Raw genomic sequence first — 491404 nt, forward strand, 5'->3', positions numbered from 1 at the left:
TGAATTTTACAATTCACTTGCCATAGTTAATGCCACTGGATGGGGCTATTAAAATAACAGTCCCTACAAACGTGGGTGGAATCTTGGTGCCCTTTTCACCAAAAACTCCAATGCTGCTTTCTGGAAGTGATCTGAATTTAAATGACCGTGGGGGAGAAGAGGCAGTTTCAGAAGCAGAGCGGTGGGGATGGGGTTAAGGTGCTGACTGGGAATACAGCAGCTTGGTATTGCAGCCCCAGTTTGCCTGGAGGTTTGAGGACACCTCTTGCACTGGGGTTTTTGGTGGAAGTCCACAATGCCTTTAGCGAAGTCGCTCAGATGTTACCGGTGCTGGGTGGGAGCGGATGAGCGCACAGCATGGCAGGAGAAGCCTGTCCTGCACCTGCCTGGGTGGGAGCTGAGCTCCTCTGCCCCCACGAGCCCGCTGCCAGGGGCTGCCATGCACAGCAGGCAAGTTAATTCCTATCGGTGTTTCTTTTCCCTTTCAAATCGTATTTCCTTTTCCTTGTCCCCTTAGATTGAAAACTTCCTTTTAGTGTCTGTACGAGCTGTGCCAAGCCCCACATAGCCCCAGTTGTAGCCACACCACGTAAGTGCTGCCTGTAATCTAAGTAGCAGTAAAAATTTTGCTCCAAAGGCATTATGACCCTATGAAGCTGCTGAACTCTGGTGGCACTCCTCTTCTGAAACCAACAATGGGAAATGCAAATCGGTGTCAAACTGCAGCCTCTGGTTTAGCATCAGCAATTTCTTCTAGTTTTGCATAGCCAGGAGCTTCAAGTAAACTTGACTCTGCTCTTGCAGGCAGAGGTTTCTGGAACATGAATGCAAATAACTTCTGCTCTCCACGCACCACTGGAGAAATGCTCTTGTTTCACCGCTTTAGGATTCAGAGTCCTTCCCAGAGACAGGGTCCAAGGATGCTTGTCATCTCCCAGGGGAGGCCACGTGCTGCCAGGCTACGGGTTAACTAGAGTCAGGAACTAGGCTAGAGAAGAGAGGGGGGGTTTAGGGTTTGAGGAGAGGGAGACAGTTCCCGCTTCACCTGCTTAGAGCCGGCTCAGGGGAACAGGTTCACTTTTCTGGCCCGGTTTTTAATGCCACTTTTCCCCAGGAAAGGGTCCTGGACGAAGGAAGTAGTGAGCTGCAGCCCCCTCTGGCACTTACACCTTGCCCTGTGCTTGGGCCAGCAGGCAGGGCAGCCCCACTGACACCACCTCCTGGGAAGCGGTCAGAAAGGACAGGCTGTAATTAAGGCAATTATGCCTTTAATTAGGGATAATTGAGCTAATGGCTTTTTTTCCAGTCTACATCTCCTCTCCCAGATAACCTATGAGCTAAGCTCTGAGCCCCCTTTTAGGGCTTGTAGGAGGCAAACGTTCAACTCTTGTTTCCTCTAGCTAATTAATCCTGTCCTCAGTCCCATTAGAGGTGGCAGGAGACGCCCCCGTTTGCTCTTAGTGAAGTCAGTTGGTGCATGAGGGTTATTTGAAGGCCTGAAGGGGCTCCTAGGCAGTTCCTTGAAGGGCTGGTCTTCCCTCCTCTGCATCTAGCTCAGGAAAGGGACTGTGGCACCAGCCAAAACAGACATGTTGGGACTGAGCCCAGCAGCGCTGCCCGAGGCACCGTGGCTGAGCTGCAGGCAGAGGAGATGCGCTTTGACCCAAGAGCAGTCTGGACTGAGGGCTGGGTGCCGACCAAAAGGCTGCAGGATGGAAGAAATGAAGCTGCATGTTTTATTTTCATTATATCCCATCTCACATTGCAGAAGCGCAAGGAGAAGGACAGTGATATGTCCCTGATGTGCTGCCACCATCAGGCAGCTCACAACAGCTGAGGGCAGGAGCAGCCTCCTGCCCTGGTGAGATGCATGTCTGGCCCTGCCTGGCACATCCCAACCATCGCGTCATCCCTGTCCCTGCCTGGGGGGAAGCAGCAGGTGCCACAGCTGATTTAGATTTTGGGGGCTGCTACACTGCAGGTGGCCTGAGCTCTTACGCTCTTCATTGCAGAGGGTAAGGAGCAGCAGTGGAATGGCCATGCCACTGGCTTTATCTCCAGCAGCTCCGCAATAAGCTCTTTCCTATGCAGGAGCTGTGAGGCGATGCAGGGATGGGGGCTGTGACCTGTGTGCTGGGAGCAAGGGTAATGTAAACCCTGCAGTGAACAAAACAAATGTTGCATCCTCTCAGCTGTGGCTTGTTCCAGTTTTTGCTTCCAAGAGCTGAACCCAGCCCCACTGTTACGCAGGTAAGTGCTAATTTGGATGTCTCTGACACCAGAGTGAAGGGAGCAAGAGGTGGTCCCAGGGCCAGAGTAAACTTTGCTCCTGCTGGGTAAGTGATGCAGAAATGAAGGGGGAAGAAATATGGAGATGCTTTTTGCTTCAGCCATTTCACAGAGCTGTGCCTGTCTCTGTGATGACTTTTTGCAGCTGGTCTCTTCTGCAGCTGGGCTGAAACGTCCACTTGAACTTGCTGTTGAATGTTTGCCTACCTATGAGACTCGTTCTTCCCATCACACTTGATTAAGAGAAAATCTCTGCTATCTCCCAGAGAGAGGAGACCGCGTCTCGATCTGTTCTCACACAGTGAGGGATGCCGCCTCTAACAGGTGGGGAAAGTGGATTGGAAAAGGGCAAATGTAAAAAGTGGGTTGCAAAGGGGGCAGCCACGCTGGGGCAAGAGTGGGGTCCCCTGCAGAAGGGGAGCAGTGCTGCCCCCTCCCTGCTTTTCCCTCCCATTGGTGCTGGAATACACTGGGGACTACTTGTTCTGCATCCTGGGCTGCAGTGGCCCAAAACTATGCACAGGAATAAGCCAGCAGAAATAGGTGGTATCCAGGTAACAAGATTTCGAGCAAGGCTTAAGGTCCAAATGGGTCCTGCCCTTCGGTAGAGTTGGGTATGAAGTTGGATGGTACGCTCCATATCTCTGACCTCTTCTAAGCCAGAAGACCTCCCCAAGGCTTGGTGTGTAGTTAGGTGCAGGCAGACATCTCTGTGTTTTGAACCAACACCCCAAGATCATCCATCCGTTGCTTTGGAGAGGTCACCCAACCTCCTGAAGCTGGGAAGATGCCTTCTTCCTCACCACAGGTGCTGGTGTGTTGATTTTATACGTGCATACACCCCCTAACTCATACCCGCTGCCAACTGCACATCTTAACACCAGGTTGTACATCAGTCATTGCTCCCTGCTGTCTCAGCATATGGTGGGAGATGGGCAACCGCTATCCTCCCCAGCTGCTGGGGTCCTACCGGTTGGGCCAGCCTGTAGACTGAGGCCCATGCTGATAGAGGCTGAGGAGCCCAGGTTTAACTTGGGGCTGCTGTTTGGTGCACTGATGAAGCTAAGGCTGAGGAATCACCTGCAAGTGAGGTCAACTTTAGAGCTGGTGCTCCCAACTCTGAGCTCTTTGAGGTGGCCCTGAGCTTGGTGGTGTCCTGATTTGGGCTTCAAGCCAGGCCAGGTGGGGATGCTGGCTGCCCTCTCTCACAAGCCAACTTGCACTAGTTGCAGTGGCAGCTTGCTGGTAGATGTCTGGGAGGCTCCTGCCCGAGGCTGGGGGGTGAGCAGCAGAGCCAGGATCAGGCACGTGGCATCTCATCCAGCACCCTATTCATGAGCTGTCCCTCTTTGTTGGTGAGGAGCACCATCGCTGCACTCTCCTGCCCTCACAAGTATCTCGGTGCTTTCTAGGTATCTGGCCCCAGTCATCTGGTGGGATTAAATCCAGCCTGTGTGACATCTGCCTAAAAGTTTCCTGGGGACCTGGGGCTCAGCTGCTCCCTGGAGTAGCATCTCCCATTGCCTCTGTAACTCAGGTGCTGACACGACTTTAATACAACTTTTTAAAGTATGCATTTGTATCTAGTAAGCCCTTGAGTACAGCAGAGTCCCTTTTATATTGAAATTCAGGCTCCTCAATAACATTTTATTATGAGGCTTGCTATTTTTGGAATTGCTGTTACTCTGTTATGAGCAAGGCACCTAACATCCTTCGATATGAAATCATTAAGGGCACAGCAGAGTTCATTACAGGGGCATTTCTCTGGATTAAGAACAAATCAATACTACATACTAATATCACAGCCTGGTACCTGGCTTCTGTTGCAAATAGCCCATCCAGAGAGGCAGATATTCTTCTTTTGGCCTCTTGTGCTCTTCTTCCAATATCTTATTTACTGTTTTCCCCCAAGCTGTTGTGATGGATTTATGAGCAGGCAAAATCCAAGGGTTGCTTTTCCTTGAGCTACCTGAATATTGTAGCTTTTAAAACAGAGAAGAAATAACCAGCTTAAGTTTGTGATATTGCAGTAACCCCACATGCAATATGACTTCCCTGCTTCTGCCAGCAGAGCCCCCTGGAAACAGACGTGCAGAAGGGAGCAAAGGCCTGAAGCTCTCTCTGGTTACATTTAGCTGATCACATTCAGAGTTTAGAATAAGTTTCATATGTTTTGAATTGGGAAAATGCTTGGGGGAGGTGGGTTGGGAAGGAAAAAGGATGAATATAATTTGTAAAAAGCCTGCAGTAGGAAGAAGAGTTCTGTTGACCAAGTATCCCCTGGAGAAGTCACCTTCTTTTGTGAAAATCTGCCCTGGGTTGAGATATGGAAGCAGCTGGATGTCATTGGCCTACTGGGCATGCTGCACTGGCAGAGAGTGATAGTAAACACCGCTGTCTTGGTGGGTCTGGGGCAGTATGGCAACAGCCTCCATGAAGGACCTTCACTCAGGCAGCGCATGACCACCTCGACCTTGGGTGAAGGCTCCAGCTTTGTTCTGGACAATGCAGATCTATGTCCTGCACCCGGCCCAAAGCAGGTTTGCCTATCTGTGGTTTGAGACAAGGGCAGGATAAAAGGGGTTTAACCGTGCGCAACACAGGGCTGTGGGGGGGATGCCAGCTGTTAGGAGCCACCAGCTGCTCTGGCTGTTGCTCAGCCATCACGATCTGTGTCTCGAGGTGTCTCCCACTGTCGCTGAAATAGGAGTCTCTCCATGTTGCTGCTCCCAGGTATTGCAGCACACAATGTTCATTTGGTTTAGTAGCAGCTTGGGTAGCTGACATGAAAGCTGCTGAGGTCAATGGTATTTGTTTCTCTTTATTTATTAGGAGTAATTATTCATCAGTGGAATTTAATTATTACTTTTTTGCCTTTTAAAAATGTTGCCTAATGGAGGAAAGCAGCCGTTTGTCTAGGCTGCATTTAGTGCTGAGTAGATCCAAAGGGGGTTTTCTTCAAGCTGTTTTGACAATAATAATAATAAAAAAAAAATCAAGTTGGTGAGTGTGGAGCTGTAGGCTCTCTCTGTAATGATCTGAAGCACTCAAGTCCTTATTAACTTAATGCTTTCGTTTACTAGCTCGTTCCTGGAGGAAGACCTCCTGGTCAAACTGCTATTGCTCCTTTAAAAAACTAAAGTTAGTAATTGCTTCAGCTGCATAGCTCATTATGAGGAAAGGCCTACAGCTGAGAGCAGCACTCCTTGTCTTGGTTTTGTTTTTAAATGTTGAGGGGGAATTTTAGCAAAACCTCTTGTTATACCTCCAGCCCAAGCGTTAGCTATTCCATTGCTGCATATAAATTTATAAACTCAATTATAAAAGTTCTGCATTTCCACTTTCTTTGGAAATGGGAAGCTTGAGGGCTTGGCTGTATTGCACACTATTACTGTATTGATGAAGAGCTGGGCAGAGCCTGTCAGCTGGTGGGTAGTGGCTGATCAATGTTGGTAGAAACACATCCTATTTCATCAGGGCAGCCTTTAACCATGAGTAGCTGACACTACTCTGATTACCATTTACCCTTTTTTTTCCTGAAAGTGGATGTTTTCTCCCTTCCCCCTCCTAGCGGTCTCTGGGAAGGAGCACGCTCTCACATGTGCTACCCCAGGGAAGACTTAGTTAAAAGGAAAAAAGAAAAAGAAAAAGGCGGGGGGAGCACTTTAAGGCAGCTTTGAGTAAATAGCTGGAGATAACTGGGCTTTAGCTGTGTTCCCGTACTGTGCTGGGGACAGTGATGCTGCCGATCTCTGAATTTCTGCACAAACTCAGGGCAGCAGCTCTCCATCAGCAGTTCCTGCACTGGGCTCTGCTCACAGTCAAAAAGCACTTTTTAAAAAAATCTATTTAAAGATATTCCATTGGGATTTGAGAACAGTATATGCTAGGGTGTCCCTGATAAGAAGGAGGCAAGAGGACACCAGGGGCCAGGTGAGATTAGACTTCTCGCTGTTGCCCATCTGTGATGGTTTCTGAAGGGTGGGATGAGTGCCATCTCGGAGGCACAGGCAGGGAAACTGAGGCACCGCACCGGTGGCTTGCCCAAGGTTTGTGTAACGAGCCTATTTGTTCTTGTCAATGCCTGTCCCTAAATATACACCTTAAGGTGAGGCATTTTTCTGTCTTTGAAAGACATGAACAATGGTGTTATATGGAGATGGGCAGAAGGAGTCTCCCTTGCTGATGTGACCAGCCTGGAGAAAGCAAATGGTGGAATGGAATGGACGCAGAGTACACCAGTGTTGGAGGAAAGATTCCCATTGAGCTTCACGCACTTGGATCGGGTCTCTGGAGAGATGTTGGTAAGGACAGTGACATTTATGTTGATCTCTGAAGTAATTCAAAGCTTGTAGATACCACTGCGGTGAACCACCAGAAAATGTGGCAAGCAGCAGCTCAAGGAAGGTCAGCACCTAAAGGTGGGTGCAGAGCACAGCTGTCCTACTGCTAGCACCGATTTATTTCATTTTTTTTTAAAAAAAGCAGTTCATTTCTTGGAGTGCTCCAAGTAGACCTGCTTTTAAAAGAAGGAGGTCTGATTCCTAAAGAGCGGGTATTCAGTATTCATTCTTTTTTGCTCCAAATCCAGCCCTTAGAGTGGGGCATGGGTTAATTCAAAATCATTAGTGCCTATGGAAAGTTTTGACCACAGCCATTTCTGCTGGCTTTGAAGTTTGCCGTTAGCTGACAGTTTCTTGCGCTCCCCAAAGTATTTGGGCTTTTAGCTTTTTGTCTGCTGTTCCATGCCTTCCTTTGATCACTATTTGTTCAGCTCCTGAAAGCAGGAAATAATGAACCCATTTTATTAAAACACTTCCTTCATATTTGGGAGGGATAAATGAAGGACTTTCCTGCATGAATTTTCTAGCTTGGCTGTTACAAGACATAATGTTTGATGCAGGAGCAGATGCATCAGGAAGGAAATTGTGGGGAAACTCGTGTGGTGCTTGGGAGCTCCATGTCTTCACACCACCTATGTGTGACCTACAAGCATAAGACAAGGTGTGGGTCACCAAAACGGGTAACTGACAAAGTGTGTGTGGAGAAGGAGAAATAAGATTGGGGGTAGAAAAGCTAATGCGCTCTGCATGTCTTGGCTCTGCATCCCCTATATATTTCTGCAAGGGAGCATCAAGGAGAAAGAGATGAGGGTTTAAAGGAGGCCTGCTCCCATGTAAATATTGTGCCGTTTCCAAGCGCTAACCCGAAGTGAAGCTGGTTGCTTTGCAGCTCCCCTGGGGTGGCTGGAGTCGTTGAAGCCAAAGATAACTTCTTACCTTTTGCTTCTCTTCTCTTCTCTCTTTGCCTTATATGCTGCAGGTGCACACAGCTGAGGTCTGCAGCAAGATCTGAGAGCTCTTTGAGTATCTAAGGCTTGGGCACCTCAAACAGCTTTTCTTAGCAGAACTTAACAAAATGAATTAATCTTGGACACTCAAGTGGTGTAAGGCACCACACGCCACCAGGCCATTTTAAGTCACATTGAAGTTAATGAAAAGACTCCCACAGACTTCAGTGGGCGACACATCAAACCGTGCAGCACAGCAAAGCTGAAGTCTCAGCCACGTGCTTCCCGTCCTTAGTTTTCAAACATCTCTATTGCGTTGTCCCTATTGAACAATTAAAAATGCTTTCTCACTGGCTGGGGGAACTGAAAAAAAACTAGATCTGAAAACAAAGCCACAATATAAATCATGGCACGAACGAGCTGAAGGGGAAATCAAAGCTGTGTTCATCACCTGGGCAGTCAGAGACAGGTGGAAATAACATTATTTTGCATTTGTCTCAACGAAGAAGTTCCAGGAATAAGAAAATCTTGCTGGCTAATTAAGCTCAAATGTATGTACACGGGTCTGCTCGGAGACAGAACTAAGTAGGAGTGCAATTTTCTTACTAGGATCAGTACTGAAGTTAGAAACTCTTTGGGATTAAACTGCTTTTAGATGAAAATAAGATGGGGTTTTTTTTTAGTGGGGGGAAAAATATTTTTTCCTGTAGAGCTATTTGCTGGGAAAGAGGTAGCTCGTGTTCTGGATCCTCACTGCTTATTACCAATGACATGTAAATTTGCAGCCACAGGGCTAGTTAGGCATCTCTATGGAAACATACAGCTATGGGGTTTGTGCTCTGGTTGTAATCAGAGTTTTCAGAGTTTTTCTTCACATAGACAAGAAGCATATAGAAGAAGTCAGGCTTTAGTATCCAATTCCAGGCTGCGTTTGGGGAAAGGTGATGGGAAGAACAAAAACCCAGCACATATCTCTCAGTAAATCACCCTGGGGTGAGACCCTCACAAGAGGTTGTTTTTCAGAGCAAAACTCCTTCTGAAATACAAGGCTTGAGGCTCGTTACAGGTAGGCACAAAAGCACTTCAGTTCCTTCCTGCAGATGGACTCAGAATTGTGATCAAGAGGGGTTTTTTTTTGTTGTTTAAGACTGTAGTTTCAAGAAAAGTAAAGCTTTCCAAGCACACACATACCTTGGTGCTGATGCTCCAGGTAGAAGCAGGACTCTGGACTCCACAAGCGGATTCCTCTACGTTCACGACCTTCTCTTCCATCATGTGCTTCTCTGGCACTAATTCATTATTTTTATATGATGGTGACGAGCGACAGTCCTGTCTGAGGCCACCCTGGCAGCAGGGAGGCTGCAGCCCGAGTGATGGGGGTTCTTCTGTTATACTTCTGATTTTGCTTGCTTGCTTTCCCAATACCAGGTTAGTGTGATCCCTGCAACAGTCTTTCAAAACAGACTCGAAAAGTGTCCAAAATGCTTTATATATATAACGTGAATAAATAACTGCAGAGCAGTGGTGGGTTTTTTGTTTGTTTTTCTTTTTTTTTTTTTCCCCCAGCAATCTTCCAATTGACAGATTTCTGCATGTAATTGAGGGCTGCCTATTCAGTACAATTTATCTTTTTTTTTGTCACTTCTAGTTATCTGTTGATTCTGCTAAGAGTTCTTTTTTATCCTTTTTATTAAGATTCAGGAAAAGACGAGGTCCTTTTTTTTTTTTTCCCCTCTGCATATGCGTGTGTCTCTTACGTTGGCTTTAAAAAGTATGGTTGTTGTAAGCATATTTAATGGCTCTTCTCAAAGAGATCTAGCAGGTTAGGAAGCAGATCCAATACGCTTATGTTATTAACAGCTGCAGAAGAAGCACAGGAGAAATGACAGCAAAAAGGGAATTACTTTCCTAGTTACCAGAGAGCAGAGGTGAAAGCTGGGATTTATAGAAATCCAGGGAAAAATTCACTGACTCTTTATGGAACAGGATTTAAGCTCTGCTTCTGCTCCTAACCTTCTGAAGGAGAAAACTCTCGAGACAACCTTTCATATGAACGTGATAGACCATTTGCTTCGCCACATTACAGAAATGGCTTTTTTGGTCAATGCTGCGTTTGCAAAGTCCCGAGGAAAAGCTGTGATGCAGACAGGTTGCCATGTGCTGGGTGAGCTAATATTAATGCCTGCTGTGACAGCCTTGCTACTCGGGGTTTTTTTTGCTGCTCCTTGTGTAACATCTGTCTGACGGAGCGATACCAGACTGTCATTGGCTTTGCTGCACCCTGTTTTCTGTCTGAGAAACAGTAATGAGAGCATCCAAGGTGTTTTTTCTTTTTCCTTTGAATTTTTGAATGAGGCCTGCTGTGTTTTTGCAAATTGCATCTTCGTTCTAAGTATTTAAGAGCCATAACTTTTCATATCAAGACAACTTGGCATCGGCTTTGAAAAGAAACATGTTATTCTAAAGCAGAAACCTAGATTAGAAAATTGCTTTTGCAGATAGAAACAAAGTCCTGTCGGCTCATCTAATCCCGTTCCTTGGCAGTGATGCAGGACAGCTTTCCGCACGGCATAATGCACGGCTGCCTCTGCCAGACGCACCAGCCCGGGCTGCTGCGCTTTCTCAGTACGGCTCACACGACGAGCCCTGGGGACGGCGGTTTGATCTTTTCGTGAACAAGCTGGCACGTATCTCCATGTAACGCTCCACCGTAACACGGCAAAGTGCTCTATGGGAGTTCAGTTTGGAAAGGTCATCTTATATTTCATAGTGTCCATTTTAAAAAATAGCCTGAAAGGGAAGTGGAGTTTGAGGTTTTTTTGGGTGGTGGTGGGTTTTTTTTGAGTGCATCTGGCTAGCTAATACAGCCGGCATGCAGAACATAACCCGTCCAACAAACTATGAAACAAATGCTAGAATTAATGGCTTAATTCTCTTTGCGTTAGGATAAAGCATATGGTTTTAAAATGTCTTCAGTAAAGAACTGCTGAATATGGGAAACATCTACTATTGCCTTGTACTAAATTGTACAGTAAGTTCAAGTGTAAAGATTGGTGGGGTGATAGCCAAAGGCAAGCTGTCCTGCAATTTATTTTGTGAGACAATCTAGTTTTAATGTTTGTGCGTACAAGTTTGACCCAGTAAGCACATTAATAATTACCATTTCTGGAAACCCAGGTTTTGTTCAAACCAGCTTCTTTTTAATTTTTCAACTATGAAAAAGAATCCACAGAGCTGCTTCTTCCCCACCAGCTCATATGCGAGTGCCAGAAGTTTAACTGTACCAAGGAATAACAGAGTGCAAGCTAAGGGATTATCGTCTCTTCCAGCCCTTTTTCCTACAAGGCTGCTGTAATGATGATTTGTTCTACATTTGCATATGGGCTAGTGCTGCATTTGAACAGAATCCTGAGCGTGCACAGAGGTAGGAATTGGCCTCCTTTGCTTTCAGGTAAGGTGGGTGTGTCCGTCTGCGCGCACACCCCGCTTCCCCCCCTGAAATGATGCATTTTTTAGATGTCGGAGAACAGTGTGAAATGTGGTCCAGCTTTCAAGCCAACAGTGCGGTGGGAAGGTGAGGCGCCTGTCTCAGCGTGGGTAACCTTCACGAGCCCCACACGTACAGCTGATCTTTCAGCGCTTCGTTCCACCGTAGCCCAGAGCACTCTCGGTTTGGCCAGGCAGTACCATGCCACACGCGCAGCACAACGTGAAGCCAATGAAATGAGTAACAGGCGGAAAGCCTGTATCTGTACCAGCTACAGCGCGGTGCAGGTGCTTGGCAAGATCAAGACTTTGATCCTGTTCGCACCAGCATGCGTAAATTCTCACATCCAGTGCTTTCCCTGGGAACATTCAGACATGTTTTACCTAAATGAAGGGCACTGCACCATCTGATTCACTGGGTTTTATAATACAGCAGCCCCAGTGTTTTGTAAGAACTGGGGTAGAGATCACAAGTTGATTTTAACTGCAGTGGAAAGTGCACTCTGCTGGCTCCAGAAGCTTTCAGGAATAACATGTAATTCTTCGCAAATTCACCCAATTCCCTGTCACTGGAACCCTGAGCTTCAGTCCCTGTTTCTAATTCCCTTATCTGCCCAGCGTGAAACACTGAACTGGTTATTTAATGGTAACTCAAAGTAACAGCACAAGCAAATGGCAAAACCTAAGCATACACTTAACTCTATCCAGAAACTGTAAAAAGGCTACAGGGAAAGACTGCCTTTATTTCAAATTTTTTATGAAATATAATAATTTTTCTACATGAACAAACATTTACTTTTGCTGGCAGAAGCATCTAAAAGTTCATAAAATACCTCCAAATACAGATTTAAAAAGAAACTTTTAATTTAATCTCCAAATCTTGGTTAAGTGGACTTAATTTTTCCTTTGTTTCCTTGAAAGAGGTTAGTGGCTTGGGGCAGTATTTTCTCCCAAAGGTAAACATCTCTCAGTGGTTGCACTACAGGTGGTTTTCATTCTTTACTGCCTGAAGTTCAGTTTCAAGTTTAGAATTAGAGATACGTTCCACATGACTTGCAGCACGGTACTTTTTCATCTCATTTCTCCAGGGGTGCATAATTCAAAAGCTTCTCAATCAGATCCACGTGAGCTAGGAGCATTCTGCGGCAGCAGTATCTCTTCAAACCAAGGGCATCCAGGGCATCTCTATTAATGAACAAGAACAACAATAAAAAAAATAATGGATGAAGTGAGTCAGAACCACTTGTGTTCCTAAGCAACATACTGATTACTTTGAGCTTAGTCATAGAGGGAAACTTGTTTGCAGTTAAAACTAAGAAACTGAAATTCAGCATGTGCTGTTAATGTTCTTTTCAATTTACTGCTGTTGATGGGGCGTTTGCCTTTCTCTGGCCTGCAGGAGCACATGATCTGCTGAAGCTGGTGTCCGGCTGACACAACCACCGAACTTTCAGAGGTAAGTCTGCAGAACTCCCACAGGAACAGAACCATAACAGACCAATTCTTACGAATTTCCTCTTCTGAACTACCTGACTCGTGAGGGCATATTTGGTCATGAAACAGCAAGGTTAAGTGAGATGCAAGTATTTTGGTTTTGGAAATAAAATTTTGGTCTTCACAACTGGGAAGACTTGAAATATGGTACATTTCTAACCTCAATTATGCAGTTACAGTAACTCAGTCTTTGTTTTACAAACACCAGTCTGTAGAGAAGAGAGGAGCTGATCCGATTATAAAAATCTAATCAATCAAGAGCTGCGAATGTAATAAGAGGAACACAGTTTGGAAACATAGGAGGAGTGGAAATGGCTTCCTAAAATCCTGGACAGTCCATAATTACCTGTGCTGACTACAGCTCCTGCTAATTGTATGGTAGAAGGTAGCACGAAGGCACTAGACCACCTCCTGACACAAGAATAAGGAGTAGCATCTCTAAGCATTGTTATCCATGCCATTGTGAGCATCTCTAAGCACCGTTCTAGTGTTTCTGTAAACTGAGGATGACACTTGCCTACTTCACAGGCTGAGAGGTATATAGAAACTAAAATAAGTCAAAATGTGAACTACCCCATGTATGGATGGGATGCTAATTATAAGGCAGGCTAAAAATCCTTTCCAGTTCCCATATAAGGTGGCATTCAGTTATACAACCCGTTCCCTACAAATATACAAATAAGGATGTGCAGACTACTCAACAAGAAATTTGTGTTTTACAGTCTTTCCACTCAATTCCTCTTGAGTGTCTGCTCGAGATTCTGATGGCTGGGTAGAGAACGCATGAATCATCCTTTCCTAAACCAGTGCATGTGTCTTCAATGGCTATCTTTATCAGACCTCTTGAAGATAAGTGACACTATCCAAGCTCTTTAGCGACAACCTATTAACCATAAAGCCAGCCTGATACTCTTTCAGAATCTGACATTCATGAAATAGGACTGATCTCAGGTCTTTAGATCTATACAATGCAGTGCAACAATCCAGCATTTGCTTACAACAAACGTATTTTCCTGAAACCTGCAACTCTCCTGTGGGGAGAAGCTGATAGATACTTTAAAAAGTACAAATGACTGAAAGGAAGCCTCTGCATAAGCTGGACCATGGTAAAAGATTGTTTGGCTTCAAGCAGCACGGTCTAACTGTATGGAGTCAAACTCCAGCAGCTTCTCTGATGATGTCAATTAGTCCTTGTACCTATCAACAGTTCTTCAAGGGCTTAAATAGCAGGGCTATTCATTTTAGGACTAGCACTTGCAAAAGTTATTTAAGGGAAATATACGAACAGTGTATTTTTAAAAAAGAATGTTTATAAATAATATAACATGATATCTAAACTTTCCAAAACACTTGAGAACTAAAGCATTTGCTGTCTGTTGATATGTAAGTTTTTAGAGCTATCTGGAAAGTTCTGAACTTTCAAGCACAATTATCAGAGATGCAAAATACTAACATTAATCAGAATTTTAGAAATCACACTATACGTTTCAGCTAAACTTCAGTGGTATTTCCCTCTTTCTCTAGCTTCCAAGAACTTGAAAAAGGAAAAAAAAGCAATTCTAAGGGACAAACAGAAAGATGTGGGTCTTTTTTAACCACAAATTGCTTAGATAAATTAATTTCTTCCATTTTGTCTCTCCCGTTCTTAAGCCACCATTAGTAGTGATTCTGACACTGCAATGTAAGATTTTAAGTGTTCAATATTTGTAAATCTGCTTCTAATCTGGCGATACCATAACTGCATTGGTTTGAACAGGCATCCAAGCATCACACCAGTGACCACAGTAATCATTTTCAAGTGAGTGTTTATCAATAACAATGTACATCTTCCTTTCCCGTACAAAAGTAGAGGAATAATGAAGAGAAATATTAAAATGTAATACTTGGTAAATAAATTAGAAGTGCTACCAGATTAGCTCTGATAAATTTCAGTATTAGTGAGAAATGATTAGCAACCTGTACTATTTTAATGTTTTCAACTCTGTAAGTGAAATAAATCCCTCCTCTTTTTTTTTTTTTGGTAGGAACCTTCCAAAAACCTTTAGTTTAGCAGCTGCAATATTCTACTTAGCTAAGTTTGACAGGTTCTGGGATGTAAATGCACTCTAAAAAGGCCACTCTCAGAAGTAACAAGACTTAGGAAAAGTACTGAATGATTCTCACTGGACAGTTTCTAATGAAAGTGATAAATAGTGGGGGGACAGGACATCTTTTCCCTGCAAGCTCCACATCAAGCAGTGAGAAGCACAGAGAATAATCACAACTTCCTACAAGTTTAGAGGAGGCTCCAAAACCAAAGCTTTCCTTCCTTGTTTGTTCTGTGCTCCACTGTTTAACATTTGACAAAACAGCACCCTAAACCATGTTTTCAGATTTAGACAAAAGGCAGCAAAATCTCTGTTGTTAATATACATTCTTCTAATAGTTCATAGACACAAGTCCATTAAAAAACCTATTAGTAACCTTAACTATTTGAATACAAAGTAAATACTCTTTTCTTTCTACTTAACAGTTTCAACATCACTTCAGGAAGTCTCCCAAACTTCTGACATTTTTTTTTCACTGCTTTGAATTGCAAACATCCATGTTGTTCTTTTTTTTTTTTTTCCCTTCCCCTTCATACTTGATGACAATATAAATATTTCTCAAGAGTTACCTTCTCAAACCTTTCTGAAGCAGTCCCACCACAGCCAGACCCTCCTTGAACTATTAAAAGACAATTCTGGCTACGCAAAGCATGCATAGACTTCTTAAAATAGAATTGTTAGGGCTATTAGTCAGGTATCCAGAGCAGTTAAACTTCCCCTTCCCCCTTGCAAACCAGTGCTCTTACAAATAAGGTTAGCAATTCTGGATAGTGAATATGAAATGCTTTTAAGAAAACCTAAAAGGGGCATACATTGTTAACAATGTTAGTGAGTTATAACATTCGTAAGGTCTTCTTTCTCTTTCCTTTAAAAAACCCAAACACTGGTGTCAAAGTTGACTGTACAGCTTGTTTCTTTCCTTCCAGTTCCACACAAAGTTAAACATTTGAGACCGTTTTGAGTGTAAACGTTACCACTTGGCAATTTCCACACTACTACCCAGAAAAATTCAGTAGGGAAGCAAGTGCTTTCTTACCTATTATTATTTCTAACATCTGGTTAAAGAGTTACCCTCAGAACACATCTGTAGTTTTTAGCCTCTTTACAGCTACTTTGTAATGCCATGATCCTCCACTTATATACCTTATGCACTGTGCAATCTCATCTAAACCCTCAGTAAAAGAACATACAAAAATAATACCAACCCTTCTGTATATTCTGCTTGCAGAAGGCCAAGATAGGCTTCCCACTTGTTTCCAACTATTTTGCCGCATGTGAAACATCTGACTGGGATGATCATTTTTGCACTGTAGCTGTAACATTAAAAAAATACAGTATCACACCCCTGCAAAATAACTAAATACCATATTCAAATATAAGAAAGGCAATTCAGAACTTGTACAAGTCTCAAACGGCAGCTCAACACGCTACCTGACAGTAAGCAAGAGAAAAGGCCGTAATTTACCGTTACGGAGCTGCTGAATTACAGCGGCGCAACAGATCTCCCCTCGCCACCGTCGGCGAGGCGGTCCCGAAACGGGCGGGGAGCAGCGGCGCTGGGCCGGGGGCTGGAAGCCCAACACCTTCTGGCTGGGAAAACCGGCCGGCGCCCGAGCCCGGGAGCGCGTCATCCCTGCCCCACGGCCGGCAGAAACACGCCCAAGAGGTGGCAGTAAGAGGCGGTCGTAGGGCTGCAGGAGCCCGAGGCCTTGCTCGCCGGGCCAGGCCTCCCCGGAGGAGATCGGCTCCAGTACGCCCGCGAACCCCACCCTGAGGAGGCGCCCAGTCCCACCGGGGCACTGAGGGGAACCGCAGCCCCATGAGGCGACTCCTACCGCGGCGAGGAGGCGCCTAGCCCTGCCGAAGCACTGAGGGGACCGCAATCCCGTCAAGCGATTCCTACCGTAACGGCTCCGCCGCGCTCCCCTAACGGCTGCTAGGGCGCTACCAGCGCGGCGGGGCGGGGGAAGGCGGCCCGGCGCACCCCCGTTTCCGCGCAAGGCGGCGGGGTGGTAGCGGCCGAGCCTACGGCGTCCCGGCCGGCCCAAGAGAGCGCGCGCGCGGGGCGGGCTCGCTTTCGCGTTTCGCGTGTGGCGCGCTGAGTGGCAGCTGGGGCGCCGGGAGCGCGGAGCGGCGGCACCGGCGGTGCGAGCCACCGAGCGAACGAGCGCGGCGCTCGCCCCTGCTCCTCCTTCTCCTCCTCGTTCCCGGCTGGGTGGCCACTTGTTGCGTTGCGAGAGGGCGTTTGCCGCGGAGAGACTTCTCATCCCATCCCGGCTGAGGTACCGGAGCCGTCTGGGGCGGGAAGCGCAACTGGTGGCTGCAGCCCAGCACCCACCAGCCCTGTCCGGCGGGGGGGCGGCGGGCGCAGGGGGTCCCCGGAGGGGCAGGGCTGTGGGACGGAGTCGGGGTGACCCGCGGCAGCCCACCCGCCGGTCCGCTCCCTCTCAGGGCAGGGGCTCCGCGGCTGCAGAGCCCCCCGCCGCCCTGGCTGAGGGGCGGCTGGCCGAGGGAGGGCGTGAGGGGAACCGTGGGGGGGACAGGGGGCGGCGGTTGGGACCCCTCAACGGTCGGCTCGCGGCAGTTGGGACCCTCAACGGTCGGCTCGCGACGTCGGCTGTCGTCGTGTCGTGTCGTGTCGTGTCGTGTCGCCTCTCCTCTCTGGAGCGGCGGCGCCGCGGCCCCTTTCGGGGCTGCTTCCCCGCGGCTGTTCGCGCTCCCTCAGGCGGGAGAAGGCAGGAGCGGCTGCCGCCCGGGTGTATACCCCGCTCCGCCTTCCCGCCGCCCGTCCCGGGGGGTTACTGGTTTTTTCGTTGCTGTGCTCAGCCCGGACAGTGTTTATTCCTCTGAAGGCGAACCCGCCTTCCAGTCCCAGTCAAGTTGTGGGCGCCGTCGCGGCTGCAGTTTTTAAACTCTGCGGTCGGGTTAGACTTGACGCTGTCCCGTTCAACTTTTCACGTTGCTCCGTCTTGCTGCGACCTGTGCACGGCTAAAACAAAAACGAAGCGGTTCAGCAGAGCTGCCCTTGAGGTACTGCCTGCTGTTCAGAGGCAGTGCCGTAGGCGCCGCCCGCATGGAAAGGAGCGGTTTCCCCGCTATCCGAGGGACGAGGGAAGTTCCCTTTGCTCGGGGGGCAATGGCTGGTGGCAGGCAAAGCAACCGATTTTATTTGGTACGCTAAGCCGGGGAGGTTTTGTAGCTGCGGATAATGCATCTTGAAACTGTTTACCTGTATTTCATTAATCTAAGGATTGGGGAAGCATTAGGCACAGGCTATGTGTGCTTAGCAAAGGGAAACATGCTGTGATGGCTACAAACTTTAGGGACAGACGCTGCTGTTCTGGAGACTCTGCGATGAAGCATTAGTCGGAATACTGTCAGTTCTTATTGTTCTCTTGTTACAGCGTTAGCGTTAGGCTAATTGTCCTTGGGTAGAGCAGAAATTCTCCAAAAGTGTTTTATTTTCCTGCTAAAGTATCTGTGAGTTGATACAGTGCACAGTGCAGAGCCATTACTGTCAGGCATATAAATAATTGTGTCTTAATGCACAGCTTATGTTAATACGTCTTTCGTGACTATTTTTTGAACGACTGGATTATTGACCCTCTGCACAGAAATGCCAGACCTAACTTGAACCGTAAAAGAGCAAATAGTTTTGCCTTATCAAATAAAGCTTTGCGGTTGTTTGAAAGCGTTTGTACAATTCTGATTACCGTCTTTTCACTAGCAATTTTTGCAGTCCCAGGAACAATATTACACAGTTGTGAACGGAGCGAATTGACTTGGCATGCAGGGTAGATGAACCTCCTGCGATCTCTAGATTATTATCGTTCTTGTTATTGTAGGCCAGCGGGAGCCAAACTGTCTTTTCTTTTTCTTCTTTGATTTCTTTTTTTTTTTTGGGGGGGGGGTGTGTGTGTGAGAGAATTTGGAGATTGTGCTTTGATGCATTTTCAGCACCAGGGTTCCAAAGTAATTTTCTTACTGAACTGTGCACTGAAAAGTGTTTGTATCTGGAGATGGAAATTTGCAACTGGGAGTGAGAAAGAGGGGCTGTCACAGGGGCGTCATGGCAGAGCCACATCATTAGATGTAGGTTAGTGTCTTATAGCTGCCTTGTGGAAATGTGCTTGCTTATTTCTTAAAAACAAAATGGAATTTTAACTTTCAGACCTAGTTCTTGTATCTGACTTGGCTTAGCATCTTTTTTCAAAGAGAAATTTGCTCGGCTTGTTCTCGCAGTATTACTTTAACTTTGTTACGTCTTTTCTGGATAACCTGCTTTGGCTGGGTGATGGGCTTAATGAACTAATAGGTCTTTCATGGCTGTAGCTTCTTTGATCCTAGAAAATAAGGATTTTCATGATCTATGACCTAGAGAGACTGCTACATACTGAGAACATTCTCTGCTCAACTTCATGTATCCTCTGTTTAATCTGACTGTTTGCCAAACCGCAAAAGTCTGTTTAAAAGAGCTGGGGGGGATGTGTGTACATGTGACTATTGGGAATCAGAGTCAGTGTTTTATGGGCTGTAGCTTATAAGGGACTTTGCATAGTGTGGCATTTGTGGCATGCCTCCTTTCAACTCCTCTTTTTCAGGTGAGCTGGGTACTGCTGACATTTAGCTGTTGCACTTTAGCATTTAGTCAAATGTGGTCTCTTCAAACATTCTTTTGAAGAAAGGTGAGGACTGGAAGAATTGGAGAATTAAGTCTCTAAGCATTCTTTGAAGAATAATTACAAGAATTGAAACCCTGTCTCCTAGAACTAATCCTAGAACCGCATGGGTCTTTCTCACAGTAAGTTTTTGTCCTGTTTCTGGTTTCTTTCCACCTTCAACAAGCAGCAGTCCCCAGACTGCTGATTCTTTGGGTCTTCACATAGTCTGGTGGTTATGAAACCCATCAGAGCGCTCCATAGCATCGAGCAGAAGAAATTTCCCTGTAACTCATAGAGTTGAAGTAAGTTTGAGAACTGTGGACTCTTTTCTGATGTGCTTCTGGAGCAGTTTCTATCATGTAAGGCTTTGTTGTGGGGCATTGCAGATAATATATCCCACTTCTTGGTTAATGTTGTGCAGGATTTCTTCCTGTGATCTGAACAACTTTTGAAAGCTGACAGTGTTCTGTCCCACCATCACTGTTGGGCTGAGGCTCGTTCTTGACATTTTTCTGTGAATTTTTGAAGACCTACAAGAGGCAGCTAGGCATGACCTCTCCATGGCATTGTTAGTGATGAGTATCTAAATCCTAGACTGGTGACTAAGGAGTAGATCCTGCTTCCTGTTCTCCCGTCCTGAAAATATAAGGGAAAATATTGCTGCTTGTTGAAAAAACAACCCCCAGAAAAAGTCAGTTAAATGACCTGACTGAACTACTCTTAAAATACTTTTATAGCTTGAGTGGCCATATGACCTCCTGCAGCTCATGTTGGCAGATTGTGTTTTTTGTGACCTTGTCTCTGTAATTAGGGCTGTAGGAAGGAGTCGTGGGATCTCTGCTGTAGGACTAGTAGCGTGAGAAACCAGTGGCTGAGAATTTTTTTTTTTTTTTTACTTTGTGGATTGCAGTAGGTCAGTTTAGGTGTTCACCCTCATGAGTCTGGAGACTTTGCACCTTTCACTGCTTTTTACCATCTGTGGTTGTTCCCCTTCTGACTTCGCTTGTTTCTGCGTATAAGTAGAAAAACACCAGAACTGAAGATGTGGGTCTTTTAAGATCAGATTTGGTGGCAGTTGTGTTCAAGGGCAGTGAACTGTTACTTAAATGCAGTACTTTTTAGAAGAACTCTTCAGTGAAGGATTGTTTTGGCGCTATTTATCATGACTTGCAGCATTCTATAAACCTGTGGATAGCCCTGTTGTCTCTGTTTGGAGTTAAAAGTTCTGTTTCCTGTTGCTTTCTGTGGTCATTTAGATAAAGAATGTTATCGTTTTTCACACCATTTCTGACTAACACCTCAGAATCATGTACACATTTGTAAAAGTTTGTGGTACCGTATTCAGTGTTGTACTCCTCGGATCTCAACAAAGCCAGAGAGAGAAGTACCCTAAGAAAAAGACTTGCATGAATCTTTAAATGAATGATTAAATAGGACATTAGTCAGGAACTGAAATGTGACATGGAAAACTTAATGAATAAATATGTAGCGGTAGAGAGCCAGAGTGAGAAGGGAAGATTAAAAACAAAACAAAAAAAGGCAAGATGAAGCTTGGCTGCTGTTTTCTCAGGCATATTCTCCACATCTCCAAGTCTACTAAATCCTGAAGATTTACTGTTGGGCTTTCTCTAGTCCTGGTTAACTACTCAAAAGTGTGTCATTCATCCTGTTTCACAACAGGGAAAGAAAAGTGGCTCCGTCTGGAGTTGGCTAGAGTGACTTTGGAATGACTTCCCTCCTTTCCTTCTAAAGCTTGCAGGCTCAAGGAGCAAAGACTAAGCTGGAATCTTGATTTGTTTTCCCTTTGAGTTTTTTTTTGGGTGAGTGGCTTTCTGCCCCATTATATGCCCCACCCCTGCAATTGGATATAGCTTTATATGTGATGGTAGGTAGGTGGAGAAAGCCAACAAGGAGAGGCAGGAATGATGGAAGGAGGAAAGATTTGTCTACTCTCTAGAGCTTTGCGTTGTTTAGTTGCCCTGCATGCTGTTTAATAGCTGCTCAGGCCCCTGGATTTAGTGAAACAAATACAGAAGCTGCTAAGTAAGTAGAAATGAAGAGAAACCCCTCTAAGCTGGGGATGTGACTGCAGCTTCCCTGTAATACCAGACAAGCCTGATGCTGCTGATTTCATTAAAAGCAACATTCGGGGCCTCAAAGCAGGGTTTAATACTTGCTATATATTTTTTTAAATATGCTGACCTTATCTGGTAAGCCTGTAATATTTGTTGCAATGAAGAGCAGCTGCTGCATAAATACATATATAATATCAGTTGCCAATTCTGAAAGCTGTGCTGAGACTGTGACTTGTTTGAAGTGGGGTTGTTATTAAAAGGCAGGTGGCAGGATGTTTATTTTACACCTTGTTAATTGCTTGTTTTTCCTGCTGTAATTGGCTTCCTAATGGGGGCAGAATGCACTTGGTTTTGCACACAAAGCTTCATTAGTAACAACCGATGGAAAGGATTCAGAGGGTGGGATTTATATGAAATATATATATTGAGTAACAGATGTCTGCTAAATAGAGTGTATGAGGAAGTCCCATAGATGCATCCAAATATGCAAATGTTTTTCCATAAAATGATTTAAAGTGTCCTTGTTTTAGATGTAAAGATCACTGCCTGTTACTTGAGAAGGGGGCAGAGACTTTACCTTGCTATTTTTGTGGGGCAGAGACTTTGCTCTGCTTCACTGGACAGGAGTTAGGATGCTGGGATGGTTCTCCGTACTTGGGACTCTGACAGAGTACCTGTATTCATAAAGATATCTTTAATAATCTCTGTGACGTATCTAGAAATTGCTTCTGATAAGAAGCTGGGAGGAGATGGTGAGCAGTGGTGGTATTTAGCAGCTTTCTAATATTTATGGAGCCTTCCCTGCTTCTTGTGTATGTTAGTGCTATTTCAGGTGTCCTCCCATTTGCACTGGGCCCTTTTTTTATGTGGTGTAAGGTTCCCTTGCATAAGAGACTGGTCTAAGAATTGTTGCTGGTCATGTCATCATGATGATCATCAGACACCGTTGTGTCTAATGCCATGAACAGAATTTTGTGCTATTTGTTTTAATATGCAATTGTACCTGTAGAGGTTACTGTAGGTGAGTGTAGTTTTGTGTATGTATGTGTACATATATGTGTATATATGTGCATGTATATACAATTAATAATGCAAAGATAAGATAGCCCTTCATGGAAATGGCTTATCCTTAACTCCCTCTACTCCATCTTTTTCTTTTTTATCTTTTTAATTTTTATACAAAAAGCACTGAGATGGGATTGGAAAAAAACACCCATCTACTCCATCACTTCTCTGCTTCCTCAGATGTCAGTATTTAACTAGTTTGGGACTGGTTTTATCTGTCATGTTTGTTCTCAGTAAGGTCACTTCGAGGCAAAAGTATAATGTTTGCTAGTCTTGGATTGACGTATTTTATAAGAAAAAGCCTTTATTACATGAATATATCACAGCCTAATTGACTGTTTCATGTTGGGAGGGGAGAGTAATATCCTGAGGCAGCATTTTAATCAGAAAGATCACAGGAGCTGCCCATCAGCTCTGTTCTTCCATGCAACTGTCCTCAGATGACAAAATAATCCCCTTTCTTGGGATAATGCTTTTCATTTCTGTAGAATCTTTCCTTCCAGAGTAAAGGATGAAGTTGAGGTGAGGCCAGGACTTGTCAACTGAAGGGAGGAGCCCCAAGGTGGTGTCCTTCCACAAGCAATATGTGCAATATGTGCATTCCCATTGAGCTCATGGACGTGCTTTTGTCTCTGATGTACTTCCTATCTTTGGCTGGAAACTTTTTTCTCTGGGTTTATAAGCAGGTCCTCTCCCATCAAGATTTATCTCTATTTGAAGAGACTGCAGCAAGCAAGTCCTCTTACAGTAGTTTGCCCTGGCATCTATGAGTCTCTGAGCTCCAATGAAAAGGAATAGGGGGATTTTCTAACTTATTTTTGAAGTCTTATCTCTGAGGCTCTCATAAGTGATGATGGATGTATTTGGAACAAAGAAGCAGTAGGCTCTGCTGAAGGCTCTCCTTTGGGCCTTTTGGGGATGCTTATGTCTGTATTTAAACTTGATGCTTGGGCTTTTCCTTCCATTGGTCTTGTGTCTTGCAAGCCTTCATGGGGGTGGGAATAAAAGATGGTGGTTATAAATAGGAGCGAAGATCCATCTTGCTGAGTCTTGTCTCTGACAGTGGCCAGTCGTGGCTACTTAAGAAAGCAGGTAAGCTTAAAGCAAGTGTGCAGTAGTAATACAGTGGGATGCTTGCATTTTATGTTTCGTGAAAGTCTGTAGCTGTAGTCTTTTTCCAGAACTGACCAGGTAGGAAAGAAAATGCAGTTTCTGATTAAAACCACTTACTCAGCTTGGGCACATCAGTCTGTTGCGTCCAGATGAAGGTTCTGTATGGAAGCTGGATGTCCTAAACCAGCTCCAAAGCTGCCTCAGCTATGTGCTGCATCCTGGTGAAAGACAGCTATTTCTGGAAAAGTCTGTGATGGTGTGCAGAGCCTGAGACCTCCCAGTGTACAGGGCTTCCAGCGTGGACGTGGGGAGGAGAACGGAGTTGATGCATAGGCTATCATGTTATCACTCAGATGAGTGGGCTGCTGTGCACCTATCATTGTGCCATCCACAGGGAACATTCCATTGCTTTGTTTATTGAGCTGCTGTTTTTAAAATTAAAAACAGCCAAATGTTTCATAAAATATTAAGAGGCACTGCTTTAGCGTCTCTCATCAGATTAAGTATGTCACTTTGTGTGTCCTTAGGGTGATGAAGCCAATCAGCTTGGTTGTTCTCTCACCTTAAGGATGCATTAAGGTGACATGCTTCATCTCACAAGGGATACTGAAGCTATCACACTGCAGAACTGGTAACTGTAGGGGTCCTGCACTTTAACTGTGGATTCTCAAATGAAATTTTGCAGAAGCAAAACAGTTTGCTTTGTACAAGTGAATTCCTTTTTGTTAGAGAAGCACTTCTTGAAAAAAATATTGAGGTAATACAGTGGTAGACACATGCATAGTGACTGCTCTGCAGGAAAGAAAGAAATTACAGCATGTTTTATATGAAAGACCAAGAACTGTTCTGTTTCAGTGGGTAAAGGGGGAGAAGCCTCTACATTCTCAAACATTCTTTATGAATATGGATTTTGAAGCTGTTTTGCTTGCAGGTGAATTTCTTTTTCATTCAAGAGCCAGTTCCAGCATTTTAATCACAACACAGTGGCACTGGAGTAGCAGAGGGTTGGGGAACTGTGGGGTGTAGTAGCCTCAGGACTAGAAAGCTGAGGAGGGGTCTCCAGCTTGCTGCAGAAAAGCCCTGAGGGTTGCATGCTGCTGAAACACAGTATGTTGGAGCTGGGACCGAGTTGTAGAGAGCTAGTTTTCACTGAGTTTTCCATCATCTCTTGCCTCTACCCGTCAGTTCTAGCACTCTTCAGCATGTGTATAGTACTTGAGAATGCTCAACATATCAGGTTAAATAATCGTGAAGTTTTAATAAACTCAAGATATAAGACCAAGTTGACTTCTGAATGTCCTGGTTGTTTTTGGTTACGTTGCCTTTTTACACTCAGTAAGTAATGGCACACGTGGCATGTTACTCTTGTATTCCCACTGCGCACAGCTAAATCACACGCACGTGCACATCAGGGAGCAGTTATTCAGGAGTCTGTTCTGAAGGGCAGCAGTTCCTTTGTCTGATCTGATACACTGCTGCTGCTTTGCTTGGTGGTGGTGTGAGGGAATAATAAAATAAAGCCTTCAATCATATGACCTGATCAGAGAGGGTTGTCTGCAGTGATTGATAAGTCCTCTTGGAACAATAGGCTGCTTGAGCTGTGCCCAGGGACTGATGGGTTTGATTGGGGTTTTGCATTCATTTTTGGCCTAAGTAAAAAGAACATCGAGATCAAGGTTGCAGTTTTGTTTGCAGCTTCCCTTCAAATCCCTGCCTGATCTAAAACGGTTAACTGTTATATCTCTGCTCTCCCCAAAGCTATTTGGAGAGCACTTTCCCCATCTCCTGTAGGATATGCTGAGTATTTTGAGGACTCCCAAATTATTTTGATTCCTTAAATTCTCTCTCTCTCAAGGAGGCTTAAAACAAAGATATCTGTCCACCTTGCACCCCCCTGGTCTGATGAGTGGCATGCTGAGTGAATGGACATGGGTTCTCTTTCCTGGGACGTCCCCCCAGCCAGGAATTTTTCCTGCAGGCCTCTTGTATGACCTTGTCAAGCTTCTTCACTTCTTTTCTTGATTTATGACATTTGTCATTCTCTGTAGAGAAGCTAAAAGGCTTAATATTAAACAAAGTTCTTGTATTCTGTGAAAGACAGCTTTTTCTGTTTGTATTGAGAAACCTCTGAAGATGAATGTTTGTATGTGTTTGTGTGTATTCTTCCTAGCTCTATAATAACTGAATCGTGCAGTGGTTTATCTGTAATGTTGGTGAATGTTAGCTGTGCACAGTGTTACACAAAGGAAGCCACCTGTTTGCATCTGGGCCAGAGGTGTGTTTGGATGTATTTGCATTTCTGCAAAGGAGATGTATTTTGCTGCTTCTCTGTTGAGCTACATCCCCAGTGTGTGGGGTCAGTTTAAAGGAGAGATGCTCGATCTTCTTAAATGCATGCTGAACAAATACACTTTCCCTTCTGTCCTGCAGAACAAAATGGTATGTGGGTGAAAAAATGGTTTTTCCCCCAGCACACTTGTAGATAGCTGCTTTACGGATTGAGGAAGGGTTTGTGGAGCACAGAAGAGCTATTGCTGCTGTAGAGAAATGCCAGTTTGATGCCCTCTTTCAAGGATTCCTAGCTTCTGCCAGAGTCGTAGTGGGCTAGGACTGTGCTGCAGTGCTCTGCCTGTACTGCTGCTTAGGCATTCTGCCTTTGTCAGAGTGAATCGGGACATCTGGAGGAAAGGGACTGTGGGATGACTACGACTTTTCTGTCACACACACAAGAAAATTTCTTACTCGAAGAATGGATAACAGAATGCCTTTAACAAAGCGCGAACTGCCCCGAAGATGCTGCTCCTCTGCTAAAGGTGAGGACGCAGAGAGCTACGCTAAGAAGTAGAAGAGATTTCTTAATTTAGATGCAGTGGTAGGCTTAAAAAGCATTTGTTTTCTGAAAGTTGTCTGTGATCTTTTACTGTTCTATTGGGGTTTTATGTTTCTTTGCTCTCTGTGTCAGTAAATGACCATTTCATTTTGGCAGTGCCCTACTGTTTAAGTTATGGTTAGGGCCAGTTTGTTGTGGACCTGTTTAGCATCAGTTTTATTGCTTGCCTGCATTCCTGCTCTGCTGCGGGATTGTCATTGCAGTGCCTTTTGGGTATCCTCTTTGCTGTCAACTGGCCTGACTCCTAGGGTTTGAAAAGCTGTTTGGGGATTCCTCTGAGAGCCTAAGGGAGTTATTGGAAAGAAGTCAAATTCTCATAAGTTGCTAAGAAAGTTGTCGTAAGTCTTGTGGCTGTTGGATTATTGCCAAATCCTTTATTCATGGGACTCATGATGAGCCATTGCTAGACAATAATGGTTTCAGGTTCCTTTGTACTGTACTATGAAAGGAGAACCAGTTGTGGGCCATTGTTTTAGCCAATGTAAGAACACACAGGACTCACTCTCTCTATCAAAGCATTTACAGTTTAATAAGCCTTGTTTTCTGGCTTTCCCTGGTTCTTTCTCCATGCACCCAGTGTACCTGTTGCAGATTCAGTCCTGGCAATGATTCGTCCGAAGTCAGATTGCTTTTGTACCCTGTGGCTTTTGGCAACTGGAAGCCCCATTTACCATGCGCCATACTGATTCTGATGGGAAGTGTTGCTGTGAATGAGCCAACTGTCCCTTACTGCTGCCTAAGTTACTTGTTACAGTGAGGAATATGGTTTTGAAGATCCCTCCTCATGGTACTTCCTTAGCGTATGTATAACTACGTGCGCATACACACAAAGAGTGTAGGTATTAACCCTGACTTTGCCTGTTAGTGATTAGCTTTGTTAGGCAGGCTTTTGTATAAGTTGCAGAGTTGGCTTGGACCTGCATATTCGCCACACATCCTCAATCCTTAAAGCATTTGGCAATTTGTTGTCTTCTTATCTGCCTCTGCAGTGAAAGGGGTGAAAGTCAGAACTAGCTTATATGCCGCATGGTGTTCCCTTTTTTTGCTGCTGGCTCATGGCTTTGTCCTGCTTCATGGTGGACAGTGTTTGAGACAACCAAATTTTGAATAGCAAGTGGTGAGATTTTCATTTCCCATGGGAAGATGCTACTCCACCCGAACAGCTTTCATTCTGTGGATGCCTGTCTTGGTGCAATTTTCTGTTTTTAGTTTAGTTCAATTGCCCTACACTCTAACCAACCACTTAGTATGAAATGGGTGAATTAAGAAGTTATCCAGGATAGTATTGAAATGTCAAGAAAGTACATTCAAAGTAATTTCAAATGAAAATTTAAAATGAAATGCACTGAAATTGTTTGATACGTCTCTCTGTTCAGGACTGAGCTGGGATGGAATCCAAACCAAACCATGTGAGATCCCTGGAGGGAAAAGTGCAATGCAAATTGGAGGTAGAAAAGTCAGCCTGAGCTTTGGTTTGGCTTTGTCTTTGCAGCCTCTGAATGTGTGCCAGCTATGGATGAACAGCAGTAGGACAAATATTTAGGTGCTGCTGTACAGTCTATGGAAGCTTTTATTCAGTGGCATGCATTACAGATTTCATACCAGATCTGAAAAATTGTGTTTCCGTCAGAACCAATGCTACTTAATTTCAGCACTGTTTTCTGCCAGCCATGGAATGTGTCTGCATTTGCTCGCAGCGAGCTTGCTGGGATGCAGGGCTTGGTTCTGTCTATTTCTCCTTTTCTTGGCTTGCCTTCTGCAGATATAATAATAGTAATAATAAAAAGCCCCAGAAAAATCCTCTCCAAAATGTTGCTATTGTAACTGATATATTGATGATTTTAGCAGTCATTTGTTTATGTTTGGTGGTTTTTGTTTGTTTTAATTTGGAACTTCTCATTTTTATTTGAAGTGTTTGAAGATTTACATATGATAGCACTACAGTAGAGCTAAGCATTTGGTCAGCTGCGTGGATATCAGCAAACAAGTCAGGGGGGACATGTTTCTGAGCCACAGTTTGGAAAAGCTGGGGTGTAAGGGACCGAAAGCTGTAAGTATTGGGGAAAAAGAAGCTTTTCTGAAATCTGATATGCCAAGCTTCCTTATTGTTTGAAGGGTCAGAGTGGACACAAGAAATTTGAGGGACTGGGAAAGGAGGAAGTCACAGGGCATGCAAAAAGCCAGGCATGTGTGTAAGTGCATATGCGTGTGCAAATGATGAGAGCAGAGTGTGTGACTGATAGTTTCTGGATTTACTGTGGAACAGTTTGCATCACCACAGATGCACAGAAAGTTGCTGCTCACTAGTCTGGCCTTGACTTGTAATAGCTGCTTATGAGCCTTAATATCAGCAAAGATCACTGGAGGGGGATGGATCTGGTACTGTTTACCCAGCACTCAGCCTGCAGCTTGTGCTGAGTGGCATGGACTGGACTGGGTGTAACAAGGGAGGAGATGATGTCAACAGGGTGGGAAAATCCTCTTGTGACTTCATAGGGCAGACTGCTGTAAAAATATGAGGGAATGGGGAGTTGAAAGACATGAAGGAAGTCAAAACATGGTTTTACTTTGATGTAGCAGCACATGGGTGATGGGGATTGAAGGCTGAAGATTCTGACTGGAGATGCTTCCGTTTATCTTCAGAAATCAAAGGTCTCTCTTGAAAGGTTTCTTTCTATGACAGGGTGTGTGTAAAGTGTATACTGTGTTATGACTGTATGATGTACACATGTAAAATTGCCTTTCACAGTATCCTGCTGCTGCAGAGTAGGTCAGACTGGCTCTCCTCTGCTCATGCCAATGAAAATAAACTGCCCCATCATAACTTGTGAGGAAAGCAGCGTTCTGTAATCCTGTGTATAAGGCCACTGGCCAACAGTGTTGAAAACAAAGCCAGCCCTTCCTGTGGTGTTGGATGCTGCTTCCAGGCAGGTCACAGAGCCAGCTGGGCAGGGAGGCAGTGAAGCTGTCACTTCTGCAACTTTCTTACTTACGGCTGCTGAAAAACAATATATGTTTTTCTTGCCCCTTTCCTCTCCCCTCATTCCCCAATTACTTAAGACAGCCCTGTTGCTTCTGTCAGGGAAGGTGCTGTTTTCTTTTGCAGCTCACAGAACAGGAGAAGAGGCATTGCACATATGGTATTTTGTTCCATACACCCCTCCCATTTCATTTCAGATCTGTTTTCTCTTTTTAAAAGCTTCACAGAGCAAAAGATGAGGCTCTAATGACGCAGGAGGAGGGAGGGAGAAGGAACCTTTCTTCCCTCTTAATTTTTTGCTGCTCATATATGCCACTGACGAAGGAGAACGTGGTGTGAGTCTTGGCATCACTGTACACACAGTGGTGCGGAGCAAGTGCCTCAAATTTGACATATGGGGGACGGCTGAAAGGGGTTTGCACGGGCAGGGCTGGGGCTGAAGAAGAGGCAAATACTGGAAGCTGGAGCTCTGGGCAGCTGAGAGAAGGGGGCTGCAGCTGACCTAGCTCTGGCCCCTACCTGTTTCTTCTTTTCTTATTTTATTTTTTTGCCAGTTCTGATAGCAGAGCACAAGAGCAGATAGAGTGTGATTTAAGGGGGCAGGTAGGATCCTGAATGCTGCCCTGTGCTTGAGAAGACGTTAGGCCTTCCAAGCTTGTTTGTGCTCTCTCATTTCACACTAGTCATGTGCTGTTCTCAGTGAAATCAGCCTTGCCTGCTCTCGGTTTCCTCAGTTTTATACAACTGCTCTGTCTGTGAGGTTTTCTGCAATATTTGGGATGTTTCACAGAATCACGGAATTGTCAGAGTTGGAAGGGACCTCTAGAGATCATGTAGTCCAACTCCCCTTCTAAAGCAGGATTGCCTAGAGCACATGACTCGGGACTGCATTCGGGTGGGTCTTGAAAATCTCCAGAGAAGGGGACTCCACAACCTCCCTGGGTTTCCCTCACTTTCTCTCTGTGTTCAGTATGTGTATTATGGCTGGGGGATGTTGGAACATGAAATATCTTTGTCACCAGTATGCCGCAATCGGCTTGTATTCTGAGAACACCTACTGGTTATCTGTAATGTTCACCTGTAGGTCAGACTTCTGCTAAAAGAGCACTTATTTTATGAGATGTGAGAAGTGAGGCAGAAAGTGAGGTGCTCATCATGTCAGTAGGAGCTATGGCTCGAGTCCAGGTTGTGCTGCCATATTGCATCCACTTGGCTAGTCTAGGTCCTGTTTGATCCCTTTGTTGTTTCCCCTGAGCATCTGAGTTGATCCTTGGTTGAACATAAGTGAGTCACCGTAGTGTTTCTGAGCTACTGGTGCTGCTGCATTTCTGAGCTTTCTGTCAGGGAATGAAACTATTCTTAAGTCTCTTATGGTAGAATGATCACAGTAAGGTCACCCATTCCTGCACTTGACCTATTACTTTTCCCTGATGTTTGTCCTTTGCTACAATATAGTTGCTATTTCCAAAAAAGCACTGTTTCCTTTGAAAAATGACAATTCAATTCTAGAAAAAAACAAGTTCTCTTTGATGGAACTTGACCGAAGGTTGCATTTGCCTTTGTGCATGTGGTATGGGTTGTAAACAGTTTTCCCTGCTGTTTTCCAGAAGGAGCCACAAAGAAGCTTAAAATATGCATTTCTGTGTCTCTCTGGAAATTACTGTGATTTCACAATTTACTTTCATCTGAATTGAGCATCACTACTCAGATTTAACAAAGTGCAGGCCAAGTAAGGGAGCATGATATTAATCCTGTTTAGTTGGCTGTTCCTAATACAATTCGGAGACTGCAAAGACAATTGAAGGGTCTAAAATAAGAGATGGAGAGATGCTTTTGTCTAAATGATTACTTCCATCTTAGTTGGAAGAGATGTCCATCTCTCTCCATTGATCTTAGAGGAAGCTGATTATGATGAACTGCCTGACTTGGGTATTTCATGAATGCCTAAAGCTGGGTCAGATGGAGTCAAGCCTAGTGTTGGAGAGCCCATGCAATGCATCGGATACCCATTGCGCATGTCACCTTTTGCAGCTCTGGGTTTAAGGGAGACTCTTGCTTACAGTTTTGTAGAGCTGCTAAAAGCTTGTTTCAAGTTGGACCTATTTATGTGAATGGTGATGCCTTCTGTTTTGCACATCCATCTTGATCTTAAGCTAGGAAATGTAGCAGCTGCTGGCAAGGGTAGCAGGTCAGCAACGAGTGTTTGGCTGCCATTCAGCTTTCAGTGTGGCATAGCACTTGCCGTATCTCAAACTGCAGGTAATGGTTACCCAAACTCAGCCAGAGAGCTCAAATGAGGCAGAGCCTTACCTGTAGGGGCTTCCTCAGGAATGGCAGAGCACAGGAAGGGCCAGATGTCAGTGACATCTACAGGCACAACATAAAGCTTGGTGTGAAACCTTGCAGATTCCTTCTTTCTCTGAACTTTCTTGCTGTTTGTCACTCATTCAGAATCAGGTCTCTCTCTGAGACTTCCCTATCCATTCCCATCCCCAGTCTCAGAGCTGGAGGTGAGCAGAGCAGCATCACGTCAATCTGAGACTGTAGTAAGTAAATGAGCTGGGAAACCACTCTTCTTAATAATAAGCACGTATAATTAATATTATTATACATAACCTTCTTCTTAATTATAGGTGCTTGTGATGTAACGATTCAACCACTGGGTGTCTCTGGGCTATGCGGAGTTCCAGGCAACATCTAGTCCCTAGAAAGCTGACACTCTGGTTATGCTTGTTTTAGGCCACAGTTTTGTTCTTGTTTTGAAGGGCATTGTGTTTGTTCCCTACTAGGTTGGACACTCAGAATGTGGCTTCCCTGCTCTTGAAAATTGAGTGCGGTGGCACTGTGGGTTGCAAGTAGTACCTGTCTTGTCCCATTCAAAAGGCAGCGAATTCATTCCCTAGCCTGATCTTGATTTACTGCTGTTTCTGAACACCATACCCCTCTTATTGCACTGAGCTGTGCAGAAGGTCTAAGGGAGGAGGACATTAGCACAGCAGCTTTGCTACCCTTCCCTAAATGATTGGCTTTTTTCTTTTTCCCTTAGCTATGCCAAGCTTACTCTTGCATGCACACTCAAGTAGATAATTAATCTGTCTCTCAACAGGACTCAGCCATGGTATTTTCTTCAATTCCATGGAAAGAGTTACTTTTTCACTATGATGTTGGAAAGGTGTAAGACAGCCTATTGTCTACTTCAAAAATGCCATGGTAGAAGGTAAAGCTTTTATTAAACGTGCCTGGCTGAATTTATGCACTTAAGTATCTCAACTGTGGCTAATATCTTTGGAAAGAGAAGGAAAGAACACAGCTGTAATACCCAGCGTTTTGTGTTTGGATGGTTAATCAGTAGTATTTTAAGTAGTTAATCAGTAATATAGAAAAATAATTGGATTAATTCATTCATAGATTAAGGCCAGAAAAAACCCAAAATATGAATTTGTATTGCTGTAGGGTAGTTCTCCCCTTCTTTCCATCTTACAACCATTTAGAAGTGTTGATATCTCAGTGGTTCGCAGGTGATGGTATCTGTGTTGTAGCTTTCTTTGCTGTTATTAACTTACTTGATGGAAGATTTGCAGTGTAATAGGTGGTGAAACAGCTGACTCATACCATGAGCTCTTTCCTGCTGACTTGGCTTTGAGTGGGTACATGGTTATGCTGAATGAAATTGAATAGGTAAATTTGCCAGCGGCTGGACGCATTGTTTGGTCCCATCACATGCTTATGTGCTATTTCTCACAGAGTTCCATACACCTTTATGGTGTACAAATAGTGTGATAGGTTTTTGCTGGACTCAACCTGTGATTTGAGCGTACCTGAGGAGGTATTGGTAAATTTTGGGAGTGGTCAGGATATTAATCACTCAGTGCTTTTCTGAGAGACGTCTGGTGGAACAAGCCCTAGACCTGGGACTAAGTGATTTTACAGATTTCTGGCAGTGATTGTAATAAGATGGCCGAAGGTAGGTGTGTCATGTTCAAGGCTGAATAATAGTAGTATTCTATTTCTCTCAGTTGGTTTGATAGCAGTACTCAACTATTGCAATGGATAGAAATACCACACTGCAAATCAGCTGCAGGATAATAACCTTTTATCCCATGCAGAGCTGCATGTTTTAGAGTTATATGGGAGCTGAAAGTTTTCTCACTGTAGAGACATAAAATAAGTCTGGTCAGCTGCTTGGTGGCTTGTGTACAGGGCTTAGGTTTGCAGCAACATTAACTAGAACTCTGTTTGTAAATTAAGCACGAAGCTGTGAAGTGTGGACGAGTGTCATGTTCATAGCTAGCCCTGCCAAAGATTTATTACAAACTGGGTTACAAGTTCACATGTAGAGACGGTGATGGTGTTTGGCTTGGATAAATACCCCAGTTCTGGATACATGGGAGGTGTGGTTCTGTGCTTGCCCTAGACCATTTGGATGTAGGATAGAGGTTCACAGTCTGTGATAGAAGACCAGGAGTTGGAAATCATGACAATACTGTTGTTTCCATACTATAGAGTCAGAAGAGGATGTCTGACCAAATAAGATGGGGGAACCCAGGACTCTTGGAACAGTTAGGGTTGAAAATGAGGAATCTGGCAATTGTATTGCAGTTTCAAAAAGGTGTTACTAAATCTGCCCCTTGTTGTGCCTTGGAAACTTTCAACACTTAACCACTTGCAGGCACTAATATGAGTTACAAGACCTGACATTGGTTTCTGTTTATTCCTCCTCCAATTTTCAGTCTATAGAGGTTATTTCACTTCTATGGAGGCAGAAGATTACATTTTACTGGCACTAACCCATGTGGCTGTCTGCAGCTGTAATTGAGAAGGAAAGGTTACGCTGCTGAAATTTCTTGTCACCACCGTGTCTCAAATAAAGGTGCACTATACACTTTTTCTGTTTAGGTAGTTGAAAATATCACAACAAACATTCCTTGTATCACCTGCCAAACCTATGATAATGGAGTAGGAGCTGAACTGAACAGGTCCACGTGGATGTAACACAGTCACTGTTGAGGGGGTGAAAGAAAAGAGAACTGTGAAGGAATTTTCAAGGTACAGAAAATAAAGTTCCTATATCGCTTATTCTCCTGTAATCTGGGTCCCTACTCAGCAAGTACTGACAAACCCCTATTCAGCTAAGTGTTCAGAGGTGCATTTCCAAAGGGTTTCAAGTCAATGAAGGCACAGGGAGCAGCACTTCAAAGAGCTTTCAAAATGTGTGTGTTATAGATGCCCTGTATCCACAGAGTCCTTGGAGAATTTCCTGCTAGGTCCTTGGTAGTCTCTTCCGTTGAACTCCTTGGCTCCGAGATCTGTCTCACATTCGTCTGGCTTAGCCAAGGCAGAGCAGCACAAGTCAAAGTATTTCTCTGAACTCAGGCCTTTGTGATAGATCAACAAAAAGAGTGATGGGAAACGGTGACCAGAACAGGGTTGTTAGTAGGCCCAAATGACTGTGTAAGTGTGCAGGTAAATAAGAAGGCCTGCTGTACCACTAGCCCAAGCCCACTGCTGTCTGGTGGCAAGGCTGCCCATGTGTTCAGCAGCTCAGGACTTCGCACCGGGCTGGTGTAGGCAGACCCATGAGGCTGCTATACTTTGTGCAGATGTTCTGCATGAGATACACCGTAGAGATTTGAAGGTGTTACAGTGATTAACTAAATAAGAACTTGAATAACAAAATGATCCTGTTAGGCTGCTTAGGCTTGGCAGAAGGAGAGGTGTCAGGGTGCTGCTGCAGCGTATTTCAGAGCTGTGGGAGTTTGTGACAGCGGAGCAGGTGTGAACACTCCAGATCATGACTAAGTGGTGTCTGATGAAGAGTGCTGTGTTACTTATTTCCCATCAGTGTTTTCTTCCAAATCTAATTTGCCTCAATTATGTATTTTTCTCTCTTATTTACAGTTACTGATGGCTTGTGTCAACCTGTTCCTGTTGCAGGCACGAAGAGGAGGGAATTAGTCCTTGCTCTGCTGGTTATCGGACACTGTGTAGCATTAAGGCACTGCACAGGGTAAGAGAGCTCCTGTCCTCACGAACATGTCCTTTGAATGGAGGAAGATGAGCAGGGATTGTCTCTAGCATTCTTGGAGCTGGGAATGGAGTCCAGGTCTCCTGAGGACTTAGTCCAGCCTCCCAGCTGCTGATGGGCACACAGGCTTGTGTGGCAGTCTTTGTTGGTCTGCTGATTTTTGTTCTTTGATGCGTTACGTGTTTTAGCTGCTGCTCTCTGGAAATAGCTGTTCTGTTGTGGCTGTTCAGCTGGAGAATTTTTGAACTTGGGTGTGCAAATAAATGGAATGAAAATAAGTAAGACCCCAGGTTCCTAGTAGAAGCTGGGATTCCAGAATCTATGTTTCTATGATCAGTAGAAGCTGGGATTCTGAGCTTCAAGAAGGCCAAGTGCTGGGTCCTGCACTTGGGTCACAACAACCCCATGCAGTGCTACAGTCTTGGGGAAGAGTGGCTGGAGAGCTGCCCGGCAGAAAAGGACCTGGGGGTGTTGGTCAACTGTCAGCTGAACGTGAGCCAGCAGTGTGCCCAGGTGGCCAAGAAGGCCAACAGCATCCTGGCCTGTATCAGGAACAGCGTGGTGAGTAGGACTCAGGAGGTGATCATTCCCCTGTACTCAGCACTGGTGAGGCCTCACCTCGAGTACTGTGTCCAGCTTTGGGCCCCTTACCACAAAAAAGACGTTGAGGTGCTGGAGCTTGTCCAGAGAAGGGCAACGAAGCTGGTGAGGGGTCTGGAGTTGAGGATCCTGAGTGGAGGAAACAAGACAAAAAGCCGGATTGTAATCCTGGACTTGAAATGACATGCCAGTAAACCTTTCTGGAGCTAAGCGGGGTTTTGGTTATATATATTGAGCACCCAGAGAACATTGGACTAAAAGCTAAATTGGCAAAACCTTTCATCTACTGGAATATATTCTGCCTTCTTAATATGTTTATAATTGTGTGTCGTTCATAATTTTCTTGGTAACACTGTTCTTTTACTACTTCCTACCAGAAAAACCTGGCAGGGTTTGGGACAAAAGATGTGCTTTACTGGGGTCAAATGCATGTGAAAGAGGGTACAGCCTCTGGCTGTTGCTAGGTTACACTTATGTGCTCACACAGAAAAAGAAATCCTTATATGTTGGGAGTGTCATATGATAGGTCAAAATATTTCTCTTACTACCTGATGTCAGTCACTGTTACTGTGTAATGAGTAGAATCTATGGTTAATTTTTCATGTGATTTGTATTAGTTGAACTCACCTCTGAGTCAACCTAATATATGCAAATCTTTCTTGATTCACTCGCTGGAAGTGAATAATGCATTTTTCTTCTGGGAATTTGCATTTCTTACGAACTACAATAGGCATAGCAGCAATTCTGAATAAAGCAGATCTATTTTTATTAAAAGAAATGTAAATTGGATGTCTTGTTCAAAACTTTTGAAATGTGCTATATAGAACATGTATCATTCTCTGTCCTGGCTTCAATATGAATCAGCACAGGAATCCTGTTTTTAAGCGTATGCCTGTATTACTGCTATTTGTGTCTCTATTCAGGAATTCAGACTAAGGCAAGGGCCAGCTTGCATCCTTTACCCCTGGCGAGAAGATGCAACAGCGCATAGAAGGCAAAAAGTCTTATGCATTCTTGTCTCTGAATATTCTTTCATCACATGCTATTGTCCTTGCAAGTCTGTTCTGTGTAATCACCGGAAGACTTGCTAGAGGTTAATCTTTAACATTCTGGATATTGAGGAGCAATCCTGCTCTCCCAATAGAAATGAGCTGCTGTTATCTCAGTGCAAGTCTCTTGCTTGCACTGTGTGGGGATAACTTTAACGTATTCCAAATGTAACTTTTCTTTGTCCATGAGTCTGTCCTGAGTGATGTCCTGGGAGAAGCCTGTGATTTCTCTGTGGTCTTGTTGCTTTTTTTATTTTTGGTTTCAGCCCTGCGGTGGTGGTGTTGTACCAGTTATTGCATGTTTAAGTTAAAAGCCGCATTAGAAAATACCTATAGGTTATGCCATTGATAAAGCAGTAGGTTTTACCTCCTCTGAGACTTCTGTTCTGTTTATGGGCTTGATGTCTCTCTGAAATCACTTGTGGTGCTGGGAGAGCAGTAATGCAGCAGGCACAAAACCATTAAGTAACATGGTTTTGTCTTACAAGGAGGGTGTTTTAGCTTTACCATAGGCTACACATCTTTTACTTTCCTGCTACTTCTAAATCAGGTGGTGTTTTCTTGCTCTCAGTAATACCGTTTGGCTTTGAAATTCACCTGCTGCAAGGATGAAGCTGTAAGTGAATCTCTTTGGAAACTATCATGCCTCTTTCATTCTTGCTTGATGCATCTAATAAATTAGGAAATAAAACCCTGTCTAGGGAGCTGTGTATGCTGGAACTCTTGAGCATCAGCCTTCTACTTTTGCTTGGACTCAGCTGAGCCTTGATGTGACCAGCATGGCTGAATCAAGACCTGCTGGTCAAACTAAAGGGCAAGAAGGAAATGCAGAAAGAGTGGAAGCAGGGACAGGTATCCTGGGAAGAGTATTGGGATGCTGCCCGGTTATGTAGGGATGGGGTCAGGAAGGCCAAGGTGCAGCTGGAGCTGAATTTGGCAAGGGATGCAAAAAATAATAAGGGCTTCTATAGGTATGTCAGGCAGAAACGGAAGGTTAAAGAAAGCATTAAGCCCCCTAATGAGCAAGACTGGCAAACTGGGAACAATGGACCAGGAGAAGGCTGGGTGGCCTTTTTTGCCTCAGTCTTCACTGGCAACCTCTCTTCCCACATCTCTTGAGTGGATGGACTCAGGGCAGGGACTGGGGGAGCAAAGTCCCTCCCACTGTATGAGGAGATCAGGTTCAAGACCACCTGAGGAACCTGAACATGCAGAAGTCTTTGGAACCTGATGAGATGTGTCCCAGAGTCCTGAGGGAATTAGCTGACATAGTTGCCAAGCCACTCTCCATGATATTTGAAGAGTCATGGCAGTCAGCTGAAGTCTGTAGTGAGTGGATAAAGGGAAACGTTGCACACATTTTAAAAAGGGTAGAAAGGAGGACCCTGGGAACTACTGACCTGTCAGCCTTACCTCTGAGCCTGGGAAGATTGTGGAACAGATCCTCCCAGAAGCTATGTTAAGGCACATGGAAGACAGGGAGATGATTCAAGGTAGCCAGCATGGCTTCATCAAGGGCAAGTCCTGCACGACAAATCTAGGGACCTTCTGTGATGGAATGACTACATCAGTGGACAAGGGAAGAACTATGGATGTCACCTATTTGGACTTCTGTAAGGCCTTTGATGTGGTCCCACAAACAACCTTTTCTATAAATTGGAGACGGATGGATTTGATTGGTGGACTGGTTGGTGGATGAGGAATTGGTTGGATGATCGCATTCAGAGGGTAGTGGTGAACAGCTCAATGTCTAGATGGAGATCAGTGACAAGTGGTATCCCTCAGGAGTCCATAGTGGGACCAGTACTGTTTAATGTCTTAATCAAAGACAGAGAGAGTAGGATCGAGTGCACCCTCAGCAAGCTTGCAAATGAGGCCAAGCTGAGCGCTGCGGTTGACATGCCTGAGGGATGGAATGCCATCCAGGGGGAGCTTGACAAATTCAGGAAGCAGGCCCATGTGAACCTCAGGAGGTTCAGCAAGGCCAAGTGCAGGGTCTTGCACCTAGGTCAGGGTGACCCTTGGTGTCAATACAGTCCGGGAGACTGAAGGGATTGATGGCAGCCCTGCTGAGAACGACTTGGGGATACTGGTGGATGACAAGCCGGACATGAGCCGGCAATGTGTGCTCACAGCCCAGAAGACCAGTCGTATCCTGGGCTGCATCAAAAGAAGCATGGCCAGCTGGTTGAGGGAGTGATTCTGCCCCTCTACTCCACTCTGGTGGGACCCCACCTGGAGTATTGTGTCCAGATCTGGAGCCATCAGCACAGGAAAGACATGGGTGTGTTGGAGCAGGTCCAGAGGAAGGCCACAAAAATGATCAGGGACTGGAGCACCTCTTCTATGAGGAAAGGCTGAGAGAGTTGGGGTTGTTTAGCCAGGAGAAGAGAAGGCCCCGGGGAGACCTTACAGCAGCCTTCCAATACTTAGAGGGGGAAAGATGGGCACAGACTTTTTAGTTGGGCCTGTTGTGATAGGACCAGTGGTAATGGTTTTAGACTGAAAAAGGGTAGATTCAGAGTAGATATAAGGAAGATGTTTATGCAAGGGGTGGTGAAACACTGGAAGAAGTTGCTCAGAGAGGTGACAGAGGCCCCATCACTGGAAACCTTCAAGGTCAGGCTGGATGAGGCTCTGAGCAACCTGATTATGTCCTTGCTCATTGCAGGGGGGTTGGCCTAGATGATCTTTTAATGCCCCTTCCAACCCAAACTGTTCTATGATTCTGTGATCTCAAAGATACTTAAAGCCTTTCAGTTGAAAAATGCAGTGCTGGTAATGAAGTACTGTTACATGTGTTAAATGCTCTGTGGCAAAATAACAATGCCTCCTGTGCTTGAAGGACATGTAACCTAGAAGATAAAGTCTTTGCTGCCCCTGCATTTTTAAGGAGGACAAAGAGCAGGGAATCCCTAAGAAGTTGAACATCATGAAGGAAAAAAATGTTAGTCCTTTCCCAACCACTTTTGAAGATGGTTGTTTCAGGTTTTTACTCTAGCAAGAACACTTTAGGGACGTGATCTCTAAACTATAGACATTCTTGGCAACTAAGATTTTTAATCTTTAATTCAGTTTTCTCTAATTACCTCCTTTTGGTATAGATAGAGGAAAAGTAAACTGACAGCTGTAGGAACTTGAATAAAAGTGACGTTTCAAGTAAATTTTGCCTGTGAGGATGGCTAACAGCTTTATCCTCATGCATTGCTTGAGAGATAATGGGACTGTCACAACGTTAATATCTACTGCCATTTGTTTTCATTGTTTAATGTGCATGGTCACTGGAGCTCATAATTAGAAAATAAGTTCCTTTTAGGAATATGCCTTATAAAGCAGAACTCAAAATTAGTATTCATTATGAATGCCACTGTGTGTATGACTCAAACAAATATGAGCACCTAGCCATTGTTTGCTTTTTCCTTTGCAATCATTGTATTATTCCCCTTGTGGCCCTTAAATGTTGGCCTGATTTTGACTTCTGTAGATAATTGTCTGATACAATTCTTTGGGAAGGGAAGCTAACCACCAAGTTAATTTTGCTCTCTGAAGTGTTCTGCTTCTTAGGCAGATCTATCTTTAAAGGCTTGGGTTCTTGCTGTAATGACTAAACCATTGGGGAATATTGCATAGAAATGAAAATGTTCACTTGCTTACTCATTCTGATTAACCTCCTGTGTAAAGATGGATTTCAGAGTGCAGTTTTTTGGTGGCTTTCATCCATCTACTTTTGTTTAGCATTTAACAGTACTGATTTGTGTTTTGGCTAATGTTTGTGTAGGCTAGACCACTTGGTAGTCTGGTCTGTGTGCCTGTGTCTGTGTGTCAGCTCACTGGTTTTGTGTGTGTGGATTTTGACTGCTGGAAATTCTTTTGGTACACGCATTCAAATCTACTGTCTTACTTGCAATTACTATGTTGGCTCTTTTGGTGAGAACAAAAGGTGTCCTGTGGGAAAAGTGTTGGCAGAGGAGGACATTGGATGCCTGCAGAAGGGCTGTTTGTAGCCTGATTCCCCTCACTTCCATTTCATGGCACAGTACCAGGCTTGTTCTAAGACTCTGCTGGTCAATTAATTTGTTCTTTTCTGTTCTTGAATTGGAAACTAATTGAGTACTTGCGAAAGGTGCCAGATTAAACTCTGTTTTTGCTTTGAGTGCCAGTGAAAATGCCCTTCCCTCCCATGTTTCCTACACTTGAAAAAATGAGCTTACATGATCACGCTACTTGTGAGGTTGTCAGGCACGTGCAGATTGTTACTCCATGCTGATACTATTTGACTCTGTCAGCCAATTTTAATAAAATTTTTCAGAAAGTGGAGGTCCCGCCTTGCCACCCAAGTACCCTTCCTGTGTGCTTTAGCTTTGTGAAAGAGCTGACTTTAGTGCACTGGTGCCAGCATGGGAAACCTGATAGGTGTGAGTGTCCTTGTCTGTTTTGGAGTGGATGCACTCAAAAGTTTGGCCTCTCCTTCATGTCTAATCAGGGTCATCTTCTGTGAATGTGTGGTGTGACTTTTTCCCCCTTCTCTTCTTCCCCTTTTCAAAATACAGTCCTGGCTGTAAGAAAGAAGCTGCCATTGCTTGAAGCTCTCAAGCAACATTTTTGTCAACATTTTAACTTTGTTTTCTTTATGCTGTGGTAAAGATGAGTCATTTTAGATCATGGTCTGGCATAAAATTTTCTTATTCAAACATTTTCTTATTCAACACTCACACCACAATCAGACTGCGTGCCTTAATCGATCAAGTTTGTAAGCTGTTTTGGTGAGTGACAATGACTCTTGCGCTGCCTTAAATAAAGTTTTCCCTCTTTCCTTGAGATAAAGAATGTTCTCTGACTTTCATGGATGTCAACTGCTGCTTTCCTTTTGTCCAGACTACTGGCTGGTACCGCCATGGAACAACAGACCACATGTGTAGTCCACCCCTGAGGCTGGATCAGTGAGGCCAATCAAACAGTTCAGGAATTGCAGGATCTGCATGTTTCCTTATGTAGACAGGTCTGCTCCCTCGGAAGCTTCATGGGACACACAGGACTGCAGACTGGGACTCTTTGTTACTCTTTGCTTTGGCAAAGTGTGGGGTTTGGTTTTGGTGTTTCGGGTTGAGAAGAGCCTAATAAACTGCAGGGCGTGTTATTGTAGAATTGGAATACAGTTCCCCTGGAAAAGGAAGTGCAGCCTTTCTAGGAGGCAATGGGATGTTGTAGTCTGGGCCCCCCATTCCATCACAGAGGGGAATGGTTAGGAGGGGAGGGAAAGAAGATGGTTACGCTTTAAGAATCTGATGGGTTTATGAGTAAAAAATCTTGTACTCCATTAAATATGCAATAGTTTTTCTTTGCAGTATATGACATCCCATTTCTTGCCCTCCCCCACACCCCTTTACTTGCATACTTTAATCTTTTTACTAGGAAGTCTGGGCTGTTGGGGTTTTTTTCCCCATTTAATGTAAAACAGCTTCACTACCTAGTTATGAAATGCTTGGAAAATGTCTAAAGTTCCTGTTTGCCCAGGATTAAATGAACAAGCTGTAATAAAGAGTGAGAGTACTGTCTTCCTGCTTTCTGAAGAGCACTGATATATTTTGGTACCTTGTCACTACATCACCAATACATGAATTCTACATCAGTTGTCCAAAGAAACCCACTGAAGTTTTTTTGCACTGGTATGTTCTGTCAATTTCTAGGCTCCTCTTCCTTTCTCTTGCGAGAAAACAAGATCTTTTGTAGATTTTTGTAACAGGAAAATATAGGGGAACCTGAGAATTATGAGAAGAAGCAGATGGTTGTTAGTTTTGGGGATATCTTTGTGTCACTGCTGACTTGTGGACTTGCAGTTCAGCTTTAGAAGATTCTCCATGGGGGGAGATGTAGTCCCTCTTCCCCCCGCCCTGTCAGATTGTCCTGTGCTAATGACTGTTTCTTTACCAAGGTCCTTTTTTCGTGGAGTTTGATTCTGGGAAAGATGCTAATTTTAACAAAACAGGAACACACAAACAGCCATGTGAGGGAGTGGTTCTGGGAGCAAGAGTTATGTGCAGTAAAGGAAGGAAGGGTCTTTGCTTTGGATAGCAGTGCTGGCTTGAGTTGGTACCTGGAACCTGCCACAGCCATGTCTGAGTGGGATGTGTCTCTCGTGAGGAGCTGGCAAAAGGATCCAGGCTCCAGTAGTAGGAGCAGCTGTCTAGCATTAGCTTTGACCCTTTACTATAGGATTGACTACAGGGAGCTCCAAGTGAGGAGCTTGGAGCTTGCTTCCCTTGAGTTTTGAGGTTGTTTATTTCCTTGACACCCACAGGCAAAGGTAATACTTGCTTTTTTCTTTTTAAAGGAGAGCAGGAAGCAGAAGCTATTGTGGAGGTATTGCAATATAACTCTGAGAAAGAAGATGCCGAGGTCCCTCTTGCCCCCTTTTTTATTCCAGAGGTGATGTTTCCTGGCCTGCCTGTTGGGTAACGGGTATGGGATGGAGCAAAAGCAGAATAGAGCAGGTTCTGTGGAAGTACTGACAGCTGATGTCAAACACAGCAAACAAGTGGTGATGCAGGAACCAACCCTTCTGTCTTATCATGCATTTCTCTTGAATTCTTGAATGTTGCAATGCTAATGCCATTTGTTTCTAATTCATGTGGTATTCTATCAGGCAATACAAGACATGGCAGATGAAGCCGTGGGAATTTCCTTGAGCAGTGCTTATTTTAGTGACTAACATGTCCTTGCAAACTCATTAACTTGCTTGCAGATATTGCTCTCTAACTGCATTGGGTAAGTCTCTGGTCATACAAAGTTGCATACTATTCTGATTTAAATGAGCAAATCCCAGTGAAGTGAGTAGAACTGCTGTGGTGTAACTGAGGAATGCCTGGTCTTGTGTTATCTGATGGTAAGTCTGCTTTGGGCAGTCATGACTGCACTGAGGACAGAAAGCAGCAGCAGACTAGCTGTTTTTTATACAAGTGTTGTACTGCTCGTTTTCTGGTTATTCCCTGAGGCAGACAGGATGTTGCATGTGCACTCTGACTGCTCGTTCCTTTGAGGCAACTGGCCCAGTGTCAATTGTTAAAAAGCTGTGGTAAAAGTTTAAAGGAAGAAGAATCTGATAGTTGATGTATGAAAAGTGTGTCCCTAGGAAGGTAGAACTGAACTCCCAAGTTGAGCATACATGCTCTATGCCTGATTTATCAGTAATACAACAGGCACAATAATGAAACTGTTGGGTATTTCAGTGGAGTAGTTAGGATATGAAACAGGAGCTGATGAAGTCTAATAAATAAAGCATTCTGATCCATTAGAGCCTTTGCCTTCACTGGAGATATTCGTATTCTTAAGTTCTTTGTTGGATTAGGGTAATGCCCTCTAAATAACCTGGATGATAGAACAAAGGAAGGGAACTTTAGGAAAGTATAAGCAGTCAGCAGAAATCATGTGGGGTTTTTTTTTTTTTTTTCAGTTTGCTTCTGAGGTTAAAGTAACAGGAACCAGATGTAAAATAGCAGATACGTTCAGGACTTGAATTCACTTTGTAAATTACCATGTCATGGCTGAGAGACAGAGGAAGGCAGAAAGAGCCCTGTGCCAAATGGGCAGGAATTTTAAATTCTCTTCTGTTTCTCACTTCTGAGAAACTGAATCAAAAATACCTGTTGCTTGCGTAAGTATCTCTGGCTCATCTACTTGAAGATACTTTCCAAAGGAAGGGTAGTGTTCATAGTAATCTGCATTGCATAGTGCACATTGTTTTTATCTACAAGGAATTGAAGTTCTACAAATGTTAAGTAGAACAAATTTAGAAAATAATAGACAAACCACCCTTATTTCCAACATAGAGTCATGGCATAGTTTGAGTTGGAAGGAACCTTTAGAGGTCATCTAGTCCATGCCCCCTGCAATGAGCAGGGGTATCTTCAACAAGAACAGGTTGCTCAGAGCCCCATCCAACCTGGCCTTGGAAACTTGCAGGGGTGGGGTATCTACCACCTCTCTGGGCAACCTCTTCCACCACCCTCAACATAAAAAATTTTCTTCCTTATATCTACTCTGAATCTACCCTTTTTCAATTTAAAACCATTACCTCTGGTCCTATTGCAACAGGCCCTACAAAAATGTCTGTCCCCATCTTTCTTCCAAGCCTCCTCTATGTACTGATAGGCTGCTATAAGGTCTCCCTGGAGCCTTCTCCAGGCTGAGCAACCCCAACTCTCTCAGCCTGTCCTTGTAGGAGAGGTGCTCCAGCCCTCTGATCATTTTTGTAGCCTTCCTCTGGACCCATTCCAACTGGTCGATATCTTTCCTGTGCTGAAGGCTCCAGAGCTGGACACAGTACTTCAGGTGGGGCTCCAACAGAGCAGAGTAGAGGGGCAGAATCACTGCTTGACCTGTTGACCATGCTGCTTTTGATACAGCCCAGGGTACAGTTGGCCTTCTGGGCTGTAAGCGCACTTTGCCAGCTCATGTCCAGCTTTTCATCCACCAGTATCCCCAAGTCATTCTCAGCAGGGCTGCTCTCAATCCCTTTATCCCCTAGCCTGCATGATACCAGGGGTTGCCCCGACCCAGGTGCAAGACCCTGCACTTGGCCTTGTTGAACCTCCTGAGGTTCACATAGGCCCACTTCCTGAGCTTGTCTAGGTCCCTCTGGATGGTATCCTGTGCCTCAGGCATGCAGCAGAAGCCTTAAATGAAACTGTAGAAACTTCTAGGTTACTATTGTTTTAATGATACTATAATTAATTTGCTGTTTCCTGCCTCTTTTCTAAAAGTTGGAAACGCAGCCAAAATACGTTTGGAAGATGAGCAAAAGGGTTTGATTGCTGAGATTCATAACCTCTTTTGGGGAAAAGAGTGAACCATCACTTTTTGGTTTTTCTCCTTGAAAACACTTCCTTCTTGTTTTCTGTAAGTCCCACTCAAACTACTTTCCTGCCTCTTTCTGTCTTGCTAGAGTCTGAGTTTGCAAATTTTGATACTGTAATAAATTACAATGGGCTGGAAAGGAGGGACACTAATGGAGTTGTGTCTGTCAGTGGGATGTCGTAAAAATGCCTCTTCTAGGGCTGTTTATCTTAAAATTAAGGGGTGTTCCATTAAAAGGATGATAAGTATTCTTTACACAAAGAGATATTTTTGCATAAAAATCTGTCATCCCTGTCATAGTGTGTACCCCACAGCAAGCTACGGATCAGAAAGTTACTGACAGCTAAGTATGGAGTTTTATTTTGTTTTTAAAAATCATCTCTCTTTCTATGGGGAGTTCTTATTAGACCAAGTCCTGCATGAAATGCAGTTGCTAACAGGTGGAAATGAGAAAGGTAACAGAATTTTTTTTGTGTGTGGCAGTGAACAGCATAGTGGTGTGGTGGAGCAATAAGCACTACCTCATTGCTTGCAGTCTGGTCATTACTGGTCCATCTTCTCAAGCTGATGAAGCAGGAGAGATGTATTTCATTCCCTTGCTCCTGAATCAGTTAGGCTGCATTGGGATGTTGAGGGAAGAGTGTAGCAGGGGTTAGATCCTAAAGAGAAGCATGTGCTCTAGTCTTGGAGATGACATGAGAGCTAAATCCCATTCCTAAGGGAAAGAAATGGTGTCTTTTTGAATCCTGTTAGCTGAAAAGAAGGTAGTGTTGTGAAGAGACTCCCTGCATTGCATCAAGTTTGTGTTCTGTCCCTTCAGCTGCAAAGCTGCAGACACATCCCTTCCAATCTTGTGTGAGTGAGATGGCTCTCTGGGGACCTTAATGTTGCGGTTACCATGGGAGCCAATTCAAAGTGGATTGTCATGTCATCAGAACTAGAAGATATGTGCAAATTCTGTTGTAGCATTTTGCAGAGGTTTGCGATTTTGAATATTTCTTGCAAGAAAAGTATTTCTATTATTTACATGGGGATATAACTGTTTTGTGTTAAGCATTTCTGAAATCAAACTGGCTCTGTGATAGAGAGGACAGCATGGCAAAACAAGTCAGACAGCCTGAAGTGAGTACAGGTAGAAGCATTTTAACTTGGGATATAAGTTTCCCCTGGGAATTGGTGTTCTGTTTTGTTGTAGTGTTTTTGAGTTATGTTGATCCCATTCATATAGTGCAGAAGAATCTTTTTTCCTTGCATGTTTATATCTCCATCCTTCCCACTTTCCTGCTTGTGTTTGTGTTGGCTAATGCTTTCACCTGCTGCAATACTCAAGAAAAGTAAAGTCCTCAGCTGAGACTTGGAGGTGCTCATTCTGGAGAAGGCCACTGTGATGAGAGGAATGTGCTGTGCACCTCACACTTGTGGGGTTTTTTTGGTTTTGTTTTTTTTTTTGTTTTTTTTAATCCATGAAAATTAGATGGTTAATTGTGCTGCATCCCTACAGTTTAAACATCTGCTTGTCACCAGAACTTGTTCAGTGACTTTGGACTTCACGGCTTGGGGGCTGAGCTCTAGACCTTCAAGGATCTCTGGGTTCCTGTGCTCATAGTGCTTCTAGCACTCATGGCATCTCAGTCCACCAGCACAGTGGAGATGGCAGATGTGCTTCTTTGAAACTTTTTTGTGTGAAGCTAAATCAAATCTCTAAATTTTAATTGCTAATTTCTTTTAGAAAGAACAGTTTGTCTCTGACCTACATATGGGACTCAAATGTGACTTTCTGGCTCTTAGAAGACTTTTTATTATTGAAAATCTGAAATAGTATTAAGACTACAGGGATGGTGTTGTTTCTTTTCTTATAACTTTTTTTTAAATTTCTTTTCTGCTGGTAATGTGGACTCTAATTCTTCCTGGAGAGGAAAGTTACATCAACAGGTGGAAAGTTAGGAACTGTTTTATCGGTTGCTGTTTGTAAGCCCAGTGGGGAATTATACGAAAGCTGTTTTTGAGCAGAACTGATTATTTTTTTTCTTATGCTGTCTCTGTAGGAGTCTTTTTTATTTGTTCTTGGCTTTTTTGTCTTTTTCTCAATACAGAAAAAAATCTAGAATAGTTTAGTATTAAGGCCTGTAGATTTTGATGACTTGTCAAAAAACAATAACAAACCCCTCAAATACCTCTGGAAGCCATTCTTGTCCTGTGCTAAAGTTCTACATTGAAAAATGTAATTCTTTGTTCCAGTGTTATTGGAATTGTTTAATCTGTTTTGCTCATTTCTAAAGAGGAAGTGTTTTCTGTCCATCAAGTGCAAAATCTATTAAGAAAACTTAACTATATAATTCCTTAGAGATATGGCATTTTCATAATAACATTACTATTCAGGCAATTTCATTCAGATTTTATCAAATATTCTAGGCAAGCCTGTTTCAGGAACTGGATGTAAGGGTAAAGATGTGCACTACTGAAGGAAGCCAAATGAGAGTGAGAAGTAAGAGTATTGCCAAGGAACTGGAAAAGAGTTGTTCTAGTTCAAGGAGAGTATAAACATTTGGTACAGGTGACATCAAAATGAGAGCATCTGCAGAATAGCAAGACAACAGAGGCTGGTATCCTATACCAGGTAATAAACAGATAGTTCCTCTTATTCAGGGATTCCGAAATACTTTACAAGCATCAGTGAATGATTTGGTTGTACAGTCATGGTGTACTTTAGCACTAGTATGTGTCATAAAAACTACCATGGATGTTTATGGTAGGACAGCAGTTGATGATTTGACTTTTCAGTGGAACGTTTTTCCAAAAGGATAAATCCATTTTTTGCAGAAGAGACTGTTTTAATGGGAGAGGAGAATATTGGCGCAAGTCTGGATTGAACTCTTTATTGCACGTGATGTGTCTGAGCATTCAGGGCACATGCTTTCAGCTTCAAAAATAAGCTCTTTGTACGTATTTAAAACCTATACTCTTTCAAAACAATTCATACTGCGGTGCATGTAATTCTCCCTCAGGGAAGAGGAAGAATAAACTGAACATCAGATATTAGCTGCAGCACTTAGTGCCCTGCTGGGAGGCACTTGGATACGGCAGTGATACAGGCAGTGTCAGAAGTGATGCAGCACAGAAGAGAAAGTGTCTGTGCCAGCAGATTGTGTTTGATGTTCACTACAGTATTTCTCTAGAGCACAGCTATGTTTAAGCACCTAAGCTAAAAGCATTTTTGCTCCACAGCCCCCAACTACTCTGTAAATACAGCTAGAGCATCTTGTGGCTTCAGCAAATGCAAGAAAGTAGGGAGGTAGCTCTTTTTAAGATGGAGGCAAGCCATCTCTGCCAGGAAAACTCGCCTCAGCAGAGCTGGCAAGCTCCTGCCAACCCTGTGGTGTTTGCTGATCGAAGAAAGCATGAATCCATGAACTAATACAATACAATTTCTTGATTGATTTTTATGGACAGGACTTTTCCAAAACTTTATTTGTGATTTAGGAACCTACTTGTCACTGTCTTTCCTTGGGGCATGAGCATTGATTCTCTGGCACTCTCTAGAGAGTGTCTGGATGCTGTTACAGCAGCATCCTCCTGAAGATGATGGCAATTCTGTACAGGCAATTCATGAGGCCTTATAAGCAAGGGAGACAAATGGTTTGCTTATATATCAACTGTGTATCTGGGAAGTCGGGGGGAGCACTGTCTCCACAATGCCTACAGAGTAGACTACAGTAAGGGTTTGGGACTTGCAGTGGAAAGTGCAGCCAACTGATGAAAGCATGTTGATATTGTAATGGGTGCTGGTGTCAGAGAATACATGCTTTATATACCAAGTTCTTGGTCATTACTTTTATGTGAAATTCATGTTTACTCTGAAATCAAGTGTGGTTATCTATTTTTTTGGACAGCAGGAAAGATGTTAAAAGACTATAACTTTTCCATCTCTTCACCCCCACATAACAAAGCTACTCTGTTCAATCTGGGCATTTGATTTTTGAATTAATTTATAAAAGAGTTTCCTGATAGGGAACTTTATATTCCTAGCCATGAAAGACTGAGCTTTAGAAGCACTGTTTTAATTTAAAAAACTTGATCTTTAAAAACGCAATGTCTGCAGGGCACTGTATGTTAGCACTTTGGGCACGTTCCTGTGCTGGTTTCTTGTCAGAGATAGGTTTCTCCCTATATCTTGTTCAAAGAGACTTTTACCTCTTTTAGAGGCCTGAAGCCAGTACTGTCATAAAATATGATAATGTCTTCAAACTGACAATTACCTGGAGATGTTTTTTCTTGGATAAATTTCTCTGCCTTTATTTTCCTATCCTGTGTACAGAAACAAGGAAGCAGTATAATTCTTACCTGCTTTCTGTTTTGTTTAACCCTGTTTAATGGAAACCCTTCTTCAAGGGTCACAGTCATGCATTGAATTGGGACACCATATGATGTTTTCTGCTGTGCTGGAAGGGCAACATAAAAATGACAGAAGAATGAGACAAAGTGCAGTGTGAGCAAGCTTCAGTAGCTTAGTTTTGAAAAGCTTTGTTCAAGGCATCACATAAATATGACAGAAGATAGTTTTATGGTTTAAAAAATGAAGAGAGAATTATGTAGGTAATCTTTGCAACCTAGTAAAAATATCATAGTACACAGAAATTGAAGTGTTACAGCTTCCTGTCATCTAAATTGGCATCTAATCTTAGTAGGTGAAACAACACTTGAGGATGTTGTTTATAGTGATTGCTTTTTTTATCACTTAAGAACAAAGTGGTGTTTTGAAAACCTTCATTATGTGAATCAGGCAAATAAGGCAATTCAGGTAATAAGTAAAATCTCTGAAGATCAAGGAAACTCCATGTTTACATCATATTTATAATTGCCCCAGGCCTTTATTTTAGTGTTCCCGAATCTAAGTCTGAAGACGTCATTGGGGGGAGGAGGGGAGGAGTAGTCTGATTAATAAGAGCAAAATCTCTTTCTCTTTAGAGCCCAAAACTGTATTTTGCGTATTATCCATGGTTTTTTCAAATCAAAAAGTAGCTTTTCCTGCAAAGGAGATGCTTGGCTGCTACAGGGACTGTTCCAGCTGTGGAGCAACTTTTTTCAAGGTTGAGGTCAAGAGTAAAACCTTCAACTTACGTTAGTTTTGTGTAACTAAAGCTGTCTAAGAATTAAACACCTAACTGTTCATTTAGGGCTTCCTTCTGCAGATGAAATGGGAAAAGAAAGGGAACTTGGAGAGGGAGATATATCCCACCTCAAACAGGGCTTTCCTCAAGATGGGCTATATTGGGGTTGCTGTTTCTTTCCTCTGGCTGTGCAGGAGCCAAGATATCTCTCAGAGACTGCATTTGGCAGCTAAACGTCTCAAGTTTTATACAGGTGTTTGTTGTGTGATTTGAATCCCAAGCATAGTCCTCGGAGCAACAACTGAATTTGTTACAGAGGGTGTGTCTTGAGATCACACAGTGTTTGCAACCAGGGATATTTTACTTCGGAGGCTGCTGCTCAGTTTGTGGGATTCTCATGCTGGTAGCTTACATGTATTTAGTTGAGTGTAATGGTGACTGTGTGAAGGAGATCCAGCTTCAGAACCTGCTTCTCCTGTTGGAAAGACAGAGTCTATTTGCAAAGACTTCATAATGTGCTTGGAAGAAGCTCATTCTGTTTGCTTGGACAGTTAACTCCTTACTCTAGTAATGAGGAAGAAGGGTGGATTTTGTCAGTGCAGTACAACAACATTTTCATGAAAAACAGAGTGAATATATCTTAAATTAAAAAAAAAAAAAAGGGCTTTTTGAAATAGGAGCTTATGTTATATAAAATCAAAAGTTTTGGAGCTGGGAGTCAACTCTGGGTTTTGAAGTGTGTTTTTCTCCCCTGAATTCACTAAGTAATTCCATTGTTGTCCAAGTTTTACAGACTTTTCAGGGTCCAGCTGGCATTCCACCTGGTAGCTTGTCACTCATTTGGAAGATCAGCTATGGGACTGAGTGGCTCTCCAGCTGTTCTACCATTATTTTTTTTTGTCAATGTGGGTATATTCTCACTTCTAGCCTTGGGTCCTGGAGCTGGTTAAACCGTGCATGAGGGACCCTGCTGCAAAGACTCCAGCAAGTTCAGAAAGGTTTTATAGCCATTCACGTGGGCTTTTTCTTCTTCCCTAACGGTGTGGATTTCCTTTCTTATCATCCAACTTTTTTCTTCCTCAAATGAATTTAAAAACGCTAAAAGTGGTAGATAAACAAAAGCAAAACTCAATCTCGTGCAGCTCAATGCTGAGCTGCAGACTCACTGACTTTAAGACCTGGTTCTGTTTAGCCTGGATAAGAGAAGACTGAGAGGGGACCTCATCAATGCTTATAAATATCTAAAGGGTGAGTGTCAAGAGGATGGGGCCAGACTCTCTTCAGTGGTGCCCAGCAACAGGACAAGGGGCAACAGGTACAAGCTGGAACACAGGAAGTTCCGTCTGAACATGCGGAAAAACTTCTTTACTTTGAGGGTGCCAGAGCACTGGGACAGGCTTCCCACGGAGATGGTGGAGTCTCCTTCTCTGGAGATATTGAAAACCTGCCTGGATGTGTTCCTGTCCAGCCTGCTCTAGGTGAACTTGCTTTGGCAGGGGGTTGGACTAGGTGGTCTCCGAAGGTCCCTTCCAACCCCTACCATTCTGTGATTCTCTGAAGCTAGCTTGTCTGTCAGACCACTTACCGGTCAGTGAAATGAAAATACCTGTCTCCAAGGGGCTTCTAAAGGTATGTACGGTCAAGATTTTGAGTTCATATACTGAGTGCCCTGCCCATAGGAGGATGGAGAAGGGGAAGATATTACATATTCCTGCATAACCAGAACATATAGTGAAAAGTCACATACAGCCAGTCTTGGTTTCTTTTCTCCTCTCCCACTGCAGTGTTTTAGCTTGAAAGTTCTGAGGACATTTCACTGACAAATTATAACTTTGAATAGAGATGAGATTTCATTTGTTTTGGTTTTTGTGTGAAATTTCAAAGAGCATCTCAGCATCGCAGGCTGCTAAGCTAACAAAAGAAAGATCAGTAGGAGAGCAAGTTTCTCCAGGCAAATTTCCTGACCCAAGACAAAGGCAGCAAAGAACTGTCAGGATATGTTTTTGTCACAGGAACAGAAGAAGGAAACTGGATGCCTATCAACTGGTCTTCACAAATGAATTGCTCTGAAGAAGCGTGGTGTATTCCAGCTGGAGCCTGGGGTCCTGTGCTAGGCCTGGAGTAATAGCAGAGAAGGGATTGCTTTGAGGGATTGTCGTATCATCCTTGCTGTGCTAGGTGCCGGCAGTGCAAAATGTCTTGATGACGGTCAGAGAAACCTTAGCTTTGCACTGAAATGACCGATAAATGTGATCTCTTTTCTAAGAGAAGAGTGTCTTTTGCTTCTTCTGGGTTTTTAATGGATGAATTGAATTTCTACAGAGCCTTTCCACCCTGGCCCGTGACTGTCCAGGCCAATCACTTGCTCATTCATGTTCCTACAGAGCTAATTCTGCTTCAGCGATGGATAAGGAGTTCTGCTAAACCTGTGCTTGATTACCAGCTCTGTTTACCACAAGGGAGCAGTTATTAATGTGCTCTCATTTTAAGCCTATTATAACTCCTTCACTTTGATTAATCTCATTGTGGAGCTCTTTACTCTTTAGCCTGCGTAAGATATAAGTCTGATTGTAGAAGTCCTTCCATTGTTTCTCTCCCAGCTGATGGAGGAGGCAAAAGGGCTATTGATTTTTATATAAAAATGAATTCAATGAGACCTGGAGGCTGGGCTTGATCCAAGGATTACTTGAGTTGGTGGTGATCAGTCATAGGATTTCAGTGGATTTCAGGCGCTGGTATCTGACTTGCTGCCATGGTGTTCAGCTGTCTGTGTAGTAGGGGTTTTGCAAGTCCAATTGTTCAAAAGCAGCAAACTCCATGGTGAGGGAGTGCAAGGGGAAGCGCGCTGACCAGATACTTAACAGCTGCTTCTTTTATTCTTGTGATCCTGTTGTCTCATCTTTCTGTATGTATCAAGCTTGAATTGGGGTTGTTCAGCTTGGAGAAGAAAAGGCTCTGGGGAGACCTTATAGCAGCCTTCCAGTACCTAAAGGAGGCCTATAGGAGAGGTGGGAATGGGACTCTTTGTCAGGGAGTGGAGTGATAGGAGGGGGAATGGTTTTAAACTGAAAGAGGGGAGATTTAGATTAGATATTGGGAATAAATTCTTTACTGTGAGGTTGATGAGGCACTGGAACAGGTTGTGCAGAGAAGTTATGGATGCCCCATCCCTGGAAGTGTTCAAGGCCAGGCTGGATGGGGCTTTGAGCAACCTCGTCTAGTGGGAGGTGTCCCTGCTGTGGAGTTGGAACCTCATGGTCTTTAAGGTCCCTTCTAACCCGAACCATTCTATGAATATATGGTCATGGTGCATGTAACAGCAGTTCGTAACGAAGCACACAACTCCAGGTATATAGAGCATAGCTTTAGCAACAAGCTTTCAGAGAGAAAAAGTTAATGTCTCTAACTCTGAAGTGAGTTATAATTTGGTAGGTATTAATACATATATTTTAAAAAATGAATATTGTAATGTGAACACCGGGGAATCAGATAGATAGGAAGGGTATAACAAACATAGGCATGAACTAGCAATGTAATTCAGAGGTTCAACTGTGTTAGCAATTGGGCCAGATCTGACCTGCAGGCCAGTCCTGTTCTGTTTTTCTTGCACATACATGCACATGTTGATGCTTTGCCTGTGAGCTGCTGCATTCTCCTCTAAGAAGGAAAGATTTCTGTGACATGGAACAGAGGATGGCTCACAGCACTGCCCCAAGCCAGCTTGTGGCAGGCATCCCCAAAAGATTGGACCATCTTCTCAGCCATAATTCTCTCTGCAAATGACTGCTGCAGCTCTAGCTTCATTTCTCCCCCTCTCCCTCTGCTTTTTCTCTTCTGACTTTTGATTGACTGGTACTCTAGGTCAACCAAATGCCATCAATTTCCCCTGACACAAAAGTGTGTGAACAGTTAGCTAAAATCTCTCTTACCTCTTCAACCCCCAGGAGCTTGTTCTGTACAGAAGCAGGCTTTTTCTGTGCCTTGTTCCTGCAGATGTCATTTTTCAGGCTTCTTCACTATACAATGTTAGGTAATGTATTTTCAGCTGGAAGAAGTTGGTATGACTGTCCATTAAAGTTAATAATAAATGTATTATATCACCACAAGATACCATTCATAGAAATGGGGAGAGGAGAAAGCTATCCGTTTATCTGCCTTTGAAGGAATGCAGCTGTTTCTAAGGTCTTCGTAAAGACAGATTTAATCTGTATGTCTTAAAATGCAATAAACCTAAAGAAAACAGCAAGATGGAGTATCTCTTGGAGCTTACTCTTTTCTGTCAAGCACACAGAAGGACAACAGTTTTGTGGTTTTTTTTTTTGTGTGTGTGTGAGAGAAGGGTCATGAAGTATTGTTTATCTGCTGTGTTTACTGTTAGCAATGGAACTGTACAAATGAAAGGAACAGAGTTCATGTAATCTGTGAATCCTAAACGGAAGTAGGATCTCTATAATAGCTGTTGTAAAATTCACCTGTTACCTTTGCTTAAAAAGCTGCTGGTTGCCCTCTCAGATACATCATTCAGTTTATTGATAATAAGCATCTATTCAAACTAATAGCTTTAAAGCTCAGGACAGAACTAGTACTTTGTCCTTGACTCTCTTATCTGTTGCTGTAACACCCAGTAAGTCGCCTTGGGCTCTTCTCCCTGTTGTCATCAGGTGGCATACGCAATGCCCACCAATGGATAATGAAGCCAACAGGTTTCTCTGGGACTATCTGCCTTTCTGAAAAGGCTGTCCTTACTCTGTACCTCATTTTGATTCAGCCTGAAGTTTTATGTAGCTGCCCAGAAATGTACTGGCTGTTGTGCTTGTTATAGACCTGTTGAATTTGTTCAGGCAGTCTGATGGCTTGTACACACAGACTTGGTTTGGATGAAACGACAATGTGAAGAGAGCTCCTTTTCTGTTGAGAGTAAACTTACTGAGATGGGAATTTCAAAACCTCACACCTGAGCTTTTCAGTTTTGTCATACAGGATTTCAGTGTGGTGCTGAGTGCCTGATAGCTTTGTCTTACCGTTTGTTGTTCCCAGTTTATAGGTGCAATAACTCAGACTAGAGGTCAAACTGGAGGAGTGAGGCAGTGACTACCAAGGCCTGCTTGTGAAATAAACTTCACATACAACTCATGAAAGTGAGATGAATAAGGCGGCTCTAAACTTTTTGCACGCTCCAGAGGGTGCAGCATTTATGTTTGCTTGTCATTTTGAGGCTTGCTTTAGAGTCATGTATTTTTGTGTAGAGACTGTATGTACCCTACCTCATCCTCTCCAAAGCAGAAGAAGGTAAAAAGACTGTAGAACTGAAGTACAGAGAAAGCAGAGGGGGAGAATGCTGGCTTCATGTTTTTTCCCTTTGAGTAGAAGACCCTGACTGGGAGTAGTAGAGGGCACTTGTTTGCACAGAGATTTTGTACACACACTTGGGGATGTGTGCAATGGGTTAACATGCTAAAGGCCAATACCCAGCATATGTAGAAATACTTGTGTGCTGGTCATTTATATGAGGGATGACTCTCCACAGAACTGTGAGTGCTGGTGCCAAGACTATATATTTTCCTGTGAGTGTAAAGGCCAGCAAACCTGGACGTGCAATTGATTTGCTCTGGCTGCTAAGCCTTCATTGAGTACTCAAGCTGCAATTTTTCTGTGAGTGAGAGAGGAAGGAGGCTATAAATGCTGCTGTAGTGTTGAACTCGGGGGGGGGCGAAGGACAGAGAGGAGGTCTGGGTGATTCCCAGTCTGCTCATAGGTTCCACAGTCTCTGAGGTTGACCAGCTGCATGTGACCGACCTGCAGGCAACAGACAGGATACCCCTGTCTCAAAGTGGGAAAAGAATCTTTGCACAGGAGCTGGCAGGTCTCATTGAAAGGGCTTTAAACTAGAATTTAAGGGGGAAAGGGATAAAAGCAGGCTTACTAGAGACAAGCCTGGGGACGGCACATCAATGTTTGTGGACAGTGTGGTAGTATGGTCCTTCAGTCTGACATCTCAGTGGAGGTAAGGGATGGAGTGCCATGCGATAGCAAAGACGCAAGGGATATTGATGAGCTAGAAAACATGGAAGCACCTGGGAATGGTCAGGTAAGAATTAGGGTTTCTCCCCCCAAAAAAGTGGTGGGGTCAATAGCCCAACTGAAGTGCATCTACACCAATGTATGCATCATGGGCAACAAGCAGGAGGAGCTGGAAGCCATTGTGCAGCAGGAAAACTATGATATAGTTGCCATCACAGAAACATGGTGGGATGATACGCATAACTGGAGTGCTGCATTGGATGGCCATAAACTCTTCAGAAGGGATAGGCCAGGAAGGAGAGGGGGTGGAGTGGCTCTGTATGTTAGGGAGTGTTTTGATTGTCTTGAGCTTAATAATGGTGTTTATGGGTAAGAATCAGGGGAAAGGCTAACATGGCAGATATCATGGTGAGAGTCTGTTACAGACTGCCCAACCAGGATCAAGAGGCAGACTAAATATCTATGAGCAGCTGGGAGAAGTCTCACAGTCACTACCACTTGTTCTCATGGGGGACTTAACTTACCAGATGTCTGCTGGAAATACAATACACCAGAAGAAACAGTCTAGGAGGTTCCTGGAGTGTGTGGAAGATAGCTTTCTGACGCAGCTGGTGAGCGAGCCAACTAGGGAAGGTGCCCTGCTAGACCTGTTGTTCATGAACAGAGAAGAAATTGTGGGTGATGTGAAGGTTGAAGGCTGACTTGAGCATAGCGATGACATGACAGAGTGATAGAGTTTTTTTTTCTTGGAGAAATAAGGAGAGGTGGTAATAGAACTGTCACCCTGGACTTCTGGAGAGCAGACTTTGGAGTTTTGTTTAGGAGACTGGTTGACAGAGTCAGTCAGGAGGTGGTCCTGAAGAGCAAAGGAGTCCAGGGAAGCTGGACGTGCTTTAAGAAGGAAATCTTTAAGGCACAGGAGTTGGCTGTCCCCACGTGCTGTAAGACGAGCCGGCAGAGGGGAGGACTGCCTGGCTAAACCAAGAGCTCTGGCTGGAACTCAGGAAGAAAAGGAAAATTTATGGCCTACGGAAGAAGGGACAGGCCACTCAGGAAGACTACAAAGATTGTGTGAGGCTATGCAGGGAGAAAACTAAAAGGGCCAAAGACCAACTAGAGGTAAATTTGGCCTCTGCTGTAAAAGGCAACAAAAATGTTTCTGTGGATACATTAACTACAAAAGAAGGACTTAAGAGAATCTCCATCCTTTATTGGATGCAGGGGAGAACACAGTGACCAAGAATGAGGAAAAGGGTGAGGTGGGTGTTGGTCTGTTTGCCCAAGTAACAAGCGATGGGACATGAGGAAACAACCTCAAACTTGCTGCCAGTTTGGTCTGTAAGAAGGCAGGCAGATGGGGTTTGCCAACCAGCCACCATATGACTGAGTTCCTGATAGCTTTCTGCGGGCAGAGTGGTTATGGCACAGATCTGTGGGGCACCAGTCACTTGCATGGGGGTCTTCTGCCCTCTTGAATGAGAAATTAAGCTCAGCTGCCTATACCCACCTTTGTGGTGTTCTAGAAGTGCTTTCTTCTAAATGTGATGAGGCTCCTCTGTGCCTGTTCCCAATAGCATGGCCCACAGCAGTGCTTGTGGAGGCCCAGGAAGAACTAGTTTTCAGGAAGTTGTGTGGACAAAGGCACTTAGAAAACCAGGCCAAAAGAAAGCACAGCAGCACTGTCACGTGCGCCAATTCTGATTGCAGAAAGAGCAGAAGTCCATTAGAAAGGGTTTCAGCTCTTCTACGCTGTCACCTCCCATATGTCTCCAGATGTCAGTTTATCTCTACTTCTATCAACTAGGTAAAAAGATATCAAAAGCATGAAGGGTCAGAGGCATCGTGCCACCTAAGCACAAATGGATTTAATAAATAAATCCATAAAGAGATAAAAATTAGGAGGTCAGTATTAATTACATGACTATGGACATGTGGAAGCTGCTTTGACAGATTGCTTATTCAGGTAGTGAATCACTTAGTATTTTGAATACATTGAGAATACTTCCACCTGTGGCTTGTGGAACTAGCAAGTGCATTGGACTTTTTTTTTTCTTTCCTTTAGTATGAGAAAGATGGGTGGGAGGAGTAGATATGACTGCACTGGGTGAGATTTTTTTTGGGTTTTTTTCCTCCTCTCCCCCCAAGTATTATTCACCATACGAATAGCCCTTTTTTTTAAGAACATTATTCTTTCAAAGACTTATAGTCTAGACATAAATTAAACTATACAGTGCTGGAAAACTTCCTTCCTTCCTCTCCGACCATTCACCACTTAAATCTGTTTCCTTGCCAGTGAAACCTTAGCATTGAACACTGTGGTGTGTATCAAGGCTATTATTATAATCTGCTGTTTGAAATGAATGGAATTGAGAAGATGAACTACATAACTGTGTAGCGTATTTTATAGATTATCTTTAATTTGAGAACACGATGCGTGTTTTGTTAGTTTTCTCTCTTGTTCTGTGATCTGTTATTAATCAGGTGAGAATATTCATGCAACTATACTAAAGTTGTAGTTAGATTTGTAAAAAATAATTTTGTAAGTACCATTGCTAAATATCAGATGCTATTTCATAGTTAAGTTTGCAGTGGCAGTTAAAAGCTTGGAAACCATACTATAGAAAGCACAGTGTCAGGCTAGGAGCTTAACAAGATACTGTCAGAATTAAAGGCGGTGTATAGAGAATCTGCCCCCGATGACTCATATCTTTTGAAGAGTTTGAACTAATTAGTGCTTAAAGGCTATCTTTCTTTTTAGAACTATTCTGTTGTTTATTTCTATATTTTTCTCTCTTCAGGCACTTAAGCCATGTTTGGCCGCATAATATTCTCTGTGCTCCCGCTGTCCCCTGTGCCTGCCTCCCTCCCCCCCCCCCCCCCCCCCTTTTTCCCCCTCTTACTATTTCTTATCTTTTCTGCACTTCACAAAGAATTTGCTTTTCCAGTAATGGTGCAACACTTATAACTGCATTAAAAAAAAAAAAAAATCCCACTCAAACCACCCCTTTATAAAACACCACAGGAACTGATTTCATTTGTATATAGAAAGAAGAGTGATTAAATGTGTATGTTTAAAGGGAGAACTAAATGTCTTTTACTGATTAGGAGCTTAATTGGAGTACTTGCTAGCTACTGAGTTTTATTGATGTCTTGAGTGTGTGATAAAGGAGAAAAGGTTGCTTTTTGCATTCAGGGCAGATGAATTTGAAGAAAATGAAGACATTGGATGAAATGGTAGCTCTACTGAAGTTCGTGTGTCTGGGATTTCCCCTATAACTGTACATTTAAAGTAATTTCATTATTGCTTGGTATTTCTTCTTTGTTAGTATAGTATCTGAGCACCCACTAGCATGTTAAGTGACGTGATTTTAACATGCAGATTGGTTCGGTTTGCTCCCTTTTTTCTCTGTGTGTGTTTTAGTTAACAACAAACAAGCAAATCAATCTTACGCAAATGCTAGTGGTTGCCAATCCTCTAAAATCAAATTGTCTTCTCACAACTCTTTGGGAAGCATTTGCTACTGGTGGAGCAGGGTTCCCAGGGGAGTAATATTAGAATTCCCAATAAGGAGCAGAAATAAGGGAGCATATCTTATAAACATCTTAGGTCATGTAGATAAATAGTAAACATAAGTAGAAATTATATTGTTTTCTTCTGTGTCTAAGACTAGTGTGGCTTTATTCCAGCTGGCATATTTAAAGAGATTTGTTTGACCCAAGAAGAAAATAAGGGGTCAGCTGCTTAAGTGGTGTAAACACCCAGAGCTCCAGAGAAGACAGAGATGCTCTTGGGTTAGCCAAGCGGATAACTAAAAATTTTCGGTTATGTATCTATATTGCCCTATTGCCTCAAATTAGTGTTGATTTTTTATTTTATTTTATTTGTATGTGAGGATCTGGCACTGCAAACTCAATTTAAATTCTAATGGGAGCATGACTAGAGCTGCATAAATGAAACCTGCCTCTGCGTTAGAGTGGTTGTCTATAGCAAAGATTGCCATGTGGATTCTTACCTTGCAAATGAATATCCTGATGGCTGACCATGCACTCATGTTCTTCGTTCTCTCTTTTTTCCTCTGGCCACCAAGTGTAGAGTTTTTTTATGCCAAAGAGCACAATTTCTCTGGGAGCAATTGAGAGACTTGCTCTGAGCTGCCCAGTTGTTAATATACTCTACTAAATTGTGGGAGGCTGGCTCAAATCCCTGCTCTGTGTTGATATGGGAAGGATTTGACCTAGATGTCACAACTGTCCTGGCTGTGGGAAAAGCATCAGCTCAAGCTCAGTTGTTGAGACGCTTGAGTATCGAACTAAGAGGCACAACAGGGACAGCAAGGGAGGCTCTGTTGCCCAGGGTCTGTTTTTTCTAAGCCAACAAAGCCAGGCAACTTAATCTAAATGCGTGAGTAGTTTTGGGTTAGTTAGGTGGTTTTTCACCACCTTATTTTGGTGGAAACATTGTTTGCCTGAAATTTGAGAGTTTATGCTGCCTCTGTACTTCTCTCTAGAGGTCTTCTGAGAAGACAAGCACAAGGAGAATTAGTAGGAATAAAAAGGATTCTTATCCTTAGCTTCTGACAAGGATCCTCTGAGATAATTTCCTTTCTTGAGGAGAGAAAAGTCAGAATTATGTATTAGAAAGTACTAGAGGAGGATTTCTATTTCTTTATAAATAGTCTCAATTTTTATTATATAAAAATAAACTTTTACAAATTTATATGAAATGCAGCTCCATCTAATGAACTAATCCAGCGTCTAGTTAAAGAAGGCTGTATTTTCACCTTTTGTAAACTTTGGGAAATGTTTATACTTTCAGGATTCAGTGCCTGATAATGAAGTTGTGTAGTTCGGTCAGCCATATTGATCCATAGCTGAAGACTTTGAGCTGGGTAGAGCACTGAGACTACCTCTCTGTGTCCTGTTTCTCTCTTTACCCCATCTGACCAAGTAGCACGATGAATCATCTTCCACTTCTTGCAAATCACAAGGTATTTGTGAAGGTCTATATGTGTATATGTAGTATGTTGGGAGATATGCAGATTATTTCTGATTTCCCTCCCTCCCCCATTTGCGAGGAATCTGTCATATGCCAAAAACTTTCCCATATATTTCACCTGTTTGAAAAGGCCATTGCAGCATTTGAGGAAGGGCAGGTCCTAGGGAACAATTTTTGGAAGTGACTGTTGTCTCCTTTTGAGAATAGGAGCAGATGCTGGTGTCTTGGCTACATATAGTTCAATGAACTGCAGTGAATTCTTTCACCATGCTGAGGGATCTAATTAAATTTGTAGAGCTAGTGGGAGGATGGAAGTTTTCGCAACAACACGGGAAATGAGAGACTTCCCCTTCTGTCAATTTGGTGTAAACTAATCTCATTGGGAATCTGCCAGTAACCCCACCCTGTAATTAATATAATAGGATCTGGCCTACACTGGATCTATGCACAGAGGATGGTATGCCTCCTACAGATTATGTAGTTCCTCTTTGCAGAAACAGAGTTTTTAATTGCTCTAATTGGTCTGGACAGTAGATATCTGATTCTACTAGTGTGTCTGCTGCTAATGAAATCTGTGGTAGGGAATCGTTATTTGTAAGTAGTCTATTTTTAACAGTGCTGCTGTAACAATAATTTAAATACTCTGAGCCCTATGTACAGGGCGTAGACCCTTGTGGGTTTTTTGTGTGTGTTTATTAGATGGGAACAGCCGGGTATCTGATAACACAATTTGTTACCAGGGTTTCTCTAGGTGGTAAAAGTCTGTGACTGTTCCCTCTGGCTCCTCTGAAGTTTATTATGAAACCAGACCCTGTTGTATGCTATTCATAAGAAAATCTGAAGAGGAAAACATTGTTCTCCTGGCTCACTAGCCATCTTGGCCATTGCTCCTCTACAGGTTGACCCGGCATTGTTGGTTGGAGAAGATACCCTGAAGTAGGTGCCAGCTTATTGCTCTCTCTTTGCTTTGTAGGTTATCTGTCAGGTTTGTCCAGAGCAAGAAACTTTAAAACATTATTTCCTAAAAAAATGATGAGTTCTCTGCTGTGCTAGTTGCCCTTTGCACAGGGCTGTTACCTTCCTTTCATTCTGTTTCTGTGAACAACGTGTTTAAATTGCAAGGTTGAAAGGCCACTTTTGTAGATTCTCTTCTTGTTCTGATGTCAGTGCAGGGCAGTGTCTCCTTGTGTCATTTTGCAGATCTGGTGATAGTAAATGCATCAGAACTAGTGCTGTGTAACAAAGCTTGACTAAAAACTATAGCTGTCTAATGTTAACTTTTAGCATGTGGTTTATAGGACATGGGGGAAGTTGCAACGTCTTCTAACCTTTTTAGCTGGGAACTGTGTAACCGTTTGCCCTTACCACTATGAGAGCATCTGATACTCCTACTCCTGTCTGGTAGAAGCAGATGCCACTGCAGGGCTTCTTTCCCAACCATTCTTTCTTCTGTTCTTCATGTGAGTTCACAGGAATAAGAGCACCCTGTCCGGAGCCTGTGACAACCCTGGCAGGTACAGGATAGAGTATCCTAATGCAGTTGGGATGCATGTGTTATGCGTTGTCTTGAATTCAAGAGAGCAATAAGCTCTCACATGCTTCACTCTGTTGCACCCTCGCAGCAAGCACCCAGAAATGTAATGGTTGAAACTACTTTGGCCTTTGACAGGATTTTGGCTGTTTTGTTACTACAGAATTTCTTCTGCTGGGTTTTGTGCTAAGACACATCAGCACAAGGGTCCTGACTGAAAGGCTGTCATTGCCACCCAAAGGCCTGTATATGCTAAATTGTGAATGGTTATCGTTATATCCAAGCTTTGGAATGGTAACCGCAGAAACTCAGAAGCAGTAAACTACTCCCAACGTTTTTTTTTTTAATTGAAAAAAAAAACCAACAACCAACAACATAACCAACAAACCTCTCTAAGAGAATTGAGAAATAAAACATGTACAGTGCAGCTGACTTTCTCTGTCTTGCTCCAAGACTTATCTGATCATCACGTCCTCAAAGTTCTTTTAAAAATGCTGGCTGTTATTTAAAGATGTTATTAAAGTCCTTGCTTTGGAGAGTTTGGATAAATGTAGAATTTAATTTAATTAACCTTCAGCAATCTTTCTTTCTGCATGAAAAGGTGACCTTTATAAAATGCCAATTACTTACCCGAGAGCCTGCTGCTTGCATTCTTCTGTGTCTATATATATATATATAAAGTATATATGTATACAAGGAAAGGCACATTAAACCATGTTTAAACATGTCTTAGGTATACTTAAGGACCCTCCGATTTGAACAGTGGTGTTACATACAGAAATACATGGGAAAACTGTAGCCAGTGGTAGGCACAGGTTATTCTAAACGCTACGTGGTTAATCAGATTCCCATCAGAAAATGGGTCTAGACCTGGGGAGGTTTGAGAGCCATCGTCTAGAAATCAAATGGTTGTATGTATCTGAATTATAGCAGTGCTTAGAGGCATTGGTAGAGATCACGGTGGCTATGGACTAGCTCCTGTACAAGTATATAGTAAGAGACATTCTCTGATCCAAAAGTCATGTAAACTCACTAGGCTGAAAAATGTTGGGAAGACTATGGCTCAGGGTGGAAAAATGACTGTCCAGGTCATGTTGCATGACTGAATTTATTCTGAACCCCTGCTAAGCATGCCGTCCCCTAGACTGACCTGTCTTTTCTTGTTCTTAGAGTCATCACTCATTCACATGCAGAGTTTTTCCTGTTTTCTCATGTCAGGCAGTCTAGAAGAGAGACATCTAAAAAGCTTTCCTCAACTAAGACAAGTGTGAATAAACACAATTTTTGGAGAATATGAGGTCTACTATGCTTGTTAAGTTCCCCAGACTGAATTTGCCTTTAATATGCTCTCGGGGTTGGATTTCAAATGTATTTAAGTTTCTAAAGATGTGAACAGGTGCTTGGTAAAATTTTCAAAGGCTTTTAACTTCCTTAGGTGCTTTTGAAAATCTCTTTAGCTGTCTGTGTGCCTTTAATCTCCTCAATAAATTTGGAAATCCTTAGAGCCTGTTGTTCAGCATTCAGGACTTGAACAAGGTCTGGAGTCTCTGCCTTCTGTCTCTATTTCTGTAGGTATATTTATTGCAGCTGGGAGACTTGCATGCTGACTGTAACTGTGTAAATGCAAATGGGTCCCGGTTTTAAATCTGACCCTCAATAGTGCAGGTGTATGATATTCTCAGAATAATTGTTTTAGACACAGAGGGCTTATAGATTTTGTAGTTGGCATCCGTCCTGTTGCAAATGTTGCTCATTCTTTAAGAAAATCCCTTCTTCAAACAAAGTTACTAAAAAAGAGAGGTTATTTGAGTGTTAAAATATACTTACACTGATTTATAGCATCATACAGCTTACACACAATTACAACCTCACTTTCTTCTGCCAATGGAAACATGACTGTAAAAGGATGTGTATTTTAGGGGGAGAGATTCACCTTAGTGTTTGTATCTCTCTGTTTCTTGCCTGCTAACTGACTAACTTACAGTGGAGGTGGATGGCAGAGCTAGTGCAAAAAAAGTGCACTAATTTATCCTTGAAATCCAGCACACACACTGAGATTACTCAGAAATGTTCCTCCATGGTTCAGAGCTGAAATCAGTCCTGTTGCGATGATAGGTCAGTGGTGAGGGAAAGAGCTCTTAAGTTTCAAGCAGAACAAAAAGTTGATGGATTTCTTTCCCACAACGTGTTCTGTTTAAATAACTTGCTTTTGGGCTGCTCATTTTAGGATCCGACTCCATTTTAGAACCTGATTTTGAAGCCCACTAGCTCCAGTAAGCTTTGGAAGAGATTGCCAGAATAAATACGCAACAAATGCTGCATGCCAAGCAATGAGTGTAATGAGGTTTGATGTGATAGCTGGGAACTGGTACGTTGCTTTAAGGAAGCTGCATCTCCTGTTAGAAGCTGTCTCTGGTGTTTCTTATTGCCAATTTTTTTTTTTGTCTGTTGGTGAGTGAGTATGAGGATGATGTCACTTAGGATCATGGAGGAAATTTTAGCAAATTTACTAATTCAGTAAATAGGGTAAAGGATATCCACTTGTAGACTTTGTTTTTAAGTAGAAATGCTAAGGACTTCAGTGTCAAATGGAAGCAGTGTGTGGATAAATCTCCTTGAGAAAGCTAATCTGTCAATTAAATTTTGTTTTGAGAACCAGTTAGGTTGTTACTTTTTCCCAGTGATTATTTTTTTCTTTTTGCATTTTTCAGGCCTCTGTTTATGTAATTAAAAAAATTACTATTAACCCAATGCAATAAAACCTTGCAAATGATGAAATGATTGCTGGGAAATAATTGTCTCTGAAAGTTGTACCATACACTAGTTTTGTTCCTGACATTTGTTTCATCGTGTCTTGTGGGTGCTCCTTATAGAAAATGAAATTATCCTCAGCAAGCTAGCAGTAGAATAATGCATTCTTTGTCTAGAGTATGCACTAGATGATTAAAGGAGGGACCTTTGGAGGCTGAATTTAGTGATGCTGTAGCCTATTTTACTTCTGAAGTTCTCTTTCTCTTAAAATAATACAGTGTATTCATTTCTCCACTTCCATTATTGCATAACGGTTATCTCTAGTGTCCGACACTGTGACTTTTTGAGAGTCGTTGACAGTTTATTTTGACAGCTTTGAGGAAAAAAGAAAATAAAAAGATGAAAGTGCCTGAAACAACTGGAACTTTCGATTGACCCCTGTCTCTGGTGAGCTTTGCATTAGGTCCTGGATGGGAGCTGTGGTGGGACCATTGCATTTGTTCCTAAATTGTTGTGCAAGGTGGGATTAAATCCTGGCACTGAAAGGACTCTATGCCACTTAGAGTTGTGCTGTCTCAGTTAAGTCTTGGGAGCTGTGTTACCTTTAACTGTGAATGCAAGTTGACTGTTCTACGGTATCGTGAGGAACCGGGCTGGGAAAATGGATTGCAAGGGGCAGTAAATGTAAGTCAGTGAAGGGAGGGAAAAGAGGCTATGGGAATGTTGAGCCAGTTCAGTCAGACCTATTGATTTTGAGCGGATGTTTGTATCTTAAGGGTGATGTGGTATTTCAATAAAGTCTCATCTGATTTCTGCATAATGTCAGGTTGCTTGTAGTTATTCCTGAGACGTAGATAAGCAGGTTGCTCTGGCGCACGTGCAAAGGTATTACTTTCTCTGGGAGCTCCCTCTTGCATAGAGGAGAGCCGTTCAAATACCTCTGCCCAATGGTTCCCATGTTTTCTGTAGACCTTCTGGTGAAAAAGGGTGATTTTTTGTTTTTATTCCCCTCTGCTCTCACACCCCCTTGATGGAATCCACTTCCTTCTACTTTGAACTCTTCAGCAGAGATGCTTTGACTTCATATCCTGGTGGCAGGAGTACAACTCTGGGATACTGCAGGCTGCCTCTATACCTTATATCTACTCCATCAGCACCTTGCTCAAAAGGCTGGTCTTGTTGATTGAGAGCTGCTGTTCTAGTTCATCTGCCTGCCAGTGCCGCATCTCGCTGTCCAGGGTCTTTCTTGGCCACCTGCAGCAGTAACTTGAGATCTGCCTGCCATCTGGATGACACTTCCCACAGTATAACCTAGCGTTGATTTTTATGTTGGTTTATTGTGTAATGTTGTAAACACATATGGCTGTGTGTATCTTTTGCATAACTGCAGCTGTAGCAGTTAGAATGATGGTTTGCGGGGCTGAGGAGACTAAGCTCGGCTGCTAGCTTGCTCTGTAAACTAAGGTGTCTCTTTGAATGTGAAATTTTTTTCAGGGCTGGTTTGAAAACTCTTAAATCGGTGTCTTTTTTTTTTAATTCTCTAAGTAAATTTTGAAAATGGGGCCCTCTGTTAGCATTCCTCTTATGCTACCTGTCTTCATATTGATGATAAGATTTTTAGATGCAACTGCATAACACTTTCATAGTATGCTCAGAAATTCTGCATGTGGCCTGCAGAGCCAGAGAGAGATTGGTATATCTTAATCCAGCTGCAGATCAGGGGCTCCAGCTGTAAAGATGGGAGTGTTTCATCCCAGCTGGGGTGATAGATTTACTGTTGGCGATGCTATCAGTCACATTCATGGCAGAGGCCCTCCAAAGCTGACAGAGAGCATGGGTTACTGCATGTTTTACTGCAAGACACACATAAAAGCTAGAATGCTCGTATTGCCATTTATTAAGCTGTCTGTGTAGTATTCTTGTTTTTCTGTTGTGCTAGGTTACATCCCAGAACTCTTGGGGAACATGTGGTGCTCATTAAGTATTTCTCAATAGGTCAACAACAATCCTGAACCAGTGGAGGTCTGTGGTAACAAACAGAGGTTGCCAAATCACTAGAGACTGACAAAGCCCAAACTGCTTGCAGGATGGGAGCCAGTTCACCTATCGTAGTCCTCTGTATTGCCAGTCTTGGAGACTTGGAGATGACACTTGCTCCCCATTATTTTGAGATGTTGCATTTTTTTCCTCATCTCTTGGTGTCCAGCTTGGGAATGCTGTGTGATGTTAGCAGCAGCAGCAGGGAAATCACAGGGAAGCAGAGGTCCATTTGTGCCTAGTTACGCAACTATGGGATGAATGCATGCTTTTAAAAAGATAAAAGTGTCCGATCCTTCAAGGACCCTTGGTTGTCTGTTTTAATGTGAAACATATGGCTGTAGTGTGGAGCCGAGGATAATGATTCAAGCCAGAGACACAGATCCTTGATGGTGACTGTGATCTGTGTTGACAAATAAAACTTAACAACCCCTTAAATCTTGCATTGTATGTTTTTTTTCAGCTAGCTTTGTCATCGGTTGCTATAGCTGAATTGATTACTGGTGATTTGAATGCATTTGAATGGAGACTGAAATGACACCCATACAGTACTTCAGTTTTCATTTCACTTTAAATTATTTTCCCCACCCCTCCTCCACATTTCATGTTTTGAATGAAGGTGAAGAAAAGGGGGCTGGGAGGAAGATAGATTTATCATAATGTGTCCTGCATATAACATTAACTAAATTTTTAAACAGAACCATTACTAGGTGTTTGTTTCTGGTCACTGGGAGCTTGACTTATAAAAATATTTTGACACTAAAAGATGCGGCTAGGCAGTAATTTAAAGAGAAGACAGGTCCTACAACATTTAGGCTTCCAGAGCAAGTAGATTTCTTACTTTTCCACCTTGTTTGTAACTGTAGAGCAGGAAAGAGAAACAAACTGTCCTGATTTTTGAACTCCAGTGAAGTACTGACATTTGGGGAAAATGCAAATAGGAGCATTCACTCTTCGGTACTTACTGAAAGCAGTGCTTGACACTGTGCTATATTTATAAAGCTTGAGTTAACCTCAAAAGTCAAAGCTGTATTATGTGTGCAACTTTAAAAAGAACCTTCTAACACTAAAATTTGGGGTGGGCATTGTTCTCTGGAGTACTGGAAAGGTTATTTGAATGTCCTCAGTAGAATATGGAAAAATTAGGCTGTAGCATAATTCCTTTTAGAAAATCCTCTTAAATTTAAAACTGTTTGCATTCTAAAAATAAGAATTAAGTAAAGATACTTCATGTTGCTTTAAAGGAAATAAACTAACTGCCTTCTACTGGTCTTACAGCGAAGACCTTGTTTGTTTGTGTTTCGGTACAAGCTTGGAAGAGAAGGAATAACAAACACCTCTGTCATGGCTTCACTCCAAAAAGATATGTGAAATCAACACTGAAAGCCAGTGCATCAATGCCTGTCACTGGCATGCTGTTCTGCTGTTGTATGGCCACATGGGGAAGATGAATTAGCAGAGCTGAGGAAATAGGTTCCTAGGATATTTTTCTGCAGTCAGCAAAGTTAAGTGAGATGACAACACTCAACTCGTTTTGCTGTATTTAAAGTTTTGAGGTACCTAAAGCTTGAAATAATCAACACCCAAATAAGCTTGGGAGAAGCTGATTTGTATTTTTTCAGGCTCTATTAAGGTGTGTAGGGGAAAATCAAAGCCACACTGAGTAAAAGGCCCTCAGCAGGGACAAATATTTCCTTGTAATATACTTAGAGCACTTCACGCTCAATTGCTGTAGCAGGATGTAATCTGCAAAAGTGTCTTGTTCTGCTCCATTTCTGTAGGTCTCTTAAATTGTTTGCCTGGATCACAAAATCTTGCCCTTAACAGGCTAGTGGTGTGGTTTAGGATTTTCTGTAATTCCGCGCTCTCTGAGATGTTGGAAGTGGTTACAGAAAAATCTCAATCAGAAGGATCTCATTTGCTCCTTTGCATTACTGATGTCTGCTTAGTAAAAATTATTTTTCCGTTTTTCTGCATATGTTAACTGGAGATTCTGAACCTGCCTTTTGGCGTTAGCAATGCATAGTAATAGAAAGGAGGATTGAGAGAGGCTTTGGAAGAACAGGCCCTTCCTCTTGTACAAGCAGATGAATTTATTTTTAAGACTTAGTATCCAGATTGTGTTTGAAAGAAAATTTCATTCACCAGCTGCGTAAAACCGTACCAAATGAATTTAATTTGCTGCTTTCAATTATCAGAGTCTTTGATCCGTTGTGTCAAAATCTAACCTTTTCACCCCTCTTCTCAGAGATGTTCCTGTGTTATGGTAGTGGCGGTAGGCAGAGCTGCAGAAAGACTGATCTCCCTCAGTCAGACACAGCTAATGCACAGAGTGCAGCAAGATCCAGATCTACCTTGGAAGGTGTTGCATGCCCTCAGCTGCGCTTGTAGGAAACAGTTTCTCTTGGCATGAAATGGATTTGATATGTTAAGTTTAACAGTATGCAACCTTCCCTTGAGAGTAAGTCACTTATAATTTTCAATATGAGATGAGATGGGAATGTCGACCTGCTTGAGGGTGGGAAGGCTCTGCAGAGGGATCTGGACAGGCTGGATGGATGGGCTGAGGCCAATAGTATGAGGTTCAACAAGGCCAAGTGCTGGGTCCTGCACTTGGGTCACAACAATGCCATGCAGCGCTACAGGCCTGGGGAAGAGTGGCTGGAGAGCTGCCTGGCAGAAAAGGACCTGGGGGTGTTGGTCGACAGCCCGCTGAACATGAGCCAGCAGTGTGCCCAGGTGGCCAAGAAGGCAAACAGCATCCTGGCCTGTATCAGGAACAGCGTGGTGAGTAGGACTAGGGCAGTGATTGTCGACCTGTACTTGGCACTGGTGAGGCCCCATCTCAAGTACTGTGTTCAGTTCTGGGCCCCTCTCTACAGGAAGGATGTTGAGGTGCTGGAGCTTGTCCAGAGAAGGGCAACGAAGCTGGTGAGGGGTTTGGAGAGTAAGTCTTATGAGGAGCAGCTGAGGGAACTGGGGTTGTTTAGCCTGGAGAAAAGGAGGCTGAGGGGAGACCTTTTTGCTGCCTATAGCTACCTGAAAGGAGATTATAGAGGTGGGTGTTGGTCTGTTCTCCCAAGTAACAGGTTGTTAAGTGACAACAACAAGGGTTTGAACAGGCTGCCCAGGGAAGTGGTTGAGTCACTATCCCTGAGGACATTTAAAAGACAGGCAGGCATAGTGCTTAGAGATACAGTTTAGTGATGGTTTTTTGTCAGTGTTAGGTTGATGGTTGGACTAGATGATCTGAAAGCTCCCTTCCAACCCAGGCAATTCTATGCAGGAATCAGCTGGAGTAGTCAACCTGGAGGAGCGAGCTCCTGCCAGAAAGGACTCTTTTGGGCACTGCATAAGCCATGATTGTGCCGTGCTTGCTCTGGTGTTGTTAATACTTTGGATTATAAATTACCCCTTCTGAGAGCACTTGGGAGCCCCAGCAACGTGATCCATTAGCCATGTACAGTTCATAACTGTGGGTTAGACTTGTCATTCATTCATTTTTGTAACAGCTTTAAGTCCTTGTAAGTACTCTTGCAATTTCAATGACCAGGTCTGAACTACCACATGTAGAAGAGCCAGTCCCTTCCCCAAGACAATGTAGAGTTTAAGCAGAGAAAACCTGTGGAAAAGGAGACGTAATTTATCCATAGTACATGAATAAAATGCAAAAAACGGAACCAAGGAGTTAGTGGTGTGGTTTGCAAAGGGGCTGGGTTGGTGGGATACTTGGCTTTGTAGCACCAGGGGGAGTTAGACAGCAAAGAGATCACAGAAAGTGTAATTTCCATGCACGGGTACAGATTTCAGTCTTCCTTCTGGCAGTTCATGTGCAGGAACCTGGAAGGCACACAGTGGTCTCTGTGCACCACATATGATAATTACATTATTAAGGAAGTAAAGACCACAAGAGTTGAACCCAGGGTGTGTGTCTTATTTGGAGCCTTCTAAGGGCTTCCTCATTTTCTAGGTTAATTGAAGACACACATTTTTCTCTCATTGCACTTCAGCTTTTTTTTTTCTTATTTTGCATAGTATTTAACACTTGGGTAAAATAAAATTTTCGTGCTATTTCCTTTTTACCTGCCAGGAAGTCCCATTTTCTTACAGTTCAATTGTAAGATTTAGTGTAGAAAAAGTCAGTAATGTTTCAAGATTGCAATTATCAATTGGTATGTTTAGTATTGAGTTGCAAAGGGAAATTTTTTTTAGCTGAATTAAGGACCAATGGCACTATTAATGTTAAATGACTCTATCAAGATCATGTTGTTATCATAAATGTCAGGAATTAAACATGATTAGGCCATTAATTTACAGTTGCTACTGTCTAATAGTTACTGATGTTGATTTAAAGGGATGCTGGTAGGGCCAGCAAGTGAAAAGTTTGACCCACTTCTCAAATTTTTATTAATCTGTTCAAAATTGAGAAATCCCTGAAGCCAGAGTTTGAGTGCACACGTGAATTTTTTTGAAATCTCAAGTAGTTGCAATGACAAAAACTAAACACAGTCTGGCACCAACTTTGAATCTGAAGTAATGCTTTGACTTATAGTTCAGATAGTAAGTTTGTCTTCAACTCTCAGGCTTCACTGAATGCTTCTATAACCTTAGGCTTGCATGATTCGGTTGTAACCATTATATATTAGGGATAGTGATTATTTTTATTATATAAGCTGTAGGTGTGTTAACACAGAGATAGGAGCCCTATTTGAAGTTTCATATATGCTCTGTCTGGGGCTTACCATGCGACACTTGAAAATGTGCTTGGATTATAGCTCCAGGGGTTACTTTTAGTGATGACCTTAAAATGCTTTTGCAATGTACTTCTAGAGTACTGCAGAAAGGGGTGGTCCTGACTACCTCTTGCCTGCGGCTGTGTTTTTCCTCACTGTGTTTTTTATGCCAGATTATTATTTTTTTTCCCCAGAGTTACCAGCTTCACAGCTGATTCTGAATGCTAGTGTTAGCATGAGAGAGGAGATGGGTAAAGAGCAGGTAGGCAGAGGGGAATGTGGACCAAACTGACTTTCAGCAGCATCCTACACAACTGTTAAAGTTGTGTGACCATAGTGACCATAGAACTGCCTGAGACCCAGGCTCTCCTGACTCTGTCTGTATGCTCTTAGCTGTACCCAAGTACAACTGAGCTTGTTGGAGTACATGGTTCAGACTTGTTTTGATGACTGCATTTGTACCAGCAAGCTAGTATTGCAAACCAGCATCACAGGCAGTGTAAGCAATCAGAGTGGGTCTGATTTTCTGGTCTTTGTAATGATGAGAACCCATGAGAGAACCCAGGTGAGAAAATGTGCAGTAAGACTGAGATGTACAGAAATCATAGCTTGTGGCTGAGGTACATATAAACTAACCCATGCATGTTAAAGGTGGACAGGTATGGTGCCTTGTGTGAAGGAGTCATGTTCTTTCATAATACTGATCATCTACGTAGTACCTGTGGTAAAGAAGCAATTATAGTAATGTATATGTACAAGTATACCCATGAACATGCACACTATCAGTTCACATTTCCACACTGTTATGCCTGCTTTCTTCGCTGCAGTATGAAATAACTGAAGTATTGACTGAGGACTGGTCTGTGTTAGAAGCTGGTCTCATTGGAGCATGTTGAACCTCACATACAGAACAGAGTTGTCCTGTTGTCCAGTGAATGTCTTTAATTGGTGGACTTCCAGAACTTTGCTTCTCCTGAGGTGAAAGTTTTGTTCAGTCGAGAACCTCTCTGGTACTTCTAAGCAGGACTAGGTCTACTTGGAAGAATGTGTACACAACTAGTGTAACAGGCATGGAAAATGTGCTATGATGCACCTAAAGGGGGACTGAAGCTGAAGCTGCGTGGATATTGTCACAGAATCAGCCTGGCTGCCTTGTGAGCTGATCCAGTCTCCTTAGCTTTGATAGGCATTAGAGGATAGATGTTATCCTTGGCATGTGCTCCTGTAATCTATGTGTATTCAACATAAAAATGTCACTTGGCGACTGTGCTGTATAACGTGTGCCTTGTCCTGTCTGCAGGGCTTGCAGATATATTTATAATGCAAGGGGAATCAGAGGAGCCACCCACACAACTGGAATGTTTTCAGGAGATAAAGGCTATTAAACTGCTTGAAAGACCAGTTGGGTCTCTAGAGGGTGAAAAGCCAATTTTGACCTTACAGAAACTTTACTTGCTGATCTTACAAAGGAATTGTTAGCAGAAGAGAGAGATAAATCTATAATGGAATTACTTTCTGCCTTACAAAATGTGCCCAGTAGCAAGATTCACAAAAGTTGCGTGCTCCTTAAAAAGAAAAGGGGAACCAGAGGGTAAAGCATGCTTTCTCCTTTTCCCCAGTGGCCGCTTCTTGTGTGGAATCCAACTCTTCACATCCACGTAGCTTAGCATTCCCTTGCCTGGCAGTGGGACTATCCCACAATATGTGATTGAAGGGGAGGGTGAATACTCTACTGAATAGATTATAACATTTACTATGCCTGTTGAAGTAGTATAAATGTAGTACTCTAACTTTCTCTTGTAAGAGTACAAGCTATACCAGTATCAGGCATTCTTATTCTGGGATGATGACCCTGATGGCAATGAACTGGAAAGCTTTTTTGGTGAACTGTGGGGGTTTTTTGGTTTGGGATTTTTTTTTTTTTCCAGTTCTTGGACTGGTTCCATCAGTGCAAAGTGATTACCGCAATTAAACATTGCTTATTTCTTATCTGAAGGGGACTACTGCAGTGTATTCGCTTTTATTAAGCTAGTATCTTTATTTAAACATATTGATGCTTTTCTGAAAGGGCTATTCTTGAATCCATTGCAACACTTTGTTCCATTCCTGCGACTCTCCTTATTGAAGAGACTTTTGTATGTTTTTATTTGCACAGTGGTTAGATGGATGCAACTAATAGGGTGAGGGAAGTGTTTCTTCAGAAAACACCCTTGTTACTTGATAAATTGGCCAAAACAATGCTTGCTTTTATATTAGTTCCCTGACAGATGCTGCTCACCAATGTAAATATAGTTCCATTTAGCAAGTGAGAGACGAGAGGAACTTGGTGAATTTATTTTTTATGTTCTCTGTCTCTGGTCTGGCTTTTTAACTGGAGTTGTTGATGCGAGGGTAGAACTGAGGCATGTGATGAAGCGCCTCCAGCTGGTGACTCAGGGGATGTGTGTGTGTGGACTGGTACTCTCATAAAGCCTATAAAAACCAGGAAAGACTCTGAAAAAGCACATTATGATTTTTACATTGTGCAGTAGATGCTAACTGGGAGGTTATGGAAATTGTCCTCAAGTTTGATAATTTGCTAACTTCATTCCCATTTCAAAAGTGCCTATCATGTTCTCTGTACCAGTTTATATGTAATTATGGGCAGCTAGAGCTGCTGAGAGGCTCTTGGGTATGGAGATAGAGAATGTACTACACCACTTGACTAGTTCAGAATACAAAGTGGGATGGCTTTTGCATACCATGGCAAACGCGTGACTGGTAAAGTGGATTCCTTAAACTTGACTTTCTTGCAGATGCAGGAGTGAAGGAATCAGAGCTGTAATTAGAATCGCTTCTTCCTTGTAGCGTGCCGCCTTGCGACTATAGCCTTATGGCATGGGATTTATGCTGCCACAGTGGTGATTAGGGTGCGGAGGCATGAACCATTGCACTAGTCTTGTGAAGCTGGTTTTGTGCTATGAGAGCACAAGATGGGAAAAGCTGTACAGAGCTGGCGAGACCAGCTTACTCCTCCATTCCATCAGCATTATAAGAAAGTGGCAGTGGGCTTCAGTCTCCTTTTCTTGCTTGCTTGAATCTTCTACTCAAAAACCTCCCTTCAGGAAGCTTCCATGAGGGAATAAATGCAAGGCTTTCTCAGCTTGTTTTGTTGTATTCTTTTCTCACTTGCCCACCCTCCCTACCCAGTTGTTTGTTTTTTTTTTCTTCTCCCCAGGACCTGTAGGCTGTTAGTTTATTTTATCTTGCAGACACACATGAAGGAGTTTCCAAGAGGAATGGGTCTGCGGGAATTATTTTCATTAGTCCTCTTTCTTATATGTGCCAACATTCCATGTAGTGATAAATATTCAAATCCATTAGTTCACAAGGCAAAGAGTCAGGCAAATGAGTCTGGGAGTCCACTGGGGTGTTTTTGTGAGGGAATTTCTTACACTGCTCCAGGGAACTGTTACCATCAGTATGAACAGGACATACCTCATTTGTTGCAGATAGAGCTGTAACTCTTTAAGTGTGTGACATTTACCTGTGCGTTCAAGTCATGAATTCCAAGAAAACAAGATCACTTCTCAGGTGGGAAAGAATGGGAGAAAAATTTCTGTGTGCAGCCAAAGTCCTTCCTGACCTCTCATGGCAAGAAATGACTGGACACACTGCTCTTGAATGGAAAGATGTTATTGGAGTTATACTAATGAATGGAGATTTATGAGTTCAGTTCTTATTTCTGCCATAAACTTCTTTGTGTGATCATGAGCAAGATTCTTAGTCTCCTGAAAACCTATAAATGAGGTAAATTGTTTTTCTTTTGTCCCAGCCTCATCTGTTTAAATTGTGATGCCTGTGAGGCAGGGACAGTATACATTGCACAAATTTACAGGAGGTGAAAGGGCCCAAGCTATTCTGTCCTGTCTGCTCCCTTTTTCCAAGTATTTTGCAGTAAGTACAGCAGCAAGGACGTGGGAGAGACTGGAAGACATGGAGGGGTGGAGTGACACTCTGAGGACTGTAAAGAGGTATTAGTGTAGAGGGGCACAAGATAAATCTTTAAATATTTAGAATTTGAGAGATTTCAGAAGACGTAGAAAAACTTTTTTGTCCCTTTGTGAATTTAGGCTATGTCTTTATTCATGTGCCTTTAAAAGTGAGAGAAATGCGGTATTTTAAAAGCAAAAGGGAAAACAAGGTGGTTCACATATGAGGGAGGATGTAAGACTTCGGGGATGATGAGAGTGTTTTTGAGTTCACTTTTACTGAAAGCAATACATGTGAATTGGTGTTAGCAAAACCTTTATGCTGTGTGCATCGCTGCTTTGTAAATGCTGGCAAGTAACACTGTTAGAGACTGCTAGACTACGTGCAGGGAGCTGATCTATAGATGCTTTTTTCCTAGTAAAGGACATCTTCAATGCTAGCTGTATTTAAAGGTGTAGAAAAGAGTTTTGAAAAGCTACACACAGCAGCTGTCATAATTTACTTCAGTATCCTGCTGTTTAGGATACCTAGTGAGTGTGTCAGTTCCTTGCATATGTTGAGCCAGATCACTAGTCAGTATAACTAAGTGGCCTTGCTTCGTGGACCTGGGAGGAGTTTCATGAATTTCACCCCACCTGAGAACCTGTGTCCTAGCAAGTATGACAAGGCTGTGAAGGGCTGAAGGGAAGCCTGAGGTCCCTGGTAGCTTTGTTGATGTGCTGGACTGGCACAGATGAATCTTCAGAGTAATCTATGCTTTCTTTGCTGGGAAGGAGGATGGCTTCCAGGTTGTTTGAGTCTCATCCTCCTCTTTGCCCGCACTCTTCCTCCTTGCCTCCCCCAGTGGTTGGATTTCCCTCCAGTGGAGGGGTACAGGAGGGACACAGTTATGTGTGTCTCTGTGTGGTGAAGAAATATCACCAGTTCCTTGTATCAGGAACTGTCATGTAATTGAAGGTGTCTTCATCATATTTGCAGGGAAGCAGAAGTAAGTGAGAACAAGTAATGGTTGATATGAGTCACCTACATTGAGAGATTAAGGTATATAAAGGAGATAGTGTGGAACTGCTGGCTGGATTTTTGTTGACTGGAGATGAAATTGTGTACCTGTTTTAGTGTTGGGAATGTTATGGCATTGGTGTATCACGGAAAGCATGGACCAGGTACAAGAAACAACTTGTATTTCTAAATTTGGGTGTTATTTCTTAAGCCTCTCTCCTACTCTGTAGAACATGAGCAACTTTTATCAGTTTATACTTCGCAGCCTGTCCATAATGAGGAATTACTTTCTTCCAGCCATTTCCAGACTTTGCCTGACTTCCTGTGGCTGACTTTCAGCTCTTGGTCTCATCCAGCTGTGAGGTATCATCCCTCTGCCTTATCCTCCCATGGACTGCCTAATGTTAAAGCAGACCAGAAGCGAGAGGATGTTATCTTCATAGCAGGAGTTTACTTATATCTTAAGTGATACGAAGTTTTGATACAGCCACAGCATATTTCTTAAATATAGTCTCACTGTAGGTAGCAATAGCAGCATTTCTCATAGTTGAAAATTAAATATGTGCTTTGGTTGGCCACCTGCTCAGGGCAGGACCACCTAACCCATGGGCTTCAGACAACCCCAGTGCATCAGTGATGCTTACAGCACTGTATGAGCAGGCATTTCCGTAAGGTGCCTGCTTGCTTTTGGATTCTGGATTGAGAGATGTCATGTATTCATTAGAGTAGTGCATGCTTGTTGTAATGGATGGGCATCAGCCAAGCATTGTGTTTGCAAGAGAGTACAGCACTAGCTGTACAAATTGAATAACAACATGCATATGAAGTATAAACTAGAGAGCGGTTTTAGGCTGTGCCCGGCTGAAGATGAGACAGAAGAGCAAAGGCAAATGGCAGAAACTGCTGGGGAGAGGTAAAGAAAGACATTACCATTCTTAGTGACTTGTGGGCCTGGTGTGATTCTAACAAGACATATGCTGGTTAGCTATAATGCTGTTAAAATAACAGTGGCCAGTGAACAACTGTTATCCCTACAAGTTTAATCTCCACCTCTAGCATTTAATCTATTTGACCAACTCTTGTGTGATTGTAGCGAACCACAAGACAGAATCCAAGTGCAATGCTTTAAATTTGAATTTTCCTGAGGATGGATGCTTTTTGTCTTCTATAAATTTCTGAAGCTCCAAGATGGGTTCTCTGTGTTGTCACAGACTTGTATGGAGCTTTACATTTGTTTTTTTTCATATTTTTATATATGTAATATATGTATCTTTTTTCCTGTTTTCCCCCATTTTTTCTAAGTATAAGCAGATAATTATTTGTATGCTGTACTGCTCAGTCTTTCCCAAACAAAACCAGAAATTTCCTGAGCTAGACATAGTAAATAGGTATTGTGAGAGATGATTTCTGCTATCAAAGGGCAAATTTTGGTCTCAAGATGGACCAGTTAGTTGAAGTGTTCTCTCTATTGTGTGTGAGAACTGAGGGGCAGAGAAGTGAAGACTCGAGTCCCATTGATAACAGCTCTGCCTGTATAATAGGGATCTGGAGAGGAGGTAAAGAACTGCATCTGCTGTCAAGTTGCTTTAACTAATGTGGTGTGATGTGGCATTACTGTAACTGACTCGGCACAAAACTTTTGAAAACCTCTAAATAATTTAAAGATGTTGATGCCCAAGCCATTTAGGAACTCTTGACTGAGTGTAAAATATCCCAAAGTATCTGCAGTGGTTTAAGCCAACCTTCATTTCTACAGCAGGACTTAAAGCAAACACAAAAAGCAATGTTGATCCTTCATGAGATGCATTTGATTTTCCCAAGGCCTAGCGGTGCTAACGATCCCATTAAATCCTTCTCCAGAGGGAAGGTGTTTGAGGTACTAGTAATGTGTGTAGTTGTTTAGTATCTTCGGTATAGATGCCTAGTACCTGTACTGGTTTAGATAGTTTCTAAACTTTGCAAATAAGTGTGGGTTGGAAACTGTTATTGATCCTGCCTGAAAGGTGATAATTTGACTCCTATTTAGATCACAAACAAATTTTCTATGCATTCTGTGCAGTTATGCTATAATGAGTCTCTCCTCTTGTCACTGGAACTACGTGCTTGAGTGTTACCCAAGGCATCCAAATTTTTGCAGGACTTGAGAAGGGTGGAGTAGCAGGTTGTGAGTTCCTGGGGATGCTCTGTGACAAGAGAGGGGAGTAAGTGTGTGTCTAAAGGGGATTGACTGGAAGCAAACTGAGTGTGAGTGCTCCAGACAGAAGGGGACGCGGGCCTGTGAGTCTGTGGGGAAATCCAGCAGTTAAGGCTGTCAGAAAGTTCACTTGTCAAAGTGAAGAACTCTTTGGACAATGTCCTGGCCCAGACATCTGAGTTGTGCTTTATTTCACCCACTGACTAGGTTACAACCAGTGCTCACACCGTTGCCAGACACCAGTGCTCTTAAATTACTGCACAGCAGCTCTTCATTTACCACAAAGTGCCTGCCGTAGCTGCAGCAATTCTGGCCCAGCAAGAGAGTGTTCTTTTATAATAGCTGGCTGACGTGCTCACAACTGATGCTATGTTGCTCTGCCAGCACAGGGCCTGTGGCCGGATTCAGTTACTCTGTGGCCAGATGGAGGATCAGAGCAGAGGGAATTGCTACAACGCAAGATGGAAAACCTATTTGGTTTGTGTGTTTTGGATGGTTGGTTTAGGACAGCAAAAGATCTAGACTTGCCTCAAAATTGGGAACGTGTTGTTTTAACTCTGTGAAGTTACCGCAAAGGGCAAAGATAAGGTAGATGTATCTTCTCCTTAGAAATACTGTGGTAAAAATGCTGTGATGTAGTTTACTGCCTTGGAGATTTACTGGAAGCAAAACGTGTGTCTTGGCGTATCCACAGCAACAAAACTAAGATAATGGTCATTTTAAGCCACTAGCTTAAAAGAGAAAGCTGAAAAAGCTTTAAAAGAAAAAAGAAAAAAAAAAAAAGAAAAGAATGAGTACCTTGCAGAAATTACAGAATTACAGCACTAGAAAACTTAGTGCTGTGTCCTTAAGTGCTCCACTTGATTGATTGGGGTAGGAAATTAAATGACATGTAAACTTTGTTGGTAACACCAAAACTTCCTTTGCCTACGCTATCTGATTTTCTCGTCGAGCTTGCTTCTCCACAAGTGCTGCTGAATGTTTGTTCAGGGCATGCTTGTGGAGTGGTGTCTACCTGGCTGTTGCTCCCTGTGGAGCTGGGCGCTCACTGCGAGTGTGAGGGTACTTGGCTCATCTCTATGAGACATGTATCAGCTCTCTGGGAATTGGTGTAACTCCTTTAGAAAATACCTACAATCTCTGCTTAAAGGCTTACAGTGAGAGAGTTGGCTATGTCCACTGACAGTATATTTTGGGACCTAAGTACCTGTCATATTTTAAAAACAACTTATGTTTCTGAAAGCCCTGGAACAGTTTTAAGAATCAGTGGGTGAGTGTTGGAATCAACGCATTTAAACAGTGCTATGTCTATATTTGTGTGTGTGTATAATCATATATATGAGACTAAATGTATTCTCTGAAATCTCTGCAATGGTGCATTTGAAATAATGACAAATCAAGTTAAGATTTAAACTTTTCCTAACCGTTTAGTAGCACTTAAATTAAAAAGTATTTACCAGTGTAGGTTTGGCTAGGGCTCTAAAGGAAAATGAAAGTGCTCGAACCACAGGAAATCAATGGTTTAATTGTCTGGAAAAGGAGTTCACTGCAGTGTCAGGATAACCTGTGAGAGCAATAGCCTATTCTGCAGGTGTAGGGAGAATATCTGTACCTTAAGTTTTACAGCAATATCAATTCCACAGTGGGTGACTTGTGAAGTTGTGAGACTGATCGGGAGTTGAGAATGCCATGTAGCTAGGGTCAGAGAGGGAAGGAAGAAAGTCTAAATAAAGGATGGTGAGATACTCTCTTTATTTTGGTAGAACCAGTCATGCTTCCTTACTTTCTTTCACTATAGACAATACTATTTTAAAAACAATTTTAAATGTAAAATTTGTTAAACCTGTGTTCTTCTCTTGGTGAGCCATCAAGTTTGGGGCAGTTTAGGTAGTAAATAAAGACTGTTTCTGCAGATTTTAATTGGGATTCAGTTTTCCTCCAAGGACAGCTTGACATAAAGTAAAAGTTAAACAAAAAAACCACAACAAAACAAAAGAAGAAACAGACAAACCAACCCTGCACCCTAACTGTAGTAAAAATTCATATAAATATAGTTCATTCATATAAAAATTGCCAAAAAAAAAAGAAACTTAAATGTGTAAATTATTGCATAACTGCTTAGTTAAATGAATGGTGATGTATCTTTCTTAACAAATTTGCAAGCTGAACTTCAGTGCATGGGGTATTTTAATCTAAACATCTATATATGTTTTCATAGTTACTAAGCAGGGAGAATCAGCCCTCTTTCAGGCATAACATCTAAAAATGGCAACCAAGTTTAAAGCTGCTGACCTTAATCAAGGTTTCATATTTCTGACTTTTAATCACTTTGATTTTAATTATGAATATTGAAACTATTACATTATTAATGCAGGTTATAATAGTGTCTGAATTATGAATGAACGGTCAGCCTCAGGCAGCCTCTCCCTTCTGGCAGGTACAGAAGGGTGTTGTGGGAGCTGCTGCTGTACCCTCTGGTGAGATGTAGTATGTCCCACAGAGAAAGAACCTCTGTTTCTTTCCGTGGTGACTGAAGGTGGCTTTGTGCCCCAAGCGACTGTTTGAATTGGGGCTGTTATCTCTGGTTGTACGTCCAGTGCTGGGTATTCACAGAGCTCTGTAGGCCCACTTGTGCAAGCCAAGGTAATAGTGGTGATGCCTGGAAACCTAAATAAATTGTCTATCACAACAGTTTGGATTTCACATGATTATTAAAACCCCTCAACAATTTCTGGTCTGAAAGTAACTTATTTTATTTAACAATATAGCACTAGATCCTTTGGATCTTGTTACACTAGATACGAAGGCAGACAATGAGAGTTGGATGACAATGATGGAAAGCAATGGCTGATGCAGAGAGACTTTCAGGAGTCTGCTACGTTTCAACCTTACTTGCAGGTTTACTGGCTTTGAGAAGAAACTGCCTTCTCAGGCTGCACTGGGGCAGTCTTGTCCTACACAAAGGATGGGCTGTTTGTGTTGCTGATTCCATCTAGAGTGCCCAGGGTATGTAAGAACTTAAAGCCTCATCTTTCTGCTCTGTATTTGGGAATAAAAGTGATTAAAGTGAAAGCTCATCTGCAGGAGAAGAGGGAACTTTCTCATGGGTCAGGCTGAGACTTGGGAACAGCCAAAGGGGGATCACAGATCTTGCAGCTTTCAGTGTTAGGGCTGAGCACATATGCCTTTGTGAGTAGAAACACAAGATGCAAATACTTGACAGAACCTTGTCAAGCTCACACAGGGGATGCAGAGTGCAAATGGATGTTTAAGGGCAGAGTGCTTGAGTGGTGATCTTCTGTTTGCACTAACTCTGAACATGGAGACGTGCTCATCAGTTTGACTGGCGTCTGGCAAATGTGATGCCCATCCACAAGAAGGGCCGGAAGGATGATCCAGAGAACTACAGGCCTGTCAGTCTGACCTTGGTGCCTGGGAAGATCATGGAGCAGATCATCCTGGGTGCCATCATGCAACGCATGAGGGACACCCATGTGATCTGGCCCAGCCAGCACGGGTTCACGAGGGGCAGGTCCTGCTTGACAAACCTGATCTCCTTCTATGACAAAGTGACCCGCTTGCTGGATGAAGGAAAGGCAGTGGACGTTGTTTATCTGGACTTCAGCAAAGCCTTTGATACAGTCTCCCACAGTATCCTCCTGGAGAAACTGGCTGCCCATGGCTTGGATGGGAATACCCTCTGCTGGGTTAAAAACTGGCTGGAGGGCCGGACCCAGAGAGTGGTGGTGAATGGAGTTAAATCCAGCTGGCGTCCAGTCACGAGTGGTGTCCCGCAGGGCTCGGTACTGGGGCCAATTCTCTTCAACATCTTTATCAATGATCTGGACGAGGGGATCGAGTGCACCCTCAGTAAGTTCGCAGACGACACCAAGCTGGGTGGCAGTGTTGATCTGCTGGAGGGTAGAGAGGCTCTGCAGAGAGATCTCGACAGGCTGGATCGATAGGCCGAGACCAACGGGATGAGGTTTAACAAGGCCAAGTGCCAGGTCCTGCACTTCGGTCACAACAACCCCAGGCAGCGCTATAGGCTGGGGGCAGAGTGGCTGGAGAGCTGCCTGGCAGAAAAGGACCTGGGGGTGTTGGTCGACTGTTGGCTGAACATGAGCCGGCAGTGTGCCCAGGTGGCTAAGAAGGCCAACAGCATCCTGGCCTGTATCAAGAACAGTGTGGCAAGTAGGGACCGAGAGGTGATCGTCCCCCTGTACTCGGCACTGGTGAGACCCCACCTCGAGTACTGTGTCCAGTTTTGGGCCCCCTACCACAAGAGGGACATTGAGGTGCTGGAGCGGGTCCAGAGAAGGGCAACGAAGCTGGTGAGGGGTCTGGAGCACAAGTCTTACGAGGAGAGGCTGAGGGAGCTGGGGTTGTTCAGTCTGGGGAAGAGGAGACTGAGGGGAGACCTTATTGTTCTGTACAAGTACCTGAAAGGAGGCTGTAGAGAGACGGGGGTCGGTCTCTTCTCCCAAGTCACAGATGATAGGACAAGGGGTAATGGCTTCAAGTTGCGCCAGGGGAAGTTCAGGTTGGATATTAGGAAACATTTCTTTACTGAAAGGGTTATCAGGCATTGGAATGGGCTGCCCAGGGAGGTGGTGGAGTCACCATCCCTGGAGGTATTTAAGAAACGTGTAGACATGGTTCTTCAGGGCATGCTCTAGTGTCCAAGATTACTGGTTTGTGGTGGGGTGCTGTGTGGGTGGGTGATGGTTTTTGGTTTGGTTGTTGTTGTTGTGTGTTCAGGTGGTGGGTGGTGGTTTTGTTTGTGGTGTGTTTTTTTTTTTTTTTTTTTTTTTTTTTTACTGTTGGTTGGACTCGATGATCTCTGAGGTCCCTTCCAACCACTACGATTCTGATTCTGATATGCAAGTGTGCTACAGTCCCACATTATGGACTTTGTAAAGAATAACTCCAAAGAGTAAAATCAATCCAATAGTTTTCGGAGACAAGAGTGAAGCACATCATGCAGGAATATGGTTGACAGGGTTAATGCTGATACAAGGAAGTTATGCACAACATCCTTGTCTCTAAATTGGAAAGACCGATTTGACAGATGGACCACTCAGTGGATAGGGAACTGGCTAGATGGCTGCACTCAAAGAGTTCTGGTCAACAGCTTGATGTCCAAGGGGAAACCAGGGATGAGTGGTGTTCCTCAGGGGTCAGTACTGGGACCAGTACTATTTAACATCTTTGTTGGCAGCATGTATGGTGGGATTGAGTGCGCCCTCAGCAAGTTTGCTCATGCCACCAAGCTGTGTCGTGCAGTCAATGCACTAGAGGGAAGGGATACCATCCAGAAGGACCTGAAGAGGTTTGAGAGGTGGGCCCGTGTGAACCTCATGAATTTCAACCAGGCCAAGTGCAGGGTCCTGCACCTGGGTCACAACAATCCCAAGCACAAATACAGGCTGGATGGAGAATGGGTTGAGAAGAGCCCTGAGGAGAATGACTTGGTGGTGCTGGTGGATGAGAAGCTGGACATGAGCCGACAATACGAGCTTGCATCCCAGAAAGCCAAACATATCCTGGGCTGCATGAAAAGAAGTGTGGCCAGCAGGTCGAGGGAGGTGATTCTGCCCCTCTGTTCCACTCTCGTGAGACTCCATCTGGAGTACTGCATCCAGCTTTGGAGTCCTCAGTACAAGAATGATGTGGACCTGTTGGAGCTGATCCAGAGGAGGGCCACGAAGATAAACAGGGGGCTGGAGCACCTCCCCCATGAAGGCAGGCTGAGAGAGTTGGGGTTGCTCAGCCTGGAGAAGAGAAGGCTCTGGGGAGATTTTATAGCAGCCTTTCAGTACCTAAAGGGGGCCTACAGGAGAGATGGGGAGGGACTTTTTAAAGAGCATGTAGAGACAGGACAAGGGGTAATGACTTCAAACTGGAAGAGGGTAGGTTTAGATTAGATATCAGGAAGATTTGTTTCACTATAAGGGTGGTGAGACACTGAAACAGGTTGCTGAAGGAAGTCGTGGATGCCCCATCCCTGGAAATGTCCAAGGTCAGGTTGGATGGGGCTCTGAGCAACCTGCTGTAGTTGAAGATGTCCCTGCTCATTGCAGGCGGATTGGAGTACATGACCTTTAAAGGTCCATTCCAGCCTAAACCATCCCATGATTCTATGAATAGTGTAGAGTTCAGGAAATCCTAAAATAGGACTGGGAAGGGAATATCTATTTTTATATTTCCCTATGTTTTATATATATATATTTTTAAAAAAAAGGCCTTAGGGGAATCCACAAGGGTAGTTAAGTATTAAAGCTTGTGCAGATATCAGCTGGAATAGCTTATCTGGCAAATTTGCTGACGTTTGAGTACATGGTGATGGGTATGGGCACGGCAGGAGAGTTGTAGTCTTTTCTGAAGGTCAAGAATTCCTTTCCTTCATCAAGGAATAAGAATTGAAGGAAGAGATTTCAAATAAACAGAATGATTACAAGTTGTCAAGTGGAGTTTTGTGTGAGGGCAGAGCATGTGGGCAAGAAATACAATGTTACCTTAATTAAACAAAACACCACCAAAACTAGAATAAAATAAAAAAGTGGGGGTGAGTGGGAGACTGGTGAGTGGTCTTGAGATGAAACTTGCTGACATTTCTTTTTGGTATTTTTCTCTTAAAAACAAGAGCAACGAGTGTTCATGTTTGCTTTAAAATGCATTTTCCACAGCCTCTTGTGTTTAGTAGGACTTCACAGAATAGCTCTTTTTTTGTTATAGTCACTGTCTGCTAATACAAGAGCACAGGCAGTCAATAAATTTCCTGTTATAGTTGCAGTAGTTGAAAGCAGAGCAGAGACTGAAAAATGCCCTTTGCCACTGGTGGAGGTGACTATGTGGCACAAGGAATTTCTATGTGTTCTCTTCAAGAGAAGGAAGTTAGCAGTTCTACACACGTATATCCTGTGTGCTGTTGTGGTTTTAAACTGTGAGAGGGGAGATTTAGATTACATGTTAGGAAGAAATTCTTTACTGTGAGGGTGGTGAGACACTGGAACAGGTTGCCTAGAGAAGTTGTGGATGCCCCATCCCTGGAAGTGTTCAAGGCCAGGCTGGATGGGGCTTTGAGCCACCTGGTCTAGTGGGAGGTGTCCCTGCCCATGACAGGGGGGTTGGAACTAGATGATCTTTAAGGTCCCTTCTTGACCCAAAACATTCTATGAATAGCAGCAAGCTCTGGACTGTACTAGGGCACTGAGAGATATCCTGCAGCTAGAAACCAGGTTTCTTGACCAAAGTGCAGAGAAATATAAGCCCCAAGGAACAGCTGTCCTGGGTTACAGCAGAAAGTCACCTTGATCTCTGACTGACAGCAGTGCCAAGGGAAGAATGCAAGAGAGGGGATGGCAAGTATGGATGTTTCAAAGCAGGAAAATCAGAGAGCAGGACTCTTGCCTAGCTCAGGCTGTCCAAGTTCCTGGAAAGCTGAGCTGTCTGCGACATGTCTATAATCAGACAGTTTGCATTTGGGTGTTAGGACTCAGTTCACTCTCTCTTGCTAGGCTGTAGTTTTTCCCCTTAAGAACCTGTAATGTTAGTCTGAAAAAAAATATCCTAAATGGTTGGGAATTGTCAGAGACTTCTCTTTAGATGGACTCCAGGTTGTGTGGTGCACGCCAGAGATACAGGAAACATTTGGCACAATCCAGAACAGAAATATTAAACACATGCCTCTGGTCTCTGGAGCAGGATGTCTGGTGTAGCTGGGTTTGAGGGGGGCCTTGTAGCATTAATTGGAGTTACACTGCAGCAGACATTCCTGTTGTTATTAAAGTCAGTGCTTTAGAGGCCCTGTTGTGCTCAGCAGCACATGATAAATAGATGTAAACATCTTTTAAAAGATTGTCCCTGGTCAAAAGAGGAGACAAAAGGGAAAAAAACAATCCAACAACCTGTGAATGAAAGTGGGACGCAAGCAGCCAAAATGTTTTGCCTGGGGTTATACAGCAGGTCATTTGTGGAGACGGAAATGGAGCCCTGGTCTCTCTGCTGGTGGTGCCAGCACTTTCTTTGCTGAAACTCTGGTTGCCTGTGCTCACGTGTTGGACGGGTCAAGGAAAATCTGTGCAATGAGAATGATACACAAAGAGGAGGATTTTGGTTGTCTTCTAGACTTGAAGAGTAGGTTGAGATGCAGCCTACCGAGATCACATCCTGTCATTAGTTTAATGCTGTCACTTCTGATGGCAGTGCCAACCTCTGTTTCAGGAGGCAGGACTGCAGTCAGAATAGCTGTACATAGCCTAGGTTTCATTAATGTTATTTAACAGATGTGATAAAGATGTGGCATTACTGGGTTATACAGGACTACACAGGCTTACTGGAGGCAGTGTTGTGTGCATGCTTCTATATCTTCTCTGTCTTATCTCTTGAGCTGGTTGTCAGCTGTGTCGAAAGCACGTGTGACTGCAGTGTAGATACAGCTCCAGATACTTACTTCCTCCTGCATTCCTATGGAAAAGATAAGGCATGAAATGTGTTCCTGTACATCTGTGCTCGTGTTTACTGTACTGTACTCTCTAGGGATGCGAGTGAACAGTAAGACTGGGTCAGGGCAGTAGTCTTTCTAGCTTGTTTTCTTTTTCACAGTAGCCAAGAGCACCTGCTGAACCAGCCAGCACCAGTCCACAAAAGTCCTAGGGAGAGAAGGATTCGTTTGCATTGTTATTACAAAGGCTTCTAGCTTGTTCTTGCTTCATAACTGAATTTGTTTTTCTAGGAAGAATCTTTGCTGTTATGAGTCACTCTGGCTTAAAAGAAGGATTTTGCTTTCAGCTGCCTTTTGCCTTAAAAGGTGATGTTGCTTCTGGTATTTGTCAAGTTTAGGAAAAAACCCCAAATCTAAAAATCATCAGGCAGCTCTCTCTTCTCAAGAAACACTTGATATCTACTTCCTTAGTTTTTTATTTTAGAAAAACCAAAACAAAGCAATGTTTAGGGAATGCATTGCTGATTCTCCTTTGGGGCCTGCTTGATTTATGTGGCAGTGAAATGTCAGACAGCAATATTCCTGCACATAACAGGAATATAGCCTGCTTTCTGTTGTGCTTCATTTCTAGACCATCTGGAAATTAGTGGCATTAAGCACCTGAAATAGCAAGATTTAAAAAACAAAAAACAAAACAACCAAACAAAAAAAAACCCCACAAACAAACAAACAGTGAAACCTAGGAGTTACACTGTGGCAAACGAGGCACAGTTGATCTACAGACCCAGTGTCTTACAAGTAGGTAGATAAACTGCAGTCTTGGTTACCTGTGGTCAGTAAGGATGTTGTGGTGCTTTTGTAGGGGTTGGCTTTTAACCCTAAGTAATTTACTGTGGGGCTAATTGTATTGTACTTAACTAAAATCTTTCTGCAGTTCCAAACTTAATGCTAAGGAGATTTATACACTAGCAAAAATCTTGTGACATAAAACAGTGGTGTAATTCATTATCCACTGTAACGATAAAGCTGCAATGGAAAAGGAAGGTGATGGTTTTTTTGAAAAGGTTTGTCTACAGTACAGACCTCACTGCTGCTTCTGTAGGTAGAACTACATTGTTGGTTGATTATGCATTTGAATGTTGCTGTGCATCTGAGTATAGTTATAACCTTACTTTTCCCTGTGCAGCATCACTGTGCAATTTTACCACTCCTAGCAGAAGATGTTTTTCATTTGTGGTTATTTGCATAAAATGCTTCCACCATCTGAGCTTCCTTTGTTGGCATTTATCTGTCTCAGAAACTTGAAAGATTAGAAATATTTATCAATTTTACTCTCCCTTGCCATGACCTTCTCCCTGCATAAGAAACATAAACTTGTGCTCTCTTGTGAATGCTTTCTGTGCATTGTTCCCTGGGAGCAACGAAGCTTGTTTCTTGGGATGCTGGTGGACCATAAATTACAGGGTGGTATTCTGTAGGCACTCCTTACCTGGACTCTCCTCTGCATGCCCAGCATGCCTTAGTCTCTTGCCATTGCATGTTCCTTCTCGCTTTATTTGTTTAGCCGTGGATTCAATGAAAAAAAAGTCACCTTTTTTAAATGTTTTTCAATTCTGTATTGGAAATGTGCAAGAAGATATTTTCTCCAATAATTCAATCTTTATTTTGTGACCTGAGTTTTATTTTAGTAACAAACTTCATTGAGGTTGAAGAGTGTGTGGAGTAGTACAGAGGGGAGGGGAAGGGGATTGTGAAGCAGGGAGCTTTAATCCTGCATTGAAAAGACTGTTCCTGAAGTGACTCCTGATCACCACCTGCTTGTTTTACTCATGAATCTGTTGTTTTGTGTCTTGCAGTGGCATCACTGAAGAGCTGGCTGATATTGCTGTGGGAAATCAAAAGCTACTTCCAACTTCATCTTGTGTGTCATCTGCAAAACCACCAGTCACAGTGAGTTTCATCCTACACACACTCTGTTTTCCCCAATGAGGATTTGTTAACTGTAATCTGTGATAATAATCTTTTTCTCTATTTATACTTCGTCAGTTCACTTACTACTACAAAAAGATTTGATTTACCAATCCCAAGATACATACCTTCTGCCCCCAGTGCCAAAAGCTCATATTGGAAACTATTGCAAAGCTCAGCATTGCAAACTCTTCTGGCCACCTGCACACCTTGTGGTGGGAGGACAATGGAAGACTATGCACTTTGAGGGTGTGTGCTGGTTATTCATCCAATGGCCAAAATGAGAATTGGACAAAATATTTTGTTCCTGAGAGCAGCTTTGGAAAGAAAAACTTATTTAAATAAAGAGGGAGGAAAATTATTGCTTGGGCAAAGAAGATTAAACTTCCCTACTCATTCAGAGTTCCGGAAGCAAACATATCATACATGTGTGGCATCTAGCCGTAAGCAGTGGCAGGTGAAAGAAGAGGGTGTCTCAGTGCTGGAGTCTTCCTGAGTCTGTTCCTAGGTATGCTCTTAAAATGAGAGGCTGGAATTTTCTCAGCAGTGTAAGAGAGCTAGCTAATTCAGTGCTATTTGGATACCAAACAAAAACTCTTGAAAATCCTAATTCCCTCAAACTCTTTTAATTTCTACCTAAGAGAAATAAATACAGGGAAGAAAATGCTTCCCTACTACTATGGGTTATCTGTGAACGTCCATGTAACTTGCTTGTGATTCTGTTGTCAATAATTCTCTTCTGCCAATAACCCAGTAAAACACACTCAGGTGATATTGATATTTCTCAGTCTTCAAAACAATGGAATAACAAATGCTTGCAAGGCCACCTCTGGCTTTCAGAAAATTATTTACCTGTCTTGTGCTGGTTGGAAGAGCTGAATGTCAGTTGTGTGTCTCCTGTGTGAAATCCACCTGCAAGACTAGAAGGGCAGGAGCAAATCTATGCATGTGTAAGTCTTTGCTTTGAGGAAAACTTGAGGACTCAGTGAACAAAAAAAAATGGTAAAGTGCTTAAGGGAGCGTAGGACACTTTTACGATTAAATGGCATTGAACGTTGACATAGCCTACATTTTGGATTATGAGGTTGGACATAAGGGAAGTAATTGTGCTCAGATAACCAATTCTCCTAAAAGCTAATGGCAATAGCAGGAGGAAGCAACGCTTTAAAAGGAAAAGGCCGCAAAAATCTCTGTTGAAAGGTAATAGGAAAGAGAATTGGACAAAATCTGTGTTTCTAGCCTTTGTCAATATTGCAGATGCATAAATTATATATGACTTGTAAAAATAAGAAAGGTTGCTTCTAGTGAGCTGTTTTGTTTTGCCTGGAAGGACAGAGCCAGCTTGTAGCATATGTAGGGAATAATACCTGTCAGAAATTGAATATTGAGTGAAAGTAATTGTTTTAATCAAAAGCAGTTAAAAGCAAGGCTAGGTGGAAGGAAAAAACAACTGCTTAGCCGGAAGACTGCTTCCAGTGCTGCAGATGTGCCCTGAGATGCATATTTTATGTATTAGAAAATAGAAATTAGAAATATTGATCGTGATCATAGTTGTACCTTGCATTACCACTGCTCTTCCTGATCAAGATTTCTTAATTCTTTGAATGCCACTTTCTCTGTGACCAAGTACAAAGAACTTGGTGCTGGTGTGATGGGGAACTCAGCATTGTGTGAGATGGTTAGCTTGGCCCTTCTTTCCTTCTGATTTAGTATTGTGCAGAAGTGATTGTTTTAATCACAAAAAACCTAAAAATCTGTAGGGAGCCTAGTCCCTGTACTCTCCTCTGAGGTCCTCTAGTAAACCTGCAAGTGAGCTTTGCATCTGCTGAAGGTAGCATGATCTTGTCAGAGAGGTTGCCTATGACTTCCCCTACACACCCTCTTCCCCTGTTAATCACTTAGATCCTCAATTCTGCCTGCAGAATGTCAGCTGACAGAACACTGCTCAGGAGAAGCTTCTTGGTGTATGGACAGATATTTGGCTGAATCTACTGGCTGTAGCAAAACCATGCCAGTTTACATCAATTTGCATTCCTGACAAATCATCTGTAGAGATTGTGGATGTTTTCTTAAGAGTAATTGTAAAGGGGTGTCACTGGGAACAGTGACTGTACACACACACTGAGCTGAGTGCTGTAAAGGAGCCCTAGACTTTGTTTCTGCAAAGATACAGCCTAGGCTGCTTTTTGAACTTTCTGGCTTTCAGATCAAAAGCAGGATTGCTTCCACACACTTAAGCCTGCTTTCTATTTCTCTTGAGTTAATGTCCATTCCCTTCTGATTCTTTACAGTGCCCTGGGAAAGCTGAATCCCTGTTGAACCCACGGAAGTCACCTACACTTACGGCTGTCAAAACTAGCTGGTAGCAAAGGGTGAGGTTGCAGATGAGTGATGTCAAAGGCCTTTCTGTGCTATAACATTTGGCTGCTGCACCCTTGAGAAGGCAGGAGTCTGCCGTTCTACCTGCTTGAGCAAGGTTCCCTGGGGAGCAGGTCAGCCCTGGTGTGATGCTGGATGCATAGTAGGTGCAGCACCGGCAGCCCTGCTGATGGAGTTGTTCCTAGCCTTGACCCACACCAACCATGACTTTCTGCTCTGACTTGCTTGTTCTTTTGTTTAGCGACCAGACTTTGTGAGTAAGGTGCATGAGTGTATGCTGGCTGGTATGCTTATTGAAAGGAGAACGATCTGGTAGTTAACTTAGAGCTCTGCAAGTCCAGTTTCAGCTCCCTGGTCTGCTTGCAAATTCCCTCTAATTCAGTAGCACGACTTAGTCTCTGGGCCAATTTCCTTTCTGTTAAAGAACACTTTCCACCTTGGATAGGAACTGAGGGTAAACATAGAGCCAGTGAATGCTCCAGTATAGTGGATAAGTAACACAAGTATTAACCAGGGCATCTTTCTCTAATATTTCTGCACAGTACAAATACTATCCCTGAAGTCTTCGTAGCAGTCAAAATGAGCTGATGAGCACTGTGTATGGATGGGAGATGCAGGGAAATGTACCATGCCACTGATACTGAGGTGAAAGCTTGAGATCCCAGCATCCACTGTCCCACTCTGATCACTGAATGCATCTCACCTCTCTTAAGTGAAAGTGCTTGCTTGGGTCTGGGACACCAGAGGTTGCAAACAGGTTGGGTTCGTGTTCCTCGCCTGGAGTTCCAGTGGCAGGTGCTGCTTTGTTCCTCCTGTGGCTTTGCCTTGTATAGTCACATCTGCTTAACTCAGCTGGTCTGCCTGTTGTGTGTTGGCTTTAAGCATTTGCTTTAGGGTTGCAGGAAAGTCTTTCACTTTGCTTTCCAAATGTCAATGGGTGAAGTTCTTTTAGGAGCCTGGCAATTTCATGGCTGCACAGCCTACCTCAAAATACTTGCTGTCCCTGGTGTGTCAATGAATAGGACCTTGATAGGATTGGCTGCTATAAAACATTCCCTCTGAACTCTGAGATGAAAGTGAGGCATTTCCTTTCTCCTTCCAGAGGGCACATCTGCTGTAAGAGGAGGGAGGTGGTTTTCTTTTTTAAAATGTAACTCATATCAGGTATCATAGCAGTGTCTATAGGACTCCACGGCAGCGTGCTGTGATGCCTCATGCTATGGGAAACTGGGAGTATGTGAATGAAAGGCAATGCTGCCAAGAGGCTTCTGTCTGCATTGATAGTACACGTGACTTCTATGGCATTACCCGAATCTCACTGGTGATACAGTGGAAAAGGAATATGGTAAAATCAAGTTGAGATTCAAATATTCAGATTGCAAGGATAGTGCCTGGGTTTTGATCTGCTTGCTTGCTAATAGCGTAGCAGAGGGAACAGAATAGATTAAAGAAGTATGTTTGGCTCTGCACTACAAATACATAAGCCAACCTTGCTTTGGCTCCCAGCCCAGGGTGAAAAGGATGGCTGATCACCCTGCTCTCTCAGCGCTGACAGCTATTGCTGACAGGGACAGATGTGACTTGGGTCTAAGATAGGGGTAACGGTGCAAGTGCTTTTTAGTGAGAAGGTAGATTTTAGGAGATAATGCAGTTTGTCTGTTCCACAGTAAAGGGGAACAACAGAAAAATTTTGTGTTTTCTTGGTGTGTTTTTATTTTTTTTTATTTTTTTGTTTTTTTCATACTGGTTCCTAGGATGCAGGGATATTTCTCAAATATTCTAGTACTTAACAATCTTGGATTATATCTTTGGTTCATCCAGTCTCATAACCTGTTCCTCCTTGTGCCAAATCCAGTTACCTTATGTGCAAGGAAGCAGGCAGTTCTGGGATACCACTGGTTCTGCAGAAAGAAGTCAGTGTGTTTGATCCTTATGAAAATGTTTTGAAGAACTGAACAAGAAAGCAGTGTAGGAATTTGGTGGGCAGATTAATTGCATTCCTCTTTCAGACTGTTTATTCGTAGTCTTAACTTTTTTAAGGCAAAAAGGAGGCTATTTTTAGCTTGCTTTTTTTTCCCCTCCATATTAACCCAAACAAATTTACCTCTCGGAGGAGAGGGTGGAGTTGGGAGGAAGGAAGGGTGGAATTGAAACCGCTTCATTGAATCCGTTTCAGGATCATCCACACACAATTTTGTTTTCACGTTACAGTTCTGAGCACACAAAAGTGTCTTTACACTTTCCAAAGAGGAGAAGCTTTGTGCACAGAGGGGGAGAGTGAGGGCCTCCGAGACAATGAAGTGGTTATGGAAAGCTTATGACTTTTCCTTCCTGAATACTTCTTTTCTCATTACTTCTGTTAGGGTTAGTCTGTTATTTCTAAGGAATGGTGTGGCTTGGTGATATTTTTCTCTCACAGCTTCCAACAGCAAATGCTTCATATTGCAAGATGAAGAGAAGGATTCTGGTATAAGCAGGAAGGCCATTTAGATGTTGCTAAGCCACTAACAATAGATGTTTTCCATGATATCCCCATGTATATCTGGTAAGAGATGGAACCTGACCTAAAGAGATGAGACTAAGGGTAGGAGGTGAACTGACAGAAGGGTAACTAGGCTGTCCTGGGTTCTAGTATATATGTTTTGATGGTTTTATTCTAAGTTGCTTCTGAAGTAGAGAGCAAGAACAATTCTAACAGCTTCCTTACTAGATAGATGTGACTTTAACATTAACTTTCTTCTGATTACTGACTTTGGTGTGCTGCAGAAAGGGTTGCTGAATCCAGGGCCTGTTTATCTAGTCTGTAGAAAGAAGGGTACATACTTTGAGACTGATTGACAACCCAGCAGCCAGTGCTGTCTGGCCACTGCAGAGCACTGCTGCTTTTTCTGTATCTCTGAATGTCTTGGGCTTTAATGTTGCTTCTTCAGTACCTGTTAGTTTCCCCTCCCTCTGATGATAAGAGCTGAAGGATCTTTAGAATACAACATCTGTGAAGTCCACCTCTGGTGGTGAAGGAGTGTAGAACTGCTCATGCTGTCCTGTCTGACTCCACAGGCTACTCAAGGTTGGATCCTAAATTATCTCTTCTTGCCATGTGTTGCTCCTGCGCTGTGTTCTCCTGAGCTGTTGGAGAACTGATGAAAAACAGAGGTTACATTTGTGTCTAAAGAAAATTAAAAAAGTTTTCTGTTTTAGAAATAAACAGCAAAAAGAAACCCAAGTAAATCCTTCTCTTCCAGTAATAACTGGTTACCAAATTATTGAACTCTGTGTATGAACTCAGAGCTGGAAAGGACAACTTGGCTTTCCGAGCCTCAGTCCCAGGGAATACTCCCTGCTGCTGAGGGATCAACATGGGGCAGCCCTTTCTGTGGACTCTCGGGCTCTCTTTTTATCTGCTTTCTTCTCTTCCGCTTCTCCTGCTGGGAGCTCCTGATCACAGCTGCTCCAGGTCCCAACTGCTCCATGCTCAGATTTTTCTGACCTCCAGCCTGGAAGCGTTCATGGTTGGTTCATCTCATTTTTGCACCAAGGTACTCTTATGGCTTAAATGGCTCTTGTCATTTCTTGCTGCTCCCCCTGCTCAAAGGTATTTGCAGGCAGTGATCCTGTCCCTTGTCAAGCTGTGTTTTGCCAGCTTGAACAATCCAACCTTTCCTGAGATTAAGCCTCTTATCTTTACCAGCACTTTTGTGCACCTATTCTTGATTTAGTTAGTCATCTTTGAATTTTGGTGTGACCAGAACTGCTCACGATAAGAGTGTTTGAGAAAGAGCTTCTTTCATTAACACTAACTTCAGCACCTACCCACTAACTGTGGCTTAAGCTAGGTCATATATTTGAAGAGGATGCTCTGGTCTTGCTTTGAAGACATCAAGTAATGGTGACTTTTTCTGCTCTAGGGGCGTTCTCTTAATGGTTGATGTTTAAATAGGTACCTTAACTTGAATAGGCTACTTTTAGCCACTGCATCTTGAAATGCCTTTCATTGATAGTTTACAAAGGCTTTTATTATCAAAGATCTGATTTTTCTTGGAAGTACTCTTATACTTGAAGACTGTGTAAAGCAATTAGTAAATCACAAGAGTTTGAATTTTAGAAACTGGGCACTCCTACTCGAAGAAAAGGTCTCTTTTAAGGTATCTTTGAGTACCCTGAAATGGCTCACTATCAACTTCTGTGTCTGGATGACACTGGGCACTGCACCAGCAAGAGTATATGCAGAGAATGAAAATAAAGTCCATTATTTATGACCCTCTCTCTGAGCTTCCCTGGCTTGTGTGAGGAAAGTGGAACTACTTGGAAATACTTTGCCTCCCCCTGGATTTCTGGGTTCTTTGAAGGTTGTCTTGATCTTTGTGAATAATCTTTGGCTTATACGTTTGATTTCATGCCAGCAAACTAAATCTTTCTATAATGCGTGTTCCTTCAGGCTTTGTATATCATGAAGATTTGAGGGATTTCTCCCACTGTTTGGTGTAGCGCTGCTTTCCTTCTACTGGCACTGAAGAATAGCAGGATGTGGTTGTGAGCAAGGCACATCCTGCCGTTCGCTAAGTCAGGGTTTGTTACCTGGCTGTGCTGTAGACACACTATCTGTCCATGAGTGAACTGCACAATCGCTCCCTGTATGTCCTTAAACTGGCAGCAATGACAATTTGCCTGGCCCAGCTGAGCTCTTGTGCTTTCCTAAACCCTTCTGGTGACATACTCTCTCTGACTGCTTAGCCATTAGGCTTACAGTGATGGTAGCACAGGGCTGCTAGTGAAGATCAGCTCATGGTCCCCCAACCCCACCTGAAATGGTGATCTGGCTGAGTTTAACACTCTCGCTGTTGGGAGTGTGCATGATAGGATGCTAGTCAGGCTGGCTGTGGTTTTATTTTTTGTTCCTTGTGCTCTCGCAGTCTCTGGGTTTTGTTCCACGCTGTCTCTTGTAATATACTCTAACCCAGTGGTTTCTAACCTTTTTGGAGCAATGGACCATTGCCAAACACAAAGTTTCTGGTAGACTGAGCTCCTTGTTTATCATACATCACTGTTCTCGTATTCAGGATGCACTTAATTTTGCCTATTGGAAAGACTACAAACATTTATCATGGCCCTGTGAGCTGCTTCTGGGGAGACATTGTGTTACTCTTAGCATATTCTTAGCATCCTTCCAGTACCTTACGGGGGCCTACAGGAAAGAAGGGGAAGGACTCTTTATGAGGGACTGTAGCGGATAGGATGAGGGGTAATGGTTTTAAACTGAAAGCAGGTAGATTTAGATTAGATATCAGGAAGAAATTCTTTACTGTGAGGGTGGTGAGACACTGGAACAGGTTGCCCAGGGAAGTTGTGGATGCCCCGTCCCTGGAGGTGTTCAAGACTAGGCTGGATGGGGCTTTGAGCAACCTGGTCTAGTGGGAGGTGTCCCTGGCCATGGCAGGGGGGTTGGAACTCGATGATCTTTAAGGTCCCTTCCAACCCAAACCATTCTATGATTAGGACTGTTTTTCTTTTCCTTCTCAGTGCCTTACGCAAAAGCCATCATTAAAGTATAATCATCGTAAAGTATATCATAAACTCATCAATTAAAATAACTCTCCATACATCCCATTGTCCCTGAATAATTTTTCACATATGTAGTTATAGTGTCTTCTACCTTCTCTTTTCAAGTTTTTTTGGGGAAGAAAGTGCTCTTTGCTTTCAGAAAGTATTTTCCTGCTGTGTCACATGTAGTATTATTTCATTGTGCAGTTCTCTTCTATTACTTGCTATAATCCTTTAAAAGTGCAATTAGATAATTTATATAAATTTAGAAAGGGAAAGATGAAGATCTCTGTACAAGTCTATTTTATTTTTTATCCTCTGTGGAAGCTAGGAAAAATTCAGAAGAGTATTCTGGAAAGTAATTAGCATTTGAAATGGAGGTTAAGATTGGACAGTTTCTCATGTGTGCTGGAGATGTTTCTGGAGTCCTCTCGCCTTTCGTTGGTAGGAGTAATCTCTGAGTTTTAATAAATGACTGCTTCCGAGTCCTGAAGCAGCTTCCCCATAGCTATTTGTCCTTGCCAAGAGAAGGTCAGTGTCTTGTTTACTTTGAATTGAGAGGTTAGCCCACCCCTCTGTATTTAATCTTGAATGTGGGCAAGCAAACAGCCTCTGCTTTAGATTTTGGTCTGAATACGGCTGATTTTATTTGTTTGTACCACAACAGTGTTCACGAGCCCCAACTGGTAACTCATGCAATGTAAGCACTGTACAACTGCAGGACAAGAAAATGGTCCCTAATCAGAGAAGTTTCAGCCCATGTGGAATAAATGACCACTGCATTAGTGAATTCTCCTGCCTGAAAAGAGACTTCATCCTAGCTGTGCCCAGCCCTTCCAGGTAGAGGGAACACACAATTTATACTACAAGCTGGTGAGAGCTGTTCTTCTTGCATACACGGTACACTTGGTTGGTCAGTAGTAGTTGTCTAATGTTTTCCAGATGTGAACATGCACACAGGATGCTTCTCTTCCTGAGTAGCATGTGGAAGAAGATGGTGACCAGCAGTGGCCTGCTGGCATCCTGGTGAAGGTGACCCAGTTCTGCCTATGCTTTTCCCAGAGAACCCCTTGCAAGTGAATGGGAGAGGAGCTGTGGGCTATGTGAATTGCTCTTGCAACCTGCTCCCAGCCACCTGTGTTATGGGACAAAACAGCACTTGGCAGGAGAGGAGTAAAGGAACAACTTAGAGTTCCCCTTCTATCAGGGACCAGTCAGGTAGGGCTATATGAGCTCTTCTGACAGACCACGGATTTGGACACTTGCAGTCTACATCATTAAGTTCTATTTTAGGACTCATTAGCCTTGTTCACCAATAAAAAAAATACATTGTTTTAACAAATCTGGGGCTTATCATCTTCCTCTTTGCTCCTGGAAGCTGCATTTAAACCCACGATTAGGAGCTGAGGGACAGCTCTGTTGACATGAATCTAAGCGAGAATTATTTTGTAAAAGCAAAACTGTCAGTCTTGTGAATTTTCCGCCAATGGCTCAGCTCATGCTCTTGAGCATCACTGAAGTCCTGTTTGTATCTCTGCAGGCTCAGGAATACAGTGTTGCTCCCGCTTGTGTTTAAAAGGCTATCTCTGCAACTATAAGGGCTGCATCTTGATTCATTTTAATTAGTAACCTAGATTGTATAGAAGCTTGGGACTTATATTTGCATTCTCCAGAGTAAGAGATTCAGTCATTAGAGTGAGAAGAAAGTGGATTCATTTTTGCAAATCCGGTGTCTACACTTGAGTCTCAAGTGAGGTGCTGCAATCATTCTGATGCTCAGTGAAATGAGTCCACCATTAGCTTCAGATGCCTACTAACTAGCTGTCTGCATCTGACTGAGTTATATGGGCTCTCCTTCCAGTCAGGAAAGAGAAACAGATATTTTAGGACACAGTTCATCTGACCCTGTTTTAGACAAATGCTTTAGAAACAGATGCCCTGCCCTGCAGGTGCCTTTTTCTCTCCATCCACTGTGGTGGCAGTCTGGGTAACTAGCGCAGACATTGATGTCAACATTTGCTCAAATGAATCCCATATGAAAGATTTCCAGTTTTGAATTTAACTGATTAGGCATTTTCGTAAAGCATACTCCTCAACCAGCCAACATGTACTGGTACCCAGGGAGCTGGTTGTGTGCTGTAACTTTTTCTACTTTTATTCTCCAGCTCTTTATCTAGAGAATGAAAATTATTCCATCATGACAGGCACACTGGCCTTTAGAAAGCTCCTTTTATCTACACAAATACATTCTGCGGTATTTTTCCACTAGTGTTGGCCTTTTTCTTATCCATCTTAGAGCTAGATTAACTTCAGAAAGGCAGAAATGCCTTGTATGGAACTCTGAGGCACATTTATTTCTTTGACCAGTAAATCAGTATTATGCTTTCCTGGGGACTGGAAAAGAGGGTATTATTATGGAGTTATACTTCTAAGTCCACTTTCCTGAGTGCTGAATTTCCAAGGAAAAGATATAAATCTCCTTTGTGAAGGAGAAGAAGCTATATGAAACAGACTTCAGGGGCCTTATTCTCTTTGTGTTTATGCTTGCTTGCCTCTCTTTTCTACCTTCCTCCCTTTCCTCAGGTGCTACGGGATATTACTTAATCTCCTTTGAGGTAAGTATAGCTTCTTTGTCGCTGTATGGAACATATTGGTATTCAGAAGAGTTTTTTCCTGTGTCAGAGCCAATATTTTGTTTCTCTGTAACACTAACCTTCTTGGAACTCTCCAGCTAATATTTTTCTTTTCTTCTGTCTTTTATTGACTGTGGTACATTGAGTATTGCTTCCCTCCCCAGTAATTTTTTGGTTTTTATTCATGACTAATACATCCATTTTATGAAGCCATGAAACCTGTTTACAAAAGAAAGCGGAGCTGGTTGCAGGGGCTTGATGGAAGTGACAATAGGAAGCACACACTCTTGAGTCATATTTACTGTATAGATGAGATCTAGCATGCAGCAAAGAGGCACAAATTCTGTAGCTCTCCAGGATCCTTCTGGCTGTGTTCAGATGTTCTCTTCTGCAGTCCATCTGGGAAGGGTTGTGCTGAGGCTAGCCGAAAAGGGTTTAGTTCAGAGGATGATGAACTGTGGTCCTGTTATCCATGCTGGTGCTAGAAGAGTGGAAATCCCAGCTGTTTGTGGCTTCTGTGTCTCTTTTTCCCCACCGTTCTTTGTCTGCTTGCACTGCAAACTATTTCAAGAAGAAAATTTATTCCTGCAATGCCAGTACAAAAGACAGTGCATGGATTCTGCCCCCCCTCCTTTTTTTTTTCCTTCCCTCTATGTTCTACAGTCATTTTAGGAGACACTGTTGGAGTTCCAGTAACTGAATCTAGTTTCATGTTACTTTTCTCCCTTTCCCCTCCCCTCATCACCTTAGTCATATAGTCTTGACACAATCTTATTGTATGCATGTTGTAGAAGACTAGGGATTTAGCGGCATGCAAGAGGGGAAGGATGACTTCCCTGCATTGCGAGTATTTACCAGCATGTTCACACATGGAAGCTCTTGTTTCATTTCTGCCAGGATCTTCTCATCCACTGCAAATTTTTTGACCACAGAACTGACCATTTAAGGGGTGTAATAGGCTGTGCAGGAGCACCTGAGTAGTTTGGGGTGGAGAGGGGGTCTTATCTGCCACTTTTGTTCTGGTCTGCACCCCCTGAAGTTCTAGGGAGATAATATGCTGGGTTGCCTAGGTATCATGGTAGTGAAGGATTAAGAAAAGTGGACAGCTGATTGTGGCTGTCAGAAGACACTGGTGGTTTTTTTTTTGGTTTTTTTTTTTTTTCTTTGTGCCTAGGGATATTATTCAAGACCCCCTGGCTTTTGTCATAGATTAAATGTGATTTTAGCTTCTCTGGGTTTCATCTCATATGCACAGCGGCTGGATGAAATGTTGACCTGTCATTCAGGGTTGAGGACTGGTGTTGTAAATGTCTGTTCTGGCATTTTGTAAGCAGAGTTGTCTTGTTCACAGCTGGTCTCTTAAAGGGTACAGCTAACTTGTCACATCCAAGCCACTGAGTCACTGGTTCAAGAGCTTCATTCACTGCTGCTGGTTATTTGCAGTGAAGTACAAAACGAACCTTCAGATAACATTTATTTTTCAGCATTTCACATCTTGGTAACTCTGAGTTCTCTTTAATTTGTAGACAATCCAGTCTCAGTTTTGCACCTGCCTGTTGGTGCTCTCCCAGCGTTACAAAAATGCTGTCCAACCAAAACTAGAAATGGTCACTCTTTGTGACAAGTAAGCTGTTCAGAAAGTTTTGATTTTCTGCTTTGAAAGTGCTGGAAATCTAGTACATAGATGGCAAATCCAGGCACCTAAGCAAACGAATAAAACCTTTCAATGCACCAGAATTTTTCAAGAGGAAGTAAAGCTCAGACAGAAAGAGAGCAGTAGGAGAGAGTTGTGGTGGGGAAATCTGACAAGTTAATTTATTTTTGATGTTTTAATTGGAGAGGTTGGGAGACAGGGAAAGAAAAGACAGTGCTGGAGACAAGAGTCGTGGAGTCCTGGGGAAGGGGGAGGGAAAGTAATTGTAAACATGACCAGCAAAATAATCTACTTCATGTGCAAAGTCCATTTAAATGTAAATTACCCAAAGTGATTTTTTAGTGGAATTTTTTAGCAGCAAGAAAGACAGAAGTATTTTTTCTCTTGTTTAAATATGCGATGCAGACAGCTGTAGAGAACTATAAACATTCCCCATCTCTCTACCTCCTCACACCCACTTCTTTCCTTTAGGGTCCTTGGAGCTGTTCCCTGCAGCAATGCTTCCAGGTAGTGACAGTTAGGATGTTCACTTCAGTTACCAGAGCCCTGTCAAGGCCAATTAGCATCCTAATGACTGGCGTGTACCATCTTGATAACTTTCAGTCTGTGCTCTGTACCAGGGGACCTAGCCTCTTAAGAACCCATCTTGTCTCATCTGGCCCATACCGGTTGTCTAAACCTGTTTGGTTTTTTTTTTAAAAAAAAAAAAAAAGGAAGAAAATTTCCATTTCATCTTGTCTTCTGAGTCCCAGGGGCTTCAGCACAGAACAAATACACTGTCCTTTCCTTTAGTCGGAAATGATGAATCTTAGCTTAGGGGAGGGAACTTAAATCAAACTGCTGCTCTTGTAGGTACTGAGGACTTTGGAAAGAGTCTGAGGCTAAGCAATGCAATATTCATACTTCAGAGCTGTTTTGAATAAGAGCAATCAAAGACCCAGCCACATAATCCTTAAATATTCAGTATGTGGCCAGTATGAGGACTAGAGTGATACTTTTCTTAAATTACTGCTGCCTGTTGTTGTTTGGCCGTCTACTGCAAAATCCACTTGATGGAAGACTGGCATCTGTGATCAGAACTATGCTTTTGTCATCCAATCAAACAAAGGCCGAATGCTGTGCCCTTTTCTGTATATACCTTTCTGTAGCACAGACCGGGGCATGCAGGTGAGCAGATTTATGGGAGGCTTCACAGCTGCTCAGCAAGGTCAGAGCATGGTGGAGTGTCCGTGGTGTAAACCTGTGACTCGGGTACCCTTTATCAGCGTGGAGATTCTTGAGGCTTTGTTCTGTGCTGTGCCAGGCTGGAGGGGGAACAGATCCTCTGGTAAAGGCAGAGTTAAATGCTGCAGTATGAAGTCACCCCATTTCTGTGCCAGGTTTTATTGTTTAGTGACAACATACTTTCCAGAGAAACTCATGCATCTATCCTGATTTCCAGCCCTAAAAGTTAGTATTCCTTCTTGTTAACATGGCATTGCTGTCTAATCCTGCCATGTCCTAGCTCTTCAGTGGCTTTAATGAAGTGCTGTGATGCCAGGGCCAGCTGGTTGGCACATTGTGTTACAGCTGGCACAGCCACACTGGGTCATCTGGAGGGAGAGGTCAACAGTTTAATGGTCCTTAGGAGGAGCCAAATTACCTGCGACGCTAAATCAGGCCAGAGACTGGCTGAAGGGAAACGTATGATGGTGGTTGGACTGAAGCTGCAGTAGGGAGGATTTCAGTTTACAGAGCTGTAGAGGCAGCACCTTTCACTGGTAGCATGACAACCGTAACATTGTATTATTTGAAATAGCATTGCTAAGATTCTGAGGACAAAACCAGTTTTCTTCTCCATTAGAGACAGCGAATCCCACGTGTGAACTCTGGAGAACAAGTGAGCAAGAATTATTTTTGAGGTATAACTATTCCTGAAATACATCCAAAAAAAATACCCCTGCCCTCCTCCAGCCCAGCCTGTGAGGCTGAAAGACAGCACATTAACATAGCCACATGGTGCATGTGTTATTAACTTTGCCATGAGAATTTTGTCTTTTCCTGAATTTTTTGAATGGTGTTTGCATTTACTATCACAATGCTGTCGTATTGCTATCATGACTATTTAAATTCTAATCTTAATGTTTTGATGTGATCTTCTGCAATGTCACAAGAACTTGATAGCTAAGGCGGCTGCAGATACACGGACAGGAGCACTGACATTTGTTCAACTATTTGCATGTACCTCTTGTCTCTTCTGGACTTGTCATCAGCAGACCTAAGCTTGTGTCCTGGAGCCCCTTTTCAGAAGTGCCATTTTGAATGTCATGGTATCTGTTACAGTCTGGTTTGTATGCACTGAGCCTGCTCTTGTGCATGAGGTGTAGTAAACCCGCAAGGCCGAATTACTGCCTGCACACAAAGTGCCCAAGAGTAGAAGCCCTCCTAAAATGGCCCAATGGCTTGAACTCTGCCTCTTTTGTTTTCTTATATGCATGACTTTGTAGATACCTCTGAGGCTGAAGCCCTCTGTCCCACTCTTGTGGTCTCTGGGCATCTCCAAATCTGATGTTATAGGCCTCACAAGATCACAATATGTTGCTTTCTTGAGGTCTTCATGCATGAAACCCTACTCAAGGTCACACTTAGTTTTACTTTACAAACATGAAGGCAAAAAACCTTAATCTAAAACACAAACTCCAATAAAAGAGTGATTGTTTTATAATTATCTCTCTTGAAATCTTAGGTGTCAAGTATAGACAAAATGGGGATAGCGTTTCCCCACGTTGGTCTGCCTTTATGCCTTATCCTGACCTAGAGCTATTCTTCCTTCCCCTTCAGAGTAAGGAAGTGGCTAGGTTTCTATGGCCTGTTTAACAAGTGGATAGTGCCCTGCAGCTTTGCAAAATGTGTATTAGAAGAGAGCGTGCAAGCTCCCAGTTCATGGGCTCTGATACAGATTTTGGGAATTATGCACATATATCACCTGAAAGCCAGGGACTGGTTGGTTGTCTATGCTGCAGAAAGGGGCAGACCCATAGCATGAGTTGGTCCTCTTGTCCTCCTGTACTGGTGGAGCTTCCCAGCCTTCAGACCCATCTGGTTTCTGAAGATTGAAGCCAGAGACTGAGAGTGATTCAGTTCTAAGGCTTGAGGGTGATCCCCAACTGCTCAGGAAAACTTAAATCTTGTTGGTGTGACTGTGGATATGTCTTTTGTGGCCAAATGTGCAAAAAATCATTTAGATCTCTAACTCCCACTGATCTCAAGAGGATTAGGTGTCTACATGGCTTTGTATATCAAAACACTATCTGCTTCAGTTCTCCTTTTGCAAAATTGGTAAAATGCTACTTTCTCTTTTCACCTTCCAGCCTGGCTGTGTAGAGATGCCACGGATTTATCCTGAGGATTTGTTTTTAAAGCAGTGGGGACATACTCTCAGTTGGGGCTCTCATCACAGGGTAATTATTGCTGTATGCCAGAATACAGAGCTGTCACTCAAAGGTTTCTGCTTAAGCACATAGTCAAAAGTCAGAGGCTGCAGCTCAAAGTAATGTGTGGTCAAATCAATAATCTCTGTGGTTTTCTGTGGTGTAGGACGATTCCCAGAGATTAATGTAAATGTAAAAGCTTTTCTAGTGGGAGCAAACTGCAGGACTGTGTGATTGCATTAGACATTTGAAGTGGCTGTGTAAAGACTTGGCAACTACATATTTTTGACTCACATTTATTCTTGGTGCAGCTCAGATCCTAGCTCAGTGATGAATTACTATAAACTTGAAAATGAACTCCTTGTCCTGGTGTCAGGATGGATTATAATCTTAAAGGTGACTTGTAAGAGAAAACAAATATTTATTTGGCTTGTGACTTTTTTTCATCATATAATGGGTAAAGAGAGCACAAAGAGCAGATGATTCTTGGGAGAGTCAGTGATGGTTGAAGGACTACTAAAATAATGACTCTTCCCCAGCATTTCCAAATATCAGATCCATGCAGTTCTTTGAGACTTATAAAATTTGCTTCTGAGTCAAGTTCCTTTTCTTTCATTTCCACTTCAATTAAACATTCTGGAAAAAAACCTTGTATTTGTTTCATATTTTGTGTCCTTTCCAGGTAAGGTGCAGGAGCTTGCAACGTCTATTCCCAGGGCACTTGCAGAGGAGACTTGCAGTTGGCTTTGCTGGTTACTAAAGCTGACTGATAAAGAGGTAGGAAATGGAGAGCTTAGGGTTAAATTTAAAATTTCTCTAAATGCTTGGAAGGAAGAAAGCTGCCATCACCTCACTGGTCACAAAACTCATCTTTTTCAATTGCTGAGACTGATTTTAATCCTAGTTATGGTCCACATTCTTTGTTCTGTACAACTTGGTTTTTACCCAGCAACTGATAAAATCTTGTCCCAGCATCATTACCGTAAATTAAACTTGGAAACCACGTGGTCTCATACAATAGCTGATTTTTATCCTGAAGCAAAGTATCCACCCTGTCATTTACACTTTTTTGAGGTACAGAGTAGGACGTTTTGTTTATTTCCCCCTCCATCCTCCCATGCTTATTGCTTTCTTCACTCATTTTATATGTGTTTGAAATATTTGAGGAGTTTTCATGAATCTGTGTGGAGTTAACTGATGTATCTTGTGCTTATTAGAATAAATATTTTGTCATCAATAACTTCAGATATCAACAGTGATTTAATAACTTATGCTCATATCTTTTATTGAATTTGTGGTCCACATCGTTCCTGGTGTGGCATTGTTGCATGATATTTAGACAAAGCCTTTTGAGGAGTGAAATGCAGTCTCTGTCTGACTTTGACCTTGAGCGTGTTGTGAGCAGAGCTGTGGTAACAAATTTCTTGGTCTGCCCGTCAGTAAGAGTCCTTAGCTACATAGCTCAAATCTCCTGTGGTTGCAGCAGGTTGAGAGGACACATGAAAAACTACTGTCAGGTACTGTGACTGGGGTAGCACACTGTAACCTGCTTAATTTACTGTAATTTGCTGAGGGATCTGACACTGACACGTATCCCTTGGCCAGTCATAACTGTGTTATGTTGCAAGCTCTGGGAGTACTGTGGAACTAGCAGTTCTGCAATGGTTTTGCATCAAGTAAAAAACAGAACTGCATTTGGTTAGGTATGGAGTAAGCAACAAGTTCCAGTGGGTGGAATTACTTTTCTATTAAAATATGTTTATGCTCTATTTTGAGTATTTTCAATTAGCTATGGATTTGTTGTGAAACAGTGTGATGTATTTGTGGCCAGCAAGGAGAGGACTTCTGAGCTTTGTATTGGGATCAGTGTAGAAGCTGGAGGTCTCTGTGCTAGGATTGTGGAACAGGATTGGTAGCAGGACTGCCATGCAGCCTATGGTCTGCTGATCTCTGGATGAAGAGCTGCCAAGATATGGTGGTCATGTTGCTAAAGAACAGCAGGAAAGACTGTACTTCTGCTGTTCTTATGCTTCTTGAGCTATGTCTCATCCTGACAAAAGAATCTTGAGTTTAGAGTCAGATGGACTAGTTTCTAAGCCTCGCTCTGTGCAGCCCTGGGTGGCGTGGGAAATGAATGGGGAACATGGAGCAATAGTGGCTAGAACATGAGCTTTGAGGACCATACTCTATTGTTGCAAATTAGATGAAAGTAGGTTGGTTTCTTTTCTGTGTCTGGGAGGGACAACAACGAACTTAAATGCTGTTACTTGCTGCCTGGAAGGCAGCTGTGCCCTTCTGGTCCATTGTGGCTGGCTGGCTGCAAGCTCAGACATAACTTAAAATTCAATCCTCCTGGGTTTTCCAAAGTTAAGGCTCCGGGGCACAGTTCTACAGCAGTGAGCTGCAAAATTTCTAGCCTGTGCAGTTCATTCTAGTCTGTGTGGCTCCTGGGACAGTTCATTGTCTGTCAGAGCTGCGTGTTTTTTCCCTGTTCCAAGAATGTGGTTACAAATATTATATTTCTGGCTTATTGCTTTGAACATTTTTCTGCCACCTCACAGGGCTTCCTTTTCCACCACCCAAGTGCAAAGTACTCGTCTTCATTGTCAGCTCCTCACATTCTACCCCTACCCTGCATATCTTGTTCAGTGCAGCAGTGAGACATCTGCTCTGTCAGTCTTGAGTGCTCGTTTGTCATGTGTTTCCACAGTCTCCTTCATGTTTTCTTCCATGTCACATCTGGCATCCAAGAGGAGTCCTGGTTAAAGGTCAACAATTCTGACAACTTTTCTCATTCTCAGTCTTCTCTTAGCTCTCTTCTCTGCCAGCAACAAGCTAGGAGATGATGAGGCAGCTGCTGCATGGGGAATACCTGCAGAGCCAGCTCCAGGCATGGCCTTGGAAGCAGTCGCTCAAGGGAGCAGCTGCTGAGAGTGACAGGAGCCGTCCGTGTTCCCCTTTCTTTGCACATGGCAGTACTCTGTTGCTGCCCAGGGAGGAGGGGTTGTGGAGGGTGAGAGAGCACTGCCTGCCAGGGCTGATGTGGTCCCTGCTGAGCCACTCTGCTCCTGTCCCTCCAGCAGCAGCAAGGCTGCCTCTGCTCAGCTGTCCTCAGTGTTCAGTAAGGGCTGCCCTGCTAAGAAACTTTGATCTGGCAAGTGGTGCCATCATGGCAATCTCCTTCATACACCTCCCTCACAGCTGTCTGAATCTGTTCCTCTCCTTGGGACTTAGGTGACAAGCCCTTTGGGGTAGGGATGATATCCCCATAACTGTGTACCCACTGTGTTTGGTAAAGTGCTTAGCTAAGTACGCAGGAACTCTGAGGTGCTGCTGTGTTTTAAATGCTCAACAGTTCCTTCAGTACTTCCACTGCTGGTCACTGTATGTTGGCCCCAAAAAGCACAGTGAAATACAAATTTTGCATAAGAGGGAGTGCACGTTCCCTCATTAATGAGAGAAATAGTGCCAGCTGTGGTTTCAGTACTAATAGCAACCAAAGGCTCCCTAAAAGAGAATTTTTCTCCCTTCCTCTCCATTGGCAGACAATTTTATGGACTTATTTTTATCTCATTATGTTTTCTATGCCTCAGTTGTTTGTATACTTTATAAAGCCTCTAAAGTAGAATTATTGAATAAACACCCTAATGTTGGACCCATGTGTTTCTCATGGCTGGCTTCACACAGAGGTTTTTTTTTAATCTTTGTTTACAGGACACCGTGTATTATCTCCCCTCCCAATGCTTGCACTCCCCAGAAGAGCCAGAATCTGCTTCTAATGCTTTTTGTTTAGCTGACTGTAGTTCTGTTCTAACCTGGGAATTACTTCCTTTCAGTGTGGCAAAATGATATACCCAGCTCTGTTATTGATGTATGTGCATCACAACTAAGGGTCTGATTGAGAATCTGTAAGGGACTGTGAATCTTTCCATTGATTTTCAATAGGTTTTGACTGTATCTCTAATTGCCTATCGTTCTCAGTGAATCTGTGCCGCTCTGTTTACTTTGCTTGATGAGATAAGGATCGTTCTGTTCCTTGGTGAGATGTTTTCCCACGAGTCTTCCTTTTTTTCACCTGTACAATGATCACTTTATATTTTAGCAACCTGATGCTAATCAGTGCTGCAGCATTAGCCCTGCCTTGGAGACAAAGCGGCAGTAGTGCAGAACCTTTGTGCCCATGGGTCTTGCATGTTTCTCTCATGGTATAAGTGGGTGACTGCGACTGCCCTCAATCTACATCAAAACTCCCACAATATTACTTTCGTGAAGGGATGACGTCACTCTGTGCTTTGCTTTTCTTGCCCATCTTTTGTTGTCCTTCCTTGTCAATTCCTAGTTACTAGTGGGTTTTCTCTGTGCTTCTCTTTACCTTATGTCCCACTGATATTTTTGCAACTTCTTTTCGTGTGTTTGGCCCTTCTTTCCACATTTTTTTTCCTCAGTGGTTTCTGCTCACAACTACGTGAATGTCACTTTCTGTATTGTTTCTTGGTGTTTTATGGCTTGTTTTTATCTCCTGTAGCACTGGACAGGCAGCCGGTCCTCCTCTATGGAATTGAGTGGGTCCTTTGGGTGTTCATCCAGGTAGACAAAGATCATCAGCTCAGTCCTTCCTGACAGACAGGAGGAAGATTACAGGAGCAGGGTTTGTATCAGTGTGGTTCACTGGTATAGTCACAATTCAGGCACTCGTTTAGGTGAGAATTCACAGAAGCAGATTACAGCCTGGTGAGCCTGAGGAACCAAACAGCTAGACCAAATGCAACGATGCAGAACCAAGATCCAGTCACATGTGCTTTGTGGCCTTGTTGCAAGGTCCTTGGTCCTGTTTTGAACACCGGGCACACGTTCATGTAACCCTCTACTTCTAGTTATGCTGCTAGTTTGCAAAATTGTAAGTACTGAAAGCAACTAGCTATGTGCTGACATGGGCTGCATGACTGCTTGCTGAAGCTCTGCAAATTTTCTGTCTTGATCCCTGAAGAAATGCCTCTACCTGAACAACAAACTGTCTCCGGATGACCTAGCAGGCTGCTCGTGGTGGAAGGGCAGTGGCTGCGGTCATTATATCTTTCAAATCTGCCTCTGTGCTGGCAAATCTGCCCATCAATGTCTGAGTGACTGCCCCACATCGTGAACTTAGCCTTAGTGATACCTGATCCTCAGTATCTTCACTGGGATGTCATAGTAACATCGTTGGTTAGTTACCTTCTGGAAGGGCTCAACATGTGCCCGTGTGCCCATTTTCTGTCTTTGTGTCTAGGGGAACAATGCTGCCTTTTTTTTGCTACTTGTAGTCCTGTCTGGAAAATATTTCTAGGCATCTCAGGGAGTAGCTAAGAAGTCTTTATTTCCTGAGAAAGTTTAGCTTCTGCAGAATCTGAATCTTATCTGTAGCCTGCATTAATTTATTGCATTTCTGTATTGAGCAGGCTGCATTCGGTATGTCGATTGAATGGAGAGATGATTTAAAAACATGAAGTGTTCTGGAGAGAGATTAAACTGTTTTCTTGTTCAGTATTTCATATCTCCCTGCCATGAAAATTGAAACTGCAAATATTAATAAATTAATTGACACATTTGCTAGTCTCATTGTAGTGATAGAGCCAATCCACAGCAGTCAAATGATGAGTCATACCTTCAGAAGCAGGAGATATTTCTTTTTTTTTTTTTTTTTTTTTTTTTTTGAATCATGAGGTTATTTCAGAGGGTTTTGTTTTCAATTTAATTTCTGCTTTATGAACATTTGGGGTTAGTATTGCCAGGCTTTCTTCTGTAGTCAGGAGGAGCAGAAACTTAGTTTTGTACTTTTAAAGACAGGGCACTTATGCTCAAGAGGAGACTTGTAACAATAGTAAAAGTTGACAGATCTAGAACTTTCTCTGCATCCTTTCAGCTGTTATTTAAAGCACCTTAAAGAAACAGCTCCCTTTGACAAGCAATGAATAATGTTAATTGAGGACTCTTGAAACACATGTACAGTTGGCACTTTTTCTGCTGTCTTTCACTTATATTTTTTCCTTTTACCAAACTCAGAAGTTGTTATAATAACATCGTCCACAGCTTTCTCAGTGAATATGTACCAGGACCGCAGCGTTTTGGGCAGGAAACCTGAGAAGGGTAAATTCCGAAAACTTCCTCAAAGGCCCTGTTGCAGTTTCTTGTCCTTTTTTGAACCTGGCCATTTGTGTGGGAGGATTATTTTCCTAATATTTTGATGGCTATCTTAGAGCTGTAGTACTGTGCTAGGGGCTGGTACTAATAAAACATTATGGTGTTATAAAAATAATCAGGGTAGCCAGGTTTAAAAGCAATTTAAAGTGTTGCAGAGGTTCGCTCGATACTGAATGACCAGGTGATAAAATGACAGTTAAGATGTATCATCAGTAAATGCCAAGTATTGCATGTAAAAAGAAAACAACCTTGTCCCCTTCCCTACCAAAATCCCCACAAAGTACTCAAGGGTAGTAGTGACGAGTCATACCTCAACTAATACCGCTTTGGGAAAGGTGCTCCTAGTGAGTCTTAGGAAGCATTAGCTCTGTGTTCAGAGGTGATTAAAGAGGCAAATAAAATGAAAGATTTTTTTCTACTATGCATGAATTCATGAATTTCTAGACCCATTAGCCTGGAAGAGAGGTTGCGGGAGAAGATGAATGAAATCATGAAGAAGGGAAAGAAGATAAATTAGGGAATGATTGTTCACTGTCTCATAAATCAGGTATTAGAAACTATCTAATGAAATAATTAGTATTTTTTAAATAAATGAAAGTATATTTTCCAGCAACACAGAACGGAGCTGTGGAACTCATTGCTACATCATGTTGTTGAAGCCAAAAGCATACGCAGGGTAGAGAAATTAATGGAGGAGAGATTCATGGGCTATTAAACAGGGTAGTTCAATCCCAGCCTCTAGCTGAGGAGCCACAAGCTTCTAGTAGTCAGCTGGAGCACCTTAAGGAAAGGTCATGCTACTTTCTTATAACTTCCGACACCTTTCATCTTCACTCCCCCATCTATTCATTATTTGGGAGTGGCTGATGGGCTGGTTACCTTTGTGTGTTCCTATGGGGACGGCTGCTTCTGTTTTTACTTACTTGGTTTAAGTCTGTTTCTCAGCAACTTTACCAGGCTGGTAAGAAACAGCTTAAAGTCACATGAGCACATTCACATTCCCCATGACATATGTGTGCACAATTTTTCTGGGAAGCTTTTCTACGTAATTGGATTGCATCTGGTTTATTTTAGTGAGATAGGATCTTGACGCTGATTATGTTGGGCAGAGAAATCCACGGAGATGCACTTACGAAAATCTCCACTAGTTGTCACTCAATCCCTATTTTAAAGCTGACTTTAAGACCAATTCGAGCTCTTGCTAGCTTCTGTAAAAATGGTGTCCTGGGCCCCAAATAACAAATATCTGTGACAAATTTTGCCATGGAGTCTTTCTGAAATGTGGCGATAGGGATCAATTTAAATTCAAGAGATGGCAGCCTCTGCAAGTGTTGTTCTGTGGATTTTAACTTTCTGAAAAGTTATTCTTAAGAGCATATTGTCCAAGATCCAAAGTAGTCTGGGGTCTGGTGTGTCAGCTGCTGTGTGCATACAGTGTGATAACTCCTCTCCTGGACAGGTGATGATCTCAATGGACTTGTTCTCTCCAGGAGAAGAAGTTACAGAAGAATGAAAGGGCTGTGGCAGTGCCACTGTCAGCTTGGGTTTAATTTTTGGTCAATGTTTTCTTGCATGGAAGTTAGCAGGATTGAAAAGGAGTGTGGCGAAAGGGTGCCAGCAATGATGAGGAGGAAGGGGCTCTGTAGAGGTGTTATGCAGCTTTATTCCCAGTATGGTTTCCTTTCTCTGGTTTCTTTCAGCTAATAATCCAGGTCCTTATTCACTGTGAATGTAAACTGTTTTACAGGTGCATGTTTTGCCTGTTTTTATTTCTTTTGTACTTGGAGTCAAAGCCGGTGTGAGAAAAATATTAAATTTCATAAACTTGATAAGCATCTTTTTTCTTTTTCCATCTTTAGCTCTGCCTGTCACAGGTTCATACTCAGAGCACGTCTTTTATTGTTTGTGTTAGAGGTGGTGTTGCGTTGAAAAATCATGTTCTGTACCACTTGGTGCTTAATGCTATGAAGGTAGGAAGGGAGAGGTGCTGACTGTCTTGAGTTTGCAGTCTGAGTAAATCACAGGAAAATGCAAACATGTCACAATTCAGGCTTTTAATTAATTATTTTAGCAAAATTCTCTTGTCCTTCTTTGCTTTGATGGCTGGCAAGCCCGTCTTGCAATTTTTTCTCTTCTACTAGAATTATGCTTGGCCTGCCCCAGTCGAGAAAGAGGTGCAAACGTAAATCTGGCTAATAATACCTGAGGGTGGTGCAGGTCATCACTGTCAGGAGAGCTGTATCATCAGTGCAGGCTCCCTTTGCTCTGTGGAAGGAGAAGATGGATAAGGAGTTGCCTGCTTGGCAGGCTCATTAAGGAAAAAGCACGCATGCTCTGACTTCAGTGAACTTATGTTATTTGAGGTAGTAGTCAATGATGTAGTCAGGGAGCAAGAGCAATTATGATGTTCTCTACCCTCCTCTCACATGCTCACTTTGGCTGTAAGTACCATTATGTGCTGTACCACATACACTTCAGGAGCAAGGATGGAATACAGAGCAAAGCTAGGAAGGCCCGGCATGTGCTTGTTCCTGCAAATCAATTGCTGTTTCCAGTCTCTCAGTGCTTAAGTAGTAGGTGAAGCTGTATTTATTAAAAACCAACCAACCAAAAAGACACGCACCACAAAAAAAAACAACAAAAAACCCACCCACAAAACAAAGCTCCTCCCATTTGTCAGGATTTAAAGAAAAGTGTTTTATTTTCATCAAAATTCCCTTTTTAATGTAATGAAATGGAAAGGATTTGTTTTTCAATGACTTGTTAATTGTAAATTTGTTATGCTGAGTTATTGCTATAAAATTTAATAGAAAGTATTGTTCAATCCCTTTTTGCTTCTCCAGAAAAGGAGGAAAGAATCAGCTCAAACTGCTCTCAAGGTGTTTCTTCAAGGTTAGAGAATGTTTCCTGCTCGAGCTACCCATTTCCTTTGAAATAATTATGTTTTGGAAATGCTGTGAGCCCAGGCCATCAAAATGAGTGTCAAGGGAATAAGGGATTGTTTGAAATCAATGGGCAGGGTGTTTATGCGTTTGTATACTAGGACTTACTATGTTTCATTTTTACACTGAGATAAGTGAGAGAGGGATTTTTATTTGCATGAGAAACGTGTGTCTTTTTTATCTCTTTTATATCGGTCCATAATTTGATTGCTTTGTCGAAATCTTTATCACACATCTTTGTCTAATGTTTTCTTTGTTCTTTCATTTTCTAAAAGCTATTTGAAAACCATGGAGACTGGGCAATCCCCTCCCCCATATCTTACTTTTTAAATGTAGGGGAAAAGGATCAGAAACTTCTTATTGCCCTTAATTGCCTTTTAATTATTTTGCACTTTAATTAAGTCTCACCATTACTCATTAACGGTATTGTTCAGCAAGTGTTTTAGTAATCCTGCACCAGCAGCATCTGTGAAAGCTTTTGGTAGCTGCTGCCTCGACAAGGAGGATTTTCATTACTGTAAGCAAATAGCACATGATGAGGTTTGCTGCTCTGCTGTCGCCTGGGGCAGCTTTGGGGAAGCTGTGGGGCAAAAGATAGAATCCCAAATTTATATCAACACCTAGGAAACAAGTTCCTGAGGTTGGAGCAGTCTTGCCTGGAGATAATCATTGCACTCATAAAGCGACCATTTTCATGGTTTATGCTGCGTTGCTCAGAATCTTTATTAGCCAATTTGATGGCTTCCTTGATCCAAGCCATTTTGTAATAAAATCAGAGGTGCCAGACAGTGACTTCTTAGGTGCTTACATCATGTCTCCTGTGGTGGCAAAAAGTCTGAGGCAGGGATCAATACATTATTATGCATGAAGCAACTTAGAGTAGCCTGCCTGCATGCATATGAGAGGAGGAGGGTGCTGCCTCCAAGACCAGAACCAAGACCAGGAGCTGAGTTTGCACCTGCGTCACACAGGGTACTATTTGACCTGAGGGGTTCTTCAGCTCAGTCACTGACTCTTCATTTTGACAGTTGCACAAAATTTGATTCTACCACAACCAGACCTTGAGCTCAAGTGAAAAATTCCTGTGTCACTGTAACAAAAAGAATGAAGTACATACTAAACAGAACAACTGCAGTGGAGAGTAAGTCTGAAGTGAAGCTGCTTAACTAAATTTAAAACTTAAGGATCACTTTGAAGAGAGGTTTGAGGAGCAGTTAAGCTTTCCAAACAAGGTCCATGCAGAGACAGCGTCTAGATAACTTGATAGCAATGTGAGAGAAGCCTGGGAAATTGCAGTGGCATAGAGGGAGATTTTATCAGGTTGTCCAGTGCACTGGATGTTTGTTTAGTTTGATAGGGCACTGCTGTGGGATTAATCAAATGAAAGTGCATTTTCATGTACTGTAGTTAAACTCTTGGTAGAATGAGCCTGTATCTTCTTGATTGACACACCTAAAGCATTCTGGTTTTGCAAAGGTTAGCATTAGCCATAAGATGCACGGAAGTAGCTTAGCTCAAGGCATTGCTATGAGCATGATATAATATGGTTGAGTACTTCATGGTGATCAGTCTCATATGGGGTCACTCTCCTCTCTGTTGCACAGAGAAGCAGAGATGATCTGCTGTCTTTGTACGTGTGTCTGCAAAAAAACCAACTAGTGTAGTACACTTCAGGGTTAAATTTGTGTACAACACTGTCTCAACCCTAGTTGACATTTTGGGTATTCAGCTGTGAATAAATGAGAGCCTGCCTATCAGTTCATCAGGGAATCTAGCAAATGAAGAACCACAGTAATTAAAATCTTGCTGGTGTGAAATCTTACTGAAAATACTTAGCATCTGCCATCCAGCAATTTTTAAATACTTAGTAAGCTTTTGACTTTCTTATGAGGAGGTTAACGTCAATATCTTCCATTTTACAGAGACTGGTATACAGAAGAGTCAAATGACTTTCCTGAATCATATGCAATAAACCAAAGCAGAGTTCTTTGATCAACCATATTAACATCAATGTTAGAGTTCTTTCCATACATGCAATCACAGTTATTACAACTGGTAGAGCGAAGTATTACTTGCTATAGGTAGAATATGAGTTTTAGGAACTTGTCAGTCAAGGAGAGATCAAGTGGCTTTCTCTGGAAGAACTGAAGAGTCTTACGCTGTTGTGAAAGAGAAGGAGCTGTGGCTGTAAATTCACGTCTTTCTCACACAGATCTTCTTTATCAGTAAAAGAGCAGAACTGATGCAAGTTGATTCTTAAGGAAAGAAATTTTTCCTCAATCAAGAGTACAAGGGCACTTTTAAAATAAAGGTTAGAGCCTTACTTAACATGTAAACCGTGTCAACGTGCTGTATGAAATGGCTTATTGCAGAAGCAGGATACTTGCAAGCAGTCAGATCAGTAATAAAGTGTAGCTTGACCAAGATGTGGTTGAAAAGAATTGACTAATTCCCGCACATTGTAAGGTATTTCAAGTGGAACGTAAAACACTCCTTCACCTTCATGGAAATGTAATTGCATTTCATGTAAACCCCTGGAAACTTGTAGCCTGAACCTGCCTTTAAGCTTAGGTAGAATGCCAGGGGGAGACATTATACAGGGATTTGGGGTTTGTATAGCCCAGGTCTACATATTGATGTAGACTCTGAAAGACTGTAGGCAAACCTTGATGAGATTGAAGAGAGAAGAAAAAGTGATGAAAGAACTGAAAGAAATTTGAATTTAATCTTAACAGAAGTCCCTGCTACTTCAGTGTATTTTGGTATGCTTTTTTTGGGGACATCCTGCTTACAAAGTTGTACCTGGAAAACTGAATTATGCTTAGAGAAGTAACCTGGAGTTCTGCTGGGATGAGTGTATCTCTAATTTTGACTAAAACATTTAGTAAAAGCAGCTGTGACAAATACATGTATGGTTTCCCTTATTCTGAGATGTAGGTTTGCAAAACCCCATTGTAACACCATTACAAGATTCATAAAATTCCCATATTTTAAACCTGAAATTGGCTTTTTTTTTTTTCACAAGAAAGTTCATCATGAAGTGACTGAAGTGTAGTTTATTTCTAAAATGGTAAATTATGTGTTCCTAATCCTGCAGATTAAATCACTGATCATGTACTGCAAATGTTAACATAACCTGAAACAAAATAAATACAAGCCAGTAAAATTTGCTTATCTTCTAGCTGAAGATAGCTAGGGGGGTGGGTGGGAAGGGAGGGTCTCTGGTAAACATTTTGGATGATACAATACAAGTTTGAAGGGTGGGAAGAGGAAATGGTAAGACCCTTCTGTGAAACTACAGGAAGACTGTAAGCACAATGGTTTTAGTGCCATGAGACGGAATTTGTCCAAGATACCTGCATGAAGACCAATGTAATACACTTGTTATTATTTGTAGACTTTTATTTAAAGATTTCTAGTTGGCTGAGTTCCAAGACTTTTGTTGTCCTTAAAGAGTTCAGTCTGGCAGTCAGAAAGTGCGTGGTGATGATTCATCAGCTGTAGTGAGCGCGAATACATTTTTGACAGATGCAATTAAGCTGTGCGTCTTAGCAACATTTTTCTTAGCCATAGGTCAATGTACTCTCCATTTATTAAGGGCTTTCTCTTAAGTGACAAATGGTGCAATACAGCTGTTATAGAAATAGGACTCATTTCAGTGTCAGAGGTGAGAAAACAGTTCTTGTTGTGTGTAATGAAAAAGCCAACACCAGGGTCCCACAGAGGGAGCTTTAGGAAGCACTGCAGCTTTATACTACGTGGGAGAACTCCTTGTCTATGAAAGCAAGAGGTAGAGAGCACTCCTCTTTCTACTACAGACCCTGGGTGTTGCAGCTGCCTAGCACCCTGCCAGCATTCGTGCAAATGCAGGAGTCTAACTGTTCCACATCACCTGTAGGCACAGGGCCAATGCCATATAGCTCCTAACCTCTCTGCTCTGGGACATTATCTACCTTTTATTCTTGCAAGTGACCTCCTTTTACGGCTGGCAGCTCCCAGCCCTGCCTTCTCTCCCATTGTCCTCCTCTTGCCATACCTGTTTTCTGGTTGCTTGGTGAGCCACAGCTCTTACGCCAGAGTATCTTGGGGTTGAAGTCCTCAGTATAGCCATGAAAGCCCCAGTCCAATTTGGAAATGTGGACTTTTTTTTTTTTTTTAATAGCTCCTTGGATACCAGACTTCCTCAGCATTTTTCAAGTCTGGTTGCCTTTCCTGCTTTGCACCTTGAACTGGAAAAAATGGTGGATTAGCCCAGTTCAGGGGCTGAGGTCTGCTTGAAATTGGACTGGAAACGTATAAGAAGATATATCTTGTGAACCATGGTAGCAGTTCCCAGACCTATAGGGAACCTTTTCTTTTGGGGAAAAAAAAAAAGTTCATCCTTCTTCCCGTAGTCCTTGATCTCTGGTAATAGAGGATAAAGTAAAACAGGTATTCTTGTAGCATGTGATCCCTTTATCAGGAATAGGAAGAAGATTCTTCTTGCTTAGTCTGTATGTATGCTGCCTACTGAGAGCTGTATAAAGCAGATGACTTCATATCCCATGATGGCTTTGAAGCAGTCTGCTGTGCTCTTTTGTAACAGTCCTGCAGACGAGTATAGCTATGCAGAAGATGGCAAGGAGCAGAGGAATGCATGTCCTCTCTGAGCCTCTGTGTCTCGATAGACGTGTTCAGGGGTTAGTAATTGATGGATTGTCTGTGGTAATTATATTTGCAGCCATCTGAAGGCACAAAACATGAGTTCGTGTTGACAATTGGAGTTATTTAAAATAACTGTGTTTAAAACGCGAAGCCTTTGGGAACTGTATTGATTAAGAGAGAAAAATGCCAGATGTTTCAGGTACAGTAGATGTCAAGAAGGGATTAATTAATAGTTTGTATAAATATGTATTTTCTATGACTAAAGCTCATATACTGAGAAAAAGTAATTAGTTCCATGTACTAAAGGTTAGCGAGGAAAGTTGTTGAAAAAGTGATTAATGAGTTTTCACCACACTAAATTTATGAATCACAAAACCACAGTGATAAGCACAGTGAATTCCAGCTTTCAAGGTCTCATGTTAGATTATTCCCACAGTGCCTTTCCTGGTCTTTTTAGGTATTTAATCTAAGAATATATACATATTTATAAAAAATAAAATTGAGCAGCCTCATAGATGTGGATTTGTAGGATAACAAAACTATGTTAAAGGACTCAGCACCCATGTTTGTATATATTTCAGGGATGTTTATTTTGGACTGGCTGTAGCTTTGCTGACTGCCAACACACTGTGCTATCTTGCTCTGAGGTTACTTGTCAATCTGTGTGGCTATAATCCACGTCTGAATGGGAGCAGGGACTGCGTAGGTGTGGTGTTTTCAGACAGGCAGCTTGTGATAACACTGCCGTGTTTCTCTATGGGCATTTATACAATGTGTGTCTGGACAAAGCGACAGCTGCTGAGATGCTTGTTACTAGCTGCAGTCCTAATTACTCTATAGCTTATGGAAACAGTCATCTCTGAGACAGACCAATTGCAATGTCACACAAAACCCTTAAATTTAGTTTATTAACTTTATTGTTTGTTTGGTTGGGTTTTTTACCTAAATTTTTCTTCTTGAACGTGAAGCATTCTCATTTTGCAGTTGTCAGCTTTGTTTATTTTGTTAAACGTGGCATTTCCCCTTGGAGCTTTCATGGGCTGCTCAGCTCAAGGAAACTGCACACTCCGTCTTCTGAGCACTGGATGCTACCCTTCAGTATGAAGTGTCTTTGTAGCGTTGTCTGTGTGAGTTCAGTTATATCATTAGTTAAAGAAAATAATCACCTTTAAATTATGGATTTCTGGAATTTCTTCTTAACTACCTTTAGAAACTGGCCCACCTTTCTTTCTCTTGATCCTCATTTAAAATCGGTTGATACAAAGGGATGTGCAAATAGCCATGTGGAGGGTGGAAGGCCAGTTTCTTTTGACATTTGGAAATTTGTTAAGGATTCTGCTTCCTACTGACTTCGAGTAAAACCTAAAAATGTTGAAAGACTCTGTGAAGGAAAACTCTATAGCCTCACATGTGTGCATAAGGAGCTATTTGACTTGCAGTATGTATTTTTTTTGTTTCAAATTCCAAACCTGAAATATTTCATTTAGATTCTGACATCTGAAGTGTAAATGTAATATGCAGAAAAAAATATGGAATGTAAAAAAAGGGAAAGTAATTTAAAAATGAAAAGTGAGCAAAAACTTCTTTCTTCTGGAAATGTTGTGGGGTGGAATGACTTGTATCCTGTATTTTCATTTTTTTAATATTCTCAACACTTGTTTGATTTTATTGAACACTAAGATTTCAGCAGAAATGCTTATTCTGATGAGTTGTGGATCTTTGAAATGCTGTATTTTTGTGTTGTTGCTGTTGCTACCACTGTGATGCCCAGAGGCAGAATATAGATTAGATTTCCACAGGGCTAACTGGAATCCTTATAATGAAGAGCATCCCAACAAGGTTAGTGTATTTCAAGACACAGAGAAACTAATCCTGACTCTGTTGATGTCGTTGACAAAACCACAGTGAACTTTGCCCAGATGAGGATTTCATTTGAATGATTCAAGGTTTTGCTTTCTTTGCTAAGATGGAGCCCTTTATTTTTGAGGCACTTGATGAAGTGATTTTGTCTGGGTTTGTTTAGGCTTTGCTTTAAATGCCAATTTCACGCTTGTTACATAGCTTTTTTTCTCTTTCCTATTCTATTGGGCTTTGTCCCTTCATTATGGTGTCCAAATGCAATGTGTGTGAGTTGGGAGGAGGCAGGAATTATATCTGGTTAAGAAATAAGTGAAAATGTTCTAAGTGCCCGAGAAATGCTCTAGTGCCCGAGATTGTTGTTTTTGTTTTATTTTTGTGTGTGTGTATGGTTGGACTCCATGATCTCAAAGGTCCCTTCCAACCATGAAGATTCTGTGATTCATTCACTTCCTCAGCACCATGGCAGCGTTAAGTCTGAAGCCTCTTCAAAGAGGCTCTCTTCTACAATGGCAGTTTTCAGCCCCACTAGACTATACTTACCAAAAAAACCCCAACCCCCAAAACCTCTGGATATTATTTCTGTACAGTCAAACACTCTGGAACTTTCCAGGAGGAGTCCCTTTCATGTAAGGTTAACCATTTCAATTCCTTTAGTGCCTAAATGCTAGAAAACAAATAAAAAGAAATCTGTTGTTTCTCACAGTTCATGTTGGTTTTGGACTTAAGTCATTTTAGCCTTGTGGTAGCAGCTGACACTCTCTGGAAGAGAGGAGGCTCTCTTCTGTCCCAGAGTTCATTTTTTCACATGGATTTTGCCAGTAAAGGGGAGCTCTTTTTTATGTTTGGGTTCTTTTCCCTTTTCTAGAGCATTCATTGTGTTCAAGGAAAGGACAGAATTAACACACAATTTTATTAAGGCCGAACCATGAGTTCTGCATCCAAAACTGTGGCACAAAATGAAGCTGACGTTGGCTGAAGTAGTGATGATCATGGTGTTGGCGTGGCTGTGTCTTTACTGATGTGGCTTAATGTGCCTCGCAAAAAGGTGGTTGTTTCCAAGGACTGTCTAGCTGTGTGTATCGCAGCTCTGTGGACAAGGGTCTTTGCTGGGTGAGCGTGCCTGCACTCCTCTCCTGCACAGGTATCTCTTCAGTAACCTGTGGAAATTCCTCTGGCTGCCGTCCTATATGTTAGAGAGGATTCATGACCCTTGTAATTTTTTGCAGCTGCTTCTCTTGTTAAGTGTATGTATTCTGTGCTGGCAATAGTGTTACACTGTGTCATAAATAAGTACACCAGGCAGTTGTTGTTGCCTGTTACACAGTCATGCAAAATTATGAATTTTTGAGTAAATACTGGTGATTCCTAATTTCTAACTCTGCACTGTGAAGAGTCTGCTTGTAATAAATGACTTCACTGTGTTTCTTGAGGCTTGTTTAGAAAACTTGTTAGAAGTATATTGCTAAATAGCATTCAGCAAGTTATATGCAGTTGCTAGCTCTTATTACTAGAGGCACAGTTTTCTAGGAGCAGTTAAAAGATGCCTGATTATAACAACGTCTTGCATATTACCCATACTTGCTCTCTGCAAATGCCAGTTTCCTCTTGAAAAGTGCCATAGCACTTCATAGCACTCATGCACAGTGTTAATGGGAGTGTAGCCAAGGCTATCTTAATGCAGTACTTATAATTAACCCTAAGATGTTTGGACAAATGCCTCGAGTGTGGAAATACACTGCAAACTGTAATTATGCACCTACATAGTTGTGAGAACCGGGTGATTCTACTGTCACTTTGACTTAAAGGCATTATCACACTTGTCATGACATGGCTTGATGGCCTCGTTCCCGGTCAGGATCTCATTGCACTGTGCTCCCTACAAACACTGTAAGTGACGTTGAAGAATTTAGCATCCAGGTGGGCAAGACGGAAAGGAAGTATCATTATACTTCCTTGAGAAATAGGACTCTGTAATGGTAGGCTTGGGTCAGGTCTATGGGAAAAGTGGCAACTGGGCCCACCTCTAAGTCTTTGGTCAAGGGCTGAGGGTCAAGGCTGCCCATCCTTTGCACAGCACTTTTTGGCTGTTCTGAGATAGGCATTTCCCCAATGTGTTGTTTCAGTGGTTATTTCCTTTTTCATCTTGTTACATAGCTTCGAAAAGTACTCAGCCAGATGGGCTGTTTGATTTGCTGGATATTTCGCTCTTTTATGTTTAGTTAAGTCAATATATGTCAATTTTTCATCTGTGTAGCAGAGCTAAAACTTTGCTATTTAGTACTGTGCTGTAAGGGTAAATTAAGAGGTTCATTTCTTTTTTGCTGTATCAGGAAAAGAGTTAATATGGTTTAAAGATGAAAATGAGTATTTCAGATCCAATCTTTCCTTCCTCCCTCTCTCCCAGTGTTACATGTATACTTTATGTCTGAGGTTTCTGCTCACACATTTATGATTTAAGTAACACACATTTTAAATTTGTTATTCCTTTTGGATTGCACAGGGTAATGCTTGCTTATTCCAACTTTCTTTGACCTTGTTTCATAAGTGTAAGACGTGATGTTGCTCTTTGGAGGCAGCTCGTTCATACTGCTTCTTAATTATCAGGAGAGTAAGCATGATGTTGGGTGACTTGAGATCAGGAGTCAGGCTGTAGGTCCCAAAGGGAGAAAATATAATCTTGTGGTTAAGATCAAAGGCTGCAGATCTTGCATTCAGTCTCTCTCTTTGTGCATCCTTCAGTATCCCAAAGTCATTAAGTGAGGGAGCTTAAATTTTCCTGTCTAGCCTAGGTGTTGTAAGAATAAATTAATTGGTGTAGATGAGTCACTCGAATGCTCTGGGACTATGAGTTATTTAAAAACCTAAATTTATCACTGAGGCCAGACTTTTTCTAAAGGGCTCAGTTTGGCTTTTAAGCTCATGCCAGTAGTTGTCTTACCACTGTCATTTAGGATTTGTATCACAGTTGTGCCTAGAAGCCCACATGGACATCAATAATGTATTACAAAGGCTTATTATCAAGGAGTCCTTGCCCTAAAGAACTTGCAGTCAAGTCAAAGGCAATAAATGGATATGAAGAAGACAAGAGAATGGGGAAAATATGGCAATGGAGTACACTACATACAAACATATATATATATATATATATATATATATATATATAAATAGTGGGGCTGAGAGGTCAGTGTGTGATAGAGGGTAAGTGTGGTGAGAAGCCAGGAAGGACACTCAGTGTTAAAACAAGTAATTGAGAGCAGGCGAAGAGAATCATAGGAGTTACTGTGCTTGTAGCTTTAAGTTGGGGAGCAATCTCTACAGCAGCATTTTAAACAAATGTAAGTAGCACAAGACTGCATTTATCAGGAGAGGAGATGAGAGGAAAAGCTTTCCGTAGCAAATTTCCTAGCAAGATCATTGCCAGATTAGTGTGCAGAGACCAGTCTGTCTGTGTACTGCAAGGTGTATTTCCACCCTAAATTGAATTATTTTAGCTGTCAGCAAATGCTTGATAATATAGTGATCTGTGCTTGGGAGATTTGCTCTTTATATTAGTGTTGTATTGAATTCAGTGTTGGGGCTAGAGAGAGCCACTCATTTTTACCTCATGGTCCCACATAAACTCACTTAACTTAGTCATGAGTAGGCAATTAAATAAGAAGAGAGACCTTGTCAGCTCCAGGCATTAATGTAAATCTTGGTGCTTGTAATACATTTACGTGGCTCCCCCAGGTCTATCTAGACTTATAATAATCTCTCTCATTCGCAGATCTTCTGGGATATTGACTGATTACTTTTACTTTGTAGTTCTCTGAATCAGAATTTGGCCCCAGAGATAATGGGCAGTAATTTTTTCGGACAGGCACTCAGTAAGCATAGACATTTGCCCACCTTGGTGTGCATAGGCATTGCCTCAAGTAACACTAAACACTCTGCTGGGGAAACAGGGGCTTGTGCTTAGCAGGCAGCAGATTTTGCACTCAAGTTTCTCTTGTTCAGATGCTGTCTACCTTTAAATGGCTTAGAGTTATCAGTTCCCATTGGCTGATACAAGGCCTTCATGAACAGATTTGGCAATCTTTTTATTTAGAAAGAGCACGTCTGCATCATAGGGCCCTGAATAAATGAATGAGTGGTCAATGTCAATATGTTTGTTTCTCGCAGGGATTTCAGTAAGAGGCTCTTCCTGATTTTCTTTACCTTAGTCACCTGGAGCTGTGTTAAGGATGTAACTAGTAGTATTGTGGTTCTGAAGCAGGCATGATCCACTAGTTAAGATGGCTCATGTTATGCATAAGCCTTTGTTGATGATCCTGTGGAAGGTTTATGAGCTGAATGGAGCTTGGAGTTTGATTTACTCTGGAGAAACATCTTATAGAAGGAAAGACAAGATGCAGACATGCTGGAACAGAATAGCAAAGAGATGATGTTTGTGCTCTGTTTTTTCTGGACAACCAGTGGTTTTCTGTATTCAAGTTGGTGAGCTACTGCCTCAACACCACCTAAATGTTTACACAAAATCACAGAGAAGCAGGGAAGGGTGCATGGCTGGAGTCTGGTATGTGTAGTTTTGTTGGTTTTTTTCCTTTTCTCCTGGAACCTTAGAAAATGCTTTTTGGATCTCAAAGTTAGGCAGAACTCTTCTGTTCATTTCTGTTTCAGCATTTTCATATTACTATAAATAAATAAATGCTGGAGCATAATTTTTTAAGTAGTCTGCACTGGGAGGTGGAGACTTGAGCCTTCATTCTTCCAAGTAGATGCACATTTTCCTGGCTTTCATCAGGAAGATTGCCGACTGTTGCAGAGACTTAAAGCAAATGTCATTTTGTCCCTTCCTCCCTTCCCCCATAGAAAGGACTAAGGTAGTGTCCACCAGAACAGCTGATAATGTTGCTAGGTACTTGCATTTCTAGTGTAGATGTGTTATGAAATCCAAAGTAAGCTTAAGAGATAATGTTAGCAGAATCAAATATTGTCAGAAGCTCATGTCTCTGTAGCTGTATAAAGGGCATTCAGACTGTCAGTGTTTATTTTGACAGCGAGAGACGTGGATGCTTGACAAAGCTTTGTTAAGGTGACTTTATTATACAAACTGACTGATGTGTGTTTCCTTGCTTCACTGATGAATGTTGGTGCAGAGACAGAAGCTGCCCCACTCTGTATCTTCATTGATCTTCTGTTTTCAGAAGTGCTTTGAGAGCCGACTCATGGCAGGCTGCAGCCAGTTACAGACCAGCTGATCGGCTGAGACAGTATGGGACTGGGTGGATGATGGCTGATACGCTTTTCAAATGTAACTTTCGGCACTATGTGGCCAAGCATTTTCTTCAAGTGGCTGGCACAGCTGTTCTGTATCACTGTGGTCTCAATTTTGTCTTCCTGCGTGTGTGAACCGTTCACAGTGAAGATGATGAATGTATGTATGACTGCGAAGGCAGAATTTAGTTCAATCTTGTGCTAAAGCTGAATGGCAACAGTTGGTGAGAGAGTCAAATGGCCTCAGTTGTTTTCTATTTTATTACCTAAACCACTGTGGGCTTGCTATGCTCCTTGCTGTCTTTCCCTCACCACCTTTCCCTTCTGTTCATTCCAGGTGGGTGCTAATACAAGTGCCGCACAATCTGTTAGAGCTTTGGGGTAACAGAGAGAGAGAGAAACTGCAATATTAATTCAAGACACAGCATCAAAAGCTGGAAACATTCCCAATTGATGAAAGATTTAAGTGTGTGCGTGTTTGTGTGTATATGTATGTAGCCTAACTGGTTGATATTTGTTTTTTTTTTTTTTTTTTAATTCAATTTGGACGATGAACACAAAATATCTTCTGTTTCTGCTACTGCAGAGACAATATTTACAGCCAAAACTTTTGTGGTGGCAGTCCCTTAGTAGCATGTGTTTCAGAGTATTGCTGTGCTGCTGACTACGACCTTTCAAGTTTTTGTGGTAACAACCACAGTAATATTTTCCCTTCCTTTACTTAGGTCTGTTGTGCTTGAGGTCACCTACAGCCTTGACGGAAGGTCAGAAATATTCTGCCTTTCTTGTACTATTACGTGGTGCTAATTATCTGCCATTAGTAAATGGATACAAATTAATTAAGCCTTTGCTCTTTTCTTGCTCACATTTTTTGTTGTTTCCTAAAGGAAGGTTTGTGCTGAATTGTCAGGCTTAGAGATGCTTTTCAAGCACTGTTTTTGTTACTGAGCAATTCTGAATCCCAGACAAGGAGTTTGCAGACCAGATGCCACAGCAGGAGTTCAGAGGGAAGGCCTGCTGACCCAGAGCTCCTTGCTCCATTTCTGCACGAGGTTGTAGTCAGCTGTTTCTCTTTGGAGAGGGAAGTTTCAATACTCACACTACAGGTATGAGTCCGCAGGAGAGACTGATCTTCAAGACTATACTTCTGTATTTGTTTTATCATGCAGTTGCTTGGCCCAGGCTCCCCAGGACTCATCCTTTTTTTCCTCAGCTAAGCTTCAGTATGATCCATACTCATGGGTCTGGTTTTCTCTCATAAGCATTCCCATTAATTCCATAGAGGACCTTGGTGTTAAGCAAGCACATGAATGTGTGGAGGGCAGGGACTTGCTGTGTGTTGAAGCTCCAGTGTTAATGTGCTGCACCTTCTTGTAAGGGATGATCTCAAGTGAAGGTGCTATTGTGTAGATGCTGGGTAAATGGGATTTTTGGGCCTGACCCGTAAGTGAGTTGTCCCCTATTTCAACAGAGACACAAATAAGTGATGTAAATTATAGTTAAAATCTGCAGGAAATATTTAATGTAATTAATTAATTTGTAATGTAATTTGAACAGTTAAAGATGGTTTTCTGCCTTTGTATTCCTTCTGAAGATTTACAGCAAAAGAGGCTTGGTTACTTGCTGTCCTCCAAGTATTGGGCTTTGAATATTCATCCAGCCAATCTTTCTGATTGACTGACAATCCCAGGTGGCTGCATATACACTAACACCAGTTCCTGCAGCACGTTTCCTAAAGGCTGATGCTGCCTGCCTTTATCTACAGCTAAGTAGCCACTTGTCTTCTGGTGGAGATGGAGACCTACGAGTGACTTCACATCAGCAAAAATATAAGACACAAATTCTGTCATTTCTTCATCTTTATATAACTGAGTGCTCTTTTTGACATGCTTTGCCAGGAGGTTTGTTGCACGCAAGTTTATTGTCAGCAGAGAAGCAATAAGACTTAGGAGGCATTCACCCTGGTCAGGAGGTGGATATTCACTGGCGCGCAGGATTTCTGCATGTGCCTGTTTTCCCAAGAATCACTTCTTTTACCTCTCTTTCTAGATTATTATTGTTCCCAAGCCTGGCTTTTTCCACTGTGGCTCTACATCCAGTGTCAGTCCCCTTCCCTTTAGTTCTGCTTCAGTCCCTGTGCCTTTGATCACTTCACAACTTTTATTTGCCTTCAACCTACAGTTTCTCTCCTGACCCCATCAAATATAGTATTTTCTTATCGGTTTCCCTGCCCTTGTCCGACCAGTTGCCATTTCCTGCTCCCCCATTTATTCTTAAACCTTTGTTTGCTTTTCCCCCAGACTTCACTGCCCTACAAGTTTTTAAAAATGCTTGTGTCTTCATTCACCTGCCTGTCTCTCTCCATGGCTGGTGGTTGACTTCTTTCCCTGGTTCATGTGCCACTTTTTCTGCCTTAGTGACAGCAGGGAGAGCTCAGAGTACTCCCATATGCTTCTCTCACCTTTGCAGTCTCGTGACTCAGGTATGGCTCAACCTGGAGCTGCTGTTGCAAAGCATCCTGTTCCCCAGCCTGGTGTGAGCCCACTGCAGCTGGACTCTTCGTAGGTGTGAGATATCCTAAAGCTTAATGAGCCTGTGCAGACTGCAGCACAGGGTTGCAGGTGTGAAGCTGCAGTGTAGCAGCTGGATTATTCCAGAGTGTGTAAATTAGTCATATTTGGGTGGTTTCTGGCTGCATGGTTTCTTTGAAAAAGAAAAAAAGCTGAAATACTACATATATGTAAGATGTGCTCCCTCCTTATGAGGTAATGCAGCACTCTGGTGTGTGTGTTAGCACATTGTCTTGTTAACACTGAAGTTCTTTGTCTCCCGCTGCCATTTGAAGACAGAGGGCCTGAGACAGGGTACATTGGTGCTTTAAATAATCTTTTTCTCCTTTGTTAAATAAGATGATGATATGATAGCAATTTGCTGAACAAGAAGGAAGATAATGTTAGGCTGAGTAGTGAAATCAGCTGACATTAAGGCAGTGGACAGAGCTTTGAAAACTATGCTAAAAGCAGGAAAAAGGTCAGAAACCAACAAAAAAAGCTATTCCCCTCCCCCCCCCAAAAAAAAGTAGGGAAATTTCCTCATCTGTGGCAACAAATAGGAGGGTCCTGTGGCCCCTCCTTAGGCCGTGCAAAGAAAGATGAAAGTTTAGAGATTCCAGGTTGAGATTTGCTAATAGCTGATTTATGCCTTGGGAATGACAGGTCAGATATCTAAGTTGCTGGTGGTGTCTGTGGACATGTGCCAGCAAGATCCTTCCTTTGTTCTGGAGTGACATGTAAATCATTAAAGAGAAATTTGTAATTGAAGGGCAGCTGCAACCAACCTGCAGCGCACAGCCACTAAGACAGGATGCAGTCAGGAGTGCTATTGCCATGCGAAGTCCCCTAGAAGAGCATCATCAGACCTTGACAGGCGTCTCAGGCATTAGAGGGCCTTCTCAGACAAAGTCAGTTTCTTGTTATTATAATCAAAAGTACTTTCCCCACTGTTTCCTCAGCTGAGTGAATCAACAGTGACCCTTGGTGGTTAGAAAGACTCAGTGCCTGCTGGTCTGTCATGCATAGACTTCCTTTATTCAACCTGTATATCTCTCTCCTGAGATCCTGAATAATGCAGGCATTGGCTAAAGCATTGGGCATCTTATTTCATAACTGATCAGACTGATGTTTTAAGACAAAAATCTCCTCTAGCAAGTCCAGTTTGCATGGAATCTTAGTTTTTAAATGGAGGATTTCGGCAGGACACTTAAATCTCAGTCTTTGACGTTTGGGTCATCACTTTGACATAAATTACCCCACTGCTAATCTGACCATAGATCCATAGCATTGTCCTGTTCAAAGAAAAGCACAGGCACTGAACCCCCATCCCTCACTCCTCCTTCCCTCCAGTGCCATCGGTGAGGAGAAAATATAAAAGGGTTTTGGAAAGAGATATTCTTTAAGGCCCATTTGAATTCATGAAGAAACCAGCTCCGTGAAATTTAGCATCAGGCCACAACCTATCATTGTCTGTGATTTTCTTTATAGACATCTGTCTGCTGCAGCAGACTTCCTCACATCACTGTGTCTGGGTGTAACTCTGAGGCGAAGACTCACAATGAACTGTTACTCTGATGGGTATAAATGATGGCGATGATGATGCTATGTTTTTGCAGTTCAGCAATCATTTCTATTCGTTTTTGGACCTGAGCTGTGCTTCAAAACAGAATTTAAGTAGAGTTACCACCTGTTCATTTTTCAGCCAGACAACCTGCTTTTTTAATATTTTAATAAAAAAACCCCCTCTTCAGCAGAAGTCTATTTATTTCCCTGGCTGGCATCTAATTCCTGGCTCATTTTCTAGCCAAGTGGCATCTCCTCCTTATCCTCTTTACGTCTTTGCTTTTGGCTGCTCAGTGTAACAGTTAGCACACGATATGGCGTCACTAGAACCTGTGTTTAAACTATTTGAATCCAACTGTAGTAGAGTGAGAATTGAGATATGGACTCATGAGAAAATTGGATGCATAGGTAGAAGACATTTCTATGAAATTTTCAACTTGTTCCTACTTTTCAAAAATAAATTGTTAATTAATGTATATAATACAATTGTATGTTGCTAGAGATAATACTAAATGTATATGTAAAAGGCACAGAGTATGCAATAATGGTGAATGTGTGTAACGGTTATTTCTGTGGCCATGATTTGTGGTGCTCAATTTCAGACACTTAAAAGGAGCTACAAAGGGGACTTGAAGTTCCTTGGCAGTATTCTAGGACAAGCATTTGCTATTCCTGCTGTTACTTGAGGATACAGTTTTAGTATATGATCTCTCACATGTACCTGTGTTTACCTTGTCGGGGAGCTTGACAGAAGAACTCTCGAGACCTTTTCAACCCTCACCTTTCTGCAGTCTTTTGGGTGTGCACACAGATATGTCAACACTATATTGATATAAAAACTGTGGAGTGGTTTGAGTAAAAATCTATGTCCTCCCCTGACTTTCTTGAATGCTTCTGCTGGCTGATTTTGGATATAATAGAACTTGGGCAATCATGGAGCTGGCCTGCATGTATCCACTCTTACTAAACTGCATTTAAAAGAGGGCTGTGAAGCAGATGAAGAGTTAAAAAAAAATACCCTGTTTTGCAGACCAGCAGCCATGTGAGTACTTTGAGAAAGCTCTCAAAGAGGCTTGAAGAACAAGGTCCTTATCACTTTATAATTTGATGCTAGTTTTCATTATTTCTTTTGCTACAAATTTTTGCATTTCAGTCTGTCTCTCTGCTGGAGCTGGCTGCAGCAGTTAGGTCATGGGAGAAAATGAGGAGTTTGTGGACCTTGCTGTCTGAGATTTGTGTTGCAAGCTGCTGTTTGTGTTGTTCCATAAAATACATGCTTATTTCCTGTGGCTCCAATGCAGGGGTCTACAGAGACCCATGAGGGTGTCCTGTATTCTCTTTTCAACTGTGATTTCCAATGGGGTCATTTGGAATTTATAATTTTGTTGGATTTATTTTTTACATGAATTATGCTGTTGTATGGTAGGTAGCCACTGAACTTTCTAGTCTATTGCATCTTAGAAATAGCAGTTAGACCACAACTAAAATTAAATAGAGAATGGGTATGGGAGGAGTGCTTTCACTGGAGATTAAATAGGACGAAATATAAAAACCCTACAGTGATGTAAAAATAATTGTCCAGGTGCACTCTTTAGGCTTTTAGTAGTGTGAAGTGCTTTTATAGGACAGTGCATATGTTAATTATAAAATGAATCCTTCATATTTATGTAATGCCTGTTGTCTAAGGCTGTAAAAACACTCAACAAAAGGTGATCAAGTCTTTTGCTCTAGAGAGATGTCTTGCCCTAGATCACAGAGCATGTTGACTGTGGTGGCTCTTTGCTTGGGGACCAACCCCATGTGGTCCATCCCCACCACAGTTTATAACCCTAGGTAAAGTCTCTCTGGGCCTTATCTCCTGGCTGTGCAAAAGACAGATGACACATGCCAGCACCACTCCTGGTACCCCAACAAGCAGGAACAAGAGTCACAGACTGCACCTGTGCAATAGCTCTCAGTGGTGATCCCTACCAGCTAAAAGGCATTAGAACTCCCTAGTCTCCAGCAGTACCCTGCACTGTGTGGACATCAGTGAAAAAGCTTAAAATTGTTTTGGAGAATAATCTCAAGAATTTGTGAACCATAAACCTAGTCTGTTTGTGAACTCAGGTCAAATGTGAGCTGGTGATGTGACATCTGTCGAATGGGATGTTTCACTTTCAGTCATTTGTGCGTTTCAAATCACCTTGTGAATCTTAGCTTTCAAAGAAATAGGTAAATTATGAGACAGACTGTAGCCTTGCAAGTCCTCTTACTGGGAGGAGAACTCATCATTTGGCCTCACATGAACAAATAGATGTGTGGGCTTTCATAAAATTGATAGGATGCCCTTGTAAGCCTGTTGTCCCTGAGGGAGTTCCTGCAGTTTCTCTCCATCTTAAAACAGAATGTGACTGGAAGAAATGTCGATTAAACTGAAGCCCCTTTAGGGCAATGCTTTTGTTTATTATGAAGCGCTGGTGTATGAAATAACAGTGCTATAATCATCTGCAAATGAACCACAAACTAGGAGAACATCCACAAGCATTTTATAACGACGTGTTCTTTAAAGTTGCAGTTGGTTGGAATAAATCAATAGCCCATGGAGTGCACTTTTATTTTAGTCCTAAATGTGCAAAAGGCAGTTTTAGATGGCTCTGCTTTTGAGGGCACACACTTTAAAACTTCCTGACTCTAGCCATTTTCAATGCCTTAACTTGTGCACTAAGTAAGTGGTAATAAATTTCCTGAAAATGTAGTAGGCCTTTCATCTTTATCTGCTGTGACTTATTCAAAGGAGGAAAATAATTACGGCTCCTTGTTTCAAGGAGCATTGTTCCGTGTACCGATGTTTAATGACTCTTTGGTTAAATACCATTCCCAACTCATCACTTTAGAGCCATTTATTGTTTGTCCAAGGTGCTTAAGAAGGGAAAAAAGAAGAATGAGAGAAAGTAGAGGTAGCTCTAAAGAGTAAGCTTATGTTTCAGCACAAAGATTGGACAGTAGAGGAATTACTAGTTTTGTTGCTTTAGATACTTGCAAAGAAGTTGTTGTATCATCAAGACTATAGAAGCAAAGAATCTTCTGAACACTCTTGTGGATGGTGTTCACTTACCAGTTCACCGTCTTCTGCAGGATGAGTATCCTCTTGAAGCTTTCACGCTTTCCTACTTACTGTGATCTTCAACTGCTCCTTTCCCTGATCCTGTTCCTTCACACCACAAATTGCTCTGCACAGCTGCCTTGGTCTCTGATTCATCTATCCCTTTCCCCATCTCACTTTAATACGGTCCTTTCGTTTTGCATCTCTTTATTGCCAGCCACCTTTGCCTGGGTCTAGTGAATACTTTCCTTTTGATTAAAAGTGCGTAATAGGCTCAGAATATCCCACCCCAAATTCATTCCTTCTCCCATGCCCCATGATTCCCTCTTGGAATGGTATTCTTGTCCCCATTTAACACCCCTTTGTTCACGGGGAAGCTCATTTCTCACAACCCTCTTTTCAGCAGAGAACTTCACTATGGTTCCCTGAGAGTAGTAAAGGAAGAGAGGATGATGTATATAACATGTCTGCATGGTGCTTTCCTCGAACTAGTGTACTGTGGTCCTACCTGAGCCTGCATACTCTTGGCAGCCACAGCTGAATTCACTGCCTAAAGCTTTTCTACTACAGAATATGCTCTGCTTCGGATGTCTGGGATGTTAGTAGTGTTGTATGCATTGGATTTCAATCGGTTGATGGAGGCTGTTTCCCTTCATGTTATTTGTACCAGGTCAGATGGACTTGTCTGCATCCATGTTACGTCCTACCATGGTCTCTTTTTTGTGTCATGCAAAGGAAGTTCTTGTTTTTCCTCAGAGTTGTGCCAAAGGCTATTTCAACTTCCCCTGTGCTGACAGGGCACCTGGTGCATGAAAGGCACTCCTGGAGTGGTGTTGGGTAACTGCACTGGTCTAATGTCTCCTAAGCTTGGAACAGGCTTTGTGTCAGACTCACGTATTTGCACTTAAGAGGAGAAAACTGAGAGGCTGCAGCAGGCTTTAGCTGTACCCCTGGTATTGCTGCATACCAGGATGTTAAATGTTTCAAATTCTAATGAACACTGTTTTGTTAAAAATGTTGCTTCACTGTTTTTAGTGGAAAGGAGCTCTTTTCATCTGCTTATCTAGAACCTGCCTTTAACCAGTTGTGGTTCTCCCTTCATTGTTGAGGCTTTCTAGTCCTTTTAAGTTTAAAGGTATATTATGTTTATGGTAGAGGCGGTGACAAGTTGCTTCTCATCTAAACAAGTGAATTCCCCATATGGCATAGATTTGTTACTGCTGGATCCTCGCTGGGAGAATGTAAGTCAGAGCAAGGTTGCTGATGACAAATAAATCAATTGATGACAGAGGAATTTATGGTCCATCACAGAAAACAGAATGGGAGCTGTGATTTATATATTTATTTGCTTTAATAAATATGAAAAAATAAAGTCTGGCATTATTCATAGGAGCCCTGGTGGTGAGTGACGATCATGCAATCTGTACATGTCTGCCCAGTAGATGAGTCTTTCCTGGGAAGAAATTCATGGACAATGGGCAGCATTTTAAACATACAGGTGGTTTTTAAAAGTGTGTGTGTGTATGTAGAGGTGGTGTTTAAATGACAATATATTTTGACAGTAAGTATAAGCACATATGAGTAGGAGACAGGTCACCTGTTTCTCTCTCAAACTTTTTCGGTGATTCTGCTTTTTTTTGTTGCTTGGCCATTTGTGTAAGCCAGTGTGTTGTTCCTAGTCCATGCTAGTTCTGTCATTCGTGTGACACAGAATCTCATTGCTGATACAGCATACCTGGACATTTAAATATTGACCAGAAAGCAGAGAAGGTGGAATTTTTTTTTCCCCACTTGCCATAAAAAAATTAAGTTGCTCCAATGTCTACAACATCAGATGGGAAACATGCCAGCTCATGGACACAAGATACATCTGGACTGCAGGGACTTGTTTGATAGAGGGTTGTGGGAAGGCTAACATACTTTTGGGGCTGGTATGTGCACTCTGTGATGTGTTGTCATTGTGGAAGATTCTGGGACAAAGCATTCCTTTTTGGGGAGAGTGATGGAATCACTTTTCATGTCTTGGTTTCTGGTACATGGGCAGCGTACCTGACTGTTGCAGAACAAAGGTTTTGGGGCAGGAAAGAGTAGGAAAGGGGGCTACCTTCTCCTAGAAGCCTGTCAACCCCAAACATAGTCTGCTGCCTGGCTTTGCGTTTTAGCACTGTTGATGAATTACAAATGGAGAAATATCTGTGATGTTGTACCATACCAAGAATGGAATATATGAATTCACATTTCCAGCTGCATGCTATGCTTGATTTAAGTTCTCATACCCAGGTTTCTTGGTAAAAATATATAATATATTTAACCTGACTTTTCCTAAATCTGAGCCAATTTGGTATTTTTTGGGTTAATCTATCTTTGTGTCCACATAACCTGAGATGGAAAAGAATGGTGCCAAAGTTGTAAGGTATGGAAGGTGGAGATCACAGGAAAATCATACGTTAGGAGTCACTCTAGTGTGTTACACAAAATCCAGGATTTATTTCCCCTATGCTTAACTGGGATAAAGCAGTTTAGCTTCACTGATACCAGCTGTAGTAGCAGTTGGTAATGATCTGGTCTTTTATTTGCGAGAAGGGGAAGAGGAAAAAGAACAACCTTCATTGAAAGGAAAAGGGGATGCTTTTGTTCAAAGGGAATGATCTCAAAGGATAGGGAATATCTCAGTTGATGTCTTTACATTTTTTTTTTTTTTGGGTTGTTTTCACGTAATGATCCCAGCAAATTCCCTCTGAGCTGCTTCTGTAGTTTCTTGAGAGCTGCCCATCACAGACATTTCTTCAAGGAGTGTCTTTAGCAGAGACATTAAACAGGCGAACACAAGTTGAGACTTTGCAGCCCTCCAGATGCTAATGCTCTGCTGGTGTGGTTCAGCAGCAGGACTGATGTATTACCTCGCCTTGTCTCTCACTTGAGAGGTGTAACAACCGAAATGCCTTTATTAAAGAGCAAACAAAAGGCAGGGACTGGTACTTGGAGAGCTAATCAGTCCATGGGACCAATACCTTTAAGTTGTGACAGGCTCTCAGCACTCTCTACAGCAGCAGCCATAGCTTTATCACACATGTGAGGCATCACATCTGGACCCTTCCCATGTATTTTTCCTGTGATGCCTTCTGGTATTCTTTGTCTTTATACCCAGCACCATTTACTAGTGTGCTGCCTTCTGGGCTTAGAGAGAAAAAACATGTGCTGCCTCTCTGGCATGAAACGGGACATTTAACAGGGATGGTTTCTAGCGCTAACGTATAGTTTTATCATCATCAGTGCAACTGAAGTTAGGGAGAGACAGTTCTGGTTTTAATTCTTGATTTGCAACCATTTTGAAGGCTTAGGGCTTGTATAACAGATTTAGCATGTGACTGTTTATAATAAAAATAGTGAGAATATATCCACCTGTTGTTTCTGTGTCCAGATTTGGGATGACTATATAACCTCTTTCATGGAGCGCTTATTTCCTGGGGAATGATTTGTATTGTTGCCACTGTTAATAAGGTAACCGCTAATTAGGGATCAGTTCCATCTCATTCCAACAAGTGCCCTGTGTGTACTCCATGTGGAAAATACGGATATGAGCTTGGAGTTTTGAAGGGCCAACTCTGAGGTGCCCAAAAAGAGCTGATAATCTCAGCTTTGGGGTGTAGCAAATGGCTGAAATGCCTACAAGGTCTCTTAGACACTAGAACTCAACACAAATCTTATTTGTGTATTTTGTTTTGTGAAATCTAATCTTACACACACTAGAGCACACATTACACTTGACTTGTTTGAGATGTCCCATGACAACTCCAGTAAGGACAGCAATGGGTGAACTTATAGACAGGCAAGCTGGGGCTCATGTTTTACATACTGTGCTTTATGGATGGATGCTCCCCTGCTTGCTATACCAAAGCTTTAAAACAGTGGGGTGGGCTCGCCTGGCTTCTACCTTCTGTATTAATTGAAAAGAGGCAGCTTCTGAATTGTATTACCTTTTGCAATAACGTTTGTAAAGTACTGAAATGACACATTTACAATCACTCTGTTCTTTAAATTTAAATCTCCCCCATTCAGATAGTCACAGCTCAAAAATCCTGCTCAAGGCAAAAGCACGCCATAAAAACCTAATGGAAGATAAATGGGCCCTCCTGGCTGCTGAGCGATGAGGACTGGATCTATTTGAATAGTTCACACAGACTGCATTTTTCATTGCCTTTAGGCACCTTTTACAGATCTTCCATTCTCTTTTTTTATGTTGTCCCTTCTCATGGTTATTATAGTCCAAAAAAAGTTAACCAACACTCACCTAAGTTGCAGAAACTACTGTAGATAAGTTGTTGAGTTTCCCTACCAGCTTTGACCAGGGTCATTGTACAGCTACATAAGTGGTTTAGTAGCTGGTTTTGCAGTTGACACCATTTAGGCTAACCTAGTTCCTCAGTGTAGGAGATACTAGCAATATAAGGATAAGTGTTGTAAGTGTACATCTCTTTACCTTGGAGTAATCTTGGGGATGATTAATGCCAGTAGGCTGACTGCCTGAGTTCATGTATCTTCTCAAATCCGCTGGGATGAGAAGGTGAAGGAAGTTAGTGTTGGGAGGAGCCAGCTAATCAGGGCTTTCCAAGGAATGGAGAGCTCGGCGTACACTTAATCTCTTTCTCCCCTTTAAATCTCTCATGCCAATATTATGGGGGAAAGACTTTTGGAATTTAACAAGTGGCTCCTTTATGGTTCTGTGAAAACTCTGAAGTTTATAATTGCTAATCACTAGTGAAAAACTTGCCTGGTAATTTTAAATCCTAATAATTGTGCTTTCCCCAGACTCCCGTGTTCACAAAATAATCTGATGTGGTACCCTAAATGGATATTTTTCATGCACTTTTGTTTTTTTTATATATATATGAGTGGCCTTTCACACTCTTAGCGCACACGCGGGTGCTTTTGATGAAGCAGGCAGCTGTCTTTGAACTATTTGAAATAACTGAACAGATGCGTGACTCTGCCACACATCAGCTCAGTGCAAGGCATCCCTCCTGAGCAGCATAAATCAGGCAACTTCAGGAGCAAATATACAGTGCTAGACTTCTAATTTCCTCATTTATCTTTGCCACATTGTACCCCCCTGAGGGGGATAATATTTTGATGGGTGAATAAAGTACAATTAACTTTAACATTATCATCAATCATCATGACAAAGGAGGACAAGTAGTCTTTGTACCTGATCTTACCACTTGTTTAGTCATCAAAGCCTTTACAAAATGAATGTAAAACACTACTTTATTAAGGCTGTGGTTCCGTGATACAGGGTTTTGGACAACAATACCTGTTTTAGCTATTGCTGCTGCTACCTTACACCCCGAAACCGTAGCAGATCTCCATCCATTGTTCTGTGTAATGGCACATGCTGCCTCCCTGCTCAGAGTGCCAACCCTGGCTCACCTTTTTAGAGTGAAAACAACATAAAACACATTTTGGGGAGGGAGGGTAGGGGTGGGTAGTTTTTCTAAAGCTGCCTCAGTTCCCTGGTCCTGTTCACTACCAGGCTTTGTGACGAGCTGACCTGGCACCCATTGAAAGGAGTGGGCTGGGCTGAGGGCAGGCATACCTGTGGGGTGGGAGAAGAGGTGGAAGGGTTTTAAGCCAGCATTTTCAACAGCCAGTGAACTGTACTGGGAAAGTAAAGCCCAATTGGGTAACCTGTGTAAGTGTAGGTAGTGCTACAGCGCCAAGGATGTAGAGTAGGCAGTATCCTTTGTTGACAGCTTTCATAATAGTCCTTTGTTTTTTCCTTGTTGAAACTTCTTGTGGGGAAAAAATTCATCACAACAAGGGGGTGTGTTGCACAGCATCAGGGCATAGTTAAGGGCGTGGGCCAGCACTGTCAGGGGAGTGTGAAGTTCAGGAGCTTGCTCCAGGTCTGCTGCCCAGAATTGAGGCAGCACCAACTAATTTTTATAAACTGTCTTTTTTCAACAGTAGCCTTTCATGATGACGTAGTACAAAGAATTCTTCAAATATCTTTTGTCCTCTTTTTGCTTTTAGATAGTCTCTGCAGATGTGTCAGATTACAGCTGTGCTATTCAAAGGGACTACTGTGCCTTACAGAGGGATAGATTATTTACTGCCTATTGGCCTTGGGTTTTAATTTAATTTTTTTCATTGGACTATCACCCTGCCTCTTTTTCAAGCATAGCTTTTTCTCCATGAAAAGTGGGCCAGATGTTGAGTGGATGCTACTGCATTGGCATTTGCAAAGTTGCTGCTTAGAGGCAATTTTCTTGCTTGCTCCTTGGGTGAGTGAGGTACGATGACAATCTTTAATCTGCTAAAAAAACAAAATGTCATGCTTTCCCACATGTCTTCCTGGGTATCATTACTTTGTGCTCATTTATGTTCTGAATGTGCACAAACACTTAGGAGCCCGTGCAGCAGAAAAATTTTCAAAATGCCCCTTTATAATATGTTAGAAGTTCAGGTCAGGATTTGGCAACTGATTTCCAGGAGGTCCCAGTGAAGAAGCGCTGTTTACCTAGCCATATAATTTGCTTGTGTTGCTCACAAAGCTCATTCTCATGCTAAAAAGGCAAGGAAAGAAATCCTTCTGTGATAGGTTTGGAAATTTTATAGACTGTTCTAAGAGGACAAATAAGAATGGATCTGGCCAAAACAGAAGACAGTAATTAATGGTATAAAGAAGGTAAATAGGATGAATGCAGGCACCTGATCGCCTGACACAAGGGGACAGTCAGTGAAAATAAGAGATTGAAAAATGAGATAAATTTATAGCTCTGCAAAGCAGCTAGCCTCTGAAGCTCCTCACCGCCCCCAGGCAACAAGGCCAAATAGCTAGGACTCAGAAAGCCACTAAAACCATGCTGGATGACAGTGGGAAATACTATAGCTCACCAAGACTGTAGGAAGGGATACAGTCTCCTAGGTTTCAGAGTCTGGGCTAAGGTCTTGCTGCTGTGGATTCAAAGGACCCTCCCTGGGAGCAGGTTATGTCCTATTTGAAGAGCTCTGGGATTTGCTTGTGATAGCTGCTGGTGGAGGCAGAGCGCTTCCCAGGACAGAGCACTTCCCAGGACAACTTACCAGCAAGCAGCGGGGTAAAGATGAATAAGCCTGGGACATGCCACTTCCTTCACCATTGTCTTGGACACAGGCAAGTAAAATGAGTCCTCCCTTAACCAAGGAGAAGTCAAGCAAGAAAGTCAAGGAGGAAGAGGCTTGGTAGCAAAACAGGTAAGGTGACCTATCTAGCCGGACCTGCTTGGAGCAAGGGTAGGTAACTTCCCAAAGTCCTTTCCAACCTAAATAATTTCGAACATCTCAGCCTGTATACCTACGATACCTTGGAAATTCTGTAGCTGTAACTGCTTGCTTGTGTCTAGTTTTGAGGTTTGTTTCTTTGTTGTTCTTTTGAGGGAATACCCAGTTTGGGTCTCTCAGATTAGCCAAATAAGTCCCATCTGCTTTGTCTCCCTTTGTTACTGAGGGAGAAGGGCTCCTCTATTCAGAATGTAAGGTGTTGAATATCCTGCAGCTCCTTTCTGTGTACTGATCGTATAGAGGGTGTCTGTGGAAGGGAGACAGCTAGCTGAGAGGCCTCCCTTCTCCCTTCCCCTCCATGACTTTCTTTGCTTTTGACACACCTTTTTTTCCTGAATGCGTTCTCTGGAACAGCAACATTTATCACCTGAGTCGTGTCAGACTTGCCATACTCTTACTTTCTCCACACTTATTCTTCCTCTCTTCTTCTTCCTTCCCTGTCCCTTCTAACCATGCTAGTCAACTAAGTTACTGTTAGTTCTTAAAATAGCGAGTGTTGAAATCTGTGAAATTGTCTTGTGCTGCTTTGTGTGTCTGGACAGTGCTTTACAACAGCTGACCAGGTTTTGAAATCTTGAGCACTGGGAGTTGAATAAAGCAACCTGTTTCAAGGGATGAGCACAGGTTCTAACCTGATGGCTTTGAGCAGTGTTCTCTATCTTGGCTGGCTAAGTCTTTAAGAATTTACCTCAGAGAGGAATGGATCCATGTCACTTCTAGAAAAAAAAAATCAGAGAAAGGAATTTGCATACCCAAATGTGGATGTTTTAGGCACCTGAATTCCCATGTTGAAGCTCATTGTTTCTGAATCAGCTTGCAGAAGACTCTATAGCCAGTTTCTATCCGGCCATAAAATCCAGACTTTGAAGCAAATCGTGCAGCACAAGATCCATCATGTACTCTCAGCATATGGCACGACAGAGCATTTTGCTGTTGCAAATCAGTATAATCAGCCCTGCAATACCCTGACTCCTTCCTGTATAGTACAGTTTAAAACACAGCAGAGAGGAGTTAACTTCTCAGTGAAGGTTTGGAAGAAAAACATTGGCCTTGTTGGAGGTGCATGGGCAGCAATCATGAATGTCCCGGAGTGGATATTTCTCTAGTCATTTTTGCACGTGCACCAGGGGAAAGCTGGGCAAGCATTTGCCTGTATTGAGATTCTGAACCAGACTCACAGCTATTGCAAACGGATGATCCCAGTCTCTGGCTGAGCTGGCAATGATGGATGGAAGCCCTTGAGATACAAGACTGAGCAGATACAAGTGACCTTAACTGACACAGAAGTGAAGCCTTATCTGCATCAAAGGGGAGTTCAGCTCATCATAATCTGCTGTTATATATAGTAGAATAGGAGAAAGTCATAGAAGCATACTCAGGTAAAGTTTATCAAAAGAAGGCAGCTAGGAAGAAGCCAATTTTTTTTTCTTTTTAATCTAACAACCAGAATGCTAACAAACATTTAAGATGTCACGTGACAGGTGTTTTTTTAACTGTTCTTTCTTCAAGTACTTTTTCCTAAGGTTAGTTTTTGCTCTATGCCTGTTTGAGTTTTGTGCTTTTTCTGCTTTCTTACTGTCCTCTTTCAGTGTTTCAGCTTCTGCCTTTACCTTCTCTTTGCCCTGATGTGTTTATGGCCTGCTTCTGCATACAGATGGACCAGTGGGTTGTTACCCATGTTAGTGGGTTGGTCAGTCAGCACTGAGCACTGCAGGCTATCCTTTATTCACAAGCAAGAACAGAAAAACTTTTTTTTCCAGTCACCAGTATGCTGAGGCCTTACCTCACAGAAACTAGAGGGATTCTCACAAGCATCCAGGTACAGAAATTGTGTCTTACTACGTGTGCCTGTATTGTGCCTAGCAGAACACGATGTTCAACTTCATTGGAGGTACTGAGTATAATCAAGGTAGAAAATACTAAGTGTCAGTTTTCACACCAGAAATATGTTTGGGACATGCATGTGGACTTGTACGTGTTGATGGAAGCTGTTCTTGAGTTTGCAGAGGGTGAGGTACAGATGCCATCAGGCAAGCCTGGTTTGTGTCTTCTCTGCATGTGTATGAAAGCAGCAGCATTGTAGGAACCACTGCAATACCATAGCTGGAATGCAGCTAATTACGCATGGTGGTAACTTTAAATTTCTGGGTAGTCTTGTTGCTTTACAGAATCTTCCCAGAGGCATAAAATTTGGTTCAGACATAAGGATTTGCAGGAATGTTTTTCTGTTTAAAGTCTACAGTGGAAACTGTAATTTATTCATGGGGCTACTCCCCCTGTGGCTGTTGGAGACTGGTGCTTATTTCCCTGATAGTAGTAGCACAAGTAGTGCTTTCCTGCTTTTCCTTGGTTGATTGGCTTGCTGGCTAAGGCTCTCTGGGAGAGTAGGTCACTGTGAAATGAGGACTCTTTCTTTGCTTTCATTAGAAAAGGCTGTGACTAGATACCTGCTTCCAACAGGAAGAGAGGGAAAGCAGAGGATAGAAATGAAATGTGAACAAGACTGTGTTCAAAGTTGAAAATGTTAAAGGACAGGAATGTCAAGAAAGCAACATTTTCCTTGATGATTGATTGCTTTTCAGCATGCAGTCATGCAAGAGCATGTCTCCTATAACTGTAGCACTGTGTGCTTTCCAGCACCCTTGATCTGAAGACCTCAAAGGGCACTGTGAACTCAGATGAACTAAATCTGTGGCAATTCTGTGAGAGAGATGCGATCACCTCTACAGAGGAAACCGAGGAAGAAAAGTTCAGGTGCTTACCCAGAATCAGTAAGTCATTGACAAAAGTAGGAACTGAATGGGAGGTCTGACTCCCAGTCACGTATGCAGACAGAAATTAGCCTCATCGAAGCTATTGAGCTGGGCTCTGCCTTTGCTTATTCCGTGGTTGGTTTTTTTTTGGTGTTTTTTTGTTTTTTGTTTTTTGTTTTTTTTTTTTTTTTTTTTTTTTTTTTTTTTTGTTTTTTGTTTTTTGTTTTTTTGTTTTGTTTTGTTTTTTTCTGAAGCATTGAGCACCCACTAGCTCCCATGGAAACCTGCTGGAGTGGTGGTAGTTCAGCTGCTTTGCAAATAAGACTCTTGAAGAGCAAGAGATGTTGTACAATTGGTTGTGTTACACCTGTTGATCCTTCTTAGAAAAAATGTTACATTATGTGCAATATTACACAGAAGAAGCAGCCTCAAGAGGGTAGAGTATTGATGAGCTTTTTGAGGCCATTTGGAGTACATAGAGCAACATAGGATCAAAGTAGAGCAGAAGAGATAGGAGATAAGGAAATAACTGGGAAGTAGGTGAGAAAGGCAAATGAGAAGTACAGGAGGACGGTGGCAGAAGAGGGACAAGTTTGGTCTCAGTGCAGAAGATAGTGGGAAAGTGTGTGCATTATGATAGCCTGGAAAAAAACACAGACAACCCCTAACTTTAAGAAGTACAGGATTTATGTAGTAGAAGAAAGGAGCTTTGGTGAAGCAGCACAGCCCTGAAGATAGGAGGGCTACTCAGGAGCATAGGACCTTGCATTCTCTTGCCTCCTCTCCCAGTGATGTACTAATGTTGTGCCCTGCCTGTACACTGTGTGACAGTGCTTTGATCTCGGCCGAGTCCTCCAGGTACTGTTGTAATAATAAAAGTAAGAACAGTTATTTCCCAAAATCTACACTCAACAGATTGAAAAAGGAGGAGAAAGAGTGAGTGGTGGGTGAAAACTGTGTAGCTTTGGTTGTGTTTTTTATTCTTATAACCAAAATTTTACCCTGAAAGTGTTCCAGAAATGAATCTTTGTCAGCTGATGTAAATCAAAAACATCTTGTTCCCCATTCTGTCCCTTTTCCCACTGCATCACTAATGTGTAGCAGATGTAAAAAGAAGACAGAATCATAGTGTTTCATGTTATACAGGGGAAGTCAGGTATTAGCTGGTTTCAGACAGTGTTATGCCGTGACCTGAGAAGGGTTGCATAACTATACTCCGTGAAGATTGTTGCAAAACTCTGGCTGTTTTTTTGTATTTGTTGAAAGAGAACTAAGTAAAGGTATCTGTGTGAGAGAGACTGGGTAAGTGAATGTGTGGGGCGGAGGAGGAACTGAAACCTGTGTTGTTTGTTCCTGCTGGTCTTTCAGGGTTAGACTCCTGGGGTGTGATGGGAACCCTGAAGAAACCTCCGTTGAGGAGTCCTATTGGAGACCATACAGCATCATCCTATCACTGAGATTTATCACTTGGATGGAAGTCCTGTGTTTCTGCCACACTTTAAATAGATCTTCTTTCTCACTTGAAGTAGAGCTTTACTACCAGGGAATCCCTTTTGTAGGAGTTACTTAATAGAGCAAACAGCCTCGGCAGAAAAATTGCAGTGCTGGTGATGCCAAAACCCCAGTCTAACATTGTTACCTTGTCTCAGGTTTTCCCACATGGCCTTGAATAAGTAAAACAGCCTCTTTATGCCTCAGTTTGCCAGGAATGAGGCAAGTGGTACTACTTGACTTGGTGGGCATAGAATGATAAAGGTATTGAAACTGGTGAGGTATCCAAAGATAAAAGCCTTTATCTGAGCCAGTACATATGTCTTTCCACTTCCAAGATGCTTGTATTGTATTCCTCATCTAAGTTAGGCATGGAGGCTTTTGTAAACCAGTCCTCTGCAACGTGTAGAAAACTCCAGCAAGGGAACAAAAAGCTGCTAAAGTCACTCCCCAGTGTTCAGTCCTAGCATTGAAAAAAAATTCCAGGGGATTTCCTGCACCAGGGTTTATTTTCTTGGCTCTTCACATGTGGTTGACATGCACGTTCCTATTCTGGTTAGTCTTGGCTTTTTGGCCACATCTCAGAAAATAGCTGCCAGCAACAGTGATGACTTACAAGGGAGCAGGGAGGATCTACTGGTCATTAGGGCTTAAGATCAGAGGCTTCGAATGGCAGTGCATAGATCCGTATTTATCCATGGATCAATACTGAGAGTGAATCCCTGAGTATGCCAGATATGTAGGGATGTAATTATAAGTGACTTTAGTAAGTCCACAGTGAAATGCATGTGCAGCACTGCCTGAGTAACCCAGGATATGGGGAGTAGGCACTTCTGCAGATCATGACTGTCCGATTTCATCAATTTGTGCTGGGGCTACCCCAGCTCTTCATTGCTTTGAGCCTGGGTCTGACAAGTTATTAGAGAGCCAACAAGAATTCCAACCTAACATTTCAAGGCACTGAAAAAGAATTCTTTGCTCTCATGAAATTAATTCAGGAAAGAAATTATCTTTCAGTTGACTACTGCTTTGCACAGCTCTGGTAAGTTGTTGATCTTCATGAAATATGGATGGATGTGATATTTGTAAGTTCTGCTTCTGAGTAGGGCTGTTCCTAGGGAATGAACTTGGGAGCTCTGAATCAAAAGGAACAAATCTGCATTGTTTATGCTAAATGAGTGTGTGCGTTAGCTAGAGGTTTGCCAGTGTCTGTGTTCAGACTATGTTCTAAAGAAGAACAAGGAGCCACAACATGGCAGTTCATTTTTATCTCTGACTTGATTGTATCATAGTCTTTCAAACCTTCATTGTCCTGTGTGCCACTGCTTTCTGGTGGAGCAGATGCTGACCTGAGCGCTTTGAGCTGGAAGATCAGGAAGGGTTTCTGTCTAAGCTAAAGCGTAGCTGGTGTGGTGACAGCTCATTTCTTAGCGCTGACATGTGTGCTCTGACCACATGCAGAAAATGCAGAGCAGGAGTGTTTGACATATGAGTGATGATAGGATCTTTTGGACTCTGAAATGGCAGAAGATGCACTGGAAAACTGCAGTACTTTCTACTCGGTTTAGAGATGCTCACAGCTTCTTAAGATCAGTTATGGATGAGTATAATGTTTGCTGGGTAAAAAACTGGCTGGCTAGGCCCAAAGAGTTGTGGTGCATAGAGTTAAATATAGTTGGTGGCTGATCACAAGCTGTGCTCCCCTGGGGCTCAGTACTGGGACCTGTTCTGTTTAATATCTTTATTAGTGATCTGGATGAGGGGATCGAGCGCACTCTCAGTAAGTTTGCAGATGATGCCAAGTTGGGCAGGACTGTTGATCTGCTTGAGGGTAGGAAGACTCTGCAGGGGGATCTGGAGAGGATGGATGGATGGGCCAAGGCCAATGGGATGAGGTTCAACAAGGTGAAGTACGGGGTCCTGCGCTTGGGTCACAACAACCCCATGCAGCACTACGGTGGCTGGAAATCTGCCCAGCGGAAAAGGACCTGGGAGTATTGGGCGACAGCCAGCTAAACATGAGCCTGCAGTGTGCCCAGGTGGCCGAGAAGGCCAACAGCATCCTGGCTTTTATCAAGAACAGTGTGGCCAGCAGGACTATGGAAGTGATTGTCCCCCTGTACTTGGCACTGATGAGGCTGCACCTCGAATACTGTGTTCAACTTGGGCCCCTCACTACAAAACAGACATTGAGATGCTGGAGCATGCCCAAAGAAGAGCAGTGAAGCTGGTGAAGGGTCTAGAGAACAGGTCTTATGGGGAGCAGCTGAGGGAACTGGGGTTGTTTAGCCTGGAGAAAAGGAGGCCAAGGAAAGATCTTAACGCTCTCTACAACTACCTGAAAGGAGGCTGTAGTGAGGTGGGTGTCAGTCTCTTCTTTCAAGTAACAAGTGAATAGGACAGGAGGAAACAGCCTCAAATTACACGGGAGAGGTTTGGATTGGATATGAGGAAAAATTTCTTCACTGAAAGAGCATTTTCAAGTTTAAGTTCCCATCCCTGTAGGTATTTAAAAGATGCATAGGATCCTGCATCTAGGGAGGAATAACCCCATACACCAGCACAGGTTACGGGTTGACCTGCTGGAAAGCAGCTCTGCAGAGGAGGACCTAGGAGTCCTGGTGGACAACAAGTTGACCATGAGCTGGCAATGTCCCCTTGTGGCCAAGAAGGCCAATGGTCTGCTCAGGTGCATTAAAAAGAGTGTGGCCAGCAGGTGGAGGGAGATCATTCTCCCCCTCTACTCTGCCCTGGTGAGGTTACATCTGGACTACTGTGTCCAGTTCTGGGCTCCCCAGTTCAAGACAGACAAGGAAATCCTGGAGAGAGCATATCTCATCAATGCTTATAAATATCTGAAGGGCAAGTGTCAAGAGGATGGGGCCAGACTCTTTTCAGTGGTGCCCAATGACAAGAGGCAACGGGCACAAACTAGAACACAGGAAATTCCATCTCAACATGCGGAAAAACTTCTTTACTTTGAGAGTACCAGAGCACTGGAACAGGCTGCCCAGAGAGGTTGTGGAGTCTCCTTCTCTGGAGACATTCAAAACTCACTCGGATGTGTTCCTATCCAGCGTGCTCTAGGTGAACTTGCTTTGGCGGGGGGGTTGGACTAGATGATTTCTGAAGGTCCCTTCCAACCCCTACCCTTCTGTGTGTTTCTGTACAATTCTCTGTGACGTGATGCTTAGGGACGTGGTTTAGTAGCGAACTTGGCAGTGTTAGGTTTACGGTTGGACTTGGTGATCTTAAGGGTCTTTTCCAACCTAAATGATTCTATGGAAGCATCTCTCCCTCAAAGTACTTGGTGGCCAGTGAGCACTGAGGAAGAGGGTTGCATGGCTCTTGTTAATGATAGTTCAGACTGTCAAGTGATTTGGTTTTACAGGTGATTTGGGGAATGTACCTGGACATAGGGTGCATAATGACATAGAGCGCATCCCTGTCCCTCGCCATGGCTTGGATGTTTGTCCTCTCAGCTTCTGCAGGGTTATCAGGAGCTTGGGCAGCCTTTGTGAGGAGGAGATGAGGCAGCTGATGGAGATACTGCAGGAAAGCAGTGTCCTACAGCTGCAACATGAAGGCGTATATAGGAAATCAGGATTTCCTCTGGCTAGGATCTCTGGCTCTGCTGCAGATCTGTCGTGACACCTCGGGCAGATCTCTTCATCCCCCTGGATGTTTTTTTTCTCTCTTGTTTGTTTCCTGTCTTAGTGCTGGGAGTGGACTGCGTTGTGCCTTCTGTTTGTACAGCACCAGGTTGTATGAGCAGCTGGGGTCTCCCAGCACATCCATCACACTAATAATGATAGGAAGGAGGGCACCTGTCAGAAATTTCTCCTTACCTTTTAGTTATTAATACATTTTCCTTTCTCTCTTTTTCTTTTTTTTTTTTTTTTTTTTTTTTCCCTTTCTTGCTTGAAGGGGAAAAATAAGTCAGCTATCTTTTATTCCTTCTGAAGGAAATGAGTCTTGACAGGTCTGGAAATGTGTTTTCAGCAGTTACTCCATGCACACAGGGGCTGTGCTGGCTCATTTATACACACACATACCACAGCCCAGACATTTCATTAGCTTGGCATATATCTTTTGTTTGCAGTGGTAGGCACATGAAAGTACAACAGGAACAGGGCTGGAGGAGAGAAGAGGGGAGGGAAGGGGACACATTGCTGCCTGAAAATTGCTGTCTCAATGTTTTATTTCTTGCATATGCAGGACAATCTTCATTTTATTCTGTTATTGTTTACTGGCAGTGCTTTCTATGTACAGGAGCTGACATGGACTCAGATTGAATGCACTAGGCCTGGATGGCTGCTTGTGCCACTCAGACAAGGCTGGTTTGTGATCTTGGCTGGCAGAAGAAGGAAGAAGGGCATATAGAGGATTTTCCTATTTGTCAGGAGTGAGAGTGTACCTTGGAGAAAGGAGCATGAGGCAAATATTTGGCCAGCCCTCTCCTCTCCTCAGCCTCATCTCTGGTCACTCTTGCTTCTGGGTATCTCCGTCAGCAGGAGTTGGTGTGTTGGGCCCTGCACAGGGACTGATGGCTGCAGGGTGACAGGCAGGAAGAGAAAGCGGGGGCAGTGCTGTTGTCTGATTTACATGCCCACAGCAGGGGTTGTCCTTGGCCAAGCGCATCCAGGGTGTTTGTGTGAGAACTGAAATTCAGTCGAGGCTGGTTACATCAGCATAAGGCTAATTTTAAATCCCAGATATGCTGCCAGTCTTGCGCTGCATAGCTCCAGCGGTCCTGCTCCCTTTCATCTTGCCGCAGCTTCATCTTTCCCTTTCAGAGTTGTCCACCTAGTGCTCGATGCAATTCCTGGGTGACTGATTTTTGTCCCTAAGCCTATTTATGTGCTTGCAGCTAGTGTCCTGGAAATGTTTGCCCTTGTCAGATCTGTCCCTCTCATTCAGCCAGCTACAGAGCCTGGCAGATCTAGGCCTCCTGCCAATGCTTTTGAGGTGCTGTGGTCTCTCAAGCAAAAATCCACTCTTTTCTGTAGGTAGCAGAGGCTGACAGATGTTTTGACTTCTGCTTTTGTCTCTGCCCGGCTGTCTTGGAGACAGAAAAGGCACATTGAAGCGAGTGCAGATGGGAGAGACACCTGTTGGGATCTACCAAAGGTCAAACGAAAACTGGAAAGAAGAGATCAGTGCCATCTTTATTTCATTCCTACCTCCGTCCCCAGCTTGAGATTGTACAGGGAGGAGCCATTCTTGATATATCAGATCTTCATAATATAGTCTAGCTTTGTTCTGTCCTGGCTTTTCTTTCTCTTGAAGGCTGTGTCAGCACTCACGTTCCCAATGCCTCCGTTTAAACAGAAGTCTTTGGGCTTCAGAGTTAACAAGCTGCTCTGAGAAGCTGTGACTGTTCATGCTTCTCATTGCTTGGGGAATGACTGTCCACTTGGCTGACACCAGAGCTCAAACTCCACTGCTTAGTGAGAGTCTCTGGTTTGAGCTAAAGAGACTGTGTTTGGCAGATAATTTTTGTTGGGGGAAAAAACAGGCCCCAAAGATCCACAAACTAAAAGAGCTGTAATGACTTCGTATCTCCTGTGAATGTGAAGGGACTGAGAACACACTCTCAAGAGCAGGGATTAAGTGTTATGCCAGAATCATTGCCCCAGCTCATGCTGGTTAAACAATTCAAAGCCAGTTTGCAGCCCAGTCCCTTTGGTTTGCTGAATACAGGTGCGATGTCGAGATTCTTTTCCTGGTGTCATTGAAATGATCTGCTCTGGAGAGCCATTTTATGCTGTTGTTTTTGACCAAAAAATTACTGGCCATAAAATCAGCTTTATGGTGTTGGGGTTTTTTTTTGTTGTTTTTGTTTGTTTGTTTGTGTGTTTGTTTTAAGCTTGCACCATAGTAAGAAAATTAATAGTGGCATTCTGTGTGCAGTGCCACAGATTATTTAAGGTGCTAATGCCTTTTCAAAGTTGTTGGTTAATTGAACATCACAGAGTTATAGGCCTGATCTGCTAAATGCAAACAGGGTAATAGTTTTTATTTATTTCACAGGATTAAACTCTGATCTTCAGTCATGTTTATTAGCTGAATATCTTGGGGCTCAGGGTTTTAGCATTTGACAGTAAATTCTTAGCATTATGCTGAGAAAAAGAGGGATGGGTAGGATTCTTAAAATACCTCTCTGTTGTGTCCTCATCATCCTTCTTCACTGACGGCATTTGCTTGTTCACCAAATTGTTTTCATCCTTGCACAAAAAGTATCTTTTCAGCAGATGTGGAGGCAGTGCTAAATTGTAACAGGTCCAGTGCTCTTTGGTGCTGTTTCTTCTTTGAAGTGCTAGACAAACCATTGTTAAACCTTTGAATCAAGGAATGGTTTTCAGAAGTACTTAAATGATTTAAGAGTGCAGTTCCCTTTGGCTTCTAGTCAGACTTTGTGCTCTTTAATCTTTTTAGGTGCTTAAAAGATACGCGTTCTTTCCCTCCCGCAAGGGCTTGCTGAATCTGTCTCTCCGAAGTACTAACATGGCCCCTTTAACTCTGGTGTCTAAATACTGTCCACTCTCCAATATGTTATCACAACAGCGTAGTACAGGAGAAGAGATCAGTGTCTCCATCTTACAGATGGGGAGTTAAGACATGAGGGAGATGGAGTGACTTGCCCCTAGTCAGATGGGTTTTGAAGGACAGATATCCAAGTCTTACACTAAATCCCTGAGCAGGAGATTGCTCAGCTTCTTTACAGGGAGGTGCTAAGCGTTCTTTGCCATGCTTTGCTGAGTCAGGGCCTTGGGCTCTTCCTGACATGGTCTATTTGTCCACACATACAAGTACTTGCCAAGACAGCTGAGTTTTTACTGTAAACTAAAATGCTGGCAATCAAAACCTCTCAGGATTGCTTTCAGATGAATTATTCTGTGTGCTGAGAAAAGGAAGATAAGGAGCAGGCAGAGGAAAGACATTTAAATGCAGTATTCTGCATATATAATTTGTCTTTTCACTCATGATGTCTGACAGTGGAAGAACATACAAAGTGCAAACTCGCTGGTATTGGACTCCTTTCTCTAGACAGCCCTTCCATTAATGGTGGCTCTGTCATAAGATCATGTTGAGTGAGTTTTGGACCACCTCTGGAGGGCTCACTTATACAGCTTGGGACTTTGAAGCATGGATGGGGATTATACGGAATTTAAGCAAGCAAAGATGGAGTGAGTTTGAAAAGATTCTCGCTTTGAATTTTCATAAGATGCTGCTGCTTTGGGATGCAGTGATGGCTTGTAATTGTTGGGAACAGCTGTAGCCTTGCTGTTAGGAGAGAAGTGGGGTTTCTGGGAAGAATGCCCTTTTAGAGGGAGGGGGGGAAACCTCAGCACTGGCCTAGGGTTTATGCCTGGTACTTTCTTTCTATAAAGACTGCCTCTCTGCAGCTATTACAGCTTGTGCTGTGGACATTGTTTCCATGGGAAGAATGACTGGGTGGAGCATAGGAACACTTTTTCAAATGAGAACTTAATTAAAAATGTTTAGAAAAAAAATTTTCTGAGTGTTAATTATTTCTTGGCAGTTTTTAACAATGAATGACACTGTTCAGCATTTCGGCTCCTGTATGCTTTTTACCTGTTTTTTGAGGTTTTGGTTACTGCTGCTGTTGTTTCTTTCTCTTTCTGTTGATGGGTTCTTGGTTAGTCATGGTGTTTTGTGTTGGCTTGACAATGGTGTGTGTCCCAGGGACTGTGTGTTTCCGTTATCTGGTCTGGGCCAATTGAACAGTTGTAGTCCTCTGACAGGATGTGTGCCTGATATGAAAAATATGATTCTAATTTACTTTTATTTATTTTAAATGCTGTTTGGCAGCCAACACTTTATACTTAACACATTCTGATTACAGACAGTGGCCAAACTAATTTGCTTGAAGTTTAAAAAATGTGAAGTATGGCTTTTTGTTTTGTTTAGTTTTTGTTTTTTTTAAAGAAAAATGCTCTTAATGTTTTGAAATCTTTTAGAATGATTTTTGATTGTCTATTTTATGTTGCTTTATTTGAGATTATCAAATTTACTCCCCAGGAATGTTCAGGGGAGCAGTTGCACGCCGAAGGTGAGCCCATCAGCTATGTTGGTGGTGCCTCTGTTAGAACATATTTAAGAAAAGGGAAAAACACTGCACAGTCAGACGAGGAGGGTAAAACGAGTGAGAAACAACAGAGGGAGTACCAAGGTCAGGAAAGGAGGAGGACGAGGAGGTGCTCCATGGTGGAGCAGGTATTACTTGCAGCCTGTGGAAGACTGACACAGGAGCAGATGGACACTCCCAAAGGAACTGCTGCTGTGGAGAGCCCACTCTGGAGCAGAGGAAAGGTGTAAGAAGGAGCAGAGAGGAACTGTTATGTACTGACTGTATATCTTCATCAATAACATAGACAATGCAATTGTGCACACCCTCAGCAAATTTGCAGATGACACCAAGCTGAGTGGTGTGGTTGACACACCTGAGGGATGAGGTGCCATTTAAGTGACCTGGACAAGCACAGGTTAGCCCATGTGAACCTCATGAGGTTCAACAAGGCCAAGTGCAGGGTCCTGCACCTGGGTCAGGGTAACCCCCAGTATCAATACAGGCTGAGGGACAAAGAGATTGAGAGCAGCCCTGCAGAGAAGGACTTGGGTGTCCTGATGGATGAAAAGCTGGATGTGAGCTGACAATGTGTGCTTAGAGCCTACGTGGCCAACCGTATCCTGCGCTGCATCAAAAGAAGCGTGGCCAGCAGGTTGAGTGAGGTGATTCTCCCCCTCTACTCTGGTGAGACCCCACCTGGAGTACTGTGTCCAGCTCTGGAGCTCTCAGCACCGGAAAGACATGGACCTTGACCTGTTGGAGCGGGTCCAGAGGAGAGCCATGAAGATGATCAGAGGGATGGAGCACCTCTGCTATGAGGACAGGCTGAGAGAGTTGGGGTTTATTTAGCCTGTAGAAGAGAAGGCTATTGCAGCCTTTCAGTACTTGAAGGGGGCCTGCAGGAATGATGGGGTAAACTTTTTGGTAGGGCCTGTAGACATAGGACAAGGAGTAATGGTTTTAAACTAAAAGGGGATAGATTTAGATGAGATACAAAGAAGAAATGTTTTATGTTGAGGGTGGTGAAACAGTGAGGAGGTTGCCCAGAGATGGTAGGTGCCCCATTCCTGGAAACATTCAAGGTGAGGCTGAACAACTGGGCTCTGAGCAACCTGATCTAGTTGAAGATGTCCCTGCTTATTGCAGGGAGGTTGGACTAGATGACCTTTAAAGGTCATTTCCAACCCAAACCGTTCTATGATTTGTGACCATAGCCCCCATTCCCCTGTGCTGCTTGGGGTTGGGAGGTAGGGTCTGGAGAAAAGGAGTGAAGTTGAGCCTGGGAGAGGCAAGAGGAAAGTTGGTGGTTTAATGTTTGTCTTTTTTTCTCACTACTTGAATCTATTTTACTTGGCAATAAGTTATGTAATTTTCTTCAAGTCACGTCTTTTTTGCCTGCAACCATAATTGATAAGCAATCTCCCTTTCTTTATCTCGATTCACAGGCTTTCTCGTTGTATTCTTACTATTTTCTCCACGTCCTGCTGAGAAGAGAGAGTGAGCGAGCACCTGGGTGGGCATTTGGCTCTTAGCCAAGGCTCACCCACCACAGCGGGCAAGAGGTTTAATATCAAACTAAGCAGGTTTCACACCTGTACACTGTTCTGTATTGCAACTTTAAGCCACAGCTGTTGCTAAGCTGGCTCATTTTAATGAGCAACTGCAGTAATGTGAGGCTCAGTGCTGGCTTCACAACTTCACCTGGTTGTCTAGTGTCCCAAGAGGGTTTTTAATGCAAGCAGCCTGGCCCTTCACCCTTTTTTGCCTCCTCGCAGCTAATGCAAAATACTACTGACAATTTCTGTATCTGCTGAGCTTTCCTTATGGTATTCTACTATCTACATGTAAGTGTTGTATTTCTTGTGAAGATCTTATGCTGGATGCAAATGGGAGACTCGTAGTCTTTTGCACTTGCAAATAGGAGAGAGGAGCTTGCTGGCTTAGTTGTAATCATAAGAGATGCATCTCTCAGCCAGATATTTTGGCAAGATGCCCTCTTTGATATGAAGGAGGGTAGAAGCTGTCCATGGCTACTCAGAGGTGGGAGCTGGACTCCATACAACATTGCTGATCTCAAGAGATAAATCAAACTATATCATGAGACTCTTCTTCTTCAAAAATAAAAATCTTAAAAGACCAAGCAAATATATCTTGAATTTAATTTCTCTTTTAACTTTTATGCTGTGTTTGCAGGAGGGGAAGGTCAACAATGTGATTGTGAGTGCATGTAACAATGTAATCACCTTCATAGACTAGCCTGTGTGTCAAGACAGAGACTCCTGCATTTATTCCTTCTTCACCACTAAAGTAAGCACCACCTTATGATCTCATGTTTTTCCTTTCCTGCCTTTACGCTTTTTCTCCTGTGCTCTACATCTCCCTTTGGTATGTGGAATAAAAAATGATGCTGGAGGAAAACTGCAAACAATACAGAAGTTGCAGAACAAGAAATGACAGAGCTTGAATGTGGTGGGCCACAGGTGTATCTTAAGATGGAGGAAAAAATCTTTGTTAGTCCCTTGTGGAGAAAAAAAATCCCCAAATCAGATAGTTGGGGAGTATTTTGCTTCAGGGTCCTACACAGAACTCTGCTCGAACTAGCAGGCCTAAAAATAATAGAGCTGGAGGAAGCACTCACTGCACATCAAGGACTCTTGCAATGTCCTGCAATTGCTAAATGCTGTGATCTGTGGTTTATTTGTGAGAGCTGGCAATGCTGTTATGTGATTGTATCAGTCACGGTCTCTATACTTTCTACTATGCTTTCTTGCTGTGACCCTGCTGTCAGGAGAAAGTAACCATGTACATGATCCACATCCAAATATGGATAATTATTTTTTTCTGGTGAATTATATTGATTTTGCAAATATGCACACAATTAGCACAGTCTGCTAATTCTAAAAATATGTTTATTTATCTGTCTGTGTCCTTGTTGCTAATGCATACAGTATGACATTGTGCTAGGAGTTGTGTGACCTTTGATTTTGTTTGTAGAATATAAATCAGAGCTGTTGTGGGCTGCTTCCTTTTTATCTGTGTGTCAAGACAGCTCTGTTGTCCTGATAATAGTGATATTTAATATAGATTTATATTTGACAGGATTTGCTTCTCTTAGTAGAGGTAGGCTATCTCTATCATTTAATAAATACAAGCAGGCTTAATAGATTTCCAGGAGAAAGTGGTGTGATTGCCTAGGCTGGTGAGACTAACTTGGGCTGAAGACCCTCATTCAGCAGTTCCTGTGTCTAGCCCTTAATTTTTGACGACTTCTAGAGTATGTTGTCAGAAACCATACTGCTTTCGCTGAGGATTTGAAGTGACAGGCAAATTACTGTGTGGTTTATTAATTTGTGGAAGTGGTTAATTACTCTTTGTAATAAATTATTCAGCTTTTCTTCAGTTTTCATTTTACTCAGCTTTAGCTTGAATGGTTCTCAATGTGCCCTTTCTGCTATTTTAACAGTTCTTTTCCATTACTTGGAATCATATTCCTATATAGGTGATTATACCTGATATATTAGGCAGTTTGAAGTTTCCAGTATTAAGGTTCATATACAGGAGAATGTGTTCCATGGGCTTCCAGTAGGACTAATGGTCATTGGATTTTTTTTTTAAATTATGATTTTTTAAAAAAAGATGTTTTTAAATAACATTCACACAAGAGAACATGCCTTTTGAGTTTCCTTCTAGTAGGTTTCTATGCCACTTACGCTCTTGGGATGATTGACCATGACTACAAGACCTAGGAAGACCTGAATGGCTTAAAACCTCCTAGGCAGCCAAACATTACAGATCTGATTTTCTTGTGAGACAAAAATGAAAATGAAATGAAATTACATCTGTGAAAGTAGATAGTTGGTATGAGAAGGGAAGAAATTAAATCTCTTTGGGCTCCACTTCCTCATTTTCTATGCTGTAGCTGCCTTTGTTCTTCAAGGACATAAAAGTCAGGCAACTTGTTATATAACGTAGCCTTAATGTGTGTATATCTATATAGAAATAAAATATTTTGCCTTTTAAGACTTTATAACCATTGCCTTTCCTGGACACCAAGCAAATGGTGTTAGTTTCCTTAATGTTTTCTGTTACCGGCCGATGCTATGTGATTTTGTAGAGAGTTAAGAGTCTGTTGCAGAAGGAGTATCAGGGACTTGTGATTTAACACTTTTACTTTCCTTTTATAACAAAAAGCAATCAAGTAGAGATGTGCGTGTCTTTTGTCAAACTACTCCAGAAGAGTCTGGTCGAGAATGTAGGTGGCCTTAACACTGTGTAACTGGGGAGCAGAAACTGTTGTGGTGAGGCTGCTGTGCTTTGTAGCGCTGCGGAAGTGGCATGTTCTAAAGAACGTTGTGATCATTTGTGTGTTTGTGGTTCTTTTTTTTTGTTTGGTATTTCAAAATTCTTATATACTTTCAAAATATAAATGGCTATGCAATTTGTTGAGTTGCACTGAAATTGAATGTTATAATACATTTTAAAACAGTTTTGGGAAGGAAACCTAAAATCACTCAGTGGATATAGTTATTTGGCTACAGCCCTGAGTGCTGAATCCCGTGGCAGCAGGATTCATCAAATCATCAGCGGGTTCATCGAAGTGGAATTCATCTCATCTGTCTCAAGCTGTCCAAACTTAAAGCATCTAGGCCAGAAAGTGCTTTAGTCCAGCTATTTTGAGTGCCTATTTTAGGGTGGGTAAGTCATGCTCAGATGATGTCTGTCTCTGCTGGCTGCGGGGTACATAGAGAACTAGTTTGGGTGCTGTGGCCGAGTTCAGCCCTGGGGCAACTCCACGGTCCAGGAGAGCTTGCAACCTTACGGTGTCATTTAAGACAGCATTTGTGTGCTCTTGGTTGATACAGTTTCAGCTCAGAACAGCACTTGGGCACCTCCTTCTGTTCCCGCTGAGCAGGCATGTTTTCCTGGAACAAGACCTCCAGCTCTTACCTGATGTCCCTTTCTGGCTCCAGCTGTGTCAGCTAGGATGTCACTGCCCATCGCTGCTTCTCAGGGCTGGTGACAGTCGCATAGGGATGTGACAGCAAGGCAGTCTATGGGAAGCTGGATGTATCAGTTTGTTGTAAGCAATTTGCAGCTTTTGGTCTGATACATCCTGATGGATTTTACCCAAAGCAGACCCGCAGGGCTTGCACGAATACTTCCACCAGCAGAGAGAAGGCAGCAACCACTGGACAATAATTCAGTGGCACTACAGTGTGTAAAGGGAATGTCTTTCTGCAGTCTGAATGGAAACAGGGAGTCTCAGCCTGGTTTCCGTGCACTGGACTGTGCTGTTCTCCAGCTCATGTCTCATCTTAAGCCTCCAGTGATGTTAAAACACCATTGTGTCTCAGCTGTGGATGCATGATAGAGTGTTGGCCTCTCATGTTTTGCCAAGCTGAGTAAGATGAACAATCTGGGAATGTGATATACTTTGGGGGCAGGTGTAATAGGTACCAAGGGGGACTTCAGACAGGATAGCACTCTGGGGACTTCATGACCTCTCTCAGATGTGGTGAGCACATCTAGATAACAAGTTGATTGGACCAGGGGGATTTGTGAGTACAAACTACAATTTTACTATGGACGTTAGCAGATGATTTCTGCGCTTGCACATATTCCTGCAGAGTCATTTTGTTTTCTCAGGTTTTACAGTCACAGATGTGGTGGGCCTATAAATGCTATAATCTCTCTCCTTCCTAATTCAGAATTTGGACTGTTCCTTGCTCCATTAAATCCCACACTTAACTTTATTTTGAAGAGCACAGGAACAGTGTTGGGGACAGAAATGGTACATTTAGTTCTGCTGAATGGATGTGGTATTAGATTGACAGTCCCTGTCAGTGTGTAATTGCAGATTAATGGGATGTAGTATGTCATTATGGCAGCTCAATAGCACAAGTTTTGGAGCTGTGTGCAAGTCCAGGCTTTCATTTCTTGTTAGAGGGGGCTACTCTGACCTGCCTTGCACAATTTTCTCCCTGATCTCTTGTGGCAAAGAATAAGGATGTTTACAGTTCAGCTACTTAATGATCCCAGGAATATGATGCGAGACCAACAGTGTAATTTCAAGGGTATGAGGAGATTGGGAAGAACTGATACAACATGGGAATGACAGAATCTGACAATATGCTATAAGGAATGAGATATGTCTGAAAAGCTTTATGTTGTGAAATGAGCAGCCTTCTGCAGAGCATCTACCAGTGGATGTGAAAGTATTGTTTGTGTCCAAAATGAATACAGTTGCTGAGCTTTACTAACCAGACCATGAAGTCAAGGGAGGGACCATATGCATGGACTGGAAAATGAGGACATTCCATGAATGGGTTATTGAAGTCACTTTCCCAGTTATTGCCGAGTTGAGGCTCTATCATCCAGTACTTCAATGCTTCTGTCTTGCAGCAGGTGCCTTGTGCTGAGCTGGCTGATTTGAAGGTGTTCTCACTGAGGACCACTTTGAGACATTTACCTACTTAAAAAGTGCTTTACACCATGAGCAGCCCTCCTCGTGTCTGCAGAAGAAAATAATGCTATTTGAGAATTTAATAGATTGTAGTTTGGCCCTAGGGCAGGAACTGAGTAAGCAACCAAACAGGTGTTAGAAAGGGCTTCATCATTTCAAGATGTAATAGGCCTCCTTCAATTTGTCTTTCCTTGTAAGACAGCCTGCTGGTGTTGCTGTGCAGGTTCCAGGTACCTCCTCAAGAAGCCACTTGTTCTTGGACTCCGCAACTGACAGTCTGGCTTGTGCAGACAGTGCAGTGTGGACTGCCATAAGATAGAATGGATTTTCTTCTTTGATGGGATAGGGAAAAGATTTCTGTATGGGAGTGGGCAGAGGATGTATTTATACCTCTCTGCTGGCCTGGAATCACATGGAGGAAATGCTAACCATCCCAGAATGAAAGAAATGGCTTGGAAACCTCTGTGGCAAGCACAGAACTGCTTCCTCCTTGACAGATTTCAAGGCAGCAGTTGCAGTACTGGTTCAAGAACACTAAGGAGCAGAGAGAGCCCACAGTTGGGGAGCTTCAGATGTACGTGGCAGATCCTCAGGGAATTTTTCTTCATGCTATAAAAAGTGTGGCTCCCACTGTGTTTGCTTGTGATGCACCATTTGTTTACATTTCCAATGCTAGTGTAAGTATTTTACATGTCTGATTTGTTCTTTGCCATTGTAAAAGTGGAAACTGGCAGGGCTTAGCAAGTCTTTACTCAGAGAGTACGAAGTCTGCTGTTGAAACTGCTGACCCGAAGGGGCCAGGGATGCGTCTAGGCAGAAGCAGCATGTCTCTTAATAATCTGATGTAATATGACCTTGACTGTGCTTCTGTGTGAGTGTAAGGGACTTGAGAAGAGTTCCATCGCTCCTGTGGAAAGCACAAATATACTAATACCATGGCTAAATTTGTATGTCAGAGGAGCAGCCCAGTGAGAGCATCGTTGGAGCTGCTATTGCTTCCTATTCCCTACAAGCAGGTGAGGATGCAGCAGCAAAGTGTGGGGAGTGGGATAACCAGGCTCTTGCTCTGGACCTGTACGTTTGAGTTACATCGTGAACAACCCATTAGGGCTAGATGTAGTGCCACCCGTTTGGGAGCAGGGGTGTAGACTGTGATTACTCCAGGACCCAGGTGTGCTCCTTTGGACCTAGCTGTGCCAGAAAGGAGGTGACTGTCCACAGCCTGTCAAAGTAACCTGCCAAAGGTTACTGCCTCCCTGGTCTGTGGACAGAGCAGTGTGCGTGGGCACTTCCTTATCCAGGCACAATCAGGTTGCCTAGCTCAGGTCAACAATTTGCACTGTTTTATGCTAGCACGGATAATTTTTTTTTCCTAAATGTAAGTAAGCAATTTTGACAAAACCAACTTCTTAGGCAGCACTGTGGGTGATAGCATCCAGGAAGGAGTTGCAGTGAGTAGCTGGGAGGTGTGAAACTCTTCTAAAGGTACGTCAGTATCTAGGGAAGAAATCTGTGATGGCCTCAGATTCGTAACTGTCTGCCCTTTGCTCAGGGCTTGTTTGACAGCAATGGGTGAACCAAATATTTGTGCATTTACAGGTTGCAGGAAAAAAGTAAATTCTTAAACATAACAAATATATGTGGATAATAACACAGAACCACCAGCCTACTTCAAAAGAGGGGTAAGATCCTAATAATGCCTTTGTTTAAAAAGACTGAGACACTAATTCACCTCTAGAACTGAGGAAAGTATTTATCATTAGTACCATGCTGCCAGATTTAGTAGTATGAAAATAACGCAGTCATCTGTAATGCAAATGTTGATGTCTGATTAATAGAGAAAATAACATAAGCAATTAATTCACGTGGGAATAGATCATTATAAATGTAAATTAGATCATCAAAGGATAAGCCACACAGAAATAAAACTACCCCAAAACAGGATTAATTACTGAAATTCCAGTTAAAAAAAATGCATCTTTAACAATAGAGTCCTTGAGAGACATGTCATGTGATTCATCACAATTCTGGACTGAGTTATTTTACAATCCCCATATTGATTAGCTTCATTATAAATATAATGGGGATGTTTATTCCACCCAAGATAGCATGCTGATTTAGGATCAGAGCAGTCTTAGCATGAAATTGACTCAGTTCTGATTTATGCACTCCCAATTTTTGCTATAGTATATAGTTCACCTGGGTAAGTCAGGAGATACCTGGTTGCATTTTTTCAGGGAGGAATACATAGCTTTTACGTTATACATATTTATACCTACATATGGTCTTAATCACCCCAAGATCTTGGAGGAAAGATTGTCTGTCTTGTCAGTGCGTAGAGTTTTGTCAAAAATTAATTTCTCCTCTTGCATCTCAGAAAAATTTTCAGGTGACCGTGGGCAGATCACATTATCTCTCTGTACTTTGTTCTCTACCTTGGTTTTGAATGCTTCAGCTTAATGATGTATAACATGAAATTATTTAAAAGGACTTCGGAATCCACCTTTGTAAAATCGTGGTCACTTTTTAAAAGCTCAATTAAAGATGTTACTCTTTTCCAACAAAATAGGGCTTACTGCTCTTCAAGTGCTGTTATATACTCCAGTGACTTCATACTTTGAAGATACACAGTATTTTAGCACAGTTTGTAATGTTAAAGGCCAGAATCGTAATCTGCATTTTTTTCCTGAGGTTTAATTTTACATCTTGCTATTATTAGAGATCTACTTAGGAACTTGGCAGTTTTCCCCTTTTCTATTAAAACTTGACTCAATGTGCTTTGCTGCGGTAGTTTAAGTGCATTTTGTATGGCATTGTGGTGGTGTGCTGAACACTGCACAACTGGCCTTATGCAACACCTTGCTCCTTATGAAAGGCCAGTTGGAGTCTAAAATCTGCTGCTGCAATGAGTATTTGAAAGACTGTCAGAGGGAGGAAAAATAGGAGAAGTGTCTCTGAAGCTGGTACTGACGAGAAGGCCTATGGGCAGTCAGGGAATTACTCATAGCAAGGGTCCAGAAAAAGCTGACAACAAACTTTTGTACACAGGACAGGTTGACAAGAACATTGTAACTGAGACAGAATCTAAACAACTGTTGTTTTCTGTTTGGTTTGTTCTTTATTTGAGGAAACAAGGTTTTCTAAGTATTATTTTGTGAATAAATATTATCCAGGAAATGCTATGTCTCTCCTTACTTTCTCTTCTTAATAGAAACAAGTCACATAATGCTAGTTTAAGTTAGCCTCTTGGTTAGAAAGAATCTTGGAACAAGTTTTGCGTAATGCTCTACTTAGATTTATACACTGCTTTGTCTGCCCTCATCTTTACCTTATGTATATGACACTTAGCAGAAGGTCCTGATTCCTGGTTATGTTAGGAAGTCTGGTGGTCACCTCTTTTGAGCTTCAGTTTTCTTTTGGTCCAGCACCTTACTATTCAATCCACTTTTGCTACATTTTTTTCCCTGCTTTGAAGGACAGCAAGGGTATCTGTAAAAGACAGGTCTCCTCGGAGCCTCTCGGCTGTTAATAAACAGAGTATTGACTGGTTCCATGCAGGAATCGGCATCTCAACCATGCCTTGAAATTGTTCTCGAAAGAGTTTGCCTTCGCTACAAGCCACAGTCAGTAGTTTTTATTGCTGCTGAATGTTATTTTCAGCCCTGGCAGACTTACCTTTTGCAAATAGCACTAGAGCGCTGATGCTTGCGGTGCAGATTTCTGTAGCTGAGAAGGCCACCTGATGGTAAATGTTTCTGCTTCTTCATTCAGTCAAATGGCTTTGAGGCATTTTTAGAGGAATTTAGTTGGAATATTGTATTAGGTACCTTTGTGCTTTGGAGGCTCCAACAGCTAGATTTAAATGCTGTAGAATGTATACGGAAAACTCAGGAAATGAGAAACAAAAACCTGCCAGGAAAAAACATTTTTGCATCTTTATACTGTCATTATCTCTTAAAAACCAACCCTTCTGGCCTGATTCCTGAGTATAACACTCCTGTATTGGAAAAAACTTGGCTTTGACTAACCTTTCATTTTGTGCTCCTGAGCCTTTGGTGGTACCAGCAAGTCACGTCTATTACTATAAGCATTCAAGTTTTAATAACAGCCTTTTTAGCTTGTAATGGAGACTGTCCCACTTGGTTCTCTTCAGCCTGAGGAAAGATGAGTGCAGTGCCTTATCCTAAGGACCTGGGAACATGAACAAAAATGACAGAATATGTATTTTCCCAAGTTCCCTTAAGGCTGTAGAGAGAACCCTGGAGGGAGAAAGGCAGCTGAGAAGAAATGAATGTTGGTAAATGGTATTAAAAACTAGCAGACAGGGAGAGCTATATGAATGCAGGATACTAGTGGCTGTTAAGTGAGGGAGCAGACTGTGAACCCAACTTATGCCAGTGGCACAAGGAATGAAACGAGCAAGGTGGCACTCAGTAGGTTCCCTTGGCTCCTCATAAATTTCAAAGTGGATGCCTTTCCTTTTTTAGTATCCTGTAAAATGCAACCCTGGGTCTTTTGGAAGATGCACTGATGAAGGTAATAGGAAATGAGAGAAGAAATTTCCTCATTCTGGCCTTCATTTTCTAGATCTTCAATGATTTGTTAGTCAATTAACTGGAGGTCAGATATAGCTGTAGTTTCTTAAAGTGTTACACTCCAGTAGAGTATGTTATTCAACTTACCTTGTTTGCATCTTTAGAACTACACTTGGTGTGACAAGATTTTGAGTTCACAGTGATGAAGAAAAGGATTTTAATTTTTCAGCACCCTCTGTGCAGAGTGACACGCTTTGTATATTTCTGTATTTTTAGTAGGAATGTAAAGAAGTTGCTGTTTAAAACAAATACAATTAGCTGGCCTCCAGCTAATTCCTATAAATCATTTTAATTAAGGGAAAGATGAGAAAAAGAGAGACAGCCTTTTTGTGTTCCTACTGTTGATTAGTTGGCTTAAGTCTAGAGGGCTAGTGACTGGTACTTCTGATGTTCCTCATCAGGATCCTCATCCTTTCCCATGTTATTAGTAGTAGTGATACTATTAATGCTAGTGGAGGAGGTGGTAAATATTTTATTGATTTCTAAAACAGATAAACTCATTAAAAGTAAGGGCAGCCGTTTCAAAGCTGTATGCGTCAACCCTCTCGGTTGTACTCCACTGGCATCACAGCTTTCTGAAAACGAAAGCCTTGTACTGTCTAGGGAGTTTTCTGCTAAGCTTTTAATAGTTTTGTGATGAGGTGCGGTGCAATTCAGTAGGTAATTGGCCTGTGTGTAACCCAAAATGTTTCTACAGGAGTATGTAGGTGAACAGCAGTTGGTACTAATTAAATAATTGCTTCCATTAAGCTGAACATAATTAATGCAACTTAGATAATAGGGGAAGGTAAGTTGGTAATTTAACCATTGTGGGTTTGGGGCAGAATTGATTTACTTTGTGATTTACTTTGTCACAAAGAAGAAAGCATTGGGAAATATTGCTGGAGAACAACTCAAATGAAAAGGGGTCACTTTGCAGCCTGTGCATGGCTTCATATAAGACTTGTGCTGAAAACTTTTTATACTCTGCAAGGTTGTGTGGCAGATTATAGTTAGAGCTGGGAGGGAGTAGTTTGTTGGGGGTTTTTTTTGGTGGGTGGTTTTTTTTTTTTTTTTTTCCTCGAGAAGGTTTTAAGGCTTAGAAAACTTAAATGTACTTTACAAGGTTGTGTCATGACCAAAGGCAGCCCAGCAGTCTGCAGCCTCTCCCCTAATCACAATCTTGGTTCAGGACCAAGATCCCTTGGTGCTTGGCTCCAAGCTCGTGTGGGCTGCTCTGCAAGGGGAGGGGAGGTAGGAGCTGAGGGTGACAGCAAGGCAGGCAGGGCAGTGCCCTCACCACCAATTTGACAAGTCCCACTGCACCTGAACAAAAGGAGCAGGCAAGTCCAGTGATGTTAACCAGGGCTGGCCAAGAGTGCAGTGATCCAATGGATAGAGATGAGGCAGGTCCAAGATCAAGTTAGGATGTTGCAGTTGGGATCAGCAAGGTAGAGGGCCAGGCACAAGCTTGTGTTAACTCAGGCAAAGGGCTTGAGCTTAAGTGCACCTCCATGGCAAAGGGATGAGGGCCCTGATGGAGGTATCTCACAGAACTTTCTCACACTTTGCTGTTTCCCAGCAGCCTAGTCTCAGATTATGGTCGCATTGTTCTAAGGCTGGGCTTGCTTGAGCGTGGGCAGCCCAGACCCTCAGGAGAGAGGGGAGAGGTTGCAGAGCATCTTCTGCACCATGTTAAATAAGAAAAACTTCTAAGATTTTCACACACAGAAAGTGAGAGTTGCAGCCTTCTCACCTAACATTGCCAGTGGCAGGCTGGTCAGGGCACTCCCTGGCACTGGAATAACCACATTCAAGACTCTGCTAGTCCTCCTCATAGATCACAGAATTGTAGGGGTTGGAAGGGACCTGCCAGAGCAGGTTCCCCTAGAGCAGGCTGGACAGTAACGCATCCGGGTGGGTTTTGAATGTCTCCAGAGAGGGAGACTCCACAGCCTCTCTGGGCAGCCTGTTCCAGTGCTCTGGCACGCTTGAAGTAAAGAAGTTTTTCTGCATGTTCAGATGGAACTTCCTGTGTTCCAGCTTGTGTCCACTGCCCCTTTTCCTGTCACCGGGCACCACTGAGAAGAGCCTGACCCCATCCTCTTGACACCCGCCCTTTAAATATTCATAAGCATTGATGAGGTTCCCTCTCAGTCTCCTCTTCTCCAGGCTAAACAGACCCAGGTCTCTCAGCCTTTCCTCATAAGAGAGGTGCTACATTCCCTTGATCATCTTTGCAACCCTCCTCTGGATTTTTTCCCGTAGTTCCTTGTCTTTATTGAACTGAGGAGCCCAGAACTGGATGCAGGGCTCCAGATGTGGCCTCACCAGGGCAGAGTAGAAAGGGAGGATGACCTCCCTCCACCTGCTGGCCACACTCTTTTTAATGCATCTGAGGATACCATTGGTCTTCTTGGCCACAAGGGCACATTGCTGGCTCATGGTCAACTTATTGTCCACCAGGACTCCTAGATCCTCCTCTGCAGAGCTGCTTTCCAGCAGGTCAGCCCCTAACCTGTACTGGTGCATGGGGCTATTCCTCCCTAGGCATAGGACCCTATGCTTGCCCTTGTTGGATTTCATCAGGTTCCTCACCGCCCAACTTTCTAGCCTGTCCAGGTCTCATTGAATGGCAGCACAGCCTTCTGTTGTGTCAGCCACTCCTCCCAGTTTTGTGTCATCAGGAAACTTACTGAGGGTACACTCTGCCCCCTCATCCAGGTCGTCGATGAATATATTGAACAAGACTGGACCCGGTACTGACCCCTGGGGAACACTGCTACTTACAGGCCTCCAACTGGACTCTGCGCCACTGATCACGACCTCTGAGCTCTGCCACTCAGCCAGTTCTCAGTCCACCTTACTGTCCTCTCATCTAACCCATACTTCCTGCGCTTACCTAAGGATGCTGTTGGAGACAGTGTCAAAAGAGTTGCTGAAGTCAAGGACCTCAGCTTGTGTTCTGCTCCCAAGATTAGTTATCTTGCTGTTCTTGGGATGAATATTTCACTTACCAGGGCTTTGGTTCTTCTTGGCAGGGATTATTTTTTTCCTATTCCTTTTTTTTACACCTGAAATTCCAGTCTGGAGCCGGAAAAAACTTTATGAAAGCCAGGCAAATGACAAAACCCTCTTTATTTTAATTTACCTCAATGTGTGTGAGTGTTGTGTAGCATCATAGGAAAGAACATGTTCATCTCTGGTGTGGCACTGTAACGCCAGTAAAAAATGTGCATTCAACCATGGGTTGAAATTTTCTGTGTTTTAAATGCTTGTTATCTAATCCCAGAGCAAAGAAAGCCCAGCTGAAGTAGGTGTAGTTGGAGTGTCTAGGGCAGGATGAAATCTGAGCAGAGGCCAGCCAGAAGGTTGCCCGCCAGGCACAAGCAGAAGGCATCACAACTCCTTCATGTCACAGTGCCTTGTATCTGAGAAATTCTCTCAAAACTTCTGTTGCCAGCAGTGGTGCTGGGTATTGTGGGACTGATGCTCAGTGAATTGCTGGTAATTTTGTCCTTGCCACTGCTGCTGTTGGGGATGAATCACAGTAGCTCAGTTGTCAGTGGAAGCTGGAGGGGTGGGCAGGTGTGGGTCTACACTGATTTACTCCGTGTTCTCACCTGAGCATCTGTCCCTGTTCTCAGAGGTCTAAAGTCGTGTGCTGAAGTGCAGGATTTACCTGCCTTGTCTTGTAATTTTAAATGTCTTCTACGTATCAGCTAAGATCAAAAACCCTCAAGTGTTCTTTAGATAAATGTCTTGCTCTTTATAAGGAAAAGCAAAAGTCTGAATTGTCTTGACATTTTATAATCTTTCTGTTTTCGCTTGTTGAAGCTTAAATATATTGGAAAAGGTCCCTGTCATTTTTCTGAGGTCTGTTGAATCTCTGTAGATGGAGTAATATCCTCACCTCTTTGCAGTCTTGTTTCTTTATCTGGTCCTGTGACCTTCAGGAGCTGATGTAAGGTTTTGTTTTCCTCAGGACTGTGCTGGCTTCTGGACAGTTTAGGCATACCTGTTACTAAATTATATCTGATGAGGAAATATGAAGAGATCAAATAGGGCTTTATTTTCTGGAATACCTCAGCTGCATGAGTCGCTTGAGGGTGGAGCTGGGTGACTTCTTGTCAATCAATACTGTCCTCTTCTCCATGGTACTGCATCTCTGTTTGAGCTGCTGGAATGTATTATTAGTGTAATAAGTTTTCCAGCCTCAGCTTTAGTCTTACTTAGTCGTGAACAATCTGTGTACAGTATTGACACAAATCATTTACATGTCAAGCTAATATGCAGTGCAAGGGAAAACATATTTAGATGGCTGTGTTGGATTTGGGAGCCTGTGAAACTCATCATTCCTGCCTTTTCTTATGAAATAGTAGACTGCAGCATTCTGGTATCATGCAGCCCATCAGGGGTAGATGTATTTCTGTCAAGGGAAAGAAAGAAAATTAGTCCCTTTCTCTTTCTGCTCCGGTGCTCCAGGAGATGCAGAGAAGAAAAACGTGATCCCTGAGGATCTCTGCAGATACTGAGAAAAGAATATATAGAGAATGTGAAAATTAGCTACAGGATGCTGTACCTTGAGGAATTCCAGATTCAATTGACTTTTGATACCTCAGGCTTTAAGCTGTCTTTTTGGTCGTAGGCATTGTAGATGATACTGTCTTCAGGCAGCAGACAGCACTATGCGGGCTCTTCCAAGAACACGGAGGGGTGGTGTGTTGTTGTCAATGAGCAGTCAAGTCCTTACACCAAAATTACTTTTTTGATAGTCACTTTTTCCACAGAAATGACAGAGTTAATGATTCTTTATTGATAGTAGAAGCATTTTGTCAATCATTCCCCCCCCTTGAAGTCAAAAAAATCCAATTAATAATGCTGAAAGGAAATGTTTCACAAAGGATTGGAAAATGTATCCATTTTGAATCCTGGTGGAAAATAGAGCCTTCGGCGTGCCAGTATTTTTTAAAAAATTGTTTTCTGACAAGGCTTCTCTTGGTAGAGTCTCACACATTGGGGAAATGAGGAGATAGTGACTATCTGGCTGTTGTGTTAGATGTGTCTAGTGTGTGAGAGACTGGTGGTGGTGGTCCATAATTCTTGTTGCTTTAAAACGTACTCGGAGGTGGGAGCTACCTGGAAAATTCTGCTAGTTGGAACTTCTCTCTAGCTGCAAGGATGAGGACTGTGGCTCATGTTGCTGGGGTTCAGATATTTCATAATCCAGGTTTGGAGTCTTCCACACTCCTTTCAGTTGACTGGCTGTCCCCGTCCGCTGGCTCAGACCTGCTCTTAATCCTGAATTTTGGCCAAGGGTGAACCTTGGTTACCAGGGCAGGGAGGCATTGAGCTAGAGATGCCTTCCCTCCCAGGAGACAGAGTGCCCTGTTAGCTGCCTTTAGGGAATGATGGAAATACTCATTTAATCTGATCTCTTTAACCTTGGCCATACTGCCACTGCCCTTCAGATTTCTGGTTTGCATTTGTGATTACTTTTTTATTCCCCTTGGAAACTGAGCTTGCTTCATCCGTTGGAGTGGCTGCTGAAGAGCAATGAATTCTGCCTTTGTACCAGACTTTTAAAGAAATTATTTATGATTCTAAGATGATTGGATGTGTTTCAGTGTCAGCACTGGGTATGCATTTGTAAGAATGCTATTGAGACTCTCATACCAAAAAATCAGCTAAGCATGGTGCTAGGGTGTTATTTTACAGTATTGAAGAAAGTATTGAGTGCAGTAGTATTAAATAAAACTTTTCAATTAATTTATCAAAACATTTTCAGTGCTTTCTTCCTTCCAGGACAGGCAGAATTTAAACAAACACCAAGCAAAGAACAGGGACAGAAGCATTTTTTTGGCCTTACATCTTACATCTCTTTTGCTTTAACTGGGACTAGTTAGGCTGCATACATAATTGTAAGCTCAGACACTTAATTTTTGATGAAGGGAACTTTGTAGCAGGAGTTTGAAAAGGCACAGTTTGATTAATGTCAAGTAAGCCTGAAGTTGCATAAGCTTTGAGCTTGTTGTCCGCAATAGTGCGAGTTAACATCAGTGAACAATCAACAAGCGTAGTAATGGGCTAACAGAGCATATGGATTTAATGAAAAACAGATGGTGACAACAAAGAGGTCTTGGATTTGGTTTTTTTTTTTTTTTTTTTACCCTTTCAGAGCTAAATGAAAAAGTCAAAAGAAGAAATTTGTGGTTAATATTTTGTTGGAGCCAATATGGCTTTAAAATTTTTCAACAAAATATATGCTGACATTCCTTATTAGTCTGGTTTTCTGGCAGACATGAAAAAATAAGTTCATAAACCAAAAAGTTAAAAAACTGTGAAAAGGGAAGAAGCCATTTTAGCAATGTTGCCTGTAGATACGTTTCATTAGGTGGGCAGCAGAGCTGCTCCTCTGCTTCAGGCAGAAGTCCAGAGTTTATTTCTGGCTATGTGCCTGGTCAGTTATATCTTTATATGTAGATCCCTAAAATGCAAAAAGGTTTACAGCAGAGCAGTTAAAGTTGTGGTGGTCTCTAAGAATACAAGTTAAGTGAATTCTGTCTCTAAGAATTAGAGACAAGCAAGTCTAAAGCAAATGATAAACAAGACACACAAGCACTTTCTTGGATTGGAAACCAGGCAGAAACTTTGGACAGGTACATTGTAGAAACAATTACTCAAAATTTTATTGGTTTTGCTGCTTCTGCCATTTGAAACTGGAACAAGCATGGAATTCTGTTTGTTCTAATAAGCTGGACATGAAAATAAAGAAATATATGTCCCAGTGAGGTCCTTTTTAATATGTAGAGTTCTCCCAAGATGTTGTCCTGTTCATGCCTTGCTTCTATAAAATCCTCGCCTGAGAGCTTCTGGGAAGTAGAGTTTGGATGCATTTTACCAGTTGTGAATAACCTGTTCCTGTGCTATGGATGGACTTTGGATTGAAGACATTACGGGGGAAAGCAGATTTTGTATCTTGCATGGCACTTTAGGCTCCATGTCTGAAGCAGCAATGTTGTTTTAAGCAGCAAATGTGTTCCAAAGTGGGTAAAGACACATCAGTGCAATCAGTGGCTCATAGTCTCCTTTTTCTTATAGGATTACTTCTTACTTGAAGGATCTTCTAGTGCTGTACTTGAATTGTTTAATTTATGCAGTAGATTTTTTTTCTTTTTTTCCTTCTCAGTACTTCTCCTGCACTGAGAGTGTGCTTAAATGGGAAGGAACGGCCCTAGTTCTTCTGTCTGTCTTATCTAATTAATCTACCTCATTTATTCAGTAATTAGAACATACAGATATTTTTTTTTAACTCATGAAGTAAGTAGAAGATGTGAGTGCTGAACATCCGTGTTTGTTCTTGTAGAGTCTGTCTGATTGAATAAAACACATCCTCCGGTGCCATCCTCTTCACTTGAAACAGGTGTTTGAAGTTCACCCTTTCGGATGACTTTGAACTGAAGGCAAGGAAAGCCTACAGGGATAGTAAGTGTCAAATGCCTTGTAGGCCTTTTGAAAGAGTTAAATCACTCTCTGATCCCACTGGTTTCAGTCAGGCTATTAGGTCTTTAAGTGTCTTGTCTTTGAGGGTTAGTCTGAACTCTTAATTTCTGTTGCTGATGGTTTCTATCACCCTAAGTGCACTGATCTTGCCTTAAACAGTAACTACAGCAGTTATTGCATTGCCATAAAAACTCTTGTTATTCTGCGTAGAACATTCTCCACTTAAAAGCTTTTTCTTCAAAGCCTTTCAGCCAGTCCATAATTGGGATGATGGGGGGTGAGGAGCGTGGGCAAAGCTGAGCAGAGCCATAGCATTTGATAAACCACTTGCTCTCAAGTTCTCTGGGCTCCTGGAGGAAGGGAAGTGTCTCCAAGCCACTATTTTACTAAAACCTGGTGATAGCAAGCTGGCAGAGTGTCAATTCCTAAGCGGCTTGTATTAGAACGGAATCTAGCATCTGCACCTGCCAAGGGCCCTGTGGGCTTTGAGAAGAAGCAGTATATGTTTGTATGTGAGTCTTACTGTGACAGAAGTGAAGGGCCACGAAGATGATTAAAGGACTGGAGCATCTCTCATGTGAGGAAAGGCTGAGAGACCTGGGACTATTCAGGTTTGAGAAGAGAAGGCTCAGAGGGGATCTTATTAACGTATGTAAAAATACCTGAAGGGGGAGGGTGCAAAGAAGATTGAATCCAGGCTCTTTTTAGTGGTGCCTAGTGACAGGACAAGAGGTTAACAGGCACAAAATGAAACACAGGAGGCTCTGTCTGAACATCAGAGAAATACTTTTTTGCTGTGGGGGTGACTGAGCACTGGCACAGGTTGCCCGGAGAGTTTGTGGAGTCTCTGTCCTTGGAGATCTTTAAAAGCTGTCTGGACACGATCCTGGTCAAGTGGTTCTAGGTGGCCCTACTTGAACAGGGTGGTTGGACCAGGTGACCGTCAGAGGTGCCTTCCATCCTCAACTAGTCTGTGATTCTGTGAAGCTAAGTTTTAATACAGAGCATCAAGTGGGCAATGACCTGACTTGGGATGGAGGTTTAATTTCCCTGCTGTCTTGTCTCCTCCAGTGCTATGTGCAGTCATCTCTGTCTTTTGTACAGTATGGTCCCACTAGTGATACCTTTTGCTGTTCTGTTGATTTTTTTTTTTAAATTTCTTTTTTCTTTTTAGTTTATTAAAACCCCTCAAATTTCTTTATCCATGAGGTTTTGGGGATATCTCAGCTTTCATTTAAAAACATAAATAAAAAATTAGTCTTTGTGGTTATAGAGAAAAAGATCAAAACCATTTTCTAAAAAGCCAAAATATTAGGTAATAAAGAGATTCTAATGTTCAGTGTTTTATGAAAACATTTTGATTTTAGGAAGCTGATACTTGATTTTTCTTCAGATTAACTTGGCAGTATTAGTTTCTTCTATTTTCTGTTCTTCAGCAAACTTTTTTTTCACACAGAAATAACGGATTTATACATTACATATTCTGGATCTCTAGAATTTATGTGTGAGTCTTTTTTGAATCTCAAGGCCGTGAAGTGCTCATATCTGATCCGGTGTTTAATGTGATTCAGATTATGCAAAGAAGCTGATAATGCCACTCTGTTTTAATTAAGTGCTTGAACATTGGCCTAAGTGGAAATGTACTGTGTGGGGTGTTCAGAAGTGCCCATGGGAGAAAGGATTTTAAGCCCCATTGAGAGTGAAGAACTTGATCCCAGCAGCTTGAGAACGTGAAGTCTCCCCTGTGCTCTGCTCCCATTGCTGTTGGCAGGTGTCATTCCAATGACTTCATGAGCCAAGCTATGGGTTTCGTGCACCAATAGCACTCTAATGAGAGCTGTTATACCTTGCCAGGTTCTTCTCTATTATGCTTCAGTCCAGTGAATGAGGGGGTCTCTGTTGTTCTTCCCAAAAGACGCTGCTAGAGGGAGTTTTCCTTGTATTTTGCAAAAGACACGTGGCTTCTGACGCACGGGCTCCTGTTTTGCAGGTCCCCGGTTTGCGGAGAGGCCACCTTTCCAACTGGATCACATCGGGTTCTCTGAGCTCCCGTTCCTGCATCAGGTACATGAATGGCTGTGATCAATTCATTGATCTAAAATGAAGTTCTCAGTGGATAATCGCATTTGAACTTAAGGCCTCAGCGGATGGCTTTTTAAAGAGTAGAAAAGACAACCTGCAGAAGCTATTATAACTAATATAATGGATCGTGCTGGTAACAGTGATGTTGCTTACTGCTGATGTGGATTGTTTCCTGTTTCCTTTAGGGTGAGATGGTCTGAAAAGATACTGTACTGACCCGTTTGGGTGAGAGGACTGAAGCGGACATTGAATTATGTCAGAATCCTCTTTTTTTTTTTTTCCCTTAGTGTTACTGGCAAACTAATCTAACTTCGAGTGATGTGGGAACTGTTTACCTGAATGCAGAGAGCAACTCTGTTCTTTCCAAGCCAGATCCATTTTTTCTATTTACGATGAAGTCTGATGTGAGACTTCACTGTTTAAGAAAAAAAAATAATAATAAAAAAAATCCTGTCTACGGAAGTAATGCGTGGAATCTGTCCATCTTCATTCTTTCCCCCTTGAACCTGCATCTTTTGTGCATGGTTTATGTGTTTTGAATAGGGAAAAAACCCAACCCAGTCCTTCCAATCATGTTATAAAAACGGTGGAGGTGTTGAAGAGCACACTGTGGTAAGAGAAGGACAGATAAAAAGATTAAAAAAGAGGTGCTGCAGCATATGGCACAGTTGCTGTAAGTATATAGTTGATCACCCAGCAACAAATGACTAAGACACCAAAATATATTTAGGATAATCTCACAGAGTGCAGCTCCTGAAGTGGGGAGAAAGGAAAATGATGATATATTTGAGTTTCCCCTGTAGGGAACAATATTTCTGAATCTTCTGGAAGAACAAAGCTACAAGTAAAACACTGTAATAACTTCCAAGTGGGTAGATAGATCTGAAGTGGTGAACCATTTTAAAGGGAGGCTTTTATTTGTCTTAAATGCTTCTTTTCCTACTTAAATGGGCTTCTGCAGCACATGCAAACTGAGGATTTGACCAAGGTCTGTGGTATGAAGCGGAATTTAAGTTGGGCATCTGACATTACTTGGTCTTAACTTTTGACTCAGGTATTCACATACTCTCAAAAGCTGGTGTCTATCAGGAGTTTTTATTTTGCTTGATTTTCAGTGACCCTTCTCCTCCAGCTCCTAGCTCTCTTCTTTGTGGGGAAAAACTATTTTCTTTACTTTTATATGTATCTATGACTTCTATGTTAGCACAGATCTTACTTCCAGTTGTAACTACACAGTTAACATTAGCCTGGGTCAATTGAATTGGATCAAGCAAAACTCGGTGATTTATTCTAGAAAATAACTCTTTTTGACACCTTTATGCCCTTTGTGTTGTCTGTGAAGACTAAAATATCTGTTGTTACTACAGGCCCCTCAAAAGGGCTATTCTGCCCATGTAGGTTTTACAGTTAAACAGAGCAGGTTAATTTGGTAAAGTGGCCATAATTTACCACCTAATAGATTCTGTAATCAGACTGGGGGTTTCTTTTGCGTTCTGAATTACTGTGTCAGAACTTGAGTAACTTTTCTTTCAATTCTCAAATTGAGTTATAGGTTTAGGCCAAGGACATGCAGCAAACACAGGCTTTCAGCAGCTGGACTGACCCAATTTTCTGCATTGCTAGTGACGATTTTGTTGTTTTTATGCAATTATATATTTAACTCAAGCAGAGCTTCCAGTAGGCAAGGATCAGAGAAGAGTAGGAGGCTTCTTTGTTTGCTTTGTTACTGTAAATATTCACTCTGTGTCCCTGTATAATTTAGAGGATACAGCTCCTAGGGCCATGTTTACTACCTCGTCCTTACAGCATTGTGCACAGCGCTGCCATATAAAGTGTGCAGGAATAAAACAAAACAAAATCTGTTTCTCTGCAGAAAATTTTTATATTGAGTCTTTAGGCTCGTCTTTACAAACTAAGGACAAACTCTTTTTCTGTGGTGTAAGGGCTTCCAGTGAAACACGGTGCTAGGGGCATCTGTTTAGTGTTGATAATTAATGTATTTGTTTATGGATATAATAAGTGTTTGTACTTTAAGTGATATGAAAGAAGCATGAGTTTCCCAAATAGTATTTCAGCATTGAAATTGGGCAGTATGTATTGTCATCTCAAGCTCAGCATCACTGGGAGGCGAGATTTAGCTGAAACAGTCACTTCTGCTGTACAGTCAAGGAGATGGAGTGGTGGAAAAACAGCACACTGTTGTCTTCCTTTCACTGGCAGAAAGGGAGGGAAATGTCTGCCTGTGTCTTTGCAGTGCTTATACACAGACAAGGAGTCTAGACCAGAAGCTGTCAGGTTTAGATTCTCTGAGGGATTTAAAACAATCTTAGTCCCATGAAAAGGCTTTTTGCCCACGTGCCTGATGGTAGGAGTTGGAGTCATTGTGGAGTGGAGTAATGCTTTGCTTTCCCCACCAGTTTTTGTTTTTCTTTACTTCTTGCCTCACTACTGACAGGGAAGCTGTTTTGCCACGCTAAACACTTTGGGGTTGACAGGATGGAGAAAACCTACAGGCTCCTTTGACAGCTGTAATCAATAAGTGAAAAACTCACTTTGAGAAGCCCTCTTCCAGCTATAAATGCCAACAAAAGTCATGAAGGTGAAACCCGAATTTTAGACCAAACTGAAAACAAGAGGACAAGGTGTCTGAGCCCAGGGAAAAGATTTGCAAATCAAGAGTTTTTCTCTGCTTATCTGTGTGCACCTCAGTCAAGGAAAGAACGAGACCTCAGAGATTCCTTCCTCAGACAGCTCATAAGCTGGACCTTTGCTTAGCACATCCCTGTGCTCTCAGGGCAGAAACAGGGCTTGCTGCAAGAGCTTTCATTATCATATTGCAATCTTCTCCGAAGGTCCTGCTCACCTTCTGAGAGATGCTGAATTTCTCCAACTCTTGTTAGAGGCACTGGGAGCTGAGGAAACTTCATTAATAACATCTAGGCAAAAGGAAGGATCAGAATTAGTTTTTTAACCAAACAGATACGCTTTATTTTTAAAAAACAAGTGAGTAATTTCTATGGAAGAAAAAAAAAGTTGTTTCTTTCCAAATAGATCTAATTGCCAGGAAGCCACATTGAAAATGGAGATAACAACTTTTAATTATGATTAGGGATAGACAGAAATTCCCAGAGCACCTGGTTAATCAAAAATAGAGGCTGAGGAGTGCAGTCTTTTTCATGCTGTATTACGGTGACAATGGCAAGTCATTTGGAAAGCATAATAGGAAAAAATAAGTCTAACTGATATGTTCTTGTTTTGTGATGTTGAGTAACCATTAGTTTTGGCTCTTACTGTCATCTTTGTTTCGCAGGAAGCAATGCAAGTGAATAAATATGTCTGTATCCCGTACTGATGTTTTACGCACAACTCAGCTGCTTATTTGGTTGATACGGAGTTTTTATTCTCTTTATTTTATGGGTGCTGCTAAGGAATTTGGTGGTGATAAAAATACAGAGCTGTTGCAACAAGCTTTGCACTGATTGATCTCAATGTTTTGTGAAGTATGGTTAATGTCACTTTGCAGATATGTAACAGAGAAACAAGTTTGCCCCCATGGTCACTTGGCTGGCAGGAGAACTGGGACAACGATCCCTGCCTTGGAGTCTCAGCATGGGGCTCCCTCTCTCCAACTGTGGAGCCTCTGCTTTGGTCTGTTAATAGAACTGTCAGTGGTATCATTCCTCCTAAGGATGTAGGGAAGGTTTTAGGTTCCCCAGATATTAATCAGGTATCTTTTTGTCAGCACTAAATTAATTTTAAAGAAGAGATACAAAAATAGCACATCCTTTTGTATTAGCTATCATATGTCCTCTAGAAGCTTCTTTGCCAAATGCATAAAAGAATGCAATTAATGGCTACCCAAGAGATTTATTCTATTATCTTGACTAGCTTATTTCTAAAGTAGTTTGACATTTTATTTGTCTGACTTATCTGTTGTTGTAGGGAGATTTTGTTTTATTACCCTTGAGAAGGCTGAAATGTTAAACAGGAAATACGGGAGCTCCTTTCATTACTTTTTTACTATGAAATGTGAACTCACGGGCTGGAGTGTCAGCTCTGCAGTAAAGAAGAAATCTGGGCTTGGGGCTGGGACAAAATGGTGCTGAGGAGATTTAGATTTGATTACAAACCATATCCCAGACCCTCTATGGTAAGCTGCTTATACCTCAATCCTACAAAGCAGTCTTAAGCCCTGCATACCCTAGCTCTCAAACGTGAAATTCAGTTTGAGCCCTGTCTTCCTCTGGCACTGCCAACATCCCAGCATCTGCAGTCAGTGTGAGTGGGCACTGCAGGGGGGTGCACTGGAGTGAAGTTGGGTTCCTGCTCCCAGAACAGACTTAGCTGTAAACAGTAGGACAGATGTAATTTAAAATACCCACTGGTGTTGCTGCTGAATGTGTATTGTTGGTAATGTGGACTACAGTGGGAACTATAATACGTTAACAAGGAATCATTTACCTGGAGGAGTAAGAGCCATTTTTATATGGTTGTCTTTTAAAATGAGCTTGCTGCTGCTTCCGCCATGCTTGACATCAGCTGAAATCTCTTAAATTTAATGGCTTTGAGGTGTTTTTGTAATGGAATTCTGGTGTCCAGTCCTCTTCTGCAGTGCTTCCACCTTCACGCATGCACACAATCTCCATTTGGGAACACGAGTGGATTATTTGCTTTGATTATGATCTTTGGCAGGCACTACAAGTAGGAAGGTTTTTTTGAGTTGCTAGGAGAAAGTTCAGAGTCAGATCAGAAGCAAAGAAAAGCAATTGAGAGTGGATTTGCAGTTTTTTCTGTGTAAGCACACTATTTTACTTTGCATTGGCATTTTGAGTCAAAGAAGATGAAAAGCATCTGATTAATAGAAGCCTGGATGAAGATATGTGCTGTTACGCTTTTTTGGTGTCCTGTAGATCTTGGGCTTGGCACCCGAACTCCCATCCTTTTATGTAGGAGCTTTCTTCATATTAGACAAAACTGTGAGGTCAATGAAACCAGCCAAGTATAGCAGGCATATATTTTTAAGCATGTTTTGTGTGAGCAAATAAATATCCACAGTTCTAAAAGGAGTCTAAAACTGAGCTCTGCAAAAATAAATTGCTTTATCTTAATAATATACAAAATACAAGAAAGCCACTGCTTTCTGAGGAAAAAAAAAATAGGAAACTTTAGAACTTCTTGTACCAAAGATAATTGCGCTCTTGCTTATTTTAATTACATTATCTTAAATAGGTCACTTACATGCTTAAAACTGTAAAAAGTTTAGGAAAGGTTAGGAACCTGGCATAAGTGCAGAACCAGAGGACCTTGGTTCCAGTCTCCTTTTACAGATCAGTCTCTGTATTGCTCCATCATTTTAGCATGGACTGCCTACAGTCAGAAAGAGGTTTTACTTGTATTTGTTTTTTAATCCAGATCAGTGTTAGCACTTCTTTTCTGGGTCAACTGATTTCATTACGAACATGTTCGTTGCAGTCAAGCTGTCTTGTAGCTTGTAGTGATAAAAAGATAAAATCAGGCTTCTGAAAGCAATGGTGACAAGATTGGCTGGGGGTGGATAAAGAGACTGAAAACAGGAAAAACTTCATATGGTCAGAGATGGTACTGACTATTTGCTTTCTGATTTAGGGTGTCTTTTATGGCTTGAGAAGAATGAGGCAAAAATTACCAGCTCAGTTAATTCTTAATTCCTTAAATGGGTAGCCCTGTCTTCTGGGTGTTTAGGATGCTGCATGTCCCTTTAGTACTGAAAAAGTCTGACCTTTGGTATCATCTCGGGAGCAGCAGAGCTCTGAGCACATTTATAAACTGCTCTTCCCCTCCATGGCTGCCTGAGTGATAGACTGAAAATTTGAGTAAAGGGCTCTCTTGAAAATGCAAAGATACAAATTGGAGAGTACTAAAAGGAGGACTTCTGTCTGAACTGGCTTTGCCCTACTTCACTAGTGTAGATACAAGCTGGTCTTTAAACTCCTTGAAGACCCCCAAGAAATACGGTTATAAAGGTGATGCTAGTGGGTATAATACATCTGGAAAATACTAGCATTTCTGAGGTAGTGGGTTTTCAGGAATGGTCTGTGTTACCAAAGGCAGTTAAGTGGGATTGCAGTAAACAGAACATCTGTTTTGGAAAAAAAATAGCCTCTGCTTCCTGCGCATCTTCTGCTGCTTCTGTACTTGGTGAGCTTTGCGAAGCTGGGTGAATTGCACAACCTGATCAGCGTTATCACTGTTATATTTTTTTCTTTTTCTTAATGGACAGGTCATGAAAACTTTTTCCTTTAAGTAAAGGGGTTGAGAAAGTCTGCTGGAGCGTTGGCCCGCCAGAGATATGTATGCTATCTTCTGCTAACCTGGTATGTAGCAGCACCAAGTCACAGCTATGTTCATTAGCTCTTTGCCTGGTGTAATGAGAAATATCCCTCTGGTTTCAGCCCACAAACTGTTAAGGGTGGTTAGTGTCAGGGGGAAATGATGTATTCTTTTTATAGCTCTGCCTATTCCTATCCCTGTTTCTCCTCAATGCAGTGGATATTTTTTCCTTCTCTGGTTTCTTCAGTAAGATCACAGGTTGTCGTGGAAGTGACCTAAGTAAGCAGTAAAGACTTGAAAAGAAGTTGAAAGAAAATGAGAAAAGCTGTAGGGAAAGTGAATTTGTTTGGAAAGATTTCTCTGTATGATCAGCCAAATCCCAAGATCTGTCTATTCCTGGACTTTTCCTGGGATAAACTATTCTAGGTTAATTATATGGATGTAATCCCCTGTGAGGACATTTGCTCTGGAGTAAGACTGTCTATGTAGAAATTGATCTCTTGAAACCACTTTAAGGTACTTATTCTGCAGTAACTACTTTGATTAATTTCTAGGCATACCAGGTTCTATGGCGATTGCAGCTGGCATTGCTTCTATACTTCGCTGCTTGCTTAAGAGAGAGTGTCCCCATTAATGGGTCAGGTTCAGAATTTTGCCCTTTCATTTTATTTAAACTAGCAGAAGCAAACTATCTTCTCGACTCTTCATCTAAAAATGTGCACCGTGGATTGAAACGCTGCACTGCGTATCTGTGTGCTGACTGCACAAAACTCCCACCCTTCCACCCTTTGCCTCCATCTCTTTCATAACAGTAGAGTTTAAATGTGGAAACATCTCTTTAAGTCAGACAAGGATGGTTCAGAAAATGAGAGGAGGAGTGCATCAGTGCATCACATGAAGCAAGACGTGAAGGGGGTGAGATGTATCTAATGGAAAAGACTGGAGAAAGAAAAGGGAAGAGTACTGAGGGAGAGAAAAACAGAAGTAAAGGGAGTGGAAACAGAGGAGAAAATGCAGAGAGAAGCTGCAAGATCCTGATGAAATTGAAATTAATAGTTGTTAATACACAGGAATTTCTCGGTGACTTTGGATAGGCTGGGCTCCCCACTCTTCAGAGCTGGATCTCTGCTGGCTTCCGTGCCATGCTATCCCAGTTCACTTCAGCAGAGAACTTGACCTTCACCACTCAGCGATCACTTCATCTGTCACAGCCACCCACTGGCCTGTGAATTATTTGTGCCTGTCTAAAGACACTAACTGCTGCATGCGTGAGCTTTGCTGTCACTCCAGGATTGATGCCGTAGCCAAATGGTAGAGTCTTAGCCGCCAAAAAAGCCCAAAAGCAGCTCCTATAGCTCTTTCCAAGGTCCCCAAAGGAAGGGGGCAGCTCTCAGTTGCACTGCAGCCAAGACCATGGGCAGAGTAGCAATATTTAAAATGGAAAAAAATAAATGCTGTTCACCTCTCTGACCTTACAGGGTTTTTTTTTTTTTGTCTGGATGAAGCTTCACAGAAAATTTGTGAGATAGCTCAGTTATTTCCAATTAGTAGGAATGGGAAAAGATATCAAAGTCAAATATCTACTGAATAAGCAAGAGATAGGGATAACTTTCAGCTTGCCCTCGCTCCTTACCTTGGGCAGTGTGCACAGTTGCTGCTCCATCAAAAAAGTCTTTCCGCTGCATGGAGCTCATGAACAGCCTTGTCTTCTTTGATGTGTTGCACCACCACTTCCTTATGTTCTTGATATTCTGCTTGCTTTCAGTTTGTTGCCTGCATTTCTGCTGAACCAGCATCCTTTACTTGGCCTAGAGCTGACCTGTCTTGGCTATGTGCAAATGCCTGTGGTCAGATCTCAGAGGATCTGCTTTGACTTCAGGTGGAAAATGGAGTACTTTATATCTCACTGAAGGTCTTGGCCTCAGGTCAGCCCCAAGAGCTTGGTATTTGTCCCTTTTCTTGAGTCAACAGAAAATAATTATTCCTTATTTGGTCCTGATTGCTTCGAAAGTTCTCCCTAGTCCAGCACTGTTTGGCTGGATAGGAGATGGTTAAAACTAACTGCCTGCAAACAGATGTGAGTTCACCCTCACCTTTCATTTATGCTAAGGGGGAAATATGATACATATATTAGAGTGTAGCACTGACCGAAAATAACTGAAACACTTTGAACCCAGCGAGCAGCTGATGAACGTGATGGTCTATTTAGATATTGCTGTCTCCCTGCAGTCACCACTTAGACCCAAATGACAGAAACACAAATAAATTGCTGAAATCAAGAAGTAGTTACAGTTCATGAACAGCACAGGGTCAGATTTGAAACTGGTGGACGTTACCATAGCTTCATTAAAGTTTCATTTATTTATATTTGCATTATTTTAGCTGCCTGATTTTGCAGCTCTAATTCAGAGTGTGGCAATGCAAGTAACTGAATGAGCTTAAGTAAGGTGACAGTGGTCTCTGCTGTGAGGAGAGCACAGTTGCACTGAGATGAGAGACTTAGCCCTCTTAAATCAGATGTGCTGTCAGTAAAAATAATTATGTGGAACTACAGCCATAATAGAGTGATGTAATTTTATACCAGCTCCTGATGTGACCGGTAAGTTGTAGCTAAACTTTAATTTATCCACTACCCTGTGTTCCTCATGCTGAGTAGCATAATCATGAAAGCTCCTCTCATCTGAAAATGGTCTTAAGAGTTATGAGTATGAGGGCACTAACGATAGGCCAAGAGCAAGTCATATAGTCATCATGAATTCACAAGCCAATTATCTCCTGCCAGCGGAATTATAAAAGGAAGTTAGCATTCTGGAAGTCCCTTCCATAGTGCAAGTGCCTCTTGCATTTCTATTAATTCAATAATTTAAGCGTAACTTTTAAGCCTAACCTTTAATAATTTAAGCCTAACTTTTCTGAAAATGTGGAGATGCTGTTTGTAATGGTTTTGGAAGATGAAGGTCTGTTTATAGGCGCAGTCTCAACATGTCTTTCTGTTGTTACACAGCTGTTTCAAATTTAGTTTGAGGTTAAATCTATGCAATTCCTTCATATCAGCTGAATAATGCTTGTAGTGTCTATGAGCTATAGGTTTGGGATTTTTTGGTTGATTTTGCCAAATTTTATCTACTGCTTTATAGTTTCATAGAAGCTTCCTGAAGGACTGAAGAGAGCTTCAGATAACAGCATTTTTAAAAGTTTTGATACTGTGCAAGTGAAAGATACTTTATTGGAGATGAAGGATTTTCCTGGTTTTTGGTGTCTAGTCAGCCTTTAGTTAGGACTTCTGGACATCTTTGTGGCAAAGATTTGCATCTTCTTTGCTGTTCTGAATTTCTTCTAAGTTTCTTTTTGACTTCAGCAGGTATTAAATGTAGCAAGGGCAGGCATGTCACTATAAAATTGAAGCAGAGACAGGAAACAGGCATTTGTCGTATGGATGAGCTTCAACAAGCTTGATTTCATATTGCTTTTTGAAAAGGAGCCTGGTATGATAAATTATAGCAAATGAAATTCTACTTAACAGTTGCTGACTTTTTTTTTGGGGGGGTAGTATTCCTGGAGAAGTTGCAATATTCAAACATTAAAAAAATACCGAAAATAAACTGCAAGCATGCTATGAAGCTTTCCATTTGTATAAAGAGATAAAGAGTATCCTCCAAAGCACTCTGAGTAACAAGGTCTTGCTAAGTACAAGCAATTTCACCATTGTATAATTCTGTTACAAATGTGGAGGGACAGAAAAATGGAGGTTCTCATGACATATGTTAGCCATGTCCCTTGATGTGCATCTGTAAAGTCCTTGGATTTAAAGTGTCCTCACAGATGTTAACACATGTTGTTGGTCCCTGATTCTCTGCCCCCTCTCTTGCCAAACACGCACATAATAATGTTTATCTCCTGACCACAATAGGTGGTCTCTATAATTTTTGAAGTGTTTATTGCCAAGCTCAAAATGAAGTGGCCTGCCAGCAAAGCTGAAGGAGCAGAATGGCTTTTCTTTGGAAAGAGAGAAAAGGATAGCCAGATTATTCAGCAGGGAGTGTTTTATGTTGGCTGTCTTCATACCATGCCTGACACAAAAAAGGTCATGGAAGGGTAGACTTTTCACTGCTGAGAAGTCTTCACAGCCATGGGAGAGCTCTCTTACACTGTCTAGATAACAGGATACAGCATGTATAGGAGGGTGCAGATTGTCTCATCTCATCTAGTCCATGTGGACAATGAAATCAGCAAAAGTAACATGTAATCCATGGAGAGCAGCCCATGGAGCTGCTACTGCCAGCTCAGCCTCCTCCTTTAAAATCTTTCTAGGGCATATTGTTAGATATAAATTAGCAGAAATATATTTATTAGTACAAGGACACAAAAAAACCCTTTGAATGTACTCATCAAGATCAGCCATTCTGAACAGGGAAAAGTCCAAGTATTCTCTCTGTCTCCATGTTCTATGGGAAGTTTGTGATAGAGTGAATTGTGACAAACCCAAGTTTTTTATCAATTTGATATCACATCTGGAAAAAAGTTAAGATGCTTTACAGCCTTATTTGCAAGCCTTATGGAAAAATTTGTATAAGATGGCATACTCTCTTCATGGTATATTTGTACTTATGCTTGTGTATACAGGTATCTTTATTCCTATAGAAAAGCACACTGTGAACACATGGTATTCATTTCATAGAAACCTCGAGTACAGTGGTTCCTCATACCCCTCATGGTTTCTGGGTATATTATTTCTTTTTTTTCCATACTCCTTTGTGCCTGTAAGGAAGAAGAGCAAAGGCCAACTTTGGCAGCAACCACTTTCCTCTTAAGAACCTCTTTTCTTTGCTGTGTGTCAGGTGGTGTTATGGGATAGTTTCTAAACCAGATTACCTGAGTTCAAAGAAAGTTCTGAAGTTTTGCAGAAGCTGTCAATTTGCCTTTTTTTTTTTTCCTTTTTGACACAATTTAGTGTCAAAAAAGAGTTAAATCTCCCATATGATAGCATGATGGGAAGGTGTTATGCCTTCTTTCCAATTCAGAAGAATTGGTTTCCAAGTGGGAAGATCTGCAGCATCTCCTAGTGCTGTGAAGCACAGGTGCTGTGAAGTACGAGTCCAAAGATGCTTTGCAGTAAGTGTCTCCAGGAGGCCTGGTGAAGCCTGAATTTCAACATGGCTGAGCAAGTTGAGACCTTCAAATGCCTCTCAAGATGGGACTACAAAGAGCAAGTGATGTGGTGTTTATCTAATTTACTGACAAGAGAACTGTGTTTGCTAATGGTTAATGACTTGTTGCATGATGTTTCCTTGCAAATGCTGGTCTCAGTCCAGTCTTAGCTTCCTCTTGGAAAGCCCTGAATATGTAGGGAAATACAGTTCCAGATAGCACATTCTGGCTGGTTAGATCCTTCCCTTGGACACAGCTGCAGAATTGCTCTCTCTGTGTATAATATTAATTCCTACCTCTTGCTTGGATGGGGTTTTAAATACCTCCCAGGGTGCATCTCCTGTTCATCTCTGTCCACCTACAGTTGTTGGTGTGATGAGGCATTTGGGCATAGTTAGGCTCACTGAAGGAGTAAATAAAGTTTCCTGCAGGTTTTGTCAGTCTCTCATGTACCGTCCATGAGCTAACTGCTCACTTGGCTTAGAGTTGCTCAGTCTCTAGACAGTTTTTAAATCCCTGTGGCTTCAGATCTGGGTTTCAGTGAAGCTGTATATGCAGTTTCTTAACCTTGAAGTACAAATTTAAACTTATACTTCCCTAACAGAGCACAAAACCAGGCATTTAACTTTACGAACATGCTTGTAGGCTTGAGTGCTGTATCAAATCAGATTGAGTGCTGCGTCAATTTTAAGAAGAAATGAAGGGTAGATTTTTATTTACTACTTTCCTACTAAAATCAGTATCTTGAAAGTAGAAGACTTTTTACTAGACTTAAGGAAAAGTTGTATTTTTCTAGGAATTTACATTTCTGAGAGAATAATGGTGGGGTAGGGGGGAAGTTTTGGGACGGGGGAGTGATTGCTTTTAATTTTGCTTTTAACTTACATCTTCCGCTGCAGCCTTTAGACTACAATGACAAAATCCATTAGACATAATGAAGTACTGGCAGGTCCCAGCTCTTGTATTTGCCTCATATCCCCTTGTGCTCTGTATTCTGGATGGTGAAGAAGCTGCCATGTAAATTCTTGGCTTCACAACAGAAGTACCATTCAGTTGTCTCACTGACTGGTCTTTATTATGCTTCATCTAGTTTTCTGATTTCATTTCAGATTTGCTAACACCTGGTCTGCAAGTAGTAATGACAGCCATAACTGTTTATAGACATGTAGCCATATATGTGTGTTTAAGTGCATGTATGTATACATACTAAATGCCTACACAATTCTATTGCATTATGAGTTACCGTTATCTGTGGCAGTGGGATACCAGTGTTTTCTTTCATTGCGTTGATTCTCAAGGTGCCATAAATGAATGAATGAAAATGCACCGACTCAGAAGGCACACATTCTAGAGATTGTTCAGAAGTGAACTGGTTGACTTGACAAGTTCAATTTTGAAAGCGATCTTTGTCAGAGCAGTGGAAGATAACAAGTGAGAAATCCTGCCTAGGAAACAAGAGAGACTCAATTTACCAACTGTCAGACACATGGCATTAACTTTGAACAAAATGAACACCAGATTCTCTGGGGCTTGAGGCTTCAGTGGAGCCCAAAAGTCAGAGACACATATTTGAATGATGCAGAAGAGTGGCCTTTGTGTTGCAAGGTTGTTTTTATCTCCTAAAGTAAAATAATGGCATCCGTAAAGGTGACTTTGCTACAGAGAAGACTTGCAGCCTAGATGTTGAAATAAGTATCTTATAAGATGTGGAGAAATGAATTTTAACTGACCACATTCCTCTTTTCCATGTGAAAACCCTCTTCTACATTTAATAGCATGTTTCAGTTCAAATGCTGATTCTATTTGAGGGTGTTTCCAATTTAGTTTGAGGGGGAAAAAAAAGCTGAGTGCTGAGAAAGATATTATGTGTTGAGATATAATATTCTCTCTTGTAGTCTTTGCATAGTGCTTTGATTATAGAATTAAAAATTGACAAGTTTGGAAAGGTTCATTAACTGGTAAAGCCAGAACAGGCAAAAACAATGATCAAAGTTTACAAACATGACCTCAATTTTGGTTTTTGGTTTTTTTTGTGTTTTTTTTTTTTTTTTTTTTGTTGTGATTTGTGTTTTTGAGAGAGGATTTGGGGGTTTTTGTTTGGTTGGGGTTTGGTTTTTTTTTTAATTTTTTTTTTTTTTTTTAAAGGACTCAGCAGTGCAGCTGCTGTGTTGGATTTGCTTCAAAAGCTTTTGGGGGAAGCTGACATATTTATACCTCCCAGCTTGGAAGCTGGGTCTGTACCGTTTCCACCAGTTAGGGGATTTTGAAGAAACTGCCAGGCAGGTATTTTGCAGAGATACAGGAGATGATGGCTGCAGGGGACAGCACACTGCACGTAAGAGCAAGCTGCAGAATGGCCCTTATCTCTTCCTGCCCGCTGTGTCCAGCAGTCGTGTTGCTCTCACTTGGACCCAATGGTGCTGCTCCCAGCATGCGCCAGGCCTTGGCATGAGCTGTGCGTTAAGCCAAAACCTGAGCAGGAGCTGAGTAAACAGTCACAGTCTGCCTTAAAAAATCATGCAAGCCTGCCAATTCTGCCGATCGCATTCCCTGAAGTATTGACTTCTGTGAAGAAATGAGAGGTTTACCTACAAAAAGCCAGGTTGGCCACTGCATAGCTGCACTGAGGATAACGATTGTGCACCAGCGTGGGCTTCCTGGGGTCTTGTCTCCAGTGATATCCCTGCTTGTAAGCACCGAGTAATTGCTTGCAATGCAGGTGGTTCCATTTCGAATTCCAATAATGCTTTAAAAATGACATTTTAAAAGATTAGTTTTTAATTAAAAAGTAAAACAAAGCAGATAAATACAAAGGGAGAGAAATGGGGGGGGGGGGAAGCAGTGTTCAGTGGAAGTTTAAATTATGTTTTGATTTTGATACTGTTTTCAGCAGGAAAAACCTCCTACTCCCTACGGGGGAAGGTGTTTTCAAGCCCCATCTTGCAAGTTGGGTATTTAAATGCAGCATCATTGTGGGTGCAGGTGACACTGAAAAAGTGAAACAGGGCTTATGAAGCGTCTTTTATATCCATATTTTGAAGTAGATTTAGGTAAAAAGCAAGACTCCAATCCTGTATGCTGCCACTTTGACCTTCCTTCTGATGGAGATTACACCCTAGCAAATTTGATGTCAGGATCAGATTATAATCTATGGGTTTTAATTTGCTTTACTGTTTAGCATGTTGTGCGTCCTCTTGAGCATGGCAGCTCGTTCCAGTTTTGATGTGGATATAGAAGCTACAAAGTGGGTTTGTTGCTCATAGGCTAATGGTACAGGATGGGAAAAAGAGGGAAAGAGCTATTAATTTGTGATACTTGGGAGTGTGCTTGGAAGAGGGTTATGTGAGGTGGTTTAAAAAGTGGTTGTGCATTCTTCTGCTAGTTTCCTCTAAGGGCTGGTAAACACTTATAAGGTATGGGATAACCGCAAATCAGTAGTAGATTCACTGCAACAATTTAAAAAAAAAAGTTTAAAATATTTGGTGTTTCTTCCCATTTCTCTGAGAATCGGTTTGGTTAGAAGGCTTGTGATAAAAGGCTGTGTTGGCTCCTGGTGTTGTGGTTTCTCACTAGTAGCTCTTACTGTCCTATGTTGAGGAACCATCCCTCTTGTGTAGGGACTGTAATCTGGGGATGCAGCTGCAAGGAATGACCTATGTTGATAGCTAGAGTTGAGGTGAGGGAGGTGGCTAAGTATATAGATGCTGCTTCTGCAAACCCTATCTTCTCTCCTAGTATAGACACTCAGGACAGTCTGGGTATTTGGAGTGCTAATAAGATAAGAATCCTTTTTTTTTTTTTTTTTCCCCCCATCTGTTAAACCTATGTGATCTCTAGAATGAAGCACCTATCACTTTGTTCTTGAGATTACATAAAAATCTGTCAATTTTTTAGCCTTTTAGATTACAGAGACAGCTGTAGCTCCCGACTGTACTAGACACCTCTGTACCAGGGACTGTATGGGCATAAAGTTATGGAAGAGCTTTGCTTCAGAGATCTCATTTTGTGAGCAGATTAGGGCACTCACTCAACTGATACCTAATGCTATGATTTCCTGGATTCTTGTGCGATTTTGAACAAGGATCAACAGGATGGAAATCATCTAAGCCATCTGTATAGCCTCTGCCAAAGTAAGCGAGCACTTTTTTCAGGAGTGATAGGCAGGACAGGTGAGGTGGAGGTGTTGCATTATAGGTCAGGAAGAGGTTTGATTGTACAGCCCTTACAGCTAGTGATGATGTGATTGTGATGTAAGCACTGATTATTCTATAGGCAATTATGAGAAATTTCTGGATTGGTAGCCCTGCTCCTTATGGGAGATTTCAGTTTCCCAGACATCAGCTGGGACCATCATACTGCTGTGATGAGCAGGTCTTGGAAATTCTTGATGTTTGTAGGAGATAACTTCTTGTCACAGGTGGGTGGCTGTCTTGGCCACAGTGATTGGGCACAAGTATAAATTGGGAGAGGAATGGCTAGAGAGCAGCCTTGCAGAAAGAGGTCGGGGGGTGCTGGTCAACAGCAGGCTCATTATGACTCAGCGGTGTGCCCCGGCAGCCAATAGGGCAAACCACATCCTGGGGTGCATCAAACACAGTATGACCAGCTGGTCAGAAGAGGTGATTATCCCACTGCATTCAGCGCTGGTGTTGCCTCACTCTGAGTAATCTGTACAGTTATGGGCCCCACAATTTAAGAAGGATCCAGAACACATCTGAAGGCATCCGGAGGAGGCCAGCAAAGCTGGTGAAAGGGCTGGAAGGAATGTCATAGGAGGAGCGGCTATGGACTTTGGATTTTTCTAGTTTGGAGAAAAGGAAGCTGAGGGGTTACCTCGTTGCTCTCTACAGCTTCCTGAGGAGGGGAAGTGGAGAGGGAGGTGCTGATCTCCCTGGTATCTAGTAATAGCATGTGTGGGAATGGTTTGAAACTGCACCAGCGGAGGTTTAGACTGGATATTAGGAAGCATTTCTTTACCAAGAGGGTGATCAAACACTGGAACAGGCTTCCTAGAGAAGTGGTTGATGGCCTAAGCCTGTCAGTGTTTAAGAGGCATTTGGACAATGCCCTTAACAACATGCTTTAACTTGGTCATCCCTGACGTCATCAGGCAGTTGGACTAGATGATCATTGTAGGTCCCTTCCAACTGAAATAGTCTGTTCTATTCTATCCCCCTTGTATGTTATCTCTCTCTTCTTACAGACAGTATCAAGAACAGAGCAGATGAATTGTCTGAAAGGTGTTTATTTCTCAGCACTGACAAGAGGAAGGGGAATAGCAGGGAAAAGCTTAGACTGGACATCAGAAGTTAGATGACAGGAGACTCATCCTTTCTGTTTTTTGAGACACTATTAAGATGGTGAAAAATGGGAAAAGAAAACAAAAGCAATGAGGCAACGTGCATAGTCACCAAATGAGCCATGGCTTGAGAGAATACAGTCTAGTGCTTTAATCCTTGAAACATGCTGTCTGTCTGGAGAGTCACCCAAATGCCTTTCAGCAGCTGGGCAATCCTCTTCAAACAATAAGCACACATGAAGGCTATGCCAGAGGAAACAGTAAGTGCATTGTCCAGACCTGTCCTGACTTAGTGTAACACAGAGACATGAGAGATCAAGGTTTCTTGGAGGAAGATATCTTTTGAACGATTTTAATCCTGTACGTTCAGCAAGTGTTTCTGAGAAAACCCCGTACTCTCCCCTTTCCTCCTCCATCAATATTTTAATATCCATTTTCTAGAGAGTTATAGTTCATTGTTTTCTCTGCTGTATTCTTGGCTTTGGCTAAAAATCTAGTGATTTTAGTGCAATGACAAATGTAAAAGAATATCTGTGGAAAAATCTGCCAGAATTGGACTGAAATGTGAAAACACCTCCATGCCTTGTAAACCCAAGCTTATTGGTACATGGAGGAGTCTAATAGAGATAGTGTTAGCTGGGAGCTGGAGAGTCATTACACACTCTTTGCTTGCTTTGGGGAAAAGAAACAATTCTTCAACTGGTCATCAGTTTTGTTTAACAATTTATTTTAAGGAAAAAAACAGAAACAAAAAGAGATCCAAAATTAAGGGGGAAATAAGATTTTTCAGGATTATTCACATGTGGTTTTGTTTGAGTTTTTTTTGTTGTTGTTTTGTTTGCTTTTTTTTAAAAATAAGCAGTATTCTAGAAGTAAAAAGAAATCCCAGTCCAGAAAAAGAGGCATGTGGTTTAGGACCATCTTTTTGCTTATTGACCAAAGAATCTTCTCTTTTCTATTAGATGAATGTGGTTAGCGTGTGACAACTATGGCATTGTTTTGTGAAATATAGCCCTTAGACTTCTTTTTGAAGGGAGGAAAAAAAATCCTGCTTAATTTATGGAGGAAAAAGCCTTAAGCTGTAGGTGACATTAGCAATGAAAATGTCAGTCTCTGTAGTGTGTAATACATGACAGTGCTGTGATTTCACTGTATTTAATGTTATGGGACAATAACCAGGACTTCTGCACTTCAGATTACTCATTTTGAATGCAGCTTTTCTAAGAGAGTGACAGTTTCATATTCCTACGGAACAAAGTGCAGCTAGCTTAACTACGGCAAACTTTGGCCTTCCTTCCCAGAAGTCAACAGGATTTACTCATTTCCTATGAGAGAACGTTAAAACCTTAAGAATATGTATAAAGAGAGAATTTTCAGAGAAAACAATGTATTTGCATCATATTAGTTACTGAGCTATCTGCTGGAAAGCTCTTCTCTGTTCCTGATTTCAAGGGATGTCTAATTTTCATCCAAAACCTGTTTGTCCTGCAAAAATATTTTGTCCTTCCACTTCTACTCTTAAAAATATCTGTCTCAAGATTGAAAGCTTTTAACAGAGGGGCAACAGCAAGAATACACTGAGAAATGATTATTGTGGCCCTCATAAATGCCTCGCATGAGCAACTTTTTTGCATTGCAGGTTTTCAGTTTTTAGCCCCTTTTTACACTATGGCTGAGAGAAATGCTGCTGAATATCTTTGTTCTTATTCACCCATACATCAACAAATGATGAACAAACCAAAATTTGGTTTCCCTGGGAAGAAGTCTCCTTGTTCTTCAGCAAGGATTGAGGTGGCTGGTGCAGATCAAGTCATTACAGGACCTCGCATTAGGTTAATCATGGAGGTGGCTTAACACTCCAGCAGTTTTATTACTGGAATTGCAGAGCTGAATGTTCAACAGAGGGGTGAGATCATCTCAGTGTTACATTTTGCTTCTGCATCCACTCAGATGTGGCAGAGTATTGGCAAGAACAGGGGAAGCTGCAAATGGATGTGCCAGAATTTCATCATAGCCAAGAGATGGTGCAGACTTAGGAACAGGCAAGTGACAAAAATTACACCAGTAAGTAATACTGGAGTGAGCTTTTGGAATAACTTCTGACGCTCACCTGCTGACTTCACGGAAATTAAACCCATGTAAAGGATGGCAAGTTACATCCAGCTGACTCTGCTCTACTAACTGGCCTTGCTGCTTTAATTTTCAACTTTCCCCAGTGTCTTACATGGCTACGTAACTGCAGTAGGAGGTCTGGTCCAGTTGATTTAATACCTTTGTATAAGGTAGTGCGCAGAGTTACCATTAAATCTGGTTTTATTCCTATTTTTTATTTTGGTATTAGAACACTGAAATGCTAACTCAATTCTGCTTGTTTGTTAAACCCTGTTACGATACAGGAGCTGAGTTCTAATGAGCAACTTGGCTGATACATTTGCAGCCACCTTTTATGGGAGGAAAAATGTGAATTAGAAATGAAATTTCAGTCTCAGGCTGCCATGGGCCAGTCATTATAAAGACAGTTTAAAAATAATGAGAGCATTCTCAGTGGATAAAAGTTTTGAGTGAACTATGTGAATTATAAGTGTTAATGCTAGGTTTCCAAAGTTACTTAGGATCAGTTTTATGAAGATACTGCAGTATGTAAACTTGAAGGTAGATATTTTGTGGAATTAACACTTAAATGTCATTGATGGCCTCAAAAGATAAGATGAATTATTTTTTTTAAATCTAGCTATTTTGACACTTGGCCTGAATCTGTTTAATGAGACCCAATTTTCTAAGGGGAGAGGAAGTAGCACTTTTGAAAGTTGAACCATGTAAACCGTTTGAAACTGTACATGAAGAATAGAGAGAGATATTACTGCTGTACTTGTTTCGGGAAATTGTTCATTTAAGACACTTCTGTAAAAGAAAAAGTGAAAATTGTATCCGGTTAGAATAGTAGGAGAAAGTTTAAGACCAATGGGGAAAACTCTCTGTGATGTAATGAGGCGTGGTGGTATGATCTGTGAAACTGGAATGTGGATGAGATTTCCTTATTCCTTTGCCTAAAGCAAATGTTTGGATTTCTTCTTATTTCATTGGTTGAGCTGAAAAAGTGGAGACTTTTCTCTTTTTGCATTTCAACTCAAACTGTGTAGCAGAGCCTCTGAATAGAAAGTAGAATAATATAAATGAAAGAGAGCTAAAAATAAAATTGAACTCATTTCCAGCTAGCTCTATATAAGCAGTAAAACCAGAAATAAATGAGATTTCATAGTTTCACTGTAGCATCCAGCAATGAAAATCAATCAGTTTGAACCAGGTTCATAGTATGAAATCAAACCATCAGCTCGTAGTTGGAAGTAAAACAAGAGGTGCAACATTCACAGTAAGGAAACCAGATGGAAAGAGTGAGCAGATTATTGGGAATATTTTAAATACATTTTTTGTGCGTGTGTCCATTATCTTTTATTACAAGAGAAAATCCAGTCAATTAAATTTATATTGTTCATTGAAGTCCAATTACACACAGTGGAAACGTGCGGATTGCCCCCAGCCAGCAACTAAATACCCAGCAGCCAATTGCCCACTGCCCTCTCAGTAGGATGGGGGACAGAATTGGAGAAGCAATAATGAGAAAAAATTCAGTTTAATAAGTGAAGCAAAGCTCTGTGTGCAAGCAAAGCAAAATAAGGTATTTATTCACTACTTCCCATTGTCAGCCAGATGTTTAGCCACTTCCTGTAGACAGGTGTGCCGCAGTAAGCATAATGATTGTTGATTACGGTTGAACACTGTAGCAGCAAATGACCCCCTTTGATCCTCCTTTACTTGAGGTTTTATTGCTGAGCATGACACCATGGGGTATGGGATATCCCTTTGGTCAGTTTGGGTCAGCTGTCCTGGCTGTGTCCCCTCCCAACTTTTTGCCCAACATTTAATGAGAATATTGCCATTCAAGCCTACTTTTGCCTGGTTTTACTCCAGAGTGTCTAGCTGCTGCTGGTGTTACTGTGCATAGAGGTGGCGGTTCATGCTGGTCAGAAGGTGCTGCCAGTGACTGCAGCTGCTGGAGGCTTCTGCTGTACTTTGTCATTCTCAAAACATCCAAGGGTTTCACTTGGCCATTTTGTCAGACTTCAGTTTCACCATTTTCTCAGATCAACTGAATTCCATAATAAATCAAAGCATGTGTCTCTCTGCTCACAATTGGGGACACGTTGTTCTTTTTACTGCTGGAGAGGCTTGATTGTTGTTGCTGATTTATTTTTACCAGCTAAATTGCTGGAGTTTTATTAGAAATTAGTTTCCAGTGTGTACATTGCTAGTACAGGATGACATATTCATCCCTTCAGCTATCAACAGAGGCTGGCTGGCTGGGCTCGAAGTTAGTTTAACCCGTTTTGATTGCAACAAAGGACTCTCTAAATCTTCAGCATTGTTGTTGCCTTCATTTGGACAGGCTGAATTCCACATGCATGTGAATCTCATGTTTTGGAATAGCTTAATTTGGGGAGTTATAAAGATGCCCTGTCTTTCAGGTGGTGGTTGCCACTTAAGATAAAACAGAATTAGACACTCAATGCCACTGGGTACTTTTGTTTCCAATGTATAGGCTGTGGCTCTGTTCAAAGCACAGGAATTAGGGCTTTTGATCAGTATTGGAAATATTTAGGAGGCAGCTCTGTGAGTTACACATTGACATTGCATTTAAATGAGGTATTTGCTGATTTTCTCACTACTGCTGAAAAAGCCCAACCATAATGGTAGCTTTGGTTTTAAGTGTTTGGATTTTTTTTTTTTTTGCCTGTAATGACACACTTGTGTTAATATATATTTATTTTAACTTGTTCGGACATCTATGCATACCTTTAGCTTATTTCTCCCTGAAAATTCTTATTTTAGAATTATAAAAGCGTATAATAAGCAGAGATTTTTTTTTTGTAACAGAATATTTCTCAAAATACCAGAAATATTGGACTCTTGAGAGCTGAGAACTGTCTTTATACCATGTCCTTATTAATGTTTTTCCTCTGCCCACTCTTCTAATGGAAAAGATCTGTGTTTAAAGTTGCTATTTCAATATACACTTTCATATTTTCCTTTGCCTGAAGCAGCTGATGGCCCCCTGAATCCTGAACAGGATGTTTCTCTGTGATATTGAAGAAGCCTTATAGCTCTGCCCATGTAAACACAATTCTAGTTGCTTCTGAATGCCCTATAGCAGTGTGTCAGTTAGGTAAATAAACTAAGTACATTAATTGCTCCTACATCCCTTGAGTGCTTCCACTTTGTGGGTTTTACAGTAATGTTAATATATTGTAATCCATTATTATCTGCAAAATTAAAATTTTCTTTCTTTGCCTGCATCTGCCACTGTTAATTCAGAAGCTTTAATAAATGCATTAAAAGAGGGAAGTAATAAGCAAAAGAAAGTCCCTCTGGGAATGTGTAATTTCACTTTTACTCATGACTCTTCATGCTGAGTTGGAAGAGAATAAACAACGTAAACATGCAAAGTTAGCACACCGCTAAAGTGAGGCTACAAAGCAAAGTCGTAAACCCCTTCTGTAGCTGTTGCACTTGCATTTATTATAGAAATGGGAACAATTAGACTATGTAAGTGCGGTGATGCGCTGAAAGCAGGTCTCAGACTTGCATCAAAGGGCTGGGGCTCTTGGAGAAGCTGTGGGAAGTGTCATGCATTGGAGTGGGAAACTACGCAGTGGTGTGCTCTGGGTCAGTTGGTTTTTGTCAAGGAAAATGATAAACCGTCAGAATGCTGAGATTCATCAAGGAAAGAAGGAAAATCCCAGGGGGACCTGTGTGTAGACACGGCATATCAGTAAGAAAAAAGGTGGCTGAATGAGCAAATGAAGCTTTCTCAGACCAAATAGTTTTGATTTGAATGAAAACCATCTGGAGCTGGCTGATACTAAACATGCATTTCTCCTGCTAATTTTAAGTGCTGGAGGGCATTAGGTGATGTCAGACACATTTAGTTTAGTCATTGCCTGACTTCAAAGGATTAGGTGAGCTTCAGACAACGCATGACTGGGATAAGTCATAGAATCGTCTAAGTTGGAAGGGACCTGTAAGATCATCTAGTCCAACCATTAACCTAAGACTGCCAAAACCACCAGTAAACCATGTCCCTAAGCACCACGACTACCCGTCTTTTAAATACCTCCAGGGGTAGTGATTCCACCACTTCCTGGGCAGCCTGTTCCAATGTTTGATAACCATTTCAGTGAAGAAATTCTTCCTAATATCTAATCTAAACCTCCCCTGGCTCAACTTGAGGCCATTTCCTCTTGTCCTGTTACTTGTTACTTGGGTGAAGAGAACAACCCCCACCTCTCCACAACCTCCTTTCAGGTAGTTGTAGAGAGCAATAAGGTCTCCCTTCAGCCTCCTTTTCTCCAGGCTGAACAACCCCAGTTTCCTCAGCCGCTCCTCATAAAATTTCCTGATACAGGCCAGGATGCTGTTTGCCTTCTTGGCCACCTGGGCACACTGCTGGCTCATATTCAGCTGGCTGTTGCCCAATACCCCCAGGTCCTTTTCCGATGAGCAGCTTTCCAGCCACTCTTTCCCAAGCCTGTAGCGCTGCATGGGGTTGTTGTGATCCAAGTGCAGGACCCAGCACTTGGCCTTGTTGAACGTCATACCATTGTCCTCAGCCCATTGATCCAGCCTGTCCAGATCCCTTTGCAAAGCCTTTCTACCCTCAAGCAGATCAACGCTCCTGCCCAACTTGGAGTCACCTGCAAACTTACTGAGAGTGCACTTGATCCCCTCGTCCAGATCCATTGATAAAGATCTTAAACAGAACTGGCCTCGATACTGAACCCTGGGGAACACCAGTTGTGACCAGTCACGAACTAGATTTAACTCTGTGCACTACAACTCTTAGGGCCTGACCAGCCAGCCAGGTTTTTACCTAGTGAAACGTATGTCCATCCAAGCCATGAGCAGCCAGTTTCTTCATGAAAATGCTGTGGGTAATGGTGTCAAAGGCTTTACTAAAGTCCAGGTAAACAACATCCACAGTGTTTCCCTCATCCACTAACTGGGTCATCACATCGTAGAAGGAGATCAGGTTTGGCTTCTATGTTTAAAAGGTTTTTTGCAAGGCTGGGCTCATGCAGAAATAAGAGAAGCTGAACTGCCTGGAGCAAAAGAAACATTTGAAGGCAGCATAGCTACCCAAGAGGAGCCAGGAAGATAGCTCCATGTAGGAAATGTACAGGAAAGCCATGGGAGAAGCGTGTGGCAGAAGGAGGAAATATGCTTGATTCCATTTGCCAGTGTTGTACTGTATCCTGCTGGGGCTTCAGTGGGTCTTCCATGGAGTTTCAGAGGAGTGGAGATGCTGATTCAACACCTTACTGTGAATGACACATCTGATAATTTTGACCTACTCAACAGCCTGTCCCGCAGCACCCTGACTGACCTCGCAGGGGTTCTTCTCTCTTCTCTGCAGAGGAAGCAGCTGCAGGAACGCTTGCAGGCAGAAGTGTCAGGGCGCGAGCTGTGTCGGGCAGGTAAACAGGAGCCCAGGGGGTAGGAAGGGGGCCTTTCCCCGTGGGTAGGATGTGACAAATGTCCTGTTGTTTCAATGAGATAATCTGCCATTAGTCTAATCACTGTAATTAGTCATGCTGTGTTCACTGGTGATGTCCCCTGGGACATGTTTCAAAAATTTCCTCCTGTTACATATCTGGAGGGTGCTGGATTTGGGAGTAAAGAACAAGAAGCTGTTATTGTTATCCACTGTAACAGGAGAGATCTGAGCAAAGGAGGCAGTTGCAGAGCATGACTTTCAGCAGTCACAATAAAAAGATATGCATGGGGGAGTGTGGGTGAAAGTTAGGAAAGGAATAAGCTCATTGTGCTGGATGGTATATATATGTTTATACCAGGGCAAGTTAGCCCCTGTTGGGTTATTTGTCTCGGAGGGGTTCTGCCTTTAGCATACATTCCAGAGGCAGAGTCAGTCTACAGCTGCTAGGGTACTTACAAATCCAGGAACAGGCAGGTAAAATTCAGTGGTACGGGTTTTATGCAGACATAAAGCAATTGCAGAGAAATAAAGGAGGTTCTTTAGTTTCATGAGGCTTAAAAATGGGTATGGCCTGCAAGGCCATACAATCCCTCTTGATTTTCTGATGTGCAGCAGCATTAGGCTTTGCAGAATCAGTGGAGCTAATAATTTCTAGGAGCTGGTCTGATCCATGCTTGAGAAGCTGAGAGCCAGGACTTGTTCCCTTGAACCAGTTGTAACGCCTTTCTTCTGTCTCAAAATGTTAATAAACAGAGCCGTGGAACTTCATGGGTGTTTGCAAAGCTTTGTGAATTGCTGCAATGAAAGATTGTCGTCTATAAAGTATAGTGTTTTCCCTAGACTCCTGTGGGGTAGAGTACTCTCCTTTTGTGTGTGTTGGACTTGAGGGCTAAATAGTAATTGTTGAAACCTTGAATATTTACAATGAATTGTGGAAGAAGAATGGAAGAATAGGTAAGCTTTCCGTTAATGTAGGTAAAGGAACAGATATGCATTTACTGAACATAAATGTGTATTTGCCAGCCTTTCAAGAACATAAAAAATGCTATTAAAGTAGAACAAAGCAACTTTAACTAACGTTAAGTAGCACTTCTCTGTAGGAATAAGATAAATATCAGAAAATAAATATCTACAAAGCCCCTCCGAAGAACAATGCTACAGGAATACACACACACACTTTGCCACTGGTGCCCTACATTCATTAAAAAGCTGAGAATGTGCTATCAGCAACATCTGTCCTGAATTCTCATTAGGAGACGCTAATCTACGTTTAGTTATATTATTGTCTCACTTCCAGAAACCTCAGATTTCTGATCCTTTGAAGAGTGTACCAGTGATGCTTTTGGTTTCAGAGCAGCACTTCATCATTCTGTAGTTTCTCTGCCCCTCCCACTGCCTTGTACATACGATGCAAAATGTTTCTTGCAAGTTCAACAACTACACTGGTTTATATGCAGACTGAAGAGTTTAGTAGGCAGAGGAAGTACTTCTAAAGAGAAGCTCTGATTTTTAAAAGTAGCTGCAAAAATGACAGCAAGATGGTCTATATTTACTGCCTCCCAATGATTTCTTAGTTTAACAAGGAAAAAAGAAATATATTTTCATCCTTTTAGTACGTTATAAAAGTTTTTATACTAACATAATTCTAATGAAATCAGTAACAATGCAGTGCTGTAAAATAAGTATAACGTAATGGAAATAAGCATAGTGGTCCTACTTATTAACTCAGAGCTAAATGTTTAGTGTGACCATTACGTTAGGTATTTTTGGTCTATCAACAAGAAAATTTTGTATTTAAAACTTTTAACATTAGAGTACTATAAAACCACTCTGACTTCTTTTTGTATCCTTAGCATTGCAGAAATCTAGTGTTGGTGTCTAACTGATGAATTAGACACTTCTACATTATTGTTACATATGTAACATCACTGGTGCTGTATCGGTAAGAGTAATTCTGACAATAAGCATTAAGTGATATCATTGCTCTTCCAGAGAGTCTCGGGGGAAGCCAAAGGATGATGTCATGTCTAAGCAGTCCTTTAATCCTGGATGTATATTTTAATGTCCTCATTTTCATGTGTTTCTGCAGTAGTGTGCAGAATCACAATCCACACTGAAGCTCTATGTTTTTTTTTCCTTGGGCTGTCAATTTTTCAACTTCAACAGTAGAAATAAATACTTTTTAAGAAAAACTGTATTTTTTAGATTTATCTCTATATATCTGCATACATATATAGATCATATACATGTGAGGTTTGGTTTAGCTTTTATAATTTGGCTGGTCTTTTCATACCCATGTCCCAGTCCTAGAAAAAGCTTAGATGAGATTTTGTCAGAAAGGTTTTTTGGATTGAGAGAGTTTTGTTGTGATTTGTTTGTTTACTCATTTAAAAGGACTCTTCTAAACTAATAGCAGCCTTAATATGGTTGCATTTCTATTGCCAGAAATGCTTTTGCTGAAAGAATTGTTTGACTTCTTAAAAAATTCTACACCCTAATATAAATCATACCAACAAAAGACAATGTCATTGCTATAGGCTGTGCCTATGATAGAATTAGCTGCTTCAGTTATGCCAGGATGGCTTGTACTTGCAAAACGATACCAGCAAACCATTTCTGAAGTAGACACCTTGCCTGAGGCACATGCTTAACTTTACATACTACAAATAATTTCACTGATTTAAAAAATTATTTGTAAGATAAAATCTTGGCTGCCACATTCCACAGACTTCAGTGGAGCTAGAAGCCACCTGTGGGGTATAAAGCATTTTCAGACTCTGGACTAGAGCTGATAGAATCCCTGGGGCTACAACAAAGATAGAAATTGATCTTTTAGAGGTGAGAGGGACTTGTGGGTAAACTGTGGAAAACTTAGCAACAATGTGTAACTTATTATTGACGTGAAGGAGAGAAAGGAATGAGCAGAGACTTACATAGAAAGTAATAACATCGCCAAAGGGATGGTATAGGAAAATGGCCTTTAAAATAGCATTTTGGATAAATAGCTGTGCAAAAAGATTGCATTTGTCAACAGAGTTTTATCTCTGCAAATGAGGGTGCTATGGATGTCTATTAGTGACACTACGTGGAAACCATCTGGCAGGCTGAGGTATAGCTTAGATACAAGAATCAAGAACAAGCTCCAAGATGAAGATGATATTCAAGTTATGGGTTGATGCACCAAGAAGATGCTGTTACTGTTCACAAATGATGAGGAAAGAAGATGATGAGCAGGAGAGTCTTGGGAAGAAAATTAAGATTATCTGCGTTAGCCATGATGAGTTCATGGTAACACATACATAAAAATATAAGAAAACAAGCTGAGACTCCCATTTGAACAGAAGGTGTGTCATTCAGTAAGACATCAGGATAGCTGAATTTGTGTTTGCAAATGAAATGAAACATGGAAGAGAAAGAGAAGGAACAAAAAGGACAGAGGTCAGTGGAACAACAGAAGAAAACTGAAAGGTGTAGAGTATGAGGAGGGCACACTGAGGGAGCACTCGGAGAACTAGGAGAAGGATTCAGGGAATGGTATCTCTGAAGCCATGAAAAGAAACAGCACAAGAGCAGCAGCATGGCCAAAGTTACTAAAAGGCCTAACTACGAAGTTGTGAAGGTATTGTTAGAAGTCTATTACCATTGATTGTAAGAGCATAAACAAATGTTTCTAGGCTGGATTTATCTGAAAGGAATGCTAGATAATTATTGTAGCGATCTCAGAGTAGCTTATGTGTTTTGGCATGGATTTTTCAAGATGGGAGGGACTAAAGAGAACTTGGCACTGTAAGTTTGACTACTTCTTGTGATCCATTTGAGTGGATGTATGTCTAACTAGGATGCATTTAAAAGATGTTTATTCTAGCATTTGGAAGGCATGATGGGCATGTACGTGAGATTCTGAGGGCTAAAGCAGGGTGAGAGCAGTGTCTTCTTGATGTCATGCATCAAATATTGCATGGGACAGGCTGAGCTGCTGCAAAAGCCACATGAAGCTCTTAACTATCTGGGAATCATTCCATGCCTTTCTGGTATCTTAGGCATGCATTCATGCCTTAGCTGAGAATGCTTGTTCTGTGATCCAGGAGACATGTGCTCCTGGTTCTTCTCAGCCAGTTTTGTACTCCCTTGTGCAGTATGACTGGTGCAAGTTAGATTACTTATTTTGCTGCTGTTGTGCTTTTCAACGTATGTTTTGCAGAGATTTAATAAAAATTTCCATCACCTCTTAACATAGTCAGCTTACTGGGTTCACATGGGCCAACTGAGGCATTGCATTAGTACTGATACAGATGGGGACTTGTTGAATGATGATATAATGTGAATGGTTTCAGCTAATTAGCACCTGTGTTTCTGTTCCTTATTTTCCTCCAAGCGAATGCAGTAATGGACTGTCCCTGAAGTTGTTGGAAGACAAGTAGATAGCAAGTGTTTTCTGTCCATAAACACCGCTGTGAAAACGTGGTGACTCTGTTCTGCTCTCGCTGAGCATGCTCAGCACCTGTTAGCATTAATAGGACTTACACATGTGCTCTGAGTACAATGTACCCGTAGCCTCTGGGTAATAGAAACCCTTATCTTGCATTTCCATATTGCTGCATGGAACAAAAGCCATTGTAAAAACAAAACCACCCCATCCCTTCATGGGTATTTTGTCTTGCTTCTCTCTTCATGAGAGCTAATTTGCAATGAGACAAACCCAAGGCTGACAAAAGAGAGCTTTGTTACTTTCTGCTAGTTTAAAGACAGACAAGGGGAGGCTTCTTGACACACTGTTGTCACTGTCCAGACCTTTTCTCTAAGCTTTATTTTCTCCAGCTGCCGAGTTTGTGAGGTGAAAATCACCTCTCCTGAAAATGCTGTACAGTTTCCAGAGGATGAAATCACTGTCTGCAGGTTAGACTGGGGCTCCTGATTTACGAAAGTGTTACTGTATCCAAGTGGCTTCAGACGACTCTGAGTTGTAAAAGCTGTGATAAATACTGGTATTGGCAAAAAAGTCAACCTGAGCACTTACTGGCCCTACACTGCTGTTTGCTGTCCTACCAGTTCCATCAATGTGACCGTCAATGGGGCTGCACCATGAAACCAGAACATCAAAATGTTGGAGAGTGGGACACATGGCAGAAATGGGAAGGGGTCTTTTGATCTTTGAGTGACCCAGTTTATCACATGGCCCCACAAACATTTATATGTGCATAATTAAGGTGCTAAATTGCAGCACAGGGAAGTTAATGACGGAGCAGGGACTTAGAACAGCCTCGTAGTGCCCTTAGACAAATAGGAGAATAACTGACGGATGAATTTCCTATACTGCTGTTTAATTCCTTGGGATTTCTGCCAGCATCCTAAGTCTTGCGAACCACATAATTCAGGAGTCAGTTTATTGCAAGTACTGAAGCACGCATTTAAAACCCTAATCCCTGCACCTCTCTTGTACTGTGGCTTGAAACCCAAACTGTTTTTGTAACACTGTAAGGTATAACTGTCAGTAAATGTAATCTGTAAAAAAAAACCCACTTCACACCACAGAATCCCCTGCAACAAAAGTTCTGTACTTTGTGGGTGAGGCTGCAGAAGTTGCCAATGTCCTCCAATTCTTGGAGGGAATTGCTTTGGAGAAAGTCTGTTTTCCTTTATATAGGGAAATCAACCCTTCAGTAATTATGCATTTGGTGTGGTTGTGATTGCTCCTCTTTATTCTGTATGCTGAAAAACTCTTGGGACTGAAATGTACCATTTGTTCACCCTTTTAGTATCAAGATGGTTTTCAGAATGAGGAGAGGGACGGGAAGCGAAGGAAATGTTTCCTCCAAGTTTCATTGTGTTCCCCTTTGGGAAAGAGCTGTTATGTCTTTGGTCTTTCCTGGTACTTTTCAAAGGCACCTTGGTTACACAGTGCTTCTCAAAACATTCTAGCTCATATCAATCTTTTTTGTAACAGCTTTGACCTCACTCTTATTTATATATATGACCAGCTGTTCTCAAGATAAGTGATACAGAAGAGGTAAGGCAGGGAGAGAAAGAGCAAAGGGAGGGAGCACCTACTTTTCTGTCTCTTCCACTACTGAGAAAGAAGGAGAGAAAAAAGGGAGAGGAGGAGGACATGGCTGTAGTTTCTTTCCCCTTCCCATTATTCTGTCCTGCAGCAAATAACCTGAGGAACTGTTTGTACTTCCCCCACTAACTAAGCTGCTACTGGAGATGATGATAGCTGACAGGAATAATCAGTCATGACCACAGCTAGCAGCGTTTTGCACCTTCCCATTTCAGGGAGTGGAATTGTCCATAGCTGTGTGTGGTCCTGCAGATGCTGTCTGGCAGGGGCAGGCAAATTATAAGTACTCTTGCCAGCCATTCTATTCTTGCAGTTGTACAGGCATGGGATTACCTCTGTGCTTTTCAAATCCTTTTGTCATATTCTCATCAGACACATATGTCATGCTTCCAGTTTAAGAGATGTGGTTGTAGTGGATGGTCTCTAATCCATATTACACAATCATGTTCCTCCTCCATCTTGTATCCTTGGACAATGTACCTTGGGAGAAAGCTCCACAGTTTCCTCCTACAGAAGTTTCATACAACTTTGGTAGGGGTATTAACGTGTACACTGATAATTCTGAAGATTAGAGCCATCCGTTCATGATGGTCATTTTAGCAGGTGAGGGGGATGAGCATTGCTGTAAGTCCACAAAAGCACAGGCAGCTTGAAAACACATCAGTGAGTCTTTGTGGACAGTGAAATCCAGAGAGCTATGTGCTGCACAATATCATTTCTAGTATTCAAGCTATCCTACCCTATTCCTGAAGCATAAGAAAAGGAAGGAGCATTATCTCGGCTTTACAGACTAAATTGGAAGCAGAGTAAGTGTCAGTTAAACGATTTACGTGAAGTTAGAGAAGTGGCTTGTGTCAGAGCCAGAGTTTGAATCATAATCATCTGAATCTCAGACTGGTGCTTTAGTCTCCAAAGTAGACTGTTTTTCTGGAGAAGAAAAGCCTGGAGTCAGTCACAGTTGCAGCTTTGGGGAAGTGACTGGCCAGAAAAATGAGTGTTAGCCAAATGTTTTTCATTTTTGTGTTTGTGTGACAGAAGCTGTTCGTGCTCTAATTTGGTAAAAATTCAACTTCATTTCTTAATTAGGAGTTGTTGTTACCTAAAAACTTTGCGGCACTCCCACATGTCTCCTGACAGCTTGGGCTGTATGGCACAGACAAGTTAGGATGGCTTTAAATGTCAAAATATGCTTTTCATTCTTGTGTGTATATATATATCTATGCATTATCAAGTAGAATAAAACCCTGCAGCGTGACAGATTACGTTTCTTTAATTGTCATCACTCTTTAAATGAATTTATGGCTGTCAAGAGAAATTTGCACTTCTAGAAACACTGGAAACCTTGAATCACCTAGGTGGAAAAGAAGGCCAGGCCTTGCCCTGCATACTGCTTCTTGCTGGAATGCTGCTGCAGGTGGCTGAGCTGTTTTCAATACATTTGGTTTTGGTTTCTGTTGCTTTGCTAATTACATATCAGGATGTATTTCATGCAGAAGTCTGACCATTTTCCTCAGCTTTATCAGTGACTTTTACTGTTTGTGGGGATAAAGAAGGGAGAAGCTTGTTTCCTGAGAAAACTGTTTCTTCACCTTTTCCTGGTGGGTGGCCCCTGCTGCTCTGATGTTTGTGGAGCAAGAAACTGGTGCACCCTGGTGAGTTAAAGAAAGTTTGTGTTCCCTGTTCAGAGGTGGACATGAGATAGCAGTAGGATGGAGCTGGGAATGTATTAGTTAAGTTGTGCTTAACCTGGACTATCTGGACCAGCTTAGCAGAAGTTGAAGGCGCACTGGATTCTCCTGGAGGCCACTCCCAGGTCCTTTTCCACTGGGCAGCTTTCCAGCCACTCTTCCCCAAGCCTGTAGCGTTGCATGGGGTTGTTGTGACCCAAGTGCAGGACCCAGCACTTGGCCTTCGTGAACCTCATACCATTGGCATGATGCTGGAGCGTGTCCAGAGAAGGGTAACAAAGATGGTAAAGGGTCTAGAGAACAGGTCTTACAAGGAGCGGCTGAGGGAACTGGAGTTGTTTAGACTGGAGAAAAGGAGGCTGAGGGGAAACCTAATTGCTCTCTACAGCTACCTGAAAGGAGGTTGTGGAGAGGTGGGGGTTGTTCTCTTCACCCAAGTAACAAGTAACAGGGCAAGAGGAAATGGCCTCAAGTTGAGCCAGGGGAGGTTTAGATTAGATATTAGGAAAAATTTCTTCACTGAAAGGGTTACCATGCATTGGAACAGGCTGCCCCGGGAGCTGGTCAAGTCTCCATCCCTGAAGGTATTTAAAAGCTGTGTATACGTGATGCTTAGGGACATGGTTTAGTGGTAGCTTTGGCAGTCTTAGGTTAACGGTTGGACTTGATGATCTGTCCTGGTTTGAGGTAAAACAGAACTAATTTTCTGTTCAGTAATTTTTCCTTGTTAGCTGGGCCTCTTCTAACTAACTAAACTCTGAAATTAACGGCATATTGTTCAGAAACTGCTCGCTCTCATAGTGATAAGACCTGATAATACCAAGGAATGGTATGCAGAGAGGCCCTTGCTTATACTTATTGCTATAACAACCAAGGTCAGGTAAATTTGTTATTTGCCCCGTTGGAGGGTCGGAAGCGGAAAAGCGTAGAGGGGTCACACCTGTAGGGAGGAGCGGACAGGACAGGTGACCCAAAACTGACCAACAGGGTATTCCATCCCATCTGCATCATGCTCAGTATAAAAGCTGAGGGATCAAAGGGTCATCTCTCTTCCTTCAATGGCCGACATCTGAGGAGGACCCTGTCTGTTCGTCTGCCTTTGATCCCGATCCGAGCAATCCTGACTCCAGATCCAGAATCCAGCTCCTGTCCATCACCGAGTCCAGCCTGGGACTTTTCCCTTGTGCCTGCCGGTGACGTGATCATCACCCTGGGAGCTTGATACGGTTTTGTATATACTGTATATATATATATTTTTTTTTTATTATTATTATTTATTATTTCATTATTTATTAATATTTTCATTAAAGTAGTTTAGTTTTTTTCTAAACTCATAAATCTCTTTTATCTCTTCCTCTCCTCTCTTTTCCTTAGAGGGGGGGGGAAGGGCCATCTGTCGCTCTGATTGGTTAATCTGGTCAAAACCACGACATGATCTTAAAGGTCTTTTTCAACCTACATGATTCTATGATTCTGTAATCTTTTCGTAATCACTTTGATATGGGATTTCTATGTTTCAGCTCATGGAGAAAGATAGTTTTTTTGCCAAACAGGCTTTCAAATCATGGGTTTGGCCTATGAAGTGAGTCTCCAAAATAAAAGCATTTTGTGAAAGGTGATGGCGTTCTACATCTTTCATGCTGTACGGTAGGCAGGAAGACATTGACTCCCCCACCCTACCTGAGGTGTAAGCTATAGCTCTTTACAGCTGTAGGACATGGCAAAGGATGCAATTATTCTCAAACAGAGCTGGAAATCAGTATTTGATACACAAATTCAAACTGGGGACTGAGTCCAAATGGCCATAACTTTTAAGTACTTTTCACACCAGTGTAGATACTCAGGTGAACAAAGCCTAAACACATATTCAGACCTGTCTGAAATTTTCTTACGTGGCATATTATTTATTTTTGGTGTCTTAAAGTTTTTTTTTTTTTTATTTCCTGCCTTGTCCTTTTATAGAGGTTCGCATAGACCTCTATGCAATATAGAACATATTGCAAGGCATAAGCAAGCAGCAGAAGCAGAGGTGAATATTTTCCCTTCCCTTTGAAAATGTATGCCTTTCTAGCTCTGTCTTTATTTTGATATTTTCTTTTCCTTATTGTTTCTTGTTTGGGATAATGTGGTTATCAAAACCCTCACTACTGTGGTATGCCAGGATGATCGAAAGGCATCTCTTTGAAAACATTTACCAAGGCAGCCTGCCATCTAAAAATTGATGCTTCCCATATGTTTGGAGCTGCAGGTTACATGAAATCTTGTCTTACCAAAGCATGCCTGTGTAAACCAGATATCTGTAAATATTTCAGATTAATTTATGGGGAAAGCTTGGGTTTTCATGAACTGTAGTTTAAAAAAAAAAAAAGGAAAAGAAAAAAGTAGTATGGGTCAGCTGTTGCCAATTTTGAGAACATAGTGAGATAACCAGAGTCCTAAGGCTGCTAATGACTACAGAATGAAGAATGTGTTTTCAGGCTTAATACTTCATTGTGGAGGATCTTTGCAAGTTAGGAATCTTGAAACTGGTTGTATTATTAGGCTTTGTACTATTCCATTATCTGTGTGTTAAGGAGGCTGAAGAGATGTCTACATATCAAGTATGGATATATTATTATGAAGTTGTGACTAAGAGCCACTAAAGAATGTGAGGAGGGGAACAAGGTAATAAATAGAGGCAAATTGAAACAAAGATGACTTATCTGATGCCCTAAACATGAATGTCACGAATAATTTCTAGCTAGGCAGAAATCAACAACCGCTGTTCCAGTTAGCTTGCTTCCTTCCTTTGAAAATATTTAATTTTCAGTTTCGTTTACTATGCAGGAGCATCATTCTGCATAGATCTGAAGTCATATGTTGTCATTTAGGATTCCCCAGCAGGGATACTGGAGGTGCTGACTTTGACACTAAATTTTTTACTGTGATTAACAAACTTCAGACTCTGGAAACCTTCAAACTGTGTGGTCTGCTTGTCAGCTGAATCTCTGGGTTGAGAGATGGTGTTCAAATGGCAGTTATCATAGAATCATAGAATGGCTTAGATTGGAAGAGACCTTAAAAATCATCGAGTTCCAACCCCCCTGCCATGGGCAAGGACACCTCCCACTAGACCAGGTTGCTCAAATCCCCATCCAGCCTAGTCTTGAACACCTCCAGGGATGGGGAATCCTCAGCATCTCTGAGCAACCTGTTCCAGCATCTCATCACCCTCATAGTGAAAAATTTCTTCCTGATATCTAATCTAAATCTACCTGCTTTCAGTTTGAAGCCATTACCTCTCATCCTATCACTACATGCCCTTGTAAAAAGTCCATCTCCATCTTGTAGGCCCCCTTCAGATACTGGAAGGCCAATATAAGGTCTCCCCAGAGCCTTCTCTTCTCCAGACTAAACAACCCCAAATCTCTCAGCCTGTGGAGAGGTGCTCTGGACCTCTGATCATCTTTGTGGCCCTCCTCTGGACTCGCTCCAACAGGTCCACGTCATTTTTGTGCTGAGGACTCCAAAGCCGTATGCAGTACTCCAGGTGGGGTCTCACCAGAGTGGAGTAGAGGGGCAGAATCACCTCCCTTAATGGGCTGGCCATGATTCTTTTGACACAGCCCAGGATAGTTGGCCTTCTGTGTTTCAAGCACACATTGCCAGCTTGTGTTGAGCTTCCCATCCACCAACACCCACAAGTCCTTCTCTCAGGGTTCTCAGTGTTTAGGTTTCTCAATGTTTAGGTTCTCAATCCATTCTCTGCCCAGCCTGTATTTGTGCTTGTGGAGTACTCCAACCTGCGTGCGGGACTATGCACTTGGCCTGGTTGAACTTCATGAGGTTGGCATGGGAGCAAATCTCAAGCCTGTCCAGGTCCCTCTGGTTGGCATCCCATCCCTCCAATGTGTCGACTGCACCACACAGCTTGGTGTCATTGGCAAACTTGCTGAGGGTGTGCTCTATCCCACTGTCCATGTCACTGACAAAGATGTTAAACAGCACTGGTCCCAGTACTGACCCCTGAGGAATGCTACTCGGCACTGGTTTCCACTTGGACATCGAGCCGTTGACCGCAACTCTTCGAGTGCAGCCATCTAGCCAGTTCCTTATCCACCAAGCGGTCCATCTATTAAACCCATGTCGCTCCAATTCAGAGACCAGGATGTTATGTGCGAGTGTCAAAAGCTTTGCACAAGTCCAGGTAGATGACATCTGTTACTCTTCCCTTACCCACCAATGCAGTAACCCCATCATAGAAGACCACCAGATTTGTCAGGCATGACTTGCCCTTGGTGAAGCCATGTTGGTTGTCACCAATCACCTCCTTATTTTCCTTGTGCCTTAGCAGAGTTTCCAGGAGCACAGAGGTGAGACTGACTGGTCTGTAGTTCCCCGGGTCTTAATTTTTTCCCTTTTTAAAAATGGGAGTTACGTTTCCCCTTTTTCAGTCAGTAAGAACTTCACCAGACTGCCACAACTTTTCAAATATAATGATGAAAAGCAGCTTAGCAACTTCATCCGCCAGTTCCCTCAGGACCCATGGATGGATTTCGTCAAGTCCTATGGACCTCTGTACCTTCAGGTTCCTTAGATGGTCTTGTACTTCATCTTCACCTACAGTGGGTGGTTCTTCATTCTCCCAGCCCCTGCCTTTGCCTTCTGTGACTTGGGCAGTGTGGTTAGAGCCCTTGCCAGTGAGGACTGAGGCAAAAAAGTCATTGAGTACCTCAGCCTTCTCTATATCCTGGGTAACCAGGTCTCCTGTTTCCTTCTGGAGAGGGTTTGCACCTTCCCTAGTTTTCCTTTGATCACTGACATATAAGTTTTTCTTGTTGTCCTTGATGTCCTTGGCCAGATTTAATTATCAGGGCTTTAGCTTTCCTAACCTGATCCCTGGCTGCTCAGGCAGTTTCTCTGTATTCCTCCCAGGCTACCTGTCTTTGCTTCCACCCTTTGTAGGCTTCCTTTTTGCTTTTGAATGTGTCCAGTAGCTCCTTGTTCATCCATGCAGGCCTCATGGCTTTTTTGCCTGACTTCATTGTTGGGATGCATCGTTCCTGAGTTTGGAGGAGGTGATCCTTAAATACTAACCAGCTTCCTTGGGCTGGTGCCAAAGCTCCAGTGCTTTATCCCATGGTAGCCTATTGAGCAGATCCCCCAAGAGGCCAGAGTCTGCTCCCCCTTTGCTGCCCTAAGGATCTTGAGCTGTTTTATGATCACTGCAGCCCAAGTCTACCCTTGAGCTTGACATTCCCCACTGCCCTTCCTTGTTGATAAGGTCAAGGTCCAGCATAGTTCCTCTCCTTGTTGGCTCCTCTACTACTTGGAGAAGGAAGTTGTCATCAGTGCGTTCCAAGAACTTCCTGGGTTGCTTGTGCTCTGCTGTGTTGTCCCTCCAACAGATATTGGGGTGGTTGAAGTCCCCCGTGAGGGAGGGACAGGGCTTGTGAACATGAGGCTGCTCCTATCTGTCTGTAGAGGGCCTCATCTGCTCTGTCATCCTGGTCAGGTGGCCTGTAGCAGACCTTCACTATAATGTCACCTGTCCCTGCCCTCCCTTTAATCCTGACTCATAAGCTCTCAGTTGTCTCTTTATCCATCCCCAGGTGGAGCTCCATGCACTCCATCTGGTCATTGATGCAGAGGGTGACACCCCCTCCTCCTCTCCCTGCCTGTCCTTCCTGAAGAGCCTGTATCCTTCTATTCCAACACCATCATCCCACCACATCTCCATGATGCCAATGAGATCATAGCCCTGGAGGCGTGCATATGTCTCTAACTCCTCTTCTTTGTTCCTCATGCAACATGTATTTGCATAGAAGCACTTAAGCTGGGTCCCTGTTGAAGGTGACTTACTGGCTGGAGTGGCTGCAGTTCCTTTGTGGTGCTCTCCAGGTGGCTGTCCTTTGAGGTGTTTTCCTCTTGGCTCCTATTACCTCTGGAGCCCCTGGCTTGTCTCCATAAGACTTTGAGTGTTCTGCAGCGTACCCACCACATCTCAGAGCAAAGGGCTGAGGACCCTTCCTAGTGTACCCTGGCCCGCTAACCTTGGTGTGTTGTCCCTTGGCTTGTCACAGGCAAGCCTGATAATATACCCCTCCCCCATCAAGTCTAGTTTAAAGCTCTGTCAATGAGCCCTGCTAGCTCATGGGCAAAGACTCTCTTCCCCCTTTGAGAAGGATGAACCCCATCTGACCCCAGCAGGCCTGGTGCCGTGCAGGCCATCTCATTCTCAAAAAACCCAAAATTGTGGCGGTGACACCAGCCACGGAGCCATGTTTTAACAGACTGAGCGCATCTGTTTCTTTCAATGTCACTGACCGCAACAGGGAGGAGAGAAGAAAAAGTAACCAGTTGCAAGTAGGAAGCCACAGAGAGACAGCAACAGGGACACCAGCATCACTTTGAGTTCCACTTAAATGCCTGGTCTTTTTTGCAGCAGATGTAGCACATTAGTCAGGGATTGTTGTATTTTTTGCCTTTTGGTTTCCCCAGATTCAGTTACCTGGTTAGTTACTCTGTTGCCTTGAGAGAAAAATCTGTGAATTAAATACCACAGATAGAAATGACTTTTTCTTGTACTGCCCTTGTGGATGGCGATGGGTGCCCTTTGTATGCTCACAGCAACAGCAGCAGCCAGAGAAACTGGTAGGTCACAATAATTTTCTTCTGCGTAAAATGAAAAAGGAGAGACTAGTTCTGATTAAAATGCAGCCAGAGCCTCTAATACTGTGGTATTAATTGCGATGCTGGCCTTGACAAAAATAGCTGTTAAATGGGGAGTAAAAAACTTTCCATGTTTGCCAAAGTTGTAATGAAAATGGTGGAGCTGTCATATATACAATGTTCTTACCTAAAATGATTATGGCTTAACAATTTTCCAGTGCACTGCGTTGGGTTGTTTCCAGCACATCCAGATCCTAGTGTTGTAAAGGTTTAATAGAAAATCTTGATAGTGAGTCTTTATCTGTGCCAGAGAAAAAGGTAGGCAGTGTTTATGAAATCCACTCACATTCTTTACTCACCACCTTGACGTTGCTGCCATGCTCATTTGTTGTCACTTTTATACGTGTCTAACTGTCAAGAAAGACTTGATCCAGTGTACGGCTGTGGATTGCTAAGTTTGGTTGCTGGTGTGATGCAAACAACAGGAGCCTTACAGTCCTCATAGCCTTTAAATCCACAGGGTGACTCCTCAGCAGGAATAAATCCGTGGCGTTCCACAGAAGTGGCTGGAACTGTGCCAGTCTACAGTGCTTGGAGACTGAGCCCAATGATGCATCTTTGATGCAAATTACTACTTTTAGGAAAAACTAGTATTTACAAGGAATCAAGCATGCATGGGTTAAAGCTGAACTGTGAAGCAAGGCCAGAAGTTATATTTGACAGATCTTTGTTAGGTGCCAAGGAACTCAAGGAAAACCTAAATACCAGCCTCTCTGATAATGATAGAACAGTAGTAGTTGAGAAAATGCACAGAAGTATTTTATTCCAAATGGTAAAATGACTAATGCTGTTCATTAATGATCCACGCAGTGGGAAAGTGTGTTTGCCTCTGTGTAGCTCTGATTTCAGTTTGTAGCAGAAACTTGTCTCAGTAGCAGAAACTTTAACATTGGATGGCTCGGGCTTTCATTAATTGTTGATTCTGTTTCTTATTTCTCCAGAACAGGGGCTGAACATTCCTTGGCATGTTTTCACTGATCCCAGCTGGGCTTTGTAAGTGGGGGGAAATATGTACGTTTGGAAGTTCTTCTTCTGGCCTGCAGAAATGTTACTTCCTTTTCATTTTTGTGTATTCTGATGGAATAAAGGAGTAATTAATTTCTCCTGAGGTCAAGAACCTGCACAGAACCCAAGGTGGCATTATCATCTTTGTAACTGTAGACACCATGTTGCAGAGTATGCAGGACAGGCCAGAAATAGTGGACTGCTAATACTCAATAGAGGTTGGTTGTTTATCTCGTACTAAAGAGAGCAATTTGGTCTAGAAGAGCAGGAAATATCCTGTTTTTTATCTTTGGGTGTCTCAGTTCAGGAAAAAATGCAACGTAGCCTTGGCTAAGCCTCATCAGACAGCAGTAGAGAGCCCCCTGATTCTCACTTCTTGTTTACAGGGTTGTGTATGAGATGGGGATGTTTGTTTGCTTAGTTAAGTATATGCTAATGTTCTTTTCTGAATCCATAGCTTGCTTTGTAGATTACTTTCATGAAGAAATAATAATACTAGTCATAATAAATTATTTTCTGCACTCCTGTGAAAACTATATATGTTTTGCAGAGAAGGTGTATGACCACACAAACTAAAGAAACAGGATGTGTATTTTATTACCTGTTAGTCAGTAGCTTTTTCCAAAGATTATAAATAAGCTAGGTATGTAATGCTTTTGGAATCCCTATGATAGTAATAGTGTTTACTAGCAACACCTTAGTAATTGTATTTTGGTAGCTTTGGTTGTCTAAAGACATGTGTGAGGGTGTTATGTTTTAGTAAATCAGCTGATACACCTAGAGAGAGCAAACAATCTCTGAGAACCAGTAAACTTCAGGGAATAAAAAAAATTGGTGACAAGTAATTGTCATATAAGCACTTTCAGAAATTTTCTCCTACGAACACTTTGATGCAGGTGGTAAGCACTTGGAAAACAAGAGCACGTACATACATACATGTTTAAGCTGCTGTTCTGCTGGTAACTACAGTATATGTCTAGGTAAGGATGTCATGCCCTGTAACCGTGTGGTGTGTGTGCAGTGCCGTTAACCTTTAGGTACTCCTTCTAATATCTGCCTCTCCCATGAACTGCTCTTTTCCAGGGACCTGGTGTCTTCAGGTAGCAGCTGTCCATCCAGTCACCTAAACTGACTGCTATTGGATCTGTCTTGAATCCCACCTCTAGGTGATGAGACTTTTGCAGAGTCCTGCAGAATGTTGGATATGTCTCTCAAATTTATTTCTTGAGTAGTAAGTGTTACATTGTGTGCTGCTGAGAAACTGGTGGAATCCGACCTATCCCTTTGGAGAGATACCCTTTTCAGATTTGATCCATCAGATAAAAGATGTCCCACTGTGTTTAATCAAGGCTCGGCTGTCTCCTTTGATCACAGCTTCAGTTATTGATCCCTATGGCGATACTGTTCATAAACCATTTAGCTTTCCCAGAGAAGATCCTCTTGCACCATGTACCATTCTGGTACCCTTTCCTCAGGACTAAGGGCATTAGCTGTCCTGTGTTAGAAGCATAGCAGATAAGCCACAAAAAAAAGTGGCAACTTTGAGCTAACACAGTTAACAGCTGTCCTCAGACTTCTAGCCTACTCCAAAAAATACAGGGCTAACTGGGTGCTACTTGCTGCACATGCTGGATATGGTTAGGACTCTCAGATGTGTGGCAGCCCTGGGTAAATATGAAATAATCTACTGGATGTAACTGGGAAACAGTTAAGTATGTAAAGTATGGAAATGCTACACTGAATCAACGGCTATTTCTCACAAATACAAAAAAAAAGTATTGCTTTCTTAGTCTTCCTCTCTGGAAAGCCTGGAAGTGCTGAAAAATGTCTTAGCATAGCCACTGCTACTTACAAAAAGAGACTTTATGGTAAGGAAGGCACCTGCTACAAGTCATACAAGCTAAATAGCATTTTTTACATGCACTGTTCAAAATTTAATTACCTGAGGATGAAGGGTAATTTTTTTTTGTTTGTTTTCTGTTGTACACTGCATGTGTGATTCCATTTAGAAAAGTTAAAATGCTGAACGTTTATGTTACTGGCTTGTTATGATTATATTTGGTCCTCCATTTCCTCCCAATTTGTGTTTAAGAAACCGGATGAGGAGCAGTTACATGAATGTAGTAGCACAGGAGGTTATTATTTTTTTTCAGTAGCTGCTATGACATTCCTTATTTATATATATATTTTTATGGAGGTGGCTGACATTTTAGCTCTTGATGTAAAAGAACGAAATGAAGAGAGGGGATAAGGGAAGAAATGAAGAGAGAAAAACCAAGATGTGATCTGAGAAAGAACTTAGGGAGAATATCTACAAGAATTTCTGAAAAAAAATCCTGATTTGATGCATTTTGCATTATCTGACAAGTAACATATAACAATAAAAGAAGCCAAAATTAAAGATAAACACATGGGAGGTACTGAACTGAATTTAAAACTGAATTTAAAATGTTGGCATTTTCTGTTGCTAATTTGACATTTTATTGTTGGAGGGAATTTTGTGTTTCTGTTGCGAGTAGAATTAAGCTTTGCTGCTAACATATGCAACAGCAGCACACACACATCCTCGGATTTCATTGTCAGACACGGGTTTTGTACACAAAAATGAGTGCCCTTAATATTACAGGCACATTCAGTTTCAATAGTTGCACCTCTTTTTGGCAATACATTCAGATAATTTGTATATTAAATAGCTGGGTTGCAAGGTCTTGAGTTCATGAAGGAAGGGAGTTCTAACTCAGAGCAATATTAGCAGAGTATCGTTTTTCAACAGTAGCTCAGAGAAAATACTTTAGGAAATGGTAGAAAAAATAAGAGATATAGTGATAATTCTTGAGTGTCCGGACTGTACTTAGAAGCCATCGAGCAATGTGGCTGCATCAGTGCAAGCCCTAAGCAGAAGCTCAGAGATACTACTTCCAGTTTTCCCTTTTGAAACAGGAGTAAGTGCAAATGTCACAATTGGAGCTTTTCCTTGTTTGCAGTCTGGATTTGCATCAGTGCAGGTGGATCACTTCTTGGCCTCTGCCTCTTGAGTGAGGTTGATTCTGTAAACATCTCACCCCTGTGAAGTGGATAAGACTTCTTACGGTGCTGGGCATAATGCTGCAATGAGATGAACACAAATTAAGCCTGCGGTTAGCGACTGTCCTGCACTGTGATTGCAAACCTGGCTCCTGGTAGCTGTGCTCCAGGTGTTTGTCTCTTTCATGCTGGTGCATTTTGGATGAGTAGTGGTGATAACTACTTTTGATTACTAGCACTTGAGGCTGCTGAAGAAGAGGGAAGAAATGCACGTTGTGGGTGTCTTCTCATACTTGGTTTCTGTCTGCATGCAAGTGCAAAAGATTTATCAGGCAGTTAGTTTGGGATCTAAGCTAGAGGTACTCCTCCTTTTTAGGAATCTCTTCCTTTCCCCTCCTTCCTGTGCAATCTCCCCAGAGGGGTGCTAGAAAGTGGCAGCCGTTATATCAGCTGTCAGGTCATTCCCATCACTTTTTAAGCAGAATTCACAGCCTGAAAAGTATCCACTTCTTGAAAAGTAACAGAAAGACCTGGAGATGCCCCTGCGTTGTAACTGCTATTTATAATAATTTGCTATTCTTGCTGAAAATTGAAACTATAAAATTGATGAATTGCTTTCAAATTATTTTTTCTGTTGGTCTTCAGTTGCATGGACTGTTTAACACAAATGATTGATAGTTTTGTTATATCTCTTCTCCTATAAGCATATAGGATCTTTATGAAAAAGTGATTTGGGATTTCTTCATTATGCCTGAAAATGTCTTAAATGATGCCTCACGTGGTGCTAATTCTCAGAAGGGAGATGAGTAGTGTGGATTTTCTGGAACAGCAAAAACTAAAACTTGCTGGAATTTGACACCCTAAATTGCTACTTTTTTCATTTGTTTCCTCTCCTACCTCCTTTCTTATATATTAAAGCTGCTTTGGTAATTGTCATGGTGAGTGCTACGTTACTTTTGGTGATTTCTTCTTTTCATATGTAAAACCTGTTTGTGTGCTTCGTGTAGGTATTTTTTTATTTTTGACCATTGATCCCAAGCCACTTCCATATGTGATAAAATTGAGGACAGAGGGGAAAATACTGGCTTTTAGAAGCAAGTGTGTAAATAAATATTTTAAACTCTTCATTTAGGAACAAATAACGAAATGCTGAGGCCCTCAGAGATGGCCTCATATTGCTACTGCCAGTTTTAGACACTCCTCTGACCATTCCTCAGCATCACTATATGAACCAATGAGTTCAGCTGGGAGAAGGTTCAAGACCAGGCTGGATGGGGCTTTGAGCAACCTAGCCTAGTGGGAAGTGTCCCTGCCCATGGCAGTGGGGTGGGAACTCGATGATCTTTAAGGTCCCTTCCAACCCGAACCGTTCTATGATTCTATGTATCTATGAGAATGGTGAATAGTTTCCTAGCTGGTGTTGGCAGTCTCCAAGGGAGCCTGGTTAAAAATTCATACTTGGCTCTTCACCTTCTGGTTTTCAAGAAGTTTGAAGCTTGCTGAATGAGATATTAAAAGCAGAAGGTGTTATCAGGCAGCCTGAGGTTTGTATTAATGTAGGGTTTGTTTTTTTTTTTTTTCCCTTTGAATTCTATTTGGTAATATGCAAAGAGAACCTTAAATATTGTGCTGGAAAGGAATGGGTTTTACACCAGTCTTTTACACTTTCTCTTACTTGTAAGAGCAAATAATTTGAGGCACTATCTGTTCTTGAACTCATAACAATTTAGCTGGTAGGAGCATGTACTTCCTAATTCTTAGGTGAAAAGTGATAGAAACTGTGAAGCTACTTGAATAGGGTTTTTGTTGGCTAGACTTACTCTCTCTTGACTTTTTGTAGCTGATGGGGTTTCTGGTGTCTCACTGCAAATGAAAAGGACTTCTGGAGAGTCAGCTCATTGCAGAAATAGCAGAAGGCTGTTCACTGAGAATAATCTCTCACAGAGACACGATTTCACAGCAACAGCATTTCTTCTGCTTTATTTCCCACAGCACCAGGCTAAAGTGGCTCAGCCTTCCGGACATTACAAGCTTGTATTGCTCCTTTATTTGTTTAACACCTTTTTTGAGCTTTAGGTCATTGATGTCAGGTCTGGCCCACTTAAGGTATGTTTCATGTTCTTCTACACACTCTAATTGTAGCTTTCTCATTCACCAAAATGGTCTCCATTGCTGTTTTCTTACACTCCCCTTACACTTTCTTAATAGACACTCTGTGAGTATGAAACAGCAAAAGATAGATACCCAGTACAAGGTCTTGCTGAAAAGGGCCAGATTCTTCAGAGCTGCAGAATCAGTCTGCATGATGCTAGAGGTACTCAGCTGTGGGTGATCTGAGAAATATTCATGTAATTATTGTGTAACTTTTTCATAATTGGAGTATCTCCAGAATGATGATTGCCACAGCTTTGGGTATATCTGGTCAAGAGTTCATCTTTGTTACATGTAGCATTAAGGTTACCCTAGGTATACATGCGTATGATAGGTTCCATTGCAGCTGCTCTTTGAAGGGACCTTACAGGAGTTGCTGCCCCTAAAACACACTGGGTAGCTTGTTAGGTTGGGGCATCTGCTGCTTAATGGTAATTGTAACTGTCTTCCTATGAAGTTGGCAGTGTCACCCTTTGCATACTATTTCTTTTATCATCCTGAAAACTCTAGATGGCAGGGACCATTTTTTAATATAAGATGTCGAGGTGTTAATTCTTACCTAAGCCTCCACATGCTTCCACAGGTTAAGAATTACTGATTGACTGTTGTCGGTATTTTTGTCAGTTTTGTATCATGCCTCTTGTGTTTTAACCACATATTTCTGAGAAATTCCTACAGTTATTTTTCATTGCCTAAAACAACATATGAGCAAGTTAAGTCAGTGAGTCTACTGGTTCTTAGGTATTTAGACCTCTTATGTATGTCCAGCTATGCACTTGCTTGTGGACTGCTCTCTGCCAAAGCGCTTGTATATTGTGTTGATTATAGTTGATTATGCAAAAATCAGATTGCCTCTTTTTTATTGTTATTTATTCCTCCACAGTAAGACTAGATTGTATTTTGTATTTCTGAAGCACGCTTACTGTAGATCCTGTAGATTCAAGATAGCACATTTGTAAAAGTTTCTAGTGGTCAGTTTTCTCTGTATAATCTTGAAAAGTTATTTCAGGTGTCTAGCTCTGATTTGTTGCTAATTATTTATTAAAGACAGTTGCATATTTCTGGATGTTCTGTATAAAAAGCCATTCATTATCTGTTTTGTGAATTTTTTGGGGGTTACCTTGGCCTTGTGGCTATCCTTAAAACATGTAGTGATTTTGGTTGACACGTAGTGATTTTTATTTGTGTCTGCAGTCTGTCAGTTAGCTGAAGATGTTATTACATATTTGTTAAATGCAGGCTGGGGTTGGTGGTATACAAGACAAACTGTATAGACAGTCATTGCTCTGAGCTAATCTTATCTCCTGGAGCAAAGCATTTCTGAGGAATTTCTAATTTTGACAACCGGGATCAAATGTCTGACTTCTGAGGGCTGACAATAATGTCAGGGGCTGAGCAGCTTTGTCCTGTTGATAGCAACTGCACAGTTTAAAATCCACATTAAATGCCAGGGAACCGTGCATCTTAGCTGGTTAGGTTCAGGGTGTGTGTGTGTTTAGGGTAAGGCATTAGCTTTAGAAGTCTTTATGGGGTAGAAATGCTGCGGCTGCTCAGGGGTAAAAATAGTTCTGGGTTTTCAATGCCTGCATTCCATGGCTGGAGCCTGAAATCATGAATCAGGGCTCAGCTCTCGGTCTGTGCGAGACCAACTGCGAGAGCTCTGCAGACAGACAGAGGAGGGGAGCAGCTAGCTGAGATGAGTCCGAGCCCAGCACCGCTGATACTCTGGGAGGGACCTGTGTTGCTTGTACACTCTCAGCAAGGTATTGTATATTAATATTTTGATTTCCACTAGGAGTGTAGTTATTTGAGTGTGAATAATTAAAAATCTACTGAACCGTGCAAAATTTCCCACTAAACCAAAGATGACTTTTAAGAAGTGTCTGTTCTGTGCGTATTCAGCTTCACACCTTACAAGCTTCCAGAGACTTGGAATGATATATTGTGATTGGAAGCGCGTGCTGCTCATTCCCACCTGAACACTGTTTTGTGGAAGTGTTTGTCCTTGATTTTTGCATGGCAGGTGTTTTTTTTCCAGAAAATTTCTAGCCTGGAAATTCCTGGGTATTTAGATACATAAAGAGTTAGTAGTCTTTCAAAGGCCTCCTGCAATAAGTGCTTTTTAAAAATAGTACCTAAAACATGGATGCTTAACTGAAAGATCTCTCTAAAGCTTCAGACTCTGTCAATGTTGTGGCATGAGATCTATGCAGGTTTAAATCCTGTTTTGACAGAGTTTGTATGGATGATTATTCTCAGTGGTTTACAAAGTGGCATAACTTCATGAAAGAGTGAATTTTGTACTTAGAATCAGGACTTTTTGTTGAAAGTCTTGTTAGGATGCTACCAGAGATTTTGTGACCAACATTACCTTTGAAAACAGTAAAAAACCCCTTTTTTTTGGTGTTCGTTTTTTTTTTTTTTTTTTGTCCCTGAGACATTTTGAATATGTATCCTCCAGGCCATTGCTAGTAAGACTTTGAGAAATTTATGTTCCTGCAGTTTTTGGCGTGCCCTGTAAGTTGAATAATTGTATGATCCTCCTTCCAGATGGAGTTGCTAGATTCCATGTTGCTAGAAGTACCCACGCCAGCCGTGTGTGCAGATTGTCTGTTCCATTAGTGCCCAGGGCAAAACTATGCAAATCCACACATGGTAACCTCGCAGCCGGGATGGTGCATTCATCTGTTTTCTTTCTAGGCCCTGGGATGCAGCTGCACAGGCTTGTCTGACACTCTCAGTGCATCCCCTTGTGCTGATCTGCTCTGTGCTACCTCTGTGTGCTTGGTACGGCTGCAGGCACCTGCACTTTACACGTAACACGGGCATCTACAGCTGTGCTGTCCCCAGGTACTGCTGGATGGCCCTTATGTTAGACGGGCTCGATAACTTAGCATGGCGTTGTGTACCAGTGGTCTACTTTAGCAAACCAACTGCCAAAGCTATTTGTGCCTCTCTTGTTTTTTCTCTTCTTGTGCACTGGCACAGCTTACATCCCTGAACATTGCTGATATTCAGAGGAGAGGATAGTGTTTTCTCATGCAGCTCCACATTGGGAGGCTGATATGTAACAGGTAACCAAAGTGAATTTGGGAAATCTCACATGGAAAAACAACTTTATAAAGTGAGAAGCATATTGCTGTAAGATGAGGAATAAAACTGTAGAAATCAAAGCAGTTCCATGCGGTAAGATAAGTTAGTGAGGTGTTAGGTACAGTTACAGGATGATTTGCAAACATCAGGAATTTTTAAATCTGTATCGTTTTATTTTACTTGGGACATCTTAGTGTGTAAGACACTAGGCTTGGGTGCAGGACCTGGATTCTATTTCAGCCTTGCTGATTCAATTGTGTCACCTAATTTTCTTGCTTTTCAGTTTCCCAATCTGTACAACGAAGATGATTTTACAACAGAGGTGCTACGGGAATAAAATCTTTATCACTAATGTAATTGCTAATGCCATCTTTACCCCTTCAGAACTGCCAAATTAACTGCCAAGGCACCACTCCTAAAGGGCCATCCCACTTCTGAAACAGGAGTTTTGTGTTCTTCTCACTAATGCCATTTTATAAAGGGTGAATATAGACTGCAGATAGTTTAAAGGATATTCCATGAGTTGAATAAAGTCCGAGGACAAGAATAGATACTGTAATTCTGCCTACCCGTGTCCTGTGTGCTGGCCTCACTGGATGTTCCCCTTTTGGGAGGTTCAGTAAGAGTTAGAAATATGTTGCAGGATGTTAGGTTAGTCATCAGTACCGCACAATAAATAGTTGAATGGGTATTTTAAAGAAGTGACATGGCAAAACTGTTGGTGTCCTTGTACCAATGGCAGAGCTGCCTAAAATAACAAGAACATGAGAAAGTCCTTTCTAACTGCAGCACTTTATCTAATGCCATTTTCGCCTACTCTGGATAAAGCAATGAGAGGTATCTCAAATATTCTGTCAGTGGCCCCAGATATTATGCGCCCTTTTTGTTAGGAATTACAACACTTCAAACTATCTGCCAGAGTTGTCAGCTAAGGTGAATAACTGAAGATTTGGATGTTTGCCCAAGCTGTCAGGATTTAATTATCCTGTGAAACCTCATTAGAGATGAGCTGCACCTGTGATACTTAGAGGGAACTATTTTGAAGGTAGTTCAGACCCTGAACTCATAGCTCAATTTAAAAAATGCTCTTTTAGAATCTGAAAGCTTTTGCATCCCCATCTACTTTGTTGCAAGTAGTGTTCAGTTCATTTTCTGAGGGAGGTGGGAAATAGAGAAGATGTGTTTGGTAGCCAAAATTATGTTGACAAATTGGAAAAACAGCCTGGAAAAAATGGATAAATGCAATATATGTCACTTGAGAAATAATCAACTGTGTAAGTACAAATAGGCCTATAAGAGAAGATCTGGGGTTTATTGTGAATTTAAGTCGGGAATGCTGTGTTGCTCCAAAAGGCAAAGCCATCTTGCAATGCAATACCAGTACATATTGCCCATGAGGCCTGTGTAATGATCCATTCCTTTGGCACTTAGTACAGTCTTAGATGGGATATAGTTCAGATTTTGGGAGCTGCAGTTGAAAGAGGTGGATCAACTGGACAATTTGATACGAGTGCAATGAGAATGATCAAGGTCAAAATAAAATCGAAACAGAAGATTGCATGAATTGGAGTTCTTTGGTAAATAAGAGATTGCTAAGGATATTTAGTAACATTTTGCAAATGTGTAAATGGCTGACGGAAAGAGGAAGGGAAGAGCTCTTCTTTGTAGGCGTAGGGTAAGAAGTAATAGGCTGCAGTCACAGAATAGAAGACTCAGGTTTGTTAATAGATGAAGTAAATGTCTGGGGTGACATAGATATGACCTGTTCTACTGTCAGCTATGTGGTCTTTTCAAGTCTCTCCTAATTCTGTGGTTCTATAATTCTGCACAATTATATGCTTTGAGTTGAAAACTAGTGTCCTTAATCCTCTGTAGCAGACAATATCCTCAGTGTTGGAGAACTTGTTCCTTCAACTAGAGCTGATGCTTTTGTAGATAATAGAAGCTGGGCAGAGGACAGGGGGTTGGGTGGATATGTAGTCTTTTGGCAGTCGTAAACAACATGGAGACATGAGTCAGGAATGATTGGTTATTCTCAATTTCTCATGGTACAAAAGCTGTAGGACAACCACTTGAACTGTCAGGTGGCAAATGCAAAACAGGGAAGGACTTTTTCACACTGTGTTTAGTTAACCTGAGGAAGTTATTGCTGTTAGATGTGTTGGGTGCTGAATGCAATTAGACAATACTATTCCAGCAGATCTGTTAAAAGCGTTTAAACATAAATATACCAGTTGCAGCTTGGGAATTTCCTGAGACATATGTTGCTGGAGGCTGGGATTGTATACCATGGAGGCTATCACTATGTTTGTGTCCTGTTCTTATATTCTTGGCACTTGCAAGAGGTGTCTGTCAGAGTTTGAAGGGAGAGCAGGGTCCAAAATTTATTGAAGGAGGGTTTTCTCTTTCTCCAGTCTGGAGTGCTCAGCCTGTGGAGGCATCCACATGCCTGATAATCAGCACATTTAAAATAGCCTTTTGCCTGTGTGGATCTGAGAAGAGCCCTGACCGGGGTGACTTCTGCTCCCATCTGAGGAGCATTCTGTCAGCACTCCCACTTCAATCTGAGAAGTGTAGGGGGACAGCTGGAGTGGAGTGGGAAGAGGCAGCAAAAATTTGGTTCCAGGCATTGGGCAATCGCATGTCTTCACTGAGAATTTCAGGGCATGTGCTTCCTAGATTATTTCCAGCCAGAACTGTACTGTGAAGTATCAAGTCTTTACTGTTAAGGATAATTTAGGAAGCCCCATCATGAGAGACATTTCTGAGTACGAAGCTTGGCATGGCTTATAGGAGGAATTGCAAATAGCCAAGAGGTATGTGAGCAAGGTCAGATAAAAACTGCATAAATGCCATGTGTCAATTTTTTCTCTCTCAAAATTGCCCTGTCTTTAGCAGAATATTATGAATGATCCTAAAATAATTTCTGTAGCTGACATGAAGCCATTCTGCTAGGATTATGTTTTGTGAGGACATGACTATGTGGGATTGATATGCCAGGAGGTGGCATGCGAGCAGCAGACTCTTGGTGCTTTTCTGCCTATGAGCTTTCCTCTGCCAACACCAAAAGCACCGTGTTGACAAGAATAAGCTATGAATTTTCCCTGTGGGGCAAACAATTCAAAGTGTTGATGGAAGAGGATTGAGTACAATGGCAGAGGCTGTCTGGTAAAAGAACACAAGGCCAGGAAAGGCCATAAGAAGAGCTAAGCACCTCTGGTCATGTTCAGCCTGTTACAGAATAGGATCTGATGGATCAACCTGCTGGAGCACTTTTTTAGAGAGAATATTGCTGGCAGACAGTGTGCAGATTGATAACAAAATGGAAATTAGACCAACAAAATGCAAGCCATTTGGTACCCACTAAGGCGTACACCAATCTGGAAGATTGTCTTCTAGTTCTTCGGCACAATGCCTTGATCAGTGAGAAAAAGACAGATGCTTAGTTTTGGAAAGGTATTGTGGTACCTAGCTCTTTTATTAGGAAGCTTAAACTACCTTTACAAGACTGGACCAAAGCTATAGGAGGCAAGAGTCCTTTGAGGGTTGGCTGCATTGTAGGGCAGTTTTACTTGGCCTAGAGTAATGGTTGGAAATCATTATTTCAGTAAAAAAATTGTATACTTACAAAATCCTCCTCAAAACTTCATTAATATCTTTCTAGGTATTGTCTCAAGGTCCTCTGCTCTGTTTTTCTAATGATAAACGTTTTAAGACAAAGCAAAAGAAAGCATCCCATAATCTACAGACCCTGAAAAAAGATTCCTCAAATTAAAATTGAAAAAACATCATTTCAACATTTCTTCAGCAGATTTCACTACAGATGATTGTCAAATAATTTTATAAGTCTTGAGAATTAAAAAGCAGCAACACTTTCAAAAGGGGCTGTACTTCATAGGCATGACAAAAAATTACCACACCAGGCCAAAGCATTGACCCAACTAATCTGGACATTGGCCAATACTGCATAACTTAGAAGCCCCTCATTTAGTGGTTGATTTCTCTCATCTTTTAGAAATAAAATTTAAATCCTGTTTAACATAAGTGCAAATGTTCTTATGAGCCATATAGAAGTCTAATCCTTGTGCACATCCTGCAGAGGTCTTGGAAAGGAAGACCCATGGTTGTGACAGGTGGTGTAACTATAGCCAGAACTGACGCGCACAAGAGGAATTTTTATCCTTTACAGAACTTAGGGCAACCTGGGAGCTAATTTAAATTAACGCTTTCTGAATTACTACCTGTAATGGGACCTCATCATAGACTACTTAACACACCTGAAGAGCACACCCTCCTGTGGCTGACCTGGCTCTCCTTTCCTATCCCTGCCCTTAGCAGCCCCTATATCCATTTTGGGCCATCTATACCAGAATGATGCTGTCTGGGACAGAATGTGCCTGATGCTGGAAAATCCCCAACTTGTTTTGATAGCAGCTTTGCAGTTGCTTTGTATATTCTGAACAGCCAAAGCAGTCAGATGAGGAACTGAATAACTAACCTTTTATGTTGCTGTCTTGTGCCCACCTTAAAAAAATTCACCCCGAAGGTTAATAAAATAAAATAAATAAATAAATAAAAATGTACGCAGCACTTTTAACTCCCTTGATAATCCTTGTGGAAGAGACAAATATGCCCTCAGGGTTTGCAATATATATTGGGTGTTGCATATACCTTTTAATGAATATTCTAGTTGCTATTCTACTGTAGTTATTTCTGAAGTCCCAACTAGAATGGGAGATTTTTCTGCAGGATGTCATACTTGGTGCACACTAATTCTTTCTGAACTTTTGATCTGCTTTGCTGAAATGAATATGAACTGATACTGAACTAGTAATTTGAATGTGTATGCGTTTCCATTTGAAAGGGTTTGTAGCCACAGAGCACAACTCAGTTGTAATAATACTCAAGTTATTATTGTGAAATGCATGTCAAGTTGTTTGTTTCCTTTTTTTCCTGGAGCTGTATTTAATGATGTTTTAAATACAGCAAATTTTCACTCAAAATGAAGAACAGCTTCTCTCAGTGAAACACAAGGAAATTCTTCCTTATATTCTCTGTTTCATTACTAGGATTTCTGTAAAGTTTATTTGGAGTTATGTCCCCCAAAGCTATTTTATTGATGCCTATGCCAAAGCAAAAATCATTGGTCAGATGACAGGAAAAATACATATTTGTACAGTTGACATATCTGCAGAGATATCATCTGCTTTATGGAGAAATGCCTTTTAGTTCATCTTGTACATCTGTATCCTTAGCAGCAGGTGCCACTGCCAGACAATTCATCAAAGTTAATGTGATTGCCGAGAAATGCTAAAGCCTTTCTTTTTTATTGTTGTGGGAGGCGGTGTAAAGAACTGTGTACTCTGTGGGAGGGGGAAGAGGCTATGCTGACAAACAAGCTGGAAAGGTGGGCTTTTCAACTCTACTTTGTCAAGGACTGGGGAGAGTGTCCTCTCCACAGGTTGTGGTGGGGAGCCAATGTGAGACGCCTCGTCTCAACAAAAGATGGGAGCACAAGTTCAGTGCGAAGGGGGCCATCTGGAAGGCGGGGTGGAATACACTTGCAGGAAGGACAGGAATGAGAAGTGCATAGGGATTTTTTTCCAGTTGAAATGCTACCAACTTAGTCATGCTGTGAGCAGAGGCTGGACATTTGCATTCTTCCCTTGGCAGGCAGCTTTAAAAGCACCGCACGCTGCTTTGCAGATTGTCCCGGGCAACTGTACCAGCCTACCCCACCAAGTTTTTGGCTTTACTACCCATAGCTGCTGATGCCTACTAATTGGTGAGATTTTATGTCTGTCTGAACTTTTGCCCCACATTGACAGTACTGGTCTGGCCACCAGTGGAAATCATGAGTTTGCGTATGCGTAGCTGGATAGCAAGTAGCAAACTTTGGGAGGAGGGGGCCTGGGGCTGTAGTAAGCAAACCCCAGGAGCACGCGTGCTTCTGTTGAAATGGCAAATGCCTAAGAAAGGATGCTCTATGGCACAACAGGGTGGAATATTAGCAGAGAGCTAATTACAGGAAAAGAAAATGGTGCAAAGCAGACAATAATAGAATTAACAAGAAAAAATTGCTAGCTTTAGATATTATCAGCAGCATCCATGGAAATAAGGATGGAGTGTACAAGCATGAATGGAAGCGTGCACATACACAGACAGTCCCTTTGGTTAGAAGCATAGAATGATCAAAACCAGGATAGATCCTAATGCTAAGACGAACACAAGTTTAGGCGCTGGGAGGCTGTGTCCTTCCCTCTCAACATGCATCCATGCATGTAAGAAGTGTCTTGTGTTACGGAGAGGACAGCTGAGGGGCCTTTTTCTAAAATCAGCACCTTTACACACAAAAACCAGCAACAGTGAAACGTCTGAGAAGTTGAGTGTGAGCTAAATCTATCTGGTGGCAGAACAGTGATACTGGATAGTTCGGAGAATGCCAAGCAGGTAACAATTTAAGCCAGATAGCAGGACAAAATTGACCATGAAATAGTGAGGTCTCACAAGTGTTTCATGACACAAAAAGCTCAGGCATGCATACAGTAATGCAATTAAGAGCTCAGGACTCACAGTATGATCATATTAGTAAACCACATGATGATTAGATTGGCCTTCACGAAAAATATGTAAAGAGTATCACCTTGCAATTCCACCACACTCTATGTGCAAGGCTGTAGCTGAATTAGGAATCAACTTAGTCTCGGGGCACCGGCTTTAAATCCTATAACCCAGTTTAATTGCTGTTGCTAGCCAAAATTTCTCTAAATTCAACAGTGATGCCAGTGCAATGTTCTTTTCCTTGTCCTTTGTGTAACCTTTCCTGGTCCTATTTGAAGTTGAGAAGTCTGGATAATATCCATGGAAATTGTTTGTTTTATTGATTTTTTTGGTGCCCTAAAGTGAAAGGACTATCAGCACAATAACTTGGAGTTATGAAACAAAAATTTGAATTCTAATTTGTTCAATATTTTAGAACAGTTGTATTTTCATTTTCACAGCCGAGTTCTGACTGTGCTTGAAGCACAGGATCCCCCATAGAATAAACGTTGACTTTCTCATTTCTTTGTGCTTTTAAGTAGTTTGAGGTGGTTTGATGCTTACCTAAGTGTTAATAGTCTGTTGTTTTTTCAGGAGTAAGTTTTGTTTCCTGAAGTGGCCCGTAACTGGGATTTTGGACCTGGAAATCTAATCTCAAAATGTTGTTTTCCATAAAGGACATACATGAGAGAGCACCTTCTTTTGGCAGAGGAGCAAGGAGTGACTAATCGCTGTTTGCTTAAAGTGGAGCATTCTTTATAAAGGCTGCTTAGAGCTTGACATCTTGGTCTTGTGTTGAGTAGCATTTGTTTGTGTTTGTATATACCATTCTTCCCCCGAGTTCTATTAATGACTAAATTGAACTCGAAAAGCATCAACGTCTTAATGTCTTTCACTGAGTATCAAATGTTAGGGGTGTCTCATTAAGACAAGTAACAGCATTCTTAATGTTAGGTTCATCCACAAGGTAGGACAGGTTTTATCCATCCACTGTTAGCATCTGACCTTTAGAGAAGTTCATCTTTTCAAGTGTTGTATGTGTTACAAATTTTTCTTGAGATTCGTATTGGGTGTCATTCTTTTACTACATTAGATTGCATGTAAATACTGACAGAGTTTGGGGAGCTTTTTTTCCCTTCTAAATGGAATCTTACGGCCAAATAAATTAGTGTAAACAATTTGAAATGCAGGAAGCAAAGTAGGGTTTGGAGATGTAAATTCAGCTCCCTGGTATAATTTAAATAAACAACCAACAGAAACTCTTGTAATCTAGTTCACATGAGCAGATGTTTGGCAGGATTCGGCATGGTGGTTTTGCAGTCTCTGCTTATCACAGAAGCAGGACTGCATGCATCACTGCCACATGCTTCTCTTTTCCCTTCATCCCAGGGAAACTAATCTTGTCAAGAAAAGAAAGTGGGAGGAGGAAATGTATCATTCCAACACAAGCTGGATACAATTCCTGGGCTGAATGTTTGTTGGTGGAGGCTGGGCTGGGAGATGCCTTGTGTCTTTTAGACAGCCTATTGCAGATATGAATGTCAATGTCTGGTCTTACTTGTAGTGTAGATTATTTCTTTTAAATGTGTGTGAATTATAAAGCTATTTTCTTCAACAGACTCGGACACTAAAATGTTTGGCACTGCAGCATCTCTCCTTTGTGTGGCATATACAAGTGGCTCATTAACTGTCCAACTGTAATTTTATTTTATCATAAATGAAGAACAGGAGATACAGGGTGGCATCAGAATCTTCCTGTGAAGTGGAAAATTCACATTAAGATACCTAAAAGTACCATTAGATTTGGAAGCATTTTCCTTTACCCTAAGTGGAGAATTATTAAAGTTTCTCTTCTTTGGAAGAGAGAGTACTTTGATGCAGGACAGCAATGCCTGAGACTCACTCATCCATATGGAAAACAGGTACCGAACTTGGGCTTCTGGGAAATTTTCTGTACCATCCCCCTTTTCTTCCCCAATTTATTGCCTCTTGTGGTGCATTAGAGTTATTAATACTAGTTTTATCTGCACAATATAGTTAGTAGGCTTCTGTGGAGAGTCCCTGGTGATTTTGTTGCATTAGTACTTCAGCTTTTGCACAGCATATGTGAGTTTCATGCGTCGCTGGCTTTTCTCACAAGAGTGCTTGGTTATTGAAGCTGTCGAATGAGCCTACCAGCAGTGATTTGAGTGCTTGATTAAAAAATTATTTGATTCCTCTACCTGAGCTGAATATTCAGCAAAAAGTCCGAAACACCCCAGTGGACTGAGAAGAGGGGAAATGGGAAGGGAGAAGTGGGAAAATAGGGTAGGGGCAGAAAGCAGCTGCTAAAATGTTCTGCAGCCACTTAGAACTACAATTTAAATGCACTATCATTTGCAAGCTAAAGCCAATCTTTTGCAAAATTTTTAACTTAAGCTGCCTATTGTGGGTGGCTATGAAGAATACTGCCTTTTAAAGAGTTGGCAGTGGGGTTTGACAGAGGGGAGGATTGTTGGTTTTGCATGCAAAACCAGTGTTGATGAGGTGTGTGTAACACAACTGCCGTGGAAAGGATTAAATAAGCATTTGAGATACCAACTTTGAGGTGGGGTGCTGCCCTAGACTACCTGATTTGCAGGAACACGTGCATGATTCTCTTTTCTCCACAAGCTGAAGAAGCAGCCTGTGCTTCTCTGCTTTCCCACAGAGGCTGTGGGAAAGGAACAAAAAATGTTCTAAGTGTCAGAAGGAAGCTTCCCGCTCTTTAGCACAATATCCTTGAATATGTAATCCGGTCTGGTAAGAAATTTAATTGGTACTCAGTTGTCAACTGTCTGGGAAACAGCAAGTTTTCTAAGTACTGAGGAACAGTTTGGGCCTTTGCCTGTGGCAGGATGGGTGTGAGGACTCTGACAACCTCTAGTGAGTTGTTCTAAGATTAGCATGAAAAATCCCGAAGCCCACAAAGCAGATATCAATGAGCTCCTGTGTGAAATTTCTTTCCTGATTTATTAAGTGCTTGCAGCTCTCTGGCTTTCTCACCCTACTGCACTCTCTCCAGATGTTTTCCTGGGACTCATGGTGCAGCACCAAAGGAAAACACCGCTAGAAGATCACACAGCTGTACTTGAATAAACCACTTTTGGGGGGGGGTGGACAGCAATGAAATCTTATGACAGTTAATAGTGAGCCTGGAGCATAATGGCCAAGCCATTGCGCTGTCAGCTCTTCAGGGGTCCTGGGAGCAATCCTGGTAATTGGTTGTGCTTCATCAGGTCTCCTACAGAGTCCAACCTAACTTGGTCTGCCCTCTTTACATGAACTGGAAAATCTTAGTCAGCAGTACCAAGGAGCTATGGTTTCCTTGGGAACTTAGCGCTAGTCTTATTTACAACATGGGATGGATGCTTGGAGCAGCAGGGTAGGGAGAGCATGTTACCAGACCAGTCGGCACCTTGTATCTTGCAGCTGCCGGCACCTGGGAGTGCATCACTGAGCGCTGATGGCAGGGACAAGCCAAAAGGCTATTTTCTTAACTCCTGCTGTTCCCTTCCTCCATCCGCCTTCGTGTCCATCATGTGGTGAAGTTAACAGATGGGCTGCCCCTGAGATGACACATGCTTACCTGCAGGGAAGAGAAGCTCTTGTACCAAGTCCCTGGTGAAAGTGCTGCTGCTGGCAGGCAGGCAGCTCTGTTGCTTGGCAGCAGGCCTCAGAGAGAAGATTACTTTGTCCTTGTTCTTAGTCCTGTTTGCCAGGTTCCTTTCTGATTGCCAGGCTGGTAATGCATGGGGGAGATAACCCTGGTTCAGTGAGCAGCAATTCAGTCTGTCATCAAACAGAAAATACTTGGGCAGAACTAACAGAGCCATGTGCAAAGCTAATTTGGTATCAGTCTTGTGGCTGTGGTTCTTTGGTACAAGTGGTTTTTTGTTTGTCTTTCTGCGGAGAGGACCAAAGTCTTCCATCAAAATCTCCCTCTATCCCTTACAGGCCTTTCACAACTTTCACAGTTCCCATCCATGGTCTTTACCTCCAAACTAAGCTGCTGCCTCTCATCTCTCTCCAACAGGCTTCCCAGCAGCAGTGGTTTTGTTCCCTTTTCCCCAGCACTCCCATCACCAGCTCTGCAGACCAGGAGACTTGTTTATGCTCTCATTCTTCGTGGCTTGCTGAGTTTCCCGGACACTTCAGGTAGTCCTGCCAGTTTAGTCCTGTCCCTCCCGACCCCTGACCTTCCCCAAAAGAAATACATACATCATTGCTTCAGAGTGATGTGCCTTTGTGAAATTTGGCTCCTTTGTCTGTTAAAAACAGGATATATCTTTCCTATTTTGATTGTTGTTTTCTCATTTTTCCCACCTTGCTAGCTGTTGCTAATGGCTTTGACTGTGTCTGAGTGTTCTAAGCCCAGAGGGCGTAATTGGTTGAGATCCAGGTCATGAATATCACTTTTGTTCACAGGATCTTGTCTAAATAACCTTCAGTGCAGATTCCTGCCATATTGCGCAGTATGCAAGAAAGTGCACTACTGTGCCCTGCACAGATATTAAGACTTTGTTATATCTGTGAACCAAAATGCCTGTGGACTTCTCTCAGTAATACAGCTACAAATGATCTCTTGACCCACTTTACCATGCAGGGATTCCCACACGTATTTGCAAATATTGCATGCCACCATTTTTTTTTTTTATTTTCTTATGACAGAGCAGACCTCATGGCTCTGTTACTTCTTGAATTACTTTCTTGTCTATCTTCTGTAGCAAATATAACAGGTGTGGTTATATCCACCTAAAGCATTTGTGCTTTCTAGCCACAGTATCTAGCTGTGAAATAGCTGGATTCATTATTTGGTGCAAGGGCCATGAGAAGAATTTACCATGATACTAATGTGTTGGGATTTACTAAGCAGTAAGTGCCGAAAAAAATAGACCTTTTTGTTTATTGGCCATCTTAAGTGAGCTTCTGAAAGCAATGTTTTCTCCAGTGTTTCAATTTAAGATCTAAGTTAGCTGGTTTGGTGTTGTGAAGAAGTGAATCTTCCCTCGCCCTCTGCTGTAGGTAGGAAGTGATGAAGGGATAAAACCAGACACAGAGGAACGTGGTTATGATGGCTGCATGGGGTATGATAGACAGCAGCAGGGTTCAACAAGGAGAGAGGTTTATAGCATCACAGCTGCTGGCTGCATCTTTCCGATGCCCAAACCTGGGTGGAAATCTCTCTGTGCATTCTAAAGTCTTGCTGTTGCCTGAACTTCAGGAAGACATCATGTTCACAAACACTTTATTTGTATGCACATATCAGGCATATAGAGGGGATGAAATTGCTAATTGACTGTGGCTGTGTCAAAGCAGATCTTGCTTCTGTACTTCTTCATGCTTTGGCAGCCCAATAGCGGGGTTTGTTTTGTTGCTGTTGTGTTTTTCTGTAGCCATTTGTTGCTGACTTGTGATTTCCATGTGTCTGTCATAGCAGAATGCTCAGATGCACAAGGGCCAGAATTTTCACTCAAAAATGTCTCACATGCGACAGTAATCCGAGCAAGAGTCCTAGGCAGTCACAATACTCCTTGTTATAATCTGCTCTGGCCAATAATTTTCTATTTTGGTGCAAAAACAAATACAGAAAACCAGTCAGATTCCTTTTATAAGGCATTGGCTCTATTTGGCATGTTTTAATATGCAGTGATAATGGTGACCACTCAGAGCTGTGCTGGCTGGACTCTGCAGTGTGCTATTCTGTTCCACTGCAGCAGACAGAGGTAGTTTTAATGCCATCCATTTGGTTAGTGTCTGCCTAAAGCATCTCAAACCATTTGTGTTCTTAGCATAAAGAAAACAGGCATTTTCACTTCTGTGAAAAATAGTTTGCTTTCTCTTTTAGTAACTTGCTATTGTCTGCTCTCCCATGCAGCTACTGCTTACTTGCTGTCACTGTTCAGCTCATCCATGGTGACATTGTTCTATTGTTTTGACAATGACCTTAATCTATTTGTGCAGTTCAAAGTAAAGGCTGTGTGGCCAGAGATGGTAATGCATGGGCTTCGGCAGCTTCTAATGAAATAGAATCTTTTACTTCAGCTTTGAAGCCACTGCAAATCAGTTGTTGGATTTGATGTGTCTTCGGGGATGTGAAATAAATTTAGTAGCTTCTAGCTGGTTGTAAATGAATCAGGTGTTCACCTCATGAAATACTCCAATATAATCAAGCTTCATGGGTGGCAGGCTCAGCAGGTATGCCAATGGCTATATCAAACTGGATGTAGCTTATTCTACTGACAGGGATTTTGATAAACCAAGTTGGAGGCAATTTAACAGGCAGATCATTGAGTAAGAGCTTCCTATCATGGTTGCTTGTACTCTATGGGTTGTAGACACAGAGTATAGTAGGACTTTGAGTAAATGGCACTGCAGAGCTGAGTAAAGTGGTAGGATCAGTGATTTCCTATTAGCTGCTGTCTCTTAGTGCTGCTGGGGTTGGGGTACTGCTTTGGTACAATGTTGGCACTGTGAAAAATCAAAGTCTGGGCTATCAATCTGGTGCCTTTCAGTGCAGTAGATTCAAAGTAGCTGTACAGAAGAGCAGATAACAAGTTACTGAGGAGAAAGCAAACTATTTCTGATGAATTTGAAAACAATTGATTTGTCCTTGCTAAGGAATGGGAACATGTCATCTGACTGAAGCGCTTTCCCAGAAAAACTTGTCCCCCCCGCGAGCACTGACGAGGGGGAAATGGCTGCAAACCCTCCCATCAGAAGTGTCTGCTGCAAGGATGAGACTGGAGCAAGGCACATTGCTTATGTTACATGGATTTTTAGATCAACAGTGGCCCTAAAATGTAGCCCATTGCATCATACTTTAAAATATGCTTTTGTGGAGATTCCAGGACTTTGGCTTCTTAAATGGAGGTAGCTGTGCACCAAGTATTAACACCAGAAAACTCTTGTCACAGGCAGCAGAAGATGCACAGTGTTTCACCTTGCCTGGCAAATTTGCTTCCGTAATTAATGCCAGAAGTCAGGAACAGCACCATATTGCATTTCTTTTACCTTTTTGGGCTTAAATGCTCTGGACCCTGTAAACTGATAGTCATACATTTCCTTTGATTTACATTGTTTAATTGGTGAGGGTGCAGTGGGTGCATATACTGTGAACAAGATGATCTTTATTGCAATCACTTTTCTGACTGCAAGCCTCAATGTAAAACTGCCTCCTGCTTGTTACAGTGTTATTTTCTGTTATTCTCTGCTGCTATCCAAGCATTTCCTGAGAGTAGTTCCTGTTAGTGAACAGAAACTTGGCTATATAAATTCCCCTCCTTCCCTTAATGGGAGTCTAGGACAAATCAAGAGGGATATTCAAGTTCTGTCTATGGATTAATGAGAGTTGAGCGTCCTGTGGTGGAAGCAGTTGCAGTGTTACAGGAAAAATACTGAAAATAAGTTGTTTATCTACTGTGGAGCTTTTCCATATCAGTGCAGGAGTAGGGGGAAGAGCCTAGTCAAAAGGGAAGTATCAGCATGCATTGGATGAAATATAAATGCAACTTTAGCAAGCCAGAAAGGTAAGCTGTTGTTGAACTGTCTTCAATCTGTGTTCTTCGTGTATCTAGACTAATGACAAAGTGATGAATAATAAAATGTGTGGTGACCTAATGAATAAGAAATGCTGCTGAGATACAGGGGACTGCCTCCATTCCTATCTTTCTCACTGCTCTGCTGAGCAATCTTTCCTTATTTGTGCTTCAGTGCCTTTATCTATAAGGTGGCAACAATAATAATCTCCATTTTAAAGCTTGTTGGGCTATACCAGTGAAGTTTTTTTATTTTCTTCACCACAGGCCAGGAGTGAGAGAATGAGAGACACAGTTGCTACCTGAAAGATGAGCATCAGGGACTTTAAATGCCTTCTGAAGTATTTTAGAGCTGCCTTGTCCATGCTGCTTTTTTGAGGACTTGAGGTCAGATAATACACCAATTTGTATTGTGCTACTGTGATATTTCCCCAGAAGATTTCAGTGCTTTGTTAAGCAGCTGTCATTGTGATTTTAGGCCCCTAGTCAGTCCCATCTGATGGCCTTTTCTTGTGTTTTGTACCACTTTATTCTCATCAAATGGAAGAGGAGAGTTGTGATGAAATGTTCTCTCTCTTCTGTTTCTTATGGTCACTGTGTCTGGTCTTTTAAAGATGCTTCAGGAGTGGAAATGACTGAAAAATCCTGTAATACTTGTATGCTTTTCTCCTCTGCAACTCTCTCTGATCTATGGTGGTGTTACTTCTCCGCTATTTATAGGTCATACTTTCACAGAGCTATCAGTGTGCAATACTTCTAACTTTGTCAGTTTGTACTTTACATACATCTCAGGTCAAGTAAAGTACATCCATTTGTAATGTGATTGATATTCCTTTGGGCCTGGCCCTTCATCCTACATTCTGGGTGTTCAGCTTTTCCACCATGTATCTTCTTTTTTAGCATAACTGTGTAAACAGCCTGTGCCTGTGTGGCCATACTTAAACACTCTATGTCCCTTCTGTGACAAGCAACTTAGAATTTGTAGCCACGTTTCCATGAATTTTTGTAAAAAGTCTCCTTATACTTTTCCCCTACTGCTTAGGTCTGCCAAAATATCTCTTGTTGTCTGTCAAGTGACTTACTCTCAGTAAAAATATATTCCTCATTTAATGTTTGGAATGCAATCTGAGACACAGTAGGTTCATCTTCCATCTCTCAGGCAGCCTGTTGTCTTTTCACACTCTTCTTCCAGAACACTGTGATTCTCGTAGTGTTTCAACTCCTGCCTTGCTCTCAATATACAGCCTGTTTGAGTTCTATCACTGTGTTACACAGTCCTAAATTTCCTGTAGATCATGGAATCAGAGAATAATTCATTTTGGAAGTGACATCTAGAGGTCATCTGGTTTGATCCAAGTAGGGCCAGTTTTGAAGTTCTATTGGGTTGGCCACTTGGGACCTTTTTAAGTCGTAAGTTTTGTCTTTGTGTCCAAAGGTGGAGATTCCTCATGTCTCAGAGCCCTGTTCCAATGTTAGACAATCTCACAGTGATTCCTTCTTCCCCCCTACCTGCAATATCTAGTGAGAATTTCCCCTATTACAAATTGTGGCCATTGCCTTTTCTCCTATTACTATGCAGCTCTGGAGAGACTCTGGCTTCACCTTCTGTATACCTTCCCTTTACGTAGTTGAAGCCAACAATGTTTATTGTCTTAACTGTATTTTTTGGGTTTTTGAACTTTGTTTTCAAGAGATTAGTATTATTCTCTTGTGTTCCTTTTTTCACTATTTTCTTTACGTCTTACTTTTTAGCTTAGTAAAAACTGGTAACATCCACAACAGTTGTTATTCTCTTATAAATTATTTTAGAGTCTTTATTTTCCAGGCACTACTAATCATTTTGCAAAGCTTAGTATCAGGAAATACCTAAATAATATTTCTCAGTATTTGGAGCCCAATGTGAGACAACTTACCAGGGCCTGTTTTTGAGAACATGTAAAAATGTCCTGAAGATAAAGTATTGAATCTTAGCGTCAGGCTTTATTGGAGTTTTTTTTCTCCCCCTTTTGTTATCACTGCAGAACAAATGGAACTAGAGGAGTAAGCTATATTTTTGGTATAACTTGTGCTTCATTTCCATGTTTATTTCCTAAATTCTAATCTGCTATTTCTGTGCAAGTCCCTTGAAATCTGTTAGCAAGAAGGAAAGAACCCAGCTGGAGTTCTGGGACTCCCACAGAGAATTCACAGGATTTGGGGAGTAAGATATTCGTTCTTGCAAATTGAGGCTATTTGATTTGAAATTCCATGAAGAACATCAGCAAGAGAATACCATGGTGCTGCTTTAGAGGGAGCTTTCGGATGAGAAGGTTTTAAGCAAACATCTTCTGAAGGGTTTGGTCTGAACTCTTCTTTCGAAACGACTTTTCAGTGCTACAGTTCTTGGTTCAGCCTTTTTTTCTAGGGGCTCTACCTGTACTGCTCGTAGAGATGTAAAGCTTGGAAAGCTCCAGGTATCACCATGCTGTGAGGAAGACCTGACAATGCAGCAGCTTTGAGTAGAAAACACTGTTTTGCAGGCTTTCTTAGAGGATGTTATTATTCTGCTTTACCATTGGTGTATTTACTGAACTAGAATGTATTTTGTAAGTGTCAAAACGAAGGCATGCTGCTGTTCTATGCTGAAGTGCCAGCTCTTCCTCTCCTGCCATCCCTTGCATCCTGATGTTTTCTATGTCAAAACCCAAATGTCTGTCTTTAGTGTCGTGCTAATGATTATGGGTTCCATGTGACGAGAATGTGAAGATTGAGTTGATTTCCCCTCTGGAAGCAGGTTTCTAGATCAAACAGAATTATTTCCCTATCCCATCCAAAAAACACTCAAATATAAATATGGCAAAAGATGACAAAATTAAAATCTGTCATCCATACAGATGCCAAACTAGTGCAAAATCAAAAAGGTAACCCAACAGTCACTGTATCTATTCCACACAAGTAACAATAAATACTAGGCTAAAACAGCTTTTTAGGGAGAGCCTGAGTTTTCTTTTTTTTTAGAAAAGTTGATCCTACCGTACGGATCAACTGCAAGAACAGAAATCACAGTCTGCAAGGATACAGTTGGTTTCTGGTCCTGAAGCAGTGGCAGGCTGAGGGGATCTGTCATCAGGAGAGTCACTCATGTCATGATACATTACATGAGCAGGGTTTTTATGGCTGTATTCATGTTGCTAAACATGGGACCTACCTTTACCATTAGAACCCTCTTCTCTGGCTTAACTTAAGCCGACTTCTATGTGCACTAAAACCCCAACCAAGTTTAGCAGAGCTGCAGTGGTGACAAATTATGGAAATTAAATTTGCCAGTTTAGAGACTGCTGAAAAAAAAAAAAAAGGATGGCATGTTAACAGCCCTGTTCCACTAAGGGCTGTGTCCATAATGGATAGCCCCCAACTATTTTATTCTGTTGCCCACCTACATAGGCAGAGTTATTAAAAGCCTTGTTTAGTTGTGCAATCGGAGTAGTAAGAACAATCTGCTCTACTGAATATGTATTTTGTTTAATCAGATATGATTTAACAGCTTTGATTTAACAATCTGATTGATAAGTCTTTTTTATAGGTTCATCAAAGATTTCTTAAACATAATAAATGCTGCCCTATTAAACTTCACTTCAACACCAAGAGAGATGCCTCTTTTCCTGACTAAGTAGTAGATAGCAGAAATGTCATTATTGAAGTTCACTGCAGTAATGGGTGGTGGGAGAGCACTGGAGCTCAGACTCTATTTGCTTGCAAAGAGCAGAAGTAAGGTGAAGCTAATAGGCAAAGACTGATTAAAATTTATTCCTGCCTGAAAGCCAAAGTGTATCGCTAGCCAAGGCATCGTCCTGAAGTACCGTGGTGTTTCAGTGAAGGGAGCACAGAGGGGCACACTGCCAACAAGATGACCCTGAACCACAGGGTGTAGTTGCTTATTCTTTGTTCTAAACCAGACCAGTGCCATGTCCGTCCTCTTCAGTTCATAAATGCAATGACTATTTCTTCATGAAGCAGGTTTTGACATTTTTAGCTAGTGGTGTTTTATTACATGTTCCCTTTTTGTGCAAACCCTGAGAGGCAGGAGTTTTCCTTCTCCCAGCAGCACGTGTTAACGAACATTGCTTGAAATGCTTTCATCCCTTAGAGTGCTTCATAGAAGACAGTTTGCTTTGTCAGGCCTGTGTCTTCAACAGCTACTCCTGTGAGTGAGCTCCACCATGCAAACACATAACCACCTTTTTCAAGAAGCCAGCAATCACTCCAGGATATGTATTCCTGATCTGTATTATTAATTGTTGGTCTCTTCTGATACAACGGCTTAGTTGTTAACATGGAATTGAAACATAACTTTGAAATATCATCAGACACAATGTCTTTACATAACTGAAAGGTAATAGCAAAGGAATAGTAATTCACAGCCAGAATATCAAGGGACCGTAACCTGGCTTTCTTCTCTACCAGTTCCTAATGACATTTTCAAATTCCTAATGGATGGTTAAGGGGGATGTTTGAAATAAGGTCATGCTAGGAAGGTCATGCTTCCACCATGCTAGGAAATCCACTAGATCCAGTTTATTTTGGGGGAAATAATTTAAAAAATGCTGAGCAATTTGTTCATGCTCTTACAGCTGTAGCCCTGTGCTGCATCCAGTGCTGGGGGTCTGGTGGACATGGGGAAGGGCAGCCTTGGTTGCCATGGCTGTGTGATTGTGACTGTGTGGTAGCTGTGGTGCTCACTGTGATTGCTGTCACTCGGCAACTGTGTTGTGTATTCTAAGCCAGCACATCGCTGGGGGTTAAAACTTGCCTAAGCGTCCGCTCCTGGATGCTCCTAGAGATCTGCAGGAGGATGGCTGGGTTGCTACAGCCCTAGTACTTGGTGGGAAGGTAAGAAAAGCTTCACAGCAGCTTCCTGAAAAGCAACTGGTCAAAAGAGGGTGATGATCCCCAGAAGTTAGTGTTTTGCCAGACATACTTTCCAACTAAAAGACAATCTATCCGTGATGTTTCCAAGCAGAACTGCAGCACTTGGGTTTCTCTTGTACTTGGTTAAAACCAGGCAAACTTGGGCACTAAAGCAAAGCTGGAAGAGGGTAAATTTATTAGTGTTAATGTAAGCCTAAGATATCTTCAAATTCTAAACCTTCAGAGTTGTTTTCTGAAAGGCTAGTTAGGAACAGGGTGAAATTCTTAGTAATACTGACGGGTGCCAGCAGAGGGCATTTGGAAACTTGGCTTTTCTGCTCATTTATCTTTGTACAGATTGAAGCCCCTGTGCAATTTCTGTGTGAGGCTGACGTCCTGCAGTGCTGGTGGCTTCTGAATTAGTAGAAACTTATGGTGAAGGCAAAACTTAGGGTTTTTTTGTTGTTGTTTTTTCTTTTTTTTAGTTAACGAACAGATTATCGTATCATCAATATAATACATATTTCTTAGTAATTTCCAAGTTAGCAGAAGTATTGAGCCAGAAAGCTCTGGCTTCTGTCAGGAGGGAGTATTTGGATGTGAGGTGGATAAAAGGCCAGGCGGAAGGAAGTGAAGAAACAATGTATTATCTTTGTTTTTTTTCCAGTCTTGTGTGTAAATTAGCAATATAAAGTGTAACCTGATTGCTTGATATGAATTACTGTATTCAGATATTTGTTACACCTACTCTAGCCTACTATCATTGGCACAAGGCTCTCAGCAGTGACCATTTTAGTCTTGAGTACCAAGAATATTGTACATGTAGGCATATAAAATAGACCAAAAAGTGACTTTTTCTATTGATGACCAAAAATCCAGTTGCATTTCTGTTGATCAGGGCTATTGTTACTTGCACTGGGATATGTGATATGTTGTAATACAGAACAGGTTTCTCACCAGCAATACATCTGGAGAGAGATGTTGTTAAAGCCCAGACCATTGAGTAAAAGTGTAAAGGTATTAAAGCATAAGAGCATTTAATAATAATGCTTTTCTCTTCTGGGACTTTGGCTCAAGTGATTCCTATCCATCAGCTTTGATTCAGGCTCTGACAGCATCTTTCTTGAAGAGAATTTCACTGGACTTTTAAGAAGGCAGTCTCAAAGCATCTAGGAAATGAGGTCAGGATTGAACCTTGAGACTGGTTTGGCCCTTTATGTTTCAGTTCTACAGATTGAGGTCTGAAGATATGGAAACAAATCTAGCTTAGGTCTTAAACCTATATACACATAGGAAAATCTCACTGCATTTTGCCTGAAGCCTTTAGTAAAGCATGTAGCAGAAGTGGCAGTAGGACTCAGATCTCTGAACTCTACATGTTCCACTTCGTTCCACACTCAGAAATTAGCTCTTGTTAGTTTTCTTTGAAAACCACAGTATACTGCCAAAATGTGGGGTGTGCTTGTGAAACCAATTGAAGTGCATTTCTCACCTTTGCAATATGATATATGGCTCCAGCACTGTGAAGCTATTAAGACTTTTAACTTTTTCAGCTCTTTGGAAAAATGTTAATGAAAATTAGGGAAAGATATTTTTTAAAGCTGTGTAAAGATACGTTAAGCAGACCTGTTTGTGGTTCCTTTGTTTACTGTCATGTATACTAAAATATTACAGAAGCAAACTTGAATTTTAATATAAGGGGTGGCTTTATTGCATATGCTAAGCAACTACATTTGGAGATTAGCTCCTCTAAATCTCATTTGTGGTAAAACATGATTTATGCTGCAAAATATGATTTATTAAGTATGTCTTGATAAAGTGGATGGAACAAAATCTTTCTGGAGGCCAAAAATGTATTGATTTGTAATATAAGTGTCAGTAGCAAAGAGCAAAAAAAGAGGAGCTGAAGGGTACATTTATTGATATATATTTCGTATATACTTTACTTGCTATAACATCTGTTAACAAAATCCACCTGACATCCTTATATTTTGTTGCATGCCTGTGGCAGAGCTTTCCTTTGGCCTTTTGAAAATGGCAGCTTGTTAGTGAGCATTAGTTTGTACTGGCAGTACCTACCTACATTGCATTGTATTTCCACATGCACATGTTATAAAAGAATTCATTGACTTCATCAGAAATAAATTGCAGAACCCCTAAGCTTGATTATTAACATTTGGGTGGTTGGTTTCAAAGGTGTTGGCTTGTACCTTTTCAACATAGATATCGATCAGCTATAAAAAGTGAACTCTTCCTTTGTGGAGATTTGTCATTGTGGCTGAAAAACAACTTGTTCCCTTCTTGCAAACATGCTTGTATAAGTTGAGAGAGGGGCTGTTGGGAGAGGGAAGGGAGAGCAGGGCTTGAGGTGAGCTCTCTGCTGTGAGAGGAGCACAGAAGAGGGGAGCAATTTACTCAGACCGTGGACAAGTGGGTCCAATGCTGTAGTTTTGCATCAGCATGATGGGAATGCCATGTTTACCACTATGGAAAAGCTGTATGTTTAGGAAATGCAAAGCTGCTCAGTACTGCGTTCCCAAATCCAATGAAATTCTTGGCTCTGACTGTGTGGCTAGCAGCTCATTTTAGTATGTAATATGTGATTTCTTTAAGCAAAGCTAAAATACTCCCTATGTGATGACAGTGTGTCTCACTCCTTTTCACTATCACCACCTGGCAATACTGTATTTTCCCATTTCTGTGTTGTCTTCCCTTGCTTATACTGAGTGCTATCTGTTAATGAACTACTTTAGGACAATGCCAAGATTACTAGAAATATGGCAGATCTTCCGTTTCCATTTGCAGACCTGTCTCAGAGGAATCAAGTCAATACATAGGTTGTAATACTTGTTCTGGTTGAAGTGAGCTTTCAGCCAACCAGTATAATGATTGAGCACAGAGTAAGTAACATTGGAATGACTAGCCACATGTAATTGCTCTTCTAGTAAAAGCAAAAAACACTTCAGGGAAGACTAGTAGTTGTTACAATGATAATTAACAGTAAAATTTACCTCTTTCTCAGAAAAGCTCTGTCCTGGTCCCCACTGATACCATTAAAAAAGCATTGTTAATATGTTATGTATTGGTAAGTTGGTGTTCATGTTCCTTGTGATCATAATCAGATTTCAGGTTTGTGTTGGGTACCTTGACCTTATCATTATCATTATGGTGTTATTACTATTATCATAGAGCACGGGCATCCCCACTAGTAATACCTAGAAACCTCAGCAAGCTGGTGAGAGATAGTGTTAAAAAAAAAAGGGGGGCTGGAGAGCAAAATTGAAGCACAAGGATTGAATGACTTACCAAGCACTGGAGGTCTTTTATCAGAGGTGGAATGGAAACTTCATTTCTGGCTTCAGTCTACTTAATTTTTAGGGACTTAGTCTTAGTCCTTTTTGTTTCATCTGCAAAGTAGACGGATTGCCATCTTTCCCTTCCTTCTTCTAGCAAAAGGTCAGATCTAATGCTCTCATTCAGCACATTAGGAGGCACATCAAGTTTTTCAAACTCAGGCTCAGCGTAGGAGGGCAGCTGTCAGTAAAGTAGCTGCAAATGTCTGATATTTAGCTATTTCACATCTGCAGGGAGATGGCTTTAAATTATTCTCTAAATGAAAAGTTTGCCTCTGTGCTCTTCAGCCTCATAGACCTCCCACTGACTTCAGTGGGCACTGGATTGGCCTATACAAGGAGAAGAAAAAGAACATTTGAATTTTGGAATAAACACTAGCTGAACTGATAAATCCCAATAGCTTTTTCATTGCCATGGCTGTGTGGGTCCCTACCCCAGGGAACCATTCTGCCTCCTAATCTCCCCTCATGCTTTAGGGAAATTTCCATGCAGTATTGCACTGTGCCTCTGTCCTGGGCAGTCTTCGTTCAGACCATGCGTCTTCCAAAAACACCTTGAAAAACATGAAACAGGGCTATGATGAACAGCCTGATACAGAATAAACTATGGAATTCAGCAGCAGTGGGAGGCTATAACAAAACATGTATTCGGCAGCAGTGTCCTGGTACCCCTTTGCCTGGAAGGAAAAATAAATCTGAAAGCCACATTCTCAAATGAAGCTGGCTTGGGTACATGGATTGGCAGGTGGCAACTAACAGTGTGAAGTGACTTCTGGCCCTTACTGGCTGCTTGCCTTGAGAGAGAAGGCGCCAGCCGTGCTCCCAGATGGAGGAGCAAGAGGGAGTCTAACATTGTGACACGTGAGGTTCCTCCCTAGATGCTGAGGCTCGACTGGCAGCTGATTCTCCAGCAAGGCTGGTGACAGCTTGAGGGAAGGGCGTCTCACCTGTGCCATAGCAGCATAAACTACGTGAGTCAAGCCTTGGCACACATAACTCAACTGAATCAGGAAAACAGAGCCCCTACGCAAAGAAAGGGGGAAACGTAAGGAAATCCCAGCACGCGGTTCAGAAATGCTGCCGCAGATATTTTCCACAGCAGCAACAGGAATAAAAAAGGCAGTAAATACATGGGGGAGAAATACTTCAGTGGTAGTGGTGGTACTTGCCTGAGCGGAAGCCTCTGCAGTTTTTAAGACGGTTGGCTGGGTTCTCAATTAGTGTAAACCCATCCAGTGCTTTTGATTTCCTTGTAGTTAAGTTGTTTTGCAGTGGCTGAGAATCTTGCTTATACATCTGAATCCTGACTGAGGAGCGTGAGTCTCTGAGGGATTCGTATCAAAACCTGATGGTTAATTAGCATATGGTGTTAAAAGCAGATCCAGTTTAAGTGAACAGTGCTTCAATGCACCTATCTAGATAGAGGTTTGATCCTTGCTTCTAAAGAAGAAAAATGAGCTGGCAGGTCACAGCTCAACTCTGACAAAGTCCAACCCAAGAATAAAGAGTTGTGAAATAAACATGAAACCAATGAAATTATCCATTTCTCGGGGGTATCAGTGAGGTTCTTAAAATTCTGATTTTCTGTGAAAATGCACACATTGACGCATGCTTATTAATACGTATATTCATCATAAGAGTACATACCAGAACCAACCTGAAACCTTCTAAAGGCCCAGGAGTAATCCAGTCAGGGAAAAGAAGCTGCCAAGTAATGTAGGTAATCGTATCAGAGAAGAATAGCAAATTGTGAAGCAAATACTCGAAACACCATTTTTTATGACTGAAATACGTTTGCAACAGACTTGTGAAGAGAGAGATTTTTACATGTATAGAAGGGAAACAGGCACCCAGCTTCCACTGAAACCCACCTTTCCTATAAAATACATTCACTGATCCTTTTTGTTAGAAAATGATATACTGATAGATAGATATACACAGATGACTGAACCGAGTCATCTCATAGATGACTTGTACATGGTCAGTAACGTAAGACTTTTAGTCACCACTACATATACAGTAATTGGCTGCATTGAAAGTCTGTGTTGCAAATACAAAACCGTAGTTCATTTGTTGTGTAATGAACTTGGTTTCTTCTCCCGCAATGCCAAAAGCTGTTGCCATGATCACTATAAAGTGCTGATTTACTTGCTGTCAAGTCACTCTGGTTATTTACTATCCTGAAATCCTTGCCTCTTCATCCCTTCCCTTTGCATACAAAGGGAGAAAACTGAGAAAGTGTGAGTGTTGTTTTCTTACCCAAAAGAGGTGAGGGCTGTGTGAGTGAAACACTGATTTCCACAAGCAGCCATCAGAGAAATCTGCACAAACAGTGTGTGGCAGCAAAAGCCAATTGCCAAAACTCCCCTTCAGTGACAAGGCAGAGGAGCAGCAACCATCAGGGTTCCTTGGAGCGGATACGTGGGGTATTTTGGAGGCAGTGCATTTTTGGTTCTAGCTGGTGTCAAGGGTGCAGGGCCTGCTGTCACACTATACAGGGACTGGCTTTATTTGAAGGCCTGCCTGTGACCTCTGCCCAATGGGGAGTGACAGAGAACACCTCTTCCAGCCCCAGTGAGAGCAGGTGGTGGTCCTGGCTTCCTTTGCTGCTTCACTGGGGCAAACTGTAGTCTGGGAAAGTCCCAAGTCCTCCTCTGTTCCATCCCTCTTGCAAAGGGGGATGTCCTGATGATGGATGTGAGGTGCAGGTGCAGTTAAATAGGTCCTTTCCCCCAGGATCTTTTCTTTCCTTTGCAGTCACAGTTGTGAAGCCCGTAGGGCTGTCTCCTTGGTGCGATGCTTTCGTGACAGCTCAGACTGTTATGACAGTAGCACTGCCTGCCTGTTCCAGAGTTTCCCCCTTGAAAGATCCTTATTTAAAATCCTAGCCATCAAGCAGTCTAGTTAGCTAATTGTCAGAGCTTGTCATGCCATGTAATTAATTTTTGGACAGCATTCAGATGCCTCTTCAAGAGTGCGTAAGGGTATGTGTGAAATTGCATATCTTCTGCCCTGTTACTGCAAGAATTGCCTCACACTTCTTGCTGGTTCAAACAGAGCTGCAGACATCATCGCTGTAGGTTTGGTGGAGGATGTAAGATTAGGAGCTTCTGTAACCTGATCCCACCAAAATCCCTAGCTAACCTTGCTGCTAGTGCAGGGCTTTGGTCACAACTGGCTGGGGATGACCAAGGGGACTCTTAGTCTCCTCAACCTGCTGTTAGGAGCTTGCTTATTATAGTTTAATAAGTCTGTCCTGGAAGCACTGGCATGAGAACAAGCAGCCCTCAAATCAAGGTCTCTGTGTCAGATAGGAAAGATAAGGCTTCAGCATCATGGATTTGAGAGAGCCATGCTGCTCACTGCTTCTGAGGCACAGACACAGTTGTTCAGGTAAACAAACTCCTTGTGCCTAAGTTTTTGTGCACTGCAAAGACCAGTCTGTCCCTGCCTCTGGCTGAGTGTGGTGGGAATAAGCCCCAGAGCTTCATTGATCTTGTGAAAAATAAAAAGTGCCTTACACACAACGTATATATATTTTTTTTTTCTGGGAAAAATGCCAACATGCTGCTTCTAATTTTGAGGCATTGCCATCCTGAGTGCAGTCTATTGAATTTTGGGGTTGTTTTGTTTTTAAAGCCATGTTACAGAAATTAATGTCAACATGGAAGGTGTTATTTTGTTTAGAGAGTAATAACAAAAAATCATCTTTGAGGTCCCCTAAATGCTCAAACATTATTGCAGCAGAATGTTTTTCTTTTAAACTCAGTGTGCAGCACCTGTGCTGTCCTTATTCATCCCAAGGTTTTCAATAGCGTCCTAGTGGAGGCAGAATGAAGCATGGCTCTAACTGGAGCCTCTCTTCTGTCAGAGCTCAGCATGGTCAAAAAATAAGCTTAAATCATGGCAAAGTTGTTGATGCCAATTCCTTTGAGCTGCTCTCAAACTGGGAAGAAATAGTCCTATTACACTCACAAAAAAGTCTTAATCTGCTTTTATGACATACTTCAAGAAGTGTAGACAAGCAGGGGTCCAGGACTGAAATGTTTCTGTTAGAGGAATGGAGACTCCATCAACAGAGTCCTTGTGTGGATAAAACAAAATTAAAACATGCCAGAATTAACCTAGTAAAGCCCTGTAGTGGCTTCTGAACCCAGCCATTTCTGTTTGTCATGCATATGTCTTACTTACTAAATACTGGCTCCTGGTCCTATAGCTGTGTGTTTCTCCCCTTCAGGAGCCCCTTTCAGGATTCAGCAGGCCCAGGTGAGATGACTGTGAGCTCTATATTCTGGTCATCACTTCTGGTGACAAGAGCTGTTTGTCTTGAAATTTCATCACCTTTTTCTAAAGGAAGAGACGTCCTTTCTCTTGATTGCTCTCCAGCAACCTCTGATTGACCGCATTTCAGACATGCCCAGTGACTCTTGGAGTTTCCTTTTCTACTTTTGATTTTTTTTAAGAGAGCACCTAGAAGTGCAGTTCATCTTCCTTGGTGATAAGTAAAAAGGAAGACAGAAGCAGGCTGTGGCATGGAAAGTGCAAAATGTGGATATGAAAGGTAGAGGAAAAAAATGCTTTTCTTTGTGCTAAGATCTAGGGCCACAGAGAGATTTACAGCTATGCTGTATAATTACAGGAGTCTGTCAGAGGGCTGGCTGAATTTCTGTAGTAGCTTCCACTGATAGAAGGCTCCTGGTCTACCAGCAATGGCCTGTTCTTGTTCCCAATGGGCAGTGTGATTCCCCGGGTCCCTCACTGCTTAGTGGCTTTCAGTGGCTATAGCCCCATGTAGATCAATCCCCAGCCAGTTTTCTGTGCCATTTGTGCTTCTCCACCACTTCTCAGGAGCTTGGGACGTTATGGCCTCACATACTATTTTAGCTGACTGTCTAGTAAAAACCTTAACATTTTGAAAACTTGGGTGCAAATAGCATGTGAGCTCTCTACGTTAGCTGATAGGTGGGGCCAGATGATCTTGACTTAATCTCTTTGACGAAGTGGGTAAATCCTACCTGCTGTTTGATGAGAGCAGAGGAAAACGTGCAAGTTGGTATTTCTCTGCTGGGGAAAGCAGCCATAAGGGAACGTTGCCAGGTTGAGCTCAAACCAGTTATCTTATTATTGGGAACCACTGGGACTCCAGGAAGAAAAGAGGATGCTTTTGAAGTCAAGTTTGTCTGTTTATAAGCTTCAATAAGCAGCAGAGACCAGACTGTCCCAAGGGCCAGGGAAAGGGGAACCTCTTGTGTAATTCCTCTGATCTGCAGGTTTTGTTATGTGGATTTTGTGATTTGTAGTTTAGGATTAAACAGACCAAAGACCTTTTAAGTATGGATTTCATTCTGCTGATTGTGTCATCGTCCACGCATGTGGAGCCAGCCAGTGTGCAGCAGACCCTTCATCAACTAATTAACTCAAGTTGTCAAGCTGCAATCAGTGAGCTGCTCGCATACTAAAATAATAATGATAAATTCCTCTCATCTGAAGCAGTCAGCTTCCAGCTGCACGAGGCACGAGTTTGCATGATCTGTAACTTACTCCGTGAAGGAAAATCAGATTTTCACCTCTGTCTTGCCAAAGCCAACTTTGGCTTGGTTCCCTTTCTAGCAGAGGTTGTTGTTGGAGGAGCAGCTAAGGCCTGGCCAGGATTATGCCAGGACTCATAATGGGGCTAATAGCTGCCATCAGCCTGCCGGATGCAGCGTACTGCAGCAGTGTGAGTCCTGCTCATTTCGCAAGGAGTGTAGGAGTGGAGAATGTGTGCCCTCTCTGTGCCAAGCCAGGGGAGTTTCACGCTGCTAGAGTTTGTGATTTTCTGGTTTCAGTTGTTTATTGACAAGCTGATGTTTATTGGTTTCTTTTGGGTTGCATTTTTAAAAATCTGTCTGAAAGGGGTGTGTTTCTGTTTAAATTCTTCCCGTGGTTATTTTGTGAGGCAAGAAAAGTGCTGCATATTGCACTATAGGACAGGGTCTCAGACCTGGCTGAAGGAACAAGCGTCCAAAATGCCTTTGGGACCATTTGTCTGACCCACAGAGCTGGCAGGCCAGCAGGGAGCCCTCACATGCTCTGGTGAGGATGTCAGCTCTTCTCCTCAGTGCTCCCAGTTCTTGGAGCTTTAATGCCCTGTTACATCTGTCCCATCATACTTAGCATACCTACCCTGTCTTAAACAGCTCAATAAAGAAATCCAACTCCACAGTGGTGAAAGGAGTCCTGGATTCAACCCTCCTGCCTCTTGGTCTTACATTAAAAAAAAATTTAATGCGTATTGGTCATCTGCATATGACCAATTCATAGCAGTCCTGCTCATAACAGTGTCCAGGGATCAATGGGGACAGAAGCTTGCTCCAAGATTTGCCTGGCCTAATGAGCAGTCACATTCCCTTGCGGTGTTGAGATTGGAACAGCACCTTGCAGTGATTTCAGTGTGTTTTGGATCAGGCTCCAAACATGGTATGCTGTTTGAGCCAGGCAGTGAGTGTATTTATCTTCTGGGTTTTTTCACTTTTTGCTCTTGCAGATGCATTCAGCATCTTGATTCTTAGCATGTGCAAAGCAGCAGAGGCACAGTTTTGGCTTTATGTAGTGTCTGACCCCTATAGGAATTGGTAGAGTTGTGTTACAGTTTGTTTAGATTTTCTATTTCCAAGCAAAATGAAAGCAAACAAAAATGACTATTTGTTTACTTTATCCAGACAGACTTTGACCAAGGAATTTGTGTACTCTTCTAAGAAAGAATAACTAGCTTTTACTGTAATGAATCTCTTTGCACAGTGTAAACATAACAAATAGAAATTAAAAGTACAGTTTACCCTACAGCATAGTTTTGGGAGACACTTATAAAAGGCTATAAAGCATCTTAATTAAAGTTTTATAGGCTCATAATTATGCATTATTTGAGAGAAATGTCATTAGCATTACCAGAGCTATGCAGAAACTTAATATGGTCTTCAGATACCTGGAAATATGCGTAAAATAAAGATGCTTCTAAGGAGGCCCTCCTTTCCCATCAAATAAGAAACCCTGTCTAAGGGCAAAAATGCAGAATACAAAAATCAGGAGGGCTGGTTCATCCCCTGCCTTCTCTGAAAACGATCACAGAATAGATATCCTCTTTTTTTTGGTGGAAATGCTTCTAATAGCTTTTCAGTTGGCTTTTTGATCTGGTGCAGAAATCATTTTTTAGTATATAAATCTGCCTTCATAAAAATCCCCATAAATATAACACAGTAAACAAACTGTTTGGAGTCAGGCCGCAAAAGAGGTTGACCTTGCATTTTTAGCAGTTTAATATATGCTAGGGCTTAGATTTAGGAGGATTAAATTTTGCAAAGGTCCTGTGCCAAATGTTTCTTACAGAGTAGGAATATCTGAAAGCCTAGTGTGAACCAATAGGAAACACTGAGCACAAACAGGTGAAATTTAGACACGAAATTGGTTTTGATTAAATCCAGAATCTTAGCCAGTGTGCAAAGTGGGTGATGACTTTAAAGACTTAACAGATACTTTGGAAGTACCTTTTCAATAAGAGCATCTAAATTCAGGCACTGATTATCTTTGATTCTTTATCATTAAAGTTTTGTTATGTCCTTATTTCTATACAAACAAAGCCCCACATTTACAGTTTAATGGTGTTAAGCATCTTAATAAATAGGGATGAGTTTCTCTTTTTTTCTTCCTTCCTTTTAGACAACTCGAATTTGCTGAGTTAGGGCCTCTGTATTATCTTTGGTAACTGAGTTTAGGTATGTTTTGCAAAAAGGGTATCACACCTGTACTGCCTTAAAATAAAAGTGCCTCTTCCTTCTCTGTAGATGTACCCTTCCTTAGGAAAATGAGCTTATTTACAGATTTTGATAGTGAAATATAAAAAGAGCCAGATTGTGGTGATGTGAACACGTAAATACAGATATATGGTTTCCAGTGCAGATGACACTTTTTCTTCCAAAAGAGCGTTTTTGTTTCAAGCATTATCAGTGGTACACTCACTAATATATCTTTTAGGAGTGTAAATCCTAGGCTGTAATTTTAAATTGTTTACCTGCATGTATTATCTGTTCAAAAATACGTATTTGAAAATATGTCTGCTGGTAGCACTCTGACTCTTCACTGTTATGAGTGCTCAGAATGGCAAAGCACAAAGCCAAAGCTTGTGCTCCTAACCAGATAATTTTTTATAGCAGAAGCTCCTCTCTTTTTGCGTGAATGCTTACAGAGATGTCAGGGATAAGATATCCATTGCTGTTTACTTTTACTATGTGGGACGATATAAGCCCTGTGATTCCTTACAACATCAGGAAAAAGAACAATATCTGATAATATGTAACAATATATATGGCCAGTTACATTTTCCATGTACAGGTCCGTTCCATTTTAATATCAATATTTAATCACCACCTAGAGTTTTTGTTTTTTATTCCCTTTCAAATACTCTTAAATTTGCTGCAGACTCTTTAATACTTCAGTTTTAATTTTAAGCTCTCTCCAGCACAGCTTGGATTGTAAGAAGTGCACTGAGTTAGTGTTACAGAACTTACATGTCGTAAAAAATAATGTCCGTTTGCTTATTCCAAGAAGTTATCTTTCAAGATGAAAAGGACATCTATTGCTCCCATAGGGGTTTCATTTTCGGTCCGTTTTTGGAAAAAGAAGTATATTTACCTTTAAGCTAGGATTTTGGAAGGAGCCTAAGGGAGCTAAGAACAAATTGAGGTCTTTTGGCTATCAAGAGAAAGACACTGACCCAGCAGTGCAGCAGCAGAGGTCACTTCTCCAGCCCATCCCGGGGTCTTGTCGTGCTTGCTCACACCTATTGACTGAGTTGCTGGTAGGAGGGCTCCTTACCCCATTTCAAACCACCTGAACTAACTTTGCTTGTTTTGGCTGAAGGCACCTTCCAGTCAGCTCCACAGGTAGACTGTGAAGCAGCAGCCTCAAAGATGCGTGCTCACAGAGCAATTCTTTCCACTACAGCAGCTCTATACAGAGTCCAGCTTGATCTGCAGCCTTTTAAACACCGCGTTTCTCCTGCTTATGTACAGTCCCACTCACGAAAGCATTTAAGTGTGTGCTTACTATTTAAGTACATGAATATCTCAGTGCAGTGAAAACTGTAGGTGAATACCTTGCTGAAATGGGCTCTCTGTGACCTGATTCTCAAAAGTGCTGAGCGCTCGGATCCCCGTGAGGTCGGTGAACGTTGCTGAGCCGTCGTTGCTTTGTAAATGGAGCTGAAATGCAGTTATATGAACTTGGCTTCACGCTCATCTGCTTGCAAAACCCTAGCCCTGTTTTTGAGGATGCAAGATAAGAGGAGAATCCATTTTGAATATTCAAGGAAAAAAATCTGTGAAGAAGTTAAAAGGCAGACACTAGTTAGGGAACATTAATGAATCTTTGAATTTTTCTAAGTCATTGTTTTGTTTTGTTTGCTTCTGCTTTAAAATACCTGCTTTCACAAACCGTCAGAACTGTGTAGTTTAAAGATGTTCACGTCTGATTGATTGCTTTATACTTGACAGAAAGATCCGGAGTACCACGTGTGTGTTTGAAGTGGCATTTCTTTGAATGTCAGCTGATTTCTCAGGTTAGAGAAAATAACCTGATTTTAAGAAAACTAGCACATAAATTGCATTCATGCCGGTAAGACCTGCTGACACTGCAAAGACAGGTCTTGACAAAGATTTTCTTTGGGCCACAACTCATCTTGTATGAGGTATCAGGTGAATTCTTTATTTCTGTTCTTTCATTCTTTATTGCTGAGGGCGTTGGCAGAGGAACAGGGCTTCTGCTTCTCCAGGAGTTCAGTGACTGGCACTGCTTGTCTTTTTCCTGCAGCAATAATCCCCTCTGTCCAGGATTTAAATATACAGAATTTGCTGGGGAAACAGGGAATCTCATAACTTAAAATTTTTATTATTGGACAAAAGAAAACATTGGCAAAGAATAGGATGACAAAAGCCCAGGAAGCACGAATGGCAAGGGAGCTCTGTTGTTCACAGGGTTTTGGGGCCCAATCCCAAGTAATATTTTAAAGAGATTTTTTTTGTTTAGTCTGACTTGGCACCAGCTCTTCACATGCATGTACACTCATATCACTGCTTGAACATGTAGATGCTCAAATATGGGTGCAGGAAATGCCTTCAGTGCGAGCAGTGCATGTACCAATACCAGTGTGTCTGAATACTGTGTTCAGTTTTGGGTCTCTCACTGCAAGAGTGACATTGAGGTGCTGGAGCGTGTCTAAAGAAGAACAACAAAGCTGGTGAGGGGTCTAGAGAACAAGTGTTATGGGGAGCAGCTGAAGGAACTGGGATTGTTTAGCTTGGAGAAAAGGAGGCTGAGGGGAGACCTTATTGCTCCCTACAATTACCTGAAAGCAGGTTGTAGTGAGGTGGGTGTTGGTCTCTTTTCCCAAGTAGTAGGTGATAGGACAAGAGGAAATGGCCTCAAGTTGTGCTGGGGGAAGTTTAGACTGGATATTAGGAAAGTGTTATCATGCATTGCAGCAGGCTGCCCAGGGAAGTGGTTGATTCACCATCTCCGGAGGTATTTAAAAGATGTATAGATGTAGTGCTGAGGGACATGGTTTAGAGGTAACTTGGCAGTGCTAGGTTAACAGTTAGACTTGATGATCTAAAGGTCTCTCCTAACCATCACAATTCTATGCTTCTAGTCTTAGAATGCACGGACAGAGGTGATGAAAACTGTTATGCAGATGAGAGCACATAAAACGCAGTGAGGTTTCTGCAAAAGTAACTTCTGCACAGGCTTAAATAAGGAATATTGCAAATCATACCCAAAATATTTTCTCTATGTCTATGATTATGTTATTTCCATAGCAACTAATTATGCCATAAACTAAAGATCATGACTTCAGGTGGCATGTGAGCAGAAGGAGATGAACTATTAAGTATTGAAGATCCTTTTTTTTCATGCAAATTTCTTATTTATAAAGGAAAAAAAATAAAGAAAATGAAAAAAAGAACCCACCCTGAAGTCTGATATATAAATGAAATTGCTTCTGACTACCTTATTTTTTCAAAGTTTTGTTGGAGGCATCAGTAAATCTTTAAAAGAGTTGCAGGTACAACTGTGAATATTAGAAGATCTTTATATTAGCTGAGGAAATCTCTAGAACACCTGACTTTCTCCTGTCCATGCAGTTCAGGGCTTAACCACTTTCCAGCAAATATAACCTTTTACAGATACTTAAATTGCTAACGAACGAGCAAGGAACCTGGTAATAATAGGGAAGGCATGGGATCTTCTTATGTATGCAATAAGTTTGAGGTTTCAGTGAAACATGCTGTTCTCTGCTTGACTTGTTAAAAAAATATTGGTATTTCTTTCTATAATAAAAGGTTGTTGGGAGATCCTCAGCTTACAGCCCCATGGTAATACTCCTTGAGCCGGAGGACCTGCTGCCCAGAGTAGGACTGATGTTTGTTTGATTTACCTGTTTCTTATGGGGCTCCTTTGGCATTTCTTGCTTATGGTTCAGGAACTGGCTTTATGGCTCCAAGTCTGACCCACTTGCACCTCTCTTAAAGCCTTTGGCGACACATGACAGCACAGGCTCTTTACACCATAAGAATTTTTAGGAGAGAGCAGGATTTAGGGAGGAAACTCTTTGGCTGCTGCTTCTTTGCTCTGTCTGGGCTGTCAGAAAGGGGGTTGACATGCAGGGACACTGCCATCACATTTCTCCATTGCTTACCCTGTGGATGGAGATGCAGAGGGGTAATTGTACAACTGGCTCAACGCCTAGATCTCCCAGTCATGTTCAATCATAGAATGGTTTGGGTTGGAAGGGACCTTGAAAGGTCATCTAGTTAAACACACCTGCAATGAGCAGGGATGTCTTCAGCTAGAGCAGGTTGTTTAGAGTTCTGTCCAACCTGACCTTGAACTTTTCCAGGGATGGGGCATGGGGCATGTACGCCTCTCTGGGTAGCCTCTTCCAGTGTTTCACCACCCTTGTCATGAACAATTTCTTTCTTATATCTAGTCTGAATCTACCTTCTTTTAGCTTAAAACCATTACCCCTTGTCCTGCAGGCTCTGCTAAAATGTCTGTCCCCATCTTTCTCATAAGCCCCCTTCAATTACTGCAAGGCTGCAATAAGGTCTCCCTGGAACCTTCTCTTTTCCAGGCTAAACAATCCCAACTCTCTCAGTCTGTCCTCACAGGAGAGGTGTTTCATCCTTCTGATCATTTTTATGGCCCTCCTCTGGACCTGATCTTACACATCCATGTCTTCCCTGTGCTGAAGACTCCAGAACTGGACGAGGTACTCCAGACAGGGTCCCACCAGAGCAGAGAACAGGGGCAGAATCGCCTCCCTCGGCCGGCTGGCCATGCCTCTTTTGATGCAGCCCAAGCTATGGTTGGCCTTCTGGGCTGCAAGCGCACATTGCTGGCTCCTGTCCAATTGTTCATCCACCAGTACCCCCAAGTCCTTCTTGGCAGGGCTGTTATCAATCCCTTTGTCCCCCAGCCTGTATTGATACCAGGGATTGCACCAACCCAGGTGCAGGACTTTGCACTTGGCCTTGTTGAACCTCCAGAGTTTCATATGGGCCCACTTCTCAAGCTTGTCCAGGTTGCTCTGGATGGCATCTCGTCCCTCAGGCGTGTCAACAGTGCCGCTCAGTTTGGTGTCATCTGCAAACTTGCTGAGGGTGTGCTCAATCCCACGGTCTATGTCATTGATGAAGATATTAAACAGTACTGGCCAGGGCTGAGCAGAGACTGCAGACCTACGGTAGCATGAGGCTACAGGTTAAAAATCATGTTCTCGCTCCCTTTGCCTTGTGCTTTTAGTCATTTATATTCATGCAAAATTAATATAGAAAAGCAAACAAATCAAAGACTCCATCACAAGGGTTTTTTTCCTCCTAAGCCAAAACAGCCAGCCTGGCCCTGAACTTGGATTCACCCTCCAGTCAGAGGAGGTAATGTTTCTCTTAGTCCTCAGAAGAGGTACGTTTTTTTTTTACATAGCCCGCATCTCTGAATCAAATGTAACCAAAACCTAGCTGCAAAGAGTGCACTGGGGGATACAGAAGGGACTGTTCGCTGGGCACATTGCTGAAGGAGGGCACAGGCAGTGCCAAACAGTTTTCATAATGCTTTTATGTGGTGATCTCTCTATGTACATGAAATTAAAAAGTTAACCATTTGGAGTGTATTTATCAATTGATCACCTGTAGGTGATTGTAATGCTGTGGCGCAAGTTAATAACCCACAAAAAGCTCCCGTTCTTGCAGTAATATTTAATCTTAGACATTTTGTTCGCTGAAACTATTGGTAAAGACTATCATCTCTCATGTACGTGCCTTTGCACGCACCCCTGTTGCAAAACAGGAGCAGTTGTCACATAGTACCATGTATTTATACAGTATATTTCAGTAATAGCTTCCAGTAGGACTTTTTAAAATTTATTTTATTTTGTGGATCACTTCTTAACAGTTTTTATGAGATGTTTACACACACACTATTGAGGTTAATGCAAAGTGGGTTATTTCATTAGAAGGATGGAGCAGGTAAGCAGAGTTTTGAATACAGTAACAGGAGGCATTTTTAGAGGGAAAGTCAGTGCAACCATTAAAGGACTAATGAGACTAAATTAATGAGGAGGTGCGTTAGTCGCTGCATTTTGTGTGACCTGAAGGGGCTGGTGTTTTGTGATCATGGAGCAAGAAGAGAAAGCAGTATTCAAAATGGATAAAAGGAAGGCCCGATCCAAAGTGATATTAGAAGGCCTGTTGGGTTCAATGGATGGTTCCTTTGGGTCCAGAGGTGTCACACACAGTGAGGCATGAGGAGGGGAAGTGGAACAGGGAAAGAAGCAGCTGGGTCTGGAAAAACACAGTGCACTGAAGGAGGAGCCAAAGGCGAGCAGGAGGTCAAGGAGGCCCAGTTTGGGCTCCCACCTAAACTATGGGGACAGGCAGGTTCTTTAGGGATCCTCAGTAGAACGTTTTGCCACATTGACCATCACTTGAGCTCAGAGCACACACACAAAGCTTGCTCAGGCCTTGGCAACGGCGGTGTCACTGTCACAGGGATCAGGGCCCAGCAGCACTGCTTGGCCTCAGCCCCAGCTGCGACTCACTGCAGCCACTAAAGCCTGTAAAGGGGAGTGAGGCCATGACCAGCCCACTCACGGGTAATGGCCACCTGCCCTGCAAGGTGGTGGAGTGGGGGCTGAGAGTGCCAGTCACAGCAACGAGAACAAACAAGGAGACAGGGAGTAGATTTGGCCAAGGGAGATAAAAGCATGGTGCGGGGCCTGTGGCGACTGCAAGTGCAGGGTGGTGCGGTGGCAGGTGGGAAGCGAGGGCAGCTGAACAGGAGTGTCTTCAGGTGATAGCTGACGCCTCGGAGGGAGAAGGGGTAACGCAGTTAACAGATCTACTGCTGATGCACAAACATTTTACAGTTTCTGTCTCTTGCCTGGAGCTCATCTGACTTTGCTGGAGTGCTGCCTCTCCTCTTTCAAGGCCAGGGTTTAGGCTCTCCACTCAAAGCGGCAGGGACAGAGTTGTCACAACCTAAATGGTAGCGTGCCACCAGAATCAATACAGATTGAACCTCTGCTGGCGAGACTGCACAGCGCTTGATTTCTTGTGTAGGGGAATCAATATGAATTGGCTACAGGATGGGAATATAGAGATGCAGCTGGGGAGAGAAAAAGTAGATGGAAAGCTGAGGGGAACAGAGGTGATCAGTCATTAACAAAAAGTTTTGTGGAAGCTGTAATTCATCTGCCCCTTGTGTCACCCTTGTGGACATAATGGCCCAGCGATGCAGTGCTTCCAAGGCTTATTCTTCTTGGTTCACGTAAGTACTACTTTATTATAACAGCTTAAATGTTGCTATGGGTCCTAGCACATCCCTGCCCCTTTCATCCAGTTTCCACCAGGGCTGGGCAAAAGTAGAGTACATCAGCCCTTCTCCTTTTGTTGCTTTTCCCCAGTTCCCATGCAGGGTCTTACTCCATCCAAGCACATCATCCAGGCCACAGTTAGGCTGCTGGTACAATGTAGCTGTCTCAAAGATTTCCCATTTAGGCAAGTGACTCTAAGTGGGTTTCCTAGCATGGAAGATTTAATAAAAGAATTATTCCGGAGCTGTATAATGTCTGTATCCCTAATGACTCTGTTTCTAATTAGCTGTTAATATTGGCATGAGAAAGAAGAACAGCGATGATTTGAGAGCTGAATTTTACACTGAAGTGGCTTTGGAAAGGTGTCATTTCAATGAGGTGCACTAGGGGATGGTGGTGAAAGGAGGAATACCCTTTATTGTAAGTGTCGTGTGGGACCTCTGCCTTCCTCATGCATTTTTCTGCATCTATCTGAAATATACCCACTGTGTGTCAATATTTACTGTTTTTTATTTAAAAGCAGCATTTAGAAACTCTCGCTTCTACCTCAGATCTTGGCTTTGTAAATTATTCCACCCATATTAAGGACTGAATTCTCTTGGGAATTCATGATTTCTTGCCTTAAGGAAAGGTGAAATCAAGTGATTTCTGCCCCTTTTCTTATCTAGCTAGCAGTGAGTTGCTTTTGAGCCTTCAGATGTCTAGTTTACAGTAAGTATACCAAATTGGCCTCTGTTATGTGCTTTCGATACCGTGGGCACCCTTGTTAAATAACGATTATCTGACTTGACACTGTTTCAGCATAATCTGTGTACAGAGCTGTACTCCGTTTTTCTTTTTACCATTTGATGTGGAGCTTTGTGCACAGGCATTTCTGTATATTGACATGGGACATGGATAACATTTGAATCCCCTTTGGATTTCCATGGCCAAACTGGTTGAGTAACTATATAGACAAGGAGGAAGATTGGTGGCACAACTGTTTGGTGCCATAGGAAAAATAAATGGTGTATTGGAAACTGAGACCGAGAATGGATCTGTTTGCATGGGGCCATCTTTATGTCCTAGAAAGGAGGACTCCTTTCTGGGGACAGAGTTTATACTGTGCAGAAAAGGGAGGGAGGGAGAGCAGAAGAGTGAGCTCTATCGTGGCTATGAAGTATCTCTGTTGTTAGAAGCAGGGAAATTAAAAAGTGGAAAAGTTGTAAGTCATCCAAAGTTGTTGAAACAGATGGCACAGGAGTTATTACCCCTGTGTTCTGTGCTAAAGTTCTTTCTCTCTAAAGGTTGCACCAGGTATGCCCAGTGTATTTATAGTTTGCAGAGGAAACGAAGGGAAATAATTAGACTCTAGCTTTGCAGTTTGTAAATTAACAGAATTAGAGGGTAGTTTGCAAGGGTGAACTGCTCAGGCTATGTGCAAAACCAGCTCATTTTACTTTTACTAATTTGTTCTTTAATTAATTAGTGCCTGTGTTCATTTGTGCTGAGACTGGCAAGACGCTTCATGCAAGAAACCTGTTTTCATCATGATTAATTCTCAGCTGGGGCAAGGCTTTTAAAAAAAATATTAGCCAGCCATCTCCTCACTTAGCTCCAGGAGCTTACAGTAAAAATCATAAGGCAGAGACAGGTCATCCCATTTTACAGGTAAGGAGGTGGCACACATGGAGATGAAGTGATTTACCTGCACTGGGAATTCAGGGCCAAGATGGTAAATGACTCCTGCTTTCCTGAGTGTTAATATGTAATTACCACAGGTTCGGTCAGATTTCTCATTTCTGAAAAAGTTGTGTGGCAGATTTTCAACTCTCTAGTGCCTAGGGGAGTAGGTAGATTTTAGGGAAGAGCTCCCCAGTGTATGGAGTATGATGCCAATCAGAGTTAACCTGACAGGGGGAGATAGGCTGCTAGAGAAGCAAATGAGCTGGCCATGCGTTTTGCTGAGTGATGCTTTTGTGGGACCGACTAAATGATGAAAATCCCGGTGATGCGTCTGCAGCGGAACAAACAAGCCTTCCGGCAAGGGAAGCACGGCCTGCTCTGACCCCGCTCCCCCCAGAGCATCCCAAACGCTTACGCGCAAGACATTTTTACAACAGTTACTTATTCCCGTTTCTTTGGGCAGCGCTGCCCGTGTATCCGGGCAGCCCTTTTTAAGCCAGCCGCACGCCAGGCTCCCTCTCCGTGCGGTTACTCGCTGCTAAGAGTTTCGGAGCGCGGCGGGGGGTGTGTGTCTGTGTGTGACGGGACCGCGGGCGGGCAGAGCCGGGCCCGAGATCTGCTCCAGGCCGGGGCTGCCGCCGCTTCCCGAAACCGAGGGGAGGTTTGTTAGAGCACAGGCGGTGGTGGGGGTGTCGGCGGGGCTGCGGCAGGCCGGGGGCGGGCAGGGGTGCGCTGGGCGAGGCGGCCCCGGCTCCTGGCTGGGCGGGAGGCGCGGGGCCGGACCGGGGCGCGGCGATGCGGGCGGGCGGGGAGCGCGATTGGCGCGGAGCCTCGGAGGAGTGGCGGCCGCGCTGTGAATGGAGCCGTGCGGCTGGTTTGCCACAGGCTGCCTCCGCATGAAGGGGGTACGGGGATCCTTAAAGTGAGCCGAGCGTCTCGGGGCAGAGCAATGAGGCGAAGAGGAAAGGGCCACGGGAGCTGCTTGCCTTTTGGATAATTCCTGCTCTCGCCCTCGAGTCTTGTGCAGCGGCACTCTCTTGCTGTGTGTGGCATGTGGAGCTGGGATTTTATATGGCATTTGCGATCCAAGCGAGATCATGCTTCCTTTTTTTTAAATTCATTGCTTTGGGTACAGTATATCTCTCTCTCTCTTTTTCTTCTCTGGTAGTGGGGTGGGCCGGGAGGGACGATTGTGACACCAGAGGGAATGTTTACTTGTGCAGAAGTCTTTCTCATGTGGAAACACACTGCTCCCTAACTCCTGGCTAAGCAGACTACAGTTCGCCAACTTTGCTGCCATACAGCACGCGTAACTCTTTGGCAGGATGGCAGACAAAAGAACAGCTGGTGCAAAGCAATAGGGGATTCATAGCAAGGAGGAGGAAAGAAAATCACAAACCTTTCACCTGCACCATTGACATCCGACGATTGTCACAGCAGCAGTTGCGACGGGACAAGCTGAAGCCACCATGCGCAGGTCTAGCACCGATGAGTCGACCTATCACAGGAGCCCTTCCCTGGACAGCAAGGATTACAGTTTCCCAAATGGCACCTTTCGTCGCTACAGCAGCATGTATGGTGGCCAGTTTGGGACTGCCAGCAACTCTTTTTTTGGATTTCACACCAACCCAGGCCCTAAGGCCACCAAGGCTAAGTACACGTCCCCCAAGGGAAACAAGTACGTTGTCTTTTACCTGGATCTCTCGTTTATTTTTCTCCTAGAACTGAAGAGGTGCAGCATGGCTCACAACTGCCTGCAGTGTATCAAGTACCTAATGTTTGTCTTCAACCTCCTCTTCTGGGTGAGTACATGTTTGACCTGTGAGACAGTTGCATTTGTGTCTGCTTACTAAGATGGAAGGTGAACTTGTTGCTGCTTTTGAACTTAGAAGTTTAAACTTGGAAGTTGAACTAAGTGACGTCTAGGCTCCCCTTTCTGTGGCCTCATTACTTTGTGTGGACAGCCTCCTGGGGGTTTCTTTCACCTTCTCATTTCCTGGCCTTTAGCTGTGTTTCAAAACCATGATACAAGACAACAGAATGTGTTTATAGAGGCCAGTTGCATGAATGCCTTCATCACTTCGTTCCAGTGAGAGCCATACACTCCTTTTGTTGCCCTGATCTTTCATTCTCATGTGTGCTTGCCTCAAAACTCATATATAGTCTTAGAGAAATCAGTGAGGCCATTCATGATTTTACAGTTGAGTACATGCTTACATCCATTGCTGTATCGTGGATGGACTCTCGGTACATCACAACATTAAAGCCTGTATCAGGAATCTCCAGGTCATCGTTCTCTGTCCCAGTCAGTGATGGGTTGCCATTCTCCCTCAAGTCATGTCTCTGAAGAGTGGAGGGAGACCAGAGCCTTCCTCACTTCTTCTGGGACTGCTACTCTGTGGCAAGAGCTTATCAAATCACTACAAGGCATGCGTGTGACAGCAGGACACTGTGATGCAACATATGGGTGTGCATCTTCACATCATCTTTCTAATAAATGAACTGGCTGTCAACAGCAGGGTGGTTGGGCATTTCACTGCCATGAAATGGAGCACAGGCTGTATATGGAGACTAAAGAAGCTCAGTGGGGGGTTCACGTTACAAATGCTGTTTGTCCTGTAAAAAAGAGAGTAGCGTGATTGCTAGGGGAGGGGAGGAGGTGGTTTCTAGTTCAAAGTCTCCTGTCCACGTTCATATGTGGGAGGGTCTGTTGCAAGGTCCTCGGGAGGTGCCTTTAAATGCCTCGCTCTTCCAGAGTGGCTTATTAACATGCTGAGGGAAATAGCGGGTATTGTGAGTTGACACCAATTCTGTCCTGGTGTCACTTAAGGAGGGGGTGTGCGTTTGCAGTTGGATGTTGCCATGTCTGTGTTACTGATTGTCTGTGCTCTCATGAATTGTCAGAGGTACATGGAGGGCTCTGAGTAAGATGGAAAGAGCTGTTCTCTAGTGTGCGCTGCTGTACAGCTGTTTAAAACCTGGCATGCTGCAGTGCTGGTGCATCAGAAAACACAAAGTGTAGGCAACTTCTGCTGACCTGAGTCATACCAAGGAGTCAGGATGTGATAAACTAGTACAAGTCCACTCAATTGGCATGGTACTAATCAGAGCTATGAAACACAAGGAGGGTGTTCTTTATGTACCCCAGATAAACTGGTAGAAAGATTGTTGGTAAGACTGTAGTCTGTCTTTCAAGTCTGACTCTGGTTGCTTCTGTGTTCCTAAATATTGTCTAATATTTGTTGCAGCTTACTCCAGTCCTTTCTGAAAAAGACAAACACTATCTTTGTTGCTCTTGTAAGCTTTGTGTCTCTACTGACCATCCCTCGTCAAGATTATAGCAATGACACCTAGTTGAAGTCTGTACTACAGAAATGCAGTAGGATGCTGGAATTAATAGCTCTTTTTGGGACTATGCATGGCACTGCCACAAAGGATACTCACTGCATTCTGATTCCTTTTACAATATTCATCTTCCACTGAAGCATATGGATATGATAAGAAGAGGTATTGCTGCGAGTAACGTGTATTTACTTATAAAGGGAAGATGGCACATAATATGTCTTTGGCATGCTTTTCAGTAGGAAAGCCTTAATCCTTTGAGAGAGAAGGAAAGGCTTTTGTCTTTCCTCTGAAACCACGAAAGCTATTCTCAAATGCTTGGAGGGAGAGGAAAGAGAGGGGTCCCAAAAAGAGAGAATAACCATATGCCAACTGGGCTCTTCCTGAACTAAAGCATACAAGCAGGGAAGTGGGTGGTGTCAAATACTGCAGCACAATTTCTGTTTTGTTTCCCTTCCACATGCTACCTGCACAGCAGGAGTGATTGATGATGATCATGTCCAAATGAGGTTTGCACAGCATGTAGTTATAATAGATGCAGCTCTTCTCCTTCTCATAGTGGAGAAAGTAACTAAAAAGAGATGATTTTAAGAAGTACTGGCTTAAGCTGACCTATCTTTAGTAAAAGCAAAAAGAAATTTTCATTTCTAGTGATCAAAAATCTTGGAATGATTACAGGTTGATGATTATGCCGTTTTGTTTTTCAAGTTGTCAGTTATTTGTTGTGTTTTATTTTGTGAAATTAAAGGAGAAGCGTCTCTGCAAGAAGTCAGGATTTGTCTTTGCATACATGCTCATGGAAGTTTTGCTGTCTCCACCTTTCCCCTCCACCCTTCTGTAGGTAGTTGGTTAGTGACAGACAATAGTAAGTGGAAAGAGGAATTGTTTTTTTTCTTTCTGCTTTGACCTCCAAATAAAACCTGCAGTTATTTCCATGTGTAGAGAGCAGTCATTGTATTAAATGAATTAAATGCCTATTATAGGTTGTTCCTTCTTTTTATTCTGTTTTGAAGAAATGCTTTGGTTTCCTTCAGAAATCATATTTTCATTTTCTTCTTCCTGTTGTGTTCATCAACTCCGGTCCTTTTTGTGCATACCCACAGCCTATTTCCCAGTACTTTCAGCTGTCTTTTCCATAGTGGAGCAGAAAAATATTTCTCAACCCTGTGCAACTCCAGTGGGATTGGTGCTACATTTCTGAAGACCCTTTTCTTATAAGTCTAGCGAATTTATAGGAAACAAAATCTCGGAGACCTTGATTTTAAATGTTCCTGGCAAGCTTTATTGGATTAGGTGCTGTACTTGTGCTGTAAAATTTTTAAAAGCTGTCATATAACTGTGAAAACAGAGCAAATTTCTCCTCCCCTTTCTGATGGTTGAAAGAAACACAAAGCTTCCTCACAAGTGTCAGAGGCTGAGGTACCTTGTCAGTGTTGGTGCTGAATCAGTCAATTGGTACAGCAGACCAGCAGCTATTAATGTAGAGAATAAAATCTGATGGTCCTAGAATAGCTCTTTTCTCCATGAGGAGCCCTGCACAAATTTCTCTTGGTGCATTTGCAACTCTTGGGTATTAAAGTACTGAAACACAGATAAAACAGTATTAGACAGCAGTGCTGCCGCTCTAATGGGAATTGCCATTCAGAGGCCATTTGCTGGAATATTGCCAGATGCAGAGGAGCCATCATTGTATCACTGCACTGGTTTGTAAGCTCCCAAAATAACTTCTGTCACCTGATATATAATACTTGACTGACTTCATTCATTTTTATGGACTTCGATTTTCTTTTGCTGAATTGCTGAACCCTAGAGACTGAAGATCACCTCAGATGATCGCAAAGCAGAGTATTTTTATTTCATAATGAAATACTGTATTCTATGGTGAAATACCCAGGGAAGAACATTTGTTTTCCACATTCTGTCCTCCAAACATGCAGTGTTTCTTTATCACAGTCAGTAAAATGAACTATTTTCTTTCTGTGCTTCTAATCCAAGACTTCGCTTGCATTCTCTTTTTTTTTTTTTTTTTTTGTTGTTGTTAAAAAAAGATAGGATATATTCTAAGGGCTGAGAGTGCTATAGAAAGAAAAATATCATCTCCTTAATCCCCCTTGGCTTATGCCAGTATTCCCACTTCCTTTAACTTCTAACTCCCAAACCTCCAAGACTCAAAAAAGGAAATGCACAGAACTGTACTTTTTTTTCCAGTGGCTCTTGCTTTCATTAAGAGACCCTGTGCTAGAGAAAACTAATTAGATTGGCAGTGATTTGCTATTTCAAAGAACGGATATAGACTCTTCAGGTAATGCTTTCACCAATATTGAAATTCAGTAAAACATAGAGTTGGCAAAAGGCTGTTGTTATACAACAAGATACAGAGAGGAAACAGCCACAAAAAGAAAGGAGGCAAAGAAATAGTATTATTATTTATCAAACTTACCATTAGTCATCTCTACGCATGTGTCTCCTTTCCATTGTTAAAACATACTGAAGTTGTATGCACTATAAAGAAGTCTTCAAAATGGTATGTGAAGACTCTAATTCTCTCAAAGACCCAGGGGAATATTCTCTTGCAGCTTGAAAACTTGGGAGTTGCCATCTGCTGGACGTACGATGGCTGGGATGAGCAGCTGGAGCTCTGCTTTCCACCTTCCTGCCTACAGAGATGAGGCAAGGCACTCGGCCTCCTGCTTTGTTTTGGCATTTGGTCCATACAAAATTCCCAACTGATACAGCTTTGACAATGATGTATCTTGGCTTCTGAGAAACAAAGTGTGAATCTGAAACATACGGAAACACAGAGCCAAGGAAGTGGCAGGTACCACTAGTGAATGCACTAGGATCAGTGTGGAAAAAAACCCATGAATCTATTTAATCTGATTCCAGGGACCAACTGTGGGTCTCTTGCTCTGGCTTTGCCGCTGTTGATGCTTCATGGACCACAGTTTGGGAAGCTCTGCACTAATGAGTACTGCTGGCCTGGTGCACTAGTGATACTGCCAGCAATCTTTCTTACTTGAATGTAATTGGAAAGAAGGAGGGGAAGTAATGAAAATAAGAAATCCCTTATTCTTAGCATAATTTTCCTTCCTTGCACTTCAACTTCAGTAGCACAGGTATGTCTTGTAAGAACTATGCAAATGTTTATAACATCTGGAAGACTGAGTGTGCAGGGCAGCTGGAAAAAGGAATAGCTTGGTCTGAAAATGCACCATGGGGCATGGTCTTTAAGTGATCCAGATTTGGCCAGAGGGTGGAGGCAGAGAAGTGTCTCTTCATTTCTTTGTACCTCGTTGGGAAACCATCTGACATTATTAGCTTGAGAGGAGAGCTGTTAGCTGAGCTTATTCCCAAAGCTGGGGAATTTTGTGAGAGAAGCAGCTGATTTTGTTGAATTGGATTCCGTGTCCTTCATCTGCATCCTCCATCAGTCAGCTGAATGAGATTGATGGCTAAAACAGCCAGAAACTTTACAGATTGTTAGTGGCTGAGGACGGCAATCATTTTTTAGTTATACTTGGCTGCAGTCTTAAGTTGGTGGAAAAAAAATTACCAGTAGAGCGGTAAGCCATTTTAAAAGCAGGCCCACCATCTAATCATCATTATTTGTGCACGTTCTCGTCTGATGGCGCAAGGGCTGCCACTCATCCCATTGCGCTGCTGCATGCAGTTCTGCAGGGAAGATAGTCATACGTCTACCGGTTGGGTGGTGCTCTGAGAAGACAGTTTGATTAGAAATAAGACAGGCTATGTATTTTCATATGTATAACAGGTGGGTACTCTACAACAAACAAAAATTTGATTACACAGTAATACAGACTTTGCTTCTGTGTAATTAAAACATGGGAAGTTTACCCCAGAATGTCATTTTCTTTAACTGCTTCCCAGTCTCCGATTCTTCTTCATTACTTACCTCCTTCAAAAACTGCTCAGTCTGATTGACATCTTATCTCTGCCTCTGACTTTGTGAGGGCTCTCTGAGGATGTATTTTTAAGAAGCATTGCTTTTAAAGAAAGGAGAGTCATTTGATATGGGAATTACAGACTTCAAAAAATGGCATTTATGTGAGAAGCAGAACTATTGAAGGCTGATACCAAGTGAGAGAGAGAGATGATGATTGTATCACCTGATGTCTGATTTATATGGGCACCAATTTAGAGCTTTTCCTGCAGCAGTGCCATTCATACAGTCTCTTTCCTGTGTGGATTCTGATGTCTAATAGGGGCTGGGGATCATGCTGGAGTCTTATCTCCCAATGAAGGCATTGCTAAGGGCCGTGTTTGCTACCTAAATGTGTACCTTCTGAAAACCTTCAGGAAGATCATGACTTTGAAAGGGTGCGTATCTGTCAAATCAGGCTAACAGTGACAAATGGACTCATGAGTTATTCGTGGGATACTCAGCTGACACAGTTCAATTTCATAATCTTATTTTCCTTAGGAAACCAGTCTCAGAAGGTTCTTAATAGATGAGAAAAAAGTTGCCTTAAAGTTGACTATATAATAGATGCCATCTTCAAATTGCTTGCTGTGGGCCAGTTTCTGCTTCTGTTACTCATTACAAAGAATAGCTTCATTGCTTCAGGTGGGTTTGCTGACATATTGATATGCTCTTTGTCCATGAGTATTGGCAAGGACTGAGCACCTTCCCTTGTATGTTTTGCTGTCAAGTATATCCAGTGTACCTAGTTCAGACTTACTGGTAGTACAGAAAACTGAGGAAATGCATCAGTGGATAAACGGCATGTTGTAGTTGTGGAAAAACCGGTCTTTTTAAAGCAATGAGTGAAATGGTTGCAAGCATTATTTCCTCTTCTGGACAATGACAGATACTAAATCTATTGCAGCCAATACGTTCAGCTACACAGAGGAAAACAGAAGGCAGGTGAGATCATTTCCATTATTATTCCTCCTCCTCCATATCTTGCCTTGAAGATTTTTGAAAGCTAGCCAGTGCTTCTTTCTTACATGTTGTCTCATCATAGGGTCTATGATCAAGGTCAGAGTAACTACCACAACATACACTGTCATCACAGTTCACTCAGCCCATGTATTAAATCCTTTTCACCCCTTTTGGACCTTTATTTAGAATATGGACCTTTTGGCCAGCGGATTGTTTGCAAGTCTGTACACACAGAGTATCTAGAAGATAAAACCCCAGTCTCGATTTGTCTCCAGACACTACTGTTTCAAATGTGATAGCTATTAGTACTGCCGTGTGATTTATTTATTTAGGACATTACTTCTGGCTAAGGTAGCAAATCCATACAAGTTACTATATGAATAATATACAGTATCTATATAAAATGTATAAAGACACTTCTCTCTGGTATTTATAGTGTAAAGTGAGCACGGCTAGGTCAAAATGAAATGTGGAGTTGGGTGGAATCACTTCTGCATACTCATGCAGATTGGAGACAGTAAATTGTATTTCTTAGTACTGTCCTGTAATTGTTTCTCCAGGAAATGTTAAACCATCACAAGATGCAACAGAAGTAAATGAAATTGAAATCGCAGTCTGTAATTAGACTGTCATACTGTAACACATCTTAAATTTGTCTTCAACAGAAAACTAACACCCTCCAAAAACCCCTCCCAACCTGCTTCAAGTGTGAATGCATGCAGAGCCTTATAATTTAACATGATTCAACTGAGGCTTGTTCTAAAGATGCCATACATTTGAAATAGTAGTTTGGATGAGACAGAAGGTTCGTGTACAAGGACAAAGGACCAGAATGACTTGGTCTTGTAAGTTTTTATACATAGACTTTCAAGACTTTGGGGTGTTTGTTTTGTTGGGTTGTGTTTTTTTTTTCTGCTTGCTTTTGTAGAGTTCTTATATAGCCCTTTTTATTCTTTTCTTGGCCACCATACCTTTGTTTGTTCTCAAGTACTTTCAAAATAGTGCAGCAGCAGCTATTGCTCTATGTCATCTTATTTTTGGAGTCCCTGTGATGCATACTGGCTTATTATATTATTACTTTGTCTACCCTTGTGTCTGCTCTGCATGTTATGCCATAGTTGATTATCTGCTCTTCTCACCAGTATCTTTGTGTTTTTACCCCAATCCATCCTTTACAGGAAAATCCTGGTTACTAAAGCTTAGCTTTTCCCTCAAGCTCCTGTTTGAGAATTCATCCACTGTGATGCCTGTAAACACCACATCTGATGACCACAAAATGACAGTGATTTACTAGTGCAGTTTTTGTTTATTACACATATTCATTGCACATACCAATTAATCTGTGTTGGCTCTTATTTAATGCTTTTCCTCCTCCAGCACCTCATGCTTACACATTTTTCTCATGAGGTGTTCAGGGAGGAACTTTTTGTTTTCTCTATATCATTCCTGGCTCTATCAATGGGGACTTTGATAATGTCGAGGCCACTGGATATAACAGTGAGAGTGAGCTTTCTTGGCTTCCGCTTGTAGTCTTTAGTAGATGCTTTGTTGGTGAATCTACTGAGTGTGTGCTCCCACTCCATTCAAATAGACAGCCATCTTCCCCCTGCACCTGACAGGATTTAGTTTGAGACTTGGAGAGCAAGGAAAACTGTTGTGATGAAGGGAAACCCAACCAACCACCTGCCTGTCATGCAGATGTCAGTTTGTACTTTATTTTTCTATGTAAAGTTCACTTTTTTTCCCCATGTGGCTTTTCTTTGTCCCGGTGATCATCTTTAATGATCAAACAGCCAGCACAGGGTGCAATACTTGGAATTAAACAACTTAAGTCTCTTATTTGAAACAGGCTTAGCAGATAGGAGCAAAAATCTCATTGACTTAACAAATGACTATGTGGCAGGCCTACAGTGGGATTACAAAACCTTCACATAAACAGCAGTTACACCTGCAAAATTGTGCTCATGCCAAGAAAACTTGTTTTGTTCATAGGACTGGTATAGGCTGTAATGGCAGAAAGTGCTTTTGCTAATATTAGTTTATCCCCAAGTACGGGCTTTGCTGGTATAACACGGTGACAATTTTATTTTTTTTTAGCCCACAAGGCTTAAGAGCAGCAATGCTCTCTCTGTGCTGCTTTCAGACGGCACTGGACCCAAAGAGGCAGAATGAAGCTGGATAAAGGGAAAGCAGATGTTGGCTGTAGGGAATGAGATTTTGTTATTGCTCAGCGGCTGTAGATTTAAACTATGCAGCAGCACAAGGAGGCACTGTCATCTGAGCTATAAGCAAGGTGCTTCCCTCAGGAGCAGAAAGGAGGGGCTTAATCGATAAGGAAAGAAAGCAGCTAGCATGTGCTGTGGCAAATTTAGATAGTGGCTTCAGCTTGTTTTATACCTCCTCCTTCCTTCCTTAATTGCCAGTTGTTTTGCCCTAAATACACAATATTTAGAAGCAAGAGCACAGAGAAGGAGCTAGATTCTCAGTATGTTCACTCACTTCTCTATGAGCACCAAGACAGGTACCCCTTTGTGCTGCTATGCTTAGGAAGACTTATCTGATTGTTTCCCCCACAGAAGACAATCTCGTGGGCTTCAAACCTTCTAAGAGGTTTTTCCGCTCCCGTGCTGCGGTCTTCCAGTAGTGGTACCTGCAGTTTCTGGTCTTGTCACAGTTCTTGTGACAACCTGGGAGTCACCTGTAGTAGCACCAAGGGTACAAGTCTCCTTGGGAAACACTATACATGAGCATGTTTGGTTCTGTTGGGCATCTGGATTTTTCTCTAGGTCATCTTGCTATAGAGCATTTCTGTGATACTCCTGATGTTCTTCATCCCCTCAGTATTCACCACTGACTATTATGAAGGTATATACTGGGTGAGATGGACTTACGGCTCTTTTTTAAAATATAAAACAGTGCTCCAGTTTGTCCTGAACCACTTAAGCATTCAAAACCCCGTCTTGCTTGTCTTTCAATAACAATTTTTTCACATCCCTTCCCCCCTGGTGGAAACTACACTTTTTAAATGTGGTTATTCATGGCGATTTTATTACACTACTTTTTTCTAAAGTCGCTCTATAAATTTACCTTAAGTTGTATCCTATCCACTGCATTGCTCCTGTCAAGTGTGTAAATGTTTGTAAACAGACTGCCTTCATACTGGCCAATCGAAAATTTGTACTCTTGTTTTGTAAGTGACATTGGTTATCCAGGGTTGTAGCACAAATTGTTTACTTAGGTCTGAATAAATCTTTTCACTAATCCGTTTGTGGCAGCATGGGGAGGAGGTGAGGTGACATGTTTGATACCATTTTCTTCAACAAAACAACTGGAACTCTGGACGTGAATCGAGTTCCACTGCCACTTGCAATCTGTTACGAGCTCCTATCCTTGAAGGCCAGAGTTTTTAACACATCCACCATCTGCTCCGTAATTGTTATATCCATGCAGAATACTTGGTTGCTTTAGAATGACTTTGTAAACTAAAATAAAGAACCCAGAAATCGTCTAATGCATCCTACATAGACATGCTGCTGCTACCAAAGGATACATCTTTGGGCATGAAAAAGCAGACTTTTTTTGTTGTTTATTCATGGGTCATCCCACAACCTCCAACCACAAGACTTTTTCACTTTTGTAGTGTACTAGTACTTTTCTGATACTTGCAAGCCCCAAACTGTGTAGCAATAAGTCTGGTGCAAAAAAGGAGGCAGTCTTGAGAACTTTTTGGCTGGTCTTTCAGTGCAAAGAAAACCAGGAACAATTTGAGTGTGCGTGAGTCCACTAATTGTACCTGTATGTATTATAACTAATAAGAGCTCATTCTCAGGTTTTGTTGTTCCATGTCTTTTGTCAGTGGTGGGATTCGGTTTGTACTGTGGTGAACATGCTGATTGTACCTTATGCTGCTTTGTTGCCCTTGCTGTTCTCTCCCACTGGCAGATGTGGTACGGGATCTCTATTTGCATCTTGGTCGGTGCGTTAAAGCTTGGTGTCACAGCGTGGAGCACCCAGGCATACTACGGTTGCCTTCCTGGTCCTCCTTACTACAGAAAGCTGAAACTAGAGGTATATATGATCATAGTGTTTCTGGTTGCCGAGGTGTGAAGTGTCTTTAATACTTTAGGCTAAACTCTTGTGTCCCTTTTCTGTGTCAGCATTGTGGCGATCTATGAAGGCGTGGTAACATGGCAGCAAAACAACAGGCCTTTCAGGGGGATCATACGGCAGGTAAAATTACTGCTCCAGTGCCACAGGGAGATCTCAGGTTCAAGTCAGAGGCAAAGAAACAGTGTAGCAAGTTTCAAATAAATCCATTTATTTGAAATAAGAATAATTGAATCCTTTGTGTAATTTATGACCACTTCCATTTGTATTGCTTGGGTAAATTCACTCAGGACTATTTTAACCAGGAAACACTTTAACTGTACTCTTATCAGTCTGTCTTCTTCAATATGCTCTTGTGTGCTAGTTACAACGTGTATCCCTTCTCACTCTCCGATTTCCATTTGTAAATAGGTTTTAGGTAGATATCTCTTGGAGAAAAATCAACTAACAATCTCTGAGAAAAATGTCCTGCTCATAAGGAGAGAATATATCTACTTATGGTACTAGTTAAATTGTGATCCTGAAAAAACATGGACTGGATAATGTTTTGTTTGTTTGTTTGTTTTTTCCCACTGCTGACACTAAAGGGATGTTTCATTACCCTAGTAAAACTTTAGATGAAACTCTGGCATTTTCTAAGTACCAAATTTCTCTCTGCCTTAATTTCTCAACAAATACTCCGTAGACTTTTCAAAATTAAGGAAAGCAAAGGTTTTGATTTCCTTTGCTTTTTTAGCTGCTGATACCTTCCTTTAAGATTCCACTTGCTCTACTCAAAAGTTACAGTGAGTTATTATTTTGAGGCTGAGGCTTGGAAATGCTTCATGCCTTGTCACTGCTGAAATTTCTCTCTCCAAAACAATATCTAACCCATTGAATTCCCAGCTTAGTATTTTTAGCACAAGCTGCTTCCAATTACTTGTCACCTTCTCTGTAACAGCAGCGTGGATTTCCCTGTGCATGGGTTAGGAGCACTCCCTTTTGCAACCTAATCTATTTTAGTAACTTGATAATTCTGATGTGAAGTTATGAAAACAGCAGAAGGCCCTCCATTTTAAATATCACCCCTACTAGCTGGAGGACTATATATATCTGTCTATATATATGGTACTTTCTTTGTTGTCCCCTGTGCTGAGCACTTGTACCCTATTTTCCATGTACTCCAAACAGAACTGGCCAACTAAGAAATCTAAAGTTCTCTGGCATGTTCTTCTTGAAACTGCTTGTACTTTTTCTTGTCGCTCTATTTCTTTCTAAAAGAACATGGTTTTCCTCTTCATTTCATGAGTTTTTTGCAACTTCTGTAAACATTGCCATTTTTCACAGTCCCTATGGGATTTGCCTTTGACTCAGGGTTCACATGGATTATGAAATTGTTTGTGGCACCAAAAGCACACCCTCTCATTGTTTTTTCCCTGGCATGCTTTTGTTCAGGAAGCATGCAGGTGAGGGTAGGCATATTTCAGTGATGATATTGCAACTCCCTGGCATATATGTAGGATGAAAAGTTACTAAGGAGAAGAAAGAAAATGAAAGTTGAAAGCAATAAGGGGTGTCATACTGTAAACCATTTGGTGCAGCATATGCACTTGCCCTCCATCGCGTGGCCGAGCAGCTGCACAAACGCTCCTTCCTGCTGGTGAGATCTGAGCCAGACCTTGATGCTTTAGACTCACATTTGATCCCATCAATACCTGGGTTTCGATTGCTTCCCTTTGCTTACTGCTTGTGAGTTAATCCTCTTTATGCATCATCTCATTACATTCTAACTGGCAATGCTCTCTTAATTATTTTTTATTATTCCAGCTACATGTTGAGGTTTGGGGTTTTTTTCTCCTCTTTTATCATGTCTGTAAAAGTGAAAATGCTCTGTGGTCACACGGTGTCTGTGGGCTGGAGACTCTGTAGGATTCACACAGTCTTGGCACGTGATTTGCTGTCTGCGGGTATAATAGGAGCTGTTATGTTGCACAGCAAGTTATAGGCTTCAGTCCCCATTATGCTCAGTAAAACAGCCATCTTTTTCTCATCACAGATATCATTAGCTATTATGTACTGTTTCAGTCGCTCAATAGAGGTGTCAAATCTTCCACTGAATTACCAAACAGGTCAATTTTCCCCAAACTTCAGTCCAGTTTAACCCTTTTTCTGTCTACATGGCAGGTTGCTCACAGATCCAGTGCTGTACACAGTAGTTTTAGTTTGATTTTGGTTTTGTCTCTGCAGCTACACCCTGCTTTGTTCTGTTCCCAAATTAGGCTTTTGTCCCTATTGCCAAATGCTTTGTCCGTTCTTTCTAAACAATACTTGTCAAGTGGGGAAGCTGCAGGGGCACAGTTGGTTTCTCAATAGCTGTGGCATGTTAATTAGATGCAAACCTTTACGCCTCAGCTACCCATAGACTGAATGCAAAGTTTATGTGGCTTCTGCTGCAGAAGACAGGACAGACAGTGCCAGAGGGCTCAGATGGTGCTTAAAAGCCTGTGTGCTGCACTGGGTTGTCCAGCCTGTAGTTCCTGAGCCACAGGTGCAGGTGCCGTATGGTTTCTATTGCAGGGGTTGTCATGGGGCAGCAGGGATGCCAGCATTGCTAGAGGGGCTTTGGGACACTTATATACCCTCAGCTCAGTCCCCAGACTCCAAGAAAGCAGTGGGACCAGGTGGAAACCCATGCTATTGCTGTGGTAGGTGGTATATGTGCTGTCGCTTTCAGACTGGTGCCACATCCTTGTGCCAATTGATATTGGTACCTCCGCACAGGCAATGGCAAGAAGGAAAGGGAACAGAACCTCCCTGCAGTATTGCAAGTATAGGACCAAGTATAATCTCACTCATCTTGGCACTAATGTTACCATCGGTGTTTGCACTGAGAGGTTTTAATGGGAAGGTAGTGGTGTGTACTGATAATGCAAGTACTGTGAAATGAGGCTATTTGCTAGTATACAAGGAAATAGGATTCATAAGGTAGAGCTGGGCTTTTCAAAAGGCATGGTAAGAAGCTTTTACAAGGTTAGCAAAGCCTCAGATGCATGTTCTGGGATCTCCGGAGCCTTCCAAAAGGTTTACAAAAACTTTGTTGTGGCAATTCGGCACTGCTGCTGACTTTGTCCTGAACTGGAAAAGCAGATGCTTAAAAAAACATGAAGACCTATAGGAAACAAAAGCAGGACGTTCACCCCAGACATACTCTTGTTTTGTGTGGAATGTAGAATCATTTATTTTATCTGAATAGTTTCATCACTGTGTGCATGTGTGTATGCATGTGTATGAGAAACTGAGATAACTGAGTTTTTGTGAGTGGGTGTTCAATTTTGGCTAACAAGATCCTATTATACTTGGAATTTGAAATAACAAGTGACAGCTGTGGGACTTAAAGATCTATCAGGTTTGGAAGTTATAATGATTACACCAGAACAGTAGGTTTATATATTGGACAGGTGTATTTTGTTCTAGGTGAAAAATATACATCAAGTTATATGAATATTAAAGGATATTAAGAGAAAATCATATCATTTTCCTGGAAATAAATAGTACAAGATAAGAGATGGGAGTTGCAAGAGACACAATACAAAATAATTACTTCACTTTTTTAGCAGGTTACCTATTAGGGACAGAATTCACAAATCAGGCTGTGTACTTTCTATAGAACTATATTGGAAACTGTTTTTGATAAAATAGAAGATTATCTCTAATGTTACTGGGGAAGTCTCAAAAGATTTGAAATAAACAATTTCCCTCTACTATCCAATTAAAAGCAATACCCGAGAGATGGAAATAAATACTTTCGTTCTCAGAAAACTGCTTGAGCAATATAATTAAAGAAAATCCTTTTTTCTATATACTTGCTTTGAAATGAATATGGTGAGCTCAATCTAGGTCTCTGCACAGCCAACACCACCACATTTGCTTATGCTGTAGGACCCAGTGCTCGTCTCCCTTGCTGGAGTTCTGTCAGATAGCTTATCTGCATGTCATTAGGTGGAAAATAAAATTGTGTTGTCCAATACAGACATTGCTTTTAAAAAAAGCTGAAGAGGAGTCAAATAAAAATGAAATATAGTAGTATTTCAGACTGGCTTCACTTGTAGGATTTTCTTAATTTACTTTTCTACTTAAAATTGAAGACATGATTTTTAAAAATTTCTTGTATATACAGTGTGAAAACATTCAGCAGAGCAGAAGTTCCAGTCGTCTGGAAAACAACATTTCCTTATAAACTCAGTTATCTAAAAGCAGCCATTCCAGGCTATTAGGTGGTTAATAGGTGTGCCAGAAGAGGAAAAACATTGTCAGTGTTATAGCTGAAAGTGAAGGGTTTCCAAAGAGTTGTGCTTTGGGTCTGTGACATTTAAAGTGTATAGTTATATACATATGGTACGAGGAAGGGAAAAAAAGAGGATGTTTGAAGAGCCTGTTTCTTAACTTCTTCAAGAAGTTTCCACGACTTAGTCATCAATTACTATATAATTTGTATGATTGAGAATGACTGTCTCATCTGTACTGGGGAGATATTAGGATAGTGGCAATTTTGAGCCTGGTGTGTTCAAAAGGACTAATATGATTTAAATATCCATGTCCTGTTGAATTTCCATTACAGCTGAACATCATTTAGATCCTTTGAAGTTTTATTCTGTCTTCAGACTCTTCAGTCAGTTACAGCTTCTTCCAATCTGTGTCCCCTACTTCTGCCTGCAGAACAAGGAGGAGCTTTGCCCTTGAACAAATAATCTGTGACACAGATCTGAGAAAGCGGGTCCTCACCTCTTACACTCCAGACGCATGTGATTCTCTTGGCAAATGTCAAGACCGAGCAGAAGCGTTAACCATGTCATGTGTGGTGTCACATAATCTAGGATTTACGTGAAAGGCAGAAGGCTGAAGTTATTTCAATAGTCTTAGATGCTCTGTTGTCTGAGCAAGTCCCTTTTTCCAAGCTAGCAAAGCCCTGAGAACTTTAAAGCAAGACTGAATTTTCTTTTAACACTGTGATAACATTTTAGCAGATTGCATTTAGTTTTCAGCTCTGTGCCTACTGCTGCACCTTGTTTTGGGATTGGTTTTTTTGAAAACTAAAGAATAGGCTCTGCTTACAAAACAGCTGCAGAGGGTTTGGGCTTCTTGTGTCTTCAGTAACTTGAGTAACTTTAATAATCTCAGAAGCATAGATCTGCAATTTTACAAAATGACCTACAGTGGAGAAATACATGGTGTTTCTGGGCTGGCATGCATCCATATACCCCTCCTCAAGTCCCTGCTTTGGGGCCTTCCCTTTCTCGCCTCAGTGTTTGCTCTTCCTGTCTCTTTTGGCAATTTACTCTGTCTCTGATGTTAACCATGCAGGTACACACTGGTGGGTTTGTTCTTTAGATGAATGTTGCAATTGTGTAGATAGTGTTGATGGGGATTTTCTGTTGTTTTTTTTTCCTTACTTCATTTGTATAGACTGTACTTTCCTGAGACTTCAGAAGCAGCATCTGGGCCATTGAACCAAAGGACCTGTATATCCCCAAGAGGATTTTATCACCAAGGAAATGTTATTAATGAGGTGTCTCTTAAGTCTTCCACTCTGCTCTGGTTGTCTCTGTAATTGGTAGATGCATTCTTCTAGGAAGCCCTCAACTTGCTGTCTGCTTCTTTTGAAAATGTTATTAATTAAGTAGGAAGTTGTATTATTGACTTGAACTTTATAGTTGCCCTTGACACTCCAGAGAGTTTGTGCAGTGATCTAGATATTGTTTATACGTGGTAGTCTTTTTTAATTACCTTTGATCCTCAGTTTTTAACAGTTCCTTCTAATCTACTACCTGTAAGCCTGACAGAAGGATCATACAACTTGGGAGAGTTTAATTCTGGTATCAGGCAGAGCTGAATAAGCTATTAAAAATGTTTAGTCATGAGTTATTTGACCAAATTCATAAAATGTGAAAGCAGCTTTACAGAAATAATATAAAAATATAGCATAAATTTGGAAACCTCTGCCCTTGCTATGCCCACTTCAAATTGAGTGTTCCAGAGGAGCACATGCCTGTTAAATAACATACCAGAGACAGAGAGGCAGAGGTAGCAGCACTGTCGCATTTGGTGAAAGTCTCTAACAAATACTTAATTTTTATATTTAGGAGCATTTGATGTTAATAGAAAGCAAGGTGCTTTCTATTCTTCTATTCTTTTTTCCCCCCTCCAAGTCAAAGTGGTTGTGCCCAGGGCTGCTTCCATGCCCTCTCCCATGTGATTTATATAATTTTTAGAATCTATGGGTCACTTGGTTGTGAAAGGCATCTGTCTTGCCTTCAAAGGGTTAAACATGTCCGTTCCTGTGGAGCATTTTTCCCCGCTTCTTTTAGTGACGCCATGTCTTGGTGGAAGTGCCATGGAGAGGACTGTGGTACCAAACTGTACTCTTTAAGTTGTGCATAGCATTCAACTGTTGATTACTGAGAAATTATGTGACTAGCTAAGGCTGTTGGAGCCATACCCTTTTGCCATCGCTCATTGCCCGAAGAAACTGTGGCTAGCTGGAAGATTTCTTGCATGTACAGACATATGTGTTGAGGCAGTGAGGGAGGTACAAGAGCGTGGAAGACTTGTGTGGGAATTTGCATGTATCATTCACAATGGGAAAGTGTAACTTTGATTTGTATGTCTTACAAAGCACCATTCACATTTATCATTTCCAAACCTTTCATCAACAGTACTTATCACAGCTCTTGCTTCCACAGTGATTTCCTCTCAGCAGAACAAGTGCTGCTGCTGCAGTCTGCTTGGATGCCTGCTCACTGTTTTGAATTGCCTTGATTCTGTTTTGATTCTTTTACCCTGCATTTTCGCTATTGACTTCAGCTTCTCCTTATCTTCCTTAGAGATAGGATCCTAAGGGGAAGATTTGCTACTGACTGCCTTTGCAGAAGTGGTTGCCCCTCTGAATGTCTCCCATCTTTTTGTCTGCAGGAGTCAATTTAAACATTTCATTTGGATGGTTTTATTGCAACTGATTTTTGTTATTGTTATTATGATTGTTCTGAATCCACATAAGCTATATCCTCAGCCTTTCCCTTTTATTTATTTGGCATTCATTTTTCATCACACAAGTGTTACTGCACTTGATCAGGTAAGCATTGTCTGATCTGAAGCCTGTGCCAGGCACCTCAGGAGAAGGCGCAGAAAACCTAAAATGGGTAATTATTCCATGTAATTATTCCATGTAATTATTCCACATGTCTTATGTGGAGATGTTAAGACTATGCATACAAAGCCCAGAATAATGTTTCAGTTCTATTGAAACCAGTGTGAGAAACTCCTTACTGATCCAGTAGGATCAGGATTTTGTTGGCAATTTGTGCCAGCTCTGGAGGTTAAGATAGTAATTTTTCTAGAAGACACGTCTTATAGCTTAGAGACTGTGTATCTCTGTAGTTCTGAAGATACAGTTCCCCCTGTTCAGTCAATAATACTGTCTTGGTAGGTTACAGGGATCTTTCAATAGAGTAACCTTGCCAGTGGTTATGACTTGTTCTGTCCCTCCTGAATGGCATCCCATTCATTGGGTTTTGTCACTCTGCCATGCACAGGAACTGCCTCTTGTGTCAAAGCTCTCTTTTACTGGTAGGTATTCAGACTCATCTGTTTTAGCACTTGAGCTTCTCGTAATGGTATACAGGTCCTTACTGCTTCTATTTCTGGGCTTGTGTCTTGTTTGTCTGTCCCCAGTCCCCCTTTTTTTAAAATTCAAGACCCCTAATACCCTGATGGTAAAATATCCAAAATATACCTCTTCCATTTTGGTCTGGTTTTCCTGTAGTTCACTTGTGGGTATTCTGTCCTTGTCTTCAGTTATCTCTTGATTATTGGCTTAGAATTTTAGAAATTGTCTATTCTTTAACATTGCGCAGTAGGGAATGTTTTGGCAAACAGGATGCTCTACCCATAAACCCATTCAAATATCTTAACTTCTTGGCCCTTAAAAGTGAGCCCTCACCCACGCTAGGAGGAGTTTGGTCAACTCCATAATGAATGCCTGTTTTGCTGGTATACACAGGAGCTAGTGATTGAATTATCTGGCAGAAGCATCCTTCAGTTGGTATCAATTGCTACATTCCTTGCCTTCAAACTAATCATACCTGATTTGACATAAACCACATGTGTCTGGAGTTTAAATCCAGGATGCACATGAGAGTCAGGTCATGGAAGATTATCCACAGTGGGTCTGATTACTACATGCTTTTTAGCTTGATCAGCACTTCTGGTTTTGTAACGTGGGTTGTGTTTGATATGTTGTAGTTCCTTACATGTAAGAGAGCTAGTCCATGCAGGCATTTGTCCATGCAGGCTTTTATTGTCAGACTTTCCCTGCTATCATCAGATATGGTTTCAGTTAACATACTCAGTTAAAGTGAAAGATGCTGGGTGTTAAAATGCTCTTAGGCGATGGTTATGTTTGACTCTGCAAAATCTAGACACAGTTCCTTACGTTTGCTTCCTCCTTTCCCACATCTCCACCTTCATTAACTATCACTGATACACATCTATTCAGGAAATAGCAATTAGGCATATTCATCTGGTAAGAAAATATGCTCCCGATCAAGTAAAATGCTGCACATCTGTGAAATTCCAGGTTGTGCAAGGACTGTCAGTCCCACGGCAGCAGCCCGTGTTGTCATGATGCTCCTGTGACGATGTTTGCTGCCTGCTTGCACGGGGGGATGCAAAGGCCACTATACTGTGACAGCTGCCAGTCCTCATCACGTCTCAGTCCGTAATGAAGCTGCGTGTCAGAGTGCACAGGAGTGTTGCAAAGGGTCTCCAAAATTTTGCAGTACAGGCAACCTCAGGTGGCAGAGCTGCCTGTAGCTGCAACAGGCTGAATTAAAGGGAAGTCCCAGATGCTTTCTTTCTTGCTGCTCTTCCACAAAAGTGATTCCAGCTTCTGAGAAATGCTGGTGCTGTCTTCAGCTGTTCCTTGTACCTGTGTTCCCATTACAGTCGGACTCTGTGTCACTCAGCAAACTGAAATATGGTAGTCTTATAATTGGATATAGCTGGAGAAAAAAATGAACAAGCCTTTTTTTCATATAAGTCCATAATGAAAAAATTGTATAGCCAAAAACTAATCTGTGGGATTGTTTTGATCCCCATTCCCCCCCAAGTTCATCAATCACTTTAGTAAAGGCTGATATTTTTTTCTTACGATCTTACCCCAGTTATGTCCTTAGACTATCATGGCTATGTTACTCATTTTATAATAGTATTACTTGTACTTCTGCATAGATAGATAAATTGCCAGAAACATGTTTGGCAGCCTCCTGAAGAAGGCCTTTCCTTTCATTTTCCCTAGATTACTGCCTGAAAGATGACATAAGAAAAACCTTGCAGATGTTTCTGCATTAAATAAAGAGCTTTTCCCATGAATTTAAATCTCCTATAGCTTACTTTTTATGATTCGGTAGTGAGTTATATTTGGTTTATATTTTGTAATTAGAGGGCAGAACAGATGGCAAACCCTCCGTGTAAAGTGAAGTGTACTGAGTAACCCACAGTGCCTGGTGCTTTGTATTTTGCTAACCAGATTTTGGAGAAAAGTTGTGCTTGCTTTTCTCAACCTTGCTCTTAAAGCTCTACATGGAAACAGTGTTAGCAGAAACATTCACCGCATCTCACTTAATAGCAGCACCATTTCTGCTGTTACTCAGGCCAGCAAATTAAATCTAGTTTAGATAATCTGGGGAGGACATCAGGAAACATCAAATATCATGAGCAGAGGCATCTTTATGAGACAGACACTATAAAGTGTCCAGTTTGGCAGCTGGGGGACAAATACATCATGAGAAATGAAGGCTTTGGCTAAAATATAAGACCAGTTTAGAACATTTCAAAGGTTCGTTAGTGACAGTCTTTTAGTAAAGAATGGTCTTGATCCTTGATGAATTTCAGTATGTGATACAGTTTGACCACTTCAGTATCCTTGTATCTTTCAATGACATACAGATTTTTTTCATTCCTTTTGTGTTACTATATTGCTTTGTTCCATGCAATAGGTGCAGTCAGGACTCCATTTCAACTGTAGGTAAGCTTACATTTTTCCCTGCTTCAGTGAATTGTTAGGAAGCTTCTATTAATGAAATATTTGCCTTTATTATAATACTTGCTTTTACTTCTACAGAGAAAGTGTAACGGAGCTGGTAGGGTAACAGATGCTGCAAGAGGCACAATGTAGGCACATTCCCTTTCAGAGTAAGCAGGAGTGAAGAAGTGGAAGAAGGCAGTGGAAAATGTGTGATGTAGAGTTCCTTGGTGTTGACTTCCTAAGATTCCTTTCCCTTATCACCCATTTAGAAGAGAGTTTATCTGACATTGGCTGTAGGTCTAGACAAGTGTAGTCACTAGCTGGCAGGTAGGAATTATTACCAGAGATGCTCCTGCATTCTGAGTTTACCTATGGGATAAAATAAAAGCCAGTTCAAAGCTTTCCTTTCTATGCCTCTCTGAATTCTTCTTCTTTTTTTTTTCTTCTTTCTGTCCTAACATTAATCTGTCTGTTTTACCATCATCCATTTCCCTGCCTACGCTCTGTATCTGTTGAGCAGCAGTTGTGTTCGGAGAAGTCTATGTAGTATCATGATGAGAATTCAGAATGACCCAGAACTATTCTGCACTTTTCTTTTTTTCTCTCTCCATCCTGCTGCTTCTCCTTCATTAATTTCATGTTCCTTTTTTTCTTTCCTTCTGCTAATCTTTCTTTGCATCCAATTTTCCAATTTTCCATTTGCGTCATTTTGGTCCTGCTTTGAGCAGGGAGTTGGACCCAGTGACAATCTGTATCATTATGTTCACTGAAAAGCAGCCTTTAAATTGCAGAGTCTACCACCAGCATTGCTAATCATAATTTTTTTATGTGGAAATACCCACATTTTCATGTCACTGTATGGTGGTCCTATTAAAAGACAAAACCCCCCACACCCGGAATTTGTCTTGTACCTAGGTGGCATCTTAGATTAACAACAATAATGTTAGTCTGATGCTATGCATCAGTCTTTATATCATAGCAGCTTTTGTATGTCTCTGGTTAAAATTTAGGTCTTTGATGCATGATCGAGCTGAGTGCTAATGATAGTCTACACATACACTTATAATCCATGATATATTTGAGGTAACTCCGCTTCACTCAAAGTGAAGAATTCATATTTCTTGAAGTTACTGTTGCTGAAAGCACACAGGCAATGTCACAGCAGATGCACTGACAAGTAGTAACCATTTGAACCAACTTAATTTTATTGTGGACTGATACTTCAGGTCAGAAGTACTGGGTGATGTATTATGAATCGAGCAGGGTCAGGCTTTCAATAGCTGAATTTCGGTGGATAGATATTTTCTTTCTTATCTGCATTGAATACTGCTGTGTTCAGTTGGTGGCCCTGTTGATTTTTGTGATTTTGTTTCTAGTGTGAATTATTAATCTATGTGAAAAGGCATCAGAATCTGGTCTGACAAAAAGAAGACAGTAGAAAAGCTTCCCTTCTCCCTACACAACCCCCGGCCCTTGAGTTCAAGGCTGATGGCACTTTCCTTCAAAAGTAAAATATTTGCTGTGTTTAAGATTGCAGTTCTTCCAGAGGCTCATTGGTCAAACTGCTTGGTCTTGTTACCTTAAAGCCCTAAGCTACTTACTTATTACACATTCGTAGTGAAAAATCTACCTCTGAACACACTTAGCCTTGCACAGGAAGCTTTGAGAAACTTGCAGCAGTGAGCAGACATAGTTTGGAAGCTAGGTGACATGCTCCATGATCCCATCCCTTATACAACCTCAGTAAAAACATCCCAGTTGGATAATTGTGTTCACAAATTGCACTGCTGCTGCCAGACAAATATACTTTTCCCCAGCAGCCTTGTGCTTATTATCCTCTTTTTTTTAATTTATTTTTTTATCTGGGGGGGAGATAGGGGTGGGGCAGCAAGGGGGAAAGGTTGTAGCAGCGTTTCAGTCTGACATTCATGCAGCTCTAAGAACTGTGTTTTGTCAACTGCTTTATGAGCTCTGGTCTTTTTACATAACAGATTCTCAGGTTAAGAGAAGCTGGGGGAACAGAAGAGGGTTTCAATGATTAATATCGCTGCTGGGCACCAGAATGTCCGATTGCTGCTGCAAAAGAGATTAAAAAAAAAAAAAGGAGATTGAGCACAGTTGCTCACTGGATGCCCAAAGGAGAGAAAGCCAGGTTTTTAAAGGTGTTGAGGAACCAAAATACAAAGTAAGTATCTTTGTGTCTGTATGGATCTTTAGGTGCATAATTATTTTCAGATAAACAACCCCTTTTTACTCTTGAAAGATGCTTATTATCCTATAGTGATTACAGAGCTAAGTAATATGTTTGACTTCAAAGAAATCTGTTCCTTTTTTATGGTGAGGAATCAGCACAAAAATTCCTTCTCTATGGTGAGGAATCAGCAAGAAAAAAAATCCCTGCTATTGTAGAAGTAGGCAAAAAATCCTCAGGTCTGGACAAAGATTGTGAGGAGCTCAATCCCTAGTAATATGCACAACTGTGCGGTCTTGAAAGCAGCGATGCTCAGCTCTGAATTATTTGTGAAGGCTCTTGTGCACAACGCGAGGGAAATGATGAAGCATATTTAAAATGGTATCTTGCAGGAGTATGTCACCTGTGTTTTCAGAGTTTATCTGTGAGAGTGCAGATGACCAAGAGATGGAAAGGGGCTTGCATGCTCAAACCTTCTTCCTATTTCTTCCTTGTCCTGTACATTTTCTGCAGTATGAAGTGGGTAAAGAAGTTGGAAGTGACTTTTATTGATGTCTTCTATTTTTAGCAAGTAATCAGAACGAATTTATTCTCCTTGATAGGGTAATGTATAAGAAAGCAGAGAAGAGGAAGCCTAGGGGGATGTGAAGCATCTTATAAGGATGTTTCCCCTGATATCCTGAACATAATTCATTTAACTGTTTGTGGTAGTGTTTCTATTTCCTTTCCTTCATTTTGTTAAAGCCATCTATTAAATATTGCTACTGATCTGGATGCTGTTAGGATCAAAAGTATTGTAGGCTACAAGAATGTGATTACGACTCTAGTCCTCGAGTTGTGAAACTGTTCTCTACAGACTGCTGTTCCTGGGAAGTTGATCAAACTTTCAGGATAGGAAATCTTCTATGAAGGTGACAAACCCTCAAATGACTCTTCAAAGTGTTTATGTATGAGTTTGTATGCCTTCCAATTATATAATTAACCAGTGAACACCTGTAGACACCCTGGTGTTTTCTGGCCATTGGAAACTATTCATGGATGGGAGAAAGAAAATTGCTTGTACTGCAGTTCTGCATGGACCTGAAACTTGTGGGGCTGCTCAGCTCTCTAGAGGAAAGGCACTGCTCTCTGCTTCATTACATTCATTAAACTTCATTACAGACCTTAAGTGTCTGCAGCGATGCTAGGGAATCAATACTGCTCCGCTTTTCCTCTGCAAGAGTTGTTTTCTGAGCTCTAGTGCGCTCTACGGTACCACTGACCTAATCCAAAAAGGGTAAGAGATACTTAATCCAACAGCCGCTTTATCTTTGTTGCTCCCCACTAATCATGAAGGCCAAGTTCACTCTCAGGTTAAAGATTGAGCTTAAAGAAGATTTCTCTGGGAATCCAGCCATTGCAAAGAATTGATTTCACCTGCCCTTCCAGAGCCATGGGCTTTGCCAGGGCGCCAGCATCCTTCAACCCTGGCAGAATTCCTCCTCCTCTCCAGCCTCACCTCTCATTGTGAAGCTCTTTGTTTCTATGATAAATAACGCTGCCCACATGCTCAAGTTTTCCCCTGTCCATCTAATAAGCAATCACTTTGTGCTGATGACAGGAAACTGCCTACAGAAATCGATAGCTGACGTGTGGCAGCCCGCTTCAGGTGAAGGCAGCAGTGAATACTGATGAGGAGAGCAAGTCCCTTGTTATGAAGAGGATTTACAGACTGTATTCATGTGGCTAGAAAAGAAAGGGCTAAGGAAAGGGTGCATTGGGGGTGAAAAGATGGGATTGTGGATTTCAATGTCAGTAGATGTTAAGGGCTAAACAAATAAGGCAGTGTAGATTTGAATATGTAACCACCTAGCATGTGAGAGTTGATATTTAAGAAATTGTTACAGAGGAGTTGGTATCAGTCTTCTGCAGTGTGGGTGTATGTGAGAGTATGGTTTTGGGTAAGGATCCTGGGGCAAGCGCTGGAATGAATTTGAGAGGTGCCTTCTTAGCACAGCTGGCATGGTGTCTGTGGATGTGAACCTTGGAGAGCACAACACTCCTTGTTCCTGGCATTACACGTGAGTTCAGGTTTTGGGTGGTTGTAATGATCTGTTCTGATCATTAGAAATAAATCTCTGCATGCTCACTGAAATAACTGTTTAAGATACTGATCAGGTAGTGCAGAAGGGGAGGTGTTTCCCTTAGATATTGTTAGATTTTTTAGAATTGTTTTTATTGATACTTTGTTGCCATTGGATTATTTCCATCTGGTTGAATTCTTGTTATTGTTGTGGAGGGAAAAAACTTTGAATCTCCTCACAAAGATGCATTCAAGCCTGCTACTTTTTTTAGCTCACGCTAATATTCTCTTATTCCTCCAAACTGACCTTATAATGTTTAACATTGTTGGATTTTCTTTTCCCAATACTTTTTCTCTCTCCTCCTCTCTAAGCCATTTCCTCTCTACTTATCCTACTGTAAAACTTTATTGTTCCCTTAGGTTGTGATTGACTGTCTTGCAGCAAAGTGATTGACAATACTTTGCATTGAGCATGTTATATAAAAATTAATTGTATTCTGTTCTACAGTCTGGATTGGGTGGATGGTTTTTTTTTGTTAACTTCCAACTTTCCATTCTTCCTACACCTTCTAACCTATTCTATTCTGCAAAAATAAGTACTAGTATAAGTGCATGTTATCCACTTTGGATTAGATCTTGTGGACTTTTTTGTGGACTCTAGCAAACTATTTTTTTTGTTCTGTGCAGTGTGGATTGATTTTGTTCTTGCCTCCTAGATTTTTTTTTCTTGACTTAGGGATCAATCTAATCTCCCCTAGCTTTTCTGGTACTCCGTTCAGGTTTTCTCCTGTTCCCTGGTTAGATCTTACTGGGGCATTGCTCTACAGTGACACACTGTAATTTCATACTTCTTTTTTTATTTTTTTTTCTTTTCACGAGATACAGTGTAATCTCCTGTGAGGTCTTCACAGTGGTTGCCATGCTGTGAGGCAATAATTCAGCTGGAAATAAGAATGCCCTGGGGCTTCTTTAATGCATATGAATGCATATTTTAACCAATGCAAGGTCTCATGACGTATCAAGAGTTTCAATAAAATTTCATCAGGTCTATCTTTAGATTTTCATTTGTTCTTGTTGGTTAGAGAGATTGTCATGCAAATATTTTCAAGTCCCTTGAAAGCACTTTTCCTCTGTGATATTACCAAAAAATGTACTTTGTATTACCTTGCAGTAACTGGAAGCAGTTGGGACTGCTTTGTCAGATTGCACAGGCTCTTTAAAGGCTGTACTGCATAGTTTAAATACACGAGATCTTATACTTTACCTGGCTGTGCAGTTTCAGGGAATAGGGAAGATCACAATGACTGTATTTTACTTTATGCCCCATACCATTCATTTCACAGCTTCTCTGAGCAGCTTTTCCGATAGCATAAGGGAGCTAGAGCAGAAATATATTTCCTCTTTCTTTGGCCGTGCCTGGCTTTCATGTGGCAAAACAGGAGATATGGTGCAGATCCCTCTAAGTTGTCCTCCTGTCTTTTTCCTTTTTTAATTACAGGCAAAGTTTTGTCAAAAATGTTTTTTATTTTCTTTGTATTTGCTTAAAGCAGTGGGGTTTCATTCGTGGTTGGTCCTCAAGCACTATTGTAATGATCCTGATTATTAGGAATAGTAAGATCTAAAAGTTAAGCCTCATCAAAAGCCAGCTAAAGCAATTGGAAAGAAGCTGACTTAATTAGCTTTACAGCAGGCCCTTCTCCAAGTCTCCCTACCTACTAAGTAAGAAGTGGTAGGGAAAAGCACTTATATATTATTTTCTTCTTTTTTCTCTTCTCTTGTCTTCTCTTTTGTTTTGCCACCATTTGCAAGTCTCTGCCTGTCCCAACTGTTTTCTCATTGCCATTGCCATCTCCTTTCAGTACCGCACAAACTTGCAGGAGGTTTTCTTGCTGCCCGCTTCCCCCTCCCCCAGAACCCTGCAGGTCAAGACAATAGTAAACCACTATATTCTCCTTCCTTTACATGGCCCTTCCTAAGTGCACAGTGAATACTTCAAAGACAATTGTTCTCCTTCATTTAATTGATTTTTAATATATTTTAGAACTGCTGGAACAAGTGCATTAAGGTTTTCATCCTGGAAGTCAATAAAACTGGTGGTGTGCTTGCACACTTCCATAGAACCCGGAACTGTCAGGGCTGGTGAGAAAGCATCTTCTCTGCCAGCAGAAAGGAAGAATTCTGTTTCTTGCACTGGAGTCTCAAGAAAGTTATTTTGGCACCTAGTGTTGCACCACTGATTTCAAGGATTTCTTTTTCAAATGCTTCAGTGCATTTCAGTGCACAGTTACACATAGCCTTTAGATTCTGCTTTCCTGCACTTCAGGAATCATTTACACCTTTTAGTGCCTCACATCAACTAGTACAGTTCCCCTAAATAGTGAAAAAGGGCATGAGTGGGCATTTGGGGATCTTTACCAACTCTTGAGAACCTTATGATCTCACTTTAAATGAGCTAGGTTACCTTTTAATATCAGGCATTTTTTGGAGTAGGATTATTACAGGAGTTAGGCTCATTTGGTGGAGGTATAAATTTTGATGATTCCAGTGGGATGACATTTTTGTCTGGTGTGACAGTTTTGCTTACAAAATTATATTCCTAATGTCTTTGTTGTCAGAATTCAGCTAAGGAGTTGTCAGAAATTTGTAAGGCAGAAAGAAGATCCAGTTGCTGTGAGAGCACTATATTTAGCTGTGCATTAATGCATGTAATGAATGAAGACTTGTTTGCATCCGTGAAGTAAGTAGAGATACTCCGAAGATGTGCATGGAGCAAGCATATGGAATTGCTTGTCAAGAGTTAAGTCCTGTCATTTTCAATGAGGCTTATGCAATAAATTACCTGTCAGTGTAAAGCAGATTTTTTTGATCCTCCCAAAGCATGCTATGTGTCTTTCTAGATGTGAGAGTAGAAAAACAGAGCTCCAGGTGAACATCCTCCACACAAAACCAGACTGCCAAGTTTTTACTGTTGATAGCAAAATGACTATTCTCATCGATATTTTGCCTTTATTAGAGGAAAAATGTTTCCAATATTTCATATGGTGACCTCGTAGTGGATGTATATGCAGTCTCTCTATGTTGTTTGAATTGCTGTCATGACTGGTTCCTTAGGAAAAAGGATTTGAGAAAGAGCATCTAGTTGACATCAATAAGAGGAAGTATACTTTACAGTCCTACAGTGCTGCCTCTTGCAGTGTCTGTGGCTGCTTGAAGTAGCTATCATGCTATAATATCATGTAAAAAGGGTTTTCTACTCGCAGCTCTCACCATTTACAACACCCAAAATTAATCAGGCTGCATAAAACACTGTTGTAGGTGATTTGGGAAACAGCTGAATGAAACCAGAACTCTCTAGAAAGGCATGTATTAAGTTGCACAGGATCTGCTTCACCTTAGTGACTGCAGAGAGAGCATCCCTAACAGAAATGGGAAAAAAGTCTTTTAAGATTTTGGAACAGCAGGTTCAAAAGCATGACTTTGTAGGAGGTGATGGTGATATGCAACCCTGGAAGGCACTGAGCAAGAAGCAGCTTGTGCCAGGGCGTTGTGGACCACCATCTAGTACTTCAGCAGAAGGATGGCAAAGATCATTTTCACATGAAAGTAGCAAGCCTCATCCAACTGCTTTGAGACAAGAAATTGTGTTGCTTTCGGAGACTTACTGGTGGAATCTAATTAAACTACTGCAGAAAAGGAACTAAAAAATTCCCCTTAAGTGGATTTGTTTGCTGGCAATTTGATATGAAATCAGGGCACTAGGAACAGATGATTAGCTTTTTTTTTTTTTTTTTTGGTTTAGTTTTAAGAGATTAGGAACTACAAAATGCATAATACAGAGTTCTGGCATCATTAGCAATTCCTCCAGCTTTATTTTCCCTGTCACTCTGTAATGAGTAATGAACTAAGCTGGTATTAAAGCAAGCTTAACAAGCTATTGCTTTTTAAATTGCAAGTCTCCCAATATGTCTCTCTCCTTATTATTAATTTTAAATAACTCTCATTTTTGTTGCTGCCTTTCTGTTCCTCATGAATTTTGCATAACATTTGTATTCACATACCTCCAGTCCTCCCAGCAAAGATGCAGTGATTAGGCTCTCTATGTTACCAGCTTCCAGGACATAAGAACAAAGGATGTTCCTAGGCAATAGAAGGTCAGAAAAAATATGATCAAAGTCAGAAGTCTCCTTTAGAGGCAAAATAATCTGTGAAATTCAGTACTGCATTGAAGTTGACAAAATTCCTGAAAGGTGCTCAAAACTTCATGTCTATTAATAGCATTTGTAATTGATCTGCTGAAAATAGTGGTGAGAGTAAGCCTGAAGTTTATCTTTCTTGAAAGCTGTCTCTGGACACTTGGCTGTTAGGAGGCTGGGATTGAATCATTGGTCCTGTTCAACTGGCATTTCCATCCAGCTCAAAAAGGGTTTTATTGGTGAATAATGCAGATTATTGAGGTCAAAAGACATTTTGGCATGCAAAGAACTTATCACACCTTCTTCAAGACCAGGCTGGATGGGGCTTTGAGCAACCTGGTCTAGTGGGAGGTGTCCCCTGCCCATGGCAGGGGGGTTGGAACTCGATGATCTTTAAGGTCGCTTCCGACTAACCATTCTATGATTCTATGATCAAACTACGTTAAGTGTAGGACAGAATGATGAATGCAATCTCATGTGCTCCTATTTTCCATTTCCCATAAAATAAGAACAGATGATGTCCAGCAAAAGTGGAAGATCACTTTTTCAATGATAAAGGAAAATACTTGGAAATTAACCTACTCGCACTTGTTATCTTAATGAAGATAGAAAACCCATTTCTAAATGTGAAATTTGGGATCCTGTGTTCCTCTTCTTTTTCGAAAAACTTTGGCATTGAGGGTACTTAGGTTTCTTGATTCTCTTCAATTCCTAAGATTCCTGCACATAAGAATTTAAATCTTAAAGTGTTAAGAAGTAAAACACTTTTGGAGTTTGGAAGATAGTTTCTATGTGGAACATATTATTTCACTGTGTGCTCTAGAATTTATTTTGCCTTCTCTGAAGCATCTGTCCCTGGTAGAGGTAAGTTATAAGAATAGGTGAGTTGCTGATCTACTTTGAAATTTCGCTATCTAAAAGGATAGTAAATCTAATGGTGTGAAAAAAGTGTCTTTCCATAAATACAAATGAATTAAAGGCCAAGACTTTTAAAAACACAAGTGATTCTTGGATGCTTATGTTCTGTTGTGCTTAACCTGTGAGCTTCCTTTGAAGGGCATTGATGTCTGAAAAATAAGACACTTCTGTCTTGAATGTTGTGCAAAGTTCTGGTGCCTCTGATCTCAAAAAGGCTACAACAGCTTAAAAACATGCAGAGAAGGGAGATGGAAGGATCAGAGATAGGGAATGGCTTCTAGATGAGGGGTAGTTAGTAGAGTAGATCTCTTCAGTCCAGAAAATGGTTGGCTAAGGATGGACTTCACAGATTTTCTAAGTGTAAAATTAGGGTTTGCATGGAAAAGGGTGAATAAGGAATCATTTCTTGAAGAGTATGTGGCTAAGCCTGTGGATGTTGTTGCCACAGGACGTTCTGTGGGCAGCATAAGTTCAAAAATGAGAAAATCAGGAATAAAGCCTGTTAAAGGCTATATGAAATATGAAGACACTGCAGACTCAGGAAGTACCCACGAGCTGGAGCCTGAGGCACGGCTCTGGGGAAGTATTCCTGTATGCTGCCTCTGTCCTTGCACGTTTTCTTTCCTCTGGTGTAGGATGTGGTTAGAAATTCACCACTGTTCTGGGTGGAAGCCTGTTCTGACTTGATGCAACTATTTCTGAGTAAAATATAGTAAAATATTGGGCTCTCACCTCCTGAGAAAGAGGCTGTGTAAAACCATCTCCATTTAGGCACAAAAAAATAGATGGTTTCAAATTCCTCTTTGCACTTCAGGCCATAAAATGCTGGATTTCAGAGCATTAATTGTGAAGAATGTAAAGAATATCACTTTGCTCTGTGCGTGACCCCAGGAATATGGGATAGCTTGTAGATTAAGGTATTATTAGCTGCAGGCACAAGGATTGGAATTTAGCCATTATTTGAGCAAAAGAGAATATGCCAAGTGACAATATTAGGTGAGTGATGCCTTCTTATTTCTTGACGTGAGTGTAAGTGTAATCCCATCTAAATATGGTTCTACATGATAGAGCTTAACAATTTCAGAGAGGAGTCATTACAGATGATCAAGTAAATAGAATGTATTTAGAAAAAAAAAAGCCCATGAGCTTGAATAGTTATTTACCTGATGGCTTAGTGCATGTAGGCAGAGGAGTGGTTATCCTGTCAGGCTTCCTATGTACCTGTCAGAGTGTTTTCTGTTCCACAATATACATATTTATATCATCAGATTGAAGACTTAAATGCAAAGGAGCTGTTGCTGGCTGTGATATCTACGTGCTCTCTGATGACAGAAATAGAAAAGCAATTCCTTTAAAATATGCAAGGCACAAAACTTGTTTTGTCTTCACACGTTTAGGCAAACATGAAAAAGGAAGGGTGAAAAATGGAGAGGGAGGATTACCCTAGTTCTTCGTAGGAGAGTTCCCAGCTCTGTTCAGCCTAGTTTACCCTCAGGTTAATGGAGCTTTCCCTGCGTAGCACCCAACAGCCAAAATGCTTAGGAGAGTCAGCCTGCCAGTGACGCCTGCTCAGGACATGACCCTTGGATGGGCATCTTGCTTGAGATCTCTAGTTCTTTCAAATGTCACTTTTCAAGAAGGGCAGTGTAGCAGAAGGTGTTTCACGTGTTCCTGGGCATTTTGTATTGGGGTTTGGCTGTTGACCTTTTAACTCCGCAGGAGTGTTATGCCCATGCAGCGCAGTACCTGCTTGTGTCAGAAGCAGACTCCGCGCATGGAAGAGATTAGTTTAGAGTTGTTTTCTTTGTACATTGCAGCATCACTGAAGTGTCTCAGCCAAAATTGGGCTATGATGTGAAAGATACAGCATGAACACTTAGGAAGAGAATTTCTGCCCAGAAAAATGTTAAAAAGGCAAGAAAAATTAGACAGGTGGTTTCACTTGCAGGGAACTGAGCCCTGTGAGGTTAAATAACTTGCGTAAGCATCAAACAGGGAGAATGTTCCAAAGACAGCTTTAATACAAGATTTGAGTGCAATGAAAAGGCAAGTGCTTGTTTCATGTTTGCTTTTTGGTGTAGGCAAAGTAACCTCACTATAGCTGGACTGCTTACATTAGAGATCTAAGCACCAGCGTTGATCCCAAAGGCTCTAAGGAGTGCTTGGCCTGGCACCTCTCCTTGCATCATTTTCCTGCACTTTCCTTAGGTCATTTGACACCTTGATATGACTCATAGTCTAGGATCAGAAGAACCTGAAGTGGTAGGAAGAGTTGTGAATCTGCACTGAAGGCTGTATTTACAGCCCTGCATGAACACTTCTCCATGTTCTGCCTGGGTACAGCAGAGCACTTAAATTCATTCCCATAGAGAAAAATACGCAAATGGAAAAAAGAAGTATCTACTTATCCATAAATAAAATAAATGAGGATCATTAGTAATAACAAATTAGCATTGGAGTTGCTGTGATGCTGGCAGAGGCAACCTCTTAGTCTCCAACCTGGATCAGAGTGGATTCAAAGGCATGGGGCTGCACTGCAGGGTGGCAGTGACAGCAATCTGTTGTGTTGCTGCCTGGGCAGCATGGCTAATGAAGCAGCCTTAGAGGCCCACATGCTGGGTCCAAACTGGCTTCTGCCAGTTTTCCCACCTGCCACTGTTTCCTGTTATTGCAGGGTTGTGTTGATATTTGTGTTTATCGACATTCTGTCCAGATATTTAGATATTGGTACAGTCTCCCTTCAGTGCTGCTATCTCTGATGAGTTATGTGCTATATTTCAAAGATTTTTAAAGCCAGAGAATATATATTTTAAAGTGTGGTTTTGATCAGGGAAGTGACTAAGTAAAAATAACTTCATCCTTTTTCCAGAATGCTTCCCTAGTGTATTTTCAAGACATTTGATTATTTTGACGAATACAAGTCTTTATGCTGCTTCTCCCTGCAGACCTTGTAAAACTACGGAAGTGTGGCCTGCAGACTTTTCTGCCTAGAGCATCTGCTACTTTAACTCATAGGCACAGTCCTGAATATGCAATTCAGAGTCTTTCTTTATTACCTGTGCTGCTGTTAGAGACAGGAGAAATGTAGCATGTTTTTTCCAATCTCAAAATGAGATTTCTGAACTGTCAGGGGAGAAAAAGCCCATCACTGAGTTGTAAACTGAGCAATAACAGAATGAATGCAAGCTCCCTACTGTCACTTCTTTATAAACTGATTGCTCTGGTGGTGGGCCCATTGGTGCTCACAGGGTTCAGTGTGGGCCCACATCAGAAGATAAGGGTAAGAAGTGTGTCTTATCAGAGCAGAGCAGTGCATAAAATACGCAGCTGTGTTGAACAATTTGCTTCTTCCTCCATGTGTTATCTTCTTGCTTCTGTCACAGAGACTGCTGATTCTGCCACTTATGAAGTCTTGTGCTTCTGGAGAATGAGCATCTGTGTCCAGCGGTTATACTGACAGTAAGCAGAACAGGAGACTCTATACGGTGCTCTTTTTTCGCTCCTACCACATACTGCTCAGGCATGCTGCTGCATTGCTGATTCGAGATGGAGCTGAAATGTAAAATCTCAATTTCAGCTTGGATTTCAAGCTTCAGGAATTTGAGACTCCCTTGATGAAGGGTTTTGTTTCAGATCCTTGCACAGATGTGATACAGCTGTAATGCCCAAATGGCTTCTGGGTCTGAGTCTTGGCGTGATCCTTCTGCCTGTCTATGAGCAGGGAGGCAGTTGTTGGCTGTTGGCAGCAAACTTGGATCCAAAACTTCCTGAAATTAATAACAAGCGCTCATTTAATGTGTCTCTGGTAACAAGTTTGGGTTTTTTTCTCTAGTGGTTTAGCAAACTGCTTCTGAAAATTTTGCAGGGGCTGGGGGAAAGGCAAGGCTGTGAATCCTAGTATGGATCGAGCCAACTCAACGCTGTAACTGAAAGTGCAAACTAGGGGAAAATGATGTGAGGTAGATACAGGGAGGAGCTGTTTGTTTTAATTTTACCTACTGTGTTACCCCTAGACTCTGAACTATGAAGCTGGTTGGCAGCTTGTTCAACAGCATTTGGAGATAATATGGAAAGGATCCATGCATTTTGCACCACCTGAACCCGCTCTTAAGAAGTGTTTGCTAGAGATGGTCAGGAATGTGTTTTTGTTTTCATGAATAGTCTCAATATAGATAAAATGGGGTTTTATTTACATTTTCTTGCCTATGGTTTTCTTTGGGAAAATGTTTGGCTAAAGGATTTTTTTTTGTTTAAAAAAGGAAGCTTTTAGGTTTTGTTTAGACTTTGGCTTAGTGCTTTACTGTATTAAGATGCAAACTAGTAATGAAATATCCTATACAATTTTGCTACTTTCCTCATATAGAAGGACACTATTGTCCTGAGACTTGCAACGATATGATTGTGAACATAAATCCACTTCAGACAATTATAGAAACAGAAGTTCCATCAAGCTAAGATGCACACTCATTATTTAACAGATATTTAGTCCTTTAGGGACTCTGACTGCATCCTGATGCATGGATTTGGAAATCTTTTTCTGGCAGATGGTTTCTAGGTCTCAGCATCTGGATGACACTTAGTCCCTTGTAATCATTAGTGCTACCTCAGAGACATGACCTTACTGCTTTAAGCTGTGTTTAGGGAACAAACTTATGACAGGAGAAAGAAGAAAATAGAAGCCAGTATTTTCTAAAGAAGCCTCTGATTTGGGGTGCTTATGTTGCCATGATCATTAACAGCTGGTACATCTGCTGCTCACAGGTTCTTTTTTTTGTTAGAAAGTGTTGATTCTCTGGAGAAATCAAACAGAAGATAGTTTCACTTGTATCACTCAATAAATATTTAAAAGCAAAGGTAGAGAAAGAGTTAAAGGAAAGGGAAATGATGTTACATATTTGATTCTGTCACTGCTATTAGCTAGTCTATTTCTACTGATAGTTAAAGAGAGTCTTTGTGAGTGTTTTGACAGTTTCTGAAAATACCAGTCAGAAACAAAGACTCCTCAGACCAGGCTTTCTACACCTTTAACAGAAAATCAGTCCTTAACTCAAAAGAGTTTGAAGTCAAAGTGTCAGAGGAGAGACAACTGACAAAAATGACAAACAGATGGGAGGGTGTGCAAAGAAACAACAAGGCAATTAAGATTAGCATAATAAGCAATGCAATGAGGTTATTGTAATGTTCAGTAATTACACCCAAGTAAGAAACTGATGGGTGGTGAATTTCTTATTTTCTGCTTGAAAGTGATTGAGTTGTTTCCTGCTGTTCTCTACTGTCTGTGTGCAGAAGTGTGTGTATTTTCAAAGCCCCTTCCTACTTTTCGGGTGTGGGAGCGTCAATGTTTCCTTGGGCTGCTGGATACCCAGTTTCATGGAAGCTGTATCCAGAACCATGGGTGCTCTCAGCTTCTGGAAAGCAGTTCCCAGTATGATTTCAGACATTATTTGAGGCTTATGTTTCAATCTCTGCATATTTTGCCTACTTAGAAGTCAGTGTTAGTGAACATATGAAGAGTCTGCTACCATTGGGAGAGAAGTGAAATACCTAGAGTGATTCAGAGGTAAATGTTACCTACTTTGAATGCAACCCTCCCTTCAGGGTTGCATTTGGTGGTGTGATCTGTTAAAAAATGTTCTGCTGAAAAGGCAGCAGTTCCAAGAAGGGAAGTCTGTCCAGTAAATGAGGCTAGGCATGTGAGCGACTGCAATCAAAACATGCTCTTTACACCACAGACAGCAGGACAGATGGCACTGAAGTTTGTGAAATCAGGTAATAGGTTCTGGTGGAGAGAAGCATGTTAAACATGTCAGTCAACCACAACTTGGAAAGCCCCCAGTCAACTACTTGAATAATCAGAGCAGGTTCTCCCAGTGCTGACAAGTTGAAGGTCTGCCATCATTTCCTCCAGGGAGTATAAAATACATAGTAGTAATAAACTAAGAGGGCATGTTTTTGGGGGAGAAAATGAAAGTACCTCGATACTCCCTTTGATATGTATGGCAGTGGGATGAGTTCCCTTTTCTCTATATGCTCTGCTCTGTACCCAGCAAAGCCTGACTCCAGAAATCCAAGTTCCCACATTCAAGTTTTAAGTTGACCTTAGTTCCTTTGAAGTAAGCTTGACCTGCACTGGGTTAGAGTCTCTGAAGATCTGGTCCCTAGTTTCCTTGGCTATGCAAAATGTGCAGCTTGTAGCTGTGTGCTGGAAGAGCATTTTTTGAAAGAGGGAAGGCTGTTATCCTCTCTATTTTTGGTTGTATTTTTGTACAGCTGGCTAATGAGTCCCAGCTTGTGCAGTTATTATAACAGAGACCTGCACAGTTGGAACCTCTGTCAGCTGTGAAGCGACTCCTCTGCACAAAAAGGAACGTTTCCTAAAGTTCAGCAAAGTCTTAGAGACAACAGGAGTCTCTAAGGAAGCTCCATTGTCTCTGAGGGTGTGAGTAGTTTTCTCTTCTCTGGCAGTAGACTGTGTCGTGGCTTCAGGTAGCTGACTGCCTCCCTACTGACTCCCTGCATGCCAGAGAGGAGGGAGTGTTACAGGAGAGCTGCAGCACAGAAACTTCATAGGACAGAGTAATTTGAGCTCAATTTCCTTCTAGTGCAAAAATCACAGCATACTAGAGGTTTTCTTTCTCACCTTCTGCCATGTGAATGTTGATTTTATCCTGTTCTTTTTTAGCGCACCACTTGGTCTTCATTTGTTCATGTAATACATAAATTTAGGATATGTCATCTCTGACATGAATGTTGGGGTGCAGTGAAGGCCAGCTGTGCTCCTTAAGAGATGAGGGTCTGGCACCTGCGTACGATAATACGGCGGGCAGGGAAGGGGTCTGGCTGGGACAGGGGGCATCTCCACCCCAGCAAGGCAAGCAGGGCCAGGGTGGGGGTAGCAGTCAGCGTCAGCTGTGAGTCCAGATCATTAGAAATGTCTGTGGTAATGAGACTGGTCTGAAGTCAACGTGAGTATGTAAGTCAGGGTCAGGACGAAATTTCAGTGACACCAGACAGATCTGTAGTGGTGAGTAAGGTGGATCTGGGGTGAAGCTGGGAAGTCAATATGCAGAGCAGAGTCCAGATCAACAAGATCCCTTGCCAGGCGTAGGCAGGGCTGGAGCTGGAGACAGGGCTGAGCTTCGAGCTGGGCAAGAGGGGTTGGGGGGAGGTCCTTGGGAAGTCAGGGTGACTCAGACCTTGGCCTTGAACTTGCATTGCAGCAGTTTGTGTTAAAAAAGCTGTTTCCTGCTCTCTTTGCAACACTGTTAGGGAAGAAGAAATGTTCAAAGCAAATTGTGGGGCCTTTGCAGTTGGTACAAACTCCACAGTGGAGCAAATGAGAGGCAAATGCTACTCTTAGATAGGGAAGAGGAGGGGATCATTCCCTTAGCCTGTGGGCTGGCCATATCAGGGAATTGGAAGAGCTCTGCTAGCTGAGATGGACCTTGCATTGTCAACTGGAAATGGACATAAGTAAGCTCCTGCTTCTTTCATAGGAAAAAAAAAACCCCAACAACAAACACCTTCCAGTCTCTTCTCTTATAACCGTTGGGACTGTTGGGACTGACAGCTCTTGTCCAGCCAGTTGGGGTTTGAGCCTAGTTTTGAAGTGCCTTCACGTACTGCTGCAGCAGGAGTTTAAGTTGTTACTCCATTTCCATTCATCCTTTCCTCAAATGCAGGAGTAGTTCAGGCCCCACACTAGCAGCTGAAGCAGTATTTCTGGGATTCACTGCAGGGGAATTTGGTAGGCTGAATGAAAGTGTGTGTGTGAGCTGCTTGGTTAGGTATCTCCAGTAATTTCATGCTGCTTTAAATGCTGATGACTGTTTTGGCTGGCTCTGAAGGCTGATGGCTTTAGCTTGATGGTTTTTTTTAGAGCCATTCAATATCCTCATCCTGTTCAATCTCTAAGAAAGGGAAAACATGCACTCCAGATAAGTGGTGTGTGGCAGAGATAAATCAGCTATAAATTGCTTGATTTCCTTTCAGAGAGTAGCTGCTTTTGCGTAATTTTTTCAAAGAATCTTGGAGGGGCATGAGATGGCAGGGACTATACCACACTATTTCTGTAGCACAGAGACATATTGCCCTTTTTCAAGACTGAAATACTGACTTGCATTTTGTTGTGCATTGCTCAGGAGCTGTCTGCACAGGTTTTACAAGCCTCAGATGAAGGAAATCAAACTACAGTCAGAGAGATGACCTTGAAAGAGTCAATCAGTAGCAACTTCCTTTGTGCTACCTACAAGCCTGTGGCTGGACTACATTCACTACTCTTCATTCTTGAAAAAGTTACTCTTTCAGGTGTCCCCAAAAAATCTCATTTACTTTCAGCACTTTTTTGGATGTGATTCAAGGGGCAGTGGGCAGATAAAAGAGCTTAGGGAAAAGCGGTAGCCCGTTGCCTGTGAGCGACTGATGCACAGTGCCTTTGCTGAATCTGACCTGAGGGTTACCAAGGCAAGTCAGGTTTTGTTTATTTTATTTTATTTTATTTTATTTTATTTTATTTTATTTTATTTTATTTTATTTTATTTTATTTTATTTTATTTTATTTTATTTTATTTTATTTTATTTTATTTTATTTTATTTTATTGTAGGGAGTTGTCAGCTAGAAATGTGACCTGAACCAATAGTTAACTTCCCACAGTAGGTACTGCACAGCAGTTGGTATGCTAACTATCTGAGCCTGGTGCTGGAAGCTGAAAACAGAGAGTAACCCTCCATCTGCCAAGAATTCAAGAAGCGGAAAGGGAACCCAAAGATAAGCATCTGCTGACAGCTAATGCAGAGATGGAGAAGAAGGAAACAGGGTGGGATCCATAGGTGGATCTGAAAGATGTTTTCCTGAGTTTTACAGATTTATTTTTTTTGTTAAAAAAGTAAGTTTGCAATGAAGTCTACATTGTGTTAGCTCTGACCTGACGATGAATAATGTTTGGTAGTGCAGTCATGTTACAGGTACAGTCACAGGTCAGATTGCATTAGACATAAGAATCTCTATTCCAAGTCTAATTTAGCTATTCATTGGGAATAAAGAGCTAAACCCCCTTCCCTTTCCATAGCTATAATTTAAAATAAAATAACTATTCAAGAGGGAGGATCTTGAATAAGAACTGTACTTGCACCATCCCTATTCCTTCAGGGACTTGAGATCATTCTGGTTTAACTGAATAATTCTGCTGCGGTCCACTGCTTTTATCATTGGTTAGTGTTTTTAAATGGTTAACCATTACATGCCTGTTGGGCTTAATTCATGCCTGTTGCCTGCCCGATTCAGGATGGCAGGCAAGCTCTGCCTCTTTGCAGACCATCATGGGAAAAGTATGTTTCTGTGAATCAAAGTGGAGTCAACACTTTTTTTGTTTTGTTGATTACCTCAGGAGGAAATCCCAAGTACCTTTTACTTTACTAGTCAGTAAGACAGGGAAAGTTATTGGGATGTGACTGGGTATCCTAAAATGCGAAGGGTTAGACAGTAATGTTCTTTCAGTTTCTAAAACATAAGGTTATGTTAAAATTATTTGATACAAAATCTAAGAGGCAGGTCTCTGCTTTTTTTGGAATGGAAAGCTAGAGCTTATCAGCAGAAATAAAATGTCTTTTGGGAGAGGTTCTTTGATGCTTCAAAGGCATCCCAAACCACATTTTAGATACCAGCTGCTGTGTGTGGCTTTTCCTGCTTTATAGCACATGTCATTTGAATTGGATGCTGAATTTTTGGCTAGATGTATGGGAATGTTTTTCTGCACACAGCAGCAATATTGCTATCCCTTGGGAAAATAACTTTCCCTTCAAACGTTTGCTCCTGAGAAGGATGCTTGAGGCACTTAATGCTTCATATTTGGGAACGGCAGTTATACTCCTGGACTTCGGTTATTTTCTTTGGAGTTGGAAGCATTTTTAAAAGGAAAATGAAAAGGAAAAGCTGTAGCTGTGACCAATTCTGGTTGCAAAGCCTGAGAGATTAAAACTATGTGCTTCTGTTGATGGTATGCCAGAGTGAAAAGCTTCAGCCCAGAGGCATCTTGAGAAACCTGAAGGTGGTCCAAGGGAGACCCCTTAACAAGAACTGCAAAATTCTGCTCTTACACAGGGTTACTCTGCTCCATCTGTACAGGTTGGGAACAAAGTGGCTGGGTAGCAATCCCGCTGTGGGGGCCTTTCAAGTGATGAGGGATGTCAAGCTGAATATTGACCGACAGCACACTCTATATGTGAATAAGGTGAACTATATGCTGGGCTACGTAGAGAGGACTGTGGCTAGCAGATTGAAGGAAATTATCCCTCTCTGATACTGACGAGGCTTTGCTTGGTATGCTGAGTCTAGTTTTGGGTCTCCCACTTCACGAAGGATGTCAAGAAACTGAAGCAGGTCCCTCAAAGACCTGTTGGGATGGCTAAGGGCTGAGAGCACATGAATTACGCGCAGAGTTTGAGACAAATGGGTTTGTGTACTCGGGTGAGGGGAAGCAAAGAGGCCATCTGATAGCAACCGACAGTTACTTGAAGGGAGTAACAAAAATGAGAGAGCCAAACCCTTCCCAGTAATTGCAAGTGGTGTGCCAAGGGTGCTGTGGCCAGAGGTTGCAGCTTGGAAGCTTCAAACGACTTAGGAAGAGATTTTTCATTTGTTGGGTACTGCAGCTTTGTAATAAGGTACTTGAAGATGATGTATCTCCATCTTTGGACATTTTCAAGACTAAGAACAAAGCATGGCTGAGCTGTTCTAATGTTGGCAGTAGTCCTTCTTGGAGAATGACATTGGGCTAGAGACCTGCAGAGTGCACACCAGCATTTCTGCAGGTCTGTGTAAACCTTGACTCCTGGCCAGACAGGACTTAATCTAGAGAGCTACAGTGAAATGGGGACAACATCACTGAAGTGGTGCTTGACTTGGTCTTGGAGTCGTTGACTGAGTTGATAACAGGGCGAAGGTGTGTGTCTCTGTCTTGGCATTTCCTCCCAGTTTATTTGGCACAAGCCATGGTTGTTGCTGCGTCTGAATGAAACATTATTAAAAACCACTTAGCTAAAAATAGACTGTAGTGAACCAGACTCCCTGCTTTCACCTCTTACCATCAGCTGTCTCTTTTCTTTGAATTAAATTTGTGGTTTTTTCGTCTTTTTTAAAACCTTCCCTGGATTTTTAGTGCTTCTTGAAGCTTCCAAGAGACTGTATGGTTCAAGGATAGAGTTAACAGAATGCCTTGCCTTGCTTTAGTATTGTCACGCTCAAGTATTTAATGGTGCTTGTGACTAGCAATTTTCAGCTGAAGCAAAATGTGTAGTTGTCAGTTGGTTAGATTACTAATGCACTGTAAGACAAAGTGTATCTTTAACAAAAATAAATAGGACCATATTCTTAGCTTGGTTAAACTGCCATAACTTGGTTGATTTCAGTGAGGTCATGATGGTAAAAATCATATTTTCCTTTTAGGTCTTTTTAACTCTGTATTGCATGTTGGATAGCATTGAGGGGGAAAAAACCCAAATAAAAGTATCTGTATTATAGTGGAACAGCTGGTAGTGCACTTCAGACAAGACAACTTTCTACATTGTTATTAATTGGATTAAAAATTGTTGAGAGAAATGTAGGAAAGTGCTAATAAGCAGAAGCTTGGGTATGGCTTACATCTGTTGTCTTCCATGAAGTTTTGCTATTTTCTTAATAAATAATTTGTTATTTAATATCTAGAAGAGTATTATTTGGAAGTTCCATTAACTGTCTGGAAGAAGTCATAAGGAAAAGTTATGGGATCCCCTGAGTAGTAAGGAAGATAAAGAAATGTTTTAAAGATACTTGGAAAGCTGAATAGGGGTAGGAATAAGAATGAAATTCATTATGGTAGAAGACAAGAGAATATGCCTGATAAAATAATTTGCACTGACATTTGAAGGAAACAACTAATTTCAGAAGTGGATATATCAGACTGTACATGTCTACAGCATGGTATGGCAATAGAAAGCACAAGTAGAAGTGCAGGCTGGTTTTGTTGAATAAATTACGGCCCATAACAAAGAGGTGATGAAAACTCCTTTACCTGCCTTTTAAAATAAGATCTATCAAATCTTGTTCTGAATTCTCTGATACCACTGGAGGTTCTTATAGTGTATGTAAAATTATGGGAGAGGGATGGGAGGGTAAGAAAAAGTATGATGGTGATTGTGAGCAGCATAGTCTAAGAATCTGGCAGAATATGGTAAAGGAGAGCAAGTATGGTAACGTGGAGGGTAAAATGAGAGAGGAGGGAAAGGAATTCTCTAATAGTAAATGAATGAGTTTTAGAAAGGCCAAGTTACTGGGGGGAAAAAATCTTCTCATCTGTGGAAGTCTTGATGGTGCCACCAAAGTAACATGAAGCTGGATGACTAGGAGGTAAAATGTACTTAACAATTCTGCAGTGGCTGAGAAGTCACTTAGGGTGAATTAAATAGCTTGTGCAAAGTGAGTTCAACAGTAAAGTTCAAAATGAAAGCAGCAGTTAAGCCTCAGAGAAGAATAAACAAATCCAAGATGTGTACCTTGCTAACTACACATAAGAATTAGTTCTGAACTAAGTCTTTGTTTCTGACTTTGACTTGAGGGCTCTGGGTCTTGAATTTTCATGAAGAGGCAAAAATAATTGGAGGTCATTTTCCCCTCTGAAACACTGTGACCTACCTTCTATGGATCTGGTAACTTAAAATAACTCCCAGCTCATTCATTACATGCATGTTAGTGCTGTCCCAGTCTGAGAACACTTCTCATTCTCCACAAACTCCACTGAGGTACTCGATGCTATGTTAAAAATATCAAGTAGCGTTTGCATTTATCCTGAGTTCTAATGAATTTTCATGTACTGAAAAATGTCTAGGAGGTGTCACTCTACTGAAAGTATAAATATTTTTTAATAAAATCAGAAGATGTGTTACAGCTTTGCTTTAAGTAAACTCTTCCTCCACATTCCTTAGTCGGTGTGGTTCAGAATGAATGTGAAAGGAGCTAAGAGAATTTATTGCCTATTCTTTATAGTTTCTGTATTCACATTTTCGCGTTTTTTTGCACACACAGGAAGTTCAGAATCCTACACTTTTTGCTTTGTCAGACAAAATGTATATGTAAGAGGTTTGAAGTTTAGAGTCATAATTCAGGCACTATGTGTAAATTCTTTCATTTCACATGTTGGGCTTTGTTCTGTCTTATCTTTATGAGAACTTCAGATTTTGGTATTACTATTTTTGATTTGTGCACCTAATTTCTGAAAATGGTTTTGTTATGTTCTGTATCAGCAGGTTTCATAGTCTTTGCTATTCAGGGAACCAGATCTGTGTCCAGCTGAATTCTGTGTGAGGCTTTGAATGACTCCAGTAGAATCTGGCTTAAAGAATGGAGGCAACCTTAGGACCTTCATCAAAACAAATGACAGCTGCATTTCCTTGCTGAAGTAGCTGCTCTGAAGCTGGTTGCTTGAGGAAGAAGTGCTCTCAGCTGCCTTGGACTATAGAAGAGCAGTGTAAGATAATTGCAGAATGAGAATAATTTGGGTTCAGGACGGTCTTTGGTGATTATAGGACAGCTGTGAAACCAGGTCTTACTAGATCATGTTACTCATGTGCTTGTCCAGTCGAGTTTTGAATGTCTTCAAGGATGGAGACTCCTTGATCTCTCTGTGGAGCTCTTCCAGTGATTGACCGCTCTCGAACATGTTCATTTCTGTTTCTATTCAGTAAATCCATGACTACAAAAAGAATGATGCAATGGAAAAGCTCAGTCTGAGACATCTGAAAATCTAATGACAACAGAATGACTTTTCTTGCTCTCAACCTTCTTTGTTATAAACAAGTAGTAACAAGTTGGCTACGGGGCAGCGAGAAATGTCACAATACTCACAGTATCTTCACTAAGTAATTGCTGCAAATCGGTTTTTTTCTTCCATCACCATTAAATAGGATGGAAGAGTCGAGAAAAGGGCTTGGATGGTTTTTACAGTCAATATATTCTTTTCTCATCCATTCTATAGAATTACATATGTGGTTAAAAGAGGAGGAGAAAGCTCTTACAGCTTATACCAATGAGACAGAATGAGCAGAAGCAGAATATTCTCTTCTTTGCACTACAAGAACCTTCCACATGATTATGGGCAAATCACTTAACTTTTGATGTCTGAGTTTTTTCATGGGTATCACACTGTTTGGAGTTCCTTTGAAGCAATTGTCGATGGCTTCATATCTACTGAAGTAAAAAATGAACAGTGGATCATCTAATCTGATCTCCTGTATATCCCACCTTGAAGATTTTCACTAAGATAGTCTGGCTTTGAGCTTATGTTTATGTAAATTAGCTGTGAAGTACGTGGTGGGAAGCCTTCTAGGAGTTCCTCAGTGGCCCACAGGAACAGGGTGTGCCTCATCTAATATTCTCACTCACTTTCTTTTTTTATTGGTTTTGTTTAGCCATTTCAACAATTCACTTTCCTCTTGCTTCTGAGAATGTTGGGCAAATCCAGAAGTCTGTGGCTTTCCCTTGCATCTCCACTTTACGTAAAGTGGCTTTTCTTTTCACACAACTTAAAACATATCTGCTTTCAAACCTGTTTAATTTTATTGCCTGCTGAGTCTGATTAGCAGTATCTTTAGCTTATGGAATTACCGTTTTTTTGGTCTTATGTACAGCAAATTTATTAGCATGCAACTTTTTGTCTGAACTGACAATAATCCTGTGTTATCATGGAGAAGGATCCAATGTTGATTTTATGTGGGATCCTATGCAGCATAATCAGTGTTCCCAGTAAGATGGAGCCTAGAAACTCGCCACCAGAACTGAGAGATGAAAAAACTGATGATGAACCTTATCAATACTGGAAAATAACCTTTAGCAGCCAGCCTTCTTGCTGGCTGTTGGGAGGAGGAAAATGAACCATATGAATAGAAAAAATGAAGAATCTTTAGTTAAAGGCAATAACAAAACCAATCAAAAATCCTTGAGCAATTATCGCTGATTTCTAGATATACTTTCTCATATGCTTTCTCTTTATTTTGTTTCTAGGATTTCCCTACTGCCCTTACACTTCTGCGAGATTTTTTTCTTCCTCAGATTTGCATTTAGAATTTTACTTCCTTCTCCCATGTGCATTCAGGAAAGAAAACATTTTTATTGCTATAGCTGATGTTATCTGCTCATCAGTAGGATGTGAAAGGCCTTGCATATTTGGTTTGCTATTTTTTGTTTCCCCTGATACCTTTTCTCTGCGAATGTCAGACTTTCAGCTGCAGAGTGGGCTGGTGGAAGAAAGGCTGCTTGAGGGAGTTGTGATGTCAAGTAGGATTGAATTCTGCATGCTAAAAACTGACTATCTTACAGCCCCATGAACTGAAATCCGAGGTGGATTAGAGTTCTGGAGTCCGTCCCTTTCTCTACTGTCAAGGGTAGCACTGGAGGAGATGGCATAGCTGACAAAACCAAATGTGTTCTCCAACTCATATAGGGGTTTGAAATTGTATTTCTGTTCTGGAAAATAGCTGTGTAAAAGGTGTGTTGCTATACTTTTTGGACTGTATTGCTTGTGGCATCAGAATTTGAGGTGCTGAATTCAGAGACATTCTTTTCTTTTTACCCTTGTTATTCTTACAAGACCAAGGCAGTAAAATGACAGCATTGTCCTAGTGGAATTTTCCTATAGTACTTACAATATTTGCTATTTTTCCTAAGTTCCCAAATTTTATATTCCTGTTAATACTTCAGAATATTAGTTTTCATTTTTCTGTGAGCACATTTGTAACTTCATTTTTCCAGAGGAAAATGTGTCACTCAAATGTCACGCTTCCCAGAGTCGCTCAGATGTTCTGGAAGATTCAGACATTTAAAAAAAGAAACGTATCCTGCATTTTAATCCAGCTTCACAATTTTTGGAGTTTGACTCCTGATTTCTGTATGCATAAGATTAGCGGTATTAAACTGAGCTGGATTTCGTTCCTTTTGTATCTACAACACACTTCTTAAAGAAATACAGTGAGCTGACTCAACCTCAGTCGACTACAAATCAGAAGAAACTGTGGGAGGTAGTGGGGTTGCCCAAAGATCACTTAGGGCACAATCAGGTCTCTCTTGTTATTACTTTGGGTCAGCTACATGACTTATAATGTGAGGGATGATTGGAATGTGCTATTCCTTCTTAAACCTTTGAGGAGAAAATGTCCTGTCATCTGGAATAAATTGCAAACTGTTCTCTCAATTAAGAGAAGCTGAGACAAATGGCGGGGACATTGTGTCAGTTTTGCAACATCGTATTTCATGACCCAGTAGCAGGCTGACAAATCCCCATAGTAGGAGTTTGGTGATCAGTTCCTTCTTCAGCTATAACCTTTCCCAGATGTGGTCGCGGTTGCTATCAGAAGACAATAAATTCAAGGAAGCCCTTACTTTGCACTGAACTTAGGCATACTTAAGTGTTTTAAGTAGAGGACTGCATTGCACCTGGGTCTGAAGTCAAGTGATCAGGTGCTTTGCTGGGTGCGTACTTTACACTGGTTTTATGTTTCTCTAGCCACCTCGGATAAAATAATATAATAATTGTTGGCCTGCTTCTTTTCTTCCACCATGTGATCTCTAGCTTAGACTAAACTGTTGGAGAGATGTGTTTGATCTCCTCTGCAGTGGTTAGGATCCCTGAAAGTCATTATGACAAATTAATCTCTTGGATTACCCACATGCCTTGATGCTTTTGTCCTGCCTTGACTAACAAGTTTTGACAAGTAAATTATCAGGTCAATAGCCCTTGTCAGAGGAGGCTGATTGAGAAAACGGGAAGCAGCTTCAAAGCACAAATGGTTTATTGTCACAAGAACATAGCAGATCTTCAGGGATGTTGAACCCAATTATCCATATCCTCCTTGGATAATGCCAAGCTGCTTCAAACTAATTACCCAGAGTTTAGACCGATCTGGATATGAATTTCATCTAGTTCTAATGAACTTTCATTCTTTGGCTTTGCTCATTTCAACTGCAGTGAATTTCACTTTTGAGTTAATGTTGGTTTTGTTTTAATTACATTGCAGCAGACTAATTAGATGGCTCGGGACTAGATGCTTAATAACTTGATATTGCATATTATTAGTGCTGTCATTTAATATTAGAGGATGAAAGAAAGTTATTACTAAGTATAGAGGTTTTGGAGCTTATTCTTCCAGGAGAAGCAGATTGGATTTTTCCACTTCTTGTTTCAGTCTCCTTCGACTTAGTGATTGATAGAGCTCCTAGTAAGGTCTATAAAAAGATTCCCATTGATTTGAACGAAGCTTTTATAGATGCTGATTTAGGTCTCAATTTAGAAAAGTACTTTAGCAGGTGATTAAATAAGTTTCCCTATCAACAGAAATTAAGCACATGTTCAAAAAAAGTACTGAAGCATGAATCAAGACTTTAAAAGTAATTTATTCAGAAATGCTTACCTTCCGATTCACCGGAAGAAAATACTAAATCATTTTAAGGGAGGGCTAACCTTCTAGTATTCACCTTCTCTTTTAATTTTGACCTCATAGTCATGACTGATTTATCTTTCCTGTTTTTGCTTTGGCTAATTAGGGAGAAACCTCAAAAGCTTATTTCCAGTTTGTCTGCTACCTCATTCATCAACAGCTTGTATTTTTTCAAGTCTGTTTCTGGTCTCTCTTACTTTTTTTACTTCAGTTGAGTGGCATTTGATCTATCTAAACTGAAGGGGAGTATTACTGTGTAATTCACGCGGGTTGAAATTTGTACCCGCTAATTTCAGAGATGGCTTGTGTTAGACAGTTTACTGTGAGATCAGGATCGGGTCTTTGGGGTTCTGTGCCTCCATTTGGGCACTCAGTCTTGCATTCAGCAAAGCACTGGCAGTGAAGCGAACCTTTAGGAAGCCCCAGGGAAGTCAGCGGGACTGTTCACCTCCATTAAATTTAACATGCAAAGATGTTTTTGAAGATGATATTTTCTTTACAGAATGGGACTGTATTCAGTGCATGATCTTTGCATCTCCCAGATCATTTTGTCTTCACATGTTATTCCAGTATTTACTGCTTCTGGTAAAGCACATAATTATGTACCTAACTGTTCCGCTTGCTACTTCAGCATCTCTGTGGAAAGTGCAGGTGGTCCCAGGGAAGGAAGCAAGTGAGGAAACTAACAGTTGCATATCACTACTCTCTCATCTTTGTTTCTTTAAAATTTATGTGGAGCTTTTATGGTTTAAATTGAAATTCTTATATTAAAACCTATTTATTATAGTTGTTATATTAAAAATTATTTAGGTTTTAGAATGACTGTGTGCATTACTAGCAGTCATTAAGATATTGTTGGAAAACACATTTTTTTTAAAAATTGCTCTGCTGCTTTACTTTCTGCTTTTTTCTTATTCTAGAACCTAGTGCATCAGTTATGATTTTTGTGTTTCTTTTTAGATTGGTACAGTGCAATTTATTTGGGGTTCTGGAAATAGAAGGACTATGTATTTTGAAAAAACTCTAGTCTCTTCTGGAGAAAAAAATGTTAATGTTTCTAGTCATACAAACTTTAATAACCTTTCTCTTAAGTTCCAATCTGCAGCTTAAAACTTACAATATATGTTGAGACCCAAAGATACAGTAAGTGGAACTTTAAGGTACTTTTATACTTCTCTGCTTGATGAAATTTACATTTCAACAAGGCTGGTCTAAAGCTTGCTTTGCAGTTTCTTTGGCTTAGGGTGATAAGCAAAGGCTCAAATTGTTTGGGGAGTCAAATGTTCTGGTTTCTACCTAGAAAATTACGAGACTTTAAACAGACATCTAAATGCTTTTGTTCCCATCTTATTTTGTTAAGTTTTAAAAGTCTCATATTTGAAACCATGACTACGAGTAATTTTTGTTGTTAGCTCAGACTCTGAGGAAAACACTTAACAGATTGCAAATATTAACAATGCTGATAAACTGCAAGTACTTGTTTTATAAGTTATTAGAAACAGGGGGAGTTTGTATTTTGACACAGATAGTGCTATGCCATCCCTATATAGTCTGCGGATACCGTTATGTTGGAGTGACTTTATTATAACTGACTCTGTTGCTGTTACACCGCTTTCTGCTAGCGATGCCATCTGTGCCTAAGAGAGAATCTGAATCCATTTTTCTAGACCTAACTGAAATTATTGTTGTTTGAATGCAGTGACATAATGCGGAATGTGAAGAAGACATCCATTCAGACCCTTGCCTTTCGCTGTTTGGGTGCTGTTAGAATAAGAAAGATTTGCATATAGTGCCCAGAGCTGTGAAGGAATAGCAGATATGGCTATTTAACTGCCCCCTTAAGAAAAACAACCAAACAAAAAAAACCAACCTCACAGGCATAAGCAAGCTGGTGTAAATGAGATAAAATGCTGCACTGCAGACTTATTTCAAATAGGAGGAAATATGAAAGACTGAGATGTAATAATACATCACCAGAATGTTCTCTCGTAGAGATTCTTGGCAGGTAATGCACGGAATAGAATGCAAATAAATCTGTTTTAAACAGTAATCAATAGATTATTGTGTTGGTGTAGAACAAATTTACTATTTGGATCACAAATAGTGATTCTGCACTATGTACCCATTACTCTTTAGAAAACCTTCTACAAATGCCTACTTCAATGGGAAACCACAAGGGGTCTGCATGCAAATGCATATTGCAGTCACACCCAACATACAGCTAGACATACAGACATTTTGTAAATGATGTTTCCTATCGGTATGTCCTCAACTGTAGCTAATGTTGGAAAATCCTAGCTTTTTGAAATGGTCCCAGTTACTTCACACTTATCCCAACTCCTTTATGAAAGCAGCGTTGAAGATTTGATTTCAAAGGGGTTAAGAGCTGTGAACTGCTGTAGAAACACTCTTGTGCCAAAGAAGTTGCCGGACAGTGACTGAGGGTTTTCAGGAAGGCTGAGAGGCTGTACCCATGCTGTTTGACCCAAGTGAGCCAGTGCCATTTCCCTGCATTTTGATTTTGTAGGTGAGCTCTTTTGTGGGAGGTGGGAAGAGAGTGTAATCTAAGAGGTAGTTTGGTTAGCATTCATATATATAAGCTATATAGCTGCTCAGTAAGGATGAAAGAGGAATTGGGTAGGAGATAACTAATTAGAGTGATGGATGAAATTCTATATCCAACAAAGCAGTGGAAATCCATAACAGTCAATTATTGAGCCCTGGTTTTAATTTTTTCAGTCCCCAGGCCAGTTCTCTAACGACAAAATATTGTTAATGTCACCACAGCTAGTTTTATACTGGATAGACAATATTAGAAATTATTCTTGTGTAGCATTTTATATAACATGAGTAAGAGTGAAGCCTTTAAGACTTTTTTAAATATGCCTTTCAAAGCATAATGGGAGCAAGAATAATTTTCCTAGCAAGTGTAAATTCACTGCTGTTACTTTACATTTCTTTCAACACTTATTACTACTGAATTGGGGAGAGGGGGAGGAATCAAACCTTTTCTCTACTTCTTTTTCTTTTTACAGTACGAAGCAGCTGTAGCTATAAAATAGGTGCACTAGTATGAAAAAACGCCTCAATGTTTTAAACAGCTGGGAAGGAATCATAAACTGGAATGGAAGTTTTGTATTTCTGAGAAAGCAGTTATTGTAAATTAAGTCAGGTTTATTTATGAGACTTATTAATGGGAAATATAGAATCAGTGTTCTATGGGTTTCACAGACAGCTACTCTCTTAAGAGACAGAGTAATTATCGTCATAAATATTGTGTGTAATCCTGATGGTAGAAGGAAGGGAGGAAAGGTTGGAAAGGGCTGTGAACGGACTTTGAGGGGGCGTGCTGTTGCCAGCAGGGGTTAGCAGTCTGGCTGGAAACCTGTTCAGAAGTATGAATGCAAAAAAAATCTGCATCGCTAGCTATTGATTATTACAGATTTCTTCTTACTAAGTATTTGGAGTAGAAAAAGATGTTCAAAATGGGTCTGCTTCAGATGAAGTTAAGGTAAAAATTATGATGTTCTTCACAACTAAGTATCCTGGGCAAGCCAGGCGCCCACTGAAGGCTTGTGGAGCCCCTCTTGGGGATTGCCCAGCTGGAGGCTGAGGTGTAGTGTGGGTGCGGTGGCTGAGGCCTGATGCCCTGCAAATGGAATACAGTTTTCAGAAAAGCAGATAGGTTTGTTCTGACATGGCTGAAGGCAATAAGAATTACTGAGCCACTAATCCGATAACGTCAGTTCTGGTCCTGCTGCTGCACTTGTTGCCTGCTCTAAATGGAAAGCTCAAAATCATAACAACACCTTTCAGTGTGTGTGCAAAACATGCAGGAAGCATTTAAAATAACTCCCTGGCATATGCTGTATATACATTTTGAGACCAAAGCTGCTCCACTGTTCTGCTACACCTGTGCACAAGGCATTTGGGTGCATACAGAAGGCACCAGGAGGCCCTGCTGGCCTCCAGACTGGTTTTCGTACCTAGAAACTGGTTTTCCTGTATGGGCGTTGTTGGTAGCAGTCCCCCAGTCCTGCAGCATAGCCCGATGAGGTGCCCTGTCTTCAGCCCATCTGCTGCAGGTCTTGACTGGACTCCCTGAGCTGACCCTAAGCTTCTCTCATCAGCTCACCTCATTAGGGATGGCCAATAGCACCCGCTGGTGTCCCCAGCCTGCCCTGCCCACCCCACTGGGATGTGGTGGGATGGGACAGAGGGCAGTGGCTGTCTCCAGTCAGGTTGCCTGGGTCTTCTGGCCAGTACCAGATCATGTCGTGCACCACCCTGCTGCAGGGGGTGCAATACAAACTGCCTTCGTTGTGCTCAATAAATGTCATACTCAAGAAACACTGTCTCTGGGTGCATATCTATATTTGTACCCCTGAGGCTCTGACCTTTCAATGATCTCCAAATATGGGAGAGAGTTGTTGTGTTCAGGTGTTGCCTCAGGTACCTGTCAGTAATTAGCATCACTGTTACGGCATCAAAAGTTTGTCACTGAAAGCCTCCCTTTGTGCCTGTCATGTTGTTTAGCTGTACTTCCTGCTATGCAATAAAGGCACAGTTGTTTTCAGGGGATGCATTTTTCTACCCATTTTCCAGAAAAGTCTGATGACCATGTATTGGAGGGAATGGGGGTTACAAATACATAAGAGTAAAGCTATACAGGAGAAAGGGTGTTGTAAAATAGAAGTATTTCTGTGAGAAGTATTTCTGTGTATAATGGGAGCTGCTGTAAGTCAGACTTCTAAAAAGGAAAAAAAAGGGAATTTTTAGCAGCCCTTAAAGTTTCCTATGATAATGCCACCACCTTCAGAAGGAGGGTGGTTATTTCCCTTGTTCCGCTGGTGAGATAGCTTTGGTATAACTGGACCATGATGGTGTGATGGTCCCATGGGCTTTATCTCCTTGCATTAGTGCTACTTTTGGATGGGCGATAGCTAGCAGTAAATAAATGCTCCATACATATGACATTTCTACCAGGTTTCTTGTAAACTGCCAAATAACCTTCAGGGGATAGCAGAGACTTTCTGCTGCTTTAGACTGGGGATTTGGTTTGAACCAGTAACCCAAAGGTGAGTGGCTCCTGTTTTTATCTGCTTGGTTCATGCGTTTCCCCTAGGCTTTTCAAAAAGGTAGGGAAAGAGTAAAAGCCGCTAATTGACTGCCTCCAATTTCAGTTCATTGCTTCTCCAGCAATGGCTCATGTGATACCATTTTGTGTTGAATGTTTTTTCACAAAAGGTAAATGTGGTCAGTGCAGCACAGCAGGGTTATAATACAGAGTCACAGAATCATAGAATCGTGTAGATTGGAAGGGACCTTTAAGATCATTGAGTCCAACCGTTAACCTAGCACTGCAAAAGCCACCACTAAACCATGTCCCCAAGCGCTACATCTACCCATCTTTTAAATGCCTCCAGGGATGGTGACTCAACCACTTCCCAAGACAGCCTGTTATAATATTTGATAACTCTTTCTGTGAAGAAATTCTTCCTAATATCCAATTTAAACCTTCCCTGGTGCAACTTAAGGCCATTTCCTTTTGTTCTATCACTTGTTACTTGGCAGAAGAGACTGACCCCCACCTCACTACAACCTCCTTTTGGGTAGTTGTAGAGAGCAATAAGGTCTCCCCTCAGCCTCTTTTTCTCCAGGCTGAACAACCCCAGTTTCCTCAGCTGCTTCTCATGAGTCTTGTTCTCTAGACCCGTTCACCATCTTCAGCGCTCTTCTCTGGACATGGTCCAGCACCTCAATGTCTTTCTTGTAGTGAGCGGCCCAAGTTGAACACAGTATTCGAGGTGCAGCCTCATCAGTGCCAAGTACAGGGGGACAGTCACTTCCCTAGTCCTGCTGGCCACTCTATTCCTGATACAAGCCAGGATACTGTTGGCCTTCTTGGCCACTTGGGCACACTGCTGGCTCATATTCAGCTGGCTGTCGCCCAGTACCCCCGGGTCCTTTTCCAATGAGCAGCTTTCCAGCCACTCTTTCCCAAGCCTGTAGCGTTGCATGGGGTTGTTGTGATCCAAGTGCAGGATTCAGCACTTGCCTTTGGTGAACCTCATCCCATTGTCCTCATCCCATTGATCCAGCCTGTCCAGGTCCCTCTGTAGAGCCTTCCTACCCTCAAGCAGATCAGCACTTCTGCCTAACTTGGAGTCATCTGCAAACTTACTGAGGGTGCACTCGATCCCCTCGTCCAGGTTGTTGGTAAAGATCTTAAACAGAACTGGCCTCAGTACTGAGCCGTGGGGAACACCACTTGTGACTGGCTGCCACCTGGATTTAACTCCGTTCACCCCAACTCTTTGGGACCAGCCATCCAGCCAGTCTTTTTTACCCAGTGAAGCGTATGCCCATCCAAGTCATGAGCAGTCAGTTTCTCCAGGAGAATGCTGTGGGAAACAGTGTCATGTCAAAGGCTTTACTAAAGTCTGGGTAAACAACATCCACAGCCTTCCCCTTGTCTACTAAAGTGGGTCACTGCTTATGAGTAAATGGAGATCGGGGACCAATACTCTTTCTTGTGGTGCTTTCTGAGCACAGCCTGTCAGCAGAAATGTGCAACGAGGAACCTGCCACACAGCCATTCAAATCCCAAAAGGGAAACTTACTTCAGCCAGAAGAAAAAACTTCCCTAAGCCGCTGAGTGTGGTATTAATGGCACTGTCACCCAATGATGCAAACCTCTTTAAAAGTGCAAACCTTAGCACAATAAATACTTCAGGGCATAATCTGATTAATGGCTAGGATCAAGCTGAACTTTCCCACACAGGTTTGTATTACAGAGTACTGTTTGACATAAGGTAGTGCAATAGTGACTGACTCAGCACGCTGACGCTAGTGTGGGCAGGGATAAGGATGCAGAAATAAAGATGGCTGGAGCTCGTACACCTAGTAGATGGAGGAATAAAGCTGGGGTGGTGGTTCTGGTGATGATGAGGTGGGTATCTTGTCGGCTTTTTGCTCTGGCAATTACTATACATGTCTAGCAAGGGAATTATACGAAAAAGACGATGGGTAACAGATGCAAGGCCTGTTTTGTTAGCATGATCTTGCCTTGCATTCTGCCAAATACACCAAAAAATGGCAAATCCTGTTTAACTTGCCAAATTCGCCTGTACATTATATAGGTAGCATAATCACGTAGAACTGAATGGGCCTTGAGTGCCCCTGTGATGGTGTTTGTGGAATGGGTTATGGTGCCAACAGTTATCTTTCATCCTTTTCCTATCCCTTTTCTGTACCTACGAAGGGGTAGTTAAAATGCCACATCACCTCCAAAATGACTGTGGGTAGCAATTTCAAGTAAGCCACGACTTTCTGAGGATAGAAAGCTTGATAGAACATGGATCTAAACATTGCACAACTGAAAGTTCTCTGTGATATAAAAATTTCAGGTATGTATTTTAATCAATGTGGCATCAAGCTTATGACCTTTAAACACTTGTGAGAACTAACAGAGGTCAAGAAATGTTTAGGAGCATCATCGTGAAAGAGACAGCAGAAGCTCTCTGTTCTCTACATTTAGGAGTAATCATAGGCTGCCTCTGGGTGGAATCTGGGTAGCTCTTAGGAACTTCTACTTAATGCTGAAAGATCTTGTGCTATTAGGAGTGTGGGGAGTGGAAAAGATGTGTTGCTGGCTTGGGGAGCTGGCATCTCTCTGCTTGCCCATGGGAAATATGTAGTATTGTTTTCCTCTCTGAAATCAGCACTTGAATGTTTCATTAGGAACACCCCAGCTTGCCACACATGCGGTAGCTGCCCACAGCTGCTGCTGGTTCCCGAGCTGCATGAACTTGACTGCATGTCACTGTTGCAGGTTTGTACATACCAAGTCAGTTGGTACCTGAGAGAAATTCATATACGTGCGTGGAACAAGAAGGGAAGGATCTACCTAATGCACACAGAAAAGCGTGTCTCAATGAGTGGCGGCGCATGGACAGTTCAGAAGAGGAAGATTTGAGTGTCACAGTTTCACTAAGATTTGTCTTCTGCAGTCCAGGGCAACTATCTGATCATAATTTTTCCATGTGAGTGTTAGTATTTGTTTACATGGATCAATGTTGATATAAGTCATTAATGTGGTTTGATCTTCTATAGATGACCTGCTGACTTCTATCTGAACTTGGTGCCTTGATGTGTCCATATACATTTGATTAGCATCTAAATAGCAACTCTCCAAACTTCACTGGAGTCGTTCACATTCCAGAAAATTGTGACTTTCTTAAAAAAAAAAAAAAAAAATACAGGAAAAGGGCAAATTGCTCTCCTTACATATGACTTCAGGGTTGCCTTTGAAATTAAATAAGGGAATTAGCTGTGATTAGAGCTGGGCAAAATTTGAAGTTTTCATCATAGTGGGAATGCCTGTATTTGAATATCTGGGTTTGTTCCAGGTTGGTACTAAAATGTGAAATAGGACATTTTAACATAGTGGGAATTCCAAAACACTTAATTTGATTTTCTTTTGTCAAAATGAGATATTTTAACACTTTTCAGGTTGAAAATGCTTGATTTCTATTATTGATTGGCTCTGCAGTATTTCATTTTGAGCCTGTTTAGTATTTAAGCTACACACAAGATGAGGATTGCAGTTAAGACACATGATGTGTTTTGCATTCTCCCTCTTGGGTTGGCCTGCTTTTCTGGACTACATCTCCAGGGATTATTCAGAATTATGCAGTTTCTATAATATATCATACAGATCCCTCAGAGGAAGATGTGCATTGCATTATAGGAAATGTAATCTTCTGGGCCATTCAGTTCATGTTAGAAAATGTGGGCCCATACTTCAATTTACATGAATCAACATGCTGTAAGGGAAATACAGTTTAATAATTTCTTAATTCAAGTTCAAGGAAACATTTGGGTTAGTTCATGCTAAAAAAAGCCTACAAACATCTTTGGGGCAAGGAGTGCTATAATGACATATTGCAGCTAAATTTTTTTTAGACGGTGATAGTTATAGTATTTAGTATTTTTCAGCAAATCGGTTTTCCAGTGGAAAATATTGTTTTTGTGAAGTTGCATACTTGGTTAGCAAGCTCTGGTATTCTAAAATTTGTATTTCTACAAGTTTTATTCAGTGACTGAGGTCTTCCCTCTGCTGATGGCTGTACAATGTACCAGTCAGACCCTATGAAATTTTGCTGTAGAGCTTCTTTAAGTGCTATCCAGTTTCCCACTGCCTTCAGAAATTTACAGGCCATTAAGATTGAATAATGGCTTGTTTTACAATTGTCAAATCAAGAAAGAAGAAATCTAAAAAACCTGCTGAACAGGGTGCTAGGATAGTGAGGGTAGTCCTAACCCTCCATCTCTGCACTGGACAGGATTTCAAAGTAATAAATGCCCAGAGTCAGATTGATTATGGAAAAGGCTGGCAAAACCAGCTACCAGCTGATTAGGTTTCTGGTATTATCTTTCCTGTTAACCTTGTTAAGCAGCTTAGCATAGGTATTAGGACAGTCAATCCTATGGATGTATCATAGGAAGTATTCGGGGATTTCTTTAAAATTTTTGTACTTCTTTTGTAGGTGCTACTTTTGAGTTGTCTCTTTAAGCAAGGCACTGGCCCCCACACACACAGGGGATTTTTTTTATTTTGGATTAAAAAAATGCTAACAGCTTTTCAGAGTAAGTAATTGGGATGAGATTTCACTTAACTAGCTGCTGTCCAGTATTTTCTGTTTAAAGTTGTCTTTGAGTGTTGTGCTGACACCAGTTTTCAGATGAGATTAAAAGAGGGCTTTAATTTGAAATGACGTGTGGTTGTCACTGCCTGTGTTGACAGAGGATTTCCTTCTTGTTCAGTTTTTTCTGTCTTCTGAAAGCATTAAGTCTGAGGAATTTCTTGCCATTACCATTATGTCACAAGTATGCTTGGACTTGCACATAGTTACTTTTTTTGAAGGTTGGCCAAGGTCACTACTCTCACAAGGCAAACAAAAATTTACTGTTTCTCTCTCTGTGTTTTGAGAAGAATGAGGGATGCTTTGAAAGCTTCGTTATGTTAGGAGCATAACAGGAAACAATACTCTGTTAATGCAGACTTTGCCATATTGAATTAGCTCATTACCTCCTGTGGCGTATCAACACACCGCCTGTAACAGCGATGGATCTGAATCAAGGTGACCTGCAGCTACTTTCAGTAATTTATCTAATCAACTGTGCAGTAATTTATTTAAGGTTGAAAAGGCAGAGGAGTTACTTCATGACCTTTTGTATCTGTCAGTTCATACTCCTAAGTGTGATTCTTTTACTACCCATTTTATGTGAAGTTGCATAATGATAACACTGGGTCCTTCTTAAAATTCATTACCTGCACCTGTCTTTAATGAATTCTAGCAATTATGTATTCCATGAACTCCCTCTCTGTTGCCTTAAGAAGTCTGCCTTTGTATTGATTTTTAATTCACTGCCCTTTAGCTTTATTGATGAACCTAAATATTTCAAAATATAGAAATGCAGATTGTACCACCCAAGCATACATAAACCTTACGGCAGTGCCTGAGAGCGCTCTTGTGTCAAATTTATTCAGACACAATAAACAAGTGTAACTCTCAGTGACTACAAAAGCTGGGCCTGACAATTGCATTAAAGTCATCTTAATGCACAGAAATGCGTAGTCCTGAAAGAAGGACCTGTTTAACTAATTCTTCACCTTAGAATTAGCAAAATTATAATTTTCCGGACTTCGTTAAGATTCCACATGCCACCACTTGTACAGTTGTCATTAATCAGAAAGCTAGTGTATCTACCTGGACAAATTTTCAAGGCCCAGTTTATTAAATTAAGGGCAGTTCATGAAGGGAATAAAAGGTTGGTGTAATGATGAAACATGTATTAGAAATACAGAGATGAAAGCAGTATTTTACACTTCACGAAGTATTTTATAATTCATAGCCTACTTCATAGCTTACACTTATCAAAATCTAAAGTCCAGTCTCAAACTGCACCTGGCAGGCAGGCATTCCAGGAACACACCCGTCAGAGAAGTCCACCATCACCCACTGCTGGTAGTGCCTGTGTAGACCTTTCACCCGAGGGCTCGGTGGCCACAGCTCTTGCTCGAAGTTCACTTATCTTCTGAATCCCAAGGGCTTTGGATGTGCCAGTTCCTGTGCTATGGCTTGCTGGTTTTATAAGAAAGGGCTACTAGAAACTCATCTTTAGGGTACTAGGGTGCTAGTTACTTCACTGCAACTTAAGTCCTCTTGTTTCTAATGAGGAACAATGTTTCAGCTGTACTTAGCATTTCTCATTGATTGGGCTGTGTACTTTCTACTTAGCATCCAGTCCGATTGTGAAGTGGTTAGGTTTCATGGTAAGTAGGTGAGCACAAAGTAGCATGTGGACCCTGCAAGCAAATACATGCCTAAGAACCAGTGTCCCTTCTGACCGTGTGTTAGGTAATGTGATAAACCATGTATATACGCTTGAGAAAACATTCCTCACAGTGTGAAGTATTAAACCTGTATGTTTATCTACTCCATCCCACGAAGTAGAAAAACCTGGTAATAAGACAAAATAGTCTCATTTTGAGATAGTTCTTTAAAAGTAGTTACAGGTACCATCTAAGTAAAGAAAGACTGGGCTCCTGGCAATAGTGTATCGTCTTGTAAGGAGTCATACACACTCGCTGGAGAGGGCAAAGCAAAACAGCATACATTCAGAGATCTTGTGTTCCCTCAGAAGCACAACTATTACAAGGCATCATTCAAAGTTCTTCAGAAGTGCAGAGGGTCTTGGTCTGGTGCAGATCTGTCAGCTCAGGTCCTCTATTGGCTGGCAGACAGGACACAGTTAGGTTTCACCCCCTTAATCGATTTAGCATTACAATGCTAGGCTAGTCTAAACAGAAATAAAAGTTGACCAGTGAAGACGCTGTCCAAGCTTTGATAAAAGAGCCATTTTACATACTTGGAATGTTTTAAGAGTGTTATTCTGCCTCTCTAATCTCTCCTTACATTCCTGTCCAAAGGGGAGTGGCTGTGGACCTATGTATAAATACAGGTGATGGGACACTTAAAAACTAGTGGTGGGTGAGAAGAGAGTATACATCTTGGTTCTGTATTGCTGAAGAGGGCCGAGACATTTGAGGCTTGGGAAATGCTGTTAACCACAGCTCCTAAGCTTTTCATTAGCTTTGTTCCCTACAATTACAATATATGAAACGAAAATGGGAAACAAAGTTGGTAAGTAAGAGCATGCCTTTGTTACAAAGTGCGTCTCTGCCTTCTGACTGTATTTCCTACAACCTTGCCACACAATTGTCCCATTAATATGAAAGCTTTTACTTTATAGTTTTTCAGAGGGTACAGATAGCTGCCATAACCACAAAGAGCCATGCATGGGCAGTCGTGCCATGTTTCTATTTCTGAGTTTCTCAGAGGCACCAGGCAGTCTCTGACATTGATGTAGTGTGGTACATCCTTTAACGCCTTCATTTTCACTTCAGACACGCTCCCAGTGTCCCATTATGGCTGGCTCCAGTGGTTTTTGTTATGATCAGCATTAGCACCTCATTTCCTCCTGCCCTCTCAACCTCCCTTCAAAGCTTCATAAAATCCATCTCATCTCTGGTACCTGACAAATATTTCTGGACACCTTGAAGCACTGTTTTGTGAGGAGGGAAGCAAGGCTCAGGTGCGGCTGCCTCTGTAAGCCTTTTAAGGACAGAATTAACTCAATATAAACCCTGTGAATGTGGTATCCATCTCTCTCTCCCTCCTCTTCTCCGTTTGTTGTCTTCATTCAGTCCTTCCCTTTCTCTTATTGCTAATGTTTTTTCCTTGCTTATAGAGCCTAAGATGCAAACTGAGCTGGGCCTCTGTGCATTCACAGAAGCTAAGCAGATCCTTTCTAATCTCCTTGGATTTGATTTGTCTCTGACAGTGATGGGGACCAATGTCCTTAGCAGTAGGGAAGGTGTTAGTTGGATATGACTATCACTGCTGTCATGAAGAGGAACTGCTCAGACTATTTCAAGGTCTGAACATATGTTCCTATTAGATTTTAGGCACTGTCTCTTGCAGATGTTTGTAAATAAAAGATTCCTGCCTGTGTAGGTAGGTAGTGGTTAAGATAGTAATGAAAGCAATATTTAAAGGTGTGTAGAAGGCAGGAAAACTTCACTTTAACTGAACTTGCACTTACTGTTTTTCTAACTGTTATTTTCCTCTTAAGAGGTTTCTCTGCTATGCAGTCAGCAGGTGGCTGAGCCTTTGCTGCAGAACTTTCTAGCACTCTTCCTGCACATCTATCTCAGCTTATTCCCTTGCTGCTGTTCCAAAAACCTCTGTATTATTTCTGTAATTACTTATTTTTATGGTGTTAGTGGCTGCACGTCTGCAGATAGTGTCATATCAGGCTACGAACGTTAGGCAGACATGGGTTTGAAAATTGAGTGTGTGTTTCTACCCAATGAGGCTTGCAAACTGATACATTTTAAGACTAATGTTTAGTATTGTAGCCTATGAAGTTGCTTTGTACTTGGGATGTGCTTCCTTCTGCTCGCTGTAAGACCCATCAGGAGCAGTAACGATTGTATATTTATGGTGGCCATAGTTTGTCTCTCCATCACTTTATAAGTGTTTGATAGCAACTAAAATCCCCATCAGTTGCTTCATCCTCTTATGCAAGATGTTATCGATAGGGTTAATTTTCTGCTGAGACTGAAAGTATGGATGGTCTGGAGATGGGACAGGCTTGAAAGCAAAGAGGTGGGAATGGTCATGGAGCCTATGCCTTGTTATTTTAATGCTGTACATACTATGTATGGGAGAGGAGACAGCAGGTGAGCAAAGGAATACAGAGAAGGAAGGGAGGAGGCTCACATAAAGATTAAATTATACAATAAAATTATGTCTAGGCTTGTGACATTAGCCTGTTGACTTCTAGTGTTCAGAGTAGACAGCTCAAACACTGCTCAGCACCTGCTTTTGGCTGATATTGCAGAAACCTGAGCTGTTTTGGAGAAAGTGCACTATTCCATTACTCATAGGGTGCAAGAAAGGCTGCTGCAGACCCAGCCTCTGGTAGAGAGAAAGTTGCTCTAACAGACATCTCTTTCTGCTGAAGTCTGACTTGAGGGGAAAGGAGGTCTTTCTTGCTCTGGTTTCTTTTCATTTGAAAGTACAGTAAGCTCATCAAATCCATTTAGCTCTTCAGATGCAAATTTGGTTGTTATCCATTTTGTTGAACTGTTCTAGCAAGCAGATTTACATTTTGCTTTCCCAGTTTCAGATGAAGAAGTGGAATTCTCTGTATATGATGTGGTGGGTCTGTGTTAAATCTTTGATTGAACAAGTTGCTATGTACAGGTACCTTCTGGATTTAGTACTGGAGGAAGGTTGAAGTGGTTCCATCATCCTAAATTAGATTTGAAAATGTGTAAATGCTGTTTAAAGTATTTACACTTTAAAGTAGGATAAGACTGTCTGGCTTCCTTCAGTTGTCTGGATCGCTCAGGGCAAGGAGCCTCCAGCAGCCAATTTAGAGCAGTAAATCAAAGTATGTTTGGAGGTTTGAAATTTGCCATTGTCTGCTGTGATGTATGTCTGGGAAAGAGTAAAGTGTCTATGGTCAAGAAACACAATTTAGTGTAAGTATAAGTGAGAAAATTTCCATTCTTCTGTTATGTTAGCACCTTAGCCATATTGTGTGTGAAAAAAATGTGGCTTTCTCTTATGCTATTGTTTTAAATCTGGCCTTGTCAACTAATCTCAAGAAAATTAGGAGTGCAGCTTCTACAGAAAACCAGTAACATGTGGACACTTAGTTCCCTTCATCCACTTTGGAAATCTCAGCTGAATGCAAAGGCATTTTGCCAAGTCTTCTATACTATACCTTGAGGGATGTTTCAATGATTAATGCCTCTTTGGGGATTTTAGTTGGGGATTTTGTTCCTAGGGATTCAGATAATTGTGCATTGTGTGAGGTACATTTGCTATAAACTGAATTTCAGAATTAGGATAGTTTATAGGGTAGCAGATTAGGTGCATGCCTTTCTATGAGTGACCTTTTAAAAAGCAGCCAAGCATCCAACCCACCCTCCTAGTGCCACACATGAATCATGAAAAATATATTTTTTTTAATGCATTTTTTTAATGCTGAAAACCTAATTGTCTTCTGTGTCCTTAACCAGACCTACAGAAAAAGACATATAACTTAAGCAATTTACTTTGCAGAATGAGGCATTAGCAATTTACTTGATGAACGACATGTACTAGCTTTTGCTCTGAATTTGAAATACCAGAAAAATCATTTGACCTCTTTTTACAATTAGCTCTGCAGTGAAAAAGGACGCCAAGCCAGAAAAATGTGTGTGGTGTTCCTGAGGGTGCCAAGGGCTCCAAGGAAGCTTCCTGTTTCTGCACGAGATAGCTCATGAGTCCCGTTGAGACAGGCATATTTCTGCTCTGTGGTTGTCTTTCATATTATGCTTTCTTTTAAGATCATAATTGTCTTAGCCATTTCAAAAACAAAGTTTAGATGTTGTTTGGATTTGTCTTCATTAATTAGGTCTGCGACAAAGTAGTGCCTGAAAGAGTGCTATTTTATCTGTTACTAAGCTCATGTTTGAGCATGCTGTTTTGTGACAGAAACTTCATAATCTAGTTATTGAATAGAAACAGAGCAAAAGTATTATTTTAAGTTAATTAACAGGAAGCTAAAAATAAATATAAATGAAAAATGAAAATGAATGGTCCAGAAGAGTGAGGTTTTGCTCTGTGGAGGTTTTCAAGGACTCCTGATTAACAGTTTGGACCAGCAGTTGAGAGCCACAGTTTGGCTGGTGGGCTGATATGCGATACAGGACAGACTGTATCATGCTCTGGACTTCTGCCCTTTTCTTCAGTTAAGGAGTGTGTAGGTCCTGAATTGAAGAAGGCTGCTCTAAAAGAAAATAGCTTGATTTTATGTAAACAGATCATGAAGACAAAAAAACTATCTCAGTTTTTCAGAAAGAATGTTGTTGGAGCAATTATGCGTCGAGGCAGAGAGGAAGGTCTATAAGGCCCAGTCCTCCTTGCTAAGGAAATAACAGTTTCCAGATCTTTCTGCTTTTTTTTTTCCCCCAAAATTCTGACTTCTTTGTTATCTGCTTTATGGCTACCTTCTGACAGGCATATTTCCACCTATGAATTTGTTTATTTCAGCATATTGGCTCTAACTTAAGTAATTCAATTAATAAGGTGATATTTCATATTCATTATGCCATACTTAATTGGGGTAGGTCTGGAATGAAGATACTAGAACACCAGTTTTAGAATTTTATTTGGTTTAGTTGTCTTTGAAGTGCTAGAGTACCTTCCAGCTGGGAAGTCACATGAGCCTTGTGCTCTGCCTAATTTTTCTGTATCAATAAAAACAAAATTGATAAGGAAAGCCCTGTAAAAGTAGTAGTCAATAAGGGAAGAGTTTTAATACCAGGTAACTATGTATCCTCCGAAACTTCAACCGTGGCTGAGATTTGTAGGGGTGGATTTTTTGTGTCATTCATTTTAATGACAAAATGTCCTTTCAGTAAAGTAAGGAGAACTAAGTGCCTCCACTTGGAAAATCAATAGCAAATCTCAAATCCCATCAGCAAGTGCACAAGAGGCTGCTGTTGCTCAAATCCCTTTTATTTTCACCTTTAATGAGGTAGAAAGTCATTCAATTGATATATTGTGCCCTGGCCTTTTCCCAGTAATTGACCTAGACTGCTGGGCTGTGCCTTAATGAATCTGTTGTTTGAAGGGAGGGAGTGAAGAGAAGAGGACCAGTGAGTTTGGTCTAGACTTGTCTTATAGCTCTAGGTTTCCTCATTAGTAATTTCAAGGATCCTTCTTGTCTGAACAAGTTTGCTATCATAGCATAAAACTGACCAAAGTACAATCTGATTTGACATCTGGAGTATAGTTTTGCTTTTACTGAAATTGCTGTATATGCAGGGCAGCAGTTAAGGTCTTCTTGATGATACAGTGAAGACCCTTGTCCTTTCTGATGACAGCTATTTATGGCAAAGGACTGTTGTCTGTCTTCTCTTTAATTTCTCTTTATATATAGGGTAGAAAGTCATAAAGCTTTTTCCATGCTTACAGTTATCCACATTTCAGGCTAGAGGACTGTTTACAGGAAAGGTGGGATTTGTCCATACACTTTCAACCAACTACCTAACTGGATTGGCAATGGACACTGCTTTACCGCCTTCCTCCCTGGAGGTCAGGTGTCTCTTTGTGGTTCCAGTTGTGATCTCAAGCTCTGGATGAAACCATAATTGATTCAGTTGCCAAATTTGTCCTAGTTAACATTGTTCATTGGGGAACACCAAAAAAACCCAGGGGAATTTCTCCTGTCCTTCAACAGTGAGTAATGTTTCTTCTCGAACTTGACCGTTAGTCAACTCTAGGTGTCTTTCCATAGTAAATGAACTGCTGTAAAACCAGAGGTTTTGGCGTGAGCTTTTGGATGTTGATTCCATTTGAAAACCAAGTCAGCTGTACTCACATACCAATGCAGAGACTACAAAGCATAACTTAAGCACGCTAGGGAAGTGCTTTCAAAAACGTGTTTGTAACTGAACCACTTTGATAATTGATATTCCTTTGAATATTATGTACTCTATTTTGAAGATCTTTGTTAAAGCATCTTGTTTGAACGCTTAAGATAGGAACAGCATTTAATCCAGCCTCTCTGTTTCAAAATAAGCAATGTCTACATTATAAAATATTAGTAAGTAGCTGCATAGGTACATGCAAGCACTGAATTGACAGTGTACTTGCAAGTGTTCATATACACATGTGGAACCATAGAAGTACTTAGAACTGCTAAGAGCTGCCTCAAGATTGGAAGTGTTTTAGAGGGGACTTGCACTTCAAGTCTCTCTAAAAGTTAGTGAATTGATAAAATAGGTTTTTTTTTTTAACTAATGCATAAACAGCAATTTCAGAATTGTTTTTGTGACATTGTTACTGTTTCACACCTCCTGCTCTTAAGGCTTTCAGCAGCTGCATCTTTCACATTAGATCTAGGTGTAAAAACAGTAAATGTTTGAGTACATGTGGCTGGCACACTTGAGGAATTGGGTGCCAGACACCAGCAGCTGAGCTGGAGATAAATCAGAGGTAGCCAGTTTTCCCATTTTGTAAATACTTAAGGAAAAACACTAAGATTTTCTAGGTCCCAAAACCAGTTTTGGTTTGATGCTTCAGTCCTTTAGTTGGTTCATTTCCTGTCCTTTGAATTGGAATGACACCATTTTTTGTGAATGTTCCCTGTCTCAGAAAAAGGCGAACAGAATGCTTTCATTATCATCATAAAACTGTGCATAAATACCACCAATCTCCATGTGTATTTATGTGCCAAAAAAAAATTTCCAAAAGGAATCTAAATAAAACTGTTAAGTTCTTTAAAATTAGAAAACACCAGAATTGGAGTAACCTATGTAGGATTACTTTGACATTTCTGCGTTAGATGATTTATGGTAAAGATTTAGTACTTACATCTTATAATAATGGAAATCCTATCATGTATTAGTAAGGAAAATGCTTCATGCTCACCTACCAGTTTTCTACCAGTTTTGTTAATGGAGTAACTGAAATAATGGTAGGTAGGTAGGTAGTAGTAGGTAGCTAGGTAATAGTAGGTTTTTAATGGAAATAGGAGTAGGACATACATTTTCAAATGTGTTACATAGCTATTTCCTAACAGGAAAGGTATTTCTGAAATGTTGAGATTCAAATTTTAGATTCCATTCCAGGCTTTGGAGATCCAATGCTCTCTTTTAGCATGTAAAAGTGTTTCCTTATCTCATCTTCATAAACTTGGATGCTTCTCTGCTTTCCATGCTGACCAACTTCTTGTGCCATTTCTTACACCTTTACACCTTCTGGGGTTCTTTCTCCACCCTGCCAGAGCCTGGGGAGAAACAAGAAACTGTTTAGGTGCTTTTAATGGTGAAGCTGAGTGAGGAATCTGCATTTGTAGAAAAACCTTGGCTGGCCTCCTGCAACACTGGCTGCAGCCTGCTGAGGGTGATTGGAGTTTTCAGCAAAGTGAGCTGCAAGAAACTTGAATATCTTTGCTAAGAAGGACTTGGCTCCCATTTTTCTAACGGCTTATGAGTTGTTATTCTTGGAAAGCTATTTCCTTGCCAAGTTGGACTTCCACACTGCAAATCTAGAGCTTCTTAAAGAAAATATTTTTTCTTTTGTTTTAAAACATGAGCAAACCAATGTATTTTTCTCTAACCTCCTTCTGGGAAATGTCTGAACTGTTGAGACTGAAATTTTCCAAACCAGCCTAGCCAGAGGCATGCTCCTAGTATGTTAAAGTGTCTCGGATTTGAATGTTTTCTGCTTTGATGCTAAAACAGTCCTGTCCTGCGCATGTTAGCCTTATAAATCCTTTCAGCATCAGTACCTCTGATCTTGCTGCTGCTGCCAGTCTCTGCCAGAAGTCAACTTGATGGGGCAGACATAGTTCAATAAAGCAAATTTTGTTTAAAGTTGTTATTCATGCTACTGTATACCTTTCTAAATACGTAAGTCAAAATATGACATTGGCCTTTTACAGAAAACTATCATTTTGGCCTTTATCGGTTCTCTATTCCCTGAGACATTTATTGTTTGCCTGACAGCTCAGAGGTCTTGCAGAGGGTGAAAGCGGTCAGTCTGGAATTAAAAAGTAACTTCCTGACCAGAGTATGCAATTCACAGTGAAATCAAGAGATGTTATTAGATAAAGAAGCTGTAAGTTAGAGAAAGGACAGTTATAAATATTCAGAAATAATGTCACATTTCCATCATCCTTACCTGTGTTGGTTCTACTTAAGTTTTTCAGCATTGCGTTGTGTTTAGTTTGTAGACATTCTCTTCCGTGTCTTTTCTACTTGAATTCTTCAGCTTCACCATTTACTTGGGGTCTGAAAATTCTTCTGTTTTACAGAGCGACAGTGCTTACTTTTAGCTTAGGATTTTTAGGGTTGATTTTTTTCTTGATCGTATCAGTATTGTTTCTCATATGTGAGATAGAAAATGTACTTTTTCTTATAAAATATTCTAAGGCTTTCCTTTGAAAGGAACTACTGGATAAGTGAGGAGTTGTGCTTGTGGGAGCATTCAGAATAAGAAAGTTTTAATGATGATTATACTCTAGGAACACACTCCATTTTCATTCCCGTCTTTCCAACAGAATCCTGTGTATCTCTCTGTGTGGCATTTATTACCCAAGAATTAAGAGTGACACTAAAGTTTTCTTCTGCCCATCTCTGATTATATAGTTGTATATTTAACATTTTGTGGAATGCATTAAGAAAGTAAAATAACAATATAAGTGTCATCCTGCCAGTCTTTATCCATTCAATGAAACAAATTGTAATGTCAATAGATCAGTTTCAATAGAAACTCCATTAAATTTGGCTGAGTAAAATATACTTGTGTTTAGTAATTACAGATCTGCCTCCAACTTTATCTGTTCAATAATAACCTACAAAGGAAAAGAATTTGTATGAACACCTAAAAAGATACTTAATTTGTTCCATAAATGCATTTTGAAATACATTACTCTGAAGTTTCAATGGAGCACTGTCAACTAAAATAAAGTTTAATTGTGTTCCACAGACAGGAATGGATTCACAGAAGGACAGATTGCCCATAACTTGTGCCTGCTGTGGTGGCCTTAGTATTTACTTTGCTAAATGTTTTTCTCAGTGCTGTCTTTCTGAGATTTCCCTAAATGTAAGGCATCAATTCTGTGCAGCACTAGTTTCTTCTGGTTTTAGGGGAGGGTTTTGTCCTTTTCATCACATCTGTACCTGCCATCAAAGTGATGTGCAAATGTGTATAGTGATAGCAACAAAAAACTCTGTGCGTTAAAAGGTAAAATAGATTAATAAATTGGGAATAACTTTCTAAATTTTGTTATGTGTAAGAAGCTGAAGCTGGATATTAGAACTTATTGGTAGTTATTAGATCATTTTTGATCCAGTGTTCTCTCGTGCTGCTGTGGAAATGCGGTCATTCTTGGTCAAGCATTACAGTAGTTATCCCTCATTGAATCTGGAGTAAAAAGAACTCTTACTTCTTCCAAAGGCCTCTAAAATTGAAAATTGTCCTTATGATTTTTCTGAATCCCATCTGATGAGGTTAACTGGCATGCCTAGGTGGAAGGCCAAACTACAGTCTCTATTTGCCTTGCGTACTCAAAACCCAGTATAATTTGGGACTTTGGTTGCTTTTAAATTTTGTGGTGACTATTCTGTATTCATTTATAAGTGCATTGTTAGTTTTGTAGAGAAACAGAACGAGTGTGGTAAATAAACATATACATCTGTAACTATCCTGTATTCAGAGTTTAATCTACCTCTTACCATTGGCTCCTGCTTGTGGGAATTGGTATTATGAGAAATACTAATATGGACTTGTGCTGTTTAACATCTTTGCTGGCAACAAGGACAGTGAGACTGAGTGCACCCTCAGCAAGTTTGCCAATGATGCCAAGCTCTTTGGTGTGGTCGACCCACTGGAGGGAAGGGATGCCATCCAGAGGGACCTGGACAGGCTTGAGAAGTGGGCCCATGTGAACCTCATGAAGTTCAAGCAGGCCAAGTGCAGCGTCCTGCACCTGGGACATGGCAATCCCAAGCACAAATACAGGCTGGGTGAAGAATGGATTGAGAGCAGCCCTGGGGAGAAGGACTTGGGGATGTTGGTGGATGAGAAGCTCAACATGAGCTGGGAATCTGCGCTTGCAGCCCAGAAAGCCAACCACATCCTGGGCTGCATCAAAAGAAGTGTCGCCAGCAGGTCACGGGAGGTGATTCTGCCCCTCTACTGTGGTCTAGTGAGACCTAACCTGGAGTAATGCATCCAGCTCTGGGACCCCCAACATAAGAAGGACATGGACCTGTTGGAACGGGTCCAGAGGAGGGCCACAAAGATGATCAGAGGGCCAGAGCACCTCTCCTGTGAAGAGAGGCTGAGAGTTGGGATTTTTCAGCCTGGAGAAAGAAGGCTCTGGGGAGACCTTATTGCAGCCTTTCAGTACCTGAAGGGGGCCTATAGGAAAGACAGGGAGGGACTTTTTACAAGGGTGTGTAGCATAGGATGAGGGGCAATGGTTTTAAATGAAAGAGAACAGATTTAGATTAGATATCAGGAAGAAATTCTTTACTGTGAGGATGGTGAGACACTGGAACAGGCTGCCCAGAGAAGTTGTGGATGCCCCATCCCTGGAGGTGTTCAAAGCCAGGCTGGATGGGGCTTTGAGCAACCTGGTCTAGTGGGAGGTGTCTCTGGCCATGGCAGGGGGGTTGGAAGTAGGTGATCTCTAAGGTCCCTTCCAACCCAAACCATTCTATGATTCTATGTTTTTGTAAATGTAGCTGACCACCTACTGGTCTTCAGGCATATTCCACCTAATAGGAGGAAGCTCCTAAATCGCCATTATCTTTTTAATCCATACTCAAGATTTATTTTAGTAATGTTTTTTTAACATAAGGATTACTCTGTGATTTTGTTACTTCCTTTTTTAACTTTTCTCTATTACCTGAGAATTCAAGATAATACTAGTTAGGGGACTGGATTCTCAGTGTACCACATGCTTGCAGCCAGTTGGAAGAAAGTCTATTGATTATTTGCTGAATAATAGCACAAAGACTGTTTTGTTTCAATGAAGATAGTTTTACCTTACAAACTCCTATGAAGGCTGTCTTCCCGTACATTATGTGAGTCACCTACATAGTCAGAGTTGGGGTTTGGCCATTCTAGAATGATGTGAATATTTTCGTAAAAATTCATGGATTTGGGGTGAGAGATAGTGTGGTGGGTTAACCTTGTCTAACAGCCAAGCTCCCACCCAGCCACTCAGTCACACCTCTTCCTCAGCAGGAGGGCAAGAAAATAGGAAGAATAGGAACAAGAAAGCTTGTGGATTGAGGTAAAGTTAGGGAGATTGCTTATTAGTCACTGTTGTGGGCAAAACACCTCAACTTGTGGAAAATTAATTTATTGCCAATTCAAAATAAACCTGGGTACTGAGAATTAAAAAGGCAAACAGTAAAACATCTTTCCTCCCCGCACTCCCAGGCTCAACTTCACTCCAGACTCTACCCCCTCCCTGTCAAATAGCACAGGGAGGTATTGGGGAGAGCATGGTTAATGCATGGTGGTTTCTCTCTGCCGTTCCTTCCTCCTCCTCACACTTTTCCTCTGCTCCAGCATGGGCTTTCCATAGGCTGTGGATCCTGTCAGGAAACTCTGCTCCAGTACAGGTTCTCTACAGGCTGTCAGGAATGTCTGCTCCGCCATGGAGCTCTTTCTTCAGCCTTGGTGCTCCCTTTGCTGCTTCCCACTCCTCTCCCCATGTGCCATTTTCTGCCCTTTCCTAAATGTGTTTTCCCAGAGGTGCCACCTCCTTGGCTGATGGGCTCGGCTATGCCCTGCGGTGGGTCCATTGTGGAGCCAGCTGGAACTGGCCATGTCTGGCATGGACCAGCCCTGGCCTGTCCTCCCAGTGGCTACTCTGTACCCTCCCACTGCCAGCACCTTGCCAGGGACACCCAGTGCACATGCAGGTGACTTTTGAAAATGGACCTAAAAGCTTAAAATATTTAGGACCCCAGTCACTTATTCTTACAACCAATAGTTGATGTTTTATACCATCTGCATTTATATGATTTCTGAGCATTAGTGATTTAGCAAATAAAATTTTGGAGTGATTTTATATATGCTAAGTAAATCTCCATGCAGCACCTGCCTGCCCGTCAAATGGATCGGTTGTGTGTGTGTGTGAGAACCAGGCTGGAGGGCAGCAGAAGGCTCTGCCCTGTCTCAAGAGACCACATCTGATAAAATTCAGAGCTAAATGCATACTTTTTGGCTATCCAGTGTGTGCATTATAGGGAATACTGATCAGTTGCTGCCAAAAAGATGAACTTATGGCTGTTTTTCGTTCCTTTCCTGCCGTGTCACCGCAGGTATAACTTTCTTTCCTCTTAGCAGCTGTAGGTATTTACAAAACTTACAGGAACTTTATTGTCTTGGAAACAGCTACACTTGCTGTCTGAATTTAACAGACAGAAAGCTCAGAAAGTGAATGGATTTAGAAATTGCTGGGGAGGAGGAACAGATACAGGGATGGACAGGTAGATAGTGTGGATACTGCATAAGCCCCATCTTCTTAGGAAGCCAAGCTGACAAAACTGTGGTAATTTAATGACAAAGTGGTTTGTAAATCAAATGTTTTTCATCTCCTGACCTTAAGGATTTTCACTTTGCGATTCTGACATCTTCTAAATGTATGTAAAACATACTTTATTCTGGTCATAGATTACATTGTGCTGTTGTGTCAAGCCTCCTCTTGGGTATCTACCTGGTTAGGCTAAAACAATATTTTACATTAAGTTTTGCTTTCATATAGAAAATTTTACAACCCAATCTCTACTGGTGTATTTTAAACCACAAAGAGTTGCTTTAGTTTACTGAGCTTCTTTCAGATATCCTTTGCCTTTGTTTTAGTACAGATCTTGGTTAGAATATATGAAGTCTTTAGAGATGACTACCTCAGTGTGTCTGGTTTACTTACCTTAATGTCACTTTCTAGAAGAAATTAGCTCATATAGATTAATCCTCATGTTTGTTTGATTAAAAAAATGCCTTTTATTTGCAAATGTATACATCCAGAGATCACAACTATACCATTAAACAGAACTAGGACACTGATAGTTGCATTTCACTTTGATGTCACCTTTCAAGGTGGTGAATAAACAGTGTCTTTGGAAGTGAAAACAGTGGAATTGCCTGTTTCAAGTCATTTATTCTTCAAATGGAGAGTTTTAGACTTTTGAAAAGCTGATCAGGTTTACAACCGGTCATTCTTTCCCCGCATTAGGTTCTTTTCCTAATGTGCAATTCCCAATGTTTGTGAAGCTATATAAAGGCCATCTTGTAAGAGCCATGTTTGTACTTCAGCATCTTGTGCCTGGCTCTGGATCCCCACTGGTTAAAAAGTGCTCTGGATTATATGATAAGAAACTTCTGTTGTCAAATCTATGCAACTTTTGTGACAGAGAGGAATGGGTGGGCCAATGTGTTTCACACCAGTTGGAGTCAGTGGTAGTAGTTCACCATCTTCCCCAAACCACCAATTTCCTTCCTGACACACTTGGGGAATTGCTTATTTCTAGCCCTGTAGAAAAGGTCCAGCCATCTGACATATGCAACCAAATTAAAACAGAAGAAAATTGTTTCTATCCTAGAGCATAGTTACCTCAACATATGTTGTCCCTTCTGTCCTTCATCTGCCAGGATACTTTTTTTCCTGTTTCTTACACCCTGCCTCTTTGGCAATAAATACGTCATCATTTCTGAATGACCATAACCTTGTCTGACTGATAAGGACAGAACTGCTTAATATTTTCTCCTCCTTGGATGCTCCAGCCTAACATTTACTGAAAGCATAGCTCACAGGGAAGAAAACCAAGATGCTTCTATGTTGAGGAAATCTTATTCTAATGGTAGGGAAATCTTGTTCTAACGGAGCTGCATCAGCACTTCTAGTGCATTAATATTTTTATTGGACTATATAGTGAAGTACTGGGAAGTAAGTGCATTAGTGTGGATCAGCATTTCTGAGCTAGGTTGTGTTTTATAGAGGTTATCAACAAGACAGTGCATTTGAAAGCTTTCTTGATCTGGATCAGCAATTCAGTCCGTTAGTGATTCATGCAAATGCTTAGGCCCTGGGACCCAGGGAGAACAGGGACGTGTTGCTGTGTGTCACTAATGCAAATACTATTATTAGCCTTTTGCTTGAAGCTGAAGTTCAGAATTTGATGGATATTGATTGTCAGATGAAAACTTTCTTTTTGTTGAATTTATTTTATAGTGAAAATGGGGGAATGTACATGGCAGTGAGTGATTATTTTTGCCTTTGAAATTGAGTTTATTAAACAGGGAATCGTTTTGGAGGAAGGTAAAATTCAATTCTAATAGTAGCTGTAAAAATCCACTCAGCTTTTAATGACTGTATATGGCATGCTATCAAGTGGAAACAGAACCAAAAATTCAAAAAGAAATGTTTCCATGATATTGAAACAGCAATATAGACCTGATGTAATCTCTGGGTTTCCATGACTTGTCCCTGTGCCCACTTTTTGGCTCTTCTGGTTGTCCATCTGAGGCAGTTCAGTCCTTCCAGTTGCTTGCTTTCTCTTGCCTTGACTCTTCCTGACCTGATGGGTTTTCCATATCTCCCTGGTCATCGTTGCATTTGGGTTATAACTACATTGGAGCTAGAAGAGGGATAAGCATCAGGAATAGAGACCAGGGCCTCCACTGGGAGCCCAAAGTTGGGCTTTGGTCTTGAAAAGGGAAGAAAAGTGATAAAGCAGCACAGGTAAGTGGAAGAAGATACCTGAAGTGAGTGAGACAGAAAATTGTTAAGATCTGAATTTGGGGGACAGGTGAACTGGGTCTCATTTGTCTAGGGTTAGAGACAAGATGCAGGAGGAAAATCTCAGTAAACAACAGAGTATAGGGGAGGAGACAGAGGTAAATCCTATCCAAAAAGAGTCTGGCTTTAATTCACACATACAGTATGATTGTTTACATCTAGTGATAAATATGTTATAAAGTTACAATCTTTTTTTCTTTCAGTTCTTACAAAGAAATATGTGGTCTTACAGGAATGGGTACTTGAGACCAAGAGAAACTCAAGTCATTTCTGTTTTCTGATAAAAGAGATGCAGTGCAGTGTTAGGGATTCAAGGATGCATAGTAATGAATTATTTTCCCAGAATGGACATGAAGGTCCCATTAACAGGGATATTTTTGTTCATATCCAAAACCCGTTTACAGATTTTTAAGTAGTGCAGTATTTTGTTCTGCTTTTGCTAATGGCTTTGACATATTCAGTCCCAATGAGCATCGCATTGGCAGAATGTGATGTGCAAAAGAATAAAGTCCACTGAGGGTGAGTGCTAAAGATCCTTCACTCTTTGCCTACCCAAATGAGAGAGGAGGCACTCACAATTTCAGTACAGGTTTTCAACACAGGAGGGGAAAAAAGAGGGAATATTTTCCATTTCATTTTATTCTCCTTGTTTCAGACAGCTAGTGGTAACATTGCTATATTCTGTGATTTCTTCAGAGTTGCAATACAGTTTCACCTACACCCCATTTCAGCTTGTGTTAAAGTCCCACGGGACTTCAGTATGAGTTTTAATTTAAACATGCTCACAGTGTTTGCTCTCATTCCCTTTATTGACTCTCTTCCTCAATAGCTGCCTAATACCTAATTTCTGTCCTTCGTTCAACACCCAGGCAAAAAACAAAGTATGTTGACTTTTAGTTTGTCCCTATTCTGGTACTATAAACAGGTGCACAAGCTATATATTCTTTTAAAACTTTTAAGTTCTTGTGACACAGTGGAAATAAAAATGTGTAGGCTCTATAAAGAGGACAACTGGGCAATCAGGTAGGCTGGATCTTGAAGTGGTTGCATTGCTACTGCTAATTTCACTCTCAGTCTGATCCTTGCAGATACAGATTAACTTTGTGGGTCATGATCTAAAGAGGTACCTAAGGATTGGCAAGTTACTAGTGGAGGTTTTGGAAAGTGCTCTCCCAGATGCTCATTCTGGGTCACAGAAATTTAGATGTATTGCTGCTTTGTGGAAAACAGAGAGCTGATCTGACAGTCTTGGCTCTAAAGCAGCTGTTATCTGTGTGTGCTTTTTCTTTTCATATCACCAGTCAGAGTAAGCAGCAGCAGTGGCAGCACTGTCACTCAGTCTTTTTCTTTCTCTTGAGCTCCTTTTACTGTGCTTTTGGGATATCATTTTCAGATACATGTTGGATATTCGGAGAAAGATTATACTGCTGTTGGCATGCTGTTTAAAAAGGTAGAATGAACCAATGCACTTGCCTTTGTGTGTCTGTATCAGCATGTTGCCTGCCTCTGTTGTCAAGCCCTGAACAAAATAAAGAGTGTCGTTCTCTAGTTCTTTTTTGCAGCCACATGGAAGTGTCTGGTTGTGATGCTTATCATTTTAATGCGCTAGCAAATTGCTTCTACAGACTGAGAGACTCTCTGTAACCCTCTCTGTACTGGGTCACTTCTGTTTTGGCATCTCTGACTGTGTGCAGAGAGACTGTGCAAGCATGATATATGCAATAATTTATTGACTAAGGCATATAGTAGTCAGCTAGGACAAAAGTGCTACCAGGCTAGCAGAACATTAATGCGTTCTCCATTCCAGATGCAAGGACATAGTGGGCGGAGGGTTAATTGCCAGTTAGTCAGGTGAGAAAGGGCTCACCTCTACTGCTCCTTCAGTCAAGCTGATCCTTGACCATTCTTTTTGAATTGCTGTGATTCTCCATTTCTTTCTTAGTGCTTTGTAGCTTCTTGTGTCCATGGTTTACTCTTGAGTCACTCACTGGTGCTATGTCAACAGTTTCATTTCTGTCTGCATTTCTGTCTTGCTTGGCTTTAGCTTACAAATTGTCTCATAACTCAATAACCATATTTTTATTTTTTTTTTACAATAAAGCTGATCCAGATTCTCATGGCTGTCCTGCAGCACACCAGGTATTGCGTCTCAGACAACTGAACCACAGAGAATGTGGTTGGTCTTTGGGAAAGTGCTGATAATCACCTATGATGGTGCTCCTCTCCTCTGGAAAGGGAAGAGACAAGTGGGCTAGAACTTGTTTTGGTAGAATGGAGATAAAACTCTTTTCTGAAACCAGAGGTGTGCGTGAACTGATCTATTGGTGTTGTGCACGCCTGTGCAAACCTGTGCAAAACGCAACTTCTCTGCAACTTGACTAACAAATCTTCTGACTGTGTACTTGCTACCTCTGTCTCATAGCATTGAAATTTTACAAATGTCCTTTTTTTCTATTTGTTTCTTCACGCGATGTATTTGGGGGCTAGAGTTTTCTTTTGCCCATTGACATGATTTCCTGGTAAGTGTGTCCTTGTTCTCATTCTAAGTGAACCTGATGGTTTTTGTGGAAGATCAAGACTGACTCTCCACTGTGAGCAAACAGGTGGAGGTATAAATGGCATGAATATCAATAATGGGAATGAAGGAGTGAAGTTTAGCAGAGATCATGGGCAGACATGGAAAGGGGTGCTTTAAAGTGGGCGGTGGAACTGCAGCATCTCAGCAAGATTCACTGGCAGCGCTCAAAGACTTGAGAAAGGAAAAAACTTAGGGTCCCATTCTTGTAGGAGGGAGGTTGTCCCAGGTGAAAAGTCTGAGTGAAGGCCTCCGAATACAGAAATCAGAATCAAACCTTGAATCTCCCAGGCTTTGCATCTCATATCTGCTGTTGTACTTTAAGAATGAAAAAATACAATGTCGTGTGGCCAGAGGTGACCCTGAATAGTTAAGCTCTTTAGCATTCTAGTTAATCTTTGCCATCACCCATACCTTGTGTTTTTTTTCCCAGATTCATTTTTATTGAAGCAGGATTTGCATCTTTTGAGCAAGGATTCCATGAAAAACTGTTTGTCTTTTCTTTTTAGTCTCTATACTGTGCCAGTGATGAGTGTAGCCTGCTCTTCCACACTGTGGAAATGTCAGCTTTGCAAAGGCAGCTCTCTGGGGTCTCCATAGGTGAAGAGCGTTCCTGATGCTGCCATACTTCTTAGGAGAAATGCTGCCAGTCAGTCAGTCACAAGGGAAATGATGACACAGAATAATCTCCTGATAAGAACCCATATCAGGAAAGCTTGGCAGCTCCAGAAGGCGTATATGAGAGACACTGAGATGCTGAATGAAAAATAAAGATGGAACCCTTAGTTTGTACAGCCTGGTTTGGGCTGCACTTTGCCTGGCTGTGATAGCTTTGAACTTATCATTTGGCTCGGTGTGAACTGTAATGCTGTAGCCAAGAGCCCGAAGCTCATGTACATACATGTAGGCACAGCCACAAATACATGTGTGTGTACACAAATGCACTAATTGATGTGAGAGGATTTTATATGGGCAGACTGGAGTTAATCACGGCGGATATACATGATTACAAGACTAAACTTCAGCACTTGCGTGCATAAAGCCAGGCAGTGTAAACAACCCTGCAGGTAGACCAGAAACATCACAGTGTTTCAGTCTGTAGGCCATGAGTATGACTTATGAGAAAAAAGAGACTGTCAGCCCACAGAAACAGATATACCTTCCGGACTTGTGTTATTGGTACAGCAGATCTGAGTAACTGTTCCTTGCTCTTCCTACACAGTTTGTTAATACAGGGAACAAACAAAATACCCAAAAGGAAGTGGGTAAATTGAATTGTGAAACAGTGATTCTACTCAGCCCGATTGGTTGTCTTTTTTTCATGCTGTCAGTATAGTAAGTTGAGTGTTATTTACATGCTCAAGAGCACTAAAGGAAAAAGAGACAATAAATATTATGGTAAATAATTTTGTACTCAGATACTCAATCAGTTTTCCCTATACTAAGCCCAAAGACCAGATAGTCTGAGGAGCTGCTTTTCTCAGGACATTAAACTATGCTCCTGGCAGAGAGCGGCAGAGACGGGAAACGTATTAATTGAAATATGTCCACATGATTCTAGCAGGCAAGCTATGCACCGTGCAAGGGAGATAGGCAAAAAAAAAATAATCCCTTGAGGCCCTCAGAAAATTCCTTTTCAATTTCCCATCAAGTGATCTGCATGCTCTTGAGCATCTAAGTAACACTCACCAGCAGCCCTAAAGAAAAAGGACTCTTTTGTATAGCACAGCAGTAACCCTCCATCCAATGCCTGCAACATTAGCTACAGCTCCTCTGATGCCTTGGGGAAGGAAGAAATATTCAGACAAGGGAAAGCCACAGTGTGCCTGGCCAAGCATGCATTGGTGGAAAAATCCTTCCTGATTCTGGCCACAGAGCACCCAGGGCTCCACAGTGAGGTTTGACTTTACCCATGATGCAATACAGAACTACAAGATGAGGACAGTGGAAGTAAACTTGGTCCACTTTTAGGAGAGGATTTATAGACGTCAAGGCCAGGAGGCTTCTCCCGGAACCTTTAAGCCAATTTCCGTCTCTTCTTTCCCAACTGTCTAGGCCATAAAATTTCTCCTAGAAACAGCATTAAGATATATATTTTAAAGTCTCCAGATCTGGGCAAGCCTATCACCTCTCCTGGTAATCAGTTTTAATACTTAATTATGCTTTCCCTAAGAAATTTTCCTTGTTTCAAGATTAAATCTGTCTCACTTTAGCTTCCAGTCCGTGGATCTTGCTATGCTATTATCAGCAGGATTAGACTAGCTACTATATTCATCTCGTTTCATAGAAAAAAGATCTTAGAAAAAAATTCATAGAAAATAGATCCTCATAGAAAAAAAAAACACCTCTAGGTTTACTCTTCAGTATCCTAAACACATCAAAAGCTTCTTGGTCCTTACATTGTCAGGATGAATTTGTCAGTTCCTAGGACACTTCTATGATCCTCCTTTGCACTTGCTTTAAGATGCCCACAGCCACCTTGATATTTATAGACCAGAACTGCACACACCAGTCTAATAATTGTCTTTTCAATGCTGCACACACAGAGCCAGGAATTCCTTCCCTGGGTCTTACCCTCTTTAGGGCTGAAGTTGCCATTTTTTTAAGTTTGCAGTCCTCACAGGTTGTTGTCTAATAATTACCTATTAAAACCACCACGTTCTTTAGAATCATAGAATCATCTAGGTTGGAAAAGACCCTTGGGATCATCGAGTCCAACCATCTACCCTACTCTACAAAGTTTTTCCCTACACCATATCCCCCAACACCACATCTAAACAACTCTTAAACTCATCCAAGGATGGTGACTCAACTACCTCCCTGGGCAGCCTGTTCCAGTGTCTGATCACTCTCACTGTGAAGAATTTCCTCCTAATGTCTAGTCTAAACCTACCCTGTTGCAACTCGAAGCCATTCCCTCTTGTTCTATTGCTATTTGCTTGTGAGAAGAGACCGGCACCAACCTCTCTACAATGTCCTTTCAAGTAGTTATAGAGAGTGATGAGGTCACCTCTCAGTCTCCTCTTCCTCAGACTAAACAGTCCCAGCTCCCTCAATCGTTCTTCATACGACTTATTCTCCAGGCCCTTCACCAGCTTCGTTGCCCTCCTCTGTACCCGCTCCAGCACCTCGATATCTCTTTTGTATTGAGGTGCCCAAAACTGGACACAATACTCCAGGTGTGGCCTCACCAGTGCTGAGTACAGGGGGAAAATCACCTCCCTACTTCTGCTGGTCACACTATTTCTAATACAAGCCAGGATGGCATTGGCTTTCTTGGCCACCTGGGCACACTACTGGCTCATATTCAGCCACTTGTCAATTAGAACTCCCAAGTCCTTTTCCGATGAGCAGCTTTCCAGCCACACTTCCCCAAACCTGTACCGATGCATGGGGTTGTTGTGGCCCAAGTGCAGGACCTGGCACTTGGTCTTGTTGAAGTTCATACCTTTAATGTTGGCCCATCAATCCAACCTATCTAGGTCTCTCTGTAGAGCCTCCCTGTCCTCATGCAGATACTTACTTTACTTAGTTACTATCTCTGCATGCAGTCTCTCATGATATTAGTTGTATCTGTTGTTCTCATCTGCACAATCTTCCTGGAGGGCGTTCACTTTATTCATGTTGAGTAGTGACCATTTGTTTAGGTTAGGGCCAACTCAAGGCTGTCAGCAATCTGGCCAAAATTACTGCCCCAAGAAGGTGGCCTATGCTGAGCTTGAGAGTGAAGGGAAGCATGGAGAAATGGAGCCAGAAGACCTCACTAGGAGTGAGGGTGGGAGGCCTATCTGCTTTCCTCTATGCCTACAGCAAGGCTTCCTAGCAGATGGCTTGGGTCGGGCTTTAACTGGTTGTTCTGTGTTTCTTCTAGGGCAAACGTAGTGAATAAAATATTGTAAGGGTAGAAATACAAAGCAACACACATAAACATAAACTGCACTTGCATGATGCTTGGGAAGGCTGTCTTCCAGACTATATGTATAACTTATTAAAAAATAGGTGAAATAATGGGGAAGATAGTTGGGATGAAAAGTCATACCTATTTGCAAATCAAATATTTAAACGTTTAGCAAATAGGAAAACTAATCACTGCTCAAATTGACTTACCCAAAACTGTAAGCATCATTTATGCAATGATAACACGTGGTTAAAATCAGCGATGAGGCAGAGCCGTAGTTTGCCAGATTTAATACAAACATTGAGCAAAAAATTTCCATGCTAAGAATTTTTTGATCTCTTCATTATGTGATAGTGGGAAAGAATGGTCACAGGTCTAGAGTAAAGCACTAGCTGAGATAGTTCATACTCATCTCTGAATTTTTCCAGGCACTATATGGTTATTGCTAAACCTACACATCCTCATGTGTTTACATTCAACGTTTGTGGGTTTCTAAAGAAATGTAGAAAACTGTAGGATAGCGCTTCTGTAAATCTAGTGAGGATATTTCATAAATTATTAGCTAGGAAAATATGCTTGCTTTGCTTTTTTCACAAGTGGCAGTTGTTGAAGACATTAATAGGTGAAGCCCCCCTATGTAGTAGACACAGGAATTCTGGTTCATTGTCTTTGCAGTCTTAACTCACCCTCCTTGTGCTCATGCACTATGATATAGTCTTTAATTAGATGCTCACATGCTATTTTGTTCTACGAAGTGCCTTCCTCATACAGGGCACACGGGAAAGTTGCAAGGCTGTGCAGGGAACGAGTCTGATCTCTGTAGAGGCCTTACCTCGTTTGGAAACTATGCAGTGAATATGGCCAGGGATTGCTGACAGGCAATGGATAAGACTATGCAATGCCAAAATACTCTGAGCTGCAGTTTGCACATTCCTAATTTTGTGGGTATTTGGTAGGATGTACGTTAGGCCAGATTTGCATAAGTGCTGAGCATTCCCAGCTGTAAGCGGACCGCTTGGATCTGTGCTCTGCATGTATGGGGTGCTATAAAAATGGTAAGTACTTTGGAAAATCACACTCTGGGGATCTTAAGTTTGTTCCTTTAACGTAGAGTTTTAGCTGCTTTGGCTTTATTCACTGTTAGTTTTAGTTTCATGTCTGCCCAAAGGAGATTGTAATAATGGCAATTGTTGTAGGAAAGTGGAGGCAAAATGAGAAATTTTCTGATGCTCATTAGTGTAACAAAGCAAGGCCTGGAAGTGTGATGCAATCAGTATAAGGTTTATGGGTGTACTGAAATAAGATGTGATTCAACATCCTGAATGTTGAGGTTGAGAAGAAGTACCAAGTAACCACAGAGTCACTAAATGAGCCATAAGTCCCATGGAAATATGATTTTTGGCAGTGCGTTCCAATGCACGTGCACTGGAGAGAGACCTGAAGTGCAACAGGCAACCCGTTACTGTCAGGCTTTGCAGTCCTAGCTTTGATGTGCTGGAGGGTCTTCTGGTTTGTTTTAATTTAATAAAAATATGTCACTGCACTTCACTGGCTATTTGTTTGACAGGAAATAAAGACATCTGAGCCATTAATGCCTCAGGCAGGCCAGGTGCAGCTATGTAAGAAGGTCATATTTCTCTGTGAGCCTAATGAGTCATTCAGGGAGATTACTGTACACAGTGTCATTCAACATCACTGCTGACGCCTGATGGAATTAATAATGCTATTTATATCAATAAGATTAGCAGCAGATAGGTTCAATGTTAATAATAGTATAATTAGCAACTATGAATTTGTATCGATGTTGTGTGGTACCTTCTGCATTAGCACGTCATAAAAGCTATCACTGTTAGGAAGTAGATGGCAGGTGCTGAGTCAATGAAACACCTGCTTACAGATAATTGTAATTTAAGCAGCCACATTTAGTTCGGTGAACATAATATTTTCTCTGTCCAGGGCTTACCCTAATGTCACAGATATCAAAAGTATTGACAAACAAAGAGGGACTGATGAAGGGCATTAAGGTTGGGGGCAGCCTTGGCTGTAGTGATCATGAAAAGATAGAGTTCAGGATCATGGGTAGTGTGCACAAAACAACAAGTAGGATCGCAACCTTGGATTTCAGGAGGGCTAACTTTGACCTCTTCAAGAAACTGCTTGAAGAAATCCCATGGGCTAGGGCTCTGGAAGGTAGGGGGACTCAAGAGAGCTGGTTGATATTAAATACCACTTTCTCCAAGCTCAGGATTGGTGCATTCCTAAGAGCAAGAAATCAGGCAAGGGAAGCAGGAGACCTGCAAAACTGAGCAGGGAGCTTCTGAAAAAGCTCAAGTGGAAGAAGGAAGTTTACAGTGCGTGGAAGAAGGGACTGACCACTTGGGAAGATTAGAAGAGTGCTGTCAGAGTATGCAGGGATGAAATGAGGAAAGCCAAGGCCTCCGTGGAATTAAACCTGGCAAGGGATGACAAGGTGGACCAGAAGGGTTTCTTCAAGTATATCGGAGGCAAAAAGAAAGCTAAAGAAAATGTGGGCCTGCTGTTAAATGAGATAGGTGCCATGGGATACACCAGTGAGTGCTGAGGGAGGTGGCAGAAGTCATTGCTGGGCCACTCTCCATCATCTTTGAAAGGTCCTGGAAAACAGGTGAGGTGCCCGAGGACTGGAGGAAAGCCAGTGTCAATCCAGTCTTCAAAAAGGGCAAGAAGGAGGACCCGGGAAGCTACAGGCGAGTCAGCCTCACCTCCATCCCTGGAAAGATGATGGAACAGCTCGTTCTGGGTGTCATCTCAAAGCATGTGGAGGAAAAAAAAGCTACAAGAAGTAGTCAACACAGGTTCACCAAGGGGAAATCATGTCTGACTAATCTGATAGCCTTCTGCTGTGGCATGACTGGATGGATAGATGAGGGGAGGGTGGTGAATGTTGTCTACCTTGACTTCAGCAAGGCTTTCGACACTGTTTCCCACAGCATCCTCCTATGTAAGCTTAGGAATTGTGAGTTAGATGAATGGACAGTGGGGTGGATTGAAAACTGGCTGAAAGGCAGAGCTCAGAGGATTGTGATTTAGTGGCACAGAATCTAGTTGGAGGTCCGTAACAAGTGGCGTTCCCCAGGGGTCAGGACTGGGTCCAGTCCTCTTCAATATATTCATCAGTGGCCTGGATGAAGGGATAGAGTGTACCCTCAGCAAGTTTGCTGATGATACAAAACCGTGAGGGGTGGCTGATGCACCAGAAGGCTGTGCCGCCATGGACCGAGACCTGGACAGTCTGGAGAGCTGGGCAGAGAGGAACCTGATGAAATTCAACAAGGGCAAGTGCAGGGTGCTGCACCTGGGGAGGAATAACCCCATGCACCAGTACAGGTTGGGGGCTGACCTGCTGGAGAGGAGCTCTGTGGAAAAAGACCTGGGAGTCCTGGTGGACAACAGGATGACCATGAGCCAGCAATGTGCCTTTGTAGCCAAGAAGGCCAACAGCATCCTGGGCTGCATCAAGAAGAGGGTGGCCTGCAGGTCGAGGGAGGTCATCCTCCCCCTCTACTCTACCCTGGTGAGGCTGCATCTGGAGTACCGTGTCCAGTTCTGGGCTCCCCAGTCCAAGAAGGACAGGGAACTGATGGAGAAGGTACAGCAAAAGGCTACAAAGATGATTAGGGGACTAGAACATCTCTCTTATGAGAAAAGGCTGAGGGACTTGGGTCTTTTTAGCCTGGAGAAGAGAAGACTGAGGGGGAGATCTTATCAATGCTTATAAATACTTAAAGGGTGGGTGTCAGGAGGATGGGGCTAGTCTTTTTTCAGTGGTGCCCAGTGACAGGACAAGAGGTAATGGCCACAAACTTGACCCTAGGAAGTTCCATCTAAACATGAGGAGGAACTTCGTTACTTTGAGGGTGGCAGAGCCCTGGAACAGGCTGCCCAGAGAGGTGGTAGAGTCTCCGTCTCTGGAGACATTCAAAACCAGCCTGGACACCATCCTGTGCAACCTGCTCTAGGTGGACCTGCTCTGGCAGGGGGGTTGGACTCAGAGGTCCCTTCCAACCCCTATCATTCTGTGAAAAGTAGCACTAGAAAAGACACTTTAGAAACCTGTAGTCTAGCTCCAGGAATCTTGCAGGTCTGTTCAGTGCATCTTTCCCACTAGTATCTGATATTGCTTGTTCTTGAATATTTCCAGTAATGGTTCCTGGCTAGCTTCTCTGGAGACACAATTTCTTTACCAATTTTTCTTCTTCTAAACTTATACTGCCAACTTACCTACCAACTTCTGAGATAGAGTAATTCCCATCTTTCGTTTATACATTTTATGTTATTGCCTTGAAGATATTTATAGACTGTGATTGTGATCCCCTTGTGTCATCTCTTTTCTAAACTATTAGTTCCTCCAGCTTTTCTGTATGTGTGACCTGTTTGTCTAATTTTCTGGGTCACTAATGGAGAAGGGGAACTGCCTACAGTACTTAAATGGAGTATGGGTCAAAAGAGAGGAGACTATCATAATTCTTGTAAGTATGAGATACCTGAACTTCCTATCTCAAACCCTTTTTTTTTCAGTCCCTGCTGAAACTCATGTAAACTTAACTTGGTAACTCCTGGTTCACACTCTAGGTTCTCAACATAGCAAAGTTAAACATTAGGTGAACCTCAGTCATTTCAGTTCTTCTTTATTGAAACAGGTGTCCATAGCCATACTGAATTCAGTGAAATGGAGTACTGGGGAAAAAAAAATAAATTACCTTATCCCCTGCTCAGGACTCTAATTCAAGAGTTAACTTTGAACGTATACCTGTTCTGTTAAGGCTGTTTTTACATTACAAAACCAGTGTAGTATAGCTGGTGAGTACCTTATTAGTTAGCTTGGGTGCCTACTGCAATGCATCTCAGCATGACTGAATTATTCTAGAGTGAAGGTATATTATACGTATATATATGTACATGCACACTATATTGTAACTAACTTTGATGTTAGCACAGAGCATTTTGCTGAAAATAAATGCTAGATAATAAATGCTAAGTAATATAGACATACAGAGGGAGAGGGCAATATCTATTTGCCTTGTAAAAAGCAAATTTTAAGTGCACATATTTTAGTGTTTCAGGATATACTAATTTACTCTGGCTTCATTGTGTCTTCACTGTATGCATTCACTATGTTCCAAATAAGATCAAAGCAAAGCAAACCTCTATCATCCTTCAGTTAAATAAATATTTAATTTCAAAAGAATAGGACAAGCGGTGCGTTAAGCATGTCACTCAGTCTGAATCTGATGACCTGACCTAGTTCGTTGTTTGCACAAAAGTCCTACTTACAGAGCATCCTAAATTACAAATATTCTTTACTTCAGGAAAACTTCAGCAGCACTATAACGTCAAGTACGATAAAATAATATGATAGCTCATATGAGATGATACTGTCTTCAGGGGACTCATAGAGCAATGTCTGCCATAACATTGATGTATTTTATACACCGCCTGTTCTTTTAGTTCTAATCTGCTCTTGCAATAGCCTACTGGAAGATCAAGTGGTTGTTTACCAGCCAAATATTAAGTCACAACCTCTATTTACAGATGGCTCTTTCAAAATGGCTGCTTCAGCTCATGCAACTTTATCTTAGAAGATTCTCCAAATGACATTTTCTTCATAGTTATAGCAGAGTATGAAGTAACTTTTCCAACCATGGCTGTATAAAACATTTCGTGCATGGTAAAAAAGCTGTCTCACTTGTGCAATAATATACATTGAGCATTACAGAGTGTCATAATCCTGGTACTTGTGGCGTTCCTCAGGCAGAAACAGCCATTGCTGTCAAAACTATTCTGAATCTGCAACACATATATAGATAACAAAATGGCTGGTAAATGCCCCAATAAATTTTATGGTGATTGTCTTTATGGTTGCAATTTAACGTACAGGCAAAAGCTCAAGATACTGGAATCAACAGTATTGTGTTTTGTCAATTACTTATTCCATCACTTGGTAGATCTTCAATATTGTTTCTAGGCAAGCTTTTGCTTCAGTCTGGTGTCCTGCAGAGGTGAACCTCACCCGGATTCTGGCTTGCATGTAGACTTTACAATTGGTATTTCTTAATCACTAGTGGAAGAGTCCTGTGAGGGTAATGTCAGTGTGGGGATGGTGTTTGTGATTCATTGAGGGGAGCTTCAGGGAATAGAGAAGTGCTTAGTGGAACAGCAGTGTAACTAGAGAAACTTTCAATTCATTAATCAATGTACTACCAATCTCCACTTCCAGACAGGTGAGATACTGAAATATGGAGCTGAGAAAATTAATCTGCATCACCAGAACACTTTCATAAATAAAATGCTGCAAAGAGCAATTAGACTTTAGACTCTCTTGATGAATCTTGTATGGAGTTCACTTTTAAATGAAGCATTGATCTTCATTTCTTTTGGGATGAATTGTTGCAGCCTAAAAGTGTTTGTAAGCATCAACACTATTATTATCATCAGTGTGTATAATGAAATGCAAAACGTATGTTAAAAAAAAAAAAAAGCTGTGTACATCCTCCAGATTTTACCTGCTGTGTATTAACTTATTTTGCCCATTAATGCTATTTGTTTCCTGATTATGAGTGCAACTTTATAGTGATTCTTCCATAGGTTAGGATCAGTGAGTAAGAAAACTCCACAGAAAAACTCCTCACAACACCACACAAAATGATAACAAGCTTCCCCCACCCTCAGAGCAAGAGTAACATCATAAAGCATAGTCTGCTTCTATGGATGTTATTCATAGAAAAATATCACAACTCTTCACACTGTTATTTTCTGTGTATGAAAACATACCTATTTTAATTTAGATTCTCTTCTCCTCTTTCCATCAAAGGAAAACTAAATTTTTTGAGAGCCTCTTCTTTTTACCTACTTATTAAAATACATTAGCAAACTTTAACACTGTTATAAACAAACACATTTAAGTCTGTCCTCCCCTGATAAGGATTAACACATGCCAAGCATTCTTTCTCTGTTCAGAGCTGCCTGAGAAAATTGTCTTTGTGGCAATCCTGTGAAACAGTGACTCAGGCTGCAGCGTGCAGCCTGCATTATCTGGGAGTCTAGCCTGTAAACCCATTCCTGCTTCTGCAGAACTATAGCAGGGGAGAATCATCTTTAAAGTTTTCATGAACAAGGTGGGTATATCAGCAGCCCAAGCCAACAGAAGAATTATTGAACAAATGAATCCAAGCAGAGCACAATTATCTGGAAGGCAGCACAGAACCTGGGACCTGAAGACTCTGGATCAGGAGACTCTGCAGAAACACTAACAGGTGGCTTCCCTTTCAATGAGGTGAAATTCTTGAATGGCCTTCATGTACAGCACATTGCAATGGTTATTCCAGTCAATCGTTGACCTTGTCAGTGCTGCAAACATAATGGTGGTGTGGATGCAAGGGGTGACAAGGCTGCTAGGGAGTACCTGGGCATGTGGCAGTATCTGAGCATCTCAGGAAACACTACTTGTGCATTAAAATGTGACAGGGGACTAAGTATGTGATAAGTTGATGGTTTAGAAAAGACTGCAATTATTAGCACTCTTAAAACATAGTTAATCCCTTCAGACCATTGGTTTCCTTTGGCATAGCAGAGGGCTCCTTGTATTCAGTGTCTTCTCTGGGGGAAGCTGCAAAGGGGCTAGGATCATTAAAAAAGCCTGAAAGCCTCATGCACAGACTGAGGGGAAAAGAGCATGGAGGCCACCCAAAGGAAGCATCGCTGGCAGCATTCAACAACATGGCTCCTATGAATGCAAGGCTTCCTTGCTCACTGTGTCGGCAGCTCATAGCAGAAGGAATAAATTGAGGCATGAAAGTCTCTTTATTCAGTGAGCAGATGGAAATGTTTGGCCACTTTGTGGATTTCTTCTTGCTGTCTGGACTGGAATTGCCCTTGTTTTCATACCATCCAGCATTAACGTTTCCCAGAGTTGCCCCTTAAACAGCAAAACCACTCTACAGCATATTAACAACACGAGCATGTCACAGTAAATGGCTTTATACATAATACAACATGGTCATTAGCCAGCTGTGCACATAAAGCACCGAGTGAAGGCAGCAGGATGTAAACCAGGCTCTCCAACTCAGAAGGCATTAGTCTCCGCACAGAGGGCTAACAGAACTATTCTGGCTTGCGTGTTGCAGTGGAGAGCGCTTCTCTACCAGCAGTAGTCATCCTTCTCTAGGGTGTTTTGAAACTGCCTGTAAGCCATGGACTAGCTGGGTGAGAACAAACTAATTACACAGCAGGCAAGAGCTGCTGTGTGGTAATCATAGTTCTGTTGACCATGATAATTTTTAAACCTTCCTAACTTACTGCCAGTCAGATTTGGACAGGTTTATATCTTGTGATTTACTGCGGTTAGAAGCATCTCATACTGGCCTAATGTCTGTATCTACCTATTCATCATATTACTGCAATTCTATATAATTAGAGAAAGAGAAAATATTTGATGCTATAGCATAGAAGGTTTTTATTAGCAAAAGTTTATGGCCACAAGTTTTATTGGTTAAAGTTTTACATCCACATCAAGTTATGTATGTCATCCTTAACAAGTGCCAATAAAGTTTTTATATTGTGCCACATACACCCTCATGTATTCAGAACATACCTCAGAAACACCCTTCTGTTTTAGCATCTGCATTGCCTCTTCAACAGTTTAAACACAAGAAGTGGGTCTGATGGTCCTGAAAGCTTCCCCTGTGGGCTCTTCTGCAGAGCTGACATACCTCCACTGGTGAAAACCAGAGGAAGTCACTGGTGTGGGTTTCACATTCTCTTTGCCACCCATGCACCGTGAAGGTCTGAGAAGTAAATGGTAAGGGCTAGTATATTCCATATAACAGTGAGGCTGAACACTGAAGATGTGGCTGGCTGGTTTCTGAAACGTGAAATTGTATTTTCTGTTACCCAGTAGGAGGATGGAACTAGGCAGGTAGAAAAGACACAAATTAGGATATCTGATAGACAGATTTTTCAGCAATGTTTTTGCTTGGTCAGTTATTGCTTAGAGTTGAATTGCAAAGAGTCAAGGAGAGATTTTTTTGAAAGCTCAGTGTAAATTCAGTGAGCGGATAAATAGCAGAAGCAGATAAATATCTTTAAAGGACAAAAATGTTTCCTGATAAATACTGTAAACAATAAGAGTGGGCCAGTTTTCTGTAAGGCCTGACCTTAGCTACTGTAAAGGAAACGAAGCAAAAGCTTTTTGTGGTTGTTTCATTTAAAGAGGTCAAGTGATTTGCCCCTCTCACTTTACAGCATCAGAGCTTGCGCAGTGCAAATTAGAGAGGAGATTCAGATTTCTGGAGCCTCCGAATCCTAGACTTTGCTCTAGTTTGAAACAAAGATAGAATTTCCTAACCCTCTGATATGGAGGTGCACTTGCTTTGACACCTAAACTGCAGGGGAGTTAAGTTGGATGGAATATTTAAGTTCATGTCAAGGAAAGGCCTCTCTTTGTCTTGGGGGGAAAAATCCCCTTGGAACTGCCGTTCCACGCTACAGCCTCCGAGATACCCATGCTGTATGAGATCACTGTAAGAGAGAGAAGAAAACAAAACAGGAGCTGACTGACAGAGATTCAGCAAAAAAACAGCAAGCTGCCAAATGATCATTTTAGTGCTGCAGTGTTTGTCTCTGCAAAATTTCAAGGACACCTATCAGAAAAGCTTTCTGAGAAAAATTCCTTTTAAAAAGGGGCATTCTGTGATGGCAGTTTCACTTTGGAAGAGCTGTGTTTTGAGACAGTGCAGTATTTTTTATAGGAGAAAAAAATGCAGATTTTGTTATAAGCAATCCCTGTATTTAGTCTGTTACTATTACATCATGTTTTATATAGCACTACCATTTAGGGTTATCTCATACTTCTATGTGCCTAGTAGCTCTATAGGAGCCTGAGATGACATTTACTATGTATTCACTGTATTTTTGTGTCAATTCTCTCTTCCCTTGAAAACATGCAGACAACAGTCAGTGGCTTTACAATAGGAAAGCCGTTGTGCTTTCTCATTGTAATGACAGCAGAGGAAAAACAATCAAGAAGGATAAAAAAAATAGCCCTTTTTGTTTAAAGGGCAGTGAATGCATTCCCCTTTATCAGTGGTAACAGGCATTGCTTAGAAAGAGGGTTTCGAGTTTGAATGGTTTGTTTCCAAAGGACATGAGTACAACGAAGTTGTAAGCAAGTGCTCCCTGAAAACTCCTTTCAGCCCACAGGGTTTGTATTACTGTTCTTGCTGTTTTGTCCTATAATACCTCCCCTTTTCCCAAGATTTATTGACTGTTATGTTCCTATGTACCAGCACCCCCTCAAAGGCTGAAGTCATCTGATCAAAGCATGTATTTGTGGCAGAACTCTTTCATTTCAAAGAATTCGTACTCACTGTTGTAATTCAGCCCTGCTTCACTTGTGCTTTGGCTGAGATAAGGACTTTTCTCAAAACACCAAGTCTTGAAATTAACTTGGCTTCCCTCAGTCCTGCTCTTTTCGGGTATTTGTTCTGATGCTGTCACCTCTGCATTAGTCAGTGAATGCTGAGATAAAGCAGAACTAATGTGTGCTTTACTGTGACAACTTTACATGTAAATAATTCAGAACTGGAGAGGTCGTTACCTGACATTACACATTCAGTTGTATGATAAATATATGCTCTTGAACACCTTTCTACAGCAGTCCCAGTTGGAAAGAGTAGGAGGATGATATTTTTTTGTTTTGTTTTGTTTTTTCTTTAGCTATGGAATTTGCACTATAGGACAGAGTAGTTTTTCAGATACCGAGACTACATGTTCTTGAGTTTGATTACATTTGCGGGAAGGGCATTTGCAGATTCTGGGGCCAAAGACTAGAAAAGATTTGGTTTGTGTTGCAAGAGTCAATAGACGTTGGCACAAAGTCCTTGTTGGCAAACTAAGAGAATATAAAAACTCTGCTTTCTTAATTAAAGTACTGCATTGGGTTAATTCTGCTTAGGACCATTGGGTGAAAACTCATGATCAATTGTCTTGTAAACCCATCATTGCAAAGTACAGACATTGGCTTGGTACTGATAAACTGGTTAATCATAGATGAGTAAGAGTCTGGGTAAGTCAGCTTCCAGAGGACACTGTCATCCTATTTTATACAACTACGGACTTCTCCCGATGCTGGGGAAGGAACGAAGACTTGCTGAGCACCAAGAGAATCACCTGCTTTGCTATAAGTTCTGGGACTTTTGCTATTCAGACCGTGTCTGTGCCCTATCACAGTACCCCCATTTTTCTCTATCACAAGGCTTGTTTTTGCCTGGGTGGCTACTTCAACGTGCAGTAGCTGTCTCCATTCTGCTGTTTTACCAGTCAGCATAACCAAACTTCTCCTCATACCTAATTCTGCCTTTCAGGACTCAGGAGCTGCTGCTGAAATACCCTTTCTTAATTTTTGATATCCTCTTATTACATCCCACTGTACTAACAGTACAGCCTGGGGTTTTTGCATACTGAGCTTGCTGAGATACCAAAAGCAGAGAATATGGGGGACCATGTGGCAGTGACAGCAGTAGTGGCAGCAAATAGTTTTTGACTCTGTATCAGGCCATGTACAGAGACAGATGGCTAGTTGTTCAGGCAATAGCCACTCTTCTCAAGAGAAAAAGATGGTCATCCTGATTCCTGTTTGTGTACTGTAGCTTGGGAACCTTTCACATAGCCGCAAGCACAAACAACTCATCACAGGTCCTAGAGACCTAGATTGGCAGTGGCTGGAATTTGCAGAAGGAGTATTACAACTTGTCTCCAAAAATCTTGCCTTGGTAAGTCAGTGATTACGGTATATTACATTTTACAGAACTTTGCAGACACAATACTGTATTATTGAAAATATCCCAGAACAGTTATATTTTATGTCTCTCCACCCTTCCTCTCAGCTCCTATTTGGTATAGGCATGGGCTGCTAATTCATTAGCATTACTGCCAGATCTGTGCTGGCCCAGAGTAATCAGTGATGAGGGTGTAAAACAAAGCAGTCAGGCAAATTTCAAATTCTGTTTTGGGGGAGTAAAAAAAGCAAAGCATGTGGCTTTTTTCTTCCTCCATTACGTATGTTTATTTTACATAAACTTTCATTACTCTCTTTGCTTTTTTGCCACATCAAGTTCAATAATGTGGTAGAGATGGGTACCAGGCCCAGTATGTCGCAGTGAAAGGGATGGCATTATTAGCAAAATAAATTAACTAAAGTTTCTAGTCATTGGAACAACTGCTATTATAACCAGACTGAAAACTCTGAAGTAACATCTTTCTAAATAATTCTAAACTATCTTGAAGTGCTCAAAAATATCCTTTGCCTGAGATGAAGTTCTTTGTACTTGATGGAAGATTGAATCAAGATGGACAGTGCTCATGTCTTATTTCTTTTGCTTGCTTTCAAAGTAAACTTTAATCTCATTTATCCAGACCATTTATAGTTTGCTCAGAAGTGTGCTTGGCTGACCCTTGGCAATTCCTTGTTTGGCAGCAGCACTTATTAAATCAAGTGTGTGTCTATTAGAATCACAATATTTGGACAAAACAGCCCTTGTCATTAATGTTGCTGTTCATATGCAGCCTACTTACTAATTTTGATTGAATGAGTAAATGTTCATTTTTAAAATTACTATCATTAGTCTTTTTCTGTATTCTTCTCCTGGTATGGGGCTAGTGAGGAGAAGATGGGCATTATTTTCTGTGCTTGTAAAAGAATTTTTGTAGATGCAGAGAAAATGGTGCACTGTTGCTGTTTTTAACTTGACCTATTGGAAATGAGAGGCATTATAGAATCATAGAATAGTTTGGGTTGGAAGGGACCTTTAAAGGTCATCTAGTCCAACCCCCCTGCAATGAGCAGGGATACCTTCAAGTAGATCAGGTTGCTCAGAGCCCCGTGCAACCTGACCTTCATTGTTTCCGGGGATGGGACATCTACCACCTCTCTGGGTAACCTCTTCCAGTGTTTCACCACACTGGGTTGAAGTCCCTCAGCTGGACAAGAACCTGTGAGCGTGATGCCTCCTGTAGCTGCATTAAGGAGGCTTCGTCAATAGGCTCCCCCTTATCAGGCAGCCTGTAGTGGCATAAACCACAAGGTGCCCTTTGTTGCCTTTGTCTCCAGTTCTTACACATAAGCTTTCAACTGGCTCGTGGCTCTTCTTCAGAGACAGCTTTTCACAATCTATCCATTTCTTGACATAGAGGGCAACCCCTCCACCTCTCCTTCCTCACCTGTCCCTTCTTTTGCCACAGCCTTTGCCTGTAGCTGTGGTTAGCCAAACTCCAATCACAGGATTCCTCCCACCAGGTTTCAGTAATGGCAACTGGGTTGCAATTTTCTAGCAGCACAGTGGTTTCCAACTCCTCCAGTTTGTGGTCCATGCTTCGTGCCTTGGTGTAGAGGCACTTCAGCTGGGCTGTTTGCCATGTCATCTTCTGAGAGGAACACACCTTAATTCCTTTGAGGTATTTCAGTGGTGTATCCCCCTTAGCTCCTAATACCTCAGGAGTCCCTGGCTCCTCTCTGTAAGACTTCAAGTGTGCGCCAGTGTAGCCAGTACGTCTCAGAGCAACAGGCTGCAGGCCCTCACTAGCACCCCGTCCCTCTAACTGTTGCCTGTTGTCTCATGACTTGTATCAGGCAAGCCTGATATTGTCCCCCTCCCCTCTCAAGTCTAGTTTAAAGCTCTGTCAGTGAGCCCTGCTAGCTCATGAGCCAAATACCCCTTTCAGAAAGGTGAACTGTTGTGTTAATAGCATGAACGTTACTCCTTTGAATAACATTTAATGTTGCAAGCACCAGCATGTGGTCTCATTGCAGCATGCAAGCAGACATTGGCATGCAAGAATACTGTTTTTGAAGAGGAATTGCCTAGAAAGCCCAAGGTTGTCCTTGTAGGTTTACTGGGACACATGGTTGACCAACATTGCATGAATATTTAAAATTACTTATATGGAATCCCTTACAAGCTTCACTGAGTCTGCAGATGGGGAGAAAAGCAGTTTTGGATTATATATGCTAACCTACTCAGTATTACATACCTTTCTACCACTGAGAAAATATCATACCTGAAGTCAACAGATTTTCTCACCTGGTCAGGCAATAGGGTTTGCTTCTATGACTGAGCCTAGCACAGTGCTTGGAGGTTCTCCTTTTCCTTCCTAGTAATTCAGAATTAAGATACTGCTGTGATTTAAGCATTCTCACCTGTTTATCTTATCACTTCTGTTCAGATCCTTGCCCTGCTTAAATGCTTTCTTGCATCAAAGGAGACATGTATCTTGCAAAACCAATCATGTTGTAACAACGTCATCATTTTCACAGAAGAAAAGGCTTCTCTGCTTCTTTCATTGCCCCATGTAAGGCTTCTTGCATGCTGAGATGCACAACAAGGGCAATTTACTCCTCTCCTCCTTGGCCTCATGAGAAGAGTGAGGTTTCAATGTGAGATTGCTTTTTTAGTCTCACGAAGTCGCACCTGGCTGCTGTTCCATGCAGTGGCCTCCACGTGCTGGCCATAGCTAGTCAGCAGGGCCCATCAGCAACCCTGGTGCAGGATATCTAGTAGTAGAGCACAGCACTGGGCTCTCATTTTCTAGGCACCACGTAACAGAGCCTCAGAAAATGTGGGAGTTTCCAAGCCTGGAAGAAACATGTTCATCCCAGATAGGCCTGCAGTACAGCTAGAGGGGTTCAAAAGTGCAGTCTGTCATTGCTTTGGTCTTTTAGTCCTGTGGCTGCAATCTCCTTGTATCCATACATGCTCTGCAGATATAAGTTTCCATGTTGGTTGCCAGCAGCACAATCTATTACTGCCATAAATTGCAGAGCTGTTAAACAAGTGGAGAAGGTCATGGTGATGAGCTCAAAGCAGTGCTCATGGGGAATAAAGTTGTCATAGGCTATACCAAATTATTAAAAATGAAGACATCAGATGACAACATATTCAGATCCCATGGGTTACATTTGTTAGGATTTTCACTGTATTCCTATTTGCAGAAAAAACCCTTGAATGCTGTGTGCTGCACAGCACACTTTTGACAGTTGTTTAAAAGAAACAGGCAAGATTTTCCATTAATTTCCTGGGATAACAGCCTGGCGATCATGCTTTGTGACAGGCTGTGCGTTTGACCTGTGCAGCCTCAACTATTTTGCTCATGTTCCTATAAATTGGATGGTTGAGTCAGGGGAATCCTTTGGGCGCGAGGTGGGGCAGAGGGTGGGGGGGTGCAGAAATCACACCTTCTCTGGACACCAGCTGAGAAGGAGCAAGGAAAGGGATTTTCAGAGATATTGAATATGGGAGGCGGGAGAGTCTTAAGCACGATGTTCCTTAGGGACTTCATAAAAATTGGGCACAGTTTGCTGCAGAGGGTGACTGATGGCACGAATAAAGCCTGAGGGCAAGGACCTGCTTGCAAGGAGACCATGGGTGAAATAACTATCAGTTATAACCTGTTTTCATTTCTATTTTCTCTGCAATAGCCTTTTTTTGAGTTTTTTTTTCTTTAATTAAAATGTTAACTAGTCTATTTTCTACTTCAGCAAAGCCTGGCTATTTTAGTTTAAAAAACAAAAGAATTGTCTATAAAGAGAAGGATTTGGATTTTTTCACACTTTAAATATAAGTTAATCCTTATCTCCTTCCCTGCCTTATGCCACATGGAAGTACTAGAAGGCAAGGTTGAAAGGGGTAAAGGTCCCTATGCTGCAAAAAGCGAAATGGCTTTGGCTTTATGCTCGGTAGTTCTCCTAAGCATGTGGACTGCAGCCCAAAACACAAAAATCAGCAAAGCTATTAGGAGTGCACAAGGGGTAAGGATCAAGCAGACCCAGTGAGGACAGAGAAATTCAAAATGGTGTTCAGTGCTTAAGGACCTGTTAAGCCCCAGCAGCCCTGTGCTACTGGAAGTGTGCATTTCAGGAGCTGGGCAGGGCTCTCTGATTTAAATGCCATCCCATTTGTTTAATGGCTATTCTACACCCTATACAAAGCACCAGGTATGCACAAGGTTGCATATGGATGTCTATATGACTGCAAATACATTACATGCTAAATCCATTCAGTTAGTTTTTGCAGTTGTTTGGAAATGTTAAGAGAGAGTTTAACAAAAGGCAAGATCGATATTACCAAAGCATTGCATTTTCTTCTTGTTATCCTTGTCACCTTAAAAAGCTGCAGACCCCAAGTTTCTATGTTCTGTTAGATCTCAGAAAGGTGTAAGTGTTTGCAAGAGACAAGGCAAAGCGCTGACGTTGTAAAGTTGTGCTGTTTTAATTTGAGGAGGCAGAGAGCCAAGTTAGATGGACAATTTAAGTACCAACAAAATAATAAACTAAATGCAGATTCTGTGTCCAAGTCTCTTCTGCTTTCAGTTCCCACTGGGACACTGTTCCAGTGCCCTTGTTCCATTCAGCTTTCTTGCAGAGGAATTGGAGAGTATCCAACTTTTAAAATTACCTCAGCTTTAATTTATTCTGCTTTTGATCATAGCGCCATGTATCTAGTGGTCCCCAAATCTTTTCCTTAGTCTCTGAGGCTATAATTTACCTGCCCAATGTCTCAAGGGCAGATACCACTTACTTTAAAAGTTACATATAATTTTAATATCCATGTGTTTATATAATATATGGAGTTTGTGGGGTGAGTGAGAAAGTGGAATGATTTATGCTTCATGAACATTTCCAGTCATTTAAAAGACAGATGAATTTCAGTTTTACTGAGGCATCTTAGCAGAAACCTACACAAAAAAACAAACAATCTATTCTCCCTTAGGACTTAGTACCAACCTCACAGAACTAGGCATGATCTAGCTAAATGTATTCCTTTTCCATGATGGAGTTTTTTAAAGAAGAACACTGAGACTGGGGGATATGGGAAAAAGGCATGTGAATTAAGACGCACCAAATTTTATATGTCAGGATTTAGAAACAGGGAGCTCAATTCCAGTTTCCACCGAGACACCTCTATGTAACCTGGAAATCCAAAGGGAAATCAGTGAAACAAAGCTGTAGCACATGTTAAGGCTCCTTTTTAGAAGAGGTTAAATTTAGATAAAACTCAGGTCCAAAGCCTTGTTTCTCATGTGATTGCAGGGCTGTTAGGAATGGGAGCTATATATGTTGGTAGAAGAGAATTATGGTGAGAATTAAATTCTGAAGACTGGCCACGTAAGGGCACAGGATGGCTCAGGATAGCAAATCTGAGCAAGATGTCCTATGATTGCATCTCAGCTGGTGAAAGCGAGCTCCAGTCCAAAGTGAGCACTGATTCCAGAGCCCTGCAGATGCTCACCTGCTGACTGCCACATCCCCTCTCACGGCTCCCTGTGGCTGGCCAGGGCAGAGCATAGATATTGATTTCCTCCTGCATCTAAGCCTGCTATGATCTTTGTGCACTCTTGCTGCTCTCTTGGCATTACAGAGATCAGACGTGGTGGAAAAGGAGATTAGCCAATTCGCTGCAAAGCAAGTTAATACATCTTTTGTCACACATCTACTAGTTTCAAAGGTATCATCTCCTTTTATTTTCACCTGTGCATATACACTCAGGCAGAGCCAAATGCTCATGTGGTTTGTGTTGGTGTAACTTTCTTATAATCTGGTGGATGCAAAGAGAAATATAGAGATCAGGAACCTTATCTGACCTTACGAATTCTGATTTGAATAGAGAGGCAATGAGTGTAACTTAGCATCCATTAGCAACAGAAACATAACTCCTCCTTAGAATCGGATGAATATCTCTATTTCAGTCTATGGCTGAAGCAGCTGGTCAGGCTTGTAAAACAGGTAACTTTTCTTACTGTCCAAAATTGACTTTTTTAATGGAAAGAGGGGATTCAAAGACACTGCCTGAATCATGCCTGCGCTCTCCAATAAGTCATCCTAAACAACTTAAAATGTTGTCTTGTGTCTTTCTAACAAGCTGCTTGTTCCTTTTTCTTGCTCCTTTTTGCTCCATAGGTGATGAAATAGATTGGCTCCAGCTCTCCCCTCCTGGCATGCCATATGTGCTGCATGATGCCCTTCTTTGCTAGATTGTTCCAGCCTTTGAGGAGGTGGGAATTTATTCCTGGAATCACTCCAGTGTCCAGATCACTTTCATTGTTTTATTAGTATGGACTGCAGCCCATCATCATTGAGGAGAGCAGTTGGTAGGGAGCATATGAGATAATTGCCTAAAATGAACTCTACCTCCATGGGGCATAAAAATCACTCAGTGGCATTACAGCTTTCTTATTTCAGCTTAAGTCACCTTCCTCCCTCTAAGCAGTAGCTGGTTCTTACATATGTTATGGGGACCATATGCTCAGCCTAGACCCAGTCCCAGGCTTAGAAAGTTTGCCTGTGAAGCAATACACGTTCTCTCCTGCAGACCTTTCTAGGTGGCATCCCTATCCTTCAGGTGCATGGTGGCTGGCAGCAAAAGAAATCAGCTTTTCTGTGTGCTCACTAACTGAGCAAAGCTCCATGGTTCCAAAGGGTCAAACTCTTCCAATCTGCTCATTCTGAAGCCTGGCACAGCTCTGTGCAGTAGGGGCAGCTTCTCCAACATTGCTGCACCTCATAAAAAGGTTATGTCTTTCTTGTCAGCTCAAAACAGAGCACTGCACTATTTCATGTGGGCTTTAGGCTGGTGATGGGTCATAGCTGTGTAAGTATGGTCTAAATCTCTGAAGGTTCCCCTTCCTGTATTTGTCATAAGATGAACCATATCCCAGTGTTGTTTTCTCTGCTGGGCTTATTGAACAGACAGCATGGTGTATTGTAAATGGTTAAGGATGGGTTTGCCAGGAGAAATCTGGAGGTGCAGGTTTTGGAGTTTCAGACTGAGAGGAACTGTGCAAGGAAAAATGTAAGAAGGGGAGGAGGGGCTATAAAACCAGTTAGGAAGATTCACATGGGATGAGTAGGAGCATTGGGGCTTAATGCATGTTGCCGGGGTGGAGGCTAGAGGAGGGGCTGAGCTTCCCATTCCCTGCAGAAGGGGGAAAAGTAGCCCTGGAGGCAAATAAGCAGCAGAAAAGGGAAAAGTCCAGTGCACATTTATATGGTATGGGATTTTGTTGTTTGGAAAAGGAAGAGACCCTGCTGTACCCAGGCAGAAAGGTCATGTCTGCCTAGTATAATGCTTAGATTTCTCCAAGACTGAGGCACAGGGAATAGTAAGGCTGTGGTAATAAAATACTTCTTCTGGGTAACTTTGCTTTCCTAAAAAGTTGGCTATGTTAGCCTGATTGAAATGCTGTAGCAGTGTGTAGCAGGCTTCCTATCCCTGTGTTGTCTTACTGAAAGTTAGCTTTGCTGAATTGTGCCATGTAACTATGTACAGGGTGCTGAGGGGAATATATTGCATCAGTGGGCACAATGGGCACTTTGTATCATCTGTCTTGTAATGACTTACACCACATCAGTGGTTTTGAAATCTCTTGTCAAGTGGAGTTTTCACTTGAGGTTCCTTCTTGGTACCAATATGGCTTAAGCAAAGATGAGAAGCAAGGACTCTCCTCTCAGAAGTAGCACAACCCCACAGCTCTTCTCTGCCTTGGGACAGCTGTATTCCGTTACAGCTAAGTGTCCTGTCCCCTCTAAGGTGAAGAGACCTCGGCTCTTTGTTAAGCTCCTGTCTGCCCTGTCACACTTGAATTTCTTGGGTTGGCATGAAGGGGAAAAGGCAGTAAGCTCTAGCATTCAACCCACCCTGGACATAAAACTAAACTGTAACCATGGCCTGAATTAGAAGTCTCAGGACAAGAGCAAAACCTCACAACCAGTGAACTTTTACAGCCTGCTGTAAGCATTTTTTTTCCCTTCTAAAGGGAAATAGCTACATGTTTCTAAAGGGAAATAGCTACAAAGTGGCTCTTTGCCACTTCAGCGAGCAGGAAGCTTTATTAGAAATGTCTCCTGATGTTTGTATCCTACTTGGTTTGCTTGGTTCTTATTAGTTACTAATTGTTTTATTACTGTAGAAATAGATGTCATGTTACTTTTTCATGTTGGTGGCGGGTTTTTGTCTACCCTATTGTTGTGTGAACGTTTCTTACAGTTATTTGCTGCAGGGAAAATGTGAAAAGGTTTCTATAACAGTAGACAGAAACTGAGAAATTGCCTTAGCTTTGGAATAGCCTTGCTTCTTGCCCTCATCTGGAATCAAATAACCATCAATATTAATCTCAGGTGTGAGCCAAAATGACCCAGCTTTACAATTACAAAGGAAGGGGCGGGGGGAGGTTGAACCAGGGCAGATTAAGAGACTGGAGGTTTGCACAGCTGAAAGTGCACCAGTTTTTAGTTGTAACTAGTTGAATCAGGGAGGAGTGGAAGGCCTGGTGTGTTTTATGGGGTCCTTTACTCCATTTACACCTTTACTCTCTCAATTGCTAGTGGTTTCTGATCCATGGATCTCCAGCAGCAATCATCTTTGACTCTTGGTCCTGCCTCTGTAACAGGGTGTCATGAGAAGGCAGTATCAATGGGTATGTGAGTCTAATGTTGTTTACGGAGTGGTGTCTGTGCTACTAGATTTTAGCAGCTGAAAGAGACTGGTATTAGCAGCTAGTCTGTCCAGCTGTGTACCAGAGGCTATAGATCCCAGCCAGGAATGCCTTTCTGCCAGTAGCCCCAACTGTAGTGCTGGTAAGACACATGTGATATTACTAATGGTGAATAATAGAATACTAAATAGTTTAATATATTGTGTGCTGATCCTAGAGTGATGGAGAATTAAAGGTGTGGGGTGGGCGTTAGAGAGGACTTAGCAAAGCTGTCCCTTCTTTATCACCCTACAACCTCATATTTTCTGTAGCAACTGGGAGGAGAGAGAGAGAATATTTAGGGCATTTGGAGGAAATTTATTTGAAGGAGAGATATACAAGAGGTGTTGGATGAAGAACAAGAAGAAGCTCCAGGCTTTTTCAGTTGAAGAGAATGGGTAGACTGTGTGTATGTGAGGGTAGACGTGAAGATTGTGTGCTGGGATGAAACAGGTGAGTAGACGGAAACAGTTAGAAATTGTCAGTTGGCTGCATAGGTGGTTAGCAAGCATCAAAAAGGAATTTCATACTCTACCAAAGGGTAAAAATAGTTAAAAGTTTGTGGGGGTCTTTATGTGCGTAGTACTATCGTGCAGTAACTGCATGACAATATTGTTTCACTGGAGCCTTTGGGAAAACAGAGCATGCTGCCAGGAGTGTATTGCTCTCTCCTTTGCCCTGTGTATCTTCACAGCAAAGGGTTTCAGGCTTAGAGCTTTTATGAAGGATTGTTTTTGAACATTATTAAGTGCCAGGCAGTACAGCTACAGCTGTATTTCCTATGGCAGAGCTCAGTCTTGCATCCCTGTGACCTTCTGTAGCTCGTCCCATCCTGGACCTTGTGGTCATGGGGACACTGCTGATGCTTTTGTTTTTATGGTAAATTAAAGAAGCCAACAGGCATTTTGAAATTCAGGTGCCCTCTTAATATTTCAGGCAGGGATTCGATGGACACTTTTTTCCCACAGATAACTTTAATGCAGAGAAAAGAGCTGCAGAGGAGAGCTTTGCACATTAAGGAACTTGATGAATTATGCATGAAGCACAGCAGTTTGGTATCAGCAGTGCCTGCTTTATGAGAGGAAGGGAGTGATAGTAACAATTTACTCCACACACTATTGTTTTTCATACTGAAGCAGTAATACGGGCTGCTGGGCTGTGAATGTGTAGCATGGTCCTCCTTTGAGCCCCTGGGGGCTGAGAAAGGTTATTTGGCAGCAGGGAGAAAAGGACCTGTTTTGAGCAAAGTGCGGGAAAAGGGAAGAGAAGGCGGGGAGGACACGTCAGCCCCGCAAGCTGCTTGGCAGAGTGATGCTGAAGAGCGGTGGAGTCACCACCGGGTTGACAGACCCAGCGTGCGCGCATTAAACTCTGCCCTGTAATGGGACAGTAAGACTGACACTGAAAGCATTGTATCAGGCGATCTGTGCTGCTTGGGCTCGCTGTCCTGTGAAGCAAAGGTGGAAAGAGAAAGAGGAAGCAGTGGTTAAAAAAAATCTCATTAAGGGTAAAGGTTGACTGCAGAAAAATAAAGGGATAATACTCCACAGTACTTTAATGTGAGGTCTGTTGCTGTACATGACAGCAGACTTGCAGAGCGTGAGAAGCTGTGGAGGTAATGCTCCACAGGTAACTAGTTCAAGCGATCTGCCAAGAAATGAAGTACCCTAGAAGTTCTCCAGGCCTTTGTGATTCAATGGCAAAGATAAATTTCTGCACTTGCTGGCGAGTTGCCACTGCATATTTATCAGGCAGCTTCTTCTTTAGTAGTGCCAGTAGTAGGAACTTGGGTTTCCTTGTAACTGTGGTTCTCTCTCAACCAGATCTGCATCTTCTGTTGTGCTCTTTTGGTGTCTTTTTTGGACATTCATGATTTTGAACCCTTTATTAGGAAGAAGCAGTCCCTAGAGGTGTTGAGAGTGGGTGGTATTGCTATGAGTTATCTGGATAGCAATAATGATGATTTTTCTTTTTTATGGTGTTGGTTATTCTCCCCTTTCAAAAGAGCTTTATAAACAGCAAGGAAGCTGTATGCTACTCCAGGATGGGAGAATATATTCATGCTCAGTTTGCAGATGGAGAGACTGACACAGAGAGAAGTACAGTCCAGCATTTTCAAAAGTATGTTGTATTAGGTGGCAGACGTTTCCCAAGATTTTCAGAAATGCTGATCATGTACAGCCTCTCTGGACATCAACTAAAACACTTGGCATTTACAAAACTGGAAAGCATTTGATACCGGTCAAAATCTGAGGCTACTCTGAAAAACATTGACCTGAGAGACTTCTTTGGGCCAAAGGGTTCAGTAGGAATCCTGGGCATTGCTGCCATTCCTACTGCTCTGCTCTGCTGCTCTACCATAGACTGCTCTTTATATTTGTTATTCTTTAGATGGTGACTGTTTGCCTTGCCCTCCTCTTCCCAGTCTTTGTCAGAATCCTTTATGTGATGAAGTTTTATATTGGAGTCTCACATTTTGTAGTTGTTGTGCTGACTAGCTTCAACCATGAGTACCACAAAGAGATTTTGGATTACTTCAGCCTCTCATAGGACACTCAGATGCAGAAGACAGGAGAAACCCTGGCGCTCTCAGAGAGATTTCTTTGCCCTTGTCTGGGTTCCTGCAGAATTTCAATTGACAGCCATCCTTAATGTTAAAAATGTTGATTTAACTGTTTAACCGTCTTGCCAATGAACTGGCAAAGCTTTCATTATGACTATACAACATCTCTGGTACGCAGGTGACGTTGTAGTATCTTGTTACTGTATTTCCAAGCAGGATTCATTGAATTGTTCTATTTTGTGTTTACTGGTGTGGGTATACACAAAAAATGAAACCACCCTTCCTAACTGTAAGCAGTAAAATATGTATTGTGCTTTAATTGTTTTCATTTTTGGTGGAGCTACTTTATAATACAATTATGTTTGTACCCAGGGGCATGGGGGATTGAATTACTGGGTATCCACCTTCCAGCACTGACTTTCTTTCAGACATCCAATGCTTAAATTATATGAATCCTTCAGGAACCAGGCAATTATATAAGTGTTAGTTGGTAAAAATCATCTGAAGTTGCATACAAACATGCTTCTCCCCAGAGCCATTTTGTAGATAACTTTCTTTTTATTAATCTAAGTTCTTTGAATATGGGATTTAGATTTCTGCTTAAGCGACTTCTTATGAAGATGTTCTACATGCTAGGACATAAGACATCTGGGAAAAATTGTGAATCACCTGCTCTGGCCAAGCATGAAAAAAGCCAAAGGGGAAAAAAAATAAGTCTTTTGGGAAAAATAAGTCTATTAGCTGAAGTGCAAGCTCTGGTAATCCTTATTCAGACAAGGCTTTTGTTAATATTCCACAAATAATCTTCTCTGTTTGCCTATGCTTTTTTGTGTTTTTTTTTTAATTTTTTCAACACGTTATAGAAGATGAGGTGTGTCTGACATTTTCACAAAGGTGCCTAGGCAGGAGCTACTTGTTGCTGGGGAAGAAATGAAGGCCAGTATCATATGCAACTTGCGTCAGTTTGGCTAAACTTCTTTTTTTTAAAGTACTCATAATTAAGCAGGAGCAAATTTTGCATGGCCATTCTCATCCTGACTTGTCCTGATTTCTCAGATGTGCTATAAACTGTTTAAACTGAAGTAAGTGCGTGCACAAAGGCGTTTACAGTAAGTTAAACAGAATGACTTTGAGCCGGCAATAGTATGAATTTACTCTGTATAAATTTACAGTAGTAACTTGTGAATAGGGGCAATACAAAATGGTTTGACGAAAGTTCTGGTATCTATAACCTCAGATAAGTTGATTGATGCAGGTGTTTTACCATGCAAAGACTTTGTTTGAAATCTGATCCAAAACCATAGATCTGTGTTCCACCTCCTTTACTGTTGTAAATTGTTGAAGAATGTTCAAGGGAACAGCGAATAGATATCCAAATTTCTACAAGGGAGATATACATATATCTCCATATATATCTGTGTCTGTAGAAATCTCTTCTTCTAATTGAATAGAGTCATGGATGCTGTTTCTCAGCTGGACCTTCAGATTCATTTTGTGTGACTGCCTAGCAGGTTACTCCATTGTTTCTTATCAACTTTCAAAGATCTTAGTTCCTCTGTTTTAAATGTAAAACACCCTTACTCTATGAATGTTTAGAGTATGCTTCTGATTACTAAATAGTATCTGTTTCTTCATAAGCCATGCTGATATTTCAATCTTAAGATTTGTTCATGTCTTGGGCAGAATTTTTCCCTTCTGGTGCTGGTCCAGTCTGAGTTTCTATGGCTGGATCTTTGCTTATACACAGAAGTGTGCTTGTGATTGCTGAAATTACATATGGGTATTTACCTAAGGATAATAATACGCACTATGTGTAACCTCTTTCCCTGACTTTTATTTGAATACGAAGAGGAGATAAATGGTCTGCCGAAATAGGTTTCCTTTGTGTTCCCCGTCTCACCCACCTCTCTCTTTCAGAGGGAAAAAAAAACTCCAACCAACTGCCGTGTTCTCTAGCTAAAACCCATTCAAACAAAAGAAGTCCTAAATCCATATTAATCATCACCACCTTTAATTTTTCAATCACTGCTTGATTAAATTGCTGCCTGGATTCGTCCTTTCAGTGATAGGGCCTGGTGAGCGCTCTGCAGTGAACTCAGAGAAGTAATAAAGTGCTTTCTGTCATAGGCACTCCCCAAAGCACCAGACACAACACAAGTTATTAAAAAAATATCAAAGAGTGAGCTGCTATAAACTGTGTGGAGAGGAAAAAAAATGATTGTCCAGGGAAAGAGAAGAAGATTTTAATTTCGCATCTGCAATTATGAAGGCAAATACATCTGTATAGAGGGTATTTCAAAGTCAAAAAGACTGAGTAAACTCAAATGGTTTGGCCTGTGTCATGAGCTAGGTTTGTAATGGTTTTAGCACTGTCAAAAGGCAAGCACATTTTTTTTGTTTTGCTTTCAATATAATTGTCAGCATAGAGCATATCTATCGGTTCTTAAACTCACATTGATCTACAGCCACCTGCTTTTAAATCTTCCCACCAGGAATGCAGATGTTCCATCTCCAGACATGCTCTGATTTCCAGTGATGGTAGGGTTCTGCTTAAGCCATCTTACATGGATGCATAACCCTCTTCTGATGCTCCACAACCATTATAAAAATAGTTTGTGTTGCTATAGGACTCAACAGGACACCTGTGGCTCTTGAGCTACCTTCTACTAGTGAGCAGTCAAGATGCTGTTCCCATGCTGGGTTGTTGTTCAGAGTCTAGCATTGGCACCAAGGTTGCTGTATTGCCTGACGTGAGCCAAACAGGTCTTTCCTGGCCACTGTCCTCACTCTGGAAGTGATTTATAAAGTTGACTTTAGTCATGTTATGATATCCATATCCAGTTATGATACAACTGGACTTCAGGAGAGCAGACTTTGACCTCTTGAGGGATCTGTTTGGTAAAGTACCATGGGATAGAGCCCTGGAGGGAAGAGGGGCCTGAGGCAGCTGATTAATATTCAATGATTACTCAGGAGTGATGCATCCCACCAAAGAGGAAGTCACGCAAATACGTCAGGAGGCCTACATGGATGAACAAGGAGCTCCTGGACAAGCTCAACATGGCTTCACTAAGGGCAAGTCATGCCTGACAAATTTGGTGGTCTTCCATGCTGGGGTTACAGCATTGGTGGATAAGGGGAGAGCAACAGACATCATCTGTGTGGACTTGTGCAAAGTGTTTGACACTGTCCCCCATGACATCCTGGTCTCTAAATTGGAAAGGCATGGATTTGATGGATGAACCACTGAGTGGATCAGAAACTGGCTGGATGGCCACACTCAAAGGGTTGCAGTCAATGGCTCAATGTCCATGCAGAAACCAGTGACAAGTGGCATTCCTCAGGGGTCAATACTGGGGCCAGTGCTGTCTAACATCTTTGTTGGAGACATGGACAGTGGGATTGAGTGTGCCCTCAGCAAGTTTTCTTATGGCACCAAGCTGTGTGGCACGGGCGACATGCTGGAGGGAAGGGATGCCATACAGAGGGACCTGGACAGGCTTGAGAAGTGGGCCCATGCGAACCTCATGAAGTTCAAGCAGGCCAAGTGCAGCGTCCTGCACCTGGGTCATGGGAGTCCTAAGCACTGAGACAGGTTTGGTGGAGAATGGATTGAGAGCAGCCCTGAGGAGAAGGACTTGGGGGTGTTGGTGGATGAGAACCTCAGCATGAGCCATCAACGTGCACTTGAAACCCAGAATGCCAACCACATCCTGGGCTGCATCAAAAGAAGCATGGCCAGCAGGTCACAGGAGGTGATTCTGCCCCTCTACTCTGCTCTAGTGAGACTCCACCTGAGTACTGTGTCCAGCTCTGTAGTCCTCAGCACAGGAAGGACACAGACCTGTTGGAGCAAGTCCAGAGGAGGGCCACAAAGATGATCAGAGGGCCGGAGCACCTCTCCTGTGAAGACAGGCTGAGAGAGTTGGGGTTATTCAGCCTGGAGAAGAGAAGCGAAGGCTCTGGGGTGACCCTTTAGCGGCCTTCCAGTACCTAAAGGGGGCCTACAGGAGAGATGGGGAGGGACCCTTTATCAGGGAGTGTAGTGATAGGACAAGGGGTAACAGTTTTAAATTGAAAGAGGGTAGATTTAGATTAGATATCAGGAAGAAATTCTTTACTGTGAGGGTGGTGAGGCACTGGTACAAATTGCCCAGAGAAGTTGTGGAGGCCACATCCCTGGAAGTGTTCAAGACGAGGCTGGATGGGGCTTTGAGCAACCTGGTCTAGTGGGAGGTGTCCCTGGCCATGGCAGGGGGGTTGGAACTAGATGATCTCTAAGGTCCCTTCCAACTCTAACCATTCTATGATTCTATAACTGCCATTAAAAGCACAGGAAGTTGGTGTAAGCATGTCCTGGTGGCTTAGCAGTTTAGGATATGGCCAAACACTTGGAAACAGAGTAGGGTATTTTAAGAAGCGCCCGCCAGCCCAAACACTGATTATCTAGTAAGTACAGAATAAAATGAACAAACCAAAGCAAACAGCTGGGGCTGAGAGTGCACAGATTTGTCTTCCCTGCCTCAGCTGAGAAGTAACTTCCAGATGAAACGGGTTATTTTCTTTTAAATGCAGTCTATGAATCTTGGCTTTACATCTTGTCTTTGACAAATTTGCAAACCTTAATGTCGATGAGAGCATATATTGGACAACCCTGTTATTCTTGTTAGGATGTTTCACAGCAGACATTGCTGCGTTCTGACACGGAGGACTTTTTTTTTTTTTTCTTACTGTGGCCACAATCAGAGTCAATAAAGAATCAACATAAGCTAAATCATTATAAGTCAATTTTAAACCAATTCAGGCATGTCCACACTGGGGTTTGTGTGGACAACAATTTAGTGAAATCAATTGAAAAATCAATGTCATCTCTGTCCATTTAACTAGCTTCCTTCCCATTCAGTTCCCAGCCAGCTAATAGCTGGCAAAAAAGTGCAACATAACGTTATTTTAGGCTTACACAATCTTCATTGGCAAAAGGATTTTAGAGGTTGAACTTGCTCCCTTAAGTTTGTATTGTGCAGATCACCCAGCTAAGGCAGTGATGGAGATAGCCAGTTTCATGCTGAACAAGCCTGTAGCTACAGCTTTTTGAGAGCAGAGCAGCCTTATAGATGAGATAACAGAGTAGGATTCAAGAGAACTGAGTGCTCATTACTACCAGTTCTACTTTGTCTTTCTATCTTTTCCCTGCCCCAAGTGGCTTCAATAATACAAATCTTGCATGTGGTGTATGGAGCTTATTTTCACTGATATGTTCTTGGGAAGCTTTTCAAGAGTCAGTGATTACAAAAGTAATAAGAATACACTGATGATTGTAGACACTGGATATTTGGCGTAGTGCTGGCACATTAGGAGTATTCTGCTTTCATGCCTGCTTGTGTTGGCATGCTCTGATGAAAACCTGGGGCTGCCGTTGCAGTGATGAGGCTTGTCTCCTGAAGAAATCTGTCATCACACAAAGCTTCATATAATTATTTAGCAAGTACCTTTGAAATTTCAGAGCTAAGCATGGATTCCTTCTGGTTAATAAGGATGTGATTCTGTGGAAGATACATTTCTTCCCTTAGTTTTCTTGTACTGTCAAAGGTGTCCTGTGGTTGCAGTGCTGACCATGGTTGCAGAAGCAGCATTGCCTCCATTAGAGTTGCAAACTTGAAACAGGCTTACAATATTAAAATTCCTGCTTTCTGCTGCTTACCTGTTAAAAGATTCAGGAGTGGGGTATATTTCTATACTGTGGTACCCTTACATATTCATTGGTTGCCCTACATTAGGCTTCGCGGCCCTCAGCTAAAGTTACTGCCAGTGTCTGTAGTATAGAGACAGGGAGCTTGGGTGGGTAATTGCTGTGATATCTTACTGTATAGCAATGTATGTACCCTGTGCCTCTCCTGAATAAACACTTCTCATACTGCTCTGCAGGAAAATGCAATCATCCCACAATGAGCAATAACGATTCAAAACCATTTCATAAACATTTTCTTTTTAAAAAACAAAACCACAAGACAACAGTGGTATTTCATTTTCACAAAATGAATTTGAGAGCTCCTTGTGGGCTGTAGTAGAAATATTATTGGAGCAGTGAGTCTGAGACTTTCCTTCCCTGCTATCTTTCCATTTAGCGTCAAAATACATTTGGGCTTCCTTCTCTGCTATAATAATATTGTTCGCAAACCTGTGTTTCTCGTTCATGTTCTGAAAGCCTTACTGAGACGGCTTGTGCTGTTAGCTGCCCATTTGGGAAAAGGATTCAGGGTTGAACCCTTCCACAAGGCGATAGGTTGTATGTTGAAAACATCAGCCAGGATATCTGTATGCTTACCTCTGTTTTTCAGAAAGCATAATCACAGTTTTTAATTTCTGCAAGTCCCTGGGGGAATCCTATTAGAAAGAGCTGATAAGGGAAATTACTTCTAATTCTGCAGCATTCTCAATCCTTTTTACTGATCTAGTTGTTATTGTATTATGCCAACAGTCTTGTTGACACATGTTCATTGCTCCCTTGTCCCATCATGCACAACAATTACTTTAGATATTTCACTAGAGTAATATAACCACAATCGTCATTTCCTGGAGGTGTAACATCTTGGGATACTGAGGTTTTTAGGCAGCCATGGGGTTAACTTTTGTATCCACTGTAACTATGTCAGCTAGTGGGAATTTTTACAAGACCTGAGACAGGAGCTTCAGAACAGACAAGCACCTGTTAGCAGCACTTTTGAACCTCTTGGGCTTATCCGAAGCAATCAAGTATCTTATAGCCAAATGACAGATGTCCGCTTTGTCAGTGAGTTGCTAGTTTAGCAGGGAGATGGTATCATAACACATATGATTTCTTTACCGTATGAGCAGAACAACTTCTAATTTAGATAGGTGAATGATTAATAGAAAAGGAGCTTTAATAGAAGTAAGGTCATTTGTTTGAGTTATAGCATGGGTCAAGAAGGGCACAGCACACAGAAAAGTATGGATGTGCTGATCCTTCAGGCTTAGGTTGATTTACCTCTTTGCTCTCCTGACCTTCCTGTTGAACAGTTTTCTCTGAGATAAATTCAGACAGATGAAACTATTAGAAATAGAGAAACTTGCAGAGCAAGAAAAGAGGGATCTGAAGATTTTCATCACGAGCACGCTCGCCTGTCAAATGCTGAAATAGCAAGTTATATAGCATGACCAGACTGTTGGTAGAACAACTCTGCTGTGATCTCTTGAGTTATGTGGCTATCTGCAAGTGGCCTTTTGGGCAGCACAAGGGGGTCTATAGAGAAGTGCTTTATCATGATATAGCATTGGCCAGCTGCAGTGGGTTGATCGCTCCGAGTTCCCAGAAATGACTTGCATCATATATGACTTCCCTTACATCATATATGATGACTATGAAGAGCAGGAGTTACATGACAGAGTCTTCACTGAGTAACAGGACAAAGGGATTTTAAGAAGAATAATGACAAGTAAACATCTATCTTTGGTAGACTGTTGTTAAAATCCTTTGAGAAGACAATTCATATGAAGGGTGTAATCAGTTTTGAGAATTGTTGGTGTCCAGAATGAGGAAGGCTGCATATGATTTTTAGTGAGTAAGGCAATTAAATAAGTTGCAAGGGTTTGGATTTTTTTGCTCTCCCCCCCCTTTTTTTTTTTCTCTTTTCCCAACAGCGGAGAAGAAGCTGAGCAGTGCTGTAAGGAAGATGCAGGCAGGGTGAAAGAATCAGACAGGATGCAGAACAGCCAAGAGGTAACAGTTATATTTGCAGAGGGTAGGGAAACAGCCAAGGAGATGACAGGGGAAGCTCATTTGTACAGCTGGGAACTGCTTACTTAGATGGACCAGGGAAAAAGTAGGGGTCTGGAACGGAAACCTTTAGTGAAGGGGAGCTGATAAACGATAGTGCCAGACCTAAATTTGATGAAGTCCATAGAGCTGTGTGATTTATACCTGTGGAAGATCTCGCCTGTTATGTATATCTTTTTCTTTTGCCTGTTTGCACACATATAAAGTTCAGGGGTTTGGTTTTGATGTCATACAGGTTTTCTCTTACTTGTCCCCATTAAATTTGATTTTTTTTTTTTCTGTATTTGCATGTAGTTAAGTGTTGGAGGATATCACAGTTATTTCTGGCTTGCTGGTTTCCATAATACACCATCAGAGGGTTTTTTGATAGTGTGGCATTTACTGAATGGCAGAGAGCTTTTCTGAGGCTGTGAAAAGACCTTTGACTCACTCAGCTGTTATCTTTCTTCATGTAAAGCCGCACACTTTGGAGTTCACAGCTCAGTGACACTGATATATGCCTTTAGGTTGCAAAACTTGGGTACACAGAGAAAAGCTGCACCTCAGCTCTAATTTTAGTGAATTCTGTTGCTGTTTTATTTTCATGTAATATTCTGTGAGCTGCCAGTTTTGGTGTTGGGGTTTTTTTATGATTTTTTTTTACATGCCATTGTTGTGGCAACAAAATGAAGAGAGCCCTTCTGCCCTTCCTTACTGAATTTTACTTTTTCCAGAAGAGGTTATAAAATAAGTATTAGAAGCAGAATCAACAATAGCAAAAATACAAGATAGGAATAAAACTGCATGAGTGTTTCCTTTTTCTCTCCCTCAACAAAAAGAGGAGTTGAAGCAAGGGTGAACAGACTGTGCCCTGCTGTGGGGAGGCATGGCAGCCTTCTGGGTCCATCGGCTTTTATAGCAACTGGTAAATAGTCATAAAGTGCTTGAACATGACATATTTATGTGCAAGTAGATTCTGTATTCAAAAATGACAAGAATTTGTATGGTGATGAGTGTACTCATCATAAAAAACTTCAGAGGAGCCTGACTATTCAGTTATCTGGAGACATTTCTGTATCTGAAAAAACAGCCCTACCAGTTGAAAATGTCTACAATGGTGGGGGAAGAAAGAAAGGCCTTCAAGCAGTTTTCTTCAGAATGGTTAAGGCGTTTGTTTTCAGTATCACCCTTTTATTTTTAAACAGGTTGCTTTGAAAATACTACATAGTGGTATTAGCGCCACAAATCATTGCTAAGGTTAAATGACTGGGAACCTGAACCAGAACTCTTTGAAATAAGAGGCAGTTAGCGAATGGCTTGTGGCCATGAAGAGGGCAGAGAGTATGGCACTGGGTAAGAAGGACACACACTTGCACAAAAAGTATGCTCTTAGCATTCCTCTTTAAAAAACATGTGTTTAATTTCAGTAATAAAATTTTACAGTCAGAATTTCTGTGGGTGTGTCACTTTTGCTGGTCAAAACTAAGGCCTCTGCTACAAAGTTTTGCAGCATGATGCAAAAGAGACCTGAAAGTGGCAATGTTGCCTTTTCTTGCCTGCCTCTCTTTGTAATTCAGTAATTCAGTTAGAGGCACAATTGGTGAAAAGCACCAAAAAGGTTTGTTCATACTTGCTCTCCCTGGCCAGCTCAGATACGCTATTTGTCTGTGTGTCGGTTTTTCACACCTGCTTTGGAACAGCAAGGGAGGATAATCTGAGAGAAGAGAGCGAGCTGCCTTATTGTTTCCTTTTATATAAATGCTTGGGCTAATCCAAGCAGGAGTCTTCCAAAAGGCAAAACTTTATCAAGAGCCAGCCTTGCTGTCGCTTTTACACGCAGCCTCTGTTTTGGGTTAATATTCTTCATGAACAAATTCAGAAAGTGGAATTTAAAAACAAAAAAAGGGATTCAATTATTTTAGCTTCATTACACTTCATGCTGCTGCTGCTCATCCCCCTGGAGAGCACTGGAGAGATTCTCTTGCTGTTTCAGACTTCTCATTTACAGAGCGCGATTGTGTAAGTTGACCAAATTTTCCAAACCACTGATCTTGCTGCAGATGCTCTGCTGTCTGGTTTCTGGCTTATGTGCAGAAAGTTAGCGAGTTGTATGGAATTGCCAATAGTTCTTTTAATTGAAGACAGTTAAGGGGTCTGTATTTTGCTTTTCTACATTACTAGCCACTATGTTCCCTACGTATCAGGTAGATGGAGGATATACACCATATGGGAAAAGGTTCTGCATGTTTGTATAGCTGCTTACAAGTCTGTGGGTCTGTGCGATTTTGTAGGAGCTAGATTTGGCTGTGTCACGTGACTCATGCTTTAAGGCAATTGAAATACTTTAAATTACATCAGAGATCTGGCCAGTGAATAACCCATTAGAAGTATGTTTTATATATCATGTCCATGTGAATAGGCATGAGGGCATGCAGCTTGTTCTTTTTTTTTTTTTTTTTTTGGTAGTAATTCTTTTTCCTTTCCCTTAAAGCCACATGTGATACAACAGGAGTTATCTGATGCATTCTGCACACAGATTGTCTGCAGACAGACAAACTAGTTTATTTCTTTCTCTGTCATCTGCTCTGCCTGACTGAAGGTTTACCCCATTATAACATGGACAGCAGAGACTTATTGGTAGCAAATTAGGATTGGACAAATTTTCCTGGCACGTTAGAATCCTATCACATACCCATTATACAGCAGCTGCAGACCCAGGGAAGAGGCATTTCGTCGATCAAAGTCTGCCTAGCAAGCTCTAAACCTTGTGGTCTGTATATATGTTAATGCCACCGCATTGGCAGCTTTTCACTAAATCTAAGCAGGAAACAGGGTGTGTGGAAACAAAAAGTCTTTCACAAACTCCCCATCTGCAGTCAGTCCAGAGAAGAGACCATGGGGGCAGAAGGCATGAGCAACACCTGTGTGGAATTTAGCTGTGAATACCGCACTTGTAAAATAAGCTCTGACTTCAGAAAGTTAGATGGCATGTCTTGGTGAAGACCATTATGTGTAAGTGGTTATTCCCACTCTCTGTGCTCATCTGGCATCACACAGAAACCACCTCCTCGGAGCTGAACCTGTTGAAGTGTCTGAGATGGGCCAGATGAGGCTGGAATTGCTGCAGACTCCCTCTGTCTGCTGCCTGGCTGATACTTTTTCCTCAGTTGATGCCAGAAAGACTTTGGCTGCCCTTGCATCAATCTGTTTGCTGGGGGACAGGTGGTGGTAAGCCATTCTGGCCTCCAAGTGTAAGCTTTGCTCTATCCAGTGCCATCAGGAACAGACTATAGTGAGCATTTGTGGAGGTACAATTCAGTGGTTTGGGCTGGATATTGCACAGGATGCAGTGGAACAGTCTTGTAATGTCCCCAAAGCATCTCAGGGATAATAACCTTAAGGCCTGAGGACAGGCAACAAGCACCCTTTGGTCAGTGCTCCAGCTGCAGAGCTGGGACAGCCTCCTACTTCCCTATGGCCATCGCTTCACAAAGGGTGATGCCTGGGGTTTGCAAAAGGGTTTGGCAGCTGTTTAACACACATCCAAATGCTTCTGCCTTAGAAGAGGAGCTGTTGTTTATGCAGGTACTTTGAGAGTCACCTGGAGAAATGTTTGACTTTTCCTGCTAGAGCCGTGGAGTGTCTATTTTACAAAGGAGAGGAATAGGGGTGTGATGTAAAGAGAGGAGAACCATTTCTCATTGGCAATGCTGAGCATTTCTCCTTTTCATACAAATATTGCCACTATTTAATTCTGCAGTTTGAGTTGGCAACAGCAATAAAGTCAGCAAGCAGATGCTTTGCAGAGAGAAATTATCTCTCTGCTGTTGGTTTTCTTGCCCTGTAGCGAAGTTTTATTGTGAGTCAGTTGTGCTTGTAGTAAGTCTGGCTTTCTGAGAGCCGCTCTTGGGTAGGAGATAGGAGAGCTTCACTGTGAGCCTCTTGTCCCCTGTGTCAGAGTTCATTTCCCAATCTTAGCTAGCTTTAAGGTAATGGTATGCTTGTTTTGTCAATTTAATAGTGAGGGAGGCTGAAAGTTTTACTTGTCAAAAGACCTTTTAGGGGAAAGCCCTGAAGTGTGTTCAGTATGCTAAGTGCCAAGTGCTGTTGTGCCATCAGCATCACTGATGTTTGGGGATGTTCTAGCTACTTGTAGCCATTGCAGGCTCACTGTATGCTTTGCACTGGATTGTATTTGTTTAAAGAGAAAGGACCTGACTTTGAATGTATTTAGAGTAAAACAAAGCAGTAGGATTCCTGCCTGAGCCAGGGGTTTTCCACTTCAGTCTGAAAAATGTTATATTGCCTTGAAGCCTCTGCTGGACTCTCTGCTGAGTGAAAGTAAGTGTGATAGAATCAGTCCTCTACCAAACAAGAACTTCTTTCAATGGGAGCAATGGCTGGGGAAACCACTTCTGAAGAAGAGGGTCTCACTGCAGGGCAAGCCGTTTCCACTGTTTCTCTAAAATTTCTTCTACCCTGCCTCTTCTAACATATGAGTTTGTGCAAGTGTGTGGAACATGCATAATTGTATTTACAAAGCTGGCAGGGTAAGTGCTTTCATTGGGCTTGGGAGAGCAGAATGATATTTTACATAGAAAGCCCGAAGAGAGCTGACTTTGGTGCAGCATTGAGCTTGCTGAAAACAGTGTCATACTTTGATCACAGCTCCTTGGAGGTCCTGACAGGAGAATTTATTTAAGTATTTCAGAAACTAGCTCTAGCTGCTTGCACCAGCCATACCTATTAAAGATTACAACTGGGGATAATTATTCTTTGTAAGAACTAGGTTTTATCAGAGAGGACAAATACACAGCCCTGGTAGCGCAGTGCATGTCTTGGAAGTGCTAAAGCACTACCTCATAATCATTCACACTAATGCTGCCCAACTGAGCAAATCCTATGGCCATTTCATCTAGATAAAATGGAGAAGATGGATGAGCTTTTCACTGCCCCTGGAAGGCTGACAACAAATCTCAGATTCATCAGACCAAGGAGGAAGCAATTACGCAGACAGCAGCTTGCCAATAGCAACTTTCTCCCTTAAAATAAAGGGGCACGATGACATCATATTTTCATCAGCTCTCCCTGAGCTGCTGCAGTAAAGGGAAGGCAGAGACTTGGTCTGAGAAAGCTGCCTCTTCCTCCAGAGCTTTCTTCTCACTTCTCTCCTTCTAAACCTCTGCTTTCTTTGTTTCTGTATGTCCTTCTGCCTTGAATGCACTTTATTGCCTGCCACCTTGTACCAGAACAACAGAAAAGAGACTTTTAATTTCATGCTACTTTGGGCAAATTCATCTGCACTGACACTTACACTTTGTTTCCTGCTCCGTCCTAGCAACATGCTGCTATGTTAAAATCCAGCATGGAACAGCTCAGAAACAGGATATAGATTATGCAAGTGGCATTTGAGGGAAGTCTTTTGGGAAGGGAAGAGAGGTACCTGATGAAAAATGAGACTATGCATCCAACATATGGTCACTCAGAGTTAATGTACCTGAACCCAAAGAGAGAGCAGCGGCATGTCAGCAAACTGGTAGAGAGTACATTTCCCCCAACAGTTGTGATGTGGATGAGACAGATAAGACAACTATTAGCAGCTCTGTTTGTCTTGTGAGCTGTGTGAGCAAAGTAGAAGGATATATTCCAGATCATAACATGTTTTTGGATGTGTAGTATCCAATAGTTTGGATTGCAAAAGCCCACAGAAGTGTAAGTGGGAAATGCCTTCTAGTCTCATGTTCCTTTAAATAGTCTGGAAGTTTTGGAGCTTTCTGGTTTGAGGGGAGGGAGATACCTTTCAGTTGGTTTTCTCTACCAAGTGTGCGAAAATGGTTTATTTGAGTTTCATTTCCCCTCCATAAGCAAATTGGAGACCGCAGTCGTTGAGCAGAAAGGAGTTTTGGTTCAGCGAACAAAGAAAGCCTTCAAATTAGGGATGAATGCAGAGCTCCTGTAGAATAGCAAAAATTGCTGAGATAGCGTATCTCAGGATGAAGGTGAAGGATGGAGAGGGAACATTCATCCAGATCACTGAGTCTGGAGGGAACTAGTTAAGGAAGCTACTAGTAAGGCTATTTATTCAAAAGGATTTCCCTTCATGTTTCTCTGCTTTATCTTTCCACTTTCATTTGAGGACTCTCATTCGTCCTGCTATGCTTTCTTCCCTTGCAGTATTTCAGCTGTGTACTTTTGATACCTGTCTTTCTCTTTTGTGAGAGAGCATCTTCTTAATGGCAAGTCACATTCTTAGAGAACCATGGGAAAGTGAAGAAGTGGACTGAAAATGGAATGCGTTGTTGTAGTCCTGGCAAAAGCCCATTGAATTAGAATAGTTCTCAAGATATGCCACAGGCCAGGTAAAATCTCATCATTCTAGACTAAGCACCAAGCATTGCTGTTACTTGATAGGCAAAGCTCGCTCGCCCTTGGCAGAGCAAGAGACCATGTTGGGACTGAAATAACAGAAAAAATACTGAAGTGAATGCCTCTTGGGGATTCACTTCGTCGCCTGAAGGTAAGCTGTTAAAGGCAGGCTCCGACAATGAGAGCTTTCTGTCCCTTTGATTGTGTTTTAGCTGTTAAATGGTTAATGGAATGGGAATCCAGACTGCTGAAGTCATCTTGAGAGTTCTCTTGTTACTGAGATGCTCGTTTACAATTTGAAATCAGTCATTTAGCTTTAAGTGGCTACGGGTCATTAATTATGAGCAGGTTCTCTACGGTACAGCTGCAGACTCTAAGTGGCCTCATGATGAGTTATTAAAGAAGACTTTTCCCTTGGTTCAGAAATATGATTTTTAGCCTGAACTTAACTGAGTGATTTCATACTGAGAGTCTCGTGGCTCCCTCTGCCCTCCTGTCCAGAGAAGCTAATTTTGTAGTTAACCCAAGAATATGGTTCACTATGCAAAATAGCCTGATGTTCTTGTTTGGATAAAGTTATGCTTCTCAGTGTTTGACTTCCTTTTGTATCCCACTCCCATGTCTCTCTCTGATTTTATTCTCTAGTCAGACCTGTCACACCCAGCACAGAGACATTGCAGCAGTCTCTGCCCTGAAGCTCATTTATTCTCTTGCCTATTAAATTTGCATCAAATTCCACTGTTTTGTTTTGGGGGACATCCTAGAATTAGTACGCAGCCTCGTGTCACAAGGCCATTCTCCACATTTCCTCTCTTTGCTGAAGGCTGTAACATTTATATTTGAAAGCTTTTTATTTTTCCACCTGTGGCATTTGAATTGTAATGCACCCTGCGGACATTTCAGCTTTGTCAGCTTGACTGTTATTAAGCTGTAATAATTTGTCATCATTGGCAATGATTTTATGTCTGGGTTTTTTTTTTTTTTTTAGCAGGTATTGTAGAACACTTATTGGTAAACTGCTGTGAGCATGCAAAGACTTAAGATATATAATTTATAAAGCCATATTTATGTAGCATTTATGATGGAAGGATGTGCTGAGAAAGTGTTTGAGATGGGTTATTTTTAGATGAGCCAGAAGTCTTTGTTTCCATCTCATTTCAGGCCCAAGCACAGAATAACTGAGGATCTCCAGAAACCCAAAAGCTTTCTCCCCTCTAATGGCAAGAGAGAGTATGTAAATAAAACTGACAAACGTGAAAATGTAATAAACTACAACTGTTTCATGAATTTATAACAGGAAGGGGGCAAAGTAATAGAAAAGCTATAAATTGTGTCACTCATACTCCTTTATTAAGAGATACTAAGCAACACACATAACAGGCAGTGCAAGAATGTTAGTGTAGCTGAATGCTTTCCATGAGCACTGATTGGAAGGGACTTGCTAAACTGAGACAATTTGATTTCTCATGCTCTCTGTGTGTATTTACACACACATGGAGTTTTAATACCTATGTGATAGCATGTTTTTATCATAAGGAAGAAAAAAGTAACATGTAATTTTAATTAATAAGGGTAATTGAGTTGATTTCCAAATTACTTTAGGGAGGATTGTGAAGTTTTATGACCTGACATTTGGAGAGAGAATCTGTCTTTCAGGTAACAGGGCGAGGGAGGGATTTTATGTTTAAGTCTATACTGTTTGCTCTGGATACCCTACAATCACTGCATAGAGTAGGTTTCCCAAAGGGTGATTTGTCTTGGATGCATATTCTAGGATAGGCTGGAATGACCTTTGGGGATGCCTGTTTCTTTCCAATGTCAAAGGAAGGAGAGTTGGGACAGATAAATTTGAGCTGGGATCCGGGTTGCCCTAACTCTAGGTGTCTGGGCTGCTGTTGTGGTCAGGGAAATTCTGGTCAATGCCATTAATGGTGTTTAGGGAGCTATTCAGCTGACCAAAGGCAGGCTTAGACTATGGTGAGCTACACTGATTTCTAGATACCACTGATAGCACTGACATCTAAAGTTAGGTACCTGAATCCCACTCTAGATGTCTAAAAGCTGCTCATAGAGACCTGAAGTTAGAAGAAATAGTTGCAGTCTTTCTGTGTTATATCCTGTAGCATTTCACAAAAAAAAGGATGGAGCTTAGTCCAGAAATCTTCTGCAGTTCAGAAGTTTCAATGGTACTTATATAACTAGTGTAACTGTAGGTAGCCCTACAGGTTGCAATGAGGTAAGCTCATTGTTTGGACAGTCCCAGTGGGAATGTTTATACTCATTTTTACTTTGCACTCATTTCTGCACTCATAGTCTTTGCACTCACTTCTGCAGATCCCTGAAACAGAAAAAGCAAAATAAAATGTGAAAGCAAGGGATTCTGTGGCCTCTCCTATCTGTATGTTGTAATGAAGCTGCTGATCACAGAACTGTTTAACTAAATGTGTTTATTCCAAAGCATCTGAAATGCTTCCATAGCAGATATTTGGTTGGTGATAAGAAACGACTGTAACATTTCCTTTGGGCATAACTACCACAGAAAAAAAAGATTTGAGGTGGCATTCATTACTGATGGCATACTGCCCGTGCTTGGAAGTGGCTTGGGATACAGGCAATTATATATAAATAGAACTAGTAAGAGCACAGAAAAGCCTCAGATGTGCTATTGTATAGCAAAGCCTAATATAAATAATCATTAAAAATTGCTAACATAAAACAAGGGAATAATCTTTGCTTTCCCTTGTACTCCCACCCAATTAGAATAGCTTTGACAAGGCATTTGAACTATTGAAGTGAGAGATGCTATTCCAGTCATAACACTGGTTTTGTTACGAGGGATTGCATACATGGTATCGTTAGGCAATTGCGATGGTAGTTAATACTTTGTTTGCCTGTACAAATATTATTAACAATCCATTAAAAAGAATCCATAAAAGATTCAGAATGCATTTTGCTCAGCTTTCTGATGGTATTCAGTGAAAGAAGATGAGCTTTGTGATGTGAGGCTGCTTGTTATTAGGGTGTGATTATTGCTTACAAGTCTGTTATTGATCAGGGGATCAATACTGAATGTAGTAGAAACCCTTCCTATGACCATGTGAGCTGCTTATTGATGGAATTGTTAAAAAAAAAGACTTCTCATTAAAAGCCAGATGTGGTGTACAAGTTTGGTCATTCTCCCCATCTCCGCGGAAAGCTGAACATCAGAAAAGGAAGGTCTTGCTACACCTTAATGTATTTCACATTTTGTCATTAGTGTTGCTATTGCTGGTATACTTAGCTGTCCTCCATGGAGCTATGTTTGCATTTGCATCTTGAACACTAGTTGGTTTTGGTGTATCTTGGTTTGTTTTAATACAGGAAAGAATATTAAGATGGTGAGTGTTCGTTTTACATATGAGCCCTTATGTCAGTCAAGGGGTTAAGTTGCATCTTAGAGAGTAATAGGTTTTCACTGTGAAATGTGGCAGAGAGGCTGGCAGTGGGAAGGGAAAATAAAGATAAAAGGAGAGGGTGGGAAATTGTGTTGGAGTGATCTGAACCAGTCTTTCATTGCGGAATTTTCTTTTATTTGTGAGGCCTTAACCTCCCCTGACACCTTGTCCTCTAGTTGTTATCTAGTTTGTTTTATTCCCAACCTCACACCTTATGTTATTTCCATTGATTGATGCTGTACTGTTGTTATTATATGGACTGGAATGTGTTTTTAGCTTTACTGGAAGCATAAATGTGAAGAAGCCTCTTAATAAATAGCAATTAAAAGGGAAGGTTTTCGTGCCTATGACTTGTTCTGATGGGAGGGTTGTGCTGGAGTATGTCCCACAGCTTTCTAGAAGCTGAGATACTGTGTAAAAGTCCTACTGCTTCCCAAAACCTTCCTGTCCCTTCTGGGGATTGGCTCGATTCTTGAGCAGGGCTTGATCCCCTTGAGGAGAGAGTTGGGTGTGCCAGGAATCAGACCAAGAGTCCTCTGCTTTTTTTTTTTTGCTTTTTTTTTTTTTGCCGGGGGGAAGGGTTGTGCTTGGAGAATAGTGAGAAGGGACTTTCTGCAATACAGAAAATTTCTCTGCCCTTGAAAGGACTCCAGGTGTTGCCAGCACCTGGTCAGAGAGAGCAGGTTGCAGGCACAGTATCTATGGTGGGAGTGAGGGAAGGGAGTGCTATATTGTTAGTGTTCCCACTGACCCTCACCTCCAGCCCTCTCCTGTCAGCTGGTGGGTTTAGGAGCAGTCTTTGATGGTTGCACTCTTGCTGGCTAATGAGTGAACTTCAGAAAGGTGAATGGGAGGGGAAAATGTGGCATAGCTGCGTTGCTACTGGAGGAACTGGAGAAGACCTGTTCTATCATGTAGACTGTATGTTTGCAGAGAAAACCAATTTCTCTTTGAAAAGGTCTCCATCAGGAAAATAAACCGTAATCACAGTGGAATACATCAGCACCATCTGGGACCTGGGAGAAGGACGCTCTTAAAATCAGCTTTGAGATGTAAAGAGCCAAATGTGTTAATAAAAGCCACCTGCCCATCATTCCGGGACTGAACCCTGAGACTCTTTTTGTGATCTGACTCAACTTCCAGAACTAAGCTCTATTTCTGCCAGGGTGCATTGCAAGAGATTCTTTATTCAAACTATTTAATCAAATGTTGGTTTATATAGTCAAGACTCATATTTTTTGAAAGCTTTTGTGAGGGAGAATATCAGCTTTAGCTGTCGTCATTTTTTTTCACTGTATCAGCAGTTTTTTTTTTTTAGATACACAACTAATTTTCCATTTCAACTATAGTGTCTATATTCACTCTGGATGTTTCTATAGCAACCAGCCTTGTGCTATCTACATACCTCTATGAATTGATTAAGCATACAACATAAAAATGTTTTTCATTTTATTTTTCTGCAGACTGTGTCTGTTAGTGCATGTTTTAAAAACTTCTTGAGTAATGTGAAATAGAAAGACTATCTCTGTCGTCTTTGTACTCCTTAAGAAACCTCTTTATCGTTGTTTTTTATATGACTCCTATCATCCTATTATGTCACTACCTCTTACTCTAAACCCATCCAATGCCTCTAAGGGACAGAAAAGCACTAAAGACACCAAATAACCTGAATTTTACCCAGTGCAAGAAATCTGTGGTAGACTAGGGAACTGAGCTGTAGCCCCTGGAGTTGTTATTTAATGCTCATTATCCTGAGTTTCTCTCAGCATCTGACCAAATGGTTTAGGTAAAATTCTCTGTCAACAATTTCCTTTACAGAAATCACAGGTTTTGTGTTGCGTAAAAGACCAAACTTTACCATTTCAGTTGTTTCTATTGTGTTCAGTATTTAGTGCGATGTATGTTACAACAGATGACCAAAATTTCATCTAGAGCTCCAGATCTGGTCTTTTGCCAGTTTATGCTACAAAGTCATTTAAAAAGTTGTGTATTATTTTAAAGGTGATACAGAATGGGGGCTCCAGAGCACACCCAGTTTTCTTCCATTTCTGCTTCTTTTTTAAAAGATTTAACTTAATTTGATGGATTCTGATTCCAGACCTCACGCATGTATTCCTGTTTACAACTGTATTGATTACATTGCAGTCATCCCATGGCATTTGAGGAGCAGATGAAAAAGCTTTAACACTTTCTATATGGCAGCAGCTAAAACTAGAATGTGAAAAGATACACAAAACCTGAAAGAATATGTATTCATCCCTTTTCCTCTTCTAACTCATGCTCTGCGTTTCAGTGAGTTATTAATTTAGTACTCTACTCGTAATCCTTAATTTGAATTACAGTTTAGGCACATTTCCAAATCAGATGCTTGTGACAGTGACAATCACCATTTTTTAATATTCTATGATCATGTTTAATCTTTTATCAACAATGCTGCCTTAATAGGTCATCCTTACCTGTTCTATTTCTGCCAATTTTTGCATCCTCAGTGATATGACTTTGCAGTATGGGAAAATTAAGTGCACTACAGAAGTGCCTAATTAAAGTCAGTGGCAGTTAAGCATGTTTTAAATGCTTTGCTGGGTAAGAGTGCACTTCAGCACACGTTTAAGTCTTTCAATGAATTTTGAGCCTGTGAAGGGAAAACATCATATTTAGATTGGTGTATTAACTCATAAATGTTGTAGTTCTGTTCTTTAGTAACTGTAGTTGATAGATAACTATGATTTAGAGGAGCAAGTGTGTAGGAGAATGCTGCCTATAAAACAGCAGGGATTAACTGAATGACTTTTTATTTACTTTTCCATTAGCAGGGTGTCAGCATGATATTCTGTCTTTGACATCTTCAGTTGTCCCCAAATTTACTTTAGTTGTATGGGACTGCAATTCAGTGGTGGAACTCAATTGGGGAAGAATAATAAATTTCTTAAGGCTTAAGCTCTTGAGACTCAATCCTGACCAGGGTAACTGAAAAGGCAGCATTTTCAGTGTCAATAATGAAAACATAAAATTAATGCCCTCCTTGTGATGTTTCTTTGCCCACATAGAGCTCCAAAGTCCTGTTTGTGGACTTTATAGTCTTAATAAAAACACTCTTTGTATTTGTCAGGCTCACACACTGGGTGGAATATCCTAAAACAAAGCCTATTTATAGGACAGAAGTGTCTGAAAGGAAGGAAAGCAATAACATGAGCAGCTGAATCATGTTTCTTCGAACCTGTGACAAGACTACAGCGCAGTGGAGGGCAGTGAGGGTACACGTCCCAGTTTGTCATGCTGGCAGGCAGGACACGGGTTAGGATTGTAGCCCTCAGCTGCCTGTGTGTGTGAAACAGTTGCTTGCCTGACATGCAGGATATCAGGTTCAGGCCCATGGAAGATGATGTGTCACGTGGACTTTGAAATAATGCTGAGCACTGTACACTGTGTTGCACCACTGACAAGACAGTGGCTTGTAAAGGAGAGGCAGACAAGCATGTTAATCAATTCATAAAAAAAAGTCTAGTATGACAATCCAGCCACATCCTTAGCTGTTGTTGATCAGGGTACTGACTGATCAGTCATGCGGGTTGACACCAGTGGGGAATGTAGGCTGCAACTCTTGGAGGAGTTTGGCTGCTTCTCGTGTACATAGCGCCCATATTGCAAGATGAGATTTTTGTATTTGAAACTCATTTTTAAGTAAAATGAAAAGAATATGGGATGGCAAGGCCAAACAAGTAGTTTCATAGAGCTTTAAATTTTTAACCGCTTATCTGCAGAGCTGAAGAGATTGGCATTTGAAATGCTTTGTGCTTTACTCAGTTGCTCTCCTTTAAAGCATCTTCCTGTAAGTCACAGAGACATTAGTGAGAGAATTCAAAAGTGGAATTAAATGACACCAGAGCAAAATAAAATTTTGGCTTGAGAGAAGATACCCCAGTGAGTAGATGTTGTTCTAAAATAAAGTGTAGAGTCTGGGAGTAGAGCAGCATCTGTTTGTGATGTGTAATTTATGTAGGATGAGGTCTATCCATTGGGTGGAGCTGGTGCTCATTAGGAGATCAGAAGTGTCTGTCTGAGAAGCAACTGAAAGCCCATCTGAATTAGGTGAGGAAAGGATTTCCTGAGTTTTCCCGTTTACAGAGGGGCTTTGCAGACTGCAAGCTTGGGGTTTATTTTTTTCTTTTTTTTTTTTTTTTTCTTCTGTACAAACCTCATGATGTGCACTACTAATTAAATCCCAAGTCTCAACAGACTTTTGGGGTCTATCCCAAGACTCAATGAACTGGAGACTTTTCTGCCCTTATGCTTCTCTGAAAAGACTTCTTCAGGGGACTGTGTTGACTCAGCCAGCCTGACAATCAAGCTAAAGATGTGTGGGTGGAGTATGAGGTGGAAAGGACTTGCTAAGCTTTAAAAGGATACTTAGTCCCTACAGTGGGAAATCAAGGAGACTTTTTAGAATAGAATCATAGAATCGCTTAGGTTGGAAAGGACCTTTAAGATCATTGAGTCCAACCATTAGCCTAAAACTGCCAAGTCCACCACTAAACCATCTCCCTAAACGCCACTTCTGCACGTCTTTTAAATACCTCTAGGGATGCTGACTGGGAAGCCTGTTCCACTTTTTGGCAACCCTTTTGGTAAAGGCTGTTTCCTCTTGTTCTATCACTTGTTACTTGGAAGAAGAGACTGATACCCACCTCGCTACAACCTCCTTTCAGGTAGTTGTAGAGAGCGATAAGGTCTCCCCTGAGCCTCCTTTGATCTAGAGGATACATAAGCCCAGTTCTCATTGATTTTTTTGATGCAAATTATGAGACAGCTCAAATGCTTTGGAGTGACAACAGCTGAGAATTTGCTGGCAGCTGCCCAAATTCCATAAGCAGTACTGAAAACCTGGGCCGTGACTGCAAAGACCAGAAGGCAGCACCACAGAGGAGAAGCAAGTGCATGTCTACAAAGAGCTGAAGCAGAGGTATCTTTACTCTGCTTCAGAAAAGCAGCTACATAATTTTGTCTGGTTTGTTTTTTTTTAATGTACAATAGCATAAGAACTTTGTTGTTTCTAATTTAGCTATTGATTGCAACAACACAAGACTGTGTTACATGTGGACGTAAGTTCTAGGATTTCCCTGCAACTATTCTATATCAAACCACAAAAAAAATCTAGTGGACTGGGTGTATAGAGGTTAGCTGGTCTTACTCAAGATTTGCTAAGGTTTAGAGAGAGGAGTCTGGATATGATCCCTATGCCCATTGGAACAGAAACACAGTTTTTATAGGTCCAATGGATCTGAGGGGGAGAAAGAGATTTTGAATTAGTTACTAATTACACAACAGATTTCTAAGTTTTGGATTGAAATAAGATATGCTTTCATTGAATCAAAAACAAGAGTATGACATGTACGTAAGGAGAAACAAGGACTTAACTCTTTGGTTGTTGTCTGTGTCTATAAACCTGTCTCTAAAAACAGGCTGATTCCAAGGAAAGCAAGCAAGCAAAAAAAAATAAAAAAATCAAGCCAAACTGTAAGTGAACATTAAAACTAGGGAGGGGAAGAGGGTGAATTAAGGAAAACATACAAATGTCCATAATGTTGAGAAAGTTTCATCTAGCCGAGTAGCCTATTTTTAATCATGGTCGCTCAAGGATGCTTAGAAAGAATATACGAAAAAAGGAGAAGATAACAAAAAACGTTTTAACCAGCTGCTGCAATTGATGGTTTAAGTCTTTCCCTGCAAGAGCTGCATGCAAAATATCATTTTTAATAAATGCTAGGATACCTTGCCCTCCTTTGATTTGTGTAATCCCTTTTTGAACCTGCTTGTATTTTGACATCCACAAAACTCTGTGGCAATGAATCCCAGAATTTAATTAAATGTTTTGTGAAAAAGTACTTGCTTTTATTGGTTTTCAACCTGCAGACTAAATAACTTCTAGCTTTTTTTATCTCAAGAAAAATGAGTAATGATCCTCTATTCACCTTTTCCATCCCACGTTGGCATTTATGGACTGCTACTGTTCCAGTCTCTTCACTCCCAGGAATGTGTTCCCTACTAACTGATCCTTTTTTCAAGTATTTTTTCCTAGTTCATTTGAAATTGTTGCTAAAAGGACACAGCTCAGATCATGGCCATTTTGGATGAGGTTTACGCATGTCCTTTAGATCTGCACTGCAGAGCTCTAGAGCCTCAGTACGATAAAGGTAGAAAAGTGCTTCTGTTCCCCATTTACTACTCTGTTTAACTTTCCAAAGTCAGAGGTACAAAGGGATTAAATTTTATAACATCCTTTATTTGTTAGATTTCCATATACCATCCCATATCTGTTAAATTTCAGACCCCTGACTAGCAAAAGAAATGCGGCTTGTGCTACACTCAAGTGGTACTACCAGTATGTGTCACATGAGCTCTGCTAAAGTGTTCATCCATGTGATGGGGTTGCCATCTGCAAATTCAGTCATCCTGCATACTGGCAGTTGGTAGTGATAGTGTGGTGCAGGTGGATGTCTACGAGGTCTTCACTAGTCCAGTTGCCATGGACTGCCGGCTTGAAGGTGTTTTCCAGCAGGGTGATTTCCACTCCTTCCTCCAAGATAGGCAGCAGCTACACTGTCAGGTTGTTTGCATGTGTTTGTATAGAAAGCCATGGTCCCTGCATTAGCACGCACACTTCTGCTTTTTCCATGCAAGAGTCTTGATTCATTTGATCCTGTCAATGTATATATGTATGCCATTTCTACCTCCTCTATGTGTCTAGCTGAAAGGAACAGTATTTAAGTATGCCTTACATTATAAGAACATTTGCTGGATAATGTTCACATCACTACTATTAATACTTTGATGTTGATATTTCCATTGTATACTCTTACTCCATAGTTAGAGTGGGAAGCATATTCACACTGGAGGGACTGGATAGCAAGTGGGATTGAGAAAGCCCTTCTAGTTTAAATATGTGGAGACTGGGAGAGGAAAAACCCTCTATGTGAGTTAGTTTAACTACAGAACAACTGGTCCTACTTGCATTCTGTTATCAGTGTATTTTTTTAATACACGAGGAATTTTTTTTTATATCTAAAAGAGGAAGTATGATGGGTAGATCCTAGTCAGATACAATATGAGAAGCCTCAATTAGATGCATTTTCTGTGTAATAAAACCAATAAAAAACCCACTTAAAGACACCAACACCATTATCATGAACAATGAAGCTATTTCTCCTGCAGTATTTTAAGTGCGTAGCTGTAACTTCAGAATGATTTTCTCCAACAACATGCATATATCTGGGGCTGTTTGGGATTACATTGTTTACCATACTGTAAGATCAATTCTAAATGTATGCACTGAAGTCTGAATAATTTATTTTCTAGCCCATTAGAACAATTTGGAGGATCTAATTCTGTAGGCAGCTTTTCTGCCAAGAGAGGGAGTGCACACGTGTCTCTGTATCTCTTGGGAAAGGAGAGACAGACTGAATCTATGCTTTTAGAGTAAGCCACCCGCTTTACTGCTTAATTCGGCTGTATAAGTGTCTATGAGCAATTTGTCTTGAGCAGAATAAACTGTTCCTCCCATAGCCAATTGCAAACTCCGGGGCTTGCAAAGAACCTGCTACTCGTGTCTTTGTATTCATGATTCTGCAATTGAGGCACAGACATACTAAACATTCTGTTCCAGATTTACACTGAGTTCTGTCCTGGAACAAACACTTAACTCAGAGCTCCTAAGTCCTAGGGCTGTGATGCTAGCCCTTCTGATGTCCCACTGTTTTGGCTTAGAATTAAAGATTTTACAAAAAAATGCAACATTTACTAAAAAAAAAAAAAAGAGAAGAAGCTGCATTTCGTTTCAGATTTTGTCATGAGCTGACTTGCTTGCAAAAGAGTGGATTATCGTGAACAATTTGACAAATAATGCGTTAAACATTTCACAATGGAATTAAAAAAATGCCATTGTCAGTAGCCTGACATTTTTGAGGGAGATTTGTGTTGGTTTTTTTAAATATGTCAACCCTGCACTCACCACATGGAGTCAATACAGACTCATATTTGGCTGCCAATAGATCAGGTTCAAGCTGTAGACTTCTCGCTAACCTTTTGGTTTTAATGTTTTCTCTTTTAACTATGGCAGCTACACTATTTTCTTGGAAGCCCCAAATTGTCAAGAGTGGCCCTGTTAATGGTTTTGGTTTTGTTTAATTTCACATCTTGGCAAGCCCTGAAAGCTGTCAGGAATTATCATCTCATCACTCTTCTTTTGACTGTTAGGCATAAACAGGGACTGGGGGTTGGGTATGGGTCAGGGAGGGAAAAAGTGGAGGAACGGGAACATCGTAAATAACTAAGTAAAATTATCTGTAACTTGACAGCTCCTTAGATACCAAGACAAAGAAATCAAAACAGACAGGCAGCATAGGACCAGCTACAACAGTTTCCTCTTCACTCAGATCCAGAATAAATAAACATGATCCTTCTGATCTTAGACTGGGAATGACACTGCTGTTCAGTTCAGAGTGAGGTGGGAAAAGAGCTTTTTGAATGTTTGGGAGCAGAAAATATTCTGCTGTTGTTGGAAAGGCTCCTGTGGCTGTCTTGGTGGGTCTTGGTTCCTGTAAGCGTTTCCTTAACCAGGTGCTTGAGTGTTATTATGGTCCTTGGACAGAGACTTACAGGTGTGCTTCACGCCTTGGCAGAACAGGGCCTTTAAAGAGCAGTTTAGACTAGAGTTAAGGGCAGCCTGTTTCCCAGGGCCTGGTGTGACAGCTTAGTGACTTTATTCAAGGATCGTGAGGGGATGTTCTGGTGTGGGAAAAGGAACAGGGCTGAACTAAGGTGGAGCAGCCCTCAGTAGTGTGTGCTGACATTTCCTAAGCTGCGTTTCATGAAATCTAGTTTGCGCCAGATGATTTAATACTCAAAGGATCCCTTTGTGCATTTCAGGGTTTGGTTAATCCACCTAAAGAAGAGCTATGCATTAGCTTTTCAAAAATGGGAAGGTAATGAGCTGCTGGAGAGCCTGGTGTCTATTAGAGTATCTCTGAATCAGGGCAATATAGTGAGATATACTCCTCCGGACCACCTCACCTGAAATATTGAGCCCTGATCTAAATGGGTACATCTGTAGTTGCAGTGTTTTGCACAAACCATCTCCTGGTTTTGTGATGTTTTATCCACTGGTGAGTTCCCAGTTTTTACAGACAAGTGAATTTGAAGGGAGAAAATGCTGGCATCAAATGTCCGAAGGGCAATGATGTCTCAAGCATTATGCATTGTACATCATAAAGAATTTAATGGGCGATGGAGGAGCAGACAAGCAGGTCTTGATTTTACTGAACACAGCAGCATCCTCAGCTAGACCCACCTCCCATAATAGTTGTAGGTGTGAATATCACTCAGAGCAGTGTAGCAACATGGAGAGCATGACAAGTGATGAAATAAGCTGCCTCTTATTGGTGCCATTGAATTGCTTCCGAACAAAGAACTGAAGATAATAGCGAAATGTATTGCAAGGTGATGCCTCTGCTGCTGCTGGGCATCTGCCTTAGTTAGGCTTAATTGGGCCATTTGTGCAGCCTCATTGTACCTGCAGCTCTAAGGCTGGTTTCGAGGCAGAATGCCCACCAGGCTGCAGAGTCAGAAGCCCAGCTATGCTTTCCGTCCTGCTCCTTGACCAGTTTAGTGCTATTCTTGACTATATTTCAGTATTCTGACCAGTTCAGTTTTAACTTGGGTTCCTGCCACCTCTCCTTTGCTATTCTATAGCCCAGTAGACCTTCAGACTTCTATTCCTTTTATAGGAAACTTATTCCTTTTTTTCTTTTCTCCCATTTTTTCCCTTGGGCCATGTTGGTAGCTTTTGTTTATATCCCCTCAGCTACCCTAAATGATTTTCTGTGGGTTACCTTCTTTAAGTATTCTTCCGTCTTCTCTCCCATGGTTATTCTTCAATCATTTTAGACTGTGTTAAAGAACATGGTCCATAAGTGGGCATAAAGGGGAGGTATTTCCAGTGTATATGGTCAGGGCATGGACTGTCCCTCCACGGTGTTTGTAGAGGCTATTTTTTGAAATGGTGGATATGGTGATATGGGATGCCTGTATGTGAAAAGGTTGCTGAATGAAATTATTTGAGTCCCTGTGTCCCAAAGTCTGCCTTCTCTCAGTGGAGACACACAGGTTGATGCAGCTGAGGTACGTTACAATGAGGTATAGTTTGGCTCCTTAGATCTGTACAAAATAGACTGATTTGCAACTGGGGTGAGGAGTCCTGCCTTGAGACACAGCCTCCTTTATTGTCTCTTGTTGAGGGAGAATTCAGTGGCATGCAGAGGCAACCTTAGTAATTAGTACTGAGAAATTGCTTTGGCTTTTGTGTTTCTCTTCTGTGTTTTATTTCTGAGGCTTAGCTCTGCCCCAGGATTAGCTCTGTCTTTTTTCCTTCCCTGGTTCATGAGCTGTCTTATGTTCATCCACTTTATGCAGACATTTAATTGATATGCTCCTATGTCTGGCTTACTACTCTATGAACACAATTTCTTTCCTAGCCTTTAATTGACTTGGATAATAAAGTGCAATTATAAAACTCAATAAAAATTATAAAACTCAATAAAAAGGGAGAGCAGGAAAGAAAGAAACCTAAGTGATACTCTGCTGTGTGACTTTATAATAATACAAAATCCCCTTTGGTTTAATTCTGTTTAATTGCTCAGCTTTACTCAGATTGTTACAATTCTGTAGGCTTTCTCACAATTATAAGCAGCATGCTTATAAATGTTTGCATTTTTTAAAAGTTCCTTGTGTATATAATAATTGTAAATTTTATGTCTCTGTGGTGGCTGCTACCTGCACTGGCATCCTCCCTTCTCCTTGCTCACATGCCTGGGGAGCCTGTACTACTGCTCCCCTCTCAAACTTTTCCTAAACCAGACAAGGACTTGTCCAGTGGCCACATAAGGAGTAAACATCTGTTTGATTTTTTTTTTTAATGTTACAGGAGGATTCTCCCTCTTTCTCTGGCCCCTTTATACTCTAAATGTTCTCTTGCTTCCAAGGGGGGCTAGGCCATGGACAGAAACTAAATAAGAAGAGGTGTGAGATGTGCTACCAGGGGATGCTCTGGCAAGATTTATGGCATGTGCCAGGAATGGGAGACAGTGTATTGGGATGAGAAGAACAGGGGATCAAAACCGCTTCAGCAATTCTGGGCAGCTCTCTGAGGTACCTAAATAAGATATGGATTTTTCAGTCTCTTAGATATCTGAATCTCTGGGAATTGCTGTTTTACTCAGTGTCAGTTTTTTCTCTAGAGAGGAAGGGACCTGTTGTTTGAAGTTGTGTCTTGGATTTAGGAAGTCTGGGTCTTTTTCTTGAGTGTTACATCTTACTGATGAGTTCCCCCTCTATAATTTTTTTTTCTTTCTCCCTTGCCTGCTTTCCCTACTTAAAGTACCATAAGGAGGGATCATTTTTCATTAGATGTGACTGCTGGGTTTACCCCAGCAGAGCCATTCTACTGCTCCCATATTGTCACGGATTAATATCTGTGGTTGCTTGGGTACGATAACTGAGTTTCTTTGTTTCTCTTTGTTTTCCCAGTTGGGAGGCTGTGGAATCCTCGGAGTAGGCATCTGGCTGGCTGTTACCCAAGGGAACTTTGCCACCCTCTCCCCTACTTTCCCGTCCCTGTCAGCTGCCAACATACTGATCGTCACAGGGACATTCATCATGATCATTGGCTTCGTGGGCTGCATAGGCGCCATCAAAGAAAACAAGTGCCTCCTGCTGAGTGTGAGTATTAAGCTTCTATGGCATTGCAGTGTTTTCTGTCTTAAGGTGCTGGTGCTATTCCAATGCATGTTACAGTGTCGTGTATTTCAACAGAAGTTGCCCACTTGACATGGATGAGATGTGAGTCATGTTTGAATCAGTCTTTGATAGGTCTAAGAACTGCTAGATCATTTCTGACCATGCTTTTAACCTTTCCTTGGAGGATAAGTCCTGCAAGAAGGGAAGAGTTAGCAGTGGTGTGGGTTTCCTTGAACTCTTCAGAGAAGAGGGAGGTTTGTGATGACATCTTTTGCAGTATACCCTTGAATTACTTTTTACTCAGCTTTAGTAGCTATATACTCCAAATGTCTACCTTGGCAGGACTGATGATCTAAAGTCCTGGCCAGAAAGATCAATGTAGGCAGGAACCATTGAAAAAAGGTTGATTTTGGTTTAAATTGGAAAGGAAGTCCTTCAGATTTGGCAATGCTGGTTTTGCCAATCATTAACTCTCAAAAGGCTGCGATGTCAGGAAGCAAAGGTGGCAGTATAAGGAGACTGCTGTGAAATCAAAGATTAATAAGGTGCTAGCTGTCCATGACTTAACAGAGGCTTGAGCCACATTCCAAATGTATTTTATCAAAATGTAATTTGATGCCACTCCAAGCTGGACTTTGCAAGTAGTGACTGCCTGCTGTAGTTGGTGTTTGTGTATATTTTGAGTCCCATTCAGCTGAAGATCAGGAATTGAGGTGATCTTGCTGCTCAAGTCCTCTGAGGTTCAGCAAACCTCAGAGTGAAGTGAAGCTGGGGTTTAGTTTGGTGAGCTGGTGATTCCTTTGTAAAAGACTGTTCCTCACCGGGCTTCACATATTCATTTTACTCCCCTGAGAACTACAGAAAGTCGAGGCACACAGCCCACAAGAAAAATTTATCTGGTAAAAATTTTTAAGTGTCTGTGAGATTCCAAGCCTCAATAGAGGACTCTTTCCAGACCTCTGCCTTATACAGTTGGGTTTGCTGATTTTTTCACCAGTAAGAGTCAGGACTAGTCAGTCTAGGCTACTAAGGGCTGCTTATGTGGCAGATAGGTGGTTTGAAACTAAAATGAACAACATAAATTGAAATTAAGGCAATTTTGTGAGTGGAAATTTACATTGGGAAGGCTGAAGTCAGAATCTGAGGCTGAAAGTCTTCAACAATTTTAATAGTCTATAAATTCCTGCTTTGTGGAGGAAGTGTCTGGCCAGCCAGATGTAATTACTGGATTACAGCTTCAGTGCCAATGCAGGAGGAGTCCACAGGGTGCTGAGTCTACCTTGGTGGTAGTCTTTAGACCTGCAAGGACTGGAAAGACAAATATCCCATGCAACAGGAGCACCTCTTGTTCTGCTTCCTAAAAGCAGAAGAAAGAGGAAAGGATGTGGCAGCTACAAGTTAGGGAAAGATGTAGTTGGGAGGATGTGCTGCTGTTATTAGGATGGATGGTTTGGAGGAAGATATTGGAAATATTACAGGAGGCATGGAGACCACTGGGATCTTAAAATGGACTGGGAGTGAGGAGGGCAGGAGGAACTACTAGTTCAACCTACCTGTGTTCAAGAAACAGAGTTTTATGTAGTGTTGGACACAGCAGAATGTTTGTGTATGGTCTTGCCTTACGAATAGTGCTACTTTTCGATGATGTGATAAGGGATGAGATTTCCTAAGGAGTCTGCTTAATGATACTTCTCAATGAGAAATGATCAGTATCAAAGAGACATTTAAATCTATTTATATTTCATACACTAGGTTGCACAGCAGATGAGACTCTGATCCTGTATCTTTGTGTTCTCCGCATATGACATTTTTATTGGGTTGGCAGAGCAAACCTGTAAGCTCTTTGGTATTAGGCTGCTATGATGTTAGGTGTAAATGATAATAATGGCTTACCTCTGGCATTTGTCAATGACTTTTGAAAGAAAAGAGGACAGCTGAAGTGTTTTAAGTAGCAGAAGACAGGTGGAGAAAGGAGGTCAAAAGCAGAACTGAAGTTTAATTTGTAAATGAGATTTTTGCATAGCTACGTGCAACAGTCAGGAACGATCCACATTAACTCTCTGATTAGAGTGTATAGATAGCCCAAAGCTTCACTCTTTTACTGACCTGAAAGGATTTACCTGGTGTCCACCAACTTAGAAGCTGGCAGATATTCTTTACTCAGTGGCAATGTATAGCCAGGACAATGCCTAACTAATCTCTTGAGAGAGAAACAGGCCCATTCCTATTTCTCCACATTCAGAGGAAGAGAATAATATGAAAATCTAAAATAGAGCATGAAAAAAAAATATAAAAGGAGACCTCAGCCATCCTATGTGTTCTGCAAAAATACGCAGATGGGGTGAGTTGTGCAGCTGTCATTCTAAGATCTCTGTCAACAAAGAATGGATATTTACGATGATTCTTATTTGCTCAAGCTACAACATGAAAGAAGATAAACTTTCCATCATTAGATTTCCCTAGGGAAATCAGAGCAACTAGCATTTCTTGAAATAAGTATACAACCTGGTGTACATAATCTTGCATCTGAATGTAGATGCAAATTGATGAGTGAAGCAGGCAAACAATACTTTCTTGCTTTAGTAAGATTCCTTTGACATTTCTGCTATTCTTGTTGCTCAAGATGGTATAACAGAGGTCCCTCTGCTACAAGCTCATCTGTAATTAGAAAATGGCAACTTTGTTCTGATGGGTTGGGTCACTGTCCTGAACAGGTGACAGAGGTTATAAACTAAGAGTCTAACTTGAGAACGTTAGTTTATTGACTTCCATTGGGTTTTTTTGATAGGTATTTGTTCCTGTGCTGCAGAATCATCTAGCTATACTGCAAATCTCTATAGGCTATCTTGAAACAAAATTAGGAATCTGGTTTTTCTCCCTCTTTGCAAATGTGTATGTATAATGTCTGTCAGAGCTATCAACTGTATCCATCATCTTAATGAATTTTAGCAAAATGTTTAGCTTGAGTGCTCTTAACCCCATTGCAATGCTTTTCAGCTGAGGGCAGGTCCTTGCAGAAGGTGAGGCACCAGCTTGCTGTACCACTCTAGCACAATCAGTTGTGATGACTTGATTGTAGTGCTGACTTTAGGCGGGTGCTGTATGTACACGTGCACATGCCATTGCTGTATGCTGAAGAAATTTATTGCTGATTAAGTACTTTTTTTCTCTTTCATGTCCAAATGTTGACCTAGCTGATCCTTAAGTGTCTGTGTAAACATTTTCTAAAATTTAATTAATTGCTTAAGATCTATGTTTGAGGAGGTAAATTGCCTGAATTCTCTGCCTTTCATACATGTTTAGAAGAGACCTATATTTCATAGAATCATAGAATACTAGGTTGAACGGGACCTCAAGGATCATTTGGTCCAACCTTTCTTGGCAAAAGCCTGGTCTATACAAAATGGCCTAGCACGCTGTCCAGCTGAATCTTGAAATTGTCCAATATTGGGGAATCCACCACTTCCCTGGGGAGATTATTCCAAAGGCTGATTGTTCTCATTGTGAAAAGTTTTCCTCTTGTGTCCAGTTGGAATCTCCCCTGGAGCAACTTGTTATCCCTCATCTTTTCCATGTGACTTCTCTTTATAGACACCGTTTAAATACCGGAACATGGTGATAAGGTCTCCCCACAAAACTTTCTTTTATCAAAGCTGAAAAAACCTGATTCTCTCAGCCTTTCCTCATATGTCAGGCTTCCCAGTCCTTTGATCCTTTGTGGCCCATTTCTGGACCCTCTCCAGCCTGTCCACATCTTTTTTGCATAGTGGGGACCAAAACTGAACACAGTATTCCAGGTGTGGCCTGACAAGCACCAAGTGGAGTGGGATAATGACTTCTTTATCTCTGCTGGTGATGCCCTTGTTGATGCTACCCAGCATTCTGTTGCAGCACACTGTTCACTCATACTGAGTTTGTTGTCTACCAAGACCACAGGTCCGTTTCCACAGAACTGCTTCACAGCTGGGTAGATCCCAGCCTGTGCTGCACTCCTGGATTATGTTTTCCCAGGTGCAAGACTTTACACTTGTCCTTGTTGAACTTCATAAAGTTCTTGCTAGCCCACTCTTCAAACCTATCCAGGTCTTCCTGCAGGGTGGTTCTTCATTCTGAAGTGTCCGCTTCCTCACTCAGTTTGGTGTCATCAGCAAAGTTCATCAGAGTACACTTGATCCCATGACCCAGATCATTTATGAAAATGCAAAGCAACCTTGGGCCCAGTATCAGTCCCTGGGGGACCCCACTTGTGACAGGTTGCCAGTCTGAAAAGGAGCTATTTACTACCACCCTCCGAGCGCGGCCTGTCAGCCAGTTCTCCACCTATGACACACAACTTGTCTATAAGCATCAGTTTCTGTAGGAGGAGGCTGTGGGGAACTGTGTCGAAAGCCTTGGAGAAATCCAGGCAGACAATGTCCACCGCTCACCCAACATCAACCGAGTAGATTACTTTGTCATAGAAAGCAATCAGGTTTGTCAAAAATTTGGTGAATTCCCAGTCACATGCTTCATTTGACTTGTGATAGGCCCCAGGAGCATTCATTCCATAACTTTCCCAGGGACTGAAGTAAAATTGATGGGCTTATAATTTCGTGGGTCCTCCTTTAAGCCCTTCTTGTAGATGAGGGTGACATTAGCCTTCTTCCAGTCTTCTGGAATGTCTCCGGATCTCCACGACTTCTCAAAAATTATGGAAAGCAACCGCATGACAGCATCAGCCAGCTCTCTTAACACCCTCAGGTGGATAACATCAGGACTCATCCATTTGTATGGCTCAAGCTCCTGTAACAGTTCGAATACCCACTCTTTCTTCGCTGGCAGTGGGTCTGTGTTTGCATCAACCTGGATTTCTGTTCTCAAGGCCTGAGGCCCAACAGTGGTGGTAAAGACAGAGGTGAAGAAGGTGTTGAGAACCTCTGCCTTTTCAGCCTTGTTGGTGACTAATTCACCTCTCCTGTTTAACAGCGGGACAATATTTTCCTTCTGTTTCTGCTTGTTGTTTATGGACCTGAAGAACCCTTTGGTGTACTTTTTAACATCTCTGGCCAATTTCAATTCAAGCTGAGCTTTTGCTTTTCTAGCTGCATCTCTGCGCACCCTGGCAATGCCCTTGTAGTTCTCAACAGGTGTTCGTTTGCTGTTCCATCTCTGGTACGCTTCTCTTTTGCTTTTGAGCAGACTCAGAACCTTGCTGTTAAATCGAGGAGTCTCTTGCTCCACCTATTTCCCTTACCTTTAAAGGGGATGAACTGTTTTTGTGCTTCCAGGAGAGCTTTCTTGAAAAATTCCCAGCACCCGCTAGCCCCTTTATCCTCCATGGAAGCTTCCCACGGAATCCCTCCCAACTGAGCTCAGAGTGAGCTGAAGTTTGCGCTTCTCAAATCTAAAACCTTTGTCTTAGCACCAACCTTCAGCGTGCTCAGCGGGATCCCAAACTCCACAATATTGTGAGCTTGCACTGTATGCTCACACTGAAAAATGTCATTATTCCACGGATAGTCCAGGTTAAAAATCTCAGCTCTAGACATCCAATCATAATGGATTAAGTTATTTATTATCTCTATTACAGTGTCCCCTGCAGGCAGCCCATGAGATCAGGATGCTCATTCTGTATAAAACTCTTGGCAAGAGGAGGTCCCTGACCAGTAGGGCTTACCATCTAAATAGATAAGACAAATGGAAAGTATAATTATCCTCATTAGACAGATGGGGAGCTGCAGCTCAGTGAAACTCAGTGCCTTGCATAGGCTGCACTGGGAGATTGTGGGAGACCTATGAAGCAAACCCAATATGTCTAAATCGCAACTGAATGCCTTTGTCATCTTTCTTCGACTACTGTAGCGTATGTCTACATGTCCTGTGTGCTACAATGACCTTTAAGAAGTATTTGGTCCATGTTTCCTTGATAGTAATGACAAATTTGTTTTCTTTCATCAAGTGTATTATGTCCAAATGATAAATAAATATGGCAAAGCAAAATTAGTTTTCAATTTTTGTCTTGTTGAAAGTGTCTAATTGGCACAATTAGCTGGTTTCCATGAGGTCCACTGCAGGCTGTACCAGCTGGGCCAATCAGCTTAATTGCAACCTTACTTTCAGTTAAATGGGGAACAGGACATTTAGAGAAGCTGCCAGAAAGGACATGTAAACATGGTCTAAACCAAATTTTTTGCAAATAGGAACTTACTTTTGGTCCAGGAAATCATAGTCAGGTAAAGACCAGTATCGGGCCCTTTGTGAAGGAAGGATTTTTATGTCTGCTGGTTGTTACAGCACATATGTATAGATACCATGTTTCCAGATATGTGCAACTTAATAACCCGTGTCCTGGAAAGAAGTAAGATCCATAGGTAGTTCTTTATTTTGTGACACTTTTTTTTTTTCTCCAATGATTTGGCATAAAGAACACATTCTTCTGCTCCTGGGTGGGATATGCAATATCGCCAATAATCCAATCAAAAGAGGTAGAGGATGAATCTTGCCTGTGTAGACTTTAAGGCCTAAAAAGGCCTTAAGTTGACATAGGTGATTGTTCAGCACATATTGCCCATACAGGAATATATTAGAAAGAGGAGAGGGCTTGAAGTAGACAAAATGCTGACTCATATCTGGTTACCCAAAGCAGCTGCCTTCTTATAAAGCACCAAGGTTGGATATGTTCCATCAGATCAAGGATTAGATAATTTAGAAGATGGTTTAGATACACCCTTTTCCCCCTGATTTGTCAATAAGCCTGATTATTTTTTTTTTCTGTAGAAAACCTGAAACAATAATTAATTAGAAGGGGAAAGAAAATAATTAACAGACAGATCTATGTGTTCAGCTTAATTTAAATGAGAACCTCACGTTAATAAGCGAGGAGGTCATCACAGTTGCTGGAATGAATAAGATCAGAATTAAACCTTGATATTAGGTCAGGACCAGCCATGGAAAGAGCTGATACTGTATATGTGTCTGAATGACTATCCAGACATCAAAAGGCTCTTACTTATGGAATAGTCCAAGGGGAAAATGAGTGCCCGTGATGTTTTGTACTATGCTGTTGAGAGTTTCCTGAACTTCAGCCAGCTCATCTGTAAGTGAAATAGCAATAAAGAAAATGAGGAAAAAGTTAATGAGTGGAAAGAAAAGGAGAGTAAAAAAACCCTACTGTTTTCAGTAGTGCCAGTGGATCCAATCAGAGCTGACAGCTGAAACTCCACTGGTGACGGGGAATATATTTCAAAACAACTAAATGGGAAAGAAATAGCCCGTGAATGACTTCATCTCAGTAATTTAATGCTACAGACCAAACAGTAGATTCTCATTACAGTTTAGGACACGTGCTTGTGTTCTTTTAGCAATCTGAGTAGCGAAATCAGGGAAATTGTGGCTGCAGCCACATCAGCAAGCAAGTGATGCAAAGACCAGGAAGATACCATAGACACAGCCTGAGAACATTATACACCATGTGTAACACTGCTCTGTGTAGTGCTGTCTTGCATATGAAAGCCTTGACTTGCTGCCTGTTTGGACTGTAAGTACTGAGCACCAAACTCTCCTAGTTTTGTTGCCTCTCCTTTGTTATTAAGAATCTGTTTCTCATCGCCTTTCAGTTTTTAGCTCCTTCCGCTTGGCTGATACTGAAACTCAGGAGTGGATGGGATCTGTCTGAGTCCTCTTCTTTCTCCTTTCTTTTCTTCAGCTCTGGTAGCAGTTAATCAAAGAACCTGGGAACAGAGGAGAGAAAACAATAAAGCTGTTTTCATTCCCCCTTGTTTTTAGACTTGAGCCTAGGCTCAGTGTGTCGGAAGGCTTACCTCATAGGGTAGTATTTCTTTTTCTAATATAGACTTATGCAATATCACTAGTGCTTGATATGCTTTGAATCATAGAATATCTCAAGTTGGAAGAGACAATCATTGAGTCCAACTCCCTGCTCCTTGCAGAACTACCTAAAATGAAACCATATGATTAAGAGCGTCGTCCAGATGCTCCTTAAATTCTGACAGGCTTGGTGCTGTGACCAGTTCCCTGGGGAGCCTGTTCCAGTGACCAACCACCCTTTCAGTGACAAACCTTTTCCTAATGTCCCCATTCCTTCTTGTTTGCCAAGATGCTGCTTTGTGGCAGTCAAACAGTGTGACAGTACCATGTGCAGGAGTCAGTGGAGCTATACTAATTTATATCATGGCTTATCTGTTTGTCTAAATGGCTATCAGTGTTTCCAAGTTCCAAACTCCTGGTTGATTAATCTATTAACTAGTAGTTGTTAACCACGTATTAGCAGCAACAGCTTCTCTGACAGTCTACACAGGCTTAAGATCCTCTATCGCTTAGAAAGCCTCCCTCACCCCATCTTTTGTCTCAGCATTCAACCAATTCTCACGTTCCTTGAAAAGAAACCTGGCTCTGAGCCATTTCAAAAGGGGACCCATAAATCAAGCCTTATCTTGCCCTACTAAAAGATTTGAGGTGGGTCACAGATACCTCACTGCCAATCAAATTACTAGGACAATTAAGTAATCCAATGAACCTCATGGTGGAAGAGCAGAGCATAAGACTACATGGTGGTAAGGAAAACCCTGTCAAGGAAGCCTGTTTTCTATCAGAGCTTGCAGTCTCCGGGCGGATGTGTTCATTGTCTGATCTATAAGACTGACCTCTGCTGATTTTGATGGGCTTTTGCTCCAGACCTAGGGTCACCTGCAAGATCTAGTAGGCAACAGAATTACTCCCATTTCAAAAGAAAACGACAGGTAACCTGGGTGCTCGTTGCCAGCCCAGACATTCATGTCACTTTTGAGCATAACATTTGTTTTATTTTTTTTCCTAACAATAAAATTATCTCCTCAGATAGAAAGCCATAGGCTTACCAAAGCAGCATGTGTGCTTAAATTCCCAATCATTCACTTGCTATTTTAGTCACCTTAACACTGCTTCTTAAAATAGAGAGCAACATTGGCTTTTTTCTTTATGGATTAGAATTATCTGAACCTCAGAAAAATCTGTCTCTGGAGGTAAAGAAATAGAGGCTAATTTGTGTAAATCAGTGATGCCTACACAAGGTGTAGCCAGATCTAATTTGATAGATATTCCAGTTCCCCAGTAGGAGAATATCACCAGCTAAAAGGCAGAATTAGGTAAACCAAACTACCTTGCTGTTCATTTTCTAAGCTACTGCAAGACTGACCGATATGCATCTGATGCAGCAGCTTCTGTGTAGCACATTTGGTAACAACAAACTGGGGAGAAAACCAGTAGCAGAATCTAAATACAGGCAAAATACTCAAGCTTGCCCTTTTCTCTCTTCTTGATCATCTGCTTCTCACCATTTCATTCATTTATGCATTCAGTGTAGTTTCCAGATGCTATTTTGAGACTCCTAGAAATAAGGAAAATTTTCTACTGTTATAATTAGTAGGTGAAGTTCCATTGCAATCTTAGCTCAGGGTTTGCAAATACATGTAAAGGGAGAACTGCAGAATTTCAGAGTAGTTTTTTCCCCCTTCATCTCATCGTAAGTCAGCTGAGCAGCACGGTCATGTCATTTGCCCTTATCATCTTGAGGGAGCTTCTGTCAGTCTGCCCAGCACTTGGGGTCAGCTCAGTGTGAAGCCGACCCTGCTGACTCACTCGCTCCCCAAGCAGGGTGTGGGGGGAACACACACTGCTGCTGACCTCCTCTTGGGGCATGAAGCTGTCCGATCACATTTCATGCTGGAACTGCAGATGACAAGAAATATCCTGGGGATGGTAGATTTAGAGAAGAAGCTCCATTACTATGTACACAGGTGATGCTAAAGTCTGAGTAAAAGGCGTAAGTTTAGACACTAATTAACTTACAAGTCTTTGCCATAGATGGAGAATACTGGATTAACCCCAAGACAGAGCCTTTTAGTTGTATTTGCTGTTTCCGTGTAGCTATGTTAGATGGACTCAAGCAACTGCTTTGTTATTAATGGAGTGACACAGGGACTTGTAAGAGCTAGTCTAATGTTTTAGTTCTTCTTCAGCCACATCGTACTTCACAAGTAGGATGAGTTTCTGTCTTGACTAGTGTAAAGATTGACATCAGATCATGTCATACCTTTGCATTATGTTTGCAGAAGAGGTGAAGCAACCCTTAAAGAGAGTCAAAGGCCATTGAGGCCTTTATTTGTGTTAAAGAATAATAATCTGTGATCTGTTAAATGGGCCTATAACTACCTCCTGTTCTGATGTGAGAGTGATACTTGGCTAATATTTTATGACACTTCATTGATTTTGAGTCAGTTTTTGGAGAAGATGGAAAATTACTAGAAGAACCACGAAATGCCAGTTAAAATCCTGTGACACGTATGGGAATGTCAAGTCTCTCAACCCTCACTTACTAACGCAGTAAGACTAAATGATTCCAACTGAAAGCAGTAATGAGACTAAAATGAAACACTGTTAATGTGTTTAAACTGCATATGTTGTATATCTTCCTAGAAATAATTACTGCAGATTTCTTTCAGCCTTATTGATCAGCAGGAGTTTTTGCACATTCATAACAAATACAGTCCAAACATAAACAGAGCTCTACTATATATCCAGCAGGCATAAAGCATGCACGACTTTGTCACAATCACAATGAATTAACTATTAAGGCTTTTAGAGAATAATAGCTGATGAACCAAATTTAGATACATGCCATTTACATAATGGAGTTTCTGTTCATAAGTTTGCTCATATACATTACTGCCTTTTTACAGTTTATGAGCAAACGTATCATTTTTATGCTGGGGAAAAAAAAAGATCAGGAGGCTAAAGAGATTTACTTCCAAGGAAGTATTAAAAGAGCTAAATATGCACAGCATGGCGGAGAGAGGGCTCAGGTGGGATATAAGTGTACATATATTCAAGGAATCTAAATACTATGGGCAGAAAGGAAGCAGGCGTGGTGGTAGGAGCAATGGTATGGAACTGACAAAAGGAGAATTCAAACAGTGTCAGCAAAACTTTGGTACTGAGATGTAGAATTGGAATCCACTGTGATGGAAATTGATGGAAGCAAGCTGCCCTTTCCCTTTTGTTATGAACTTCATGTGGTAGATCAATACAATGGGATTTTATTGACTGTAATCCCAGTTATTGTTACTGTCTGGGCACTGTTCTGTCATTTCTCATTCGTTCCTCCGTCTTTCTATGCAATTCTTCCAGGCTGCAGAAGAAGTCATTTCTAAGATGCAAGTACAATTCCCATTGCACTTTTTGTTCTGTTCTCCTCTCCTTGCTCAGTTCCTTGGAGAAGAAAGTAAAATAAAATTTTTAAAAACTAAACAGCCTTTCATAATTTTCCAAGTCCCCATTAATAGATCAAAATGCCTTTGGGGAATTATGTGAAATGAAAATTCTTGTGAGAACCAGACATACATTAAACACTTTTGCTTTCAATAGTGGAAGAAAGTTACAAATTTTTTTTCTTTTTTTTGAGTGCTGATAAAATCTGTACCATATCTGTTTTTATTCTGTGAAAGTAATGTACCAGTATGTAATAAAAAAAGCTACTCTGGGAAACCTTTATCATGCCTGGGATAATCTTTGTATTGCTGTGCTTAGAAAGCCAGAGCCAACACTGGCGAGTGCTGGTACCTGATATCAGGTACAGGACTGTTACAAAGAGACAGTTGTTCTCCAGTACCTGGAGTTCTCTTTTCCAGTACCTCAGTGGGAATTCTTGCATTAATTTCGACTTTTCATAGATGGATTGATTTTTTCCAAAGTGTGGAATATGTAGTAAATTTGGCAGTAGTTTATAGCTTTCAGGACCTCTGACCAGGTGTGTTACCCCTTTTGGTGCTCGACTTTATGCATCTAAGTTTGTTGATGCATTTGTTTTAATTTAGGCATGGGGATGCTACACTTCTTCAGGGAAGACATAAGATTTTGACAATGCCATAGTAATATTACCATTAATATTACCAGACATTGCCATAGTAATAAGGCAGCTCTACTCAGTCTGGTAGATAATATTTCAATATAAATAATATAATTTATGATAAGATAACAGGACAATTACAAAGCATATTAAATGCAATAAAAGTTCTTAATTTTCAGACAGCTTGGTAAAGTGTGGCTGCTATAAAATCCATTAAGTTCTTTTGACTTTAATGGAACTCTGAATTTATAGATAGATGTTTGACTTTATTTATTCAAAAAAGAGAGATACTGTTTACACCTTCAGTATTAAAGATGAGATGCTATCCCTGGAGAAAAGGTTATGTGCAGAATGTGATGTAATTCTTGATAGTATTTCTGTTCATATCAAATTATAATCTAAAAAATCAATTTTAAAAAATTCTTTTTGGCAGATAGTTTAGGCCTAAAGCACAGTAATGCAGTCTGATAATTCCCCTTTTAACTCACAGGACCTTCTCCTTTTGATCAGAACAAGTAGAGATCTTTCAAATGTGTGGAGAGCCTGCACTTTAATATATGTCTTTGTTTTAAATGAGAATTAAAAGATAAATGTAATAATTGGGTAGTTGTGTGCCGTGCCAAGCCCCACATTCCCTTACATTTCTTGACACTGGGAAAGAATAACACCTTCTTCCAGAATAAGGTAAGGATACCTCTGGAGTGCTTAGCCCAATTTGGGGCTCCCCTGTTGAAGAGGCATGTACATACCAGAGGGAAAGGAGTCCAATGAAGGGCCACCATGATGATTATGGGGCACTTGGTGGGCAAGGACAGACTGAGAGAGCTGGATGTGTTCTGCCCTAAGAAACTAAAGGCAGGAGGAAATTTTATTCCTATCTTCAACTACCTGCAGTAGAGTTTAAAGAAAATACAGCTTTTGGAAGGATTCACAGGGACTGGACAAGAGGTAACAGACACAAGTTACAAGAAAGGAAATTCCAATGAGAGATATGGAATATTTTTGTTGTTATGATGATGGTCAAGTATTGGAAAAAGGTGTCCAGTGAGGCTGTGGATGGCTGTCCATCTTCATACTTGGAGATGGTCAGAAGGTGACTGGACACAGCTCTGCACACCTTCATCTAGTTGACTGCACTGTTAGCAAGGGGTTGGACCAGATGATCTCCAAAGGTCATTGCCAACCTATATTTTCCTGTGATTCTGAGACTCTGTCTTCTAACAGCCAGAGCTGGACTATTCTTGAAGACCAACGTTATATATGAACATGCTAGGACCAGGCAGACAAATTAAAATCCCTCGCAGTCTATGAAGTTAGAGTTCTATTGGCAGACCAACAATTTTAGCCCAATGAATTCTCTGTAATTTCTTCTACCTGAGGTGCTTATTAATTAATAGAAGTGAAGTGTAATACTGGTAATTTAGCCTAATTAAAGGGCAAAATGTTTGACTGTATCAAACTTGCAGTTGGTGTTACAGAGGAAGGATTGCCTGTAAGTTTGCTATCTTTTGCCTCTTCATCCTGGGAGCTGCTGCAGGTCAGGAGCAGTTAACTTGCTGGAGCACTTTCACAGGAGCAACCTACCTGCTCGTGTGTTTTACTTCATATTGACTCTTTCAGAATAGAAGCTAACTGTACCCTTGCAGACATATTGTGTGATGGAACACAGCACAGGCTGGCTGTTGAAGTTATTTATCCAGTTTCATTTTTAGGCTGTTTGATCTAAACAAGTTATTTGATAAGACGTGAACTTTAAAACTGTTTTGGAATGTGTCACTATTCTAAAGAGACAACTGGCTTTTGGGTCTTCCTACTGCTTTCTTGCTGTTTGTTGAAGAGGATTTGAATAATGCTTTGCAAGAAACTTTTGTCTCCCGTCATTAGCTAAGTTGAGGAGAGAGTTTGGCACGCTGAGATCTTCTGAGAGTTCCTATCAAACTAAAAACATTACTTCAGGCATCAGTCTAAACACAGCGTTCTCGATCTTGCTATCAGTTGTATCACATTTAGTCTCATAGCAAAATGTTAGGAGACTAACAAGACAATCACAGATTGGTTTTCATTGTACTTGGTCACTTTTGTCTTTGGGAGACTGTGAGAAGATCAGCTACTCCTGACATGGAGAGATGGGCAATTTGAGCAACATGATGGAACTATTGCAAAGATTTGGAAAGGAGAGGCAGTGGGGAAGCAAAAGACCCAATGCTGTGTATTAGTGTGTGATGCTCAATCATCATGCAGAGAGGCAAGTGTCTGTAATACCTGAGAAACCAGAGATTCTAGGTTTTTTGGGGGAAGAAAATATAATTAACTTGTTGCTCTGTGCCTTTGTGAGTTACGATAGAGATGTGCTTTAAGTAATGTATATAGGGAACAGTTCTTGATTCTCCCACTGATATTAAAAGGCTGGATGAAGGGAACCGGAATTAGTGGGTCAAAAGCCTAGTACAGCTCCAATGGGGATGGAGTTGCAAGTTTGGACCTCCTCTTCTCTAATGCATTTTTCTCTTTCTGACATCAGAAGGGTGATGCATAGCTGTGAGGCAGGCTTGATAGCAACTGCCTACTTCCTTTACTCCTTTATTAGGAATCTGTGGGAAAGTCATGGGCTTTATAGAATAAGAAAGTAAGTGCTGGGAAACTGGCCTTAGATTTCTTAAGGGTTGGAAATCAGCAGTGGTAGCTAGACAGAAAGGCATCACCTTACCTCCCTTCTTATCAAAACTTCTGTGGGGTTATTTCAGGTGTAATTTATGAAAAGCTGTGCAGTAGGTACCTCTCCAGTGAACCTCTACTACGTTGCATCCCACTATTTGACAAGTAGTGTGGTAAAGCATCTCCCTGTACAAGGTCAGATTAATCTTTTTTTTATAGAGTTTTACATGAATGCTTTGCTTTGGGATTGTTGTTTCTCCATGCATAAATCTTTGTTATACCAACAGCCTGCAGCCCCAGTGAACCAAAGCAAAACTCATTTTTATTCTTCTCAGTATTTGTCACCACAGTGAGAGAACTCATTTGAAAAGGAGCTGTGAGAATTTCCAGCAGAGTGGTGGGGGTTTGAGTGCCGTGAGCCTTCAGTGGGTTTATGTTTCTCCCTTTTAAATTTGAATGGGAATATGCCAACTGGGCGTCATTCCCTTTGGGACGATACTGGGGATAGAACGGAAAGTGAACTTTTGCTGGAAGGTGCTATGGGAATAGAGGAGTAGGCTGTGCAAGCATCCATGCATGCAGTTTAGTCTGGTGGATCCGATGTGCTGATGTGTGCAGGCTATGCTTTGCAGCCAGCTCAGTCTGAAACCCCAATTTTTACTTTCTGGCATGTTGGTTTGGGTTCAGGTAGGATTCTTTAGACGGGGATGATAAATGTGCTGACATGTAAGTGCTTGTAGCTTTTACCAGGTGGTGAATTTGAGGCCTCCACCTTGAGGTTGACCTCACCTTATTTATCTTTGCGATTAAGATACAGTACGTGTCTCTACTGTCTGCACACAGTGTCATTACTAGTATGTGTTAGTTATCTGTGATATAGCAATGTACTTTTGTCAATGAATGCAAATAGTAACAAAGATAAAACTAGAGGTTTTATTTTAAAATAATATTTTTCTATGGAGAAAATGCATAATCGTACTTATCTAGGTTTTGACTTTGTGAACCATCTATATTAATTTTGGTTCACTGTATGGCTTCCAAAATCTGTGGTGCATGAAACCCAATTCCCACCAGTAATAGCTTGGAGTAACCTCTGAGCCTGTGTAGGGAAAAACTTAGACATGGTACATAACCATCACTGCGAGAACTTTTGTTCTGAAACCTCCTAAATTTTGAGTGCTTGACTTCACAATTTTAGCATCTTTTACAATGGCAATGTCCTACCTATTTCTCTAGTATGAACGGAAGAAGGCAGGAGCACCGTCATGGTCTCACCAGGAGATCCAGCCTGCGGGCTTCTGCTGCTGGACACAGTGGCATAGCTGGCAAGAGCAGCTGCCTGCTCCAGTCCTAAAATTATTTTAGCAGAGTTGTATGACTTGATGTTGCAGCAAAAAGCACTCTCAAGTCATGAAATTTCACTTAATTTATTGCTAATTATTATAAACTTATTGAGAAGTAATGACAATTACATGCTTGAGAAAACACCTTATCTTCCCTCCAGACAGCTTTCCTCCCTCCCTTGCCAGTCTCCAGCCCACTCCCCACACATTATACTCAGCCATGGGGGTCAGTGTGGGGTCCTTTCCTTTTTCTGCCACTCTTTGTTTCTTGCTCTCTTTTTTCCATGGTTCCAGCATGGGGTCCTCCATGGGCCGCCATCCTCTCAAAGGCGTAGCTCCTCCTGGGTGTCCCTGTGTGCAGGCATCTCCAGCTGCTGCGCAGGCTTTGCCTTTTTCTCTGGCATCTCCTGCCCTCATCAGCTACTGCCAGTAGGTCCAGTTTCTCTAAAACTGGCAGCTAGGTCATATCCTAAACCAAACTATTCCCCGTCTGCTGTTAAAAACATTCTTCTTCCCCTTTCTCCTGCAAAGTCATTCCCTGGCTTCATCTATACTGTTTCTGTGCTGGTGAGTGCAGAGAAGGGAGGAAACCGTTCTTCAGAGCACAGGAAAAACACGTCCCTGGCCCATTCCTGGCCATGCCCACTGTTCCGGGTGATGTCCTGTGAAGGGGGACTGGAGGTCATTGGCTCTTAGGGGATGGCAGAAAGGCATTGCGCAGGAGCAGGGAAAATCCTCTGTGGGATGGTTTGTGAGTTGTCTGGTCCCATGCAAGCTGCTGGAAGGATGTGAGTAGGCTTTTTTTGGTTGCAGACTTTGAAGGTTTTAACTGCTGAGCCTTCTCATCTCTACTGGATGTGTGAAATGCAGTTTTTTGAAGGCTAGTAACTTTCCCACAAAAATCCACTCATAGTTGGGTAAGACTGCACGTGTCTGAAATGGAGCTGCACTTTGTTTCAGGTCCCTGCTCTAAATACCAGCACATGAGAGGATTTCAGACTAAGCCACCAGAAATTTAACCTGGGCAGAATAATACACTTTGCTCTGCTTCATTCTTAGAAGTAATTGAAGTGCTATTTTTGAAGTTCTTCCAAAAATTTTTATCCTTTAGACAGAAGCAAGCTCAGAATATATAAGCATAGACAATTAAGGTTTGGTAAAATGATAAGCTGATGAAATTGGAGTCCTGTGGTAGGAAATGCTGATCACTGTTTGTAATGGGTATGAGTCCTTCCTTTGTTCTAGAAATTGCATAATGTAATCCAGGCTATGCCAGTGGATTTCACAGGGAGACACTGATATTCACATGCATATTTTGGAAAAGCCATGCTCTATGGATGAACAAAAAAGTATTCCACAGCCAAATAAAATACAGCAAAAGAGCGATGTCCTTTGTCCTGTTTCAATTAATGCTATGCAGCAGGCTAAAATCATAAATGTAAAAAATAAGGAAGCTGCACCAAGGCTGGTTTGCAAAGCCATACTGAAGGTCAGTGTTAGATGGTAATGATATGGAGATCAGCTTGGACCATGAGTGTGAATGAGTTCTGTGATTCAAAACTGGGCAGTAATAGGATCCAGTATTAGGGTCAGGCAGGTGTGAAGTGATGAAGACTTGAAAATAAAGTTTAATTTAAAACTCACGGGGCAAAATGCAATGAGTTCTGTAGATAGTGTAATTGTACTAGTGGAGAAAGGTATTTTCCCCTTCTTCACCTTTTGCCCTCCATTCAGTCACAGAAATCCATAGGTTCAAAGGTTTGGTTTTGACTTACCAGGCAGTGAAGAAGCTCTGATAAGGCTTTGCAGCTATTAAACTTTTATAGGCTTGCAGCCTTGTGGTTAAAGCTAAAGAGACAGTAACTGTTTTTTTCTCTTGGGGATGGGATTTCAATTAAGTCAGTGTTGCTCAGTATTAGGATTCCAACCTTGCAGGCTAATAAGTGTATGGAGTTTGTGTTACAGGGAGCAGGACCTTTGCCTGAGCCTAACAAGTTTCCAAAGTTACTCTGTCTCCTAATCTTAGCAAAATTCAGTTTCATTTGATGCTCTGATAGTGCTTGTTCTAAAGTCTGTGCAACTGCCATGTTGATGCTGCTGCAGACCCACCAAACATTTTAACAAAAAGCAGGGAATATGGTTTTTCGGAAGTGTTTGGCATTGGCAACAATTCCTCTCTCTGAAGTCGATCAGAGATGAGGTCTTCAGACAATCTACCTGAAATCCCTGTGTTAAAAGTTTTTTATCCACTCCTTTGGGCTTTTGACTACTGGGTTTTAGACAGTTCCATGGCTCACGAGGAGAAAAAGAGATGGAAGCAATGTTGCTTTAATGTCTTCAGTACAAATCAGTCCCTTTCAGTTGAAATCCATGGGTGATTTGTGTACCTACCTGAAACTGCTCATAAAGTGAATTTGATATACAAGCATTTTTGGTGTGCCTTTCACTCCTCCCACAATTCCTCTTGAAAGGAGCTATGACTTTATGGTTTATGGACCAGGCTACCATCTCTTGCAATGGGAAGTCTACGCTGTGGATTTTGCTAATATCTTTTTAATTGGAAAGATCTAATGGGGGGGAAAAATAAAGAAAACCTAACTTGGGAAGAGTTCTCAAGGGTTACTGTTAAATAGAGCATTGGCCTGCTGGGGGGACAGATCTTTGTGGGGTTTTATGCTGCTCTACTGAAATCAGTGATACACGTATCACTGATCACAGTCACATCAGCCATATGTATACCTGGATACTGCTGTGTTTTCCTGACTAGTCCTTTACTTGCTCTTTCAGTTGCTGGATGTTGTGTGCCTTCTGTTCTGCTGTAAGACAGCAGCTTTGCATCTTGCTGCCTGTATGACTCCCACTCCCCATTCTGCATGATCTGCTGAATGTACTTTCTGTGCATCCAGAAAAAGCTGAAATAGATGTTGATGGTTTTTGCTTTTTGTTTTTTTTCCCCTGTCCCTTCTTCTCTCGACAGTTTTTTATCATGCTGTTAATTATATTTGTGTTGGAGCTCATTGTTGTGACTCTGTTCTTCCTCTACTCCGATAAGGTAAGTCAGATTTTTCATTTTTCTTTCCCCTTGAGCAAATTTTTATGCCCGTTTTCCCTATAAATAAATCATGAAGCACTTGGCTTGGTATGCACATCATGCTTCTGACTTCCTTGAGACACCCCTCTCAGAAGGAGCTCACTCAGAATGCATAAACAGCCTTGCAGGACTGCGCTCTCTTGCTTGCTCATGTGTACAACTCAAGGTCACAGATATTGCCACGTGCATCTGCCATTTAAAAAAAACCAACAAGACCAAACCAAACACACAAACACCCTCCACAAAAAGCAAAGAAGCCAACAGAGTCTTACTAGGAACATGTAAGAAGAGACACCCATCAGAATGAACAGGATTTTTAAAAAATACTTTTATAATTTAAAAGCCACAATTAATGTTACAGGGGTGACCTTAGCACAGGCAAAGGAACACAATTCATTATCTTTCCAAGTTGCTCTTTGCAGCACACGTGTACTTAGATTCTAATGGAAAGCCAAGGTAAATGTATAAAAATTTAATAAACAAAGCTTTTGTTTGTGGTTTCAAATTTTATTACTTTTGTTCCTGTGCTTACTTGGTATTTCTGTTGTAATAGCAAGATTGCCTATCTGACACCTTAAAATAATTTTTCTAAAAAAATATCTTACTTGAATAAACCCTAAACAAGTGTATAATTGTGCATAACCTGCCTATTCAATTAAAGGGAGCTTGAAAATCACAGGGTAGGTGGCCAAATTTTGCCATGAATTAATAGTCATCAGGTATATGACCAATAAACAGCTGCTTCTGGAATGGAAAGACAAAAGAGCAAAAAATAAATAGAAATTAAAAATAATTACACAAAATATTAAAATAAAATTAACAGTAGACCTAGTTATATTTAGTATGTTTAACAATAATCTGGACAAGGAGTGGATAAGATGTCAACATTACTTTCCTGAAAGGCTCCGAATTAATTAATGAACAGTGTGAGTGATTATCAGGTGCACTTCTGAAGGACTGAAAAGAGCTAGGTTGCTGGACAGCATGCTATAGCTGCAACATGGAATTAACTTGCAAGGTAATTAAAGTAGAAGGGGCAATTTAAGATTACTTGTATGCATTATTGGATTCTGAATTACTTGTTAACCTCTTGGGAGAAAGATCCACATGTCATACATGACAGCTTAATAAAGGCGCTTACTTAATATGCAGTGGGCCTCCAAAATCCAAATACAACACTTGGCATATGTTTAGAAAAGGAATCAGAAAATATTATCATGTCATTGTATAACTTGATGGACTCTCCTCACTGTGAATTTAATATTGAATTTTGGTTACTTCATTTCAGTGAAGGGTAACAGAAATTATTAGAAGCGCTAGAGAGGTGGGAGAGAGCAGTCATGAAGAGGTATTATGGAGACTACCCTGATTCAATTTGGGAAAGGAAAGAGATCCTCTGCTTAAGAGCTCTTAAGAAGATAAATGATAGCAGTTTCGAAAATAATGACATACTAAAGACCTGTCCTAAACACAGAAGGAATACTTGAAATTATTAAGGGGTAGGTTTAAGAAGTAAATGCTTCTTCTGCTCCATGTCATCATCTTGTAGAATTCTCTGTTGTTGGCTGTTGTGGAGTCTGATAGTTCGATAAATGTGTGGGTATGGAGGAAAGAAAAAAAACAATGAAACATTATTCATAAAGCAATCAACGCTTTTATGTTGACAAGCGTGTCACAGAGAATGCTGTCCTCACTGTTCAGAGGCAAAAATAGTGAAAAAGTGTCAGGAAGGATTCCCTTCCTCCTTCAGCCTGTTGGTTTGCAGTGGTTTTTGTTTGTTCTTAATAAAAAAATCAGGAAATTTAACTTTCCTCTGGGTCACGTACTGTATGTTGATGCAGGAGGTACGCTACAGTTGTCTGTAAGATCAAAACAGAGTATGAAATATGGGCTCCAGTTCAAGTGCGGTTTTACTCAGTTAAGAAATTGCTGTAGTTTGTGTATTGTGGATGATCAAATTTAAGGCTCTTAACGTTCCTGTATGACTTCAAATCCATGGTCTTATACTGAGGAAATCAACAGTTTGTCTCTGTGTTACACTTGAAGTCCTGCCTACAGAATAAATAAAACAGCAGCAGCCTAAAATTATTATTTTTGTACAGCATGCTTAGAATTTGCCTGCTGGCTTTCCCGGTGTGTATTGCCACGCGCGCTGGTATGGGGAAGTAGCTAACCCAGGCAAGTCCACCACAGTAATTCAGTTAATGTAGTTCCTTGGAAAATCAGTGAAGGAACAATCTACGCTAACAATGGCACATCAGAAGAAAGTAACATTCATTTTGTGTGCAAAAGCAGAAGAGGACTCTGCAGATTAGAGTCTTTGAAGGCTCCTGTATCGTTCATATATATATATATTTAAAATTATCATATGTATATATATAATTGTCAGCTTTTTCAATACCTGGTAGCCTTCTGATAATTAGAAATGTGTGCATGTTTAAAATTCTTCCCAGGATAAAATGGGGGCCAATCATTATTTTCTGTTTCTGGCTTGAGAAGAGGTTGAATAACGGATTCTCTGGCAGTTTCCATTTACTCCTGCTTTGTCAAGTGGAAGGACTTTGGAGTGGATACTTCACCCCTTGCTGCAGAGTTTAATCAATACTTTCCTCTTCCCGTGAAGCAGGACAGTGTTATTATCCCATTTAGGTGGAGAGGCAGAAGCTGAGAGAGTTGCCCAAGACTCCGCAGGCAGGTGGGGACAATTCTGAATTCAGAGCTTTTGGTGTTTTGGCAAGGGATTTGAGAGACAGCTTGTGCCAATGGCAGGGCTGTGTGTTGCAGCTGACTTAATAGCACTTGTCCAGGGAATGATGTCCATTTGGATCCTTCTGCTGTAGAATGGGCACAGGAGCAAGCTGGTGCTTGCACTGCAGTATCGGCCACAGGGTGAGAGCATATCCAGGTGCATCTGGACACAGCACACGGGTTCCCAAGCTGTGAGGCAGTCTCTCTGTATCCATTGCTCAGACTGTTACTTTAGTAGCTTATTAATTATTAAAGAGCATCAAGACAAAAGCTCTTTACAGCCATTCACAGGTTTTTGGCAGAGCACTTTTATTCTTTTGCTGTGGAAGGGTGTGCAGCTGTGGAGGTGAACAGGACAGGCTGCTGGGACTCAAGACAGCCTAGACTGACCCATTCTCATCCATCAGCTTGGTAGAACCCCAAACATTGCCTCTACCTCTCGTTCTACTGAATTGGCAGCAGCCTCTATGAGCTTTTAGGCAGTCAATTTGCTCCCATGCCCTAGAATGTCATTTTCCCTTTTCTTGGTGGAGAAATGTTTGCTTTGATCTCATGAGATGAATACCACCCTGGACTTTACAAGTCTTTCTCTGAACTGACTATGTGGTCTGATGTTGTAAAGAGAGAGGGGCTTGGAGAAAGCTCAGGAGTACATAGTATAGGAAGGAAAAGGCGTAATGCCTTGCTTCTTGGAGGTGCACTGTGGATCTCTTTGGCAGGACAAGAGCTCACACCTTGTTCACTGTTCCTCCAACTGTCCTGGCTGCTTACATTGCAAAATATGAATCCCTTGAGTTCTGCAGAAGTGGAATGTGGGCTGTGTGGGAGTAGGATGAGGAAACGCATTCCTACGGGATGGTTGTTGGAAAAAATATATAGCACTTTTATTTTGTCCTGGCTCTTCCCAAAGCAGCAAAGTGACTAGTTCATAGGCTGTCTCCAGCTCAAAGTGGCCACACGAGGAACTTGGGAGCTCCTGTTGGTGTTTGTGCATGTTCATATGCAGGTTCCCAAAATGTAGCTTTTTATTTTTTGAGGGCAGAAATTTCAGCCCAAGAGATGTGGGTATCGAATGGAGTTTGTGTGATTATGAGAACTAAGGCAGGTTGTTAGCACTATTTTTTCAGGATAAATTTATGTCCCCATTTAAAGCAGTCCAAATTCCAGAGTCATGTGAATGGTTTTGTGAATGGCCGCTGATCTATAGTTTGAATATTCTCTTTTATATGTTTTATTTTTGTTCCATTTGTATAGAGCAGCATTTGACATTTTTATAAGTTGATCATTTCTATGTGAGGCTTTATTTGTATTTATAAGAGATCTGTGCAGTACTCATAGGGTTAACTTTAATTTTATTGTGGTAAAGAGAAAGCAGTAGGGCCCTATCCTGTCAGAGGCTGGATACTCTATATTTCTCAACACTAGATTGGACCCTGTTAGAATATAAATTATGCTAATAAAATGGATAGTCTTGTACCAGTTCTAACTTGTGGTTACGTCCTTCTGGTTCTAGCATCTGTATTTATTTTTACTGTGATGATTCTCCTGGAGGCACAGAATAAAAATGTCCATATTTACTTTTTTCCAGCTGTAATACATGATTTTTTTCAGTAGGTTTGTTTTTTCAGATGTTTGCATTTTTTCTGATTTATAGGCATAGCTATGGTGCCACTATTTAATGCCTGCAAATGGAAGAATATAGCTAAACTGCCATAATGTGGGGTTTTTTTTTTCCCTTTTCTTTTTGAAGTGTCAAACTGAGTAATACAACCCAGTTTAAGGAACAAAAGCACTGAAGGATCACTGACTATGATATCTGATTATGGCAGCAGTTACTGCTATTGGCAACTCAAAGTTAAGACCAGAATTTTCAATAAAGACTGGGCCATTAACTCACTTGGGGTCCCTGTGAAAATTACAGCCTAAATTCCAAGCCTGCTTAGCTGTGTTGAAAATGGCCCATAGAATGGTAGAGGATTGAAAAATTATGGCTACTTCTGGTTTTCATGAGATGTGTGAAAATGCTCTTGTTTTCCGTGTCGCAGTAAATTGTAATGAGTTCCTCTATAGCTTTTACTGCTAGCTTATAAAAAAATATGGTCGGTAGATTGATGCATTTCTTGCTTTGTTTCTCAAAACATTTTACAGATTATTGTAATTCCTGATTGATATTTTGCCTGGTTACGTACAGATTATAGGCAGCAGACTGGAATGTAGTGGGTATGATTTCAAGTATAGCTCAGTCCTCACAACCACTTTAACATTTGACTTTAAAGACAAAGTGGAAAAACTGGATCTCTTCCACCTTCTGCACTCAGGAGCAGTTTGCTCACAGAAATGATCTGGTGCTGCTGAGCCACTCGCCAATATGAGGAAGGGGTTCACAATCAAACTGAAGAAATTATTCATACAGAAAGTTTAGTTCAAACCTACTGCAGAAACTGACGCTCTCATTGAGCGTCTGACCAGAGAGCTTAAAAGTTTTCCATGTTTGTCTTTGACAGAGCTTCAGTGGAGCAGGATGTCTGCTCAGGTAGCAGAATGCCTCGTGTTCCTAGTCAGCCTAGCACACAGGGCTGTCTAAGGTTCACACAGAGAAGATGGTAATCTTTTTGAAAATGAAGAAGTGGAGGCTAAAACGAAAGGACAGGCTCATCCAAATTGTATGCAGTTTACAGATGGTTTTAAGTTATTGGAAAACCTAAGGCTTTTGAAGGTCCTGCAAAACTGGCAGGGTGGCCACTCTGTACCACTCTTAAGTCAGATGGCCTGCCTTTTCTACCAGTGTTTTTTCATCAGCATTTGACTTTGCCTACACCGTCCCTTTGTCACGTGTTTTAAAACTTCTTACTGTTGAAACTTACGCATGGTGGTAGAAGTATTGGGTCCCTGTATCCCTCTTTGCCACAGTGAACATAGCTGTTCCTGCTGCTGTGCAAGGCCAGGAGAATTTCAGAACAGTATCCGTGTGGGTAGTATCTGCGTTTGTAAGCATGCAGAAGGCTCTCAAGAGGACAAGGCCATTTTTAACAGTGGTATTTCTGCAGGGATATGCTGCATTAACATAACATGCTTCAGAGCGTGCAAGTTCTGGTATGTGTATGCAATGGTTTCTGAGCAGCCTGTGTGTTAATGCTTTATTTTTCAGTTAGAGCTCCATTTGTTTAATTTTTAAAAGAGTTCTCCACACATTGAGCAGTTCCTGGCATGTAGCATCTCTCTGGCAGTGTTCTGGAGTTAGGGTTTTGCAAAAGTGCTGATAGAGCTAAAAGCTGTTTCTCAGATAAACAGGAGTAGCTTTGTAGGCGGATGTGGAGGAATCTATAGATTGTCGCCTGGATTGCAATGCACGGCAATTACTGCTCTGTGAGGGTGATACATTAGCCCTGATCAAGTATTTTATTTCTCTAATGCAAAATAATGTTATATAAATGGTGATATAAAATAAGATGAGACAGAAGTGTCTCTGTGGTTTATTTTACTTGGTAATAAGCTTAATTTTAACTAGTTTATTAGCATTTCAGTACTGGTGTCACACAATAGGGAGTTGCAGATATTTCATCAAAAGAATTTAATTATAACCAATTCGTTTTGGCTTCTTTTCAGCAAAGCATTCAGGCATAGGTTTAAATATATCCTAATTCAGCAGATAACTTAAGTGCATGCTTAAGTCCATGTGACTGACTTAATCATATACTGAAGTCTTGTCAAAGTTGAAATGCACCTTTCGTGTCTTTCCTTTAAAAGAAATACTGCTAGGGAAATGCTAATGACAGTGAAAAATTCTGGAGATTGTAAAGATGCATCACATCTTTCACTCCATAGGAAATTCAATGAAAAATAATGAATGTTTGCTTTAAAGCATTATTGGTTATCTTTTTCTATTTGTTCTGAACAGCTTTCCATTTAGTATCTTGAACTCCAACACATCACTTTAACCTTTTTTTAGACAGGAGGAGGTGAGGGGGATGGAATTTATTTGCCTGTGTAGCTGAAAAAAGCAAACGCCAAAGGAAATCCCAGTAGTTTCACCAATTCATTTGTCAAAAGAGGATTTTGTTGAAAGTGCACCTCCAAAATGCTATTAACAGGCTTGTTGAAGGATAGCAAAGTATTGATGAAAAGAATTAAGTGCATGCTCAGAAATAGGTGTTATTTAGGAACGATAACTGCAGATAAAATGCATTATGACTCCCCACTGGGAGCTCTTGATCAATGGTTGATCAAGGCCTAATTGATTCCTTGAATAACATGTTAGCAGGCGAATGGGTGCAGGGAAAGGAAAATCAAACTTTCCTAAATTAAGCTCCATGCCTAACACAAATATACTTTGTAAAGATTAGATAATGCAGCAGCCTGTCAGCTCTTTATGCCGCATATCTTCCTATTTTGGCTGAGTTCAGAAATGAAGATGAATGTAGGCGTCTCATATGGATTTTTGTTCATATTACAATTTTTCATATTGTCCTGCTGCACAGTTTGGAGTAGTGCTTTTTCTCAGGAGAAAGCCAGTTCTGACCTCCAGCCTGGCTGACTGGGAGATTAATTCCCAGACCTGTATAGATGAATCGAACACAGCTGCTGCTGCCGTTATGCCTGGCATAAAGCCAGACAGATCTATCTTTTATTTCCTGACATCACTAAATTCATCTGAGGGTCTCATGATAAATATTTGGCAATGAATCAGTTAGCCTCCAACAGAGAGAGATGTATCTGGGCTTCCTTCTTGCTGGTTTTTAATCCCTAATTAGAGGTTAAATCATAATCTCAGGAGCATGTCAGGGTATATCTTTGTTGTGGGATCACTTTTATGATGATTTGTTTCCTATGCCCATGTCTCAAGTTTCAGGTTTTCTAGTAGACAAAATATGAGTGGTGCAGGTCTTTAGCCAGCCTCTCCAAAGTAAAACTTTAGAATACAGGAATGGTGGGTAATAACTGCACGCTTTTTGTCCAAGCATCTTAAAGCATGTTACAAGTGGTGAGTAAGCAGTTCAGCTCTGCTTTTGCTGACCGGTAGAAGTGATGTTGAAGGCTAAATCCTGAAGGTGCAGTGTCTCCTGAGAAATACTTAGTGCTTTCATGTCTGAATGAACATAATGGGACCTTACTATTCCAGAGGACAGGTTTTTACATGACTCATCTGTGGCCAAATAAGAAGCCATTTCAACATCTAGGTGGATCAGGAACTGAATGTGTGCTGGTATTCAGTGCTGATAGAACTCACGTGCATGGTAGTGGTTTACATACAGCTAATCAACACTAGTTGTAGCTGGTGACTGATCCCTGGTTTTGCATCTGCTCTAACTGCTGGTACATGTTTTATACAATTTTATTTGAAAAAGGGAGGAATGGCAGAAAGAGAAAAGAATGTTTTAGAAAGGTGATAAAATTAATAATTAAGCTTTAGACATTTCAATACAGGTAACATCAAATGCAGAGGAATGACTGAGGTAGTATATTGAAACAGACAGCACGTTTTTTATTCATTCTCCGAACATTTTTGATGTGTCACAACGTATTTCAGACAACATTAGAAAATGACAGTAAACTAAATGTTTAACATTTTTTACATATACAAAAAGAGAAGGGAAGATGACTTTTTGTGTTATCAGACTGTAAGCAGGCCAATAGCATACAGTCCTCGTCTTGGATTTGTCAGCTGCAATTGAAGAATAATGTACTGGGTAGACCACTTTATTAGGCATAATTTGCAGCTGAAGTTCTTTCAACTCCTTCCTTTTATTTAACTTAGCAATGATATACACAGAATGACAGATCCCTTGATCAGCAGCTCTAAACCATTACTAGTTCTGCGTTCTCTTAGGGTGGAGTGTGTTAACTTTAAGGCCACAAATCATGTTCAGGTGCTTTATGTTACCCAAACTCCGTCATACATACGAGGCATCCACTGTATAGCATAGCTTCTCATGGAAAATATTGCTGCACTGCAACATGGTGTTGTCTTTCCAGCTGATAATTGTGGGTTGAGTCCTTGCTGTGAAGTTTAAGTGCAGAAAGGAGGTTCAGCAAGTGTTCTAGACACCAGCTGTTTTACCTTTTGAAATATATTCCCAAACTTACAAAACCAACATAATCAACAGTAATTACCAATCAATGGTAATCAATACCTGATTGCTGCTTTACTATCAATGCCAGTAAAACAACAAACAGGTATATCTCTAATCTTCTTTAATAAGGACTAATTATCTTTAATCATTTGGGATCTTGGACTCCCTAAGTCTTTTTACAAATGAACACCAAAATTAGTGGTTGGTTTGACAATAGGAAATAAATGAGCTGGAAGAGAGAGAAGTAGATTTTGTGTAAAGGGATATATCTTAACAGGAAGCAGAGAGTGTTTTATTTTACAGTTTGTGAGTGCACACATTTCCTACTTGGACCTTTCAGTACCTCTGAAAATTTGGATGATGGTGGTATAACACAATTTTGCTTCAGTGTTCTGGCATTAGCAGTGAATGAGGCATGTACAAAGATTTTTTAAACTATGGCACAATCTTAATTCACTTTGTTGTACTGCAATTATTTTGTGGACCCTTTCCTATGCCTTTAAAATGCAGGAGAAGCTCTCTTGAGAACAGAGAATTCTCATGTAGGTTCAGTTCTTTCGTATTGAAACCCATTCATCTAGTTACACTTCCCCTCCTGCTGCAAATTGTCTTTGATACAATTTCTTAATGAGTTTTTTCTGTGATTATTGAACTATTATCAACAATCTATGTTTTTATTTTCTTGCTTGCTCCATTTTGCACTTTACCACCTTAAGTCAAGGATGTTGTTGCTCTGGCAGACGTTTTTGCCATCTGCATCTTGCCCCTCTGAACCACAGGAAGCAGAACAATACATGTCATCATCTTCAACTGTGCTGATGTTGCCTCTGTTGACAAAGCCCTAACCTCAGCATTTAGGAAACCTTTTCAGAGGTCACCTTGAAGGGCATATTGAAGTGCAAACTGCATTGCATGTTAAAAATAGGTAAATTATGTAAATGAAGCAAAATGGAAAAGATTCAAAAGATCATTTAAAGATACTTAACAAAACAACTAAATAGTCTTTCTCTAGAGAATAACGAAAGTGGAAAGTCATGAAGCATGTGAGAGAAAAAGATTTTGATTCAAAACACAATGTTTGTTAGATATATCACACAAGACATTTAGTTTTTCTTTTGAAAATTCAGGACCAAAGGAATTGCAATAAGATTTCAAGTAATCAAAACTGTTGAAGGGGTATTTAAAAGCTTGAAGAGAATCAACATTACTGTCTATACAACAGCACGCCACAGAAAACATCCTGCACATTTCTTTCAAGTCCACCTTTTTCTTGATGAATAGGGAATGCATTGTAGTTAGCAGAATAGCAGCTGAATATTCAAACAAAGAGAAGCAATGGTTTTTTCAAGGTCAGGTAGCTTGGGAAAAAGAAAGAAATGGATTTTCTTTTGGGGACTGTGAAGAAAGCAGGAGGAGAGTGTGTTGCATACCTTGAAGTGTGTTGAGATCAGACTGGTATTTAAGTAAATGTCAGTGAAGTGCCCTTGCTGCTATCACCACCACTGGTGGCCATTCTGTGGCCAGGTGTGGCTTGCCATAGCTGAGCGTTCTCAATGGGAACCCAGTTGGTGCTCTCTTTGACACTGATTTATGTACAAATGGCAGAGGCAGCTCTTTCATAATGACTGTTGTTATCCAGAAGAGCACTGAGCAATGAAGATTGCTTTTCCGAGTGCCTATCATAAGCTTTCTCTCTTTCAACTCTATTGATGTGTCAGTTTTCGTGTAAGAGCATCAGTGAGAGACTATTAGATGAGTAAGACTAGGACACTGCAGTGGTGCTCTGCTGCTGGGTATCACAGGTTTGCCGTATCTATTTTAAGCCATTTTGGGGTTTAGTTACCTGATACAGTATCAGGTGTCAGCACTGAATGAATACACAAGTTGCCACTTTCTGTGTGGTAAAATCCTGGCCCCAGTGAAGGCAGTGAGAGCTGTGTGTTGTCTTCCATGGAGCCAAGCTATTATCCTTCATTTTAGGATGTTTGAAATCTCCTTCCCGCTTCCCTACATGGTGATCCAAATAATGCTTACTTGAGTGTGTGAGGTGGTGTATTACAGTGCTATAGGAGATTCCACTGCATTGCAACTGCAATAATCGGGGAGTTTTGTTCTCTAGCATAATGTCTTAATCTTGCAAAGCAGACTGTGTGGGATGCTGCTGCCTGCTAAGAAATTGGTTGAACTTTGGCTGCAGAAAAATCACGGATTTTCAAGAGAAATTAAATTAATGAAAGCTAGATTCCTGTGGATACTCGTTTCCTAATCTCTGCTGTGTTAACTTGGCTTCTTCATCTGTATTCTCAATGACTGTCCAACTTTCCTTTGCTATGGTACAGAATTGCAGAATTGTTTAGGTTAGAAGGGACCTCCTGAGATCAGGTAGTCCATCCCCGTCCTCAAGCAGGAACAACTAGAGCAGGCTGCCCAGGACTGTGTCCAGTTGGATTTTGAGTATGTCCACACATGGATGGAGACTCCACAATCTCTCTGGGCAACCTGTTGCAGTGTTTGACCACCCTCACAGTAAAAAAGTGTTTTCTTGTGTTTGGATTGAATATCTTGCTTTTTAATTTGTGCCCGTTGTCTCTTGTGATCTCAGTGGGCGCTACTGAGAAGAGTCTGTCTCCCTCTTCTTTGTTCCTTCCCATCAGTTATTTATACACAGTGATAATAACCCCTCTGAATCTTCTTTTTTCCAAGGCTGAGCAGTCCCATCTGTCTTGGTCCCTCCTCATATGAAAGATGTTCCAGACAAATCATCTTTTGAGCCCTGTGCAGACCTTGCCCCAGTAATTGCATTTCTTTCTTGTACTAGGGAGCCTAGAATTTGACACAGATATGGCCTCACCTCTGAGTAGAGGGGAAGGATCATGTCCTGTGACACACTAGAAGTGCTTCTCCTAATGCAGTCCAGGATACTGTTGGCTTTCTTTGCTACAAGAGTGCATTTTTCGCTCATGGTTAACTTAATGTCCACCAAGACCCCAAGGTCTTCTCTGCAGAGCTACAGATGTCAAAAGCCAAACAAGGCAAGGTAAACAACATCCTCTGCTCTCCCCTCATCCACAGAGCCAGTTACCATATTGTAGAAAGTTACCGTGTTAGGCATGATTCCCCCGTCGTAAATCCATTCATACTGCTCCATCTTCTCATCCTTCATGTGTTTGGAAATTATTTCCATGATTTGTGACTCCATCACCTTCCCACGGATTAAGGTGAGAATCACAGGCCTGTAGTTCCTGGATCTTCCTTATTGCTCATGTTGAAGATAGGAGTGGTATTTCCTCTCTTCCAGTGTTCAAGAATTCACTGTCCTCTACTGGGACAAAGAGTGCTCTCTTGTCTTGTATGGTATTGCCATTTCTTGTCCTGTACTTCCAAACACCGTGCTGGCAAAAAACCAGCCCAAGTACTGACTGGCAGGGCACTATATATTCTAGAGCAGATGAAGCGTCTATCTGTTACATGACCATTTCTGCCTTTTTATCTCATTTTGGGTACTAATTTTGGGTATCCACTGCAGTTAGTAACCAGTTTTCACAAAAGTTATGGAAATTGACTGTGTCTGAAATCTGTGTGTCTACCAACCATTTGACTTCATTTTTTTACTTTATAATAATTTGTTGAAGGCATATAATGGCAAGAACTTTCCAATGACAAAATGCTCCCACTGGTGCAAGCCATACGTTTGCAGTGATTAAACAAAAGGAGAATATTTGAATTAAAGGCGAATATACGAGTTAAAGCTTTTTCTCAGTAATACTTATTGGAAAGAGAGCTTTTTCAATTAGCCTTTCACTTTCATTTATTTGAAATTACTTTTTTTGAATACTTACTTTGAATTCCTGGAATGTGCTTGATATCAAACTGCGAAGGGGGCAGCAGGGAGAGGTGTTGTTCCACATTGAGCTGGACTTTTTGAGGATTTAGTGTCCTTTTTCCACTTGCACATTTCTTAGATTTTTTGGTTGGGTATGATGGTTATATTTTCGTATTCATCCCGTAAGGACCAGCTAGCGCTATGTATGGTAAAATGGAGAATATGGCTTTTTGCTTCCACATCTTTGGTGCTGCTGTGCAGATTCCATAGGAGTTGGATTCTGGATTCCTTGGGCTCCTCGCTCCTGATCCAGGGGCAGCTCCTAGCATGCTTCTTAGATACCACAGAACTGTCAACATTACTGTGTAGCTCTTTGAGGAGATTAGATCAGGCTCTGAGATGCAAAACTGCTCTCCTGCTTGATCTAGGAAATACAAAGGCACTTTTCTGATCTGAAGGCCTTCATCCACCCATTGCAGACATGTTTTGAGCAATGTTCTGCTGGAGGTACTGGCCATTTGGAATAGAACTGTTACTGTGTGCCTGGAAGAGCTATAGTCTTCCCTGTGAGGCTGCAGTGACACTGTAGAGAGGCTCATGGAATGTTCTGGTGTAAATTTGCCTGTATGTGGTCCCTGATTATGTCCTGTTTAGCAGATAGATGCTAACAGCCAGATTTAGAGATTCACAAACGAACCCTTTCCATGGGTCCTTATGAAACAATTTCAATGCAAATGAGCAACATGATATTTTAAATCACTGTTTCATAGACTGTGTGTGTTTATTTCTGGTCTCAGTAGGATGCCATGCAGAGTTAGAGCCTGTAAGGGTCACTCAGTAAGTCCTTGTCTGTTCCACAGCTTTTACATTTAAAGTCGATACATCTCATTAATCTTTTTTTTTTTTAATAGTATATTAAATTCAAGATTCCAATATCATTCTCTCTCAAGATTTTTCAATGTGAACCTTTCTAGAGGAGATTAATTTATCAGAGAAGGGTTAAGAAGTCCTGTTCTGTATGGATTTTTGTGAAAAGTGGCACATATGGGGACTGAGAAAACAAATCTGATGGGGGTGTAAAATGCACTACTTGCAGCATACTTCTTCAGTCACATAATTACTCTCTTTCTTCTCAAAGACTGCCTTGTTCAGTTTAACATCATGAATCCACAATTAAAATAGTGTGAATTAAGAAGATCAAGTTTCTGATCTCTGAAAGCTTGCAATACCCTTGTTACTCTAACCTTCCAAGAGAAGAGGACATTGAGATGTCCCTGTGTCAGTTCTGACTTGCTGTTCGCTTCGCCTTCTGTCCTTGAAACAATTATCCAGTGGGAATTTTAGGTTGCACGCAGACAACTTGTGTTCTGATTGAACAGAGTTAAATGGAGTTAAGTAGGCAAGAACTTGACACTTATTACGGAGGTTGTTCTTATGCAACTTTTAGGTGCTCTTTTAAGTGGTGGTGGTGGAATCTGATAAAGAGAAAAATTAGTGCTAAAGGAAAGTGAGATTTAACAGACAGTTAACTACATCCTGCATAATTAAAATGTGTTTTTAAGCCCAGAGTGATTTGGGTGTTTCTCCCTTGTTGACCCACTGTGAGATAATTCAGAGAGGCTTGAATTTTGACACTCGATGAAAATTAGACATGTGAAGTGGGGTGCCCCGAATCCCCTCTCATGTCTGCAAGTCAACTCTGAGGCAGAGTGACACTGAACAGCAGTACCAGTAGTGGGATGTGGTTCAGTGCACTGCCTGCCACAGCAACATACTTTACAAGGGAAGATCTCTTATGAATCTTAACATTCCCTTTTTTGTGTCCTGTGACCACAGAGCTGAGCCTCTCGTATTCCCTTTGGAATATGGTTATGCATGGAGGGTAAAGATGCATTCATATTAATAAGCATATAGGTTTGGATCAGTTCCTTTAGTTTATCAGAAGCTAGCAGCTCAACTGGTCCTCCATTTCAAGCTGAAATGGAAGAATAAATTCAACAAGTCTTTTATCTCTGCAGATTTTTATAAAAGTGAGTGGGAAATAAAAGGTGAATTGCATTTTATAAAGTAGGAAATGAAATTGTCCTTCTACCCTCTAACTCAAAAATCCAGGAAATTCAGGAAATGTTCTTCGCTTTCTGGATGTACCAATATCCCTCCCCAGATCTGGGCTGTCTCAGAACATGCAGGGCAGATTTGGGAAGGGTGGCTGGGTAGGTCTTTTCCTGCATATAAAACTATTTCTTGTAAGAAGTATGTATGGCATCTGAAAGTGAATTTGTTGATTTGCAACAAGAGAAGAAACTCCTAGATTGATCCCACAGTGCTCTGTGGCTTCATCTCACCCACAGGTCTTCCTTTATGATCCTTATCAGGGACAAGTTCCCTTTTCTGACCTCTACAGTCAGCAGCTCTGGACAGCAGGATTAGGTGGGGGGAAAGCAAACTTTTTATGCTGCTGCTATTTTCTCAGGGAGCACAGGATTCTTCACCTTCCCACACCGTACCTGGATCGAAGATTGGAGTTGCTGATGAGGGAATTGAGTGAGAGACTGTACTCTTTGCCAGAGATGAATATGAATATGATTGGTCTGCAAGCTGGGAGTAATGTTTATTACTAACCATTACACAAATTGTGGGAGAAATGGCTGTTCAGGATTCTCCTGGCAGCATTTGTTCTCCAGCTGTCCCTCTATCCTAAGGAATGCAGTCCAACGGTATGAGTAATTTAATGCGATTAAAAGCTAGCCCCCAGTAAAGGGAATGATGAGGGAGATTCTTTAGTTATTCCTCATTAGTCCTGAGCAGGCTTGCTTATGAATCCTGTAACCTTGGCAGCAAGAGAACCTCCTTTTGCTTTTCTATCTGTGAGGAAATGAATTACACATAGAAATTCATGAACACTGAACACTGCAATTAATTTTGTTAAAGTCTCTTTATACATTTAGTTTGGGAAGGAGAAGCTTATCACCAGCTATGAGTCTGAAGCCACAAATCTTGCACAGCTTTCACTTTGAGATAAAAATGAATCTATAAGGAATCCAAAACCCCTTTGTTTACTTTATATATTGTAAGAATGAGAAAAGATGAAGGCAGTAATGTAAAGTAGTGTTAACATCATAATCCCCATATTGAATTGATTGACATGGAGAAAACACATTAATAGCTTTTTTATTACTAGTGTGAAAACTTTATAATGGCATTTATTGGAACAGAACTGAAATGTGAATGGCAGATCTTTATAAATCTTGGCTTGTGCGTGGTGGCCTAAACACTGTCTGAAAATGTTTTTCACAAAAGAGTCCAGACTTTGAACCTTACCGTTTTTTTCCCATTTAATCTTTCATTTGTACATATTAGGCAGGCAATCATATTGCAGAGAAGTTGGATGTAAAGCTGGATGTATTGGATGTGCAAATTTTCTCTCTTTATGGCCAAAACAGCTGCATGCAAATGTTTCATCAGCACACCCATTAAGTTCCCAGTGGTAAATTTAGCCACAAGCATTTGTGAGGTGCTTACTTTGCGTTTAATTTAGATCTAAAAAAAGAAGTAGCAGGTTTATTTAAAATGCATTACATTCAGCTTATTTAATATTCTTATTCTCATATATACATAATGAATAAGCATATATATATAAATAAATGAGAAAGTCACAGAAATACCCTTACTGCTCAAAGTGATGGGGGTAGTTGTTCTAAAATAGGTAAAATCTGGTTTAGTGACCAGCCAGTCATTTCAGGAACTTTGTTTGAGTGAACTCAGAAATAACCTCACTGAAGTCAGAGAGCTTCTCCCAGACAGAGCAGCCCCTTTATCCTGTCTTTTTAAGTTGCACTGAATATTCCTTATTTTTTGTGCTGCTGCATAGTGCTAGCACTGTAGGGAGTTGTGGTTCTTTTTCATCTTTTTTTTCTTATCCTTTCTTGTGGGCAGTGTCAATAAACTTGCATGTTGCAACACGCTCACATCTGATTGCAGTGGAGGTTTCTTTGCCACATACTTACAGATGTTACAGTGTTAAGTCTTGCTGTAGCAAAGCCTCACTCTGCCATGGGTAAGAAGATGCAGGGACTTCTGCTTGTGCATCACCCACCTTTCATGACAAAAGTGCTTTGCACCACAAAGGACAGGTAGCCTTGGAGGAATACAGAGAAATTGTCCAAGCAGCCGGGGATCAAATCATGTTAGGAAAGCTAAAGCCCTGGTAGAATTAAATCTGGCCAGGGACATCAAGGGCAAAAAGAAAAGCTTCTACAGGTACGTCATTGGTAAAAGGAAGACTAGGGAAAATGTGGGCCCTCTCCAGAAGGAAATAGGAGACCTGGTTACCTAGGACATAGACAATGCTGAGGTACTCAATGACTTTTTTGCTGTAGTCTTCACTGGCAAGGGCTGTAGCCCAAGGACACTGCCCAAGTCACAGAAGGCAAAGGCAGGGACTGGGAGAAGGAAGAACTGCCCACTGTAGAAGATCAAGTTTGAGACTGTCCAAGGAACCTGAAGGTGCACAAATCCATGGGACCTGATGAGATCCATCCACAGCTCCTGAGGGAACTGGCTGATGAAGTTGCTAAGCCTCTTTCCATCATATTTGAGAACTCGTGGCAGTCTGGTGAAATTCCCGCTGACTGGAAAAGGGGAAACATAACCATTATTTTAAAAAGGGGGAGAAAGGAAGACCTGGGGAACTACAGGCCGGTCAGTCTCACCTCTGTGCCTGGCAAGGTCACGGAGCAGATCCTCCTGGAAACTATGCTAAGGCACATGGAAAATGATGACATGATTGGTGACAACCAACATGGCTTCACTAAAGGCAAATCGTGTCTGACAAAGTTGGTGGCCTTCTACAATAGGGCCACAGTGTTGGTGGATAAGGGAAGAGCAACTGATATGATCTACCAGGGCTTGTGCAAGGCATTTGACACTGTCCTGCACGACATCCTTGTCTAAATTGGAGAGCCATGGATTTGACAGATGGACCACTCAGTGGATAAGGAACTGGCTGGATGGTTGCACTCAAAGGGTTATGGTCAACATCTTGATGTCCAAGTGGAGACTGGTGATGAGTGGCATTCCTCAGAGATCGATATTGGGACTGGTGTGTTTAACATCTTTGACAGCGACATGAACAGTGGGATTGAGTGCACCCTCAGGAAATCTACTGACAACACCAAGCTGTGTGGAATGGTCAACATGCTGGAGGGAAGGAATGCCATCCAGGGGTACCTAGACAGGCTTGAGAGGTGGGCCCATGCCAAATTCATGCAATTCAACAAGGCCAGGTGCAAGGTCCTGCATGTGGGTCAGCACAATCCCAAGCACAAATACAGGCTGGGTGGAGAATGGATTGAGAGCAACCCCAAGGAGAAGGACTTGGGGTTGTTGGTGGATGAGAAGCTCAACATGAGCTGGCAATGTGCAGTTGAAACCCAGAAGGCCAACCATATCCTGGGCTACATGAAGAGAAGTGTGGCCAGCAAGTCTAGGGAGGTGATGTTGCTCCTCTGCTCTGGTGAGACCCCACCTGGAATATTGTGTCCAGCTCTGGAGCCCCCAACATAAGAAGGACACGGACGTGTTGGAGTGGGTCTAGAGGAGGCCACAAAGATGATGAGAGAGCTGCAGCACCTTTCCTGTGACGACAGGCTGAGAGAGTTGGGGTTGTTCAGCCTGGAAAAGAGAAGGCTCTGGGGAGACCTTATAGCAGCCTTCCTGCATCTGAAGGGGGCCTACAGGAAAAATGGAGAGGAGCTTTTTACAAGGGAGTGTAGCGACTGGATGAGAGGTAAAGGTTTTAAATGAAAGAGGGGAGATTTAGATTAGATGTTAGGAATAAATTCTTGACTGTGAGGGTGGTGAGACACTGGAACAGGTTGCCCAAGGAAGTTGTGAATGCCCCATCCCTGGAAGTGTTCAAGGCCAGGCTGGAAGGGGCTTTGAGCAACCTGGTCAAGTGGGAGGTGTCTCTGGCCATGGCAGGGGGGTTGGAACTAGATGATCTTTAAGGTCCCTTCCAACCCAAACCATTCTGTGATAGGATGATTGCGATATGATTAGGAGTTGTGTTTCTTTGGGAGTTATATTGAAGTCACTTAATATGTGAAATGTATTTTTTGTCACCTGTTCAAAATGGATGGCCAGAATCCGTAATTGCTGGATGAGGGGAATGATGGTATGATAAATTATGTATAGTAAATAAAACTGCTATCTGGAATTAAAAAGAAATATATTTCTGTCTTCTGGCAAGTTGCACCGAAGGGAGATGGCTACATAGCATGGAGGAGATTTTTCGTGGTAGGATCAGATATATACAGGCCTCTGAGTATATAATGAGCCTCTGAGAAGTGTACTTGAATGCCGTTTGTTTGAAAACTATCTACTTGGTAAAGTGGTAAAGTTTGGACTAAATTCTTATATATCAATCAAAATGCAATCAATCATCCTTCTACTGTTTCAACATGTCCTCAGCCAGAATCGAGGGATTGAGCATGGTGAGGGATTAAACTGATAACAAATATCTGGGCTTGTGTTGTATTTCACTTGCTTTGGCATGCTTTTGTTTATTCCCTCCTTTTTCAGAGGATGAAGTTTTACTGTACTCAATCCTTACAATATCTCTGTAAATAAGAAGAAAACAGAAAAGTTACTACTTACACTTGTTCTTGAGTTTAGCTTGTGTCTTCTTACCCCCAAGTTTTATAAGATAATTTTAACTACTTCAAAAAATCTTCTTAAATTTACTGTTAGGGGATGGGGGGAAAGAAAAACTACTTTTTTTCCCTGTCTGATATTTTTGTTCCTGACAAAATGGTCTTTTGTGGCAGAAGGGAACACATTTTTCCACCCTCATCCCTTCCTATCTTGTTTCATCACGTCACACTCCATTAGAGTCCTAATGTTTCTATCAATAAATGATGGATTTGCCAATGGTGATTTAAGTTTAAAATTACTTGCGAAAACTTAATGAAGCCTGCAAATCACGAATTAGATTTCAAAGAAATTGTATCTGACAGTTAAAAACTACAGGGCCAAAGTAATTTCAAGGGTGGCATTTTTCCCCTGTATAAATTATGTATTAGATCAAAACAGAGGTGGTTCTATAGGAATTATTATTATTATTATTATTATTTAAAGCAGATAGCAGTTGGTTTCTTGCTGCAGTAGCTTTCTCATATTGGTGTGTAGCGGGGTGGATGACTCGCTCCTGCAGAAAAAAAATTGTCTCTGCTGCAGCCAGCCTTTTTGAGCGCCAGTCTGCTTCTGATCTATATTTTCCATTGGTTTGAACATCAGTTTCTAATCCTGCTTCCCAAACTTGTGCTGTCGTTTCTAGGCTGCTCAGCCTGCTTGTCTGCTATGGACGGAAATGACACTCTGAGGCTCTCAGCCATTGTATTTCTAAATGGGGTTATATTTTTATAACCCCAAGTGTTCTCTGCAGGTTTAAACTGTCCCTTTCGGCAACCACTTTGCCTGTGTAGGAGAGGACACCTGATGCTGGTTTGCAGTTTCATGAGCAAGAGAATCCCTTTACTCAAAAGTGCACATGGGGAATTTGCTGTTGCTTGGAGCATATTCATTTAGTTAATTAGATTTGTGGAAGGTAATGAGAAACTTCCTGTCCTAAATTCAGAATGTTTAATGCAATTTGGAAACAGTTGTAAATCTCTCTAAAATAGCCAGAAGAACTGTAGTTATCCTATTGATTCTCTCCTTTCTTTTCTCCCAAATTCAAGGAGATAAGAGTAGTCAAAACTATTTCAACCCCCTGCCCCAAAAAAGGTGTTGGGGGGGAGGGGAGAGAGGAGGAGAAAGGGTTGGAGAGTACTTCTAATGCTTTAATAATTGTGCGTATAGACTTTATTTAGATTTGGTGATTTCGTCTGAGCTGTGTGGTAACGGAGTGGTATTCGGCATGTTTCTGAGTGCTGTTGGTGTCTCGTTTGGTGACAGGACCTACAATTTTATAGACTTAAACTTAAAAGCTTTCTAATACAGCTAAGAAAGAAGCAGGAGTGACACACATTGTTTAGATGCTGCATAAATAGATAATACAAATTCTTCTCCTCTCTCTTAATTTTGTTTGAATTGACCCTGCAAATGCACCTTTTTTGCATCAAACTTTTGGTGCATTTTTTTCCATTATTACCATTTATATTGGTTATTTCAGAAATTGGGGGGGGGTTTAAGCCCTCACATAGTTTTGGTGAAACAGTCATTCTGTGAATACCCAGCTTTCACAGTGTTCCAGTATTTTTTCCTAATTTGTTAAATTATTTAAATTTTTTTTTCCGCATGTGTCTGCATAAGCTGTGTTGGTGGAAGGAAATTCAGCCCTGACTGATTAGTGTAAGCATTTCTTTTGTCCTGTTTATGTTGTAGAAAAAGGTGAGTGCAATAGGTTTAGTAATTGAAACTTTTTTCAATCCTCTCAGTTAAGGATGACAGGACTCATTTACTCTGTGTATGCTGGGTGTCATTTTTCATCTGCGAAGCTGCTTTATGCAAAACCTGAATATCCATTGCTTTTGATTTGCATGGTTTCAACTCTTTTTCCAAGATTAGATTGTCTGTGGCACATTTATCTGTCAACAATTTGTTTGTCTATGTAATGAGACATTCCCTTTTGCAAGATGGATACTGTTCTTCATAGCTCAGCCTCCAGCTTACAGCACTTGTGATTCTTGACTGAGTGCTTCTCCTACAGACTTCTGTGTGAAGTTGGCTGTAAGGTCAGTTGGTATCATTAATGTGAGGTTAGCAAAGATATCGTTGCTGCTCAGTGAAATCTGTTTATGGGGATGTGGCCTTGCAGTTTCAGAACAATTGGAATCTGTGTCTCAATACTTTCTGTAGTGCTATTGTGGTCCTTCTCATTTTAGCTGTGCAAACAAATCTCTTAGTGGTGCTAATGAGCTCTAAAGGACCCTTGTGTGTGTTGGCAGCAGAGACCACTGTCATTTTGCCTTCAGTGGCGCGTATTTTGCTAGCACGTTTGCATGTGGTGATCACATAGCCAGTTTCTCAAAGCTTTTCACCCTTCAAGTACACTCTGCCTTCTATGGTACTGAGGTCCCAGATTCTGTCTCAGCGATTTCTGCAGTTTTCCTCCTGTCAAAGTTGTTGCCACCTTGGTCTTTTGACACAACACGGTTTGAGAGTTGTGGCTTTTTTTTTTTGCATTGCTAATATGCTGCAGTGCTTCCAGTAACACTGACTGTGTTTCACTGTTGTTAGTTCTCTTGATGACTTCCAAATCTTCAAAAATCTGGAGATATGGACTCAGACCACTGACCTGAGTAGCACTTAGAAGAGTATTTAATGTATTTATGTCCCAAAGAAATACTAGATTGGATGGAGTCTTCTGAAACAACAGTCAACATGTTTTCTGTGTTAATTAGAAAGTGGAGCCACTGGCTTTCTTTTTTGTTCCATTTGTCTTCACAGATATGATGGCAAATATCTCAGCAACAATATGTCAAGAAGTTTAGTAGTAGGGGAGAGCAACTGATACTGCAACTTTCTTTTCTGTTTTGAAAAAGATATCACAGATAAAGAAACTCTAATCATTTTTTGATTATTGCATTTGACAGCAGTCAAGCCCAAGAAAGGTGAAAGTTGGCATAGCAAAGACTTCCCCAACTCTTGTTGTCAGACAGTGTTGCGTAGTCAAGCGGTTCTTGTGCGACCACTGGAGAGCTGGCTTCTGCTGGTCACAGAGGTACACAGCTGAGAGAATGTGGTTGCTGCCTCTTGTAAAAGTGATCATGCTTTGTAGAAAAATGAGATTTAAATAGGATCCAATTGGAAAAAAAATAAATTGTCACAGGTGTGATATTGTGTACCATAATAAGAAGGAAGTGGTCTTTAGTAATTATTATAAGTGCATTTTGATGCTCAAGTGAAGACACTGTATATCCAGTACCGGTTATTTTGTTAGATTCTGCACTAGTATGAGTAGTCTAAATAGCTATGGCATCTATTAAGTAGTCATATCATCAGCCCATGGAGGTATGCCAGAGCTCTACCAGAGTTGAGAAGCTGCCAGCATTCAGTGTATGAAATCATGCAAGATAACATTGGTGGTCAGGCAGAATGACAAATACAGCCCTTTCTTCTTACGAAGTTGGGGAGGAAGGGAGGTTGCCTTTTGCTTTTAAGTATCTTCAAACTTTTAGCAAAAGCTATGAGTCCTCAACATTTTATAATAAACCCTTTTTTAATAAAAGCAAAAATTCTCAACTATAGCTGCTGGATTCCGTAGCTGGAGTATCATATAAACACCCATGCAAGTACTGTGTGACTTCTCAAAGTATTCCAAACGCTGGCAATATTGGTAAAAGTACAAGGTTGCTTCTTTGGATTAGTGACTCATGTGCAGACTAATCCCAGCCTGCAGTTTTTTTAATGCCACTGGTTTAATTTGGGTTTTTTGGTTTTGTTTTTTTTTTAGTTTTGTTACCTACAGATTTTTCAAAAAGCATTCTCTTATTCTCTTGACTCTTTGCTATTTAATATTTAGGTAGTGCAGTTTGCCATCCTGGCCAAATAGGGCGTTCGGAATTCTCCTGACAGAATAAGGAAAATGTATTAGAGGGAAATGATCAGAAGTGAATAATGAATAAACAGCAGAACAAGTCTCAGGCAGATTTTCATTCTTGCTAAAACTGCCTTTTCCAGCATTTATAAACATTGTTACGAACTCCTCACAGCCTTTCAGTACCTCAAAAAAACTTCACAAGGCACAAAAAAACTGCACTTTGCACTTCTCTGTGTATAAATCTTATCTTCACTGCATCAACACCTGAGGGCCTCCGCTGTTGTTTTTAGGCCTATAGGATCATGAAAGGAAAATTGTGATCCCAGCTCCAAACATCTTTGAATCCCACAGGAGATTTATTGCTATTGATCCAGGTCTATCTATATTAAGTTCTGAAATAAGTACGAAAGCGTGTCACAGTCACATCTGAGTGAATGTGAGCTTTTACTGTATTTTGGGTCGTGAATGGCAGGTGGTGTCACCACGCCTAATCACGGTACAGTGTTTTCTCAAATGGTTACAGTTTAGAGGGTGGAAGTTTTTCAGATAAAAAGTTAATGGGATTCTGAAGACCCCTGAAGAACAGTGTCTTTCTCTAGAAGCAAAACTAAAGCACGGTCATGAGTGACTGCAGCACGGTGTCTGTGGCTGTAAGTGGCCTTTGCTGCTGCGCTCTGTGTAGATTGGGATTCAAGCCAGATGCCCTGATTTTATGAGTATTAATTGGGTATAGACTGGAGATGGTCCTGGTGATACCAAACCCTGCCAAGCCAGTGCTGTAGTATCTCAGGGAAGTACCCGGGAGGACAGGTAAGGGACAGAGGCGGTGTTACTACTAACGAAATCAAAGGAACTGGAAGGACTCAACTGTTTGGACCGAGAGAATAATCATGTTGAAAGTTACATTGAAGGCACTCTTTGCTGTTTGCCTAGGAATCCTGACTTAATGCCAGAGGATATAAAATGTGTTTGCCTGTACCAAGGGAGTTAAGGCAGCACAGCTTAGAGCTGCTCACCTGTGAATCCTTAGGTTTGGCCTCTCCCGTGCAGCCACAGTACAGGGTGATGACTGCCTGCAGGCTCTCACACTGCCTTGTGAAGCCAGGTAAGAGCAGCCTCTAAGGTGAATACTTTGAATGTGCTGCAGGGCAAATGAGCCTGTGTTTGGATGGTGACTGTGGAGTAGCTGGCCTCAGCAAGTTGGTTGATGCATTTCCCAGAGGATGCCTGCTCTGTCACAGCCAGCAGCAGCCCGTGCAATACTGGGAGCAGCACTTCTGAGTGTTGGCACGGGCGAGGAAATGTGGGTTTGGCAGAGAGCAAGCTTTTTCAGAGAACTTGGGCTGTGATCTAGGAGAATTTGTGCCCCAAAATCACCAGTGCCAGTTTAAAAGGAGCAATGCCTTAGTCTCCAAGATAGGGTGCGCTATATAGACTGATACGTTTTATGTCAACTTTTCTTTCAGGATGAATTTGAAGCAAAGTCAAGGTGGAGGGCATAGGTGACATAATCTGGCATGAATAACAAAGTCCTTATCCTTGGAAAACCTTGTAGCCTTCTGGAAAGATTTATAAATTTTAAGACCAGATGAAATGGTTAAGGTCATCTGTGGTCCATAGCATTTCAGTCAGTATTCTTGTCATTAAACTAATTACACCTGACTTTCTTGAGCTGTGATTTAAAGACATCATTGACTGCACCTTATTCCTCAGTAATTTGTTCCAATGATTATTTTTTTTTCTTCACAGTTAAAATTATGCATTGTTTCTATCTTGTATTTGTCTAGTTTAAACTTCTAACCATTAACTCTCATTATGTCCTTTTCTGGTAGATTAAAGTGCTGTCTACTGTTGCGAATTGCTTCTCCATGTAGGTACCTGAAGACCGCAATTAGGCTGCTTTTTAACCTTGTCGCTCTATTTAGTTTATCCAAGAGTGTTAGTCATGTGAAGTAAAGCATGCTTCTCTGGGATTGGCTTTTTCTTGTAGGTCTTCTCTAAAATCTTTTCAAATTTTCAGTAGATTTTTGAAAACACAGATACCAATTCTGCGGCGTAGAGATAATGATGCAACTCAGTCTTTATACAGCTTAAGTTGAATATACCCATGACTCTGCTTCCTCTGTAAGTTGGAAGTGTTGCCGTCAGAGCATGTACATCTGCATTTCTTCAGTCCTTCCACAGATTTCCTGCTATCCAGAATATTGTTCTTGCAGCGTGACCTCTTGTCTTTGTTCCTAAATGTCTGTTCTGGTGTTTGGCTGGGTAAGCCACAGGACTCTGTAATGAAGGAGGCCAAGTGATATTAGCAGATTATTTAATGCACAGCAAGTTTTGTGTGTTATCTACAAAATTTCATTAGCAGTGATTTTTACTTCCTTCCCTGGCAATGAGAAAAATACCAAATAACCCAAATAGCCTTGGGTCAAGAACCCACTGAGCTCCCCTGTTTTTAATAATGTTCCTTATTTATAAATTTTACATTTTAAAATACATTCAATGTGGCTGCACTGACTTTTCTTTCTCTTGTGCCCCCTTAAATGTGATAGCAAATTTCAGTCAAATTTCAGAGCTCTTCAGAGTTGTCAAAAGCAGTAAGTTTAGATAGGTGGAGAGACCCAGATGAATGCCCCTTGGAGAAAAAGGTGTCAGAGCTAGCTCAACCAGTATTATTAGACATCACAGAATCCAAGGGGGATGAGAGGGAGAACACAGTTTCCAGCTTTAAGAAGAGACTTGGGATCAATACTTCTCTTTGGCAAAAAGTCAATCTCTTAATTAGGAAAGACGGGCTCATTTTGAAAGGTAGAAGCATGCGCAATAAATACAAAACTAGAGGAGCATCCTCAGAGGTGTTCTTGAGACGATTGTCATACGTGAAAGGTTAAATCTACCTTTCACTTTGGTTTCTGCTCATCTCCGAGGGATAACTCACCTTTCTGACAGAGACTGTTTTTGAATAAACTAGATCATCATTGGCAGTTGCTCACTCTGCCTGGATTACTTCCAGGACCCTGATGCCATTTCTAGAAGGGGCGCTTGCATATGGCAGAAACTTGTTTCAGGTTCTTGACTCAAACGCTACCTTTTTGAAACAACAGTGCCTCTTCTAGAAGGCTTGTTATATTGGGTGAAGTCAATTGCATGAACGCAGTGTAGGTGTAAACTACAATCAAAATTTAATAAATAAATAAATCGATAAATAAATAAAGCAGTGGGGTTTTTTTCCTGACAGAAAGCTTTTAAGACTTCAGTTTTTTTGGAAGAGAGAGAAGGGAGATGGATTAGCATAGCAGGTTGGTAACAGGATACAGCCAATACCATAGGCTTGTACTGACTATGGGGGGTGGGTTTAGCTGTAGTTGATTAACAATAAGCTGCAGATGGTTTGCACATTTTTAAAGGCAATTCTGGACATGTTTGAGCCAAGCTGATATTACTGCAGTTTGATCTCAGAGGCAAACCAGAGGTGTTTGGAGATTGTCCAAACTAACCTTTACAAATGTGTCAGTGACTTCTAGGTGAATGGCAGTCAATTAAGTCAAGGTGAAATTATCCGGTAGAGATAAGCCCTTTAAGGATCCTGGTTAAGATGCAGCTTGTGCTTAGAACTGATTAAAAGTGACTGCCATCTGAAGGAGATGATGGTGTGGCTAGCAGTTATTGGATTGAGTCTGGATTATTGTAGACAGCTCTCTATACACTTTTAGATGTGACCTTTTTCAGTTCCTGTGAGGGAGGCAGGCTGAGAGGGACCAATTCTGCAAATTTCCTTCCATGTTCGTAAGCAGTGGCTCCTTTAGATTTGGAATGGGACTCATCTCTGTCATGACATGGGTTCCCCTTTCATTGGGTAGTTTGCTTACCTCTAGTATAGCTACCTGTGGCATGTGACCTTCAAATGCTTACTAGTATCTTGGTTTTTATAGAGTTAGGAGAGGGTAGCTCAAACCATAATCTCTCCTGGGTCCCTCGCTGCTTACAAGAACAGTATGTGCATTTTTATTCTGCCTTTTGTTGACTTTTCCAGTTGGCACCCTTGAGTGTCCTTTCCCTTCTTTCAGGACCTTCAGGTAGTTCAGGAACTGAGATTGCTTGGTCTCTCCTGACTCCACAAACTGTCGATGGGGAGTGGATGGCCACTGATATCTAGATATACAGACTGTGTGTCACCATTTACATGATGATGCAATTACAAAAGAAGATGGTATGTGCCTTTGGTGGTTTGAAACACTGCAGCTGCCACAGACCAGCAGCGCTGTTGCTGTCCTCCACTGCTCACCCCGATGAGGTCTGGGAGGGGAGCCAAACCTCTTGCCCAATTTGCAGCTGGGTTTGGCAGCTGGGATGTGCACGTATCACGTCCTGGGATATAGGAGGGCTTCCCAAGTAGCAGCAATTTGAGGTGAACCTTTAAGAAAGTTTTTGTTGTGGTTTTTTTTTTTTTTCTTTCATCCAACTTTGCTGCCACTTCGGAGGATGTCTGCTGTTCATTTGGTAAATACCACTTTTAATGTGAAAAAACAGCAAACGTAATTCTGTTCTGTATGGAAATACTGCAGTCCTCCAGCACCTTGTTCAGTGAAGGTACTGCCACTTATCTCTGTTTAACGTATGGGGAAACAAGCATGTTTCTTTCTCCATTCAACCTATATGACTTCCAATGAGAAATGTGGCTTTTTTCTGACATTAATAGAAGTAAAGAGGATGTTGGAAACCTGTGTTTTGTGCTATATAAGTGTGACTGGCAGTTTGTTTATTTGCTTGTCTTCTGTTATTAGGGAAAGCAATCTCCATGTAGTTTATTCATTTGCAGTGACTGAGTCCCAAATTATTCCATTCATGATAGAAATCTGTTTTCGATGAAGTGCAGTGAAGAGCTGCAATTGTTTGTTTCATTAAAACAAGGGAGGCATTTAATAGCGGTTATTTACTTCTGTTGCTTTTGTTACCAACTAGCTTTCCAAGATATTTTATTTACCAGTTTATAATATGTCCACTGAAAAGCTTACCCGAGGATTAAAAACAGCAATTCCAGTTGCTGAAGGTCAGAACTCCTATTGTGGCAGAGATGTTGTTTTGGAGAGGGACTGGTTTACAAGTTTGCATGTACCCTAATAGCAGCATGGGTTTGTGCCACTGGAGACAACATGTGACAATGCCCAGTTGCAAGAAATGTGAGCAACTCCATTGCTTTTGGTGGAGTGGGGCAGATTTCTGCTATCTGAGGAGCTGGCATTTAGCATAACCTGTGATTCTTGCAGGTAAACACGTCTGTGTGATTGAACAAAATAACATATTTTGAAGGAAGAAAATATAGGTAATGAGATAATTACCTTCTCCGTTGTTTAGCCAGGGGTTTATTGAGATTCCTGTTCCATTTTCTTCAAAATAAAGCCAGGCAACTTTTCCAGGGGTCTTGGTGAGTTTCTGCGAAGTAGCCAGAGGTTCATCCAAAGCCCTGTGTCTCTCCCTGGATCTACGATTTGTGCTGCCCTCTCTCTCTGGGGGTGCATTCTGCGCTTCTCCCACATTCAGGCTGAGCAGGGATCACGCCACAGTAGGCATAAAGCTTGCTGTAGCGAGCCTGACTTCGCCTGCTGCTCTGTTCTCTCCAGGGACAATAGTACTTCTCCTCACAGCATTATTTCTCTAAAATGAGTTCATTTCAGAGAAAGCGTATCTTAAGAATAATAAAGCAGGCTGTGTGCAAATCTCCCTCTTCCCCTAAGGATTAACGTTCCCTGCATCTAGGAAGACACAGCTTCTTCAATCCTATTCCACAGAATTGCCCTTTGCAGACAAGTTTCTCCAGGCAGAGTAACAGATTTTAACCCTTCAGTGGGCTGGTTTGGTTTGGGTTTTAATGGGTCTTCTAGTTCTAGCACAGAAAAAGATGCTTTATCAGCAGACATTTGTTCCCCTTGTTCTGAGAAATCAGGAAAATTTCTTCCCCTGAGAACAGGATTTAACCAGCCCTCTCCCTCACTTGCTTTACAGCTTACGGGGGTTGTTACTAGTTGCTGGTGGAGCTGACAAGACTGTGTTCAGCAGAGCAGCTCTGCCACCAAGAGGTGGCAACGCCAATGCCTGTGATTAACCATGGGGAGCTTGTGTGTCTTTCCCGTGGCCCTCAGCAAGGTTCAGGTTCCACCAGAGGCCTGATCTAGTTAGGGTGTAATTGTTTAGGACTCTTGCAGAGATGTATTTACTTTACGGCAGTGCACCAATTCTGTATTTTGGCTTATATTTTCATACCACAGTACTGAATTTAAGAGAAAATGAACATTAGTTACTTGGATAACTGGATTTGCAGATAGCCCACACTTATGTGGTTTGTAGGACATGTTCATCTTCTCTTACCATGGTGGAAGCATAGGGTATGGTTTGCCTTTGCTATCCCTCCTCTGATGTTTTAGTAGTGCTCTCTCTTATTTGAAAGCTCTCTCATTCACCTTTAAGCTAAGTAAATGAGTATTGTAAATAATTGAAGCAAAGATTGATCCTGTGGGAGGGCTGTAACAAATGGCTTAGTGGGCAAATGGCCAAGTCCTTCATTTCTGTGAATAAACCGCTGGCTTCCCCTTTCCCAGCTCACAGCATCTGCGAAGGATTCTGTGTCCAATGTCACTGTTCCGCCTAATATATAATCACAAAATGGTCATTAGTTCCTACAAGGAAAGTGGGTTGTCTCTCTGCTTTGATTTGCCTCTGCGTCCTGAAGCCTTTGTGGCAGCTAATTGGATCTCAAGCTCTATTGACATGTGCATCCCTAGGTGGTTCCGGGGGGAGGGCCGTTGCCTTTTTTTTTTTGTTTTTTCAGTCTGTATAGATGGAGATAACAGGTTGTTAGCACTTGAAACACAAATGCAACCCACCTTTCATGTCTCTTGGCAAACAAAGGCTCAACAGCATGTATCGTGTTAATTAGCATCCTTCCCAATTTTCTTATCTGTGGTTATATTGATGTTTGTTGAGGACAAGTGAAAGTGATTATATTTAAAAAAAAAAAAAAAAAAATAAAGAGGCTGAATACAGGTATCCTGGGAATATTCTCAACATAAGCATAGGTTTTGAAGGGATGGGCATTTCTCTTTTCTGCTGGCCTGGATTCAGTGTACATGGGATTTCAATACACAAGCATAGCTCAGAGGTGTATTTATACCCTGGCACAGGTGTGATCCTGTAGCCACTAGAGATCAAGGCAAAATTACCATTTACTGGGACATGCAGGAAAGGAATGACTTACAGTACCAGGTCTGGGGAAAGTCGATTTGAGTGAGTAGGAGGGTGGCACAGGAAAGAAATGAGGGCTTTGAGGATAGGTTGTGAGATCTGTGGTATATGAGGCTGATGTGTGAAGACAGAGGAGCATTGCTGAGAGCAGCAGTTGGTGGGATACATAACTGGAGAAAGGGGATAGAAGCTCTTTTGTGTGAGTCATCTTTGGAGCAAGTATATGGAGAAAACCTACTACAAAGGAAGTTTCATTCTGGAAAAGAAATGGCAATCTTAGGTCACAATGCACCCAACTTTGCTGATGTTAGTATCATTTTTTCCCGACCATCTTAATAATCTGAAGAAGAGTGTATTTATATGAAAACAAAAGGTTCCTTCTATGGAATCAGCATAAAAAGTATCTTGAATGCTGTGTAAATAATTAGGTATGTCACAAAAAACATGCACTTCAGTGTTCACTCACCTGAAATTCCTCCAACGTGCTGGTGAGGTTTTTGTCACTCAAAATGCATAATGCCCAAGAAGAATTGACTTAATATCCTGGTAATTAATTTTCAGTGTCAGCCTTTTGTGTATATAATTGATTTGATTTACCTGCCTAGTTTTATGAAGCCCTTTCCCTATTCTGGAGCATTTCCTGGAGCATTCAAACTCCTTTGAAATAAGAAGCAGCAAGCCAAGAATTCATGTTTAAAGTTTTTATTCCTAGGTTCACTATAAAGAAACAAGATTTTTTTTTTTTTTTTTTTTTTAAGGAGGTCTAGGACTATCTCAATGGGAAGTGCCCATGCACAGGGTGCCATACAAGACAGAGAGCTGGATGTACTCATCCTCAAAATAAATGGTCAGCTGTGCTATTGCCTTCATTCTGTTTGCAAGCAAAGGATGTATATAGCGCAGCTTAACATTTTGAGCCTGTATCTCTGAGCTAGTTATGATGTACTTTATTTAAACCAGCTCGGTGACTGGATGCACAAGTTATTCTGCTGTTGCTGTGCATAAGAACAGATTAGGTGGCAGTGGCTTCGCTGGCTACAGAAAAGTGTACTTTCCCCTTATATCAGCAATGATAGAAGCTAAACGTTCACTTTATATGGAACAATGACAAAATGCCTGTTTCTCCCTTGGACTTGAATCATTTGGACGAAATCAGGTGCAGTTTGCTGAAAATATTTGAATTTGCTCTTGCATGAAAAATTTTGAATTGCAGAGCTTAGTTACTTGTCATACTTGTTATCTTTTGTTTAAAATGAAGTGGCACTAAAGCTGCTGTTGGGACTTCTTGGCATTCTAATAGTATGAATAGTATGGGAATGTTTCACTGGCTCCTTTCTTGCAGCCTCAGCTGTCTGCCACATCAGGTGCCTCAACGCCTGGTTTTGAGCACAAGCAGGTGCTTGTGGGTGGAAAGACAGTGACTGAAACTGCAATTAATTGTACGCAAAAGCCATGGATGCAGGAAAAACTGATTTGAAAAACCCAAGTTGACTTTCTTACTAGCTTTTTGTTATAAAAATTATTACAACTTCTTGGCTCTTGTCAGAGCACACAGTAGGAGACCTTTTCTGTTATAGTTTCACCAGCTGCCTGCTCCAGGCAATGCAAGATGTATTTGTCCTTCCCTTTGCTTCCTGATGAACCTCAGTTTTACCCTCTCAGTGCCAGGAGGGTTAGTGACCCTCTTGGGTTAGTATCTCCATTCCTTGTCTCCGATTCAGTACAGGGCTTCATGTCCCAGGTTGGTTTTGGTACTCAAATACCTGCTCCAAATTATATTATTAATTTTATAGCATCAGTGGAGTCAGGTTGTTCTGTTTAACAAATAGCAAACTGAAACACAAGAGATACAGTGACTTTTCAAGACTACGTAGGAAGCCTATGGCACAGCTGAAAGGTCTCACCTCAGTTGACCCAAGCCAGCATGCTTCAGAAATGTTCATTCTTCTTCCCACTCCCAGACCATTTCTAGATCTTCTGTTCCTGTATTCTCTGCTTTTCCTCTGAAGTTACACAGCCAGTGCCAGTGCATCTCTCTTGGTATCAAACACTGCTAGAGCCAATAAGCATTTCAAGTAACTTATTGAAGTTTGGAAGATCCGTAAAATATTGGACTCCTGTCGCAGGCTTTTGCAGTCAATCTAAGAAAAGAGAATTCACCAAGCAAGGGGTTTGCTGTGTTTAAGAAAGTGATTACAAAAAAAAATGTTAAGTCCTGGAGTTGTTTCGCACTTGAGGAGGAAGTGAAGAAGAGGGAATCCCACAGAGCTGAGCAAAGTGTCGTGGAGATGCTGTGTAACACTGATAAGAAATTAGTATATTGTCCCTTAACTGCCAAACTTCAGCAAAATCCCTGCAATGTCTCTTACTAAAAATCTTAGAAGATTTCTATTTACAGGCAGGTGGTTTAAGAAAGATTCAGTGGTGAGGAGAGCAAGTACTTCTCTCAGCTTCTTATAGACAGGCTTGGGGATATCTCATTTAAAACAAGCCTTACCTGTTGGTACAATCAATCTCATCTTTTCTTAGCAGGCAAGAGGGCTCCCACAAATGACCTTATAGATTAGGCACTTTCTATTTACATTCGATTTCCCACTCCCTGCTATTTGTAGAGAATGATTATCAAGGCATTTAATTAAAAGTTTTGCCCAGTGGGAAACTATTGGATATTTTTTCATTTCTTTACAGCCTCTCCTGTTCTGGTGGAGAGGCAGAGAGGCACGGGAAACAATCACCAGAAAGGTCAGGAATATTTACTTAGCTATATTGAGATGCTGCTTTCTGCAAAGCCTCTTGGCTTTGTCCAGTTTAGGGGCCTTGTTGGGTGGAATTTTTGTTTATGATGTGGTAGGGAAGCACTGAAGCTTGAAACTAAAAGTCTCCATTTACCTGCAGGTTAGAAAGCTGGGGACACCGGTGGCACCCTCTGGCCTTTGCCTAAAGGCTATGCCAGAATCTAAGTGACATCTCACACTGTCAGCAAGTTGAAAAGCAGTTAATAAGGATCTCTGCAAGAGCCTTCTTTTGGCCTTTCTTCCAGTGTATTACATCAAAGCCACCTTCCAGTTTACTAGAACAGTGGAGGGAGTTTGGCTCTTCAGTATTGGTAGAGCTTCAGTTTAATCAAAGTCTTGCATCATATTATCTGTAAATATTGATAATACCCGTGTTCTGCACAGATGACGGCTTTCTTGTTTGCCCAAGAAGTTTTGCTCCAAAGCACTTCCTCCTCCTTATCAGAAGCAAAATTACAGGACTGGGCTTCTCAGGAAGCAGTACTTGTCTTATGTTTCATGCCTTAACTGTGAATAGGTAAACTCCAAAGCCTTTCATTTAGACAGAGAGTGAGAGATCTGTCAAACCGTCCCCAGGAACTGAGGCGACTACTGCAGTCCCCCATCTGCAATACAGAGATGGAAATAATTATGAGCCTCACTTTGTTCAGCACAGAACATTTATGTAGTGCTTTCAGCGTGTCTGTGTCTGTGCTAAGCAGGGTTTTTGTTGTTGTTGCTGTTTCACAGTTTTTATCTCAGCCTCAATTATTCCTAGGTTGTCTTATTCAAGGAGGCAAGGTGCAGTCTGACAGCTCTTGGTCCCCTTGAAGGATGCTGGCTTCTGCAGCTGGACTTGTCAGCCAGCCAGCCAGGGTTCTGCTTGGAGGCTCTGGATTTCAGAGGCAACGAGGGGACAAAGCTGACAGTAAAACAAGCCTTACATGTAAATTGCTACAGCTTAAGTAGCTGTCTCAAGGGAATACAGATTAAGAAGGAACCACTTTTTAATTTGGCCTGAATTTATACGCAGGCTTAAGTAAGATTTTTAAAGGGATGTTTTGTCACAGTTGTAATTTAGATGAGGCTCGGATAGATTCCTGCCCATTCTGTCTCACTGCATCAGCTGCTCGCAGGCACTTTTCCTGACCTCTGTGGCAGTTTGTTTCCAGTCCTGCTGCATCTCTTGTAGCTTTCTCTTCTCTAGTTCAAATACTGAGTTTCCTTCACTGCCTGAAACTCTCTGCACATGACTTGTCTACCTTAAAGTAGTATAGTCTTTTTAATAGGGCAATGAGAGATTTAAGAGCCAAATTAAGGCCTAATGGAAGTCAGTGAGAAAGTATTTGTGCTCATTGGAGTGGGAACAGGTTTTTACCTTAAAGTGCTAGTAAGATGCGTGCCCCATTCTAAGAAGTGGTTCTCTTGCAGTCGTTGAACGTAGTGGATTACCACACTAAGCAACAGGACACATTTAACTTATCTTAGCAGAAACGGCACTGAAATCCGATGGCACTGATAAGCATGAGCAAGCCTCCAATGTGTCTGAAACCAGAGGCGTAGGAACTGACATGGATGGGGTGCCAGCTTGAAGCTTACTCCTCTCATCTGTTGACCAATGAATCCCAAGGAGGAAAAGAATTTTCCTGTGCTCCACTTCCAGATCGGTGAAAGGTTCTTACCGCCTAACCTTTCAGAACCTCTTTCTTCTAAGGAAATCTCTGGTATTCCACATGACTAAAAGTAGGCATCTCATTTAGAGTAACGGTTTGCCTGCTGAGAGATTTTATTATGCTTCATTGTGTTCCTTCACTAGATGGAGTTGTGCTTTGTGAAAGGCCTGGCTTGCATATGGGAGAACACAGCAGATTAAAATTGCAGGATATTTAATATAGTACTTACTGTCCCTGTTTTGCGATAGACATTTTGCCTGGCTGAGGACTGGTAGCACAGAGACAAACAAGAGAAGCTGACAGATTGGTGAATGCTGGGTGGGATCATTTGTCAGGAGACGTGATGAATCACTGTGGTGCAGCATTTCATTTTCAGAAAGATCATTTTCTGAAAAACTCAAATTGAAGGCAGAAGAGACAGCTGGGGGTGTTTTGTGAGTTTTCATTTAAATCAAATATACAATTTGAATAAAGGCATATTGAAAAGTTCCTGCTATTCTAAAAATATTTTGAGGAAGAAACAAAATTGAGGTTAGCAGGAAACAGAATGACCTGGAGGAGCATTTGCCAGCTCCACAAATAGGTGCTGAGTTTACTTACCCCTCTCTGGTCAAAGCCAGTAGGAATCATATGTCTAGACCTTCAAGTAGTACTTCAATTAGGGGAAAAAATATCCACCTTATAACCTTGTACACAGGTCATTCAAGCAGAGGTCGATGTGCTTTTAATAGGGCTGCACATAAACACTGAACTCCTCACAGCTTGAATAAGAGAAGTGGTCATGTTTTATATCATCTGTGCTCTTAGAAGTCCAAGGCTACTTCTGCATCAAGACTGATTATTCATGCAAGATAACATATTAATAAAAAAGGCTGTATGTAACTAGCTAGAAATAGAGGAGACGCAGACAGTGAGGGACTTCATGCTGCTACCTCGACTGCAGGCACAAATGACAGCAGACCAAAGGCCGATGTCTGCTTTCCCCTTTCTCCTTGTGCCAAAGGGCTACAGGCTCAGTTGTGCTGCACAAGGTTATTTCTAGGAGATGATGAAAACCTTTTTGACCCTAGCGTAAACAAACAAGAGAGCATGGATGCTTTAAGGAGTAACTCTGTGAAAAAGACTTTTTAAAACAGCTGCTTTTCAGAGAATAGCACTTGTTGGTGCATTTACAGCACACTTTGTTAGAAGATCAGTTAGAAACTTTAATAAAGGAGAAATATCTAAACCCCTACATTTAGAATCACTTAAATAAACATAAAGCTCTCTGTGTGTGTATATGTATAAAACTGTGTGATATTTGCAGATACCTTCCCATGTCAGTAGACATGAAATAAAAAAGTAAAGGAATCTGGAGATACTGTTTCATAGCATGTATATGCCTCTTTCAAATTTGCAACCTGCATAGAGATGAAAGATATCCTACATAGTGTGGGATTATAAAAAGTTTATATCCTCTTTCACGCAAGATTCAAACAGGCACTTTCTTTTTAAACCAACAAATAGTAATGGGTCATACAACGTGCATGACTTGATGTTGAGGGACTTGATGTTGAGGCTTTTTGAAATAGCAGTGAAATAACTTCTCCCCTTCTACTCTGCACTGGTGAGGCCACAACTGGAATACTGCATCCAGTTCTGGGCTCCCCAATTCAAGAGGGATAGGGAACTACTGGAAAGAGTCCAGCAAAGGGCAATGAGGATGATTCAAGGATTGGAGCATTTCCCTTATGAAGAAAGGCTGAGAGAGCTGGGACTCTTCAGCCTGGAGAAGAGAAGGCTGAGGGGAGACCTTATCAATGCTTATAAGTATCTCAAGGGTGGGTTGAAGGAGGAGGGAGCCAGACTCTTTTCAGTGGTTGCCAGTGAGAGGACGAGGGACAATGGGCACAAGCTGGCACATAGGAGGTTCCACTCAAATATGAGAAAAAACTTCTTCACAGTGAGGGTGACAGAGCCCTGGAACAGGCTGCCCAGGGAGGTTGTGGAGTCCCCTTCTTTGGAGATTTTCGAGACCCGCCTGAATGCAATCCTGAGTAACATGCTCTAACATGCTCTGGGCAATCCTGCTTCAGCAGGGGAGTTGGACTAGATGATCTTTATGGTCCCTTCCAACTCTAAAAATTCAGTGAAATTCAGTGAAACTGGTCACATGGTGCCTGATTTCTTCAGTAATGCTCTGCTGTTTATTCAGTTTCTGAAATAGGGAAATCTGTTGCCAGTTGTGTTCCCAGTATAAAGGCCTCGCACTCTTTGTGCAGGAAAAAGTGGTTAATTTTATAGGGAAGAGAGGACTTGCTTTCATTTTGCCTCAGCAGGTTGCTTGCTAGTCCATCTTTTGCAGGTAAAAGGAGAGCAGGAATGCTTGGTGAGGCAATTTCTTGAGACCATCTGTACTAACAAAAGGTTGCTGCTGATCTTGAAGTGCTTTATAAATGTTGATCGTAAGTTATTAAATTATTATTTTTATTATTATTAATCTAAACTGGGAAATTAAGATTGTATTAACAAGGGCAGACCGTGAGCCTTGGTAAAAAGGATTATCACGCTGAGCCACTGCATTGGTTTGCAAAGCAAAATTTGAGAGAGGAAATGCAAACTTTGCAATTTGCACCCTTTTGGTAGCATGGCATTTGCCCTTCGGATAAGCATCACTGTTTCATTTGACCTTATCTCTTTTGTTCCAGATTAGTGGTGATATGAACTGTAGGTTGATGTGTAGCTCTCTCACTTTACAGGGCATATTTTCTCAGATGTGATAAAATAATGTTTCAAACAGACCTTTCTCTTTCATCTTCAAGGCAACAGATCTAGATTTCTGTCCCCACCTGCCCTCAGCTATGCTGTTCCTCTTCACCTCTGTCCCTTAGTAAGAATTAGTTTTTCAGCAATTAATTTACCTCACCACCTCTGTAGGACACTAACTAAATTTCAGAGCCTCTCTCAGACTACCAACACATCCGTTCCCTTCCATCCTAATTGACGGCTCTGCTCGAGACCGCAGCAGGTCTAGTTGAGACACAGGAAGCTGAGGGTTAGTGAAGAGCTGAAAACCAGTTCAATCTAATTCTTAAATGAATGCTAGGAATGCCCCATAATATAAATTTTTCATTTATTGCCTGTAATTTTCCAAACTAATTCCAAATTTAATGATAGCTTTTAGCTTTGGTTTTCTCGTCTAATTAACGTAGCAGTGACTGTGTATAATCTCTACGTAAAGTCAAAAGCATCTTACATGATAATTACAGTGGGAGCACAGCACCTGCTGTTCAAGATAGTCATCCACAAGAAAGCGCTTGCATGACAGTTAAGGTGTTCAGGTTAAGTTATACAGCTTTCTTGTACTGTCCCAAAGCTATTTTATTAGTGTCTCAGCCCAATGGTGGTAAACTTTCAAGAAGGAAACGGAGGAACTGCAGAGACCAAGCACAACCTTTGCACATACACCAGGGATTTCTTGGACATGATGAACTTTTGAGGTCATAGTTTCTCGTGGAGTCATATTGTTTAGTAACTTTACATTTACCCCAGAGTAATTATGATGTAGTGGGTTGAAAATTCCTCTTTTACACTGTGGAAGATGCTTTGCATCCACTTTTTTGTTTGGTTTTTTTTTTTTCCCAGGAGCAAATGAAAACACGTATGACTAAATAAAGCAGAAGAAAAATCCAGGTGTATGGTAGAAGCAGAATACCTTTGTTCTCTCTGTTAACTCAAAATAAGCATTGGTTATTTCATTTTAGACCCTCCTCAGCTGGAATGACTAATTTCAGAGGGGCAGTCACTAGAGAATACACCGTGTCTGTCTGTTGTCCAATAGGGAAGAGAACGTCCCCATGAAGCAAGTTGTGAATTTAATTTTGGTTTTCTTTTTGACTGCTGCAGCGAAAGATCTCAGAGTGGCACTGTACTCTGCAGTCAGATTTATAGCAGATTGGTGGAGAAGAAAATGGGACGGGTCTTCTCATCCTTCTTGCTATACCTCTGATGTCGACCACTAACATTGACAAGCACCCTGGGAAGGGGGGATATTTGAGCAGCACTATTCAGGGCTTTTAATTTACAAAAGAAAAACTGTGAATATCCATTCATTATTTACTTCCTTTTTTTGTGTTTGCTTGATTCTGTGGAAATGTGTATGTATGGTTAGACTGGGAGTGAGGCACTTGTAGTCATTTCGGATACTGGCTGGTGGTGAGCAGTGGATCCAACAATAGCCTGCTTTACCAGCAGATACTCTCAACAAAAAAGCACCGTCTTCAACTGCAAAAGCCTCTAAAGCACAACTTTGTGCTTTCATTAAATCAACAAAAATGCATTTATTTAAGAGCAGCTCCATTTAGTAATTAGATTCTTAAATCCTGTCTGTCCTGAATTTTGGATAGCTCATTCCTTGCTGCTTCAATATAACTGTCCATCCTGCTGTAAGAAGTGGGATATCCTGGCTGAGACAAAGAACACAATTCAGAATATCAGTACAATGTTAATGCTGCTGTTGATTTCACAGAAAGCATATGGAAGATGCTGAGGAGTACTTGGTCACAATTAGAAGATATTAAGATAAAAGGAAATGCTGTGGGTAGATGAATGTTTTCATATATAGGCCTCATTTGCAAAAAATGAATGATTAAACTGAATCCAATCTCTCTATAGTACTTTGGTGGTTAAGTGAGAAGGGAAAAGATGTTTTGGAGGTCTGTGATGGAAAACATGAACATTAACTCAGAACAGGAACTCCTCGTGTTCTTTACAAAATGCAGATACTTGGAATAGATACCAGCTCTACTAGAGGAAGGCTTTGGGAAATGTCAGTTAACTTTTTATTCATTTCAGTATAGGACTGTTGTTCAACATCTCCCTGCTGTGTGCACTTTCATTCTGAAATGTGGTACTAAGCAAATTTTGAGTTTTTTGTCTTTTGTTGTTGATTTTAGATTGACAAGTACGCTCAGCAGGATCTGAAGAAAGGGCTTCATTTGTATGGGACAGAAGGAAATATTGGCCTAACTAATGCATGGAGCATCATTCAAACAGATGTAAGTCTGAGCTTTTTTTTTTTCTTTCCTCTTTACCCTCTGGGTTCTATAACAGCATATTCTGGGTGTGAACCTAATTAAACCTCCAGATCCCAAGCCAGTCTCTTCCTCCCACCCAGTTAGCACATTAGCAACTAAATACATTTATATTGTACTGACACCTAACTATCATGTAGTTCTGCGCTGTGTGGAGAGTGAAGGAGATGGTCAGACAGGAAACAAGCAGTGCCTTCTCTTTAAAGTCAAAGGGACAGCTTGTGTTGGAATGAAGAACAATAGTGGAATGACAAAGAACCACTTCAACACCTTTTCAATCCTGTCCTTGTCTGCTTTTGTTGTCATTATTGTTTTCCACTAGTGTAGTCAAAATGGAAACTGGCCATGGTGTTTACAACCTCCTCCTACAGTCAGTACGTTTTTCCCAGAAGAATTCAATCATCATCCATCACAGATGGGCTGAGAGTGCTTTTTGCTGTGGTGCCATCGCTGTTGCATCCTTCTGATTCTCTGACAGCGCTCTGCCAGTGTTTGTCTCATAAGGGACTGGTGAACACTGTGGCTGGCTTCCTCCTTTTGTCCTTGTCTGGCTTGCTGAGGAAACACCGTCACAGACAGTTCAGGTTTATTAGCTCTGTCCTTCTCTTTCCATGTTCAGTTCAATCAGTTCTCTTGGGGGTGATCTTTCTGATATGATTTTCTCTGCTTCTTGAATGAGGAGAAGTGCTCCAGCTTTTCTTCTGCTTTAGAAAGAAGGACTTACACTACCTTGGCTTCACTCAAAAAATCATGTGTAGCTTTCTCAAATTCTCCTCCAGAGGTGCTAGTGTGGTACAAACAGGCAGGGCTTTAAAAGTCTTGCCTCAGCCAGAAGTGTCTTAAATCGGCCAAAGATGATAATCTCCCCCAGTGCTTCCAAGATTATATGAACTATTCAAGATGATGGATGGGCTACCTACCACGTTCTGATACGATAAACCTGCGTATTTACCCTTTACTTCCTCTTTTGCCATTTGGGCTGAAATCACAAACATCTTTCAGTCTGGTAGTGTCAAGATTCACATATACTCTCCTGTACCATACAAGATAACAGGAGCGGCAGGCTGCTAAAAAAAGGTCTGAGAAATAAAAAATTTAGGGTCACTAAAAGAACCAAAGAACTAGTTGGCCAAATTCCATGTGCATCTTTGGGGCTGCAGGAGCAGCCTGTATTGAGTGTAGAAGGTTGGCAGGAGCAGCACTGTGTCTGAAAGACAAACAGCTCAGGTCCAGCAAACAAGCTAATAAGCTTTCCGGTCCTGCATCCTAAAAACTGCATGTGGAAGGTTCTTTCGGTTACCTTTAAAAGGCCTCCGCATCTTACAATATTGTGAATATTTTTCTGTTCCAATACTAGGATTAAATATGAGAAGGCATCAATTGCTGGCAAGAGAAATGCATTTTGTGGTGCTAGCCCAAGAGTAAGCCACGTGAAATGTAGCTAAAATTTTAATATCATTACTTTTCTCAAACAGTATTAGAAGTTTTACACTTTTATGCTAACTTAGCTCTGATTGGTAAAAATGTAGTAAAAATTACTAATATTAAGATGTTTGCAGTAAATATTAATCTGGTTCCAGTGACTGTTAAAGAACTGTTAAAAGCATATAGCAAAGGTGGGGGAAAAAGCATTTATTTGGAGGTCTTACAGGATATAAACCCCATGCTTCCGTTCTCCTTTCTGTAAAATAGGTGTATTAATATATATAATATGTCTAGTTCACCTAGTCATGGTTTCTCAAGACATTCCCAAGTTGGATTGGATTCAGAAAATACGTAAAAGAATAATGAGAATTTTGGAAATTTACATTATTATGAGAAATTTTAAAAGCTTTATATAACCAGGAAAAGACAAAGTAGTGATGTGATTGCAGTCCTTAGAAAGAGAGCAGGAAGGGAAACGGGTTTTGAAAGGAAAGGGCTCTGTAATTGATCCAAGAGCTAAAACCCAAGATGCAGATATCCGATGGTAGGATGCCATTGTACAGCAGGATGGTGGATTCTTTTTCTCTAAACTCAAGACACGGGGTTTTGTCTGAAAGAAAAGGTCTTGTTCAGTGACAGGCTTGGGTTTGAGGTAGGACTCAATAGTCTGTGGTCTGTGTAGTGCTACAGATCATGCTCGATCCTTTGGCCTTGAAACCTATTACAGTTTAAAGAACATTTTATAAGTTTCTGATGAAACTAATGCTAGGACTTAGGACCCCAAAAGATAATAGTAAAGTGCTATCTTGCAAGCCATGTACAATCATGTTACATCACTCTCTTTTCTAACATGGCAACTATAAAATTACCATGCGCTGTCTTGACAGTACCATAGTGTTAAAGTCCCCGTGCTCCTGGTGCTGGGCACTGAGGAGAAAAGCAAAGAGCTCCCACAGATCCATTTTTACTGCTCTGCATAACTGGTTTTCACATGTGTCTTTCAAAACTATTTAGGAGCACTGAAGGCAATCCCAGCATAGTTAATTGTGTAAAACATTTCGCAGTTGAATAGCGCTATGTAAATGCCAAGTATTATTTTTTGTGTTCAGTAATAATTGTTATCCCTTACGTCGCTAATCAGTAGAGTGTAATCACTGATAGGAGGATTAGGGCAATACAGGGGACTTTCTGAAAGGAAAGTCCCAGGCCAAGCTTGCTGTTTGCATTTTGTCTCCTAAAGAGAGCTCTCAAACCTCTCACATTAGAGGGTTACCACGTTGCCATTACAGGACAATGTCTCAGCACTGACTTTTCTAATGGGTCCTGTAGACATCAGTCATTGGCTGAACTATGGGCTATATATGTACATGCATGGAAAACAGCAGCCTCAGAAGAAAGCATGACATATGAAAAATATGACAGCAGCAGAAATCATGATGAGTCGTCCTCCCTTGTCCTCTCTGCATTCACACTCCTTTCTTTCCAGAAGTATTTTTCAGAGCTTGAGCAGAAAGATGGCACCGTGGTTAAAGTAGTAGGCTCAGACATGAGGGATCTAAGCTCTGGCAAAGTTCTTCCATTTCTCCTACGAATAGCCTAGATAGAGACAATCCCCACCCTGAGTTCACTAAGTACGACTGTGTATGGCAACTTTTGCTCAAAGAAGGGGGAAGTTTTTCCAGAAACTGGCATTTCAGAGGGGAGTTTTGACTGGGAGCATGGAGACCCAGTGCACACACAGTCTGTGTGGTGATTACTGTATTTCTTCTTCAAGTGTGAAAGGCCTGAGCACCTTTTTCAGGGGGCTTTCTTCTCTGAAGCCTTTGTGCCTTGGGAAATGTTTTTCCTCTTTTTAACAGAAGCATACAATTCCTAAGTAACTGCGAACAACGGAAAAACAGAGTCCATCAGGCCCATCTTTAAGGAGGAAGTTGTAGTTTTGGTCCATAACCGATCTGTTCAGATTACTGCTAAAGGAGTTGGGTTGAGCTGCGTACATGCAACACATGTTAGAGGAAAAGCACTAGACCCATTTTGCAGTCGTATTAAGCCTCTGGGTCAGGGAGCTGTTTCAAATTAGAACATTTTATTGATTTCTTTTTAATACCTTCAGCTAACCAAACTCACAGCCCTTCTCAATAGTGTTTCAAACCTTAAGGGGATCAGAAACACAATCAGGTGACTTTTGCGTGTCGTGACTGAAGACTATGAAAGCGTACAAAGTAATTTTAAACATGACTGAAATCCTAATAGTTTAGGATGTAAGTTACCCTGAATTGCATTATACTCCTTACCAGCCAGGACTGGATAAAGTTACAGGTAGAAATCATTAGGAAATGAGAAATAGGCATTAATTTTTAAAATGTTGCTTCATCCCCAACATCTTTGTGATCAATATTTGAACGCTTCTGCTTTTAACTAACCAGGCAGTAATTCGAGAGGCATGCAGAAAGCGCATTAGCTTCACTAAAGTGAGCAAATTCAGCCCACTTTTACTGCTGTGTAAGGTCTTTCATGTCTATTTAGACCACTGTAACTGAGAACAAAATTTGACCTCTCTCTCTCTGTCATTGATTCTGTTAGATCAAACCATACTTCAGGATTACTGCTGAAGTAATCCAAACCACCCATTAAACATGATTTTAAAATAAAATTTTCTTATTCACCACGTTTTACAGTGATGGAGGAAAAAGGCATATAAAACACAACCATACCCTGTCCCTAGTTCTCTGTCACATTCACAAAATTGGAAAACCAGGAATTCCTAAAACCTGTCTGCAACAAGGATTGGGTGTCTGTTTATTTTCATGAACCCTATTCCAGCCTGACTGATTTGGCAGGAATTTGGCAAAGAAAATAAGGCCTACTTAGCCTTCAACACCTCCTGTCTGTAAAATACATACAAGAATCCAGCTCCTTACATTTCTGTTGTACTAAGATAGAAACTTTGTGTTTAACATGAATTACCAGCCCTAGATACTCCATGCTGGAGCAGCAATTACCTGATAACACAAAAGCAAAGCTATCTGCAAGCAGCGTTGCATTCCATAAATAGAGCACAGAGCCCTCGGTGCTGCTCGGCTGGAAACGTGCTCGGCAGCAGCACAACCTTTGACTGCATCGTTGTGTTGAGCGGCCCCTGTGTGTCCTGAGCTCTTGGGGACTGACGAGCCGCTTCAGAACCCCACGGGTAATCAGTAGGGGAGTGATTTATGTCGCTTTAACAAGGGAGGGAAAAAATGTGTTTTGACATCTCCAGAGACAGAGCCTCCCACGTGAAACATGTGAAGCAAACAGCAGCGTATCGTCAGTATTCCTGGAAATGTTTTGCAGCAGGAGCTTAGATCCTCAGAGGCATTTGACAAGCTTTTGCTTGTTTGAGCAACTCTGCCTAACACTACACAAGTGTCCCCAGAACTATTACCCGACTGTCACCTTATGCCATAAGTACCCGCATTTGTTCATGTGGGCAGGCACAATTACATCTAACCACGCTGCTCCTTCACAGCTGCAAGCTGTGATCAAGTGACTTGAGGTGTCCAAGTCAAGGTGTCTTAAAGTTACTGCAACTCAAGACAGTAGCTGACATTTTCTACAGATTACCCCCTTTTAAAATGTGTTAGTCTGGGTACGTCAAAATGAGCACTATTAGTTTGTAATTGTTTCTAAAAAACATAACTGCATTGTTCCCTGTTGAAACTAGGAATAGAACTAATCAATTAGGCAACCTTGTCTAATTTTATCACTCAACTAGTGAAGGGAGCAACGCAGGACTGTAAATTGACCATAAAATGAATGTGGCTGTAGCAAGAATCACATCTGCAATTGCTTCATGACAGTCAGGCAGTTTAACTTTCTGGTATTGGCAGAACATCAGCCTTTGTGGAAAAATATCAAGTCTACAACAAACTGCTGGTGACAGAAATTATCCTTCATGTGACCTGAACTTTCTCTATCCTCCAAGCGCAGGACTGTTTCCAACTATCCTTGCTCAGAAACCTTATAAATTCTAAAAACAGAGCATTGCTCTCAAATCTAAGAGGACTCTTAAAAAATCCTCTTATGCTCTTTGTCCTCAATATTCCCCTTTCTTCTAATAGTCCTTCATCTCCCTCAACAATTTGGCTACCTACCGGTCAGCTTCATGCACACAGGATAAATCAGTTGCTTGTCACATGATCCAAAATCACTCCCGTACTCTCTCTTCTGTACTTGGGCCTCCATAATGAGGTCTCTGAATTTACTGAGCTCTCAGCTTATGTGTCTTTTAGACTTCTAGCTGGACCCCTTCGCTGAATCTGTACTGGTGACCCATTCAATCCCACTGTTTGTTTCCTCATTCTTGCCTCTGACCTACTGCCGTGGGTCGGTGCCTCTCCTCCCTAGAGATGCCATTTCCCTCACTTGGTCTTCACTGAACACTGTTTGCTCACCTGCTTGTGTGCTTTCTGGTCTCGGTGGTGGTAGTTCTCTTCTTTAGGATTGTGCATCATCCGCTGCTTAATTCCATTGCTCGTCCTTCCTTTGTCTTCCAAAGACATGACATCTCTTCCAGTTACAGTTCCAGACATAATTTCTTCCAGTCCCAATGCTCATACTACTTCATTCTTTTTCACCCTTGACCTTTTCTTAGGCCTTTCTCCCATTGCTGGGACTGCCTTGTCTGCCAGCAGTGACAGGCAAGCATCAATATTGAATCCTCTGCTCTTGTACAATACAGAGAGGACCTGTGTGGGCAGGCAAATGTGTGTCCGACTGCAGCTGGGCTTTGCAACTGCATCCCCTCCTATTTCCACCTTCTGGCTTACCAGGGAGTTTTACTCTTTGGAGTCCCAACCCTAGATCATGCCTAGCCACCTTCTGCTTCACAGGCTCCATAGGAACAGCTGTCCTCAACACTGTTAGTGAGCCCTTAACTGCAAAACCTGTACTTCATCTTTGTCTCCTTAGTCTGTCAGACTTTGACACCCTCAGCCATGCAGTATTATGGGGAGAAGGGGCCTAGTCCTGATTTATGCAAACTCGTGTCACTTGTGTTTGGCTAGAACATCACTCAAACGTCTCAGCCCTTCCTGTTGCACTCTCTGCATCACAGATGAGCCACGTTTTCAAGGCTTGCTATTTACAAGCTGTCACTTCTCACTGTCTATCAAAGAACTGCCTCCTGACTCTAATGATGACAGCCTGCAAGACCTTCTTGTTAGATTTCCAGATAAACCAGCTTTCCTCAAATGCTTGCCATGTGTTCCATGCTGCTCCTATCCGCTTTTGGGACCTGTTATGCACGGAGCTCCCGTCTTGTGTGCAGGAACATAGAGGAAAAAAAGAAAGTCACAAACTTTTTTTACTTTCAAGTTAGTTTGTAGAAAATGAACCCCATAAACTCACCAACCAAACAGTTGCAAGCTAAGGATTGATTCCTGCCACGGACCAGATCAGAATTCTGAGCAGAATCATGGGGGGGATAGATGTTAGTCTGGGAAAGATTTCTGACTTTTGCTTGGCAGAAGAAAAACAGTGTTATGAGCACTGAAATGTCTCTGTCGAGGACTACTTTCTTGCGAGTGCTTGAAGCAACATATGATGTGTGAGGCACAGTGTTACACCTCTGCCCTCTATTGGTCTTGAATGGCAGAGCTTGTGAGTGCAACAAGACCTGAACACTCAGCCCTCTGAGTCCACAGACCCTACAACTATTAGATATATATATAGGGAAAGCTCTCCCGCAGGCCAGTATAAATATCAGGATCTGAGGTCCTTGGTCCTGGTGATGCAAACAAATATCTGCGTGATTATGAGTCTATCAGACATAAAAGGAATGGTCTCTGTAGAAATGCAAAAAATACTGCACAGGCTTATATAAAACCACATTTAAAAAATAAGAACTTGGCAAGTCGATTCAGGGCTAAGTAGGTGGCTGGCATAGCCTTCAACAAGTGTGAAGTGCTGCCAATAGCAGAGAGCAGTTCTGCAGCCCAGTGTCGTCTTGTTTTACTCATTAGTGGTAGTGTTCTAAATACTGACAAATTCATACTTTTGAGTTAGCACAGGAGTGACAGATGGTGTATACATCTATATGGTAATGAGTCTTAGCTTATTTTGTATCAAAGGAAGATACTAGTTCCCAGAGGGGGAAGATGGTCGCAGAGCCATTCCCTGTACCGTTACATACATTTCCTGTACCTTTCATCCCGTTACCAAAGTCGAACAAACTTTCTGATTTAGCACTAACAGAGTCGCTGTGCACTGTGTCGTCGTATGCAGACACTTAAAGCACCACTATTTAGCAGCATCAGATGATGACATTAAGGAACTGCACCAAAGAGAGAAGAGGAGGAAATACATCTTTTACTGACTGACAAAGACTTTCAGAGGTGATCAGTAATTAACAGCTTAGGGAGAAATTTGCCTCGTTAACTTCAATCATGATTTCAGTAGTGTGCTATAGAGATCCCAGTATCTTTGTCTCCTGGGTGCTGTATCTGTATCTTAAATAATTTTTTCCTGACAACAAGCTGCAAACGATTGTTATAATCCTGCTCAGTCACATCGACTCTTAACCTCAGTACTTGACTGCGGTTGTCCTGTTTCAGCTCCGCAGCCTCCTGCCACTGCAAATAGGTGCCTTTGCATCTTGTATCAACATTAGCTACACACAAGACTATGTATTTAAACATAGAAAAGAGTGAGAGAAAGGGTCTGTTTGGGTAAAGCTGAGGAAATACTGTATTTCTTTAAAATGTCAAGCCTCTGCTGGTGTAATCGAAATGCACTGAAAGTCCAACTCCAGGGGGGAGCAGTCAGAATGAGCAGAAGGCAGTGACAGATCATACTTAAGAGTATCTTCTCGCTGCTGCTTTTTCCAGTTCAGATGCTGTGGAGTCTCCAACTACACTGACTGGTTTGAAGTCTACAACACAACCCGGGTGCCGGACTCCTGCTGCTTAGAATTCAGTGAGAACTGTGGACTCCATTCCCCAGGGACCTGGTGGAAAGCGGTGAGTAGCTTTCCAGCAGCAGCTCAGCAGCTGCCTTCCAACCCAGGTGAAGGGCAGAGAGCTGGTCATTTTCGGGGCTATGCAGAAGGGATGTTGTACCCTTACTCATCTTTCTTTAACCAGGTGGTTTCAGAAGCCTTGTGTTGAGCTGTGGCTTTTGACCTCCAATGAAACTGCCAATTTAATTATTTTTATGAGCTGAAGGCTTTCCTTTCAGTAGGCCCAAGCTGCTGTTTCACATTGCAGACAAGCACCTTCCAACACTTATCTGGAGCACAGTCTAGCTAGATCTAGCTAGAAAATGACAGGATTGTCCTTTTTAATGTCCCACCTACTGGAATCGTGTAGAGATAAAGGCAAATGCCTCGTCCACACACATAGCACGAGCCCTGGAGCAGCAGCCGTAGGTTATCGTGGCCCAGGCAGTCGTGAGGTAAGGGGACTGCATGAGCCCGGAGTGCTCTGCTCCTGCCAGGAACCCTACTTCAGGGGCTTCCACTGCCCAGTAGGAGAGTGGGAACTGTTCCACCAAATTGCCAGCAGCATTTTTTTTTTTTTGCAATGAGTTTCTGCACTTGCCTTTAATCAAATTCAAAACCCCATGGGATAATTCCCCTACAGTGTCCTCAGCAAGGTCTTTCTAGAGCAGATAATTGGAGCCTAAATTCTTCTCTGAAATTAGCTCAGCAATTCTTTGTGCCAATTACAGGTAGTGCAATTACTCAGGAGGGGTTTGGAGTAAGGCCAGCTGATGAAATGGAATTATAAAGTAGTTTTGCTGGTTCTAATGGGTTTTTGAAGACAATGAGTAAAGCTCTCTTGGCCACTTTGTAGTGAGATTCCATATGCGTGGATTGGCACTGGCAGAGGCTGAGTTCCAGCCAGACATGGATCCCTTCTACCTCTCAAGTAGCTCCAACTCAAATTTTGAATTTAAGGACTTAAAAGTTGTTCTATTTTATTTGGAGTACCAAGAAGATCAGTGCAGGTTAACACCATGTCTTCTGGTAGGCGTTAGTAGGTTTTCCTTTATACACATTGTGAAAGTCACTGAAGGCTGAATGATTCTTGGCCATGTACATTTACAAGACAGAGGGCAAAATTTTTGCACAAGGTTGTCTTACAGACATTAGTTATTATTTACACGTTATTTAAGGAAAATAGGGCCAATTCTGCCCTCCCCAAAACTGGGCCAGGAACATGAGCATACAGCTACTGCAGAATTTCAAGCAGGAAGAAAATAATGGAGGAGCACCCATACTGCAATTTGAAATGATGGACAATGGTGTGAAATGGGCCCATGTGGAGCAGGAGTGGCTGCTGAACAGCTCTCACTGGAACGTCTGGGTTTGATATATATTATAAATATTTGCTTTCCTGAAATATGGAGAAAATGAGAGGCTCATTCTGAAGTTCTGACTGCTTCTACTTGGTTTTTAGAGGCCAAAGTTTAATTATTTTTAGTTACTGGTCCAATTTATTTGGAGTAGTCCTCGTGCAGCATTTTGGAGGTGCACTTTTTTGTGTCATTACAATTAATATTCCCCGTTCAAGCTTCAACCTAGAAATATACTGCAGTTGCGCCAATGCTGAAATGATAATCCAGGCTACTGAGAAATTTAGGCTGATCTATCTCTCTTCTATCTGTAAATTCTCAGGGGAGTAGAGCTGTTTGTTGATTGCTAATACAATATTCTGGGGTTTTTTTTTTCAGCCTTGCTATGACACAGTGAAAGTATGGCTCCAGGAGAACTTACTAGCAGTGGGAATCTTTGGATTGTGCACAGCTATGGTGCAGGTACAGTTTAATATCAATTTTCAAATCCTAATTAACCATAACTAAATAAGTGACCATCAATCCAGGTACACTCTGTCCAAGCCTGTTTTAATAATTCCAAATTTGCATCATGTTAGAGTAAAACTCTGCAAGATTTAAGTTTTTTATGTTTTCATTTAGTTAAAATACTATGTACAAGGTACAGAACTAGGAATATTACACACATTTTCTGTTTTATGATGCACTGCAAAGAGCAGGCACTTTACCAAATGGTTTATCTAAGGCTTAGACTAGACTCAGTGGTTGTCCCTGCCATCCAGAGACAGAAGCCTACTGAGGGGAGGGTGAATTGCCTTTTAGGGTACCTGCATTTGTCCAGGAATTCTCCACACAGGACTGTCCGCCTTGGCTAAATACCTAACTTCAACATAGCCTAATGGTAGCTTAAGTCTTCAACCCCACCCTCAGTCCTAGGGTAAGTGGCAAGTTGGGATGTTGTTACCATTACTCAACCTTGCCGATAAACCCATGCTCCTTTTCTGTTAATTGCAGGGAAATGAGGTAGGTAAGACTGGCATAGACTTGCCTATCAGATTTTAACCTGCAATTATTTCCGGCATAACTTTGGTCGGAGAAGAATCAGTTGTCAGTGTAGTACTTTGTCTCTTACTCTTATGGACCTGTGTCTTTAATCCAGCTTGTCGTGGCTGTGGCCATAGTGTAGCCCCAATGGCACAAACCTTAGCCTGAGGACACACGGGTGAAAGCTGTGCTGCAGCTCAGGCTGTTTCAGCTTTATGGCAGCCCTCTATTTATGGCAGCCCTCTATTTATGGCCCATTCCTCAATGCAGTGAAGATGGAGCTTTAGTTTCCAGCTCCACCTCTCTCACACTCAACGTATAAGCAGAAAGGATGTCATTGCTAAGCTAATTAATACCATGTTACTTCAGATTAACCCATGTATTTTTTAAAATTTTGCATAGTCTACCCCTAGCATCAGCAAGAGAGAGCCTGGGATCAGAATTCCACTCCTATCCCCACTAATGTTAGATCAGGCAGAAGGGCACGTATCTTACTCTCTCTTGTGTGTCACATGTTGGCTGCAGCCTATTAATGCAAATGCCTGACTCCTCCTAGCCCCAAATGTAGAAGAGTTTTGGGTTTTGTTTTCCAGTATAGTAAGCAGATATGCTTTAGAAAATAGATAAGCACAAGAAGATCATACAGCAGAGGGACAATGTAAGACTGTTGATAATATGTTGCCAAGTTTTAAAAAAAAAAACTTTTAAGCATCTATTCAGCATTTAGGGAGCCCTTAAAAGGTACATTAAAAACCCAGCAGCCCATGTCAGGTACTTCTCACAGGCCTTGGTTATATTTAGCGTATTTAAGAGAATACACTTTCTGACAGAAAGAAATTACTACTTTGCATGGGAGAAAACACTTCCTTTCAGACACTTGAAAAATGCTAATTGATATTCCTAGTACATGCTGTGAAATACAGAGAAAACACCTCAGAACACAAAAGATTTTTAGTCTGTCTTCCAGTTGCGCTATGTGATTGAATCTAAAAGTTGATGACAAAAGTTTTGATGTGCTGTCACCTAAAATGAATTGGATTCCCTCTATTGTTGTTGTTACAATGTTGTTCTGGCCCTAAGCATGTGATGGCCTTTGCTTTCATGTTAAAGATCTTATAGAGTGAGTCATACAGTGACACAACTTGAAGGATGTACAGCACAGGTGGCAAAAGAATCTTCTTCAGTCGTGGATGCTCAAAATTATAAAAGAAGTTCAGGTTTTATTATGCAGCTGTCCCTGAAGGTGTTCCTTTGATAAGAAGTAGAAGGCAGTGTTCATGGGATAGTTCCAAAAGGCACGTGCTTACTATGAAACAGCACACTAAAGCCTAACAATCTTGTTTCATTGTCAAAAAACAGGCACTGAAGACAATAACAGCTTTATAACCATTTTTTTTCATTAAAGTAGTACGCGTGTTATTCACATACTCTTTCAAAATACTCATTAACAGGAACTACTATACTTATGTAAAGAGTAAATTTGAAATGGTCAAATTAAGTGCTTAAAATATAATTTATACAAAAAATTTCTACCTGGCAAACCTTTATTTCAGTGACAATTTTTACAGTGGTGTTGCAAATGAATAGCAACAACCATTTAGTACATTCACGTAAGTACTTCAGCTGGAAGGAAAACACCAGTGTTCCCATTCCTTTTTCTGATGAAGTAATCTACCAGAGGCGGCACAGCAGGTCAATAGTTGGGCTGGGAGAAGAACCACCACCTCCCTGCTGCTTCTCTTGAATAGGCTGAGTAGAAAGACACATACATTGTCGATGAGGCATTGATGGTGATGATTAATGCATGGACAGTCTCCAGTGATTTCCCCCACTGGGACGTGTGCACACAGATGCTTGGAAAAGTAAAGTACAGTAAAGTAAACCACAGCATCCTTTGGGTCAGGGATGAACCTCATTGTCTTTCAAAGCAATAGCTTTGAGATAACCACACAGCCCCACAGCTGTGGGTTGCTACTATAAAATACATTCAAGCAAAAGACATCCAAATATTTCTTTTCAATATACCTCTTCTCAGTATCTGATGGCTGCTTTTCATGGAGAAATCAACTCTCCAGTGCTCTCATTGTTCATTCTGTAAAACAGCAATACAGATAAGGACAAAAAGCAAACAGAAACTAAGAACAGAACAAGGACATGAGCTGGCAGGAAGACACATGATGTGTCTTCCTGTGTGTGAACAAAACCAGTGTAAGCATGCTTTTCTCTCTTTTTTTGTTCCAATAAATGGGGGGGGAGGGGGCTTACTTACTGAAAAACAATTGTTTGTTGTATGTTTTTTTTCTCAGATTCTTGGACTCACCTTTGCAATGACCATGTATTGTCAGGTAGTCAAGGCAGACACCTACTGTGCATAGATACCATTCCCGATCTTTCTGCTCCTCCTCCAAAGGACACAGGAGAAATCTCCTTCATGTTCATTCATCTGACCTTTTTTTCTCCCCCCCCTCTTTGTACTATGAACTGTGTATAATGTTATCTTTCTGAAGATTTTGTGAGTCACCCCACTTTACTGAAGGAGGAAGAAAATAAAAAGTCAGTACTCGAACTGGCACAGGTAAGAAGCAGCCTTGTCTTTAAACAGAAGAAAACCTCCAAAGAGCAATGGTTCCTTTTCCATGGTCCGTGGCAAGGCAAAGGAAGCTGCATTTGAGGGGCTGATCTGCAAATGGATGTTAGGAAAAGATTGCACTGAAGCAACCTCTGCGACACCTGCCAGGTTGCCTTCCCGCATTTCACAGCCTGGAAGAGAGGGCATAGAAAATGAAAAAATGAGTATTCTTCAGCATGGAAAGAAGGTACAGAGTAGCTAGCACTGAATGCAATTGTAAATTTTTTACAGTTTGCACACAGTTAAAATGTCAAGATTAAGCAGCCCTGCCTCCAAGTGTCTCAAGATGATTTTGTAGCCAGGAGAGGATCATCTTCAGAAATATGTTACTTTAAAGGAATATTAAAGGAGTCTTACATGCTGCAAAGTCAGGCTTTTAATCAGAAGCTGTACAGTGAGATCCGGCTGTTAAGGGAAAACAACATTGGACATTGTCTCACTTATTAATTGCCAGTGGCATATAGATGGTTGACTGTATATGTAATATATATTACATTCATATACACATGCTGTTCCAAAAGGTGAAAATACCCAGCATCTAACCTCAGAAAGAGGGAACCTTACTATCCCATTTTACATTCCAACTGAAATAACTGAGTATTATTTCTTGTAGGAGGCACTATCACTGATACCTTTGGGAAACAAGTAATTACTTTCAGCTGTATGTTCATTTCAGTAAACAACTTGTGAGTGGGCTCTCTCTGTCATTCTACTACGGTTTTATTTCTTATCATCCCTGTTTAAAGTTAGTCTGCCAAAAAATACCACTCACTTCCATGCTTGAGGATCCCTACAAAGCTGTCGGCTGTTCCTTCCCTGAATGTCACCGTTTCATTAATTTACTTTGGGATATCATCATCTGCAGGTATGATAGAGTTTGCCTTGCTGAGGAAAAATCTTTTGCACATTGCTCATTTTTTTCTGAAAGTTATTGAGAGTTCAGATGTTTTTATGCCTAGGTTTTTTTGGTGGTTTGTTTTTTTTCAGCTGCATGTTTACAACAGCCAAGACACATCAGTCTTTGTTAGAACTGGAGTCACCTCTCAGTTCTGTTTTTCAGCCCCATCTCCTTCTGCCTGGCTGTGGGCTAGAATATGCCCCACACTTTTCTGGAATTTGCAGAAATCAAAATCATAACTTTCCATAGCCAGAAAACAGTTACCAGTTGTCTGATTTCCCCACCCTGCATTGGTAACTTCAGTAATTTATGTAGTACCCTTCTGTGCACAACTTCTAGCATTGAGGTTAAGATCAGATGTTCCTGTTCAAACGAACGATTCCCCATCAGCAAGCAGCCCCAGATAATGCACATGTGACAGGGAGAAGCTGAAGCACAGCAGGGAAGGGACACAGCAGGGAACAGGCAAACAGCAATGCTGCTGGCCTGCTCCCTACAGCCAGCCTTTAAGGACCTCTCAGCCACTGACAATAGGCCAGAGATGACCATGGTGCCCTGTTTTCCCAGAAAGCTCAATGCAGCCATTCCTACTGTGACAGACAAGAAGCATGCATCAAGTTCAGGCAAAAAAGTTACCCTGTACCTTTAGTACGTACAACAGCAGGTCTCAGCTATGAATGACATTTTGCTTACTTTGATTTAAAGGCAATTGGCAGCAGTAAAGCTGGACTTGCTGACCGACAGCTTATTGAACAAGCTCCTTAACACCTGTAAGTAACCCTTTTCTGGACCTGCACCATTGACAAATACTGCTCTCACTGCTTAGGTTTTGGATCTTTTTTTCTCTTTGCTGATTTTCTGCAGTCCTCTCATTCTCAGGCCCAAACTTGCAGGGAAGTGCCTAGGATGCTCTAGTGTATGAAAGAGCAAGTATCTTCCAAAATCTTACCCTCTATAAAAGTACATCTGTAAAGGATGTAGCATGGAGCACTTAGCTGTGCAGGCCAAGCTGAAAGTAACATATCCCTTGTGTGCATTTTATGTGGCTTCCCAACCAGTCACTATCACAGCAACCTCACCACCACTAAAGGATTTTACCACCATGCTAACAAGCCTTGACAAACGTTACCAGATCTCGGCCCAAGACAGAGGTTAAACCAAGTGAGCAGCCCACACACAGGCACCCTGTATCTCAAGCAAGAGACTTGCTCTTGGTGTTACAAGCACCACAGTCTCAACAGTCTCTGCTTCCTGAGCACAGGCTGACCTGTCAACAGTCCTGCTCTTGAAAGGTGGTCTAAGTTCCTTATACTCTGTTCCTTTCTTACCTGCATAGAGATGTGATTCCAGGTTAGATGTACCATTAGTTGTTGCCATGGTTTACAGTTTGTAACACACAGGTGCTCCTGCTGACAGCTCAGAGTTTCCACCACTGAAAAGCAGCATAAGTGATGAATATATTAATAAAACATTGATTTTTTAAGAAAGATAAAAGGTAGACAAGTCTATTTGTAGTGTTCCCTGCCATTAAAAATTAACACGGATACAGCAGGCTGATGATGGCTGTTGATAAGAGCAAACTGTTGTGCAACAGAGCTCCCAGAGAGGGCAACTTTCATCAATTTGCCTGATGGTGTAGGGAAGAGAGATCACAAACCCTTGTCCTGTGAGTCTCCCAATAATATGTGCTGAGCGCTCAGAGAAGACTGCTAGACTTCAGCTAAGCCTACAGAAGACACAAAATCAGAAACAGAGACTGAAGACAAGTCACACTGTGGTTTCCTCTAATCATTTTCCACAATTTAGGTGTCTTTACAAGATAAACTGCTTCAGTTTTCAAAAACACATATGTACAGGGAGTATAAGAAATACTCAGGTTGTAAATCCCAGTTACTGCAACAGAAACATACGGCACTAATGGCTGAAAAGAAAGAAATAAAAAAAAAAAAAAAAAAAAGAAGAAAAAACCCGCAGAACAGACCACACATTGCTGCTAGTAATTCTTTTTTTTAAACACTACTCTTACGCTGCCAACTGCTACTCCAACTTGTTTATAATTTGAACTGGACTATTTTCTATATTTGATGTTATTAACTCTCTTCACCCAGGCCAAACAGATGTTACAGTGCTTAAAGCATTACCAGCACAATCCAGTTTCAAACCTCTGAACATACTGCATATAATAAGCCTCAGACTTAGCATATTTTCTTTTTAAAAAGCACACTGCATATTTTCTTTGCTGATGAGGTCAGAATATTTTAAAAACCAATATTATTATCCATAAAAGTTCATGCTGAACTGGTTGATTATAAATACCTTGTAGTACATAACACCCATTTAAAAGGCTGCAGAGCAACACAGAAGTCATTCCAATTGCTTCCCATTAGTGTTTTGTCACGTTTAGTAAAGTCTTTTGTATTATTTTCACTTCTTATCTTTAAACATGAAGGAGGACTCGATACGTTTAAATTAAAGACAGAACCAAAGGCAACAAAGACATTGAAAGATTTATACTCATTGCTCTTTCTGCTTAATAAAAAGATGTGAAGGCACAGGGCACACGGCTGGACCTACTGATTACAGCAACATCAGGATTTAGCTTTTAGATTCAGTCCAATATAATTCTGGCTTTTCATCTTCACAATTTATATATAGACGTATATATATATTTAATAGGATATGGTTTATTTTCCTGTACAGTAACTGTCAGTAGCAGCCAAATCTTATTGCTTGTACAGTAGATTTATTTAGCTCCACATCTTACAGTGCACAATCACTGAAATTCACTCCAGTTTGTTCTATGAATACTTCTTTGTTTCTCCCCCACAAATAACATGAACTTATAAAGGTTTATTCTGTCATTTAATAATTGCCATTTGAATGCAGCACTGTATGATTTATAATATGGAGAGGAAGGAACTGCACAGAAGCTGTAAAAAAACTTTATCTTGCATCAGCAATATGGCTGCTATACGAATCCACCCAACCCCCTCACTTCTCACAAACTAATGAAGAACTGGTGACATCTTTCAGTGCATAGTGGTTTCCAGCTGCCTCTTCCCCCACTCATAGATAGACCCAGAGGTTGTTAGCAAGGAGAAAGCTAAAGCCATTCACTTACCTCTTAGCTCCATTGTTGTGCTATAAACATGGCACCAAAGGTAAGCAACAAAAACCAGCAGTTGATTGTGCCATTTATTTTAAAACCAGACTCCATTAACTTTGTCTGCAAGGATTCTTCCTGAGTGTGAATGATCTTCATAGATACCGAGTTAGACAATTCACAGTAAGAAAACAAGTCAGGACTCGCCACAGGAAATTTTGTTTGGATTCCATTGTGAATTCTCCCAGATTTTCACTGGTATCTTACCACAGTGGGCAGGTCTCCTCAGTTCTTTGGATTTTGTCGCTGCAACTACAGTGATACATTTTTGTGCATTCATATAAAGAACAAAATTTTAAAGATACATTTTATTTTTTAAAAGTTATTAAATATTCTTTAAAGTTTACAACAGAATGTCTTTTGTATTCTTTATAATCAACTACACTACAAGCTATACAGTGAGTATATACATACCCAAAGATGTCTGTGCAAGTGCACACACAACAGTGTACACAATAAATAGAAAAACCCAAAAAACAAACAAACAAACAAAAAAACCCACGGCCTACTTTTTTGTCATTTCTCATTATCTATCTTTGATTTGACCTATCCTTCCTTACAGATTTTTTTAATTATTAAGTGGCTTACCCATTCCCAGGTAAATTTACACCCGTTTCTCTTTCCTCTTAAGGGCAACCTGGAAATTATATGATAGCCAATAACAGTCCAGAAAATACTGGGGCATCAGGTTTACAGTGTAACAAAATGCTTAAACCCAAACCCAGTTATTTTCTGTTCAAAACTTGTCTGTTACTGCTAATTTTGAAACAGAAGGACCTTTTTTTCTGAGGTAGTTGCTTAGATTCAAAAATTACATAGAAAACCAGAAAATTAACACCAGACCGTGTTAAAATGGAACAACTAGGAACATCTGCTATGTCAGATCAGAAAAAGGGTTGGTTATCAGGTATCTTGTCTGCCATCATGTTGTAACACTGCCTTTTTCAATATAATTTATTGTACCCTCCAGGTCAAACAGCTTCACAAGTGAAGCTGCCTCTAAACTAAGTGCATTCTGAACAACACAGGCATATTATTTAAAGTGTAAGGGTAGACATGGTCTGAAATAGGAGACGCGGAGTTTTTAGAGGTTGTTGCAGGAAACCTCATAAAGGATAAGCCAAACCTTTGGTGGAAGTTTCTTACAACTCCCTCGATTCAATAGGCATGTTTATATTACTTGAATTTTCTTCATCCCATTAACTGTACCACTAGATGGTCTCATTAACCACATCTACCTTTAATCCCTTTCTGATTTTGGGAAACTCCCCACTTCAGTCTTACATTGTAGCAGTGAATTTCACAATTTCATCACGCTCTATACATTTAAAAGGACCCTTCTTATATGGATTTTTAACATATTGCTTTTCAATTTCATTTATTCACCATTGGTTCTATACTTCAGGAATGCTAACTTAATGATTCTTACAAAAATATATGGGCACAAGGCAGCTGTATTAACTTTAGTGGAAAAACAAACTAGGCTGTAAAGCTTAAACCTGGGTCATAGAGTATGCTATTGATTTTCAAGATCCCATTGTTTAAAAAAAAAACTAAGCCCAGTATACCTTCCCCCAGCAGCTATCCTAGCTCCATTGTCTTTGCTTTTTGAACTACATGTTGGTAGAGGGAGAGGTGTTTCTATTTTAATCAACAACTAAGCCTAGTATTTCAGCTGACATCCTGCCATTTTTCTCAGCTGTACTTAACACAATCTGGGAATATCAGCCTTAGCTGATTATACTAGCTGTGTAATGCAAAGTACGTTCCACCTGCATGGCGATAATTTTCAGAGAGACTTAAGGGTAGCCTATGAAACTATGAGGTACAGAGCCCTGTGTTTCTTACCTTCCCATATGTTAAAAAAACCCAAACAAATATGAGGAAAGGCTGAGAGAGCTGGGACTCTTTAGCCTGGAGAAGAGAAGGCTGAGGGGAGACCTTATTAATGCTTACAAGTATCTAAAAGGTGGGTTGAAGGAGGGTGGAGCCAGACTCTTTTCAGTGGTTCCCAGTGACAGGACGAGGGGCAACGGGCACAAGCTGGAACATAGAAAGTTCCATTCAAATATGAGAAAAAAACCTCTTTATGGCGATGGTGACAGAGGACTAGAACAGGCTGCCCAGGGAAGTTTTGGCATCCCCTTCCTGGAGATTTTCAAAAGACCCACCTGAATGCAGTCCTGAGTAACGTGCCCTAGGCAATCCTGCTTCAGCAGGGGAGTTGGACTAGATGATCTCTAGAGATCCCTTCCAACTCTAACAATTCCGTGATTAGCTCACCTAGCAACTGCAATTTGAAAGGCTGTTTTTCTGAAATCCCATCAGTTGCATATGCGGGTCATTTTTCCCCTAGGCCTTGCTTCCCTTCCCTACGCCCTACCCCCCTAGAAATGTAGTAACATTTTGTTACTACGGCATTGCTTAACAAAGACTTCCTTGTACTTGTGGTTACAAGAATAACTTGAAAAGATGGGATCCTCATCCACTATAAACCTCTCCTTACATTCCCGTGACAATGCTGTTACAGAATATGGTTCAAATCACAGCCAACAAGGTAAAATATATAACTGTATATAATGAAATCTATATAAAACAAAGTACAGCATAAAAAAACCCAACTGTTAATGTGTATTGCTTATGTGTTTATTTTTCCATATGGACAGCGACAGAAGTTTCAGGTGTAAAGCATTCATTCTGAAAAAATTACTATAGAAATAAAGGGATTTCAGGAACTGGTTTGTGAAAGTCTACTGAGATGCACCTCCTCATCTCCCTCCTCACAAATACCTTTCATTGTCTGTAAAGCTTAACCCCATTGCTGCTCCCGCCCTTCCAGCTCTACTGTACCATTTACATCTGCTGTTCTGCACACAGGGATGGTTAATCAAAGTTCCAGTCTGTCAAACACAGAGGGGGTTCAGTTCTTTGTATTTTATAACTGTAAGTGCCCAAGGATAGCCATCTAACATGGCCTTATGAAGGTCAGGTTTAACATTTGAATTAGGAGACCGTAGTCCCTACATAGCAAAGAAAACTGAGTACTGTAACCAAATAATTCACATCAGCATTGTTGTGGATTTCACTAGTGACTAATTCTGAATTGCTCTCAATGTCCTCAGTTCCCCGATGCAAACCTGCAAATTGCTAGATGAGTGCTGTTATCAAGCAGAACTGTCACTAGTTGTTTAGCATTCTTCAGAGAGACTAATGCTGCAGGGATTATTTTTTCTTTTTTTTTTTTCCTTTCCTTCTTGTAACCCAATTTGCCTTGGAAACTCACTCAGTGCTATTGTATCATCCACAGATGCAATTAACCAATTCTGGTATTATATCAGCTTGGATAGCAATCACCCAGGATATTGAGCTAAAAAAATGCCTCGGCCTAGAAATGTTGCCATTGCTGGTCTTTTGAAATGCTCACATGCATCCACACACTATTCAGGTGCCTGGAGCAGTGTTTGCATCCCCACATTTTGTACTGTGGCAGGTACAAAAAAAAAAAAAAAAAAAAAAGGCAATTCTCAGTTCTCTCATTTCTCCAGGAATTGAGTCCTCCCCCCAAGGGAGTTAAAGCTGTTTACCGACTCAATTAAGATGAAGCATTTGCAAGTACTCCTGGAAAAGAGCACTTCAGCATGGTGCTGCTTCTAAGGCTTTCTTGGAACCCCTCCTCTCACTCTGTGAACCTATACAGATTGGTTATGACAGTCAAAGTCACTAAAAGCTTCTTTATAATCCTCAGAAAACCACACAGTCTTCCTCCCTCCCCACCAATGGCCACTGTCTTTGCATCTGTATTAATTTCATTTCAAAGTCGTGTTGGCATTTGTCAAATAGGGAGGCTGCATATAGCTACAAGTGAAGCTATTTGGAAAAATTCTTCACGCTATGAGCTCAGCTGCAGGAACTGGACACACAAATATGTTACAAAGAGAAACAGGAACATTTCCCCATAGAAGCCAGAGGTGTTTTGACTATTCTCCTGGTGAGCAGCTAAGTTATGCTACTTGGTCTCTCAAGAACAGAGCTGCCGTGAAACCTCATGGTTGAAAATACTTCTTTTGGGGGAAGAAGTGAACTCAGACCTGTGCACAACTGAAGGAATTCCTGCAAATGCAAACGCAAGAGAGTACATAGACTGAATTGATGTGTCATGTAATTACCAACTCACTTTCCCTAAACAAAATAACTCACCAGCTTGGAAGTACAGCTTGTTGTCATGGAACTTGCTTGATATTTGGTGCTAATAAAAATTGAAGTTCTAAATCTCCTTCCTGTGAAGTCTGTGCATTACAGTTCTTCCCTATTAAACACATTCTTACTCTTAACTCTGCACCACAGCTGGTTACCCTGACACAATACAACCTTCGTTATCAAAAGGTTCTTTGAAATAAGTGCTCACAGTTTTAGAAGAAGAATTATCACATGAAAAACTAGCATAATTAAAAGCTTGCTGCAAATCACACTGTCTTGTTTCTGATGGAATCAAGAGTTAATGTACACTCAAAAATCTATGTACATGTGTTCTTCTCAGAGCTAGAATATTCCAATGCAAGCAATCTTTGCTATGGATGACATAGGACTCCAGTTTATCCAGACTTGTGTACCAGGAAAGGTGAGGAAGAAAAGGGAAACGAAAAAATGACAGGTATGAAAAAACATAGATGAAAAATACAGGAGAAGATTGGAAACAGACAAAAGACCTGGGCAGACAACACCTTGCACCTGAGCACACTGATTTTCCCTGCTGTAAGGTACAAAAATAGAGCAGTATCCCATGAAATGCCCAGTCAGTTCACTCACAACAGACACAGTATTCTTTTAGAAAGACACTCCCAGAACTGAATCAGGGCTGCAGTGTGTATAAAGTCTCTTTATAAACCGTTCCTTGTAGCCCCTGTGATTTAGCAGATTTCGGGTTTTTGAGTCTTGTGTGGATGGTGGTTCTCTCAGTTCTAGGACCAAAGCAGTCCTCCTCTGCAGCACGCTGTGACTCAGATCGTGTGACAAAAGCTGTGATGTCCTACTGGTGCTGCAGCCAGGAGCAATCAGTCCATCCCTTGGATACAGTCTCCATCTTACCACCCCCAGCAGCCACACAGGTAACTTCCCAGTAGAGGAACGGCAACTGATACTGTCACCAGGAGAAGGGGGAAGTCACCAACCCATCTAGCATAGACAAGGTCAAAGGTATGCGTATAAATGTTCATTGCAATTTTGTTTACCTCTTTTTCCTTGATCCTGCTTTCATCCTGTTCTGACTGCCTTCCTGTCCTCTTCAGACTGCAATCCCATCTACTCCCCCTGCAGGTTCACAGAGCTACTGAAGGACACTGGAATACTCAGATGATGAAAACAGTTACGAGTGGTGCAGACACTGATTTCTCTTCTATTTTCCAACCTTCAGTACTCCCAGCCTCACAGGAGATCAATCCAGGGTGCAGTGGGGGTGAATTTATATGTAATTTAAACATTACTGAAACTGCTGAGATCCATGACTTTTAAAAGAACTCAGCGTGTCACAGCTGATGTGTCACTGGTCACATGGAGTGCAGTGTCCTGCAACTTAAAAAGCTTTCTTAACGTCAGTGCAATTACACAGAACGTAGGGATCTTCAGCTGCACAATCCGATTTAGTACCGAAGAACCGAGTGCCCTGGTGCCTTATTTGCACAAGCAGCTCTGGCAAAGTATAAACAGAAATTCTGGACAACGCTGCCATTCTCAGTGCTGACGATGCAAGCCTATTTCATTTTCATTTTAATTTAGTGAGCTCTCACTGAAAAGTAAAGATTCCCTGAAAGCTTTATAGCATAAAGTGGCAAATTAAATTGAAATTGAGATAATCCCCAGCAATGTGTACACAAGTAAAGCAACTCTAAGTCCAGACACCTTTCAGACTAGTAAATTCTTATATAAATAAGAAAAAGCAATCTCCTACAATGAAAATATTCTCAAGCCTTTGAATTTGTCTGCAGATATACCAGAATGCATCACACTGTGCACACTACCATTGCAGTGGCACTACACAGATCTCTATCAGAGAATGAAGTACTATTGAAATGGGTTACATGAACCAGAAGCACCACAGAACTTCAGACAGGCTTTTTTTTTTTTTTTAAAAAAAAAAAAAAGGCAGCCAGCCAGCCAAGCCGGTCTTTGTCAAATTTCCTCTGGCTGCCTTATTGAGAGCACGTATCACAAGCCTCAACATAACTCTCATTTCAATATTTCCAAATAGCAACATTTGCTTATTTGAAAGTCTAAGCAAGATCTCTCTTCAGGTAGGAAAGCTGCTCAGCTCTGCAACTCTTCTTTTTTAGATCTAGGTAAAATTGGTCCTGTGGCAACAATATAATAAGAAGAAAAAACCCACAAGGAATGACACTCTGGGTGTACAGATGTACACAGAAGGAATTTAAGCCCCAGGAATGAAAGCAGATTTGCCAGCAGGCAAGGTTGTGCTGTAGTTTCAGTTATGTCTTCACTGCAATTTTTGAAGCAGGGAATATGATGATTCTCCAGGGAAACTGCACAACTACAATGCCTAAGCATACTTAAAGATTATCATTCAGGGCTTTTAAATCCAGCTCTATGTTTCCATTAATCCACTCAGCTGCCAGCCCAATCTCCCATTGGCAGGTTCGCTTGCTCTCTAACAATAGAGAGCTTATTAAATATTAAGGTCTTAATCTTAAGTACTTCTGTATGACTGAAAAATCCTAAATGGTGCACAGAAGATAAACATTTTCCCAGTAAATATATATATATACACACACACGGTGGTATTAGATAAAGGCAAATGTCTCAACACTAACAGAAGTGTGTAATAAATCCACCCATTTTAAAGCAGCCCATGTGTCCCCTCAGTCACATTCTCCCCGAGTCGTCTAGATGCAGGGATCACGGGTTTACCACTGAAGGACAAAAGCTCATTTTTTTCTGCCTTGAAATGCCAGCTTAGCAATTAGAAAGAGGTTCACAGCAGGATTCACACTACTCTGATAATGCTGATGGGAAACACTACAGGTAAAGAGACAGCTGGTTAAAGATAGCAGGACCAGCAGCACATCTGATATTTGAGTTCTGCTACTTGCCATTATATTATTTTAAAAAGCATTCAGCCAATATAGCTTTTGCTTAAAAATTAGGCTACCTAAAATGCATAAACTGGGTACATATCCAACACAAGATTTTCTGCAAAGAGTAATTTTCTACCTATCAGGGAAGGAGGGCATCTAGTCAGATGGATTACTTTCCTCTTGTATTTCAGCTGGTTCACCTCAGAGCACAAGAGTGGGTGGGGCTGAGATTTCTAGTTTTTCATAGTTAAGGCATTCCACTGGCCAACAGTAAGGTCCAGGAAAACAGCAGCAAATGTGGGTCCTGTTTGGGACTTCTGCTGTGGAAAGGGGCCAGGGAGTACCCACAAGGGTGCAGAAACCCCACTTGCCTCTTCAACAGAAGATTAGCAGAGATCTGTAGCGCAAGCAGTCCTGCTACCCCCTGAGGCAGCCCTGTGAGCTCGTGGGGAGTGGAGCTTGTTACACTATCTGAGGAACTAACACCTTCCCAGATTACATAATTCTTTTATCTTCTTTCTCCGTGCCCTCCCCTCCAACCCAAGTTTTCTACTGCAGCCAGATCCGCTGTTCTCTGCACAGTATCACCATTCCCCTGTGGGCTGGCATGCTGAAACCCTTCTGACAGCAATCAGAGGTACAGCAGCTTCTCTACTAACAGAATTATTAACTTGAATTTCCCTTTTTAGACTCTAGACAGGATCAGATATTGAACAATGGTCAGACAGGCATTACACCCACAGGGACAAAACTTGGATGTTGCCAAAAAAATGAAAGAAAGAAGGAGTTTAAAGTCTGTGTGTACATATGCAATCCTAGAGATGAAGCAAAACTAAAATACTGGATTTAGTGCTCAGGTAAAACACAATGAAGCAAAACACCAAGCAGCAGCCCAAGGTTCTTCCAGCATACCTACATCAAGGACCTTAACACAGGCTGGTGGAGACACTGCTCTGCTCGGTGCTAGGGGACATCACTTTGACATGGGTAGCATGCGGGCACTATGATTCACATTACACTATTTATACGTGGACCCAATACAGTAGTTGCAAAACCAATATACTCACAAAAATTTTACATTATGTTGTCAGATCTCAAAATGCAAAGTTACTATTTGGATATATTTGGCTAGAGGGTTAGCGGAGGCTCAGCCTTGTATTTCCCTGACCCATGTCACGTACAGGCCCATCAGTAGGGAACAAAGTACTTCATTATTCATGTTTGAGGACCATGATTAACATTTCATAAAAACAAGTTCTGCAGATACTACAGTAAAGTAAGGGGGTATCAAGGGCTATAAAACACATAAGGCTTCAGAATCCTTGGAAGGGATAATACAGCATGCAAAATTATGCAAGTCATTTTGTACTGCAAGTCAATCCCTTTATTAACAAGGGATTACAACAGCCAAAGCATTTGGTATCATTCGCACACACATAGCCCATGTATTAATTCCTATATATGCAAAATTCCATTCAGTGATACACTCCTGCCGTGTACTTCCCCCCCTGTCCTGCCTCCACAAGCTTTTTACCTGAAAGAACATCAGTACCTCAGATTGACATTTCTAAAACTCTCCTGAATTATTGAAGAGCATGGCCCTCCACAAGAGCATGGAGGAATGGGATTTCTATATTTACCCAGAACTCTATGAATCTTTGTCCTTCTTCTACTAGTGGCCCATATGGCCACACCAGAGAAGCGGTAAGGTCTGCAAAGTGACTAGTTTAAAACAAATAAATATTCAAATTCTGTAAAATGATCTTCCACTTACCAGTTCTTTGTCTGTGTGCACTAGCTTAGTTTCTTTATGCTTTATTCCACACTATTTTATAGAAGTGGTCTTTAGAAATACTCACTATACATGCTTACAAGTTCAAGGCCAGGTTGGATGGGGCTTTGAGCAACCTGGTCTACTGAAAGGTGTTCCTGCCCATGGCAAGGGGTTGGAACTAGATGATCTTCAAGGTCCCTTCCAACTCAAACCATTCTATGATTCTATATGATTCTATGAAGTAACAAAACCAAAACACAGAATCATTTTAATGGATAAAACTCTTGAGGTGCAAAATAGTTCAAAGAAAAATAGCGTTACTTACGTAAGCGCAGGAAATAATATTTTTCCTAATGGGCAGAACAATTCACGAGACTTTAAATAAAAATAACAGTTTCAGCTTCTTTCTAAATAAATTATAATCTCCTGTCTTGATAAGTGAGCCAAGTTTGCCTTGCTATAAGTTCTACATGTCCTAGTATAAAGCTTGGCAGACATATCTCATCGTAATTTAATTTCTTTCCTTATGCTTCTTAATTCTGAAAGTTTAATTTAACATTGACAGAAATGAGCTGGAATAGTTCAAATTAAGTGGTGAACATCCATTATTATGAATGCACATTTTACCAGCCAGTTCCAAATACTGGAAATAAAAGGGATTTATTCTCCAAAGCGTTACCAGTCCTCAGATCAAGATCCTGCAGACAGATCTATTAGCACCTAATTTACATTTTGAGATAGACCATATATGGGACGCAGCCCCCCCTCAAAACCGAGGGTTACTTTTAAAGGCCATTCAACACAGCACTGTAGGAATCTTTAATTTCGTGCAAATAATTAACCTCAGCTTCACTCTCCTAAATAACTTAAGATACACATTTTCAGTAGCAGTCAGGCAGTTGGACTAAATGATCATTGTAGGTCTCTTCCAACTGGAACTATTCTATTCCAATAGTAATGGCAAAAGGGTGTGACATTTGTCAGGACACAGATAATTTTGAAACTAAACTAAACTAAACATCCTTCCTCACGGTGATGCACATTCGAGGGGTTACTTATGAAATCCTGCCTTTCAGCTGAGCAACAGAAGTTTTATTGTCTGACAGAAAGAAAAGCTTTGCAGTGAAAGAAAAGTACTGGATGGAGAGATGCCATCAGAGAACTCGGAGGGCTTACCAGGTGCTGCTCACTTTCAGCGCTCTGTTTCCAGACCACTCCAATACTATCAGAAATTCAAAAGCATTTTCATGTGCAGTGAGTTATGCCATTACCCTCCCAATTTGGTAGTGTCTGCAGTTGATCTGGGTGACATCTCCCCATCATCATGAAGAAATTGCCCAAATTTAAGTGCCTGACACCTGCACCACAGAATGCTTCTCACTAAGCAAAGCTTTCATTATTTTGGGTTTGCTCTGAAAATAGAAGTACATTCTTTCAGATGCAACCATTTACTTCCAGAAAAGCCTCAAGTGAATTATTTGATGCTGCCAGTGGAAACACCTTAAGAAGTGAAAGGGTATTATTACAAAAGTAACATTATCAATAAAAATTGGCCGAGCTATACAACTTCACAGCATAGCTCTGTTCTCAGAAGTGTTCTTTTCATCATTCAGAACCATCCTCTTCCAAATAATGGTTTTAAATTTTCTGCAGGATGGGGGAAAGGCATTATTACTTCTTTTGATTCCTCCCATTCTCACTGAGTCAACACAACTGCAGGAGATGAAGCAGGATTATGTTTTCATTTGAGATTCATTAAAAGAGCTGCAATCAAGCTGCAGCTGCATTGCTAAATTGTTTTAATTACAAACAACAACAAAAATCCTAGAAAACAAATGGGCTCCCAGACACGCAAGTCAGTGGCAAAGTGGGGCCTGTGGAATCTTCAGGTGGCGATGGTGCCTGAACACCATCAAAGTAAGTGTTTCACTTCCAATTCCAAGCCATTTTCTTTGTAAGTTGAGCAGCAGTTTGACTCAGACATCACACAAATGCAGAGTCACTGTCAAAGGAGAAGTATCCTCTGAAGCACGTACACAAGAAAGATTAAAAAGCACAAGGTTAACCATGCAAACATGATCCTCTACAGACCATTCTCTCTACTTTGCTTGGGTGTTTTTTTTTTTTTGTTGTTGTTGTTGTTTTGTTGTTGTGTTTGGTTTTTTTTTTCCAGCTTATCCATGTAACATGCAGGAAGTGCCAAAAGTACCAAGGTGTCGGAAAAAATGCTCAAATATTGGGGGGGTTGAGGTGGAGAGAAGATGGCTCACAAAAGTAATAATTTAGCTAATGGCAGGAACATATTCATGTGTTTTAAAGATCCAGCTACTGTCTGTAGCTTTCTGACTTCTTACAGTAGTTAATTCCTCCACCTGATTGCATGCTGTGCAAATTACTATTTCCATTTATCCTTTGTAGAGTTACTTGTGTTCATATCTACAAGCAAAACCATTTTCACTGAATCTGTGGTGGAGAGGGGAGGGACTCATCACTCAGAATGGCAGCATGCTCTGTTCACTTCAGCACGCACACAACCCAACTTGTTGTCAACAGATTGTTCTGCAGTGTATGATTTTGAGAAGACCATCACAGTGTTAGGGAGGAATGGACCCTACTTTGCTCTGGCATGTTCTGGTTTCTGATGACGCAGCAGCAGGGTCTAGCCAGCAGGTGATGGGAGAAAAAGTCAGAAACCTTGGCTCCCATTTGACTTTGTGACAGACTTGCTACCTGACACTGAAACAGTAATTTTCTCTTTTGTTTCCCCTTCATCCTTTTTCTGCCAGGTTTGTTTAAGGCTCTGTGCTCTTTGGAACACTGTCCTCTTCTAACTCTTTACTCTGGGAAGCCTACCTGTTTTTTCAATGCAGTTGTTATCCCTAACAACCAAGGGCTCCAGAGGGAGAGGGAAAAGGCTTCTCATATCACTGATAAATGAGTTTAATACTGCCCACACTTGAAATTCAAATTATACGCCAATACGCGTACCTGGGAAGGCAATGAGTATTTACAATATTCATGTTGTCATCTGCAAAATCCATTCAATAATTCTCTGCCGAAAAGCACTTGGAGGAGCCATCAGAATAGTAACCTTAGTTTTTACAAATATATATGCCAAGGATACAGCATTGACTCTGCCAAAATATTTCATATTCCTTGGCTCCAAGACAGACAAGGCTCAAAAATGCTCAAGGACTATCTTGAGAACACAGGGGTCTGGGTTTTCTTTTGCTAAGTCTAGCTTTCTGCTGCTCCTACAAGGAGGAGAAAAGGAGAAAGTACGTTTTTTTTCTGAAAGCAGTTGCTTCATCCCATTCCCTCCCTCTCATCTCCCTTAAGCAGCCACGACCTGTTTCCCCTCCCTGCCCTGCCCACCACCATAAGAGACACAGGCTGATAAAGCTCAACAGCTACTGCCAAGGGGAGAAGATGAAATCTGAACACAAAACTGGGACCTCGATGTGCCAAAGGTTTAAGAACTCTGTGTTAGAGAAAACAGGAAAGTTTTAATTCTGGGGATGATGAATATTCTCCCTGTCACTTTATTTATATATTTTTTTAAACTCTTATTAAAACAACTGAAAAATCTGGTTCAGTAAAAAACAAAACTCTTAAAACTTATTTCCCATTCCTGCTTGTATCAAAGGCAGTAATCCCAAATCCTAAAGCAAATAATAAAGGTATAATTTAACCCTCAGTGCTTTAAAATAGTCAATAAACTTCTAAAGAGGGCTTTCAAGACATGAGCTCAGCCAATCTCCTGTGTGCAATTGCATCCTCACGTCAACCACAATTTCAGGGCTGATGTGAATGAAGAAAGGAGTTAGATGGAATTTAAAATCCTGGCCCACTGTTTGACACAGAAAGTCCATCTAAAACAATTCCAAGCTAACAACAAAAGCAATTTAATTTTAATAGAAAGTTCTGAGTTAAAAAGCATGCAAAGGCCTGATAGAGCAGACAACCATTTAGTGCTGTGATTCTAAAGGCATCATTGAATAAAACACTTTCTAATGTTAATTCCAGCTAATGCTACCAGCAAGCTGCCCAGACTCAAAAAAAAAAAAATATAAAAAAAAGACTGCTTTTAAGTTGTATCTACAGTTGCAACAAATGAGACAATATATTTGCGAAGAGGAGTGCTTGCCATTTATGAAGAAACTATTTGTCTACTTGCATTAGCAGAACTGGTCTGCATTAATTATTGTAAACACCTGCATCACTAGCTACAGCTCTAGTGCAAAATAAACGCACCTTGGCTTTCACTTAGCCAGATTTATCAGTTGTTTTAATGAGAGCAAAATAAAAGAGAGACACAGAGGTTTTCACATAAGGACATAAAATAGCAGAACAAAAATAACATGACCACTTGTTTTACACAAAAGCTCCCATCACAGCAACTGAAACAGCACTTATATACGAGGGGGAAATCAGCCCAGATGTAGCTGAGCTTTGCCACCCTCCCACAATATCACATTAGTAACTATAGGAATTAGGGAGCCAGCTTTGCAAATGTCATAAATTGTTCTCTCCTTCTCTCTGTGTGGTCACAAAACACTCCCAGGCGTCTTTTCCCTAACTCCCACAGCACAAGAATGCTGACGCTGCTACTGCTGGGTCTTCATCTACTCATATAAGCATGTCTGCCCACAGCATTTGTTTTGTTCAGCCCCCAAAAGGAGCAAAGGAAAACACTAAAAGGTTGAAAAAACTGTAAAAATAGTGAAATAATCTGTAGCAACTTAACTTTTCTGCCCACGTTAGTTAACCTGAAAAATCAGAGGAGAAACATTACAGACTAAGTGAAAATAGATATACACAGTCCTAATTTCCTACACTGGGCAGCAACTGCCTGCTGGCTATTTTTAGTCACAGTCCCATCCTCCACAACTGTAAGCAAAGAGAAGATATAGTGGAGTATGTGCTCTCCACTGGTACACTGGAAAAAAACACACTGAAATATGTCAAAAGGCCTAGCTAGACCAGTCCTAAATGCTGATCATAAGGAAGACTAGAAGGAAAAAGTAATGTTCAGTGAAAACTGGTGATGTCTGTAAGGTTTTTTTGAGCTGCTTTAACACTTGCAAATATATGTAATAAAAAAAAGGAAAAAAAAAAAAACAGTCTTACCTTCTTGAGCTGGATGAGCAGCAGAGGTAACCATAACGTACAGAATTTACATTGGAGGAAACTTGTCAAACACCATAATTTTCTGACTTATCTTCCATGCACACTGACCTTTGAGAAAGGCGAGGTGATTCACTCAGGCAGTCCCCACTGCAGCCGTACGCACAGCAGGAACTTCACAGCGAAAGATGACAGAGCTAGAACATTAGATAGCCCTGCTCCAAGAAACCGTACCCAGATTTGCCAAAAAATGCAAAAATCCTGCAAGCCTTACAGCAAGTCACTTATGCAAAAACAACATGGTATGCAACCTAGAAATTGGAAGGTCTGTGCCCTTCTACCACCATGTGTATGCCTGTTGTGGTTAGTGGCTTCTAGTAAATGAAATTAGGAGAGTTAGGAAATCTCTAGACAGCCAATATGCTGCTTGTCTACACTGAACATTTTCACATGAGCTTCATTACCCTTCTTGAAAAAAAGAGGTGGGCAAGGTAATGCCCTGTGATTAAGTTCTACTCCCACCTGGGCAGCCAGCTGAGAATTCATACACAGGGAGGCAGCTTTCTCTAGTTTATTCTATGTTTTCAACACTAGACAATTGCTAAATTTTACCTTATTTAAACTCCATACAATGGATGGATCAAAATATGATACTCTATGCACCACATGAAGGCGACTCAAAAGTGCCCCTCTGCTTTGCTCTCAGCAGCTGAGTGGAGAATTAGCTCAAATACGTTGCAAGTCAGAGTAAGAGCTTACTTCATTAAGAGCTTGCAAGAAACACTTTTTTATTTCTATGAAATTATCCCACAAGTTTTTCTACAGTATTTTTTCTAAAATAATTTTTAAAGTTACATTGTAACCAAATAAACATTAAAATATATCCAGAAAAGGCAACTGATATAAGTAGGAATGTAAAATTACTAAATGCTTTCAATTTTGAGTCTTAGATTCGATTCACCCCCATTTTTGAAAAATAACGTTTTGTTGAAATGTTCTTGTCCCAATAGAACACATCGAAAGGCATATTTCAGCTTTTAATCTGAAATGTTAACAAGATAAGTGATGTTATTTATTTTTGCAACTTTTTGAATTTTGCAAACTTTTGAAGCAGTGCTAATCAAATTCTGTTCCAGTTATTTTTCATATTTATGATTTTTTTTTTCCTAAAGAGAAGATATATTTTTCCCCAACATGACTATCAAAGTGATTGCCTGTTGGACTACAAAACACCAATTCAGGCTTAGTCAATTTGCCATTACTACATAAAAAAGAGATCACTAAGGGAATGGGATTTTCATGAAATAGCTACATATAACCTCTTCAAGCTGCAGAGGTAGAATCCATCTGCTTTGCACTGCTATTTGTTTAACTGAAGTCAAACAGCTGCACCTTGTATGAATCAAAACAGTTAACTTCAAAAGACATGTCCCAAATCCAGGAGAGACTGTAATTACAGTTCCTATGAACATCAATTAAACTTTGCAGTCTCCACAGAAGTATGCACAAAACACCACCCCCACTCTTAAAAGCAATCTCCACTAGTAGCTCATAGTAGAAACGGAAAAGGGATTCTATATTTTCATCCAAGCCCATAAACAACACTAAATTGTTACAACTCACTCAACAATTCTTTATAACTAAAAGTAGTTAAAGAAGCTGTTTTCCTTTTGTCATCCTTAAGTCTACCTTACCTCTCCCCTTTCACTCCCCACTTTCTTACTTGGAAGCTACAGTTAATGATGGAGTTTGACATCCACATATGATAACAACAAAGAACTTTAAAGCAAGGTACCAAAGCAAATTTCCTTGAAGAAGTAGCATCTCACAGTGAGACAAGCTCAACAATTTATTTTCCACAACTGTTAAAACTTTTTCTGATTACAGACTCTATGGCAGCTCCGGTTTTCAAGACAGATACACTTACGACAAGAGACACGTTTTCTGAGATAAGATACAGTGCTGTTATCCCAGGAGTATGGTCCATGGGATCCTGCAAGTAGTCAGATAAGTCCTCTTTTCTGTCTCAATGAGATACTTAGCTGTATACAGATATAAAAACCCCCTTGTTAACTATTAAAATGATGTGTGGGATGATAATTGACAATAAAAATACTAACTTCATATCGAAGGCCAGCTGCAACAGAATCAGCTGCTATTTCTTTTTCTCAGTGAATGCGATAAAAAATGTTCCAAAAAATGTATTTCTCTTAACCCTGTGTGAATCTAACTCCAAAAAGTAAAACATGGGGAAACAGAAGAGCAAAGGTCAGTTGGAAAAAAGCTCCACTTGGCATCAGGTGGCTAAAAGATACCGTTACAGCCATACATAGCACCTGAGATCTTACCCTACTATACAGAAAATTTTATTGCAACAGAACTAGATTACAGAGCACAGCATTTTTTTTCCTTAAATATATCTTAGAAAACTGAATGAAGAAATACTCTGCTGAAATAAACACACTTCCATTTTGCCTCTTGCTATACTAGAGGTAAGCTGTTTTAATAGGAACACTGGCTATTTCTCCCCAGTCATCCCCTCGTCCACCATCTTCGGCCTTGCCTTGCAAATTCCTCATTTAAGGAGTACTTGCTTCCACGGAAGAACAAACACAGTATTTTTCTTTTTTTTTTTTCCTTTTTTATTTTCTTGCTTTACAGGAAAATGTTTCTTTGCATTGTAAAACAGTGCTTTCTGTTCTTTTTGAAATGAGGGAATGAAAGTCACCTGCCATGGTCCTTACAGCAGTGCCAGTCCACCACACCCACCCACCTTCTGCCCTTTGTTCAGTTTTCACCACTTGTCTGAGAGAAAGTCATAAAACCAGATGCTCTGCAGAAAACACTTTCATACCAGCATCTCTCTCCTGTGTCATCTTTTCATACATGCAGCGAGGTGCAAATTTCAAAGAAACCTGTTTTCATGGTGGCTCGATGATGGCACACTGATTTGTGGATCCTCTGATACCTAATAAAAGACAACCTGACATTCCCACACACTGAAAAATTAAGCAAACACAAGACCAATCTATCAGAAATCAATCTTCATTCATTCTGGAACTCACATGCCTCCTGGTGCCCAATTTTATTTTTTTTTTAACAGAGAATTTCACAATAAAGAATTATGCCAACTTTATTTCTTTTGGAATATTATTTCTAAGGCAACAAACATGTTTTGCCTTTAGAAACAAAAGGAAACGTCCTTGGCCTCAAGCACCTATATACCATGGATGGCTCAAAATCACAATGTAGTTCTCATTTAATATTTATTTTTCATCATACAGCAAGGGTTAGTTTGATTTTTTTGACACACAGAGGTACTCATTCTACCTTTAAGGATGGAAAAGACATTTCTTTCTAACATAGCGGTACTCACATACAAACAGGAATCTTGAACTTCATAGAGAATCATCAGAGAAATAAAAAAAAAAAAAAAAGAAAACGTGATAAATGACATGTATCTTTTCCAGAGAGGAAACAACAAGCTAAAATGAAATATTCTTTTCCTCCTCACACCCAGTTTTGAAAGTTACCTACTAGCTAATATAATAATGGATGCCATTTCGGGACACAACCCCTTCCATTTCATAGAATGGTTTGGGTTGGAAGGGACCCTAAAAATCATCTAGTTCCCTGTGCCATGGCCTGGGACACCTTCCAGTAGACCAGACTGCTCAATGGGATGGGGCATTCACTACTTCCCTGGGCAACCTGTTCCAGTGTCTCATCACCCTCTCACCCTTTCTTACAAACTATTTTCTTCTGAGACATTCTGGTTTAGTAGTGCCACTGAAAGTAGAAGAAACAGTGTAATAGAATTTAATTCTCATGCTATTCCAGATAACATTGCCAGAGTGACTTTAAATTGCTTTTGAACAAACTAGAAAGTTCAAGTTAATTGAACACAAGTATTCACGTAGCAAATTATCTTACTAATAATGGTATCGAAGAAAGAAGCCTGATTAGTAAACCCTGCTGGATACTTGCAATGTGAGAAGTTGAGAGATGCCAGAACTAAATCAGAGAGGTGAAGATCAATAGTTCTTTAATCAATGGTGGATTACAGTGGGATTTATTCTGCTGAAACCAGCAGGAGCAGATAAATTCCCCACTGAGATTAATTATTAGGAAGGGTGGATGCAAACAGAGGAGTGCAGTTATCTTTGTGACAACTGTAAGTTGCAAGAGGAAGACCAGTGGGAGTACAGAGCTATTGCCTGAATCTCTGCTGGTGACCAATGACACCCTCATCAAATTCTCAGCACCTCTTAGTTCCTTAGAAGAAACTGCCCTGAAGCCTATGTATTTCTACAAACACAAATACTGTAAACCAAAAACCAGGGGCAGAATTTCAGGAGCAAGTTTTTGGCTTTTTTTTTAAACTGATGGGTTGTTACAGCTTTTGGGTTCATAAAAATTCTGTATTACGGAGACAAAAGCAACAATGTGTACAGTTAAAGAATGACAGCTTTATGCACAAAGGTGCTGATCAGCATCAGATTCACAGCACCTTCTTAAGTCAAGAGGTGGTTGGAGCTGCTCCAGTGCTCTGTCTGGGCTATCCATGTAATCCATCGTTACATACACACTTCTTATTTCTATTATAGTCTTCGGTGCCAATGTTACAGTACCCACAAACTAACCACTAATGTTTCATGAACTACTGCTAAATACGCTAAACAGAGACACTAAGCAGGCTAACGAGAAGAGAGAAATCACAGAGCATCTCTTGTAACAAAACTGATTTAGAATCAAGTCTCAATAC

General features: G+C 41.6%; 2 protein-coding genes across 3 annotated transcripts; one reads left to right on the top strand and one right to left on the bottom strand.

The window, feature by feature from the left end:
- Positions 1 to 11789: 11789 nt before the first annotated feature.
- POLR2L (RNA polymerase II, I and III subunit L) lies at positions 11790 to 15953 on the bottom strand. The gene is made up of 2 exons (XM_074149362.1): positions 15852 to 15953; positions 11790 to 12250 (listed from the first exon to the last, which is right to left on the bottom strand). The coding sequence occupies exons 1-2, from the start codon at positions 15944 to 15946 to the stop codon at positions 12142 to 12144; spliced, it is 204 nt and encodes a 67-aa protein (XP_074005463.1). The 5' UTR covers positions 15947 to 15953; the 3' UTR covers positions 11790 to 12141.
- A 62967-nt stretch (positions 15954 to 78920) lies between these two features.
- On the top strand, positions 78921 to 472994 carry TSPAN4 (tetraspanin 4). Of its 2 annotated transcripts, XM_074148890.1 has the most exons (11): positions 78921 to 79018; positions 90602 to 90695; positions 91162 to 91163; positions 129108 to 129178; positions 263345 to 263424; positions 396062 to 396253; positions 415128 to 415202; positions 455044 to 455145; positions 463473 to 463604; positions 465319 to 465402; positions 468270 to 472994. In XM_074148890.1, exons 1-11 carry the CDS (start codon positions 78921 to 78923, stop codon positions 468336 to 468338), a joined length of 999 nt encoding a protein of 332 aa, XP_074004991.1. In that variant the 3' UTR covers positions 468339 to 472994. The 2 variants fall into 2 exon arrangements, with proteins under 2 accessions (XP_074004991.1, XP_074004992.1); XM_074148891.1 differs by lacking the exons at positions 78921 to 79018; positions 90602 to 90695; positions 91162 to 91163; positions 129108 to 129178 and adding an exon at positions 221300 to 221392.
- The last annotated feature ends 18410 nt before the right edge of the window (positions 472995 to 491404 follow it).

This window comes from Numenius arquata, chromosome 6 (genome assembly GCF_964106895.1).
Source record: "Numenius arquata chromosome 6, bNumArq3.hap1.1, whole genome shotgun sequence".
Taxonomy (NCBI): Eukaryota; Metazoa; Chordata; class Aves; order Charadriiformes; family Scolopacidae; genus Numenius; species Numenius arquata.

What these genes read in the sequence shown, in the direction of transcription:
- POLR2L (XM_074149362.1), bottom strand. Translation starts at nt 15,946, where the DNA reads ATGATCATCCCAGTCAGATGTTTCACATGCGGCAAAATAGTTGGAAAC. An exon ending in CAAGCAGAATATACAGAAGG is followed by an intron (nt 12,251 to 15,851) that starts GTTGGTATTATT and finishes GTTCATTAATAG; the next exon opens with AGATGCCCTGGATGCCCTTG.
- TSPAN4 (XM_074148890.1), top strand. Translation starts at nt 78,921, where the DNA reads ATGCATATGAAGTATAAACTAGAGAGCGGTTTTAGGCTGTGCCCGGCT. An exon ending in GCAGAAACTGCTGGGGAGAG is followed by an intron (nt 79,019 to 90,601) that starts GTAAAGAAAGAC and finishes TGTGTCTTGCAG; the next exon opens with TGGCATCACTGAAGAGCTGG. An exon ending in GGAGCATCATTCAAACAGAT is followed by an intron (nt 455,146 to 463,472) that starts GTAAGTCTGAGC and finishes TGCTTTTTCCAG; the next exon opens with TTCAGATGCTGTGGAGTCTC.